Source organism: Periophthalmus magnuspinnatus, chromosome 1, assembly GCF_009829125.3.
Source record: "Periophthalmus magnuspinnatus isolate fPerMag1 chromosome 1, fPerMag1.2.pri, whole genome shotgun sequence".
Lineage (NCBI taxonomy): Eukaryota > Metazoa > Chordata > Actinopteri > Gobiiformes > Gobiidae > Periophthalmus > Periophthalmus magnuspinnatus.
The window spans coordinates 28014265-28436068 of record NC_047126.1 but is presented as its reverse complement, the minus strand read 5'-3'; the positions used below and the strand labels follow the sequence as shown (position 1 = coordinate 28436068).

General features: G+C 39.4%; 8 protein-coding genes across 14 annotated transcripts; 5 read left to right on the top strand and 3 right to left on the bottom strand.

Annotated features, from left to right (window-relative positions):
* Positions 1-26149: 26149 nt before the first annotated feature.
* On the top strand, positions 26150-270813 carry inpp4b (inositol polyphosphate-4-phosphatase type II B). Of its 5 annotated transcripts, XM_033968695.2 has the most exons (22): positions 26150-26234; positions 38197-38241; positions 52622-52740; positions 59352-59468; positions 112008-112087; positions 154664-154775; positions 163214-163283; positions 168913-169060; positions 182774-182904; positions 203559-203660; positions 207556-207664; positions 223350-223533; positions 236001-236315; positions 239488-239626; positions 245563-245735; positions 246154-246277; positions 251384-251510; positions 254485-254625; positions 255362-255459; positions 256188-256300; positions 257133-257287; positions 265217-265721. In XM_033968695.2, exons 1-22 carry the CDS (start codon positions 26150-26152, stop codon positions 265389-265391), a joined length of 2862 nt encoding a protein of 953 aa, XP_033824586.1. In that variant the 3' UTR covers positions 265392-265721. The 5 variants fall into 5 exon arrangements, with proteins under 5 accessions (XP_033824586.1, XP_055077538.1, XP_055077526.1 ...); XM_055221563.1 differs by lacking the exons at positions 26150-26234; positions 38197-38241; positions 52622-52740; positions 265217-265721 and adding exons at positions 53425-53512; positions 268287-270813; XM_055221551.1 differs by lacking the exons at positions 26150-26234; positions 38197-38241; positions 52622-52740 and adding an exon at positions 53425-53512.
* A 19167-nt stretch (positions 270814-289980) lies between these two features.
* il21 (interleukin 21) lies at positions 289981-307689 on the bottom strand. Its single transcript, XM_055221573.1, has 6 exons — positions 307488-307689; positions 294497-294576; positions 294346-294433; positions 294176-294220; positions 293978-294109; positions 289981-290217 (listed from the first exon to the last, which is right to left on the bottom strand). Exons 1-6 carry the CDS (start codon positions 307536-307538, stop codon positions 290122-290124), a joined length of 492 nt encoding a protein of 163 aa, XP_055077548.1. The 5' UTR covers positions 307539-307689; the 3' UTR covers positions 289981-290121.
* A 2090-nt stretch (positions 307690-309779) lies between these two features.
* Positions 309780-324542, bottom strand: znf330 (zinc finger protein 330). Of its 2 annotated transcripts, XM_055221886.1 has the most exons (9): positions 323363-324542; positions 323267-323286; positions 313768-313838; positions 313614-313690; positions 312017-312143; positions 311842-311946; positions 311664-311710; positions 311231-311348; positions 309780-310164 (listed from the first exon to the last, which is right to left on the bottom strand). In XM_055221886.1, the coding sequence occupies exons 1-9, from the start codon at positions 323480-323482 to the stop codon at positions 309902-309904; spliced, it is 948 nt and encodes a 315-aa protein (XP_055077861.1). In that variant the 5' UTR covers positions 323483-324542; the 3' UTR covers positions 309780-309901. The 2 variants fall into 2 exon arrangements, with proteins under 2 accessions (XP_055077861.1, XP_055077865.1); XM_055221890.1 differs by lacking the exon at positions 323267-323286 and having other exon boundaries at positions 309786-310164; positions 323363-323443.
* Positions 324543-327359: 2817 nt separating this feature from the next.
* rnf150a (ring finger protein 150a) lies at positions 327360-350711 on the top strand. The gene is made up of 7 exons (XM_033971910.2): positions 327360-328018; positions 335525-335775; positions 337919-337990; positions 338066-338148; positions 338243-338333; positions 339705-339912; positions 347110-350711. Exons 1-7 carry the CDS (start codon positions 327565-327567, stop codon positions 347217-347219), a joined length of 1269 nt encoding a protein of 422 aa, XP_033827801.1. The 5' UTR covers positions 327360-327564; the 3' UTR covers positions 347220-350711.
* Positions 350712-355947: 5236 nt separating this feature from the next.
* Positions 355948-389427, top strand: tbc1d9 (TBC1 domain family, member 9 (with GRAM domain)). The gene is made up of 21 exons (XM_033975206.2): positions 355948-356572; positions 363623-363733; positions 365901-366019; positions 367273-367501; positions 368960-369221; positions 371726-371933; positions 372998-373204; positions 373599-373763; positions 374423-374573; positions 376313-376527; positions 377887-378004; positions 380599-380884; positions 381305-381434; positions 381520-381618; positions 381697-381765; positions 382472-382712; positions 382786-382851; positions 383365-383451; positions 383913-383981; positions 386268-386371; positions 386749-389427. Exons 1-21 carry the CDS (start codon positions 356452-356454, stop codon positions 387481-387483), a joined length of 3792 nt encoding a protein of 1263 aa, XP_033831097.1. The 5' UTR covers positions 355948-356451; the 3' UTR covers positions 387484-389427.
* A 2402-nt stretch (positions 389428-391829) lies between these two features.
* Positions 391830-394073, top strand: ucp1 (uncoupling protein 1). 2 transcript variants are annotated; one of them, XM_055221038.1, is made up of 7 exons: positions 391830-392009; positions 392411-392541; positions 392610-392808; positions 392880-393077; positions 393148-393249; positions 393419-393599; positions 393673-394073. In XM_055221038.1, the coding sequence occupies exons 2-7, from the start codon at positions 392416-392418 to the stop codon at positions 393785-393787; spliced, it is 921 nt and encodes a 306-aa protein (XP_055077013.1). In that variant the 5' UTR covers positions 391830-392009; positions 392411-392415; the 3' UTR covers positions 393788-394073. The 2 variants fall into 2 exon arrangements, with proteins under 2 accessions (XP_055077013.1, XP_055077015.1); XM_055221040.1 differs by having other exon boundaries at positions 391838-392009; positions 392414-392541; positions 393673-394072.
* A 660-nt stretch (positions 394074-394733) lies between these two features.
* Positions 394734-399278, bottom strand: elmod2 (ELMO/CED-12 domain containing 2). The gene is made up of 9 exons (XM_033975229.2): positions 399148-399278; positions 397879-398026; positions 397451-397479; positions 397212-397309; positions 397001-397130; positions 396567-396700; positions 395545-395613; positions 395324-395457; positions 394734-395250 (listed from the first exon to the last, which is right to left on the bottom strand). Exons 1-9 carry the CDS (start codon positions 399148-399150, stop codon positions 395099-395101), a joined length of 897 nt encoding a protein of 298 aa, XP_033831120.2. The 5' UTR covers positions 399151-399278; the 3' UTR covers positions 394734-395098.
* A 3163-nt stretch (positions 399279-402441) lies between these two features.
* On the top strand, positions 402442-408883 carry gprin3b (GPRIN family member 3b). The gene is made up of 2 exons (XM_033970344.2): positions 402442-402667; positions 404864-408883. The coding sequence occupies exon 2, from the start codon at positions 404949-404951 to the stop codon at positions 406503-406505; it is 1557 nt and encodes a 518-aa protein (XP_033826235.1). The 5' UTR covers positions 402442-402667; positions 404864-404948; the 3' UTR covers positions 406506-408883.
* The last annotated feature ends 12921 nt before the right edge of the window (positions 408884-421804 follow it).

Genomic DNA, 421804 nt, shown 5'->3' with positions numbered 1-421804 from the left:
GTGGCTTGTGCAAAATGATTTGTCTGTTATTGTCATGAAAACCAACCCAACCAAAAATGTAAAAAGATGGCAAACTGTAAACTGTAAAACTAATAAATATATAAATATACAAAAATGCACAGAATACAAGAAATAAATGCACCAAAAATGAACAGCAATAGTACAGATTAAATCAAACCAAACTGTGCTACCCTTGTTTAATTATTTGCAGCATGGAACCTCTGATGTTTTATAGACTCGGCACCAGCAGCTAACTTGCACCCACTTGCACCATAATCTTAAATACTATGCCCAAGCAAAATACGCACAGAATAATAACACGATAGTATAAACTACAAGACAACCCGTATATCAAACATATATGATTTGCATTTACTTACTGCTGTGACACAAAGGTAATAATTGCAACATTAGTCTTCAATATGGATAAACTTGAACGGGCATCAGTAAACTTTGTAAAAAGCTGTTGTGCTCTCATTCAGTTAAATTTTTTTCAGTATGTTCTGTGCACACACGTAATTTCCTTCCATCTTACTGGCCTTCATCTAATTGCTGCTCTCTGTGCCGCTTGAGCTGGATCTCTTCGGGGACCTCTGGCTATCCATTTGTGGCCCCTATCAGCCTCACACACGTGCAAGTGCAATATTGACTTGCCCCTAGCCCAGATAACATCTCCTTTTAATCCACAGCCGCCCAGTCACTGAGAGGACTACAGTGGACACCAGAGAGAGGAAGTAAACGCTGACTGATTTCCATCCTAGCTCTCATTTCTCTGCTAGTTTAGTTTCAAATCTTATTGCTGTGTTGTTGTGTAGTTCTTAGGAACCAACTGGTGTCTCATTCTTGAACTTTGCACTCGTGGTATATGAACCATTTCTATCTTGATTTTCACTATTACCTCTGCCTTTATTTTCTGTTCAATTCAAGTTTATTTATATAGCACATTTAAAACTACTATAGCTGGCCAAAGTGCTTCCCCCTCCAAAAAAACAAATATTCAACAAACAACAAATATGCAGATCACATGATACATAGGACAAGTACAATAAAACACCAAGATATATCCTGTCTAGCTAGTATTAAATGCCAGGGGGAAAGGTGCGTTAAAGATGAGAGGATCTGACAGGCAGAATAAGGCTGTTCCATAGTCTGGGCACTGCCACAGAAAAAAAATTCTGTCACCTCTGGTCTTGAGCCTGGCTTTGGGAACAGCTAGCAGGAGCTAGTGAGCTGACCCCAGGGCTCTGGCTGGAGTATAGGGCTGCAGTAACAGCCTCAAAGTGAACGCATAGGGTGCAGACATTTAAACACATTCAGTAACATTTTGAATTGCACCTGATATGACATAGGAAGCCAGTGCAGGTTGCACAGCAGAGGTGTGATGTGCTAGCTGCACATCACACCTCTGCAGTGATGACTAGCTGCAGCATTCTGGACATTCTGTTAGTGCTGCAGCCCTGGTCCAGCTTTGTGTGTCCATTTTGAACATGGAGTCCACAATCACCCCAAGATTCCTTATTGCACGGGGCCAGTAAGAGGGCAGAGGGTTAGTTTGGCCAAACACCACCTTTTATTTTGATTTAAGTTTAGGAAGTTTGTGCTCAGCCAAGTTTGCACATCCCTGAGACAGTCCTGCAGAGCTTTGATTGTCCTGCTGTCATTGGCATCACTGACAGATATATTTGAATGTCATCTCCAAAACGACATGGAATACGACATTGTGCTCACCCAGATGAAGCATGCACAGAGTGAAGAGGGCCAGCACTAATGTAGAACCCTGGGGCACACCATACTCTAAGGTAGGATGGTGGAGGAGTACTGTCCTAGGTTCTCAGAAAGACTGTTGTCTAAAAGATAGGATCGAAACCAGCAGATTGATGTGCCTTTAATGCCCACATGTGTTTCCAGTCGGGACAAAAGAGTTCTGTAATCCACCGTGATGAGTCTAAAAGTAAAACAACTGCGGATTTCCCAGAGTCAGCAGTTAAAAGCAGGCCATTAAAAACTTTTAAACAAGCTGATTCTTTGCTGGGATTTAAAATCAGATTGGAATATTACCCATATTTGTTCACATTAAGGTAAGCCTGCAGTAGGAAAGCAGTCAGACATCAGAGACGAGTTCACAACATTAGCAATATAAGGCCCAGTAGAATCAAAAATGTCCTTGAAGAGATGACTTGGAATGATATCTAGACGACACAAGGAAGGTTTTAGCTGTTGAACGATTTTTGTCCAAGTCCAAGAGAGACATTGGCTCAAAACAATCGAAGACTGAATTACACACTGTTGGAGCAACAAGGTCCACAATAGTGGGCAGTGGCAGTCTAAGAACAGAGACTTTATCCCTAAAAAATTAGAAGAAGAAGTTTTCAGAGTGTAGATCAGGACACAACAACATTTGAATTATGTGGATTTATGAGAGACTTCAAAGTACTAAAAAGCATATGGGATTTGTTGGCTGTTTGTTGACACCAGCTTTGATATAAACCTACATTTGGCAGCTTTAACTGCCCTCTGATATTTGACAAGACTGTCTCTTGATATTTGTAGGGAAACCTGAAGACAGTCTTTTTTTCATTTCATTTCCGCGTCTACATGCATGCCTGACCTCATGCACATTCCCATTAGGCCAAGGCTGTGCTATGGCTGTGTGTGCTTTAGTCGTAATGGAGTCACTGCATCCAAAACCTCTGTGCAAGTGTCATTGAAATGAAAGAGGAGACCATCCAACGTGGTGCTTTGCCAATCATCTCCATTCATAATTTCAGCTGCATTGAACGCGCCAGAAAACAAAGAGGCAGTCATGGAGTTCATTGTGCGCACTCGGCGTGCTGGGACACATGAACTAACCACACTTTCAGACAGCCTCAAAGAGAACACAGCAAAGTGGTCTGAAAAGTGTGTTTTGCAAATCTCCATCAGAGTCCACCCAGTCCAAGGTGTGTTGAATCAACATCAACATTGACTGGTTTAAGTGAAATGTCTCAGTCAAGTTTTAAAAGTCTTCTGCTAGAGGTCTGGATTCACAATAGAAATTTGTATTGAACTTTGGAGGGGGGATACACCAAAGTTCACAGGACTGGTGTGTCAAGGCTTACTGTGAAAGTCTGAAGCTCAAAACTCAAACCGACAATTGGAACCTGCCGACAGATGTAGCTGTATTTGTACACTACTGCTATCCCCCACCTTTGCCAATAATAACTCGCGGATAGAAACAGTCAGGTAGTAAGTTCTGAGAATTGGGAAGACTCACCAACTTGGAGCCATGTCTCCACGAGCAACCGATCCATTTTCCGCAAAGTGGAGAGATCATTCAGGAGAAATGTTTTATTAGCTAGCAATCTAGCATTCAAAAGGCCCAAGCAAAGAGTCCCATCCTCAGGATCTCATTTAGAGCTATGGCAACCGGAGGCATCCCAAATCCACACTGCCACATTTGGCTTAACGCTTGTGCAGCAGCGTCACCAGTAACAAGTGATGCAGGCTGATGTCAAGGTCACATGACTCACAGACTGGATCCACTGTAATCCATGTGATCTTTGAAGTGCTTGGTCTCCAGGAGTGGTAAGGACAGGGATAATCCCAGAAGTGGCCGTCCAGTAAGTCTTTACTCTCACTAAGATGCCTTCATGTTTTCCACACTTTCTGGACTGTTTCCTCCATGAAAAGACAGGTGAGCACAGCAGGTAGATCAGGACTGATGCGGGAATGTGGATGCTTGATCCTCAAAATTGTGATTAAAAAACAATTCATGAAATCACTTTAGATCAACAAGTGCCTGGTGATCGTAGACTAGCAGTTCGGGGATAACTTGGCACAAAATACAAAGCGATGTCACATCTATCTATGAATGAATAAAAGAAAAGCATCTAGCAAAAATGTGAGCAGTCAATCACTTAGACCACTTACTTTGCTTAATTTCATGTTTCCACTTTGCTGTCTCTTTCCAAACCTGTTTGAGGGCCATAATTCTCCAATATTTCTAGCAGTGCAGCAGAGAAATAATAGTATCTTAACATAAATTGGATTTTAGATGTAAATGCAGTGTTCACTTGGGATATGAAATGAACGTTCATGTTTGTTTTGTATGTTATAGATAGTTTTATTTCCTCACTGACATTGAAAAGAAAGGTGTACTGTGCTTTGAGGAGAAATGCATGTTGAGAGTTAGCAAAGTAAGTTAGTTAGTCAGGGTTGTATTCTTCTGTGTATGCCACCTGATTTAGCAGTGTTGGCAAATATAGCCAACCCTGTTATTTATTTATTTTTTATCTGTATACACCTGCTTTTATTTCGGACCACATTTCAGAACTTTCATTTTAAAACAGCACCTCTGGGTCCTAAAACACAGTGTACTCTTGCGTGCTGTATTTTCCTCACTTTCATAGCTACAAGTAAACAGCAGAGCGGTGGGGGATATATTTATGTATGTATGCTGTATCGTGAAGCTGCGAGAAGGAACTGACAAAATGGCCGACTGGGGGATGTGTACACTGTGTATCATTAGTGTTAGAATGTAGATTGTTGTTGTTGTTTAAAACCGCAGCATTAAACTGGATACTTGTGGTGCCTTCAGGGCAACTGGTAACTGGGATATTTCCCACCTCTGGTAAACTGTGATGTAATAGAACAATGCTAATCACCACAAAAATGCGGATTTGAGTGGATAACCAACACGGTGTAACACTTGATATAAATTAAATCCAACAATAATCTGTAATTTTTAATCTGTAAATTACAGACATTTGTTTAATGTTTACATTTCTTTAGCCTTCGGTATATCATTAGCCATATTGTTTACATACAAGTGAATTCAGCTTGAACGCTCTGAGGTCAGAACCCGTAACGCTCAGCTGGGAAATATTCATCTTCCCAGTTGCCTGGAGTGCTGTATTGGTCAATCATAATGAAAGATACAATTTACTAGATTCAAGGTATACATATTCATTTATTTTCTTTCAACATTTAAAGTGAAATTGTAAGTGAGGGTCTCTACAACACTCACACAGTTACTGAAGCTTATTTAAGTTTAAAAGTATGACCTTAACATTTTGACATCATTGTAACATGCTACAATGTCCTTTATGCCATGGATTGTAATTTATAATTGAACAAATAAATTTGTTATGTGTAAGCATAACCACATGACCATTGTTGTTAAGTTTTTTACAGTGGCTTTGACCTTTCAAATCTAACCGATTATTTGTATTTACCACCACCAAATGCCAACCTTTACCACATTTTTCATGCATAATGTAGTGCTCCCCAAACTCTGTCAGCTAAATGTCAACAGTAAAAATCTTTCACCAATTAATCTAAGCCATTGACACTGTGTAACACTGGGGAGATACGCCGTAGGTGAAATCTGATCTCAACAAACGGCTTGTGGCTCCAAAAACAAAGTAGAGAAAACACCAAAGACTCAACTCTGCAGTCATCTTTAAGTTATGAATAATGCAGTAAAAACAATGAGGCGGATAGGAGGAGGAGGTGGTAGGGAGAGGAAAAGTGCTAGTTTGTGTTTGAAACTTTTGTCTTTGCCATCTGAGTGGACATGGACTGACTGTAGATCTCTGCTTGAGACAAATACATCCTTCAATGGGCTGTGATCGTCACTTGGCAGGGTGCCGCATTTTAGCTGCCAGAAGGACGTAAAACTCCATGGTGTATCGCTGGGTGAAATGGATTGAAGTTGAGTTGACATTTGCTTCTAAATGAGCTTTACTTTGACTTTGACCCTGAAATGGCCTGCAAGTATAAATTGCAGTGATCCAAATGTGAGGTAAAGTAGGCGTTAGGGTGAACAGTTGGAGAGAAATATCTATTTTTCCGACATACATTTCATTCGCGATTATAGATTCCAATTTATGTTCAGATAAAAGGATTCTGTTCAAAGTTCACATTTTATACAAATTCAGAAGGATCGACAGAAGACTGAACTATGACGTGACAAACTAATACTAAGAATCACATTTGAGAATTTGTTTGTAGAGATCTAAACAGTAAGGTTAGCAGTTTCTATGTAAAATAAGACAGGGTATTTTGTCATTTTTGGAGGAAATGATGGTATTTCAAAAAATTCAGCCTTTTATGATCTGCTAATTGCATCCATTCAAATTATGATTTCGATTCAACTAAGATCGACCTTGCAGCCCTAGGAGGCATAATATTTTTAGTTTATTGACAAAAAAGTTAAATGAGGAGATAACTCGGTAGTCATAGAAGTAAACCATAGGATAGTTATATTTTTACTATACCATGATCGCTGTAGTATTCACTGTGAGCACAACATAGCAAATGAACGACTGTTTGGAGGGACTAGCTTCAACTAAGACCGAAATAACTAATGCCTTGAACATGCATGGACAGCCAAAAAGTCAATCAGATTTAACAGTGAACTATTTTCAGTTTGTGGAGCCATGGTATAAACAAATTAAACGCCTTAGAGCAGTACATTACAGTTTTAACGTAGTCCTCGTCGGTGTGTTTTAACAGCACTGCTCCTCGATGTTTAATCCTTTCTTATATAGTGGCTCTTTCAAGAAGAAGTTCAAACAAGGAACAACAGTCTACTTCTCCATCGGCCATCAGCTGTAAAAGGTTAAATTCAGCTGTCACTTACTGGCTTCAAGAAAATTGAGATCATTTTCCATATTGTAGAAAGTGTCAAAGTTGTTGGTGGCAGCAATTCTGATTCCCTTGCTGGTCTGGGAAAGATGTCCATGTCAGTTTGAGATGATAGAAAGGCAACAGTAACTCGTTAACACTTCCTAAATTACGGGATACAGAAGACCAGATGGCAGCGACAGACTAGCAGACACGCTCCAAACAGAAGTTACTGAAGTTCAAACCAAGCATCAGAATGGAATTAGTAACTGAATATGTTGTTTGTTGATGCCAAGTATTTCAGAAACTGTTAATCTATTGAGATTAATATACAGCTTACTGGAGACTTTAGACAAAGTGGTTGGAAAATGAAAAATGTACAGATTAAAGAGAGAGATAGATTTTTGATGAAGATAAAGCAACATTAACTCAAATGAAAACCTGCAATGATCTTTTATTATGTTTTATTACATCAGTTTGAATTTTAGGAGTGATTCGCATAGTGGCCACTAAATGAATTGGACTTTGAAATGATAGAATCAACAGTAAAAATGTTTTTCATTTCTTTTTAATGATTCAAGTCTCTGTGTTCTGTTTTACCATGTATGCAGTGGGGACCATTGGCAGGGGAAGCCCTGCAGGCACTGAGATTAGGGATTCATGCGACTTGCTTGTTAATTACTGGCTGATTAGGGGGACTGTTTTTGAAGAGCCAGCCATTCTTAATGAATCCTTAGCCTTAAAATGTTAAATGTCTCAGCGTTTAATTCTCAAATTTGGAATGCTGATACTTTTACTAATATGGTTGTATTTTCTGCCATTCCCAGTTTTTACATTTTTCTCTCTGTATTTTTCTTTAACAGTTTAGAGTAAAAATTACAAATTGTCTGTATTTTTGTTATACATTTTATGAAATTGAGTTGTGCATTTTAAGCACAAGCAGCACAAGATGTTAGACCGTAAAGCTGTACATCATACTGTTACGTTTTTCTCACCTTGTAACTTGTATATTCTCCTATGAAATCAAACCAAATAAAACTTGCTTTTGTAAGTTATTTTCTCATCCAAATGAAATAGCTCTATTTTATTGCACTTTCAAAAGCTGCCTCAAAGTAAAAAGACGTTGTTTCATGCAAAAACAGGTAATTAAATAAACAACATAAGACAGTTTGTAGATAATGCGGGGTTGCATGAAACCAAACAAAAGGCTTAATAACTCAATTAGACTTCCATTCAAATAAAAGCCAGTGTGAGCAGGCTATTAAAACAGACTTTAAAGTAAAACAGCAGCTTTAAACTATTACAGATGGCTTTTCTTTTCTTCTTTTCACTTTACTACAGCACCACAGTGATGACCAAGTCTATTAAGTTCTATATTTAGTTAATTAGGCTCATTATGTGATAAAACAGTGCTTGCAAGACTGTTTTAGGGTTTTAGTGCTGTCTACACTGGGTTAGAACTGTTATGTATGGTGGCCACATTAGGTAATGAAATTGACAAAAGGTTTTCTGACTAGTAATTGTCCAGTATTACTCTGCTAGGTTCCAGACACCTTAACAACATAATATGGATAAATCGACTTATTTTTAATATGCTTACACGTCAAGAGATGGTTCAGTTGTCCAGACTGGAGACAAGAAGGTAGAATTTGTGTTAGTGTGGCTTTCAGATTCTGACATTTAAAAAATGAATAAAGTTGTTAAAACTTTTCCTGCCCTTTTGTGAAGAATGACCTAAGTGAGAAACAAACAACACTGAACTTGGAACTGTCTGAGATAGGCGGAGTCCCCTCCCACGGGCTTCATCAATTATGGAAGACACTTGTGCAGCAAACAGTGACACATCAAGAGCAATAGAAGACAGTTGTTCACAGCCGACTTCCCCTGCAAACATTATGTATGACTCAAATCTAATACCAAATGCAACCAACTGACACTTTTGTTCTTATTCACTCAATTATGACACTGTCACTAGCTGCAGAAAACTGTAACAGAGCTTCACAAGCCAGACGCATTTTTTAAACTTTACAATCACACATTACCTTAACAACAAACTTGATTTTTCCTCAGGAGAACTCTGATACATCTACTACTATTTTATTCTTGATAAAGATTTCTTGGCCGATTTCAGTTCTTTGGGGGGCCTCCTGCCACTAAATCTAGCTTCTCTTGATGCTAATCCTCAAAGGTTTCCCAGTAAGACAAAGCTCCTGTCTCATACAGTCCAGACAGCTAGTATACCAAATCAAATATGGAATGGAAGCGTAATATCTAATTCCTACTCCTATCACATTTCTGTTGCTTTCCGTTAGTCACAGTCTACTACAACCTTTGCCTCTCAACCAGCCACCTCTCAAATCAAAGGCTCTTTCAACTCTGGTCCACTACCCTCCGAAGACTTGCCAAAGGGTAGCCAAATTTCAATATGCTATTTATCACACTTATGCATTTGTTAGTCTGTGAGGTTTCTCCTACTGCTATTTGGGGAGGACTGCAAGCTGCCACTACGCTCACTATGTTTACATGTACATTTACACAGAACACCGAGTGCGCTAAACAACCATATCACAATCATCTTTTACATATATACATATAGCCACAATTTTGCTAGAAATAGATAAGCGACACTAGCTCAGTTGGCAGTTTGCACTTAACCCACCTCGCCCTCAGTATCTGTGTACACTGGTGTATGAATGTGTGTGTGAATGGGTGAGTGGTTCCTTGATGTAAAGTGTTTTGAGCGCCTAGAACAGGGGTGTCAAACTCAATTTCACCGAGGGGCAATTCGCATAGATGTAAAAAAAAAAAAAAAAAGACTGTGTAACTGCCTATTTACCGATAAACTGACTTTTTAAGACAGTCATACATTTTAATTTACCTTATCGCAGCCACATAAAATAACATGGTGGGCCAGATTTTGCCCCTGGGCCTTGAGTTTGACACATGTGGCCTAGAAGGTAGAAAAGCCCTATATAAATGTGACTATTTCACGTTAACGTACTGGGCCAAAACAGTGAAGAAACGTGCTAGTCTACGATGGAGGGACTCTAGTTGCTGATTTAAAATTACCCTGTGCAATTGAACGCCTCTCCTAGTCTGTGCCTAATGTAAATCAGACTGTGCTGTTACATGCAGCGGGCATCCAACACCTCAATTGTAGTTCCTGGTTTAAATTGGACGAGGTCAGTTATCCAATTTTCCTGGTGTGCATGTAAATGTAGTGACTGATTGGCAACCTCAGCAGCTTGATTGAGTTTGAAAAATACACTTACAAGGTTGCCATAAATAAAACATCTCTCTAAAAATGTTTCTGTTGTTGAGAAGAAGGCTGTCTTTGCAGGTTAAGATAGGGACAGTGGTGATGTGTGATTTGATGTAGTTTCCTTGGCTCCCGGTACCTGCTCCTCCTGCTGTGAGAGCACTGCAGTACTTTTTGTGAGGTGCTATAGGGTGTCGCGTCTGTGAACCTTCTGATCAAAGCCTGAGCACAATAAGCCTCAACACAGCAGGGCCACATCCACCTTTCACAACTGTAACAAGATTACCTGGAATTCACTGCACACCACCACTCCATAAAATGTATACACAAGAAAGTGTAACTGGCCGATGCCTCCACTGCACTGTAGCAATGTTAATTATACATTGTAGGTGTACCATTTAGTTCCATGTGGTAATATGCAAAATACATATCATGATGGGCTAAGTACCAAAAGCACAAATTTTGAGTAACTGTTCTGTACCCTTTCATTTGGTGGTATTCAGGGTTGACTTACTTTCCTTCAAATTAAAGGAATATATTGCTATATTTGATCACAAATTGGGTTTCAAACTCTGTGACATTACTAAGAAATGCCTAATCAGTGATTAATAAATAATAAACGGTTCCCTATGTCACATTTTATACATTGCATTTCAATGAGAAAATTGTAAAGTATTCAGAATACAGTACTTTAGAGATCGGCCAATGTGTTTGTCTGTTTTTTTTAATGTAGGGCCAATTTTGAGTATTTTCCTCATATTATGTAATTTAAATGTACTTCAAACTCCCTCCAAGCTCTTTTGTACCACAAACCTATAGGAGAGCAGTTTTCTCTTCATATTAAAGTGTTAAAATAAAGCGTGTGTATTTTTTAGGTATCAGATTAACCAAAACAAAACATTGCCCGTCGTGGAGATATAAGGCCGATAGCCGATATGCTAAAACATCCAAATATTCCCCAATAAATCGGACACCTGATGTATCGTTCTATCTCTTTTCTGATTGGACCATGTGTGACCTGTAGAGGGCATAGGGGAGTATAGTTATTAGGCTAGTCTACTGAAATTCCATTATAAGCTCAATAATGCCATCCCAAACTGGGAAATCTCCCCATTTGAATTTATCCCAACCTATACTCACAGGCAGATGCAGGTCCGCATGACTGAAATGGAGGAGACATGGTTGTTAGGTTTGAATTTATGAATATATTCTTTGTTAAATATGCTTGATTCTGCAGTATAAAACCGGAGTTTGTGTACTTTTCATTGGTAGTTCTCATATATTTGCATTCTCAACTAAAAATACAACACACAGCAACAGTGAACAGTTCTTAAGTAAGAACAGTTCAATTTAAGGAGCTCTGCATGAATCATGAGCATGAACAAGACACTACATCGCTGTACGCTCACCTGTGATGTCTGCAAAACACTACACCACACTTATGTACTGGTGGTGAACATGGACAGGCAGTGCCCTTTTAAAGGTTAGATGATTGTGTACCATGTGTGTGCACTACCACACATGTAACAATATAAAAATATCTCAGTGCTCTAACTAAATACATTATACTTGCCAACAGTGCATACATGTGATATGAATTTTGACAAACATGTATAATGATCACATATGAAAGTATTGGTGCATGCTGCTGAGCTGCCCACACTGGTTTTCATGACTTGCCTGATTCTATTGTAAATCTTTGACGATAGATCCTTTGTTAAAGCATAATTATGTCTTGCTCGCCTGCTGTCTTCAGGGAGTCCCCAAGCTCTGTATTGAATTTACTTTCAGCCAACAAATTGAATTGAACAGAAATGAAGACAATAACCAGAGAAAACTCATTAAAAGAGGTCCTAAATAGAGCTGATAAATGAAAGCGGCGCATGATATAGCTGCAAATGTGTCTTGTGCAGGATTCTGACTGCTTCATAAATCAGTATGTCTAATTAAATAAAGATTACAAAAGTTATATAATTAATTTCAAGTCATAAAAACACATCTTTTTAAGTAAACACATTGTCCTGTGACCTAAATGTGATCTATTTTTGTTGTATAATTGGTCTATGTAATGATGTGTGATGTGTAAAAATGTGCTAAAGCATACATTTCTCCTCTATTTTAATCACAAATGGAGTAATAGGATTTCACAAATAAGACCCCCATTTTGACTTTTGGCATCATTTTAGCTTTGCCATTTGCCGTTTTAGTTTTGCTAGAGACCACTCACTGAAGGGTATATCTGAAGTCTGCAACTTTCTGTAGCTTCAGTGTCAATTTACCCCCCAAGGCCGTCCATGAAGTTTTGAAGTATAGCACAGTTCAAAATCCTCACAAGTTCAGTTGATTCTTATGCTCCTTTACTTAGCTTTACTTTCATTTTAGCATTTGACCATCAGTTTTTGCACTTTCATTTGAAGCCATAGACTTTTTGCCATGCTGATAACATTGTACCATGATACAACAAGATAAATGCACAAGTAATGTGTTTTTCTATAGGCCTACTTTATTAATTCCTTCAGTAGACTGGTCTATTTCTCTTTTATTATATTGTAAATCTCAGACAAAACCCCTAGATGACGAGAGAGGAATGGACATATTTCTTTAGGATAATTTCCCTTTCTAAAACATTAAATTGAGCTGGTATTAGCTCTGTTTTTGGCACACAATGGAAATACCCTATAATAGCCCTTTCTTTTTCCCACAGTAAGGAAAAGCATAATCCACATAGTGAAATAGTGAGAAAGTCTTCAAACTGAATGGGCTGTCTTGCTCACGTCTCTTCACATTGCTTTTAACCCCAGCGATTAGCCTCTGTCAGCTGCCTCTTGCCCCTCTGTGACACGACTTTGGGTTTTTATCGCCCATGTGTTGCGTTCCCATATAGCGGACAGAGGGAACGCTACCATCATTAGCGGTGGGCTTATCTGCTCTTTATTTCAGCCCCGTGATGAGGCCTGTCGCTGGGATTTGCTTGATAATGATTGGTGCAGCAGTGTAAGCTTAATGGCTTCTCTTTATCTTCAAAGGCTTTGATTCCTCATTGTTGTTGCTTAGCAGACAATTAAGGACTAAAGGCCTTATTGGTGATGGATTTCTTTGAGTGTTTTTAAAGCACATTGCTAAGCTGTGCGCCCAATTGAAAATACACAGGGCTAACCAGAGAGATGGAAGGAATTAAAATTGTTGATTGTTCTAATACTTTGTGCTTGTAGGATTTTTAATAAGGCCAGTGAAATTGTTGATGAGTCTTTTTGTTAATATAAGTGAGGCTCAGGTGGTTGGGTTATACACCCTCTCTTTAGACCATATCTAAATTGTATTGAAAGTATACAAAAATGAACTATCATCATCATATCATCATCAGAGGATTATTATCAACATCTTACAAATGACAGTATTAGGTGACATCTCTGCATGGTTGTGTTTACCTAAATGTACAATATATACACTACCATCTCACTTGAAGAAGTTAAAATATCTTAATTCTTTATAAATAAGTGGTTGCAGATTATAAAATATGATTATGAGAAAAGTCTATTCTCACTTCAGCTTTGTGGATTACAAAAAGATTAATTCTTGGAGTTAATGAAGTTGTTAAAATTACTAAAAGGATCGTGTGTGTGTGTTACTTACAGTACATCACACTGACTTACATCATTATACTCCACAGTTTCAGCATATGCTTCATCCACCAACTACACCCTGACCATGAACTGTGCATACACCTGAGAGCAAACAAGTATGTGCTGATATTTTAAGTATGTTTAGGTCTAATTATATTGGACTTGCATCCCTTATAGTTGTAATGGTTTAGTAATGACCGGAGCTCTAAACAGTTTGTACAGAGCAGCGTGGCTGAACTAATTGGCAGCCATAATTTGCCAGGAGTACGCAGCTTAATTGGCTGTATGTATGAGACCGCAGCTTGTCACATCTGTCATGTTCAGATGCTAATTGACTTGATATAGTTTTTATATATATATATATATATATATATAGTGGCAGTAGAATAAACCGGAAATGCCATTTGGGAATTCTTTTTATGGATTTTATCAAGCAATATGGACATATCAGAAGTGTTTGTGTTTTCAGGGAGTGGGAATAAGATTTAATACAGCCTGTTTCCTGTGTAATGCCTCACTCAGACTGCACCCGGTCCAGTTGGTTGTGTGTCTGTGTTTTATTGTGGTGTGACCCTCACACTCAGAGTGGTGCTCTGCTGTGCTGTTGCGGTCACCGCCTTTGAAGCACCACACGTGAAACCACGTGTTCAGATAATAACTATTTATTTATCAAGTAAAAAGGCTGCGGTCGGCTCCAGCAAAATAAACTCCCAAAGTAGAATCCGGTGTGCCGCAGCAGCTCCGCTGGAACCACCGCACTGCACGGCGTGCGGTCTGAGCTCCTCATTACTTTTAATTAAACGCAATACCTGTGGCCACTGGACTGGAGCCGCCCCACGAGTCCAGGATAGGATTTTCAAAGTGTTATAACCCTTACAATCTACTATTGCCATGTTTTATGGCTGGAAAAAATTATTGAATTAAGGTCTAATTGTTTGCATATTGAAACTATTGGCGGGGTGTTTTTAATCAACATGGACTAAAGCAAATCCTGTGGCTGTATAAACATGGGGGTTTGGAGTCTTTACAGGATTAAATTGGATGATTTCATGTGTTCAGTTGCACTAGAGCTTTATTTTAAAAGTCTACCTCATCTTTTTTGATAACCGCGTGCCACAATTAAGAAAATTGCTTCTTTATGATACTAAGATGTGAGTGTGGTCATCGGTGAATCTCCCTGTCTTCAGATGGGCCTGATTTAAGGAAGAAAAGTTTCACAAGTAACTGAAAAAATACTGCAGCATCAATGAGCGACGCACTAAACTCTGAGGTGAGAGAAATTTTATTCAAAAAGATGGGTGACCAATGACCGACTTCGTTTCCCATGGATCACTGAAATAAATAAATCTGATTGCAGAAATATGTTTAGTTCTGGCTTGAGACGCGACAGGGCGTGGTGAGCAGACTGACATCAGTGTGTGTAAGAAACAGAGATATTCTTGACTTGCCTGGCAATATTGTGGAGCCTTATTGTTAAGTATTATCATTTTTGTTTTTGTTTGTTTGTACACCAGCCTCTTAATGCTTTTCACATTGTAACAATATTATATTATCCAATGTGCAATAGTATTTAATTGCTCTATATAGCACAGTATTAAATAAATATTTTCTCTTTATATTTGCGTATTTAAACAACCTAATCTCTATCTTACCAGTCATTACCAGGTATTGTTTTTGAACCAAGCTTTTGTTCCAAAGTTTGAATCAAATTTATAGTTTTTAATGAACTCCAGAAAAGTTTGACTTCTTTTCTAAGTAAAAACTCAACGTAAATACTCCATTGATTTGAAGAGTATAATGGAATAAACTTTCTTTGATCAGCCTTTGTATTTGTTACATTTAATTTCACAGGCTTTCTTGTCAGCACTACAAAGAAGTGTGGTGAGCCAAAGCTAATCTCTCTTACGGACCACCAGTATTAAGATAGAAATACTGGGAAATCTCCTTCATTTAACCAGACAACAAATTGGACAAGGGGCCTTAGAATTCTCCCACTATCGCTTAGTCATGGAATATAGTAAAGTGCTGAGTTGCTGTCCTCTTTTGCACAGTGCAAATGCAGGTGTAAGAGAAAGGAGCAGTTTAAATATACACTACGCAATATATTCTTTATCAGTGCAACCTTATTTTTGACTTTATATTTACTGCTGCAGAAGTGTTCAGAAATTTGATTAAAATTGCACTGTGTAACTTTTCATAAAAAGGACACACCGTCTTCTTTTCTCCATGGTGATGTTAATCATGGGTTTCCGCTTCCTGCCATTCATAAGATATAATTATGTTAAATTATCTATTGCTATGGCAACGATCCTCATTTTTCATCATTCTGAAACCCATGGGTTGCCTTACATGGACTGCTGCACAAAATTCCATTAAACCAATCTGTCTCCATGGAGTCCAGCAGATGACCTCACCAGGCCAAGTTACAGGTTAGATCTGTGGAATGTACAGGTCAGGTTTGCGGAATGGCGAATCTGCTCACAACAATAATACATGTTTATCAAGGTATTCAATTGAATCGCCTATAATTGTATAAATGCAATTTTAATGCTACACGGTGGAACATCTCAAGCATGTGGCAGACCCTCCACTGGAAGTTAAGTTTCCTCTCTGATATTTTGACTTTTTTAATATAATAGCTAAAAGGTGTATTGTTTCATTCTATACATCACTTTACATTCATCTAAAAGTATTGGCTTGTGTGTTGTAATGGCGACAATTTGCAGAGTGTGTTGTGTATGGACATTGTCTCTTCATGTGTAATTATGAACACTCTTTACTGGCATAAGTGCGTGCTTGAGTCTGTGGAGTGCTGATGGTGCAGAGGGCTGTACTGCATCAGACAGAAGCTCTTAGTACATCAAAATACCATAATTGTACTGGGGTTTTAATCACACATTGACAGAATTTTACATAAAAATGTGAAATGATAATTATTCTGAATCTAGTTTTTGAGACTGTCATCTTTTAGTTGTTTGGAAAAGCACGACGTACCTTTATCAACAACGCTCACTGCTTTTTACTGATGGGTATGCTAACTCCAATATTTTGTCTTGTCAAAAACAATATTTTCTGTATGCACGAAAGGGATTTTTAACTGGGCATAGATCTACTAGCTGTTCTTCCGGGAAAAAAGGTTGGGGACCGCTGCCTTAGATATTTTAGTAGCTATGTGCAATTAAAAGTGTATCAGATGTAAAAAACTAACTACATCAAAGTAAGACCACAACATAGGGCTGGGCAATTTAAATTCTGTATCACTGACGCAAAAACAAAAACTAAAACCCAACTCTGCCCACGCCAGCCCATCTTTCCCACAATCAGGGAATAATTTAGCTTCATAAAATAGTTCGTACCAATTTTGACCCATATTGCACAGCTGTACCAAAACAGAACCAAAAAGATAAACAGAATGAAATATTGTTTGCTTGAACACACACGTAGTACAATAAGTTGTGTGCGGCTTCTTGTTAATTATAGACCACTGTTTTATTCATACCTAACCATATCTGTGTAAGATGGTATTTACTAATGCTCTAACCCTGTGTTTGTTGTTGTGTCAGTGGCTCCTCAAGAAGAGTTTTGATCACAGACATGTTGGCGTCATAAATAATTCGGCGCTCTCTCACAGCCACAGTGATAGTTTAAGCCTGTGTGTGCTGTCTTTCATCCGCCTCGTCTCTTGTGCATCTCCTTGGCTCAGTAATCTGGCCTCTGTTGTCCTGTATTGTATTGTGGTTGCATCCAAAGTGCTTGTGTGAAGGGGCTTTCGGGTGCAATCCTTTGAGCCATGCAAATAATTGTGTTCTTGACTGATATCCCATGCATTTTTCATACAAAGTCTTGACGGGGTGAGTATAGGCCATAAGTAAAAGTGCTTTTTTCTTTCTCTTCCACCCACCAGGTCCCACATCCTCTCCAGCATACTGTACCCTTACCCTGTGTTCATCCCTGCTCATGCGCATCTCTGGCCTCTATCATTGAAATCAATGGATTCGATTCTCCTGGGGTTAATGGATTTTGCTGCCAAGGTGAGGAGGATGCACTTTAATCATGGCGCATCTTAAATATTTTATCAGGAGCAGCCAAAGGTTTAGATGTGGGGCTGGCAGTCTGGAGGCGAGAGATGACACAGAGAGGTTCTCCTTAGGCCACATGCATCATAATACAGGTGGATGTTTGAATGTTACATTCTGCACTCTGCTTTTGAGGAGAGCAGTCCCTGTTTAGTACTAACATCACGTGAGACAAACTTTCAGTTCTTAATTTGCCATTTTTTACATTTTGGCCCAGTACTAACTCTAATTTGTACCGCCTCAAACCTAGGCACTTGGAAACAGTGCTTGGAAAGGGGACAGGCCTTGTTTTTTCTCTGATTATTTTTTCATTTACAGCAAGCAAAGAGATGTGTGGTGTTATTACTGAATAGCAAAAGATGAAGTTTAAATCTGTCAACTGGACAAATCGCTGTAAGAGTGAAGATGTTTTGCTGCTCATCCAAGCCACTTCTTCAGTTCTGGTCAGATTGCTGGTGTATTTACAGATTACTGGTATATATACGACTTCATTGATCCAGCTCACATGTGTTATCCTGAGATTTGTCCAGTGTTCATGTGAGCTGCTTGTCCTCTGTTGGTCTCTGACATCATGCATTTCTTCATCTGGGTTGTATACTGTATGATTGGACTTTACAGATCAATACAATCTTCACTTCAATACAGTGAGTACAAAGTAATTGTTAAGGATGGATGAATATTTGTGTATAGCCTCAAGAGATTTCTAACAAGATCCTGCTTTGGTTTTGTGCAGTAGGCCATTACAGCCCTGACTTCCAGATCACCACTCATTTTGATATCGTATGCATACTTTACCATGACACGATTTCCCTGTTTTAGTTCTTACAAGTCAATACGGACAATATCAATGTTAGCAAACAACAGTAAAAATACTTGTCTCCATAGAGATGTTATTGGTTTGTCTGGAATGTTCCACTGTATGGCATCAAACTTACATCCATGGAGACAAGCAGGTGATACTACCGAGTTAAGCTGTTATTTAAATCTGTGGAGAGGCAAGACTGCACATAATAAGAAGAGAGAAACAATAAAACAGTTATAATGAATAAATGCAAGATAGGTGTGTTACCAGAATGTATAGCAATAGCAACTTCACAAAGACAAACAGGCACTGGTTATTCTCCACCTGAAAAGTTACATAGTGCACCTTTAAAGTAATCCAAAAACTATTCTAAATCTACAATATTGTTAAAAAATCCTGAGCAGCAATAAATAAATAGAATGAAACACTTAATTAATTAGTTAGTTTGCATCTGTGACGAGTCATAGAAGTGATTTATTCAACCTTTTATGGCTTAAATCTTATCCTATAGCCAAAAAAATAACATAAGAATAATAAGAAAATGTACACACGATAAATATTGACTCCAAAAATATTGTTCCAGCTTTCATATATTGAACGATCAGTCCATATAGTAATTATTGTGACAGGCCTACTGCTCCTCTGTGTTTTTAAAGTGAAATACTAGTAATACTAATACTGTTGACCCTTTTAAAAATTAACATGTTACATAAAGCTGATTTTATTAATTATTTTCCAAAATTAGCCTTGATTTAGACCTGGTTTTGTCTCTGTTAAGTTTTTATTTTTACACAACTACATTAAATCATGTATTTTTTTATTTTTATTATTATAACAGAAATGATTGAAGGACTATTCAGTGGTGTAGTTAATGGCGTTACCTACTGTTCCTGTTTGCTCAAAAAAATCTAAGTTTGTAAGGCCTTCAGTAGCCTCTGCAATTTTAAGTAGCTGGTGATCCCTGATACCCTCAGACCCTGCCCCTCCTCCCCCCTCACTCTTTTCTTTAGTCCTCCAGGTACTGCCCAGTTTAGTAGCCCAGCTTGTGTTTAGTCCCACAATGATGCATACTTGTGGACCTTTAAAAGTGGCTGTTTACTCCTTCGACAAGCCAGACAACACAAAGGTGAATGAAAAATATTTGCTGTGATTTCAGGTCACGTTCAGGAAGCTCCATTGCTAATATAATTTCTTTGCTAAAGCAGCTAGTGGCATTCCCATTTGGTCAGTCTGCTCTATTTGTTTTGCACCAGTCAGAGGGAAGATGGAAGAAGGTCATTTCACGCACATAGTGATATAGGTATTCCAGAGTTGTTTCGCAGCAGGGAGCTACATTACTATTGACCTTTTCTTATAGTCACAATATTACTTACAGCAGAACACCCCTGATGAAGACATACAGTATCCCCAGGTAATGAAAATACCCCACTGCTTCGGTAAGAATGATACATGAATCTCGGCAGAGCAGATGGTGAGACTGTGGCACAAACAGCTAATCTATACATACTCTGAACATTTTAACAGTTCAAGTGAGAGCTTTCCCCCCCCCCCCCCCGTAGTGTCTATTAACTACGAGTGTTGGCATGATACTAAAATTTGTAACTTGATTTTGATACTAAGGAATAGATTTAAAACTCAATACCAATCCAAATACCACAACGATAATAAAAACTTACAGGATGATCATCTGGAATATGACTGCATTTCATCAAGGTTTCAGTTTGTCCCTGGTTTCTTTTTGCTTTTTTCCCTTGCCAGGACGCAGGGTCTAAGGACGGGGTGCTCTGGGACAGTTATCCGTTTGCTTGTTTTTCCATGAATGTTGATTAAGTCTGTTATTTACCGATGACTGTTTCTTTTTGGATTTTCTAACTTACTGCTGGTAAATCAACAGTTTGGTTAAGCCCTGTGAGGCGACCGTTGTTGTGCTTTTGGGCTTCACAGAAATAAGCTGATTTGAATTGTATGGACAGTACTGCTTAGATTTTTATCAGAAATTAAGAAATTGGTAGTTTGTAGTATATATGGGTTTGCATCCATTTTTAGCTTGTATAATTGTTGTAGTTTTATACATTCTTACACTGAATAAAATATGAAATGGCCTTATGGTGAAACTAGATGTCTCCAATATCAAATGTTTCCCCTACATAGTATAAGAATTTTGTTCTACCCACTCATACGGATTTCTTTTCCACTGTTAAACTTGAATGCTAAATTGTCTTCCTTTTGCTCATAGGAGGTGATTATTTCACAAATGACAGACCTACCTTCTTCAGATAAGCTCAGAAAAATGTAACCTGGTGGAGGCATTTCAGCGGGAGCACAGGAAAAGTTAACAGAAATATCATAGTGGCAAAGTAGAGGAGGTTGAAGCAGCCTGACATGACAACACATGATGAGAAATCAATAGGCTCATCTCTCCACGTTGTGTGAATCAGGAATGAAAAGGGAAGGACTTGGGGCGGCTTGGTGTCAGATGCCTTTTATTGTGATAAGAATACATGAAGACCTTGACAGGCATTGATTGTTGTTCCCATGAGGCTGCATGATCCAGCTGCATACAGATTGTGTCCAGAAACCCTGCATTATACATATGTACAGAGTATAATGTATATTTTATTCTTCTTCCTATTCAGCACAAAATGTACAATGCAATAGTTAGATAATCCATAAAGATCATGGCAGCCACATTTTCTATTCCCCATTTACTTTATAGTGAGTGATCATGCGTTACTGTATGGCGGTATGGTGGATGGCTTAAATTCATTTGACTGTGTTGCTTCCTAACAGATGGTTTAGTCAATAACAAATTTTACATAGTATGTGAGTGTACTGTAGCATGTTATTGTAAAAGTTATAGGGCGTGATTATTTAAGAACGCACTAGGCGGCGCTTTATTGATTTTTTGGGTCTATGCCACGCAAATGAAACAATTCTCTGATTATTTTAGCAGGTGCTGTGCAGAATATTGAACACACCAAGTCCAGTGTTGAAAATTACTCGGATGCCATAATACTCCACATCATAAAAGTATGGAAAAAAACTGTATTCACATTATTATATATGTGTGTGTGTGTGTGTATATAATATGAGCACAGCACAGAAGGGCATCAGCTGCTAATAGACCAAATGGACGCCCTGTGCACTGTCTGGATTGATTACAAGACAGACTATGACTCAGTGCCACACACATGGATCACTGAATGCTAAAACTATACCACAGCAACAGGACTTAAAGAGCCTTCATTGCAAACTACAACGCTTGAGGTGGTAATCGGAGCACTCGGGGCAGTGACCCCCAAAATGGTGGATGGGATATATATATATATATATATATATATATATATATATATATATATATATATATATATATATATATATATATATATATATATATACACACACACACACACACACAGACAACAAAACAATCTCTAGCACAAACCTTTGCTACTTAACCTTTGCTAGGTAACAAAGACATTGACAGAGAAATTTTACTGCTGTACCAAGGACACCTTCAGCACAGTCCTGGTTATCTGGCTTGCGTAATCAAAGGTTATAATTCTCCTGCAATGCATGTTTAGACTTAATGGACCACAATGTGTTGATAGTTCATGCCTCCAGTTACTACACTTTACGGTACTGTAAACTTCTTGTGCGTTAGACATCCAGAGTCTTGGGCTATTTCAATTATTCTATAACAGATATGTCTTTTACAATAAATGCTATTCACATTATTTTTTAAGATTCTTATGGTTATGGCTCGGCTCGATAGGCCACAACAAAAGAATGGGGAGGAGGCAGTGTTTTAAGTGTTTTGTAGAAAATATATTAAAACTAACATATTACTGTTGTCATTACTGTATGTGGAATATGTGCTGTGAGTGCATGTGGTGCAAATGAACATCAGTTTGATAAAGTTTTGTAATGAAATGTTAGTGTTGCTGAAATGCAGGTGTAGGTTCAAGAGCAGGGCAGCTGTAGCGTGGTGCACAGATGGAGGAGGAGCAGAGAGAACCACATGAGAGTCAGGGCCTTTTATACCCAGGGGTCCACTGGGCCCTAGCGGATCCCGGGAGCTTCACAGACAGCAGTGCTTCAAAAATACAATTATGTCTTAAAACAAAATAACAACTTGTTTTCCAATTGTAAGCTGTAAAAAATATTGTATGTTATTTGCTATGTGGAGTAGACACAAATTCAAAAAACATAATTCTGCTGAAAGTGGTGGTTTTCTCAGAAATAATAGTTTAGCAGACTAATTTGTCCCAGACTGTGTTGTTGTGCTTGATGTTCTTGCTAAAAAGCTGCTGAAATTATTTGAAATTCTTTCTTGTACATGTATTCAGTAATAAAACTGATCCTCTACTATGTTGTAGCATCCTCCATCTGCAACACTACACAGCATTGGAAACCTGGCCAGACCACTTTCCCAACACTATACCCCCCAAACCCCACCGTAAATCAACCTCTAGTCTGTCCGCGCTTAATACCGCCGAACGAGCACATCACCGAATCTAATGTGCCCGGAGTGCTACTGAAATGGGTAAATGTGGGGATCTATCGTGCAGCCTCCGGGGCAGAATGTCTAAAAAGGCCATGTTTATTTTCCCTCTCCCTCTGCACGCTTGTACTGGTCTCTGTTGCTATCGATTTTCCCCAAGCCCCTCCATCAGTCAGGCCCGTAATAAGACAACACGCAACGCCTTAAAAAGAAACGTATTAGAATGTTAATGGATGGCACCACCGCTGCTGGGGTCGCTCTTGTTGATGTTGTCGTCATCTTGTATACACGTGTGCTATTGCCGACGCTGATTAAAGCCAGCAGAAGACATTCATCTTGATGGGTTTTAAGGAGGGGGGATGTGGAGATGTGGAGGGTAAAAGGGATGAAAAGGATAAGGATGGAGAGAGGGAGAGAGTGTGAGTGGTGGTAGTGAAGAAGCTTGCTCCTTGCGCGTGGAGTGGATTCATCTTGTGTCTTATTGCTCCTGGAGGGACCAATTTATCTTCATTTGGCTTTTTGGCACCAACCCTCTTCCAGACCAGGTGGAGCGGGGAAGCAGAGGAACCCAGCAGGGCTCTTGGGCCGTGAGGAGTGTATCAAGACGTTCATCTCATCAGTCTTCTTGCATGTTTTTTTAGACACCAAGCAAATATGATTAAAAGTTTATTGTATGACTCTAAGATGGAGGACATGCATTACCAGTGGTTGTTAAAGCCCACGATTGAAGCACCAATTTGGACATACATGTCTTTGGATGGTTGGTTGAGTTAGCTGTACCCAAAGGGAGCAAGCAATAACATTCAGAAGACATGCTGATCTCATGGCCCTCTTGCCAGATTTATTATGCCCTTGATTTAGAAACCTCAACTCGACTCTGGAGTGTGTTTTTGGCTACCCTTGATATTTATGCTTAATTTTTCTTTTTTTAAATTTTTTATTTATTAAGAATTCAATAATTGCCTGGCAAATCCAGAATGATATCTCTCTGTATTTTTTTTTTATACAGATTGATATCAGTCCGCATGGTCCCCACATCCTGTGTTGCATCTCCATTGCTGACCATTGAGCTCTTCCTGAAATGAAAGAGCTCAATGGTCAGCTATGATTTACAAATCAAATCAAATTTATCTCATCTCAGATTAACAGAGTTTGGTACTTTGCCCATTGATTCTGCAGAAATCTGCAATGTTTTTCAGCCTTGTGTGATTTTTTTTTCCTTTATTATTTCTGATATGGACAGACCATGCTTGTCCCCGATTCACTAATCCATCCGTCAATCACACCAGTTTGAAAACAGGGTGATTCATTGTGATGGTTAAGTGTTGAAGAAGTGTGTATTCTGGATCCCGGCCAAGAGATAATATGCTTTTGATTTTGATCCAGAAATAGAATTGTAGGTAGGCCAAAATTACCCCTGGAACAATAGAGCAAATTATTAGTTTAAGATTCTTCATCACTGTGTGCATTTAACCCTAAACTGATTCATTCCTTGATAGAAATCTATACTCCTTGTCTTTTATTTTCTTACCTAGTGAACACTAACTAACAATGTAGTAGCACTTCTAGGATTGTGTATTGAAGAAAAGCATCATCTTTGTTATTTTAATTTTGTAGTATAGGATATTGTTGCACACAGTAGCTGTCTTAGCAATGTCTTTCTTGGGCCAAAGCTTAGGTCACAATGATTTCTCTGTTCAGTAGAGTAATAATTAATATTGATTTTATACATAGCCTCACTGTAGATGTATTGTGGCCTTGGTGACGACAAAGCTAAGAGCCTTCTCGTTGTGAGTGGGCGGCGAGGCTCTAAAGGAAACACATAAAAAAGACAGTGATGAAAGAATCACAGTGGGATTTTAATGTCAATATAATCTCTATTGTAAAGTTTGTATGAAACAGCAGTCATTCAGAGGGCAATATGAGATCGACAGTGGTGGTCTTCAACTGGTGGTCACATGTTGGTCACTTTGTTTGCTGCATTGATTGTACACTCTTACAATCACATAGACTGATTTCCTAGAGCTGTACTACTGTTTACTGAACTTACACTCAAGAAAATTATGAATTAAAAATGAATCTACTGTTTTCTAGTTGTTATCAGTAACTTGATCAAACATTCTCTCAGTATTTTTATGTTCAGTACAAACCTTGCGAACCCTGTAGAACCCTTAGACCTCATCAAATATCACTAGGATCCTGTTAGTTTTTCAAATTCAAATTCATATATTATATGCTGTATGCTATTTTAATATATGCTGTCTTTCTGCTTTATTTAAGGCAGTGCATCCCATCCAGGGCTCTGGGGATCCGTTGGGCTTCGGGGATCCGTAGGGATCCGCGAGTACAGATTTTAAAATAAGGTGAAATGAAATGGTATTTGAACAAAAATGCTCTTTGTAGTAAACTGTACATTTCATTTATGAGCATTCTAGACGTTAATATTTTTAAAACAAGAACAAAATTCACAATATACTGCTAGTAAACAGATTAATTTGCCTGGTACTCAAGGTTGGGAAACACCGATTTAAGGTACAGTTTATTGCCCCTGTGGGAAATGTGTGCTCTGCATCCCACTCATCTTTTAATGTCTGTTGACTTAATCTGTCAAAAGCAATGGGCAATCATTGCAGTGGTAGTTCATACTCCTGTTAGACACACCTTTCATGTTTTCAAACTAGTTCTGTGAGGTCCCATAACTTGACAGCAAACTCTCAATCTTTTCTTCCATGTACTTTGCAGTAAGATGTCAGTTAGTGATTGGTTATAAACAAACAACAGGGAGATTGAATGTCATGCTGGCCCTATGCATTGAAGCAGTAACAGCTGTCACACAACTCTGATATTTTATACAGCCGCATGATGGGTGTCCCACTGACCACCTAAGATTGATGGATAGACCTGCATATTGCACATTACATCAATTCTGTGCCGCTTTCTCTTTGATTCCAACTCCCTCATCACTCCACCTCCCTCTCCTTTTCTCCCCCTCCCTTTCTCTATCACTGCTGCTCGGGTCCCTCGCTGGTCCTTCTCTCTCTTCCGCAATACTTTCCAAAAGGCATATTTAATGTTGCCGTAAAGCGTGCTGTGAGGCTCTAGACAAAAAAAAAGCCAGGCGAGGCGACTTGCGGTCTTAGTGACAGCTTCTCGTTCTCCGGCAGGTTGAGTGGTGTAGCTGCGGAGCTGGACTGGACTGTGGTGTTCCGTTGCGGGGCAGAGAGACATTCTGGGAGGAGTGGAGGAGAAGGAGGAGGAGGAGGAAGTGAGGCTGGACACATGGAGGATGGCATACAGTGCCTGGGACACTGTGTGGTGGACATGAAGGAGGCGAGAGCCAGTCCCCAGGGTCTCAGTGCTGCTGGTGAGTGACTGCTATGCATCCTCTGTCCCTTTATCCAGATGCTAGTTCTGCTCAGGCTCTGAAGCTAGTGACTTCCTCCTCTGTGGTGGAACTTGGTTTAAAAATCCATCAACTGTATATGTTATCAATAGGAGAATGAGTTACAAGAATACATTTCACTACATTAAACATTAAAACACTGCTACAATACATTCATACAGATGACTTTACTTTTGATTTTTAAAGTGAATTAACTTTTTTGAGCTGTAATTCTTTGTTCTCTTGGGCTGTGTTTTATAACATTAATTAAGGGAGTTTCCATCAGTTGATGTCATGACTTGGTGCCCTTTTTAATGTCCACACACCTTCACCTAATTATTTTTGGCATTTTCTAGAGAAGATGAGCTGAGCTAACAGCTCTTGTCTGCCAGCCTCATTTAAATTGTTTTATTCCAGCTGTTGGTTGCACCCTTTGCTGTGATAATGGAGTTTTGTGTGTATACAAATTAGGGTTGAACTCTTATTGTCTGTTTTCTAATTACGTTACGTTCTATGTTATGAAACCATAGATTTGCTTGCTGTAGTGTCCAAAAGTAGCTTAAAATGGTAGTACCCAAGCTGTTTTTTTCTTTGAGATCACCTTTTCTTGTACTGAAGACTGGAAAATTGCACTACTGTGTTGTGCTCAGTCCTTGGTCTACGTCATCAGAGGTATAATACTCCCTACAACAGAATCATAGCCACACTGGTCTGCACTAGACTAGAATGTCTTGAGAGTTCATGTCTCCAGCATCATGCCTGAGCTTGCTACTTTAACTGACGATATAAAACGAATAAGATAATTGGCTAAATGAGTACCACCAGAATTCAACTAAGACTTAATCAGGCCTAAATTAAGACTAAACAATGAATAAGCACATTCACACACATTTATTGATTTGTCAAACCAGAGTTTGACAAACACTGCTTTAGTACTGTACATTATTTATTTAGTTTTTGTACAGAATTTCACCTATAGAAATACTCAAATATGTCTAACTAACTTTCAGTCATTTATTTGGCTGTTTTAAAATAAATCCAGATAGGGCTTCAATGTGAAGTTTTAATCACTAAAGAGATATAAGTCAACATGAGGAATTTGACGCAGTTTGATAATATTTTTCAGCAGCAGCAAAACATAATTTAGCATGGCTGTCGCTTTATTTTACAAATTTATTCTCAGTATCTACCTTTGAACATTTGTTTTCCTTGCCCCGGTTGCATTTCGATGTGCTTGTTTTGCATGTGTCTGTTCTCTGTACCATTGGACTGTCTTTATATTCCACACAGTCTAAAAATGTTGTCACTAATGAGCTCTAACAGAAGAGAACTGGATGTCTGTGTGCCCGATACAACAGCATAATGCTAAAGAAGATTAACACTATCGCCAGCGCCACAAAAGACTGCTCTTCAAGTTCAATACGTTTGCCTACCAAAAGCACCCAGGCTGCATGCAGTGTGGCTAAGCACTTGTATTGGCATGCAAGCTCAATGACGGCTTTCCCCACTGGGAGAAGTAAATAGAGCTGTACACAGAGGTATAAAGACACATTACATGATACCTTGTCTTTTGTGTTGTTGACTGCAAAGCATACACACAATAATACTACTAAATCAAAATCCAGTCTCCTATGCCCTCCATAATTGTTATAGAATGTCTGATAATGTTGGTAACATTGTTTTGTGTCACGGTGTACAGACTTTAAAGTAATTAAGTTAAACCAAGTTGAACTTTAAAGCCTAAATGTTAAATCAACGTATCAAAGTCTGTAGCTGTAAATGACATAACACCTGACTACATCCTGGTTTGTTTTCCCCAGCCTGCTCTCAGACAAAAGGCAGAACAAAGCTCATAATTACCATGTTTGTCAGCGCAGACAGGTTGACAGGCCAGCATTATCAGTTGCAGCGTTAAATAGTTTATCTCTCTCCTTTGGCCTACACTACTGTTCCCCAGTGTGTAGTGTCTATAGAGAGCAGCACTACTGGCATTGTATTTAAAAAAAATAAATTAATAAATCTAAAATGCTTATGAAGTTTATTTATGTAGGTAGTCATTATTTATTGAAGGTGCTCATTGGTTGCTGGGAGTTAGAACTTTGAAAGAAAAACAAGAAACACAGCACTTTTCATGTATTAGTTTAAAAAGCTTTTATTTTTCTGAGCCAAATAATTTTTAAAACATTTTAAATTCCCAAATGTAATGGCCCTCAGCAGCGCTCCACTTCCCCTTTTATAATCAGGAGATGTGCAACTCCTAAGTGTGGAGGAAGTGACATCACATATTTAATACATTTACATTTTTTTTATTTTAAATGGTACCTATTTGAAATACATTTTTGTTACTAAAATTTCAAACTCAGTTTCAATAATAAGGAATTGACTCAATATTCTTTACTATTTTATGTCATTTTCATACACAAAATAATAGTATTTTCTTTATATTACCACGAGACCTTACACTTTCTGTCCTGTTAATGTGATTTTTACAGTATTGATACTTGTTCAAATGAATATCTAATTTCAGCATTAGTTTTAGTATGAGTAGTATGTGATTTTCGATACTTTTTACAACCCTATTTGAAACTGCACTCAGGCATGTTTGTTTTCTGGATGTCATTAGCTGCAAATTTTTTTTCAAGAACGATAACCTGAAATAATAAAATATTTGCTGTCTTGCTTGGTCTTGTTTCTTTGCATTTGCTGGTGGGTTGATTTACAAGTTGGATTTGGTGACCTTTTCTGGAAAGGCCAATATTGATACTGTTTTGTAATAATCTTGCAATAATCCTTGCAGCCAAGTCACATTTCATAGTTTGAAATAATTTACTTTGCATACATAAAGGAAACAAATACACCACAGTAGTCATTGAGCAAAAAGTGGATGTCAAGCCCTGTCTACGAGATATTCCTCTTAGAATTTTGTAAACAAAGGCTTAATCATTTGACTGAATGCTTTAGTAATAATATTCTTTGTATTTAATTGTCAAAATCTAAATACCATAATATTTTGGTATGTGTTAGTGCTAACTCACAAAACAAGGCCATAAACAAAGTTGAGGACCATACCCCACGTATGCATGTAACTGTAAAGATTGCCACTACAGTTTTTAAAAATGGCCTCTAATTGACATTGTAGACATTAAAACATTGAAAACCCAGTCAAAGACACAATATTGGTTATTTTAATTACCATGGCCAGTCTCATTACAAACAAATGATGCTATGGTTACTATCCCACCGAACCTCTGGCCTTACACCATCACCTCTGGAAGTCAGCACCTCTTCAACACTCCACACCATTCTGTACACTTCATTAGCCACTGACAACAACCCCATCTGTCCCCCGCTCTCAGGCCACTAATGTCACAATAAGTCACTGCTGCATTTGGCTCCACTTGTTCTAATGGAAGTGTGTTTGTGCACACTCACTTCTCCATTTAGTGGCATTTTGGCCTGGTCAACTGAATCTAGAGGGAAACCATGAACAGTCAGGGAAACGTGAAAAACATCTAAATCCCACCACACACTACAGGATCATTTACTCAATTTAGACCCGGATTTTCATCTCCCTGGCTTTGGGTAGGCATGACCTGATTTAGGATCCTCATATATGAGTTTTTTATCACCACCAATACACCAGCCAATAAAACAGCGTCAGGGGCAGACACAGAGGTGCAGAATTCAAACATGAGAAATGACAAAAACAATGATTACTTCATTAATCACCATAATGAGAGTCACAAAGCTACTCTAGACTCTAGACACAGTGTCTAGAGCAAAGCAACTTGAAGTGAGTGCTAGCTTTCACAACTTTTAGCTTGTGCTGGGCGATCTCTTTGTTTCAGTGTTTGCTCTTGGAGGATTTTAAAATTTAAAATCTCATCCCATTCTCCTTCTCCTCATGTCTGTGGTCTGCACTTCTTGTATCACATTTAAAAATTGTTTAAGACAGAAAAATCCTGTGGTGTGGTGGTGTGTAACGGGCTTAACACATAAATAAAAAACCTCATCCTCACCATCCGCGGGTGGTCATATCCTTTTTCCAAGTTCGGGTCCTCTACCAGAGACCTGGGAGCTTGAGGGTTCTGTGCAGTATCTTTGCTGTTCCTAGTAGTGCACTTTACTTACTGGACTGAGATGTCTGTTTTTTTTCTGGGATCTGCTGTAGCCACTCCTTCACTTTGGGGGTCACTGCCCCGAGTGCTTCGATGAACACGGGCACCACTGATGCCTTCACCTTCCAGGCCTTCTCCAGCTCTTCTTTGAGCCTCTGAGTATTCTCTGAGCACGTCATCTGTTGGGGCCTTGTCCTTGATGTACTTATGGATCTTGGATGTTTCATCCTGGACAGTGACTCTCACACTCACTAGTCCTTGGCCTCCTTCCTTGCTGCTTGCTTACAGTCTCAGGATCCTGGATTTGGGATGGAACCCCTCATGCACGGTCAGTAGCTTCTCGGTCATAACATCTGTGGTCTGTATCTCCTCCTTTGACCAGCTTATGACTCCTGGCATGGCGTAGCTGTTTATTACCTGGGTCTTGTTCCTGCCAAGGAGCTGACACCTTAGGACTTTCCTCATCAAGGGTATTTGGCTGTGGCTGCTTTCCTTATTTCTTCTTCAAGGATGCCATTTGCTTGTGGGATACCAAGGTACTTGTAGCTGTCCTCAATGTTTGCTGTTGTTCCTTCTGGGAGTGAGATGGACTCTGTGTGTCATCATCCGGCTCCACTTCTCAAGCCCGAATGACATTCCAATGTCTGTGCTGTAGATCCTGGTGGTGTGGATCAGTGAGCCGATGTCTCGATCATTCTTAAGGTACAGCTTGATGTCATCCATGTAGAGGAGGTGATTGATGGTGGTTCCATTCCTGAGTTGGTACCCATAGCCAGTGTTGTTGATTTGGCTGAGGGGGTTCAGACCTATGCAGAACAGCAGTGGGGACATCTCCTTGGTATATGCCACATTTGATGGTCAGTTGTGTAAGTGGCCATTGGACTCAAGGCTGGTTTTCCACAACCTCATCGAATTTGCGATGAAGGCTCTTAGAGTCCTGTTGATGTTGAACAACTCCAGGCATTCAGTGATCCATGTGTGTGCCATTGAGTCATAGGCTTTCTTGTAAGTATTCCAGGCAGTGCACAGGTTGGTCTTATGGGTTGTGCAGTCTCAGGCGACTGTTCGGTCTACCAGGAGCTGGTGTTTGGCTCCCCTGGTATCTTTGCCAATGCCCTTCTTTACTGTGCTCATGTATTGATCCTTGTGCCCACTTATCTTAGCCGCGATGATGCCTGACATGATTTTCCATGTTGTGGAGAGACAGGTTATTGGCCGATAGTTGGATAGGACTGTACCCTTTGACAGATCAGGATCGCACCCCCCTTTGGTTTAGGGTAATAGGGCATTTAGGGTAAGTCCATCCCTGAGCTGAACCAATGAGCTGAACTTTGTAATTACCTACTAATATACATGTATGTGTGTGTGTGTGTGTGTGTGTGTATGTATGTGTATATATATATATATATATATATATATATATATATATATTATACTATTGGACTATTGTATTTTTGTTAATGGTGTCTTATAAGCCCATTTGGGCTCGGCATTCTTTGTATGCAAGACACAATAATAAACTATTCATTCATATATATATATATATATATATATATATATATATATATATATATATATATATATATATATATATATATATATATATATATATATATGAAAAAAATTTAATGAATGAAACTGGTTGCTTCTTCACTTGACTGCATAAGGTTATGTAATTTAGCACCAACTAAGGGACCTTGTTTTTCTCAGAATAAAGCTTCGGGGGTTTTGTTCTTTAAAAACAAAGTTAAGTTAAGACACACAAAAAATTCAAATGGATAATCCAGTAGAAATGCAAAATAATATTTTTTTTTCTGTAAACCAGTTGATCCCAAAAGATTGTTGCTCTATTTTCATAGGACTAAAACTAAAATGTTCAAATAGCCACCTCAGAGTTTTCCAAAATTAGGTTAAAAGAAGAAATGCTTCAGGGTCTAGTGGGGATTTTAATAAACTCAACTTTGGAATTGGAATTTCTATAACAGCTAGGAAATGCTGCACAGTGTACTACAACTGAAAGAAGCATTTAACTTCACAATAAACAACAAGGAAAATATTTATACTTCCCAGTCCTGTTCTCTGGATTAATCTGACTATAATCTATTAACGACCAGAGTCCGATGTCTAGAGTAAAGTCCTATGCCTAGAATCCTGTGGCTGTGTAACTGTAGTGACTGTCTTCATAATTGGGTTGTATCAATCACTGATAGCCATTCAGTGTCGGTGTGAGACTTTAGAACTCATCGGCAGCTGCATTTCAGAGACATATTCACAAACAGGCTGTGCTCCGAGGCCTGATTTCTCCATGTAATATCTATTCATGAAGAGGATAAGCAGCAGTGATTAGGAATATGCACTGTACCCACTGTGAGGGCTTTATCGCGGCTTTGTGGCGGAATTGCTTCATTTTCTTAGCAGAGCTGTTTGAATATCATTTGGACACAATGTAGTAAACGACCACATTTCAAGGCAATCACTTCTTGTGTAGTTAGGAATCAGTAGGATTCCCATGTGCTTCCATTTACACGCTTCCTGGAGAGTGTCTGATGAGAGTTCCTTTTGAAAGACTTGGGTTAAATTCTCATGATCAGACAGTTTAACTCCCTTTACATTAAACCATTTACACTGTATGAGAACTAGAACTCACAGGGTAATTCAGATTTTTTTTTTTTTTGTCTCCTTGAATTCAGAGCCATTTCTGTTCCTATTCTGTTGATATCCAAGGCGGGTGACTGTAACACAAGGAGCCCAACATAGCATATCATAGAAAACAAGGAAAGGTTAGATTACTGTAGTAGGGCTACTATGTATTTTTAAGGTTAAGGTAGACTGTATTGACCTTGTAGGGAAAATTGTCCTCTACATTTAATGTTGCTGCAACCTGTCAGAAGCAGTGACAGTAGCTATCTACATATCATGAGCTAGGCTTGGTCAGGACTACACAACTGGAGGATTTTACCTGTTGTGTGTTTTGGTTGATGAAGGAAACCTACTCAGACATGGGGAGAAACATGCTAACTCCTTCCAGCATTTATTAAAAGTTTAACTTGTCATAATACCTAATGATCATAAGTATTGTAGTTATTGTAGTGCCGAAAAAGCTAAATCATGTGCAGATAGATGATCTTTTCTCTTGACATTATTTGTGCACCTGCCTTGATCAGCATAAAAAAAAGAAAACTGCATGTCATAACACTCACTACAAGATTAGATGAAAGCAAACCCTAACTAAATCAGATGTACGCCTAAATGAATATATAAATAAATAATATCCATTAATCATGTGTTTATGCTTATGAAACAGCTGTCATTTTGGTTGTTTTTTACTCTCATATATTACTCATAATATTTATCTCCCACTCACACGCTCTTTGGAGAGAATCTGATGAGGAGATTCCATTGAGAGAAGAAGGCTAAATGATCAGCTTCAAGTCGGACGATTGAACTCCCCTTACATTAATTAACTGTGTCGTTCAGGGGGAATCACCTAGCTTGCTCACATGCTAATAAATTACCCCACTGCCATCCCACCCGCAGACACAGAGTTGATGAATTAGACGTACAGTTGGGCCGCACTGTTATTCCTGCAGCCAGATGAAAGTGCCATATAGCGGGCGGACACACCTCATTTGCTCTGGGCCCCTCCGGGAGTCACATCTGCGTGAGCTGCTATAGCCTGCCATGTGCCTGCCTCCATGCCGAGCTTATTACCATATTCATAATGCCACTGGATATCGATTATACATGCCACACCTGGGCTAGTCTTCTGTCTGCACACTGGGGCAGTCCCATAATAAAGGGGACATGATGCTGATGGACAGTGATGGTGGTTGACCCCTTCTTGTAAAATGGATAATTATTGTAATTAGACGTCATGTAGTGTGTGTTTTGTCAAGCACAGTTCCTGTTGTGGGGTTAATTATATACAGTGGGTTCTGAGGCAGCGGACATTGTGCATAACAGGTGTTCTGTCCACTGTGCTGCTGTACAAAGTCACTGTAGCATTGGAACGAACAAATGAAACTTGTCAGAGGTGTGCTTTATCCAGCATTTGAAATACTGAAAAAGTCTGAAAAAAATAATTATGATAATAAAAAACACTCTTTTTTTAGACAGTAGAATGTGATTTTCAATATTAAATCATTGTACTTTTTCTATTACCATGTGGCCTTATATCGGTGTAATCCCTCAGTCGGGTTCCATAGTGGTTCCTGGGTTTATACTAGTCTGTATCTGGGCGTATACTTGTTCTGCTGCAGCTCAAGATCATTCTAAAGCTGTTCAGGAAAGGTTCATTTCTGTCCTGTGAATGTTACTTTTTTAATATCAATACTTGCTCATATGAGTATCTAGGTTCGCTACTAGTTTTAGTATCAATTAGTATCTGATTTGCGATACTTTTGACAACCCTAATGGTTTGGTATTTGTGGTTTTACTAGAGATAATTGCCTTACAGTGATCGACAGAGCTCCAAAAAATCTGTCATGAGCTACTTTATCATTAAATAGACTCTTCCAGGACAGACATGTTTGGAATTGTTGCCCACACAGCCTGGTACCAGTGGATCCCATTCATTTTAATGAGACAGTAAAATAAGACAGCACAGACAAATGGTTGTTATTTACATGTTGATTCAGTTTGGACACATGGACACGCCCCCTTGTGTCTGGCTCCTCCTCTGTGTTGATCCTCTTTCCCTCGAAAACCTACATACTCGTGTCAAATCATTGCATCACTAAAAGCTGCAGCAAGCATGAAAAAGGAAAGCAGAAGGTACTCTTACATTTGCTCCATTAAAGTCACTCTTAAAACTCCCACTAAGCAATGGTTCCCTTTGAGAAGTTTTACAAAGCATTAAATGTCTCTTTTCTGAAAAGTTTTAGAAGCACATAATAATGGCTTTAGTTGACTAAAGCAATTCTTGGTCGACTAAAAACATGTCCTGCAAATTGATTAGTCTACTGAAAAGGGGGCGTGTCTAAGATCTCAAAACTATTACATAGCTCTATGTATCTGACCCAAACAAGACAATAGCTGCATGGACCAGGCAAAAACAACTATTCATGCAGAAAAAAACGAATAATCTAAGAAACAATGTATTAAACTTAAGAGCCATGAGTTTAATCTGCCTTTTTACATATAAATGCAAAAAATACCAAATCTTCAGCTAACTCACTCACTCACTAACTTCCCATTTCTGTCACAGGCCGTGCTCGTATGTACACTTTGTTCACAACTAATCTACATGGGAACGCAGAGCACATTTGTCAGCCACATTCGTTGGGTTCATGAAATGGGACAGGCCTTGTCGCGCCGGAAATTGCTTAAGTGCCCTTCAATGTACCTGACAAAGAATGCATCCGTCGAACTGGGACACAGCCCCCGTCTGCAGCAGGGCCGGCAGCACCAGAGCAGCACAGCTGGCAACAATCACCAATTACTGCAGTATAAGATGCTCAGCAGTCCTGCTACTCATTGCCAGTTTGTTTGTTGCTACTTGCACAGTCAGTTACTGTTCTTGCCTCCAGATTTTGGCATATATTTGGATTTTTTGCTCATACCTATCTGTTTGTCCAGGACCTGCGTGCCAGCTGCTTACCTGCCTGCCTGGTGTTTACCAGCAGTAATCTTTTTCTGTTGTCTACTTCTGGGTCCTAATTATACATTGTGACATTTTCTGCTCTTGTCACATAAATCATTAGCCAAATAACATGGTTAGTAGACTAATACAAATTTTGCTCGACTAAGACTTAACCGATTAAGTGACTAAACAACTACACGACTACAGCCCAACACATAATAGTGGATTTGTTTTATTTTGCTCACCTCCTTTCTGGCCACTGTTCTAAACCCAGAGTCTTGCATGATCGATGCTCGATTCACATGTTTATGCCTTGACAGACATGTTTTTTTTTCCTACAAGAACAGATAAGCTTGTGTCTAGCACAGATTGAATCCTGCATTCAACAGTGCAGCTCAAGTCTCTGTATCTTACAAAAACGGCACTGGTGACAGGAGAGAACAGCTGTCTTTGCCCAACTAGCCTGAGGTGTTTGGGTTACAACCACACACATGCCAGCAAGACAGATTCAATTTTCAGCCCAGCTCAGAAGGACAGCCTTTGCTGTAACATGAGAGTGTGTATAAAACACGAGCGTCATCTACTTAAATAATCCAGCTGACAAATTTGTCTAATTTGTTGCAAAAATAAGAACTGTTTGACAATCATAAAAAGTTGCAGATATATTTTGTACAAGCAAAATGGGCATTTTCATTTCCTTTTCAGTGGATGGGATTTAACATGCTTTATTAGTAGGCAACACTGGGTCCATTTACTAGCGCAAATAATATTTATAACTATTAAAGTGATTTGTGTGACCTTTGCCCACATTTAATTTAGCCAAACTTGCACCAAAAATTGCCAGAAAATGACTTGACTTGAAATGATAAATTATGTTGTACTTTTCGAACTGATTTGCTTTGCTTTGTCAGAAGGCGAGGCGATAGTGAAGTTGTTCAGTGGGTTACAAAATGAAACCATGAGAAATGTTTTAGTTCATGCTGTGCTTTTCACTAGTATTACAGATTTTTCTAATGCTAAAAATTTCAAAACGGTTCATCTTTGCCAGCCCTCTTATCTTGTCTATCTATCGCTGTTCGTGGTGTGCACCAATTCCCACCTCCATTTAAATCGACAATGTCCTGCTGGTCTAAAAGCAAAAGAAAGCCAAACAGAACCGTATAGGGTGAACGCAGCATTTTCACTGTCCATGAGCCGAGTCATTATGTAAAATGACTATTACCTAAAGTCATACCATGCCCATACATCAGTGAGCAGCGCGTATCCATGGCCCATTAGCGAGGTTGATGAGGCTTAGAAGGGCCAATTGTGACCAGGCAGACCGCTGTAACAGAACAGGCCTCTGCAGTTGGTGGAGGTAGCTTGACACTGTCTCGCAAGTGTCCTATGTGTTGGCTGCGCTGTGATGGTTGACAGTGAGCTACAGTGTTGGAGACAAATGACACGAGCAAGTCATTACCGAGCAGCCTCTCAAGGGCAAAGCGGCTCAGAAAATGAACTTAGCAGAGGATTTGATGACGGTTCCTTTTAGTATAATATATTGACAAAACTAATCAAGCAGCCCAGTGAGCAGAGAAAAGGCCGGTCATTCTATCCACCTCTGGAAAATGAAGTGGGATCTAAAACCAATATTTACTCTATCAACTCTTTATTTCTAACTTGATTTCCAAGCGCTTCATTTGCCATTTGTCCCTTTGTCAGTCACTCCTCATCCTTGGTAATGGTAAGCAAAATATGACATTATGTGCATTTAGTAACATTGTCCACAAGTTCTCACTGGCCCAAGCTTTAATTTTTTATTTAATTTTCTGAAAAAACTGATGTGACACTGAACCGGTTGACCCTACCTGTTGAGCTGCACTGAGACTTTTGCTTGAGCGCTTCTATTATTATTGTATTTTACTGCTTCCTGTGCTTAAATTGACCCTCAGGAAACAAATAAATTGATTTGTATTTGATTTTGGTGCCATTGTAAGAAGTAGCCAGTTACGGAATCCAATGTTCTTGTGTATTTTTTTGTCAAACTGACTTTTTGACTCAGTGGGTTGGGCCAAAGCACAGGCATAACCTTGATGGATGTTTCCCATCTGTAGGTGAGCCCAGTTTAGTATATTGGCGATGTGCCTTGTTTCTTGATTTCCTTTCTTCCTATATGGCTGGCATATATTTAGTATGCCATATTTATTCATCTATTGCCAACGCTAACCTTCTGTTCTAACTCATTTTTTTTCTTTCTCGTCTGTAGGTGTAATTCTCAGTCCGATGCCGTCTCAGATAGAGTTCAGCTTGGGTAAGTCCTGTATTTGTTCTATAATTTACTGGTTATTTTACCTAGCGATGGGACGAATACTTACATGGGCCAATCAGAGCGCTGTACTCTGAGTTGCATTATATTATAGTGAAAAAACATGTCATATAAATACACACAGCTTGATTTTTGTTATGCTGTAATTTATGACAACGAAAAATCACACATGCCTCACCACAAGAGCTGTTTGTTTTATTCTCACTAATACTGTGCAATTAAAAAACAAAATGACACGATAAAGTACTGTCATGTATTTCTTTTAATTTAGGAAAGTAGCTGTATTTTGAATAACACCAAATGAAAGAGTAGCTGTACTGTAGAGTTACACAAAGTTAATATTCAGAATAGGTATTTTCGGTGCATGTATTTAATTACTTTTCAACATGTATTTTAACACACTTATGTTTTTTGCCATTTTCCCAGTTTGTGTAGAAATGTAGGTGATTGAATCTATTTGGTTGGTTGACTAGGAGAGTAGACCTTAGATATAGAGTTGTATCTTTACTGTTGTTGAGCCAGTGTCTATAGATGTCCTGTTCTAACCTTGGTGTATTTCAAGCTATTCTTAAAGTGCTTATTTTAATTATCCTGTGTTATGTATAAAATCAAACTTCAGTTAAGTCAACCAATCTCATTATAGGAAATGTTCTGATGCACAGTACAATTACGGCACAGTAGAGCAGCACCTTATAACAGGCATTTCTTTGAGGCGTACATGTTGGTTATGTTTGACTACACGTAATATCGGAAGGAGCCTTGGACTGTTTGAATGTAAATGTAAATGCTGTCTCCTGGTGAAGAATCCAGCCGACAGCTGACACCCACTGACTCCCTGTTCTTCTTTAATTGCCCTAGCTGTGTGGGCTCTGTATAATGCCTGTCTGCCGCTCCTCTCTTACAGCTGTCAAACATACAGTTGTCCACAGTCTTTGTTTAAAAAAAAGACCAAAAAAAAAACAACCCCTCCACAATTAGCTCAATTAACATACTAATTATCCCCACAATTAGCTCAAATGACTCACTTTATTAATGTACCATTATAGTGGCTTTGTAGCTGATTTACTTTGTACACTATAATTGAATGTGGGATATTGGGTATAGGTCGATATGCGCTCAAGGGTCAGAAATTGCATCCAGCTCTGTGCCGCAACACTTAGTTGTTTTTTTTTTAAGTTGAGCAAAAACATTTTGATATTTAGCCTGTAGGATATGCATGTGTGTATGTGTATGTGCGTATGCGTACATGAGTATGTCTGTGTGTGTGGATGTGTATGTATGTGTTTGTGTGTACATGAGTATGTCTGTGTGTGTGCGCACATGTCCGTGTGCGAGCATGTGTATGTCTGTGTGTGTGTGTCCATGTGCGTGTGTATGTCAGTGTGTGTGTTCCATGTGCGTGTGTATGTCAGTGTGTGTGTCCATGTGCGTGTGTATGTCAGTGTGTGTCCATGTGCGTGCGTGTGTATGTTAGTGTGTGTGTCCATGTGCGTGTGTATGTCAGTGTGTGTCCATGTGCGTGTGTATGCCACTGTGTGTGTCCATGTGCGTGTGTATGTCAGTGTGTGTGTCCATGTGCGTGCGTGTGTATGTCGTGTGTGTCCATGTGCGTGTGTATGTCAGTGTGTGTCCATGTGTGTGTGTATGTCACTGTGTGTGTCCATGTGCGTGCATGTGTATGTTGTGTGTGTGTCCATGTGCGTGTGTATGTCACTGTGTGTGTCCATGTGCGTGCGTGTGTATGTCACTGTGTGTGTCCATGTGCGTGCGTGTGTATGTTGTGTGTGTGTCCATGTGCGTGTGTATGTCACTGTGTGTGTCCATGTGCGTGCGTGTGTATGTCAGTGTGTGTCCATGTGCGTGCGTGTGTATGTCAGTGTGTGTCCATGTGCGTGTGTATGTATGTCAGTGTGTGTGTCCATGTGCGTGTGTATGTCGTGTGTGGGCTTCAACACTTTGTAGGTGAATTGAAATTGCACACTGTGTTCTGAATCCCTGAGTGGATGTATGTGTATATATGTATGTGGGATATTTCTAACCTGCCTCAGGCCCATTGCATGGGTTGCAGGCTAAACTAAATTTATAATGCGTTTTATATGTATTTTAGCTGTCCAATTTCTATGCTGGTTCTTGTTTTAGTGTGAGTTTGCTGCTGAAATGTGAAAGTGCTTTTTGGCTTTGAAAGACTGGTGGAACAATAGTGCATGTGTGAGTCATGTGTAATGTGTGTTTTTAAGAAGCCCGGGTCGTTTCATGACCATGCCAGTACAAATGATGCCCCTCACTTGTTCGATTTGGATTTTGATTATAATCATAACACAGTAAGACTAAAAGCTCTTTTTATTCACAAATGCCTTTGAAAGAGCCCTTTTAACAGGAAATGTTCTTCATTTAACACTGATTACAGTGGAATTTTTAAAGACTTTCCAACAATCACATTTCTTGACAGTCTCAAAGAGAGCGTCTTTTCACATCTCAACATTGAATTGAAATTTGACTGCAACATTTTAAGGAGTATTGCAGCTGTAGTTGTAGTTAGAATATGGTGTAAAAAGTAAACATGCTGCATCATTTGATAAACATGTAGCAAAAGAAAAACTTTTTGGACACAAATGTCTAAATTTAAAGTGAATATTATGTAAAATTTTAGTTCATACTTTTTCTCTCAATACTATTAATACATGGCCAATATTATATACATATTTAAAGTAAATACAATTTCTATCCTGTTCCATTAGATAATATGTATAAAATACGTATAAAATATAAATATCCAAAATTTCATCCAGGGAGAGGACCACACTTTGAACAGGTTTAAAACTGACACAAGTTGTATATCGACCTCAAATTGGCGGTTATTATTTCGGAGCATTGGCAATACATCTTGTTCTTGCCAATCTCATAAATTTACATGAATGAGCAGCTCCATACGGCAGGTGAAGGACGTATTCATCAGCACACGACTGCCTTATTTCCCTTCTGTTGTTTCCCACGGGTGCGCTGACAAACAGGTGTGCAAGATGGCGGCACATGCAAATAATGTTGTCAAATTAACTGCCGCGTTGAAATGATTATCATGATGAATAAGGTGGGTCCTCCGCAGATGAGCGTACATTCGTCTCCCGTGGCGACTCCCGGGGCTCCCCTCTCCATTAAGCCAAACTCAGATGCATTGTGGGGTCACACTGGTGCGGCTCATTCAAACTCATTCCTCACAAATTCATCTTGAGAGAGCTCAGCACATTCCAATCAGACAAAATAAATACAGCGGCGTAATTGAAGCCTCCCAGGAGCGGCTGACGTTATTACTCCAATTGCTCGATTGTTATGGTAATGCAGCACATCGGTTGCAGCGTACTTTGATAGTTGAGTAGCATGACTAATATTTCAACACGCTTCACTGTAGAATTAATTCTTACCTAGAATAAGACTTGTCAGCTAATTTAGTAAGAGATTGCCTATTTTATATTAGGTTACAGAGAAAGAACAATTGAATAGTTGTTTCATATAGTTAGTTCTTTGCAGTTTACTGTCCCTTTGGGGACATTTGTTCTCATGCATTTAACCATCCATCAGTGGAGCTGGGGCAACCTGTTGAGAGCATAGGGGTATCCATGTACCCATGTTGAACTAAGCTTGGTTAAGGCTGTATTAGCTGCAGGATCTTCCCTTTTGTGCACGTTTTAGGGCTGCATATGGGCAAGCCAAAGAACCCACAGAAACTCCACTCGGGCACAATGAGAACCTGCAAGTCTACCAGGAAATTGAAATTGGGTTCTTCATGCTGTGAGGTGAGAGTGCTAGCTACTCGGTCACTATGTTGTAATTTTCTTTTATTTATATATTTTACCTTTATTTTACCAGGCAAAACATTAACTACATATTCGTATTTACAATCTTGGCCTAAGTATTTACAATGTTGGCCTCGTCTAGGATAATAGTTTATTGATAACAATAAATTCTTTATAATGTGCTTTTTGAAAAACTGAAAGTTTTATATTGCATCTTTATTTACTTCTCACACTTGGTGGTGACAACAGCAGCCCTGGGGCTGTCACACACTAGGTCGATGGGAAAGCTGGAAAGGTGTCTTGCTCATGGACAAAATGACAGTGCTGTTCGAGGATTGACCCACCAACTGTCCACCAGCATTATTGGACTTTTCCCCCCTTTTTTGTCAGATATTTGGTCTTGAGATGCTTTGTCATACGTATAGTTCACTCGTATAGTTCACTGCCATAATCCATTTTTTGAAGCTCTCTCCCTCCGCCAGTCCTCTTTGTGTCACTCCCTTATTATCTTCCCCTTCACTCAGGCTTCCTTCCTCAAACTATAATGTCTCTCTAAGGGATGAATCTGTCCTTTCCTTTCTATATCCCCTTCCTGCCACCCCCTCCCAGTCTCATAATAGATCTGACCTCTGGGGGTCGCTCTCACTGTCATGTCCCCCGTATAAGAGCCAGTCCACTGATGTATGCTGGATCCCTATAGTTCCATTTCAATCACAGTCTGTTGGGACAAGAGACCGCCCGAGTATAGCCAGTCAAACCCAGTCAAATGTGTGCCTCTCGAGGTGACAGATCACAAGACAGTTGAAAGCCCTGTGAGTTGAGTACAATTTAAACTAGTTCAAGAAGAATGTCTAGGAAATGTATTTGTAAAGAGGCTGCAAAATGGAGAAATGACATGATGTAACCGATTGAAAGAAGAGGCAGGATAGTGGTATCCTCAGTGGCCCAGAGGGATTTGTTCGTGTGCCATACTGGAGCGGACATGTTTGTTTACGTATCATAAGCACCTATATGCAGTGGTGACATGACAGACAGAGCTGGTGTCTGGATTTACATACCACTGCAGAGCAATAACAAGAACAGAAACATATCAGCCAGGAAACAGAAGCTACAGTATGGATACACAATGTAATATAATGTAGATTATGATCAAATTTGAAGTCAGAGGGCTGCTAATTGATGGTAAAAAAAACCCTGAAATTTATTTCTTCAAGGTCATCATAAATTATGTTCATTATGTGTGCATTGACATTGAAGGGGGGAATTCAGACGCATCTCCATACAACTGGATATAAAGCAGTATGATTTTACATTTATCTTACTCAAAATTGATGTTTAAAATACTGACAATCATTTTCACATAGCACAAAATGACAAGGCAAATTTATTTGTGCAGCACAATTTGTACACAAAATAATTCAAAGTGCTTTACAGAATAAGAAAGAGATTAAAATCACACAAATCAAAACATAAATAATCAAAAATAATCATTATAAAATTAACATTAAAACAGAAGAGTGCAGGATAAAAACGTCTCAGTCACATGCACAGCTAAACAGAACAATTTTGAGCCTGGATTTAAATATGGTCAAAGTAGAGGCCTGTCTCACATCTTCAGGAAGTTGCATAAAACTGAAATGGTGAATGGTTTCTAATTATCTGGCGTTTTTCCATCTTCATGGTGCAATCAAAACTTTTTACAAGTTGCAGAAAGTTTGTTGTGATCATGGGAAAGAAACCCTGCAAAATGCAATGTTTTTGAAAGCTGTAGGTGCGCTGTCAGCAGCAGAGCACAATCAGTTTGATTTCACAAATTACAAAATACATTGTGCTCTATAGGAGAATTTGTTTTGGGCTGCGGCGCACCTCAAAGTCGCCACTAATGAAAATCTTCACTAATAGAATAGGGAATGTAATAGAGAGAATGTGCCCTATCCAGGTTTACATCTTGTGTAGAGAGACACTGGAGGCGAGTACATTGCCCATGAACATAACAACAGTTTATATCGGTGGGAGCTGGGATTGAGCCACTTACTGTTAAACATGCTGTTAACTTGGGGCTACATGTGCCCATCAAGTGACTAAACTACTGAAATAATAGCAGCATTTAATTGTTGTAACCTGCATGGCCAAAAGCGCCAGTCTCCTGCGCCAAATGGCCGTGTTCCCAGTGAAGAGCATGTGTCACGCGTCAAACCAGTGCATGACCATCTACTTTTATAGCAACCCTGTCGGCGACTAATAAAACACCTATAGGCCTATACGAGTGTGGAAATTCAGGGTAGTAAAAGTAATGCCACTGCTCTCATCTCTCCTCCTGCATCAGCAAATGTGAACCTTTCTTTCATGTTCCTCCAAAGGACCTTGCACCAGGATCTGACGAAGAAAAGGGAATGGGAAATCAGAATCAGATAAGTGAGCCTTTTCTTGCTTTAAGAGCCGCCATCCTTGTAGTCTGTAGTCGACCACTTCTGAGGGAATCACAGGCACTTTCATATTATTACCAATAATAAATATCTCCACCGCACATCTACTGTCTTCTCTGCTGGGAGCCTATCTCATATTGCACAAATCAGGTATACGATTTTAATACACTATGGGGAAATTCAGTCAGATGCATTTGACCCATGCTTCAATACCACTTGGGTGTACTGGACCATCGCAATGCAACTCTTGGGCTTTTTTTTTTTTTTTCTTTTTAGATCTTGTAAGCCAGAGTTGGTGTTAGGTTGCTTAATCTGTCAATTTATAGACTTTAAGGATTTATATGGGACAACAGCAGAAAGGAGAAGGTATCGTGTGAAAGTTTTAAGTTAAGTAAGTTTTATCTGCCTTTTCAGATATAAATACATGCTTAGGGAGTTTTTTTGAGTTGATGCAGTTGATACATGTTATTCTAGTCTTGTGAGTGGGTGAGCGCTGGTCATGTTTTAATGTTAGAATTTTGTAATGTTGTTCCCTCATCAGAAACATGCCTGAAGAGGTTTTATATGTCATCCATGCATGTTTGAGTGTTTTAGCGATCCAATCAAACCCTCCTACGGTTAGCCATAAGAGTCTATGCAATGCTCAGCCCACGAGCCTATGTCTTCCATGCTCCCACACGACAATTCTCCATAAATATACAATATTGATACAAATCCGTACACACCAACTTGACAAAACTGATGTGATGTGCAGTAGTTTCATAACCGGGATAAATGCTGATAATGTTGTGATAGCGCTCTGAAGGGGGAGTGGCTTAATGTGGGGAACAAAGGGAGAGGATACTCTGAGCGACAAAAACAAAAGTGAAACTTACAAAAAAGCTTAACGTGTTGGTTTTGGAAAATATAGCATTTTCAAAACAATAAAAAGTAACATGTTCATCTAATTATGTTATGCGTTCGCAGTTAATACCCCATCAAAGTAAAATATCCCCTCTTTAAACTATTGTAAAGCATCTTTGAGTTACCATAAAAAGAGATGTATAAAAGTTATGTATTATTATTATTATTATTATTATTATTATTATTATTAGATGATCACATAGAGATGCCCCTTTTAGTGGACTCATTGAGTAGCAGGGCTTGGGTTTAGTCACTATGTTTAATCCTAGCATTAGAAATATCTAGCCTGAGGATTAGTTTTATGATGATGTTTAAAGCTGCAGTACCTGAATAAAACATACTCAAACAAAGGAGAACATGCAAACTCCTCACTCTTATTATAACTATAGTCCTATTTGCAATGTCAAACCATTTTGTCATTGTGCTGCGATCAAACATAATAATGATCAACTGGCATGTTTCTACCAGAATAAGCTTTCCTTTCTGTAGCAGTATGTGTTTCATTCACTTGTCTAATGGTTTGGACCTCAATTATCCATCCATCCATTTTCTTCCGCTTATCCGGAGCCGGGTCACGGGGGCAGCAGTCTAAGCAGGGACTCCCAAACTTCCCTCACCCCAGACACATCCTCCAGCTCCTCCGGTGGGATCCCAAGGCGTTCCCAGGCCAGCCGAGAGACATAGTCCCTCCAGCGTGTCCTGGGTCTTCCCCGGGGCCTCCTTCTGGTGGGACATGCCCAGAACACCTCCCTAGGGAGGCGTCCAGGAGGCATCCTGAGCAGATGCCCGAGCCACCTCAGCTGGCTCCTCTCAACGTGTAGGAGCAGCGGCTCTACTCCGAGCTCCTCCCGTGTGACTGAACTCCTCACTCTATCCCTAAGGGTGCGCCCAGCCACCCTGCGGAGGAAACCCATTTCAGCTGCTTGTATCCGCGATCTTGTCCTTTCGGTCATTACCCAGAGCTCATGACCATAGGTGAGGGTAGGAACGTAGATTGACCGGTAAATCGAGAGCTTCGCCTTTGGGCTCAGCTCCTTCTTCACCACAACAGACCGATACAGCGACCGCATCACTGCAGACGCTGCACTGATCCGCCTGTCAATCTCATGCTCCATCTTTCCCTCACTCGTGAACAAGACCCCGAGATACTTGAACTCCTCCACTTGGGGCAGAGACTCACCACCCACCCAGAGAGAGCAAACCACCTTTTTCCGGTCGAGAACCATGGCCTCGGATTTAGAGGAGCTGATTCTCTGTAATTGGAACACACCCTCTGGTCCCCCTTCTTATACAGAGGGACCACCACCCCGGTCTGCCATTCCACAGGTACTGTCCCCGACCGCCACGCGATGTTGCAGAGACGTGTCAGCCAAGACAGCCCCACAACATCCAGAGACTTGAGGTACTCAGGACGGATCTCGTCCACCCCCGGAGCTTTGCCACCGAGGAGCTTGCCAACCACCTCGGTGACTTCAGCCAGGGTGATGGACGAGTCCGCCTCTGGGTCCCCAGTTTCTGCTTCCTCCTCGGAAGATGTGACAGTGGGATTGAGGAGATCCTCAAAGTATTCCTTCCACTGCCCGACAACATCCCCAGTCGAGGTCAGCAGCTCTCCACCCGCACTGTAAACAGTGTTGGTGAAGCACTGCTTCCCCCTCCCGAGGCGTCTGACGGTTTGCCAGAATCTCTTTGGCCTTAATTATCACTTTTTATAATTCCTTTTTGGACAAAATATCCTCTTGCTGTCTATCATACATTCCAACTTGTCATGTAGAAGTGACATCCTGTGATTCACCTCTCAGTAGTGATGATGCTACCTACTCCACGTCTGATTGTTTTTGTTTACATGCCAAAAGCTACAAATAGATCATTCCGTATTCTGCAGTTGTAGTGTTACGAAACAGAATGAAACACGAAGCAATGCACCATTTCACCACAATCTCATCACAGTTTAATGCATTCCCTTTCATTACCTTCTTTTGCTTTGGTGGGGAAATGCGTAGCACTAGATCAATATTTCCTGCTATATCTGCTTTCCTCTTTGCACAAAAACATTTGCAATTTATGACTGCTAAAATGATCCAATATGGTGGGTTTTGGTTGGTGCTAATGTGCAGTAGCTATCAAATATAATGATCTTCAGACTGTGACAAACGCAATCTAGTTTGTAAGTGTGTGTGGAACATTCGTCTATTGAGGAAAACATTTGTAGTCCTATTTCTGTGCTAGCTACACAAAGGTTTAATTTTTAGTGATTTTTTTACCCCTCCCTGTTTCAATGCTCCAGATCCCAGTGACAACTTTGCAGTTTTAGTGATTAGCTCTAGCAGCCATTTGCATAGCTATGGTAATTGGCTGAATGGTGTAATATTATAAAAGTGGTTAACACTGTAAATACTACCAAAGTCAAGAAATTTTAAGAAAGTTTCTGTGGCATTATAGCTTTACTCTGCTGACAGTGTTTGTGTTACTTGTTTTGTTTTATTTATTTATTTATTTATTTATTTGATTGGGGCAGTGCATGTGAATGGACAGACATGATGCGACATGAACGTAAACACACTGGATTATAGCCAAAGGTTCATTTCCATCCTTTATCTATTGTAAATAGTATAATTTATGTTGATCTTGAGTGTGTTTTCCTGCTGCTCTTGACCTTTGCATTGCACTCTATTTATCTTATCTGAAAATATAAGTATTAATGAGATTGATATAGCCATCGTCATCTTCATGTAATGTGCTGGATAGCTCAAGGTGCAATGTTAATTTTACTGGATGGATTTGTCATACAGATCATAACAGCTTTTTGTGACTCCCAAGGTTGTGCTGTCAAAGAGCATTGGTAACAGGTGTACGGCATGGAGATTTTAAACATCCTTGATTGATTGAACTGCAGAAATTGTAAATGAGGCATGCTGCCTTCAGGTGGAGGCAGAAGTAGTGCAGGTTAATTTAAGTCCGTACTGCACATTGACTAAACACTATCACGAAGGAAGAGATGTTTGGGGTTGGAGCTAGAGTGGTTATTAAGCAAAAAATGCCATCACTCTCTTTGACAGCACATTGTTATGAATGTACTTATGAAAGCCTTAGTGCAATTTTGAATTTAAATTCTGTCCCATTGCTAATTTTAATTATACACACTGCAATTGGAACTACATAAAAAATCATGATTGCTATGCCAATAAATACCTACTCTACGATACATTTCATCAAGTCTTTTTCTACATGACCATGTGCGCATTAGAAGCTTAGCTGGAATTATTCAGTTTTTAAAGTGACAGTGACAACCTTGCCAGAATACATACAGTTGCTGTGTCCCTGGATCAGATAGTACACCCACACTGCAAGAGAAAGGGCATCCAGTAAAAAAAAAAAAAAAAAACGCCACATTTTGCAACCACTGGCAGGAAAGGTTCATAATAAAGCTAAGATAACTTTGGCACTTGTTCTTGTCCTAATGTGGTTTTGTTTTTTTCCCAGTCTAGTCCTGTTTTAGTCAAGGTTTTGTTCCAGGTTTAATCCCAGTTTTGATGCACACATTTAAGTATGTCTGATGTTTTGTATATACTTTTCACGACTGTGTTGAAATGCAGAGGTTCACTTTAACAGCTGTGTCAAAGGTTAAGTCTGAATTGTGTTGAGTATTATGTGAAAACCTTTTTTTCCCCCTCAGTCTTATTTGAGGAGAAAGTGATACGGCTTCATTACTCTGAAGCCTTGTGTGCCTATGGTTCAAAAAACCCAAGGACAGTCAACTCCACACACCATCACTCTCCCATCACTGGAGACATGAGCTGCATTTCATTTGACTTTGTATTTTCTGTGGGTGCTTGTTGGCATAGAAAAATATGTTGTAGTCCCTTAGTCATTAAGTCAATTAATTTTGGTCGACTAAGACACAACTGACCGATCATCATCTTTAGCTCTGTTGCACTAAAGATGATGATCGAGTCTGGCCTGCCCCGCAGGACCCGAGTTAAATTACAACCCAGTCATCCACCTTAAGTTTTAGGACTTGACCCTGATGTTAAAACTAATGCCTTGCACGTCTCTACAGCATATCTGCAATGATGTGCTTTTTGGGTTTATGGTTATTTATGGTGTAATGTAGTAAAATCACACACACATGTTTCTATTTATACTCAAATGCAGCACAAAAGCTTTTAGCAGATTTTGAGACTAAAGTAGCCTATATCATACCGGAGCCTACCTGACCCACTCTTAGTCTGTGGACGTGGGTTATGTGCCAAATCGTGCATCACTAGTTGTGTCCCAAGCTCTTGGAAAAATATTCCAAGATTAGAGACACAGGATGTCAACTATTAAAAATAGTACAATATGTACAGTCTTAATTTACAAGGGGTCAGCATGTGTCTATCTTTGTTTAATGTACACTTTTTAAGGCCCGTTGCTACCATAGAGTGTATACATAAATGGACATAGCTAACCTGCTAGCTGCCAAATAGGAAGTGAGAAGGGGCACACTTTTGTTTCCCTCGATTATGGCTTCACTTTCTATTGAAAAAAACACTACAGCCCCTCATTCTCTGCTGCTGTGAGCCTCATCATTTTGGTCTTAACATGTTTGTATTAACTCGCTCTACGTGATCCCAGTGTTTTTATTTAGCTATTTTGTCTATATCTCAAGATATGAACATCAATAACAGACAAATCAGGCACCTTCTTTCCTCGACGTCACTCTTGGTAGTGTTAGCAACAGGTTTGATTGACAGCGTTGCTAAGGGATTGGCTCTTTGGTTGCTATGATGCTCACAGTTGGAATTCCAAATATGGAACTCTGCTCCAAATTCACCCCTATAAACCACTACCCTCAATGAGCTGTGGGTCACGTCACACTCCCTTAGTCCACTTCTTTATACATGTTTGCTTAGGCCATACTACTGAAAAACATGAATTAATTATTTAATTAACACCTAATGGATATTAGATGTATATTAATTCAAGTATGTTATGCAATAGCAGTAGATATTTAAACAACAGACCCTTTATGTTGCCTTTGTAACATTCCACCAACTTCACACTCCATTAAAATGTGTCTCACCAAACCCGCTTTCATATGCAGTTGCTCCAACATTAACTCCGTGCCAGTGAAGATGGAACTGTACACAAAGACCCAATCTCTCACCCTTGCTTGTTTTAATAGAATTTGGCCCTCTGAGTGATATTATCCAGACATTTTATTTTGCGGAGTAATGTGTGAAATTGGCCAGGCATCGCAGAGAGATCAATTGCCGTTTACATGCCAGAATAGTGCGGCGCGGATAAAATGCGGCTCTTGGACCACATCCAGGAGGCACAGCCGAACACAAATTTGTCATTACTTCACTCAAGAGTATACGCATTTCCATTAATGAGCGCTCCCCCAGCCATATGGTGCTGCTGTGAGGCATGATGGTTGGGTAGAATATTTAAGATTTGACAGGTGAAGCCAAAAAAAAACTAGCAGATGACAGTGGCTCTATCTCGCACTGATATACACACTGCCATCCATTCACATCAGGACCCTTGATATGTATGCGCCAGATCTGCTAAATATGAAAAATAATTCTACTACAATTGTACTGCATTTTCAATCAGTTGTAACTGCAGTGTATGACAATCATTCATGCTTATATCTACAGCTGTCCACTATTTTTATTTTCTAAATATTACTGGAGTGTAAATTGATGTATGTACAATATGTAGTATGTGTAATAGAAATACTTCAGATGCAGTATTGTAGATGTACTTGATTTTGCCCTTGAAACTTTTGGCTAAGAGTGGCCATCTTAGGACTGAGGAGTGGAAGTGTAATAAAACTGAAAACCCACTGCCAAAATGAAGTAGCTGCATCTAAGCCCATGTATTTTATTGCGTACTTTTCATTTTCTTTGAGTCATTTTAACTCCTTAACGTGCTGTGTGACTGAGAGAGAGGAAAGTCTTTTGGGTGTTCATTTTGTTTTTATTAGTTTTTGTAGATCAGTTCAAATACATGTGGAGATGTGGTAGAACTTTCTGCATATGTAACTTGGGTTTGTGGTTCAAATCATATCCGGGCAGAGGTGCGTAGTCCATATACTTTGTAAGCTTTTTAAAGAGTACTTTTCTAGCAGCATACTTTTACTCTTACTTGAGTAATTCTTCCCACTGTGAGTAAGTCTACAAGTGACAAAAGCTTTATGCGGACAAAATGAAATGATTTGAGCATTTGTGTTTCTTGCAGCGCTCCGTGTTTATCCTTTGAAAGAAACAAATTTTGTGCATTATTTCATATTTTGTTTTTCCCATTACATTAACTGCAAATTATGAATCAGATGTTAGGTCCTGACAGTTACTCTTTTTTGAGTAGTAGCTTTCCCAAATACTTTTTACTTGTAATTTTACTTGTAATGTCTTGGACCACTACATTATATTCCTACATTCCAATGTTACTCTTACTTACTTACACCTCTGTATCTGGGCCATGCTCGCAGTGTCCTTGGGCAAGACACTTCCTTTAACTCACTTGCCCTCTATCCATTTTGTCAGTTTTTAATAGGAGTCAGAGAGGCCGATGACGCAGACTGGCAGCTTGCGTTTTGTAGGTCAGCCTTGGGGCAGCTGTGGACAGGAGTAGAAGGAAGTGAATGAATAATGGTCTACTGTATAGCACTTTGAGAATCTTGCCAGGCTTGTAAATCTACTATTTTTAGTTTTGCATGCTATGTGAAAGCTAAGTCTGGATATCTTAAAAGTGGAAGCATCAGATTTAAATATTCTGCTCATTTGGAATTACGTGAAATCATGGCAGTAAAATTATATCATAGTAAATTCTTATTATTTTACATTTCTGATTATTGCTTGATGGTGCAATTAATGTTCACAATACTAAAATTTCAAACTTGATTTCGATATTGTGGAATAGACTGGATACTTGATACCGATTCCGATACCACAATAATAATTAAAAACTCTTTATTTAGACAGTAGAATGTCAAATCCAACATTAAATAAAAGACTGAGACTTGTTCTTATGCAGCTCAAGATCATTCTAAAGCTATTCAGGAAAAGTTAATTTCTGTCCTGTGAATGTGCCTTTTTTAGCATCAATACCTGTTCAAATGAGTATCTAACTTCTACTAATCAATACTAAAACTAGCATAGTTTAGTATCTGATTTTCTGACAGGTGCAGTAACGCTCTCGATATCTTCCCCTTCTCTCCTCCATGGTCCCTCATGTTTTCCCTCCTGTTCTCTGCAGCATGTCAGGACCTGTCCCCTTCAGGCAGAGATAGGAAGCCCAATGCCTTCGTCCAGGTGGCTGTCATGGACCCCCACAGACAAGAGCTACTATCTCAGGCCTGCACTGAGCTGGTGGAGGTATGTCTCATTCTTTATCTATCTCCCTCTCTGACCTTTCATGTTTGTTGTTTGGCTGTCTCTGGGTCACTGAATCGCGCCCGCTGCTCCCTCCATCATATGTACTTTCTCCGCCTGCTTTTCAGTTGCATCTGAGCCATCCAAGTGGAACAGACACTGGGCGCCCGACGTTTCTTTTCCGGTGACAGTTGGCCTCGAATGACTGACTGAATATGTTCGGCATATGCTCGTGGAGATGAGTTACGCGGGAGTTGGCTGAACACACCACAGGACTTCACATTGCTCTTTAACCTCTTTAAATGCCTGTTTTATTACAGCCAACTGCAAAACTGTAGTTGCTAAGGAAACAGGGAGCACAAGTGTTTTTCGGGGTTGGCGACAGCTGCCCCCATGTCCCGCAACGGAACACCCACTTTCATATGTGAGACTTGTGTGACTGGTCCCCTCCTCTCTCCTCACATGTGGGCAAATCTTCCTCCGGGTAGACATTGGTATTTCGTGGCTAATCCAGTGAAGCTAAGTTAGCATAAGCCTTCTGAAAGAGTGCATTTGAAGCGCTTTTCCTTCACTCCTGACTTTGCCACAGAGCTGTGTATGTGTGCGTCCGTGTGTGTGTGAAAAGACAGGATGTGGTAGGGATCTGTATGCTGCCTCAGCCTGCTCCACAGACCCTGCTAGTGCAACCACTGGAGACGGGATTTCAGTGCAGTAATGTTCGGGATCTGGACAAGGATCTGACAATATGGATTGCTTTCCACTGCACAAAACAAGGGTATGTTGTTTACACTTGTGATTTTAAGTTTGTGAGAGTGCGCTGGCAGCCTTATGAGGTGTTTGTGAAGTTTGGTGGAGCCAGCAGCTTTATTTGTCTGGAGCGAGTTGTGAGTGGAAAATCGTATTGGACTTGTGGTTGACATATGCTGTGTACAGGGGTTGATATTAACACCAGACCAGTGGTTTGCAGACTTGGGGACGCGGACCACTGCTGGGACACACGCTTTCTTTAGAGTTCTACTTCTGCTTTAGTTCCTTCACACTTTGATAGTTTTGTGATTGCTTTTATAAGAAAGTATTGAGACTTTAAATAGTCCGTTATTGATAAACACGTAAACAAAAATGACCACTTTATTGTGTGACAACAACACATTTTGAACTTCTAATTAAGATTCACATTTAGATAAAAGGTGATTTACATAGATTGCAATTTTGGAGTTCAGAGTACATTTATGGGTTACATTCTAATATACTTCACGATAAACTACAGACATAGATCTCATACTCATACATTAGTATCACATCATATACTAAATCACTTTTTTAGGCTGCTGCAAGTGAGATGTGATGATGTTTGGCAATACATGGCGATGAACCAAAATCTTTACTAAACATAAGGTAAAAGGAGCTGTTAATGTGTAAACTACAACTTCATGAACATAGCAGTTTGAGCTTTGGAGATGCAGAGAGCCTAATAATGCAGCATTAGTCAAACATGTGTGAATGAAACCAAACACAACTCCATGTATGTTTTTGATGTGCTAACAACATTCTAACATGGCTTAAAGCTCACAAAAGTCAATTTTGTATAAGGACCTTTAAGCTGTAGTTATTATAAAATGGTATTATTTGTCCATCTCCAAAGTTGTGCCTCTGAAAGTACATTTTAAAGTACTCCTGACTTTGAGACGTCTTTATCGCGGTCCTTAAGCTCGCCCTGGTGTATATGAGGAGCGGAGGTTGTTTGTTCTGACACTGAACACCAGTAGGGTTCCACTCTCACTGCTGTTGAGCACGTTCCGGAGCAGATGTTCATTAACCTGGATGACACTAAAAGACCTCTACGTGAATGTGTGTACTTGTGTGTGTGTGTATATGTAAGAAAGTGAATGAAAGCTCAGTGCCACTTGTTTCTGCAGCCTGTCGCATTCCCGGGATGCCTGCTCTCAACAGCTGCCTCGGATTTGACCAAGCTCTGAAAGGAGAAGTGGGCCCATGCAGCATTAAGTCCCGACCATGGGATAGGTGTATTATCTGGACTCCACGGTTTAATTTAGGAGATAAATGATAGCAGAGGCCAGCTGCTTTAGCCCCCCGTAGTGTAGTCCATGAATCACCAGGCAGAGGGCAGATAAAGAGAACACAGTGGCACGTGGGAATCAGAATAGCTCCTTGTGAAAGAATGTTTGAGTGAATGGCTAGTTTCAAAGCGGAGTAGACATGTTTACATTTATCTGTTCATACATGTTCTACAGCGTTATGTAGGGCTGCTTTTAAATTCTACGTTTAATGTAAAATGTACATGGAGAATAAGCAATGATCTCGGCATTTCATAAAATACCTTTTCTTTTTCAGAAGATTGAATTTCAGGAATAGCAGAGTAACTGGACAGGGCAGTCATTACATGCATTTTAAAACAGCTGATGGACTAATATGTTAAGTAGTAAATTTGTATTCATCTTTTGGTTTGATTAAACTATTAAAGATTAAAGTCAAAAAGAGTAACAAGTTATATGACACTTTTTGGACTCTGGAATGTGTGTACACTGCATTATCCATTCATCCACTCACTTTGCTAATCACGTTAACATTAAGGCCCGGTGGGTGAAGTGTCTTGCCCGAGGACACTCCATTACGCATTGGAACCAAAGTCAAACTGCCAACCTTTCAGTTAGAAGAGAACCACTATTGCCCTAAGAAACATTTGCTCTGTATAATGTAGCTTACACATCATGTTTAAGTGATGATGCAGCTTATAACTGTCTCTGAGTTATAGAGCCTTCTCACCACAGAGAAATTGGCGTCTCCTTGAGGGTAGTACGTCTTAATCTGCTATTGGTAAAACAGAAAAGAGCAGTGACAACTTAAGTAGTAAATCTTCAGCCTCTATATCTCTTTAAAGGGTATTAGGGAACAGCTTTGACATTACGTTAGAGGCAGTGTGAAAAATATCTGCTATCTGTAACTGAGTGCTTTCTCAGATAAACACTCACCACTGAAATTGTAGGTTCTTTGTTTTCCTCTTGGGCTTTGCTATGTGTTTAGTGTGACATAAGAGACCAAATAGTGGAGTGGAAAGAACAGCTTTTCTTCTGCCAAAACCAAAGTACAGTAGATGTGTGTGTAGGAAAATCCCATTCCCAAAGCATGGGCGAAGTCTTCCAGGAGGGCTGCTGCTCGAGGGGATTGGCCGCTGAGTAAAGCCTAGGGAGGGAGCGCTCTTTGATGTCAGGCTATTGGAGCAGAGACCCCCCTGTCTGGAGCTAGGCCAACATGTCTCGTCTGTGCCATGTAATTATGAGTGGTCAAGAAAAGGGAAGGAACAGTCGGAATCAGGTTTTATAGCTGAATTGCAGGATTGTTGCGGAGTTTAGGTTGTGTAGTGAGGGTGCCAAGCTCTGAATATGTAAATACTAAATTAATCCTACAGCCTATTACTTTTGTTTTTTTCCTGATTCATAACGCAACACTTTTGGCTCAGTTAGGGCCTAACAGTGGCTCAGTGGTTTGAGCAATAGTCCCCCAACCCGAAGGTCAGTAGATCGATTCACACTTGGATCAAGTTCTGTCATCGTTTCCTTAGGCAAGACAGTTCACTCACATTGCCTAATATGAAAGTGGTGTGTGCATGAATCATTGGTGGGCTTGATGATGCAGATTGGCAGTGTCGTTTATGTCAGTTTGCCCCAGGGCAGCCTTGGCTACAGTAGTAGCTTATCACCAAGTATCAAGTGAATGAATTGAATGAATAATCACTACAGTAGCACTTTGAGAGGCTTTGACAAGCCTGTAAAGTGCATTACCATTATTATCATTATTATCATTATTATTATTATTATTATTGTTTAGACCCGCTAAAGACAACTGTGAAAGTAGAAAGTAGCTAAAAGCCCTCTAACGTGTTCCTAATTTTAGGTTTAGTAAATATACCCCTTAGTCTTTTACAAGTTAAATGTTGGGTATCCAAACTTTAACATCAATTCAAGTCTTACTTTAGAACTAGAGAAGATTTTTACAAGGGTTCATTCTGATGAGGCTCACAATTAAAAAATATATTCAGAAAAAGTTTTGCAGCGTTAAAGTTAGTTTGTCTTTCATCCAAGAGACTTGCTAATTGTGAACTGAAAATAACTTTTTGAAATCAAGAGGAAAAGTCTACCCCCTGCCCATGGTTAGCACACACACCCTCTACTCTCTAATGACTCAAATTGGCCAGTTCCGCACTGATTTAATGCTGCCGCTGCCTCCCATAGCATACGCTGACCACTTCACCAACAGACTGGCTCGCTCCTCTATGTAAATGAATACAGGCTTACCACTTGAGCTCATCTCATCACTAAGAAGACTGAGCCAGGGCCTGCCAAGCATGCTGGTAAGTGTGAATGAGCCCTATTGAGAATGTGAGGCAAGGCCAACCACAGCGGCAGTTTTTTTGTCACGGCACTTGATATACAGTATATGCACGTTCTCATAGAGCTCATTTCTTTCCGCCATGTCTGTACCGAAAATGCTGAATCGGCTTTGTGAGAGGAAGGCTATGGTTTATTGCTGGACAGTGAATGCTATTGAGGTCAGTCCTGTATGCGCGTGTGGATTGATTCTGAAATAAGAGAGGAAAAATGTGTATTATTTGTCTACAGGGAGTCCTTGACAGCTTCTAAAGGATCAGTAAGGTTAGTGGCGCGTACAGGAGTATGGCTTTTGTACCCACTTGTGCGTATGTTCAGCTGTAAATGGAATACTATCTGTATGATAAACCTATATTTTGAGATTTTATTTCACACGCATTCCTAGTGATTCAAGATGTGTTCATCATCTCCTTGGTTGACAAAAAGTAATTGTAGGTTTAATAACATTAGTAGCCACTTATACATGTGCGCTGCAAGGTTAGCAAATCATACAATAATAAAGAATTGCAATTTATAATCACTCACTGAAAGGGTGTGCTCCATGTCTGCCAGTCTGTGTCATCACCACTTCCTCGTCTGTCCCTAAACTGTCCCAAGGGCTTGCATTCAAGAGACGCCCAGGGGGAGGAGGAGGAAGCCCTTGGAAACAACTTGGAGATAGTTAAATTAAACAAACTTTATGCTTCCATAAGTAGATTTCACTTTGGTAATTTCGTTGGAGTAAGCCCTGGAATAAAAAGAAAAAAAAGAAGATAAAAGTGAATTGTGATACTGTAGATAGGCATCTGCTAATGTAATTCAGGCCTCAGGCAAGTTTTGGGTCAAATCGCAAAGCCACTCAAACCTGCCAATCAGCACATTTACAGCTTGTGTGGCCTTTCCTCTTAGCGTTTAAATGTCTGTACTAAGAAAATGTTACTTTTTAAAATAAGGGACCAGTTTTCAAGTGGCTTAAGCACATTTGTATAATCACATCTTCTTTTAATGGTACTACATTTTATAATGCAGATCGAGAGAGGGCTTTAGTCTTGTTTTCTTTGACAAATGCTGCTTAAACTCTATTTTAGGGAATGTTTTGGGGGGTTTTTATCTTGAATTTTTTTGGTCACACTGCAAGTGATGCTGGAACCTCCAAATTTCACACTCAACAACATGTAAGGTATTTACTCCTGTCGAATAGTGAAGAGCCAAATGTGTTCTAATCATGGCTGCGAGTCGCTGTTTACTCAGATGGTTTGCAGTTTTGTTTATGCGCCTGAAAAAGATTGTAAATTGTCCCACTAAGACAACTAAAACAATTTTCTTTGTGATGAAGTATGTTTAGCTGCAGACTGCAAAAATAGCTCTTTGTGCACAAGGCATTAAGCATGTAGTTCATCACCATTTTTCATAAAGTGAAATTTAACACCTGGCATTTGGCTCATTGTAACTGAGCTCAAAGAAACATTTTGGGACAAGTTTGACTTTTTTGAGCTTTTAACCATTGTTCCTGCATCAGAAACATACTAGTACTTGTATTAAGCTATACTCATAATGGTTTCAGTAATCCTGTGCAGTAGATCCACTCCTTTTGAGCCTCTGAAAATGCTCACATTCACTTTTTCCAGTATTGTGACATCACAGGCAAAGATCCTGTGGTCTATTGCACTATTTTTACATCCATAAATCATCCCCAGACTTGTTCTTAAGTATTTCTGATGTCAAATTGCGTTCATCACAACTGCCTGGTCACATTAGCATGCTAGTTGTTGATTATTTTAAAAGGTAATTCCCTCTACTGCCAGTTAATAGACTCCTGTCACCAAAGCCAGATGAGCAATGCCTTACTTGTGGAAAGTGTTTTGTGCTTTCATACCATTCATTATTTTAAGTTCTAAAATGTAAAATGCCAAACAAAGGTACTCAGGAACATGTTTGAAGGTGGATAACAATACAAAGCACTTGAGAACTGAAGAAGATACTTGCATGAGTTACGAAACATCTTCTCTCTAAAATCTTTTCTCTAGTTGAGTGAATTGAATTTTCTAGGTAAAGCTACTGGTAAGGGTCCTGTCTATCTATCATGCCATACCCAGGTGTGCCAGCAGCCAGGATGTCACTGCCCAGAGGAACATGTCACCTCCTTCTACCCCCTTGGCTGTATTTTTTTTTTTACATGTGTGTCAATCCTACATAACCACATTTGTGTCTTGTCCCTCTTTGTGACAGGCCAACAAAGACCCACTTTTCCTGACCGGAGTGACCTTCCCATCGGAGTACCCCACTAACCCCGAGACGCTGGTGAAGCTAACGGTGTATGATGCAAAGGACAAGAGCCAGGAGTCAGTGAGTAAACACTTGTTTCCTATCCACTGTGTAGATTTGCATTTTGATCAAAATGCGTTTTAAGCTAGCTGTGAAGCCGACATCTTTCAAGTGGTTTGCTCTGTGTGTACACTGCTTTAAACTTTACAGGAGAGAAACATGAAACACGCCTAGAAATAGCGAGCAGAATCTCATTATAGTGTAATACATTCTACTCACTAGAAATGATTTGGTGACTTGGAAGTTTCTGGTATGATAATCTCAGCAATCCATTATTTGAGGTCAACCAAATGCTAGACCCTTCTTGCGTTTTTTTGAGGAAGCTGATTTGCATGGCCGCTTGTTCAGACAGACCACAGATCCCAGAGGACTGCGAACATCAGTCAGAATGGAAATAAAAGACATTCACAGAGAAATGTGGGTGGGCCATATTGTGTGATTCACAGATTATAAAGTGTGTGTGGCTGAAGCTTGATCTCATTCTCACTTTGCTTAGGCTGATGAGATGTTGGCTAGAAAACTTGGCTGCAGTAAATGAAGTGGAATTAGACTTAAAAGTAGCCAAATTGAGATACAAGGATATCACAGAAATATAAACACATTGGACCTAATTTAATGCGTGTAGCTTGAGTTAATTGTCATTATGTCATTGATTTTTTATTCTCTCCAAGGCAAGGCAAGTTTATTTGTAAAGTACAATTTGTACACAAAGTAATTTAAATTGTTTTACAGAATAAAAATACATTAAAATCACAATACAACAAATCAAAACATAAATAATTATAAATACTCATCATAAAATTAACATTAAAAGAGAAGAGTGCAGAATAAAAGCCTTTCAGTCATATGCACAGCTAAACACAATCATTTTGAGCCTGGATTTAAACATTGTCAAAGTAGAGGCCTGTGTCACATCTTCATGAAGACTGTTCCAGGTTTTAGCTGCATAAAACTGAAACACTGATTCCCCATGTTTAGTCCTGACTCTGGGCACCAGCAGGAGACCTCAAAGTGTGAGATGGTTAATATAAATAAATTAATAAATGCACGGAGAAGTCTCTCCAAGTCTGGTTTTGACAGTATACCTTTGATTTTACAATGTTAGATGGTAAAAAGCTGTAGATCTTATTGATTTGAGGTGGCTGTTAAAGTTCAAGTCTGAGTTTATTATTACTAGATTTACTAGTTACTAGATTTAATCAAATCTGACTAAATTTCTAGCCTGATTTTTTGGGGTGATTTTAAAGGACGGGGGGTGACTGCTGTCACTTTCTTTTTGTTTCTGTGGGCCAAAGATGATGACTTCAGTCTTGTTTGAGTTTAGCTGGAGAAAGTTGTTTTGCATCCACACACTGATCTGTTGGATGCAGTGGCAGAGTGAATCCACTGGTCCATATTCACCTGCTGCAGTGAGACATAGATCTGAGTGTCATCTGCATAGTTGTGGTAGGACACATTATTGCTGCGTATTAACTGGCAAACAGCAGCATGTAGAGATTGAACAACAGGGGTCCCAGGATTGACCCCTGAGGCATCCCACAGCGCAGGGACATTTTATCTGAGACACATTTTCCAATTTCAACAAAGTATTGCGGTCTTCCAGATAGGACTTGAACCAGTGCTGTGGTTGGGTCTAAAACATGACTGGAAAACATCAAAGGAATTATTCATTTGGAGAAAGTAATGTACTTACTCCAAAGTAATTACAGGGCTTTGAATACGCTTTTTGACACAACATTGTTGATTAGAAATATCATGAATATATGTGAAACTCAGCGTATCCCGATATTTAACTTTTACTTTATTTAAACTTGTTTTTTCTTTGTTGGATCAGGCTTTTTTCTTGGTATTGGTATTGACAGACTTCATGAACTTTACAGTTAACCTAGCATGATCTCAGAATGTCTGAGAAAAAAGTGCTATTTTCAGTAAGCTTTGTCCAGCTATACAATCCAGTCCTTCAGAATCTCTGTGCTCTGGGTGCCTCTTAGTGGAAACCTAATCATTTCTCTTCAGCTAAACCCATTTGAGATCTCGGATGGAGTCAAATATGCCCTTTGAACAGCTGAATGTACAGGCCCAGGTGCCTGGCTTTAAAATGTATTTGGCTGCCATTTTTCTTTGTGGAGCCATAAATGTGTGTGTTTAGCTTTAAAGTCATTTAACTGGTCTGAACTCAGACTTGAATCACTATCCCAGATGATATTTGCTTTGTTGTGTTGTAGTTAGTTTCAAGATGTGCTCTGAATATTCATGCCAAAGAAGGCCTATGTGAGGACAGTAAAGTGGCTCTTAGGAGATCTCAGACATGTGTTAGAACTCTACAATATTATTGCACCACTTCTGTGATGTACAAAAACATGAGCACACAAGAAAGAAAGAAAGTACATTTTACAGTCAATTAGACTGTACATGTAAACGGCTTTAAACTATTTATTTTATGGGTTGCTATGAAGAAGGGAGAAGGGTTACGATAAAATAATTTAATCAGTTGGAATAATCTTTTCAAGATACTAATACCTGGCAGTACCCAGATCCTCATATGATTTCTCACTGTTTACTGTTTTCAGCTATAAAGGGAATTTTATTTGGGCCTCACAGACTGTACAGTATGTAGTCAGCTGTCAGATACCTGTTGATTTACATTGAGTGCATATACATGCGCTTGAGTATCCTGGTTATAATAAGGTTTTGTGAGTGTCCATGTATATGCAGTATACGCAGTACCAGGATACTCTTACTGGGATATTCTGATAGTATCCAGGATACTGTGGTTTGTAGACACAGTATTCTGATTTTTCACCACTGTGCTGTACCGAGCATGTGTGAACTGAAGTAATACGGTAGGAGCAGCAACTTTTCTAAAACTTAAAGAGGGAGTATTTTACTTCTGTGAGGTATTAATTGCTGACATATAACATATTTAGATAACATTTTATTGTTTTGAAATAGCAAAAACAAAGTTTCCCTTTTGTCTTTGACATCTTTCAGTCAAAAGTCACTTCACATTACCATCAGCATGCATTCCACTAATGAAACTATGGCACGTTGCATCATGGGTGACGTAGGCTTGTGGGTGGAGCATTGGACAAATCTTACAGTTAACGTAATAGGGTCTGGGAGAGATCACAAGATTCCTCAAACATGTATGAATGACATCTACAACCTCTCCAGGCATGTTTTTAAAGAGGGAACAGTGTTATAACATGGTTGAAAGCTTAAGCCCATCTTTAAACTACTACTAGAGCTTTTCAAGTACAAAATATTTTATACTTATAAACAACATTACACAGTCTTCTGTTTAATACAACCACCTTTTAACACCAGGCCACTGTTCCCTCTAAGCCGCGCGCGAGCGCAATTGCGCACCGCTGACACGGTCTCAGCGCACAGAAAATCTGTGCTGCGCACAAAAAAATCGAACCAGAATTGATAATAAATTAAACACACAACAATTCATTCTGCGTTATTTTTCAATGTGAGTCAGTGAGTGTGACCAGGGACTAGCTGTTCCAGCCAATTATGTGATTCACATACACATCTGCGCAGCTTATCAACGTCATTGACAGGCGTCCTCATGTCCTCATGCGCCGCTTCCAGTGTTTTAGCCGATGTGGCCGATGTGGAGTGAAAACTCACTAATAATTCTAAGTGTTTAACCCCTTAATGTTCTGACGGCCCGCCCTCAGGTGCACTGTCCGCACTGTTTTGTAGCAGTTTTGTGTTTTAAACATGACGAAACGGACAAAAGAAAGGAAGTACGCGACCGAGGACACTGTGGATGTTTGTACAAGTTAAACTAGAGGCATCTCGGACCCGGAGCGGTTTGTGGAACCGAGTGAAGATCTCATGGTGGACTCAGGAGTAGAGGACCTTATGTGCTTATGGACTGGATGCTGTTCCTGATCGGTAAGCGTGGTTTATTCTGCTATTGACTTTGGAATTATGGGTCAAATGTGTATTATGTGTAATCATTAGCATTAGCTAATGCCAATCTGCGCCTACCGACCACCACCAATCATCATACACACACCACTTGGGTGAATTGTCTTGCCTAAGGACACAATGACAGAAGTTGGTCCGAGCGGGACTCGATCCTCCAACCTCTAACCACTGAGCCACTGTCGCAGAAGGACTGTCACACTGTACAATCATGTGAAATGAGTTTTTAGTTTCCAGTGTGTGTTTGTTTACATTTTGAAGTGTGTGTGTGTGTTTGTTCACTGTTTGCAGTGTGTGATTTGTAAATATATATTTATTTTGACCCATACCACTCGTTTGGCTATATTTAATATACAAATATACATTTTATATTGTGTTTTGATATGTTATGTAAATGTACAGTAATAGAGCAGCTGGGTGTGCAGATACAGATTCCTCTCAGTGTGTATTGGTCATTGATTCTGTCACTAGTTTATGAGTTGCAAAAATCAAATGATCGTGTCATATACTGAAATAGAGTTACCAGACTGTCTCCCAGACACAGTAGGACAATCTCACTCAGTGCACAGCAAAAGCTTCACACAATGGCTTATACTCATAATACAAGTCAGAGCTTTATAATAAAAATGTTAAGTGTGTTTTCAACATTGGAGTTCACAGTTGTCTTGGTTTGGTTGGAATCTCATGTTGTGCCATAGTTAAAATTAAATATTTATATTTCCAATAGCATTAACATACTACACAGGTCATGAGCAAGATTTTTGTCATTTACATTGTATAAGTGGCTAAAGCACTTAATTAAAAGTCTCATAACAGAAATGTAAATGTGGTCATTTGATTCTTTTAATAAACCATTTATCTTGGATGGATGCGATGCAGCATGCCCACAGTGCACAGGTCTGATCTCGCTCACAGTGGTCCATGGGACCGCTCAGGGAGTTTATGTGTTTGCTCAGACTCGTGAAAAATTAGAGGGAACATTGCACCAAGCTAATTTCAGTGGCAGGCTGTGTAGCTCTTGGACTAAACTTATGCTGCGGGATTTTTCGACTCTTAATAACACCTTTTACAGAAGCCGTGATAGTTCCCCACAGTCTTTTGTTCTCATTTGAATGTATGTCTTGTTCCTTTGGTAGAAACATGCTAAAAAGCCTTATCAAAGTTGCCAACATGTTTAGCTCCCTGCCATATCTAGGCCATGGTTTCCATAGTTACCACTCTATACCACCATATTCAGGATACTCTGATTCCTCATGCATACAGGGATATGAGTATCATGTTTCTCTGTCACATCCAGAATACTTTCATAACTGAGATAAAGATCATAACTGGAATACTCAAGTATGTGATTTCAGTATTATGGATAAGCTGGTTATGAGAAACTGGGATACTCGCACTGGGATAGTCTGATAGTGTTCAGGATACTGTGGCGTGTAGACACAATGATTTCTCACCAGTGATGCTTTAGTTCGCCTGTGTAAACTAAAGTAACAACTACACTAACAGCATCAGCTTTCCCAAAATGACTCAAACTAGAAATTTTAGGGAGTATAAGTCGTACCAGCCCAAAAAATGCATAATAATGAAGAAAAATACATATATAAGTCACACTGGACTATAAGTTGCATTTTTTGTGGGGAAATTTATTTTACAAAATTCAAGAACAGACATTTTATCTTTAAAGGCAACTTATAATAATAATAGAGAACATCAGGCTGAATATCAGTAAAGCACACTAACATAACACATTTATATTTATTCAGCTACATGAAGCATAGACAGAACTAAACACGTGTCTGGTTTGTTAACATAAGATATTAACAGTTTATCAGATAACTAAGGCATAAAAAAACAAGCTAACAAGTTTACTCTCAATCTCACTTCAAATCACTAAATCCATTGAATTCCTCATCCTCGGTGTCGCTTCTGAACAACTCCACCTGCTCCAGAGACAGATGCAGCTTCATGTCCTCTTCTGACTGTCATCAGACTCAGCAGAATACGATTTTCTTTTAGGGGGTATTTTTGTTCAGTCTTTCTCAGAGTCTTCTAAATCAGTGGTCCCCAACCACCGGGCCCTGGACCGGTACCGGTCCGTGGATCAATTGGTACCGGGCCACCGGCCGTCCAAGAAATAATAAATTATTTCCGTTGTATTTATTATCTGAGTCTGAACAATCGTTTATTTTGAAAAATCTTTTATTTTGAAAAATGACCGGATTCTCTCGGTTACATTTCCATCACTTGAGCGCCGACAACTTAACCACTTAGCGTTCCGACGGCCCGCCCGCAACTGGATATAAAGATCCGCGTGTAAAATTACGCGTGCATATTGCGTAATTTTACGCAGCAGTTTTGCATTTTAAACATGACGAAACGGACAAAACAAAGGAAGTACGCAACCGAGGACACTGTGAATGTTTGTTCAAGCTAAACTAGAGGCATCTCAGACCCGGAGCGGTTCGTGAAGATCTCACTGTGGACTCAGGAGCAGAGGACCTGATGTTATGATGGACTGGATGTTCCTGATCGGTAAGCGTGGTTTATTCTGCTATTCACTTAATTGTGGGTCAAATGTGTATCATGTGTAATCATTAGCATTAGCTAACCACCAACCACCAATCATCACGCACACACCACTTGGGTGAAGTGTCTTGCCTAAGGACACAATGACAGAAATTGGTCCGAGTGGGACTCGAAAGCTCTAACCACTGAGCCACTGTGGCAGAATGACTGTCTCACTGTACGATCATGTACAGTGTGTTCTTAGTTTCCAGTGTGTGTTTGTTTACATTTTGAAGTGTGTGTGTTTGTTCACTGTTTGCAGTGTGTGGTTTGTAAATATATATTTATTTTGACCCATAGCACTTGTTTTGATTTTATATACAAATATACATTTTATATTGTGTTTTGATATGTTATGTAAATGTACAGTAATAGAGCAGCTGTGTGTGCAGATACAGATTCCTCTCAGTGTGAGTTTTCAGTAGAGCCTCACTGATGTCTGTGGGTTGAAACATTCAAAAGTTATTGCACTTTTTCCAAACGTTCTCCAAATGTCTTCATTCGGATAGGTGTGGAGAGGCCTGGACTTACTCATGATAAAAGGATTGTAAAACTCTCATTTTTATAGGTATTGACCTCAAATTTGAAATGGAAGTGATCAACAGTCTTGTCAGTTGACATATAGTGTATTTTTGGCCCCAGCTCCTACTGCAGCTTTCTACACCTTCATTTTCACAATTTTTTTTGGGTGAGGATGAGAAATTTTTTTTTTTTTATGTGTGTTCCAAAGTGTATAAATGCTCAGCAGACAAACGTACAGTGATTCTGACACCTGTGGGTAAAATTATAGGGTGTTACCTTTACAAAGACCCCAAACTTGTGCATTTACTACTGAGGGTTCTATAATGGTGATTATTTTAATTTGGAGAGGTCAGAACAAAGGTGGTCCCCCTGGGGACCACCAAGGTTGGGGACCACTGTTCTAAATTACCTGTAATGTTGAAGTTTTCAATGTTTAGTGGTACAATGTAGTAGTAGGTAATGGTACACAAGCCTAGAGTGTCCTTGCGCGGTTTTCAGTGACAATAACGAAGATGTGAAATTATATATTTCAATAATTTCACATATAAGTCACATCTGAGTATAAGTTGTACCCCCGGCCAAACTATGAAAAAAATGCGATAGTCCGGAAAATACAGTAATATTATTCTATACCTATAAACAAAATGAAGCAGTCTACTGTTTACTACAACCACCTTTTAACACCAGGCTAACTCCTGTAGTTGTCTGTGTTCCTCTTGAATTAAACTGATTCTGTGAGATTTGTATTTTTTAATTGTGGCCAACACCTTTTACTGAAGCTGTGACAGCGCTTCACAGTCTTATGTTCTTATTTGAATATGTATCTTCTATTTTTTTATTAGTTAGCAGAGTTGCCGATATATTTAGCTTCTTGCATATCTATGCCATGTTTGCCACAGTTACCACTCTAAATATCCAGGATACTTTGATTCCTCATGTATACAGGGATATGATTTGATTCTGGTTTCTCTGAGCGCATGTAAACATCATAAAATAAGGCACATAAGCGAGGTACTAATGCGCACGTAAACACACAAGGCTATTTTTTATATAAAATGTTAGCACTAACATAGTAAGAAATAGGCTATATTTCATTTCATAAGGTCCAATTCTTGCATTTACTCCAGTTACAATCCAACTTCATATTTAGTCAAAGTGATTTTTTTCATTGGTTCTGTCCCTCACTGTCTTTTTGTGAGTGATTTTCAGAGCCCCCTGTCAGGCTGTCAAAAACATCACTGATACCCTAACGGACCACTTCACTCAAACCCGAGCTTTTAGGGCTCAGGCTAACCCTACAGCCTTACTGGACAGCCCATGTAGAGCCTTTCAACTCCGAATCTATGCTCCAATTCTCTGCACTCAACAAAAAGTTTGGTTTGTGAATAGCATAACTTTCAGAAGACATGTAGGAGTGGAAAAAAGTGCAAGTCCCATCATCTTTTCACAGCACAGCTCATGTAGTGGCCTTGGAGTATATTAAGATAACTTTCTGTGTTTTGCCAGGCATCAGTGCTGTCACGCTGTGTTTTGCTTTTAGTCCTTCAGCTCTGTCTGCCTGCGTTTCATTAGAGAACTTTAAGAGCGGCGTAGTCGTGACCCCAAACATGGAGAAGCATAGTAATACAGACCCCAGCTGTTTAAATGGCAGTTTACGAACCACTCAACACAGGGTAAGTGATTTCATGTTGGAGGAGAGAAAGCACTAAAACAAAATCCTTGTGCTGTTGTGGACCATTGCCACGGACACACTATTTAATGCTGGAGACCTTATGTTTTAACCATTAAAGCAGGAAATAAGTAGTTTAGTTTATCCATCGATCTGACAGGAGGTGTGAGTATAGAAAAAAAATCATACATCGCAATTGTCATTTTGGAAATATGCACAATTTGAGTTTCAGTCTATGTTTTAAGAAGTTTTAAAACTTTGCACAGAAACCACTGAAACTTGCCAATTTAACTGCTACTTTTTGTCATTTTTCTGCACTACGATAACAATGGAGCTGTAGATGTTTGGATAAATAACTTTTGTGACTCATTATAAGCTAATTAAATACTAAAGTGTTTCAATCTGCTATTTATTTTGTTTATTGCAGCTTGTGTTTTTAACAATATTGTGCATTTACAATATTTTGGGGTGAAAAATCCTGATTTTGTGGCATAAATTATGTTCATATTTTTCTGCACCACTCTATCATAATTGTTATTGTGTCAGGCTTAAAATAATGACACATTCACATTTGTCAATATCGCCCACTGTTAGTTTTGGTTTGGTCTTAGTTCTTCCAAACCCAAGAACGTTTTTTTATACTGCAAAGCGACAAAGGGTGGACCACCATTGCAAAGCCAAGTGTTGTATTATGTTCAAACCCAAGTATATAATAACAACGTGTCAAACCACAATGTGCTGCTTTTATTCTTTGGGGGAAAACAAAAATACACTATAACAAGAAAGTAACGTGACCAAAATGTTTCTAAATGTAATCCACTTCTTCGCTTTACCACCGAGGGAGCCTTGCTGTCTTCTATCCCTCACATGTTTGAAATGTATCTAAAAACTATTCATCTCACCTCATACATTTGATTTTATTTGTTCAAATCTTTCTTGAGTGTAAAAACATGCATTTGCAGTTTGGACCCACTAAAGCTGCCAACGTCAAAGCTCTGTGACTGCGTTAACTCTCCTCCTGGGTGCAAGAGTTTCACAGCCAGATGATTTCCCTCTGCTTCGGATCTCTTTTTAGATATTGTAAGATTAGGCCAGCTACTCGCTCATGAATATTTGAGTGCTCTGAGGGCTGAAGGCGAGGGTTTAGTGAGCCTCTGTTCTCACTCAGGTGTAAGTGATCCAGTCGAGTTTCCAGTGTCACAGAATAAATGTCTAACCTGCACTTCTTCAAATCTAACATACACGTCTTTCTACTATATTCTGTCTTTGAAATTAAGAATAAAACATAGAATCAATACAATGCACAGGTCCTTGAACCCAATGATTCAAGCCAAGATGATTGGATATATATAACTAATAGATGAGTGGATGGCTGCTGCTGTCTTGCAATAAAACCATCTGTGTCTCTCATGCTTCAAAGCACAAAGTGATAATTAGATTTCGCATACAGAATAGAGAAGCAATGCAGTTTTATTAACTCCAAAGAGCATCTTAGATTGAATCAAAATATGCTGCTTTGAATGCAGAGGTCTAAAACAATCCTCATTAAGTTGTGGCAATTCCATCAAAAATTAGAAAAATATGGCAAACTTAGTAGGGTCAGGTGTTTATTTTTTAATGAGCTCTAGTGTGACATTTGGCACAGCAAGGTAGCAAACCCACAAACAAGAGGATTTTTTTTTTTTTTCTGGGGAAGAAAGTGTTGGTTATGACAATAGTAGAAGTATAGCAAAAGACGAAGTTTAAATCTGTCAACTGGACAAATCTTTGTAGGAGTGAAGACATTTCGCTGCTCATCTATCCTTTCCTTCTAGGTTCAGATTCCCTGAAGTCCTGTTTTTTAGCTCTCTTAGATCTATTGAAGGCCCATTTTGGACCCCAGTCCCTCGTACATCGCCATCTCAAAGCTATTAACCACTCCTTTGGAAATAGTGTGGTTCAGCTCTTAGCCAGAGAAAAGAAATGGTTTGAGAGGAGAGCTGAAGAAGCTATTTTTGTTAGGAAAGACAATCCCTCCTCAACCCTTATGGACTGAGCACACTATAGACCAGTACAGCTCGCCTAGACTTTTATTCTTTTTTTAGTCATAAAAATCATGTTAAAGGAAGTATCAGAATATACTGCTTTTTTCACCCAACTACCTCTATTTTACATATCCATCTGTACTTTTTCTTTGATGCATTGGTTGCGGTGTTACGGTAATGGAAAGTCCGCAAACCACGCTCTGTCGGCGACGATAGCATTCGCCTCTAGAGGGTTAAACATTAATGGGGGCCTGAGACATCACCTTTCCCCAATATAGACCCAAAGCAAACAAAAAGAAACAAAAGAGAGCAATAGGAGGGTCATTAAAGGTTGGAGGTTTTTACAGTTTCAGTGTAGTTGGTCTCTCCCTTCTGATAGATATAAGGCAGTGTCCACCAGTGATCTGACCAGAACTGAAGAAGCAACATGGATGAGCAGTGAAACGTCTTCACTCCTACAACGATTTGTCCAGTTGATAGATTTAAACTTCGTCTTTTGCTGTGGATCAAACCTGGACGACTCAGGGTTTACACAGACAATAGTAGAAGTAGCGACAGCGGTTAGTTATGGTTATAGCCTTGGTTTCAGAAGTAGTAGCAGGAGGTAATAGGTATAGCAGTAGTGATAATAGTAGTCAACAGTGGTAATGATAGAGGAAGTAGAAGAAATAACAGTAGTAGGACAAATACTTCCAGTAGCACCAGAGAGCAGTAGTAGTACAAATAGAAGATAAGCAGAGGACTGTGCTCAAAGATAGACCTTTTTTTCGTGAATGTTCTACACAGAAATTGCAATTCCATCTAAAAGTGCTTATACTGAGTTCATCCCCAAAACAACACATAAGCTCTCGAGAAAGTTACAGGTAGTGTTTTGTTGGGTGTATCACTTATCCACGTGTGATTCTGGAGGGCGTCGGTAATCAGAGACCTGCAGCGCGTTGTCACTACAGTCCTCTCTGAGTATTCTTGTGGTATAAAGGACATCTGGCTGCGGAAGAGCTCTCCCCTCTAATCACACTCTCATTTCGCCTGCCTGTGCTGCCTGCAATCTGCAATGAACCTCTAATGCACTTTACACTTTGCATTCCTATTACGGGCCGTGGCGCAGGGTTTTGATTGGTTTTGGTGTTGCGCACTGTACTGTGACAAACAAAAAGGCCGGGATGGTCCGTTCGCTGTAAAAGGGGAAAATGGTCCGTGTCCGGTCATTTCCATAAAGCACTCGTAAAATGTATTCAATCAAATAAAACACAAGCAGAGGGGTTTTTACAGTGCTCTCATTATGGCCATTTGTTTCTGGTGGGGCAGTCTAATAGGCACTCCCACATCGGGGTGAGACCCATTTAAAAACCCTAGTGCAGGTTTGACCATGTGGAAGGTTGCAATGACTAATCAGGTTAACTTTGAATAAATGATTGGTAACTGGAATAATTAACACATTATTTGAAAATCATTATAATTAACTTTGAACAGATTACAAAATATGCCCAAGAGAAAAGATTCAATTACAAAGATTGTGCAGTTGGCAAAGCAAAATGGCACAGCATATAGATTTTGAGATGTTTGTGAAAAAAATACAATATCTGGTTAAATGGCATTTAACATATCTATCTTCATGAGGACAAGCCGATGATGCTGCCAGGTCATGTTACAAATCAGATCTGTGGAGAGGCAATTCCTCAGTATAAATGCTTATTTTCAGTGTATTATTGAATGATTAAAACACCTTTAATTAAATAAATGTAAGATGGATAACTTTAATGCAATAATATGAAAGCAGGAGACAGACGCTCCTCCATGAAAGTTACACAGCAAACCTTTAAGACAGCACTATGGCACAGTATATTTGTTTGCTTTGTCAACAAATAACTCAAATAATCATTTGTTGGAGTTATACACACACATATCCTTAAGTCTGAAATGAATTAGAGCACTGTTTGTTTGACCAAAGTGTTGTTGAGCCATTTTAATTGACTTTCTCTATTTTTTCTGGTAGTACTCAGGAGTCTGTACCAGTGTTACTTTAATCTCGACTAAGACCTAGTTTAGCTCTACTTTTGACCTGGTTTGTATAGCTTCGTTTGTGCATAACTTAACTCCTAAAACAATGCAGCTCCCAAAACAACAGCTTTATTAGGCAGAGACAAGCCCTCAGATGTAAACCCGTTCTACCCCTCCGGTCCGCTGTAAATTGAAGTTCTCGGCGCAGCACAACATCTCTGCTCCAGGCTCTTCTCTAGCGAGCAGTCCGTGTGCGGAGACTCTGCTCTCATCAGTGCAAACGGCTTCTTGTTCTGGGATGCACTGTGAAACACTGCAGGTCGATTCTGAGCCCTTGGCAAAACTCTTATCTGTGTTTAAATGTACTGTCTCGCCATCTACTCCGTCATGTCTGCAGCCTGAATAATTGACTTACATTGACATTTTACTTGAACTCATTGAGCATCCTGTTTGGCCCTTAAGGTCTTGTAAATGTAACCTTTAAAACACTGTTTAAATCATTTATTCTATTTGGAAAAAATCACTACAGTGTGGATGGATTGATTGACATCAATGGAGCATACACACTATTTTTATTTTTTTTTGTTCAAACTCTGAAATTTTCTTTTAGAGTTGTTTACTTGTTACAATAATACATTCAAATTCAGGTGTATTTTAACCCTCTGTACTGATATTAAATGTAATACAATTCAAATCATATTACCAAACTGTAAAGCTGTGCATGTGTAAAACAACTTTGTCTTTTAAATATGCCTGTGTTGAGTGTGTGAGTGTAAGTGCATTGGCTGGTTGTTTGTAATTGAATTATTTGGATTTGTACTTACCAATTTTGTCTCCCATCTTAGGTGTTCTGGCCAAAAGAGTCCCTAGGGAGCCGGAGCACCTTAAGAAAGCTCCGGGGCAGATAATATTTTAGCTTTTTGGATATAGTCTGTTATCGACATGGTACACTGCAAACTTAATATAGTGCTATATTTTTGTAACTGAATTGATTGAGTGAATGTTAACACTTTTAAATATATAGTTATACTTGCTGGTACTTACCTGCGCTGGAGTGTGGGGGAAGCCAATTAAGGGGAGGCGCTCTATAAGAGGAGCCAACCTCAGTCTGCTCGGGAGGTGCTGTGTGTACAGATTGTTACTGCCATACTAATTTTAAATGTATCCCTGTTATTTTTTGTGAATATTATTCTTTTCCGTTGGTAATAAACGTCCTGGACAAATCGTTTCAGCTCTGCTCTGTTCCTCGTTGAAACCGCTATGGTTGCTGTCCGGGCTGTTATACTTATATCAGAACAAGATTCACCTGTAGTGTTTTAAGGACAGAACCTTTGCCACGCCTTGCACAGAATAACATTTTGTTTCACTGTTTGAATGTAATATTGTAAATCCTGGAGCCTCCATTCTTGCGCTGTCCACCTGGTGTGAGGGGCTTTTGACTGGCAGATATTAGCCTCATCCCAGGAGGCACTCAGAGCAGCCAGTGTTCCGTGGTGAATTGTCGCTCCAATTATGAACTGCTGAAGTATGGAGAATCCAGGCCCCAGTTAATCCTGCCTTGTCAATAATCATGATGTGTAAAAAGTGGTGACTTGACATATTTTTGGCTGTGACCGCTTGCTTTTAGCTGGATGAGTGTCAGTGTGGTGGGAATTTTCTGTAAGTGCACAAGTTTACTGCCAAAAATGTGTGAGAGGAGAGAAAAGTGCTAAGAACAGGGCTGTCAGCAAGATCCACATTCTAAAATACTGTGGGACGAGAAACAGTGTAAAGACCATCACAAACAGCATCACTGGGCCATCCCTGAACGATGCTCCCAGTCTTTCTCTGATCTGGACATTACGAATAAATAAACATGGCAGGAAATTAGCAACTGGATACAAACGTTTGTGCACCAGTGGATATTATTATGTGTACTGTCATAAATATGTGCTGAAACCTTTTCAAGTGATTGATGAATTGCTGGCTATCGGACAGTATGTGCAATTGTGTGTATATACGGTCTAACCCGCCAGTCCCTTGTACTTTCTGTTTGAATGCAGACCAGGAAGTGCAACAAACAACCATCCTTACTTAGGGCATGCGAATCACAGCCAAATAAAAGCTCTGAAATCCAATATTTTGTCTAGTTTGTTGATTCTGTTGTTTCTCAGTCTTCTATGTTGTTTTTGTTTTATATATATATATATATTTTCCCCTTATCCGCCATCTTTGTTTTGACACAAACGGATCATGCATTTCTCTGATTGTCAGTCATGCTCGTTGGAATATGGGGGTACAGCTTATGGTTTCAGACCCACCTGACTTTGTAAACTATTGTGAAAGCATGTGATTTTAGCTGTCCATTATGTATACCTTCCGGCTAAATCAATTTAAAAAGTCCAAAGTAAGAGTCCAAAGTCCAAAATCTGCCAATCGGCCAATCAGTATAAGCCTGAGAACATGGATTTTTGTGCAGTGTGAAAAACCCTTAAGCTTGTTGTTCAATGTAATTAGCAATCACAAATTTACCAAGGGGGAGAAAGAAGAGAGGGAGGAAAAGCACTTTACAGCAGAGCCCCCAGACACCTGCGGACAGTTTGACAATGTCACAAATGAGAACGAAAACGGCATATAAATATTGACACGGACCTGGACTGAAGAGAGACGGCAACAGGCTAAAGAGCCAAACAGTCAGGAAGACACGTTTGGAAACCCAGACAGCCGTACAAGAAGCAATCTGAGAGATATCCCAGAAAGGTCCTGGTAGTGATTGGCTGGACAGCTGAGTGGTGATAACCCACAGAGGAACAGTCCCCAGATAAGGACTGGGTTTTGTCTGATGGCCACTTTGCTCCCCCCTCTGTCATTGTGCCAAAGTCAGCCAATGTCACTGCTCTGTCGCTCTAGGTGAAGAGAGGTCAGCGCCGAGAGAGCCGCTGTTCATCTATGCTCCGCTAGAATTAGTCAAAATAGTAAGCGACCTCCCTCTCCCCAGCCACTTCTTAACAAGCACCTGAATGGCACTATACTTGAATGGCACTTTACCCTGGCACCGGGGCGGGCGGCAGAAAACCATTTTATCCCCATGACAAATCACATCGCTATGAAATGTGAAAAAAAAAAAAGGCTTTGTGGATGGTCTAATAGTTATTTTTCAGAAGCCAAAAAGTTAGCAGACTGTTATTGAGTTTTCCAGTTAGCACTTTTCACCAGTACAGAATGCTATTTAATCTGCGGCACAATAGAAACGTCTGGTCAAGGTTCTGGGAAGAGACAATCCCATCTACGACTGTCAGGATTCATTCTCAACTATCCAAGTTATTTTTTTCTGCCTTAACAGTTTTTATGTTGCGACTAACAATTGTTTAGGCAGCCATTTTGGTTAAAAAACCTGTAATACAATAAATGCAAGATAGGTTTCATGTCATACTGTGGAAGATATCAAGATGAGCAGTAACGTAGTGATGAAGATAAGCATAAAAGTTACATAGTGCAACTTTAATAGATACTTTCTGGTTAAAATTTTATCACGCAAAATCCATTTCTTGCAAAGTAATGTTGGTGTCTGATTGTACTCACTGGGATATGTACATTTATCAGGTATTCATGTTACTGTTTTGCACAGAGAATTATTGTGCAGAGTAAACAGTGAAGGTTATACCACATCAGAGACATTTGGCATTGGGTGACTGGCAGCTCTGATGTTTGTCACTCATGGCAACCCTGAGTGAGCCGCTGGCATGAGGACAAATAACAGCTCTGGACTACATGATGGCTTCTGGCATCTTCCGTGGGTCCGTGTGGACGTGCTTCTTCTAACACAAAAGTTGTCAGTTGAATATTCAGGGATTGCGTCACGGTTGCAACAAAACACAAAATGCAACAAAAAGCTACATTCAAAGATTCAAAGACACTTTCAGCAAAGTTTATTTATAGATAGTGTGGATGAGTAAAAAAGCTGCGTGATTTTTCCCACATTGTTAATTTTGTTGACTCAAAATATTAAAGAGGATGTATTATGCAAAATTGATTTTTCACTAACGAAACACATTGATTGTGTTGTGATAGCACTCTGAAGGGGGAGTAACTTAAAGCAAAGAGCAATGGGGGGAGAGACTCAGAGCATCAAAAGTGAAAGTGAAACTTATAAAACATGTTAATACGTTGTTTTTGGAGAATATAGCACTTTCAAAATGATAAAAGTGAACATGGTGATTTAAATGTGTTATGTGTTAGCAGTTATACCCCCTAGAAGTAAAATACACTTTTGAATAAAAAGTAATCATAATCAATAAAACTATTGCCTTGCAAGTTGAGAATGATATATCAGTGTTTTGCAGCGGAATTGCCAAAATACAATTTAGCAAAGATAAAACAATGAAAAAAAAGGGAAAAAAAAGGATTTCGTTGACTACAAAGACTAAAGCAAAAAAATAAAAAATAAAAATTGACTTTATTCTTCGTCTTTTTTTTTTTTTACTATACACCATTTTAGTAAAAACTAAGACTAAAACTAAATTCTTGTCAAAATTAACATATGGTTTACTAATGTGCTTAAGAACACCTGCATATTTAACAAGGCCAAAATTCCTGTAGTAATTATGCTGTTATACACTCTGCTCCCAGTTTTGCTACTCTTGCTTCTTGCCCATTCCATCTGGTCATAAATTATGCTCATTTATGTGCATTTAATTCCACATTCCAGCACAGCGGGCAACAAAAAGTGCATTTGATCGATTGCACAATTATGCTTATGTGAAAGTCCAGTTGCCTCCTAGAACTCTTTTATCTGCTTTGGGATTTGACTCATCTATTAATAAATGCTTCTTATATTCAAAGCTGCCCATATCTTCTGCGAGCATTTATTCCATTGCATATTTTTATCTGAATGCTTAAATATGTAGAAAGGCGGTGCATAAAAAGGCACTTGTTTGTTTGTGCACTCTGCAAATCAACCTTGTAATTATAGAACAGTGGCCGCTTTTAATGTGGCAAAGTCATAATGTACATTTACTGGCAGACTTCCAAAAGCTGAATTGAATTTGCTTCACATCTCAGATAAAATGGACACTGTAAGAAATGAAAGCGCTTCTTCAACATAAAGTTCTGATATGAAACAATGCTCCAAAAGAAAATCTGTATTTCAAATTTTTAAAATGTTAGTTTAATTTATATATTTGTGAAATTGTTTAAACATTGCATGGAAATCCTTCTATCGACCCAATCTTCATAATCTTTCACAATCAGAACTATGAGTTTGCACTAGAATTCATGAATCACTAACATTATATAGAACCCTTTCAACAGACAGATAAATAAAAAAATATATATATTGAAAGGTACAGTTCCCGCTAGAAAGAAATGAATCCTATGCGTATCAGTTTTATCAAATAAAACTGGAGAGCGAAGTAAGTACAGAAATTGGATTGATCAGAGCAGTGACGTCTTGAATACAGTACAATAAAGATTACTCAAACATAAATCACTTTAAATGCAACTTTGAGAGGGTAAAAAAGGAGGAAACTACTATAACATAGGAGTGGGACAATAATATATTTCATTGTAATGAAAGGGAAGACAGTAATAGTTTGACATTTTATATAATTGTGATAATCACCAACAAAGATAATCGCTGTTGTATCACCAGAATGTGCAGAAAAAAAACAACTTCTCCATGATGATCTCTTCTAGATCATTGTTGTTTTCACGTACAACAAAGTACAACACTATAGACCTTCTCAGTCTTTAACACAGTTTAAGACTAGTCTGGAAACCCACCTCTTCTTCCTGGCATTTAATAGGAGTTACACAGGTTATCTTGCTGTTTTATTGTTCTTTTCTATGTATCATGTTATCTGTATATTTGTTTTTTCTTGACTTTTACGTGAAGCACTTTGATCAGCTAAAGTTGTTTAAATGTGTTATATAAATAGACTAAATTATTCATATCTATAACGTTTTTAAACTGTAACTTTAATAAATATTGTGATCGTTAATCACAATTATTTTGGCCATGATAATTGTGACACCACATTTCACTATCGTCCCGTGCCAACTATAATATGGTTGCATAACAGATCCGCTTGTATGGCTCTGTCCAGAATGTTCAGAATGTACATTTTCAATGACATGACATTGGCTATTCACAGACGAAAGCAACACACTGAAATAAAGAGCCTTCTATAACTGAGGCGTGCGCAGTGCCCATCCTTCCAATGGCTGGCAGTCTTCCAAACTGTTTAGGAAAGCAACAGATAATTACTTTGTTCCCCCACTGTGATGACATGCGTTTTAATAAAGTGACTCATTGTACCCATGAATATTCACAATTGCTGCAAATGAAGTGCACAGTAGGTTTTGTTGTGAGGCCTGCGTGTAGCCATTCGTGAAAATGGTTGTTGCAATGGTGCACGCTCAATAAAAGGCAACCAACTAAATCTAAGCAGAGAAGCTAATTACTTATAAAAGTGCTGAGCAGATGTCTGCTGCTGCTGTTGCCATAAGGAGGCACCCGGATTCTCCAGCTATAGCCACAAGCTAGCACAAGTAAAATACACCAATAAAGCTGCTATTTAGAGCAAGGCATTACAGAAAAACCTTGCAGGAGATCAGCGGCAGTTAATGAAGTGTATTTAAGGTCTGCACTATTTTCACTTTGAAACTAAATGTAAATGCAAGTGGAGAACACAAATCCCATACCCCATACCAGGTACGATCTGCTGCTAACCACACCACAAAACCATTATTGGCAATGGTCAAAATGTTCCTAAAAAATATCCTTCCTACTTGCTCCAGATAAATCAACACAAAAACCTAATCATTTTCTCTTCAGTCTGACCTTTTCCGGGTTCTAACCATGATTTATTATCTCCCCAAAAACATTAAGCTAATTAAAAATCTTCCCTTCATACCAGTGGAAATTCACTTGTACAGTACTCCCAATTACATGTTTGTGTAGTTATTATTGTGAGTTGTGTAGAATCATTTTTAATGGTCCATCATTTTTTTCTAAATCATTTGGCTATTCCAAATGCATTGGAAAATTTTGACATTGCTGAAAAATATTTTACAATAATCTTCAGCTCTTAGGGACGACAATCAGTCTATTAATGAGTTGCAAATTTATTTGTACAATTGTTGAACCTTAACACGGCAAATTACAAAGCAAAAAAATAAATAAAAAATTGTATTTCACAAAATATTCCAGCTTTATTTAAAGTATTGTAACAAAATATATAACTAACTTTAAACCTAAAGTGTTTCTGGATCAATGATTATGTCTGTATTTAGCCTGGATGACTGCATATTTGGTGTGAATACAAGAATCTAGCACTTTCTGCTTGTAATAATTCTTAATGATAAATTCTTGGTCAGACCTTGAAGAAAAAAATACTATACTGTAATCCTTTGAAAATGAGGTGGTATGTACATCTCAAAAGGCATTACAAGAATACATTTCAAACTGTTTCTATAAATATTTTGTATACTGCAAACAGTAGTGGCTCAAAAGCTCTCATTGCTTTCCCTTTATGTGGCTTTGACACTCTGGTGTTGTCAGTGGCATTCCTGGTAATCCTCTTGAACTTCCATCGGGATAAAAACTAATTGCAAACCCAAACAAAATATAACTTGCACTTTGCATTTCCCTTTTCTTGTTTATTCCCCACAAGAGCCCTGCAAGACGAAGGTTATGAACACACGCGTCGCTCCCTTCCGTATATGTCAGCTAATCTACTCTTGTGTATTCCCCTCACAGAGCGTCGGGTCCTCTGCGCACCACCTTGCATGCATACAAATAGAGCCTTGAAAAATTACCTTGTGAGAAGCCAGGTGACCACTCCACACTGAAGTACACCTTTCTCCCGGAAAAACCTGTTCTTGTGTCGTCACCTCCTCCTTGGCTATAATCCCACTCCAATCTTCTCAAGGCGGGATTTGTCTGGATCCATTTCATAATGCATTATTCATTTGAGAATTTAATCAAATATCTCCTCCGCCAATCAGACCCAAAGCTCTTGTAACCCATCCTCCCCCCAGCCTCTTCTCTTTCATCATATCACAGATTGTTAGTGTCACCTGCAATAGCAGATTATCAGCCAAATGAATTAGTGGGTCACAGGTGAATTAGACGCTTGGCTGACTCTAATCTTTTTTTTTTTCTTCTAAGGCGAAAGTAGCTTAGTGAAAGTTCTCATTTTTTCAGTAAAGTAAGAAGAGTGGAGTGCTGCCTATAGCTTCCTGTGGTATTCTGCTGTGTAATGGTTTCCTTTGACACAGACATAGGTGGAAAGTGCTGATGCGTGTTGGCCGCGTGTGTGTGTGTGTGTGTGTGCATGAGGCTATTTTCCATGGCTAACTCAGGCACTGATGAGCTGCCCAGCCACTTCCTCAGAGTGACTGAATGGGTATTTATCACATTGTGGGGACAAATATCTGTATACACACTCACTGAGACCTTATGAGGTCAAAAATTATATATATATATATATATATATATATATATATATATATATATATATATATATATATATATAAAACTGACATCTTCATGAAGACTGTCCCTGGTTTTAACTGCTTAAAGCTGAATTCCCCACTGATTCTCCATGCTTAGTCCTGACTCTGGGCACCAGCTGGAGGCCGGTCCCTGAGGTCCTCATTGCGCGATATGGTTCATGTGGCACTAACATGTGGGAGATGTACTTTGGTGTTAGGCCATGGAGAGACTTGTTCACAAGCAGAGCTGCTTTAAATTCTCTGAGCCACAGGAGCCAGTGCAGAGACCTGAGCACAAGACTTATGAGTTCGTACTTCTTCGTTCTAGTCAGGACCCAGAGCAGCTACACTAATAGCAAAAAGTGACTAAAATAGGAAATATGGCCTTTTTGGTGGTGAGGACATACTAGGGAAAAGATCATTTTTAAAATCCTTAAAAAGCCTTTGAGTTTTGTGCTGTGGAAAACTCAATGGTATCTAAATCTATAACTAAAATGGAACATAATCAATAAGCCAGTATTTTAATATTTTAGCCGTGATTTTTAGTTGTATCTTTTAGTTGCATTTTAGTCTGTTGTTCCTTAGTTACCTTCTGAACATCCAAATTATTCACCACAATGTGTATTCCTTCATTCGTCCAGGAGTGGTTCAAAGTAGAGACCATCTCAGCGATGGTCATCTGTATCTGTCTAGCTGACCAACATAGAAACTCTCTCTACTATTAGCCGCGATTAGTTTATAAACACTTTTCACAACACAAAGTTTTGCTTTAATGTTAAAATTAATAACAAGTAGCATGCAGACGCACACTTCCTGATTATTGAACAATAAAATGCTTTCTAATTAGATACAAGCAGTTTGCAGCAAAATGTATGTACTGGGACAACACAAATTTTGCTCAAATGCATGGGAAAAAATCTGGTACTTTAATTCTGAATTCAGAATCCTATATAGTCTAAAATTGAGTTGGAAGAAGCTCAAGTTTGAAAGGTTTTGAATCTGCCGCAGCTTCACTGGGCCATATGATGTCCTCTTCACTGTGTGCGAGTGCGTACCTTTATGCTTTAGTCAACACCGCCGCCTTTGCAGAGCTCTTCCTCTGCAGTCTTAAGATATGCTGCCTGCCACACACACACACATACAAATGGCAATGATGTCTATACACTCTGGGTTAAGTTCAAAAGGAAAGTATAAGGCTTGCCAGGCTGGTACTTACACTACTGCAAGTGGCGTACCATGTATGCAGTAGCGAGTCATTTCAAAGACCTCACGCTTTGACGAATCCATGGAGGGAGAGATTCTGTGCTGCGAGAAGGTCAAGGTCATCTGAACGAGTGGCTAACATGCAATTTTCAAATCAATATTTTCTGCAAACAGACTAGACTTTGATGGACATTTTTAATAAGGCGGTCTAACCAGGTCATGATTGAAATTCAGAGAGTTCTATGTTCCAAGGCCTAGAAAAGACCAAGGACAAAAGTTCAAAAATTGATGTTTTAAAAAACTTTTTGGATCAACCGACTTCATCAACAGACTTCATATGTGTGTAGGTTCAGTCTCACACTGCATATTGCCTGCATAGTTTAATGCATGAAGTAATGATGTAATTTATGAGTAGTAACAAAACACCACAAAATCATCCTTTGTGGTGTTTCTAAGGCTAATACACTCATTTACCCTCAATTTTAGTTTTAGGACTTTTAGGTTCATGTCTCTTAGTGTCATGTTGCTAATTGCTGAGCTGCTAATTAGACATTTCATCCCTTATGGTTACCAGCAGAGGGCTATGGAAAATACAATTACAACATATAAAATAGGGCCCAATAGTATAGAACATTCTAAACACTAATTCTTACATTGTGATGCAAGCCTTTGAGTATTTAGTGATCTTTGTTGGTGCAGATTAGCTATGCTGCTCCACACCCCTTCCCCTCGGGGTACACTGCTCTTAACGCGTGTGGGACGGGGGGCTCCTTGTTGCTGCTGTTGTCGTCGTTCAGCTCAGTTTGTGCAGATGCTATTGGAGGATAATATGGAATGAGCCACTTCCCCTCTGAATGTCACAAGAGGGTGGGAAACCATTAGAGATTGCACTGCCACCTTTACAGAAACCCAAAAAATATATCTGTTTTTGATCGCATCTTATTCCTTTTTATTCACTACAAAACCAATCTGAATATCTATTTATCCGCTTATCTTACGGCCACCAAGGACACATTTTGTTTTCTCTTAAGCAGTATGTGTAGTTCAAAAGACCCCGCTGCTTACATCAACTTGCTAATGTGCAATTTAGCCGAATAATATAGTGTTGCTCTTTGGAACAAAAATAGCTTGCGGGTGTTGCTTCTCTCCCACTCTTTCCTGTACTTCAGCATTTACTGTGTCAAGGTGGTGAGCAGAGTCTAGTGGTCTAGTATTAGAACAGAACTAAGCCCGCCCACTTAAACCATCAGAAAACAGGCTTTTGGTGTCCACCTTTTGGTCATTCTGTTTGAGTATTCGGAGCACTGCAACCTTACCGATGTAAAGCCTGATAGTAAATACTGTACTCTACCTTGGCTGAAGTGAAGATACACCACAATATATTACACTTGCTTTCCTTAAGTTCTATTCCCAGCTCTGTTTCATCATTAGAGGAGTGGCTGTCACTTCTGTTAAACTGTGACGAGGCTAAGTATTGACACGGTGTTCACTGAGGAATGGTGCTTTTGTTGTGATTCGCAGCACATAGGATCCAGCATTATTTGAAAGCAATAGGTACTTCAGCAAACTCGCACAACCTTCTCCACGTAGCACAGTTTTTGTATAGACATTACTTAAGCGGCTTTAGATATATATATATACATACCTTGAGAAGAACAGGATGAGCGCCTTCCCACATATGGAACATTGCTCGTCAGCATGTCTGTGGGTAGTAATGGTAATGTGTTACAGAACCTAGAAGCGTAGGAACGTCACAAGATGCCTCACAATGTCTATTCAGTTTGCATAAAATGATATCCATACCTGGCCCACATGTTTCAGTAGTGTAACTGGAGAAAATCTTTTCCAACATGGGGGAGAAGGATGTTGAATTAGGGCCTGCGGGGGGCGAGTCATCATAATCTTTTGACATCTTCTCCAACAGTTTTCATCAAAAACACTTCAGACTTGGTCAAAACAGACAAAACCCATGTGCAATGAAAGATTATCAGTCAGATCTCAAGTAGAAGGTTGAGCACGGTCATGGTAATTTTTCGACAAAATGTCAATTAAAAAAAACAAAAAAACACAAACATTCCACAAACATTGTCAGATTTGAGTGGACCCAGTGAGCGTGCATGTTCATTTCTGAGCTGGATGTAATGACATGAAAATAAAGGCTCATCTTTTAAGTTGGTTTTATAGCGCCCCCTTCAGATTTTTTTTTGAAGAAATGTATAAAAGCCAATCTGTCATGGATCTGGGAAAGAATTTACAGAGATGCTCATAATGAGAAACAATGTCATTCTATCTTTTATCCTTTGAGTGTAAAAAAATTAATGAAGATTTTAAGATTATTATTAGGCTCAAGCCTGGGACAACATCCTGGCTAGGGACTAATTAAAAGCAGAGCTCGGAAATTGGCAAAAATCAAGTAGTAAACAAGACCCGACACACCAATGACCGGTATCAAAAATTTGAACTTGAGCTCTAATGTTGACTGAAGATACTGAGAAAAAATAATGAAAGGACGAAACGACTCAGTAGCGCCACCTCAAACTTTGATTTTTATGAGGCCAATGAGAGCCCGACTCAGAAAAAAAATCTACAAAAGGTACAAAGTTATGATTGGATGAAAAAATTTAGTTTATCAGAGACATTACCCTTCATCTGATTATGAGCAAAAAGCCAATTTTCCTAGGGTTTTTATATGACGGACTCCAAACTGAGACAGTGTCATCAGAACATATCTGGGATCAAAAGTTGTTAAAAGAATTTACATATGTCTCAGGGTGTGGTCATGGCGAGCCTCTTTACGAAGCAGCCATTTTGAAAGCATAGAAAATCCTTGTAACGTTTGCAAACATCATCAAATGTAGGGTTCACCTTGACATAATTACACGTGAATTACACTTCTTCTTCAACACCCACTGTAAAGTTAAAATGGGACGTGTGACAGTCGCAATTTTGAATCAAATGTCAAGCCAGGGTTGATAAGCAGCCCTCTAACGGAGCGTGCCCTTCTATGGTCTCAAAGGTTGCGAGGGCCCTTTGTCACTGCTTGCAGGTTTAGTTTTAACTACATCTATTTGTGTGTTTCACGATGATGAAAATTAGTACTGTTGCCATTAGCAGTTAACAATTTATCAACTTAACAATTTGAACTAAATGTCCTGTATTTTGAATAGTGAAAAGTCCTCAAAATGTTGCCCATAACAGGAAGGTAAAACCCATGAATACAGTGAATATTTTTAATTAGCTTCCGCAAACAAATTAAAGGTATACTGTGTAACTTTTCTGATGGAGGGTCTGCCACTTGCTTGTCCACATGGAGGTGGTTGCTTTTTCTGGAACAGGAAAAAAAAACATTTATTCAATTACGGTTACAATTACTATTCCTGGAAAAGTGGCTGTTGATGGAGATAGATAAGTTTAAGGCCCTATTGTGTAACATTCTAGGCAAAACCATAACATCACAACCAGCACCAATCACTTTCAGAAATAGAGAAATACACAAACTTGCTCTGAAGCATCTCTGCGTGCTGGGTGGTATTTATTGATCTTTGCTAAAGATGGATCCTGGCTGGCTGGTCTATTGTAGTACAACTCTCCTCCCACACTAGTGTTTGCATCCATCTGGTCTAGTCTGAGAAATTGGCCAATGAAACTGACTCAGTGTTTGTTCTCACACACTGATAGCACAATAGTCATTAGGCATGTTTTCACTAAGAATTACCAACATGGCTGAATCAATATAGTTTGGTGCAGGCACTAAAAAGTTTATGTTTAAACTCTATCTGTAGCATTTAAAAAGACTTGGATTCAAGTATTACTTTGGATTTTAGTTAGATTTCATTATATGACTGTGCATAAGATTGGGTACCAAGAATGTATCAACAGGTTTTTTTTGGAATCAAAGGAGCTCACATAACTGACATTTCCAGACGTAGAAAAAGTAAAAACGGCCTTGACAGTGTTGCCAGGAAATACAAAACATTTTTTTTTCCATTTCATGTTTTAAAGTTTGTAATTCTCATGTGGTTTCTTTGAATCTTATGAAACGAGCAGTTCAGAGAAATGTTTACCGGTAGTTGAATTGTAATTGTTCATTTTTTGAGTCATTTTGTACAATACCAATGCCTTTGACCAGTTTGGAGCGATATAACTCAGCCTGACCTGTGCCCCATTGAAACATGCCTTTTTGTGTTCCTGCCTGTATCTATATATCCAGTCTGTAAGGAGCAGCCACTGAAGAGTCACTAGATCTTCCAGGGCATCAATCCCTGTCTGTCGGCCTGTCTGGGCTGTTAACCACCCCTGGGCTGCACCATTGATCTCTGTAATTGTCTTGCACTCTTCAAAGGGAGTTGAGAGTTGGTTTGATCCAAGCTGTTTACTTTCATAGCCCCTATAGCCCTTCTCTCTAAAGCAGAAAGCTCTCAGCCGCTCCAGGCATGAGCTAGCATATTATACTACTATTATATTGTGTGTGCGTTTGTGTGTGTATTCATGTGTGTGAGAGAGAAAGAGAAAGGGAGTCAGACAAACTGGAAGTGAAAGGAAATGGCCCAGCATTGCCTGTGGCCTTCCCGGGCCTGAGGGTGAGCTCCCAGCCTCACTTTTCCATAAGGACTGTGAACTGCCGACTGAGCATTCCTGCACTGTATCCACCGCAGTTATGAGGAACGTATCATCCGAGAGCTGGTCGCAATTACCGGCTTCTTTCTGGCGCAGTTGGACACAAAGATTTGAAAAGACTGCTTATAGTATCAGCTGACAGTTTCACCTTACCTTTACCTTAGTTGGTTCTAAGGTGGTAGGTCAATTAGAAACAAAGTACCCTGCCTAAGACCCATAGTTGTTTTGGAATTCAGCATGCTCTACAGTCATACTCAGTCTATAAGATTGTTGTCATGGTGGCTGCATTCTCGCCCCACAGCAAGGTTATTGTCCGTGCACAGAAATATTTCCTCGGCATTTGACCCATCCTTCAAAGCCGCTGGAACAGACTGTCAGGAGTAGCGGGCGCCACGGCACAGCGCCCGGGGACCCAACTCCGCATCTAGAGCTGGGCTTGGTCAGCATTACTGTAGCTGGACGGTTTTTACTTATTGTGCATGTTTTAGGTTGATTGGGGAAGCTAGAGTGCTCAGAGAAACATGCAAACTCTGCACAGAAAGGCCCAGACAGCCCTGGAGTCAAACATGGAAGGTCCTAGGTTCAATTCTTGAGTCAGGTGAAGCTAACTATTTGGAGCTACTTTTATTAATTGGGTATTACTCTATAACTTTTAACATAATTAGATCACATGATACCATTTATTGCTTTGAAAATGCTCTATTTGCAGAAAACCATGACTAAAAAGAGCGCAGACCTGGTGGGATGTGGTCGGAGCATGAGCAGAGAGCTTCCTGGTTACGTAGGCTTGTGGGCTGAGCCTTAGAAGACATGTGGTCTCATACCTAACTAAAAGGAGGGTTTGAATAGTGACCGTGAGAAACTGCAAGAACACTTAAATATGCACAGATTATTTCTCGTGGTTTTGATGAGCTACAACGTTGTAACATGGAGAGAGAGCTCAAAAAAGTTGAATTTGCATAATACCCGCTCATTAAAAGTTATGTTATTGGGTTAATTGATGAATTCTAACTCATAAAGCATTGATTTCTATTACAATATACATTTTAAGTACAATTTTATAGCCTTCTTCAGTCACTACAACCTATAATTTGTATGCGATCAGCAGATTTCTGACTCCTTTTGTCCCTGTACTGGTTCATGTAGGTTGAATTCAGACTCCACAGTGCCATGCTGATGTGACAAACAGGAAGTGCAGCTTAGTTGCGCGTCTACTTGGTGACAAAATGATAAAGTTCATCGTCTCACGGCTGCAGATCTCCGGGCCAGTCGGCAAACCGCAGAAAGCAAGAGAAGGGGAAGCAGCTAACCACAGCTCTCCAGCAGCTCTCATCTGATAGTGCCGTGCAATTCTGAAAAAAAACGATAAAAATCCTTACACCGAATCGCTACGTCAGAATAGAAACTGGTCTCACTTATATTGACGTGGACGGCCGTTATAAAGGGGAGTCCATCAGAGGAGCGTATGTTTGCACAGCTGTAATTTGAATACAGTACAAGTCAATAGATGAGCGACCAATAGTGCTGTACAGTGTGTTGCGGGGCTGCTAAAGCTAGTCATGTTTACAGACTTGGTGAAGGGAGCCTTGATTTTTATCGCCAGTCTGCAGCAGGGTTAGCCATTAAAGTTTATGAACCAGAGCTGAGAGTGGGGAAGGCTGCGAGAGAGCGGCCTTCCAGTGTACCAAGGGCGGGCCTATCTGAACACGAGTTTCCCTTTCGGTTTGGTTGTTTGTTTTGGAGATAAAGTACTGTGCATAAGTCCATAACAGTGTCGTGCTTAAAAGGTAAAACTATCAACACAGTAAAAAGTGGGGAATCGACCATAAATGTTTAGGAATTAGGAAGTATCCGTTGTATTCAGACAGTGACAGTGACTTAGGTGGTTCTAAAGGTTGGTAGTACAAATTCTACCCTGACCAGTGTGTTGTTGTGTTACTGGGCAAGACATCTTTCTTATGTGACTCTGTACGTGGGAGAAGTTCATGGTCTATATACTTTCCCTGGCTCATTTGTAACTTTTCTTTAAATCCCTTTGCTTTGGCTTGATCAGACGTCTGTAATGTGTGTAAATTTGTATTGGAAACCTGCTAACCGCCCACATTGTTTTAACAAGCAATACAACCTTTTTTCAATTTCATATTTCAGCTAGTTTTCAGAAATCTGTTATTATTTTGTCCATAACAGAGTACACAGTTGTTTTGCCCTGAAGATGACAGCCAGCCTACACAGAGAAGCAGAGTGCAGGTCTAGAATTAGAAGGCATGCATGTTTAGGGGACAAGCATTGACAAGCTGAAGAATGTGTGAGAGAGGTGTGCGCATGTGTCTTCCTCACCTCTCATCTCTCTGCACACCATTCTTTGGAGGCTAAACCCAAACTGAAGCTATTTGAAAGAAAGTGGTACATTATATTCTTCAATCTTACTTTGCTCACATCTCGGAGAGGACGTACCCAGAAGAAAATTTCCTGAGAGAGCAGTTGTCTTTTTTCCTCTGTGAGTGAGTAGCACCATCGGGCTGAAATCTCTCTCCATGTTCTGGGTATATTTGGACTCGAATCACTTTCATTTTAAAGATGCACTATGTAACTTTTCTAGACTGGATTCCACCACCCGCTTGTCTCCATGGTGATGTTATTCCTTTGTCTGTGTTGCATAATATGGCGTTAAACTTATTTAGATCTCTGTGGATTCGAGCGGACGGCATCATCAGGCCACATTACAGGTCAGATCTGTGGAGAGGCAAGCCCGGTGACAGCAAGAATGCGTTCAAGATATTTTTGTGCAATATTGATTAAACGCAAGATAGGAAGTTCCACTGCTGTATGAAACATGCCAGACAAAGCAGTAACATTTTCATGAAGAAAAGTTACATACTGCACCTTTAATGAAATCCTGCTTAAAGCTTCACTCAACTTGTTTATAGCAATCTGTGCTGATACGTATCATTTAATTTTAATTAGCGTAGTGTCGGGTTGCACAGTGGATTGTAAAAGCGTCAGTATCGTGATATTGACTGACGCAATAATCAATATCGATCTCATAATCAAAAATGCACTGTTTTTAAAAAAGGAATATGTTAAATACAGCTGATTTTATTAATTAGTTTCTTTATGACGTCCAAAATTAGCTTTGATTTAGGTTTTGGTTTAGTTTCTGTTAGAGTTTCCCTCATAAATTAAAGCATGTAACTTTTTTGTTTTATTGTAACTGAAATGATGTCAAAAGTACATTCAAGTATTTCAATAATAACAATATCACAGTTCGTAATACTCATAACGCATATTGCAAAACAGGCCTATAGTGTAGTTTAATTAATTAAAAAAAATCAAGGACATTGCAAAGTATGTTTTCTGCAAATCAATGTTGTTTTACACTGTGTCCATGTTTTTATTGATTCATGAATAAGCTCTGAAGTTAGCTAACGTGTTATGTTGTAAACGCAGCAATAATGTGCATATTCAGACACATTGTCCTCTTTATTATGAACAGGAAGATGTGCTTTAGTGATGCAGTAGATTATACATACCTACGCATACTGCTTGTAAAATATACTAGTTATGCTAATTATGTAAAAATGTTCTCATTCTGCCATGGCACAGCTGAGCGTGGCATGCCTAAAGTTCATGACCTAGTGAGAGGGGTGAATCGCTAATATCATTTCGATTTTCAGTTCATAACTTTAGTTGGAGCAGAGCAAGGTTTCGAGGTCACAGTATTCGTATTGCAAATGAAACCTTCAATATTTTAGATTCCTCCCGTCCATTTGCGCTCTGTTGCCTCGTGCTATTACTCAACCCGGATTCTGTCATTATCTGATTGAAATTTCACAGTGCCAGAATATCTTAGTTCGACATACTGCAGATCTACAGGGGTAAAAATAGCACACTAGTGAGACTTATTCAGTGGAAAATCTCAATCTACAAAAATACGAAGAAATGATTTTTTTTAGTTAGGGGATATCAAAGAGGCTGCGTTCATGATGAGTTTGTTTGTCACTGTGGATGGTATTTCTGTGCACAGGCTAATTAAACTCCCAAATGGGTTCAGTATTGACAAATCCCCAACACCATTGCTCTACTTTTAACGGCACTTAGATATTAAAATATTGATTCTCCCCTGAATCATAACGTAGCCTTTGTTGTTGCACCTAGTAACTTACCTCATAATTTACTCCGGCTATGGATTTTCTGCTGAAAGCCTGCACGTGTCCATATGGTAATTTATACACTTCTAAGCGTAAAAACGAGATAAGAATGATCAGTGATTATGCCTGGGTACTGACATTAAATCACAGAAAGCTATGCCAATTAGAAAACCCATGTCCGCAATTTTACACTGTGTGTTCTTACAAGACTTAGGCAAAGATTAGCTAAATAGATCCAAGAGGCAGCATTTCACTGATTTTATATTCACGTTCACACATTCGCTTGTGTTTTTCGTCCCGGTGCCTTTGATAATAGCAAAAAAGTTACCCTTGAAGAACGCATAGAAATTAACAAAGCATGTAATGTCGGAATTTATTCGAGGAACACATCAAAGTGGCTTGTATCTCTGAACAAATCAGTATTGTTCCAGTCAGATAAGGCTTACTGCCCGAGGAATACAGAATTATCCAAGCCTGCTGAATACAACTTAATTTAAAATACATTTAAGATGCAGCCTTTTCAAATCCCTATTATATTATCTTTAAAACATGGCTATTCAAAATTTTGACATTTCAAAAGTAAGTAACAAACTCTTTTTCCTTTATTCTAGTGAGTTGAGTAAATCACTAATAGCACTCAGATTTCAAGTTGATTTTTTCATTTAAGACCATTCAGGGTTTTGAGGTCACTGTATTCAAAGTATGAAACCCTCCACTATTTTAGATTTCTCCTCCATGTGTAGTTTGTTATGGCAAACAAGCGTTCCTGTTCCAGGTAATTTTGAATAGCATCAACTGAACTCTGGAAATTGAAGCTTTAACTGAAATAGTTTTATTATTATTTATTATTATTATTATTAAAGTCAAAGCATGTACATCTCCATGGAGAGAAGCTGGTGTACCTAGTCCTCAACCAAAAGGCTAATCTGCAGACTACTTTGGCTTTAATTACTTTTTGAAGTAACTTTCTAAGAATTGGGGTTGCACTATCCTTTTATAGGTCACGATGGAACAATTACCTGTCGATGTACTTACCACTTGGACACATAACGCATTACTCCTCACCTCCAGTGGTTGAAGGGCAAATGGCCGCCCAGTGCTCGTAATGTAATGAAGAGGTAGACAGGAGAGGCCAGGCAGGTTAGCTCTGATGTGAGAGCGTCTTTGTCCATTTTGTTTTTTGGCAAATTCTACTCAAGAGAATGAGGTCAATGTGATCCAGCCTGGAGAGTGTGAGAGTGAAGGCAATAGTAATGATTTTATGGAGCTGACTTTCTGTTTTCAGGCAAACACAAAAAATACTTTTTTAGCTAGGTGTAGTAGCAGAGTAGGTGGCCTCCATTTTAGTTTCCTGCATGTGAATTTTAACCAAAAACGTGGTGAAACTGAATGAATGTGAATGGCTTATTGTTGAATTGTATAAGAACAATATAAAACTGTAGTTTATTTGAGATATCTTGTCAACAAACCTGAGATTGTTGTATAACATCAAAATTGATTTCACTGGATAGTAGGGCAATTCAGTCCTGTTTCCCTCATTTAGAATTGTGACTAGGTCAAGTAACCTTGCTCTAGAGTTGTGCTATTCTCTTAACTATTAGAGCTGCAGTGATTTGTTGATGTAATCGACAACATCAAATAGCAAAATATGTTGACGTACGCCACAGGTGCATTCTGAACATCTGCGCTGTATTTCCACACAAAGCACAGCAGTGCATTTGTGAGACACATGCGATAGACCATCAGCAGAGAGTCTTCAGCTCTGGAGCAGGATCGTGGCTGAATAGAACGTGAAAGGAAAAAGGGCTCCTCGTGCTGAAAAGTGAGGCAGACTTCATAGTGCTGCGTGTGCCACAGGCTGTCCACTCTCTCTGCTCACATGTGTTCAAAACTTTGTCCAAAACAAGTTGTCCTTCAGGGAGACTCAGGTTTTTAGCAGAGCTACACATGCAGGTGCTGTTTACATGCACACATAGCCATCGCAGACTGTAGGCTACAGTCATGGTGCCACGGACTGTACAGGCGCAGCACCATGGACTGCACATGGCATGTTGACCCACACACAGATTTCTGTCAGCGGTTCAAATAAACACCCATCGGACACACGCAATCTGACTGTGAGGGGCTGACTGTAACTGTAGTTCTGTATTATAGCAAGCAGCACTGAGCTGTATTAGATATTCTATGGACTATACGCTGAATAGAATGAACAATACATACATCTCAAAGTGTTTATTTAGGCTACAATTTGTGTATTATTTGCATTAAATATTGAAATTAACAACAGCATAGCCTATCTAGCTCATTTTGAGTAGTATTGTATGACCTTGTCTAGAACCCTATACTGTCTTACATGTTATATAGACAAAGTAACATAATCAGCATTGTTTCTATATGACAAAATACACTTTTTGTTGGTGTAACTGATAAAAACAACAGTAAATTGAATGTGTATGCAAAACAAATTGCTCTATAAAACATTAAATTTAATTAACTGACTAATTGAATAATTTGTGAATATGTGTGAATGTGTCATCAAAAATAATCATTACATTAATTTATAAGTCCTATTTACGACATAACTAAAGAAGTAACTAAGGGATATCCAAAATGGTCCACTTGTTTGACCATTTATTAGTTTACTCTTCACTAACAGTCCTTGTACGTGCCTTTTCTCAGAAAAATACTTGATTCTCTTACATGGAACAAGATTTTCAAATTTTTTGGCCGCTACGGTGTCAAGAACTGACTCACCTTGGAAGGCAGAATGTCTTGCTTGTTTATCAGTAAGGGCCTTTCAAAGATGCCAGGTTACCATCTGATGGGAAAATTGCTGCCAGCTGCCACCTTTATTTATATTTCCTTGCAGTGAATGCACATGTTGCTTGAAGCTTGCATACACAGCCATAGGGAGAGATACTGTAGTGTGTACCATGTGCAGTTACAATAGTATTAGGCTACAAAAAGGGTTATTTTGCGGTTTAAAAGATGTGTTAAAGTATTGTTGATGACATATGACTTACCTGGTTCCACATGTACACATTTGTAGCTCCATGGAAAGAATAGCTATTTTTTCTTAGTACTGCTTATTCAGAGATTCTTATAATAGGCATTGTCTCTTATTCGATTGGTCAGACAGAGTGCATTGTCTTGCACTATGTAACTTTTCTGGTAGACAGCTGCTTGTTTCCATGGAGATAGTATTGTGTTGCCTGAAATGTTCAACAGTATGATGTTAAACTTATTTATCATCATGGAGGCAATGAAGTGATGTCACCAGGTTGTTACAGGTCAGATCTGTGAGAGGTTACACAGTGCATCTTTAATATGAAACACTCAAGTTGGAAAGAACAGGTTCCCCAAAATCTCCTTTTGCAAGCAGCATCCTCAAAGCCTAGCCCTATCTCTGCAGTAGGCAGCGTTTTTCCCCTTATTGAAGCTAATAGCAGTTGGTGTCACTCGCTTTCCGAACGCTTTCAAATATGTCAAATGTTTCCGACTTCAAAGTGGGGCATTAGCGGAGCAACAATCCAATGGTCTTAATACAGCTTTGATCAGGGATTTGCCTTGCATGTTGTTATTCCACGCTCACTTTGTTACCTCTATAGATTTTGACTCAAGCAAATTCTTATTGCATCGACAAATTTGCAAGTGGCAGATATCAGGCACATCAAGAATTACTGACAAATATGAGCCACAACTAACTTACACGTGGGTTTGATGGAAGATGATAAAGTCTGTGAGAGGTGTCTTGGGTAATGCTTCGACAACTAGAAGTCCAGGAGTTATTTGTTCAGGGCTTGCAGTTGGCACTCAGGTCATCATTCATCATGGTAAAGAAGAGTTGAAGAATTGAATGTTTCTGCCCACACAGTCCATTTCTGTGGTGTATTTGGTTCACCTGCACTTTCATCACTTTCACCTCCCAAGCTATGTCTTGTTCTGGCTGGCATTTGAAGTTTAGTTCTATGTTTTTGCATAATAAAATACATTTTGAAGACTATTTTTGAACTGAAGTTGTACTTTGGACTTTTGTGAAAGTCTTTTACTGAAAATTGACCTCTCTGCCATAATGAAAATCCTCAAGTAAAGCTCTGGCAATTTTCTTTTCAGGGATACTAGGATTACACTGTTCATACGCAGGACCTACACTTCATAAAATCTTTGCGGTACCACACTGCGCTACTATAATAAGTACACCTTAATTATCCTTAATAAACAATGAGCATAGAGTTAAGGGTTAGTAAATGGTTAGAATTAGGAGTAAGGATATTTATTAAAGATGATCTAATACAATCTTATAGTTCTTTCCCTTGTCATTTTCCTTCTCGAAGTTACATTTAGTATGATTCATGCTATGAGTAATCTTTATACTCCTGTATCTAACACGTCAACATTCCACCCCCGTTTTCGCCGCCACCTGTATATACCCACTGCTTTGCACTTACTTCGCTTAGTAATTCAATTTTGTACAGCCATATTACTTAACAATGCCACATTATGTACTGAAAGCCCAAAATATAGTAACATTGTCTGCACATACGTAGAGGATTCAGCAGCATTGCATGGTCATTTTGGTACAAATGAGAAAAAAATCCACTACTCGCTACTGTGATCTGCAGCTATCCATAGTAGGTGCCAACAACTGTGTCGCTCTTTGTTGTGATGGTGTTTACGGCGACGCCAGCTCCCACCAGGCACCTTAGTTATTAACGCTGAATAATAAAGTGTTTGTTTATTATGATGTAAGTCTGAGTTCATGTTTTATTAAGGCTTTTAAAAGGGTAGTTATTATAAAGTTTTGCCACATTTTCTGTTGATCTCACTGTCTAAATTAGGTTTCTCAAGTCTAGGGGGGTGCTTGGGAGCAAAAGTTTCATTGTTTGGCTTTAATGTTGTTATTGAGCCAGTCCCAAATGTACTGTAGATACCATTATCTTGACCTTTAGTGTTCAAACAGGTCTGTGTTAGTTAGAAAATGTTCTATTGTTCGTACCAGTCCACAGCCTCCAGGGTTCTTATATAATCCAGTCCACATGACGAGGTAGCCATAAGTCCATAGAGTTATGTGCTCTCGCTCTGGGGCAGGCTCCACAAGTAAATAATCCAATGCTAAGGCTACAAGTAGAATAAACAGGTTTACAGCTTGTTATAAAAATGCATTGGGTCACTGCCGTTATTCTTTGAGGACAACTGTGGAAGGTTTAATTCATGAGTGTGTGTGTTATGAGAAAAGTAAATTATGCACGATTAGCTTGGGGACAGCTTTGATTGACAAATGGGTGGACCGGAGCCCTGTCACTAAGTCTGGCAGCTGACAGCCTCATGAACTGGACTGTCAGAATGTCTGTTTATTGAGTAATGCAGACCGTTTTAGTTCGGCTCGGCGACTCTTGCTGTTGTTTGGTTATCCCAAAATAAATATTTAAATGTCAACATCAATACGTGGTATTTAAGCTTCTTATGCATTGCTTACCGTCTGATACCTGTATTTGAGTAATCTCTTAGATGCAGAGAAAGTTTAGATTTTTGTGATTTTAAAAAGTGCAATCTCCAAAAAATAATGAAAAAAAACCAAACTTAAAATATATTGAAAGTCGTTGTTACTCTGAAATGTATTGCAATTGTTGAAAAAATGCAAGTAGGCTGGGTTTTAGACAAAGTTTTGGAAAAAGTTAGTATTTATGCTTTTAGGGATTTTACAAATGAACAGGATATTAGTACACTATATTAGTACACTAAACTTTTAAAAGTCCATGATCTCCTGATTGGTATGACAGTGAAAGAAATACATCTCTATGCAAGAATGAGGATAGTTATTAAAACACACATTATGCAAAATCAAATTGCTTGCCAAAAGAAATAAAATCTTGCTGAGTTATTAAAGGTTTTAGAAACACAAGAATTTTACATATTATGCCAATTAAACCTGGAATGGACCCAGGCAACTTTGAACATGGGATTAAGCAGGTTTCATTCACTCTGGTCTCACAGGAAGACAAATACTTTTAGAAGAACAAAGAGCACAGCCTACACAAGGCCTTATCACCCAGAGCAGCTACAGCATGCACAATGGGACAAAAAACTCTCTTAAGAACAAATTTATCAGCCCTCATACACAATATACATGTATTAGCATAGAGATCTGGTGTTTCCTCCTTTCTGCCAGTGTTTTAAAAGTGAGACACCACTTTAAAGTTTTTAAAAGTCTGTAGAAGTTTTGTTGTTATTATAAATGGCATTTTTAATCAACTTTATACAAGTAACAAGCTCAGTTTCCCATTTTAAACGCAGCCATCCCTTAAAACCTAAATGTCCGATTAAAAGTAAGCCTGCCAAGCTACATGACATGACCATTTAACTACATATTGCAATGTAAAAATCTGACTGACTATGACTGAAGGCTCTCTGTGGTGCCACTTTGTACATGAACAGCAACAGCACATTCTGTTTCTTTGACCTGTTAATAGAAATAGCCATAACAATTGTTTCTTTCCTCTTGGCCATCTGAGTCACAGGGTGCTACTGTTGAAGTGTGACATACAACTCTCTCTCTCTCTCTCTCTCTCTCTCTCTCTCTCTCTCTCTCTCTCTCTCTCTCTCTCTCTCTCTCTTTCTCTGTCTCTCTCTTTCACACTCCTGTTTCGCTCACTGCATTTTGCTGTGTTCCTGTCTTGGTTTGGCCCCAATAATTGTCTGTCTTCCTTCCTTTGGGTCTCTTCCTCTTCTTGCTCCCTCCTTCGCTGGCTAGGTCGCATATTCCCCCTCCCTCCCCCCTCTCTCTCTTTTTCTCTCTCTCCTTGCGCTCTCTCTCCTCTCCTTTCTCCCTCTCTGTCTCTCTCTCTCTCCGTGTCAGCCCGCCACAGCAGCAGCCGCAACAGCGCTAGTAGCTGACTGTAGCCAGCTTTCAGTCACTCGCACGCTGCAGTCTGCCCAGTCTGTTTACAATGACTGCACGGGCTGGAAAGAAGGAATTGCACAGCTGAAGAAAACCAGTGCTGTACGGGGGGGAATAATATCCTTGGACTAACTCTTAACTGGGGAGCGGGATACGTCTCAGGACTCATTAAGTGGAAAGAAGAAGACATAACATCCCCTGCTTTTCCCCTTGCTTCTTATTTCCACTCTTTTTGACTCACTTGCTCAACGCTATCAGGACTGCGTGCACCAAAACCAAGTAAGTAGACTACTTCCTTCTGCTGTAAATGTCTGACTCTTTACTCCGCGTGCCACTTTTGGAAAAAAAAATGTGTGTGTGTGTGTATATATACATATATATAAATATATATATATAGTCTGCAATAATTTGTGGTCATGTTTGCATGTCAGTGCAAATGGCAAGTCATAGCATCTCTAATGACTTAATTAGGCCAATTTGTAAAGCCCGATTTCTTGCAGGGGAGTGGGGGTGTTCGTGCAGACACGGCTGACCTCCCCGTGCAGTAAATCTTTCCATATTCATAAATGTTTGCCAGCTGTCTGTATGCAGCCGGTGCCCGGACTGTCTCAGCTGCCACTTGTTTGAAATGTCATTGGTGTAGCTTGGAGATGAATGTCCTGTCTTCCAGGTATCCTCTGCAGCAACACAATGGGAATTTTCAAATACAAAGTGGTCTTGTTAAAACAGTCACTTTAGATTAAGTTAGGCTGCAGGCTACAAGGAAAAAAAACATGCATCTCAAGATTGCATTAACCAATTCAAATGGCAATATGTAAACTGGCGGAGTTGAATGCATGTGGAAAGTGTAGACTTCAATCAATACATTAATCTTGCATTACTAAACATTTAGTTTAGTAACACTAAACTAAATCTGAGGCTGAGGTTCTCAACCAGAAAAAGCTGGCTTGCTCTCTCCAGGTGGGTGGAGACTCTCTACCCCAATTGGAGGAGTTCAAGTATTCCGGGGTCTTGTTCACAAGTGAGGTAAGGATGGAGTGTGAGAATGACAGACGGATTGGTGTAGCCTCTGCAGTGATGCAGTCGCTGTATCGGACTGTTGTTGTGATGAAGGAGTTGAGTCGCAAGGCAAAGATCTTGATTTACCGGTCAATCTACGTCCCTACCTCACCCGTGGTCATGAGTTTTGGGTAGTGACCAAAAGGACAAGATCACAGATACAAGCAGTTAAAATGAGTTTGCTTCACAGAGTGACTGCTCACTCCCTTAGAGATAGAGTAAAGAACCCAGAGCTCGGAGTAGAGCCGCTGCCCCTCCATATTGAGAGGAGCCAGCTGCGGTGGCTCAGGCATCCGTGGATGCCACCTCGATGCCTCCCTGGAGAGGTGTTCTGGGCACATCCCACTGGGAGGAGGCCCTGGAGAAAGCCCAGGACACGCTGGAGGGACTATGTCTCTCGGGTGGCCTGGGAACGCCTCGGGATCCTTCTGGAAGAGCTGGAGAAAGTGTGTCTTGAAAGCTGCTCAGACTCCTGCCTCCGTGACCCAACCCCGGATAAAGCAGAAGAAACTGCGCAACGCCTTGTAAGACAGAATTATTATAAAAATAAGGCTGTGTCAATTAAGTATAGCCATCTCGTATGGTAATGTCAGTGACTATTACCCCGTCTTGCAATTGTACATAATTGTTGTTGTTTTTTTTTGTTTTTTTTTAAAGTTTTTCCAAAAACACAGAAAATGGGTTAAGAAACATGCACATGCCACCCAGTCACGCCATTTCTTCTTGGCAGAGTTAGACTAATGCAATCTTTATCAAGCCAATAAACTATTAATCGGCTATCACTCACATTGCATCATCTCCTGATTGAAATACGTTGCAGAAACTAAACAAGTTAAAGATACCATTAAAAGCTCATTAGGACCTAGAAAACAAGGGGTATTTCTGCAATTACTTCTCACAATATTGCAAGAAATATACTTAGAGGTTAAATATTGCTACTGTATCGTGAAATCACTGCACCCTTTGCAGATAAAGCTACCGATGTTAACACAGAAACTATACATTTGCAAAATCTTGTGCAAAACTTATCACAAGACCAACATGCAGCGTGCTCAAAGCTGATAGCAACAACATACCATCACAGCGTGTACGTATGTGCGAGAGTGCAGAACGAATCGGCAAAGACAGATAGTCCAGGTTGGAGATAGTGAGTGAGCGTGTCTGTGTGTCTCGCTGTCACCCCGGGTGTGCAGAAAATCAATAGATCTACAGCTCTGCTCGGACCGTTTACCTCTGCCAAGTGATGACCAACCCAAGCCTTCAGAGCTCCCACAGACCGGTGCTGCAATTGCCTAGAGCTCTCCATGGGCTTCTTCAATCTCCCTCACAAGTGCTCCATGTGCCAGTCCTCTCATGTTTCTGCCTCACTTAAAAGGTTTAACTGTAGGTATAGGTGCTTGTGCTGGAATAAAACATCTCTCTAGGCCTTGTTTGTTTACCAAGGAATTGAGATAAAGGGCATACGTGAAATATGTGTTTAGTTGCTGCAATCAGAACCAAAACCAGAGCTAGAACTATATGAGGAAGGGAGGTAAATGCTCTCACCTGCAGGTATCTGTAAATCACTACTTAGTTGAATATATGGCAGATATGAGTTTATTTCTCCTAAATATTAAAACCAGTGGTTGCCATTGGTGTAGTGGTTTATGTCTTTGCACATATGTGAATGTCACCACATCCTCCTCAACAGTTTATCGAATGTCTCTACCCTCTCTCTTCCCAATTTATGCTACAACCTGTCCTATTAAGCCTTTGGGCCAGAAAAGCTTTTGAAAGTAAAAAAAAAAAAATCCAACAACAAAATACTGGATTTGCCAAAGTAACTTCAGTTTGGTTAATTGTAATTGCCCAACTTCGAATTTAAAATGCTATAAATTATTTAAAATGCATGAATTAATTAGATGAGCAAACTTGGTGCAGCTATCGATAATAAGGTTAAAGCCAGTGTTTGTGCAAAGAGCTGCAAAGCCAATGTAACTTAATAGCAGAGAATTCCATGGATCAAAATCCCTCGTGGCTGGACTCATTATCTTTGCCCACAACCGTATCCCCAATAGTTTTATTCTTGACCCCTCCCGTAACCTTTTCTTCATGTAAATCCTCACCTCATCACTGCTTTGGCTGAAGAATCACACCACCAACCCCATACATCAAAAGTTCCTGCAGCGGCGCTCGTAGCAGCATGGTGCGTGAGTCAGGGGAGCGCGTCGGTGCCAAGACGGATAGACGGAGCGCGTGAGAGCAGAACAGAGCAAGAGCGTCATAATCAATCCTCCATGATCCTGGAAGAGCATCGTTTGTCTTCTTTCTTCCTCCCGCTATCGGCCCCCCATCTCTGGCTCATTCCACCGCGCTGCAGCCACTTTGATCTCACGTAAAGGGGAGATGTCTCAGGAGAGCTTCATTACTTTTAGAGCCTTCATCGTGAGGGGCCATAAAAAGATGCTAAGGAATGGATTTCTAAGAACATTTAGCAGGCACGGGATGGGGGCGGGCGAGTAATAGATACGCGGGGATATAGGGTTCTGCCTCTGCAAGCGATTGGGTCCAGCGCCCGAGGTTGAGGGTTATAAGGCCAGACCGGGGAGGCTCGTCATGACTCAGAATTAGCAGGAAGACGCGACTGTGTTATGACCGAGCTAGGCTTGACTCAGGGCGGTAACAAAAACCAGGATGTAAAATAGTGAAAGGTGATAATATCATTAACAGGAATATACCAGATAAGATAAGTTAGCTGAACTATATGCACAAAAGGTAAGGCTCCAAACAAAACGTGCAAGAACTTTAACTAAAAAAACAAAACAATGATTTAACAAATGGCTAAAACAGGAGTCGCAGTTTAAACTAGAGACACATTAGAACAAAACAAACGAGTACCTCTTTAACCGAGTCAAGCACTGAGACTTGACAGAGACATTTAGGAATGACACAAAATGGCTTCCTGGCTACAAAGACCAGCAGTCCATAATAGCAGGGGAGCAGTCCTTAAATACAGGTGTGTTAAGGTCCCGCACCAATCAAGGACAGGGGAGCAGCAGGAAGCCTTTGCCAATCAGGGGCAGTGCTTGAAAGGAGTCCACTGTTTACATGTCCCACAGCAGGTTCATATGTGTGGAAAAAAAACACAGGTTTCACACACACATGCACAACAAACAGAGGGGATCTTGAAAGCCTGGTGTTGTAACAATGAGTAGCATGACCTTCAAGAGATCCAAGCACTGCTGTTCAATTGACAGGGAATCGCTTCAGTATTGCACAAGTAATGGTTTATTTTCTACTTTTTGTTTAGTAAAACCAGAGCTTCGTAGGATTACCAACATTGTTCTTGCGTTAGTGTCTCATCGTTTTAAAAAGGCAAATAGAAGCAAAATTAAAGCCGCAAGCGGCATCGAACGGCCCTCGCGGGCCGTGCTTCGCACTAGGCCGACCCGCACTCCCTGTGGGTGGCGCTGACGCGCCACTTGTCCCTTCTTTATTGCGGCTTTGGACTCCGTTTGGCACCAAACAAGTGAAAAGACATCGGAAGTGCTGATGCACAAAATGGCAAAATTTGGGTTTTTCCAGGCATCGCCATGGCAACACCGTGCAAAATACAAACTTGGCCCCCCGGACTTTTTTGACGGGGACAACCTGAAGAATCACTGTGCCAAATTTTATGTTCGTCGTTGACGAAAATAAGTCGTTATAAGACTTTGAAATGTACGAAAATTTAGAAATTTTCCCATTAGGATAACATGGGCGCTTTCGCGCATCGCCATGGCAACCCAGTGAAAAATATGACATGGGTCTGATTGGCTTTTTTGATCAGGATGACATGAAAAGTCATGGTGCCAAATTTCACATTATTCCATGAAACTAATATTTTTCCCATGAATGGGAAAAATTGGGAGGTTTCCCATTAGGATAACATTGGCATTTTGGCGCATCGCCATGGCAACATGGTGCAAAAGACGACATAGGTCTGATTGACTTTATTGATTGGGATGACCCAATGGAATTTTGTGTCAAATTTGGTAACATTTGGGAAAACTAAATTTTCGGCCTTCCATGCAAATTTATTAGATGTTCTGTAGGGGGCGCTATCGCGCCAATTTAGTTTCTGTCACAATGAGTAGCTTTAGGCCCGAAAGTTTTACAACTGATTCGAATTTGAGCCAAATCGGACTTTGCATGCGCAAACGGGAGCAAATCTTGAAATTTGAAAATTGCAAAAATTCCGATGGAAATTTGCGGCTTCGCCGCACGGAAACCGTAAAAGGCATCATCATGAATTGGATAACTTTTGATGCCCCACTTGTCTAGATGATGTACAGTGATTTTCAGCCCTGCAGGTGAAGCGCCTTCAGAGGAGTTGACGAAAATGTGACGTCAGCGAAAACGCTGACTCGGCATTTTGGAATTTTCAATCCAAGATGGCCGACTTCCGGTATGTCAGGTGACGTGGCCATAATAATCTTTTTTGTTTGGCATCATTTGAAGAATGCGTGTACCAAATTTCGTGGCTGTATGAGAAAGTTGACGTCGACGTCTCCCATTGACACCCGAAAATTTGACTTTTGCAGGGGGCGCTGTCGCGCCATTTTTTTATGCCCAATAATGCACCACATAAAAAAATAAATTTTTCGGCAGACCTGAATTTTGGGCAAAATTTGGTGAGTTTTTGAATATGTTCAGGGGGTCAAATTACTGCTCAAAGAGCAGATGAAAGAAGAAATAAAAATAATTAAAGCCGCAAGCGGCATCGAACGGCCCTCGCGGGCCGTGCTTCGCACTCGGCCGACCCGGCACTCCCTGTGGGTGGCGCTAACGCGCCACTTGTCCCTTTTTTATTGCGGCTTTGGGCTGCACTCTTCACCAAACAAGTCAATTTGTGCTGATGCACAAAATGCAACAACATGGGTTTTCCAGGCATCGCCATGGCAACACCGTGCAAAATACAAACTTGGCCCCCTGGACTTTTTTGACGGGGACAACCTGAAGAATCACTGTGCAAAATTTTATGTCCGTCGTTGACGGTAATAAGTCGTTATAAGACTTTGAAATGTACGAAAATTTGGAAATTTTCCCATTAGGATAACATGGGCGCTTTCGCGCATCGCCATGGCAACCCAGTGAAAAATATGACAAGGGTCTGATTGACTTTTTTGATCAGGATGACATGAGGAGTCATGGTGCCAAATTTCACATTATTCCATGAAACTAATATTTTTCCCATGAATGGGAAAAATTGAGAGGATTCCCATTAGGATAACATTGGCAGTTTGGCGCATCGCCATGGCAACACGGTGCAAAAGACGACATAGGTCTGATTGGCTTTATTGATTGGGATGACCCAATGGAATTTTGTGTCAAATTTGGTAACATTTGGGAAAACTAAATTTTTGGCCTTCCATACAAATATATTAGATGTTCTGTAGGGGGCGCTATCGCGCCAATTTAGTTTCTGTCATAATGAGTAGCTTTAGGCCCATAAGTTTTACAACTGATTTGAATTTGAGCCAAATCGGACTTTGCATGCGCAAACGGGAGGAAATTTTGACTTTTGAAAATTGCAAAAATTCCGATGGAATTTTGCGGCTTCGCCGCACGGAAACCGTAATAGGGATCATCATGAATTGGATAACTTTTGATGCCCCACTTGTCTAGATGATGTACAGTGAATTTCAGCCTTGCAGGTGAAGCGCCTTCAGAGGAGTTGACGTAAATGCGAGGTCAGCGAAAACGCTGACTCGGCGTTTTGGAATTTTCAATCCAAGATGGCCGACTTCCGGTGCATCAGGGGGCGTGGCCATAATAATCTTTTTTATTTGGCATCACTTGAGGAATGCGTGTACCGAATTTGGTGGCTGTATGAAAAAGTTGATGTTGACATCTCCCATTGACGCTCGAAAATTTGACTTTTGCAGAGGGCGCTGTCGCGCCATTTTTTTATGCCCAATGATGCACCACATAAAAAAATAAATTTTTCAGCAGACCTGAATTGTGGGCAAAATTTGGTGAGTTTTTGAATATGTTCAGGGGGTCAAATTCCTACTCAAAGAGCAGATGAAAGAAGAAATTAAAGCCGCAAGCGGCATCGAACGGCCCTCGCGGGCCGTGCTTCGCACTCGGCCGACCCCGCACTCCCTGTGGGTGGCGCTAACGCGCCACTTGTCCCTTCTTTATTGCGGCTTTGGACTGCACTCTTCACCAAACAAGTCAAAACACATGTGAAGTGCTGATGCACAAAATGCAAAAACATGGGTTTTCCAGGCATCGCCATGGCAACACCGTGCAAAATACAAACTTGGCCCGTCGGACTTTTTTGACGGGGACGACCTGAAGAATCACCGTGGCAAATTTTTTGTTCGTCGTTGACGATAATAAGTCGTTATTAGACTTTGAAATGTACGAAAATATGAAAATTTTCCCATTAGGATAACATGGGCGCTCTCGCGCATCGCCATGGCAACCCAGTGAAAAATATGACATGGGTCTGATTGACTTTTTTGATCAGGATGACATGAGGAGTCATGGTGCCAAATTTCACATTATTCCATGAAACTAATATTTTTCCCATGAATGGGAAAAATTGGGAGGTTTCCCATTAGGATAACATTGGCAGTTTGGCGCATCGCCATGGCAACACGGTGCAAAAGACGACATAGGTCTGATTGACTTTATTGATTGGGATGACCCAAAGGAATTTTGTGTCAAATTTGGTAACATTTGGGAAAACTAAATTTTCGGCCTTCCATACAAATTTATTAGATGTTCTGTAGGGGGCGCTATCGCGCCAATTTAGTTTCTGTCATAATGAGTAGCTTTAGGCCCATAAGTTTTACAACTTATTTGAATTTGAGCCAAATCGGACTTTGCATGCGCAAACGGGAGCAAATTTTGAAATTTGAAAATTGCAAAAATTCCGATGGAATTTTGCGGCTTCGCCGCACGGAAACCGTAAAAGGGATCATCATAAATTGGATAACTTTAGATGCCCCACTTGTCTAGATGACGTACAGTGAATTTCAGCCCTGCAGGTGAAGCGCCTTCAGAGGAGTTGACAAAAATGCGACATCAGCGAAAACGCTGACTCGGCATTTTGGAATTTTCAATCCAAGATGGCCAACTTCCGGTGCGTCAGAGGGCGTGGCCACAATAATATTTTTTGTTTGGCATCTCTTGAAGAATGCATGTACCGAATTTCGTGGCTGTATGAAAAAGTTGACGTTGACGTCTCCCATTGACGTCAAAAATTTGACTTTTGCAGGGGGCGCTGTCGCGCCATTTTTTTATGCCCAATGACGCACCACATAAAAAAATAAATTTTTCACCAGACCTGAATTATGGGCAAAATTTGGTGAGTTTTGGAATATGTTCAGGGGGTGAAATTCCTGCTCAAAGAGCAGAAGAAAGAAGAAATAAAAAAAAAAAAAAAAAAAAAAATAATAAAAATAATAATAATTTTAGCAAAAACAATATATCCGATAACATTACAATGACATATTATACGTTTTTTGAAAGCTCTCGACTTTCCCCACGTCACCGTGGGGTCAATGACGAATGACGAGCGCTAACGCGCTCGTCATTCGCCATGACGTCGGGGTCCGCCATTGACCTCCCATTGACTTCCATTCATTTTAGCAGTAACAAGTATGGCCCATGCCTGCGGCATGGGGGCTTGGATAGGGCTCGATGCCAGGAGTGTGTTTGGGGACATTAGCGCTTCGCGCTGCATCAGCGTCAACATTGAGTCAATGGGCTTCGCCCATTGACTCAATGTTGACGCTGACATGCTAGCAAGAACAAATATGTATGTCCCATGCCTACGGCATGGGTTGCTGGGATACAGGAGTCTGTGCAGGGGGGGACGACTCCTGCTATTCACTTCTGTTGACGCATGTCAGCGTCAACATCGAGTCAATGGGCTTCGCCCATTGACTCGATGTTGACGCTGACATGCTAGCAACAACAAATATGCAAACCCATGCCTACGGCATGGGTTGCTAGGACACAGGAGTCTGTGTAAGGTCGCGGTGCTGCCACGAAGTTGCGCGCTTCGCGCGCAACTTCGTGAAGACAGTCTGCAACGATGAGTGCTTCGCACTCATCGTTGCGGAAGCAATAGGCCCTACGCCCTGTAGGGGCTCGGGCCTAATGAAATGCCTGTTTTCATTATGTTATTTCTGTAAAAGTGGAACATTACTAGCACTTTGTATATCCCTTATATTCTTGGAAAATGTGATTGTGCCTTTTTTGGAAGATTGGCAGTTCCCACAGTATTGAAATTCTCAACACAGACACACACTGTCCCTGCTTGACAATGGTGGATGTCTTTAAAAAAAAAAAAATCAGTTTCAGGTGTAAATTCTCCACCTATTGAAATATGTAATTGTGTTGTATTACGCTCACAAAAATGAACTGAAAACCTTTGTACTGACCACTTGTGGCTGGAGTTGGTGTTACTCTACTATTGTGCCAATTTGCAATACTTGTCATTTTAGCTTAGTTTTGTCTTTATTTAATCGCTAGTCTCCATTTGCAGAAGTAAGAACAATTCACGCTGTCAACTCTCTGACCCAAACACACTTAAACAATATCAACATGAGCATTAGGTACAAAATCGTGATTAAGCTTCATGTTAAAAATAACGTAGTATTTCTATATTTCACTGCTCTGTATAAGTTTAATTCATTCATTCTGTATAATCTTTATGCGTATCTTTAAGCCGTTTATGCGTATTCTCATGTTGTTCAGGCTTATTAAAAACCACTGCCCTTACAACAAATTTAAAAACGTTTTTTTCTCTACAGTTACATTTGTACATCGTTTTTTCCAGTTATTTTGCATTGAGCGTAAGTGTTAACTTGTTGACCTTGTGGGACTTGTTTCTTTTCGTTTTCCTTCCCATGCATTCATAATAGAGATTGTTCAGGTTGTATGTAAGTGTACGGGGTTCAAATGGGGTGCGGAGGGAGGAAGTGACGGAGAGAAGGTCAGCAGACAGGATGGCCTTTTTCATCTGATATGTGGGTAAGAGAGAGAGGGAGGATGAGGTGGCAAAAGGAGGAGGAAACTAGATTAGGAGTAAAGTGGAGCCGAAAAAGCTAAACAACATGATACGGATTCTGAAAGGCGGACAATAAGTCTTTATAACTGTTACTAACAAAACAGTAGTGATGATATTGTGACACGTAGTTGATTAAAGTGAATATAACACACTGTACTTAATGTCATTCACTACAGATGGAAAGTAGCAATTTAGCTGTAATGTGTTTTTTATGAGCTTTATGTCTCTGTACATTGTCCCTCCAAATAAACTAGACTAAAACCAAACTAATTCAGCTCTGTAGTTTTTTAGACGATAAACCTAACTCAAATAGTAATTAAATTTTAATGTTACGTGCCAACATATGATATTTTTTTGCTATTTTTTTCAGTTTGGTTGTTTGAAAATGTGCATATTGAAACATATAAAGAGTCACAGAATACAGGCTAATTAAGTAAATTATTCAAAACGTTGCCTTTAACTTTAGTTTCACGGAGCCACTACACCTTTAATAAAGCTTGAACTATTTATGTTGTCTGTACCACAGTTTGGACACTCCTGCTTTATTAACCTTACTTCTCTCTCTAATTAGCAATCTCGGAAAGCCAGCACAACATCAAGTTTATATACCCGGATAATACATGTTTCTGTTACACCGCCAACATTATTAAATTATTCTGAAATGTAGACCTTAAATGGAAGGCAATTACGCATGAAGCCAGTGTGGACTCAAATCTAATTATGCTGCTGATATGTTGGCTTTAATTAAACCTCCTAAAGATATTAAACAAAAATGTAACATTAACAGTGTTTGCAACTCTAAACCAAATCATGTATTCTTCAGAGGGTAGAGCAGAAGTTAAAGTAATATCCTCAATGTTTTTTTGTTTTTTTATTTTTAATTTGAAGCTGTAACCTCTGATTTAGCCAGATTCTTGAAGTAAATAATGGAGCTACAAAAAAAAAAAAAAAAAAAAAAAAAAAAAAAAAAATCCGTCTGCTTGTCTCCATGGAGCTGTTATTGTATTGCTTGGAATGGTTCATAGTATGGCGTTAAACCTACCTCCATGCAGACAGATGACACCACTTCACCACACCACTACCAGGCCGAGTGACAGGTCAGATCGGTGGAGAGGCGACCCTTTAAGTGCTTATTAGATGAACAAACCCGTCAAAGTAATAACATCTCCATGGAGACATACAAGTGCTGGGCCAGCTTCAGTGAAACGATAGCAACAACATTTAGCTTTTTACGCACTCCTTTTGCGCATCTTTGTGTTGGTTTAGCAGCTTGATGTTTAATTAAATAAATGAGCTGTAAATTATGGTATGGTTATGAAGTTTTTGCTTAACGTGAACCACCTCCAACCACCATTAGCAGCTCTCAGTTACACAGGTTACCAAACAGTTTTCTGCTGTTTTAGGGTTGGTTTTGTGGTTCCTAAAACTTACCTTTCAGAAAATTGCTACTTATAATGACTTGTTTAGCTCTGAATAATCTTGTGAATAATCTTTCATTAATATTGTGTCAGACAGATTGATGTGAGTCGTTTGTATGCAGAGCGCAATGGGCCTTTCATTACAGGGGTGGTTCTTTGTGTTTCTGCCAACAGATATTATAATACTCCCTACAACAGTGACTCTACAACAAGAACACGTATCTAGATGGATTCAACTTTGAACCATGACTGTAGAACATGTTTTAGGATAAATTGTGAGCCCCACCTGGCAGTCCATGGGTCCAGGATGGTCAATGGTACTTGTTTCCACATGGTTCTTATCTGACAATGTTTCTGATTGGAGGAAATTGTTTGTTCTATCCCTTAGTGGTCAATCAGCAACATGCCCCTTAAATGTTCAGGTAGATTTAACTTGTTTCCAAAAATATGTATGAAAAACAAGGCGCTTTACTAGACAAAACACAAAAAAATGTCAGGTGCACACTGTTTTTGGGTGATGTCTCAACTTTTCTTCTAGTCAACTACATCGTCTTTAATTATGCTATGTGTTTTTTATGTTTTATATGTTTGTTTAATAAAATGTGCTTTAAATGTACTCTTTTTTTTATCCTCAATTGGACTTTGTGCAACTATCCAAGGTAACTTGTGAAAATCCTACTTGGTTCAATACCTGAAGCTAATTTACATTCTTCCACAGTAGCAAAAGTCATCCTTGATTTCATTTTCAGGGGGAAGATAAAAGCTTTGACTGTTGCCCAGCACAAGAGTATGTTTTCCTGTTTGTACGCTCTCTATAGAGGTTTTGTGAAAGGCAAGGACTCGAATAACACAATGGTTTGAGTGTTTTTCTGTTGGCTGTCAGTGTGGGTAGTGTTGGCACGCACACTCGTCTGAGCATTAGTGCAGTGCGGTGGCTTTAATTAAGAGCTGCTCCTGTGCCTCTGAAATATGTGCCATCACCTTTGTACCTGTTGTACCAGCTCTGTGTTTTAGCTTACCTCAGAGCGCACTATGTCCTTGGCCTGCTCCCTCTCTTCTGCCTGCATATGCTGTAGCTCACTGCTGTAGTAATCTGAAATAGTTGGGATGCTTGTTAAATAAGGTTAAAAATGCAAAAAAAACAAACAAACCTTTATTTACAGTTAAGGGTAAGCAGTATATGTAGATAGATACATAGATAGATAATAGAATGTGCATATGACAGGTTTTCATACTTTTATAATTATTAGTTGGTTTGGTTGGATAATACATGTGGTAAATATTTATCATAGTTTTACATCAGTTAAGTGGCAGTTTGTGGAAAACGGTTGAGAAGAAAAGTACAAAAACATTTGTACTTCTACCTATCTCATCAACACGGACAATTCTATCTGACAATTTCTGCTCAAGGATTTTTCTGACAGATTACATTTTCATTTCACCAAATAACTAAATTGTAATTTATTTTTCATTGGTCTAATCATAACTGTTATTATGGTCATGAAAATACCTTTATGTCATATCAGCTGCCCTTGTCCAACCAGGAAGTCAAATTAGAAACTTCACCAAAATTAAAAATCTAGAAAAAACTAGGCAAGGGGCTTTTTTTGTAAACATTGTTAGTGATGTTAACTGTGTTTAGTGGAATGTATAGTCTAACCATAATCATATGCACTTTAATCTATTGATGCTCTTATCTTGCTGTTTGTTTGGTGATTAGTGGTTCAGGCCTGGATTAAGGCATGATGCACCTCATGGTTGTTGTGAAATTGTGGATTTTTGACCTTCACTTTTTATACTTAACTTGAAATGGTACTTCTGGGTATCCCAAAGAACAGACAAGGTTTCTAGTCAAGTCATATTTCTTTGTATAGGACATGTGACCGCTGTGACCAATGGTAGTATAGACGAGGTATAACTCTAAAACAGAGTTCATAGTTGCTGCTACACATTGTTTTAAACTGTCACTATCTCTGCCCTCAGGTTAGAATACTATGTAAGCCTCCATGCCACAACTGCGCAGCATCCTGTCAGTTTAATGTCAAAATATCTCAAGTACCTGCAAAACGGCAGCTTGTTTTCACATTGTGTTTATACTTAATAGCAGTCTTGCCAGTTTCAGTTTGTCTTGAGTGTGTGTTATTGATGGGCTCAGTACTGCCTCTCTGTACATGACCTAGTTGTGGTGCGCTGACACCTCGTTCACATGACGCCTGCAGCAAACCTGTGCTGTCAGTGACGATGGGTGAGGGAAGGGAAGACAAAGTGGGATACTCCAACGTGCATCCAACTGCCTCCGTGACACTGGACAAACAAGGGCAGGAGTCTTTGGGGTTTATAGACCACACAAATATTTTGTTCTTATTGAACAACATTTTCAACAAAACTAAAACAGTTGTATTTAGCAAAGGTCTTTTTCTACCATGGCAACAATGTCTAAAAATGTGTGTTGTTACCTTAAGAGACACAGTTGCACTGTTATGCACTGTCTCCATTGCGTTGCCTGGAATGTTCCATATCATAGCATTAAACTTATCTACCATGCATGAAATTTAAATCTGCTTATAAATTCTGCTTATCAACAGGTTGTCAATGATACTATTTCTGTTACTATGGCGTATTAATTTTGTGGTTTAGAATGAACAATATGTAAAATGTTGCATTGTTACCGAGTAGTGTTGCCTCCCTATAGATCTGACCTGTAACTTGACCTTGTGTTATTACCTGCTTGTCTCCCGTGAGATAGATACATTTCATTCCATATTGTGGAACATTCTATGCAAACCGGTATCATCTCCACGGAGACAAGACCAACCCTGTGCCTTTTAATTATGATGACATGAAAACACATTATGATACTGTTATATGCTTTTTGCAAATTCCCCATTATATGTATTCATTTTTATTTTTGTCTTCTTTTAACCTTCGCATACATCCTCACTAAAAGCCTCTATTTCTATTCCTTTTCAGAGCAGCTTCCTGGGCACGGCTACATTTTCCATAGGCGATCTCCTGAGGGCTAAAGATGAACGGCTAACCTTAAGTCTCAGGTGAGTTCGTGCCTTTGAGCAGTACATCCACCTACACACCTCAGTCAAGCGTTTTCCCAAAGTTAACCCTTCTGAATATGCTACGTTTTACTACCAATGCTGACAGACCAAGTCAAGCATCAAACCACTCTGAACAGGGAGAAAAGGAACGCAGATGTTGCCACAGAACCCCGTGCACATTACAGTAGCTGCCAGCAATGTTTGTTTCTTCCGTCTAAAGTTAACGTGTGGGAATACAAAGCTGTGATCTGCATTTTGGCTTCTCTTTTACTGAATGGGGGCGGGAGTAATTGTCAGTTCTGAAAGCAAGTTAAATGGATAGTTTAAAGTGGAACTAAACACTAAATCCAAACTCTGTATATGCATCATCATCTGCATCATCTAATGTTCCTAGTCATTTTTTTGGCAGCTTCGGTGCAAAAACAGTTAAATCTAAGCGTGTGCTGCCTTCAGTGGCCTCTGCGATTTCCTGTAGTTGGTGACATCACAAAATACTGCCCTGAGGTGCTTGTTATTGCACATACCTGGCTGCAGCGGTGGAGTTTGTAGTGTGGATACCTGTTAGACCAATCACACGGTTCTTTATACCTCTAGACCACGCCCCTCCTCCTCTTTCACTCTTTTCTTTGGTCCTCCAGGTACCGCCCAGTTTAGCAGCTCTATTTTAAATGCGGTTGTGGGCGGAGTCTGGGTGCTAAATCCATCGTTTGTGTGACTTTTTTATCTGAGTAGAATGCAACGAGGGCTGAGAATGTGTAGCGTTTTTGCAGCAGCGTTTATTTTGGTGGTGGTATGAGGAGGAGATGAAGAGGCTGTTAGTTTAGTTAGAGTACTGTTCATTTATGTGCTTTTGATTCAGATGTTGAGAAATTGCAACATATAACAGACTCATTTTGAATATTATATTGGTTACAGCATCTTTAAAAAAAGAGGTCATCAGAGAGCAGGCAGTTTTTAAAATTAAGTATAATTATGTAACCGATTATTTCACTTGATCCGTTTGCAATTGAGCAAAGCACCATTGAATTATTAATGTATGGTCCACACGTCTCCTATTTCAACACTGCTTACGTACATAGTATTGAACTATAACATGAGATAGGTCATTATTTTTGCTCATTGTAAAGTGGCTTGGTAACAGAAATGTATCCAATGCCTTCCTATTCAACACTGGAGAAATTAGTGGCCTTGCATTACTCAAACCTTGCATGAATCAATGAAAATACAACTTCTATGTAGCTAATGTTGTAACCTTGTACTATCATAACATGGTTGAAAGCTTGATGTACACTTTTAACTTTCACTCAAAACATAATTGCTTCAGATTTTACATTTTATTGACATTTTGAGATTTTTTTCCTAAGCCGACAACACGATGTACAATGCTTTGTTTGTGTGTCATGTCTTTATTATTCATTCCCCCTGTGCTTAAAACTGGTGATTATAAATATTAAATGAGAAAAGGGTTATAATACGGTAAAACCCACGCTTCAGTCAAAGGCCACTGTTATCAAAAACAAAGCTGTCGGTAAAGAAAAAAAAACATACGATCATTTATTATTCTATAGAAGACTAAAAGGCCAGTCATTTTCATAACAGTCATTTATTTACATTTCACAGTGGAACATCAAAACATCATTTCTCAGATGAGTCTCTCTCAGGGATAGGTTGAATGCTGCATCCTTTCACGAAAGCTTGACGTGATTGCACATTTATAAATAGTGGTCTGCTCTGACAGCCCTAAAATGTTCTTTTGCTGTTTTGTTTACTACTTCTACAAGGTGAAAGCGTTGAGTGTAACATGAGTGACAGTACGAGGTGGGTATGCTAACTGTGGCTAATTTACACATGATTAGAGTGCTGGGGCTGAATGTTTTTGTCATGTTGTCACGATACAAACATTTCAAACTCAGGAATATGCTTAATACAATGTCATTTACAACACAAAATAATGCTTTCGCGATCAAGTGGTTTTGTATTGGTTACGATGAAGATCAGGGCAATTCTGAAAGGTCAAAGGTCAAATTTTGTCTTATGTTTTGTTATTTTTTCAGTGTCAGTTCTTGCCTAAATGGTACCGAGTTTGATACAAGTTTTAGTATTGATTAATATCTATAATCTATTTTTACTCTTGACAATCCTAATGAGTCGTAACATTTATTAACATTTATGTTTCTAACTCGTAGTAAAGTGTCCAGTTAATGTCATTTTATTAAGTGAACATACATGAATAATGCAATGCCAAGAGTCAATTTGAGTGTCCAAAGCCATGTCTTATCTCTACCAGTAAATGTGAATATGCTTTTTATAAATAATCATTAACCTTTGATTGACTTTGACTTTTAGTATACCATAAAAACAGAAAGGGTCACTTTGTTTTCCAGACCGGGTGAGTTTGAAGAACGATAGGCGGAGCTTTTGCCATTAAATCGTGTTTTGCTATAATGAAATACACGACAAACGAGCCATTTTTATTTTTACTACATATTACCCATTGACAATTTACCTGTCAAGTTGAATTTGCACTTTCTGTGGATGAGTCAATTCATCTGGCTTACTTAATTGTACAATATTAGAACTAACGGGCAAACAAATTATGTAGTAAACAAAAGCTGCTAGTGACAACATAGGCTGCTGTCAACGCACATCTGGGGAATTTGACAAAGGGCTGCGATGAAGAACAGATAGTGAAAGAAAGTCAACTATTTTTTTCTAATTATTCAAGTTTATTCAATTTGTGCGGAAGATTGAGATGGTGCACGCTGTCTCAAACTAGTAAGACGCCTTAAAGCTGCAGTACGCCGTGTTTCTCACAGCCCATGTTGTTGCTTTGCCTGGAATGTTCCACAATACGGCATTCAACTTTTATTTTATATCCATTTTGCGTGTATTCAATAACTTTATCCTTTCCTTTTCATTGCTAAAGAAAACATTTAAAAATTCAGTGTTTTTACTGTGACCGAGGTCCCGTCTCTACCGATCTGACCTGTGACTTGTCTCCGCGCCGTCGTCCGCTCGTCTCCATGGAGATAGATAAGTTGAATTCCATACTTTGCAAAAAAAAATTCCTGGCAAAGCAGTCACATCTCCATGGAGACAAGCACAGCGCACCTTTAAAGAGGGAGTTGTCTGAAATATAAGTGTACCTTTCATTCACTATTGACCCACAGAATTTCAGTGGAGTATTCAGCGCGGGTTTCAAGCAACAGAAACCGTCCTCCGTGGTCGTAGCAATTAAGCAATTCAAATGGAAATATGATATCTTTTGAATTGGGAAGGGTTCTCTATGGAACCCCAACAAAGCCCTTCAAATCAGCAAGGAATTATTTGTCTGAATATAATAGTTGATAACTACCATTTAGCTGGTCCAGGCGCCATAGACGATCAAGATGTCATGTTCCGCTACGTCTTTTTGCCAGACTTCTTTCTCCTCACCCATGCGACAGTGTCTGAAAATATGCCCCGATGGCTATTCTCTCCTTCTCCCTATACCCTCTCTTTTATGCTTTTCATTTCCTGCGGCTGATCCCAGGTCAGTCAGAATAATTGCACGTTGCACAGCTGACGGTACAGCCTCCAATGAGTTCACAGACTCTTCTCCTCATGTTTGCAGATTTTCAGTGCAGGTGTGCGCACAAAACACAAAACAGAGTCATTGTTTTGATCTTTTGTAATTCCACACCTCTGCTGGGATCCTCTTTGCTTTTTCTTCTATGATTTTATTTCCAGAGGTGGCCAAAAATTGTACGTACGTTAACGTTACTTGAGGTTAATATTACTCAAGTAGAAGTGCAAAGTGTGGTCCAAGAAATGACTCAAGGAAAAGTAAAAAAGGATTCAGGGAAATGTGGGGACGTAACATCTGATTTATTATTTGAAGCTGATGTTATTTGAAGGACAAAAGGCACAAAATCTGCTATTTTCAAAGGATAAACTCAAAAAATTGGAAAAACAAAATCATATCTGAAGGGCAAGAAATAAATGTTCAAATCATTTCATATTGTCAGCATCAAGCTTTTGTCACTCGTACTCGTACTTACTCACAGTGGGTAATGTAACTGAGTAAAAGTAACTTAAGTACTTACCCTCCAAGAGTAGCTTTTCTTGGTTGCACTTGATGTAGGAAAAATATCAAAAAGCTCTGACCTGACATAACACTGTAGAGCCCCTGTAGTCTAAAACTGAGCTGGAGGACAGGACAGAATTCTATGGTGGAAAAAACTGGCACAAACTTAATCATTTTCTTTGTCAGCATAAATAAACTGAAGATAATACTTTTTTCACAATAGCTTCAGAAAGTGGTTCCATTATTCAGCTCCAAAGACGTGATTGTTGTCAAATGAAAGGACTTTAAACCGTAAGATTAATATGCCAAGTTTGTGTAGCCAAATGCTTCAAAATTTGTTTATCATAAGTTTGAATATTTCTTCCAAAAAAAACAGTGAATCTCCCATATAAGCCCATGTTCTCTATCTGGAACGCCCAAATCTATTGGTTTTACACATAATGCAGGATATTTTGCTGTTTGCAGAGGACTTGCTACATAAATAAATACAGCTTTTGCGATTTGCTTATAGCGGCTATTCAGATATTTGTTACAAAAGCTCTTGCTAGCGAAGCTCAATAATGTCCTCAAATGATTAATTATTATGGTAAAGGAATGTTAAGATGGACCACCTATTGCAAAGGTCAGCATCACGGTGTTATTATTCTCCCACAAGAAAAACTGCATTTAAATGAAAATGCTATGGCTGTTGTGCAGAATGTAGAGGTAATTAGCATTAGCCTTCAAAAATGTTAGAATACTCAGAGCAAGTTGCATGTGCATAAAAGGTGATGCCTATGTAGCGAGCATTAGTGAGGGTCTTAGAAAGTAGTATGCAAAATCTCTCTTTTTTTTTTATTTTTTATTTTTTAGTTTTCCGCTATGTTACAATGACAAAATGTACCTACCTTTACCTTTGACAATTAACATGCAGATCTAAATATGTTATGTGTTAGCAGTTAATGCACAATAAAAGTAAAATACCTCCTCTATAAGCTAGCTTCCTGTAACCTGCAGAGTTTCTCATTCTATCTAATACTGTCTATCTTTGACAAACTGCTCAGTGTTCAATCAATGACATATTATAGAGGTATTTAATTATAACAGGCTTTGTAAAATGAAAAACTTGAAAAGCTTAAAAGTTAAACCTCTTCCAGAAAGGAACAGCTACTTTTAAGCCAAATCCCTAAACGTGCGCAGGTTATGATGACTTTAAGTAAGACAGTAACTATGAATAAGAGGATCAAAGATGTCCTGATGTCCTTAACTCCAATTAGAAAGTCATCCGCAAGTTCATATATGCATCTCTATACCGTCACAGTAAATACCGTTCAAACTATTGTGAAAAATTACAATGACTGATCTGTTTTATATATATTTCTTTTTAATCTGCTCTTCACCATAGCTCCTCAACCTTTTGTCCAGTTAACAGATATGAATTTTTCTTTTTTTTACCATCTTCACTTTATGTATATTATGGAGCACAAACCTGAACATTTACTGACAAAGCAATATATATTCATTTGAAGATGAGGACAGTTCATTGGTAAAGAGAAAGCGCTCTCTTCAAAAGTCTACCACAGTGTCCAATAAGTTTTGTAATGGTTATTTGAATGGAGAATCTACCCACTTTACCATACACGATATTATTTTAGGTGGACATATTCACCATCAGTCATAATGCACTAAAATGATCCTATAGTTGTGTATCTTAAGTTATATATTGTCATCTTACAGTTTCAACATGATGTGTCTTCTCTTCGCTTCTGCGGGATTGAACAGGTTCCTGCTCCACGGAGGGGTGGAGACCACGACCACGCGTTAAAGAGACGTGAAGCCTATTGGATTTTTACTTTACAAACTCTTAGACCTAAGGGCTTAAATGATGAACTGTTGTTTAATGTAATGTTGTGATGTGGATATGTAGAACTGTTTTTTGCCCTCTCTCTGAGTTATGAGGGAGATGTAATGGAACCTTTTGGGGGGGTCAGTTATGTCATTTATGTCAATTATGCAGTTTTTTACAAAAATCCAAAGTATATAGTATATATCTGCTATTTTTTCTGATTGGTAATAATCATTATATTTTTCTGGTTATTATCCATGTATTTTAATTCACAAAAAACGTTTGTAAAGGAAATTATGCACAATCTTGCGGGTGTTTTTTGGGTTCTGATTGTGAATACATGTGTCTTACGACCATTGGTTGATTAAACTATAGGGGGCGGTCCCTTGATTTATATAAGGGGAGCGGAAGGAGCTGTCCTCATACCTGAAGAAGGTCAGAGCGACCGAAACGTTGTATGGAATAAAATTGCATTAAGAGTGAGACAGTGTGCGGGAGTTTTTCTTTAGTTTTTAGACAAGTGCTTCACCTTCTACGCACCTGTCGCCCAGTCGGGTGTGCGGAGTTTACACAGAAACAAGGATCTTACAGTTTCAAGAAATAGTATGTTTGTTTTATTTGTTAAAGCAGAATCTCTTACATTGTTAGTGGCAGAAATCAACGTCCTTCCGTGAATCTCCGAGCTAATATGACTTTGACCAAGTTGGGTTCATAAATGCCGGTTTGCTCTTGAGCTGTGCATATGTAGAAAAGAAATTGCTATTTGATCAGTGTCAGCAGAGTGTCTGTGTGCCATGCGCTCTCCCCTTGGTAAAGTTCACTGTTATACTAACTAGGCCAGGGGCGTCCAAACTTGTTTCACAGAGGGCCACAGTTTGGGCACCGCTGTACTAGGCAGTCCTGTAAGCATTCTTCTCAGTTCACTTTTCTGTTTTGTTTGTTACACGCTGTTTTTGTTTCCTACGAGACAAGGCTGGAAATAACAATAATTTCTACACTTTGCACTGTTATAGAGCTCACAAGCCAGTCTGCCTCCTGTGTGACCCCTCGCCCGGCTTGTTTTTTGTCCTCGCATTGATACAAAAGGTTGCTGTATCTTTGCCTTATAAAAAAATAAAAGCGCTACTATAGTGTTTGGCTAACAGTTATATATAGATAATGACAGTGTACTATTTGTGCTGCTCAATCCAAACGCATTCATCACGGAGACACAGAGACCATGCATTGTCTGCTCCAATATTATTATCAGGAAAGTCACTGTACAGCAATATTTAAAAGACCTTTACCTGGCTTATATTGTGTCTAGCTCCATTTTAAAGGCGTTTAGGCGTGTTAGTTGACAACCATAAGGAGGCAACTGCTGGGGACAGACAATTTTATTCAATCAGAGACACTGCTGGATGAGAACCATGTAGTTACAACTATCTGTGACAACCTCATACTGTTGTTTCTTTGTCATGGTTCAACATCACAGTGAGGGAAATGTGGGGCTAACAGCCACTTCTGAAACATGTTCTTCACTCAAAATTGGGTGCAGGCCTTTAGCCATAACACAAAATTGCAGTGAAATAAAATGTATGTTATTCCTGTGAATGTGATATTTTTGCACAGGGCTATTAAAGGACACATATTATGCCAAATTTGCTTTCTTCCATGTTATAAAATTGTTCTTGGAGTTGTATTTTTGCTTCATTCACACTCTCACGGAATAAGTCTGCTTCCCCGAACCGTCTGCTACAATCATTCTGAAATTTGCCAGTGTTGTTACGTCAGAGGTACAGACCCTGCTCAGTTTTAAAGCCCATAAATCATCACCAGACTCATTTTAAGCCTTTCTGCCTTTAAATCACATTCAGTACTACTGCATGCTTACATATTTTTCACATGTTCAGAGCGCACAATGTGAAAAATAATGTCTCGTTCCTTACAAAGCCATTATTTTACGTTCTAAAACACGCAATGTCAAAGTAAAGGTTTAATGGCCAATAACAATCCACGTAAATTCTCTTTGCATGAGTGTCCTTATTTTTGAAGGTTGCTTGGTACCTTGTTGAATAAGTCTAGATGAAATTTTTGTTGGACACATGAAACGAAGTCACTTGAAGTTTTGAGCTACAATACCATACCTTGAGGCTGCAGACACCACATCAGTAGCCTTTGAAATGTACTCCCAAGCACCAATGAGCAATGGGTTGAAATGTCTTTGAAGTTACCCTTTTTTTATTGATTCATAACCAATTTAAAAAGGAATTGTTGATGTTTTAAAGTTTGTGTTTGGCCTAGATGGAAAAAAGAGACTTCAAGTTTGTTATTTCAGTTATTAAAAGAAAAGTGATCAATCTTCAGCCACCAGAGACGTGTAATATAAGTTGAAACCTGTTGAAATGGAGTAAATAAAACACATATGATTGAATAAATACCGGATGTCTTTCATACTGTGCAACATACCCGGCAAAACAGTAGCATCTTCATGGAGGCAAGTGCTGTAACATACCACAGAAAAGATAACATAACACGATGCTTTGAGTACCCATTTAGTCAAAAATGTATGTGCATAACACAAGCAGCAGCTGCGCAATCTGTTCCTTTTGTGCATCTAATAGCACCATAATGTTGTTGCTATTGTTGCTATTCCTGTTATTAATGTAGCCCCTGTTTTAAATATAGGGCAGAGTGAGAAAAATAATGATATTGCCGGTGCAGCAGGTCCTGTTTACAGATATTTACAGCGAGGCACATGTAGTGGGGTCTCAATACTTGCAGATATTATATGGGCCAACCAAAACAGTATATTAAAAACGGGGCAGAGTTTGTCTAAAATACTTGTGGTAGTTTTGCTTGAGTCCATTTGGAGAATCTTACACCGAGGGACCAGGCTAATCTTGGGATCTGATTTGATTGATTTTGGGGTGACTTACAGATACATTACTTGCCTACAACTCACCAATGTTAAGTTAATAGAACTATCCCCAAAATATGTAAGTCATTGGCAGTATTAGTACTATTGTAGCATCAGAAATACCTACAAATGACAAGTGATTTAGAGTTAGAGTTTATAGTATTTTACATTTTGTTCATTGCAAACCACAATATTGATCTAAAATGGCTTAGTAATAGAAAACTGCAAGCTTCTTCATTGTGGTACTTCATTGCAGCTAGCAGTACATTTTCATTCATGTGTTTTTGTTGTCGGAAAATGATTACGTAACAATTTTGAAGCCCACATGTGTGACAGTACGGAAAAGTAGCTGGGGAAAACAGGAAGCGCTCAACCCGTGAATGCAGTACAATACAGGATTTTTTCAAACATGCATGAAGAAACCGTAATACAACTTTGACAACGCGCATGACGAGGGAACACCGTTATCTCAGAGTTAAAAGGTTGTAAACGTCGATTTGAAATTTCAGATCGCGTTTGCACCAGGCAGAACTGTCAGTAGTCGACATGCATCCAGTGTTTTACTCCACAGGATCGTGAAGCTGCTTGCATGTTAGAGGGATGTTGTTGCGTGTGGTGGTGCCCGAGGTGATGTACTGGAAATCTTTGAACAACTTCCCCCCCAGCTGCCCGCCTGCCCATCTCTGGACTGGAACAGAAAGGCATCATAAGTCTTTCATGGAGTGGGTGTCCGTACTACTGATGTGCTCATGTAAAAAAAAACAAAGCTATTTTTACAAAGCGCGTCATTGTTATTTATTGAACGGTTTCTATGGGGATTTAAGATAACCTCCTTCCCTTTACATATTGGCTTTTGTCAATGAGTAAGCAGTGTCAAAATAGAATGTGTTGCAACATCCACGTGACTGTTTTGGGGAAATTAAATCTGTCCACATTTACCTAATACTATAATACGTCCAGGAAGAGCTTTGTTATTTCTAGCTCTTTAACTGTTTAGGCCTGTTATTCCCCAGTTTGAGTCAAAAATGTACAGCAGAATTCGATATGTGTATCCCCAACGCGCAAACACTTATCACTTAGTGCGGTAACACATACACGGACAAACTACATGTATACAGTCATATATGCTCTTTATTTTAAGTTTAATATGAGCTCAATGTTTGTGTTAACACCACGTTTAACTTCTAAAAAGCCTGAGCAAACAGATCAGTGCAGAGAAACATCCAAGCCAACTGATTTGAGTGTAATATTTAATGCGTTTTGGGATCAGAGCGATACAGTATTTTACAAGGTTTATAAGGTTTTCTAAAAATAAAAATGAACCTTTCCTCGCAAACCTCGATTTAACTTAAATGAATAGTGAAGGTTTCAACTGATAGATAACATTTTAAACTGTTTCTTGTGAGTAAAATAAAGAAGTCAAGCTAACGACTGACGCAAGTTCATCTCTGACTCAAATTGAGGAATGACAAAGCCTGTGAAATAAAGGATTCATTTATTTATGTCATAGTTATTGTATTAAAGCTACACTATGTAACTTTTATTCTATGTCAGCGCTTTGGCAGGAATGTTCCACAGCATGACACTTCACTTATCTGGCTTTATGGAGATAAGCAGGTCACGCTTAAACCAAGTTATAGCCCAGATCTTTGGCGTTTCTTGCATGTTTCAAGGTTGAATTTTTGAAGAATAAAAACATCTGTCATCAAACAAATGCAGGGCAGATAAATGTAATGTCATACTGTGGAACATTTCAGGTAAAGCAATACCATCTCCATAACGACAAGCAAACTTACAAGTGACTGTCTCTGTTCGGACTCTTCAGAGATATTTTTCTGCTCTTCTGCTCGCTTTGGTAACACTTAATAATAACTACATCTTAATTAGCCTTGATAAAGCTTGAACATGAACAAACGTCAACAAACACACGTACATGTCCATCAACCTCACCATGTTGATTGTCGTTTCATAATTCTGAGGTATCAAATCACCACCGAAATGATGCATTTGAACATGAAACAATATAGCTGTGTTGTACGTGCCTGCGTGCTCCACTCTGCCTCTGCACCATGGAGCTACTTGCCCATAGTAAATCTCCTCTTGGCTGTGCGCTGCAGGGACCCAATTTCCCTTTAGCCATTACTCACACAATATAAATGAACCACAGTGGCTTGGTAATGCTCCGTATCTCAACCAGCTTGAGTTATGCTTTTCATAGCACTAGTCAATTCACTTCAGTGCAATAGCGATTTGCCTTTTATATTTAAATTCCTGTCTGCTGGTCACAAGAATATATACGGTGCTGTTATGCAATGAAGTGATATAGTAACTGCGTATTACTCGTTTGCATAAATGCACTATACAAGATTTAGTCCTGTCTATTAGTATGCTCCTGCACTAAAATGGAAAACTCATTCAAGCCTTTATTTATGTTTTGTGGTTATTGTAAAAAAAATAAAAAATAGCAAGAGCAGAAGGACTCAGAAAGCATATATCTCAATCAAGACCAGGGATGTCCAGTTTTTTTGACTCCTGTCCGATACAGATTTAAAAATGTATATATTTGCAATTCCTGACACTGATCTCTTCCCATTACGATCTCTTCCTGATTTCGTGCTGTATGGTCCGTGGGTTTTGTGCAGTTTTTCAGATGCTCTTGTGCGGGTTGGATCGCTGAAGCCTGTGAAGTTTACTTAACGTATGTAAGCAAGTTAATGCATTTAGCTCTGCTCCTCCGCCCAAATTGTCCAAAGTTTCGTTTTCACTCTTAAGGCTCTGTGAAGACATCACAGAAGCAAAACAAACACTATCTTTGTCATTAATAATGTTTTTAGCAGCTTTAGAGCCTCCTTTGTCTGTGTTTAAGCAGTTCTGGGCGTCAGCTGCAGCGTCAGCAGTGACAGTTCACTGAATCTGATCCAAGACGATACTCTGTCTAGATGGGCGACTGATACTGACATCAGTATCAGACTGGGACATCTCTAATAAAGATTTAAGGTTTGTCACTTAATGACGAGAGTTAGATACAAACTGTAAATTTTGAAGTTCTAGGATACATGCTCTATTCATTTAAAGGTGCACTATGAAACTTTTCTAGTGGAGTGTCTACCAGACGTTTTTACTCTGCCTGGAATGGTCCACAGTATGGCATAAAAATAATCCTTTTCCACGGAGAAAAATATGTGATGCCACCAGGTCAAATTACATGTCAGAGAGTAGGGGGGGACCTATAGGTGTCTCATGATTTAATATGATTGCTGATGCAGGATTGATGTGCAACATGAAACAGTTTCCATCTTGAACAAGAAAAAAAGTTCACATTACTTGCTAACGAAGAGCTGCATCTCACAGTGTCATGTGTGAATGTCTTGTCCTGAAAACTCAAATGTGAGCAAAATAAGCCTGAACAGAGAGATGTCCACGTGACAGTGTCGAGCTCTGAGTGAGACGAGGGAGGAGGCAGGACTCGGAGACATGCAGGAAATAAACCGGCAGCTTCAATCAAACTTAAAATTCCAATTATTGGCGTGCCTGCATTGATTCAGAATCGTTTTATTAAAAGTGAAGACGCATCTGAAAAAAACTATTATTTTTCCCATCTTTAGTGAAGAGGCCACACACAAAGCAAGAATGGATTCTTTTCAAGCAAGCAATAAAAACACCTGTAGATGAATAAATGCAACATCGATAATCATACTTCAGAGAATTCTAGGCAAAGCAATAACATCTTCACGCAGGACCCTGCACTAGAAAAGTTACACAGTGCACCTTTAACAAGAGCTATTGAACTGTATGACTGGTGATGCTCCACATGAGGCTTATATTTCCTCTGGATGGCTGGATTTAGAGATGGATGATTTCCACTGTTCTTTCATAAACCATAATATTCAATATGGCAGACAGATCAAATCAATCTTTTGTTGCTCTGCTTCAGTTTTTAAAAGTCCACAGCATCTGGCAGAACTACACAGAAATATGTTTTTTCTACTTACCTTACACAACATGTCTTAGAAACTGGGAGTAATACTATATTTAAACCGATCATTACATAACTTGACACCAGTATTTTGTAAAAAAAAATCTTCTTGGTGGAGCAAACCCACAGACCATCATTACCTCTTGCCATGTCTAAAAATATCAGTCAAGAGTTTTATAGGTGCAGTGAGAGTCCATGGGGCGCTGAATGTTTGAGAGGTGCAGTAAAACTAATTGCCAACAAGATCTAAGTGCATAGGACAGGTTAGACAAATTTTTGAAATTCTAAGATTGCGGTGCCTTCCAGTCGCCAGGTACAACTCAGAATATCCAACGTTTTTTCAAAAAATACTATTATAGTGCCACAGTGCTGCCTGTCTTGGATCTGGAAGTAACTCCGTAGACATTCATAGACGCTGCTTCCTGGGGTTACGTCCAATTGAAAACTCATTCAAATGCAAAGGAAGGGTGAAGCCAGTCTCCGTATTGAAGTATATAAAACGTTTAAAATGTCACTAGATGTTTACCAGAAACACATAAATTCGTAAATCTCAACTAAAAGTGGGTTAGTCGCTCAGATGCCACTTTTACATGCTAATTATGATCTAAAATAATCCACTAAAAGGTTTACACGCTCAACAATGACTTTAAACATGGCTTTGTCCTCACCTTAATGTGGTCGATGGGTTGGTACCAGCTGACACCCTCTGGATTATTCATAATTTGTGATGTATGCGACCTAATGGTGTTCTAAAATCTTTCCAGACTAGCTGAGTTGGTACGTGGATGATAGCATTTAGCATCAAACACCGTATCTACTAATTTTATGTCTATAGATCAAACACTGTGTCCGCTAATATAGGCGAATATGTCTATGGCTAATATAATGTAATAATGTAAACAAGAGCCAAAACATCTAATTTACACAATACTTATGATTATAAAACTATAAATGACGACTTATATTTTGTTAAATGGATGTGCTTTTATAGTGTTTTCCACAAACTGCCTCTTAACTGATGCAAAACTAACCTACAATCCCTCGTAACCAAGTGAAAATATAAAAATTGCCACAAGAGACGGGGCCTACAGAAACACCACATACAACATTTCACAGTCATTTACACTATAGGTTTTTGTGTCCCACTATATGTCCACAAGCGACACCTTTGGTCATTACTGGGTCAGCGCTTTGCATCAGGGACATAGCTAGGACATTATATATTTGCACCTTGATGACGCAAAGCCGGAGAGGACTCCCGTGAACTGCGCTCTGTGAATTATTTAGCCATATGTGTCTTGTTCTAGGACACCTGAAAGCCAAGAGTTTTAGGACAATGTACCAGCTGTGATCACAGTAGTCCCTCTGGGGTAACCTACAGGGGGAATGTTGTCGTCAAAAGCCAGAGAATAGTTGAGCACCACTGTTATATTCAGATTCAGACACTATATACGTAAATCCAGAATATTTGTCTTAATGTGCTACATTATTTGAATTCTGTACTGCCAGAGAAAATGTACATAAAAAAATTAAAATAAAAAAATTAAAATACAAAATGAGATGAAATGAAATAAAATGAAATAAAATAAAATGTAATAAAATGAAATGGAATGAAATGAATTGAATGGAATAGAATGGAATGAAATGGAATGATGGACCAATCAAATCTACATCAGCATTAAACTGGGCAGAAATATTCTACATAAAAAGTTTTTTCTTGTTTTGGCTTTAACCTAATATCTTAAATGTTATATTCTTGACTTTTATTTCATCTGGTTTATGAAATTGTATTGCATTTGTGAAAAAAACCCCAAACCTTTTCATTTCAACTGGTATTTTGTTGGATGAGAACCATGTAGAAGCAACTGCAGGGAAGACTTTTTTTGTCCAGTGAAGCATGTTGTTGGATGAGAACCATATGGAATCATGCCATTCTCCAAAACTGAGGAAAAACCAAGGGTGGAGCTAACAGTTCAAACTGAAACGTTGATGGTTCTACGTCAGGAACAGGGCCTTTAGAGCAGGACTTATCTGTGAAAGTAAATGTTTCTGGAGGCATTATGCAACAAGTATCAAAGCAGTTACTAAAAATCAACTTTACACTGAGTACATTAATGCTTGATTTTGTCTTAATCACAAATATTCCTTTTCATATCAACCTCTTGTATAGATTTGGCCTTGCTTCACAGACCTTTCTAAATCCAGCACAGTTTTAAATGTGAACCCGAGAGGAGCGGTGGCGTGCCTGTGCTACCGGAGCAGCTAAGATGTCAGCGCCGCAGAGGTCTTTCAATAATGTATGATATATACACACTAGGGAGGAAAGATTATTATCTCCAAAAGAAAGAGACCCACACCCGCTCTCGTATAGCCGAATGCGTATGGTCATCTTTGCAGCAGGAGGCTATAGGAGCGGGCACATTATAGACACTGTCCATCGCTTGGCTGCTCTAGTTTTTTCACTCACCCCTCTGCTCTTGTTATCACTAAAAGTTTCTACACTCAGCGGGAGTCTCACTCTCTGCCCCAGTTCCTCTGCTTATATAGTTTGAGATTTGAATTTGATCTGAATTTATCCGCTCCTCGCCGAATGTCTGCTTCAGAGTTGTACCCTGTCAAGACGCCATTATCACAGCCCAGTGGCCCAGCAGCCAGGCTTCATGGCTTATTCAGGCATCCCCGTTGGATAAAGACTCTCTTTCTGTGCCACTAGAAACAGTTTAGCCTTCGATCATGATACCATCTCACCCCAGAGCTCACGCTATCACTGTCCCCATTGTCACACTTATCCACAGATAGGCTCTCACTGTGTATTTTCTGTGTCTGACCTAAAAGCCTAAAGATCAACTGTCTGATCCAGTTAGACTCCAGAACAGTGTGGGCCAATGTGCACTTTTATTAACACTGAGGGGCTGATCTGTTGTCTTACGCTCCCTAAGCCTGCTCCGCACAAGACCAACAGTGTGTCACATGAAGATAGTGGCGGGTGTGTTGTAAACCATAGTCTGAGGTTATGAAAGTCTACAGTGCTGTGCAAAATGACAACATGCAAGTGCAGATAGAGCTCAAATGTGTTTTGCAGGGCCAAATGTGAAGTATAATATAGTATCTTATACCTTTAGCTATAATTACGGTACACATTTGTCGTGGCTTCAGTGAGCTTAAGATAGGGGAGTTGTACTTGCCTTGGGAGAGAGTTCCTCTTATTTTCTGTTTAATGGCAAGAGGGCCCGAAACCAGATTATAGTGTATCAGATCGACTCCTTATTTAAGACACTCATTTGTTTCTCTCAGATGTGAAAGATGTTTCCTCTTAAATATCCTTGTGTCTTTTAGAATCAAATACTGCATTTTTTAACCTTAGATTTACATAGTTTAGTGTTTTGTTCATTGATTCTACAGAAATCTATAATGTTTCTGGGTTGTTTTTTTTTCACTTGTGCTGTTTTTGTTTTTTTTAATTCAGTACAACAGCTATAAAGCCTACTAGCACACCACAGTCTATAAGGATAAAGAGAGAGTGAGGATGTGTCAGGAAGTAGGAAAGTAAAAATAATAACAATTTTGTGGATTGCAATATGTGAAGTCTTGTAAAATTTGTGTGTATTTTACACTACATCACTGTTCAGGTTATGAGAGAATGTTTTGTTTTGTTGCAGCATCGTGATAAAAAAAATCTAATCAAATAAAAAGAAAAAGCATAAAACCATGTCATTTTAGTGCAGGCCAAATAAAATGACTGTTATGTGGTAAATCTGTAAATCCTGATTTCACAGATGACACATATATTCTGTAGCTCTATCTTGACCAACTGTTTGAATCATACACTGACTTACACTAGTACACACTTACACTATTACACTTGTTTTCAATCGCTTTGACAAACTTCTTGACTGACAATTTACAAAACAGCTCACACATAATCCCAAGCAGGGTTACAGCTTTCCTAAACAAACATTTAGATGAGTAAAAATGCAGTTTTACACTCAAAACACATCAATCGCTCTCCACACGCTAGTTTTACCATCAAAACTCTCAAACTTTGGCCATGTGTTTTTATGTGCTCTTTCATTCATTTGACAGTGCAGCTCAGAAGACTGTGCCCTGATCTCAGTGATCACAGAGAATCACTGGTTTAGTACAGTCTGCCAGTGGGTCCACACTTTACACACACGAATTCAGTAATGGAAGAGCTGTTTCTTTTGTCTAAACCCGGTCGATATATTTTGTAAAACTATTATTGAAACTTTATATGGTGTTTTATACAAATATTTATGCTAAGAAAATAGAGAGATGTCAGAATAGCAATCATATGAAACCTGTTTTTGCATTTATACTGTATGTTTTCTGGAAAATCACATTTACACCACATCTCACTGGATTTACAGTATACTCCATGTCTCTATTCATACAGTCTGTACTTTCTGCTGAAAAGACCTTCTCCCTGTTTGACTCACATGTGAAATGCTTTGTTGTTAGTTTGGATGCTCACAAATTGTAACGGTGCGGGAAGGACCAAAGAGTGCAGACTCAGGGCAAGTTGACAGTGTTTATTTACAGGACAGTGAATTTCAGTCTTTAATTGTTCATTCAAACACACACGAGGAACCAGGAAGCGGGAGGCAGGCGGGGCGGGCGTAGAGCAGGTCGAGGACGGGAAGCCAGGACCGGAGTGAAGACAGGAGCAGGGACGAGACCAGGACAGGCAGACAGGTAGGGGAGCGGGAGAGAGCACAGGAGGACAGGAACAAACAGGCATCATGACACAAATAGTTTCTTTTTGCTGTTATGTTTGAATTTCTACATTGAAATTGACAGAGTTTGAGCCATTAACCATTTGTAGTGTTGAACAAACAAGGTGAATTCACTGAGCACGTATGTTTGTGAATCAGAGCTGCGTCACGTGTTCTGAGAAAGAGCCTGAGATGTGTGTGAACTGATGAGAAATGTTCCAAATTATGTATATTCTGTTCAGATACATGTTTGAATCAAATGATCAAACTGAACCAAGTTTTAAAAAATGTGCTAAATGGATTAAAATAAACTGTAAACGGACGTTGTGCCTATTTGTGGTTGTGTTTTTGCTATGTGTAGACTTAAAATGAATCAGTAAACTCCTGTAGGTGGGTATGTGAAGCATGGAAATTATTTGAAGTATTCTGACCACCGGCTAATTACTGATATCTTGTAGCACACAGTCATTTCTATTGTCTGGCTGTACATTTATTTAGATTTAAAAACAATGACAAATTCCACAGCTTGCGACTGAGTTGTGTGCTCACTAAGTGTTTTGTTGTGCCGTATTTTGCGGACTCCTTTCAACAACCTTTCTCATTACTGTGAAATGTTCATAGGAATCACTCCAAAGCTCAAAGAAAGTATGGCAATTACTTTCAACAGTGAATGGAGTTTGAAACATTTTTGTGTCCAGCGGTCACTCCACTCAGGCAGAAATTCTCACATTATAATAGAATTTACTCGCACACTGCTGCTTTTGAATGGGCTACGAGAATTGCCCCAAATCTCCCCTTAGCGAGAACTCTGGGCTCGTAAAATTAACTTTTAAAGGCTATATTTAAACTTTAGACCCAGTGAAATGTAATGCAGACTCGGTAATGACGGTGTAAAGGGATATGGGGTGTTCTCATTAGTACGAGTTTAGTTTGTTGACATCATCCTCTAATTTCAAATCCATTTTTAACTACTATCGAATACTATGGTGTTATCATGTTCTTGGACTGTGGTTCACTAAAGAAATTCTTGGTTGACGAGTTCCAAACTGGACTCACAACACTACACCCGCACAAAAGATCATGCAAATAAATAGGCAGAAAAAAGTACTACAATGCATTTATTTAAAGAACGATTCAAGTTTATGAATAATGACTTTAATTTATGTCTTTTCAACATATAAATACCAATAAATACATCTTCAGCTAACATCTACTTGTCCCATATTACTACCTAATTAAACAGCTGGTCAACTAATAAAACTTTTGGTCGACAATTAATCGACTAAAGGTCTACAGCGTGTTCTATGACTTAAAATAATAAGCATCTCAGCTGTTGTCAGGAGTGGGAGTACGGACTACACAGACTCCTGGCACACTGAGGCGTGAAGCAATAAAAAACAAAAAGAATAAAAACAAAAAACAACTGCTAGCATGAAAGTTTGTTTGTTTCAGTCAAATGATTGGACAAATTGGTCATTTCCAGTCACATGTGGGGGGGTGAGAGAGATTACTTTAGTTCAAATTGCTTGCTGGCACTGTTGCTAGGTGAAAAATATTGTCTGCACTTTTGGCCAAAGCTATTTTTCATGTAAAACGTATTGATTTTAGAATAATACTATTGAAAGTCCTGAATTTCGATGACAGATATTCATATTCAAATCCATCAGTGCTCACTGGAGGAGCGATACAGAGGAAAATACAGTGGTTTTCAGGTGTTTTTGTGTGGGTTGGGGTCGCTGAAGCCTGGCAACCGTGCTTGAGGGTATTTGTAGAATATATGTTATGATTACACATCTTTTTAGCCCATATATGAAAACCTTTTGGTCAAGAACATCAGTAGTATATTTGTGTATTTTTTATTGGTCAGAACATTCACGGGTCACCATTCCCTCTCAAAACCATGTTAAATATTGAATACAGCTAGTACGCATGTTTGTATTCAGTTTGTCCTTGTTTTATTTTATTGGTGTGGTTTTTAATGGTGGAACGAATGCAGCGTGGCATTTGGGGAGACCAGAGGACACTTAAGGCCAATCCGTGTAAGTATATAGCTGGTAGGGAAATGTTTTATCTCCAGGTTGCACATTGAGGGGTCTTTTGTCAAAACAAGTTAGTGTGAATGCGGATGTGTGGGTGTTTAAAATGAATTTACTGCAGGTGAAATGGCTCTGCTCTCGTGTCTCTCCATCCAAAATACTCGTAGTTTTGTGCATATTTTACAACACTTTTAGGCATGAATCTCTCAACTAAATTCACATACGGGCTCGGTGTCTCTCGGGTTTAAAATATACACGCTTGGTTATTCTTACATAGGTATAAGAAATTAAGTTATGTGTAAATTTAAAGCAGTACTAAGTAACTTCCACCGATAGAGCTCCCTCTGCTCCCTTATGAGAATACACAGATTCAAAAGCGTGTTGTTTTTTTCTTTCTTTTCTTCTCTTTTATTACAAGGCTGATTTTCCACATCTGAATGAGATGATAGACACTTCACAAACCTAAAAATACATATTTAACCATCACAACAACAGCAAAAACATTTAATGAGGTAAAAATGTTACTTAGTTCTGCTTTAACCAATAAAACCGATATTTCATCCCCAACAATCCCTGTCGTCTATTCAGTGCCAGCCATCTTAGCCTCGCTGTCAGTCCCCTCTCAGTATGAATGCACTCTTTCTGCTGTTTTGCCCGTTTAGCCAATTTAGATATGACATTACCCTTCTCGGACCCACTGTTGCGAGAGCAGCCTCGTCAGTCCTAAGTGCCTACCTCCTTTTATAAACAAAGTGCTGCTTGTATCAATTGTATGAATATGAATATTGGACTAAATAGTATGAAACACATTGTATAATGAGGTGGACTAAGTGAGTGTGACGTCACCCGTAGCGTTCGGCTGCAGTCAAATGAAGCTCATCGAGGCTAGCAGTTACAAGGGCAAATTTGGAGCCAAGTTAAAATAAAAAACAGGATGATGTAGAGTTAATACAAACAATTTAAGACCAAAATGACGAATTTTACAGCAGCAGTTACAGAGAGAGGGACGACAGTTTTTCAATAGAAAGTGAATTGGAGCCAGAGTCGATGGAGCCAGAAGTGCGGCCATGATCACGACCTATTTGGAACGTGGCAGCTAACAGGTTAGCTATGTCCATTTATATATACAGTCTATAGCATGAAACAATAATGGTGGTTTAATTTAGCTCGTTTCAGTTGAAAAACCATCAGATCTTGTTGTTTTGAACTACTACTACTACTGTGATTATTCCACTATTATGTTGTTTTAGTTTTAGTCAAGCCATCACTATTTCATCTTTAATACTCTTGGCTATTTTTTCGACAACTTGTACAATTAAATATTCACTTTCCACCCAGGCAATTTCAAAATATAGTCACAATTTTCAAGGCATTTTCATTGGTTGATCTGTAAGTAAGATCCCAAGTCCCGGGCGTCCCTCTATGCCCATTCTAGCACACAGAATTAAATAGCACACTCAACCTCACAAACATGTACAAAAGATGAGATTTAGCCCTAAATAAATGCACATATGGCCTCATCATTTTCCCCGCTTCAATAGGAAAAATGCATCTTTTTTCCGCACCATTCTTCTGCATAATCTGAGCGATCCCTGCGGTATTAAGGCTCCTGGGCAGAATATGAAAATAACTCGGGCCGGAACTACCACCATCATCATCTTGGAAGTCAGAGGGAAAATGGTGTGGAACGGGAAATATTCCATTGACAGCCAACCTTAATTACCTGCCTTGGGTAATTACCTTTCCAATAAATCGGGCCGTACGTCAGCAGTTAACCTAGCATCCTTATTAAGCCGGATGATAGCGAAGTTAAGATCTTTTTGTTTGGGTCAATCATTTATCAGCTCCTGGCCATAGTTCACCACTTTGCAACAAAACACATGTAAGTCGAATAGATGGGAATAGCGCCCTGGTCGTTAGCAGGGAAAGATAGGGCAACGATTTAATACGTGGGGAGCTGGAGACATTTCTTAAACCAAGTCCCTGTCCAAGCGATGATAGGATGATAACGAGGACAGAATGGAAGGTGTTAAATCCGTTTTCACGTTAAGTGTTTATTTCAGTTTGTTTTCCGCTGGGCGCCATTGTCTATTTTGGCGGAGAGATTAAATTGTCATGTTCCATCATTCGAGCTCCCCACTGAGCATACGGTAAGAGAGAAATGCAATCTTTCCTTTTTGCTCTGGCTCCAATATGCTCTCAGTAGAAAGTGAGGTCATGCATAATATCCTGTCTTGTCTCGTGATGGGCTTTTCTTTCAGTTTAATATCACTCTCAATAATTCACAGTGCTGGTTGTGTTTTTGCCAAAGCGAAGAGTGGTGGTGCTTAAATATTCAAATGTTGATGTATAATCTAATGCATGTGGAGCTGAGTGCAAATTTGGAAAGCAGCTAACTTCTCTATGAGCATGAATAAACATATTTTTAGTTTTAAAATGTGCCAGTTTACTTACTGTAAGCTGTGATGGCTGAGGAGTGGAGTTGGCATGTTTAGGACTAAATAATAAATAATCCACAAACTATCCCAAAATATTCCCGAAAATGTAAAATGTCTTCCTTGGCCCTTCTTCACATAAACTTTCCAACTGAAAAGCTGTTTGTGAATGTGGAAAAGCAGTTACATTGATGTCTTGTCCCACAGACCCTGAATGACAATCTACAATGACTAAGGATATTTTAGCCGATACTGATATCTTACTATTGTTGCCATATATCATCTAGACAAGGGGTGTCCAAACTTTTCTCATGGGGCCACAGATAAACACAGACAAAGCTGAGGGCCGATTGAGGGCCATAGACTGGTCGCCAATACAGTGAATACTTCAAATCTGTGTTATTATTACAAGTTAGACTGAACCACTAGACCTTTATTCATGCTTACATCCTCAATGGGCACAGTAAATATTTGTTATGGGCTTGTTAAAGTAGATTTTCAGAAATGTGCAGTAAAAAGTCCCGTTTAAAATAATATGGGCCAATTCACGTGGAAGCTTGAGGGCCAAGAAAAATTGGTCTGAGGGCCGCATTTGGTCCCCGGGCCACAGTTTGGGCATGCCTGATCTAGACCAAAAATATGTGAAATTTATAAATGAACTTCCCGCTTTTGTAAAAACACTAACAAAATGTATTTATCTGGGGCATAAATTCATATTTTCACCTATTAAGTCTGATCAAAATGACAAATCTGATGCACTGAGGACAAACCAGGACTGGTATATGGGCTCACAGAGACTGGTGCCAAATATCAGCAAAATTTTTGATATCAGACAGGGGAAATTCTTTGATATCGCCGATAACCAATATACCATCCCAACTCTAGACTCTGCTGTGTATCAAGAGCTGAATCAGTAAGCCTTAATATACAAGACCTGTTGATCCTAGCACAATAAAAGCAGTGGTTTATGGTAACATTTATATTGAAATACAAGGCTTTCAGTGTCATTGAAGGTTTTATGTCATTGGTAAAGGTACACTATGTAACTTTTCTAGGGGCGAGGCTCATAACAAGCTTGTCACCATCGAGGTGTTTTTGCTTTGCCTGAAATATTCCACAGTTTGGTATTAGAGTTTTCTAGCTCCATGGAGACAACCGCAGGATGCCGCCAGGCCAAGTTATAGGTCAGATCTGTCGAGAATGCCTGTTTTTCAATACATTTTTGAGCAATAAAACATAATGCAAGATAGATAAGGTATTATAATGTCACTCAGTGGAGCACTGCAGGCAGAGCAATAACATTTCTGTGGGGATAAAAAAAACGCCAGACCCTCCACCTTGATCTTGCTCAGGACTACCCAGCTGGAGCATGTTTTAGGTCAGAATTTATTATCTTGTAATATCATGCATATTTTATTCTTTTATGCGCACATAATTTAGTAGTCAGTTATTATTAAATATTTTAAACTGAAAAGATAAAACTATAAATGCGTCATGCTTCAAAAATGTCTTTGAGTAAAGCGAGTATTGTGCAGGGTGCATGCTGTGTCACATACATCATTTATTCTCTGTTCTTATTCTTTGAAGTATTCGTGTATTTGAAGTATATAGACATACAATCCTTGCTGTTGTCTCCTCTGTTCTCACCAGTGACAGGATTAACCCTAACCTATAGTATTAAGGCCTGTTAGCCACAGACTTGTGGTTGACCTTTCTTATCACATTTGTAAAAGACTTTTGACTGTGGTGGGCCGGCTTACCCTGCGGTGACCCCGCTTGTTACGAGTTGGTTACTCCTATTGCTGTCATTTATACTTATCCACTTGGCGCATCTGGAAAAAGGCGATTTTCTACCATTTTCCCCCCGACTTTCATGTGCCCCAGACTGGAAAATGACTCGTACAATCAAATTAGAGTCCAAAAGGCGTATATGCATTTCAGCACTAAGCCTTTGATCATGTCGCCGCAATCTTTCACCGCTCATTCCCCTTTCATTCTAAATGGGCTTTGTCAATGTTATGCACCAACAGGTAGAAATTGAGTTACATCATCAGCTCATCAGCCAGTCAAGTAACATTATAGAGAAGTAGCAGGTGCCAAGGGTTATGACTATAACATGATTCAGGGTTGGATATTTCTGCCTTCATGTGTAGCTTTTAGCACCTCTTTTCTTGGAAATTGTACTTTCAAATGTAACGGCAGGAAAACACAACATTTTACCATATGAGTGAACATTATTTTTGGTCATATGTTTTTATTATTTGAACATATATACCAATACAGTATCAGGACTGAAAATGTTTTGTTCAAACTGTAGTTCTAGTCTAGATCAAAGGATTTATATTACGCAAAATTGATTCGTGTGAGGTTTAAGTCATGTTATAGTGCTGTTAGCTCATCAAAAACATACCTGGAGTTGTTTTGTTCCATTCACATGTTTGTGTAATCCTGCATTATTAGTCTCCAAAGCTCAAAATGCTCTGTGATGTCATGCAGAAGTAGCCTAAATATCCAGGTTTGTGTGTTAAACATGTGAATGAAACAAAACACAACTCCATATGTTTTTGATAAAGAAAAAACATTATAACAGATCTGAAAATAGTGTAATATGAGCCCTTTAATAGTGCACTATGTAACGTTTCTACCACCAGTTTGTCTCATGAAGGTGTTATTGATTATTCAGGAATGTTTCACAGTATGGCATTAAACTGTTGTGTGTTTAATTCCATGAAACATTTCGGCCAAAGCAATAACATCTCGAGGAAGTGGTGGAGCCTTTAACACGTGTTCTTTGGAGGCAGTTTGTCCAAATGGGTATGCCCCTTGTTAAAGTAATACCTCTTTGGGTAAGTGCAGGTTAATGTTGGTTAAAATGAAGCGTGTTGGCTTTTGTTGTTTTGTAGCTCAAACTAGAGAGCTCATATTGATTTGTGGATGATTTGATGTTACGTGATGCGAGTGGTTAAGCAGAGGACACTTTATTTGACACTTTATTGCACTATATACTTCTGCGTACTATCACAATTATTTAGCAAAACATTCAGTTCAGTCTTAATTTGTTTTGTTTTAATGAGATATTTACTATCAGTTTGCCCTGTTCTGTCATCATCAAGTAAAACTGAAAATACGCATTTAAATTCCCTAAAAAAATCTCAAAATATCATCTATACAACATCCATATAACCATGATAATTTCTAACTAATGTCGCAATTTTCTTAGCAAACATTTTGACAATGGCAGTCATAAAACGAGCAGTGTGCAGTCTCCAAGAGGCTTCTGGTATTTTATGCTAATCCATTCCAGTAGCAGCCCGCCTAATGCTTGTGAGGGGGGAAGTTTGGGAACCGAGGCACCCAACTTTAGCAGATTGAAGATGTATAAATGCCAAGAGTACCTTCATTAGCATTCCACGGCAACACACTCCCATCTCGGACTGCGGTCTCCATCTATATTCCCTATTCCTTTACTACCTTTATCCTCGGAAAAGTCCCAAAGGATTCCCAAGGTCCCGATGTGTGCGTTAACCTACATTCCGGCCCTCTTGTTTGCCGCACTTTGGCTCACCCATTCCCATCTGTCTTGCGCTACGTGGTTTACGGAAGTGTGCTTGATGGAATGTGTAGGTTGCAGGTGAATTCGGGTTGTAATACTTCGGAGAAAATTCCCTACAGATCCTTGATGCGTCCGTTCACATCCAGTCCGATCGCTTCTCTTCAAGTTAGTGGAGCAGAAATCACAATTTACCGCCATGTCAACAAGTCCAATGCCACTTCAACCGATTTTATAACGGTGCGTGTTTGCGAGGTAGTTTCCGTGTACAACAGAGATTAGGGGCACAATAAATGGTTAGGGTTACCCGGCAACTAACAAGACAATTATTCAAGGTCTGCTCCAACCCAAGAGTTGTGAGGATAGAGACATGAAACTTTATTCAACGAACTGCAAAAAACATTTAAATTTAATCCTGGTTCAGTCAGTTTCTTTGCGACATTACATGAAACTTGTCAACGGTTTTGCTGTTTTGGTCATCCCTTAATGTTTTCAAGAAATATAACTTGTCTGTTACTTCGTGTTACCTTGTGATTGACTTCACTTTAAATTTTCCTGTCTGCAATCTCTACAAAGGCACAATACATCGCAAACAAAACAAAATTGCAGTTTAAGTTGGCGAAATCTGGCAAAAAACAGGTAATGTAATGTCCGGTGTAGTTGGATTGTTTTTGAGAAATCCTTCTAACTCTCCCATCTACAAACATGTTCCGAAATGCATGAAATTCTTGCGTTAGTTCAGCTGTTCGTAGTTCTGTCCTCAAATTCTACTGCTCCTGGACGTGTTTGAAATGCGCACCCTGAACAGAATCTTCTGAACATAAATTGCAAATCTAATCACAATGGCATTACTTGTCGGAATGATCCCAATTAGATTCTTTCCCGAAATTATGCAGCTCAATCATGTTATTTAGCTCACCTGGACTTGTTTCTGAAATTGGGTTAATTCACTTGGAAAGAATTATAAAAAAAATAAAAATAGTCTGTACAAAAATGGTAATGATTTCTGTACGACTATCCAACTCACTTTCTCCACCTGCCTTTGCACTGCGCACTCCCGGGACAGGTCCAGTTGTGGCAGGTGTATTTCTTTGGAAAAATTCCCTGCAGAAACCAGTCTTATTTCTACACCCCAGTCCGATTCCCTGTCCGCAGGTTAGTGGAGCAGAAAACACCTATCATTTACTGCCATGTCAACAAAGCAATATTTCCCCAACACGTTTTATCACGTTGGCACATACATGTTCTTGGGGCTGTTTGCATGTTGGATTCCCCTTACTCCCCTAATGATACATGCTTCACCACCGCGATAAAGCCTTGTTAGTGCTTCCCCAGAGCACTCTAATGAAAGCCGCTATCCCTTCTGGCCCACTTCTATTAGGCCTCGGAGGACTTTAACATACATCAACCTGACACCGGAAGCCTGTTGCGGCATTCCCAGCTAACAGTTTAGTAATGATGCGGTAAGGAACAATCTCATGCCACACAGAGCAAAGCATTGTTAACCTGCGTCCTCGCTGTTTGTCTTTCTCTATTTCAGGGGTCTTATAGGGACAGGGTTTATTTTGGTATTCTGTGGGAAAAAAATAAGTCTAACTCTAAAAATATGTACAATGCAAGAAGAATATTTAAATCATTGAAGCAAGCATGGTTAAAGATGTAACATATGTAATGATTCATGAAGTCTTCCCAGGGGTCATGGGTGACTGGAGCTTTTCCAACCCACCGGCCTTGGGTACAGAACAACCTTGACAATGTGCCACTTCTGTTTTTCTCCTCTACTCTGGTTGGTTTGGATAGTAAATTTTGTTTGCCAGTTCAGTAAAAAGCCCAAGTTTATCATTTAAAAGTGCTATTCCAATAAGCCACAATATGATTTTTGATAGGTTTCCATTTGTTGTGTCGCTATATAAGAACAAAAACGTTAACAAGGGTCAAAACTTGTCTAAATTACACAATAGTTAAACTGCCATAAAAATGCTATCCTTAAGCATGAATTGTCTCTACATTTGGATGGAATTTTTCATGTTGGTGACATGTAGTAGGTACAGGCAGTCTGTGCTTTTCAACTTTTTCTCAACTGATGTCATGCCTTTGATGTAAAACTTTAAGAAATATTTACTACAGATACTATCCTGCTAAACCAAGTAATAATTACAAAAATCTGTCATGCATTTTAACTGTTTTAGTATAATTAGGGGCTTTTAATTATAAATAGTCACGCTTGCAAAAACTCGCTACAACATATAACCACATTTTGTATTCTACATTAGCTTTTCTTAACCCAAACCTGTTACCCACGACTACACAGACTTGCCATTATCATCCACTGCAGTGCAACCTGGATGTGATGATGTATCTCCTGTCCATAATGTGCATAGAGCTGAGCTGCGTGAATGCAGCGTCTGCCCATCTGCCCCACGCCTCATTAGTTTCCCTGCACGTCTGACACTTTCTTGGCAGCAGCTGCTCACTACAACCCAAATCTAATCATCCACAAATAGAGATAGTCTTTGGACAAAACACATTTGATTTTAAAGCTTGGCTCTCATCCCATTGACTTGACAACTTCCATCCTCCAGGGGGCACTCCAGATAGGTTGAGTAGAGCACGTTTCATATTTTGAATTGTAGAAGACAGAATAGAACGTTACCATAGTAAGATATCAATTTTCTTGCCTGACCAGCCCAGGACCGGCCCTAGCTCTTTTGGCACCCTAGGCAGACCCCTCTGCACCTAACTGCAGTAATAAAAAGTCTAAAATTGGCAATTTTTGCCAAAACCTTTATAAGCATTAGTCCACAAATTAGGGGCCCTGAATCAGATTCTATATTGATTTTAGAAGCACACGAGTCTTGGTGCCCCTCAGGATTTTTTAGAACAAAACTGAAGTAATTTCCCGTAATCTGGATTAAATTAGATCAACAAATCAATTTTTAAAGTAGTTAATTTCTATGTATTCATCATCTCTCCAAGATTCAAATGGAGCATTAGTTATTATAATGACGCTTGTGGCACAGTTGGGGCGAACCTGTATTTTACATTTGATGCATGTCACTTGTGTGGACCAGTCAGTCCCGTCTACATTCTTCTTGAATCCAGAAGGGTCTGGAATCTGACCATAGAGAGCGAAAAACCTCCGTCCAAACTTGGGATGGTCCACTCTCAGCTGTTAATTAGTATCACGTCGTTCCCAAATGTGGAAGACATCTCCTCTCAAAAATTATTGTATTTCAGAACAAAATATATGACTTGAGATAAGTAACAGTTTAGTGTTTCAGTTTTTGATTCTGTTTCTCAGTCCTCTGTGTTATTTTATTTCCCTTTTTACTGGACCATGCTCCTCTGATTGTTTAATCAGATCCACCTGTCAGTCACGCCTATCTGAAATTGGGGAGAGAGCTTGTTTGTTTTGTCAAATCATAGGGTTCTCTGACTCACTAGGTAATCAATTTGCAGTAACGTTGTTTTGGGGATTTTTTTGTTGTTTTGTTTTTCAGTACATGAATTTAAAGGTATAGCATGTAATGTTTAGCCAAAAAATGGGTTTCGTCCTTATTGTGTGCGTCTCCACAAACCTAACTCTGGGACTGGAGCTGTGCTTGTTTCTAAATGTGGTGAACCTTTTTCCCTTTCCTTTTGGCACTAGTATAAAAATTGTCTATCTCCAACGAGAACCTTACAAAGAATGTTCAAACACTTTTTCTATCTCCATATAATCATGCAGGTGAAAGCTCCATACTGTACCTTTATCTTTATATGCTAGTGACAGTCTGTAGTGTGCTCTAGGTGAGCCACTGAGGTGATCACTTTGAAATCATAATCAAATTCAAATGATGTTACTTGTTTGTTTTTGTTTTTTTTTACAAATTCATGCTATGATTAGCACTACTTTCATCATTTTAATGGCACCATTGTCCTTGAGTAAAACAAAAGTCTCCAAAGGCCCACACAGAATTGAGTGGACTGGTGTAAGCCTTCTGCTCCCTCAAGTGGAACATTTGTCTGTGGCTCGCTTCATGTTCAGCTTCAAACAAATTTCTTTTTGAAGTTCACTGAAGAATTAGGGGCATTTAAAAAGAGCCTAATGTTGACAACAACTGAACTCCCACCAACACCACTTGAAAGTTCAAATTTATCTCATAGGTGACGTGGCATGTACCGTAAACTGTGCACAACTACACAATGCAAAATACTACTACTAGTACTACGGGTGCTGCCACCCTCTTCAATTTTTTATGTTTTTTTTTCATATAGTAGACACACACAAAAACAACATTTAAAAAAAACAAGCTGATTGAAGTAAATATGGTCTGTTTCCTTTGGTAGATTATGATACTTTGATACTGCTGAAATAGCATGCACAAAATGGACTTAAAGAGGTCCTTTGTTGCTCAATTGCACACTAAAGAATGAATTTAATAAGTAAAATTGGAGCTAAATGGGCACATGTACAAGATCTGTAATTACTGGTGGGTGGGATACATCAATAGAAAATGAGAGTATAGGTAATTATATACTGTAAATGGGAAACCAATGCAGTGCAATAATATGGATTTAGCCCATACTGTAACAGCATAGGACCTGCATAATTCGAGAGTCCTGTTTAAGTCTATGAGAGCGATGCTGACACACTGGGAGCGAATGAGACGAAGAGTGACTCAGACAAAGTCATTTCACTGCTCTAAAAATAAACTCACTGTACGCTTCGTCCTCCCATGGCTAACTCACTCACAATCCAACCCCCTTAGAGTGCATGGAACAGGTTATACTACTCATTAAAAGTAGTTAACAGCATTTTATTTAAGACTTTACAACATTTCTTACCCAGTTTAAAATTTTACTTCCTGGTTGGAAATGGGAAGCAATGTGACAGACGTTGAAGGAATTATATAACTGTTAACTAGCCGCCATAATGTGCTCAAAGACTGAAACTTTTCCTTCCTTGTGCGTAATTCCGTGCCTTTTGGGTGGAATTTCCTGTTGATGACATTGGTAGAGGTACTCCATTTTTTAACTCTCCACTACTAAATATAGCCAATATTTGACCAAGGACAATTTAATTTATTTTTAAAATGGATTTCGGACACCCATTACACATGTTGCTGTATTTTAAACTGTAGCTTCTGGGAGTTTGACGTTACCGTGACCCATCTGCACATGCCTTTGTGGTAATGCAGTCCTTATTGAGTGATGATGAAGGAGGGTCATCATCTTTGGCGTACAGTACGTGCCACCATCTTGCCCCGCGTCACTCTCTGGCACCTCACACCCGCGCTCATTGAATTGTCATTGATCTGCACTTAGCGTTGCGATGGCTACAAGCTAAATGCATGCCACCCGTCTTCATAGTCAGCACCATATTCATGTAAGGGAGGTGACACGCGGTTGTCTAGTAGCACAATCTTCAGTGCGATCTTGAGAAACCTCTTTGGTGCCTATGCAATTTTGTGAACATACAGAAGAGCGTTGATAGAAATTTGAAGTGTGCGTTTTCAATGGCTAAGCTCTTGCGCACTAAAGCACACTACACAAAAAACAATCAGTGCGTTTATATGCTCTCGAGTATCTCGGTTATGATCAGGTTTTCTCAGTATCCAGGTTTTGTGTGTGATCATGTATACACACTATCTTGATTTTAGTATCCTGGATAAGTCCCTGTCCAGGTTATGAGAAACCGGGATACGCACACTGGGATATTCCCTTATATAGTCAGGATACTGCATCTATGCCACAGTATCCTGATTTCTCCACACAGTACTGAGCATGTGCAAACTGAAGTAACAAATCGACCTACAGTAGTACAACCTTGCCAAAACAACTCAAACTCAACCACGACTTTTTAAGTAATATATTTTTATACCTATGAATAACGTGAAGCAGTCTATTGTTGAATACAACCTTTTAACACCAGGCTAACTTCTGTAGTTGTTTGTGTTGCTCTTGAACTAAACTGATGCTGTGGAACTTGTATTTTTCAGCTTTTAATAACACCTTTTACTAAAGCAGTGACAGCACTTGACACTTATGATCTTATTTGAATGTACATCATGTTATCTTGTCTCTTTTTGTTAGAAACATGCCAAACAGCCTTAAGTTAGCAGAGCTGCCGACATGTAGCTCCTTGCCATATCCGTGCCATGGCTGCCATAGTTACCACACTAACATCTCCTCATGTTTACAGGGATATGAGTATCCTGTTTCTCTGAGCACATGTAAATGTCATATCCACAATACTGCGTAGCATCTTTATTATTCCCCTTAATGAGTTTATGCTCATCAGCCTTATGTCCTGGTTTGCGTAAGATAAAAATGAAAAATATGACCTTTTAAATGATTTGCTTTGGATCAACTTTAAACAATTAAATGAAAAGGGTGACTTAATATATTTATTTAGAGAGCATGCATTTTTATGAATATCTTGAGCTGTTGGTTGCGTCTAAGGTGTGACTAACCATTACAGTACACGTACATGATTCCTTTATTACATTTGGCCCACGTTTCAATGCCACTGGAGACTTGGTTCAGGTTAAGGGCCACATAGCTGGATGTTTTACCCATTGTGCATGTTTTAGGTTTATGGGGAGAAACAAAGCATCAATAGAGAACATCCTAATGCAACACAGAAAAAAACTAAACACTAAATTAAACCTGAGACCTTCACGCAACTCCACAAATAGAAAGGTTGGAAGAATGCACATTCCTTTTACACCTGCATTGTTTGTTCCCATTGTAACCTGCTTAAGACTATAATCCTCATCAGACAAACTACACCTCACACATTGTGTTGCACCAGCCTATGAAAACTATTCCGCTTTAGGTTATTTTTTCCCAGCCAGCTTCTTGTGTGAAAACAGCTTATCCCTGACAGTTTGTGACACTGGTTAAGTGCTAACATAAAAGTAAATGTAGTGTGAAGACACTTCTCGTCATGCAAGAATTCACAAGTGTGTGCGCCGGAGCTGGAACAAATAGGATGCATTAAAACTCACAAATGCGATGCAGAGCTGGAGCAGTGCTGGGAATAGCTAATATTCTGTTTGTCATAGACTATAACTGCATACTTTTGCACTGCAGTTGGGGACGGCTTAGACTCAGGGATAAATCCTAAAATATGTCCGTGTACTGTTGGAATGCACCACTATTTTTGATATATTGTAGGTTGTATTTCAGTGCTTCTCTAAGTAAACCAAGAGAAGGCTAACTATAAAATTGAGATTATTTTGACAAGTATTGCAAAATGTCCAAAAGCATTAACATTTGAGAGCACACTTAAATACTAATGGCAAACCAAATATGTCAGCTTGGAGAAACTATATTTGATAATTGTGCTTATTCAGATTGCACTTGTGGGATGAAAATAGTGTAGACCTTTTGTGTCTCTATTCATGCAGCAAATTGTGTTACATCCAATAATTTCCCACATGTTGTTGGGGGTCACTGTTAGCAGATGTAACACCCACCTATTGCCTTCCTTTAATCCGCACATAGACCCCACCCACCAGCTGAAAATGTTACCCTTACATTTCAGGTGTTTGGTCTCTCTTAGCTGCTGTGCGAATGATAACAGGGTCTGTATAGCATAGCCCGCACTAAAGTACAGAGCTTCATACTAAATATACATTTCCTGTGAAGGGCTCTTTCATCAACAGGAACCAGGGCATTTTCACTTGGAGAATATAGTGCGAGTGGTCCGCATGTGGCAGGGAGGGAGCGCTCACTATAGCTTCCCTTGGTGATTCTGAGCACGGTGTTTGAGTGGCCTTATTGATGGAGTCTTCCTGCAGTCCAAAGTGCTAGTATGTGTGATACATGCTTTCACCTCATATATCTGTCAATTTAGAAAGGCAGGCAGTATCTTTTTAGGAGCTCGCATCCACATTATTGCTGTCTTCTGTCCTAACATCTGTCCTCGGTGAAAACTAGCCAACGCTATATTTAGGCCCACCCGTTCGGTTTTATATAGGTCAAGAATTCCATTCACGCTGCCGCACTGGTAGTAGTACGCGAGGGTCGTTGTTTACAGACGATCGTTGTGATTAGTCTTGTTGAGCTAGTCCCAATAGAGATAATGTAGCATAAGCAGTATAGGTTGACTCTGCTAAGTTTGTAGTTAACTTGACATTTTTAAAGATAGAAGAGCTTACGGTGGTTTTGCAGCTCTGTTCTGTCTGGTGTTGTCCGTTGCAGACTAGGGCCCACAGAGAAGAAACTCTGCTTTGAAGTGTTGTGATGAACTTTAGACGCCCACGGCTTCATAAATTCAGACCTTTGAAAATGCACCTCAATTGTCCTTTCCTGGCCCCGTTCTGTACATCCTGGGTAGGGACTTTGCTACAGCCAAGACAACTGACTTTCCTTAGTTTATGATAGCACGTTTTAGTAGTTACAAGACACTCAGTTCTTTGGAAATTTAAAATGAACATGATTTTTTTTTTTTTTTTTTCTGTGCATTTCTGTGCTGTGCCAGCCCCATACTATAAATAAATAATAAATATTGTTGTTATTATTATGACTGCCAGCTCAATCCTTGTTGTCTTGGCCTACGTCATCAGAGCTATAATACTCCCTACAACTAAAGCATAGCCAGACTGGACTGTATTTGACTGGAATGGACAATATAAGATAAGATATGCCTTTATTAGTCCCACAGTGGGGAAATTCCAATATTAACACAATGTGGCGAAGGTTCATGTCTCTGGGTGCTGGGTCCACCTTTATGCCTTTTCTAACAATTTATTTATTTATTATTTTATTATTATTACATAGCACAAGTTGTAATTCCTTAGGTGTTTTAGTGGTTTACTTTTTCTTGAAATATAAATGTACTTCTGTTTTGCTTTAAATAAACTGAAGATTGTCTCAAGAAATGTTTTTGACCTTTAACCATCATTAGTCATCTTAGTGTTATATTTAAAATGATCTCTATGTGAAACCTGTGGTGGAGAGTCTGCTTCCTGCTTGTCTCCACATAGTTTGGCATCAAATTTATCCATCTCCAAGCAGATGATGACACCAGGCTAATTTTTTTATGTGGAGATGCAAGCCCGTTCATGTATGTTTGGTTTGAAAGTTTTCAATCTGATATTATTATTATTATTAGCTGTTTTGACCTTTTGGTTGGCTAAAGGCAGATTATATCTTTATAGCAGATTGAAACTTGAAGATTAGTTTAAATTACTGTCCTTTTTAATAAATGACACACAGTAAAACTCCTATACTTGTATCCATAAAAGTGTTAACAGGCCCATTAGTTAGCAGAGCACGCTAAATATTTGATTTGGCTCCTGGTCCTAAAACCTTAAATTACAGGTAATTTATGGGCAAGCTTTTGAGCGCCGAAGCTTATGTATAGAGCTGACATTAAAAAACCAATAGGCCTGATAAGTTTTTAATAATCTAATTTGAGAATTACTGATTTCTGAAATAAATCTTAAATTGTAACAGAATCTCAGAAGACTAGAGCTGGAATCTGTTTTCCTGATAACTAATTATTTTTGAACTGTACTGAATCCGCAGCAGGCATTACTTTTGCCAGTTTAACAAAGGAGTCTGATTAAGTGTTGTCATAAAAAAAGATCCTGGGCCAATTAAATTTCAAACCAATGGGCTTTCTGGCAGAGGACAATGTACCTCCATGCCAGCTCAAACAGACAGGCGGAGACCAGGGAAGAGCGGCATTCTTCTAATCAAACCTTCAAAGTTTATGTGAGGTCACCATGTGTGCGGATGAAATGGAAGTGGCATCTTTTGGTACCATTTGAAGGTAATAAAAACTTCGACCACATTTAATATTGGGTCAGGCTGATTCGAATAAGCATATTTGGTTGGCAGTGCACGTAGAGTTGGTCCCACGCAAATTTGAAAGTTGAGCCAAAGTTCATATGGCAATGGTGTCAATGGGTAGGATATTTCACCCCTTGAGTCGTTTTGGGGTTTTTAAATGTGCACTGTGTAACTTTTCTGCTTGTCTCCTTGGACTTATTACTTTGCCTCAAATGTTCCATGATATGGTATTCAACCTATCCATCTTTTATTTATTCTTAACTGCAGGTGTTTTTATAGATTTAAAAAAAAAAAAAAAGATTCAATATTTTGTGGTCCTTGAAAAACATTCTTACTGGGAGTGGGGGGCTACCTCTCCACAGATCTGACCTGTAACTTGGCCTGGTTGTATCACCTCCACCACCACCTGCGTGCATGGACATAGATACATTTTCAGTCAAAAGTTTCGAAAAATCAAATGCTAATCGATACGAAAACTAATATCAAGACTAGATACTCAATTTAGCAACGATAAATACTAAAAAAGTCACATCGACAGGACAGAAATGAACCTTTCCTCAGTAATTTTACAATTATCTTGACTTGTATTAGAACAAGTATAAGACACATAGGCTAGTATACGCCCATGGACCACTATGGAGCCGACCTGAACCACTGAGGGATTACACAGATATAAAGCCACACTGGAATAGAAAACAAAGTACTTCTACCGCTGTGTATTGCCGCCTGGCGCCTTTGAGCAAGACACCACCCACTGTGCTTCCAGTGTCTGTGTACACTAACAATGTGTGTGTGAGTGGGTCTTTGTAAAGTGCTTCCAGTGCTCCGGGGGATGTAGAAAAGTGTGATAGGAATGTGACAATTTCCAAAGTCTTCCCAAAAGGGTTGAACTAGTGTTTCTGTCAAATACCTGGATCTTCATTCACCACACGGTTTCAGCAAATCCAGTTTTAATTTAAAGAATCGTGTTAAAATGGGATGCACCATGTTTGTGTAAATTGGTCAATAATAATAATCATAAAATACTTGTGCTTGTACAGTATATATGATGCATATCCTTGACAAAATTCAAGATAAAGGAGCTGATATCATGGATTTTTTTTGTTTTTTCTTTCAGATTTGGATCCATGCAATTTGTTTACATTTTTGTGTCACATACTCACAACCGTGCTTCTGCAGTGGTTGATTAAACAGCACGTTGCTTGTTGGTTTTGACACCTTCTGAACTGTGATGAAGACTGTGAATAGTGCCTTTCTTATGAAAATGAATCACCAGACACATTTAGAACATGTTCTGAGATGCTGTTGTTGTAAATGGCATCATCAGCTCAAGGTGATCAGACTGCTGCAGCTTTCTTAATTTAACACTTTCTTTCTGCCAATTCTTTGGATTTTATCTCTGCTCCCTGAAAAAGGGTGGAAATGTGAATGCTGGGATGCTCTGATATAAAAACTCTGTAACTCATACTATATTCAGTGCCTCTCTTTTCACTAAACGGGGACTATTCACTTGGGTTTACACAAAAAGTAAACAGTATTTTTTTGTAACTCAGTAATGAACAAGGAAAGACAATATTTGTGTTATATATAAGCCGGGATCTCAGAAGCTAAGCAGGGCCGGCCCTGGTTAATACTTGGATTTGAGACCACTGAGAACACCAACTGCCACAGTGCGGTGCCAGTGGCAAAACTGTTGTTTCGTCCTTAGGCAAAACACTTCACCCACATTACCTTGAATGAATGTGATGTGTGCACAAGTGATGGGTGGTGGTCCGGGGGGCTGACGGCACATATTGGCTAATTTGAAGAGTTGAAGACATTTCAGATCTCATGCAAGAGACTTCATCTGTTCTGTTATATGCAAATCCAAAACCATCTGGTTCAAGAAAACTCCAAACCTCAGGCCTCAGTCAAGTGTTGACAGTGTCTGAGTTTGAATAAAATAATTTTAGAATCCTGGTACATAGTTTAGTGCTATCAGTGTGTGTGTGTGTGTGGGTGTGTGTGGGGGTGTGTGGGTGTGGGGGTGTGTGTGCGTGTGTGTGAATGGGTGAGTGGTTCGTAGATGTAAAGTGGTTTAAGTGCCTCGAAGGAAGAAAAGCGTTATATAAATGTGATCATTTACATATTATAAAAGTCCAAGAATTGAGGGTACAGTCATGAGACCACTTATGTGTGAAACTGGACATGTGAAATGTAACTGCCGGCACTGAGGCCCTTATAGCAGAGATATGTAAGAGCTGTGAATTCAAAGTACTGAGAGAAAGAAATTCATACTTACAAGTGTTAAAGAAGTTTATAAGTTTGCATTTTTATTCTGCCTATAGGTTGCTTTCATGCTGTAAAATTGATTATTCCATAATTTCAGATTGCGGGCAGAGGCTGTATTTGAAACAAATATTTCAATTTTAATGTTGAATCTCATCATTATTAGATATAGGGTCCCCAAACATGACTCTTATGTCTTAAAAATGTTTTAATTGACAAGACTCATAATGGCACCACTTTCTGAAATGTAGTTTATTTATACTGACAGAGAACATAGAAGTTTGTGTCAGTTTTTGTTTTATGCGGCACAGTAATTACAAATATATTCACTTTAAATCAGAACAAGCAAATCCTGCCATAGAATTCTGACCAACATACTTTTCAGGCCCACCTGTTCTAGCATAACAGCCCTTAAGATACGAATGACTAAAATATGTTGAAATCCAAGTCTGACCTTTCCAAAGTCATCCTAACTCCAGCCCAGAGACATTACATGACGCAATAATACCTGTGGCTCAAGAAACATTATCTTTTGGAAAAATAAATCTCAAAATGTCAGTGGGCACACCTCTGTCTCTTCCCTAAAAACTTTATTTCTCAAACTTTTATTGTCATTTTGTCACAGTGACTCCTGATCTTTTCATTAGCGGATTGAGGTGGCGTAATCTTTTAAGAGTAGATGCCTCCCTCGCCCCTCTGCTTTCTCCAAGGAGGGCTCTGTCACTGAATGTAATGCATGTTAATCTCCCTTCCCTCCATTATGTGCGGCCCACCGTCAGCGAACGCGGCGTGTTCAAAGTCAGGGTGACTTTCCGGTGCTGGGTTTGTGTTGGAGAGAGAGTGGAGGAGAAGAGGGGGATTGTGGGTAAGCAGGAAAAAACATGGAGACAGGTGTCTGGCAGGGGACACTGATTAGATTTATAAAGCAACCAATGTTATTTTGCTAGCTTGGGGACTGCTGTAAGACATTAAGCACTAACTCGAGCTCCCAGTGTCCCAGCTCGGAGCCTCTGATCTAGTGGTGTATGCGCTGCTGCCTCCTCTCCCCTCCCGAGTCTCCCATGGGTGCGATTAGATTCTGTCCCTTTGGATTGGACCAAGATGGATTGGCCTTGAAACTGTCTTTTCTTCCTGTCACATTCACAACTTGACATTGACTTTTGTTACGTCTTCTGCAGCGTTTACTGTAGTGAACAATATTTTTGAACGTGCTATTGTAATTTAACACGAAATACATTTGAAAACATAGGACGGCCAAATGTCTGTCACCACCTGCTTTGTCCCCTTGGATATGTTATTGCTTTGTCAAGAATGTTCAACAGTATGGCAATAAACCTATGTATCTCCATGGGAACAAGCAGCTGATGCCACCAAGCCATGGTACAAGTCAATTCTGTGGAGAGGAGATCCCGTTCCAATGTCTCTAAGTGCACACACACACACACACAAACACATGCAGCACACACACACAGAGCAGTACACTTATGTAAGTTCGTGCTGAGGAGAGATGAATGGGATATTAGTGCTACTCTTAATGATTTTTGCTCTGTGGTTTGTTTTGCCGTGTTGTTGTTAGCAGTGAAGGAAAGCTAATGCGCTAACTACAGCCACAACCTGTCGGGGTTAAAGGGTCAGAGCCACATTCATCTCAAGCAGCCAATTAAATTAAATACATATTAAGTTTAATCATTGTGACATGACATTAATAGAGCCTAGATGATAGCTGAGTGATGATAATAGACTATTATTAGTAGTAATTACATTGAACTAATAAAACATTCACGTAATAAAGCACAACTCCCAACCACTCCCTCAGACACTGAAATTGAGTAAACTCTGCAGTCACAGTCAGAAAGCATGTTTTGCAAGGGATTTTCAGGAATAATATCATCCTTAATAAGAAAAATAAAATACAGATATTGTGGTGCTCTGGTTTAAGGAAACGCGCCACATTTCTTCTCATTGTTTATTTTCTGAGCACAGGGGTTGCAGACTCATCTCACTAGAGCCGAAGAGCTGAAACTGACCAGTGACTGACCAACAAAGCAACCAAGTGTCACATACAAAAGCAGTTACATTAACAACAACACATAAACCATTACAAGAATAACAAAAAGTGTCAACCCTGAACCAAACACAGAATATCAGATCATTACACTATTCTTAATACCATACTGTAGAATATTTCTGGAAAAGCAATATCATTCTCATGGAGACAAACATGCGGCAGGTTAATGAAATGTGTACTGACACGCAGGAAAGTGATTAAATAATATGCATTAGAATATAGTAGACTTTAGCAGGGCTTTTCAGTGTAAAAATTTTCGCTCCTTCCTGACCACTGACTCACTCCCACACTTCAAATCCCAAACTTAGACTGGCCCATTCACTTCTCCACACAGCCACACCGTAGAGCACTGTCCTGCTCTAACTGTATATTTAACTTTGTAATATAATAATCCTTTTCTGTTTGTTTACTGTTGTAAGGCGACCTTGAGTGTTGCACATTTATGATTTAGTAAAACAATTAGAAGAAAAATAATGAAGAAATTATAATTTTCCTGTCAATGAATAATGTTTATCAAGATCCATCAATGGATATTTTTCAGCATGTTTTAATAAAAATACATTTTGCAAGAAAAAGATCTATTATTTATCAAATATTGACTTTCTGTTCTAGGTTGAAAGTTTTAACATTCTGTGTTTTTATCAGTCTTGTGCTTGAATTTTCTCAAAGGGTATGATTTGATTCCCATTTGTTGACTGATTTGCCAGGTGAACATTGGAACAGTTTTGAACTCATTTCAATACAACATGCCTATTACACAGGCAGAGAAAGTTTATTCACAGAGTTTAATTTTGACTGTATGTTGTGTAAATTACAACATATGGTAAAATAAATACATTAAAAAACAAACAAATCAAACTAAACTAAATTAAACTAAACTAAACTAAGATAAACTAAACTAAGATGAGAAACTAAACTAAACTAAGATAAACTAAACTAAGATGAGAAACTAAACTAAACTAAGATAAGATGAACTAAACCAAGATAAGATAAGCCAAACTAAACTAAGATAAACTAAACTAAACTAAGATAAACTAAACTAAGATAAGATAAACTAAACAAAGGTAAGATAACTAAGCTAAGATAAGATAAGATGAACTAAACCAAGATAAGATAAGCCAAACTAAACTAAGATAAACTAAACTAAACTAAGATAAACTAAACTAAGATAAGATAAACTAAACAAAGGTAAGATAACTAAACTAAGATAAGATAAGCCGAACTAAACTAAGATAAACTAAGATAAACTAAACTAAGATAAGATAAGCCGAACTAAACTAAGATAAGATAAGCCGAACTAAACTAAGATAAGCTAAACTAAGCAAAGGTAAGATAACTAAACTAAGATAAGATATGATAAACTAAACTAAGCTAAACTAAATTACGCTAAACTAACATAATCTAAACTAAATTACACTAAACTAAGATAATCTAAACTAAACAACTAAGATAAGCTAAAGTAAACTAAGATCACCTAAATTAAACCAAGATAAGCTAAGCTAAATTAAGATAAACTAAATTAAACTAAGATAAGCTAAACTAAACTAAGCTAAATTCAATTAAAATAAACTAAACAAAGCTAAACTAAATTGAGCTAAACTAAACTAATCTACACTATACTAAACACTAAACTACTCACAAAACTAAACTAAACCACACACAGTTAGATGTAGACAGTATATCACCGCTCAAAGCTGAAACCCTCTTGCTTGCACCAGGGAGGCAGAATGTTGAATCCAGGCCCTGATGACTGCTCTCTGGGTCAACATTGTTTCCCCCGTGTCCTGTGGTCATTATCTCACCCACTTGTCCAATATGTCCTCCAGGTTGAGTGGCACTGAGCACTTTAGGGGCGGGTCTGTTTAGGTGATCTGACTCTGCTCGCGAGGTGCCCAGGGAACATTTTTCTTCATTTGAGACTAGCTGTCTGCCATCCAATACTATGGATTTTCTATCAGCCCCTTAATAATGACTGCATGATTGGGGGAGGTGATGGGCAGGAATGATCTGATATGAAAACTCTGCTTCAGTTTAGTCTCTGGAAGGCCACACGCACTTCATTAATGGATTTCACATGACATCATAACATGCTTTTGGCCAATAATGCTCGATACAGATGGGGTCACCTAAAATGAACACTGTTAAAATGCACATGTGTGTTGTAATACAGTGAGTTCTGGAGTCAGGTCAATAATAAAAGTTATCAACATTTGTGCGTTTACCTTTTGTACATATCGTAGCAAAAATCAATCTTATCAATAGGAAAAGCTGGCTCCTGTCCCCCATCTGCGAGTATGACATCACACATGTGGGTTTACCCTCGTAACTAAGTGGGTAAAACTGAATAAGTGAGTGAAGTGCCATGACAAACATTTTAGCAGAGTGGCCAGCTCTCCTGCCTCTCAACCAGAAAGTCTCTTGTTCAAGCAAAGTGGGCTAAATCCCTCAGCTAGGAGATTTTGAAAATTGAAATGCAGACGGCAGAATCCTCTTTAAGTGAACCTCAACTGTAAACAGATCAACAAAAGTGGTGTAATTATTAGTTTTTAAGGTAAATAAGGATTTTTGTCTTTTTGTGGCTTTTTGGCATTTACCCTGGAATTAGAAAATCTCCTGTTTAAAAGTTAATTTGGGCTTCAGATCTAGATGAGCTGTATCAGAGCAAGTATAAGACACATAGACTAGTATACACTCATACACCTACCTGGACGACTGAGGGATTACACAGGTATAAGGCCACATGGAAATGTAAAAGAAGCATTACCATTTAAAGTTAAAAATGGCATTTTATTGTCGAAAGTGTTTTTATTATCATTGTGGTATCGGAATCAGTATTGAATATTGAGTCTATTCCTTTAAATTTTAGTATTGTGACAACACTGCTCAAGAATAATTAGTTTTAGCCTAATAAACACCTCATTTTTGTGTGTGCAGGTCGTCCGATGGTGAGTGTGCCGCGGGGACAGTGGTGGTGAGTCGTCTGAAAATGGGGGAAATGGAGGAGGTGGATGTGGACCACATCACCACAGACATATCCACTCAGAAGGTAACAGAGCCAAAATAGAGCTCACTCGAGTAGAAACATGGGTTAAACCAAGTGTCTGACCTGCCACGTTTCTTTAAAAAAGGGTATTATGCAGAATCGCTTTGTACCATGTTATGATGTTGTACCCTCACCAAAAACATGCCTGAAGAGGTTTATATGTCACCATGCATGTTTGAATAATTTAGCAATCTCTCCCAGGTCCTATTTGAACCATCCTTACCGTTTGCTCTAAGAGTCTGTCACGTGCTCAGCCCAAGCCTACATCATCCATGTTCACACAGGATAATTCTCCATAAATATACAAAAACATGATACAAGACTGCACACAACAACTTAACAAACCTGATGCGATGTGCAGTAGTTTCATTAGCGGGTGCACGCTGATTGTGTCGTGATCGCACAAGGGTTGATTGCTATAGACTTTTAAGCAGTCTTAACTGAACTTATTTAAGAACTAAAATCAATTCAAAATCTGGAGTCTTAATGAAAAACTATTACTAAAGCAGCAAGATTGGTGCAGCGGTTCATTCACTTAAACTATCCACTTAAACCATCCAAAAAGCATTAGAAAAGGCTTACTGAGTAAAGTATAGAGTCTGCACAGTATGTATGTCAATAATGAGTTTGTGTAAAAACTGAAAAGATGTTTGAAAAAGTGCTTTGTGCTGAATGATAGTTTAGTGAAGTGTTTCTCAGACTCACTGTCAGCAGACAATCCTTCAAGCTCCTACCAATACAAATGTAATAAAATGTATTTTTGTCCTCCTTTGGGTTAGTTTTTATTTGTAAAGACTATCCCAATGCCCAATGCTGTAGTCGTATTTCATACCTGATTTAGCTCTAGTTTAGAATAGAATAGTTCTGTTATAGACCCGGTTTAGATATGGCAGTACTCAGTAGGGCTGTGTATTGCCAAGTATCCCACAATCCCACAATACAATGCGTATCCCAATATATATCCTGACACTCTGACCTTCATATGATACAAATCCTAATGCATGAATATCCTTTAAAGCCAGTGTTAAAAGTTCACTAAATCAATGTTTTGATTATACAGATTTACAAAACACATTGAATTTCATGTTCACAATTCATTTAATAATAGAATACAATTGTCCTGTGAATAAGTCACCTTCTCAGCCCAGCAGGTTTCTTAATGCAGTAGTTCGCAGGTTAAGAAGTGTATAACTCATCAATGTATAAATAATTTCCATTGTTTAAGTGTGTCATAATATGCGTTTCTGTATTGATACACTACTCCTAAGAAGCCCATAACAGTATATTGCTGTATTAATATTCTGAGTACAGCCCTAGTACTCAGCATGTATATGTTGTACGCTGGGCTCAGTGTTGGCATCAGAGAGACAGTTATCTTCAAAACCATTTCACGATCTAATCTGTCTTGTCTAATAAAGCCAAAAGAGAGAAACATAGATAAACATTTTGCTCACTGTACGGAACTACAGAAATCAACAGACTTGCCCTCAGAATCGTACATGACTTTAGTATGTACTTGCATATTCTGAGAGATTAAACAAAATCAAGATCAACCATGTTTCTACCCCAAATCTCCCTATTTTATACAGTTCACTTTAGGTAAATCTGAGCTGGGAATTGACTTTTAGGAGACTGTGTTGAAACCGGCAGAAGTACATGCCTTCTGCTCAACACGACTCTCAGTAATACTAGGATTAGAGTGACGCCGCTCCAGTCCTCCAATGAGATTAAATAAACTTGGCTAAGTCGTAATGGGGCTTTAGACTGAGCGTGTGTGGCTGCGTTCAACAGTGCCTCAGCTGCCTGTTGTGGCTTTATACTCACCGCAAAGGTTGGGAGAGCATGTGGCCAATTTAACACAGTGACACACAAGCACTTTACTGCCGTGTTTACCGGCGTTTTTGGTCAGTGCTCCTTCCACAGATAGCTTCATTTATCTGAACGAATGGCTGCTCTCACCACCCCCTCTCGGCTTTAATCTCACACAATACATACTGCTTAACACAGCTCCGAGGTGACTCACAGGCGCAGTGGAGGGAAAAGAAACTGTTCTCTTAGTGGCAAAAAGAAGATTGGTTCATTTCGATGGGATGTCTCTACTCCAGACATAAAGTTGTACGTACTTTTTTTAATTATTCGGTTGACTTAGTTGGTCCATACAATTATTCTTTTTTTTTTTTTTCCCCCGAAATCAGTGTCACACCAGATGGCACTATTAGGCGGCATATTGTCTTTAGTCTTCCGAAGTTTTAAGGGATTTGTTGAGGGAGATTGATGTGCAACAATGAGCCAATATGAGAATGCGGCCTTCTGGTTTGATAGCCTGTGGAAAATGCAGCCCATATTATATTGATTGATTAGTTTATTTCAGTCACAGTTATTTTCTGACATTATTATTACGTAAGAGTGAAAAGGTGTAGGCTGAAGCTTAGTCTTATTAGGTTTACCCTTTATTCTTTATGTCATACCATCATTCATATTGAGTGAAGACCTCAAAAATGCCCAAATATGAAAATGTTTGTTAAATAAAGGTGTAAAAAAATGATTATAGTATTAAGTATTATTATTATTATTGTTAAACTAAGAGTCTTGCAGAAACATGATTACTGCTATAATGGTATTGTAAAAGGGGGTGGGGGCAAATTGCTTCTTCCCACTCTTATTTGAAGACTTTGAAGACTATTTGAAGACTAGATTCATGATTGAAAATTTAAAAGAAAATTGCCTTTATGTATCTGTTGATTATTGTTTGTTTGAACATAATGTCGATCGTTAATCAAATATCTGAATACACGGATATTATTATTATTATTATTATTATTATTATTATTATTATTATTATTATTATTATTATTATTATCAATAATAATACTAATAATACTAATAATAATAATAATAATGATAATAATAATAATAATTTTAAAAAATAGCAAAAGGAAACAAACAATACAGTAACAATACAGCAAAGTATAGCAAATTACTATGATATTATATCTGATCACATCTCCGCTTTATGAAGGACCAAAGGACAAACTGGACAAGCATCTCGGAGTTTTCGAAACTACATTTTACACAGCGGCCCTAGAGTTTACTGACAGGGGCTAGGTTTATACGCACACCAAAATAACATTATAATCAAGTTACTAGACCTTTAAGATTATCTGATCTGAGCGACCATGATCAGAAAGAAATAATAATAATGTTTAAACTAAAAAATAAAAAATTCTCAGATTTTGAGCGCACATGTAACCGCTGTCAGTCGCTACATTTACTTGCACAGAGAACTCGGGTCAAAGAACTGCATAGACGCGAACGAGGGACTACAAGATGTTCAGAGTCAACAACCTTTTCCATAATCAATCACGGTGATGCTAATTTATATTGTTATTTTCACATAGATGAGCTGGATAAAGTTTCTTGCCCATGGACACAATGGCAATATAAAGCCAAAATCTTAGGGATAGTAGGCAATTTTATATTCATGAGTTTCAGTTTACTGTTATTTGTAACTTGTTGAGGATTTTTTGCCATTCAAAAGAAATAATATTTTGTCTTGTTAATGTTAACCGCTGCGGCAACGATCCTAAAACCTATGAATATGATCTTGCAACACATAATTAATTTCAGAGTAAAAACAAACAAGCTAAAAAAGAAAACAGTTTCAAAGCTTGCACCATAGTGGTCATTATTCACTTCCCTCACATTCTACCTACAGCCAGTTCATCAGCGTTACTTTCTAACCAATGCACACAGCTAACAACCGCAGGGATGCTGTTTTGGAGATGGTCCGAGACAGTTATTTACCCATCACAGTTGGACCATTTTTAAACTTTGCTCAGATGCACAGCTCATTTTTCTTCCTCTATGATGCCAAATAAGATGAGACCCCACATTGTTTCTGGTCTTTACTAAAGGCCATGTCCTCTGCTGACCCTTACATAAACTTTTCAGCGCCAAAACGCCATACAGCATCTTCACACATTAGAGTTTTCGTGCCACATCGGAGCCGTAAAGGGGAACAGTGCATGCGGCGTGTAGACTTGTGCTGCCTGCTGTTGATATTCTGCTTATAGTGTTGTAGTCTTATATAATTGACCAAGGGCATCTCTATGGCTCAGTGATTTTGGTTTGTGCCTGCCACTGTTGCTCGTGCGGTGAGGTTTCCTGCCAGGCTCCGGAGTGTCACTGACAATCTGCCCATGTCTTCTTGATGAATGTGTTGCCTTGCTCTGCTGCTGTATCCTGCGTGTGTTGTTTTTGCTGGAAAATTGCGGGGAAGACAGAGAGAGGAGACAGGCCGGGCACTGCTCACTTAAACTGGGTATGCCGTTTAGCTTGTACTGAGAAAGACGTAGCCAAGGTTAGGTAAGGTATGCAAGTCAACAGTGAAAGTTTTGTTTCCAGGTCTGTAGAGACTGTTGAGACATTGCACAGATGCTTGGAATGTTTGAACCTAGCTGGATGTCGTTGTTGATATATTCCTACAAAGCAACATATCACAAAGCTAAAAATGGCTGCCTGTTTACCTGATTCTGAACCAATCATTGAGGGTCAAAAGTTCTTTCTACTCGTCACAACCTACTAATAATAATAATGCCTACCACCACCAATCACTCATGCATACACCACTGTCACACTAGGCAAGGTGCGTGAAGTGTCTTGCCTAAAGACACAGCTACAGAATTTGGTCTGCTCCAACCACTGAGTCACTGTCGCCTTCTGACGATGATACCGTACTGTACTGAAGCGTATTTTTTTAACCATCTATAGCAGGGGTGTCAAACACATTTTCACCGAGGGCCACATCGGCAAAAGGGTTGCTCTCAAAGGGCCAGATGTAAAATAAATCTAACTACTTTTTTTAACTTGTTAATTAACTGTTTCTGTATTTATTACTTATTCAAGTTACAAATATTGCATATGAATTTGCCTAGATGTAAAATTTGGCTGTGTAACTGTGTATCTCCTGGTAAAATGACTTTTTAAAACCATCATACCTTTTAATTTACCCTGTCGAGGGCCACATAAAATGATGTGGAGGGCCACATTTGACCCGTGGGCCTTGAGTTTGACACATGTGATCTATAGAGCTGGATGATATGAAAAAGAACATGGTCCAGTCCGGTCCAAACCACATACTTTTACTCACAACTGACTGGCTTTAGACCTCTCGATTAAAATGCCATTCACTCAACCATTCCCTATGAAATTTGATTATTAGAAAGTTCAAGTTGCTTGATTTTGATCCTCCTGCTTTTTCTTGTTATTTACTAAAATTTTAAATGCATATTATGTCAATACAGGATTGCCAGAAATAAATGTTAATTTTGTAGTTTTTGACCAACACAGAAAAACTTACGGAGCTGCAAAGTTGTCATATCTCTCTGAATACATTCTGCTAGCTAAATGCTCTCCTGTATCCGTGGGTGGCTATGGACACGTATTTGATCATGCCTTGTGGTTACCCGGCTGTCTGCTGCTCCTGCATATCCGTGCAACCTCACAAAACAGTCAATCAAAGTAGAAAGAGACTGCAGTCACCTTTGATCCAGTCTCTTTACATATTTTAGTCATCAAAGAGCCATCTAGCACCTATCAAAAGCACCGTGTTTTAACGGCAACAATCACATGGGGACCCATTGCACAGCTGGGCTCCTAGCTTCTCCTCTTCATCATCACACACACGACTTGCTTGGTAACATATCCACAAGGAGTTTTGTCCACTAATGGCTGTATTTTTTATTTTGAAGTTTGTGTGGGTGAGTGCAACATGTCGGCGGGGTGCCTGTCTGTGTTATTCATCGTCAGTTGGTTAAAAATGATGGCTATGCTGTAGTTCCACAGTCATTAAGATCCTGGGCTGGTTATGGGGCTGTCAAGCTGTGTTAAACCACATCACGAGTTGGGGCCAGGTTGGCACCAGCCGAGTGAGAAAGATTGTTAGTTGTCAGTTTTGCTTTGATGAGGAGTCCCAGACTGATTGCATCACAAGACATCAGAGTCTGGCGGGGATGATGGTGATGTTTTATGGATGTTGAGATAGAATAGCTTCGCAGTATTTAGTCGTTTGGTAAAATTTGTAAAAAATTAAAATAAAAATCACTCTTAAACAAATGTAAATGTTAAAAAAACTGAAGAAATATTGTATAACAGACACTGATTTGCGAATACAAGGGTACGTGTAGTGTAGTGCAAATATCTTGTATTTTTTACATTGTGGCTGCTCTTGCTTTATAGTGTGGGGTTTATAGTGTTTTATTTGTCATTATATCTGAAATTAACACAGACCAGACAGATAACTGCAACAAAATAATGCGTTTTTGAACCAGGGACCAATTTAATAAACAGATATAAAAAATTTATGATAATTTGACTGTGTTTGTTATTTATAAATGCCACTATTATTACATCCATTAAAAACAATTCGCAAGATCTGGGCCATTATTAGCAGACTCAAACGGTCAGTAAAAGTTTTACATCATCATCCCAGCTCTATATTTTCTTTCAGCTTTGGGACCTGCTCAAGCTTGCAATTCTCTATGCCTTTAAGTTCACGGCTGAACATTTTTTAATGTTCCTTTTGAAGATACAATTCAATACGTTTAGCAAGGGTAGTTTTATTCATAAAAATATAATAAAAGCACTGCCAGCAGAACTGCTACTGATTTACACAGATGAGTCATTGCAGTACTACAGCTGCTGACACCAGGGCTAATTTCTCTAACATTGCTTATCCAAACAGCCATTAATTAAACAAAAGCAACTGGTCAAAAGAACCATTTTTAGACACTTTGCGGTTTCACTATCATTACGGTAACATTGTTTTTAATACTACATACATTCTTTTTTTTTTTTCTTATTGGTGCACTATAAAGCACAGTGTAACAAGCCCTAATAACATGTAATTCTTACATTCATGGTATTACAGATTGTTTCAAAGGGAGTTACATCCTTATTATGGCAGGTTGTTACACACTGAGTTACATGCAGGCTATTACAGGTTACAAGGATCTTATTGAAGGTTGTTACATAAGTAGTTACGTCCATGTTATTAGAGGTTGTTACACAGGGAGTTACAGTCATATTATTACAGTTTGTTACAAAGGGGTGTTTTATGTTTTCACAGGTTGTTACAGTGAGTTAGGTAGAGCTTCAGCGACATTGCTACATAGTGCTGTATCAAAAATTAAGTTTTCAGCACTACTGCAATTTTCATCCTATTCCCAGTTAAATAAACCCAAACCTCATACTCTTACTTGTTGTATTCTTTTTGTTACAGTGCCAATTCTGGGCCTGTACTAGCTGCACACCATTCTGTGAGGAGTCCCAAAGTGATGATGAATGTGAAAAAGCATTGAAGATACAGTAGCACAATCCGAACCAGAGGAGGCGCAGCGGGCCCCTCCCCTCGGCTATCACCTGCTGGGGCTTCACTGATTGCACTAAAGGCAATGTGCTCCAGCATCTGAACAGAACAGAGAGGGAAGCTGCCTCTTGCATTTGGCTCCATATGAGAGGAGGCTTTGAAGATTTAAGGGGTCTTTTATGAGGTGGATATGTACAAAAGGCAGCTTTTGTTGAGTTTGTCACCGTCACAGCGTGGAGCTAAATGATATGTTGAAATAGCTGTGCATTCAATTAAAGGAACAGTGTGATATTTTGGGAGGTATATTTGTTCGTGCTTTGGAAGTGCACACAAATGAAGTTGATTAAATTGTTGTGCGGAACTCAGAAGAAAAAATGCAATCAAAAGTTTTAGTTTACTGTACAGGCCACAGAAGGGTTGTCAAAAAACCTATACCAGATACTAATTACTACTGAAAATAGTATCAATACTATCAGTACTGTTTTAGAATGATCTTGATCTATATAAGAACTAGCATACCATTATACCATTATATTGTATAAAAAGAGCATTTTCAATGGGCTCAAAGTATCAAATGTTGAGCCTTTTCCTTACTATCAGAATTGAGTTTCTTTCTTTATTTTGATCTTTATTTATACAGAGGAATCCAGTGGGAGCACTTGGACTCTCTTTACCATCTGTGCCCTGTTCAAAATACAATACAAACAAAAAACAAACCAAACAAATAAGTATGTTGTAGTAAGTCCATATAAAACATAAAAAATAGTTGCGGGCGTGTATAGAAGTTCATTACCAGATTGCTTGAAATTGAGTAGCATTGCCACATTTTTTTTTTCCTTTTTGAATTGCTACTTGTGTTCCAATTCCTTTACCAAACATTACATTTATTCATGGTAGAAATGTTGTCTATATTCCATGTGTAGTGCGATGCAGAAAACCTTCTTACCTACAATACTGGCTTACTTTTCTATCAGAGTGCAATATAAAAGGTACAGCTCCTTCAGAAAATTGCCTTCTCTGTGGCTGCTATTACCTGGTGGACTAATAACTAGGTTTTTTGTGTCTTCTTTTTCAGTGTCCCTTGGTCTGTGAATCAGCCTCCCATGTCTGCCTCGACAGAGAGACCAACCCACTGTCAGGACCCGGTAAGCTCTCAAAAACATTATTCCATTGTATTTTGGTCCATTTGCAATAATGATTTTGGCTGATATTGTTCTTTTAGTTTTTGCAATGGCCCCTTTCATTGCATTTTGAGTTAATGTATAGACATATTCCACATAAACATTACTGTGTGACGCTGTGATCATAAAAAAGGGCGGTGACAAAATCTCAAAATACTGCTTTTAAATTAGATAGTTGAGATAGTTTCGCATTATGTTGTTTACTATTGGTTTGAAATGAAGTTTGCATTTTAAGATTTAAGGGTTGAGCTTTGAGTTTCATTACTTTTTGCAAGGTACAAGAACAAAACACCACGTGCCACCATATTGTATGCTAATGCTAATGTTAACAAATGTAAAACTCCAAATAAGGAAATATCTACAGCGCATCTACAGCACAAATATAAGAACTATCCCAGTCTTTACTTGTCAGCTGTGAGTCTGAGGTTTAATTTTACACCACTGTAAAGAAGAGTAACATTTTAAACATCATAGCGTCTCATTACATTGAGTTATGCATAACACGATTAGCATTTGTGATGGGCAAACATAATTTGTAGTGATCTTCTAGCAACTGAAACATAACTTGTAAGTGTCATTCGGTCACTGTGTTATTTCTTTAGGGGATTTTAAAAAGCCATTGAAAAGTAATTTGATAGTTTTTGCTTAATGCCTCGAAATCTAAGATAACTTCCCCGTGTTTCGTGCGCTGGTACTACTAAGCAGCTATGTCATTCTTTGAGGGTTTGCCTATTATAGGAAAAACAAAAATGGTTTGTGGATGCATAACGTTACAAATTCTATTGCCGTGACTTTGAAAATGTGGGTTCTGGCATGTTCTTCCTTCTGACAACAAAACCTGATAACAAATATTTACCATAATCCTCCGTGCAGTTACATTTCACATGTGTACAGTCTCTTTCATCCAAATCCCAATCCCCTCCATACTGCGGCTGCCATGTCGCTGTCACTTACTGTCAGCGGTGCAATTATCCTCCAAACCGCCGACCATATTTGGAGGTGCACATCTGCGTTCTGTCAGAAACTACACTGTCCCAGAGGACCCGGACAGATTTCCTAATGCAATTTTATGCTTCCACTTTTATTGCCTTTTCAAAATGAGAATGCACAGAAGCAACGAGATAGCACAGCCCACGCACCGCCACCCCATCTTCACAAGTTATTTTCTTAAGAGCTGTCGGGGGTAGGGGCAACGGAGGCGTCTGATTGGGGGACAGATTAGCGCAGCGACGGGGGGGTATGTCATAGGTTAATCCACTTGTCTGACGGAGGTGGAAGTCGGCATCTCTTTCATTCAGGTAGCCCTTGAGTCCCATTTATTTTTGTCATCCTGTGCACTCCTCCTAATACCCAGGCCAGCACTGTCTGAGAAACTCATTTAATCTCAGCGCCATTAAGGAATCTGTCCCTGGGTCATTTTGGAACACTGTCTATTACTTAATCATGGTTAATTACGAGAAGTCCATAATGGGAACAAAACAAGGCTCCAATCGTCAGTATCAGAGGCTGCTTGACTTTATTACGTTTTTATCATTTTCCGTGTAATGAGTTCACCAGACTTGAAATTTTGAATATTAGATGAAATTAAATTGGAAGGCGTCACGTTAAGTCTTTTTGAGAATGTGCCTGTCGCAGTGGCTTTATCTTAAGAGCTCACAGTCTTGGCCAAGGCAGAGAAAGATGTGGAGTTAGACTTTTACCGCAGCCTCATGTAAATTCAATGTCAATAATTCCCTTAAAATTTAGCTGGAGTTTTTCTACACATAGAAAATCTGAAACAGCTTTTTCACAATTCTTCTCTAGCTATATTTATGACCAACCATGAGTAATGTCTTAGTCTTATGCAGTATATCAAGACACAATATTACTGGAGCCTTTATCATATTCTGCAGGCTCACATAATGTCATGATAATTACTCTATTTTACCATCATGACATATATAAGACTCTTTATCGATACTAATTATTAAGTGTGTTTCACCGTGCCGAGTATTGTTACTTCAAAATAATATCGCTCAAGTAGAAGTACAGTTGTCCCTCACTATAACACGGTTCACCTTTCGCATTCTCGCTGTTACGTGGATTTTTTTGTGTGCACTTTTACATGCTTTTTTGTATTTCGTATGAGCGTGGATTGTGTTCTGCGTCCTGATTGGCTGAGGGACTGTAGACCATTGTCCATCAGTCCTCTCCGTGTCTCCTGTACAGTACAGAATGTGTTCAGACAAATTTACATAAACGTTCGATCGCAGTGTGACTCTGAAGTGCTGTATGTTTGCAAGTTTCCTCCCCGAAAAAACCCACAATGTCGATGAAACGTTCTGCACCGACAAAGGCACCGACGAAGGTTTGAAGTTTGAGAGAGTTTAGAGAGAAATGTGAGAAAAGTGTATAAAGTGTGTGGTGAGGGGTTTTACAGCTGCAAAACATATAGAATAACTGTAAAAATAAAGCTGATACTTTGCTGATTTCTATTGCGGGTTATTTTTAGAACGTAACCCCCGCGATAAATGAGCGACCAGTGTACAAAGTTGTGGTCCAAGAATTTACTCAAGTAAGATTAAAAAGAAATTGTGAAAAGTAAGTGGAACTTGTCGGAGGTGATATCTGATTTATAATTTGAAGTTATTGTAATTTGAAGGACAAAACATTAAATAACGGAAAAAAAAAATCTGATATTTTCAAAGCACAGACATAAAAATTAGACAAACTAAATAATTTCTAAAGCAGCGCTGCAAGGAACGCAAATGTTCAAATCATTTCATATTGTCTGCATCAAGTTTTGGCAATCATACACTTACTTCGAGTGGGAAAAGTAACCCAAATTTTACTTTACTGTTATGGTTATTGTTTACTGTTTGATAAAAAACATTACTCGAGTAGGAGTAAAAGTATGCTGCTAGAAAAGTGCTTTTAAAAGTACAATTTCTTTAAAAATTACTCAAATCAATTTAACTGATTAATTGTAACTGAGTTCTATCCACCTCTGCTTATTTATTATCAATTAGCAATAGCAACTCTCCCGCTTTCGACGTAAACATCATTGGCAGACCGGTCATATCCGCTGACTCACAGGTTGGCGGTGCGATTCCAGCTCCCACAGATGAATACTTCGTAGTGTCCTTGGGCAAGACACTTAACCCACCTCGCCCCCAGAGTTCTGCGTACACTGTTGTATGAATGTGTGTGTGAATGGGTGAGTGCTTCCTTGATGTAAAGTGCTTTGAAGGTGGAAAAGCTCTATATAAAATTGTAACCATTTAACCAACAATTAAAAACAAAATATCAATCCAATTTTTAAAAGTGAAAAGTACTCAAAATGGCACCTATAAACCGTAGCCTGAAACATCAATAAACACGTGTACATATTTGTGTTTTCCCATCTACCTAGTCGACCATTTTCTAACCCAACCTTTGCTCTGCATTTCGGACCACAGTTGCCGGCGGACACCGTTACGACGCATTGACAGTTTCATAGCCTCTAGCATGCTCCAACCCTCCCACGTTCGAAGGGCATCATTTAAGGTCAAATGACGTGGCACCTACAAGATTAATGGTCTGGACACCTCAGCAGATGTCTTTGAACATGGACAGCCCCGATGCGCCGTATGGGCTCGTGTGAGGAGACGCTTTTTTTTTCTTGACCAGTCGAAGCGGAAATAATAAAACATTTGACTCACTTTTGAATCGAGGCAGAAACGTTTTTAGCAGCTATGTGCATGTTTCAATGGTCACACTGTCACTTCTCACCCAGTCTCTCTCAGACCGGCTGACTGACTTAAATTCTGCACAGCCAACCAAAAAAGGAGCAGTAAACACTTTTCAGGTTTAGGCGTTTCAGATTTTTGTATTATATTTTGTCCTGTTATATCAGCATGCAGATAAGAGTTTTACACATATTATAAAGTTTTATTCAATTGCTGCTCTTAGTGGAGTTGGGCTGAATGAACCAGATGGGGTTGACTTTGAAGCAATAATTCTGATACACTTAAAAGAGGAATTTTTCATAAAGTACCACAGCTTTTTGGAAAGATTTGGTGAATGCCTGGCCTTTGATTTTTCCTTACCTGTGCACTTGTGAAGAAGAGCTGAATTAAAAGGCCTAAAAGCATTTGGAGTTTTCCAAGGCCCCGGTTCTGTCTACAATAGTAAAAATCTAAAATGTACTGTAACTGGACATGTCAAGATGTGTAAACCAACTTTCCCTTCACAGAGAGTGCTATGAAGTTTTATTTATTTATTTTCCTTTTTTTGCCTTTGTAGCTAGAGTTTGCACCTTTCTTACGCTGCTACAAAAACCTATTACTTTTTTAAATTAATAGTTTTTCAATTGGGACATTGCATTTGCCCGGGATCCAAAATACCCCCTTCTCCAATACATGATGTGAGTCTGGTCGCTGTTGAATCTCCCCGAGCTCAGAGGGGAGTGATTGACAGGTGGATTAGCCAAACGTGGACATGTGTGGCTTGTTAGTATCAAAACAAATATGGCTGTTCACAAAGAAAAAAGAACTGAAAAACATTTCACATTTCATAACAGTCTGAGATGAGAGAAATTTGGTTCAAAATGATAGATGACCAGTGAGTGCACGGGTGTTTTCGATCCTGGCTCAAGGTGCGACGCAGGGAGTGGTGACCAGACTGATGTCCCTCTGATATAAATACAAACTGGTATTCTGAATATTCTGGACATTCTGGACATTCAGGCAAACAATTAAGTACATACACTACCAGTCAAAAGTTTGGACGCACTTTACATAGATTTTTCTTCTTTTTTTCCATGGTTATTTCCATTGTAAATTGTCAATGAATAAATCAAAACTATGAATGAACACCTATATGGAATGTAGTAAACAAAATATAAAAATTCTAAATAACTAAAAAGTTGTTTAAAAAAAATTCTCAAAAATCTAAAATAGCCACTCCTTGAACCCTGGTTTGCACTTTTGTCATTTCTTGACCCTGAAAAGGAACAGCTGTGAAGTCAAAACCATTTCAAAAGACTTCATTGAAAAGCTCAGTGCGAGAAGGCCAAGGCTTTGCAGCGCTGTCCACAAACCAAAGGGTGGATACTTTTAGGCTTTTAATATAAAATATAAAATAAAATGTAGTTATTTAACTTTTTTCTTCACTACATAATTCCATATATCTTGGACCATATAATTAATGTTTTCCATTTGCATATAATATGTAGAAAGTAGGAAATTGAATGAGATTGCGTGTCCAAACTTTTGTCTGTTAGTGTAAGTGTAACTGTTGCTGTTATCTTGCTAACAGGTTAACAAATGTGTGTTAGCCTGTTAATAGAGGTAAAAAGGAAAATCGTACTCTTACATAAGCAAAACATTGAAAAAGCCCCAGAGGAAGACGAGGACCAGCTTATCTATGGCAGACACAGTTATTGATTATAGAATTTCATTTGCGCTTCATATTTCAAGGGACCTCTAAACAGTTTGGCTCTGACGTGTCCTTGAGGTGGTCGGCTGGTTGATTCTGATCTTCCTCTTTCCTGAACTGTATTTGAAAGTGATGAATTATTTCTTTAGTGCGTTCAATAAACCTCTTTCTCTTCTTTTTGTCTGTCTTGTTTTAGTGTTCAAGAACCCGGTATGTAAGGTGTACAGATTTCAGACCACAGACAGCAAGTGGATGCTCGTCCGGGAACAAATGGAGGAGTGCACTTTGTCGCTGAGCATCCCCAAACAGCTCATCAGTCTCTACATTCAGGAAGACATGGCCCGGTGAGTCAGCTGCATTGCATAAATATACTCTGTGAAAGAAGTCAATTTAACTGAAATCAACAAGTTATAGTCAAATTAATTAATCATTAATTAAAGAGGACATATTATGCAAAACTTTGAAGAGCTTCTCACCATGTTATTATTATTATCATTATTATTATTATTATTATTATTAGTAGTAGTAGTAGTAGTATCTTATAATATTCCACAGTATGGCGTAACATATTAAGAATGCATGTTTTTAATACAATCACATTAAAAAAGTTACATAGTTATTTTAGATCACTTTTGGCTCAACTAAACCGACACCTAAACCTGTTCAGACAATAGTTTGTGTGATAATTGAGGCAGAGCTTGTACCCCAATTTTTCCCATTTTTATTTTTACCTACAACCAGAACTGGCAAAGGGGCATAACCTACATATGTGTTCACTTTAAGATGGGGTATTAGGTAAAATGTATTTTTTGGAGCTTTCTACCACGTTATACTGTTGTTCCCTCATCAAAAATCAATGTCTCCTGGGCCTTATTCGAACCCTCCTTATGATTAGCTATAAGATTCTTTCCAGTGCTCAATCCACATCATCCATGCTCCAACACGATACAAAACTGTACACAACAACATCACAAACCCGATGTGATGTGCAGTAGTTTCATTAGCAGGATGTATGCTGATTGTGATGTGATAGTGCTCTGACGGGGGGGTGACTCTGCACAAAAAGCAACAATAAAAAGTAGCATGGTGATCTATTGACCCTCATTTATGAAACTTCTGTACAGTGAATTCGGTGTGTATATTTAGTGTACAACCAAAACTAAATGGACGTGAGGGCACACAAATCATACAGCAGGTCTGGAGGAGGTGTGCCACATAAACACATGTCAAACAAATGCCAGACTGCACAGGAAAACAACTTTTAACTTCATGAAATGTCCCTTAATATTTTTGATTTTAGAATCAGTTGGGCCAAAAATGCGGTTTAATTTTTGAAGCTTGGCAATCATAAGCGTGTTTGTAAGTTAACTATTGTTGAGGCTACACTTTTTAAACTTTAAAACACATCCCAAGTTATCACCATGAGCTCACTGCTTTAAATATAAAACAGCAGCACGCAACTTTGGACACAACTCGCTGCACACCGGCCCGGAGCGGAAGCACTGAGTTTGGGTAACAGCAGCAGCCAACAGTGGAAAAGACACTGAAGCACTCACCATAGCGCGCTGTCCCTCTGGTCTGGACGGGCCGGGGGGTTTTGGTCTTATGGTGCCATCTGCATGTGCGGGTTCTGGCGCAGCGCAGCACACTCCGGTCCGGATGGGTTTGTCAGGTTGCTCTGTCCTTCGTGTGCTAGTTCCAGATGAAGGGAGCAAGACCAGTGTGCAATGGATGAGAGACAAATGGTAAAAGGTAGTTGTTAACTTGAAACTACCACTTCATGAAATCACAAGGTGGAACAGAGCATTTTGAGCTTTGGAGATGTAGACTAATAATAAAGGGTTAGTCAAACATGTGTGAATGAAACAAAACACAACTTCAGGTTTGTTTTTGATGCGGTAACATTATATCATGGCTAAAAGCTCACAATAGACTAAGATATTATAATATTCTGTACTAGTTGTCTATACCAAATAGCAAATAGTTCAATGTCATCTCTGTCAACATAAAGGAACTAAGGTGAAATTATCTCTTTATAGTAGAAAGTGGGGCCATTATTCAACCCCAATAACGTGACTAAAGTCCAACATTTCTGGACCATAAGTTTGGATATAGGTCCCAGTCCTCCATATGTAATTATAACATCATCAAAGTTTCAAATGTGAATGAAACGTTTCACCATTACTAGAAACCCCAGCCCATCTTCAAGTTGAGTGCAGCTAATGTAGTGAGAGAATGAGGCCAGGTTAAGACAAGGACAGAGGCAGATGATGTTTCTACAGTGTGAGCGTGCTCCATAAGTAGATCACAGTGTACCTCCCTCCGGCTGCACCACTGTTTGTCAAGACACATCATCCCTCAACTGGCCTGTCGTCCCAGGCAACACCTCTCATATGCATTCAGACACATTCGCACACAGCAACAACAACAAAATTCATCTTTATGGCACTATACAAAAATAGCAGCATAATTTGACAGATAATGGTCCTTGCAATGTTCGCTAGTGGATAGAGGATTTTGTTCAAACCCATTTTGGAAGTTGTGTAAAATGTAAATAAGGAGAGAATGGAGAGTAAATTACTTTTTGGTCACAATGTTGAAACTATATTGAGGTAATATTTCTTCACATAATAGAAATGTATCCTCATAAAATTGGGACATGGACCATCGAGTCAGAAAAAGCCTTTTCATCACTTAAAACTGGATAACTACATGCAATAATGTTGTTACAATATAAACATTTCAGACTCAATTTTGATACTAAGGAGAAAACTCAATACTTTTTTACTGATTTAGTTTCTGTTTCCACAATAATTAACAACACTGTTATTAAAATGTAATTAAAACACCACACAAGATTTACATGCGCTCTTATAAAAACTCTTATCATTTTAAATCTATTCTGAAAGTATCTAGTTTTGATAGTAGTTTTAGTTTTTATCAATGTAATAACACAACCAAAACATGCTTCTATTTTATTTCTCTAAAAAGTTACATGCGGCAGCTTTAAGTTCCTGATGTGTACATGTACACATCTATGTGTCCATCTGCAACTGCAACTACTGTTTAGGATAAATTACCTCATGTTTTTAGCTATGTTGAATAATTTTACGGGCTTTATTTTCCACTTCCCCAACTTTTTTGACATGTGCTGCGTCCTTAACATCAATCTAAACTAATATTTTATTCACCTACCGTTTCATGTCTCTATATCCCTTCTTCTATTTGAATATACCTTCACCTTCTACCTAAATACTCCCCAACAAACTGATTATTGGGACCAAATTTAGAGAGAAATTACAGAAGATATATTAAGCGTCTTATCAGTGTGGCGCAGCCCTCGAGCACTCAGCGGGCGACGGTGACTACCCCTCTGCCATGTTTGTTTATTAACAGGCATGGGCAGCACAGTCTCTTAAGCACCTCCTTTTTTATAATCCCTTTTAAATGTCTGTCTGCGTGCTGCCTCTCTGCGTGGCCAATTCTGTCACTTGTGCATTAAATGATTCTGTTAGAGCTTGAGTTGGGAGTGCGGAGCCGGCTGGTGGGTGGCTCTTTGAGAATCAGATGGTACGTTTGCAACAGTGAAGAGCTCTTTCAAAGACCTAGTTTACACAGCCTCAGTGTACTTGCTTGGCAGTTGAAAAGTAGCTCCTTTTACATGCCAAAAACCCATGTCTGAGCTTAGACTGATGGTTGAAAAAATCTCGATGATAACTTATAAGCACAAAGTATTGAAACTTTGACCTTGATATTAATGGACAAATAATAACAGTAAATGTTTTGTAGCAGGTTTAACATTGGTCATATTACTTTGAAAAGAATAAACAGATTACTGACTACTAATTACTCCTTCTATAAGTAATCTAATTACTACTCTGTTGTTGTTTTTTTAGTAAATAAAAAGGGTAGACACACAGACCTTAGAAAAAAACGAAATCTTTCCACTTATTGAACTTTCTGTTATTTAATCTTATTTGAGATAAGCAGCAGCAGAGGCAGTTCAAACAGGCTCCCAATAATCAGATTGTATTTGTTTTGGATCACCACTGATCTGTGTCTGTCCTCAAAAATGCTCAAAAAGCTCCCTCTAAATGCTTGCCACCTCATCAGCGGACCATACTTACACACAAAATATTTTTATACTTACTGGAACAGGCTAAATATTTTCATCTTTACCTGCATACATGTTAGCATTTCTGGCAGGTGAAAAGACTGGCCCATAATTACCTTTGTCAATTAGTAAAAGTACTTAGGCTGTATGTTTTAGGATAGAAAAACAAACTTAGTGTTCAGTGAAACTTCTATATTTACATAATATGTCATGTTAGTTGTTACATTCACATTCTCAAATAATACAGCATTTTTTTCCATTTGTTTTTGTAGGTCAAGTTAATCTATCCCATTGTTGACAGTTCACATATTGTAGGAGTGCTTTTCCTTCTCAGTCTTCTCACGCAGCTTTTATTGACCTGCACACAAAGGTCTGTGTGATTAAATTGAACAGGCTGAACTATAACACACCATGAAATAAAGGTGGCCACATGACAGCTCCTCACCGCTCGTAATCCTTAGTCATCGCTCCCAGTCACTTCTAATCCCGGGACTCTGTGGACCAGGTCTTTTATATGTTTATACTCCACATGTAATAAATGCATTGTGTAATGTAGATCCTTCTGCATTTCATGGACCATATGGATCGAAAGAGACTCAAACCAAAACCAAAATAATATAAATTAATATGCAAGACATTTTCTTCAAATTACTAGAGTAAATAATATACACTATATTACTAAAAATACAATCATGTAAATTAGTTATATGCAGATGAAAGGTGCACTGTCTTGCTTTTCTGTTAAGGCCCACCTCCCGCTTGTCTCCATAGAGATTTTATTGTTTTTGGACACCACACTGAGGTACAGCCAAAGCAATCTCTCCCTTAATGTTTGAATAAACCTACTGCACCATTCATAGCCGTTGTAAATCTTGGCAAATATAATAATAGTTAGCAAGTTTTAATGCATCCCAACAGTAGCTTAACACCCTCGCCTATAGTTGGCCTTCATTTCCTGGTTATGTTCCTTCCAGACAATGGGGCTGTGATTAAGAAGTGGATAGCCTATGTCTGTGCCGCCGTGCCTCTGTGTCTTATCACCCTCATTTGGCAAGCACTGCTGCATGCCCATAATGCCTTTCATTATCTTTATTTACATAGGGATCATCAGGACTGACCTCAGCTGTGGACTTCCTGACACAAAACCCTCTGGAGATGTTACCACTCTGACACTATTAGACCCTAATAGAATCGTTGAAGAGCCTATATATTATTGTGAGTGATTGCAATGGATGAAAGGATGTAATGACCCTGTATTTCAGTTTTTAGACAAGAAAAAAATCAGAGAACATTGGCCTTTGATTGGGTTAAAAGGCCGCTGTGATGTTAAGGGGTACTTAAGGTTTAAGTGGCAATGCTGGAAACAATGCATTTGATTGAAACCAATAGGAGCAGCTTTAGTCGGATGTCACCCGCTGAGAAATGTGCAATCCTCAATACAACGCTGTCTTGATATCCTTGTCAAGATTCCATTAACATCCATAAAGCGCTGGTTTTATTCCTTGACATAGGCCACAGAGATGGCTATTTGGTGCAAGGAATTCTGTCAGCCCCGTTCTCATAAAAGCAATATCTCAAAATGGCTGTGACAGAAGCTCTTTAAGTTTGGCACAAGTTTTACTCAAAGGAGGATGACAAGTTCAAGGGCGACGTCACCTCATGAAACGCACGCTGGCAATTCCTCAAATCTTTGATAGAGTGCAATTATTTGACACTCATAAATATCGACTGAGGCAAAGGGCAATATTATTGTCACTACCCTGTTCAAACAAAAAACTCATATCTGATAGTGCTGATCAATTTTCAAGAAAAACATGATTTATTACAGTAAGTATATAAGTGTAGTTTAGCAGTAACTGTCTGTGTAATCCCTCAGGCGTCCAAATATGATCCATAGTAGAGGTCGCAACCCACGGCTCTGGAGCCGCATGCGGCTCTTTCATCCTCATACTGTGACTCTGCATAGCTTGGGAAAATAAATTATAACTATTTAATTGAAGTGTACTTTATTTGTTTTATAGTCCTAAATTGGAAGATTATTGTGATCTTCACATATAAAAATAAAATTATGTTTTATTATTTTTTGTCGCTCAAAATAAGCACCACACTCGCGGAAGCTGGCAAACCTGCCAAAATGTGGTGCATTTATCGAGAAATATGCATTTGGAGTCCGGTCGATCCACATACGTATGTGAGCAGCTATTCTCCACCTTGAATTATGTTAAAAACAAACACCGCTCACGCTTCACAGACGACAGCTTACAGTCCTGCGTAAAGATGAAAGTGACTTCGCAGCACAGAGGTTCAGGAGCAGAAGTCCCATTAACCAGGTAAAATAAATATTTATGCAGATATTTTGCAAATACTATAGTCTTTTGTACAAAGTGTAAAGGTAAAAAAAACAATATATACGGTGTTATCTTCATTTTAAATGTCAAAAAGTTTTTGCAGCTCCCAGTGTTTTCTTTTCCGTGGAAACCGAGTCCAAATGGTTCTTTGGGTGTTAAAGGTTGCCGACCCCTGATCCATAGTAAAAGAAAATTCAAATCTGTCAAAAATTAGTTGGAGTGAAGACGTTTCCCTGCTCATCCCCACTTCTTCAGTTCTGGTCCGATTGCTGGTGAACACTGCCTTATATGTATCTGAAGGGAGGAACTAAATACACTCAAACTAACACACTGAGTCACATTAAGCATAATCATTTAGGCTCTTAATGGGTGCTCTCACACCTATTAGCATACCGGCTAGCCCTATTGTTTTCCTTGTTTGGATATAGGTCTGAGGATGGAGTTATAAATAGGAGATAAATGATGTATAAGCCCCCTATTCCTGTTCCCAAGATGGATTGTCTTTCCTCACAAAAATCGCTTCTTTAACTTCCCTTTCAAACCATTTCATTTCTCTGGCTGAGATCTGAACTTCACTATCTTCAAAGGAATGGTTAGTGGCTTTGAGATGGAGATGTACTGCAGACTGGGGTCCAGAGGAGCTCTCAGGACGGTGTTGGTACATCCTCTTAGGGAGTGGCTGTTTTGTTTCTGCAATGTAATGTTCACTGCACTCTTCACTACACTGAATGGAGTAGACCACATTTGTTTTTGGCTCGGGGTTTTGTCCTCGAGGTTTTGTCCTTTGCGTAAATTGGTTTCTGTCTCTGAGTGTCTGTAGGTTGACAGATTAGAATTTTTCTTTTACTATTTACCATTAACTCTTACTCTTGCAAGGGAAACAATGTGCAGCCGTCTAGATTCTTTCCTCACTGCCCTAATGCATTGCTAGCATCAGCTTATAAATACTTTTAAAACTTTACAAGCTAACAGCGAATCAGCACTACTTCCTGGTTTGCGGAGGATAAAAATGCTTTATAATTAGATGCATGATAAAATGTTCCTCAGACAAAAAACATACACCGTAACGTCACCCATTAAGTCTACAAAGGTGCTGTGACACATAGTTAGTGTGCAGAACTGATTGCAGTAATTAAACACATATTCATTTAGGTGTTTTACATTGGCACAATAACAGATTTATAATGTACTGAAGCCTGACTGTGTGTAAACCATATGCGTATCTGTCAGAGCCACCTGCAGAGAACCGTGGGGCGCTTTGCTTCCAGCTGCAGCCTTGTTCAGAACTACAAAACTGTTTTCTATGATCTCTTATTTATTCAATTTATTCAGTTTAGTGAATCTTTTACAAAGTGTGAATCTCTTCTAAAATGACTCTGTTTCAAAGTCAGTCCAGGAACATGGCAAATCCATTTTGAGTCAGTATTGAAAGAGGTAATAAGAGTCAGGACCAAGTTTGTCAGAATTGTTTTTATTGTATGAAAGGTTGTTTGTTTTTAGCTATGCTTCTTTTTGCCTTATCAAAAGGGTTAAATCCCCACTATTGCCACCAGAGGGCATCAGACATCTAACTTAGGCATTCATTTTACTCCATACATGCTTTTTACATAATATAACATGTTTTTTTAAAAAGCCAAATCGCAACAGACGGTGTATACCAGCTTTATTACTGAGAAGGACATGTGTCAGTGGTGAGAAAGCAAGGCAAGTTTATTTGTACAGCACAATTCAAATACAAAGTAATTCAAAGTGCTTTACAGAAATAAGAAATATATTAAAATCATAATACAACTAATCAAAACATAAATAATCAGCATAAAATTAACATTAAAAGAGAAGAGTGCAGAATAAAAACCTTTCAGTCGTATGCAGAGCTGCTTTAAAGTCTATTATCTGAGCCACAGGAGCCAGTGCAGAGACCTGAGCACAGGACACATGTGTGAAGTACTTCCTGGTTGTAGTCAGGACCCGAGCAGCAGTGTTTTAACGCTCGTTTAGAGAGGCCAGTGAGCAGGCCGTTACAGTAGTCTAACCTACTGGAGATAAATGCTTGGGTAAGTCTCTCCAAGTCTGATTTTGACAGTAAACCTTTGATTTTTGCAATTTTAGATGGTAAAATGTTGCAGATGTTATTGATTTGATGTGGCTGTTAAAGTTCAAGTCCATTATTACCCCTAGATTTCTAGCCTGATTTGAAGGTTTTAGAGAGAGAGACTGGAGGTGACTGCTGACACTTGCTCTGTTTCTGTGGGCCAAAGACTCTTACTTGAGTCTTGTCTGAGTTTATCTGGAGAAAGTTGTTTGCATCCACACACTGATCTGTTTGATGCAGTGGCAGAGTGAATCCACTGGTCCATATTCACCTGCTGTCAGTGAGACATAGATCTGTAATGAAATTTTCTTCTGTAAAAGGTCAAAACACATGTAAAATGCCAAAGAGCTGCTACAGTTTAATAACAAATATATAAGTCTACAGCTCTGCAAAATATTAGCAAAACAGTAGCTCAACAGACAAAAATTCGGCAATAACAAGCAAATAAACACATTTTGTCTATTGTGCTGCCCATAGGTCTTCCTCAGTGCCACTCAATCAGAATGTCAAGGACATGTTGTGTTCTCCATGTAGACACATTAGCAAACACTGTCAAAAACATTTTAAGATGGGCTGAAAACTCAAGAAAAATACTAAATTGATTTAAATAACTTATTTCCAGGAGCCTGTGATCAATACATCCATTCATGGTCCTTTTAGGAGTTTGATTTTCAACAAAAAGGTGACAGTAATTAACTGAAAACCTGTTGGCTAATGGTAGCTAGCTTGTCATTGTAATTTCATGTATTCGAGACTAGTTTACCAGCAAATATCATCATCTCACTTGTTGTAGTTCCAGCTAAATCAGTTCTTTATGGTTAGTTTGTGTTAAAATAAAGGTCAGATTAAAGTCTTTACAGAGCTTCAGACAGAGCAGTGCCCATAGTTATCACACCCCGGGGAATGTTGATGACATAAGCTGCACAGTATCAATACCCAGTGTAAGCCTGCAGAGTGCGCTAGAAGAACACATGGAAGAATTTAGTTTATGTTTAAATTTATAATACACGCCATCTGTTTGCGCGCGGTAGTATTTGCTGATTAGGCTTATCTCTAGACACTCGTTCGGATGCTCTATGAAGTTATTTGCCCACCAGCTGTGGAGACATCTTTCTGTGCAAGACGTCATCTGGGAGTCATTAATAATGGGCTGGGTACGTTTATGCTTCTGTGGATATTTGTGCCAGATATTCCCTTGTGGTATTTGGCCGGGCAACACTCCACTTAAATTAGAAAACAAAAGATTCTGGAGACTGTACGTCTGCTCCTCTGTATATCTGAGCTGCAAGAGACTAACCAGTAAGAAAATCTATGAATATTAAAGGGCTTATACTGTACAAATTTGATTCTTGTGATCTTTAAGACATGTTACAATGCAGTTACCTCATGAAAAACATACCTGGAGTTGTGTTCCGTTTGATTCACATAAGTTTAAAAACACAGTGAAGTACTTCCTGTATTACCATATGACATCATAATGCATTATGTAACTTTTCTGTCTGGAGTGTCTGTCGCGTGCATGGTACTTTTGAGCACAAAAACACCTGTATTTAAGATTAAGATTGACGCATTTAGTGTTGAACATTAAAGGCAAAGCAATCATATCTCCATGGGGATGGCACATGGCAGATTCTCCACCAGAAAATGTGTGTGGTTCAATTTTAATTAACATTTATCAAACACCAATAACAGATGCCATTAACAGGATAAGTGGGTAATCCAGCAGTGTGTCTGGTTAGACAAGTATATTAGAAAATATGTAAATCAGTTGTGATTCAAATTGTAGCTGATGAGGTTGGATGCATTTTTAGTCTGTATAGGCTGAAATTGTGAACATAAGGCTAAATGTTTCAGGTGTCTCAAGTTGTGTCACAACACTACATGATTATTATTACTATTTAGCTCTTGTTTTGCATTAACTGAAATAAAGTAAGGTGAAGATAGAGCTTCTTTTTCGCCTTTGAAATCATCAAATAAAAACTTGAGCACTGTGTTAAAATGTGTGTTTAGTTTAGCCCTTCCGTCGTCTCCATTGTTCTCTGGAGTTCTTTCTGCAAAGGCCTACAGTCAGTAAGCCTTTGGAGTTGTTCTTGTTTCTTACTTCAAAGTGCTCTAAATATAACTTTACCTGGAGGAACCGGAAGGCAGCAGAGGCTATCACCCCATGGGGCTTTGTTGTTTTGTTTTTGTTCAAACTAACTACTACATTATGCATTCTGGCAATTATGTCTGCTCTTCACAATGCGTCCAAGCAATAAGCATTTGTAAATACAGCACTTTCATTTGAAGCCCCACTCTATACAATATGCATGAAGTATAATTACCCATGATTGGGCTTGTTATCATAAAGCAATGCATTTGAACTATATATTTGCAATATGTTGAATGCCATATTGTACTACTCCAACCTCTAATGGCGGTAATATCACTGCAATTTTAGCTCTCAATGGGTGTTGGTGTGCAGCTTCCTGAATGATTGGCCCTGCTGCCTTTTACACAACAGAAATAATGGACAAAAGAAGAGGTTTTGTGTTTTGAGGACAAGCTTTAATGGTAGTCTGCTTTTAGTCAGGAACAGACATGCTGTATAACAACTCCCGCTCACCTGATGTACTTGCATAATGACACCATAGTTACTACGGGTGCCTGTGTGCAATAACATTAATACATCACAGTTGGGTTCACGTAAACTCAAACAGAGACTAGAAAAAATAAAACATTATAAAAGCTTATTCCATGTTGCTTGCCTGGGATCCAGAATACACACTTCTTCAATACTTTATCTGCTCATCAGTTCATATGGGCTTGATTGACAGGTGGATTATCAATCAGGGGCACACGTGGTCCATTCATATCAAAACAAATACAGTTGCTCACGAGGAAAAAAGAAAGAAAAAAAATATTACAGGGGACTGCAAAACGTATTGAGTCTGCAGAATCACTGAGCGAAACACTGATCTGAGGTGAGAGAATTTGAGTATTTTGTTTATGAAGGAGATCACTGGTCCTCTATGATTCACACACAGAGATATCATTCTGGATGTTGCAACAGTAACTGGATTTCTTTTTGTTTAACAACAAGGCACTGGATACAACAAAAAAGAATTTTAGCTTAAATTACATATTTTTGAAGCAAGTAAGTGAATGCTATAGTGTGGAACATTTGAGGCAAAGGAATAACATCTCCACTGAAACAAGCATGTGCCAGACACCAAATCACCTTTAAAAAAGTACACACTATAAACAGAATTATGCTGTAAATTGGAACTAACCATAATTTATTACATATAACAAATCCATTACATCTTACATGAGACAATCAGTCCTATATTTTGCAGCCCCTTTGACCATGATGACTCACACTTGGCCAACATCTGACCTCATTCCAAATATAGCTCTCTGCAAACTCAACATAGCATCACATATTAAACTTGGCACGCTTCCTGATGTCATATTGCATTAGGCCACAGTTTTATTTCTCCTCAAAGGTCATCACACATTCCTCCTATGCCATTATGGAAAGGAAGAAGGACTGAATTCTTAAGACTTGGGTCTCTGCCACTGCCGATATCGCCACCAGTCAAAGCATATGGCTGGTCACTACAAGCAGTGACGCAAGAATGAGAGTTGCATGGGAATAATAAATGATACGGCCAAATGGATAAGTGGGCAGCAGTTCTTGGCCCAGAGGATCACAAATATTTTTATCTGACAGCGCACAGGCCACTTCGGAAGGCCTTTGTGTCTCTGCTATGGGGTGATATTTATACTCCGTAATCTGAAAAGTGGTGATAATTTCAACCAAGTATGAGTGGCTGCAAGTTGTGAGCCAAAATAAGTGTCCGAAAACAGACACGAGCCAAAACTGGGGTTCTAAAACAGTTGGGGAAGTGGGTTAGGGTTTTTTCTTTGGGAATTGAGTACAAGGCAGTTTTCTTGTGTTAGTTTGTATTGATACTTTGCAGCTGATGTCATCAACATTCCCTGGAGTGTGATACTAACTGTATCTGTTACTCTAGCTCTGTTACTCAAGTCTGTGTAATCCCTCAGTCGTCCAGGTCTGATCCAGAGCAAAAGACGAAGTTTAAATCTGTCAACTGGGCAAATCGTTGTAGGAGTGAAGACGTTTCGCTTAGTTAGACGTTAACCCGAGCTTTAGGTTTTTTCAGTTAGTCTCATCTTTTTTGTTAGTCATCAAACACCTAAACAAGATGATCAACACTTCATCACAGGCTCCGTAAAATGTGTTGTTTAAATCCATTTTAAATTTTTTCTTGAGTTTTCAGACAGTCTAAAAGCTTTTGTACACCCTTTGCTAATGTGTGCATTGTGTCTTCATGGTAACTGCTGAACATTCCACCCTAGAGATACATGTAGAACACCTCCAGTATGATGTCACTGCAAAATATCAATTGTAATTTGGTAAAGTTTGAAATCTCACAACCGCATAGGTGTATTTAACTCTGAAAGGAGTATAATGCCATGTGTGCAAGAGTCTTGTAGTTGTATTATTTCATTTATATTATTTCCTATAGCTGTAGTTTGCCTGATGAGTCAGACTGAGGCCAGACCATTACCCTTAAGACATTATAATTGACACAAAGTCACTGTGTTTCTCCTAGTCCTGTAAAGTATTTTCAAAGCATTTGGTCTTGACAGACAGCTATAGTGTTTTTCTTGAATTTGTAGGTTTGAGGTTTGTCCACGTCAGGTCTGTATTTTTCTTGGTTTATGTATAATTAATTTCCCAAGTTCAAGGTTAATCCAATGCAGAGTTAATCCAGATTTAGATGTATTTAATCATGCTTTAACACTGTTCCCTCATCAAAGACCTACATATAGTTGTATTTTGCTTCATTTATGCTTATGTAATCGTTTTTACAGGGTTGTCTTCTCTGAGCTTTCAGAAATCACTCTGCTTCATCTTTGAAGTTCTCATGCACCGTTTTTTAAATCCATAAATCATTGCCAAACTTGTTCTGAGCATTTCTGCCGCTTTGCATTTGTTACAACTGTATGATTGTATTTGCATGCTGGTCACGTTGCTAAATGGCTAGGGTTTTTTTTGTTTTTTTTTCCAATGGTTTATTTCCGACTGCTGCCAATAGATGACGCTGTAATCCCAATTCCAACCAGAGGGAGCACAGCTGATTCAAAATAATTTGTGTTTTTATACATAGGAATTGCTTAAGTTTTAAAGCATGAAATACTAAAGCAAAAGTACTCAAGAGCATAGTACAAGTAATGCATAATATGTCCACTTTAAATCCTTATCTCCTCAAGTGGTGTTCAGACTTCAATTACTAGTCTCAAAATCTGAATAGGGTTTTTCACTTATAGCATAAGATGATAAATCATATTGAGTCATACAAAAGTGAGCTCAGTATTGATTCAGCAGTATATAGGGCACGCTCTGTCAGAACAATGGGACATGTACTGTATGTCAGATTGCACAGGTAAAAGTGTGATTTATGAGCATCCATGTTTGTTTGTTGTGATGCAGGGTACAGGATCTGAAGGAGCTGGGGGAACTCTCTCCTCACTGGGACAACCTGAGGAAAGAAGTGATGAACCGCTACGGAGGCATCATCAGCTCATATCAGGAGACGCTCACAGAGATGGACAAGATTACGGGTAATAATAATAATAATACAATATAATATAATTAAAGCCATACTCTGGGATAAAAGGCCCTTGCCACGCCTTGAGACTGCAGGGTGCATGCCACTGCGAAGGTCCTGGCTCTCATTCCCTTCTACACCACACCTCCCCCCAAAAGCATCTTATTTACACACGTGGACAGAATTGTTGGTACCCTTTGATTAATGAAAGAAAAACTCACAAGAAATAACTTGAATCTGACAAAAGTAATAATAAATAAAAATTCTCTGAAATTTAACCAGTGAAAGTTAGACATTGCTTTTCAACCATGCTTCAACAGAATTATTAAAAAAAATAAACTCATGAAACAGGCCTGGACAAAAATGATGGTACCCCTAGAAAAGACTGAAAATAATGTGACCAAAGGGACATGTTAATCCAAGGTGTGTCCACTAATTATCATCACAGGTGTCTACAATCTTGTATCAGTCAGTGGGCCTATATACAGGGCTACAGGTCGTCACTGTGCTGTTTGGTGACATGGTGTGTCCCACACTCAACATGGACCAGAGGAAGGAAAGAGTTGTCTCAGGAGATTAGAATAAAAATTATAGACAAGTATGTTAAAGGTAAAGACTGTAAGACCATCTCCAAGCAGCTGGATGTTCTTCTGACTACAGTTGCACATATTATTCTGAAATTTAAAATCCATGGGACTGTAGCCAACCTCCCTGGACGTGGCCAGAGGAGGAAAATTGATGACAAATCACAGAGATGGATAATACGAATGGTCAGAAAAGAGCCCAGAAAAACTTCTAAAGAGATTAAGGTGAACTTCAAGCTCAAGGCACATCAGTGTCAGATCGCACCATCTGTCGTTGTTTGAGCTCTGTTATGTTCTGCGGCTTTGCTGCATCTGGCACAGGGTCTTGAATCTGTGCAGGGTACAATGAAATCTCAAGACTATCAAGGGATTCTACAGAGAAATGTGCTGCCAGTGTCAGAAAGCTTGGTCTCAGTCGCAAGTCATGGGTCTTGCAACAGGACAATGACCCAAAAGGCTAAGAGGAAAATATTGGACTATTCCAAAGTGTCCTTCTATGAGCCCTGACCTAAATCCTATTGAGCATCTTTGGAAGGAGCTGAAACATGCCGTCTGGAAAAGGCACCTTCAAACCTGAGACAACTGGAGCAGTTTGCACATAAGGAGTGGGCCAAAATACCTGCTGAGAGGTGCAGTTACATCGTTTCATTGCAGTGATTAAAGATAAAGTTAAAGTCACCATCATTTTTGTCCAGGCCTGTTTCATGAGTTTATTTTTTATTTTTTAATAATTCTGTTGAAGCATGGTTGAAAAGCAATGTCTGACTTTCATTGGTTACATTTCATAGAATTTTTATTTATTATTACTTTTGTCAGTTATTTCTATGACCATTGTGAGTTTTTCTTTCATTAACCAAGGGGTACCAACAATTTTGTCCCCGTGTGTATGAGACTACTACATTCAATTCAATGAGACCATTTCATTCACATATTTTGCCTTTACATAAAGATGGGACAATTAAAAATGTAAATAATATCTAAATTACCAATATCTAAATTATATTGTCTTGCAAATGTTTTAGAAAAGTTAATTGCAAATCGTGTAACAATTTATAAATGCTCCATTTTTAAATCTTATCAATGGGGTTTCAGAAAAGGTCATAGTACTGTCACTGCAACTACAAAAGTTTTAAATGACATTTTCACAGCCCTTGATGATAAACAAGATTGTGTAGCTCTGTTTATTGATTTAACTAAAGCTTTTGATTCAGTGGATCATAAAATCCTCTTGAAGCGCCTGAAGCAGATTGGATTTGACACTGCCACATGTGATTGGTTCCAAAATTATCTCTCAGACTGAACCCAGGAAGTAGTAGCCAAGGAGTTTAAACCAAATATTTTAACTTTAAGCAAAGGAGTGCCTCAAGGCTCAATTGCAATTTAAGAAAAAGCCTCATACATTTATCTGCAGATGATGCTGTTTTGTCTCCAAGTGCTCCCTCTGCTGATCAGGCAATTATAAAACTGCAACAAGATTTTAATGAAATCCAAAATTCACTCAAAAATCTTAAATTACAATTGCATTCAAATAAAACTAAGCATATGATTTTTTTTTTTCTGAAAACATGTAAGTGATGTGCAAGCTAGAAATCTTTATACACTAAATGGTGCATTGATTGAAAGAGTCACTACCAATAAATGTCTTTGGTTTTGGCTTGGTGAAAAATCTAAATTATAATTTTATTATAGAAACAAACCTTGTATCCCATTGAATTACAGAAAGTAATTTATTAAAGCAACTTTTCTGTACTAGATTATGGAGGTATAATAAACACGCAGACTTTAGCCTCTACTTTGAAACCTTTAGACAAATGCTTTCACTCATTTCATAACAGGTGATGAATTTAAAACCCATCACTGTCCACGCTATGAAAAAGTAGGTTGGCCATTGCTATCTGTTAGAAAAGAACAACACTGCATAAAATGTATTTATATGGACTACGACGAGACTGCCTGAATATCTCACTTCACTTGTTTGTTAAACCTTGATACAAGAACTTTCAATACAAGATCTCATGATTGTCTACGTCTAAAAACTAGCTGCAGTAGAACTGATGCAGTTTAATAATCTGGTGATAAACATTTATAATCACACCTGTTTTTAATGTTTTAAATGGACCTATGTAGTTATTTGTTCTGTATTTTAACAGGTACTCTTGTACTCGTATTGGGCTCTCCCTGTATAAATAAAGATAAATTAAATTTGTGTAGCACTTTTCAAAAAAATAGTTACAAAATGGTTGACAACATGTGAATATCTCAAACAACAACAAAACAATACAAGCGAGTTATGGGCACCCATTTTGCATATTTTAGCTTTAGATGTTTAAATAAAATGTCTTTAGTCACAATACTAAACTTTAAAACTTGATTTCAATACTAAGGAATTGCCTCAGTTTTCAATACTGATTTTGATACCACACTGTTTGTTTAAAAAATAGAATGGGATTTTCAGCAGTAAATAACAGTACATTCTATGTGGCCTTATATCTGTGTAATCCTGCTGTCATACAGGTAGGATCCACAGTGGTCCATGGGCGTGTACTAGTCTATATGTCTTATACTTGTTCTGATGCAGCTCAAGATTATTCTAATCTATTCAGGAAAGATTCATTTCTGTCTTGTGAATGTTACTTTTAGTACAGATTAGTATCTAATTTTCTACACTTTTGACAGCGTGTAGCTGAGTATCACTCTAGAGCAGTTGCAAGTGCAGTACTACAATGATGAAGTTATGTGAAAGTCAAAGTGTCTTGTCCCAATGTGCCCAATCACAACCACCTCACGTTCAATTGGTTAAGTCCTGAAAGACCCCAGTGCTTGCAATTGCAGGATGGATTCTCTGCAATTTGTGTCAATGGGAAGCTTAGTGAAAGGTTGTTTCATTTATCTGCATCTTCTGTCAAAGCGTCTCCATAGCAACAGACTTTTCATCCGCACCAATGGTTAAGAATGCATTTGTGGCTGGGAAAAGTTTTTCCTTCAAAATAAATTGCTACCCATTCTGTTACATGTTTTGTATATACTTTAAAAGAAAAAATACACATAATTCAATACTCAATATGTCATAACAAATGTAAAGAAATGCATGATCAAATTAAGCATTAATTATGCATATACGGAATAAATCAATTTTATGTGGGCCTATATACATTTGAAACCAGAAGTTTACATACATTATTAAAAAAGACACATACGCCTTTTTTTAAATTACTGTCTGACTTGAAATTAGACTAAACTTTTACTATTTTACGTCATTTAGGATTACAAAAAATATTTCTATTTGCTAAATGCCAGAATATTGAGAGAAGGATTTTTTTAGACAATTTTTCTTTACTTTCTTCAAAGTCAGAAGTTTACATACAGTAAGATTACTATGCCTTTAAACAATATGGGAAAACTCAGATGATGATGTCCTGTCTGTGGAAACCTCTGATAGGTTTATTGACAACATTTGAGTTATTTAAAGACACACCTGTGGATGTATTTGAAGGCACACCTGAAACATCATGGGACAGTCATTATAAATCAGCCAAGATCTCAGGAAGAGAATTGTGCACTTGCACAAGTCTGGTTCATCCTTGGGTGCAATTTCCAGATGCCTGAAGGTGCCACGTTTATCTGTTCAAACAATTATACTCAAGTATAAACACCATGGAAATGTCCAACCGTTATACCACTCAGGAAGGAGACAGGTTCTGTGTCCCAGACATGAACGTGCCTTGGTCCAAAATGTGTATATCAACCCAAGAACAAAAGCAAAAGACCTTGTGAAGATGCTGCTGAAGCTGGTAAGAGTGTGTCATTATCCACAGTGAAACTAGTACTGTACCGACATGGGTTGAAGAAGCCATTACTCCAAAAGAAATATAAAAAAGCCAGATTACAGATTGGAAATGCACACAGGGACAAAGACTTTTTAGAGACGTGTCCTGTGGTCTGACGAAACAAAAATTGAACTGTTTGGCCATAAAAAGGGGGAAGCTTGCAAGCCTGACAACACCATCCCAACTGTGAAATACAGGAGTGGCAGCATCATGTTGTGGGGTTGTTTTGCTGCAGGAGGGACAGGTGCACTTCACAAAATAGATGGCATCATAAGGAAAGAACATTATGTGGAAATACTGAAACAACACCTCAAGACGTCAGTCAGGAAGTTAAAGCTTTGGCGCAAGTGAGTCTTCCAAATGGTTACAAAGTGGCTTAAGGGTAACAAAGTCAGTGTTTTGGAGTGGCCATCACAAAGCCCTGATCTCAGTCCCATTGAAAATGTATGGGCAGACCTGAAAAGGCATGTGCGAGCAAGGTGGCCTACAAACCTGGCTCAGTTACACCAGTTCTGTCTGGAGGAATGGGTCAAAATTCCTGCCAACTATTGTGAGAAGCTTCTGGAAAGAAATCCAAAACATTTGACCCAAGTCATACAGCTTAAAAGGAATGATATTGGATACTAATGAAATTTATGTAAACTTCTGATTTTGAAGAAAGTAATGAAAATTTGTCTTAAAAAATTCTTCTCACATTATTCTGTTTTTTAGCAAATAGAAATAATTTTGGTAATCCTAATTGACCTAAAACAGGAAAGCTTTAGTCTGATTTCCTGTCAGTGAGAAGAAAAAAAAAACCAATATGTCTTTTTATATCGCATATGTAAACTTCTGGTTTCAACTGTACATCACAGTATATTAGCTTCATCACAAAACAAAACTCTTTGTACGCCGTGTAAATATAGAAAATCATAGCATTCTTCGTTTGAAAAATCTGGGACAATGAAGAACCCAGAAGTGTATTTGACAGTAGGTTTGACAGACAACAATAGAACAGTAATTTGGGCGTCTTTTTGGATGATGAAAAATGTTTGTTTTGTCTGCAACTGGGGGTGGAGAGCAAACTTTGGAAAGAGTTCTTGAGCATTAGATTTATAATGAAAAAACAACAAACAAAAAAACCCAAAACTTTCAAATGTTATTGAGGAGGACTATGATTTCTGAAGATATTTGTGCAGTTGTCAAAGAGCAGTCTTTTGGTGCAGTCCATATACTCATTTATCCCAGTAGCTAGCCACTGTCCTTAACCAATTTTGTATCATTATTTATTTGTGCAAGCGGACAAGACATTGATATTGGTGCCAATTTTGGTTTTATGAAGATTTGCCCAGTAATTACATATTGATAACCACATAGCAGACAAAATCTCTGAATGTTGAAAGTTTAACAACACATTCACAGCATTTTACTTGCCCCCAGTTCAGTTTTAAACTATTTCCACTGTAGACAAAATGTTATGATGTTGCATTAACTCTAGCTATAAATGATAGAAGCAAACTTTTCTTTCCTTTTAAATAAAGAAAAGGCGTCTTCTTGCATTTTAATTTGTTAACCCTATAGCGTCGGATACTGTCGTCGTCGATAAAGCACGGTTAAGGACTTTCCAGTACCGTAACTCCGCAACCAGTTGTGCTCTCATGTAAATTCAAACTACATCTCAAAGTGGAGGCATGGGGCTATTTAAATATGAAACGTGAAAAACACAATTATCATTTTAAATGGTTAGCAGTGGTCTAAAGTTAGTCCTTGCTACCCTTGCATTGTGAGAATTGTAATTATTTACAGCAAAGAGTTTATAAAAGCTTTTCACAGCTTTGAGTGGCTAGAACAGAGTTTCCGGCACATTAATGCTTACGAAAATTGATTCTCGGAAAAGAAAATGCTTATAACATGCAGTCAGTACTTGATTTCAAGAGCTACTTGTACAATATATCTGCAAAATTGTATATAAATGGAAAAAATAATGGGTATAGGGGTTTTTACTACATTTCAGTGGAATGCGTCATCAAACACTTCTCTCATGCACTTTAAAACTTTCTTCTTCTTTTTTCCTTTTAAAATGAAAATTAAGATTTAAAGTTCTTTATACAGTTATTTCTTCATGTAATCAGCACTGAATCAAAGGATAATTGTTTATGTAGTCCCCTCTATTTTTTTTAGCCATTGCGGCACCAAAACAATGAATTTAAGCGAAGAGACTTGTAGTTCCATATATTGTGATGGTCCAGGATATTATTGACTTTCCACACTTTTGGTGATATTTCGGTTATTTTTACATCCATATTACGCAACATAGAAATTCCAATATTGCCGCACGGGCTGAACCCATCAGATGACCAGTCTCAGCCCGAGGAACAATGAGGACATTATCTGCTAATAGACTGCCCAGTCACTTCCGATGCTGCTGTATAATCTCTCCCCATGCATAGTTTAGTGCGGACAAAAGCACTGCATGATAACTGATTCATTTTAGCCTAATCCCTATAATGAGATATTTGTCAGTGTTGCCTTTCTGCGTTGGCCCGCTGATAAGACATAATGGTAGCTAAGCCTCTTCTCCGGCCGAGCTGTGAGAGAGAGAGAGAGAGAGAAGGAGAGAGAGAAAGCGGGGGAAAAAATAAAGAGAAATGGATTATGTGCTGTTGGTCATTACGGCTCCTGCTAGGTCCCCCATGTGGTCGTTGGGGTGCAATGCGGAGAGAGGAGGAGGCGTAATCCCAGACCCTGCTTAAACTTCACAGACCAAGCCGTATGTGCAAGCGCTGCAGATTAATTACTGATAGCAAATGTGTTTAAGTCGAAGCTGACAGGAGAGCTAATATGGAGGAGGTGGGAGGGCGTGGGTTGCCGGGTGATTGCGGCGGTGGTGGGCAGTGACATGACAAGGCCCTGCCGATAATTATACGACTGAAAATAAAGTTTGCATGCACCACTGGAATTTATTAAAGAACATATTATGCACAATTTACTTTTTTGAAGCATGTTAGAACATTCGTCCCTCATTAAAAGCATACCTGGAGTTGTGTTTCACTTCATACACGCTAGTTTCAGTAATCCTCTGAGAAAGCCCTTTGCCTCGCTACTTCACACAACATTCCGTTTGAGATTTCCCAGGATTGTGAAGTCATAAATAGAGAGCCTGCACAGTTTTTATGTCCATAAATCATCTTCAGACTTGTTTTTTTAAGCATCTCTGCCAGACATTGTTCCTTATTTCTGAGTTTAATTGGTTTTTCTTAAAGGCCAACAATACAAATGATGCATAATATCGGTTTAAAATGTATATATACTTGTAACTACTTAAGATAAATCTGCATATTCTGCTCATGGCTTACAGGTTGGAAGGAATTTGTAAGCATGCAGTTCTGGTCTTCTACTCATTGTCCAAATTATTCAAATTCTTGTGATGGGAATGAGACTGTTAAGGGAAGTTTTTGAGTGTAGATCTGGGATTTGTAGTTCCAGGGCATATATTCTTTTCATTTAGCTCATGAAAGTATCTTTAGATCTATCTTTCCATTAATAATACATAGTGTGTCTGGTAATGTATATATGTAAAACTACTTTCTTGTCATATTGTTTGGTAGGGCTGAACAATTTGGGGAAAATATCTTGCAATCAGATTTACTGTTTGTGTTTCAATAGGATTCATTTTGAATTGCCAGGAAAACTGAAATGAAAAGACAAACCAATGCAAACATTTCAGAACATGTTTGAACAGATCTAAACTGCAGAGTTTGCTGTTTCTATGCAGATTAAGACAGGATATTTTGTTGCTTGCAAAGGAAACGATGGTACTTCAAAGATGCCGCCTTTACATTATGCTTATTGCACCCATTCTGTTTGATTTCAATTAATCTTGCAGTTTGATGGGTGTGAGAGCTGGATAGCTGGAAGTATTTAAAATGCCGTAATCATGATGAGATCAAAGTACATTCTAAAATTGGCTTCAAGATCTATGAAGAACTAGAACTTTGCCTGTCATTAATAAACAAAACTCTGGTATTTTGAATGTGTCTTCTGGACTGTTCTATGTGACATTGAAAAGGATATTTTGGCCATAGTTCAACTTTACTGAATACATCCCCAGGAGATCAGGTGACTTTGTACTTTGCTTTTCTGTCCTACCTCGCTTAAATCGAAATCCCAGTAGTCTGCTTATGCATGTGAGTCAAATGCAGAAATGGGAGGTGGGGCGAGCTGCAGGTAGCAGAATAAGAAAAATACAAAGACAAACAAACACATTAATGGGGGCTGTGTACTATGTCCTGATGTTTTGGCCTGGTGTTCTGACTGTTTTACCCATACATTATTAACGAGGAGTTAACCTTCAGCGACACAGAAAACAGAACGTCTATATACTATATGAAATCACCAGTTTGTGGTTGCTGTAAAAGAAGAGCGTTGAAGGCCACAGAATACACAAATGGAATACTCTTTCCACATGCAATGAAAGAGGGGCTGAGTCTCAGTTAGAGTTTTTATACACTGGTATTTGACAACAGATGTAAGGTTTATGTCAAACAATATGATCAATACAAGGTCAGGCAACAACTGGTGTCGTAAAAGTGTGTTGTTACAACTTAACTTTAGCAACAACCAAGTGTGTGTTTAGAGTCATACACACTCTTAACATCTTTAAAAGAAATGACAAACACAAGCTCATATTCCCACAAGAAGCTGGTGTGAGTTAATATAAAAACATGTCATCACTGTCTGGTTGCACTTTTTGAACAGACAAAACAAATAAAGTAACTACTACCACTTGCTTGGTGTGCCTTAAAGGTGCACTGTGTAACTTTTCAGGTGGGAGTCTTTCTCTCCATGGAGATGTCATTGCTTGGGAATGTTCCACAGTAGGACATTAAACTAATCTTTTTTGCATTTGTTTAAGTAATAGTGTTTTTATTGTTTAAGAAATCCTTGACAAACATGCATTCAGACAGTGAGCGGAGTCATCGCTCCACAGATCTGTCCTGGAGGCACCACCTGCTTGTCTCCGCGGAGATCGACAAGTTCAATGTCCGTCAACGTTCTAAGCAAAGTAAATACATCCCTATGGAGGCAAGCACATAGAAAAAAGTTGAGCCTCTTTAAAACTAAGTAATCAAAGAGTAAAAGTATGAAAATTTTAACTTGTTGCAGTGGTAGTACATCAATTTGTTTAGTCAAAAGTTTTACCATTGTACCTTAGCGTAACACTTAATTTAATACTACATTGTTTTTTTCATAGGTTGATGGTTTTATCTCACCTCCAGCATTGAATACGTATGTTTGTGTAATCGTGTAATTTCTAGGAAAGGTTATAAATACCAAATTGCATCCACATTCGTCTTTTGTTGACGTTGAGTTTATTTCTTTAATGGCTTAGATTGGTTTTACACACATTAATTATCCATGAGTGTCTTTGAAAGCCAGAGACCACAGGTTATGAGAGCTTAATGTGCTAAAGCGAGGAAGCGTGTATCATGAATGACTTAGCCCGATCCCAGTGCTTACCCAGCATGCCTCCTCTCCTCCTCTGTGGAAGGCCCTCACACTAGCTCAGAGAAGATTGATCAAAGACGCCCGCTGTGTTCTGAGCTTTGGCTGTCTATGAAGTTGAAGCCCTCCCCATACTTAAACAGGAGTGCAGAGATCCAATAGAAGACTGTGTAACCTCACAACTACATTTTAAATCACCCAGGCAGTGTCGGAGTTGCATTTGCAACTCTGCTGGGGGAATCACAGTGGACTATAAAAGTGTCATGTGAGCAAAGGAAATTACATGGGGAATGGGGATATTGGTGTTGTTTGGTAGTAATTATAATACTGCAGTTGTAGGCTGCTTTAAATGCATATTAAAAGAAACCGCATAACAAAGAGACCTCCGCCGAAATTTCTGATAAATAAGTCAAAGAAACACTGTAATTTTTCATGCATTAGCTTTCATTATTTATAAAAACTAATGGCTTCACCTGCTTGTCTCCATGGAAATAGATAACACATAATTTAATGCCATACTGTAGAATATATCGATGGACTCCAACAGAGAAGTTACATAGTGTACTTTTAATTATGGGAATCTACTAAAACTATTTGACTGGGCTACTTGACTTCAGGTGGAGTAGTATTTTTACTGCTGAAAATGTATTTAAATCTACATGTCTTCCCAGGCATATTGTTCGTTCATAAAGCCACTGTTGTGGAATTTCTAATAGTCAAAAGCCTTAAAGATATAAAAATCAACAGAGAAGTTGTCTTGAATCAAAGGTCTGGTTTATTGAATCAACTGTGCACAATTGTCAAAGAGCTGTGTCTCTAGCAGTGTCGTCTCACCCTCAGCTGACAAATGTAAACAATACAGAGTATTTATACCACCAAAACAATCTTGCCAGTTTAGTCTAATCAAAGTGGCTGGAGGACGCCAGACACACGAACAAGAGATGCACCTTATACATAACAACAGATGGTATTACGAAGGTTAGGTCAAAATGATCCATAATAATACAAATAAAGATTTATGCTAAAGAAAGCCATAACAATTCTACCCCTTTTGATTATAATAAATCACATTTATTTTTAATCAACTCAACTTAAATTTTTATTCAAATATCACACATGGAAAACATGTACTCAAAATCATACCCGAATAAACGTTTCAGAAAAAAAAGGAAGAAAGATTATCAAAATAAAATTACAGGAATAACATAACTGTTGTAATCATAAACATAAAAGGAAAAATACAACCTGGTATTGTTGATTTCAATTACGCGCATCATTAAAGTTTTCTGTTTTTTGTTTTTTTTTCTTTTCAAAATGCTCAGCAGCCCACTCTATGCCCAAGCCGTTGATTGACGCTTCCGCGCCGTCAGCCGCCACCCAGGACATGAAATGGAACCCACTGAGGTTGAATTCTGCTCATCTGGAGCATAAGTTGTGTAACAAACAAGTCGTCGTCAGAATCAGAAACATAATCAGGATCAGGTGGATACACAACAGCCTCAACATTGTATTGATTTTGGACAAAATGGGAACTCACTATTTGACGCATAGCTTTTAACAGACACACAGGAGCACAAGATTAGGATTATACCTACAATTATGGCCAGATTGATAAGAACATGCTGCCAGGAAGAAGTCACCCATTGGAGAAAGGAGAAGGAGTCAGAGGTGACAGTATCCCCTTCCATTACATCACGAAGTCTTGTCAAATTAGCAATACCTCTTTGGATAGCTCCCCCGTCTTCATCATTAGCAGGAATATAAGTACAACAACTTGAGCCGATAATTGCACACACACCACCCATGTTAGCAGTCAGGTGGTCAAGGACAATACGATGTTGGAGAGCAACAGCTCGCAGACCATGTAATTCAGCTCGCTGGGCCTCAAGAATTGAGATTGTGGCATTGAAAGCCTCTTTGTCTCTTTTGGCCTCTTTGGCCTGTAGCTTCTCTTGGTAGGTAAGCGTGGCGTGCATGCTTACGCAACTCATCCAAGTCTGGTTCCTCAAGTCCACCCACATAAGTTTTGTCCATCACAGCAGCAACCTCTGGGATCAGGCCTCTACGAATGGCATGGCAGATATGAATATTAAATGCACGTTTTTGAACAGGGTCAATGTCAGAGAAGCCACTGTTAAGAGTAAAAATTTCAATCATGCAATGTATGAATTGGTCAGTGTCCTCATCTGGTTTCTGTTTGCACGCAGTCACAGCAGACATGTTGATTTTGGCAGGAAAAGCAATCTCAATGGCCTTGCACAAGCCCTCCATGGCCTGGATGTACTCGTAATTGTCCAAGAAGCGCGGTTCAGAGGCATGAATGCCTGAGTCTGGGAAATGATCTCTGATTTTAGCTATATCGCTTGCTTTCATCAGATTCGACAGTATTGTGGGTGCTTTCTCTCGAAAGAAGCCGAGTCCAAAATAAGGTTCCATAGGTTTTATTGAAGTTTTGAGTATGAACAGAAATTACTTGATCTTACAGATTAGGTCTCTCATTCATTAGACCCAATTGAGAGAACCCAGACCAGTTCAGTGAGAAACAAGTGGCTCTGAAACTAAAGATGCCCAAGATACCCCGAAACCCCAGTAAAGCCCCTATTCTAACGCCCCAGCAAAAACCCCAACAAAGCCCCAAAAGCCCCAGATTTGGGTGTGGCTGTCCCTTTTGTTAGGTCTACTCCACTGGAGGTTCCACCCCTTCCTTGGACCGTCCACCCACCTGACACAGTTTGGTGCAACTCTAACACCGGACCTGACTCTGACCATAGAAGGGAGTGAGACGGGATCTGAGCTCAATCTGGCATCTGGTTCCTCTCGGAAAGGTCACCTTGACATTCATTTATCAAAACATTTCACAACATCCTTGTCCCAAGTCCATTTCTTTTCCTCCTCCTTGGGACCTTCCCGTTTACTCCCTTTCTCACATTCGTTCTTTATCTCAGTGTTGGCATGCGCTGCCTGTTTGCAAATTTTCTTACGCATTATCACGCATTTCTGCTTCATTCATCCACACACTCAAACATTTCTCCTGATCATTTATCATTCGTAAGTTTGCAGTAGGAGCTCTCTTAGCCTGCATTAGTTTCTCTCTTTCCTTTTCAAGACTTGCTTTAAGTTTGTTCAGTTGGTTTAAGCTAAAAGACCCACTCTCAGGAAACCCATGTTCTTTTGACCAAATATGCAAATAATCGAGACAACCTTGACCATACTTGTTGCGCATGGCTGCAGTGACTCCAGACTCTGGGATCCTCTGAGCCTCGCTCCTGGATTGGTTCTGTCCCATTTTCTCTAAAATGGTCAGCGCGCTGAATACCAACCTCTATGCGTCCGTAGGGTGAATTTTTTACTAGACGTTATTTTCGTCTCCTCTCCGTATTCATAAAAACCCACGTTACTGCGGCAATTTCAGCCCAGAACACACAATTTAGGAATACAGTAGGCTTTGCTTCACCCTCCTATTGACAAGTCCTCATTCATGCGAGGTGCATCAAGGACTAAATTTATTAAAATAAATGTCGTCCAACGTCTTCTACCTTCAGAATGACAGAATTGAACCAATAAGGTGAGCCTTCAATCCCAGCCAGCGCACTCACAACAGCAGCTAGATACCAGAGTGGAGGTCACACCAGGACACAGCAAGTAGTGGCAAGGTTTTCAATTTAAAGTGTTAGTATTAGTGTTTCAGTATTTTAGTTTCCCCTTTTTTCTCTTTATTTTTATTTTATTTTTTTTTTTCCCAAGCGAGGCAGCCCCCTTGAAACAAGACAACTCACCACAACTTTTAGTAGATCAGGTTCGAGGCCTTAGCGCCGGCGTTTTCCAGTGAGAGCGATGCAGCCCTCTCACTCAAAGGCAGAGATGAGGCAGGAAGGGGGGGCCCTCCCCAGGTGGCCAGCCGCTGAGTCACTGTCGCAGAAAAAGAACCGGACGAAAGGGCATGCTGACAACGCCAAAATTGTTGTGGAATTTCTAATACTCAAAAGCCTTAAAGATATAAAAATCAACAGAGAAGTTGTCTTGAATCAAAGGTCTGGTTTATTGAATCAACTGTGCACAATTGTCAAAGAGCTGTGTCTCTAGCAGTGTCGTCTCACCCTCAGCTCACAAATATAAACAATACAGAGTATTTATACCACCAAAACAATCTTGCCAGTTTAGTCTAATCAAAGTGGCTGGAGGACGCCAGACACACGAACAAGAGATGCACCTTATACATAACAACAGATGGTATTACGAAGGTTAGGTCAAAATGATCCATAATAATACAAATAGAGATTTATGCTAAAGAAAGCCATAACACCACCAGTAACATGCTTAAACAGGAGTGTTGAGGTCTGACACAACAGAAATCTTGTTGGCTCCTTTTTTCTCTGCGTGTCTTCAGGCTTGTTTTTCTTTTCCTTTTGTTGAGGGAATCAAAGATATGGATGGTGTAGCGGTTATCAGCGATATCGTAGGATTTCCCGTTGTCACATCTGTCTGACATTGAAAATTTGGCCAATGTTTGACTTTTACTAAGTTGCCAAGGAAAGTTTCTGCATGGATAAGTCTTTCTAAGTCTATTTTTTTTGTTTGTTTTTTTTGCAATGTTTTTAGATGGTAAAAAGCTGCAGATGTTACTGATTTTGTGGCTGTTAAAGTTCAAGCCTGAGTCCATTATTACCCTTACATTTCTATCCTGATTTTAAGGTTTTACAGAGACAGACTGGAGGTGACTGCTGACACATTTGGCACCAGTATGTTTCTGTGTCATTCCCAGTTTGTCCTCAGTACATCAGATGTGTTTACTCTAAATTAATATAAATTTGGTATGTACTAAATGGTAAATGGTCACGTTTTATATAGCGTTGCTCCACCTTCACCTTCAAGGCTCTCAAAGCACCTTACATCAAGAAACCACTCACCCATTCACTCACATACACGTGTACAGAGATACTGGGGGCGTGATGGGTTAAATGTCGATGGTATTCATTTGCGGGAGCTGGAATCTCATCGCCAGCCTCATTGTTGAGATCGGGAATCGAGCCGCCAACCTTCAGATCATTGGCAAACACTCTACCAACGGAGCTACTGTCGCCCTCTACTAAAGGCTTAATACCAGTATCAGCAAATATCATTTATAGGCCACAGCAACAAGACAAAAATTTGATATCAGTATCGGCTCAAAAAATCCATATAGGACCATCCCTGATCAAAGACACCCTCAAAGGTGACTGAAATGGCCGAGGAACGATGATGGTGTTCAAAGAAGTGCTCTAGAGGCCAGATGTTGTCTCCAGCCTCAGACTTGCTGTCACACGGCCCGTCCACCTGGTCAGAGCAGATGGGGACTTGTTATGGCTAATTCATCTCCCCTACGACGGTCACTCGCACGATTAGCCAGGTCCCCGGAGTTCTTCAGTCGACAGCGAAAGGCCACCAAGCGAATATGATAGCCTAGAATGCTACTCACGAGAAGAGAGCAGAAGGACGTGTTTTAGAGAGTTTGAAGGGGATATGGGAATGTAGAGGTGATGTCTACAGTTTTCCTGCTAATGAACACATGGTGAGCCCACTGGGACCTCAGGAGGTGCACCCGTCACGGCTTCTTAGGGAGATAGATGACACCTAGAGGACAGCAGTAGGGAGTTTTTAATAATATATGTATAGTATAGGGGCGTACTCAGTTGGAGTGTTTACTAATCTGAAGGTTGGCTGTATATGTTGGTGTATGAATGTGTGTGTGAATGGGTGAGTGGTTCTTTTATGTAAAGTGCTTTGAGTGCCATTTTGATCATTTTTGACGTAATATTTAAGTACTTTTAAATGTGGAAATGTGGAATGTGATGATTTTTAAATGAAAGAATGGGAGAATGTAGGTTTGATTGTAAATGAATGAATACTTGCAGATGGAAATTAGCTTTAGCTAATTCTGGTGTAAAGCATCTCTTCTTTTATGAGATGAATGTGTTTGCACATGGTCCCTGTCAAAATAAACCAATAAACTAAACCACATTTTTATTGGCTTACATGTGTGAGGTGCAGTGGTTTTGCAATTTCTTTGCAAATGTAGAGAAAATGTTGCCATTTTTAAAAATAAAGTAAGGTATTTGTGCTGATTAATAAACTTATAATGTATATAAGACTGGGATTCTCAAAGGTATTGAAAAGCTGATATTAATTTATTCTAGTGCCTAAACTAGGTACTCATTTTAGCTAGTATTGATACTAAAAAGTCACATTCACAGGATGGAAATGAACATTTCCTGAATTTAAATGATCTTGAGCTCCATCAGAACAAGATCACATAGACTAGTGTACACCCATGGGTCACTATGGGACCTACCTGGACGACTGAGGGATCACACAGAGGTAAGACAAGATGGTAATATAAACGAAAGTACTACGATTTAATGTTGAGAATCACATTCTATTGTCTAAAAAGTTTGTTACATTTTTCAATATCACTGTGGTATCGGAATCAGTATCGAGTCTTTTACTTAGTATCAAAATCAAGTTTGACATGTTGGTTTGTAACACTATATAAGACTAATCCATTATTATTATTATTATTAAAAGCGCTATTTTTATATTGTAAATCACACCCTCAAGTTACACCCTCAAGTTACACCCTCAAGTACTATGCCATTACATTAACCACAACATAATCATTTCATTTCAGCTGCGGCATCTTCGTCACTTGATTGTGCGTGTAGTAAACATCACTGTGTACACGCAGCCGACTTCTGCAAAGCCATCTGTTTTCCTTCACACTCCGACAAGTCTGCATCAATGTGTCCCCACCTTCACTGAGAGGACATGATTGATTTTCTCACTGCTCGAAAATAATAAGGCATATTGCTGTCAGCAGCGACTGACTCATAGGCGTGATCCATTTTTGAGTTAACACCACGTTTCAGCTCTAGTGGCTCAGCAGTTTCTGAATTATGGTGTGGATTGTTTTGTTTTGATGTGTTTTTATGTTTGGACAAGCTGCCAATTTTTTTCAAAAAACCATGTGGCACGGTTTTTGCATGTGTTGTCTTTGCAAAGTGGTTAAAGGCCCTGTACCGGATTTTACCATTTTTTTGTAAATGTTATTGTCAGATTTAAATGGTTTGCAGTTGTCCCAAGTTATTTTAGATTCTCAGATAATATAACACTTGATAATTAGATGCAGACAGTACACAGCTTTTAAGATCAAGATAATAAATGTCCAATATGTTTATTGTTTATCAGACATATTTATCTTCATTGAGACAAGCAGATGAGGCCTGTCAGATCTGTGGAGAGGCAACCCAACTCACAACAAGAATGCAGGTTTTCAGGGTAATTTTGGAGCAATGAAACAACTACGTCTAACTGAATAAATGTGACAACTGACCATTAATTTAACAAATGCAAGCTAGATGAGTTTAATACCAAACTGTGAAACATTCAAACACAATGCAACTTTAAATAGTAGACTTGAATTCAACAAAATTAGACTGACTTAGGTGTGATCCATTTTTGAGCTAATACCACATTTCTGCTCCAGTGAGTTTTGGAAGTGTGACGTGCATGAGTTTTGTTTTGTTTGGACAAGCTGCGTAATATTTTTTGCAGGTGCCAGCTCTTCTGTAATGACGTGTGTGGCGTTTGCAGAGTGGTTAATGAGTGCTAGTAAAAACAGTTCTTTTCATAACACCAAACAATAGAAGTGACAGATGAGCTGCTTGTATTCGATGTGGCGTTTGTATTGTTATCTTAACAGTGTAATAAATGAACTCAACTCAATGATGCGTTAAGAAGAGGTAGTGATGAGAGATGGAAAGGAAAGTAAGCAAAGTAAATACTTTCTCACTCAAGTAAAAAGTACAGTTACAGCTCAAATGTTCTCAATTACATGTACAAGTACTATTTACCAGTACAAGCAGGTTTAAAAATCTATTTAAAAAGAACTACCACCCCAGAAAAATCTACTCAGTTACAGTAACATGAGTATTTGGTAGTTATTCCATCCCTGCTGTGTGGGCTACAAAGCAGACAGTACTACACAAATGATTGTTCATCTCTCCTGTGCAGTCATATGAGGTGAATATGTGGATGCAGTCACATGTTAGCTGTCCCCTGCTGCCTGATCATTCATGAAAGCTCATTTCAAAGACTCTCATCAGCTCCATTTTCATATTTTGGTTTGAGACCCAACTTCAAATGTCAAAATGTGGCTTCGGGCAAAGGAAAACTATAATTTATTTAGACAGGTTAGACTATGTTAAGTTAGGAAACAGGTTAGGGAAATGGTGAAAGGTTTATGTTAAGTTTAGGAAAATGTTTAATGTTTAATGGTTATGAAAATGTGTTGGGGTAGTTCACATGTTAGCAGAAGTAACTTAAAAAAGAAAAAAAAATGTCAGAAGCTACAGAAGCTCACATATTACCATGGCAACCAGAGCTACATGATAACTTCCTTCCTGACCAGACTATCTAGCACTGACCTTTTGGTAAAGTTTATTATTTTCCCTCCTGGTTGGATCTGGTCAGCAGATGGCAAACATTTACAGAGAGCTCCTTAACTGTTTTATTATATCAGTCAAAACTTATATCTGTTTTCTTGCATTTTAGATGAAACTTTGTGCACTGGTGCCATAAATTATATTTAGAAGACAGGACTTTTCTGTGTTCTTTCTGGAGTTTTCAGCTTTTCCTTTTTCATGTTCTTCACAAACTGCCATTTGACTGGTGTAAAACTATGATCAAATTCATTTCTAGCTCTATCCCACCAAACAGAGTAATAAAAAATGTGTTACGTTTTTAACTAGGTGCATGTGAATGTACAGTAAGCAAAAATAAGAGAAGGAGATGGAGAGGTTGAGGTGGCTGAGTTGTGGTTGTGGAGGGGAGAGATGACTGGTACAGGTGATTGGTTGAAAAGCAGAAGCACTGACATTGGAAAACTGTGATAGGCAGGCAAGAAGAGTGTGTGTGTGTATGTGTGTGGGGGTGTGTGTGTGTGTGTGTGTGTGTGTGTGTGTATGTATATATATATATATATATATATATATATATATATATATATATATATATATATATATATATATATATATATATATATATATATACACATACATACATACATACATACATACATACACACACACATTATATACATTATACTACCCTTGGTTTTCACAGTAAAGTAAATAAAGTTAGAATTGTAGAACTGGATCAAACTGTGTGAAACTTCATTTTAAAGCACAGTGCACTATTCTCTGGGAGGCCATGCGGTGCCATTATGTTTAAAGACATGGACAGAACAAGACACTGGTGACGCCACCTCGCAGATTAAACCACCTGATTAAAAAGTAAAAATCTACTCAGTCACAGTGTGGCTTCAGGCAAATGAAAACTATAATTTATTTAGAAAAACTGAATTTGGTAAATCAATGATTTGCAGAAAACTACTACTATATTCTACACCAAATATTGAACAGAGGAGACCAGTGTTAGGTACAACACTTACTTTATATGCTCTCTGCACAAATGTAGTTTTCCCCAAAATATGTATTATATTATTATACATATAATTATTATCATATTATCACAGTGGGTAAGAGCGCTATGAGTTTCAGCATTCTATAGATTGTGATGTGCAGTAGTTTCTTTAGCGGGGTGCATGCTGATTGTGTTGTGCTCTGAAAATGGAGGAGAGCAAAGGGAGACGTCAGAAACAGAAATAAAACTTTTAAAACATGTTAATGCGTTGTTTTCAGCAAAACATTTTCAAAACATTATAAGATAACAGGTGATATAAATATGTTGTGTTAGCAGTTAATGCCCTACAGTAGAACAGCCCTCTTTAAATTCTGTGTATAGATCTGTGTGAGGAACAGAGCAACACCTCACAAACCAAGGCTCAGGACACTGGCAGTTATTCTCATTACAATACGTTTATTTGGAAGCTCTAGAAGGAACATGTTTCAAACCAAATTTGAAGTATTAAATATTTGAATACTAATTGAATTGTAATTGCTTCTCTGTAAATGTTTCCGAAAAACACTGAAGCTATTATGTATTTTGGGTGATTCACTGTGTGCTCATTTTCTGACCATTACTGAGAGAAGAGCGAAGGATTACAAACTGTGTCACCGGTTCATTTTCAGTGTTTACTGAACATTGCTGATTTAATTGTTTCAAAAGCGTACTCATTTATAATATTTATAATTAAATCCACATCACAGCTGCTTCTTTCGTTCTGTTTTATGTCTGTAGTTAATTGACTTTGAAAATATGTTTAATTTTTATTTTTACTCTGAATCTAGTGAAACAAAACCAAAACTACAAAAATGAAATGCTATATATCTGACTAGTGGATCATTTTCAACCTGCAGCAGATGGTTGATTTACAATTTTGACGACGTTTTATTGTATGTGTTAAAATCGTTGCTACTAAACTGTGTATGTGATGTTTTAATAGCATTATCTACTGTTCCTAGTCATTTTTGGGCAACTTTGGAGCAAACTAGATAAATTTGCAGCTTTCTGAATAAAAATGTCTAAAAGTAAGTGTGCGCTGCGAGTGAGCACAAACACACAGTTGCAGGGTTAGAGTTTGGAGTGTGGATGCCCTTTAGACCAATCACACTGATCCTTATACCTCCAGACCCCGCCCCGTCTCCTCTCTCACTCTTGTCTTTGGTCCTCCAGGTACTGCCCAGTTTAGCAGCTCTATTTGAAATGTAGTTGGGGTCTTAGTTTAGGTGTTTAGTCCCATTTTAACTACTGTTTATTTGTTACTGTTTGTTTTCCAGGTTCTTTTAAGCCAAGCTGCTGCAAAGCTCAGAAGTCATTGGAGTTCATCCCGATAAACCTGCACACACAGAGAATGAGGGTGACCTGCCCCAGGAAAACAGGTAGCACATGCTGGCAATGGTTTACATATATTCAAAGGCATCAAATAATCAGAGCATACAAGTAAAATACCATATGATACTATTGGATAACAACTGTAACTTTATTATTGTAATTTAAAATCTTAAAGTTAGTATATAAGGTCCCAGCATCAAAACGTCTAATGCATGTGTACATGTGCATGGTGTATTCTTTGTGATACTTTCACTCATATAAATATGCTTGGGTAAATAAACACATTTTAAAAATACATATTATTTAATACCATCAGTGTTGGGCAAAGGTTTATTTTCAACATCCATATTAGCCATATTTGTGATGTGGTTAGAGGTCAGTGGATCATTGTGTCCTTAGGCAAGACACTTCACCCACCCTGCCAAGTGAAGGTGTCAGAGCAAATGACTGGCGGTGGTGAATGGCACCGATTGGCAGCCCCGTGTCCATCAGTCTACCCCAGGGCAGCTGTGGTTGCACTAGTAGCTTACCACTAAATGAATAATGACTGCAGCGTAGCAGTGTCAGAGCTTTGTACAAGCCTGCAAAGTGCATTACTGTTGTAAGGCATTATTAATAATATTAGTTTTCTACCACGACTGCTATATATTATAATTCTAAATACATTTAATTTAGTTTAGGATTAAATATAGTTTGTTTCTAGAGGTTTCAAATCAATCACCGCTAATAAAACCTACACGCCTGTGGCTTGCTGCTGTTGTAAAACTTGTCAAACACAAAACTTCTGTGATAGTTTTTCTTTTATCCATGTGAAATATTCAGGGTCATTAAGAGTGCACCTATCTGTCCAACAACTGTGGACTGGATCAAAATAATGAGACTTGATAGACATGTCTATAGGCTAGTGCTGCTTTGGTGCTGCTTTGTTCTCACCTGTTGCTATGCATGTCCTGTCCACCATCTGTCAGAAATCCTCCACGGGACGATCGGAGGTCACTGCCCTGGTAAAAAGGTGCAGAGACACAGCTCTAATTAAGTCCTTTGTGTTTTTGGTGGCATTGAAATTTAGCTTTTTACTGGCAGCCTCATAACACTTCCTGGAAATATTCAAAGCAAAGTTTCAGTAATCGAAAAAAAAGTTAGAGAGATGGTCCTGGGCAGTAACAGAAATTCAGCTTTTCTGAGACTGTTAAGAAGATATCATCCAACCCTCATGTGTTGTCATTAATAAAAATAAACGAACCTCAAGTAATTTTTAGCTGATTGATAGACAGCAGTAATTATCTGCTGAAGATTCATTTTAAGTCTTTTCCAACCAGCCAGTCATTTTCAACACTTACACTCACATACACTCACATAATGCTGAAGAGGATAATGATGTTAAATAAACTGTAAAATTGTGATAATAATGAAAAGAGGAAATTGTAATGGTCTAAAGCACTATACCAAAGCATGAGTAATGACTGGCATCACACACCACTGACATCCTTCTATTCAGTAACAGTTTGCACCAAAATGTGAAGGCATTAAAGTACTATTTATGTGAATGGAGTTTAAACATTTCATTACAAGCTTTTTCAGGTTAGGGCCATCTTTTTGACAAGTAGGTAAAGTGATTTCCTGATAAAAGACTAGGTAAGTGCAGCAATACTTTGGCATTGGATGGATTTGTTACAAGCACAAAGTAAGAAACTAAAAAATATAATATTGGGTTCACCAAAAATCAGCCTTATGATCTAATGTCCTACCAACACAGAAATCTAACTTAAGTCCTTATATGTGACTGAATAATAACTCTTTTAAAAAATCAACATAAAGAAATAATTATTTTAATGCTGAGAAGTATCATACAAGGTTACTGTTATTGCAGCAGTAACTTTGCACTTGGGGAAACAGACTGGACTAATAATATACTTATAAAAAAGTCTATAAATCTCTGGGGCAAACTTGCAGCAAACTGATATCAGGCTGCCAGCGGACTTTGTTTAGAAAGAGTCATTTCAGGCAGTGCACTCTGACAAGACATATATAGCTAGCAGCTCCTGTGTACAGTCAGTTGCTCTTTTGTTCATTTGATTTTTTTAGACGTGATGCATTTCCTCGAGTTTGGCAGCGCAATCCTCTCAATGACACCAAGCTATTCATTTTCATTTACCCTATTGATCATCTAGCAAGAGGGGGAAATGTGGGGAAGATAAACACTTGGAGCCAGAAACAGTCGGCATTAGTTTTGCCTGAAATAGCTGTCTTTGCTGTTTGGAAATCACAATTCTGAGAGGCTTGAAAAAAAACAAAACGACTCCTCAATTTTGGCTCCTGCACTCGGTGAACTACATTGTTCAGTGCCAATTTGCGTTCTGGAAACTGAACACTTTGTCAATGTTAAACGGGATTAAGGGCCATGTTAAGTGTGAGTTATAACCACTCATATTGACTGCCACCATCAATTTCCCTCTTCCAGAACTCGAAGCTGCCGTCTCCTATGTGTTCAACCATTGCAAAAAAGAAGGGAGTTACGTAAGCGGGAGAGCAGACAAATCAAGCCCAAATTGGCCATTGTGCTTGATGTCCTGAAACCTGCCATTGAATCTCTGTGTACTTGTGCTGTGGGAGAACCAATTAAGGCAACTTGGACATGTGCAAACCTCTGGGGGCTAGCACTGTTGTGGACAGCGCAGCTCGTGGCCAGACACACGGATAATTAATAGAAGGAGCAGTGGGTGGCATCAAACCCATCGCTGGTCCACGGCGCTAAGGGGATGGTTGCTTTTTGGCCCACAACGACGCTCCCATCTCCGAAGCAGCACCCGGAGCTTGTGTTATGTCATTAATTTCTATTTCTGAACAGTTTTTTTCACCCTCACACAACTGTTGCTTTCCCCGGAGTGTTCATTAGCTGACCTGGCACAAAAAGGCAAACTGAAATATTCACCCCCTATAATCCATGGATTCCTCCCCCCCGTCTCTGCGTAGTACTCCTGATTTAATTGTCAGCCTCCGTCCATTATTCATTCAAAACAAGGCCCCGCTGTAAGCACCCGTGCGCCCGCCTCTCCGTCTGTGAGCTGTTTGTTTACTTTTGATGGCAAAGGGGGGATTGGAACGGAGCGCGGCGGTGACATTGGCCGTCCTTCTGGTGCAATAAGAGAACTGCAGTTCAAGAAGACTAAAGGTAGCAGCAGAGAGTGGGGCGGGGAACAAAATCAGGGGGAGTTGGAGTCAATACACTAGCAAATGAGTGGAGGGTAGCACGGCTTGTTTAAAAGTGGTTTAGACTCAAAATATTCAGACTGCTTTGAATTTTGCTTAATAAATGCCATATATTACGCAGCATTGACCTTTGTGAGCTTTAAGCCATGTTGGATTACCTCCTCAAAAACATTTCTTTCAGTTTTGTTTTATTTCATTCACACATGTTTGAGTAACACTTTATAATCGTCTGTCTACATCTCCAAAGCTCAAACCGCTTTGTTCCAACTAGTGATGTTATGAAGCGGTAGTTTTCAAGTTAACAGCTGTCTTTTACCTTTTATTTATTAAAGATTGGGAATTCCAGAGCTGAAATGACCCAAATTATTCTAGTGAAGATGTGTGGCGGTTAAAAACACAGTGGAGCACATAGGCCCTTTAAATGTAAAAAGTAGATTCCTCAAAGTCAGGTTGTGTTCGGTGTCTTAGTAGGTGAAGTCCACAAAAATTTCACTGTCGTCTTATGCTGCCCAAAAAGCCATAACTACAGCCATAACTTTGCAAGAGAGAATCATTTCTTTATTAGTGCTGTACAGTATTTAACATTTATAAACCTGACTTTAGTAGTTCAGTTTCTGCGCTCTCTGAAAAATGTCTCACTATGTTTAACAGTTTCCATAAATACAGGATCTGTGTGGTTGTATTGTCCAAACAAACTATTGTAATAAAGGGATTTTGTATTTTCTTTTGCAGATGCTATCTATGACGTTATCACTGTTGGTGCTCCTGCGGCCCACTTCCAGGGCTTCAAGTGTGGAGGTCTTCAACGCCTCCAAAGCAGATATGAAGCAGAGAAGAAAAGGTATGAAGCCAAACTCATCTCATCCTGTTCATCTGGACTTATTTCTTTGTCATTTCAAGTTGGAAGTTATGTTTTGTGGAATTGGTTATTTAGTTGATTGAGTATTAAAGCAAACGTGTTATGCAAAATGGACATTTACATGTTATAGTTGTTTCCCCTTCTCATTTCCCCTCTCGTAGTTGTATTTGGAGTAATCCGTGCATGTTTGAGTAGTCTTTAATTGCTTATTTTCAAGACACCATTTTGCGATCAAACCCTGTTTTCACCGCCACTGGCATATGCCCACTACTCTGTACTTTATTCTTCAATTTTATTTTGTTTATCATTGCTACATGTAAGATTTGGCAGTGTTGCGTTGTCATTGTGGTACTAATGAAAAAAAAACTGCTACTTAACTACTGTGATGTGTAACTATCCATCGGAAGTGCCGACAACTACACGGCTCTTTGATGTGATGACGTCTGCTCCCATTGGACATCACAGTCTTCTAACACAGAAGTTAGCAAACTTTTTAAGTCATTTTAGAGGCAAATTATAGCTGGTGTCACAGCAGACACAAGCTCCATGGCCGGTCCAGCTGTGGCAGCAGAGGTGCATTTGAATGGGTGTTTTACAGACTAAAAGACTTGAGTTAATGAAGTTAAGTTTATCTAAAGTACGGGTCAATGCATGAAGAACCCAGAGGAAGATCGTCTTGGGGAAAGAGGGATTTTTCAGAGAGGACTCGAAATATGAAACCACGTTACACCATTGTACATGCAGGATAAAACAGTGAAGCTGAACGTTTATATTTAAGCAGACAGGACATAGATCAGAGCGGCACGAGGACAGCAGGTGAGTCCATTTATTACACTGGCTGTTTTTGGTTGTGTCTGATCCTTTTGTGAACTGTGAGACAATGTGAGTGTAGCTAAAGCAGGTACTGTTCCTGTTGTCAGATTAACAACATTGATTATGGCAGAAACCTCTCTTTGTTACATCTTCTGGACAAAAGAACGACCTGTGAACGACTCCTCAATGCATCTAAATGCTCATTAATCTGCACATTTGCACGAAATCTACGCTAATTTTGTTTTTGCAAATTTATGTCTTGTAACTCAAGTCTGCATCCAAATAAACATCAAAATAATATGATCGTAAAACCTTCTTTTTGTGGTCCGTTCTTTGAAGTTACTAGTTGTGCATTATTTAATGTTCAGTCCAAATGATCTGATGATTATAAATCTGATGTTATGTCTAGACTGTTTCTCTTATGCAACTCTAACTTTGATCACAACTTTGTACTTCTTGAGTATTATGATTTTGAAGTAGGCTTAAGTGTACCCTTGCTCAAGTGCATATTTTGGCTCCTTTATCCAATTCAGCATTTTATGACATAAAGATCTGATTGTGAGCCTCTAGACGTTTCAGTCTTTTTACGACTGGTTGAGATGACATCTTAATTTAGTCAAATATGAATACATGGCACTGCTCAGGGCCCCCTACAGGCTAGGGCCGGCCATGACAAGCACAATATCTTTTTTAAAATATATATATGGTTCAGCATAGAGTAGACTGTACGTGCAATTTTCAGATTAAAGAAAATAACAATGAACTTTAAAGATCCTGTACCAGATTTGAATGCATTCTTGTCAAGATAAATGCTCTTTATATCATGGGTTGTACAGTAAAGCTACTAAAATAAAAGATTGTAAAACATCATCTATTCATTTTACATAGATTTTTTTAATGCTGAAGCTGCTGACAGGGTCACCTTTTATTCATCCAATCAGGCACATTGTTACGAAGAATTCTGGGAAACCAACTGTCTGACACTGTCTCACTATGACACTTGAGTCTCTGTCATGGTGCATTTCCAAGAGTAACAAAAAAACAAACAAATAATGGGCAGAGGTTGGAGAACTAAAAAGAAACAACTTTGTCATGGTACAGCATCACAGTGGCAGAAAGGACTAAGTGGGCAGGGCTAAAAGTTCAAAGTTCAAGTTCTTGACTCATTGTTTGAAATCCAGTGAAAGCCCTTAAAAGAGAGGCTATTATACATGTATTTATTTGCTTTCTACCATATTGTAATGTTATTAACCTTAGCAAATATAGCATTTTCAAAACAATAAAAGGTAACATTGTGATCTAAAGATGTTATGTGTTAGCAATTAATGTTCCAAAGAAGTGTAACAGCCCCTCTTTAAGAACTGTTTTGGAACTGTTGCTGAGACGCCTCGCATGAAAAGAATAAAACTAACATTCTTTGAAGGTTTTGTGTGGCTCCTGCACCGTTTTATTTGGCTTCACCCATTATACACCGACAATATTATTATTGTAGGTGGGGGCCAGACCGACTACACTTTGCTCTGAAAATGTGAATAGTAAATAGCTCCGTGTTCTTTCGACTTTAACTGGCACTTATGCAGAGAGGAATCATACTGAGTTCAAACTGAAGCAGCGCAGCATCTGACAGCTCAATTTGACTGGAGGCATCAGGACTTCTGGAAAAAGGGGTTGTACAGTCTGGTGCTTGCTGGTTCTTTCCACCGTTGTGCCTTTTATAACTGCCAAAGCTGTCTGTAACTTCTCTGAGAACTCCCCAGCTTGAGTGAAAATTAAAATTCACTTCATCTTAAAAGCGCTCGGCCCGGTTTGAAGGCTGCAAACTTTTTGGTCGGATTTATCAAAATTTGTTTCAATAAATAAACAACGGATTGCTTTTGAAGTAGTTCCCACATTGCCCAAGGTCAATATAGTCTTTCGAAGAGATGAGGGAAAATTGGATTTGATATGTGATTGACTGAAGTCCGTGGCTAGTAGCTGTTCTTGCTTTGATTGCCTGATGGGAAAAATATGTTGTGAGCTTCCACGGTTGACTGGACGAAATGAGAGCTCAGTGCAATGGCTCCCCTTGCTAAGATGATGTGTATGCACTCGGAATATGCTCTCCAGGGCAACATATCCATAGCCATATACCAACCTGAGATCAGCAATATCCGGCAAATTGTGCTGTCTTTGCCCCTTTGAGCGGCGTGTGCATGGAGAGTGTGTGTGTGTGTGCATGTGTGTGTCTATGTGTGTATATGCGTGTGTGCGTGTCACTGGCCTTCACTATGGTCACTTGAGTGATGGTTGAAGAAATGAAGGCTGATTTTGTCCCTAAGCTCCCCATAGAGTGCAAAGTCATTACAGAGCGTGCCAGATCCAATTAGTTACAGAGTTTGTGGCTCCAAAAAAGGACGGGATAAAGGACCAAGATGGAGAAGCTATAAATTGGATGAGTCGATGGGAAAATTGTCCTTTAGTGGTGATAAAAAAAATTTAAAAGGAGTTCTTTACGCTCAGGTGCACAAGCAAATCCTGTACAAATATGGGGCAGTTTTATCTGCTAGCATGAATGGTACAGATAAGGTTAGCATATTTTTGAGAATCCACTGAAGTGAAGTAGTTTTTCTTTGAACGAGAGATTACGGTTAGGAAAAAACTCTCCAGGGAGCAGAGCGTTTTTTGTTTCATATTTGACTTAGCTAATGATTCACTGTAGCTTAAATTTTCCAATTTTACGCCTGGCTAGCTGACTGCGGCCCCGCGCTCAGCCTTATCCGTGTTTCATCTGGAACGCAGTCATTTGTCAAGTCTTCATCAGAAATGGCAGTAAGTAGCTGTAAACTTTGACAAGTTGTAGGAAAGGAAGGTTACTTTAATGAGAGCATTTCTTTTTTTGATAGAAAAATTAAATAGTTTTGGATTGTTTGTTTGAAGTGTTAAATGTGAAATTGATTTAATTGTCAAGCAGGAAAAGCCTATTCTTCGAGACCTAAGACCAGTGTGTGTCCATGCATACCACTTTCTCCTTTCCCACCATGTCTCCTTTGGCTTTTCACTAGCAGCTCTTTTGTAATCACCTTTGATTGAAGCGGGAACAATCACCGAGATGGGAGACTTTAGCTATTCAACATGATATTAATTCATCAAAGTGACGTCGCAATGGGGGCTGACAGAGGTAAAAAAGGAAAAAAAAAGTGATCGCAGAGGTGTTACCAGGAGGGCAATAAAAGAGCTATTCGTCTTTGTTCCCCGGACACTGGCGGAGAGGGGAGGGGGCTTTCCAGATCCATTAAAAGCTGCATTGGCCCAACTTGGCAGTGACCGGAGCCCGTGATGTAGTTTGTCTCTCAGGATGGGTGTGTGGAAGAGCTTAATCGATAACTACACTTGGTATTCCTCCTGAAAACCTGCACATGCTCACACAGGGCATTTATCTTTCATTAAAGCATGCAGTCCTACTTAAATGGCTGTTTTAAAAGTCACTGGATTTTTTATCTGTTTTTAATTGAACCCCATAGACGTAGCTGAGGATTTGCTTAGGTGGGCTAATCTTTCATTAACACTCCCTTTTGAATTATTCAGCTGTTTTGCATAATGGTATCCCGCACTTTTTTGGGACAGTTTTTGTGCACCCAGAGCACATTAAGCTAGTTCATTTCTTTTTGTTGAAGTAATGGCGTACAGGTGTCTTTGGGCTTCTGGGGCTTTGGCAGTGACACATGGTAAGTGTCATTCTAGTCTCAGTTCATATTTGTCGTAGCAGACAGGTCTTTTTATGAAGTCTGTTCGATGAGTCAGTGCTGCCGCTTTGCAAAAGAGAACTCCTTGCTGTTATTCCTCTAATAAAGCGGGTTCCCTGTCATCTGGACTTGCCTCTTGGTCAACGTGTACTGCCCATTGACAGGTTTCTGGGACACCGGGCAGTTCAAACTACATTGTGGACATTTAATAGTGTCTCAAGTGGCTGATGTTCAATTGTAATGTGGTGGCCAGCGTGTTGTCGTACAGAGGGAGTGCTTCAGCGCAGAATGGCCGTGAGCAGGGGGAGCAGACCCGACTGGCTCTGACAGGCACCTCATGCTGACGGACAGCAGCTTGTTACTGTTTCAGCGCTGGACTCTGTTGCTCTGGCTGATGGAGGGACATTGATAAGATAAGATAAACTTTATTGTCCAACAAGGCGAAATTTGTCTTGGGCATGAAGTGCAAGATGAAATACACAGTACACATAACAGAATAAAAATAGAAATGAATGCATTTTAGTCACTTAAACAATCAGTGGAGTTCATAAAATTCATAAATTCAGAATGAGTACAGAGAAATCAAAAGGTGGCATGTGCACCAATAGGCCTAGATGTTAGACCTACACATACACGCAGAGACAACAGATGGAGCGTATTATTGGCATAGTGTTGGTCTGAAGGGCACCAGCATCTGCAGTTAGGCTCAATTGGTCCAAGTCTGTCACTTGGGCTTTGATTAGGGATGCAAAACATATTGCAAAAGTATCAATATTGCAACACTGACTGATGCAATAATCAGTATCTCAACGTACTCAATATGTTGCAGTAACACCCAGGTTCTCCATCTGAAAAAATGCATTTTTTATGTCAAAAAAGATGATTTGAATGATTCCCTTATTAAGTTAAAAAATTTGCCTTGACACACATTTAGTCCTGATTATTTCACTAGAGTTTCACTGGTAAATTAGAGCACGTCATTTTCATTTTTTGTTGTATTATAACTGAAATTGAGAGTATACTGAAAGTATCCATATCGATATCACACTTCTTAATAGCCATATCGCAAAATTTTCCACTACCGTGTGGCGCAGCCTTTGGCTGTCAGGCATGGTGGCAGATTAGATTATCCTCTGTGAATCAGGAAAAGTGTACTGTTAGCATGCTAGTTGTTTTTAGCGTTACAGTGATGGCAAAACTCTGCTCTGGCCTCTGAAAGTTGTGAGTACGCGCTCAGTCATTCACAAGCAAGAATGGGGCGAGGTTCACCACTCTGTGAACAACTGCATGAGCAAATAGTTCGACAGTCTAAGAACAACTTTTCTCAATGTACAATTGCAAATAATTTAGGAATTTCATCATTTATGGTCCATAATATCATCAAAAGATTCAGAGAATCTGGAGAAATCTCTGCACATGAACAGTAAGGCCGAAAACCAACATTTAATGCCCGTGACCTTCGACCCCTCAGGTGTTACTGTATTAAAAACAGACATGAATGTGTAAAGGATATTACCACAGGGATTCAGGAACACTTCAGGAAACCATTGTCAGTTAACACAGTTCGTCGTCACATCTCCAAGTGCAAGTTAAAACTGTACCATGTAAAGTGAAAGCCACATATCAACAACGTCGTGTTCTGTGGGCCAAAGAGGAAAAGGATCACCTGGATTATTATCAGCGCAAAATTCAAAAGCATCTGTGATGGTCTGGGGGTGAGTTAGTGCCCATGGGGAACTTGCACATATGTGAAGGCTCCATTAATGCTGAAAGATACATACAGGTTTTGGAGCAACATATACTGCCTTTAGGTTTTACACAGTGTCCCAACTTCATTGGAATTGGGGTTGTAACGGAGGACTACCCTCCCCTGCCTGTGTGTCCGAGTGGCAGTGGCCTGGTGATAGAACTATGATTAGAGTGGAGTCTGGATGACGAAGGAGGCTTTGACAGTCACCTGGAGTGCCGCAGGGCTCGGTGCTGACGAAGGCGCGTTTTGCTCCCGCTGGCTGTCAGCAGCAGGCCACAAGCTCTCATTAATTTCCTCTCCACTATTAATTAGCCATGTGCTGGAGATGCTTGCTTAATTAGGCTGCTGGGCCCACTGCGATTCTCCCTCTCATTACTGTTATTACCAATTCCTATTGATCATTTAGGAAAACCAAGGCGGAAGTTTAGCGTGGACATGCTTCTAATTTTAGCTCTATCTGTAAGTTGACTGGAGTGCCCGCCCTGACACACTCAAGTGATGTTCTAATTAAACTGCACTTAAAGTCTGAGCACATGGCTTCACTCTCTCATCCAGACATTCGACGGCGTCTGCAAGACTCTAAATCTACAACAATGAAGGGTAATCACTAAAGGACTCAAAGTTCAAGTTCGCAAACGGGCAGATTCTTGCAGTGCAGCTGTGGCAGTGGATGTATTTCTATGGCTGTAGGCGTGTGGTACACATGGAAATGAGGTGGCGGAAGGAGAATTCATTATCATGCATTAGGACTGAGCGTGTTGGGGCCCGCTGGAAGCCTGTCCACCAGCATCGCTCTCCTCTCTATAAACTTGTGCTGTCACCGTGCACTCGAGAGGGAGTTCACCCACTGGGAAACTCATATTGTCTCACAGGAGGAGGAAAGTTGCAAAGGCACATTCAAAGTAGAACAAATGCATTCTCAAGGTCGAACAATGTGTTTCTGTACTGGCCTCTGCATAGGGTACACCTTTCCAAACAAACTATTTTTAATTTGATCGTTTTATTTGGAGAACGTAGCATGGGGGATTTTAACCGAGACGCCGCACTGGTGGAGAGATAAACCCAGTGTAAATCATTGATGAATCCTGGTTATTATTTTGTATTTTTTTACTGAACTGAATCTATATTATTGTATGGTAATGTTTTCAATTCTCTATTTCAATCATGTTGTGTTGATGACAAACATGCCCCCTGATGGATTCTGGACTGTTAATCATACAGTTGAAAGCCTCCTATGCGCTCTGAATGAACATGGACATGGGACATTTACTGTGTTGTCATAAATGGAATCCATCTTTTTCCTGCATATACTTCATTATTGCAGTGTTAGCATGTTTAAAGTGGCTCTACCCACATGTTTTTCCCATGTAGTTGAGCAAAATTAATTTTACCCCAGTGCAAATATTTTGTAAAACCAGCTCTAGAGGGTAGAAATGAGACCAGTGTTTGCTGTCAGGACCTATTAGCTGCATTATCATCTATGAATTAGAAAGTACGCTGTTAGAATGCTAGTTGTTTTTAGTCTTACTGTGACGACAAAACTCTGAAAGCTGTGAAAAGCATTCATAAACTCATTGTGGTGAATAATTGCGATGCCAGGAGTAGCTTTTGTAGCTTTTTTTGTTTTGTTTTGTTACAAGGTAATTGCAAAGCTCTAATAGCGTTGTGATTTTTCCCAATCCTCCCTTGTAACTTAACCATGGACCATCGCCTTCAACCTGCAATCAACCTTCAATTCCTCCTTCTGTTATGGTTTCAGATTTGGACACATTTTTCTGTTGTATAAATTCATTCTGTGACAAATTAACACAGTTCTACTCCACCTTTTGTAAATACCATTACACAAACTAAAATAAACATAATTGTTATTTGTGGGGAATTCTCAGCCGGCTGCTGTGTGTGTGTATACAGTACATAATGAGTCTCACGGGGACATAGACTTACACATACATATTCCTTGGACAAATTTTCTTTTTTTTTTACACATTGAGCAGAATATTGATGCAGTCGATACAAAATGCTGCATTTTCACACCGCATGTGCTAATCCTCATTTTTGACTAGTAAAAAAACTGTTATATCCACCAAAAATATATTCTGCAGAGAATCGAGCTATTGTAATATGGATGGTTGAGCGATTATCCATTGAGGCGTAGTTTCCTTCAGGCTGGGCATTGTCAAAAATAAGTTGAAAAAAGTGTAATGCTCCGGAATGAAAGGTCTACTACTTTGAGAAAGCAAAAATATCTTGAATAACATGCATTCTTATTATAAGCAGGCTAGTGTCTCTGACCTGTAACCTGCTTGTGTCCAAGGAGATGGAAAAGTTACATAGTGCACCTTTTAGAGAAGCATGTGTTAGGGTTAGGGCTATAAATGCCTGGACTTGGGCTTATCCATCTCAGTGTAGGATAAATCCCAGTGTCCATATTAGTACCAGCAAATTAAAAATGTCTTATGGATCTGAGCTGAAATGTCTTGTCCACTTCCATTGAAACCTTCTCTACAACTATAAACTACTACTATTTGAGTACTGAAAAATGTGCCCACAATGAAGATACTAAAGTGTTTTGCTAGCAGTATTATACGTGCTCTTAACTTTCATTTGATTATTATGATTATTTCTCGTGCTTAAATGGTCCCTCCTTCAAATAAATGGGGACAGCCAAGGTTGAATCCCTGTTTTAGCTGTAGTTTGGTTTCTCAAAAGCGCTGTCCCGACTGCCATGTTGATGAGGAGATCAAAGTTTGTAGCATTAGCATTAGGTCTAGCCTCGCTCCAGGTCAGAGGTCAGATTTATACATGACAACTTGAATGTGCCACTATCTGGGAATTTTTACTCAGAAATTTGGAGACCATTTCAGAGTCAGTTAGAAAATCCAAAATGGCTGTGCTGTGCGTTTGGTGAAATTTAAAACCCGACAGTTTAAACATTGATCTTGCTCGTGTTATTTTTCCTTTAGTTGCTCTTGACTGTCCGTCGGCTTCTGTGACCCTGCTCAGTTACAGCTGTTGAGCGTCTGCAGTTATAAATGCGCTGTTATGCTGCGCTATGCTAACGTTGCTAACGATCTAACAAACTAATGTCAACAAAAGCAGAAATCTACACTTAAACTTTGCTTAAGTGTTAAAGTAGTAACAATGTCCATCCATCCATCCATTTTCTTCCGCTTATCCGGGGCCGGGTCGCGGGGGCAGCAGTCTAAGCAGGGACTCCCAGCCTTCCCTCACCCCGGACACGTCCTCCAGCTCCTCCGGTGGGACCCCAAGGCGTTCCCAGGCCAGCCGAGAGACATAGTCCCTCCAGCGTGTCCTGGGTCTTCCCCGGGGCCTCCTCCCGGTGGGACATGCCCAGAACACCTCCCTAGGGAGGCGTCCAGGAGGCATCCTGAGCAGATGCCCAAGCCACCTCAGCTGGTTCCTCTCAACGTGTAGGAGCAGCGGCTCTACTCCGAGCTCCTCCCGTGTGACCGAGCTCCTCACCCTATCCCTAAGGGTGCGCCCGGCCACTCTGCGGAGGAAGCCCATTTCAGCCGCTTGTATCCGCGATCTTGTCCTTTCGGTCATTACCCAAAGCTCATGACCATAGGTGAGGATAGGAACGTAGATTGACCGGTATATCGAGAGCTTCGCCTTCCGGCTCAGCTCCTTCTTTACCACAACGGACCGATACAGCGACCGCATCACTGCAGACGCTGCACCGATCCGCCTGTCAATCTCACGCTCCATCCTTCCCTCACTCGTGAACAAGACCCCGAGATACTTGAACTCCTCCACTTGGGGCAGAGACTCACCACCCACCCGGAGAGAGCAAACCACTTTTTTCCGGTCGAGAACCATGGCCTCGGATTTGGAGGAGCTGATTCTCATCCCAGCCGCTTCACACTCGGCTGCAAACTGCCCCAGTGCCTGCTGCAGGTCCTGGCTCGAAGAAGCCATCAGGACAACATCATCCGCAAACAGCAGAGATGAAATCCTGTGGTTCCCAAACCAGGCCCCCTCCGGCCCCTGGCTGCGCCTAGAAATTCTGTCCATAAATATAATGAACAGAACCGGTGACAAAGGGCAGCCCTGGCGGAGTCCAACATGCACTGGGAACAGGTCTGACTTACTGCCGGCAATGCGAACACAGCTCCTGCTCCGGTCATACAGGGACCGGACAGCCCTTAGCAAAGAGCCCCGGACCCCATACTCCCAGAGCACCCCCCAAAGGACACCACGAGGGACACGGTCGAATGCCTTCACCAGATCCACAAAACACATGTGGACTGGTTGGGCATGCTCCCATGAGCCCTCGAGGACCCGATGGAGAGTATAGAGCTGGTCCAGTGTTCCACGACCAGGACGAAAACCACACTGCTCCTCCTGAATCCGAGGTTCGACTATCGGTCGGATTCTCCTCTCCAGCACCCTGGAATAGACCTTACAGGGAAGGCTGAGGAGTGTGATTCCCCTGTAATTGGAACACACCCTCCGGTCCCCCTTCTTATACAGAGGGACCACCACCCCGGTCTGCCATTCCACAGGTACTGTCCCCAACCGCCACGCGATGTTGCAGAGACGTGTCAGCCAAGACAGTCCCACAACATCCAGAGACTTGAGGTACTCAGGGCGGATCTCGTCCACCCCCGGAGCCTTGCCACCGAGGAGCTTGCCAACCACCTCAGTGACTTCAGCCAGGGTGATGGACAAGTCCGCCTCTGGGTCCCCAGTTTCTGCTTCCTCCTCGGAAGACGTGACAGTGGGATTGAGGAGATCCTCAAAGTATTCCTTCCACCGCCCGACAACATCCCCAGTCGAGGTCAGCAGCTCTCCACCCGCACTGTAAACAGTGTTGGTAAAGCACTGCTTTCCCCTCCTGAGGCGTCGGACAGTTTGCCAGAATCTCTTTGAGGCCGTCCGATAGTCCTCCTCCATGGCCTCCCCGAACTCCTCCCAACCCCAAGTTTTTGCCTCTGTGACTGCCCGAGCCGCGGCACGCTTGGCCCGCCGGTACTCATCAGCTGCCTCAGGAGTCCCACGAGCCAACAAGGCTCGATAGGACTCCTTCTTCAGCTTGACGGCATCCCTTACTTCCGGTGTCCACCACCGGGTTCGGGGATTGCCGCCGCGACAAGCACCACAGACCTTACGACCACAGCTACGAGCAGCCGCATCGACAATAGAGGTGGAGAACATGGCCCACTCGGAGTCCATGTCTCCAACCTCCCCCGGAATCAGGGAGAAGCTCTCCCGGAGGTGGGAGTTGAAGACCCCCCTGACAGAGGGCTCCGCCAGACGTTCCCAGCAGACCCTCACAATGCGCTTGGGTCTGCCAGGTCTGTCCGGCTTCCTCCTCCGCCAGCGGATCCAACTCACCACCAGGTGGTGATCAGTTGACAGCTCAGCCCCTCTCTTCACCCGAGTGTCCAAGACACGCGGTCGGAGGTCAGATGACACGACAACAAAGTCGATCATCGACCTCCGACCTAGAGTGTCCTGGTGCCATGTGCACCGATGGACACCCTTGTGCTCGAACATGGTGTTTGTTATGGACAAGCTGTGACTAGCACAGAAGTCCAATAACAAAACACCGCTCGTGTTCAGATCGGGGAGGCCGTTCCTCCCAATCACGCCCCTCCAAGTGTCACTGTCGTTACCCACATGGGCGTTGAAGTCCCCCAGGAGAACAACGGAGTCCCCGGTTGGTGCACTGTCTAGTACCCCTCCCAGGGACTCCAAGAAGGCCGGGTACTCTGCACTACTGTTTGGCCCGTAGGCCGACACAACAGTGAGAGACCTGTCCCCGACCCGAAGGCGCAGGGACGCGACCCTCTCGTTCACCGGAGTGAACCCCAACACGCAGCGGCTGAGCTGTGGGGCAATGAGCAAGCCCACACCAGCTCGCCGCCGCTCCCCGCGGGCAACGCCAGAGAAATGGAGAGTCCAACCCCTCTCAAGAAGTTGGGTTCCAGAGCCCAGGCTGTGCGTGGAGGTGAGGCCGACTATATCTAGCCGGTAACGCTCAACCTCCCGCACAAGCTCAGGCTCCTTCCCCCCCAGCGAGGTGACATTCCATGTCCCCAGAGCTAGTCTCCATGTCCGGAGATCCGGTCGTCGAGGTCCCCGCCTTCGACTGCTACCCGGATCTCTCCGCACCCGCCCCTCATGGCTCCTCCCGCAGGTGGTGGGTCCACGGGAGGACGGCCCCACGTCGTTTCTTCGGGCTGGGCCCGACCGGGCCCCGTGGGGAAAGGCCCGGCCACCAGGCGCTCGCTGCCGAGCACCCACCCCAGGCCTGGCTCCAGGGTGGGGCCCCGGTAACGCCAGTCCGGGCGACGTAACTGGCCTTGATCTTTTTCCTTTCATGTGGGGCTTCTGAACCGCTCTTAGTCAGACCCGTCTCCCAGGACCTGTTTGCCATGGGTGACCCTACCAGGGGCATGAAGCCCCCGACAACATAGCTCCCAGGATCATTCGGGTGCTCAAACCCCTCCACCACGTCAAGGTGGCGGTTCGGGGAGGGGAGTAACAATGTCCGGGTTACTAAATTCATTTAATTGGATCCTTGTTTTGACTGATTTTCTGCACTAGTTTTTTTCTTTTTTACTTGATTTAGTTTATTCTAGTCACTGTTAAGGTTAAGGTATAGGCTATTGTGCACTATTCCTGTCTCATTGAATACATTTATTAAACTAAACTGTTGTTTTTCTGATTTGATAACTGGAACGGGCATCCGAGATCCAAGCTTGGACCCGTGAGGACACCTGGAGCACAGCATTAGCTAACTTTAGAGGGGATCCGTTGTGTCCTCCACACCAGGTGGCAGATCCCTACATTCACTGTGGCCCACATAGGCTCCTGTTGGGATTGGATTTGTGCTGATGAGTCAACAGGCCCAGTATTGAATAAGAGTCACTACACTATTACGTCCTTACATTCATGTACTTTGCCTTTTATTTGTATCTGGAGTAGGGCTGAACAATTTGGGAAAAATATCTAATTGTGATTTTCCTGAGAAGCATTGTGATGTTGTAATAACAAGATTCTGTTTAAAGTTCACATTTTAAACATGTCAAGAAGAATTCATATTGAAGAGAACAATATTTGAAAGAAATATAAACTGCTAATCAAATACAAAAATCCAATTGCATTTAGGTTTTTAGACAGACTCAAATAATTGTAGTTAGTGTGATTTGGTAATGTTGCAGCTCTAATCTGTAGTTTTTCTTCATTCTATAAAAAGACAAAATACAATTTAAATATTTTGTTTCTTTTTGACAAATTACACTTTATAATTGTATGGTTCCTTGTAAAACTATTTTCATAGCGTACTCTGGTTAACATATAATCAGCAACCCACACGTTTTCTTGTTTTTGAAGCAGTTAGATTTTTTTTTTTTTGTTTGTCTTTGTAACTTGTTTTCTCATGTTACATGTTTTCTCATGCTGCAAAGAATTAAAGGCAAAACCAAGACTATTGGAGTATTGTTGTGAGCCAAATTAACGCTCAATTTCACATAATTAGGACAGCGGAACACAAATTAGTGTGATATGACACCAGTGACAAATCCACTTCTATCTTTTCCCACAAAAAGGGTTGGCGGTATGACATTTTCTGGTGGTTTTGTACTGTGAAGATTGGATAATTTGAAGAGACGGATGTGTCAAAGACAGATATATGCAATTTTTCTGTCCCACATCTTCTATTGGCCAGTCGTTGTCATGCATTGTCTGAGTGGCAGGTGGATTCAACCAATCACAGTGAAGTGTGGACTCTCAATATTCAAATTGTGAACGATAGGCCTTATATTTTGCCATATCGCTCACATTTACAAGCTTCAGTAAATGTCAGGAAAAGCATCTGATTTCAGATATATGCAGTTTTTTTTGTATTTTGCTGTGGGTACTGCAGAAGATAAACACTGAATACTCTGAACACCACTCAAATGAAATAAGTTTTATAGCATTAGCAGCCAAGTGTCATTGATACCCTGTAAAAACAAGCTGCATTGTGGTTCACTTTAGTGTAAACTAAGGTAAGTCATGTGAGGCTGTAAAGGAGCTTTGTATGGTCTTCGTGTACACATAATGACTGCTGTAGTAGAACACTCTGTATTGCGTCTTGTGGTTGTGCCTGACAGGGAGGCGGTCAGCGCGGTGTTGCACCCAGACTCAGAGGTTCTAGCGTGTCTGTGGCCTGCCTTGATTAGCTTTGAGCTTACGGGTGGCCATCCTCCGGGGGACTCATTAGCCTTAACAACAAGGCCAGGATTTACAGTTAGCCCGTCTTAAGACACAGTAAATGCCTGGTACCTGCTGTAGAATAATCTCTTTAATGTTGTGGCAGTGACAAAAGGAGTTCTATGTACACGCTTGGTGCACTTTCTTTCTCGTGTCAATTATGGCCCAGGATGTGACCTAGGGGTATAACGTAAATGGCATACAATACAGGACAGATAGGAGACTATAGCTGAGAAAGCTACAAGTGAAAGCCACGTTCCACTTTTCGGTGGATGGCATTCAGGGAGTGGAAGGAAACTTTGTCAAAGTCATAAAAACTTTTCAGATTGGAGTGATTTGGCCTGGATATAAAAGCTGTTGAAAGGTGCGTCTGTTCCACATTAAATGGCTCCCCAGAAATGAATGTGAAATTAATTATTCATATTGGAAATGGGTCGAAATGCAGCTTCAATTTGACACTTGATGTAGCTGTCCATTTTTAACTCCAGCCTGCAGCGTACAAACACATTTGTTCAGGAAATTGGTACTGTACATTGTCATAATCTTGTTGGACAAACAGTGTCCTGGTTTGGTTAACATTTATTATACATTGTATTTATTCAGTAGGGGTCAAATTGTGGGTGCTGAGAGTTTACTGAGCTATAACCCCAGTATTTGGTGGTTACATTTTTGGAAAAGCGCTGACAAGGAAAGTGTTCTTCTTCTGCTCTACAATTAAATCTGTGCCCGTACTCTGTGCTGATTCACATTTTTTTGCTTGCTCTACCAAAAGTGCATGTAATAGTGCACTTTTGTGTAATATGAGAGGAGGTAGATTCCTCATTAGCTGGTGTTGCTGGGTTTGCTGGGTTTTCTTCCTCTGTTTATTTATGCTGGTGTTGATTTTTGGTGGTGGGGCAGTCCAGGTCAGCCAGTGCAGGCTGCACTGCGGCTTGTTTGATGTTAAATACTGACTTCTCGTGTTCTGCTCATTTGGCTCATGCTGCTGGCACTTTCATGTAAACAAAATGGGAGATCATTTGTTGTTATGAGTTCCTCTTCCATGTTCAGAACAAACACACATGACCCTGATATTTGGGCTTGAGTTTTGGTTTGTTTTCTGCATTAATCCTCCATCTGCAATAAAAATGCCTGATGTGCATGTTCTTGTTGCCCACAGCTTCAGCACTGCCTACCAGTGTATCTACTACTCCCCTGAGCACACGGCCAAAGCCCAGGAGGTGCTCAGCTCCATGAGCCTGCTGCAGCCGCTCATCACCGGCCTGTCCGACGAGTTGCTGCAGGCCGCACACCAGCACTCATCTCCTGCGCTCCGGGACGCTCTCAAGAACCTTTCAGACAAGGTACAGTTCTGCAACTACTAGAACCGGTGTGAACTTCATAGCAGAATTGGATGGTGTAGTTTGTCTCCATTATTGTTTCAATGTCTTTTTAAAGCCCAAGCTGGCTTTAAAAGACTGTGTTCTATCAGTGCCACCAGTAAATACGAGGTGATGTAACTAAGTGTTATTACAGTTGTTTGTGTCCAGAAGTTTGTTATTATGTGTTATACAGGATAATCCACAGAAAAAAGGCCTTATGATGTTATGTGGCGCACACCACAGCTTCAGAGAAAGAGCTGTTTACTCAAGAATTGTCTGAAATATACATTTGAAAAATCTCAACCTTGATGGTAAAAGAATAAAAAAGAGTTTCAGAACAGCGACACATGGCTCATATAAGCAAATAGTTGTGAAGCATCCAATATTTATCACTCAGAGTTTGCTGCAGAATCTTCTCTTTTTTACTTTGTGTAAATTGCACAGCGTCTTATTCAGGTGCTGTGTTGGCTTCCTTCTCACTGTTTACTGTCTCTGAGGACAACAATGGCGGTGCACCAGTTCTGGTAAAAATCAATTTGATACAACAACCCACTTTTTTTTCTTCTGCATAACTTTCCAAACTCAATACCAGCCAAGCCTTCAGGACATTCTCACAAACAAACCAAACCTCGGGAATACCCATAAAACTAACAGAAGTGAACAGCAGTGAAGCTTTATGGAGTGGGGGTATTTTTGATCAGTATAATTAATGAATTACATCTGGTGCTGTCAGGCTGCAATCTGCTGTGCCACAGTGGAATAGAGTCCAATCAGCCATCTTAATTGGTACATTCGCTGTGTCGCTGCTCGCTCTCATCCTTGATTAGACGTGCTGCACCCTGGACCAAGCAAGCTCTCGCCCCGGTCAGCAAAAAACAGTTTAAGACTTGGTTCAAATCTCAAGTTTCTATGTAGGTTGGGCTAACGAGCATCTGAGCATCTGTTATTTTGTTGTTTTTTGTACCTCAAATTACTCTATATTGTATATTATTTTAAAGGTGTGCTGTGTAGCTTCTCTGCTGGAGTTTGCTAGCTACTTGTGTCCATGGAGATATTATTTCTTAGACTGTTCCACAGTATTTCATTACAGGTGTTTTAATTGGACAAAACAAGATCTAATTTGGCCTGGTGGTGCTACATATTTGTGGCAGACGCACTGCCAAAAAATTGTCATAGGCTACGTTTAAAGAAACTATACATGACACAGTGTTGGCTTTCTTTATTTATATGGATTAATTTATTATTAGATAATAGATCATTCTATTAATCTTTAACTAATATCGATGACCCATTTTACTGCTTTATTTTTCCATAGTAGTTAGTCTGGAGTTTTTTTGGCTCACTCTGTGTCCAAAAAAACCTAAAAATGGTGGATTACATGCGTATGGGGAAAATACTGAAATACTAAATACTGAAAGAGCGATGTATTGTAATCTAAATATTGGTCTATCTCGATGATAAGGCAAGTACATTTCAGGGTCTACTAGCCAATCCTGTTGCAGTAATAACGCGTGGTGCTGTAGAGAAGTGGTCCACAGTGCGTCTTTTTATATCAACTCATGTTTCTTGTGTTTCATAAGTTTTGACTTAAATCTGCACAATTTCACTGAATGTCCAGTGTCTCCTTCCCTCTGCCTCTGCATTTGTAAATCATAGATGGCCAAACTTCTTCATTTCACATGTGTCACTGAAAAAAAACCTTATCTGATTGCACAGTAACATTTCACCATGCTTGAGATGCAACAGAGAGCGTGGGAACCAGGCTGATATCAATCTGTATAAAAAATACCGAAGTCCTATCAACATAAAATTAAAACTGTAGTGATCCTGACACCAGGCTCTTTATACTTGAAGTCTGTCTGTACGTCAATAAGATAGAAGAAAATTGAATTAATATGGGTGGGAAAAAAATCCTGATTCTTTTTTCCCCCCATCTGTGATTACTTCTACGTCAAATGTATTTGATAATGTGTAAATTGTATTTTCATTACAAGCAGATGTTCATATAGTGTCACACATCTGTGCAGTTAGCAGGGCTGTCACAATAGCATGTTAATTTTGATTCATTCTATGCAGCTTTTTTGCAGTTCATGTTCTGTGATGAGTGAAGTCGAACGTCTCTGCTCTAGAGTGGGCCCTGCCCCAGGGACGAGACACTCACTTGGAAATACATATGGAACTGTGTGCTGCTGTAGACGTTATGCAGATGAACATTTCTAATAGTGAGTGTCGACATTATATAAGTGTCAGTGACAAGTAATGACATTTTCTCCTGTAAAATCTCAAAACATGTCTAAAATGTTAAAGAGCTGCTACAGTTTAATAACAAATATAAAAGTTTACAACTCTGCTAAATATTTAGTCTGTACCTCACATCTAAAACAAAATCAAGCAGTTGTTCAAAACAGTTAGCTAAACAACAATGCAGAGGTAAAAAAAACAACAATGGCTTCATGGACAAAAATGAAGCAATAAAAAGCAAAGCAAACACATTTTGTCTGTTATGCTGCCCATGGTTCTGCCTCAATGCCACTCAGTCAGAATATCAAGGGCTTATGAAATACAATTACTTTGGCTTTGAAAATGTATTTTATTCTGGTAGAAGCATGGACACCTAATTATGTTCTTTTTTAAAATATAAAATTGTGTGTAATACTACCAACAATATTCTGGAATACACAGACAAGAAAAATAGGTTTATACAAAGCAGTTATCCTACAACAGAGATTGAAAATGCTTATGATCTTGTTCTTAAGAAACCATGGATTGAACAGTTAAAAAAGCCTCTTAAAAACAAAAACAGTTCTATTACCTGTATCACTTAGTATGCTTCTCACTCTGCAGCTGTAAAGGACATTTTTAAAAAGCCCTGGCACATCCTTACATCGGACCCTGAGCTCTCTGACACCTTCACCTCCTAAGAGACTACATTGTTCGTGCCAATGTCAGGCCCAAAGCCACACCCACTCAGACCCTGCTGATACTGTCAATGTGGCAGCTGTGCCCAGAGTAAGAACACCCATAAACTGTTTTTTTCAACATCCCAACAGTGGTAAGAAAATGCTCTTAAGGAGCGTAATAGCTTATACATCACATCACTCATTTACTGTGCTGTCCTTAAAACAAAGAAAAAGTGAACACAGAAGCTGATGTGCAGAAACGACAGAGCAAACCGGTGGCTACACATTTTAATGATGCCCACCATGATGTAAGTGCACTTTGCTTTGTTGGCATAGAGCAAGTCCCTCCTCCTCCTAGAGGAGGTGACCAAGACAAGCTTCTTTAAACAAAGAGAAGCTTATTGAATAGAAACATTGCAAACTCTTACACCTAAGGAACTTAACAGTGAACTTAATTTAAAAGTCTTCTTGTAATATAGAACTGAGTGTGGCCTGGTGTCTTGATGTATATATGAAATTATACAGCACAAATCAGATGGTGCAGATCGTGGAGGTTATTATTTCACACTCATCTATGTACCTATTGACTGTTTAGTTATATTTGCTGTTGGAGTCTTGGTTCTTTGCAGGTGAATTTAAACAATATACAGTAAAATTGTGTATCATCATTTTAGATTCATGACACTGACAATTTCTGTTACAGCGACCTGCTAACCACTGCTCATGGGTCCAAAAGCATGCTAGCACCAGTATGAGGTTGTCAAGGCAACGTGTGAAATTCCTCAGATGTCACAGCGTCAGACCTGCCCAGGAAGTGAGACTGCTTCAAAGAGAAAGATCCCCTTTCCTCCACTTCTTTTGGTTTTAGAGAAATACATTTTTTAAGGAGCTGTTTGTAAGATTTTTATTTTAAATTTCATTAACATGACTCATCTGTGTCCCCAGATATGAGGTAAACGTGTTCAAATACAATACAGCTGATTTATTCTTCATTACAAAAAATATTGGGCATGATGGCCAAATTGTTTGTTATAATTCAGTGTTTTGTTTCTCAAGACGATTATCCAATCAAATAGCAGAATGCGTCTTTCATTTGGGCAGCCAGTTTCACTCCTGAAATCAGTTGGTTTTAAACTAAAAGGACTCTCTCTGATCTGAAGTGTCACTACCTAAACCCCAGCACCTGCCTCCCATCATGAATCAGTGCTACTGCAGCCTCTGCAGCTCAGTGAATGAATGCTTGAGGTTCAGAGCTTTCACATGAGGCCTGTCCATAAACTGAGAAAAATGTGTGTGTCCTCCATCTGCAATTTTAGGCACTTGCAGCCCAGGTTCAGTTGTGATTGTGGTTCCTTTTTAAAAAACTTTCAGTGCCCAGGCTACAGTTTCTTTAAAGTGCATATGTCAGGTTAAACTACTCATTTGACTAAAACAGTTCGACTTAGATATTACAAAAAATGTACAATTTTTCCCAGTTTGGCTATTTTTAAGTAAATTTTGTTGAAATAATGTTTAAAGTACAATAAAAATGTGTTTCTTGTGTTTAAATTGTGCTGAACTTTTGGATAGAATTCTCCCTAATGTGATGCCATCAATATGAAACTCTCTGAAACCCTGCAATTTTAAAGTTTTTTTGTTTTTGTTTTACTTTCTTTGTAAATTGCCTCTTGATTGGTTTAAAACTGTAATTTATATTTACAAAAAGTATCATCCCACCAAATTAAGTAAAAATTGCACAATCTTCAAAACTTGTCATATGCACTTTAAAGTTTTCTCCAAGGCTCCTCTGATATTTCTGGTTGCTTCCTACTTCCGACATCTGCATAAATTCTGAGTGGTAGGCGTGGAAAACTTCACAAGGTTATCCACAATGCTACCCAGACTTTTGGCCCATCAAGAGTTCCATCCTTTTCCCGGACGCGCTGATTGCATTTTTTTTGTGTGTGTCTCTTTCTATATGGTGACGATTCCGTTGATGATAATTATAATAATAATTCGGCCTGATGATAATAACAGTGAAAAGGCAAATTGCTATGCAGTTCTCCGCCCTCTTAGCAGTGTCCAGGACAATGGTGATTTTTATTTTTAGCAATCTTGATAATGGTAACTAGGGACTCATCTGGTTTGTGATTGTCTGTGCATGGCTATGTCAAATTATATGTGATACAGAGGTCGTACTCACATCCATCTTCTTGGCTATTTGGGATTTTTTTTACCCCAAAAATATTGTTGTTTTTACAGTTTTTAAAGTAAAACTAATAATTATAGTTACACAGTTCCTCTCAGTTTTTTAACTTTTGGTCTTATAGTTTTAGGTCAGCATTAAACAACAGGGAGCCATGCGTTATGTCTTTTAAAATGGTAGTTTTTTCAGTTTAAAAGTAAAAACATAAAACTAACTGCGGTAGAAGACGTGACCAGGATGTGGTTGTTGTGGCAACTGAGGACCAAGCAGCATGGAGCTTCTATCAGGTGCTTCTTGTACAAAGTTTGTAAAGTTTGGATGGAGGAGCTGTATGAGCATGAATGGTTTAAAAGAGACAGGATGCGGCTCTTTCATACGTAATCTGATGGTGTTCTTATCACTGATGGTTTCAGCGCGGTAAGGACTTAACAGTACAGGTGCATTATGCTAAAAACAAACTTGAAATGATGTTGAATTGATGAGGATGAATTAAAAGGTTCCTGTTTTCTTTTGATGTGTTTATCAATCCACCATTTCCAGGAAAAAGACCAGAAGAATGTCCCTATAGATGTCCCTAGGTAAAGCTAGTCCTGTGAGAATAGGGCTTATCTTAAAACTTTTTTGCCAGTATTTGCTAACGTGTGCATTGTGTCATCATTATAAGTGCTGAACATTCCTCCATAAACATCCATGCAGACCCCCCCTCTGCATGATGCCACTGCACTGTATGAATTAGCACATGGTAGTTAGCCATCGGATTTCTCACTGACCGTGTTATAAAAGCCATTATTATAGCTTGTTATATGAACGATTACGCCTGAACGTCTGAGTCCTGTTGCTATGACAACTCCTGCCGGTCTTGTGGCGAGAGTGTTTACACTTCAGCGGCTAATCTTTATTGTTTAAACAATGAAAATGAATGAGCACCAGCTTCAAGTGTGTTATTAACAAACTGCACTCAATGGCAGTAGACGCAGCATGATTAAAAAGAAAACAATTGGCACTTTTTCTTAACACGTTTTCTTTTTCTATACGGTGTACACTGCTAAACCAACATGACGACTTACACACACCCTTGACTCACAGCAAGGGGTCATGTTTGATTTTACATATCAACGTAAAATATGCACAGTAGGCCAACCTTCTGCTTGCAAATGATACATGTAAAATGTATTATACAATGCAAAATAGGAAGAGGGGTCAAAATATTGTTTTTATTGGCTTTTGACATCTGTAGATATTATGTTATATGAAAAAAAGTTTTTGAGTGAACAAAATCTGCAGCAAAGCACATCATGGGTCAAGAATATTTTTTACAGCCATAGCCATGAATAGAGCATTTATTAGTTCCATATAAATCTGGACCATCATTTTTTTTAAAGTGGACTCCACTCGTAGCTGAGCGTAGTTTGAGTACTGAAGCTCATATTTGAGTTGTGGGATTGTAATTTAAACATAAAGCCACACTTTCTCATACACTTCCTCTTCATTGCTCTTGAAACTAAATATGGACACCCACATAGCTATATTAAATACATTAGCTCTGTGACCCGGTGGTTAACAAGTGCAAATACATTCTACGTCCTTTTAAATATAGTGTGTGGCTTTGTTCAATCATTTCAGGAGAAAAAATATGAATAATACATGCTGCCGTAGTGCAAATTAACATTGGGGTCAGATAGGCTTAGAGTTCAATTTGATTTTACATTTAGATTTTTTTCATGTAGTATTTTTGCCTGTAATCAAGCTCACACAGACAGCTCTGTTTTTTTAATACTGTTTACTTTACACCTTTGTCTAAAATTCACATAATAAAAGTGTGTGCAGAAATTCCCAGGCAATTACCCATGGCTTCTTATCCAGAGCAGGCTGCATCACATCATTGACTTACAGTAATGGAAGTCGTTTGGATCCCTGCAAGGCAATTAAAATGGATATGAATGAAATACAATGGTGTTTTAAGTGTAGCCGCTCGTTTGCTCCCTCTCCTTAAGCAATTATCAGATGGCCTTGTCACTGGGGAAAAGGGCTTTTGGATTTTCGAATCGAGTAGTGAGATTGTAATATTGCTGGGTTTCAGATGACATCTCAACATTCTATAGGCAAATAATATTTAATCCAGATGGGGGCAGATAAAATGTGTACAATATTGTTAGAATGCAATTTTTGGTTTGGCATTAATGGGTCTAGTCATTAATAGAAATTCTCAGGTTCATCGTTTGTGAATTTCTGTTCAAAGATGAGCTGTAGTTAATTTACTGAGAAATACAGTCACGGTTATCTCCCAGTTAGCGTCTTTGAGTGTCCCAAATGTGCTATAAAAGTTTGATGAATGATTATTATTGTGTTCTTAGTTTATATGCAAATAAAATATTCTTTTGGGTAACTTTGTCACTTTCTTATGAACAAAGTCCTGCTTAAATTTGGAATCACTTTTACAGCACATACATGTTTGAAGTTGTAGGGGAAACTTGTGTTGAAACTATGTAATATTATTCAGTATTAACTTCTCCATCACTTTCAGCACTTCCAGAATTGAGACGCTCTAATTATCACACGCAGAAAGTCCTCAGATCACATCACCCCTATCGTCACCCAGCTCCATGGGCTCCTGGTCCAACAACGTATCCACTTTAAACTCCTTCTACCATGGCCCCTCCATACATCCCCAACCTGATTCTGCCGCACCTTGTGTCCTACTCTCTGCTCCTCATCGGCTCCTCATCTGCTCCTCATCTTCTCCTCATCTGCTCCTCATCTGTTCATCTGCTCCTCATTTGCTCCCCATCTGCTCCCCATCTGCTCATCTGCTCCTCATCTGCTCTTCATCTGTGCTTCATCTGTTCTTCATCTGCTCCTCATATGCTCCTCATCTGCTCCTCATTTGCTCACCATCTGCTCCTCAGCTGCTCCTCATCCACTCCTCGTCTGCTCCTCATGTGCTCACCATCTGCTCCTCATTTGCTCACCATCTGCTCCTCATCTGCTCCTGATTTGCTCCTCATCTGCTCCTCATCTGTTCCTCATCTGCTCCTCATCAACTCCTCATCTGTTCCTCATCTGCTCTTCATCTGCTCCTCATCTGTTCCTCATCTGCTCCTCATCTGCTCCTCATCTGCTCCTCAGACTCTGCACAATGGGAGCTTGAGCCTTCAGACGCTCAGCACCCAGACTCTGGAATATGCTCCTTCTTCTCTCAAAAATGCACCTTTTCAAAGCTGCTTACGGTCTCTAATTTTAACTTTTGTGCTGTGTTTAACTGTTTATTTGCCCTGATTTTACTTTACTATTATTATTATTATTATTATTATTATTATTATTATTATTATTATTATTATTATTATTATTATTATTTAAAGGTTTAAAACTATAAGACACACCATAATCCCCAAGAGCACTTTGAGCCATATTGGTCATAGAACAGGCCGCAGCTCGTGGGATTAAGACTTTGTTGCTGTCATCATTTGTTACGCCAACCTGGCAACCACACATGGAGAATTGTTGGTGTATGACGTGAGATATGGATAAATAATTGCTTTAATTAGGCCGGGGCAATAATTCACGTAGAGCGGAGGACATTGTTTATGTGGTTAAGTGATTTTGTTTGTCAATTGTGGCAAATATTCTTTCACAGTTCAGTGGGTTGTCGATCCAGAGGCTAATTAAATTATCATTAAGCCCCGGGACATGGCTTCAAACAGAGCAGAGGCATTCTAAGGTACCCCATTATTGTTGTGCCATAATGTAATTTGTGTTATATAATCTCACAAGTACAACACATTTCAATGTAGAATAAACATACAGTATTTGTGATTCTAAATGACTTGTGGTACTATATGACAGTTTATGTGTAGCAATGATCAGCATTTTTAAGGTTAGAATAGAGATCACACACACAATAATGTTTAGTTTCTATAGGCAGAATGTTTTGAAATCAAGGCATTTATAAAAGTAAAAGTAGTAGTAGATCAAAAATCAATATCTCCAAAGATATTTTGGTAATACAACAGAAATGTGCTAAAACACATCTTTTTAATAGAGGTTAAAGTAACAGACATCAGTGAAAGGACTGGAAATGGTGTGCAGAAAGTTCACTTTATACCTTTGTTTGAAAGATAATAAGCAAGTTAGTTCCATTTTAATGTTTGATTTGCTCTGTTTAAGCATCTTGAGATGCCCACCTCTACAGTCTCAGTTGCAATCAGCAGAGTTTAAGGAGGGGGTATTAGACTTCTATGGAATATCAATTCCTAACACATAACATATTTAGATGATTGTGTTGGATGATTGTTTTGTTGGTTTGAAAATGCTGTATTTGCCAAAAACGTCATGATACTAAACACCTAAAATTCGCCCACAACCTCATTGCAAATAGACCTGCTAAACTGGGTAGTGCCTGGAGGATTAAAGAAAAGAGTGAGGGGGGAGAAGTGGCAGAGTCTAAAGACATAAGGAACAGTGTGATCGGTCTAACACTTTTAACTCTCCTCCTACAGCCAAGTGTTTGTAATCACAAACAGCTGGCTGTAATCAGGGAAGACCTGTGTAATGTCATATAGTACTTGTAATTGCAGTAGCCACTGGAGCACACACTTTCTTGCTGTGTTTGAATGTAAAGCTGCAAATTTACCCGATTAGCTCTAAAATTTGCAAAAAGGGACCTGGAACAGTAAGAAGACGATGCCTGTAAAACACCATACACAGTGTAGTAGCAAAAAAGTGGATTTAGTGTTTAGGCACTTTAGACTAGTTCTGGTGTAGATGTTTTTAATACTTGTTTGTACTTGGATTAACATTGTTCTTCAGTCACATTTTAGGCTCTGCGGCCCCCTTATCTAAATTGTTAGCAGTGTTTCCTCTTGGGCACTCACTCTAAAATAGGTTTGTATCTCCATCCTGATGACATCTACATAAAGCCCTCCTCCTGCACTAGGACATGTGTGGCCCGGGGATGCCTTCTCTTATCTGCTAGTTTGCTGACAACACTGCTTTTCTAAACTGCTCAGAATTCCCATCACAAAGCGGGGTCTGCGTGTGAAGAAGACTCGCGTAGTAAACATACACACTACTGTAATGACCTCACACCCGTCTTGTCGTAGAGGACTCAGATCCCATGTTTTCTTCCCTTTCCATTTTGTCGTTGGTAATAGAATAGCTCATTGCAGCGCTAACTCCATTACTCGTGAGGGCCCTCATAATTTTTTGATTCCTTGCTTCTGGGATCGTCATCGGCTTTACAGTAGCGGGTGCATTTGAGATCAAAGCGGGCGCACTCCTCTGAGAAGCCGACTGGAGGAGGAGTAATTGAATTGTTTGTTGTTTGTTGGTGTTTTCGTAGCTTGCTGGCACGGCTACGGTAATGGAGAGCAGCTATTTCACGAGAGGGGGAATGCATTTTTTCCCCTGTTTTTTTGTTTTTGTTTTTTTTTCCTTAGTCTGTAAATAGTTGCTCTGTCCCAGCTCCAATCTGAACTGTTCCTTTTTGTTTTTCCACCGGTGAAGTGACACTTGCTTCGGTCTCTCAATGGCCCCGTCTCCTTTGCTTTGCCAACACTAACATTTTCATTTGTGGTGCTGTCTTTGGCACAATAACTTTTTTGTATGTTTCTCACAATGTCTCTTTTCCCCAGACAGAACTATTTGTCCACACTCTAACATCACGATGAACACACAGTCTGTCTTCATTTTCTGTCAGCCTTATGGGATCACTGTAAAGCTTATAGTCCGTTTTAGAGTGCAGGTTTAGGCCTTTCGGGTCAGCAAAGTTTGGACAATAGATTAATGAACACAAAATAGATGGTGTGTTATTAATCAGTGAAACACAAAATGCAATATATTTGATCTGAAAATGTGCAATACAAAACAAAATATTCAGTCAAAGTGGGTGAAGTGTCTTGCCTAAGGACAGCATGGCAGATTGTAGACGTATCTCTGAAATAAACCATGTCAAAATTTAGTTAATGAAATTAATCAGGTATTGTTTTTTACAGAGACAAGCAACTTAAAAAATAAATGTATGTATTTATTTATTTATTTATTTTACAGGGCCTAGATAGAGCGTGGGTTCTGTTGCTTTGTGAGTGGAACCAGAGCAAAATTTCTGATTGAAAATAATGTAAAAACAGGACTAGAAAATGTGTTGATTTAAGTGTTTAAATTGAGATATGATAAGATATTTATTGCCCTAATAATGCTGGGAGCTCTACCTGTCTCTGTTAGGACATTTTTCTTGAAAATGCATAATCACTCTAAAAAGTCTGCACTAGACAGATGGACACACGCATTGATAACTATTCTGTTAATTTTAGGCCTATTATTTTCAAAGAAAATTGTATTACCTAAAATATATTTGGGTATATTACTTAAAAATATCATTTTCAAGATTTGTTCACATTAGTGTGGTACAACATGGGCATTAGATAAAGTATGAAGTCCAGATCCCTGTTAGTTTGTTTGAGCTCTGAGTAGAACACTCACAACACGTCTGTGGGAACTGGATATTCTTTACTATACGTTACCAAGGTGATAATCTCTCTTGTTCCTTATTTATATCTCATTGGCTGTGACCATAAACTGTATAAAGAACTGGACTAAGTTAGTGTGATGTCACCCATAGCGTTCAACTCCAGTCAGATTAAACTCATTGAGGCTAGAGGCTTGTGATTACAGGGGCAAATTTGGAGCAGAGTTCCATATTTGGAATGTCAAGCACGAGTATTATAGCAACTAAATAGCCAATCTGGAGCAAGATTGTTGAAGGTAACGGCCTTTCCCGCTCACACCGTGGCAAGAAATATAGCTATATATAAAATATAGCTCAGTTTTGCCAAGACCCAGTTAGCAAACCGTACCAAAAACTCTAAACGTAATGATGATCCTAACCCTAATCTTAACCTGTGAAAAAATATACTGTCAGAAATCAACATTTGGCTCACCACAAACATAAAGGCTGTTGTTTGGCATAAGTGTGTTATGAGGGAAAATGGTGGTATGATGCATCAACAGAAAGAGATGTGTTTTTATTATAATTTTAGATCTAAGTTAAGCTCTGTCTTCACAAAAATCAGTTTTTTAGACTTGGCAGTAGCAGCTCAGGTGAATAGAAAATCACTGTTTAAAAGTGGGTTGCCATGGTTGCCATGGTTGCCCCCTGATAAAATGCCGAGGTTTTATTGAGTCTGCCACAAACTTGCCACATTAATCTTATCTTATCCCATTCAACTGATAATGTATCTGCATAACCTCTATTCCACTATGGCATCCTCCAGCTCAGTGTTTATGTAAAGGGACTGGAAAATACCATGTCACATGAACGCCGTCAGTGATGTAACCATCTTTTTTCCTCTCTCTCTTCTTTGTCACAGACAGAGCAGTTTGTCCACACACTTAAAGACGAGTTGGTAAAGAGCGCTCTTCTGGCCCTGCATGCTGCGCGGCCAGGGTTCAGCTCTAAGAACCAGAGGCAGTCAGGCCAAGTGCACCACGGGTCCGACCACAATCAGAGCTCTCCCCAGACGCTTCCCACAGTCCACAGTCCAGCCACGCCGGCCACAGAGAGCCCCAAAGAGTGTAATAATGTGGAAGGATCACAAACCAACACAATAGGAGAGGCTGGAACTTTGCCCTCGAAGCAGCAAGACTCAATACCACACCATAAAGAGTACGACGACGAGGAATGGGCAAGTGTCACTGTCTTTAGCTTTTTTAAATAATTTTATTTTTGTTTGAAGTGTATATGACAGGTTAAACTGCTCATTTCACTAAATTGCAGCTGATGTCAACCTTCTCTGGGGTTGTGATGCTAACTGTAGACACTGCTCTGTTTGAAGCTCTGTTACTCAAGTTAGACTTTAATCTGAGTTTTTGTTTTTTTGGGGTTTTTTTTTTTACATCTGACCATAAATAACTGACTTAGCTGGAACTACAAGTGGACTAATTTGTGCTGTTGACACTCACTTTTTGTTGAAATCCAAATACCTAAACAGGACCATGAACGCTTGTATTGATCACAGGCTCCTGAAAGTGTGTTGTTTAATTCCATTTTATGTGCATTGTGTCACCATGGAAACTGCTGAACATTCGCCATAGGTAAACACGCAGAACTCCCACCAGCGTGCTGTCACTGCAAAGTCATTATATTTAATCCTATTTTATCCTATTTTTTTCTTGTTTTTTCTTGTTTGTTGGTAAGTTATAATTTTACTTCTTAGTTGAACATGGGCAGCACACACAGTTACCTAGCAACCCTACTGTAAACAAGGGCCAAAATGTATATGTATAAATATAAATAACTGTTATGCTGCATTCAGACCACAGTGTCAAAATTGTGTTGGATGCCTCTAGTTGGACTCCTTTGCATTTGAGGCCACATGCTTCATGGATGCCGTGGATGCACTTCGAAAAGAAAAATACTTGACACATATGCAAGGTGTCTGTTGCGGTCTCTGAGTGCCTTTGTATGTTTTGTTTTCCCAGTCTCTTAGTGAATGATGGCAGAACAGGTTGAGAGAGTGGCTTTAGTGCATCAATCAACATCGTACAGTTCTGGCCGCAGGCAAACAGCAACAATGAGGCCATCCTCTATTCCGTTTGATGTGGTGTTTGTGGCTACCGTCTTTCTCTCCTTCTTTCAGATGGTCACATCGCTACGTCAATGGGGCGTAGTCTCCGATTGGTTGACACGGCACGTCAAAAAAAGTAAAAAATAACGTTTTTTCAACTTTGGCGTCTGATGCATTAGATGTGTGAACAGAGCGTCCAATGCATGAGCACTCAAAACACACTGTGTCAACATCATATTAGCACCACGATAACGCTTGAAAACTCAACACCCTTGATTGGTCTGAATGCAGCATTATGTGTAGAATAATACAAATAAATACCAACACCTCTATTTTCTTAAATCAATGTTTAATCTGTCAGAAAAATGCTTTCTTAGGTATAAATTGTCCCAGCATTTTGGATGCTCCTCTGTGTTAATTACACAGGTAGAGATTTTCCATTTTAGAACTCAGCCCTAATTTCTATACTTTTGTACCTTTCTTTTCAACTTTTTTCCCACAAACTGCCACTTGACTGATGTAGAACTCTGATGAATATTTACTACAGGTACTATCCCACCAATATGAAAACCTGTCACATGCACTTTGAAGGGGACATATGAAATGTATGTGAAATCAGTGTATGTTATAATTGTGTTTCCTCATCATAAGCTTAATTATAGTTGTACTAATTAAGCTTATGATGAGCATTGATTGATGCACATTTGTGTAATCCTGTATTGTTATTGTCCCGTATTTGACCTACGCCCTTTCTTCGCCCATTGCTCAGTACTTATAAAATCAGACCCTGGGTCATGCATGTTCAAAATCTAAAATAACACATAGCCATTTTTTAAAAACACAAAATAAAATGTTAAATAAAAACAAGCAAATGAAAATCTACTGCTTTCAATGGTGATATACCACTATGAAGACGCCTGTCTGCTTGGCAGTTTTGAACACGAAGTCAATGGATCTATTTCTATTAAGCCATTTTTGTCAATATTGGCGTTAACCCTGAACTAAGTGTAAAATAATAATGTAAATATATTATATTCCAATGCTAAATACCTGAAAAAGAATACTATGTCTTCTTTAGGCCACACATTTACGGGGCCAAACATCTATGTAAGAACAGTATCTGCCACAACCACAGGAGGAATTTCACACAACTCATTTGAGATTTCAGTGGAAAATATAAGACAGGATTTCACTCTAATATACAGAATGTCTTTGTAAAGTAAATGTTATTATAGAGTGCAGGAGGTGAGCTCTGCAGGTTCACGAGCACAATCACAATGTGCATGTAGGGTAGAAGTATTTAAAGGTGCACTATGTAACTTTTGTGGTGAAGGTCCCACCAACAGCTTGTGTTCTACATTGTGGCATTTGATTTATCTGTTTATTGAGACAAGCATCAGACCAGGTTACAGGTCAGATCTATACAGGCAAGTTACCAACCAAAGCAATAATATCTCTATGGAGACAAATAAGGACCTTAAACCAGAGAAGTTACATTGTGCACCTTTAAATGTAAATGTATCTTTGTGAAACATTCGATGACTCTATGAATCTTATTTATTAAGTGAGTTTGAACTTAATTTATAATCAAACAAGAAATCTGTGTTTTGCAAAAGTACAATATTTGGTACAAACATTAGCTTGTTAGTATTCTGAAGCAATTACTCCCTTGAATTCTGATTGGTATGACAGTATTTTATAGTAATCCTATTAATTGCATCTATTGATCACTGCGAGGGAGTAGACAATTCCATGTATGTAATTCATGTATAGATCAGTTAAAGGCCCCATATTTCATTCACAAATATTTAACACACAAACCCTGCACAATTAGGCTGGATCATCTTAAAGAGAAAACACTCTATTCCACTTTGTGATGTCACATGGTAATACACAGGCATTCCACTGTGTTTTTAAACTCCATACACCTTCACTAGACTCATTTTGGACCATTTTAGCCCTGGGATTACCCATATCTACTGATGAAAAGGTAAAAAGTAGCTGTTCACTTAAAAACTACCACCTAATGACATCACAAGGTGGAACAGGGCATTTTGAGCTTTGGAGACAGACTAATAATAAAGGGTTAGTCAAACATCTGTGAGTGAATGTATTGATAACAACATTTTGAGATGATTTAAAGCTCACACGAGGCAATTTTGCATAATATAACATCTTTAAGAATTTATTTCCAGTAGGATATTCTTTTGCATATTTTAATTTTAGGCATGATGAAAAATGCATTGAGTGGATGTGAATTGACTGCTCATGGTGTATTTGGCTGTTGTAGGACAGAGTGTGGGCCAGTGTAGCCAAATGTCTCAACTGTGTGATTGCCATGGTGGATAAACTCCAAGAAGAGGAGAAGAGCAAGCAGGACTCAGCCCCAGAGAAGCAGCTCGCGGACGTCATCACCTCACACAACCCTGGTAAACACGTACGCCCTCACTGGATATAGGCTAAATTATGAATTATGAATTATGTATTATGAACACTGAGGTTACAAGGACTGTACCTGATTTCAGGACGATCAGGTCCTGACGATCAGGTCCTGACGATCAGGTTTTAGTTTGAACTTTTAGCCCCACCCACTTTGTCCTTTCTGCCACTATGATATTGCACCATGACACAGAAACTACTAGTGTTATGCAGCTGTGTCCTCGTTTCCTTATAGTTCTCCCATCTCTGCCTACTATTTACTTTTTTGAAAATGTACCATGACAGACAATCAGGTGTGGGAGTGTCTAGTGTCAGACAGTTGGTTTCCCATGATTCTTAAGTAGGGATGCACCAATACGATACTGGTGTCAGACATCGGTATCAGTTTATATCGGACGTAAACAGGTACTTCAAGCTTAAAGTATCAGCAATGGTATCAGAACAACAAAACCTGTATCAGTGAATTCATATTCTTAATGTGTCAAAAAAGGTGTCCCTGTCAGTAGCTTCTTATTACCAAAGAAAATGAGTCTTTCTTCTTATTTAGCAGCTTTTACCTTACAATATGTGAATAATTTTAGACTCTTACCAGTGTTTTACCATAAGAAAGAATGTCAGAAATTAAAAGTATCAGCTCTCGCATGTGATCACAGACTTGTTTGGGGTCAGTGTATTTAAATGTGACGTCATGAAACTGCACATTTGTCACAAGGATTGTAATGCATGTTACTCCGTATACCAGGAACGCTCATACAAAAACATTCATATTCCTAATTGAAAACCAGCTTGATCGGACCAACTGCCAACTGTATATCTGTGCCAACAAATACCCTAAACATTTTCACTCTGGAATTAAGAGCGACCAGTGTGCATTTCAAAACTCATTTGTTCTGTGTCTGCACCAAGTCGGAGGTTCCCTGTTGTTTAAGCATTAGCAAAGTAGAATGAGAAAACATTGCCAGAGAATTGGATAAAAGCTGTATTTGATATGCAGAGCCATCCAGTGTTGACCACGCCTGCCCTTTCCTGAAATGTGGCCTTCAGCTCGAGTCCAAAGAAGTGTCCTGCCTGTTCCAGCTGCCAACTGGCATCAAGCAGCTGTATTAGGCTCACGCAGTGGGTGTGGGAGAGACAGCTCATAGATAAATGCACTCACTATGTCATTGTCCTCGGGTAGATAGGCTCATTGTAACTAATTGTTGCACAAAGAATGCCATTGCAGAAGGCCCTTTGTGTTGATGTGTGAGATCTTCAGTATTCTTCTCAGGAGCCACATTTCTCTGCATTGATTGTGTTACTTGTTGCTGCATTCTGCTTTCGTGTTCGGTAAAATAGACTCCTTGATGGTTCTTTCCGCAGCTCCTTCCACAGTCACGCCCGCAGTACCCTTTGTGAATCTGGTGTTAGGGCACGGTGGGTTAAATATGTTTCCCAGGAACACCTCTTTCATCCCTTGCCTTGAAAACTATTCAGCAGCCGGTTTGCTAGATCATAGTCTTTTTACTACAGTTACAGCATAATTCCAGCATATTGATGGAGGCTGTGCTTCTTGGATGTGTGTCCCTGTGTGTTAGAATTGGCTGGTTAGGCCCTGTGTGCGCCCTGGTGCTTAGTGCAGAGATAAGATGACCCCTGTGACTCCCTTATTAAGATGCAGTGTGGCCTCAGAGAAAGTGCTCATCTGCTTGTCTAAATACAAACATGGCAGCAGTAATGACATTGGCTTTATCTCCTGGAGGGGCCGCAGGCTTTTGATGACAATGCATTGTGGGTATTGCGCTGTTTGGACAGGTGCGCTGCTGAGGAGGTGACAGCTGGACTTGTGGTTGCTGCCTCTGTGTGCCGCTTTGCTATTTGTCCAATGAGATAAGAGCTGATTCCAGTGACAGGGCAGCCTATATTTTCTATACAGTAGTTCTCACATATATGAAGATATTGTTGTGTGGGGGACGTGTGACAGTGTTCTTAGCTCCATATACATGAATGAGCTGAAAAGATTTTGCAATTTAGTAAAGCAACACTGCCTCCTGTTGGCGCCTCAGAGGAATACTATTTTCATTTTGAAATCTGAGAAATGCATAGAAAAGCTATATCCACTCTTATGTAACTTGAAGCACTTTGGACAACTGAAGTTGTTTTAAATGTGCTATATAAATTAAAACACAAACAAAAAATAAAAGTTTTAACATTATTCATTAGGGCCCAAAAACAAATGTACAAACGGGGTGAGGAAAATCTAATAAATCAAGCAATAACATCGTTCACACAGGTATCAAATATTAGAGTGTAGTGAGCGGCTTAGTAGCACTACTTTATTTTCATTGCTGCAGGACATGTAAAAAATTATATTTCGGTCCTGCCGTAAAGCATACAGGACGTCGGATTGAGTGAATCACGCATCATAATCTTTTAACTTCTGCTCCAACAGTTTTCATCAAAACACTTCAAACTTGGCCAAATGACACAAAACCAATGTGCAATACAATATTATCAATTAAATTTTAAATAAAATGTTGGGTGTTGGTCAAAGTGTTTTTTCAAGAAATTCTATATTTTTGGAAAAATGTTAATCTTTCACAGATGTTGTCAGATTTGAACGAACCCAATGAAGTACAAATATGCTTTTGTGAGCTGAATGCAATGTAATGCAAATTAGGGCTCTTTTAGCATGGTGCTATAGTGCCCACTTTAAAATTTTCTTTAAAAAATGTATAGAGGCCAATCTATTTGTTGTGGACTTGTGAAAGAGGCTGTTCACAATGGGGAACAATGTGTCACATGATTTTATGTTTTATTGTTTGAAAGTAAAAAATGAAAGAAAATGTGGAGATTACTATTATTTTTAAAAATAGGAGGAGGCAGAGCCTAATTTTTCATATTAGACACATAAAATTAAGCAGGTACTTTGAGCCTCTTGAGATGGACAAATAAGAATATTATGGCCCCTCCCCAAACCATATTGGGTCGAACTTGAGTCGTCCAAAATCTAGACCTCATACATTAACAAACTTGCCTAGGGTTTTGATCCGACAGACTCCAAACTGAGACGACGTCATCAGAACATATCTGGGATCAACAATTGTTAAAAGAATTTACCTATGCTTCAGGGTGTGATCATATTGAGCTCTTACTTAAGTAGCCATTTTGAAAGTATAAAAATCGCTGTAACTTTTGCTTTGTCAGACCTGGAGGGATCCAATTCAATTCAATTCAATTTATTTGTAGTCATTGTCACAGAAGAACAACGAAATTGCGTTTGGAGCATTCCATAAAGTGTTAACCCATAAATAATAAATACCCCTTAAACCCAAGTGTAAACACTGACCCAGTGTGGCTTCAGTACAACATGAGACAGTTCTTGTAGCAGCATGATGGTGTCAAGTAAGGTGCACAAAACAGGGACATATAGACAGGGACCAGAGAATGATGACAAAATGCAACAATGCAACCAGTTCAGTGTTATTAAGAGTTGGATGTGGTTTTTGTCCGTGAGAGGGGGGCCGAGGGGGGCTGAGGGGGGCCGAGGGGGGCCGAGAGGGGCCGAGAGGGGCCGAGAGGGGCCGAGAGGGGCCGAGAGGGGCCGAGAGGGGCCGAGAGTCGCCTGGTCCCATGTGCAGAATTTTGAACAAAAAGACTAAAGAAGACCACATCCTATCCATATTTGCATGGCCACGCCTCAAAAATGGGAATGAGGGTCAATGGGAAGTGAAGTTTGTAATAATCCAATGACATTTGGTACACTCCTTCTTTATATGCAGGGATGTGAAGAATGCTTTGAAAATGTATTTAGTTACAGAATATTGAATAGCTGCATTAAAATGTATTTTGTAACAAATTCTGATACAGAGTGATGTATTCTGAATATTTAATAATAATAATAATTATTATTATTATTATTATTATTATTATTCAACACTGTGCACCACAAGCGCAGTGCGTTATATTTTTAAAGTGGCCATTTTTAAAGTGTAAAAATCCCTGTAACTTTTGCAAAAATTGTCAGATCCCGACAAACCCAATGTAAAGTTGTATTTTGATGAACTTGATGTAAGGATATGTAAATTAAACTTGGCTCTCCAGTGCCACTTACAGTTATAATGGGATGGAAATAACATGTTTGAGTGTTTTTATCCGACGGACTCCAAACCTAGGCAGCATCATTGGGACATATCTGTGATCAAAAGTTGTTCAAATAAATTACATAAGTCTTAGGGTGTGCATAAGGTGCTCTTAATGAAGCAGCAATTCTGAAAATGTAAAAATCCTTGTAACTTTTGCAAACATCACCGGATATAAACAGATATATCACTATGTCAGTGACCTTGACATAGTGATATGTGATTTAAACTTCTACCTTTAAACATGGCTCTCCAGCGCCCTCTGCAAAGTTAAATTGGAAACTTTTTTTCCAATGTGACAAAGACAAATTTGAATCAAACATCAAGCCAGGGTTGAAAGGCAGCCCTCCCACTCAAGTGCAAGGACAGTTTTAATTTACAGTTTTCATTGTCTTTCTGTCTAGTACTGCACTGGTATTAGGTGTTTTGTATTTGCATATTATTAGTTAGTCATTTTAATGTTTAGATTGAAAGTAAGACCCATTGATTGATTTTAAAAATATAAATGCAATACCTGTGTTGCACTGTACTTGGGCCAGGTCATTTTTGAAAAAGAGATTCTTAAGCTCAATAAGTTTTAACTTGGTTTAATAAAGGTAAAAGAAATATCTGCTGTACACTCAGTTGTTTACAAGGAAACCAAATTCCAGTCACATTCATTTCACATTATTTTCCTGTTAGATACAAATTCCAAATTAGCACATTTTAATTACATGTTCTGGTATGTTCACTATGTTCATTCACTTGCCCTTCTCATTTCCAGTCACTGTTTTTATTCCTCAGTTTGCCAAACAGGTTTTCGCTTTACGTGTCATTTTTGGAATACTTTGTGATAGGGTGCAACACTGCAAATAGTTTTGAACTTGCAACTGTTTTGACTGTTGGAATAATCTTCCTGCACATATTCACTCTATGACTTCTTTTCAGTTGTTTCAAAATGCCCTTTTATTGCATCTTCAAAATATCTGTCATTGTTTTTAGTTTATTTACTGTAAATAATCCTGCTAATGTACAAAGCAAATCAGTTACTTAATGTAATTATGCTGGGTGTGGGGGTGATTGGTAAGAGCTTCTGTGTGTGCGGGTCTGAGTATTGTGTTAAAATCTGTTTGTTAGGCCCGAGCCCATACAGGGCGTAGGGCCTATTGCAGTCTGTTTTCACAAAGTTGCGTGCTTCGCACCTTTAATTCTTGTTTTGTTTTTCATATTTCACTTGGACACTGCTGTCTGTTGTTAAACTTGAGGACCGAAAATTTAGTTTTCCGAAGTGTTACCAAATTTGACACAAAATTCCATTGGGTCATCCCAATCAAGAAAGTCAATCAGACCCATGTGGTGTTTTGCATCGTGTTGCCATGGCGATGCGCCAAGCTGCCAATGTTATCCTAATGGGAATGCTTTCAAATTTTCCCATTCATCAGAAAAATATTAGTTTCATGGAATAATGTGAAAATTGGCACAATGACTCTTCATGTCATCCTGATCAAAAAAGTCAATTGGAACCATGTCATTTTTTTCACTGAGTTGTCATGGCGATGCGCAAAAAAGCCCATGTTATCCTAATGGGAAAATTTCCAAACTTTTATACATTTCAAAGTCTTGTAACAAGTTATTACCTTCAATGAAGAACATGAAATTTCTTCCAGTTATTCTTCAGGTCGTCCCCGTCAAAAAAGTCAGACGAGTCGGCTTTAATTCTTGTTTTGTTTTTCATATTTCACTTGAACACTGCTGTCTGTTGTTAAACTTAAGGACTCAAAAAAACATGTCAAACAACATATGCCTCATCTTGGTTGTGTGCTGCCCAGGAGACTGGAAGGAGCAGCTGAGCCCACTGGTCAGCAGCCTACAGGAGTGTGTGAAGGAGGTGGTGGATCAGGCCAAGACAGCCATGACTTTTGTGCTGCTACAGGAAGCAGCCTGCAGCGTTCCACAGGGTTTTCTCCTCCAGACACGCAGGGATGTAGTCTTCAGTCAGGCGGTGGGTATAACACTCAATCTTAAGATCGAGTCTTGTTATTTTTAATACAATTCTTTTCAAACTATGAACAAAGCCACACACACAGCTTTTGGACAGGATACTCTCTCTGTGAGAGCCAGTAAGATCTATTCTAAGGTAAGGTCTTCGTATTCATATACAGAAATGCCCCTCACTGCTATGCTCAGATACTCATCTCAAAACTGTGGCTGAGAGCAAACCTGTCATCTATGACAAAAACTTTTTAACATTTCCTTACGTTGTCTTTGTTGCCTACCCAGGGGCTGTGGACTACCATTAATGTGCATTGTTTCTATTAAATAAATAAACTGTATATTACACTAACAGATATATTGTTAGTGTAATATACTCAGTGATGCCTCTGCACCTGATAAACTCAGTGTAAATGTCTGTGTTTCAGATGGCTGCTCTGGTGTGTGGCTTTATCATGAAGCTGTATGCAGCAGTGCAGGACAAGGGCTTCCTGCAGCAGCTGCAGCTGGCAGGCTTGGTGGCCCAGTTTGAGAGCCTGCTCAGCACCTACAGTGAGTCACATGTCATATGTATGTGTGTGAGTGTGTGTGTGTATATATGTGTGTGTATGTATATATATATCAAATTCTTTTCAGCCTATACTGAACTGAATAAACTACAAAGACGTGATATTTAATGTTCAAACTGATAAACTTGATTGTTTTTATGCAAATATTCACTCAAGCTGGGACAGGGGCAACAATAAATGGGAAAGTTGAGGAATGCTTAAAATACACCTGTTTAGAACATTCCACTGGTGAACGGGTTAATTTGAAACAGGTGAGTGTCATGATTGGATATACAGTGAGGCAAATAAGTATTTGAACACCCTGTGATTTTGCAAGATCTCCAACTTAGAAATCATGGAGGGGTCTGAAATTTTCATCTTAGGTGCATATCCACTGTGAGAGACATAATCTAAAAAAAAATCTGGAAATCACATTGTATGATTGTAAAAATCCACCACTCCACTTATTATCCTAAATTAGAAGCACCTGTTTGAGGTCGTTAGCTGCATAAAGACGCCTGTCCACCCCATACAATCAGTAAGACTCCAACTACTGACATGGCCACGACCAAAAAACTGTCAAAATGCACAAGAGACAAAATTGTAGACCTCCACAAGGCTGGAAAGGGCTACGGGGCAAATGTCAAGCAGCTTGGTAAAAAAAAAAGATCCACTGTTGGAGCAATTATTAGAAAATGGAAGAAGCTAAACATGAAGATAAACATGTCAATCTCCCTCAGACTGGGGCTCCATGCAAGATCTCACCTCGTGGGGTCTCAGTGATCCTAAGAAAGGTGAGGAATCAACCCAGAACTACACGGGAGGAGCTAGTCAATGACCTGAAAAGAGTTGGTAGCACCGTTTCCAAGGTTACTGCTAAGACGTCATGGTTTAAAATCATGCATGGCACGGAAGGTGTACATGTCCAGGCCCGTCTTAACTTTGCCAATAGCCATATGAATGATCCAGAGCAGTCATGGGAGAAAGTCATGTGGTCAGATGAGACCAAAATTGAACTTTTTGGTCTTAATTCCACTCGTCATGTTTGGAGGAAGAAGAATGATGAGTACCATCCGAAGAACACCATCCGTACTGTGAAGCATGGGGGTGGAAACATCATGCTTTGGGGGTGTTTTTCTGCACATGGGACCAGGCGACTGCACTGTATTAAGGAGAGGATGACCGGGGCCATGTATTGTGAGATTTTGGGGAACAACCTCCTTCCCTCAGTTAGAGCATTGAAGATGGGTCATGGCTGGGTCTTCCAACATGACAATGACCTGAAGCACACATCCAGGATAACCAAGGAGTGGCTCCGTAAGAAGCATATCAAGGTTCTGGAGTGGCCTAGCCAGTCTCCAGACCTAAACCCAATAGAAAATCTTTGGAAGAACAGCTTGTTTCACAGCGACAGCCCAGAAATCTGACTGATCCAGAGAAGATCTGTGTGGAGGAGTGGGCCAAAATCCCTCCTGCAGTGTGTGCAAACCCGGTGAAAAACTACAGGAAATGTTTGACCTCTGTAATTGCAAACAAAGGCTACTGTACCAAATATTAACATAGATTTTTTCAGGTGTTCAAATACTTATTTGCAGCAGTAACATACAAATAAAATATTTTTAAAAAATCATACAATGTGATTTCCAGATTTTTTTTAGGTTATGTCTCTCACAGTGGACATGCACCTAAGAGGAAAATTTCAGACTCCTCCATGATTTCTAAGTGGGAGAACTTGCAAAATCACAGGGTGTTTATATACTTAATTGCTTCACTGTAAAAGGAGCATCCCTGACGGGCTCAGTCATTCACAAGCAGGGATGCGGCGAGGTAGCAAATAGTCCAACAGTCTAAAAACAACTTTTCTCAATGTACAATTGCAAATAATTTAGGGATTTCATCATTTATGGTCCATAATATCATCAAAAGATTCAGAGAATCTGGAGAAATCTCTGCACATGAGCAGTAAGGCCGAAAACCAACATTGAATGCTCGTGACCTTCGACCCCTCAGGCGCTACTGCATTAAAAACAAACATGAATGTGTAAAGGATATTACCACATGGGCTCAGGAACACTTCAGGAAACCATTGTCAGTTTTCACAGTTTGTCGCTACATCTCCAAGTGCAAGTTAAAACTGTACCATGTAAAGTGAAAGCCACATATCAACAACACCCAGAAACACCACCGGCTTTTCTGGGCCTGAGCTCAGCTGAGATGGACTGACACAAATTGGAAAAGTGTGCTGTGGTTTGACGAGTCCACATTTCAAATTCTTTTTGGAAATCATGGACATCATGTCCTGCAGGCCAAAGAGGAAAAGGACCATCCGGATTGTGATCAGCGTAAAGTTCAAAAGCATCTGTGATGGTCTGGGGGTGAGTTAGTGCCCATGGGGAACTTGCACATCTGTGAAGGCATCATTAATGCTGAAAGGTACATACAGGTTTTGGAGCAACATATACTGCCATCCAAGCAATGTCTTTTTAAGGGACGTCCCTGCTTATTTCAGCAAGAAAATGCCAAGCCACATTCTGCATGTGTTGCAACGGCGTGGCTTTGTAGTAAAAGAGTGCGGGTACTAGACTGTCCTACTTGCAGTCCAGACCTGTCTCCCATTGAAAATGTGTGGCACATTGGAGAGAGAGAGAGAAAGAGAGTGAGAGCAACCATGGAGGCCATGAGGAACAATACCCACCATGGAAACAACACTTAAAGTCTAAGAGAGAAGTGAGCCAACTGTCAGAGGCCCAGAGAGGTGCAATGAAAAAACAAGTACCCAAGAGGTACAGCCAGATGGCCATACCTGAAGCACTAGAAACTGCCAAATAAATGCTTCAAGCCTTGGCCGGTTGCCTAAAGAGGTACACACGAGATAATGAAGCCAGACAAATAAACTGTCTGTTCGCAACACAACCGGTGAAAGTGTACGCTCAATGGCAGGGTAATAACACCAGAGCAGACCCACCAAGGCTGGAAACCGAACAGTACTGGAAAGGCATATGGGAGAAGGAGGCAGCATATAACAGTGATGCACAGTGGCTGGTGGCTCTGAGAGAAGACCACAGTGGCAGACATCCAGCAAAGAGTCTCAGGTATGAAAAACTGGACAGCACCAGGCCCTGACATGATCCATGCCTACTGGCTAAAGAAGCTCACTGCTCTCCATGAGCATCTGGCAGCACAAATGAACCAGCTGCTAATGGATGGGACTCATCCTGAATGGCTAACCAAAGGGTGTCCAATCCTGATCCAGAAGGATAAGAGGGCACATGGATCAGTACATGAGCACAGCACAGAAGGGTGTTGGCAAAGATACCAGGGGAGCCAAACACCAGATCCTGGTAGACCAAACAATCGCTCGAGACTGCACATGCACAACCTGTCCCAAGCTGCGCACTGCCTAGGTTAATTACAAGAAAGCCTACGACTCAGTGCCACACACATGGATCACTGAATGCCTGGAGCTTTACAACATCAATGGGACTCCAAGAGCCTTCATTGCAAACTCAGTGAGATTGTGGAAAACCACCCTTTAGGCCAATGGCAAGCCACTTGCACAACTGACCATTAAATGTGGCATATACCAAGGAGATGTCCCCACTGCTGTTCTGCATAGGTCTGAACCCCCTCAGCCAAATCATCAACAACACTGGCTATGGGTACCAACTCAGGAATGGAGCCACCATCAATCACCTCCTCTACATGGATGACATCAAGCTGTACCTTAAGAATGAGCGAGACATCGGCTCACTGATCCACACCACCAGGATCTACAGCACAGACATTTGAATGTCATTCAGGCTTGAGAAGTGTAGTCGGAGAGAATGAAGTCCACACAGAAGGGATCTTACTCCCAGAAGGAACAATAGCAGATATCGAGTACAGTTACAAGTACCTTGGTATCCCACAAGCAAATGACAGCCTTGAAGAGGAAACATGGAAAGCAGCCACGGCCAAATACCTCAGACGAGTAAGGCAAGTCCTAAGGAGTCAGCTCAATGGCAAGAACAAGATCCAGGCAATAAACAGCTACGCCCTGCCAGTAATCAGATACCCAGCAGGAATCATAAGCTGGCTAAAGGAGGAGATACAGACCACAGATGTTAAGACCCGAAAGCTCCTGACTATGCATGAGGTGTTCCATCCCAAATCCAGCATCCTGAGACTGTATGTGAGCCGTAAGGAAGGAGGCCGAGGACTAGTGAGTGTGAGAGCCACAGTCCAGGATGAAAGATCCAAGATCCATAAGTACATCAAGAACAAGGCCCCAACCAATGATGTGCTCAGCGAATGTCTCAGACAGTGGAGTGCAAAGGAAGAGGTGCTTGAGGAACCATCACGGGAGGACAAGCCCCTGCACGGGATGCACCACCGGAACATAACTCAAGTGGTTGATATTAAGAAATCCTACCAATGGCTTGAGAAAGCTGGACTGAAGCACAGGACAGAGGCATTCATCCTGGCTGCACAGGAGCAGGCCTTGACACTAGAACAATAGAGACCAAGATCTACCACATTAGACAAGACCCAAGGTGTAGGCTGTGCAAAGAGGCCCCTGAGACAATCCAGCACATAACTGCAGGGTGTAAGATACTGGCAGGGAAAGCAAACATGGAGCGGCATAACCAAGTGTACAGAAACATCTGTGCAGAGTACGGACTGGAAACCCCAAGATCAAAGTGGGAAACACCTCCAAAGGCAATGTAGAATGATTGAGCCAAGATCCTGTGGGACTTCTAGATACAAACTGATAGAATGATGATGGCGAACCAACCCGACATTGTGGTGGTGGATAAACAACAGAGCAAAGGAACATGAGAAACTAGAGAAATATCAGGGGCTCAAACTGGAGGCGTGGCTATAGCAGATCCCAGGAAGAAACATCAGACATCTCAATCCAGCAAAGTGCAGTACTAGGAACAGCAAAGATACTGCGTAGCCTGGGAGCTTGAGGGTTTTGGTAGAGGTCCCGAATGTGGAAAAGAGGGGATGAGACCACCTGTCGAGATAGAGATAGAGATAGATACAGATACAGAGAGAGAGAGATGCAGACACACACACTATATACTAACCCTTTTATTCAAATACATGTTTTATTGCATATCTGCAGGTGAGGAGATTGGGATGCTTGAGGACATGGAGGTTGGAATATCAGATTTGCGTAAAGTTGTCTTCAAGATCACTGAGGCGAAGTCTGAAGAACTCAGAGACCTTCAACCCTTAGTATGTGGCAGACGGTAGGACTTCATTATATATACTTTTTACTGGTGGTGAGTATTATGAGGTTGTTCCATTACCTTCATATATATATATATATATATATATATATATATATATATATATATGTCTGTGTGTGTGTGTTATAATATACATAATAGGCTACATATTAGTTAGCAGTTAACTCTAATATTAGTTAGCAGTTAACTCTAAATTACTTTATGGCACTTCAATATGCACAGAGGTAACAGGGATAGCAACACACCCCTTACTGGCACTGTCCACAGTTCACTACAAGAATAAATATCCAGTGGTCATATGTGATGCAACCAGCTAAAAGACAGAGGAAACCTTTGTCAGAGGACTCACTTCAGTATCTTGGATAAGCCAGTATCCAGGATATGAGACACTGGAATACTCTCCCTGTGACAACAATTGTTTTCTTTGAATCTGTCTTGTCCCTTTGCTGTTTGAAGGTTAGCTCCTTTCCATATCTCAGACATAATTGCCATAGTTACCACTCTAAATTGGCAGGCAGGCAAGGCAAGGCAAATGTTTTTGTATAGCACAAGGTAATTGTGCTTTACAGAATAAGAAAGAAATTAAAAATCACAATACAACAAATCAAAACATAAATAATCATCATTAACATTGAAATAGAAGAGGGCAGAATATAAACCTTTCAGTCATATGCACAGATAAACAGAACCGTTTGGAGTCTGAAGCATTGTGAAATTAGAGGCAAACTGAAACACTGATTCTCAATGTTTAGTCCGGACTCTGGGCACCAGCAGGAGGCCTGTCCCTGAAGTCCTCAGAGTGTGAGATGGTTCATGTGGCACTAACATGTTGGGGATGTACTTTGGTGCTGGTCCATGGAGAGACTTGTTCACAAGCAGAGCTGCTTTAAAGTCTATTCTCTGAGCCACAGGGGCCAGTGCAGAGATCTGAGCACAGGACACATGTGTGAAGTACCTCTTGGTTTGAGTAAGGACCTGAGCAACAGCGTTCTGGATGTACTGCAGGTGTCTTGCTTGGATTCCTTGAGTATACAGGAACTATTTTTGTTTACATTAAACTTTTATTCCCAGTAATAATTTAAGCCATATGTGTCAAACTCAAGGCCCGCGGGCCAAATGTGGCCCTCCACATCATTTTATGTGGCCCTCAACAGGGTAAATTAAAAGGTATGATCGTCTTACAATGTCATTTTATCAGGAGATACAGTTACACAGCCATATTTTAACTTCAAGGCAAATACATATTTAATATTTGCAACTTGAATAAGTAATAAATACAGAAGCAGTTAATTCAAAAGTAAAAAAAAGTAGTTTTTTTAGATTTGCATTTACATCTGGCTCTTTGAGGGCAGCCATTTTGCTGATGTGGCCCTTGGTGAAAATGTGTTTGACACCCTTGATTTAAGCTGTTTAATAGCCTTAGTAACTTAACTACACAGCATAACGTTTTCCAGATGATGTGGATAAAAACAATATTTCTATATTTCCATAGAGATTTGGTCTATGCTTTGAGAGAGATCTGAATACTGTAGCTAGTGTTGTCGCAATAATAGAATTTCAAACTGGATTTCAATACTAAGGAATAGACTCAATATTCAATACTGATTCCAATATAACAATGATAATTAAAAACAACATAGATACACTGAAATAACCTTTGCACACGTTTCATTTTCTTATTGTTTTTTATGCAAAATCTGCAAAAAACCCTGAAGATTGCATCTTCAGGGTTTTTACAGATTTGTTTCAGATTTTTAAAAAAAACACTGTACATCCGCTGTCTTTACCCTCATTACCACTCACTCTTTCTTTGTGTAAAGTTTCTACTGGGGTTGGCTCAGGACATTAACCCATGGCAAACCAATCTTCTTAAGTACTTCCTTACACACTGATTCATAATGCAGAATGCATCTCACCTTCAATTACACAACTTCCTGAAAAGATCAAACAAGCCAAACACTCTGAGTCCACATATTGAATTCCTACAACTGCATCATACGTTACGCCCACTAATAATTCATGAAGCATTCTTGCGGTCACATTTGAACTTAAGGCCATTTTAGGAACATTTTTGACATTCACAAAATGTTTTCCAAACTGAAAGTATTCTTCTGGAAGAACAGAATACTACAGAATCCAGGAGCAAGATGCAATTTTTGAATATTATTACCATTAATGCAACAAAAAAAATGTAATTCCTACATAATTGTAAGTTATATAATAAGTTCTTATTAAACAATCCTGTGTTATACAATAATGTTTATGAGGGGTCTATTTGGTCTAACAGACTTTATACAGGCTGCTATTCTGCTGTGACAGCAGTGACCGCCCCAGTGCACTCCATGTGGGCCACTGTCAGTGCCGGCTCAAGCCCTCAGGATGCCTAAAGTAACATTTGTTGGGGACCTCGTCCTTTAACTGGCTCTCAGGCTTAACTATTGATTAATCACATTTCACACTATGACACACAGCTATAGTCATATCCACAAGCTCTGTTTGTATTACCAATATCTGTTTGGTAATACCAATATCTGTTTGTATTACCAGTATCAATTTGAAATACTGAGGTGATACAAAAAAAATTGTAGGGGGAGCAGTCTATGCACCATCACTTTACACGACTTGCAGAAAGCGCAATATATGTGATAAAACCTCTTTTATTTGAATAAGTTGGTGACATAAAAATATCCTCACCCTGTTCACGTGTGTGTGGACATTTGTAATTGCTGCTTAAGCTGTAAAACAACAGTACTCTGTAGATATTCTCTGCCTGTGTTCCTTGTCCACTCTCTCCCTCATGTCATAATGCCAAGCCCATATCAGCCACATTCCGAAGTTCAGGAGGCATTTCTCACTAAATACACATTAACTTAGTGTTGTAGCTGCTTAACAATGTGTTGTGAATCTGGCGCAGAGTTCTCTCAGCAGCCTCTTATCTCCTAGCATTTCTGAGCATGTTTCTATTTTGTTTCAGAGACCACTTTACTGTCGAAGTGCCGTTACCATGCCAGCTTTTCCAGACTCTACCAGAGGAGATCAGAGAAGGCAGGCCTGTACAAGTTTACCCGGTGCTATTCAATGTGGGCATCAATGAGCAACAGACGATAGCTGAGAGGTACTGCCACTGTCACCACTCACTCCGATGACATAATGTAACACTGTGTAATACTGTAAATGATCACCTGGACAAAAGGTTTTTGTCCAGTTGACAGAATTGAATTTTCTTTTACTATGGATCATACCTGGATGACTGCGGGATTACAGAGATGGTGTAAAATGTGAATAAGGAGAACTAATTATGTAAAAATCTATTTAAATTAGCTTTTAATCAAATTATATTCAAATGCCAACTCAAAGTGGTATTTTGATTGATTGATTCATGTTTGAGTATTGGTGTATTGTCCTGCATTCAAGGCTTGAGTGCTCAGAATTTCTGTTTTCAAATCCCCCCCCACACTGCTTTTCACTTAGTCTTAGGATTCTAAAATGTCACGTAACCACATAACACATAAATGACAATCCTCTACGGTGCTGCGGTGAAATACGTGTAAATATATGTTACAATGCTAAATAACCAGAAAAGCTATTAAGTCATTTAGTGTGTAACATAAACTACAGGTTAATGTAAAACAGCGCCTTAGGTATTATGAGGTGTAAAAAATGTAAAAAGCACATTTTGCACCCAATTTGGTTATTGGGCTCCATAAAAGTCCCCCTCCCCTTCTTCATGTTTCTGCTCATCGGCCGTTTATACTTTACACAATATCCAGGCATAAAATAATTAGTGTAGTGTTCTAATGCAGTAATTAATCATGAAGTATTTTGCCTTCTCGTCTTTTTTTTTCTTACAGATTTGGAGACATCTCTTTGCAAGAACGAATAAACCAGAAGAACTTTGAGACTTTAGAAGCCTATTGTAAATTATTAAGTGATAAGGTGCCATTAGAATGTAAGTGAACGTCATTATGGGTCTTAAAGCTTTAAACTATGCTTCATATAATATTGTATCCTCACCAAAGTCATTTCTGGAGTAGTAGTGTTCAGGCATGCATTCATAATCCCACATATTTATAATGTCTCCCTTTGCAATGCACAAAACATGCCACTTTTCCCGCTATGGTGTAATATTTCATGTGACACCCATTTATGTTTTTACAGTTCTACTCATGTCAACTGCCATCACTGCATAGTTCAGAATTTTGGGTGTTGGCGCAAATCTATCAAAAAGTTTTGACACAATTTTGCCACTTCAGAGCTGTCATAGTTGGTGACTTTATGCAAGAGTGTTGGTGCAATAATGAAATTCCAATCTTGATTTTGATACTGAAGATATTCAATACGGATTTTGATGTTACAATGACAGTTAAAATGCTTTCTTTTTTTTTGACACTGGACTGTCATTTTCAACACACAGTAACAAGTTTGTTGTTTTGATACTAATTTTAGTATTGCTTAGGATCTGATTTTCAATGACAATCATGCAAACAACTTCACTTTTTAATGCAAAAGGGGCCCATTCCAGATTTTATGTAGACACGTGCATACATCATTACTGAAAAACTCAATATTTGTACAGTGTAGTTTGTAAAGCCTTAGTAATGCATGATGTAATACTTTTTATTACTTTATATTGTCAAAACATTTACCACTGCCTGTTCATGTTGTTTTTGCATGCAGGTCTACCGTGTTTTCAGACACACAGTGATATAAAGGAATTACTTGAAACCCTGGGCCAGAATGTAGTGACAAAGAAGAGGAAGAATGTGGAGATCCTCTGGTTGGCTGGAGCGGTGTGTATTTGGCTGTGTATTTTCACATTCTCACCTTGGTGAAAGACAGATCATCCCACGAGCCATGCTTCACTGTCATCCGTAAAAGCTTTGCTGTAGTTTCACACATTGCTATTAAATGGAGTAGAACGGCAGCCCTGAAGTGAACAAACAGTAACCTGAGCGAGGCTCGGTGACTTGAAAAACAATGTACTAATATTCATGGTGGCCTCTCACCTTTAATTCAAAAAAGAGTTCCCACCATTTTCAAATTGATATCGTAATGCAGAAGTCATTGATTCAAAACTGTCAACTATTCTACAGTACTTAATAAACTGTAGATTGTATTACTGTCAACTTTAGGACACAATCAGTAGCTAATAATTAGAGTTGCACAGATTCAACTTTTTCAGTTGCGATATTGATATTGATAATTGGGCTTTGATTATCTGCCAATACCTCATATTAACCAATACCAGGTTACGTATTTTCCTTAAAACTATGTTACAATACATGCTATTAATATAATTTGTACATCTATTACAGTAACATTACTACAGCAAAACAATGTAAAAACTCAGTGTCTGAGTTTTGTAGGTTCTAAGCTGTCAATATTTAGTACACTGAAGTGGTGTTTCTGTTCCCAAATGGCTAATTGGAATATTGCATCAGTATCAGAAGAAAAGGAATCATTACTCGATGCATCACATTTTCCAGTGCAATTTTTAGTGCATCTTTGGCTCTTAGACTCATCATGACTCTACTCACCTTAAATGTACCCATATTCTGAATCAAACTTGCATCATACATGTCTCGCCTTCTTGTTTTACACGTGTTGAATGTGTCTACTCAGATCTGCCGGAGGTTGAATGGCATCAGGTTTACCAGCTGTAAAAGTGCCAAAGACCGGACGTCCATGTCTGTCACACTAGAGCAATGTGCAATACTGCGAGACGAACACCAGCTCAGCAAGGACTTTTTCACCCCTGCCCTCAACTGTATGCGCAGGTGAGCCCAGCACGCCACTATTAACACACACAACAGATACACTGACAGTCAAAGGTTTGGACACACTTTTTTCATTCATTTTTCTTCTTTATTATTTATGATTATTACATTGTAGATTCTCATTGAAGACATCAATGGCATAAATGAACACAGATGGAATGTGTGAGCCACCCTTTGCTTGTGTCATTTTTTTGTATCATTTTTTTGGACACTTGGCATTCCTTGACCCTGAAAAATCACACCTTGACGTAAAAATCATTTCAGGCGATTTACTGTAAAGATCTTTGAGAGAAGAAATTCTTGCTGCACAAAGCATAGGATGGCTACTTTGAGGAATAATCTAAAATATAAATAATTGTGTTCAGTTATTTAACTTGTTTAGGGCTGGGCATGTCAACGCAATAACTCCGTTAATAGCATACATAATTAATTGTGATTAATTATTTTAACACGTGTTAACACAGGTTGCATGTATTAGTCAAAAAGCTGGATCAGAGTGTCCGCTCTGGGACCTCATTTATAAAGGTTATTTACGCACTACGTATTGCACAGGGCAGCCTCTGGATTTATAAAGCTCACACTTTGCTTCTCTGTGCAGCTGGGACCCTTGCGTGGAACTTTAGTGTCAAGTGAACTCTGCTTCTTTGAATCAACACCAACTTATTCTAACATTTTAACACACTGACTTATCCTGTCAAAAATTTTAAAATAATGCTTTAATGAGACAACTGGTGTTTTGGAGAGCCTATAGAAGCGTGAAAAACACGCTTTGTGGTCTCTCGTACACGCAGAGGTTTTAGTGCATAGGACGTCTCAGCACCTCAGTCCGTGAGTGTATGTGTAGCGGGGGCATAGGGAATACATGGATGTGTTTAGTTTGGGCCACGCTGTTGCCACACACACGCAGAGGTCCTTGGGTATGGAGAGGCGAACACCTAGCCACAATGTTGTATGTGAGGAGGGAGGGGGCAGTGAAGCCTCTGTCTTAGAGTGAGAGGCTTGACCTGAATCAGCCAGGACTCTGCTAGCATTCTTTTAGGTTTATATTAGTCCTGTGTAGTCTGCTGCTTTTTTCTGCAACAGAGTACACAGGACTAGGCAGGACAGAGTCTTTAGATATGAAAAAGCTTCAAAAGATTAAATCACATCCCAATCTTATTTTGAATGTAGACATTAGAAAAATATTAAAATAGGCTAATACTGATTTTTTTTTATATAATTTTTGAATTGGTCCCAGATATGTTGAAAAAATAAGTCAAAATAGTACAACACTGTGTGAATACTACAGTATCAGCCTAAATGGAAATATAAACTGCTATTTGAAAAAAAAAGATATTTTTTTTTGCATGAAATTAATTGCGATTAAAAATCAGTCAGCACTGCCCAGTTCTAATTTCCATTTATTGTGCATCATGTATTGGATGAGTTCAATATCTTAAATGTTGACAGTTGTTAACATAAAGAAAAACAACACTGAGTGAAAAGGTGTGTCCAAACTTTTGACTGGTGCTGTAGTTTCGGTGCAAGTTATCCTGTTGAATCATTACATTTTACAACTAAAATGACCAAATTAGACATTGATGTTTCTGAACTTTTCAGGGATGTTGCCAAATATTTTGTTGCATATAAATTAAAAGAATGTGCTGGTATATATATATTAATTATAGAGCCTATCTAACTAATATATGATCTTCAAAAGTTATACCTTTCCATTATTTGTTAGAATTTAGCTTCAATTAGCTCATGCAATATTAATCTTATGACTTAAGGGAATTTTTACTGTTAACAGTCATGTGTTTGGGATTAAGTAAGGACTTTCTGACGTTATCGAGAAAGAATTCTGTTGTTTTTATTTTACATTTACAGACAGCGGAGACACTGGCCCTTATTTACTAACACTGCAGTGAAAAGGGCTTATATTTTTGTGTATATTTTGGGCCTGTGGTATTTGTCCAATTGAGCGAAGAGCTCTGACCTAATGTGGTGATGGAAAAGCAGCATCATTTGAATGAAATGTCCCAAAATATTCATGTTTCAAGTGGTCTCACCCCCCGCATTTATGGCATGGGTTTACGAAATACAGCTAAATACTGCGTTTATCTGAAGAGGAAATCATAATGAATTACATAAAAAAGAAGAAATATGTTGTTTTGGCTCATTGTAAAATGCAGAACATGCATGACTGAAAACAGATCGTAACCCTAAAAAATTTATAATTTACAATCATTATAGTTTAGCTATTTATTCAACTTTCAAATGACTATAATAGCCTCGCCTGAACCAGCATAGAGCAGGAGCAACCAGAAATGGAGCCTAAACACACACATCAGCGTTTTCACATGTAAGCTTGTGAAACCATAGAGGATTTCAAAAGTAAATTTGACAGCACAAATTGACTTAAATTGTCTTTCTGAATATTGTGCTGATGGTAAATACACAAAAACAACAACAGATGCATGATTTTCACCGTTCACTGACATAAATTTTGATAAATCTCACAGAGCGCTTCATTTTTGTCATACGCCAAATATACACACCAATTTTATCGTATGAAATTGTCATAAATGAGAGCCATTGAACTTTGTATAAGTTTATTTTAGCATGGACAGACCCAGTTTATATGTCATAAACCAGGTCAACAAATCTGCAATCTGACAGTTGCACAGTATCATCCACCAAATTCTGACCTGTCCTCAAGCTCATTTTTAAAGGTCCTATATTATGTAAAACTGACTATTGTGAACTTTTAGTCATGTTACATGATGAGTTGTATTTTGTTTGATTCACACATTTGAGTAACCCTTTGTTATTAGTTTTTTTTACATCTCCAAAGTTCAAAATGGTCTTTTCCACCCTGCTTCTAGACAATGTGGACTATATTCCTGCTTGTTCCTTCTTTTCTGTTTTTTAATCAATATACTTCTTCCAGCTGGATCTGTCTAGTTACCATTTTTTAAGTAAACTAAGTAAGTAAAGTAAACTAAATGTTTTAACAACTTACCTAATGAGCCAGTGACATGTCTGGAGGAAGAAACCAAGGAAACCTTTATGTGAACACTGTCAGAACTATTTACTATTAAAGTTTATAAGCTACAAGCACGGATATTTGCCTTAGAACCTGAAAAACGACTTCACTGGATGCTTCTGGATGCGACTTCCAGTGATAAGCAGAACACAGTTACTTTCAGAAAAGAGGTTGAAAAAACAAACTGATTTTTACCACTGTCACAGATTGAAGCTAATGTTGCACTACATTGAGGACTTTGATCTATTCTGGAAACAAGAGGACCTGTTTAAGGGAAATGGCCCACACCTGAGCAGAGGTGGAGTGAGAGTGCTGACGGAGAACCTCCTCCACACTCTGAGGCACCGGCCTGGACAGGGTCCTGGCCCAGTGACAGAAAAGAGCAATGAAAGAAGCATCTGCACCAGCCAGAGACTGAACCAATGTGTCAGCACCACCAGCAGCAGCACAACTACCACCTCCCACAGCAAAGGAGTCACCACCAACAATACAACCATCTCCCCCCACCAAAGGAGTCACTACCAGCACCACAACTACCACAACCACCTCCCCCAGCACAAAAGTCACCAGCAGCAGCACCACAACTACCACAAGCACCTCCCCCAGCGAAGGAGTCACCCTCAGCAGCACAACCATCTCCCCCAGCAAGGCATTCAGCAGCACCTTCCCCAGCGAAGGATTTATCACCTGCATTAACAGAGGTTTCAGTCCCAACAACACCTCCCCTGCGCACAGACCAGTTCTGGATCGCCTTTGCTACATCTATCTCCTCTAGGGACTCTTCACTCTCCTTTTCCTGCCCTCCTTCACCCATGATCCTTCCCAACCATCTAGAAAGCCTCACCACATCAGGAATTAAGATGGTTCCCCTTTCACCTAATATAACACGATCAAGAATTCTAGCATCATCTTTGCTGAACTCTTTGTCATACAAAACTGTGTTTGTTTCACCACCAAAGGCCCCCCCACCTATCCCCCCTCGCCTTTCACCCAAACTCCCCCCTACTCCACCTCCTCAGCCCTCACCAGGTCCCTCACCCAAACTCCCCCTGCTTGTTCTCCCCTGCCTTCCCCCAGAGCTGTTATCACCGAGAGTTAGGACACACAGGGCCTCTGCTGTCCCGGGACATACAGTCAATTCCACAACACAAATAACACCCCTGCAGCCACTTAGACACTTAGAGCTGACTCACTTTGCACCTGTAACTGACAAAACTGTCCAAGAGATTGTCACCAGTCTAAGCTCATCTACATGCTACCTCGATGTGTTACCCACTAACTTACTTCTACTTGCTTCTAAAGTCTGTGCTCAACAGTTGTCACCACTCACTTGCATAGTCACTTCAACATGGAACATTGCCAAAGGCTTTGAAAATGACCATCTTAAAGCCTCGCCTAAAGAAGAGCAGTCTTGATGCCATAGTTCACAATACAATTATTCAGTATTGATCCTGTTAGATCTGAGTGCTGCTTTTGACACTGTCGATCATGGGATCCTCTTACAGAGACTAGAGGACTGGGTGGGCATCTCTGGTACTGCCCAAAATTGGATCGAGTCCCATCTAGAAGACAGGAAGTACTTGGTCTCAGATCACATGGTGGGGTGCCCCAGGGTTCAATGCCTTTTGGTTAACCCTAACCCTACATGCTACTGTTAGGCCAGTTAATAAGCATCAATAATGTGTCCTATTGAAACTCTGAGGACTTCAGGGACCGGCATCCTGCTGGTGCCCAGACTCAGGACTAAACCAGGACTAAACATGGAGAATCAGTGTTTCAGTTTTATTCAGCTAAAACCTGGAACAATCTTCCTGAAGATGTGAGACAATGTCGAGGCTTAAAATGGCTCTGTTTAGCTGTGCATATGACTGAAAGGTTTTTATTCTGCACACTCTCTTTTGATGTAAATTTTATGAACTTATGTTTTGATTTGTTTGTGTTGTGATTTTAATGTCACTTTGAATTACTTTGTGTACGAATTCTGTACAAATAAACTTGCCTTGCCTGTTCCACCTTGTGATTTCATGAATTGGTTGTTTTCATGTTAACAGCTCCTTTTACCTTTTGTTCAGAAGAGATTGGCAATTCCACGGCTGAAATGATCAAAATGATTTTAGTGAAAGTGTATGGAGTTTAAAAAACACAGTGGAGCATTTCCTGTATAACCACATGACACCACAAAGTGATGAGGGAAGGGAAAGTGGACTGTTTTGTGTTTGAGAGAAGAACCTAAATCTGCAGGGTTAGTGTGTTAAACATGTGTGAATGAAACAAAACACAACTTCAGGTCTGTTTGTGATGAAAGAAACAACATTAGAACATAATATGTAAAGTGGGCTCTTTAATCTACAGGCATTCTAAAATGTTGTAATGTCATATGAACACAACCTATTGGCAACCGGTAATCCTTATGCAGACAAGACATGCTTTAAAGTATTTTAAATATGACATCAGCACTTTCTATAGATGTGTTTTTGACAGGAACACCACTATAAATAACTTGCACCTACTACATGTATGTAAAGATTCAAGCTGAACCCTGTGCACATTTCCTCCATCTTATCATTACTATACGTGCCAGTGTTAATGTCCCCAATATGTCATCACTCAGACAGTCATGCATGAGTCCATCAGAGCTTCCACTTCAGTACACGACGTCTGTGCTACCTAGTTTGTGGAACAATAATACTGTGTAGATCTGATTCTGAAGGGGCTCTTTAGCCTGTTTTGCTGAGCATTGACCACATCAGTAATTTGTATTTGGTGCTAGAATGAAGCTCATATGGCACACTCAAATTGAGTGATATATCTGGTTAGTCCATCCATCCATCCATCCATTTTCTTCCGCTTATCCGGGGCCGGGTCGCGGGGGCAGCAGTCTAAGCAGGTTAGTTAGTATCAAAAAATGTCTTTTCCTTTCCATACTAGATATATCTTGTGATGCAGCACACATGCAAGTTTTAGTTTTGTTTTTTTTGTTTTGTTTTTTGTACTGTCAGTATAGAGAAAAAACAGATCACTTTTGTCAACCAAAATACCAAAATGACTGTGTATAATAGATAAACAGTTCAACTAAAATAATATTAAAGGTGCACTATGTAACTTGTCTGGTAGAGGATCACCTGGTTTTATTGCTTAAAAGACCTTAAAATATGTGAGATGATGTAACCAGTAACTTGGCCTGGCGGTGCTTGTCTCCATGGAAATAGACAAGTTTAATGCCATACTATGCAAGTTTCCAGGCAAAGAAACAGCATCTCTATGGAGACAGGTAAATGGCAAACCCTCCACCAGAAAAGTTACATAGAGCACCTTTAAGTAAGCCTAATATAAGCCCAAAGTGATATTGCTCAAGAATTGGCCTCCCTGACAAACAAACAAACTTATTACAGATGAACCTTCTTTTAGATAGAGTTTAATGCTCTATCCAAAAGAAGATTGGATAGAGCATTAAAAAGGCTTAGTGAAGTAGGTTTGTGCACGTTACGAGCAGACAGGCTGGACCAGTTCACTGTAATCTAACTGTAGACTCTAGCCTTATGAACTTTGAATGGCTAGACACAGTATCTCAATTACTAGGTACATTTATTTAGTTCACTAGTGAAAAGTAGCAGGATACTTGTCTGAGGGTTTGCAGATGTTTACTGTGCTGTTGGAAAGTATTAGTAACAGGACACAGGAAAACAAACAAATAGTACCAGTAATTTGATTGTTGTCTGTAAAGTTTCAAGGACACAGGGGCAGTTAGGAATTAGTTATGAATAGTTGATAGATTGCCCATTTAGATTAGGTCTCTAAACATGCTGCTTTGGAATAGCTATTTTTTTCATGTTTTCTTATTTGAGTGCAGTTTTTCAAGACTGTATATTGTATGTAGTATAAAGTTGAAAATAAAATTATATTTAGTTTGGTTAGCCACAGGTCTTGCCTCACTTACGTTATGCATTCCGAGTGTTAAAAGCGTTGTTTATAAGTACACACAATACAATCTACATGCAGACTTCAGCCTCTACTTTAAAACTTTTAGACAAACTCTTTCACTCGGCCCTTTGGTTCATAACAGGTGATTCATTTAAAACCCATCACTGTGCACTCTGTGAAAAAGTAGGTAGGCCATCACTATCTGTCGTATAAAATGTATTTATAAGAATTTACAACAATAGACTGCATGAATATCTCACTGTTGAACTTGGATACGTGAACTTTTATACAAGATCTTATGACTGTATACATCTAAAAAACTGGCTGCACTAGGACTGAAGTGGGACAAAAATTTCAAGGACATCTAAAACTGGAGACATTGGTGCCACTAATGCACTTTAATAATCTGGTGATAAACGTTTATTATCACACCTGCTCCTGTTTTTAGTGTTTTAAATGAACATTAGCAGTTATTTGTTTTGTTTATTCTTGTATTGTTCTGTATTTTAACAGGGCGCTCATAAAAAAGAGAGTCTGGTACTCTCATGGGGCTCTCCCTGTATAAATAAAGATGAAAGAATGAAAGACATTAAATGAAAAATGATGACAGATAGATAGATTCCTTGTATCTGTACTGCGGCAAGACACATTTTGCTTGAATACATGTGGGAAAAAATCTGGTACAGGATCTTTAATTATATGATTCCCAGATCCACCCCAATATAGACTGCTGTCGCTTTTAGCATGAATTAACTTGATGTACACATAGTGACACTAAGCACCACATTTTCTAGTTGTGGTCAGTCAAGTAGGACTGAATTCACTCATTTGCTCCAACACTGCATGTTTCCTGTCACGTTTCACCCCATCCCGACCTTCCATCCTTGCTTGGTTGTGTCTACACAGCTCCATCGCGCTAGCTGCTAATGTTAACCGCTAATGCTAACCGAGCAGTGTGTTGTGCTCTGTGTGTCCGTGTGCAGCCGGCCGACTCTCGGAGATATTGGGCAGTGGCAGGACCCCGAGGCCGGCTCCGGGACGGGCCACAAACCAGCGTCACGACACTTTTACCCCATCGCCCTGCTGCTTGTTAGCTCACACTTACTGGTGGTGTGGCTCATTTTAAGTCTTGTTTTTCTGCTTGCAAAATATCAATAAATTGCTGAGAACGCGACCTCTTCTTGCTCTGCTTTATTCTCTGTATACCTTTGATGGATGGTGGTGGTGGTTTGTTCAGTTAGGTAATTAGAGCACAGGGCTTGCGGGTCGCTAATCCCAGGGAGGACACTCCAAAGCCAATGTGGTATTAGGGAGCATAACAGGCAATTAGACAGCACACCGTCCTAATCAACCTGGCATCTCCTCTGGAAATCTTTTAATCAAGATGACGGGGACGAAGTTTCACTGCTTTACTTTCTGTCGACATGGCTGCACTTTTTGTTTCGCTGTTTTATACACCTTTTAATCTTTACTTAAAGTGGATCTAAACACCTAAACTCTGCCAAGAATAACATTTCAAGTAGAGCTGCTAACTTTATAGTACTTTGAGGAGAGGGAACGAGCGGTGACGTCGGGAGGTGTAAGGAACAGTGGCTATGTTCAAATGCACACCAAATTCTGATTGTTATATGATTTCTGGACATTAAAGACCATAGACCATGATCAGACAGAATCACATGACTTTTGTGCTTACGTATCATTTTAATGATTTGATAATAATCGGTGTGCACGTAGCCACGCCCTGTGTGCTTGGTTTAACAGGTATCCACGCTTCAAACTCGAGTTTGAAGTGTAGACCAAGCCTGAGACACAATTAGCATCTTAGAGTATATAAGAACTGAATGAACATGCTAAGTAAGACTCAGGCACAGTGCACACTTAGTGTAGCTCAATAGTCGTAGCCTACATGCAGAAACTATAAACAAGAGCTGTTTCCAGTTTCAGTGTAGTAATGTCCTCCATTCAGACAGATATAAGGCAGTGTCCACCAGTAATCTGACCAGAACTGAAGAAGCGACTTGGATGAGCAGCGAAAAGTCTTCACTCCTACAACTTTTTGTCCAGTTGACAGATTTTACTTTTGGCTTTTACTTCTTATTTGAGTAAGTTCTTGCACCAATTTGTACCTCTATTAGAGTAATACTATTTTGAAGTAATGCTACTCTTACTTGAGTACAGTTTTTGGCTACTCTACCCACCTCTGATCTGGGCTTTCATACAATGTTTCTTCAAGTCAAATAAACCATGATGTCTGTTACAAAGATCTGCTAAGGACAAGGTAAAAGATATGCCTTTTATTCATATCTAAACTGATATTAAACAGGCTCTTGTATTGTGTGGCATCAACATTGTTTTTTTTTAATATCACACAATAATTTACCCAATTTCCCAAAGGTTATGTGTAGAATTTGTACTTTGATTGAGCCCTGTTTAAAGACATCTACAGTTGTATTTTACAGTATTTATTGTTTAATGTTGATTAACATAAAATCCAGATTTTTAGGTTTTACTGGACATTTACTTACAGAAATGTTGAAACCACATTTTATCCACAGACGTATTAGATACTTGACAACAAACTACTTTTTGTGAAGCCCAAATATAGTTTTGAGAATATATTTTCTCCATCCTTTGAACTAGAAAAGCAAAAATGACTTCTCTGGAAGTGTATGGTTGTTACTTAATTATGAATTATGTTCTAATTATGGTCACCTCCATTCTGCATTTTAAAGAGTCTGTAGGAATCGTTTCTGTGTAGACTCTGCACACCTGACAGGGCGACAGGTGCGTCAAAGGAGAAGCACTTGGTCTAAAGGTTAAGGAAACTCCTGCTCACTGTCTCACTCTTGATTCAATTTTATTCTCACAACGTTTCAACGTTTTGACGTTTAAAAACACATCTCCCTCATAGTTCAGAGGGAGGGCAAATAAATAGCACTCTTCATTACAACATCATAGCATTACTTTAAACGATAGTTCATCATATAAGCCTTTTGGACTAAGAGATTGTAAGGTAAAAATCCAATGGGCTTCGTGTCTTTTTAACGCACGGTCGTGGTCGCCTCCCCCTCCGTGGAGTAGGCACCTGTTCAGTCCCACAGAAGCAAAGTGAAGACACGTCATGTTTAAACTGATTAAAATGAGGAGCCAGGAGAGTCCAGATCTTGGCGTCTTATTGCACTTTTGTGCTCACTAATGCGGATTTTGAGTTTTCGTGTGGTCTTTCCCACATATGCAAGACCACATGGGCAGCACAACAGGTGCACCACATGGGCTGACGTGCATGTGATGACACTCCTGATGAGGAATTTCTTTCCAGTACAGGGGTGGCAGAAATGAGAAGTGTGTACACACCAAACTCGCAAACTCTCCTTACTCCTCTTCCTCATGGTAATTATAGATGTGGCTGTTGCGCACAATGCCAGAACAACACCAAGACTTCTCATTTCTCAAAGATGATTGTACAGTGAATTATGCACAATTTTTCAGGTATATTTGGGTCTAATCGTAAATGTATGTGTTTTCACTATTGTGATTGGTTTATTAAACTGAAGGGGGCGGTCCCTTAATTTATATAAGGGGAGCGGAAGGGGCTGTCCTCATGCCTCAGGATAGAAACGGAAACGTAAGAATAAAATTGAATCAAGAGTGAGACAATGTGCAGGTGTTTCGTTAACCTTTAGACAAAGAGTCTGTAGGAACAAGTGTCTGTATAAAATAAATCTGCTACTATTGTACTGTGTTGCAGAAGTTTTACAAGTAGTTGTTAGGGAATAACAGAATAACTAATGAGAAAATAACAGAATAATATTGTTATTCTCATTAGTTTTTCTGTTATTCGCTAACATATTGTGAGTTATATATATATTGTTAGTTTCAGTAGTAAAAAACTACTGCTACATTTTCATCTAAAAAAACAAAAAGCAAAACAAAAACACAATTTAAACATGTGCAATCAGATTTAGTCATAGCCACTCTCCAACTAACCATGTCTATACTTTTGATTTGGTTTTCTCAACCTTGCTCACACTATTCCTGTGTTTGGATTACCAGAGAAGGATGTCGCATGGAGAACGTCCAAAAGAACATCCGGTGTCGGAAATATGCCTTCAACATTCTGCAGCTCATGGCTTTCCCCAAAATCTACAGACCTCCGGAGGGAACCTACGGCAAAGTGGACTCCTAAAACCCCTGTCTTTGTACACCGTGTCAATAGTCAATCACTTTGGACTGAGAAATATGGTGTTAAAAATCCAATGTTGTGAGATCTCATCCCTGTGACAATGTGCTTTTTGGTCATATTATGATTAATTATTTCTCAGTTTAAAGGCGCTGTACCAGACTTTTACCAAAAAAACACAATTAGCTCCTTTGAAACGATTTGCTATGGTCCAAAGTTATTCCTCACTTACCAGTTATTCCTTACTCAGAGCATTTTAATTATGCACTGTGAAGAGTTTATAAGCTCTTTTCACTGTTTTACCATAAAAATCAGGTACAGCCCCTTTAATACAGCTGACTGCTCAAATACAGACACATTTTTCCACACACATCTCCTATTGGTTAGTCTCTGGAAGGCTCTAAGTGAGCGACAGGTGTGTTTAATCAATCACAGTGAAGTATCATCTCAGAAATAGCAGATAACTTTTTTTTTTACCTTCTTACTCCTTAAAGAGGGGGTATTATGCTAAATCGATGTTCTACCTTGCTATAATGTTTCCTCATCAAAAACATGCCTGAACAGGTTTTAGAAGTCATCCATGCATGTTTTGTTAATTTTGTAATCTTTCCCAGGCCCAGTTAGCTGTAAGATTCTGTCCAAGGACAATTTTCCATAAGTATTCAAATGCATAATACAAAACTGTACACAACAACTTTGCAAACCTGAAGTGATGTCCAGTGTGTTTCATTAACGAGATGCACTGTTAATGATATTGTGAAGGTATCTGAAGGTGGAGTACGGAGCATGGAGAGGAAAGGGAGGGGAAACTCAAGAGTGAAACTTAAGGTAACATGGTGATCAAATATGTTATGTGTTAGCAGTTAATACCCCATAGAAGTAAGACCATAGAAAAATACAAAGTATACAGGAATTATAATAAAATTGAAATTGTGATCTGGATCCAAGAAAATTGTGATATTGTTTGTTGCCATATTGCCCACCCCTACTTTGGACACATCAGTTAAGCCAACAATCCACAGTTCACTAGGGTCAAGTGTTGTTCAACTCGAAAACAATTTGGGACGGAATGCAACTGCATAGTTTTATTTAAAAATTTTTTTCAAAAAGTGTTAAATTTGTGTGAAATGTTTGCCTCTGAGGCAGCTGATGACTACTGGCGGCAGTTCGGGGAGGCCATGGAGGAGGACTGTCGGACGGCCTCAAAAAGATTCTGGCAAATCGTCCGACGCCTCGGGGGGGAAGCAGTGCTTCACCAACACTGTTTACAGTGCGGGTGGAGAGCTGCTGGCCTTGACTGGGGATGTTGTCAGACGGTGGAAGGAATACTTTGAAGATCTCCTCAATCCCACCGTCATATCTGGGGGACCCAGAGGCAGACTTGTCCATCATCCTGGCCGAAGTCACCGAGGTGGTTGGCAAGCTCCTCAGTGGCAAGGCTCGAGGGGTGGATGACATCCGTCCCAAGTACCTCAAGTCTCTGGATGTTGTGGGGCTGTCTTGGCTGACACGTCTCTGCAACATCGTGTGGCAGTCAGGGACAATGCCTCTGAACTGGCAGACCGGGGTGGTGGTCTCTCTGTATAAGAAGGGGGACCGGAGGGTGTGTTCCAACTACAGGGGAATCGCACTCATCAGCCTTCCCGGTAAGGTCTACTCCAGGGTACTGGAGAGGAGAATCCAACCAGAAGTCGAACCTCGAATTCAGGAGGAGCAGTGTGGTTTTCATTCCAGTCGCGGAACACTGGACCAGCTCTATACTCTCCATCGGGTCCTTGAGGGTTCATGGGAGTTTGCCCAACCAGTCCACATGTGTTTTGTGGATCTGGAGAAGGCATTCGACCGTGTCCCTCCTGGTGTCCTTTGGGGGGTGCTCTGGGAGTATGGGGTCCGGGGCCCTTTGCTAAGGGCTGTCCGGTCCCTGTATGACCGGAGCAGGAGCTGTGTTCGCATTGCCAACAGCCAGACCTGTTTGTCACCGGTTCTGTTCATTATATTTATGGACAGAATTTCTTGGCGCAGCCAGGGGCCGGAGGGGGTCTGGTTTGGGAACCACAGGATTTCATCTCTGCTGTTTGCAGATAATGTTGTCCTGATGGCTTCATCGAACCAGGACCTGCAGCAGGCACTGGGGCGGTTTGCAGCCGAGTATGAAGTGGCTGGGATGAGAATCAGCTCCTCCAAATTCGAGGACATGGTTATCGACTAGAAAAGGTGGTTTGCCCTCTCCGGGTGGGTGGTGAGTCTCTGCCTCAAATGGGGGAGTTCAAGTATCTCGGGGTCTTGGTCTTGTGAGGGAAGGATGGAGCGTGAGATTGACAGGCGGATCGGTGCAGTGTCTGCAGTGATGCAGTGTTGTGGTAAAGAAGGAGCTGAGTCGAAAGGCAAAGCTCTCAATTTGCTGGTCAATCTACGTTTCGACCCTCACCTATGGTCATGAGCTCTGGGTAATGACCGAAAGGGCAAGATCATGGATACAAGCGGCCGAAATGGGTTTCCAAGCCAGGCGCACCTGTAGGGATAGGGTGAGGAGCTCGGTCACATGGGAGGAGCTCACAGTAGAGCCACTGCTCCTACACAACGTGAGGAATGACCATGAACGCCTCACTAGGGAGGTGTTCAGGGCATATCTCACCGCTAGGAGGCCCCAGGGAAGACCCAGGACATAATGGAGGGATTGTGTCTCTCTGCTGGCCTGGGATTGCCTTGAGGTCCCACCGGAGGAGCTGGAGGACGTGTCTGGGATGGGGGAAGTCTGGGAGTCCCTGCTTAGACTGCTGCCCCCGCGACCCGGCCCATAAGTGGAAGAAAATGGATGAATGAATGCTTGCCTCAGATGTTTCAAGTATGCATTCATATAAACTCTGTAGCATGCTCTGGTGGTGTCACTTGCTTGTCTTCATGGAGATAGTTAAGATTAATGACATACTTTAGAACATTCCAGGCAAAGCAAGAACGAGTCCGTGGAGACTTAAGGCAAACACTTCACCAAAAAAGTTACAGTATGTAGTGCACCTTTAATAACTGGGGTTTCAAAAAGTAAACACTTTTTTTTCTTTGTTGGTCTCAAACCCATAATTTTATTAATTTTCTTTAGAAGTGTAATATCCCTGTAGTTATATTTCTTCCAAGTTTATACCTCAAGGTACCAACATGAAGTATTGTCTGTGATCGGTGGTGCACCATATCTCTGCTGGTTATGGCAGCATATATATATATTTATTTTCTATTGTAAAGTGAGTTTCTATTTGTATAACATTGACATACTGATGCATGAGTATTTTTTTTTGTTATAGAAGCAAATAAACATTTTGAATCTGTGTTTGTTTACCTTCAAATCCAAATGTGTTCGGAAGCACATTCCCCAAAGATGTGACAGGATGTGATTAGAACGAATAACCAAAGTACCACACCTCTTTTATATAAACAACACTGCAAAACTAGAATCATTCAAACTCAAGGACTCAAGCAAGAATGTAGAAGGATCAAAACAATAGGAGTTGGTTGGAGGTGATGTCAATGTCCAATTTGGCACCTTTTTAATTTTACTCATTTAACTCTTTTAAAGATGTTTATTATGTCTTCTGTCTGCTGTAGCTACATTTTGCTCATCTTAAATTTATTCATGTAAAAGTTCAACAAATTCACACTGTTATTTTTAGATATAGAAACAAAACTATTGTTTTTGACCATAGCCATCAAAATGTTACCATTTTACCTACACTTCAGACTTAAACACTAGAAAGTTAGAGTTAACAGTTTACATATATAATCTTTATGGACTTTGAGCAAGTATTATCAGTAAAACAGTTTATATTAATTATTAGTAAATTTGATCGAAGAACTCTCAGAAATGAGATTTGTGCCAAGTTAAATCAGTCCTCCTTAAAGCTCAATGTAAATAAAACAGTAGCAATGTTCTTTTCTAAATCAAACATTACAAGTATGAGTAATCAGGCAGATATTTTTGTGGCATGGGAAAAAATACAAGTTGTGTCAGAATTCAAATATCTTGGGGTCCTAATTGATTCAAAACTAACATTTAAATCACAAATCAAAAAAGTGTGCAACCGTGTAAAGTTTAACTTGTCCAATTTCAGATTCATTAGGTCACATTTATCACTGCAGGCAGCTAAAATGTTCATGCATGCTATGGTCTTTTCTCACATAACATACTGCCTTACAACATGGTCACAGGCAAACAAAAACACTAAAACCCATTGGATCATTATACAAACGGACAATCAAGATTCTAGATAAAAAACCTTCAAGACATCAATCAATCAATCAACATTTATTTATAGAGCACTTTACAACACTCAAGGTGACCAAAGTGCTTTCCAGTAAAATCAAATTAAAACAAGTTAAAATCAGACTAAAACAGTAAAAATAGGAGAATAAAATACATTAATACAACAAAATATAAATAATGATAATGTGTCACAACATTACTAAGTGTTGAAGGCCAGTCTGAATAAATATGTTTTAAGCCTGGATTTAAAAAGACCGAAGTCAGTAATGATGCGCACATCAGGAGGTAGCAACAGAGAAAGCCCGATCACCCCAGTGTTTGTATTTAGTTTTTGGAACTTCCAAAAGGAGCTGATTTGATGACCTCAAGGCCCGGTTTGGATTTCAGACCACCAACAGTTCAGCCAAGTAGGGCGGGGCGAGGCCATTAAGAACTTTAAAAACAAAAAGTAAAATTTTAAAATCAACTCTAAAAGAAACAGGAAGCCAATGGAGTGAATAAAGGACTGGGGTGATGTGTTGGCGTCTGGATGTGTTGGTTAAAAATCGTGCTGCAGCATTTTGCACAAGTTGGAGGCGACTCAGGGATGACTGAGAGACACCAACATAAAGTGAGTTACTGTCGTAACGGGTGTGTGTGGCGGACCAAAGGATGCAGACTCGGGGAATATTTACAGGATTTATTGTAGAAAATAGGACAATGTACAACCAGTGGGTGATCCGGAGGTGAGCAGGTGAGCAGGAACACAGGACACAGGAACAGACCACATGAAGGGACGACAGGACGACAGGCAGATCAGACGGGCGTAGGGCAGAGCAGGCAGGAGACATCCAGGACCGGAGCACGACAAGAACACAAGGGCGACAGCAATGCAGGCAGGAAACACGTGACACGACAGGGTGAAGTGAACATGCCAATGATCCCGCGCTGAGTCTCCTCTCCCAGCTCCTTTTATGCCCAGCAGGCATGTTGATTGCACTGATGGGCTGCAGGTGCGCGCGGGAGGAGCCAGGAGCCCAGCCCAGATCTGGCAGGTGAGGGAGGGAAGGAGCACGCAGGGAGGAAAACCAGGAGTGGACACTGCGGATCATGACAGTTACAGTAATCTATTCTAGAGCTGATGAAAGCATGAATCATTTTCTCAAGGTCATTGCGGTTTAAAAATGGCTTAACTTTTGTTAAAAGACGTAGCTGAAAAAAGCTTGCTCTGACCACGCTGTCAATTTGTTTGTCAAATTTAAAAGCGTTGTCAAGAATGACCCCGAGATTTTTAACAGTTGGTCTGAGCCTTGAGGTCAGTGAGCCAAGATTTAAGGGGGCAGAATCACCAAACAAAATATATTCAGTTTTTTCTTCATTTAAATGCAGAAAATTTTGTCCTAACCACAGCTTCATATCTGCTATACAATTGAACATCGATTCAAGTGCGTCATGTTTCCTTGACATTATAGGTAAATATATTTGAATATCATCTGCATAGCAGTGGAACGCAAGCTTGTACTTGGCTATAATTGACCCCAGGGGCAGCATATAGAGTGAGAACAGGACAGGCCCAAGAATGGAACCCTGGGGTACTCCACAAAACAGGGAAGCAGTGGAGGATGATAGTTCACCTATCTGTACTGAGAAGGTCCTATTGGTCAGGTATGAGGTGAACCACTCAAGTGCTGCACCGCAAACGCCAACATGGTGGTTTAGTCGGGACAGAAGGACTGAATGGTCCACTGTATCAAAAGCAGCTGTTAGATCTAGCAGCACTAATACAACAGGACATTTGGCATCAACAGAAAGGGCAATGTCATTGTGAACTTTCAGCAATGCAGACTCCGTGCTGTGGCGTGACCTGAACCCGGACTGGGATTTCTCTAGAATATAGTTTTCATCTAAAAATGACTGCAATTGTATAAAAACAATTTTTTCAAGAATTTTTGAAATAAAAGACAAGTTAGAAACAGGTCTAAAATTAGATAAAACTGAAGAATCCAAATTAGGTTTTTTAAGAAGAGGCCTAACTATGGCATGTTTAAAAGCACTTGGGACACATCCTGAACTAAGACAAATGTTGACTAAAACCAAGAGGGAAGGCCCAACAGTGCTGAACACCTTCTTTAGCAACTTGGTTGGTACAAGATCCAGCGGACAGTTTGTTGTGCTCATATGTTTGACTACATCAGTGAGAAATGAAAGTGAGACTGATTCAAAATGGTCAAACACAGCAGAATGAGTGGCAACAATAGGTAGGTCTAAGCTAATGCTGCAGCTAGTTAGCTGTCGAACAGACACCACTTTGTTAACAAAAAAGCAAAGAAAATCTTCACAAGTGGAAACTGAGGCATCAGTCAAAAGAAAAGTGCCTGGATTCACTACAGAATCAATTGTACTGAACAGCACTCGGGGAGAATGACCATTACTAGATATAATATCAGACAGATATTGGGACTTAGCCTCTTTCACAGCTCTCTGATAATGAGCAAGATTGTCCCTCAGTATGTCCAGAGAAACATGTAAATTGTCCTTTTTCTACCGTCGTTCTGCCTGTCTGCAACGCTGCCTAAGAGCACGAGTAGTGTCATTTAACCAGGGATCGGTCCTTGGCTTGGTGGACCTGTGCTTAAAAGGAGCAATAGTGTCTAGGATCCCAGAACATGTTTTATAAAAAGATGAAAGGAGGGTGTCTGGGCATTCAGGTACAGCACATTCCTGGGTAAAAAACTGTGAGTCTATAAAAGCAGCAGTAAACTCCTCAACTGTAAAGGACGTGATGATACGACGGCAGGAGGCTGGAACAGGAGGCTTGCTGAGTGGAGGTGGAGCCAGAAAATTGAAAATAATGGGCAGATGATCTGAGAGGACAGTCTCAGATATTTCAACAAGGGAAACAGAAAGCCCATGGGAAAGAATCAGGTCCAGTGTGTGACCAGCATTGTGAGTAGGTCCATCCACAGACTGAATTAAATCAAAAGATGGCAGAAGGCGTCTGAAATCATTTGCGAACTGATCAGAGGGACAACATACATGGATGTTAAAATCCCCACAGACAAGTATATGTTCATATTTAGGGACCACGTCAGCTAAAAATTCTGAAAAGTCCTGAATAAAGTCTTTATTATATTTAGGGGGACAGTAGATTACTGCACATAAAACAGGACGAGCAAGCTCTATTGTAAACAACTGCATTTCAAAAGAAGAGTAATTGCTAAAATGTAAAAGCTTGCATTTAAAATTGTCCTTAAAAACTGTTGCGACTCCGCCCCCACGACCAGACGCTCGAGGTGAGCTGAAGAAAGAGCACCGAGGGGGGAGGAGCTCCGTGAACACGCTGTTGTCACCTGGTTTAGTCCAGGTTTCCGTCAACAACAGAAAAACCAGGAAATGCGTTGAAAGGAAATCATTCAAGATAAAAGTTTTATTCATGAGCGACCTGGTATTAACCAGGGCAGCACGAATTATAATGTGGTCAGTTTGCTGAGGCCGACAAGGGACCAGGCGAAGATTTTCCCTCACGGAGCCCCGTTTGCAGATTCTGACACGTCGCTGGCTCAGCTGTGGATAGCCGGTGTCCGGAACAGCTGAGCGGAGCCAGCGTGACTCCGAGGAATGCCGCACAACATAGTCGTTGAACTCCCAAGGAAGCTCCGCGGAGGAACAAGGATGATAATCCGAGGACCGGGACAGATAGGCTCTCAATGTGACAAGAACCCCGCTTCTTTTTCCGCGTCTTCTGTGGCGACTTTTGCGAGGCAACGGCGCAGGTAGACGCAACAGGTAGTGGGGTATGGACGCCAGGAGTGGTGGTAGCGTCTTTGACTGTCCACTAAAGCCGTGGATTGAAGGCTTTACCAGGGAGTCCCGGATTTTTAGGAGAGTCTGGCGATCGTAGGTTAGTAAAGGTGACACATTTTTCACAAAGAATGATAACAGCAGTAACAGTAGCAAAATACGGAGCAGAGGTAGACGACAAGCCGTACACAGTGGCGCCATGTTGCTCTCCATCATCATTGCACTATTTTACAGAAGCATAAACTGTTAAGTTGGGAGAATGTCATCAAGTATCCAAAACTCTGTCTAATATATAAAATTATTAATGGTCTGTCATCCCCTCCACTCAATCAGTTTGTGAAAACAAGAACCAGCTCTCAGAGGGTCACACGAGGGTCTGCCCGAGGAGACTGTATTGTTCCTCTGAGGAGAAGTGTCTTCGGTCAGAGTGCCTTTTCAGTTACAGCTGCACAGGACTGGAACTCGGTCCCTCAGAACATCAGAGAAATAAGCACCTACATTCTGTTCAAAAAACATTTAAAAAACTGGTTCATAACACATCAAACATGTCTGCATTAACATTACTAATGACTCCCCCCTGACTAACCAAACACTTGTGTTTTCTCTTGAGTTGGATGTTGTGGAATGGCTGTGGACTGTCTGTATAATGCCTGTTTTGTTTGTCCTTTCTGAACACTTTTGTTTACAGTGTTTGTTATATCTGTTTTTAATGTTTTTTCTATACTATATTGTAATTTTTACTGTATAATATTTTTACTCTTGTTTTTAGGGAGACAGGTTTGCCATCTGTCCAGGGACAACAGATGAAAAATAGCCTTTTGGCTAATTCTGGTGCATTTGCAGCAATGCTATTAATGTACACTGTCCCTGTCAAATAAACCAATAAATAAATAAGTACCATAGCAACTTAAAAGTAACTGGGCATGTGCAGAAAAACATTGCCAAATTGAGTATGGTTTGTACAGCTACATTTTGTAATAAAAATTCTAAATGTAATTCCATTGTTTCTTTATCATGTAATAAACCCAAGTTTTGTAAGTTGTCCTTATTATGGAATAAACTGCCTCAACGCATTTTTGGCCCAAGCCAGGTGTTCTTGATTTGTTTCTTAGTTTATATTATAATGTTACCCCTAAAATAATTACATTTTTGACCCCCTAAACATCGATGAAAAGTCACACATGGGGGTATAGGATCGACCAGCAAAAAAAAAAAGATAAAATGTGCATCGCAACAGCACCCACCAATACCGAACCAATTCAGTTTTGCAGAAAATTCTGTTATGCGCCTGTTATGAGAAAAGCCAATATGCCATGCTCTATTTTGTATCGCTTTGCCTCTGGGCCTTCTCCCATTGTAAGTGAATAGCACTCTGACTCAAATCACGCAATAGAGGGGAAGACTGACTAAACATGAAGAGGAACACATAAAAGTTGGCAGAGTGAAACAGCTTAATGCAAAATTAATTCTCATAACAATATTTTACATGGTCCACACAAATTGGCTCTATAGCGCCACCTTTTAAGTGACCCCTGTTGGATGGGAGACACGTGTACTTTGTCTAGACCAATGAAATTCATAGGAGTGATTGGGAACAAGGGGACAACCCTAAAACATAATGGGAGTAACTAAATGGGAGTCTATATCAAGTAAGAAGTTGGCCATATTACATGGCATTTCAGCTGCTATCTTGACATGTCTATATGAAACCTATCTAGTCCTAGCTTTTTGATGCAAATGAGCTCACACTCCACATGCTACATATAGAGATGTTGATAATCAGTAGTTTTAATTTTTCAATATTTTGTGTAGCATGTCAAAAAATGTCTTTATTTCCTGTTTGTTTGATAAAGAGCAAAACATTTTACCAACAGTGCAAAATCAAAGCTGGATAGAGCAGAATAATGAGCACATAACAAATGAAGGATTTCAAGTATCCCGGAGTCTTGTTCACGAGTGAGGGAAGGACGGAGTGTGAGATTGACAGGTGGATTGGTGCAGCATCTGCAGTCACTGTATCGGACTGTTGTGGTAAAAAAAAAGGGGGGGGGGCTGAGTCGAAAGGCAAAGCTCTCAGTTTACTAGTAAATCCACGTTCCTACCCTCAACTATGTTCATGAGCTTTGAGTAATGACCGAAAGGACAAGATCGGGGTATTACATGCTGGCGCCCCTTTGCCTCATTATCTTACGTGTATTTTATATTTATGCTTGTTTTGGGGCGTGGCTGGTCGCTGTATAAAATAGGTCACCTATCCATGGCGCGCTCTCTTTTGTTTTTGCTCTTGCTTGCGCTCACTGTGCAACACCTCGCCTTTCAGACCTGGGACACACGCTCATCGTTGTGTGCGCTCCACAGCTCTCACTGCTGCTCGGTGCAGGCCGCACAATACCTGCAGTTAGCCTTTTTGTGTTTGACCTGGTGGGACCAGCTGTCCTGTTTTCGCCTCTTGTTTGATAAGGTTAGTTTGGGGACGTTTTCAGTTTTAGGTTAGTGATGTCGGCACCTACTTCTTCGGCCATGTATGGAGTTGGCCTGGTGCCACATCCATTTGTTCTGTTTGGCCAGCTCCTCAGCTCCACCTTTCTGTTGTTACTTTGTTTTGCGCATAGGAGGGGGTTTGGGCATTTTAAAGTAAATTCAAATTAACTTAAAATAAACTATTTAACATTTCATAACCCATTTGACTCTTGTGTCCTCTTTAATATGTTTGATCCAACCGGGTCGTAACACGGGGATACAAGCAGTCAAAATGAGCTTCCCAAACAGGGTGGCTTGGCACTCCCTTAGGAATAGGGTGAGGAGCGCAGTCACATCAGAGGAGCTCAAAGTAGAGCCGCTGCTCCTCCACGTCGGGAAGTGCCAGCTGAGGTGGCTCAGGCATCTATTCAGGATGCCTCCTGGATGCCTAACTAGGGAGGTGTTCCAGGCATGTCCCACTGTCAGGAGTCCTCAGGAATGACCCAGGACACGCTGGATGGGCCTTCCGTTCATACCCGATGCTTGGCCATTGGCTCCTGGTCTAGAAGCTGAGAGTGGACACCTCCTTGGTCTAGGTCTAGGTCTCTCCTTCTTCCTCTATGGACACCATGCAGGGTAACAGGGGCTCCATTTTGCTACTTGGACCACACTGCCAGTTTCAGGCATTCAGACCCGTTGTTTATTTATTTTCAGCATCTTGCTCAGTGGATACGCCATGTGGTTTATACAAGAACATATGAGTATGTACATGTGTATGAGGCGCAAGGTTGGAGCCGGGCGACTTTGCTGAGGGCTCATTCTACACAGGGTGTGGTGGCCCCCATGGCGTCATGGAGGATGTTTGTATTGCTGCATCCTGGTCACCCTTCTCTACGTTTGTTCATTTGTAGTTGTCGGACGTTCCTGCTGGTCAGTCGCTCACTCTGTGTTGGGCTCCAGCTCCGTCTGACAGAGGCGGACTTTTGGGTGACTGATTTTTGAGAGGCAGCCTTTGCACACCCTGCCTAATCTCAGATTGCATCAGTTGCATTGATTCTGATTGTTATTAGATAATGCACCATGTTATTATATTTTGAGAAGAAGTTCATCACATATGTCACTGAGGTCTCATTGTGTATCAAGGTACTACATACAGGTACTACATGCACAGTGCAACCTGGTGGTTTCCGGTGCATGTTGGACTCTGCCAGGGCCGCCTTTTGTCACCGGTTCTATTCATTGTTTTTATGGAACTAGGTGCAGTCAGGGGCCGGAGGGGTCCGCTTTGGGGACCACAGGATTGCATCTCTGCTGTTTGCAGATGATGTGGTCCTGATGGCTTCATTGAGCCAGGACCGGATTGCAGCCAAATGCTGCTGGGATGAAAATCTGCTCCTCCAAATCCGAGGCAATGGTTCTTGACCGGAAAAAGGTGGCTTGCCCTCTCCGGGTGGGTGGAGAGTCCTTGCCCCAAGTGGAAGAGTTCAAGTGTCTCGGGGTCGTGTTCATGAGTGAGGGAAGGATGGAGCGTGAGATTGACAGGCAGATCAGTGCAGCATCTGCACTGATTCGGTCACTGTATCGAACTGTCATGGTAAAGAAGGAGCTGAGTCTAAAGGCAAAGCTCTCGATTTACCGGTCAATCTACGTTCCTACCCTCATGGTCATGAGCTTTGGGTAATGACCGAAAGGACAAGATCACGGATGCAAGTGGTCAAAATGAGTTTCTTTCGCAAGGTGGCTAGCCCTTAGAGACAGGGTGAGGAGTTCAGTGACAAGGGAGGAGCTCAGAGTAGAGTTGCTCCTCCACATCGAGAGGAGCCAGCTGAGGTGGCTCGGGCATCTATTCTGGATGCCTCCCTTGTGTTCTTGGCACATCCCACTGGGAGGAGACCCTGGGGAAGACCCAGGACACGCTGGAGAGATTATGTCTCTCGGTTGGTCTTGGAATGCCTTGGGATGCTCGTGGAAGAGCTGAAGGAAGTGTGTGTGGAGAGAGAAGTCTGGGCCACCCTGCTCAGGCTACTGCCTCTGCAACCTGGCCCCGGATAAAGCGGAAGAAAATGGATGGATGGTAAACAATCTGACTGAGGCCAGTGACCCCTATACTGATTTAGAAAAAAAGACTGAGGAGGGGGGTTTGCTTGAAAAGATTTAATTCCAGGTAAATGCTCATTCTGTTGTATCAAACAGCCGAGTCAAAGACTGTAACTTGGACATTTCTCATTTTGATACAGCTAGTGAATGTCCTGTGATTGAGCAGAGACTGAACCAGCAGAGACTGTACATGAGACAGAGACATGACCAGCCTTGTGAGGTGCCAGCTCCAGTTGCTCCTTGTGTGAATCAAGTTCCCATACTTGCTCCCAGGAGGACCAAACGGACAACTGCAGGGAGACATTCAAACCTGCATAATGAGCCAAGGTCGGTTTTGTGAGTCAGAATTAAGTAAAAAAAAAACCAAACAAACACTGTTATGCATTTAATTTTACTGTTCAAAACGTCTGAACTTCCAAACTAGTTTGGCCTAAAACAGATCTTTCTCCAACAAAGCTTAGTATGATAATCTTTTCTGGTGCTTTCCCCAAGTGCGAGTGAGAGAGACTATATCCTGTTATTTTTTAAATGTTCACATAAAGGGACATAGCACTACGGTACCACAGTGTGAGGAAATGTACAACTAGGATTTACATTTTACTCCGTGCAATTGTTCACATGTACCCCACTTTTTCACCTGGTTACAAATGTGGTTGTATTATATCATGAAGTGACATTATAACATTTTGGATTTTTACTACATGATGTGGTATTATTACCAAGTGTGTACCATGTGACCTTACTAGCTTGTCCAAGCCTGATCTCATCAGATCTCAGAAGTTAAGCAAGGCCAGGCCTATTTAGTACTTGGATGGGAGACCACAGGGGATATAATGTGCCACAATGGGGGGTGCCAGTTGTGCTGCTGTATCCTTATGCAAGACACTTCACCCACATTATCTAGAATGAAAGTGGTGTGTGCCAGTGTGTCAGTGGTGGTTGGAGGGGCCAATGCCACAGGTTTGGCAGCCTTGCTTCCATCAGTGTGTAGTGGCTTCACTCCATGCTCGGTGAGTATGGAGTGAATGAATAATGCACTGTAAAGCACTTTGGGTGTCATGAAAAGCACTATAGAAACCCAATGAGAGTTAATAATTAATTACATAATGTGGCTGTACAAGGTTTCAAATTGAGCATTGACAAGTCATTTGTTGATAAATTCTGCCTGTAGGCTATGTCTATGGCAGAATTTTCAGCAGTTACCATGGTTACAGAATGCACACATTAGCAAACACTTCCAAATACATGTTACAATTTTGAAAATTGTTTTAAACAAACATGAGCATTCATGGACCCATTTAGATGTTTCAACAAAAAAAGTGAGAGTGACTGAAGACTGAGAGAAACTGTTGGCTAGCTTGTATCTGCATAAAATCTACTCACCTGTTGTAGATTCAATTAAGTGAGTTCTTTATGGTTAGATTGTGTTAAAACAAAGATCAGTCTCAATCAATTTAAGTAACAGAGGTTCAGACAGAGCAGTGCCTCTAATTAGCATTACACCCCCAGGGAATGTTGAAGACATTAGCTGCAAAGTACATTTTGCAGTGTTCTACATGCGTCTCTATAGTGGAATATTCAGCAGTTACCATAGTGACAGAAGGTACATATTAGAAAACACTGCCAAGTTTTAAGACAATAGAGAAAACTTGAAAAATGGATTTAAACAAAACATTTTCAGGAACTTATGATCAATACAAATGTCCATACTCACATGTAGGTGTAAAATGGTAATCATGACTAACTGAAAAACTGTAGGCTAGTGCTAGCTTGCTTGTGTGGGTGTTTTGATAATTCCTGGAAGCTAACTTCATCCTGCTTTCCAGAAGATGTACTCTGTGCAAAGGATGTTGTGATGTTTTGAAAGTGAATGTCACGATGACCCATTGAGCTCAGATCCCATCTCACTCCCTTCTATGGTCAGAGTTGGGTCCGGTGTTAGAGTTGCACCAAATGGTCTCAGGTGGGTGGATGGTCCGAGGAAGGGGTGGAACCTCCATTCGAGTAGCTCTAATAAAAGTGACAGCCACACCCGATTCTGGGGCTTTGCTGGGGCTTTGTTGGGGCTTTGGGGCTTTGTTGGGCATCTTTAGATTCAGAGCCACTTGTTTCTCACTGAACTGGTCTGGGTCCTCTCAATTGGGTCTAACGAATGAGACAAACCTTGTAAAATATTTCCTTCCACTTCACACTTGTGTGTCATTTTGTGTTGCTCATTCACACAAAAAGCTCAGAAAATGTATTTAAATTTGTGGTTGTGATGTGACAATATGTGAAAAAAGTTCCAGGGGGATGAATACTTTTGCAAGCCACTGTACGTGCAAGATGCTATATTATCCAGAGCACTCTGCTTTCAAAATGCTGTACTACTGGTGGTTCCTAGAGTGTCTAAAAGCACAATATGAGGGAAAGCGCTCAGCTACCAAGCTCTTGTGTTATGGAATCTGCTCCCCGCCCATGTTAAATCGGTCATCTCAGTCTCTACATTTAAGACCAGAGTTAAAACATTCCTCTTTGAATTTTGACTTAGGAGCAACAATGCTGGGGGAAGTATGGTAACTTGAGAACTATCCTGTTTCTTCCTATATACTTTCCCTGTCAAGTAGCATTCACTATTCAGTTCACCTCTTGTCCGTTCATTGCTATTCACATGTTGTACCCTGTCCCATTCCCTTCTGGTGAGTGCAACTGTTTCAGATGCCTGGCCGCTGACCGCCTGGTGATGACTGGTCCCTAGATACCTTGAGATACCTCCTGTTCTGAGGACCCGGATCCTCCACTTCTCTAACCTGGCTGGATGACTTTTACCCTATCCTTGATGAGCCCCCCTGTTCCTTAGTCTTGAGTGAGATCTGGCCTTACAGATTTGAACTCTATGTGCAAAAGGGCGAATGTTAGCTTCTCTTCTTCCCACTGATTTTTGTTTTTAGTTTTTCTGTGTCACGTGGGTGGTCTAAGGAAAGTTGATGTTCTGGGCCAAGATTTAGGCAAGTTAAAATAATAATAATACTTTGTCAAAAGCAGAGCTTAGATCCAGTAGTCATCTTTGTGAATCATAATTTACTCTAAAATAATTAAAAATCTTTGACAAGGCAGTCTCTGTGCCGTCGTTCACCCTAAAACCAGACCAGAACAAACCAGAAAATGTTGTGATCATCAAAAATGTATTACGTTGGACAAAAGTTTTTCAAAAATTTTGATTGAATTTGTATGTTAGACACTGAAAACAGTACTTTGACAAGATAAAATATCGCATCTGATCATGTTTATCTTCCCCATGATGTGGTATGCAAACTGCTTGCAAAGGGGGTTAATTTTATTTATTTTTTTAATCAGTGTTGCAGAACTTCTGGTTTAGCGACTGATGAAATAAGATGGGTGACTCGGAGGGGCTTGTGCAAAAGCGATTAAAAGTACTGGGTGTCCATAAAGTCTCTTTACAATTTTAAAGTGTAATAATTACAAAGGCAAGTGATACAATATATTTATTATATTTGTTCTGCTGTACTCAGTGGTTGTAAAAGTTTTTAATCACATTGCATTTATTATTGCATTTATTATGGAAGAGATCATGTCTGTCAATTCATGCATGGCACAAGAAATTTATGGAGACAGGGACAGTGTTAGATTGAAAGAGAAATGGGTGACCAAGAACATCTTAGGTGCCCATATAGAGTTGTATTTAATGAGGTACTGTGACTGTTAAGGCAGAGATGGACAATTTAAAGGCGACGGTACGTGACATGGACTTGCTGACAACCTGTACAGATGACATTGTCTCTCGCCGATCTAGAGTCGACAAACTGTTAGCCCAAGCTGTCTCTCTTGAGAACAAATGCGGCGATTTGGAGGAGATAACCCACCAAAAAGACAGGATTTTGGGCTTACCTGAGGAAGATGACCCTGTCACCACGTCCTCTATCTCTACCCTACTGAAGGATTCGGCCTGGATAGGCTACCACTTGTAGACCATGCACACAGGTCATGGAAGTCCAGGTACGGTGTGTGTCCTCATCCCGTTGTGGTGCGTTTGCACTATTACTCAGACTGTGTTAACGTTCTGTGGCGTGCCAGTGTTCAGCAATGGATCAAGATTACGTGTTTTGTTTTTTTTAATGTATTTTTATTTAACCTTTATTTAACCAGGAAAGTCCCATTGAGATTACTAATCTCTTTTTCAAGGGAGTCCTGGCCAAGACAAGCAGTACAGAAACATTACACACACATTTCAACAGTGGATTTTGCGTTTCGCGCTGCCTTCAGTGATGTCTGACACCAAAACCATGACATACCAGCCGTACGGTTTGGTATAGTACATCCGTCTCCAAATCACAAATAAGGGTTTTACAAGGTTGTTTACATCTCCAGGAGAGTCCAATGTTTTTAACATTGGACACAAGTAGACTGCGTTGTGATCACGAAGATGTCCCATCAAGGATCATAATGATAATGATAAATACTAAATGTTGTGTTTTGTCAATAGCTTTGTATTATATTTTTGATTGTTATGCCATAGTTGTTGATGTTCTATTATGTCCTTTCATTCATATGCTTGGTGCTACTATATGCACTGAAAATTATGTTATTTATTATTATTCTGATTTAATTTTTTTACCTTATGTTTCATGCCCTTCAATTTAAGCCCTTATTTTGTGAATGTTTTGTACAAGCTCCTGAGTTTGGGGCATTGTGAAGAAACCTGACTCCTAGTGAAGTCAGCACCTTTATTGTCTCAGTTGGGGATGGGGTAATGGTGGGTGCAGTGGGGAGAGGTTGTGGGTTTTGGGGAAGTAGGTTTGAGTTCAGAATGTTTAATGTCATAGATTTACTTTATTTTTTATCCCTGGGGCGTGTGGTTGGAAATGTGTTTTTCCTTTCTATTCTGATGTATTAGCAGGAACATTAAAAGTTTGGGGAGTGTTATAATGCAATCTACAGTGGGTTTTACAGGGGACCCACATGAGAACCAATGATCAGGTCAGACTGAGATGTCCTTGGGTGGTTGACGTATTCCAATCTAGTTTTAATTCTAAGGTCAGAACGGTTCCCATTTTGATTGGTAAATCGGTTCCATTTAAACTGACCAGAACCATTTCTGACAGGGATGGCAGATATTTGATTGTCTCAGGCACTATATTTCATGCCCGTTTTACTAGTTAATATTTATGTGCCAAATGCTGATAATCCAGGATTCATGAATAAATTGTTTAAAAATCTGCCTTCGCTTAATGACTATTTCTTGATTTTTGGTGGGGACTTGTGCCATCAATCCTCAATTGGATCGTTCTAAATCAGAATCTGCTCAGATGGATATAATCCTTTATGTCCAGTGGACATTATGTTGACCCTTGGAGATTTTGTAATCCTACTGGCAGTATTATTTCTATTCACATGTACACCAGACTTTTTCTCATATAGACTTTTACTTTATAGATTCTAGACTTATAGTGTCGTACGTAGTGTACCACCCGATTATCGGTTCAGATCATTCACTGGTGTCACTGGATATTCATCTTTTATCAGGACCCTGCTATTATTGAAGATTTAATATTTCATATTCAGATGAGAAATTTTGTAGAATGACTATAGATGGAATTTTGACTCAGAGCTTATCTCAAAAGCACTTTGTGGGAATCTTTAAAAGCTTATTTACGGGGCCAAATAATGCCATATTCTGCCCATGTGAAAAACTACAAGTGTCAAATATTCAAAAATTGTCAGCTGATCCAAAATTTATAGACAAACATTTGCAGGGCCCCAAACCTGTCAATTTAGCAAAATGCAAGCTTGCTTTACAAACAGAGTTTGACCTTATTACAACCAGTGAGTCAGAGCGCCTATTACTGCACTCCTGTTCCAAATACTATCAACATGGAGATAAACCCAGGGATAAGGGAGACTACTTGATAGTAGTCTGACAGTTTATATCTTGCATTAAGGACAGATCAGGAGTCCTGGTGGACAAGCCTAGGCTCATTAATTCATTTTCTCCCCTCTTTTTTATGAGTCCCTATACACTACCCCAATTCCAATGAAGTTGGGATGCTGTGTAAAGCATAAAAAAAACAAAAAAAAACAGAATACCATGATTTTCAAATCCTTTTCAACCTATATTGAACTGAATAAACTACACAGACATGATATTTAATGTTCAAACTGAAAGTTTGAACATTAAGTTTTGTGTGATTTTTTTTTTTTTTTTTTTTAATGAAACCGATGGTTGGAAAGATAATTATTTTTGAAAAACCAGACGTTTACATACATTATATAATAAGACACATATTCACTGTCTGATTTTAGAACAATTAGAATTACCAAAATTATTTTTATTTGCTAAACTCCAGAATAATAAGAACATTTTTCATTACTTTCTTCAAAGTCAGAAGTTTACATACATTTAATTAGTATTCAGTATCATTGCCTTTAAGCTGTATGACTTGGTTCAAACATTTTGGATTTCCTTCCACAAGCTTCTCACAATAGTTTGGTTCATTCCTCCAGACAGAACTGGTGTAACTGAGCCAAGTTTGTAGGCCACCTTGCTTGCACATGCCTTTTCAGGTCTGCCCATAAATTTTCAATGGGATTGAGATCAGGGCTTTGTGATGGCCACTCCAAAACACTGACTTTGTTACCCATAAGCCACTTTGTAACCAGTTTGGCAGTATGTTTTGGGTCATTGTCCATTTGGAAGACTCACTTGCGCCAAAGCTTTAACTTCCTAGCTGACGTCTTGAGATGTTGCTTCAGTATTTCCACATAGTGTTCTTTCCTTATGATGCCATCTATTTTGTGAAGTGCACCTGTCCCTCCTGCAGCAAAACAACCCCACAACATGATGCTGCCACTCCTGTATTTCACACATGAGATGGTGTTGTCAGGCTTGAAAACGTCCCCCTTTTTCCTCCAAATGTAACGATGCTCATTATGGCCAACAGTTCAATTTGAGTTTTGTCAGACCACATGACATGTCTCCAGAAGTGAATGTCTTTATCCCTGTGTGCATTTGCAAACTGTAACCGGGCTTTTTTGTTTCTTTTGGACTAATGGTTTCTTCCTGCAGTGTGTCCTTTCAGCCCATGTCAGTACAGTACTAGTTTCACTGTGGATAATGACACACTCTTACCAGCTTCAGCAGCATCTTCACAAGGTCTTTTGCTTTTGTTCTTGGGTTGATATACACATTTTGGACCAAGGCATGTTCATGTCTGGAACACAGACCCTGTCTCCTTCCTGAGTGGTATAACGGCTGGACATTTCCATGGTGTTGAGTATAAACACCATAAACCCGTTTGAACAGATGAACGTGGCACCTTCTGGCATCTGGAAATTGCACCCAAGGATAAGAAGTTCAGAAGTTCATCAGAAGTTTCCAAAGACATGACATCATCAGCTGGGTTTTCCAAATTTTTTTAAAGGCATAGTAAACTTAATGTATGTAAACTTCTGTCTTTGAAGAAAGTAATGAAAAATTGAAAAAAAAAAAAAAATCTTCTCAATATTCTGGCATTTAACAAATAGAAATAATTTTGATGATCCTAATCGACCTAAAACAGTAAAAGTTTAGTCTAATTTCATGTTAGGCAGTGAGAAGAAAAAAAAAAAGTATGACTTTTTATATAGTGCATGTAAACTTCTGGTTTCAACTGTATCTGAGGTTACTTTAGCAAAGTATGAGTTTCTTGCATTTCTCACTGTTTTGTTATAAACTTTTTGTTGTTGTAAATTTCCTTGTTAATTGTAATTTTATTTTTTCTCAATTTTCTTTTTGCTGCCCTGCAGTTTCTCTTCAGTTGTTTGGTTCTGTATTTCTCTAGGGGATTATGGGTTTGACATGAGTCTTTATTCATTCAGTGGGGCAGCCTGGTCAAAAGCAGACTGAAGCTCCTGTTAAAATGGTCAGCAATAGGGGGCAGGTATAGTAAGTGGAGGATAGTTTTCTGTCATGATGCCTGCATTGTCTGTCTCCCTGTGTGCTCTCCCCCTCCCCTACCTGTCTGAATCCGGAGCTGGGCGGAGTTCCTACTCCTCCCATGCACACCTGGAGAGCATTAGCACAATCATCACCACCTGCTGTCGAGTATATGAGGGCTCGGCAGATGACACTCGGAGCCAGACCGTCTGCGTCTAAACGTGAATGTTCCAGCTGAAGTTTGTATCCCGTTACCTGTCTACTCGTGTCTTACTGGATTTTGCTGTTTCCCAGATTCCTGCTCCCTCGCTCGCTCCTGCTCCTGACCCTGCGCTCCAGCTCCAGTACAGTCCACCCCTCGTCTTCGCCTCCTGTCCTGTCCTGTCTTGGTCTCTGGCCTGCTTCTCGTCTCCTGCCTTGGTCCTTGCTCTCTGGATTACTCCTGCCTGGTTCCCCCTGGTCTTGTCTCCGGTCCTGTCCCGCTCCGGCCCTGGCTGTCTCCGTGTCTGCTCTGGACTACCCCCGCTTGGCTTGCTCTGTTCCTGAGTCCGATCCTGTCTTCGTCTGGTCCTGGTGTTCCCCGTTTCTGCTCAACACTCCGCACGCCTGGTTCGCCTCCCGTGTGTTTAATGAACTATTGCCTCATATTATTTCACAAACTGTTAACACTGTAAAATTGCCCCGAGTCTGCATTCCTTGGTCCGCTCCTGTACCTGCCGTTACGACAGTTTTCTAAAACTTAAATAAAATTTGCAGTCACTTCAGGAGTCAGATAATGCTTCCGCACAGAGGTCTAAATAAAACCAGTGATATTGAAAAAAAACACTGTAGCAGTCAGACACAGTCACGTCAATGACCGAGGACACACTAGTGCCATAGTGCCAGTGCCAGGGCCATAGTGATGACTGAGTGCATCCCCTCATGGATATGACACAGCTAACACTAGTAATGAAATAGTTTGAAATCACACAGTAGTAGTTTGATTTGAACTCTAATATTCAGTTTTCATAATTATATCCCTGAAAAGGCAGTGCACCATGACAGCACAGATATATGACCCACTACAAACAGTTATGGCTTTTAATGTTAACAGTATATGTCTTTTATAGCTTTATGAAATTCACAGTAATACCATATGCACATATTTACAGTATACACAGGTTTGAGAGAATATATTTCAGTATTTACAAATTACTTTACAGTTGGCTCAGGATGCCTCATATTTTTCCAATAAGCTCTTTAGGTTATCCAGGAACGTAGTGGAATTTCTGAGTGCCATGGCTTCACATGCAGGACAGCTCCCCTAAAACACACACAACATCATGCATAGGTAGTTCTGCTCTGATATTCATCTGTCAGGTGTACCCTTGTCATCATGCAGCCTGTAGTCAAAATATTGTACCTAACTTACGGTATATGCAATTTAACAGCATGACACTATATTTGCAACTTATTACTATGGTAATTCTTGAAAGTCAGGATAAAACGGGTCTATTAGACTATATTAAAAGGCTTTAAATATATATATAAAAAAAAAAAATCAAGTCAACTAAACTGAAAATATTTTTCTTCAAAATTCAGGTTATCAAAATAGTGTCCCATCTTCTTGCCAACTCCGTCAGACCTTTTCAACACATACAGTTATTTAAATAGTATTGTTTTGAGTGTATACCTTGAGTGCACTCATCATGGCAGCTCACAAATGGAACAAAAAGAAACTAGGTGCAGTGTACCATATATGCCAACAAGGGGACAATCTGCATTTTTCAACTCCATCAGTTGTCAGCTCTGACGGACTCTAACTGGTTGCTGACGGAGTTGACAAATGTACCTCTACATGTGCTGCTAAAATTTTATTTTTGAATTTAGAAATAGGTTAAAATGACATTTCACTATTTAAGTTACACATAGTATATTAAGTATATTAAATATAGTTTAAATAATTGTTTAATAACATCAAGGTGAATGTGTGACAGAGTTGACATTTTAGACAGAGTTGACAAATTCACCAACTTAATGAAGAATTAAATGCTTAATCCCTGCTTTTCTGAGAAAAAATGTATCACTGAACAGATTATACAAATTTTCATCTCTTGAAATAGTATTGTCAATTGTCACTTATATTATGAGCCCGCTATAGGCCTATCACGTTGTGACTAGCATTTCAAATGGTCTAATGCGAAGTGCAATATGTAAAATCACTTATATCAGAATAATGATTAATGAAGGGTCACAGGAAAGGGAGAAGGGGAGAGAAACACTTAAGGAGCACTCGAGAGATAAAGTAGGTGAAAGGCCCAATGAAAAACAGGGGGTCGCGGAAGGAAGGAGAATGAACCTTCCTCTTCTACAGTTAGTTTGGTGGTTGCAAGTGAAATAATTGTCAGTGTTGTGAAGTGTTACTTGGTGTTAAACTTGTAGCATTTGTTTCTATCTGGATAAAAAAATATTTGTCAAGTTTTAGTAGTGTTAAGACAAATGTTCATAAAGTATGAAATGGCATTTTAAGTTGCAAGTAGTTTGTATCTACAGTAAGACAAATAAGTATTTGAACATCCTGTGATTTTGTAAGTTCTCCCACTTAGAAATCATGGAGGGGTCTGAAATTTTCATCTTAGGTGCATGTCCACTGTGAGAGACGACATAAAAAAAAAATAAACCTGGAAATCACATTGTATGATTTTTAAAATAATTTATTTGTATGTTACTGCTGCACATAAGTATTTGAAAACCTGTCTATCAGCTAGAATTCTGACCCTCAAATACCTGTTAGTCCACCTTTAAAAAGTCCACCTCCACTCCACTTATTATCCTAAATTAGAAGCACCTGTTTGAGGTCGTTAGCTGCATAAAGACGCCTGACCACCCCATACAATCAGTAAGACTCCAACTACCAACATGGCCATGACCAAAAAACTGTCAAAATGCACAAGAGACAAAATTGTAGACCTTCACAAGACTGGAAAGGGCTACGGGGCAATTGCCAAGCAGCTTGGTTAAAAAAAGATCCACTGTTGGAACAATTATTAGAAAATGGAAGAAGCTAAACATGACTGTCAATCTCCCTCAGACTGGGGCTCCATGCAAGATCTCACCTCATGGGGTCTCAATGATCCTAAGAAAGGTAGGAATCAACCCAGAACTACACGGGAGGAGCTGGTCAATGACCTGAAAAGAGCTGGGACCACCGTTTCCAAGGTTACTGTTAGTAATACACTAAGACGTCCTGGTTTAAAAACCATACCATATTTGGAGGAAGAAGAATGATGAGTACCATCCAAAGAACACCATCCCTACTGTGAAGCATGAGGGTTGAAACATGATGCTTTGGGAGTGTTTTTCTGCACATGGGACAGGACGACTGCGCTGTATTAAGGAGAGGATGACCGGGGCCATGTATTGTGAGATTTTGGGGAACAACCTCCTTCCCTCAGTTAGAGCATTGAAGATGGGTCATGGCTGGGTCTTCCAACATGACAATGACCTGAAGCACATAGCCAGGATACCCAAGGAGCGGCTCCGTAAGAAGCATATCAAGGTTCTGGAGTGGCCCAGCCAGTCTCCAGACCTAAACCCAGTAAAAAATCTTTGGAAGAACAGCTTGTTTCTCAGCGACAGCCCAGAAATCTGACTGATCCAGAGAAGATCTGTGTGGAGGAGTGGGCCAAAATCCCTCCTGCAGTGTGTGCAAACCCAGTGAAAAACTACAGGAAATGTTTGACCTCTGTAATTGCAAACAAAGGCTACTGTACCAAATATTAACATTGATTTTTTTCAGGTGTTCAAATACTTACAATGTATTTTTTTTAAGATTATGTCTCTCACAGTAGACATGCACCTAAGAGGAAAATTTCAGACTCCTCCATGATTTCTAAGTGGGAGAACTTGCAAAATCACCGGGTGTTCAAATACTGATTTGTCTTACTGTAGATACAAACTACTTGCAGCTCATGTTTATTTATTTATTTTTTTATTTTGTACATTTAGCATAGTTTTTGGGGATAAACCTGCTGTAGGATTTTTGTGTCAATGGCATAATTTTGTTTCAGTTTATCGTCTTTATTTTCTTCATCATTATACCTCATTTCAAAGTATGTTATGGTGACAGGCCTAGTAGTTTGCTGCTCTTGTCCCATCTATGACATGTTACTGCCATATCAACCATCACTCTGAGGACCTCAGTAACGGGCCTCCTGCTGGTGCCCGGCGTCAGGACTAAACATGGGGAATCAGCATTTGAGTTTTATGCAGCTAAAACCTGGAGCAGTCTTCCTGAAAATGTGAGGCAGGCCTCTACTGTGACGATGTTTAAATCCAGGCTCGAAGCATGATTTTTTTTGTTTCATTACTTTACTCTTAAACCTCAGGTTGAATACTGTGCGTCTTAAACAATGTGTGAACTTGTTTCTTAGTAAGAATGCAACATATTCTTATTTTAAGAAGTCTACACTGGAACCTGCTACTTCCTTTACATTATACGGGTATTTATCTTTCGGTTGACAAAAGGCCTTGTAATACATCAATGACTGCAATCATCTTTTTAGTGACATATTGTACCGTCCTGTAAACAGTTAATGGTATATTCATTTATAACCTTGTACGGACAGTATGTTAAACTTAATTTAAGTCCTTATAGGACCATCCTTCTATAGATAGTACCTTTCTTGGGGTATAAGTACTGGATGGCTCCTTTGTAATAAAACACACACACGTGCCTGCTGTCTGTAATATTCATTCACTCATGAGATAAACTTCTTTCAGCTCTCCCTGATCTGCAATCTCTTCCTTCACAATTACACAGGCTCAAAATGGTTCTGTTTAGCTGTGCATATGACTGAATGTTTTTATTCTGCCCTCTTGTTTTTTAATGTTAATTTTAATGATGATTATTTATGTTTTTATTTGATGGTATTGTGATTTTAATGTCTTTCGTAATCTGTAAAGCATTTTACTTTGTGTACAAATTGCGCTATACAAATAAACTTGTCTTGCCTTGTCATTTGGCCCATATGCAATAGACATAGTAGAGATTAAGAGCAGATGTATCAGACATGGTCACTTACAGTGTCCACCTTAGGGCTGTTGTACAAAAAGTGAGCGATACAGTCTGTGTCATCGCCCTCGATGAGCTCTTCAGATAGCACCATGTGCAACTCTAGCATGTAACAGTGGAGGAACCATCTCTCACAGTTCTCCTGGAAACACACATGGGATTGTTGACATGTTCTTCTAACAAGTGTTTTTATGTAACTACAACTCACTTCGATCTCATCCACTGACGGAGCATACAGCTTTGCATCAGAGTTCTGTTTCAATGCAACAGAGGATCTATTACAAGCATTCAGGTGAATTCACATGAAAAGGGATATATAGCTTATGCTATTATGGACATATGGAAATAGTAAAGCGAGTTTGTGATACCTTCTCTCACCTGAATGGAATTTGTAACACCTTTCAGGCAGATCTGCACATCTCCTAGATCTGGCTCATGGCTGGCCCATGTTGGCCTACACAGCCCACTGTTAATCACAACACCGAGATTAGAAGCCATACTGTTTGAACATGTAGTGAGGCAGGCTCACCTTAAAAGCAGGAGCCACAGCCACACTGGTCCTCTGTAGGCCTCTGTGCACAGGCTCAGGAGCTGAAGAAAGACACCTTTCTGCAAAACACCACACAGCACCTATGAGAAGGTACGTTCTATGGGAAGACTGGAATCAGGGAACATTACACAAACATAGATTACACAGCATTCAATACATATTTTTAAGCACTTATGAAGATTGACTGCTTATTAACAGCTATTAATGATAGTTACCTGAGAGGTTAGTCATTTAATGACTTAAAGGTTGAGAAAATGAAAATCATTCCATGATGTATAGCTTTTCATTGTTTGGCAATTATATTCTTGCATTATTTTATTTACTTTATTTTCTGTTTCAGATATATTTATTGAGAAGCCAGTATGCATTTGTATATTGATGCTTGTATAAATCTTTCTTCATTTTAACACAATTGGTCTGAATACCCAGTGATAATCACAATTTGACTCCAATAGTACTTTAAAAAGTTTCGAAAAAAATAAAAATGTTGACACCCAAAAGCTCTGTAACTTAGTGCACATAACAAAGCTATGTAATAAATCTGTCTCCACACATTCACATTGGTCACAAATGGGTGAAACCGCAGGAAATATTCTATGTAGCCTAGCCTTTGAATTAGCCTATGCAATTTTTTAAACTGAATTAAACAATGCAGAGCATTTATTGAACATAGGTAAACATACTCCTTTGACCCAAATATCTTGATGTAGTTCTGTTCCCAATTCCTTTTTTGTAAGGATTGTTATGTGATAACTGTCCAGGAAATACATTTTGTACCAATTCTAAATTTTCTCATAGGCCTTTTCTGCATCAAAACTCATACACTGCATTGCATATTATAGAAATTATATTTTTCTCTAATTTTGCCAAATTATCAATACAACTGACAGTCATCATAATTTTAAAGTCATCAACCTTTAGAGTACAAATTGAATTTTACTGAACAAACCTCCCAATGATAACAGTATTTTTTCAAAAATAAAATTTTAAAATGCACTGTTCCAAATTATTATGCACATCAGGGTGTTAGTGTTGTAAAGACTTGAAAATGGTCATTTGTTTATTTTCCAATTAGAAGCATTATCATATTTATGAAATCAGAAGTATTTCAATCAAAACATCTTAACAGGCCAAGTTACATTTTAACATAAGACCTTTTATTTGAGAGGAGCTTCAAAATTCTTGCATCCATTTAACTTGTGAGTTTGTGGAGAGTTTCTGCTTGAATTTCTTTGCAGGATGTAAGCAAAGCCTCCCAAAGCTGCTGTTTGGATGTGAACTGCCTCCCGACTTCATAGATCTTTCTCTTGATGACAGGTTATAGCCCTGTGTAGTGTGTCCTCGTTTGCCCTCTTCCCTGACCTTGTGCTGTTTAAACAGAGTGTTGGGATTGTTATGAATGTTTTGAGCGCCAGTAGGGCCCCTTTCACTATCTGTTTATGAAACTGGTAGTGAAATGGGAAAATCTTATCCGGGGAATGCCTGGGAGAGGAGCTTGGCCCGCTCCTCTCCCCACGCAGGCCTTGTTTGTTTCATGTTATAAAGACGGGGTAGCCCCTGGTTCGGTAGAGTCTGCTGTGGGATACGTACGGTCGCCCAGCTTTGTTTTCGGACGGCCCAGCGCTCTACTGGACTGTTGGCTCTCCAGTCCTGTGTCAAGGTAAGGCGCTGGTTGATTAAAGTTGCTGTCTGAAGAAGTGATTTTGTATGCTGCTTTTGTGCGGGGAATAAAAGACACATTATTCTAGCACTAAGTGGTTTCTGTGTTTTGTTGCTCCGCCGATCCTCTAACGATCCTGCATAAATATATGAATTAAATGTTATAAAACATTTTGGCGTTGTCGGCAGGATCAATCGAGGACTACGGGATAACAAATAAAGATGTTTAAGCGTAAGGGAAAAAACGCTAGGGAGGAACCAGGCGAGTGTGTGCCTGGGTGGGATAGTGATGCACCCACGCATGCCGTGGCGCTCGCGTTACGCCAGGGCGGTGGGCGTGCAGAACAGTGGGACACTGTCTTGGCGGACGGGTCCCCAGAAAGTCTCTTGTCTGCCCTGGGGCGGGTCAAGGTGACAGAGAAGCGGCCAGTTGAAGGGCTGCAGAGGCGCACGTGGTTAGTAGCTGCCGCGTGGCGCAAACAAACAGAATTGGTTGAAAAACAGCGGAAAGAGCTGCAGGAAAAAACTGATGAACTCGCCAGAGTTCATGGAGACAGGGCAGTCGCGCTGGCGCAGCTGCAAATTATGCAGGGGCAGCAGGAGCGGTATGTAGACATTGCCACACGCTCTGTTCTTCATGCAGATAAAGCGAACAGACAAAAGAAACGCCGCACCCCCAAAGCTAAACATGTGCGTGCGTTTGTGTTAAATGCTGCTGCCACTGGAGCCGAGTTTGATCCGGCTAACATGAAGGAAAAAGGTTGGGAAAAAAGGCAAAAACAGAAAATCAAGTTGGGAGCTCTACCCCTGGGACATGCTACCCCCATTATAGGATGAAGGCCAAGCCCCACAGATCCGGGTGCAGGGGCGGTCTGTAGAGGACCCCCGCCCGTATGTACCATTGCAAATATATTGGAAAACTAAAAATGTTCAAAATGTGAGAGCCCTGGTGGATACTGGGGCGGAGGCCACTATTATACATGGCAACCCAAACAAGTTTAAAGGGCCTGAAATATCTATCACCGGCTTGGGAGGAAATCTGGTCAAAGCCAAACAAATTCAGGTAGTTATGAAAATTGGCTCATTGCCCATGAAAGAATACACGGTATTAGTCACTCCTGTGAAGGAGTGGATTATTGGAATGGATATACTCGCTGGGATGACGCTGCATCTCCAGCAGGGTAAATTTGTTTTTGGGACGACCTCCACTATTCAAGCTAGACCTGTTTTGGTGGGGAAGGTGAAAATGACGCCATTCCCCATTCCTATTGCCTCCAAAGTTGTAAATATGAAACAGTATAGAATTCCAGGAGGTCATGATGAAATCACAAGCACTATTAAAGACTATGTGAAAGCAGGAGTGTTGAAAACCTGCACCACTGAATGGAACAATCCAATTTGGCCAGTAAGGAAGAGTGATGGCACGTGGAGAATGACGGTAGATTACCGTCAACTAAATAAGTTCACACCTCCATTGACGTCAGCTGTGCCTGACTCCATCACCATTATACAGAAAGTGCAGCACCATCCAGGGACCTGGTATGGTGTAATAGATCTTGCTAACGCTTTCTTTACCATTCCAATACCTGAGAATAGACAAGAACAGTTTGCATTCACTTGGGATGGACGGCAGTATACGTTTACTCGTCTCCCTCAAGGATATTTGCACAGCCCCACTATCTGCCATCGGGTGGTGGCTGAGCATTTGGATATGCTTACGTTGCCTCCATAAAATTGTAACTTATTATGGGGTGCCAATTCAAATGCAAACAGATAACGGAACCCATTTTACAGGAAGTAGGGTTAAAGAATGGGCGGCTGACAACAATGTAGAGTGGATATATCACATTCCATATTATCCACAAGCCGCTGGATTAATTGAAAGAATGAATGGGATGTTGAAAACTATTTTGAAAAAGGAAAGCCCAGATAACACATTACTGGGTTGGAGAGCTAGATTACAGGAATGTAATGCCAAATTGAATAATCGACCCTTAGGGTCAGGGATAACTCCCATGAATCGAATGATTAAAGTAGAACCTGAAACTGACATGACTATTAAGATGTGGAAATTAAGAGAAACTGCAGAAATTCCCCAGAGACGGACGGCTGGCTCAGCAGGGTTGGATCTTAGAGTTCCTGAGACCCATACCTTGCTGCCCCTGCAGGTCCAAGTGATTGATTTAGGCCTAGGATTACAGTGTCCCAAGGGCACCTATGGACACATTGTCCCCAAAGCTAGTATGGCACTCAAAGGCATGATAGTAGATGCCGGAGTGCTCGATCCAGATTTTAAAGGCACACTGGTGGTTATTTGTAAGAACAACACAGACGAACCCTTGGTTATCAAGCAAGGGCAGGCTATAGCACAGTTGCTGATTAGGCCTTATGTAACTGGTGCTGTACAAGAAGTACAAATGCCCTCCACACTGGTGGAAGGGGAAACTCCCAAAATTGACAAAGCGGGAGCCAAAGTATGGGTCAAGCAACCCGATGGACCTCCAAAAGCAGGAGAGGTCATAGCCCAGGGAGAAGACAGCACTGTGGCTGTCATGTACCCAGGAGAAGAAAAATGGGTGAATGTGCCCATCTCGAAATGTTATTTAAGGGAAAACTAATGATGTGTGTAGTGTCCCCCTTCTTGTGCACAGGCTATGAACCGTGAGGATGTTTAATGGCCAAAGACGGTACTCTGTCGGCTCTTCGGACATATCCGGCCGTGTCGGCATTGCTCACCTGATGGTGAAGACCGTCCTCTCCTTCCTCCTCCTCACAACCCTCGTGTCAGGCGACACCCTGGGACACGCACTGCAGCCCATCGCCTATCAGTCGTTGGGATGGAAGAATGCAACCACCGGACGCCAGCAGGATAACTTCCCCTGTGTGGCACACCAGGAGTGCCGATTTGTCAAACTGACATCCAACTGCCAGTTGTATAGCTGCAATACCTGCTTTAAAGGAAAGAACGTGCCGGTGGTGGCTAAAGGATGTAATTTGACGGTAACATCTGCCGTCCCTTTGTTTGAGTATAACTTGACTGCCCGAAACTGTGCCACAGATGGAACGAATGGCACAGACTGGACCATAACTGTGACCGACGCCTTCTGGATTGGTAATAGTACACCTATTGCCAATAGGACATTTTTCCTCTATGTAGTTTGGACTTTGCTCAATACTATGCAGCACTCTTCGACGCATGTGGTGCCCATTGTACCCACCTGCCAACGTATGGCTACGAGCCAACACAGAACTGTAGTTCGATGGATGGTGAAATTTCCCCCTATTCCAGAGTGCAAACGGAGAGTCAGGCGTTCATGGATGGGCACTCTCCTTGGGGGATCTGGGACTTTGTTGGGGGCATCCAATATGGTGGATAATCAACTGACTGCTAGTAAATTAAGTGGGACTGGTCAGTATACCCATGATGGCTTGGGACGAGTAGCCTCATGGATGCCTACTGCCTTAAAGGGACAAATTGAAAATGCTAAACTATGGGAAGAAGGATTTGTATGGAGTTCTGATTTGTTTTATGCTTCCAGTGATTTGTATGAAAATTTGACTACTTTTGCAAATTGGACTCTTTGCTCATTACAAACTGTGCATGCCAAGGTACAACTAGAGAAAATGCAGAGAATATTGACTACAGGAAATTATGCAGAGTGGAGGCGGATATGGAACCTGACGGCTCTGTACTGGCTTCACTTAATGCCGGAAAAAACTAGATGTAATAATACGGTATGTACCGGTGTTTGGATACAACATAACGTGACTAAATCTTTGACAGTGTGCCGATTTCATGTATTACCTGTGATTGCATCAAAATCATACTGGATCTTGAGAGTAAGAGGTGACTGGTTTGCGCCAGCGACGAATGAGACCTTTGACTTGACGGACTGTGAACACACAGATAAGGGAGCTGTGTGTTCCTTGAGACAAGGTTACACCAACCCATGCTTGAAAGAGGAAAATGCTTTGTGTGATTGGGACTGGGAACCACCACGCGATATGCTGTATCAAGTGGGGCCCCACACTCTGTGTGTAGCCACAATGGATCAGCATCCGCAGCTCCCAACCGCCCCTTTTTCTGGGTGTGTGAAAGGTGTTCACATGTGGCATTGGCATAACCAAACATATAGGTTGACCAATTACAGTGACGAGCAGGCTTACACTCGGATCCAGTGGGAAGTCCTGCACGACGCCAATTTGGGCGTGTCTCTGGAGCATTTCAGAAGCGCACTGAACCACTCCATGGACTTGCAAAAACTTATAGCTGATCATAATCATAACATCACTCGCCTACATGTGCCCACGCTGATCGCCCAGAAACAGGTATTAGCAGTAGCAAAACTGGTGGAACAAAAATCTGCTAGCCATTGGTATGACATCTTTAATGGCGTATCTCCCTTTGCTCGAGGCCTATTAATGCCTCCTCTTATAGCTGTGTGTCTTATTGTGCTATTGGTAACAATTATTAACGTCTTGACCTGTCTGTATGTTCGCTCACTACGGCGAGATATTGACAAGAAAATATATAATGTTATGAATGCATTAAATTGAAGTGAAGATGGCTAACGAGGCCAAGAGTGGAGTGACAGGTTATAGCCCTGTGTAGTGTGTCCTCGTTTGCCCTCTTCCCTGACCTTGTGCTGTTTAAACAGAGTGTTGGGATTGTTATGAATGTTTTGAGCGCCAGTAGGGCCCCTTTCACTATCTGTTTATGAAACTGGTAGTGAAATGGGAAAATCTTATCCGGGGAATGCCTGGGAGAGGAGCTTGGCCCGCTCCTCTCCCCACGCAGGCCTTGTTTGTTTCATGTTATAAAGACGGGGTAGCCCCTGGTTCGGTAGAGTCTGCTGTGGGATACGTACGGTCGCCCAGCTTTGTTTTCGGACGGCCCAGCGCTCTACTGGACTGTTGGCTCTCCAGTCCTGTGTCAAGGTAAGGCGCTGGTTGATTAAAGTTGCTGTCTGAAGAAGTGATTTTGTATGCTGCTTTTGTGCGGGGAATAAAAGACACATTATTCTAGCACTAAGTGGTTTCTGTGTTTTGTTGCTCCGCCGATCCTCTAACGATCCTGCATAAATATATGAATTAAATGTTATAAAACACTTGAGGATGCTCCAAAGGTTCTCAATAGGGCTGAGGTCAGGGGAGGATGGGCCACACCATGAGTTTATCTTCTTTTATGCCCATAGCAGCCACTGATGCAGAAGTATTCCTTACAGCATGAGACGGTGCACTGTCATGCATGAAGATGATTTTGCTACAGAAAGCACTTTTTCTTTTTCCAAGAATCCCATTCTATATGTGATGACACTAACTTTAGGAGGACACAATGGGGTGATAATGCATTTCCTTCACATGGAAGACAGCATTCGGCTGGCACTCACGTTAAAACATGAATTAACTTTTACTTGCCCAGTAAAAGTTAAACTAAGAATTGGTACTTGTCCTTGTTTCAATATTTATAGAGGAATACAACAGGGTCGTCCAATTTAGCCATACACATTTCTGTTAGCCACCCAATTCAACCAATTAAAAGACACATCTGCAAAGACATTTTAATAGTCAGTTAGCTGACGACACCAGTCTTTTTTTGAGACACAGTAGCCAAATTTCTTTCTTAAATTTCTTCTCTAAACCTAATACAAACTTTCTCTAATGCTCTAGGACGTCATCTTAACATAAGCATTTTTCTCTCAGTTAAAAAAAAAGCTTTCTCAGTCAAAAAAATTGTGCTGTTACTCTATCAGTACTGCTACCTGGCCTTCTCTCTGTATGCAGGCAATGGCACTTTAACTCAACCTTACTGTCAGATGACAAATGATCTTTTGTATCGAATAGGTGAAATAGAAAAACAATACTCTCAAAATAAAAGTCCTGACCTATATAAACGAGTTGAAATAAAAGATAGATTCAACCTGCTCACTACCTACCGGGTTGAACAACTGCTGCTGAAAAATAAAAACAGGTTTTAGATGTACGGAGATAAGTCAGACAAATTGTTAGCTACTCAGCTTAGGGGCTTCAGATCCAAACAGGCCATTTCAAAATTCCAAATGAGCACTGATCAGGTCAACACAGATCCCTCAGAAATCAACACGGTCTTCAAAGAGTTCTATACTCAACTGTATACTTCGAAATTCAGTTTGGATTCAAATACAATTCATACTTTTCTTGACAAACTCAATGTTCCCACGCTCCCAACAGATTTTACAAGAAGATTGGAAGAGCCCGTTTCTGAATTGGAAATAGTCAAAGCCATAAGTACAATGCAGTCAAACAAATGTTCTGGCCCAGACGGGTTTCCGACAGAATTTTTCAAAACAACTTTCACCTTTATTGTGCTCCGTATTCTCAGAATCCTGTAAATTGGGTTCTTCATACCTACTCATATCTCTTCTCAATACGGACGCCAAGGGCCTGGCAAAGGTGTTAACCCTCAGATTAGAAAATATCCTCCTGACCATTATATATTATAAGACCAAACTGGCTTTGTTAAAAACAGGCAGTCCGAGTTTAACATTTGATGTCTTTTTAATATATTGTACTGTGCCCAGGAAGACCGGCCTGAGCGTGTAATTTCTATAGACGTGCGGCTGTACCTTTTTGCTGTGCTGGGTAAATTCGGATTTAGACCCACCTTTACCTCATGAATCCGAATGATCTATTCCCACCCCACAGCCATGATTTGTACAAATTCCCAACTGTCCAGGACCTTCATATTATATTGCTGCACCCATCAAGGGTGTCCTTTAAGCCTTTTTGACTTGGCCATAGAACCACTTGCTATCGCACTTCATACCTGCATGGCTTACCTGGAATTTGTAAGGGGGGTGTGGAGCACAGGGCCTCTCTTTATGTCGACAACCTTCTGCTCTATGTGTCCAATCCATATGAATCTATTCCTACTGCTCTTGCGCTGCCCAATCATTTTGGCACTCTTTCCAATGGATTGGATCTTTCCAATTTAAACTTTAAGGTTGTATATGACAAGTTTTCGTATCTTGGGGTTATTGTCACCAAAAAGCACAGGGACCTGTTTAAAGAAAATGTTGTTGTTCTACTGAACCAGGCCAGCTGCCAGTGTCCCTAGTGGGCCGTGTAAAGTCTGTTAAAATGGTAATCTTACTGAAATTCTTATGTTTTCCAAACATTGCCCATTTTTATCCCTCGCTGCTTTCTTCCAACATTTAGACTCATAACTTCCTATTTTGACAGGGCAAGCGTCCACACTTAAGCAAGATTCATCTCCAGAAATATAAACTCCATGGGGGCCTTGCTTTTCCTAATTTTCGTTTTTATTATTGGGCAGCCCACCTGAGATGTTTGATGCATTGGCCCTACTATTATGATCAGCCCGATTGTCCAGACTGGGTTGCGTTGGAACTTTTTACACACGCCTGGTCAGTTTTTCACTCTGGAGCCCTATTCTTAACAATCATTTATTTAAGCCACCAATCATGGATGCAGGTTTTGGAAATGGCAGAGGGGGAGACAAATGTTTTAAAGATCTTTTGATTGTTGTTGAAGGTTGTTTGTCTTTGATTCATGACTGGCTGCACGTGGGGTGTACATCTTTGCACAATGTAAGTATTTAAGCTTTTTTTTTTCTATCTATACCTCATCCCTGGCATTCTATTTGTCTGACAAAGCATGTACTTCACTGGAATAATAAATCTAAACCATAACCATTTTAAAACAAGAGGATTAATTTATTACTCTTTTATAAGGTGTATCAGTGTATTTAAAAAGGTGAACTATAGGCATTGTAACTCTTCTGGGGGTGAGATCATCACCTACTTTCCTCCATGGACAAGTTATGGCTGGATCTGTTTAACGCCTTACTATAGCCATGCCCCAATTCTACAGCTGCACACTTCGTCGGCTGCATTTGAATGGCACTTACGTCACTTCCGGCGCATGCACCCGACGAATACGTCTGACAAATGTGCCCCACGTTTCCGTGGAGATATGACATGAACGATGGGTGCATCCCAGCAGACTTCGCGCCCTCTACATCTAGGGATGGGACGATATACGATAATATCGCTATATTCACCTAGAACGTTTTATTTGATTATTGATATTCAAATGTAAAGATTAATTCCTTACTTCATTCAATCTTAACAGAAGTAAATGCCTGCGACGATGATACCTTGACTCTTCTTCAATTAAATAGTAAATGATTATAAGTAAGCATTTACAAAAAAGATGACTTATAGTTTTGGGGTATTCTTTACAAAAAGTGCAGTTAGGGTCAATTATTTTGATATATTTTAGCATAAATTGATTAGTAGGATACATTTTATGCATTAGTTTAATAACCCCTTAACATTCCGGGTCATTTTGGTGAAATTGCCTTTGTTCTGACCTCTCCAAATTAAAATAATCACCATTATTGACCCCTCAGTAGTAAATGCACAAGTTTGGGGTCTTTGTAAAGGTAACACCCTATAGTTTTACCCACAGGTGTCAGAATCACAGTAAGTTTGTCTGCTGAGCATTTCTACACTTTGGAACACAGATTTTTACCTACAATAATGCAAACTGCAGACTAAAACAACACCTTTTAAACAATAGACAAATTAAGTCTAATTCATACAGCTGAACACAAATGTGCCAGAGCGCATGGTCCGAATGCACACTGCACGGAAGCAATGATAACGATTATACACGGTATATTTTACCTACAATTAAGTCAATAGCAGAATAAACCACGCTTACCGATCGAGAACAGCATCCAATCCATCAAAAAATAAGGTCCTTTACTCCTGAGTCCACTGTGGGAACTTTACTCTTTGCCATGAACCGCTCCGGGTCAGAGATGCCTCTAGTTTAACTTGTACAAACATCCACAGTGTCCTCGATCACGTACTCCCTTTAGTTTGTCCGTTTCGTCATGTTTAAAACGCAAAACAACAGTGCGTAAAATGCGCCATTATGCACACATTTCTGCATCCACTCGTTTCCCAATTCACCAAAGTGCCTTAAAAAAATTAAGTGTTCGTCGACGGGCACTTGCGTCACTTCCGGCGCAACAAGGACTGGTCCATTTCGCCAGCATGGCATTGAGGAGTACACATATTCTTCCGGGTACGTCTGTTTACGGAAAACCATGGCATGTGATACATCATCCTGTCCCGCTGCTCATTGGCTGTAAGGGGAAAGCGTCACTAAACGTGTGTGATGTAATGGGTTGATTCTACAAGGGGAAGAGTGGGGCGTAAACTTTCAGTCATCTGTAGCACTGATTCGCTGTCTGCGGCCTCAGTAACCCACAACCCCCACCTTATTGGACAACACTGGTGTCAATCACAAGCTGACGCGTGTGTTTAGCACTGGGGAACAAAGTTGGTGCTGTCAGAAGTTTATTGTGCCTGAAATCGACAAAAGAAAGACAAAGAAGTGACGGAGCAGATTTCATATTTGGAGTACTTTCCTGCAGCAGATTGGACATGGAGGATCTTATTTTGTGGACATAATTTCTTGACTGGATTATATTCTCTGGACCTTTACGGAACAAATGAGACCAACTTTGTGTGAATATGTTGATGTTTGACAGAACCAGAGTGCTCAATGGTAAGTGAAGTCCAGATTCACACTTTGTGACTTTTCTATAAAAACGTCTTTCCTGTCAGCGCTGTGGTGATTGCAGGTGAAAATGGTTTGCATATCCAGAAAGACGAGTGCTGCAGCTTTCATTTGATGTGTTTGTGTGGGTGACGCAGAAGTGTATGTACATTGCTGTAAAGTTGTAAAGTAGGCCCGGGCCGTCAGAACGTTAACAGGTTAATAATTATCGTGATAATATCATTAATCGCGATTATTTTGGCCACGATAATCATGAGTCTAAAATTTTATATCGTCCCATCCCTAACAGGAACCCTATAGTTCATTAGTCTGCAGCCATCACGGTTGCTAGGCGATGTACCATAAGCGACGTAACATGAGTGCACAGACAGTGGTTGACGTATGCTCTGTGGCGTAGGCCTGTCACATTTCGGCTCGACCTTTGCAGTCCACACAGAGAAGTCACCTCAGTGTTGCCTCGAAGGGCCCTTCATTGGCCAGGCCCTTTGAAGGGCCCTTCAAAGTGTGCAGCAATTTCTCTACTACCTGGAAACAAAGACCCTGCCTCCAGGTAGTAGAGAAAATCTAGTCCTACCAGGACTAGAGTCCTACCTAGGCTAAGACGCTCTGTCAGAGCCTAATGCCCTGCTACAGGCCCGTGGGTAAAACGTAACCTACTGGAGACCTCAGCTTTTGAGTAATGTAATGCAATAACCCATTTTCATACAACGGGGGCCCACCTGCACTCTGGCCCTTTTATTTGTGTCTATGAACTGTCCTGATGTGCAACAAACGGCAAGAAACAAACTTGTATGAAGTGTGATGGTGAACGGGTGAAATTAAGTAAAAACAATTTAAAGCCAACTTATTTAAAGAATAAATTGTGTCACATGAATAAGTTAAACCTTGCCTCTGTATATTCCACAGCATCCTGAGCCTCAGGTGGCAATTATATTTGGATACAGCTAAACTTTAATATAATAGTAATACAGTAATACATTAGTACCCAAACCGACCACTCTGCCCCATGTAAGAACATTCCAGACAAAGCAATATCATCACTGCGGTCACAAGCAGGCGGTCCAACAGAAAAGTAAAGTGGCAGTTGAAATAGGCGTCATGCACACAGGGCGTCCTGCTGATGTGGCCCAAATTTAAGCACAATAGAGCATAATGGTTTTAACCACTGCCTCATCTGAAATGTTCGACACTCGTTTGGAGCTTAAGGGTAAGGTTTTGACAGCTGCCCGGCGCAGCAGTGAGCGGTGTGCACCTGCACGAGGCGCAACAGGTGCAAAGTTTGGCTCCGAGATTCGACTCTGTATTTTGTTGTTCAACAACATTGGTGGGTAGGCTATAAGTTTGTATAGTAGCGATTTTATTTTTTTTGTATTTTATTTTATTTTTTTTGCTAAACATCAGAAAACGGAGTGAAAAGTAAGTTGATGTAATTTAGACCTAAGAGTCCTGTTTCCAAGCGCAGAGTGAATGAGTGCCTTCCAGCCAGCCGGTCCCCGGCTTAGATCTGAAAGTGAAAGTAAAATTAACCAAAGTGCGCCTTTGGCTTGGCTTTTGCCATGTCACTAGAATTGCGCACGGTGGGTGCCACAGTGGTGGCGTAATAACACTTGAATCAGGGATCAACACACCTCCCCTGCTTACGCACTCGACCTATTTCGTGGCACTGCTCCAGTGGCACTGGTGAGCGCGCGCGGTGGTGAACGAGTAAAGCTCTTACCTGTGAGTGTCCGGTGCATGTGGGGTGGACAGTCAGCGGCAGCGTCCTCATGAAGCCAGCGGTCAGCACACTACTTCACATTTTGGCCCGTGTTAGAGGGAAGCCACGCGGCATAGTCTCATCGGTCTGCAGGACTCAGAAGCATGAGGAGCTGAAGAAGCGTCCACATTGGGCTTTAGGCTTGGATAGTGCCGCACCCACCCTGCTCTCGTGACTTTAGTGCACTCCCCTTATGTAAGCGTCACTCAGAACACGCCCTCACAACTTTTAGGGTCGTGTGTGATGCTACTGTGAACAGGACAAAGGACAAACCTTGACTTTTTTTTATTTGTGAGGTGCACATGGGCTTTCAAATAAGGGAAAAGGGTATCCCTAACTTATTGATCTGTTCACTGTACTACTACTACTGGTAGTACAACTGAAGCAATCACTACCTCTTAAAAATGCACCTGCATTTCGAAGTGCTAGACTGCTGCTTTTAATGAACTTGCCTAATAGGCCTACAATAATCAAATAATTTATGTAGGATAATTAATACTCTTTACAAGATTACTTCGAAGGGTTATACATTTCCTCCTGAAAATAAATGTGGGCTGTTAGTCCAGCCTGTGAGAGCACAGGCCTGCACTTGAGTCTCTTCTTTTGAAGTAGCCTAAGTGTAGTAAAGAAGGAGACAGCACACATCCCTTAATTGCTGCCAACTTTGGAATCATTTGTGAGCGTGTAGTGTGAACATTATACAAATATAATACATTGCTTACTTTCTTGTTTGCCATGCAGCAGTGGCCATAGATCACACTAAGGGAGGATAGTAGCTACATTCTGATCATTTGTAGCCTCCTTTTAAGAATGTGTGACCCTCACTTTAGGAAAGTTTTAAAACACTGGAACAATCTCACTTTGTTAGACCCTCTTTGAATTTTGTTGGACACTGCCTTTAAGCCGACTGTACAGCTGTAACCAACAATAAAGATCTACAGAGTGAGTCCCTGTGCCTCTGCTCTTCAACAGAACAGAAACCGACAGTAGCTTTTATGGGGGTCAACATGGGGTCACAAATGGATTTTATTCCCCTTCCTGTTTACTATATTTATTTTTTAGGATATGGTAATGTATGCCCCGATGACAGCTGGACCCTCTCCTCCTCCCCGCCTGGCCCTCTTCCCCCTCCTCCCCCCACCTCCCTCTCCTCCTCGCCTGGCTCTCATCCTCCTCGCCTGGTCTTCCTCCTCCTCACCTGGCCCTCCTCCGCCCCCCTCCCGCCTCCTTGCCTGGCTGATTTTTCCTGTTGTTTGATTTTCCTGTTTGTTTTTGTGTGTAGGCAGTACGGTGGCTGAGTGGCTCATGCCTCACAGCAAAAAGGTTTGGTTCGCTCCCCGGGTCGCCCAGGCCTTTCTGTGTGGAGTTTTGCATGTTTCTCCCCGTGTCTGGATGGGTTTCCTCCGGGTACTCCGGTTTCCCCCATCAACCAAAACATGAACGCCCTTCGAGACAACTGTTGTTGTGATTTTGGGCATTACAAAAATAAAATGAATTGAACTGAATGTACTGTAGGAGCCACTAAAACACCATAATGTATAACTGTCAATGTTGATAATAATCTTGAAGACATACAGTATTTAAAATGAATTAAAAAATATAAACATGTCCTTAGTGTATTAATTATTAAATAATTGTTGACCTACTTTGAAATTTAAATCTAGTTAGATACTTTTTGTGTTTTTGGAAACTTATCTGTGCCTCTGAAGTCAGCTTAAAACTTTTAAAATATACAATATAAAATTAAAAAAATTGAGTGGGTAAACATCAACATATAACACATACTCCATACATAAATATATTTAAAAATATTTTTACGTCAGTTCTAATGCTGATCTATTCTTAGTTACAAAAACTTTGGACATAATGTGTAATTTATTTGTTATAATTTGGTGTTTTCTCGTGACAATTGTCCAATCAGAAAGCTGAATCTGCCTCACGTGACTCTCTCATTTGAGTGCCAGCCTTCAAAGGCAGGGACAGCAACAGCACAGCAGAGCTCTGGTCATGGTGTTCGTTACAACAACAAAACTGGTCAAACACTGGAGTCACAGCTGGACCGGGTACATTCTAAGCGAGGCATTAGGCACTGTAAAACTGAGGTTCAGTTGTGATGTAGAACCTTTTTTAAGAGAGAGCAGGTTACATACAGTTCCTTTCAGTTCAATTCAATTAGTTTTGATTATCTTGAAAATTTCACATTTAATTTATGCTTATGCTTTGCAAATTGCACCCAAAACAAAACAAGATATTGAGCCATCATATAGATTTTTATTGTTGTTGTTTTTTTTAATGTTGTGTATATATTCCAAGAAGGATGTTGCAAAACCCTATTTTCATATTTGGTCTCCATAATGTGCAAAATGTGATTTGATCTAAGAAGTTGTCGCTAGTTTCAGAGTCGACATTGACTCAGTTGTGGTTTCTTCTTGTGAGTCTTCCTCCTCATCCTCATCTTCCTCTTCCTCATCTTCCTCATAATCATCGTCATCGTCATCATCATCTCCGTAGTCTTCCTCGTCACCTCCACCACCAGATGCCAGATTCTTCCAGTACGAGTCATAACCGGATGCACCGCCACTATAGTAATCGTTGTCCTCATCAACGCAACTCTGCCGGCCAAACTTCAGGGAGCGTGCTGAATAAGAACAACATGTAGTCATTTATCAAGAGACACAGCAACACAGCATAACTGCACGAATTAGAGGTGCTGCGCAGTCTGGAGTACCATCTGTTGGTGGGTCAGGGAACTCCAATTAGGCTCATGGGCTGCTGGATTTACCCTGAACAAAACTAGATCTACTCCTTTTGCTGATTTGAATGCCAGAAAAAAACTTGCCTTGGTACTTTGATCGGACTTTGGTGAAAAAATATTTTGTTGTCCGTATTAAACACTCTGTGCTAACCACCCACTTTTCTTTGATAAGCTCATTTTTGCAGAAGGGCTGATATGGGAATAAGAGAGTAATACACAAGAACAAGGTTGATGTAGCTGAAGTGCACATATTTTAGGGAAATTGTGGCAGTACAGGGGAAAGGTAAATTGATCCTTACCCATTTTAATATAATTTGGCCATGTTCAGTGGGCCGGATTAATAAGGCCAAAGTGCCGTGTGTGGCCCCCCGGCCATAGTTTGCCCACCCCTGTGCTAAGATCTTGGCAACAATGTGGAATGGTGCATGTTAGACTGCTGCTAATTTACAGCAAAGTCAATAGCAACATTAGACCAACATGTTTTCTAATGAAGGCTGAAGCGGAATAGATCTGGATGATGTTCCATTTATGTCGTAATTCGGAGGTTTGTTTCTCAAGATGTGTTTTGGTTGTCAAGATGATTGTCAAATCAGAAAGCAGAATCTGCCTCACATAACTCTCTCAATCAAGTTTCAACACTGAATTCCAGTTGGTTAAAACCTAAAATGCCCTATCTAAACACCAGCACCTGCAGCCAAGCATTAATCATTGCTAGTGCAGCCTCTGCAGCTCGGTGAGTGAATTCTGGAGTTTCAGATCTTTCACAAGAGGCCTGTCCATAAACTACGAAAAAGTTGTATGTGTCCTCCATCTGCAGTTGAAACACCCATGCACCTTCACCGGACTCTGTCTGATCATTTCATTTTCCAACTTACTGTAGCAAACAACAGGAAATAAACAGGTGTAGTAGTAATAGGAGGTGCTCTCCTCACTCGGCCCACAGACTTACTGGACATGCTCAGATCTTTGGTCTCCTGGGTCTCATGACCACACTTGGGGCAGGGAGGTGCTTTGCCTTTCTCCTGTTTAAACACTTTGCTCTTAGCATGGTCATCGCAGTAGCAGGCCTGAAAAAAAAAAAAAAAAAAAGTCATACCTCTGAGTGACTGATTATAGTTTCAGGAAAGGATTGTATTGTTATTGTTATTGTTAATATTACATTACATTACATTACATTATATTATATTATATTATTGCTGTATTATTTTACATACAGCCATTTAGTTTATCAAACTAGTCCTTACATTTAAGTCAGAACATATTTAAGTCTGCACTCACTGACTTAAATCTGCCATCTAAGAGTACAAGATAAATCACCCATGTGTATTTTAAAATGTGGGTATGTCATTTATATGAGTATGAGCCTAACAATAATAACTCACCTTACAGCGCAGACATGAGTGCTGGCCCAGTCTGTTGCATGAAACGCCTAAAAACACATCAAAGAAAGAGCAAGAAAAAAAAAGATCAATACACCCTGTATTTGCAAGTACCCTGCAGTCATGTATAATGTGTGCTGTGAATTATTCAATTACCCATCAACCGCAAAATCAGACTCACATTTGAATGTTTCTGCCTGAAGAACCTGGCAACTAGCCTGGTGCTCAAACTGATCATCCTCACACAAGAAGTTTTGACAGAAGGAGCAGCGGAATATCCTCCCTCCTGTTGAAAGTCAAATCAATGTGAAACTGTCATGTTTTTTGCTCCGGTATGAGAGACAAGACAGAGTTACCATGATCCCAGACGCCCCGGTCACACTCAATACAATCGGCATCAACAAGAGGACACGCACAGGCGTGAGTGCTCAGGCATTTCCGGCTGTGGCAAACCCAGGCCTCGCAGAAGTCACACACTGCCCCCTGGTGGATGCAGAAGCACACACAAACAGGTGGAATTGAAGTTTGAGAATGAGGTGGAAGAAATACATACAAAATGATTATCGAGCAATAAGCTTTACTTTTTGAAATAGTGTATCAAAGTTCCTCTCCTAAACTTACAGTGCAAATAAAAATCTATAAGCGATAGCACATAATTTAAAATTTTGCTCGTCATGACGTTAACTTTGGATGTAATCAGAACCATTCTTAGTTTCATTTCCCTATTTGTTTGGCAGGGACACTGCAGTCAGACATATTTCCCTATGTGGATAATAAAGTGTGCCTTAAAGAGATCACATCACATATTTAGATTACTAGGTTACCTTTTATTGTTCTGAAAAATGCTATATTTGCCGATAACAGGGTGTAATCATTTTTTTCGTTTTTCATGCTCCAAGTTAAAAGTCACTCCCCTTCGGAGTACTATCAAATTACAATCGCTGTGCATTACGCTAATGAAACTACAGTACTACATACCGCATCAGGTGTGTAAAGCTGTAGTGTCTTGTTTTGGATCATGCTTATATTGCTGCATATTTATGGGGATTGTCGTGTGGGAGCATGATGACATAGGCTTGTGGGCGGAGCATTGTACAAATCTTACAGCTAATCCGTAAGAAGGGTTCGAATAGGGCCTAGGAGACATCGCTAAAATACTCAAACATGCAAGGATGACACTGTGGCTGCAAGCCTTATGTACATGGACATCGGTGACCTATATGGTGGCAATGTTTTCAATGTACTGTCCCTGTCAAATAAATAAATAAAAATAAAATAAATAAAACCACTTCAGGTTTTTGATGAGTGAACAACACTATAATATGGTAGAAAGCCAATAGTACAGGTAAACAATATTCAATATTTCATCATAGTTTATGCAGTCTTGTTAATTCTGCGACAACGTAGCTACTCAGCACAAAGTCTTTATTTGAAACTGCGACAAAGATATAGACTATGGATCACTATCTTTATTTGAGTTCAAATTTATGCATGAATGCTACTTTTGGCTGCAGTACAACCAATACATGTGATATCAGTGATGATATCACATGTATTGGTTGTATGATTTTCACAAACCACTTGTGTCAGGTAAAACAGGGCAGTAAACTACTCAAATTATTAGTTAAATCTGATTTGAAATGCTTTGCTTATTGAAATTATTAATTGTCAATTTTATTTTGCAATGGAGGTCTCGGGTCGGTTGCTTAATTTTGGAGTGTCAACCATAGTCTGCAGATAGATAGATACTTCATTGATGTCAAGGGAAATTCAAGTTCAGCTGAAGCAAAGTACTGTACTTCTCAGTTGCCTTTGTGTCAAAGGTCTCAGTGCAGCATAACAGGTCTCTATTCTTTATACAGTCTGTGGTCCTGACCTGAAAAGTTTGGCAACCCCTGTGTTAGCTGCCATGATCAGATTTTAAACTGACAACTTGGCACCCTCATAACTTACCACCATTGCCATTCCAGTTGTGTAGATGCCTGGATGTTTGATGACACAATCTGATGGCTTCATGCACTTCATTTTACCTGAGAGGACACATAACATTTTATTCTATTTCAATGTATGAAACAAATAAATACCACATTTGACAAGATTTACTGACCGCACTGAGCACACACTGGGAGCTTCTGAACAGCAGAGCAGAAATAGCAGAATGCCCTGTTCTTCTGTGTCCTACAAACATAAAATGAAAGGCCCTATAATACTGCAGTTACCGCCTCAATAACATATCCAGAGTTGCGTTTTGTTTCATTCACACGTTTGCCTAAAAACATTATTTATACATCAATCAGCCAATCAATAGTTCAATGCTCAAACATGGATAGAGCCCAAAAAACAATAAACAATAAAATAAAACCAAATGTGGATCAAAAAATAAAAAATGAAATAAAAGCAAAAGTATTCATCTCCCTGGAACTTTTTCAAATTTTATCAAGTCACAACCACAAATTAAAATATTTTTTAATTTGAATCTTATGTGAATAAGTAACACAAAATGGTACATGAGTGTCAAGTAGACAGATAATTATACATCATTTCCAGATTAAAAAAATAAAATAAAATAATACAAAACTGAAAAGTGCAGCGAGCAAAAATATTTTCAGCCCCTTAAGTCAATACTTTGTGGAACCGCCTTTTGCTGCAATTACAGCTGCAAGTCTTTTGGGGTATGTCTTCACCAGTTAGCACACCTACAGACTGAAATTTTTGCCCATTCTTCCTGGCAAAACAGTTCAAGCTCTGTCAGACTTGATGGAGATCATTTGTGAACTGCAGTTTTGCAGAGCTTGCAACAGATTCCCAATTGGATTTAGGTCCGAACTTTGACTGGGCCATTCTAACACATGAGTATGTTTTGCTTTAAACCATTCCATTGTCGCTTTGGGTTTATGTTTAGGATTGTTGTCCTGCTGGAAGGACAGCAGGACAGTCTCAAGCCTTTTGCCGACTCCAAGATTGGAGTTTCTTCCAAGATTGCCCTGTATTTAGCTCCATCCACCTTCCCATCAACTCTGACCGGCTTTCCTGTTCCAGCTGAAGAAAAGCACCCCCACAGCATGATGCTGTCACCACAGTGTTTGACTGTGGGGATGGTGTGTTCAAAGTGATGTACAGTGTTAGTTTTCCTCCACACGTAGCGTTTTGCTTTTAGGCCAAAAAGTTAGATTTTGGTCTCATCAGACCAGAGCACCTTCTTCCACATGTTTGCTTTGTCCTTCAAATGACTTCTAGCGAACTGTAAACAAGACTTCTTATGGATGGTTTTCAACAATGGCTTTCTTCTTGCCACTCTTCCATAAAAAACAGATTTGTGTAGTGCACAATTAATAGTTGTCCTGTGAACAGATTCCCCCACCTGAGCTGTGGATCTCTGCAGCTCTTCCAGAGTCACCATGGACCTCCTGGCTGCATCTCTGATGAGTGCTCTTCTTGTTCGTTCTGTATGTTTTGGTGGACAGCTATGTCTGGGTAGGTTTGTAGTTGTGCCATACTCTTTCCATTTCTGGATGATGGATTAAACAGTGTTCCTTGAGATGTTCAACACTTGGGAAATCGTTTTAGATCCAAGCCCTGCTTTAAACCACCAGAACTTTTTTTCTGACCCGTTTGGTGTGCTCCTTTGACTTCATTTTGTGGTTTGCTCCCCAACACTCTCAACAAACTTCTGTGGAGTTCACAGCACAGCTGCATTTATACTGAGACAAGATTACACACAGGTGGACTCGTCATTAGGTCTTCTTTCTTTCCAAAATCATCAGGCAACTTCTAAATGCAATTGGTTGCATGCAGGAAAAAGGGGGCTGAATAATTTTGTACGCTGCACTTTTAAGTTTTTTATTTTTAAAAGATTTGGAAATCTTGTAAAATATTTCCTTCCACTTCACACTTGTGTGCCATTTTGTGTTGCTCATTGACAAAAATGCTAAGAAAATGTATTTAAATATGTGGTTGTGATGTGACAATATGTGAAAAAGTTCCGGGGGGATGAATATTTTTGCAAGCCACTGTAAAAGCCAATCTGAATAAATAAGTTTTGAGCCTGGATTTAAACAGGCCAAAGTCTATGATAGTGCACAAATCAGGGGGCAGATTGTTCCAACGTCTGGGGCCAGCAACAGAGAAAGCCTGATCACCCCAGTTTTTGAGCCTGGCTCTGGGGACTTCCAACAAGAGTTGGTTGCTTGACCTTAATACTCTATTTGAGCTGTGGACAGATAAGAGTTCAGTCAAATAGGATGGAGCAAGACTATTAAGATCTTTAAAAACAAACAATAACATTTTAAAAGAAACTGGAAGCCAATGAAGAGATAAAAGGATTGCAGTGGTGTGCTGACATCTGAGGGTGTTGGTTAAAAAATGAGCTGTTGTGTTACGCACGAGCTGGAGGCAACAGCGGCTGGACTGGGACACATCGACATAAAGCGCATTACAGTAATCTATTCTGGAGCTGACAAAGGCGTGAATAATCTTTTCAAGCTCGACGCAATTAAAAAAAGGCTTTACTTTCGATAAAAGGCATCTTGATAAAAAACTTGATCTGTCAAACTTAAAATTGCTATCAAAAATGACTCAGATTACTTACAGTTGATTTTAACTTTGACGATAACCAACCAAAATCTGAAGAAGAGTCACCACATAAAATATACAGTTTTGTCCTCATTTACGTGAACGAAATTCTGACAACCACATCTTTATGTCTGTAATACAGTCACTTATAGATTTAAGAGCACCACTTTTGTTTGAACAAACAGGTAAGTAAATCTGCAGGTCATCTGCAGTTTGCCTTCTCTTTTAAAGCCATCAAGGAATGGAACAGGCTTCAAGAAAATCTTAAGAACATAGCAGATTATCACAGCTTTTCATGGGCTGTTAAAAACTGGCTTCTTGACCATCAGTCCTGCTCACACTAAAAATACCACACGGGTATTCAGCCATCAGATGTTACCCTCGTGGGTACCATCTGATGGCCACTAGATTACCAGATCATGAGTGTCATAGTACTGTCTTAGTGTCATATTACTGTCTTGTTTACATTTATAATACCAATAAGGTACAGAGCTATCAGATGCTACCCTCGTGGGTATCATCTGATAGCGACTACACTGTATTTATTCTGATAGTTGTTGCATTTTTTTCTATGTCTTGCACTTTAATAACTTGTAGTTTGCAGTATGTACTGAAAATTTTGCACACACTTGTACATTGTCTTTTGTATTGCAGTTTTTATATGTGAATTGTTTTTAATGTTTGTGACACCAAGGACTATGGATGGAAATTAGCATTTTGCTAAATCTGGTGCAGCCATCTTTTTAATGTATCTGCACATTGTCCTTCAAATAAATAAATAAATAAATAAAAAGAACAATAAAAAGTGGTCGACTATGTCAAAAGCAGCTGTTAAGTCCAACATAACTAAAACCACAGAGGGTTTAGCATCAACAGACAGGGCACTGTCACTGTGCACTTTCAGTAGTGCAGACACTCTTGTGCTGTGACCTGAACCTAGGCTTTGCTTTCTAAAAACAGTTTCAATTGCATAAAAACTACTTTTTCAAGAACCTTTGAAATAAAAGTCAAGTCATCTCAGACTCCACTTTGTCAATAAAAAAGTGTAAAATGTCCTTACAGGTGGAAACATTGGCATCAATTTAAGCGTGGTTTTCCACAACCTAATCGAGTTTGCAATTAAGCCTTTTAAGGTGTGTTCACACTGGGGTGTCAGGGGCATCGAGTTCACATGCAAAGTCTATGGTGGACGCACGTATTGGCCATCCTGCATTTTTGCGGCGCATCTTCAAGCGTCAGGGCAGTGCGAATCTGGAGTTGACATAGTGCGTCTTGAGCATCCGGGCGTCAGACACTTTGTTCGCGACTTGAAGCTTAATTATTTTTAAGCTTAATTATAGTGGGCGCACCAGCTACCCAGACACACCGCAAAGCCGATAGCCTCCGTTGATGGGTTTTATGTAATAAATACAGTAAAGTCACTCTCTCAACCTGGGCTGCATCTTTCGCAAAGACACAGGGAAAACAAAACATTCAATGGCACTTGCAGATCGCAACGGACGCGTCCATGAGACTGCCCTCAAATGCAAAGGCGTCCAACTAGAGACGTCCAACTAAAGGTGTCCAACACGTTCTTGACGCCCCGGCATTCAGTGATCCATGTGTGTGACATTGAGTCGTACTCTTTCTTGTAATCAATCCAGGCAGTGCACAGGTTGGTCTGACAGATTCTGCAGTCTTGGACAACTGTTCGATCTACTAGGAATTGGTGTTTGGTTCCTCATGTATTGATCCATGTGCCCACTTATCTTAGCCGTGATGATGCCTGACATGAGCTTCCATGTTGTGGAGAGACAGGTTATTGGCCGATAGTTGGATCAGACTGTACCCTTTGAGGGATCCTTCTGGATCAGGATCGTAAGCCCTTCGGTTAGCCATTTGTGCTGCCAGGTGCTCATGGAAAGCAGTGAGTTTCTTTAGCCAGTAGGTGTGGATCATGTCAGGGCCTGGTGTAGTCCAGTTTTTTATACCTGAGACTCTTTCCTGGATGTCTGCATTGTGGTGACTGGATTCCGTTCAGGGAGATTGCTGCAGTCTTCCCTCAGAGCCACGAGCAACTGTGCATAACTGTTATGTGATGCCTCCTTCTCCCATATGCCTTTCCAGTGCAGTTCAGTTTCCAGCCTTGGTGGGTCTCCTCTGGTTGTTATCCTGCCATTGAGCGTACACTTTCACCGGTTGTGTTGCAAACAGATGGTTTATTTGTCTGGCTTCATTATCTCACGTGTAGTGAAATGAACAATAGCAACGAAAATCAAGGTGTAGAATTTTTCACAAAGCAAAAACCAACTGGAAAATTCAGATGTAATAGCCCGTCAGAGCGCGCATCAGCGGCAGCAGCTACAGCAAGGCACCAATCCACTCGACAAATACGGTAAGCAAACGAGATGCGTCATTTGTCAGAGCACATACCACTGTTTTAAAGATTGTCCTCGTCTGAGAAATGAAGTAAAGTTGACTGAAGATGAAAATGTGGAAGAGCCCTGTTTACTAAAGCTGCGATAACTGACTCTGACTTGACACGGCTTGCACATGTACTGTATGTGGTCAAAGTGGCTGGACAGTTACGCGAAGGATCTTACCAGATGACAAATTGACAAACTGTTGCAAACGGAATCTCCCAGCTGCCAACCATTTAGATGGTCAAGTTGTGTACTCCAACAGAAAAGTGAAACTCCCAGCCAAAATAGGACAAAGTGCCACAATGAAACTGAAGTAGTCCCCTGCTGATATTCCTCTCTTGTAGAGAGCAGGAACTGTTTAAGACATGGAGAATGACAGTTGTCATGTTCAAGCAGCCTGTATCTCTAGCGCTCACTAGTTCAAGACATTATTGTCTGGACGTTAGAGATGTAAATGCAGAAGTGAGCCATAATGTCAAAGATGTCCTGGTTGTTACAGCAGATATGTACTTAAAAGAAAAGCGTAAAGTTCTCCTGAAATTTGGCAAGCAGTTTAGCCACACCTCTACAGACAGGCTGCAGAAGCTTATCCAGAGCTCTGGAAATACTGATCAAGACAGTCCTATCACCTGCAAGAAATCATTCATGATTGTGAAATATGTCAAAGATATAACAGAACAAAGCCCAAGCCTGCTGTTGGTTTGCCTTTAGCCTCAGAGGACAATGAAACAGCGGCAATGGATCTACATGAGCTGGAACATGGTGTACAATACCTCCACATCATCGACCACTTCACACGCTTCAGTGCTGGAAACATCATGAGGACCAAAAACCCGCCGGAGATCCTTAACTCTTTTATTCACTTGTGGATAAGTGTCTGTGGAGCACCAAAACGATCTAGACTGACTGGCAGAGAGTTCAACAATGAAAAGATACAAGACATGGCAGAAAACTTCAACACTGAAACAAAGACTACAGCAGGACACAGCCCATGGAGCAACGAGTTGTTGGAAAGACACAACATGATATTGACAGACATCCTCATGAAGGTGAAACTAGATGTGGGTGGCCTTAGACTGGGCCCTTATGGCTAAGAACAGTATGATCAATGTGCATGGTTATAGCCCACACCAGCTAGTATTTGGTCAAATCCCTAATCTCCTTTCTGTTTTGGTTGATAAGCTACCTGCTCTAGAGGGCACAACTGTTAGCACCAGAGTAGGGCAGCACATAGTGGCACTAAATGCCTCCACGAGCTTTCACAGAGGTGGAATGCTCAAAAAGAATAAGTAAGGCACTACGCAAGCAGCTCAGGCCTACAGATGACAAGTATCCGACAGAAGACAGAGTGTGCTACAAACGAGCTGACAGTACAAAATGGAAAGCTTCAGGTGTATTTATTGGTTAGGATGGATCAGTGGTGTTTATCAGACATGGGGGAATCCTTGTACGCTTGCACTAGTCCATGTTAAGTGAATGCACAAGATGAAAAAACATATATCCCGCAAAGCTCCTGAAACCAGCACAGAACATAAAAACACAGTGACAAATGATGTGTCAGAATACCCTAAACAAATTAACGTGACACTATCGTGACACAGTCATGTAACTTCTGATTTAAAATTGAAAACAAGGCAGAAAGTTACATTTACTAACAGCAGAAGATGGTGTTCAGCACAATGCCAAAGTCTTAAGCAGAGAAGGGAAATCCAAAGGCTAAAGATTGGCACAATGTGCAATATCTTGAACCTGATGGCAGTGACGGACAAAAGCAAGCATGTGTTGACAACCTTGACAATGAGTCTGAAAATGTAGATGCTGATGTACTTTTTGCTAAAGATATGTCTTTTGATAGTGCTAAACAGCAAGAAATCGAGAATTGGAAAAATAATGTTTTTGAGGTCACAGACAGCTGTCAAAAATGTGTAGATGGGGAGTCTGTAAACCCAAAGAAACACCAAATGGTATCGTCCCAAAGGCACGGTTTGTAGCAAGATGTTTTGGAGAGGCAAATATTCAGAGTTCACCAAAAGAGCCTCCCTTTACTGGTACAACAAGGTTAAAGAACTGATGCTGAACACTGGTGGTAAGATGTCTTGTAGATGTCATGTTTATGGTTTTCTTTAGGAAGGATCAGAGTACTTTGTAAAAAATGTGATTCCTGTACTTAAGTCTGCCTTTCATATAGGGTGAGTAGGACGATGACATGAACACAGCTGGTCATAAAGTATTAGTTCCTCTGCACAATTACAATAAAAATCTGCAACCAGTCAATTTACGGGCAGCTTGGGCTGTGCAGAGGGTGCTTTTTTAAACGAAACAGAGACAGAGCAGCTCAGCTCCAAAATAGAACAGATGTTGTGGGTTGTTAAACAAACAAGGACAGATGTAATGTCTGACACGTGTAACCTGTCGTCCAACATTAAAAATGCTACTGTCCAGTCTATGCATGAAGTGAACAAAGTGGTCTGTAAACGTAAGTCAGAGAAGGTCACACTTACATCAGCACTGTTTGCTTAGTGCTGAAACTTAAGTCTAGTTGTCTTCAGTGATGCTTCTCTTGACAATCTTGCAGATGGTGGTTCAGAGTCTGGAGGAGTTCTGATTGCACTCATGGGTACAGGTGGCAAGTTTTCCCCTTTGTTTTGGCAGTCTAAGAAGATCAGACGTGTGGTGAGAAGCACTCAGGCAGGAGAAATCCTTGCCATGTCAGATGGTATAGACCAGGGGTCAGCAACTCGTGGTTCTTTCATTCTTGTGTATTTTATTTGTGTTTTTTTTAGCATAAAGGTAAAAAAAACAACAACAATATATATATATATATATATATATATATATATACGGTGTCGTATATCTTCATTTTAGATGTCAAAAAGTATTTGTGGCTCCCAGTGTTTTTTTTCCATGAAAACTGGGTCCAATTGGCTCTTTGGGTGTTAAAGGTTGCCAACCCCTGGTATAGACAATACAGTGTTTCTGGCCACACTGTTTTCTGAGCTCACTACTGAAAATGCTTGTCTGAATGCTCTTCCCTTTATCTGTGTTCACTGTTTAATACACTAAAACCTACTAAGCAGGTCACATAGAAGAGGCTCAGGCTAGAAATAAGCAGCATCAAATAGTCCAAGAAAATAAAAGAGGTCTGTTTTTCAGAGGCTAAGTCACAGCTTGCTGACTGTCTGACTGAAAAGGGAGCCTCACCCCTTATGCTTCTCAAAGCAGTAGATGAGGGTTCATGGTTACTGTAATTTTTTTTTTGTTCACCCGAAAACTTTTTGTCATTGTGCCACTAATGCTCTTGTGTGCAGTTATTGTTCAAAAAGAAGGGTGTTACCTTAATAAAGCACACTTAAAATATTACTTGAATGTCCCTTTTTTTTTTTTCTTTAATGAGTGAAAGAGATTGTTAACTTCCCATGCTATGTGATGTTCTATATACGTCACGTGAGGGGTGTTTCATGAAGATAGTAGCGGAATACAAAAAATCTCTGGAATAAGATCTTCGTGGTTTGGGAATTTATGACTTTAACTTCCAGGCTGATGTCTTGAGATGTTGCTTCAGTATTTCAACATAGTGTTCTTTCCTCAAGATGCCATCTATTTTGTGAAGTGCACCAGTCCCTCCTGCATGCAGCAAAACAACCCCAAAACATGATGCTGCCACCCCTGTATTTCAGTTGGGATGGTGTTCTCAGCCTTGCAAGCTTCCCCTTTTTCCTCCAAACGTAATGCTCATTGCGGCAACAGTTCAATTTTAGCTTTGTCAGACCACAGGACATATCTAATGTTTCTATTGGAGTAATAGCTTCTTCCTGGCAGAGTAGCCTTTCAGCCCATTTCGGTACAGTACACATTTCACTGTGGACAACTTCACAAGCGCTTTTGCTTTTGTTCTTGGGTTGACATTTTGGAACCTGTCTCCTTCCTGAGTGGTATGAAGGCTGGACATTCCCATGGTGTTTATACCTGAGTATAATTGTTTGAACAAATAAACATGGCACCTTTAGGCATCTGGAAATTGCACCCAAGGATGAACCAGACTTGTGCAAGTCCACAACTCTCTTCCTGATATCTTGGCTGATTTCTTTTGGCTTTCCCATGATGTTACATAAAGAAACAGCATAGTATATCCACAGGTGTGCATCTAATTAACTCAAATGTTGTCAATAAAACTAACCAAAGCTTCCAAAAACATGACATCATCATTTGGGTTTTCCCATATTGTTTAAATGCATAGTATCTTACTGTATGTAAATTTCTGATTTTGAAGAACATAATGAAAAATGAAAAATCCTCTCATTATTCTGGAATTTTGGTAATCCTACCAGACCTAAAATAGGAAAGGTTTAGTCTGATTTCATGATTTCAATTTATGTATATTTTTATATAGTGTATATAAACTTCTGATTTCAACTGTATACATGTTCTTTTTCAGTTTTCAGTTTGAGAGAAACACTCAGCAGGATTTGTGTGTTACACATGTGAATGAAACAAAATGCAACTCCAGATATATTTGTGATGAGGAAACAACATTAAAACACAGATTAAAAATAATGCAATATAGGGCCGTTAAAATTTTATCCCAATGTTTTCTATCCAACTGCAATGTATACTGGAAAAACAATAACTTACCTCTGACATTTGTCACATTCCTACAAAAATGACAAAAAGCTAGTTAGCAAGATGCATACAATTTATGCCATGTCTGAAAGAACCGTGTCCACTCACCATATTGACATTGCAGGGATGCTTAGCCACATCAACATGTTTTTTATTTGCTCGAATCTGCTTTTCCCTCTCCTTACGATTCTCAGCCTTCTTACGTGCACCAGTCTTCTTTTTAGGCATTTTATTGCACCGAATTCCACACGAGTAGGCTATCTTGCAGGCATACAGGTATGTAAAAATAAAAAATTGTTAAGGCACGCTATAGAATATCTAGTGACTAGTGATGTGACGTTTGTGAACAAGTAGTGTTTTGTTTTAACAGTTCCTTAACGTGAATAGTTGGATCCAGATATCATTTTTTAAAAGTATATATTTTTATACTGATGAACAACTGAACTGACGCAAGAATCAGCAGAGGCAGAGCAGGTGACATCAGAGAGCTTTGTGCACAAAAAACATATTTGACATCATAATAACAGTTATTTTTTAAATTATTCTGCAGTATTTTATTTAGATTATGCATAATTCTAAAGGGTAGACACACTCCACTTCTCATCTTGAACCTTTTTAAACACATTTAAGCCTCGGTAATTTCTCTGTGATTAGTTTGTCGTTAAAATGAGTTCACATCGGCTTCTGTCATATAATAAATGGTAAAAGAGCCAGTCATTTGAACAACTCTTTAAAATGAACGGATCCAAAAGATTCGGATAACATTAAAAGAGTCGAAAGCCCCATCACTAGTAGTGACTATGTAACTTTTATGATGGGCTTCCGCCACCTGCTGGTATCCATGGAGAGGCTACTGGAATGTTACAATGTATGGCATTAAACGTATCCATCTTGCATTTAAGGAAACGCAAGTGATTTTATTGCTAAAATGAAGTCTTACTGTGAGCCTTTTGAGATATTTATCACGTATGGTCACAGAATAAAAAAGATAGTGTGGCATTTAAATGATGCGCTATGCGTGGTCCCACCTGTTTAGTGAAACTATCTAAAGTTCAAATGACTCTGATGTTGGTTAGCTAAGCTAGCAGCTATTGCAAGTTCACGTGGTAAAGAATTTTAACAAAAAAAACGTTGTTACTGTAACTTTTTGAGATTAAATGCGTTATTGCACATTGTCGTGTTATTACTTTTTAGAAAACGTGTAACGTGTTGATCGACAGCCTGTTTTTACCTGAACGCTTCTTAAATCTCCAGCTGCTGCTCGTCCGTCTTCAAAATTTGCTCGGGTGGAACCATATATTAGGATATATGGTTCCGAGGTCTTTTCACAAATGTGTGGACAATTTTATCCTAAGCACATTGTGTCTAGATTGTGTCGGTCACTAACAAAACCAAAGCAAATTTAATTAAAACATGGGATTCTTACAATCAACAAAGATTTATGTTCAACTATTTTCATTTGCTAGAAGATGAAACACATTCTCTTTAATTCAAGTCAGTGGGACAGTTGAAGAAGGTTGTTTGGGATTTGATTCCTTAAGTCATTCTAGGCAGTGCCTAGTGTCCTCCAGGCAAAGTATGACAGATTGCTTTATTATTCAATTTTATTTTATTAAAGGCAAGTTTTAGCATCTTTTTTTTAATTAACATAATGTGATTATTGGGATAATAGACATGTATTGACATTGCCAATTTACCCCTACTGGTAAGATCCTCTAATCAAGCCTAAATTTAAGTGATAGGGTGGGATGAGACACAATTTTCACTAGATGAGGCGAGACACAAGATTGGATCCATGAGGATGAGTTTATAATAAGTACATTGTGCCTTTAAATTGCTTTATTTAATATTTTTGCTGCCATTGTAGCACTTTTTTTAATCTAAAGCTTCTCCAGAGAAGCACTTAACCCCTTTTTGTCAAATTCAAATGTAAATATATGGAAAAATCTCCAAAAATAATTTTTCTTATATGTGCACAGTCTTTTGAAATGAAACGTCTTAACTCCTTGTCCAGTTGACAAATTTTATACATTTCACTGCTCATCCAAGCCACTTCTTCAGAACTTTCTTTTACTATTATCCCATTAAGGCAATTAATTAAAATGCTTGAAAATGCTGCTAAAAACTGAGGAATGGTGGGGAATAGAGATAGCAGTGTGCAACCTAAAGGCCATGAGGCCTTTAGGCAAAGAATGCCAGATGGAATGCCTGATGGCCTAAGAATGCCAAAGTAGATAATGTTGATGATTTCCTACTTTGCCTATAACATATATATTTAGAAGCAACAGAGCTATGCACTTTATGTTGAAGAATGCTTGTTTGACCCCTCATGCTCACAGCAGATTGTGGTGTGTTTATTTGCAAAACAGAGTAAACCTCTTGTCATCTATGGAGCTCAACAGTCCTGCCCATGTCGAAGTCCACTCCGGTTCCAGAAGTAAATTTTCAATTGATTTCTCCCATAGAGCTTCTTCAGTTATCATCACGCCATCCCGGCAAGCACCTTCAAACCCCACACTAGCAGTGGAAGTGGCTGAGAATTCCCATAGAAACTAAGGGGTTGGTCGCAATTAACAAACTATTAGAGTTAAAAAAGAGAGTAATTTAAAGAGAAATACCCAAATGCTTTTTGACACACTGTTAATTTGCTGAATGTTAACTGCCTGCTTAGAAATGTCGGCTGTAGAAAATAAAATCACAAATTAAAGTCAATCAATATTTTTTGTATGTTTATTACATTGACATAAGTGATCTAGCTGCTAATAGGCTACAACATCACCACATTAATTAGAGCACATTGTGCTTTTGCTATTTCATAAACGTTTAATTAAATGTTATAGGCACAGGGCTTTATAATAAAGTATATTTTTCACAAACATCTCCAAGGACCCTTTCTGATGATATAAGGTGAAATATTTAAAGATAAGTCATTTCATTTAATTACATGTGGCGTCCCTGTGGTCACGTGGTGCAGGAGCTCTACATTTAGAACAAATGTTAAGATTCCAAGAAAGAGGCTAACAGCTATGTGCTAATGTCCATAACACAATGTTTTAAGTGCAAAAAAGCCATTTAAAACGCAAGATTTGGCGAAATGTTTACAAAACAGAATTTAGATACATTTATAGTTATACATTATATGTCATTAGTACCACGCAGCTGATTACGACGGAGTATAAGGGTCAATTAAATAAAAAAAAAATATGCGGGCGCTACGGGAAAAAAAGTCGTAATATTACGAGAATAAAGTCGTATTTTTATGAGAGTATAGGCTGCTATGCGTGAATGAGTGACCAGTGCGTTGTGTGTTATGCAGAATTTGGAGCATTTTGTTCAGATAAACTTTCAACTGAGGTTTACCCACGATGGAATACTGTGTCTTTTAGCCCACCATCACCACACTATCATCAGTATAAGTACTTTGAAGGGAGAATGCAAGCATTTCAGTTGGTTTAGTCGGAGGAACCATAAAGATTTGGAAGAAATTGCTATATCTGAACAATTCTTCATATCGCACTGGTCACTCGTTCACGCACAGCAGCCTATATTCTCATAAAAATACGACTTTATTCTCGTAATATTACGACTTTAATGTCGAAATGCTACAACTTTATTATATATATATATATATATATATATATATATATATATATATATATATATATATATATATATATATATATATTATAAGTATATTATAAGTATATTATAAGTATATTATAAGTATATAAGTGACCCTTATACTCCGTCGTAGCTGATTAACCCTGAGCAAGCTTTCAAACTTTTAATATGAAGCTTTTTTTTTTTTTTTTTTTTTTTAAATCTATGACATAAATGAATGAGAAATTTACTTCCGGACCCGGGGCTAGCGGTGACTGTTGACCTCCATACAACACCCAGAACACAACAGAGCCTCTAAAAGGACTGGACGTGGACCATACACGACTACTGCCCCCGTCAGACCCTGCAGACCCCCGCCATGTACCCTGCCATGTACCCTGCTCTGTACCCTGCCCTGCCCTGTACTCACTGCTGGTGCAGACCCCTGCCCTGGACTTACTGCTGGACACGTGGGTGTGCCACGTGCTGCAGCGCAGCCAATAGCGGAGCAGGACGCAAACAGCTGACAGTGGACAACAACAGCCTGTGCTCCTGTGTCCTGCAGGTGGTGTGTAGAGTCCAGTCACTGCTGACGGGAGTCCACGGCGGACAGGGCCGACCCTGTTCTGTCTACAATGTTTACTTTTCAGTGGTGCGTTAAATAGAGGGCTGTGAGCGGAGGAGCACACGGACAGGCCGAGGCAGCAGCCATGGCTCCGTCCCTGATCCGAGCCTGCCGCAGTCTCGCCTTCTCGACGTGGCTGCTCTCGTTTTGCTTCGTCCACTTGCTGTGCTTGGACTTTACGGTGGCTGAGAAAGAGGAGTGGTACACTGCTTTTGTTGAACTTACGTACAGTGACCCTACCACCGCGGAGTTAAAGGCCGACAAAACGGAGTGCGGTCGGTACGGGGAGCAGTCTCCCAAGAAGGAGAGCAGCGGAGTGGTGCTGATGCCCAGCCTCCCGCAGGACAGGCAGGGCTGCGACCCCAACGCCAGGTTCCCGCCTGTGCCGCCGCGCAGCGCCTGGATGGCGCTCATCGCCGCAGGAAACTGTTCTTACCAAGAGAAAATCCGAAATGCCGCCACCAACAATGCAACTGCGGTTATTGTATACAGCGTGGGTTCAGGCAGCCCCAACGACACCATCACCATGTCCCACCCAGGTAAGGCACGTGCACGCGTCATTCTGTTGAGACACAGCCCTGTGGCATGGGGAGGACAGCTGTCCACTGACATGTGCATGCCAACTTCAAATACGTGCATATTTATCTGTGTTCGTGCATACAATTTATTTTGCAGGCTATATTCTTGATCTAGAATACCAATTCAAAAATCATAGCATTTCACATTCATAAATTTGAAAATACAAAATATGTGTGTGAGTTTTCAACCTCAAGTTTCTCGCATGAGAGTACAGCCCTAACTGAACTGGTGAAATGCGCCTGGGACCTGGTCCTGTCCTCTTTACTGGCCTGCACGTGCGTCATCAGCCAGGACATCCGAACTGATCAGTGAAGTTAGGAAGGAGTGAGGAAAGGAAACATCATGCTTCCTTTTAAAGCTCCTTTAATGTAGGAGCCTAGGCTCCTAACCAGGTTTTGCTTTGAGGCATTCCACAATTCCCTGTGCACATGAAACCGAAAGTTTCCAAATACTAATTTACAAGTTATTAATTAAAATCTTCATAAATAGACTCAACTTTACAACATATTAAGCATAACTACTTTCATACCAAACGGGAGACAGATGAGAGAGGCTGAATAAGTTGGAGGACCAAAGACAAAGGTCTCTGTTTATTTCTACAGGACAGAGCCAAAGGATAACAGGGGGCACAAGGCATTACACATGCACTAACATAAGCACTGAAAAGTGCCCTATAGAGGAATTCAATATGATCGTTTATCATCTATATTTTCATCAGCAATATTTTGTACTTATTGTTTTTTATCGTGACAGGCCTACTTAAAGGTCCAGGCAAAGGAGAAGGAAGGACAAGGATAATTTAATGTGATAAACACACAAAAGGTATTTGTATTCACCATTTAAAACTCACACACATGATTTATATTTTTGTATTTGTGAATGTGAAATGCTTTGATTTTTTAAATTTGTATTTTCTTGACCAAGAATATACAAAATACATTTTGTGCACATCTTAGTTAACAGATAGCTTACCCTGATATGTGTCCATTACACCTTGCTGAGGCATAAGTCTATAGTCATACCCTGTATGTAACCCGGCAGTCACCCTCCACAGACAACAAAGACTATGTCACTGGGTCGGGCTTAATGTTGAATCGCTGTAGTTCTTCAAGTTTCAAAACAATCGGGCTGCAGCTGGGATTCTACAGACATAAGTAAATATGTCATTTATTGCCCTTTTCTAGTTTCACGTGCCTCCCTCTAGGTCAGAGGTGGAAGTGGAGCATCCTTAATTTCTTATTTGTTTCCTCATGAACCCGTTTTAACTTGTAACTGACACATGTAGGCCATTCAAACTCGACCTGACCAAAGGTTCAGCTTACTTCCAAGTTCTTCCAACCACAGGTGTTATGTAGGTTAGTAGGGCCTCTGTCTTCCACTTAAAATTGTGACAAAATATCCTTGTGACGTTTGTAGACAACCTTTTTCCACATTAGCTGCATATCCAGTTCTGGGGCGGACCTGACTCACCAGGAGAAACTTGTTGTGTTCATTATTGTAATACTAAGTACAATAAAATGTAATATTGAAAACAAATATTTTCCTTCGCTAACAGGCTTAAACCACACTATACATTATGAACCAAGACTAGATTTCTTCTAGACATACTTCTATTTGATCCAAATGCAGTTTTATAGATGGTTATGCATTGACACTGAAATAAAGCTTATATATAACCTATTGTGAAACTCAAATAATGTAAAAATAAATAAATGAAATGAAATACAATAATAAATATTACAACTGTCTTACTGGCATTCTGGAAGGCTTATTTTAGTTTCTCATATTTTAAATGTCCCCAAGTTTTCTGTCAGAAGAGATTCCACACATGTCCTGAGAATAACAGCCGCAAAGAAGGCCCATCTATTTTAAACACATACCCTGCTGTGTGTCATGGTAAATTTAGATTAAATCCCTCCATTAGACAAAGAACCAAGGTAAACATGTAGACTGTGCCACAACAACTTATATTACCCAACCTTTTCTACTGAAGTTACAGTTGTTTACCTGGCTGCACAAGATGAGAAAAAGATGCAATATTTAATAACTGATTTGTACTGCGATAACAATAATACTGAGATATTTCGAGATACTATTTGGCACAATATGTTCAGTTAATTAAAAACTAAAAATGCACATGCCTTCATGCACAAGTCAAAATGTGTCAAAAAATAATAATAACAAAAACCAAAACCAAGACCAATTCAAGTATAATTTATGTTATTGCAATATATTTATTTTTTCTGATATCAGTTATTGTATCAGCCAATATCGCAATGTCAATATTTTTGCGATTATATTGTGCAGCCCTACCAGCAATATACATGTCATTTAAGCAGTAGAAGCAATACACAGCTACTGACCACCTGATAACTATTAAACATGTAGCATTTTTCACAATTCGCTTACAATACAATTATTTCATGGAGTTAAATAGACCATGTATCCTAGAGTAAAGCAACTGAATTTTTATTTATCAGTGTGATTTGGTGTAGCTTACTCTAAAATTCTATTAGTTTAATAACTGACTTGCTAAACATTAAGGCTGTAGTCGACTAAAGTAATTCTTAAGACATGTCTTGTAGATCAATTAGTCAACTAAAAAGCCCCCTTTTTATATTCGTGGAAAAAGCTCTCAAAACTATAATGTGTCTTTAGGTATCAGACCCAAACTGCACTCCCAAGACTACACCTGCACAGGAGTTCATGCAAAATCAATTGTGTATGCAGCTGTTGCCCCATATAAATCTTTATAATCCAAATGAAATGATTAGTCGACTATTAAAATTTGGTTGACTAAGACATCATTGACTGATTCACTGACTAATGGCCTACAGCCCTACAGCCCTCCTAAAGATATGAAATGATTATAATACAACCCTCTCATTTTGAACCAACTGAAAACATGGCTCTTCCTCGCACCAGTTCAGCTGCATTTGTCTCTCTCTGACACACAGCTCCTATTTTAGTTCCTGCTATTTTGGTCGCCTTGGCTGCGTCACCCAGAACAGATAAGATCCCGGATTAGGGAAACCTTACATGCCTTACTGCCCTTTCCCTCATTTCCTCAAAGATGGCCTCAAGTTTGTTTGCCCTACAAGAACGTCATGTCATGTGGGTAGTTATTCATTTTTTTATAAAGACCCACAAATGTAATGGTTTGCAAGATTAATCACAATCGAACCACAATTTCAAACCATGCAATTGGCAAATCGCAAAGGTTACCATTTTAAAGTAACATCATTTCTTCCACAAATAACAAAGTGTCCTGTCTTATTCTGCATAAAAAACTGCTAACCCTGTAGTTTATATCTGTAAGCATGTTTGGAAATGTGATTCTTGTATTAGTTTGTCAGTTCATGCGTTTAAAATGTTAAAACAGAATCCTGTTATTAAAACATAAATCTCTAATCTAATCACAATCACAGTGGTGTCCTGGTGTAAATAGTGACAAAAAATGTTATAATAGTTTCTTCCCTCAATAATTATAACACTAAAGATTGATATTGTGACAAGCCTGCCCCAAGAGATCCCCAAAAAACTAGACCAGCAAAACATTCTCAATAGAAAGCACAATTAAACATTACAAACAAAGAGACAGCTCTTCAGTTTGTGATTTGCCTGATTTAGAGTTCATTTTATCCACTTAGTTTGTCCTCCTTTGGATTTTTTGTTTAGAACTATAGTGGAAATTACATAGCTCACTTTTAGCTCTGATTTAGCCCTAGATTAGATTTGGAATACCTGTTATGTACTTGAGTTAGATCTGGTGGTACTCGGACAGCCAGATCATTCCTTTAAAGGTACTTGGTGTGAAAAGTTTGAATATTGGATAGTGCTGACATTGCCTCAGGAGATAGATGACCAGTCCATATGGTCACTGTGTCATTGGGCAAGATAAGTCACTCACCTTAAGTCATTATTTTGTGTGTGGTGTTGGAGTGAGCAGTTGGTGGTAGTCGGGGAAGGCCATTGGTGCAGATTAGCAGCCACTTCTGACGCCTTTACCAGTCAGCCCCTGTATGACTGTGGATAAAGGAGTATTGTGGCAACTCTGAGTGACCAGAAATGCTCCATATGTTACTGTTATGGGGAAAATGTCCTTAGTTTAGTATGTGAGGCAAGGACAAAGATACTGACTTCACCCACAAGAAATCAGTAGTAGGTAAAGGTAGGGATGTAACACAATAAGTGTATAATAAGTCTCACAATAATATGGGGGATCACAATATATAGAATTACAAGTCTCTTTGCATTAATAGCTAAAAAAAAACTGAGGGAACTACATATACAATGATTCTTTGCTCTTTGTCAGTACAGACTACATGAAGAAATAACTGTTATTAAGCACTTTTCAGTCTTAATTCTTCATATTACAACAGTACTCCCAATATTTGTGTATTTCTGAAACTCGCAATAAATATCATACCGTGAGATGTATATTGTCAAAATATTGTACTGAGAGATTTGGATATCGTTACATCCTTATATGTATAGGGCTGTGCAATTAATCCAATTGAGGATTGTGATTTCAGTTATTTCTTCATTCAATTACAACAAATGTTCTGCTACACAAAACCTGGTGCAAAGTCACTCTAATCACTCTAACACTAATCTACCACGACTTTATAAAAAGTGTCACAAAATTTTGCTAAAAGTACAGGACAATACTTTCTTTGCATGTTGATTTTCACAGTATAGGAGTATTTGTTTGAAATAATCATGATTTCATGGTTTGATCATGTTTTTTTGTTTTTTTTGCCATAATCAAGCAGCCCAATTATTATATATTTATTAATTTGGGATGATATAAGTGCTACAGCTGAGGCTCAAGGCTTTTACCCATGAACTAGACCCATACTTGTTTGTCATTGCATCCTTGGTTACACTATGAGAAAGAATGCTTTTGGATATTGACTCATTGTTAGCATGTCCCTAGCAATGTCAATACCAAAGCTTGGACACAATCAAGCTGGTATTAGCTGACCGTCTAAACACACTGACATCAGTAGGCTTATTACCATTTGTTTGCTCTCCAAACACTAGCTTCTGTTCTGCTTTACTCCGGTTGGAATCCTTGTTTGCTTTTATTTATATGTACCGTTTTCAGCCAACAACGCAATGCAATGCCTTACATTGTTGACTACAGGGCTGTAGAATATATTGCAAAAATATCTATATAAACAATATTGGCTAACCCAATAACAATAATAATAATAATAATAATAATAATAATAATAATAATAATAATAATAATGGAATTTCCCCACTGTGGGACTAATAAAGGCATATCTTATCTTATCTTATCTTAACAGAACTTTTTTGGAAGTAAAATGGAAAAAAGGCAGATTTCAATTGTAATTTTTCTGGTTTGGCCTTATTATTTGTGTTATTTTGGTCTTGATTTTGACATGTTTGACTAATAAATTAATCCCGTACATATGTATTTTAATTTAACTTAACTTATTATATTTTTTTCCCATGTATTTGAGCAAAATTTGCCTTGCCCTAGTACAACTTTTCAGGTCCACTGTGTATTTTTTGCATCTAATTATAAAACATTTATTGTGTGAGAATCTGGAAGTGTGAGGTCAGTTAGTTGTTAGCTAGCTCTGGTCTCTGAATGTTGTGAGAAACACTTATAAACTTATCACGGTCAATAATGAGAGTGCTCAGAATGCATGAAGCAAGTAAAGAATAACTTGGGACCATTGCAAACCGTTTAAAAGGAATTAGTTATGTTTTTCACAGTAAAATCAAGTACAGTGCCTGTAACACATTTAAATATTGCAATGATATCGTAATTGTAAACATCAGATATCAGATCTTTTACTCATATCACACAAGCCTAATCTAAACCGTGTGGAAATCTGGCTGAGTTTTCTACTATTTTTATCCAGTACTACATATGATTGCTTGAGTTTCCTTAAAGTGCCAGTGATTACATAAGCAGACATACAAGCCTTGTTGACAAAGCAGCTGTGCAGTCTTTGCGACACCCAGGTCAGTTACATAAAAGAATTTATGAGCATAGCAACATCAAGAGCATCCAGATAGTGTGCCTAGAGCAGAGAGGGGAGACATGGAGGAGCCTTACGAGAGGAGGTGACCTGTGACATGAAGCAAAGCAACGTGGGAAGGATTTCTGGTCCAACATAGTAAAAGCCATAAAGCGGAGAAAATAATATGATGTAGCTGTAACTAATACTGATAGCAAGAAGTAATTCTCAATTTGGTGATTAGTGCATTGAACATACCGTACAAATATAGTTTGTTTTTTCATTTCTGAACACATATTAGTTTGATGGCTCTCCATGAGTGTATGCAAGTGGCTATGTTGTGCACATCAGGCAGAGCAACAGATGGTTCCTGACAGGAAGCTCTGACACAGAGTGAGGCTTAAGCTCGGCCTAAGCTCCCCCTGCCCCTCACAGGGCATGACTTAGTCCACTCAACAAGAGCCCTGTTTAGTACAATGCACAAGTCAGCACAGTAATGATACAACAAAGTAAGAAGAATGGAGAAACAATACCAGTGAGAATTTGGAATTTTGGCTTCTCGTGTTGTTTTTTTTTTCTTTATGCTTACTATCTTCTACTTTTGATATACATACAAAGACATCAAATATATTATACTAGATATATGGAATTATATAATGAAGAAAAAAGTTAAATAACTCATCTATTCTTTTATATTTTGTATTCAAAACCTCAAAGTAGCCATTCTTTGCTTTGTTGACAGAGCTAAAACCTTTGGCCTTATCTCAATGATCTTTACAATAAAGTAAAGGGTGGCTTTGATCAGTGAAAAAAAAAATGTTTTGAGTTATTTTGAGCTACATTCCATGCATGTCCATTCATAGTTTTGATGCCTTCAGTGAGAATCTACGATGTAAATAATCATGGAAAAAAATACATTAATAAAATAAACTGATGGTGTAGGTCTAATCTTTCTAGGTATGATCTTGTCAGCCAATGGGAGTGGAGACTAAAAAGGGCAGTTTGTCCATATAAAGTGGCTGATGAATTTGCTTACTAGCTCTGGCATTCCCATTTTGTCAGTAGATACCAGGTGATCAACAAGCTCATTTTCTGCCATCTTTAAAAAACTACATTGCATCCAACAAGAGCCCTGTTTAGTGCAATTCTGATTTACTATGCCACAATTATAATACAAAATTATTTAATTTTTTTTTTTTTTTTTTTCAGTATTGATATTTGTTCAACGGAGTATCTAGTTTCAATACTTAGTTAATACTTTTAGTATTGGTTAATATCTGGGTATTGATACTTTCGACCACTACTATACTATACATGCCATGCATATATACTATATGCATGGCCACATATTCCAAATTTGGTTAATTTGTTTCCATGTTTGCAACAATGTGTCCCTGTCCATAGTGAGATAGTGCATATGAATAAATCCAGCGTCATTACTTGTAATTGTCCGTGTGTGTGCCGTAGGGACTGGTGACATGGTGGCCATCATGATCACGGAGCACAAAGGCCTGGAGCTGGTGTCTTTACTGGAGCGGAACATTGCAGTCTCGGTCCACATCACCATAGGAACCCGCAACCTGCAGAAGTACGTCAGCAGGACATCTGTGGTCTTCGTCTCCATCTCCTTCATCGTCCTCATGATCATCTCACTGGCCTGGCTTGTCTTCTACTACATCCAGAGATTTCGCTACGCCAATGCACGCGACCGCAACCAGGTACACTGTAGTTTAACATATTCACCAGTTTATATCCTTGGGTTTGGTTCAGGTTTGCTCCTTGTTTTCTCTTCCCTCAAACTGACGGAGGGTGCATCCGAGTTTCACATTGTAAAGACAATACTCACGTGTCATTATGTTACACACCTACAATAAGCAACAAAGTGCAAACACTTGAGGTTGCAATGCATTAATGTAATGTAGACTAGGGCTTGTCCCCATACTCTTTTTGGTTAAGTCAAAACTTGAATTGAAATGCCAATACTAACCAATTCAAGTGATAGTAAAACTAAAACTGTTAGAAATGTAAGTGATGAGTTAAACTAAACAGTATGTGTAGTTTGGTTGCCTGCACTATCAGATTAAAAGATTTAACATTTAATCCATAAAATGACAGTGAAAAGTATTATTTTTGACCCATGACATAATAGAAGGGTGTGTCACAATGAAAGTATGTGTAACTCTGCTGCCCAGAGTGGAGATTTGGGGCTGACAGCTGGAGAACACAGAGCAGCCAGTGAACCATCACAAAGCTTGGCTCAGCCCCACAGAGTAAACACTCACCGCCTTTTTATGATGAGCAGTGACACATCTCTGACGTGCAAATAGCACACCTGGATCATGTTGAAATCGTGGATTTTTTAAATAGTTTTATAAAGCAGGAGAAATTTAAAAACATACCTGGTTTTGTAGCCTCAAGACACTTGCCAGAAACAATATGAGACATGATCTTGTATAAAATATAGCTAAATAATAATGAAGTGCGTGAACTTTAAAGTAGACCTATTCTGCAAAATCAACTTTTCAGAGCTTTTAACCATTTTATTGTTTTTTCCCTTTTTATTTACCCTCTTGAATTTGTTGTTGGAGTGATTTGTGCATGTTTGAGCAGTCTTTAATCACCTGAAAACACCTTTGTTTGTAGACGGTCTATTGAGCTACACTAAGTGTGCACTGTGCCTGAGTCATATTTCATATTCATTCAGCTCTTAATGGGTGCTTTCACACCTATTAGCTGTTTTCAGTTTCAGTGTAGTTAGCTCCTCCCTTCAGGGAGATACACTGTGTCAGTTTCTGTTCTGTTGCATGAAGAACAGGCGCAGAGGCTCAGGAATCGTTCTGTAGATCTTTATTGTACAGTCGGGTTAAAGGCAGTGTACAGCAAAATTCAAAGCAGAATCAAATCAGAGTCTATGCAGAGTCTAATGCAGAGTCTAACAAATTGAGATTACACCAGTGTTTTAAATCCTCCCAGAGTGGGTGTCACGCACCCTGTATGAAAGAAGCTATTGTGAAAAAGTGCAAAATGTGACCTTGGCCAAAATGTAATGTTATGTCGGAGTTTTCTGTGATTACAAGAAATGACAGTGTTATATGGGAAACAGAACATTTTGTAAGCAATTTGTATATTGTTCACAACTGCCTGGCCAAAAAAAAGGCGCCACCAAAAAAAAAGTTCACACACTCTAATATTTGGTTGGACCGCCTTTAGCTCTGATTACAGCATGCATTCACTGTGGCATTGTTTGGATAAGCTTCTGCAATATCACAAGATTTATTTCCATCCAGTGTTGCATTAATTTTTCTCCAAGATGTTGCATTGATGATGTTAGAGTCTGACCGCTACACAAAGCCTTCTCCAGCACATCCCAAAAATTCTCGATGGGGTTAAGATCTGGACTCTGTGGTGGCCAATTCATGTGTGAAAATGATGTCTCATGCTCCTGAACCACTCTTTCACTATTTGAACCTGATGAATCCTGGCATTGTCATCTTGGAATATGCCCGTGCCATCAGGCAAGAAAAAAATCCTTTGACTAAATAACCTGGTCATTCAGTAAATTCAGGTGTCAGCTGACCTCATTCTTTGAGCACAGACTGTTGCTGAATCTAAACTGGACCAATTGCAGCAACCCCAACATATTTGTTTAGTTAAATCCAGGTGGTGACATTTTATTTTTGGCCAGGCAGTGTATAAGGCAGTGTCCACCAGTAATCTGACCAGAACTGAAGAAGCGTCCTACAAACTTTTGTCCAGTTGATAGATTTTACTTTTGTTTTTTATTTCTTTTAGTAGTTGTTTCACAGTAATCTTTAACAACAACGTTTTGAATTTTTTTGGCTATGTTTTGTGTACTTTCAGAGACGCTTGGGAGATGCTGCCAAAAAAGCCATATGCAAACTTCAAACCCGCACCATCAGGAAAGGAGACAAGGTAATGTGGTGACACTGCAGCTAGGTGAAGACTTGTCTGCTTGGTTTGCTTAGAGTGTTTTGTTTCTTCTTTTAGGAGACTGAGTCTGATTTCGACAACTGTGCAGTTTGCATAGAGGGGTATAAGCCAAATGATGTGGTGCGGGTATTACCTTGCAAGTAAGACTCAGACTGACATTTGATTTATTGTACTAAATAAATTGAACTCATTTTTCACTTAACTTTTTTGTGTGTGTTTAACCTGCTCCTTCAGGCATGTTTTTCATAAGCACTGTGTGGACCCCTGGCTACAAGACCACCGCACATGTCCTATGTGTAAGATGAACATCCTCAAAGCTTTAGGGGTGAGTAACATGGACAAAATAGTTGCTGCAGATAACGACACATTTTCTGCCATGTATATTTGAACCCAAACTATAAATTAATAATAATAATCCTAATCATAATAAAAACATAAAAACACACAATACAATACAAAAGTGGATGACAGTGTAATGTTGATTGGCTATATGGTGTAGGTTTGTCTGAACAGGTAAGTTTTGAGTCGTGATTTGAAGAGAGGAAGGGAGTTGATGTCGTGCTGGTCCGTTGGGTTCCAGAGCTGAGGAGGAGTAACTGCTCCCCATGGGGACGAGGGATAGCGACAAAGAGCAGGAGCGGGGAACCAAGTTATGAATAACTTTGAATGTGGTGAGGAGAGTTCTGAAGTTGATTCTTTTATGGGAGGCCAATTAAGTTGTTGGAAGATGGGGCTGACATGGTGAATGCTGGGTGTCCTGGTGATGACCTGTGCAGCAGAATTTTGAAGGAGCGGCATTTTCTGGAGGGATTTGTTAGGGAGACTTTAGAGGAGAGAGTGACAATAGTCTGGAAGGTGACAAGACTGTGGAGTGAGAGAAGGGGGGAGATGAGAGACATTATGGAGAAGAAAGTAGGCAGAGTGGGCCATATTATTGATGTGAGAGTGGAAAGAAAGGGTACTGTTGAGGATGACTATTAATAGTACCAAGGAAATAGTGGTACAGTAGGAAAGAAGAGAGTTTGTGCATATATATGAAGGGCCTGATAGGTAAGTGCTTGATAGGCAAAGGGAAGAGATTGGCAGCCAGCACCAGGAAACAGGGAAAAGGCACGAAATACACTTAAACAAATACACTTAAGGCTTGATAACAAAAAAAATGTTTTCCTTATGTTGATCAATCTTGTTTGTCAATTCTGTAAAACCTAAAATAAAATAAAAATAACTTTCAATATGAATTTCCTGAACATAAACAACACAGACTTTAACTAACTGCCATTTAAGACTGAAAATAGTCAAGTTTGCTTTTCTAAAGCCTGGACTGCTCCAAACCACCTTTTCCTGACAGAGGATCCCAAAGTCTGCGCTGGTTCCGGAAGTAAATTTTCCATTAATTTTTTTCCCACAAACTGAAAAATTCAAATATTAAGATTCAAATGCATCGTGGAGGCTAACCAGTTACGTGGTAAATAATATCCATAATGCAGTTGTTTTAAACCCAAAAAGGCAGTTTAAAACACAAGATTCAGTGAAATGTTTTAATAACTTTGCTGTTTATAAAGTTTCAGAAAGGTTTTAAATAAAATTATAGGTCATATACCTGATTAGCCCTGCGCAAACTTTCAAACTTCCAGAGACCACTGTCACTGTCACTGTTGAGTTCCAGTGCTCATGGTGGATTTGTATGTTTCACTAGCTAAGCCCGGACTGCTCAGATGAGGCTCCTCCAGACTACGACACATCAGTGGGGGGACCGCCGACCAATGCTATCACGGGAGCCAGCGAGATCACTGTGAACGAGAGCTCTGTGGTAGTGGACACGGAGGGGAGAGGAGTGGGTCTGCAGCAGTTTCAGACAGATGGAGGAATAATACCACAGGCTGAGGGATACGTCATAGCCAGCAGTGAGTACACATCTGATAAAAATGTCTTGCTCAAGAACTTGAACAAGGTTTGTTCACAATGGGAAGACCCCTCAGTTAGCTACGCTGTTTTAAACTGTAAATTCATCATGCAGCTAATGGGTTTTGCATGCTTCACTGGGTGTGGCAACATATCAAAACATAAAAAGCTGCATCTGCATTTTATTCTAGGGATATAACAATATCCAAAATATTGTGATATCGTATTGTTAAAAATCTCACAATAATATTGTGAGCCATCACAATATATCAACATCTATGGTCTATGCACCTTGCACTTTATTGTTCCACAAGAGGAAATTTGTCGTGGGCACAAAGTTTATCTTATCTTGTATTGCTATATTATGTATTGTTATGGTGCTGCAAAAGACAAAAAACAGAAGGAACTACATATACAATGATCCTTTGCTCTGTGTGAGTGCAGAATACATGAAGGAGTTATTTAGCACTTTTAAATCTTAATTCTTTGGATTATGACAGAATCATTTTAAACGGAAAAGGCAGTAGTCATATTGAGAAATTTGTTAGCTTCCACAAAATATTGTTATAAATTTCATACTGTGAGATCATTACATCCCTATTTTATTCGCAATTCTAAGGTAATTTATTTTTAATTCATTTATTTATTTGAGGAGAGACAAACATGATGGACTATAAATATTTTATTAGACGTCCACATGACGTTTTTATCCTTTTAACTAAAATGTCCAAATGTCTCCAGCTTATTTGTTAACTGATTTGAATATATTTACAAATCAAAAATCATTTGCATTGAGGTTCAAGAAGTGTCTGTCTTCCAACAAATCACTATCCTTCACAGTGCATTCTACTTCAAAATAGTCATAATGTTACTGTTTTCAATACAAAACAAGCTATTTGGGCTTAGTGAGTTATGTTTATCCAATGTTATGACTGGAAGGAAGATTCATAATCAATCATTTTTGGAACAGTGGAATTTCCGCATTTGTTCATGGAGTGATTTAAATCTGGTTTTCGACTTCTCTGCCCCAGCACAGTTGTGGAAAGAATGTGTGTCTCATCTGACCAAAGCATCCCTTTTAAAAGTAAACCTGCATTTGCTGCTTTTACTACCCATGTGATTAGGTCATGGGTCCTGCAGGCACTTAAACGTTTTACTGATTCCATCTGTGCTCACTGTCAGCTCTGTTAAACTACCCCATTACCTGCGCCATAAAAGCCAATGCCTGTGTGCTAATCTGGATCCTGCTAATTACAAAGTCAACATTTAAATTATTTAAACATTTAACATTACACGTATATGGTAGGTCTTTGTCGGGCATAGGGCCGTGCCAAAATATCAATATTTTCTGATTTGTTGGTATAGAATTGATATTACAAGCTCCTGCTGTATCAATTTATCACTTTTTTTTTTTTTTTTTTAAAAACACCTATAATTTAATAAACCAAGATAGATAAATTGATAACATTTTATAATAACTACATCTAATTAGCCTTAATAAAGCATGAAAAAACACATGATTCTCAGTGAACAAATAGATTATTAAGAATGATTCAGGCTTAGTAACTACTTGACTACCATAACCCCAACTATTCCCAACACCTTAATTATGTACTTAGTAAGCCTGTATCATTCAGTATTACACGTATATGATAGGTCCTCACTCCCCCTCTAGCATAGGGGTGTGCCAAAATATCAATATATTCTGATACTTCATTTGTTGATACAGTATTTGTAGTGGTTTAGTGACAGTGGAGGCAGAGGAAAGGACCAAACAAGGCAGAATTATTTGGCAGAGTGGTAGTGAGTAGACCAGGCTTGTAAACATAGAGCGATGAAGGGATTGAGTGCGAGTGTGTGTTGGCCACGCCCCCCTGCCACACACATACTCTGCTGAAAAAAACAGAAGGGAGAGAGGTAACAAAACAACCATCCACAACCGCAATGATATCACAAGCTGCTGTATCAGTTTATCACACAATAAAGAGACAGCACTACAATTGTGTTGCTTATTTAATTCAGTGAAGTAAACATATGTGTGTAGTGCTGTCATAATACTAAAATTTCAAACTCAATTTAGATACTAAGGAATAGACTCGATACTCAATACTGATTCTGATACCATGATGATAGTAAAAACACTCTTTCTTTAAACAATAAAATGTGATTTTTAACATTAAATCATAGTACTTTCTTTTATATTCCCATGTGGCGTTATATCTGTGTAATCCCACAGTCGTCCAGGTAAGTTCCATGAGGTCCATGTGTGTTATGAGTCTATGTGTCTTATACTTAGCTCAAGATCATTCTAAAGCAGGGGTGTCAAACACATTTTCACCGAGGGCCACATCAGCAAAATGGCTGCTCTCAAAGGGCCAGATGTAAAATAAATCTAACTCATTTTTCACCTTGTTAATTAACTATTTCTGTATTTATGACTTATTCAAGTTACAAATATTGCATATGCATTTGCCTAGATGTAAAATATGTTTTTCTTTATTTCGGTATAACTGTGTATCTCCTGATAAACTGAGATTTTAAGACCATCATTACTTTTAACTTACCCTGTCGAGGGCCACAAAAAATGATGTGGAGGGCCGCATTTGGCCCGCGGGCCTTGACTTTGACACATGTGTTCTAAAGGTACTCAGGAAAGGTTCATGAATGTGAGTTTTTTTAGTCTTGATACTTGCTCAAATGAGTATCTAGTTTCTATACTGGTTTTATCATGGATTAGTATCTGATTTTTGATTCTTTTGACAACCCTACTTGTAGCAATATTATAAGCTACCACTTAATATCAATTCATTCACATTCAAACTTTTCACATCATGATCATCGCAGAAAATCTTTAACTTTCCAACCAGGCCAGTACAGTTCAGTAAAACATGACTAAATCAAGTAGGACTTATCCAGATGTAAACCAGGACTGAACCAGGACTAGATAAAACCGGCATTCAACCAGCATTTGTTGCTCATTAGTTTGAAAATAACTGAACCAGATGTATGTGTTCATTTGACAAGAAAACATGAAAGAAGTTGTGGCTAAATCTTGAGTTTCAGTGCGTTCGACTGGCTGTTCCACATAACCATGACTATTGGGAATTCACTTACAACAGATTGGCTTTGTCAGAACCACCAATTACAAAGGAATGTGGTATGTAATTATTTACATCTGAAGACTTTATAGTGGAACTAAACACTAAATACACTTTTTACTCACGCTTTATATGGAGTTTAATACTATTGTCGACTGCTTCTAGTTCTTTTTTTGACAATTTAAGTGCAAACTAGGCATATATGCAGCTTTGAGGTAAAAAAAAAAAACAACCAAAAGGATAAAAATGAGTGTGTCTTGGCTCCATTGGTAATTTCAGGTACTTGGTGACATCACACAGGACTGCCCTGATTACAGTGTGTTCGACCTGTTGTACCACGTATCTAACCATGACCACAAAGACTATTGGCTCAGCGCCCGGCAACTTCACTGCGTCACTATTTCCTGTCCAGTTGTATCTCTATGAGGTTTTTGCCGAATCATGCTAAAATTAATAAATATTTAAAGATCAAGCAGTGGACAGGGATGCAGGTGGGTTAGGGGTCAGATGTTAGGGGGTCAGGTGTTGTGTTTTCTGATTTTAAAGTGACTTAAAAAGTGACTTTTGAATTGGCCTTGTCAGAATCAGCAACTACAAAGGAATGCAGTTTGTTATTATTCAGGCCGATGTCAAACCATTTGAGATTTTAAGATGTTAAATACTAAACTTAGATCAATATTTTCTTACATGTAGCATACATTTATGTATAATACATTTTATTTATATAGCGCTTTTCAAGATACTCAAAGACACTTAAATATATTGTATATTGTCAGTTTCTGTTCTAACAACAGAAACAGGCACAGAGGCACAGGGAATCCCTCTTTATTGTCGGTTACAGCTGTACAGTCGGCTTAAAGGCAATGTCCAGCAAAATTCAATAGTCTAATAATTAGCAGAGTCTAACAAAGTGAGATTTCACCGGTGTTTTAGTGGGAGTCATTCACTCCTGTATGAAAGGAGGCTACAGAGAAGAAATGTCGTTTTGACCAAACTGACTTGCTGCTGTATGTCAGTTTCCTTAGATTATGATAAATGACAACTGCTGCATGGAAAACAGAACGCTTTGTAGCTTTGTAAGAAAGCAAGCAGTGTATTATATTTGTTTATTGTTCACAATATTCATTATTGCATTCAAGTCTAGCACCCTTAAAGGCGCACTACGTGACTGATGAGGGTCGTCCACAACCTGCTCGTGTCCATGTAATTGTCATTGTTTTGCCTTGAATATTCCATGGTATGACATTAAACAAGTAGGTGATGCCAACAGGGCCAGTGATAGGTCAGGTCTGTATCAGAGCATACACAGCCAGGTATGTTTGTGTTTGCTTTTTACATTTTTCCTGCTTTATACAACTAACTTGACCCCATTCATACTAAGAATGCATATTTTTCAAGACAATTAAAACTGCTTTTTTTAATAGTTATTTTTGTTATTTTTAATGTTATCTTTTTAACATTTCCTTGTGTTGTAGTAACTTTCTATTTGTATGTTGTATTGTTACCTGCCTAGGGATTACAGCATATAATCCAGCATATTTGCATTTGTTTTAGACAGATGTTCATTAATGTCCATTGTCCTTCAAATCAAATAAATAAATAAATGCAACATAGCTAAGTTGATAATACAACTTTTCTTCCTGCCGTTCTAGGGCTAATTAAGGTCTAAGCCAAGTTATTATAACGTATAACTGATAAGTTTAAAGCCATACTGTGTAGAACATTTTAAGCAAACCTATAACCATGGAGATAAGACGGTGGCGGACCCCTCATCTGCATTATCCACCTTGTCCCCATATGCCACCTATGATTACAAAGACCTCCATTTTCTTGTGACTTTGAAACTCTAGGCATCCATAATAACAACCACCAAGGTGTCTGATGTCTAATTAAAATGCAAATCAGATGTGATCCATTGAATGCAAAGTGCTAATGAGCAAACAGACACTTCGACACAGACAGACGTTAGCATTAGCCTAACACTCTCATCTGTGTGCCGGGTTGGTGTAGTGCTGTATTTGTGTTGAGCCTGATTATTGAACTCTGTAATGTGAACACTGTTATGTGAACACTGTTATGTGAACACAGTGGTAAGCAAAACACTAACACCTTTGTAGCTGAGGTAATTGCTTTCATTTTCATTCCTTTTAATGCTAAAAGTTTGGTTTCTTAACAGCTCACAAACACACCAACTCACAGTCCTATGCAGCAAGCAAGATGCGTCCCCTGATTTATTGTTTAGTACCACACTTTGCTAGCGTGGCAGTGAAGGCATCACAGCGGCACACATGTGGAATTTCTCTAACTAGTTTAAGCCCATAAACCAAAGGTTGGCCAGTTCAAATTGTTGTATTGCCGGGCAAGACCCCACATTGTACACACCAATTATGATAATGTGACAGATGGATTGTGCAACTGTTGTCAGTGACAATATATTTGGCAAGTGCAGTGTGTTCAAACTACATATTTGTTACAGATGCTGACAAGAACACAAGAATGAACTAAATACAATGTGTGCAGGTCAAAGTTCAAGAGCATTGTGGGGTTATATTAGGGGAAAATATTTGACAGCTGCACCCATGCAAAGGAAAAATGGATGCTTTATCAGTCCTGGTTTCTCAACTTCCTACTTTACTTTTACTTTATCACTGATAAGTCATTGACAGTGAGGCTGACTGGTCGAAGTGTAATCCTTTAGATGTTTAATTAGTCAATGATGTCTTAGTTAGACTAATTATTTAATTGTAAGATTATAAGGATTTATATGTACTACACAAAGGGGGAAATGTGACTGAGTTAGCTGGAGTTTTGAGAGAGACCGGACAGTTTAAACTGTTTTTTTCACTTACAAAGACAATGTTTACTAGTACTTCTCTGTTTACTAAGTTGTATTTGGTGAGATCCTAATACTTATATCAATGCACTGGTTATGTCTTTAGTTGACCAAGAATTTTGTTGGTTGACTACAGCCCAACTACAATCTTTTAATGTTATTTTTATGATGACTATATATAAATTATTTTAATGTCTTTCTTATTCAGTAAAGCACTTTAAATTGCTTTGTGTATGAATTGTGCTGTACAAATAAACTTGCCTTGCCTTTTGTAGGTGGTGCATTTTTCCCTGGCTAGTCTATACCACTGTATTTGCTTTTTAAATAGTTGTCTATTGTTGCTACACAAAAGAAACTCCAGCTGAACTTGACAAACCCCAGACTTGTAAACAGCTGATATAATTAAGATTCTGCAATTCTGTTATTTTTATTATTTTATTTATTTACTATTGTATTTATTTATTTAAAAGGGTAGGGGAATATAATATAATTTTGTCTTATTGTAATGAAATGTTTGTGTCGGTAATAAATTCAGATTAATGTAGGAGATTGAGCCACTGAGTTTTGGGGATTTTTGTTTTGTCTTTCCAATTAAAAAATATTGTCTTTTTTAAGCAATCATAAGTAAGTTTGTCAAAGTATGAAAATCAGATACTAACCGATATTAAAACTAGTATCAAAACTCATTTAAGTCGGTACCAATAAAATCAAAACAAGTATAAGACACATAGACTAGTATACACCCATGGACCACTATGAACTTACTGGACACTGAGGGATTACAGATATAAGGCCACATGGGAATATATGAAAGAAAGTATTATTTAATGTTAAAAATCACATTCTATTGTCTAAATAAGGAGTGTTTTTATTATCATTGTGGTATTGAAAATGGTACTGAGTATCAAGTCTATTCTTTAGTATCGAAATCCAATTTGAAATTTTGTTATCGTATCAACACTAATCATAAATGCGATCAGTATGAAATTGTGGCTGTGTTTGGGGATCTGTATTAATGGGTTTCAAGTTATGAATGCCTATGGTAGAATGTTCAGTAGTTACCATGGTGACACAATGCACACATGAGCAAACACTGCCAAGATTTTAAGATCAGATTGTGTGAAAATAAAACTCAGATTTAAGTCCAACTTGAGTAACAGAGCTTCAGACAGAGCAGTGCCTCCAGTTAGCATCACACCCCCAGCTAATGTTGACGAAATCAGCCGCAAAGTATTAATATGATGTGTTCTTGTCCTTCTGTCTCTCAGGCGAGCACCAGCCAGCTCTGAGCAGTGGGTCGGACTCCTCTCTGATGGTGGGAGTGGACATGTCCGACGTGGATCTGACCGAACAGGAGTGCGGAGGGGCCAAAACCTGAGCCAACCAAATGTATCCGTGCTCCTTTGGACTTTAGAAAGAAAGATTGAAAAGGAGCACAAGAATTCCCTGTTACTAACGCAAAACATGCAGGTCTGTGGCACATTGTGGACATGTTGCAACAATTCAGTTACCCATAATCCCTCATTGCATCATTTTTCCTAACATTTTGGAGTACATTTTTGGGACTCCTCGCCTGTCCACCAGCTGAAACTTAAAACAGGAAGTTCAGATCATTCCGATAACCAGATGAAAACATAACAGAACATTGCAGCAGATGTTTTTGTGTGAACTGCCACCAGCGGTTTTCTCAAATCATTTTTTAAGTATTTTGGTTTTGACATTTCACATCACAAGGAGACATTTTACGCTATCTTCCAAGTGAAATAGTTGTGTGATCCCACCCGTCCCATTTTGACAATCAGATTTCGAGTGATGTCGCCCACTGCCCTACCAAAGCTGCTCTTTTAGAAATAGGCCTCCCGGGTGGTCGCTTGGTACCGCTACTTAAACCAGTTGTGTGGACTTTGCTGCTTAACTGATCTAGTTTTTCCCCATGAAGCACACTGTTCTTAAAGGCCGGCCAATATAAATATTGTGTGGGACAGGTCGATTAACTATTGCATCCCCATTGGACTGCCTATATTTTACAGCACAAAAAGTACACTTCAGATGGCTATTCAAAGGGGGACACAGTGCTTTGAGGGAATCTTAGAGGGTGTGAAATATTTTTTGAGAGAAATATGTTTACAATGTTCAGGTTGGAACAGAGTTTAAGCATCCCTGTTGTCTGATATTTATTTGGCACTGGATATGATGCATCACTGCCACCTATTGGTCAAAAGTGGAAGTTGTGGCTGTCCAATAGAGCATGCAAAACAAATGTATTCCATACTCTATTTACATGAACCTTCCATCATTCTTAACAAACTTAACTTCGGTGTGACAATATACCTTCTTTTTGCCATGCCGTCGTCATGTTTGAGCATGCTTTCTGTATTATTCAAACGGGAGGAAAAAGCAGTTAATATGTTGACTTTACGATGGCATGAAATCTAAATTGGTGTCAAGAAATTATGTATTAAGAGCAAAGATTTACCCCAAATAAATTTTTTAAAAATTGTCCCAGAACCAGATGTTGCAACAATGATGTATTATAAGGTCTAGGTAGAACATGGGTTCTATTGCTGTGGAAAACGTGGCGGCCATCTTGTGAGTGGAACAAGAGCAAAATTCTGATACTGTAATGTAAAAACAGGGTCAGAAAGTTCATTGATTCAAGGGTAAATTGACATATAGTGGTGTAGTTGTGGTCCTAATAATGCAGGGAACTAGAGGCTCTGCTCTGCCTGAAGCTATTACTCAAGTTAGACTTTAATCTGAGATTTACTTTACATCTACCATAAAGAATTGACTTAGTTGGAAGTTCAACAGGTGAACAGATTGTGCTGTAAAACAAGTGTCTCAGACATAAAAAACTGTCACAATGTAGTTAGCATTAGCCAACAGTTTTTCAGTTAATCACCTTCACCATTTTTGTTGAACAAACTCCTAAACAGGACCATGAACACTCGTACTGAACACAGGCTCATGAAAATATGTTAAATCCATTTTGTTTTCATAGTATCTTAAAACTTTTTTTTTTTTTTTTTTTACAGCGTTTGCTAATTGTGTTGCATTGTGTTTCTATGGTAACTGCTGAACATTACTCCATAGAGATACAGGTAGATGACCCCCAGTGTGACGTCACTGCAGAGTATCAATATTCTTGAGTAGAATTCCACACTCACAACATGTCTGTCTCTAGCTCCTTATTTATATCTCATTGGTTGCAACAATTTGTCTAACACCGACATTGGACCGATGCAGTTTGAAAAATGCATAACACCACATAAAACAGAAAAAACTAGAACATTTTTTGAATGTTGTTTACAACACATTTAATTTTGTGAATTTGTTTGATTACCTGTAACCAAATTTCAAAAGTGACGTTTATAAATCTCTACAATAGGGCTTAGTACTTTCTATATTATATTATTTTCCCCTTTGGATACGGGCCTTGTGTTTCTTTGTGTGTGTGGTCTACAGGATCTGGTCTGTGTCACATTCCTACAGCAGAGAGCCAGAGGTGCTATCTGGTGCCATTCACTCTTTCCATGAGATCATGAGGGCACTTAGGACTACTCTGTTATAACCTACTGCATCCACGGGTTTAAACAAGTACAAATCTCAAACATATCCATTACATTTGCAACATACAACAAGCACAGAATTTTGAAAACTTGATATTGTTGCAGGTTTACAATAATTCAATGGGTTGTGTGAAGTCATTGCATTATAAAAATGACCTTGTTGGGAAATATTTCTGTGATAAAAAGTACAACATTATAAAACGTCTTCTCAGTCTGCTCAATATAATAAAATATATGATATTTTTTTCCTTTATTTGTCCCACAATGAAGAAAATGTGACGTTATTCACCCACACAGTTGTAAGTACTCAGCATATAGCAGTATTGAATTAAACCAGGGAACACGGTTAATAGTAATACAAATACCTGGATTTATTTTTGAGGAGTTTTTGTCAATTAAAAATAGTTGCCCATCCAGTAATATTGGTGTGAAATGTTTAATTTTGCATGAAATTCTAACTTGTGAAAGTAACAATATTCATAACCAGTGTACCAAGTACAAAAGTAAAAGTACTGTACTTGAGTATATTTTTCGATGTCTGTACTTTGTTCAAATATATTTTTTTATTTTTACTTCACTACATTGCAGAGCAGGTATTTGTACTTTCTACTCCACCACATTTTTCCTGAATTATAAATGAATTGATTTTAACTTTTGTGATTTTTTTCTCTTTTCAGTCATTTAAAAATACTTCACCGTCCTGTAACATTGGGCAGAGATTTTGCATCAAATTTCTAACACAAAGTAAAGTCATCAGCAGGTTTATCTGTTACAAGTGAAGGAGACTTTCACAGCACAAATTGTACCCACACTCATTGCTCCAAGCACTTTCCCAAATGTATATCTTGTCCTTCATTTCAAACCAAGAGTATTATTACAGTTGGTTGTACTGCTTGACTGTTCCGATGAGACACCTGTAACCATGTTCGATGAATGTAGCCTACATTTTGCACAATAATGTAATTTTGCTGCAAATACCAAATTCATAGAGGAATATTCTTGTAGTGTTTGCACAATATCCCAATGTAAAACTTGTCCGTGTTACTGTCCAAGGATTTTGTAAAGAATGACATTTGTTTATAGTCGGTTTAAACCCTTTGTCTTGCACTTTATCCCTGTGTGACGGGAGGTGTTGGAGGGCTCTGAATATTGTTGTACATAAATGGAATGAGGATGATGTAATGGACACTGTACTCAGCCTCAGTGGCAGTAACAGCTTTGCTCTTTTGTATTGCATAAGTGTATGAGCCGTGTCTGCACGTGTTTGTTACTCATAAAATGTTTTTTCCAAGTTTGATAAATGTGTTTTGATTTTATTTTACTTTATTTTTGGAAGTATCTTGAGGTTGGTCACTACACAAGATTTCAAATTCAGATTAAAAACTTATTGTGCATATTTTTTCATCTATGTCATAATGTCATTTTGTTTCATTCGCATAAGTTTAACACACAAACCCAGCATATTTAGACTGAGTTCTTCTCCTAAACAAAAAGCACTTAACTCTGTTCCACCTCATGATGTCATGTGGTAATACAGGAAGTGCTCCACTGTGTTTTTAAACTCCACACACCTTCACTGGAATAATTTGAATCATTTCAGCCTTGGAATTGCCAAAGAGCATTTTGAGCTTTGGAGCCTAATAACGCAGGATTACTCAAACGTGTGACTGAAACAAAACAAAACTCTGGGTATGTTTTTGAGGAGGCAATAGCATTATAACATAACTAAAAGCTCACGAGTCAGTTTGGAAAAATATAGCAATATTAAGTTCCTATTTTGAGCAAAAAAATATATAAATAATGATGACTACAAAAATAAAAAAAACACTGATCAGTTAGGTTTTCAAATAACAATATGTGACTCTTCAGTGGCTGCTTCTAAAACGGTGAAATACCTTTATTTTTTAACGCATTTTTTTAAACTGATACTTTGACTTGAGTTTGTTTTTTTCCACTCCGGTATCTACAAAAATGTAAAAAAATAAATAAATAAAAATAAAAAGGTACTTCTGTCACTATTCTATGGAAGCCCGTTTCCGCCATGAAAAAAAAAATAAAAGCCCCACAGAAAGTCGAAATTACGAGTTTTAAACTCGTAATTATGAGTTTAAAACTCGTAATTATGAGTTTAAAACTCGTAATTATGAGTTTAAAACTCGTAATTATGAGTTTAAAACTCGTAATTACGAGTTTAAAACTCGTAATTTCGACTTTTAAAACTACTAATTATGAGTTTAAAACTCGTAATTTTGGGAATGTAACATTTACAAAAAGTGAACCTTATCAATTTTGATTAAATGAATTTGGTATTTTAATAATTTCCTCAATAAACCAGCGGGGTTGTGACCAGCTGGCACTCTGCTCAGACCAGGAAAACGAGCGCTCACAGACACAGAGCACAGCTCATGAGTGGTCAGAACAGCACTCAGGGCCCACTGATTTGTTCAAGACGCCAGAAACTTTACTGGAGCTTAATTTATTCATTTTTTAAAAGTATGTAGGTGATAAACATAACAGTCCTCCTCCTGTCTCCTCTGCTCTGTACACTCAGTTGCAGTGTGCTACAAGCTCAATTAAGACTTTAAAAGTTCTAATTACGAGTTTTAAACTCATAATTAGTAGTTTTAAAACTCATAATTACGAGTTTTAAACTCATAATTAGTAGTTTTAAAAGTCGAAATTACGAGTTTTAAACTCGTAATTACGAGTTTTAAACTCATAATTACGAGTTTTAAACTCATAATTACGAGTTTTAAACTCATAATTACGAGTTTAAAACTCGTAATTTCGACTTTCTGTGGGGCTTTTATTTTTTTTTTCATGGCGGAAACGGGCTTCCATACTATTCACAATGTGGTACCTATAAAAAAGTTGCAGAGGTGTAATGAATAATAGTGTCCAGCAGAGGGCGTAATTGCAGAAGAAGAGTGGTAGTTTATTCTATGAAATTTTGACAAATATAGATCAAGATGCCCAGTTTTGAAGCACGACATGTTGCTACAGATAAACATTGTGATAAACGATACAATTGAAAGTACTTTATGCCACTGACACAACTAAAATAAAACAGGATAATCCCAGTAAAGCATTTTATAGATAGACATTAACAATAATAATACAATGGACTTAAATAGGTAAGTGCTGAGGGGGGAAAGTATCATTAAAAGTCATTAGCTGCAATGAATTAAAAAACCTTTAATTAGCCACAGAAGCAACTTATTCTACACTCCCAAAATAACAAAAATCATCCATATATTGAATAATAAGTCGATATAGCAGTTATGGTGACAGGTCTGTTTATGTCCTACTAATCATTTAAACACAGGGAATATTGTGAATTAGGTAAAGAGTTTAGTTTAAGTGACACATGGGATATATTCAGTTACATAAGTTACTTCTGTTTTTCAGACCTGACTGTGTGCCATGTGGTTAATGTTTTGCTGATATGGAAAAAAATATGTTCAACTTTATTTGAATGTAAAATTGACTTGAAAACCTTTATGGCCCTACATCTGCCAATCAGATTACATTTACTTGTGTATCTTTTTAAGGAAAGGACAGCAGTCTATGCAGGGAATCCCAGACTTCCCTCAACCCAGACATGCCCTCCAGCTCCTCCGGTGGGACCCCAAGGCGCTCTATCTATATGTAGTATCTATATGTATCTATATGTAGTGCTGGGTCTACAGAATATTTAACAAATTCATTAAGTAAGTCCTTGCAATAGGCTAAGTGAAATTTAACATTAGGTTATATAAAACAAATATAGACCTACAGTATGTTTTAAGATAGATTATTGTCTTAAAACATGCTGTCATATATTTCAGTTTTGAATTTGTCATGGGATTTAAAGAAAATACCCCAAAAAAACAAAAAAACAATGGCTTTCTTCTCTTATTTGAATAAGGAAGTGAAAAGTGCATGTGAAATAGGGATATGATCTGGGACAAAGAAGAAACCGCTGGAACACGCTCTTGTATATCCCTGAAACTATAAAAAAAAAAATCTGCCATGTAGGTTGAATGTAGTTTATAGGCTATAAGAAAGGTAACATTCTGTTTTATTTCAGTGGTGATATAAAGGAAAGTCCTATATTATGTAAGCTGTAAGCAATCTTATTCTCTTATCTCCTTCTTATCTTATTACCTTGTTATCGCCTCAAAACCATTCATACATGTTTGAGTAACACTTTATTATTAGTCTGTCTACATCTCCAAAGCTCATACTGCTCTGTTCCACCTTGTGATGTCATGTAGTGGTACTTTTCAAGTTAACAGCTCCTTTTACCTTTAGTTCAGTAGAGATTGGTAGTTCCAGGGCTTAAATGATCTAAATTATTCTAGTGAAGGTGTGTGGGGTTTAAAAACAGAGTGGAGCACTTCCTGTATTACCACATGATGACATCACAAGGTGGAACACAGTGTTTTCATTTTGAAAGAATAACTCTCTCCCTAAATATGCAGGGTGTTTGTGTGTTAATCTTGTGTGAATTAGCCAATCACAACTTGAGGTTTGTTTTTGATGAGGAAACAACATTAGAATATTGATCAGAAAATAGCATCATATGGTCCTTGAAATGCTCGATTGTGGTGTGATATTATCAGTTCTTTAATGCCAGTGTTTTCCAAATAAATGTCATTCTGTCCCCCACCCACCACCAGCACGGTCTGGTTATTGCAACTGCCATTAATTAGTTTATGTGGTCATTTGAGGTTTTGAAGATTTATGATACGAATATGCTAAATGCGGAGGTGTGCTTGGTTTAGATCATGGTTTCACCCCAGGGGAAAGTTTGTAAACATTTGTCTCATAAGGTCTTTTTTTTATGTCATCTGAGTCAAACTGAACACAGGCAGAGAGGGGACTCTCTTCCCACATCCTGTTTTGGAGCCACAGAGAGGAGGAAGACAAACAAAACTCTATCTACATTTACACAAAAGCAGTAGTGCGGATTTAAAGTTATTGCCATGTACAATTCTTGTCAGCTGTTTATCCAAAGTTATAGTCAAATAAATACAAAATTAGCTAAGATTAAAAGGAGAGACTATGTAAAAAGCCCAGGCCTGATTATATTCAATATACTGTATGTGGCACAAAAACACTGGTCTATGTCATGATCATATCCCAAACCCATGTCAGAGGAACACAATGAGACATACTTAAACTCTACTTATATAAAAGTATATATAAATACAATATATATATGTGTGTGTGTGTGTGTGTGGGGGGGGGGGGGGGTATATATGTGTGTGTGTGTGTGTGTGGGGGGGGGGTATATGTGTGTGTATTCTCCTGTTCTTCCAGTGCCTCCACCTCTCTCCACCTCTCTCTGTCCACCTCTCTCCACCTCTCTCCCTCCACCTCTCTCCCTCCACCTCTCTCCCTCCACCCCTCTCCCTCCACCTCTCTCTCCCCACCTCTCTCTCTCCACCTCTCTCCCTCCACCTCTCTCTCTCCACCTCTCTCCCTCCACCTCTCTCCCTCCACCTCTCTCTCTCCACCTCTCTCCCTCCACCTCTCTCCCTCCACCTCTCTCCCTCCACCTCTCTCTCTCCACCTTTCTCTCTCCACCTCTCTCTCCACCTCTCTCTCTCTCCACCTCTCTCCCTCCACCTCTCCCTCCACCTCTCTCCCTCCACCTCTCTCCCTCCACCTCTCTCCCTCCACCTCTCTCTCTCCACCTTTCTCTCTCCACCTCTCTCTCCACCTCTCTCTCTCTCCACCTCTCTCCCTCCACCTCTCCCTCCACCTCTCTCCCTCCACCTCTCTCCCTCCACCTCTCTCCCTCCACCTCTCTCCCTCCACCTTTCTCTCTCCACCTCTCTCTCCACCTCTCTCTCTCTCCACCTCTCTCCCTCCACCTCTCTCTCCACCTCTCTCTCTCCACCTTTCTCCACCTCTCCCTCCACCTCTCTCCCTCCACCTCTCTCCCTCCACCTCTCTCTCCACCTTTCTCTCTCCACCTCTCTCCCTCCACCTCTCTCTCTCCACCTCTCTCCCTCCACCTCTCTCTCTCCACCTCTCTCCCTCCACCTCTCTCGCTCCACCTCTCTCGCTCCACCTCTCTCCCTCCACCTCTCTCTCTCTCCACCTCTCTCCACCTCTCTCCCTCCACCTCCCTCTCTCTCCACCTCTCTCTCTCCACCTCTCTCTCTCCACCTCTCTCCCTCCACCTCTCTCTCTCTCCACCTCTCTCCCTCTACCTCTCTCTCTCCACCTTTCTCCACCTCTCTCTCTCCACCTCTCTCTCCACCTCTCTCCCTCCACCTCTCTCTCTCTCCACCTCTCTCCCTCCACCTCTCTCTCTCCACCTTTCTCCACCTTTCTCTCTCCACCTCTCTCTCCACCTCTCTCTCCACCTCTCTCCCTCCACCTCTCTCTCTCCACCTCTCTCTCCACCTCTCTCGCTCCACCTCTCTCCCTCCACCTCTCTCTCCACCTCTCTCGCTCCACCTCTCTCCCTCCACCTCTCTCCCTCCACCTCTCTCTCTCCACCTCTCTCTCCACCTCTCCCGGTGACGTTGCGCTACGTGACGCGTTGCGCAGAGCGTGCGTGCGGCATTGGCAGTGGAGGAGGAGAGGACCGCAGCATTTCTGTTTTTACAGAACTATCAGTTTTGTGTTGGGAGCAGTGAGACACAGCGGCTCAGCTGGACCCACTCTCTGTGGAGCAGCACAGGAGGTCCGTGCGTGACGCCACGCGGAGCAGCACAGCGTCTGTGAGCGGCACCTGCCGCGGAGCGAGCTGGGAAAACAAAGACAGAGGCGGAGAAGGGCTCAGTGCACTGGGACAGTGAGGTGTACTCGTGCTCTTAAATAACAGTGAGGCGCACTGAGAGTGAGGTGTGGACCGCACAGGGCCCGCGTCCACAGACAGGGTTAATTATAGCACACGCCGCCTGCTCTCCTCCAGGGCATCCGACCATATTCAGAGAGGATCGGGAGGCCTCCATCGGTGTTCGGTCGTAATAACAATCCTAGTGTCACTATTTGGACAGTTGCACCTCGTGTGTTCAATGAGCCCCTGAGGACAGCGGCACTATGTGGGTCAGTCCCGAGGACGTGTTACTGGCGGGCGCCCTGTGGATCACCGAACGAGCCAATCCATATTTCATCCTCCAGAAGCGCAAGGGCCACGGGGATGGGGGCGGAGGACTGGCAGGTGAGCGCACGACACTGGGCTAATATCATTTACACCCCGAAAGCTTTTAGGAAATCTATATTATTATTATATCTATATCTATTAGAGTGACTGTTATAAGCATGTAGAAACACATGCATGTAGAAACACGTGCATGTAGAAACACATGCATGTTTCTACATGCATGTAGGACAGGAGAGTCACTCAGCTGTGGCAGCCTTTTCCCTTGGATTTGTGGGAGTGTGATACTGGTGGAGGCTAATTCCTGTAGGCCTGTAAGTCTACTCTTAAGTTTTAAATTCAACTTTTGCTCTATTGACACAGCCTCTATAAAGAGTCCCACTCCCCACACATTTAAATAATGTCAAATTAAATACATAAAAAACAGGCCACAATAGGTGTCCTGTTGAAGCATTACCTTTTAAAAAATATTAAGAGCTTACTTCTTACCTTCTAATGTTTTTATTTGTACCCTGTGTCTTAAACTGATATAGTTATAGCACAAGTGTTCTTCATGTTTGTCCTGGGGCACTGGCTGCAGGGTCCCAGCACACAGCCCTCAGTCAGTGGCTCAACAAGGGTGCTTTTATTTGACCAGCCCGGGGCTGGGGGAGTCTGTTTGCAAGCTCATGCTGAATCATGCCCTTCTTCGTCTCCTCTTCCTCCTCCTCTGGCTCCTATTTGCGCTATAGAAATGGGTCAGACAGGAGCAGTGGAGACAGGTGAAGGGTCATTGTTCTGCACGAGTTGTCAGACTGTCCTGTTTTCACCGGTCTGTCAGTTGTTTTATGATTTGACCTGGTTCCACTTGTGAGCACACAGAGCAGGTTCGCTCACAAACGGTGCAAGGCTCATAAAGGTAGTTAGTGATTATTTAGTGATTGAATGGCCCAGGATCCAGAATACACACTTCTTCAGAGATACTTTGGACTTGCCAGGCAAAAAGTTGAAGCCCAACTGCTTAACCTTTCAGCAAAAAAAAAGTAGACTCAGATAAAAGCATGTATTTTATAAAATGTTTTTATTGCACTGAAAACTTAAAGAACTTTAGCTATAATATTCCACAGTATGGCATAAAAGCTGTTTATCTTCATGGAGTTCGAGCCGACGTGTGGTTTTAACTGACCATGGCCATTGCAGGAGACATGCCGCCTCCAGAAAGTTGTGATGTCTTTTTTTTATGTTATGTTCCTTTTATGATGGAAGTCGTATGGAAATAATGCACAACAAATTACATACAACTAGTAAATATGGTGTATTCACTAAACCCAAACCCCACAAACAACACAGTGCATTTAAATCCTCTAAACGGTTGCTGCCACATTTGGTTATTTGCGTTACTATGGACATTTGTCAGTGAACAAAACTTAATCAATAGATCTGTCACAACAATCACTGTATCGACTTATCCTTCAATATATAAAAGAAACTATCATTTTTGGAGCTCAGTATTTATCGTGTGTATATTTTCCTCATAGTAATAGGGATAATTTAGCTATTTTTCTGTACAATGATAAGATTTGATCTATAGAGGTAGAATAAATAACTTTTGTGTACAATTATTTATATGTTGCAGCTCAGGCCTTTTTTTTTTATCATTGATTTTTCATTAAGAACATCACTTTGACAATATACATAGGCAACTGTTGAGGTTAATATGTTCAAGCTGTTTTGTTTTTGGAAAAATGACAAAACCACCCACCCACTTTCCCTTTGCCTCCACCCTCCAACCAACCAGAAATCTTACAGTGACACAGGCAATTAAACCTTATCTGAGCAGAACACTTTTAAAATCATCAGTCAGTTGTGTCCACGGTTCAATAGTCCGTGGAGAAGCTTTGTTGACCGTAGCTGAAGATAGTTCAAGATATGCAACGTCCAAAAAGCAACGAAAAAAGCCAGTGATTGAAGGATATATCGTTATCGTAATTTTAATTTAGCCAGATTTTTCCCGAGTCCCGTCCTGTATAGAATCATTCAAAAGATGTACAGTAGGGTCCATCGTTAACCCAACCGAACAATCAATTGCTTTACTCCATAGTTGATGAACCCCTGGGCTTTTCCAATATTTAATAATTGGTCCACTGTAATTTCAATATAATCTTATCTGTAGCAATATATTCAAAATGTGTTATCGTGACAGGCCTACCAGTCAAACAGTGTGAAGCGGTGCTGGCTGGTGGTGATGTCATAGACGGGAGCTGGGTGCTGAGTGCAGAGTGCCAGCTGGCTCTCAGGGCTGCAGTCAGTAACAGTCTGATCCAGGGAAACTGTGGGAAGTGGGGCCGTCTCCAGCGTGACTCCTTCTGCAGTATCGCCCTAGGTTTTTTTTTTTTTTATGCATCTTTTCTTTCTTGCAAATGCAGACAGGGGTCAAACTAGTTGCGCAAGATTTCTTTTGACACCTTAGATTAGACATGGCAGTGTTAGCCTTGTACCATTACAGGTGGTTGTTAACTGCTCGTAATAAAATGTTAACGAGGGGGTATTATGCAAATCGATTTTCTTTAGCTTTCTACCAAGTGATAATGAATGTTGTTCCCTCGTCGAAAACCTGCTTGTATATGTCATCCATGCATGTTTGAGTATTTTAGCCATCGCTCCCACAAATAAAACGAATGAAATGTGCTCATACATTGTTTTTGGTGAATATACAATTTTCACAACAATAAACTGTAATAATAAGCAGTGATCTGAATATATACATATATATATATATATGTGTTAGATATTAATACCCCATAGAAATAAAATCCCCCCCTCTTTAAATAGAAGGCCACACGTAATTGAATATGCAGAATCCTCTGGTATACAGCTTTTGACAAACGTAATAAAAAGTCCTCCTTGCACAAAGTGGAATCTGTTGTATTTTAATGCTGTCTTCTTGTGCAACATAGAATAGAATCATTACATTTCACAATATGCTGTGCTGTCATTGCGTAACCATATACCGGTATTCTTTACTCTCTTGCTACATTCTTAGTTTGATGGACTCATTTATTTTTTGAAGAAATTGAATCTGTCCTTTGTATTATAATGAGCATTTATTATTGTTGTAAGACACACATCATATTATAAAGTACACAGGCCAACTGCTATCTACTATTGACAAACACATTACACTTTCACAGTGATGAAAAATGTGGACTGTTGCCATTGCAATGAATAATTTGCAACAAATAATCCTCTCTTTTCTATGGTAAAAAGTCCTCAGAATGTTGCAGAAACAGGAAGCTGGAGCCCATGTGCTGCGCTCTATTACAGAGACATGGAACATCTGCTTGCAGCCAGCCCTGTGCATTTGTCTGTAATGTTACAGAAGTTTGTTTGTGCTAAATCAAGTAGCACACAACAGCATCTACCACGACTGTTAATTGTTTTGTGGGAAAGGAAGTGAAAAGAGATTTACTGTAGGCAGAAAACAGCCAAAGGTGTAGCGTTTATCCTCATCTGGTGTGTTTGGGGCACCCCCACATCAGTGAAAGGAAACTGTAAACACAGAGGTGTGAACACTTCACCGCAGAGCAGTGTGTGCTGATATCTGTGTTTCCCATGTTAATGTCAAAAGGGAAATTCATATAAAAATCTTATGACAGCCTTAAAGTGTAATTAAACATCGTTACTTGAAAATCATAGTTTCTTAATCAGATTGAGACATTGCACTTCAGTGGTATAAACACTATTACTGAGTCATAGTGTACAATATTACTCAAGTAGTAGTGGTCAAATAAATTACTTCAAAAGTATCTGGGGAAACTACTCCTCAAGTAAATCTTTAAATAATGCACCAAATCTGGTCATCATCATGTTTGAAGAAACAGTGCAAGAAACACAAATGTTTAAATAATTTAATATTGTCAACATAAATATTTTGCCACTTATAAAAACTGTTTTGCAAGTACTACTACTGCAGCACTGTAAAATCTGAAAACTACTCTAAGTACTTGTAATTGTATAGAGTAAATGCAGTTGAGTATATGTAAGTATTGTTGAGTATGGCTGTCAAAAAATCAGAAATCACACATAATTTCAGACCGTGGAGCCCACCCTGAAAAGTGTTGAGGAAACCCTTTTGAGTGGTCTTAGAGTGCCAAGCCTTTGCTTTTCATGTGGCAAACCTCACCTTCCTTCACCTACAGTACAGATTTTAAGACCAGAGACACAAAAGCTTTTCATGAAATTCTCACCCGCCCTCACCCCTCACACACTGTCGTAGATGGCTTCGGTGCTTCTGTTGTCTGTGGGTGGAGTGTGAACTATTGTACACTTTTGAACCTCATGATGTCTGTTATTAACAGGAAGGTCACACTTCCATGTTTTTTTCCCACACAGAACAAAACAATGTTCCATTTTTATTGATCTAAGTAGTCTGGGTCTATTAAACAGCTAGCATGCATGAAGCCACTTTAACATTACATCCCAATTACCTCCTATCTCCTAAACACGGGGTATTTGGCGTGGTTGGATAAGCGTGGAAAAAGAAGGGATCACATGGCCGACTAACCACTGTCTAGAGGAAAGAAAAAAAATAGACTTTGCATTAGTTAAAAATAAACAGAAAACACAAGGGCTGTAGTCTTTAGTCGATTAGTCCTTTAATCGATTAATCGTTTGATGGTGTCTCAACCAAAATTTGTATTAGCTGACTTCATTTTACGTAGGTTATAAGGATTTATAGTTTAGTTGTTCACAAAAATGAGATACACTCCAAGGAAAAGCAAAACTGGATATTTTGGTGACACAATCGCAATTTAATAATCTGGTAACAAACTTCTATACACACTCCTGCACCTGTTTTTAATGTTATATATGGACTTTTATACTTCTATGGTTAGTTTAGTTTTTTTGTATTGTATTTTAAACAGGGCACCCATGAAAAAGTGCTCTCATTGGGTTCCACTGTATAAATAAAATGAAAGAAAGAAGAAATCTGTCTTTATATTAGATTCTTTCCTAATAGTTTCTCGGCATAAATATTCATTTTAGCGTGAACTCCCCCTGCAGGTGTAGTCTTGTGAGAGCAGTTTGGATCAGGTACATAGAGCTCTGTAATAGTTTTGAGAGCTTTTGCCCCGCCCCCTTTTTAGTCGACCAATTTAGTCGACTACAGCCCTACAAAACACTTCCCCCGTTCGCCGTACACCTCCTCTGATTTCTGCCTATGACTCATTGTTTGGGATCTGTTAAGCTCTGTCCTATAAATAGATAACTGTGGAACATGTCTGCACAAGGGAAGTGGGGGAAATGCTTTTTTTTTTAAAGGCTCAGACTTAAACTTAAGAGACATAGACCCATTTATAATATCGGTAAATGGACTACACCTCAATTATGAATGTGTTTTTGTACATTGACATTAGAGCTGTAAGATTTATCACTATCACCCTGTAGTTTAGATCTGTATCGTAGTATATATAAATACTGTATATATAAATGGACATAGCCAACTTCATGGATGCAACTCTGGCTCCATCGACTCTGGCTCCAATTCACTTTACATTATAAAATTGTCACCCCTCTCTCTGTAACTGCTCCTGTGAGCCTTGTTATTTTGGTCTTAAAATGTTCATATTAACCTCCCTCTATGTCCTGGTATTTTTATTTTTATTTCATTATTACAATTGATCCACAAATCAAGATATGAGCATTAATATGAGACAAATCAGCCGCCTTCTTTCCCACGAAGTCGCTCCCTCTAGCGTTAGCAACAGGTTTGATTGACAGCGTCGCTAAGCACCCGCCCCCTGTTAAAGCAGCGTCGTGGGTGTGAAAAGGCGTTACCTTCAACAGCTTCACTCCAGATTGGCTCTTTGGTTGCTATGATACTCGCGGTCGGAATTCCAAATAAGGAAATGTGTCTCTGTAACTGCTAGCCTCGATGAGCTTTATTTGACTGGAGCAGAACGCTATGGGTGACGTCACATTTGCTCCACTTCTTTATACCGTCTGTGATCTGTACAAACATGTTTGAACATTATCCTAATATTAAAACATAAATGACAAATCATATAATGTTTGTCAGGGAATTAGCGATTAGATATTCCCAGGTAGGTAAGGATTTGGAGTAACTGAATCATACCCTGGACATCACAAGATCTCTAGGTTTCTGTGACACAGGTTTCAATAAATGATCTGGATTGGCCCCTACAGCAGAACGTTTTAGTGGTCTGTGTCTGATGCGTGACGGCTTTCCACGAACCTGAGCTTCGAATTTACTGTTTATGGACTAGCACGTGTCCTATTTCCTCAAAACAATGGGATTCATTTGTAATCAAAGACTTCATGTGTCATCACGTTTACTTCTCACATTATACATATCCATCCAGCTTGTTCTCAAGTACTGTCCATCCTGTTTTATGACTAGGCTCACTCTCAAAAACCAGGAATATTTTTGCAAAAATACCCAATATCGCCACGAAAATGATCAGCCTACCCACTGCAAACCTCGCACAGCTGAACGCTAAAGCCATAACATGCATCACACATTTTAGAAGTGCAGAAATACATAGCCTGGAAGATTATACCACACATTTCTGTTCTTTGTTTTTATTTTCAAATTATTTCACAGCTTTTTTTCAACTTCTTCAACAGTAACTTCAATTTTAACATAATCTCAAATTTGCACATACCTCCAACAATTTTACATTATCTTGAGAACAGGGATGCACCGATACTAATGCTATTATTAAATATTAGGAAATTAGCTGGATTGGGTATTGGTGCCCTGATATCGGTTAGCTGATATCCTGATTGAGCTTTTAACTTGATGGAATAAAATTTGTTTACAGACTGATTTTGGCCAAGAACGTCTCATAATGTTTGGACTTTAATTCATATGAAGTTGTAGGACAGTTACATAACACAATTGGATCTCTTCTGTTGTAAGTTAACAGTGTTTTAAAGGAATAACTGCCATTTTATGTCCCTACGCTGATATTGGTTAATATCTGGCAACGGTGCATGCCTAAAGTCAAAGTATCGTATCGGTATCGGCACTGAAAAAGCTGGTTTGATGCATTACCACTTGAGAATACACTGTGTAGCTCTAACCCTGGTTATGTGTTCTTTTTGCAGGTTTACTGGTGGGGACTTTGGATGTAGTGCTGGACTCAAGTGCCCGAATGGCTCCTTACCGAATCCTGTACCAAACTCCCGACTCTTTAGGCTACTGGATCATAGCCCATGGTATGTTCCCCTCACCTTTGCCCTCAAAATGTACCCAAGTTCTTTGTTAAAGGGCCCATATCACACAGTTTTCTATGTTATGATGCTGTTTCCAAATCAAAAACATATCTGGAGCTGAGTTTAGTTTGATTTTATTTGCACATGTTAAACACACAAACACGCTGTTCCCCCTTGTGATATCATGTAGTAATACAGGAAGTGCTCCACTGTGTTTCCATACACCTTCACTAAAATCATTTGGATAATTTCAGCCCTGGAATTTCCAATCTCTACAGGTAACGACATTCTAACATGGCTTAAAGTTCACAAGAGTCAATTTTGCGTGATATAGGAACCTTACAATATATAACCTGCCTATAACCTGTTTTACACTGCATGATGAGGTCAGAGGAGTTGAGTTACCGCTTCCCATGGTCTAATGTCCTGCTTTTCCCATGTTAGCAGTTTAATAGTGAGCATTACATCACGCCTCAGTGGTTTCAAAGGGCAGGATTACTGAAAGAGGGCCCGAAATCAATACTGCGTCATGATTAAATAGGACAGCACATCAGGTAATGAGCTTTAACTAATCTGGCTTCAAATGTGTACCATTATTATATACTCATACATTCACTTCAATTTTATTCATATAGCACTTTTAAAAACAACTTCAGTGCCCAAAGTGTTTCACATAAAAAGTTGAAAATGCGATACAAAGGCAAAGAGTGATAAAACACCCAGGTATTCCTGTGTAGCTTGTATTAAATACCAGGGAGAAGAGAGGGGTTTTCAGATTAGTCTTAAACTGTGTTAAAGACTGCGATACGTGTGGGGTTTGAGAACAGATGGGGTTTTCTGTTTATTTTTGCATTGAAAATATGGAACAGTTGTATTAAAACAGAGCTGAATGTTCTGTCTGTAGAACTCATCAAATCTAGTGTGTATCATTTTGGTTTCTCTTTCCTGGAACCTCAGGCTGATAATTGTATAACTGGAGTCTAATATAATTCAGTTTTAATAAAATTATTATTATTAATGATTTAACCAACAGAAAGAAAAACAATACAAAGTTAGAAAAACAGAAAAAGTATTTAGATGGAGTACAATACAGAGGAAGTATGTATAAGTATGTACAAGTTTAAACATTAGGAAGCTGTATATTATGTTTTCTTACCTTTTGAAATGTTCAAAAATAAAGTAAATGTACAGTGGAATTTAGTCCTGTCACGATAACAAATGTTATAGTTCTGTATATCGCTGAAGTAAATATAGATGATCAACAATTGTGACACACTGACACAATAACCAAGAGCAGATTTAAACCACAAAAACTAAATCTAAATCTAAATTATGAGCTGCAATAAATAGTTTGCAACTGTAATGAGTCAGATGTAATTTATTAAATCTTTTGTGGTAGTTCAAAGTGCAAAGAAAATGTACATACAATAAATATTGACCACCAAAAATATTTGTTCCATTTAACATATATTTAACAGGCTTAGTGGAAGTAGCACCTTTTTTGTTTGATTGGTTTTGCTTGATGATATTAGATAGTCTAAGTCATTGTTGTTATGAAATTAGGTTTTCTGCCATTTGACAGGAGACAAACAAAAGCCAGGCCCTGCCCCTTCCCCCTGGGCTTCCTTCAGAGAAGGGAGTAGTCTGCTGCACTACAGATGTAATGCACTCAACATGCACTCACTGTCTGTTCACTGCTCTGTGGAAAACCATTATTGCAATCACGATGTTGTGGCTGCAAGAATAGTTTTTGTCCTCAGTACTGCTCAATACTGTAATGCTGTTAAAAATACAAGATTATTATATATATATATTCTGAATATTGAGTGAGTGAGTATATGCTCCCACATGACAATTTTCCATAAATATACCAAAACATGACAACTTGACAAACCTGATGCGATGTTCAGTAGTTTCATTAGTGCACTGAAGGTGCAGACTGATTGTGTGATGATAGCACCCTTAAAGGCAGAGCAAGAACAGGAAGGGGAGACTCAGAGCGTCAAAAATCTTGTAAAACATGTTAATACATTGTTTTTGGCAAAAAGCATTTTCAGCAGAATAAAAGGTGATCTAAATATATTATGTGTTAACAGTTAATACCTCATAGAAGTGTAATACTCGCTCTTTAAATATCATCCCTGTATAATTATTTTGTGTGGTTTTGCAGGAACATCCCGGAAAGAGATCACAGAGCACTGGGAGTGGCTGGAACACAACCTGCTGCAGACTCTGTCCATTTTTGAGAATGAGAATGACATTACCACATTTGTCAAAGGAAAAGTCCAGGTAAACTTCTTACTGCCTCTGTTCACATGCTTACTAAAATCTGTTCATTTTGTATTTTCAAAGTTATAAAAAGTTATTGAACAAAAAAAGTCTACCCTAAACTACTTTCTTGGTGAAAGGACTGGATAATGTACTAACCTCACACAGTGCAATGCAAATAACATAATCTGAACCTTCCAAATGCATGTTATTACAGGCACATAGTAATTAATAAGGCAGGCATGCTATGGCAGTTACTAAACTAACATAGTAAGTCCCATGTAGCTTTAGAAAATGTTTGCAGATCTTCATACCTCTAGATCTTCCAAATCCAAGTACTAAACTGTGTATATGGTGTTTAAATAGCATTAGGTACTGTTCCAAGTCATTTTTTTTCCAATTTTAGTGCAAACGTGACAAATATACAGCTTAAAGAAGGAGTATTATGTGTAATTGACTTTTTGGATCTTTCTACCATGTTATAATGTTGCCCCCTCATCAAAAGCATGCCTGACGTAGTTTTATGTGTGATCCATGCATGTTTGAGTAATCTAGTGATCCCTATTTGAACCCTCCTTACGGTTGGCTGTAAGATTTGTCCAATGCTCTGCCCACAAGCCTACGTCATCCATGCTCCCATGCAACAATTCTCTATAAATATACAAAAGCATGACACAAAACTGTACACAACAACTTGACAAACCATGTTTCATTAGTGGAGCGCATGCCGATTGTAATGTGATAGCGCTCTGAAGGGGAGAAAAACATGTTAATATGTTGTGTTCGGCGAATTTAGCACTTTCCAAACAATAAAATGCAACATGGTGATCTAAATACGTTATGTGCTAGCAGTTAATACCCCATAGAAGTAAAATATCCCCTCCTTACATGTGTGCTGCCTTCAGTGGTTACTGCAATTTCCAGTAGTTGGCGGCATCACAAAAGACGGCCCTGATTACAGCCAGGTGTTTATAATACACTTATGAGAAACACCTGGCTGTAATCAGGGCCGTCTTTTGTGATGTCACTGCTGCAGCGGCGGCAGGGACAGAGTTTGAAGTGTGGACATTTTTTAGACCAATCACACTGTTCCTTATACCTCCAGACCACAGCCCTCCTCACTCTTTTTTTTGGTCCTCCAGGTCCTGCTCAGTTTTGCAAATGCGGTTGTGGGCGGAGTTTGAGTGTTTAGTCCCACTTTAATTGTGCAGTCTTACTTCAAGTAACATTGCACTTCCAACATTTTACAACAATTAAATCTCTATTTGTGACAGGGCATCATTGCGGAGTACAATAAGAACCATGACGTCAAAGAAGACGACGACACGGATAAGTTCAAAGAGGCCAGTGCCAAGTTCAGGAAGTTATTTGGGATGCCCGAGGAGGAGAAGCTGGTCAACTACTACTCCTGCAGCTACTGGAAAGGCAAAGTCCCCCGTCAGGGCTGGCTTTACCTCAGCATCAACCACCTCTGCTTCTACTCCTACCTGCTCGGCAAGGAAGGTCAGACTACCTATCACAGAATTAGAGCTTTAGTCGACTAAAGACATGTCCTGCCCACTATGACTATTACTATGTTATTCCCTATGTATCTGAACTAAACATCACTCTCAAGAACTGCACGGGAGTTCGTGCAAAAACAATTATTTATGCAGAAAAAGTGTGAATCATGAGTTTAATCTGCCTTTTTACACATAAATACCAAACAATACCTACAACTCTACACAGAATCGTAAACAATTTGCATGTTTTATCCCTGAGCGAGTAATCTGTTTAAACTGTGTTCAACTTATAAGTACTTACTGCCACTATTATTACTACTAGTATAACATGAATGAAGACTGATTTCACAATACAACTACCACAGATTGTGCTGTTACATGGCATAGTGGTGTTGTGGTAAACCACAAATAACATCCTTGGTAGGATTTGGGACGTATTGACAAAGAATTATGCAATATTTTGAAGGTTAACCCAATTACGACAGTCAGATATATACATACATTTTTAATACTTCAGAAATATGCCTTATTTGAGATTGCACAACTGTGAATAAACTAAAATTAATCTCAAACTCTTTTTTATGTTTGAAAGATTACACATTTATATAGATTTTTCTTATAGAAATGACACTTGATAATCTAACATCTCACCAGTCTTTGATTCCCAGATGGTGTGGTGTGGGAGGATGCACATTTTTAGCTCTGTTTATGTTGGTTTCACAACAGATATTTGCTAAAAATGTTTTATCATTCTCCATCAAAGAAAAGAATGCTTAAAGATCCTAAATTACACAAAATTGACTGAGTTTTAAGCAATGTTATGTTTTGAGTTGTGTTTTGCTTCATTCACATGTTGCTGTCTGCATCTCCAAAAGGCATCTATCAAAATGCTCTGTTCCACCTTGTGATGTCATGTAGTGGTAGTTTTCAAGATAACAGCTCATTTTACCTTTAGATCAGTAAAGATTGGCAATTCCAGGGCTCAAATTATTCAAATGATTCTTGTGAAGCCGTATGGAGTTTAAAAACACAGTGGAGCACTTCCTGTTTTACCACATGACATCACAAGGTGGAACAGAGTGTTTTCTTTTTCAGAGAAGAACTCCGCCTAATTATGCAGGGTTTGTGTGTTAAACATGTGTGAATGAAACAAAACACAACTCCAGGTCTATTTTTGATGAAGAAACAACAGTAGAACATAGATCAGAAAATAAAGTGATATTGGCCCTTTAAATACACAAGGTGTGCTCTTCCCTTATGTAATGATTCAGATGATCAATGATTCATGTTTTATCTGCAGTTGTTCAGTGTATTGACTTGTGTCTGCCGGCTGTCTGATGTAAAAAGTAGTACACATAAAGGAAAAAAAAAACATTGAATGAGAGGGTGTGTCCAGACTTGTGACTGGGAGTAACAGTTTGCATTATCAGACATATTGACATTTACCTTTCTTCATCAGCCAAACTGGTGGTGCGTTGGGCCGACATCACACAGTTGGAGAAGAGTGCCACCCTCCTGCTCCCCGATGTGATCCGAGTGAGCACCCGCTGCAGCGAGCACCTCTTCTCTGTTTTCCTCAACATCAATGAGACGTTCAAACTAGCCGAGCAGCTGGCCAACATCGCCATGAGGCAGCTACTGGACAACAAAGGCTTTGAAGAGGACCGCTCCCTGCCCAAACTCAAGAAGAAGTCTCCCAAGAAAGTGTCAGCCCTGAAGAGGTAGGAAAAAAGCGAGTATATGAGTTTGGACAGGTGAATGCATCAACACAAGATGTACTCAGTTATATTTACTTTCCAGACTACTTTTCTAGCAGAATACTTTTCTTCTGTTTAAGTAATATTATTTTGAAGTAACATTGGTCTTACTTGAGTACAATTCTGGCTACTCTACCCTTCTCTAGTTGTGAGAAGCATGGAAAAAATTATAGAGAAAAACTAAAAACTACGATTCTGTGTAATATTGCAGTGGTAATTTCAATAGGGCGAGGGAGTAGGGCCATTAAAAGTTTAATAGGGCCATTAAGACTGAAACTGGAGACAATGGCTGTTTACATTTTCAGTGTAGTTGGCCCCTCCCTTCAGATAGATATAAAACAGTGTCCACCTGTAATCTGACCAGAACTGAAGAAGCGGCTTGGATGAGCAGCCAAACGTCTTCACTCCTACAACGTTTCGTCCAGTTGACAGATTTAACTTTTTGCAGTGGTTATTTCAGTTAAAAATTATTTTTGTAAAGCCCAATATCACAACAGCAGTCACCTCACAGGACTGAACAAAATTGTTGATTTAACCAACAGAAAGTCAAAAAAATCAAACAGTGAAAAAGTCATTGGTCAATAACAGACAGGCAGATTCACCAACATTTGCAGAAAACAAGCAAACGGAAAACTGTCCCCGAGCGCCCCCTGTTCTTAGACCTTACTTCTCAGTGAGGAAAAACACAAAAAAAAGAGAAGCTGTGAGGAGAACCACAATGAAGGAGAGATCCACCCCCATGGATGGGCAGGCTGCAGATATGTAGTAGCCATATATATGTTAAAAAGACTGGTACAGATTAGGTCTTGTGATGTATGTGATGTTTCTGATTCTGGTCTGTATAATAATAATAATTCATTGATTCAGCCCAACACAGTACACAGAGTTTTAGTGATTAGTCTTGTGCTTTGGTTGTTTTTACAGAACAGAAGGTTTAAGAGTGAAATGTTCCATAGTGATGACTCACAGAAAACTTGTGTTCTTTTTTTAAATTAACCCCTTAACATCGTCTTCCTTAACATTGACCTTATGCTTGAGGACAGCTGTTACGTAAACATGTTTTTGTTTTGTTGCTGATCATTTACATCCTCTCAGGGCATCATGATCCCTGCTCTTGCCTAACAAATCCACACAAGTGTTTCATTGTGTGCAGATTAATAAATAATCCCATTTGTTCTGCGTTAGAATCTGGATATTTAAACGTATCCCAGATAATTTGGTGTTGTAAGTAGTATTACATGTATAAGAGGATATCACAGGGGGTCCCCCAAACTTACTGTCCCCTTCTCCCCTGCATTAACGCTTTATTATATATAGTGAATAATGGTATAACCTATTTATATATCAGAATGTATACAGTATCCACACAGTTCAGTGTCATTAAATGAAAAACCTATCCACCCTCCCTGTTGTTACACATTGGTTTAGTCCGTTGCTCCGGCGACGTACACGCAGGCGTCAGGGCTGTACATTTACTATCATTTTTCGCGCCAAAGAGACAGAAAATTGTAGAAAATATGTCCAGCATTTATTTAGCTAATGCAAAAAAACCTAATCGTAATTATCAATCAGAAATTCTGTGTTCTTATTCTGCTCTTTTACTTTATGTAAAATGTGTTCACAGTAATGTCCAAACAATGCGAAAAAATGAGTGGATATTAGATAGTCCGCCAAAAAGCATTGTATACTTCACGGTTTGTCAAATATATTATAGACTATGAAGAGTGAATATATATAACTTAATGTCATAAGCATTGGATCCTGAAAAGGAAGGAGTATAATCCTTGTACGTTTTGGTTTAGAAATTTAGGACACAATACAGAGGGAAACGATGAGTATACGCTTGCTATGTACAATATCTGAACTCGTAAGATGCTTCTGGACAATCAGTGTGACTGAGCTGTTCTGAGATAAAACATCAAATGCTGCCAACCTTCAGTTCCTTGGATTTAAATGTCAGAGTCAATGAACCAGTAAATACATTGAATTAACAGCAGTGCAGGTCATAACACAAGTCACAACTGCTGTAAAAATGAGATGTCGTGGTTCTATTTAATCTTTAAATGGTTATTTTTAACAATAGTTAAAAAGTTATTAGTTGTACATGTTATTGTGAATATATATATATATATATATATATATATATATATATATATATATATATATATATAACTATAGGGGAGAAATTTATATATATATATATATATATATATATATATATATATATATATATATATATATATATATATATATATATATATATATAACTATAGGGGAGAAATTTTGATTATGGGGGGCCTCCATAATCTTTTAATCTCATAATCTCTAATTTTGATCAATTTATTGTCTCCTCCCTAGACCAAACGGACCCCTGATTACATAAAAATTATGTAATCAGGGGTCAGGGGTCACATCATAATTATGTTTTTACTTTGCATGGAATCAATGATTGTAATATATTGTTTTAGGGACCTGGATGCCAGAGCCAAGAGTGAGCGTTACCGAGCCCTGTTCCGTTTGCCCAAAGATGAGAAATTGGACGGGCACACAGACTGCACCCTGTGGACCCCCTTCAACAAGATGCACATCCTGGGACAGATGTTTGTGTCCACCAACTACATCTGCTTCATGAGCAAAGAGGAGAGCCTGTGCAGCCTCATCATCCCACTCAGAGAGGTATGACTTAAATATTCTACTACAGCAGGGGCGTGTCCAGACTTCTTCCACTGGGGGGCCCAAAGGCGGCAGGAATAAATCATTTCAAATCCTACGAATATATGTCTGTTTACACTTTTTGTCATAACTTTGTGTAATATTATAAGTAAAAGTATTAACCTCTAATATACTGCCTCTGCCCCTCTGAGCAGGGTGGCCAGTTAGATGCCCCTGTTCTATGGGAGACAAAGAACAATAAAACAATAAAACACCAAGCAGACATTTGGTATTTGGTATCATTTTGTTCTAGTTAAGCTTAACTAGAACAAAATGCCAGGGAGAAGAGGCAGGTTTTTAGTCTGGTCTTAAACTGCTCTACAGACTGAGAGGATCTGACAGGCAGAGGGAGGCTCTTCCACAGTGTGGGCGCTGCCACAGAAAAGGCTCTGTTTTCTCTGGTTTTGAGCCTGACCCTGGGCTCACTCAGTAAGAGTTGGTCAGCTGACCTGCAGTAACTCCACTGAATAGAGAGTGTAGACACAATAATTAACATTTTAATTTCACCTGATATGAAATAGGGAGCCAGTGCAGGAGTATTCATTTTCTTTCAAATTTTCAGTTCAAACAAAGGTTACTTAGATATTGTCCCCCAACAGACACAGCCTGGTTGACTTGGGTAGTTCACATGGAAACTAACCCTGTAAGCCACATGTGTCAAACTCAAGGCCCACGGGCCAAATGTGGCCCTCCACATAATTTTATGTGGCCCTCGACAGGGTAAATTAAAAATGTATGATGGTCTTAAAATGTCAATTTGTCAGAAGAAACACAGTTACAGAGCCATATTTTTATGTCTAGGCAAATGCGTATACAATATTTGTAACTTGTATAAGTAGTAAATACAGAAACCATTCATTAACAAGTTAAAAAAGTAGTTAGATTTATTTTACATCTGGCCCTTTGAGAGCAACCCTTTTGCTAATGTGGCCCTCGGTGAAAATGTGTTTGACACCCCTGCTGTAAGTCCATCACTTCTATGGGACTCCGTAGACAGTAAATATGTGACAATTTTCTTGGGCACACAGGTGACCATTGTGGAGAAGGCAGACAGCTCCAACGTCCTGCCCAGCCCGCTCTCCATCAGCACCAAGAACCGCATGACATTCCTCTTTGCCAACCTGAAGGACCGAGACTTCCTAGTTCAGAGGATCTCTGACTTCCTGCAGCAGACCACCTCCAAGATCTACCTGGAGAAGGAGCTGACCAGCAGCCTCAACAGCTCAGACGACGAGGTATCGTGAGGCCCGTCTTTATAATTACTGCGACGACTTGATGACATGATAGATGGAACAATCTTTTTTTTTGGGGGGGGGGGGGGGGGTCAATATTTATCATGGGTATCTTTTTTGTACTAGTGAAAACTTTTTGATATGTTTCTGTACTATCATCAGATTTGAGCTGCAAAGAACTGAATATATAACTTTCTTGACTCATTAAGTGTTACTGCAGCTCATGGTCATTAACAAGTTTGTACAAAAATGAGTTTCAATATTAACCTTTATTGCCTATATTTTCTCCATCAATATATGCAAAACATGTTATTGTGACAGGCCTCTGTACCAGTGGTTTCAGCACTATTTGGACCATCGTGTCTTTTCTGTGACTAAACTCCCGTTTCCTCTGTAGGTGTACTCACAGCACGGCTCTAACCTGTCCAGCAGCCCTCAGACCAGCTTAGGCTCCGATTGTGAGCGGACCTTTAATTTGAACGACAGCAGTGTGCCTACAGCCTCACAAGCACTGATGACAATGTACCGCCGCCGCTCGCCCGAGGAGTTCAACCCTAAGCTGGTCAGTTACACGTTACAAATTTTGGGGTTTTTTTTGTTTTTTTTAATACACAAATATAATGTCAGTGTAAATATGGTTTGCTTTGTGCTTAAGGATTAATTCTAAAAGAAAATTATTTTGTGTAGCAAGATAAATTGGATTAATATCAATAGGATTCATAAGAACATAATACTATCTTTTTAAATACACGTTGTTCTTAGTTTATTATTTGCAAATATTTCCAACTAAATGATCAGCTAGTCTTTCAATAACATTTCCAGACTGTTGTTTTTTCGGTCCAAATGTTTTGAAATGTTCCTAATGCCCAATCTGTTCTTCAATTTGCATGCTCAAAATGTAGTCATGCTGATCACTGGCTCTAGTTTCACATTGTTGAATTAATGCCAAGGGTGATGTTAGCCTCATTTAACCTCTTTGAAATGCACCCGGTCATTACTAGTAATAAAAGCACCGATGCATCAAATATTAAACGTGTTGTAATGTACTTTGATGTGAAGTGGATTAGAAAACAGTTTGAAGCGGCGAGCAGTGTTATGCTGTTATTACGGTAAAGTGTACCAATTAGGCCTATATATTATTATTTTTTGCATTAAACAAAAGATTATAACACCTAGCGTAACTATTACTTCAAAATAACTGAATTTATCCTATTACCGCAGGCTAAGGAGTTCTTAAAGGAGCAAGCATGGAAGAACCACTTTACTGAGTACGGTCAGGGAGTGTGCATGTACCGCACGGAGAAGACCAAAGAACTGGTGCTAAAGGGCATCCCGGAGAACATGAGGGGGGAGCTGTGGCTGCTGTTCTCTGGTGAGACACTCAAGCCGGACTACATCAGCACTTTTTACACACACACACTCACACACGCACACACACCCCAGCACATGACCCTGACAACAACAGGAACTACAGGCAGCAATGGAAATCTACTGACAATTCTGCTGAAACAATGAGGGAAGATTGTGTTAAGAAGAGGGAAAGATAACTGTATGGATATGTGCTAAATATACATTGTGACTGATTGTCTTGATGCCAACAAGACTCAAAACTACACAGCTAACAGATAAACAGATAAACAGATAAACATGTTCACTATGAGATAATCTAAACAGTTAAGGTCCAATCAAAGACTTAAATCTGTATCTTTTAAAGCAATGCCTATTAGAATGTGACGTAATCTTATGGTTTTATGTTTATTTTAGATGCAATTTTGATACTAGTAATCCAGAGCTCTGAAATAGTATCAAGAATGTATTTTAAAGTTTACATTTTTCATATTTTGTTCCCAAATTTTTCCAAAAGATGCTTCTAGGGTTGTCAAAAGTATCGAAAGTCAGAGTCAGATATTGCGTTTTAGCTTTGTGACGACACTACATGCTTTTTATTTGTCAAATGTTGAGGCTTGTAACGTGACTACAGACTTTCTTGTTTACATATCATACAGTTCGTCACCTCCACCTGATCAGGCCACGCCCCTCCCTCTTTTGTCTTCTTTGTTGGCACACTTTTCACACTGTTGTCATAGAAACATCTGGAGCGGTCCTCTGTGTACCTTAAGGCCAGGATTGGTGCATTTTTGGTTTCTGGCCATAACAACTGAGAACCTGTTTGACAACGTTCCACCTTTGTGTGTGATGGAATAAAGCAGCACGTGGACAAGCGTAACAGTGTTTTAATTTTTGGGCAAACAAACCTTAGACCTACTTTGCATAAATCTCTGTCTAACTGGATTCTTTATACTCTTTGTGCAGCCCAGTGCAACTATATTATATAACACAAAGCTCAAGACGGGATTGCTAATTACTCTGCCACTGTGCGCATCCACCAGTTAATACTAATATACTGAAATTCTGTCAATTTACAGTAATTTACAGTCAGTTTTCAGAGGGGCGTGATTGACACATTGCCGATCAGGGGCACACATGATTTACACACGTCAAAACAAATATGGCTGCGTACGAGTAAAAAAAGGAAAAAATGTCACAAGGGACTGAAAAACATTACGGATTTCTGCAGAATCAAATAGTGAATCGCTAAACTAAATGTAATTTTGTTTGTAAATGGGTTCCTCCGTTTCACATGCGTCACTGAAAGAAACAGATCTGATGGCAGGATCGCGTTTGCCCTCCCCACGCCCTCCATTGCGCCCGACTTGCGAGATGTGATGGAGGGTGTGGAGACCAGACTGATATCCATCTTTATACAAAATACCATTATGTATTCTGGACTTGTTAGGCTAATTTTATGAATCTTGCGCAAGATACAGCTGTTGTATTTTGAGACAAACCTGCCAAAAAACCTATTGGTGGATTTTTAAAAGACGTCATTGATCTGATGAAAAAAATACAGAAAGAATAAAGAAAAGTATACTCAAAAGTCTGCATTTGTTCCAGACATGTACATTATTTAAACTTCAAAACAAACAAGAAAACAATATCAAAACTAACATGGCCAAAAACGTACTATTGTGATTTCCATTTTCTTAAACAAAAACCTTTCCCATTTCATTTTAATTTGCCAGTACATGAACATCTCCTGTCTTTCTCTAGGTGCTATCAACGAGATGGCCACTCACCCTGGGTACTACGAGGACCTGGTGGAGAAGTCTATGGGTAAATATAACCTGGCCACGGAGGAGATAGAGAGGGACCTGCACCGCTCTCTGCCGGAGCACCCAGCCTTCCAGAATGAGATGGGGATTGCTGCTCTGCGCCGTGTGCTCACTGCTTACGCATTCAGGAACCCCAACATAGGATACTGCCAGGTAAAAGCGCTTTTGATAGGACTGCGACTGGGTTTATGTCAGAAGCTACTTTATAATGTACGGCTTCAGCTAATTGTTTCAGCTCTTATTTGACAGCTATGTTGGTATGTCATTGGTTAATTAACACTTAACTAATTAATAATTACTTTAAGACAGAAACTGCTTCATCCAAATGGACAAAACCCTGAGCCATAAACAAAGCAATGTGGTCTACACCATTTAGTGTAGTGAAGACTACAGTGAGTGTTACATTGGAGAAACTAAACAGACACTCCATAAGAGAATGTACCAACACTGTCCTGAGAGCTCCTCTGGACCCCAGTCTGCCGTACATCTCCATCTCAAAGCCACTAATCACTCCTTTGAAGATAGTGAGGTACAGATCTTAGCCAGAGAAAAGAAATGGTTTGAGAGGGGAGTTAAAGAAGCGATTTTTGTGAGGAAAGACAATCGTTCCTTAAACAGGAATGGGGGCCTGAGACATAATCTCTCACCGATCTACAACCCGATCCTCAGACCCAAAACAAACAGGAGCAAAGAGAACAATAGGGGTCCATTATGGGTTGAATAGCGTTGTTTAAGCTGAAACTGGAGATGATAGCTGTTTGCAGTTTCAGTGCAGTTAGCTCCTCCATTCAGATAGATATAAGGCAGTGTCCAAAAGCAATCTGACCAGAACTGAAGAAGCGGCTTGGATGAGCAGCGAAACGTCTTCACTCCTACAACGATTTGTCCAGTTGACCGATTTTAATTTTATCTTTTGCCATGGATCAGACCTGGACGACTGAGGGATTACACAGATAATTAATAATTAGTTAATAATCTAAACACACATTTTACTGTTACTAAACCTGGACTAAAACAAAACCTTTTCACAACACCATTTCCTATTTATGAGTTTCAGTTTCCATTTTGAGATAGAATATTTAGTTTTGAATGGTAATCGCCATGGTAACAGTAAAAAATATTAATCACTTTAAAATCCATGAATTAAAAAAATCAATATTCCTTAGTATATAAGTCTTACAGATGCAGAATGTTTGACTAAGGAGTAGACAATACTCAATGCCGATTCTGATACCACAATGATAGTTAAAACCATCCTTTCTTTTAGACAATTGAATGTCATTTTCAACATCAAATCGTAGTCTACTCTTTTATATTATCATGTGGTATTATATCTGTGTAATCCCTCAGTCGTCCATGGGTGTATACTAGTCTATGTGTCTTATACTTGTTCTGATACAGCTCAAGATCAATCTATATCTATTCAGAAAAGGTTCATTTCTGTCCTGTGAATGTGACTAACTGATACTAAGCCTCAACTTTTCTAAATCTTTTTTCTAACTGCTCCAACAGGCCATGAACATTGTGACGTCAGTGCTGCTGCTCTACGCCAAAGAGGAGGAGGCCTTCTGGCTGCTGGTGGCGCTGTGCGAGAGGATGCTGCCCGACTATTATAACACCAGGGTCGTAGGTCAGTGTGAACATGTGGCCTACATTAGTTCCACTGTGCTGAAGTGGAGGTTGTTTGCTACTGTGTGTCCTTAAGTGTAGGTCTTGTGACAACCTGTGGTCATTTTTCTAAGGCTAAGGGACATGTGATAAGCTTAACTGAAGTGAACTTAATGAAAATACAAGGAGGAATTATTGTGGATACTTTTGATCAGAGCAGACTCACAGAAGCACTGAAACTTATTAATACTTTGTAAAATATTAAATGGAAAACATTTTAATGCAGCAGTTCAAATATTAGTATTGTTTTTATGTACTTATTTTAGTTTTAATGCAGTCGATTAGGGCTGGGTATTGCAAACTACTTTGTGACATAATTCATATGCCGTAACATGTGTATTAACAGTTTAGTGACTGCACTGAATAACAAAATTAAGTGGAATTTCATATCTAAAATGCATTTAATATAAAAAAAAAGATTTATGAATAAGTTACTTTTTCATTATTGTGATGTTAGAGGCAATACAAACAATAAAAAAAACATTAGACATTTAGACTTGAGGGAGAGGGGACGCATCTGTTCTTCTTATATGGGAGTGTAAGTGTGTGTGTGTGTGTGTTTGTGTGTGTATGGGTAGGTAAGTGATAAAACAGAAGAAGAAAACACGCGAAATAAGAGGGAAAGGGTGAAAAATCTTGAAAGAGAAAAAATAATTTAGTGAATTACTTTTTTTAATTTCCTTTTTCTTAAGTAACTTTTTGAGCTACCACAGTGCCAGTTGTACACACTTATGTGCAAAATACAATTACCAATACTATTACTGTCTTCCGCTTATCTGGGTCGTGGGGGCAGCAGTCTAAGCAGGGACTTCCAGACTTCCCTCACCCCAGACACGTCCTCCAGCTCCTCCGGTGGGACCCCAAGGTGTTCCCAGGCCAGCAGAGAGACATAGTCCCTCCAAAGTGTCCTGGGTCATGCCACCGGAAGGAGGCTCCAGGCAGTTTATTTACAGTTAATCTTTTCCATACAGAGGGAGGTTTTCTTTATCACTGTCACAAGCTTACATGTTTGCAGTTACAAACTTGTTTACGCTGTTCAGTTTGTTTAGATTAGGTTTACTAAGTTTCCTTAGACAAACCTGATCCACAATGGAGATTATCTGGAGTAGTAGGCCACACAGTACAATAAAATGTGACGATGAGGGAAAAATATACTGGTAAATAGTATTAATAAATTCTAAATAAGTTGCACAAAAAGCAAGAGACTGGTCAAATAGAAAAGTGATTTGACATGACATAAGGGTAGGACTGTCATGATAATAACTACATTGACTTATTCAATACACAATAGATGTACAGTCATTTTTAGGGGGCAGTATTTATCATTGGTACTTTTTGTTTGTACTACTGGGAAAAGTTGTGTTATTTTTCTCTATGACGATGAACTTCTTTGACATTACTTCTTCACTATAAATACAAGCTGATTAAGTGTTGCTTTCTGTTAAGTATTTATTGCAGCTCATATATTGTACATTTAGAATACTTTGTGGGGGATAATTCTGCTTCATGGTTTGATTTCAATATTATCGTTTTTCGTCTATATTTACTTCAGCAATATATATTGCACTTCAAAATGATCATGACAGGACTACATTAGGGTGGGTTGTTGTACAGTTGTTTGGAGTTTGGTATAAACATAGTCCTGTATCTGTCACTGTTTGAGACGAGCTGAAATTGACAAAAATAGGTACAGGCCCAGACAGGTCCAGAACAGCCAGACTGACCCAGAGCCCGTGTCCGCAGGCGTATCCCTGTGACATTCATGCGTGACATTAAAACTCCACAGATCTGACTGTATGTCCCACCTTATTGTGCTTACTACTGCTACTGTACTTTGTTACCTACCACTACTGATAAACAGTAACAAATAGTGAAGTACTGTAGTAAAGTATAAGTTTTAGGTATCTCTACTTTAGTTAAGTACATTTTGCAGTGGATACTTTTACCTCATTACATTTGAGTGCAGATATCTTTACTTTCTATTCCACTACATTTTTTAACTGGACTGAAAAGTATTTTTCATCTGATTTGAGGAGTTATTTTTACCATGTTCGTGGAAACATCCTGACTAAAGTTTTTGAGTTCAAAAATAAATACACAAAATTCATGAGAAAAGTTACAAAATGAACTTGTATTGTGACCAAAATATGTCTCATTTTTATCACAAGTTAACAACACTTGGTGAAATACTTTTACTTTTTACTCATTAAGTACATTTTTAAATGGGTACTTAAATACTTTTGCTTAAGTAGATTTTTTCATGTGATACTTTTACTTGAGTTATTTTTTTTTTTTACTCTGTACTTTTACTTAAGTAACAATACTGAGTACTTCAACCACCACTACTGTTAATTACACATGTGCAGCACTGTCATAATTGTGCTAAAGTTCACACTGGGGTTATTTATGGCGTTGTTGGATGGGATCTTTCACCTTTTATATTGCACTTTATTTCTATGCAGTGTTTGATGCTCAAAATGTAATTTTGATGTTTTCTATGACAATGACAGTAAAATGTCTTGACTCTTGATGTGTTTGTGTTCTGTCTTCTCTCAGGCGCTCTAGTGGACCAGGGCGTATTTGAGGAGCTGGCCCGAGAGTACGTGCCTCAGCTGTACGACTGCATGCAAGACCTGGGTGTCATCTCTACCATCTCCCTGTCCTGGTTCCTCACCCTCTTCCTGTCAGTCATGCCTTTTGAGAGCGCCGTCGTGGTGGTCGATTGTTTCTTCTATGACGGGATTAAAGTCATATTTCAGCTAGCCCTATCTGTGCTCCACGCAAATATCAACCAACTGCTGGACTGTAAGGATGACGGAGAGGCCATGACAGTGCTTGGCAGGTACGAGAACATGCGTTTGTTTGTTTTTTTAGCTATATGTTATGACAATTATATCTTTGCCAAACTTTAGTGTTATAATTATTGTGACACATTTTACTACTAATAATGCCATTAAAGGTAGTATACAAAATCAAGGGGTTTTAGATGTCATCCATTCATGTTTGAGTATTTTAGTGATCTCTCCTTTGCTCCGTCTATAAGTCTATGCCATCCATGCTCCAACATGACAGTTCTCCACAAATATATTAAAAAACATGATATTCTGGATGGTAACAGGTAATGTTTATTAAATACGTCATCAAATTTCTTCACCTTCTACCTGAAAAATGATTGATTTTATTTCCGTGGACTCTTGGTTACATTAGAACATCTATGATTATTTCACAAATAATTGCAAAATCAGTGATTTTTTTTCTGCAGGTATCTGGACAGTGTGACTAACAAAGACAGCACTCTCCCTCCCATCCCTCACCTCCACTCCCTCCTGACCGACAACGGAGAGCCACATCCGGAGGTGGACATTTTCAAACTGGTCCGCAGCTCCTATGAGGTACTAAAGCTGGCAGGGAAAGCTGTTTTGTGAGCCAAGTTATATACTGACATGTTCCCTGATGTTATTATTTATTTTGTGCCAGAAATTTGGTTCAATCCGCGCTGATGTCATTGAGCAGATGCGTTTCAAACAGAGACTCAGGGTGATCCAGACCATTGAAGACACGACTAAACGCAACGTGGTAAGACACGATCTGAAGATGTGACTGTTCAGACTTTTAGTTATCAGTTCTGTTTAATGACATTATGTTGTGTTTCAGGTCAGAACTATTGTGACAGAGACCGCCTTCAGCATTGATGAACTGGAGGAACTTTATGTACTTTTCAAGGTATTTTTATGTGCTCGTACATTTCCATTTCCTGCATCTGCAGTGGTATTTATAGGAAAGAGGAAGCCACAGTCATTTCTTTATCTCGTTTAATTTGTTTTACTTCATAAATACTGCATGAGCTTGCTCTTAATGAATCTAATTATTCAGCTGTGAAAATGCCTTACAGCTATCGGCCATATTGCTTTGTTATCACAAACTTAACAGATGCTTCTTTTTAATTGCTTTTTAGCAACTTCGTTCATAATTTATGACACCCATTTACATTTAAATATATTTATTAAGAATATACAAAAAAAAAAATCTTAAATCTTAAAAAAAAGAAAATTATAAAATACAAGATTTAATATTTTTTTTTTATTTTATTATTTTATTTAATAATAATTTATCCTTTCAGTAGTTTCCTGTGTATTAAAATAAAATTTAAAAAAAAAAATCATATTATTAACAAAAGACTGTTGAATTCTGTCACCTGGCCAAAGTTTTAGAGTGAGTACATTTCCCCACATTTCCCCACATAGCCAAGTATCTCCTTCAGCTCTTGTTACTTGGATGAGACGCAACTATTTCACTATAAATTCACTATAAAAATGTTTTATTGCCTGTTAAATGCTCTTGGACCTACTTATGGACCGACCTGGACACCTGAGAGACCACACAGACATATTACCTATTAGTTAAGTTTCATAGTTTTCATTTCTTTCAGGCGGAGCACTTGACCAGCTGTTACTGGGGCGGCAGCAGTAACCCCACAGAGCGCCATGACCCCAGCCTGCCGTACCTGGAGCAGTACCGCATCGACATGGAGCAGTTTAAGACCCTGTTCACTCTGCTCTTCCCCTGGGCCAACGGGGCGCACTCCGACCCGCTGGCAGTGCGCTTCTTCCGCCTGCTCGACCACAACGGAGACGGGCTCATCAACTTCAGGGAGTTCATCACGGGCCTAGGTAAAGAATCTGAAAAGTTATGGTCTATCTATTGCATTTAAACTGTTTAAAATGGATGTTGTTGTGATTACAGGTGTACTTTGTCATGGGGACCTCACGGAGAAGCTAAAACTGCTCTACAAGTTGCATGTGTTACCAGGTAAATAGTTTTTGCTTGTTGACCAAAAACATTAGCTGCTTAAATGGTGCAATATGTATAATGGGATTACCTCTGGGACCAAATTGTGATTAAAAAAAGAATAAATAAATGAATAAATAAACTTTTCCGGTGGGGGGTTCTGCCACCATGAAGATGTTACATTAAACTTGCATGCATTTTTATGGGTTTTTATTGCTCAAAGACATACATTCTTGGCCTGGATCCCTGGTGACGTCTCCTGCTTGTTTTTATGGTGACAGATAAGTTTAATGTCATACTTTGGAACATTACAGGTAAAGGAATAAAATCTCCACACAAGACGATAGTGAGCCATCTGTTAGAGAAGTTATATAGCCTTTAAAAAATCTGTTTTGATGCAGCCACACTTGCAGGCCTCAGCTACCCCAGGGCAGCTGAGGTAAAGTACCAGCAGTAGTAGTGAATGACTAATGCATGAATACATTTTTTAATATATGTTTTTGTTTTTCTAATCTTTTTTTCATCTTCCTGTAGATATACCAAATGAACAAGATGAACCAGACTCTGCCTTTGAAGCCACGCAGTACTTTTTTGAAGACATCACTCCGGAAACATCAATGAGTATGTTTTAGCAGTACTATTTTACTGCAGAATTGTGTTTTTAGTACAAGTAGTAACATTACCTCTTATATACATTATACTCGTCATTTTGTAGTCATAGAAACTTCATTGTTGTCAATGTCAGGCGTGGCTACGTGTAACCACAGCCGTATCAGCAAAGTGCAGTAGAGCCGCAAAGCCACAATAACAACTGTATCTGGGTTAGAATAGATGTGGAAGATACAAGCCTGAAGTGAAGTGTTTACTGTGATACTTTAGGGAATATACACACCAAAGATACTTCAAAATTGCTGCTAGAATAATTGTTTTGATAGCCACAAGCTCATGCCGATTATGATAATGCGGTTCAAAACTGGGTTATGCACTAGTTACATGATTTATGAAGCAGGAAATGAAGCGAAAAAGTGATAAATAAGGTCAAAGAATGATTTATTTTGTGTGTCTGTATCTGATGCATTCAGGTCATGACTCCAGATGCAGAAGTGAGAAGGACGATGGATTTGTTAGAGTCACCTTTAAGAATGAGAAAGGTAAAATTAACTGATAATATTTATTTTAGTACATGTTTAGATTTTTACTAGTATTTGTATATACAACATCAGTAACAGTATTGAGAATATCAGCTTTTTAGTTGAATTGGAGGAAAAAGGTGGTATTTATTTGTGTGATTATTTTGGCTAAGTTCTATTTCAAACTTTCAAATCAAATCAAACTTTATTTATATAGCACTTTTTCATACAAAGAAAGTAACACAAAGTGCTTTACAAAGCATTAAAATCAGTCCCACCCACCAAACCCACCCAGCCACCCGACAGCCCAACAACCCAACCCCAACACATCAATAATCATAACCAAACAACCCCCCACCCCAACACACACTCCCACCCCCCACCTCAACACATGTTAAAATACCTCAGTTTCATTCAAAATATGTTTAAGTGGAACAGGCTGGATAAAGATGAACCAGATGAGAGAGCGCCACCAGAGGAACCATCTGCACCAGGAACAGGGTCACCCACAGCCACAGGACACCAGCCCAGGGCCCCGAGAAGAGATGAGGTCAAGACCAAACCTCCAGGGCCCACGAGCCAGGGCCCAGCAGCCACAGCCAACCACAGCTCCCGGTGCAGAGGGCTCCTCAGAGGAAACACTGGCAAATCTAAAATGATTAAAAATAATAAAATAAGTCAAACCTAATAAATAAGTCAATAAATAATAAAATAAATAATCAATAAATAATAAAATAATCAATAAATAATAAAATAAGTCAAAACTAAACAGGTAAATAAAACATAAGTAAAACATAAACACACTAGCCAGCCTAAATAAGACTAAATAAATAGAGAAGTAAACTAAAATGATAAATACTAATAATAAGCTATGCTAAAAAGATGGGTCTTGAGCCTGCTTTTAAAAACCTGAATGTTCTCTGCGGCCCTGAGGTCCTCCGGCAGGCTGTTCCATAGACGGGGGCCATAAAACTGGAAAGAGGCCTCTCCATGCGTGTGTGTCCTGACTTTGGGAATGACTAGGAGCCTGCTGCCGGAGGAGCGCAGGGGCCGCGAGGGTTCATAGGATAAAAGCAGTTCTGTAAGATAAGAAGGCCCAAGACCATTAAGACATTTAAAAACCAGTAAAAGAACTTTAAAATCGATCCTGAAACACACAGGGAGCCAATGCAGGGATTCTAATACCGGTGTAATGTGGTCCCGCCCCCTGGTCTTAGTCAGGACACGTGCTGCTGAATTTTGTAATAATTGTAGACCTGAAATCGCCTTTTTGGGAAGACCAGAGAGCAGGGCATTACAGTAGTCTATACGACTGGTGATAAAAGCATGCATCAGCGTCTCTGTGTTGGCCCGAGAGAGAATGGGACGGACTCTGGCTATGTTTTTCAAATGGTAAAAACCAATTTTTGTGATGTTTTTAATGTGTGGAATAAAAGTCAGCTCAGAGTCAAAAATAACGCCCAGGTTTCTTACTTGTGATGATGGATTAAAAGACTGTGACTGTAATTTGGGTAAAAGTTTCTCTCTCTGGGCCTCAGGACCGATGATTAAAACCTCAGTTTTGTCCTGGTTAAGCTGGAGGAAGTTTTCTGCCATCCAGGATTTGATGTCTAAAATACAGTTAAAAAGAGCATCCACTGGGCTGGTGTCATCAGGAGACATGGAGATGTAAAGCTGTGTATCATCTGCATAGCTGTGGAAGCTGATTCCATGTCTCCTGATGACATCACCAAGAGGGAGCATGTACAGGTTAAAAAGTATAGGACCTTAAAGCTCTATTAAGTAATTCATATGTTTAACTTAACATAGGTGCACTTGGTAAGTATTCTGAGGGGTTCACTACTTGCTATAATATGCCTGAAGAGTTTTTAGATGTCATCCATGCATGTTTGAGTATGTTAGTGATCTCTCCTTACACAAGTCTACTTCATCCATGCTCACACAGGACAATTCTACATAAATATGCAAAAGCATAATAAAAAACTGTACACAGCAACTTGTCAAGCCTGATGCAATGTGCAGTAGTTTCATTAGCGAGAAGCACTTTGTCCTCAGAAACACCAGGCTGTAATCAGGGCAGCCTTTGTGAGTCTGTGATGTCGCCAACTACTGGATATTGCAGAGGCAGCACACACTGATGAGAAAGATGCAAATGTACTTTGTTTGCACTAAAGTTTGTGGCAAAAAAAAGTGGATTTCGCGTTTAGCTCCACTTTAAGCGATAGGTTACAAAGGCTGCATACATCTGTGAAGTTCATATAAAAGATTCTGAGCTAACTGTGTCCGTTGTATTTTTTTTTTATACAGTGAAAAAACTGAACCCTCCAGACTACCGCCACTATCTGAAACTATGGAACCAGGAGTCACGCTCCAAAGTGGAAAACCCCAAAGACTTGCCTAAGCTTAATCAGGTAAGATTTCAAGGGTCCAAAATATTCTGTCATATTATATATTAGAGTTGTCAAAAATGTATAAAATCAGACACTAAATCTTGATACTAAAACTACTGTTGAAACTCATTTGAGCGAGTATTGATACTAAAAAAAAATCATATTTATTGGTCAGAAATGAACCTTTCCTGAATCGCTTTAGAATAATCTTGAGCTGTATAAGACCACATAAACTAGTATACTTTATGTGGTCTGATTACGACTGATTACACTGTGTTTTTAATGATCATTGTGGTAGTGGAATCAGCACTGAGCATCGAGTCTAATCCTCAGTATTCAAAGTATCATGATAACACTATTGTATAGGAAGTTTACATAAATGTGTCTTTCTTTTGCAGAGCCAGTTCATCGAGCTTTGTAAGACTCTGTACAGCATGTTTAGCGAGGATGTGGCTGAGCAGGAGCTGTATCACGCCACAGCCACGGTCACCAGTTTACTCTTGGAGATGGGCGAAGTGGGCAAACTCTTCTCCTCCGCTATAAGAAAAGACAGCACCCACGGGAGCAAACCAGAAACCAGTGCGGGGCCGGAGTCCGTCACTGGGGGCGCAGTTCTCCTCCCGTCCGCTTTGGAGAACAAGCTGTGCGAAGAGGAGAAAGCCGAGGACGGGGTTGAAATTCCTCCGATGCAAGACGTCAAACTGGAGGACTCTTCGCCCAAAGGCACCTCCTCTGCCATGCTAATATCCGACGACGAAACCAAAGATGACACCTCCATGTCCTCCTACTCCGTCCTAAGCGCCGGCTCGCACGAAATGGACGACAAGCTGCAGTGCGAGGAAATAGCCGACGACACGGTGCTGGTCAGGAGCAACAGCCTCGGTTCCCATGGCAACATAGGTCACATGGGGCCGCACCAAACGGGGTTGCCGCACAGCACGAGCATAGACAAGGACTGGGCGATCACGTTCGAGCAGTTCCTAGCGTCGGTACTGACAGAACAAGCGCTAGTGCAATACTTTGAGAAGCCAGTAGAGGTGGCGGCGCGCATCACTAACGCCAAGAATGTGCAAAAAGTGGGACGGGCGAACTCGCTCTCCACAAGTGACTATGAGATTTCCTTATCGGGGTGAGAAGACAGAAGAGAGATTTAATGAAAGACTGTTGTAATAAAAAAGAAAAGAAAAGGGGATTAGTGTGAAATAAGTCAGTGATGTACAAAGTTTTAGAGTGAATGTAAAGTATGATTATATTTGTGACCAAAACGTTCTTGGGAAAGTATTTTATCACATGTGAAAGACTTTTATTCTGAGGTTGTCTGAAAGTTGTCCAGCTGAGAAAGAACAAACAAACCCCCAAAATGGTGTAATCTCTCAATCGTCCACATGTGGTCCTTGATAGATGGTTTCAGAGGTGGTCATCTGGACAGTGTTTTTGAAATTGAGATATTAAGCGAGACATTTGAAGCTATAGCTCCTCTCTTGGTGCAGGGCTTATCCAGCGCAGGGCAGTATTCATGCATTTCAGTCAAAGAATTCGTTCCTGATTTGAAGGGCTTTGTGAGGACTTTTCCCCATTTCAAAAGATATAATATTTTGATTTGAATATCTTAATTGCTAGGACCACAGACGATGTAAAACCCATGAATACAGCTCTAGCCTCTCACTCTTCAACTTGAAAATGGCAGTCAAAATGTCTGGCAAAACATCTAGAGATCAAAAACATTGTCCAGATAACTATCTCTGAAACTTTAGTAAAGTAAAAAAGTAACAAAGTTTAAATATAAGTAATATTATAATGTATAATACAAGAATCTATATAAATCATATTCATTTCTAACATAAAAAGTCAGTTTAATGGATATTGCATTTGACCATTAATTATAAGTAACTATAGCAACATATAAAAAGTCAAGGTAAACCAAAATAGTGAAAAACATGAAATACATTTAAAAAAAAATTTTAGAGGAGGAATAGAGGATAGAGAGGAATAGAGGTTATGCAGTGACATCATTTTATTAGAAAAAAAGCTCCTCAACATTCCAGCTGAGTGGCAAAATGTGTTTCTTTGCTTACTATTCCCTCATTTTTGTCTGTGGAGCTCTTGTTTTCACCCCAGAAGACATATTTCCGCAACACACAGACTCAGAAACATCTAATTTAAGGAGAGGAAGTTTCGGTTTAACTGTGATCACAAAAGTTACGTCAGTGATAGATGTGAGCATAGCCTGCAGGGTCCTTGTTGTTTAACTGTTAACTGGGTTTCTTGTTTTAGATGCCGGGTAAAAAGTCAATATTTAGCAGAAATGTGGAGTTTTAGTTGTTATTAGACTGAAGCAGCTCATATTTTAGACATGTTTTGAACTTTTAGGGAGAAAAAAGTGTCATTACTCACCATTATACCTTTGCCACACGCTCATAAACTTTCCAAGCGTTGTGATGTCATCTGCATAAGCTCTACAGTCAGACTTACAAAATAGTCCCTTTTAAATTACACTATGTTCAAAGTTGGAATTGGGTTTGTAGACAGTTTGCTCCGATGATCAGTGTCCGCACATAGTAGCTGTACTGATTTTACATTATGCATAGGTGTTAAGATTGTAACTTCTAGTACTCTTTGGCTATGTAGATGTAAATGTCCACAGACAAAAGTACACACCCAAATGGGAATATAATACTCTATGTACTTAATGTCAATTAACATATTATCAAACGATTGCCTCTTTCGTTATGTTTCAACTTGCTGCTATTTTAAACATCTTTCATTTGGTGGTTAGAATGAAAATAATGCTGTGAAATCATATCTGGAGTTCACCGTCTCTGTCCACACTAATCGCACATTTATCGACAATATTGCAATGTTTTTATAGGAAGACGAGATGATGTGAACTGTGACTAATGACGAAACATTTCAGAGATACAAATGTTTAGTAGTTGCAATAGGAACACAATCTGCACTTCATGTTTACACCGTGATGCCGTCCAGTTTTATGTTATGTAAATACTTTTTTATTGTCCTTGCTCTGGATACATTGTGCACATTCAAAATAATTAAATTGATTATTCTACACTGCAGAACTTGAGTTTCATTTTCAAATTCACTGTGGGTAAATGTCATGTTTGTTGCAGTTCAAAGGGCTGAGCAGAAGTGACATGCCAAATGAAACACTGCCATCTCCTGATCAATGTTGGTACAGTACTGGCACTTTCTAACTGACCCTTTTCCATGTTATCTTTAGTAGCATAATCAACAGAGAGAACGTCGTCAAATGCACAAGTGAAGCAGTATAAAATGGGGTAGTGTCTGAGCCTGACCAATCACAGCTCAGCAGCCGACCATACATTGATATTAAACATTCAGCCATTAATGTTTACAGATCATTATTTTAAAAAAACAAAAAAAAACAAAGGCATTTGAAGAACACAGACATCATGGATAAGAGACATAATATCCTGTAGGGATTTGAGAAAAATTAGATATACTGTTCGTGGATCAGTAACATAATTTTAAAAACTATGGCGCCATTTTGAGAAACCCTCAACTATTGCTGCATATTGTGATTATGATTATGATTATTATTATTAGTAGTAGTAATAATAATAATAATAATAATAATAATAATAATAATAATAATAATAATAATAATAATAATAATAATAATAATTTATTAGTTGTAATTATAATAATTTTGATAATTTTGTTATTTGGAAAAAAAAAAATACACTTCACTGACACTTTGCCTAATAAAAAGACCTTTGAATGAAAGAGAAGAACACAGACACCTACTGAGTCAGAGAGACAAACTTTTTAATCAAGACACAGACGATGCAGAGGGTCGATCATGGGCCATAGACGTGTGGTCAGTACAGTGAATAATTGAAACATGTGCATTTGTAACAGGTTAGAATGAGGCATCAGACTGACTCATACTTAGATCCTCAAAAGCACACACTAAATATTTGATATTACTTTATCATGGCAGCTTACATAGTAATATAGGCCAATTCACCTGAAAGCCTAAGTGTTGAGAGAAATGTGTCTGACGGTTTGGATATGCCAGCTCTAGAAGTATGGCCTGAATTGACAGTGTGACACACGAGGAGCCTGTGGGGCAATCAGCTGCAGCAGCCACACTGTGCACAGATGGTCTTATCTCCACAGTGAACTCCGGACAGAGCTGACGTCACTGCCCTGCCAGTGCTCTAATGCTTTTCACGCAGAACCTCACATAACATGATACTGCTTCACCTGGCTCCTATCCTCCTGTCTGCTGCACACACAGAGCGGGAAACACCAGAGGAATGTCTAGGTAACATCAGCAGGACACGCTACAAACTGCTTACTCAGATCTATATGAGAGTACTTTCTTTTTTATGAAGCTGCTCTGTGATTGGATAAGAGGCCAAGCCCCCATGAGCTGATAACACATTATTATGACTGTTGTTAGATGCAGACAATGAGTGGAAAGTGGAAATTACAAAGGTCACTATAGTGTAACTCACTGCGGTGTGGCAAATCAGAAAATGTTGTAGACCTGCTCAAAGTGACGGAGGCCTTTATAAAAGGCTTCAGGAGTAGTGCTTAGCTCTAATTGATACTTTGCAGCTAATGTCATCAACATTCCCTGGGGATGTGATGTCAACTAAGGCACTGCTCTGTCTGGAGCTCTGTTACTCAAAGTTAGACTTTAATCTGATCTTTGTTTTAACACAATCTGACGACAAAGAACTGATTTAGCTGGAAGTACAACAGGAGACCTGATTGTACTGTTAAACAAGTCTCTCTCAAATAATATGAGTCATAAGCTATCCTAGCATTAGCCAACACTTTTCTCTCACGGTGACTCTCACCTTTTTTTTTTTTTTTTTTTTTAAATAAAAAATCAAACACCTAATCAGGGTCATGAATGCTTGCACAGATCACAGGCTCCTGAAAATGTGTTGTTTAAATCTATTTTTTTTTTCCCCTGGAGTTTCAAGACTTTTTTGACAGTGTTTGGTAACGTGTGCATTGTGTCACCATGATAACTGCAGCGTGATGTCACAGCAGTATCAATAATAGCAGTACTGTATAGGGTAGTACTAATACGTTGATGCAATTGTTCACCACCGCAGAGGTGCAGAATCACACATTCATCAGTCTGCCCCGGGGCAGCTGTGACCTGTCTGAAGAGTGAAAAACTCAAGGTCATCGTCATTAGAGGTTACATGAAGGTCTTTTGATGAAACCTTTTCATATACTTTAGTTTTTACTGGTAATGATTTTTACTCAAATGGTAATTTGGGTCAGTTTTATTTTAGAAATATTTTGCAATAATAATATACTTTTTCTTGATTTCACTTCATTATATCAATTTTACAGTTATAAATAACCCTGGGGTGTGCAGTGAAAGAGTTATAGTGGCAGCTGTGTATGAAACTTGTTGTTTTCTGAGAAGTGTGTGCTCTGTGAGGTAAATTGAACATTGACTTTCTGACAGTGAGTGGACTTTGATTTGACCTACCGTTCAGGAGTACACAGTAACGCCTCTCTGTACAAGTCATAAAAAAGACACTGGTAAATATATAAATACAGAACTTCACATCCATCTCTCTTCTCTGGGCCCTGGATTATCACCTGAACTACCCGGACCAATAAACACATCAAAGGACACAACACTGTAAGTAACACACCTTCATAAAAGCAAGTACAATAAATATATAATGCAATGTTCATGCTTATATTGCAGAAACATCCTTAATGCAATAAATGCTTAAGTGTTGCTATGTTACATTATACTTAGATTTGATTTCAATTGACACTATTTGATTTCATTCAAATAAAATCTTACGTTTCCAGCATAATTAGAGTAGTGATTGTTGACATAATAAAATGTAGAGATAGTGATGCCAGTAATAATATGATTAGCATCAGCTTAATGCTCCTGTATTAACTCCATTAACTCCAAGAGTACATGTAGTTTACAGAGCCTTTGGAGTGGGGTTGCAGTATTTCCCTCTGTGATTAATACAACATTATAGGTGTATATACAGAGTGACAGTACTTGGGTGTGTGTTCCAGAAGAAATGGTCGGACTCAAACCCTCAGATGTCCCCCCTCCTCTGGGGGTCAAGATGGCCAGTGCTGGGGCAGCTGCCTGTATAGCTGATTTAGTCACTTTTCCTCTGGACACAGCCAAAGTGCGGCTCCAGGTATGTGCCCACAGGATCCAAAGTGTGTCCTCATGCAAGAGTAAAGTGCAGTGTTTTTTCCCCGACAGATCCAGGGAGAGAAGACAGCGGTGCAGAATATCAGATACAGAGGGGTGTTTGGGACCATTGCCACCATGGTGCGCACAGAGGGGCCCCGCTCCCTCTACAACGGGCTGGTGGCAGGACTACAGAGGCAGGTGTGCTTTGCCTCGGTCAGGATAGGCCTCTATGACAATGTTAGAGATTTTTACACAGGAGGAAAAGACAGTAAGTGTTTGCATACATTATATTCACTTAATACATTGATCATTAAGTAGAATTTCCTGTACCATGTTGAGATCCTGGAGTGCTGGTGCGGATCTTGGCTGGCTGTACCACAGGAGCCATGGCAGTGTCATTCGCTCAGCCCACAGATGTGGTGAAGGTGCGATTCCAGGCACAGATGAACTTGGATGGCGTGGCTCGACGGTACAACGGCACCATGCAGGCTTATAGGCACATCTTCCAGAACGAGGGTTTGAGAGGACTCTGGAAAGGTGCGGCAGCAGGTTGCATTCTGGGAAAAGCAAGACTGAGGTTTAAGTGTGTGTGTGCATGTCATTTTAGGCACACTTCCAAATATCACCAGAAATGCACTGGTTAACTGCACAGAGCTGGTGACCTATGATCTGATCAAAGAGGCTATCCTGAGACATAAGCTCATGTCAGGTGGGTACACGCGTGTGTGTGTATTAGATCTGACCTTTCACCTCTTCTGCTGATAACGTCACATTCATATATTTTTTCTTGAGTGCTGTAAAAGCAATATTAATGTAGAGTTTATCTCTTTATCTCTGTATACTGACACAAGGCCTTTCTTCCTCTTTTATTTGAGCAGATAATCTGCCATGTCACTTCGTCTCAGCTTTTGGGGCAGGTTTTGTTACCACGGTGATAGCTTCCCCTGTGGATGTTGTCAAAACCAGATACATGAACTCACCACCTGGACAATACAAAAGTGCCATTAACTGTGCTTGGGTCATGCTGACCAAAGAGGGGCCCACAGCATTCTACAAAGGGTAAACACACACTTTATCTGTGTATTTATAGAAACAGAGATATTTTTAACTCAATTCTCCTGTTGTGTTTCAGGTTTGTGCCATCATTTCTCAGACTGGGCTCATGGAACATTGTGATGTTTGTGTCATTTGAACAAATCAAGAGACTCATGATGGTCACTAAGAAAAAGATAGAGACCACCAGCTAAACTCTGTTCTATAAAGTGACTGAAATTACCTCTGAGGTTAGCAACCCTCAGTCTGAAAGTCTTATATAAGCAGTATTCCTGTCCTGTGGCAGCACAAGTCCTTTGTTTAAAAAGGGAAGACAGACCTCTTACTATTATGTAACTAAGGAGTTAACAAATGAAAACTTTATATTTATCAATTTACATGAACATGTAAGCGCATTTAGGCTGCAGTTTTAGGCAGTCAAAAATAATGCACCAAATAGATATTAAATGATACCGGTCTTAGACATATTAAATATAATGTTTTATAAAACTTGTGTTCACTTAATGGACTCACTGTTGAGCAATCACATCCGCACTATTGAACACACCATAAAACTGATTTATTGCCATTGATATGTTACTTGTCAAGAGTTACGCTTTAAAAAACAGGACATACAAATAGCATTAATTACCAGAGGTGGGGGTTTCCAAGTCATGACTTTGACTCGAGTCAGACTTGAGTGACTATTTTGATGACTTTGACTTTGATAAAACTCAACTTGATAAAATGGACTATGACCTCGGACTTGACTTGAACTTGAAGGCCAAGGACGATGATGTGATGCTTCTCCTCAAAAAAAAAAAAAAAAAAAAAAAAGCTTTTAAGACAACCCTTTTCTCTGTTGATACAGTTCTCTTAGCCTCTCCAAAATATTGTACTCTGAGATTTCGATATGGTTACATCCCTATTTGTAACCATGACTTTTTAGGCAGTACAATTTAGTTTAAAAAACATATAAATTGCAAAAATACAAGCTATATTTGGTACTTCAGTTCTGAAGACTGGAAATGACTTGAAGCTAAAAGTAGAGGCCACTTGACTTGGACTTGTGGGCCATTGACTCAGGACTTGACTTGGACTTGAGGTCAAAGACTTGAGACTTGTAATTAACAGAGGTGGGACCGAGTCATTATTTTACAAGTACAAATTTAATTAACTTATTATACCAACATGACGTTACAATATTTGGTCACACATTGTGTTAATGGTTTCATATATTTTGCAAACAGCAAAATCATGCAAAAGGTCTTCCATGGGTGAAACACACAAACAGTATAAATACTAGTTACATGTGGTGTTTTTCAGAAAATGTTCATTAACAAGTTAAGTTTAGGTGGTTACACACAAAAAGATGCAACCAACCGACTTTATTTCAGTCCTCTTCTGTCACTGTTCTCATCACAGGAAGTACTGGATTTGTCAAATCAGGTACCACTTTACATGGCAGATTTTAGCAGCAGCAGTGTCATTCCAGTGTCAAAGGTCAAAGAGAGACGTTGGTTTAATTAGTTCTGCACTCTTAATGTGAGGCACACATCAGGGTCTTCCAGATGGAGCTGGACTTTTTTGTGGAATTTTTCTCTGTACTCATTGAACAACATGATGCTCTCTGGTTCCTCTGATAGCCAGAACTTGTCAAACTCATAGGCCAGGTAACCTAGAACAGAGCAGAAGACTATGACAGCAAGTGTGCATTTGTCATTGAAATATCAGGGAGGATGACCACATACAGTAAAGCTGATGGAAATGCTGCAGTTCAGGTGAACCCAGGACTGTGTTATAAAAATGAGGCTTCAGCGTGCCACTCTTCAGAAGACTATAGGCCATCTCTGTTAGGTTGATTCCCACAATGGCATAAGAGTACCTGTTGTATAAAAAGAGAGAGAAAGTGAGTCATTCCCAGTTAGCTTTCACACCTTGATTAGAGGTAGTACAGTTTAGTACATCTTACCCAAGTTTAGGATGGTTTGCATGAGACAAAACCTGACGAGCTTCCTCCGTGTAGTTTTCACTGAAAAATCTGAGAAAAATACATCAGACAAGGGTTATCAAAAGTATTAAAAATCAGATACTAGTTGATACTAAAACATGGACCACTATGAAACCTACCTGGACAACTGAGGGATTACACTGACATAAGGCCACATGGGAATATAAAAGAAAATACTATGATCTAAAGTTGAAAGTTACATTCTAATGTCTAAAGAGAGTGTCATTGTACTATTGGAATCTGTACAGAGTATCGAGTCTATTCCTTGGTATCGTGACACCACTACAGCCAGAGAGACTGTTTCAAATGTGTTCATCAAAAGATGAAGATATTATATATCCTAGTAGATTATGTTGTGCTCTACTTTGCCCATACTTTCAAATGTGCTTAAACAACCTGTCAGGGGCAGCTGGTCAGGAATAGAAGAAGATTATTGTACTGTGTATGCTGTTGTAAATTAGTGTGTAGAAAGTAAAACAATTTATTTGCTTGTCAGACTGTGCTAAAGACAAAGAAAATGAACCACAAAACTATATAGAGCTTAGAACTATGTTAGGTAGACTATTAAACCTAGACTTTATCATCCTTCAGATACATAAGTGTACATGCTCCACACAGAATTAAAAACCAGGAGGATAACATTAAATAAAGTGCTAAGCTATTAAGATTAAAAATTCAGATAAAAGTGCAGCAGTGCTTAGTGAAGTGCCTATACAGGAGTTCAGCAGTTTGACAACCATAGGAAAAAAAATGTTGTAGAAAGTGGATGTCCTGCCTTGAATCAGCAGCGAGAACAGACAATGATGGAGGTGTTAAGGGGCCAATGTTTCTGGCCTGGGACAAGAAGGGCTTTGAGGCAATGTCCCGAACTGAGGGGAGGGCACGGGTACAATATATTCTCACCTTACATTTTTGTTAAGAGTAAATCAACACTACAGTTTCTTCTTCTACAACAGTATTTAGAAAAATTAAAAAGCACTCACACAAGGTTGATAAGTCCGAGTAGACCCATTCCTCTGAAGTCAGTCTTGGGGTCGTCTCCCTGGAATCCAATGTCTCCCCACTGTTTCGTGATCCTCGAATCCAGTTTGACTGAAGGCATCAGCAGGTCCCACAGCTGAAAAAAATATACTCATTAATCATTTATAGTATAATATTAGATATTCATTAGGCCTGTAACCATAATTACTATGTCAACTTCAATACATGACAGATGGAACAATCCATTTTTGGAGGTCAGTATTCTGTGACTCATTATAGATACAAGATAATTACTTAAGTGTAGCATTCTGCAGTTTATTTATTGCAGCTCATGTTTTTAACAATATTGTACATTTAGAACCTTTTAATATTGCACAAAATTTCTTATCAACTGGGCTAGCATTTAGTCATTATATAAAAACCACAAATCCCAAACCTTAAGCAGCTTGGACTCATGATCCGGGTTATCAGAGCTGAAAACCTGTTTCCTCAACTCTTCCACTTCTACATACAGTTGGTTGTATCCTGTAATCTGTAATAAACAACTCTGGAGGCTGTCCTTGAACCTAAAAAACAAAATAGATTTACATTGCTTATTTTACATATTAGAATCATGTTATTACATATCAAGTAGTTACAAAACATACAAAGGATCTTTCTGTGGTTTAATGTTCTTCTCTTGCATTATTTGACCCACACACTGGGGCAAGTCGTCCCTGGTGGCTGTCAAAGCATTTCTTAGAACCTGCAAAAGAAGCATTGGGTGCTTGGTATATGAAAGAAAGAAAATAAAGTATTGGAATTGTCAAATACACATTTATTAGCATTTTTCTTTGCTCTGTATGACAAAAGAGAATATTATTACTGTATATGTAATACATCTTACCTTGCTCTTTGAGGACTGTAGAGAATACTCTGTAACAATGAACAATACCACATTAATTCCAAAGTTAATTCTAAATAATAAATCACAAAAGTATCGATATAGCAATATTGACTGATGCAACAATCAATATCGCAACATACTCAGTGTATCGCAGTAACACCAAGGTTCTCCATCCAACAAAAATGCACTGTTTTTTAAAGAGAATATGTTAAATAAAGCTGATTTTACTAATGATTACACTAGATTTAGTCCTGGTTTTGTCTGTTAAGGTTTTATTTGTGCAGAGTTTCACTAAATTAAAGCATGAAAATGTTCGTTATAATACTGATATTGCAGTTCTTAACAGCCATATCGCTAATTTGGAAAAATTTGCATTCTCACACATTGTGTAGTCCTAGTTGAAAATTCATATTGTGACTATAAATCACCTGCTTTTGATGTTCTTGTTGCCCCCGGTTTGTACCCAGAGCATATTCTCTGTAGTTCACATTTTCCTGTAGCTTGTCTGAGGAACCACTTTAGCCAGTATCTCAAAAAGGAGGTGTAGAAGTACTGCAGGATACAAGCCAACATTTTCTGCAACATAAATCACAAAGGGCACACATTAACTACACCATCATGCTTTATTAGTTATTGAGGAATAACCATTTCTGGAAAGGGGATTAATGTATCATTTGGGCATTACCCCGCGATTTGCTGTCCAGTGTACTACTATTGGGTACAACCACAGACTGTATGTGGTTACAATCTGCAAAAAGGATTCACATCACAGAGATCTCAATGTAACTTATACCAAGCACCAGCTAGTGTGATACAAACTATTTTATGAGCAGCCAAACACGAAAAGTAGTTAATTAAACATTTAAAACACTACAACATTAGTTACTTGTTAGCATAGTGGCTATAACTAACATAATACTAACCCATATATATATATATATATATATATATATATATATATATATATATATATATATATATATATATATATATATATATATATGCAAATACAATATGCATTATTGAGAAAGAAAGAAATAAGAGTAATGTTAAGATTTGAGTTATTCTTCAACTTTACAATAATATTATGTAAAACAAAAGTCATTCACAAAAGGGACCAGAGGTGGGCTGGTTAGCTGTGTATTGATACTTTGCAGTGACATCACACTGGGGGTGTTCTACATGTATCTGTATGCTGGAACGTACAGCTGTTTCCATGGAGACACAATGCATACATTAGCAAACACTGACAAAAAAGTTTTAAGGTAGTCTGAAAACTCAAGAAAAAAAATAGAACTAATTTAAACAACAAATTTCCAGGAGCCTGTGATCAGGACCAGTGTTCATGGTCCTGTTCAGGTGTTTGATTTTCACCTAAATGGTCAAAGTGACTAACTGAAAACTGTTGGCTAATGCTAGCTAGCTTGTGGCTATAACTCTTTGTGTGAGAGACTTGTTTAACAGCACAAATTCGCTCAGCCGTTGTAGTTCCAGCCAAATCAGTTCTTTCTGGTCAGATTGTGTTGAAATAAATGTCAGATTAAAGTCTAACAGCTTCAGACAGAGCAGTGCGTATACTAGCATCACATACTCAGGGAATGTTGATGACATCAGCTGCAAAGTATCAATATGAGGTCAACCGTAGCTCATTCACGATAACAATGTGTGTCAAAGGATAAAGAAAATCATGTTCTTACCATTTGATCTAAAGGATGCAAATAATATAGCAGTCGGATGAAGTAATAACGTTACTTGTTGGATGGGGTCACGCTAGCATCTCCAGTGCCGTCTGTTAGCCTCACTGACAACGCTACACTCTGCTGCGTTCAGGTGCGCCCGGAAAAACAAACACATACCAGCGGAACTGACAAATTAGCGAAATAAATAATAAATAATAAAACAGAAACATGAACCCCGCTTTTGTATCTTTCCTTATACATGATAAATTTAACAGGGAATGCGTTTTAAAATGTTTGTGGATATAAATGAGATTATCTTTGGTTATCTTCTGTTTCTCTGCAAACATTGATGGGAACTCAGGAACGTTGCAAGACCAATGAAGATAACCTCAGGGCGCCATCTTTAGGCCATTTCTTTGTATTGCAGTTGCTCTTTTGCAGTTCAGCCACAAGATGGCGTCAAAGTCAATACAGGCATTTGAGATTTATATCCCAGTATTGTCTACACCATCTTTGATATTAGTTATAGTATTTTAGTACATATTAACACATATAGGCTACTTTTTCAACTGCTAAAATATATATTTTCAAACATTTATTAGAACCCGACACCTTGAGGGACCTGCTACAGTAATTAAGTCTATCCTCCTATAATCAGTCTATAGACTCAATAGACTCTCTGAAAAGGAGGCCTAACCATACTTTATAGATTCATTAGGACTATCCAATCCAATCCAATCCACTGTATTTATATAGCACATTTCACAAACAATTGCAGTTTCCAAAGTGCTGCACAAATACATTATAAATAAAAACAAGTAATTAAGTAAATCAACATTTAGACTAAAATCAAATAGCAACTAGAACTTGAGTCATTGTTTTTTGTACATTTTTAAGCTACAAAAGAATTACATTTAAGTGAAATTATGAATGAATGAAGAACAACAGCCTACAGCAACAGATAGGCTATAATAATTAGGCATAACACAACCTAAGTCACCAATAGCCTGCATGTCCACCTATGTCCACCTATGTCCACCTATGTCCACCGAACAGCCAGATAGGATTAACTTTTATGGCGATGGCCAAACAAGTGAGACTGCTTTGGAGACGCTCTGACCCATTTGTGAAACCACGGCTTCATGTCTCACTCAATTCATTCGCAATGTTTCCTTCCTTGTTCTTTATCCTCTTTAACAGACAACACCCAATCCAAAATAGACATGTCATTTGTTATGCCAGAAATAAACCTCTTGCATTTACCCTATGAACTAGGGACTTTAAAAAACATTTTATCAGGAACATGTCAAGCAACTCTTTCATTTAATAAGATACACAAGATACATATTTAGTTAAATCAAGAAACACAAATACATACAAACTGTTGTGCTCAGTGTAAGAATGAGGGATTACACTGCGTGGTCTCAGTGTTGTAAGGATGAAGGATAAAACCCGATAGTAAAATGCACATAATCCTGTTCTACACTGAAAACAAATGTAATCCTTGACCCGTGACTGACCTTTTCCACAAACTGTCACTAAAATCTGAGGATTACTTTTTTGGAGTTGTTTTCCTCATCATGTAATAAAAGACTGTGTAAAATATAACACTTCAAATCTTACTGTAGCTTACTTGGTTTGGAACAGACCTGGATGACTGAGGGATTACACATGGCAATATAGAAGAAAGTACAATGATTTAATGTTGAAAATGCATTCTATTGCCTAAAGAGCGTTTTTATAATCATTGTGGTATCAGAATTAGTATTGAGTATTGAGCCCATTCCTTATTATCGAAATCGAGTTTGAAATGTTAGTATTGTGACAGCACTACAATCACATTTGAGAAATCTGTTTTAAACCAATCTGAAACAGACATTATGCATTCTGGTCCTAGATTACGTTGCTCTATTTTGCCCATACGTTCATCTATAGGTTACTTGGTTTTGCAGTATAGAACAGACCAGAACAGACAACAGTGATCTGACCTGAAATGACCTACAACAGGTTTAAAAAGAAAAGAAAAGAAGAACATCTAATAACCCGCTCTGTTGATGCAATTGATGCCATTGTTGAAGCCTGTCACTTTAAAGCACTTATGGTCCATTTGAGCTTAAAATCAATAATGTTTTGTCTTATCTTCAGTTCAACATGCAACTCAAGCAACAATAGATGCACTGTTTATGTCAAACACTTGTAGACTTCAACATTGGTAGACGTTTCATTTTATTTGTATCTTTGAATCCGTTTGGACATCCATTTGAAGCTTAAGTACTGAGCCAGATGTGATGTGAAAGAGGATCAGTCACAGCAACATATGTTTTGCTCCAAGAATTTCACACATTAAGAACAGGCAGAAATTGCTGTGTGGAGTAGACAAATTGTATATGGGTGTGGATTTCTGTATATGGGTGTGGATTTCATGCTAAATATGTGTATGCAATAGAAAGCAGATGTAAATCCTGGTGTGAAAAATATGTTCTCATTTTATTTATTAATAGTAATGATATGTAGTGATATGTCACTTTCTGTAGGTGGAAAAGTTCCATGGAAATAAGAAGTTAAAACTATATCTCAACATTTTCCATGGCGATAGATATGTTTTATGGGATACTGTGGAATATTAAAGCCAAAGGAACATTTCCATGGAAACAATCAGGAAGAGGCCCTCCTCCAGGCCATGTAAGAGTCAGTTTTGTGTCAATAAGGACACATGCTTTTAATAATTTTTCAGTGCAATAAACACAAATAAAAAATTTTTAAAAAAGAAAGAAAAAAAAGAAAAAAGGCTTTTATATAAACATGCTTTTATTTTAGTCTATTTTATGGCAAAAAAAAAAAAGAAAAAAAAAGTTCTATAGTGAGGATTTAAGCACCTTATAAGTAGCCTAGGCTTTTGATTTTGAAATAATTGCTTTTGCCCCATGTAAACGCACCAGAGAGAGAAAAGCCCATATAGTGTGTTGTGACTTTCACCCCAAATCCCTTGACAAATCCTCGCTGTTGCCTCTTAATGTACACAGCGCTCCTGATCTCCCCATAAATCTCCTAAATGACACAAACGAAGGTGCGCACCAATACAAATGATGCCGTTTCTTGGAACCGACCGCCTTAGGACGCAATCCAAACGGCAGGATTTATAAGTAATCGATGCAGAGTTGTGCTGGTGACCCTCGTTTTTTCCCCCTGCATCTCTGCTCCGCACTGCACTAGACACAACCTCCCTCTTCCTCCTGCCTCCATACCATACACATCTCACATTCACCCATTCATCCACGCGCGCTTTCCTCCGCGCGTAAAAAGGACACGTTCGGAGCAGCGGTGACTCATATGTGGTCACAGACTCTCCATCGCTCTCATTCAAAGGAGCTTGAGATGTGAAAATGAGGAATCGATACCTCCCCGGACCCTTATCGCGATAGAAGGCGTGGTTTACTGTCAGCGACACGGGGGCTTCGTTTTTCGCTCTGTTCGTTAGGCTTCGTTTTTTTACGGACACGGACTGGAGTAGTGGCGCCCCTCGGTCCTCCCTTCAAAGGTAAGATTCCCCTTTGCCATTCATTTGTATTTTCCTGGCTTCACCTGCGTTTTTGGCTGCAAGGTCATGTCAAATGTTTCTGTGAGCTGTGCGCACTGTACATGACATAGATTGGAGCGATTCCGCAGACAGTGTCATTAGGAGTGCGCGCTGCAGGCTGCCGAACAGAGCACGGGAGCTGGGGCGTTTGGATAAGGCGGGATAGATCTCATCACGGGCTGAGAGATGTTTTTCTTCCACAAATATTTGCACTTTGACAACAGACGGGTGCATGGAGAAAAGTAGGATGGCACACAAAGCGCACGCCACTGGTCAGACATCACCTAAAAGATATTCGTTCAGTTTTGGAAAATAGTGGATCATTGTAACCACTGCAGATCATATTTATGCGTAATGGTCTATAGACAATTGGATGATGGTTTGCGCGCTTGGGCTGTGAGAGAAAAAGAGAGATCAACTATCCAAATCATGTTGAGTAAAATTGCTCATCAATAATGTTCCCTGCGCTGTTGCTGTCTTTCTGATCTGCTTTTGGCCCCTGTGTGTGTGTGTGTGTGTGTCTCTCTCTGTGTGTGTGTGTTTAAGGCTCACATAAATGATTAAGTTCCCAGATCGTTACAATTCGTTTCTGTTCTGCACTAAAGTTGCAGATATTTCGGGTGTATGCTGTCGTTTTGCGTGCAGGGCTGACCTAGATGCTTGCACAGAGATGAGAAGTCAATTTCAACAAGAAGCAAGAATAAAATGTGATATTCAGTGTCACTAGTATTGGATGTTTTCTTTTTTTCCTTTTTGAAATAAGATGCTTGGTTCTCACTAATTACACAATGAGGAATGGTTTCACTGACATACAATCAATCTCTAGCCTATGATTTATTGGCTGCACTGGGGTGGTGTGAGCTCACAAATTGGGACTATAGGCGACTTAAATTTAAAGTGTATATATACATAAATCTGGCAGAGCTGCAGAAGGGTGCAGTAGACAAAAACTATCCTGGAAAATACAACAATATACAGGGTTAAACCAATCATAGGGCCAAATGTATACAGCCAAACCAGCCATGAAAAACAGCTCTTTAGGGTAAATGCTCTACTGCACGAGGGAGAGAAAAAAGAAAACTGAACTAATCCAAGATGTTATTCTAATCTTGGAAAAAAAACCAGATGAATTAGGAATTTTGTGAGTTACTTTTTTGTAGCTAGGCCTGTCACGGTTATTACTACATTGACTTATCGTTCAATACACAATATATGGATTAGATTATTTTTGGGAGTCATTATTTATCATGGGTACTTTTTCTTTGTATAAGTGGGTAACTTTTTGTTTTTTTTCTATACTATAATGAGATTTGAGCTGTAGAGGGTTGCATAAATAACTCCCACTCCTACTCATTAAGTGTTTCATTTATTCACTGTAGCCCATATTCATTATTCATTCCCAATACTACACACATAAAACACTTCTGGGGGGAAATCCTGCTTTAAGGTTATTGTGTCAGTGACATAATGGCGTTCAATATGTTTACCGTCTTTGCAGCTCTGTCAGAAAACTGCTTACAGAGAAACCAAAACCACATCCACTCCTTTTACTAACTGATGTTTTGTGGTTTGTCAAGTCAAGATTTTGCTGCAGCATCAAAATATTGCAAAATGTTCGCACCCAAAACGTGCCATTTATTTGGTTTGGAACTTTATGTAAATCGTTTTGACCTGGATCCAGTTTTGTAGCTCAAATTACTCCTAAGTGGAACACAATACTGTATTAGTTATAGCTTATAAGTTATTCACACCTTTGTTTTCCAGCAAAACACAGAACAAGCCCGCAGTATTACAGTATAAGTATTAAAGTATTTATTGTTATATTCATGAGGCAAAGCATTGGTTGTATCTTGTTGTATTGTTATGGCGATTGGTGAGACAAAACCAGTTGTTGCTTATAAACAGCACTGAACTACTTGTGTCAGCATATCTGCCTACTAAACTACTGTTGTGCTCTTGGGCAATAAACGTTTCACCCATTGACTTGTAATTAATGCAACTTTATTATGGGCCAATAAAGATGAACCACAATACTCAGATTGAATGTGCCGTGATTGTGATTGTTGGAGGGGCCATAACTGCAGATTTAGCATTAATATTAAATTGGAATGATTCTTCTTCCACAGTATAATCGCTTTTTCTATTTTCTTCTTACAGGAGACGGAGCAGCAACTGAGGCCACCACACTCATCCGTTTTCTTTTTTGGATTATAATTAATTTTCCGAAAAGACTGAATCCAGTATGGGCACCAACCCAAAACGGACAGTGACGGTGCAGATGGTTCCTCAGCTGGCCGCAGTCGACACGCTGGGCAATAAGGAGTCCAACGCCAACTGGACCAAAGAATCTGCCCTCACACCGCTCTGTCCCGACCCTATCCTCACCTCCCCGGATCACAAATCGGATACTCCTTCTATGGATGCTGCGAATATCAACACATCAATAAGTGCCACAAAATCAGATGGCACGGTTGGCACTGACAAACCCACAAATGGAAGTGCAGGGGAGGCTGTTGTGAGGGAAAAACAACACCCGCCGGACCTGTCATGTGATGGGAAGGATGCTAACGCTAACATGACAAAGATCAAGTCGTCACCGGTGGATACACAAATCAATGACTGTACAGTAAAAGATACAGAAGAAGTGAAAAAGGAAATAAGTGCGGGGAAAAATGTGTCTAGTCAAAATGGTAACGCAGATATACGGAATACAGATACGGCAACGCGTGACGAATTAATCTCATCTCTGCCCAAGCAAAATCTGGAATCTCCCCTCCCAACAAAAACCGAAACCACAGTTCCTCCCAAGACTTCCTCTGAAGAGTCCACCACAACTTCCTCACAAGTCACATCCTCCTCGCATACGTCTGCCGCACCGAACCAGTTAGCCAATAACCCGAGCCTCCCAGCAGCTGTGAAGGAGGGCCCCGCGCCAAGTCCTGACCGCAAGAGCTACAGCGAAGCCTCCACCATGACCTCTGAACCTCCGCCAACGCCCCCGGTACAGCGCCGCGACAGGGAGGTGCAAGCTGTGGCCCACACGTGCACGAGAGGCGTATGCACCAGTCCCAGTTTGCTCCCTCACGTTCCACGTTCGAGTATAGACGCAGAGGTGGGAGCGGGTTCACTTGTCCCGACATCCGCGGCCACAGATTCGGATAAGCTAACGGTTGAGGCGGAGTTATGTCCTCGGCAAAGCGGGAGTGACCTGGGAGCCAAACCCAAAGATGGTTCGGCGACTCTATGCAACACGCAGCCGGTCTATCAAATCAACATTGAGCACAGCAAACATAAAGATGGGCAAGCTAGTAATCAAAAAGCAAATGCTGATGCGCCCAGTTCTAAGTCTGAGGGGTCCCAAGAGAAAGGGAAGGTCAATGCCCAGGCCAGAACTGCTGACACGACGAAGACTGAAGCATCAACAAGCAAAGAGGCAAGCAAGGAGATGAGCAAGGCGGTTAGCAAGGAGGACAGCAAAAAAAGTGATGAGGAAGACACACAAAAAGACAAAGGAGTCCAAGATGTAGTCTGGGACGAGCAAGGGATGACATGGGAGGTGTACGGCGCATCAGTGGACCCAGAATCGCTTGGTTTCGCGATCCAGATTCACCTACAGTCGAAAATCAAAGAGCAAGAAAGGAAACTTATAGCGCAAGCGTCAATAAGGAAGTCTATTTCGGACTCGCCACAGCGCAGGAAGAACAAGCGAAGGCAGGGCAATTTTTTCAGGTCAATGCTACAAAATGTCAGACGACCCAACTGCTGCGCCCGCCCCACTCCCTCCTCCGTCTTGGACTAGCACCCTGGGGTGATCAGCGGCATCACACCATGGAGGTCAAAACAGTTGTCCTTCTCTCATGTGATGACTCAAAAATGCCAAGTGAAAAACATTAATGGGACAAAATGGCCCCTGTACTGTAAGTATCCTGGAATGTTGTAGCATAAAAAGAGTACTATTATTTGTGATGTTTTTGAGCAGAGAAGACAAAAAAGTAGGATATAGAGAACAAATTGAGACATATTTTATAGATATACACATAGTCTATTATGAAAAGAACTTTTGGAATAACAAAAGGCAATAATAGTGAAACGCATGTTAGTTACAAAGGCAGAGCTAAAGCAGATGAGGGGGTAGATTTTGTTGTGCAACTGCTATGTTTTTCATTCCATTCAGTGCATTGGATACGTGTTGTTGAGCTGTCTCTGGGCTCTATATAATATTTATAAAATGGCTGTATTGTTTTTTGGCACATTTCTCCCAAGTCACTGATTACATCGTGCAGAAACGGGATTGTATACATGCACTGTTTAACCTGGTCTCCCTTGGGTTTCTATTAAAAATACAAAGAGACGCTGTGTGTTTAATTTACACTTCAAATGATATTCGTATGGGAGTGCATGATTAAGAAGAGCTACGTAAATAACACACAATACAAATAATAACGTACAATACAGGTACTACTCACTACTAAGTATTACTCACCATGTATTGTGTAGTGAAATATCATAACTACTTTCATTGTAAGACTTTACGTGACTCATACTACACCTACTGCTAATACTAACATTTGCTACCACCATTAGTACCACACCATTTCTCCTGCTACTACTATGGCTTTTTCTACTAGCCTACTGTGACTACTACTACTACTACTAAGTCAATTATTACTTCTACTACCCTACTACTACTTCTTCCTCTGGCGTCAAACTACTATTACAGTTTCAATGATTAAACTGTACTCACTTTAAAGGACCATTAAGTGTGTGATCAACAGACTTCCTGATTCTTAATGGATGAATGAATTGGTGTAAGAGCTCTCAGTTTGCACGATACACTTGTCCTTTTAATTGACAAGAGGCCTCTAGAGGAGAGAGGTAGGGCTGTGTCATCAGGTCAGCTTAATACTGTACACATTGTGGTGCTTTACACAGACAAATAACTGATTTATATACTGGGCTAGTTCAGTTCTAAACAATACGCATCTCTGCAGCATCAGTACATTAAAACAGCCTGAATGCAATAAAATACAATTACCAATGAAAGGTGCGGTGTGAGAATTCAGAACTCCATTTGAAAGGAGGGATTTAATTCACTTTCCTATTTACCGGCTACGTAAAATAGGTCCTGTTGGATAAGCTCTGAACTTTAGAAAATGGTCGGTCTAATAATGCATTATCCAAAATGAGCTTAGTTACTAAAGCGTAGCCCACACAATGTGCACTGTATAAAAGGAAGCACTTTAGCATTGTAGTGAAAATCAATAACGCAATTCAGGACATCAGCCTATTGTAATCTTTAGTGCACTGTCAAATGTTTCAACGGGCAATATATGATGTAAATCTGTGCAATGCTGCTTATCTGTTCACATATTCAGATTGTAGGCTATGTATTTTGCTACACCCTATGGTTTCATATTTAGCCTTAATATCCACAACTGCACAGTTTCCTTTAATGAAAATGCATTAACTTGAACATTGCATTTGACACTGGAATAAAAGGTGCTAAAAATTGTGTTACCATGGGAACAGCTAGTTTAACTAACCCTTGTCGATGTCTCACTCAAGGCAATTTTACATTTAGGTTAAGGTCACAGAATAGAGCTCGGAAAGGAATGTCAAAATCAGCCGTTACCATGGAAATCTGCCATGTTTCTGTCAGTCGTGCAAAACTCTCGTAGAGGTATATTAGTCAAAACTATGTTAGAAAGTAAATAAAAGTACGGTGGAATAAGATGAAAAACTGCTGGGTCGTTACTGTAAATACATCTATCGCTCTATAGTGTCTGAAACTTTGAATGAATGCTAAGGCTAGTATTTAGCATCTTAAAATCTCCATTGGTTTAACAATAGACTAACATAAATATCCTGAAAATGTGATGTCACAATCCTGAGCTCTACAGGCTTATGGCTATCAACAGTATATGATATTTGAATTATATTATAAGGCTAGTTTTTGTTATACTGACTGCTTCCATCAACGTCAATGCATTGTCTTGAGTGGTAAACTGCTGCTGTTTGGAGACTGCTGTGATTGGCCTAACAAGCGTGTCTCGGGGTGCACACTATCTACAAAATGTCTGCCACTTGTAAACAATGGCATCTAAGCTTCAGCTTCAAAGGGGTATTATGCAAAATATGTTTTGAGCTTTCTACCACATTATAACATTGTTCTCTTATAAAAAAAAGAAGAAAAAAAGGTTTTAGATGTTATCCACGCATGTTTGAGTAATCTAGCGATCTCTCCTAAGCCCTATTCAAACCCTTCATATGTTTAACAGCAGGATCCTATCGAGAGCTCAACCCACAAGCCTTTTCCATAAATATACAAAAGCACGATGCAAAACAATACATTACAACTTCACAAACCTGATGTAATGTGTAGTAGTTTCATTAGCGGAGTGCATGCAGATTGTAATGTGACAGAACTCTGAAGGGGGAGTGGCAAAAAACGAAATTGAAACTTAGTTAAACATAGTTAAAGTTAAACATGTTAATACATTAATAAAAGGAAACACGGTGATATAACTATTTGATGTTTTTAGTTAATACTTAAGCAGTTAACAGAAGTAAAATACCTCGTCTTTAAAATATGCTTAAAGGTGCACTATGTAACCCTTCCGGTGAACATTACCTGATAGTCTCCATGGTGATGTTATTGCATTGCCAGTGGCATTAAACGTATCTAACTCCATAGAGACTTTAACAGGCCAAGTTACAAATCAGATCTGTGGAGAGGGGACCGGGTAACAATGCATATTTTTTCAAGGTATTCTTGTGCCATAAAATAATGTAACTGAACAAATGCAACATATATATATATATATATATATATATATATATATATATATATATATATATATATATATATATATATATATATATATATATATATATATATATATATATATATTTAATGCCATACTGTGGAACATTCTAAGGAAAGCAATATCATTGCCTTGGTGAAAAGCTGGTAGCGAACCCCCCTCCAGAAAAGTTACATAAAGCATTGTTAAATTACCGCTAGCCTTTCATGGATTGGTATTGTAAAAAGATTGTCTGGCCTCCTTCACACTTTGAGTATTACATAAGAGGATTCTTTGAAATTCACAGTTGATGGAAGGGTGTCATAATGTCATTGTTAATCTGGGAACTTATAATGAACTGACAGCGCCACAGGTAGATTAGCATGCTGTCTCTCCGTCTTTGTCCTCCTTTTTTTGTCGTCTTTGCTACACGAAATACAACAGCTCTTTAGAATCTTTCAACCCAGTTTTAATTAACCACGTTTTAATTTTTAATAAACCCATACTATCCATTTGGAAAGGCTTCAGATATAGGGCCTTAGGAGATCCAAAGTCTTTATAAAAAAATGAGGCATGGTGGAGATGAAGTTTCAAAGAGCCTTTAGAAGTATCAGACATCCCATTTGTCAGAGGGGTCTGGATTCACTGAGATGAGCAGACGAGGGGGGCACACTTGTACAGCATGTGCATGGGTCTGTCATGGGTTAAAGCTGAAGTGATTCTCATTTTAGTTTTTTTTTAAAGTGTAGTTAACAAGCTTAAAGAGGGGGTGTTATGCAAAATTGACTTTTTGTAGCTCTCTACCATGTTCTCACTTTGTTCTCTCATCAAAAACATGCCTGAAGAAGTTTTGTATGTCATTGAGAATTGGAATTTTCAACCAGAAGTTATGCCAAAAGATTGTCACAGCTTTTTATGTACATTCAAAGGAGTGTATGTTGCCTTTTTAGTGGAGCGTCTGGTTTGCCTGGATTGTTCCCCTTAAACTTGTAGCACTTATTCAATTTCAGGTGTTTTATTACTTGAAATACTCAACTCTGCAACATGCATTCTTACTGTGAGGGGGGTTGCCTCTAGTCTCTATGTACAGGGAACAGTCAAACATTCTTTTATCAGTCTAAAACCCATGGATATACACACAAATATAGGTAGCTTGTGCTCAAATATCAACTTTCTGACATAAAAAAATGTGTGTAAGAAAAAAATTGTACCATTTATTGTTTTGAAAATGTTATATTTGATGAAAATTTAACTTCGGTTTTCGGTTAACTTAGGTTTGTCAAGCTGCTGTGTACAGTTTTGTTTGACACTTTTGTTTATTTATGGACAGTTGTCGTGTGGATGATGTGGGCTTGTGAGCAGAGCAATGGACAGAATCTAACCATAAGGAATATTCAGATAGGGTTAAAATACTCTGGCATGTATGGAAGACATATAAAACTTTTTTTCTTCTTTTTTCTTTATCTTTATTTATACAGGGGAACTCAATGACAGCACTTCTTTTTCAAATACAATCAGGAAAAAAGCAAACAAGTATACAAGTCCATATAAAACATTAAAAATCAATACAAGTCTGTGTATAAAAGTAAGTAAAAGGAAAACTAATTCAGGAAGCAACATTAAATGAGGGAACAACACCAAAAAACACCACACCGGACAATAAACGACCCCGGCCAATCGTGGCCAAATTCGAGCATTACAAACAAAAACAACACGTACAGAATCAAGGAAGACAACTGAAAGGAACGAATTATGGACTGAATGAACAATACCCAAAAGAAATAATGCAGCGCCGCCAAAAACTTTATCCGATTCGCAAGGACATGATTCAACAAGGAAAGAAAGCAATCATTGTTTCGGACAAACTTTACATAAATGGACAGCTATACCGGAATACAGAAATAACCCCTTGGCTTTACTAAACTTTCCAATACTGTAACCTCTCCATAACTCAACAACACACAGAACCTACAGACACACATGCATACATCCCTTCTTCCCCCCACGCATACACAGACACGCGCACACGCACGCAGACACAGACATACGGACATACACACGCACGCACGCACGCATGCACACGCGCACTCTCTCCCTCTTTCTCTTGCTCGCTCTCTCATATACAAAACTGATTCATATAACCCAGGTCTCAACTAACTACTTTAGACATATAGAACTGCACTAGTCTCCTCACTCCCAGTTAATAACTCTATCCAATGGCTCTGGACTATGACTCTCCCTTTTATCTTTATTCATTCTCTTTCTCTCTCCTACACTCGCACTCACTTGCAGACATACATATACTGCCATGCCTCTTCTTTCTTTTTCTCAACCCCCTATCCAATTTTGTTTATTTTATATCTACTTCTTATTTTCAAGTTTCAACATTTTTTTCCTGTTATCAGTTCATTCAAATGATGCATTTACTGTCTGCTCTGTCTTGGTTTTGCACACCTAACACAAACACATGTGCATACAGACACCAAACACATTAACATTTGTCACTTGGAATGTGCGTGGCATTCGCACACAGGCGAAAAAGAAAAAAATCTTCAGCGAACTTCATAAACTAAAACCAGACATATGCCTTCTACAAGAAACTCACTTATCAAATTCAGATCTTGATCTACTACAATTTAAAGAATTTAACAGTATATATTCATCTACATACAACAGCAGACAACGAGGAGTATCAATCTTAATACACAACAAACTTATATTCAACCATCTCTCGACAATAACTGACCCTGAGGGACGGTATGTCATCATCAATGGCACCATGTCCAACAATAAATTTACAATAGTTAATATATACGGACCTAACACCGACGACCCCTCATTTTTTCACTGTATATTCTCAAAATTAAACGAAGCTTCAAATATAATCATCGCTGGAGACTTCAACACAGTACTGGATTCAAACCTTGACCGCTCACACATCGCAGGACATAATAGACACTGGCATTCCACAGACACAATAAAACAATACATGACAGACTTTGGACTTGGCGATAGTTGGAGATTGTCACACCCACACAAAAAACAATACACACACTCTTCTGCGGTACATCATTCTTCCTCAAGAATTGACTATATCCTCATAAGCAATATTCTCTTGTCTAATATAAAAGAAACCACAATTCATCCTATCTCAATTAGTGACCATGCACCAGTCAGTCTAACACTACAATTTCATTACTACACCAAACCTTCCTTGAGATGGCGCTTCAATCTTTCACTACTCAAAGACTCAGTATTCAATATGATGGTAGAGAGGGAGTGGGCATCCTTCATGGAACTGAATGACTCCCCGGAGACCACTGCAATAACACTCTGGGAAACCGGTAAAGCATATTTAAGAGGGAAAATTATTTCATATTCAACCTACAAAAAGAAAAAACAAATAGAATTAGAACAACAATTACATCAAAAGATAATAACATTGACAGAAAACGGAAATATGCCTGAATTGAGAAACACACAACTACAACTAGACAAAATTTTACAGGAAAAAAACAACTTTATTATGCAACAACTCCAATATGAACTTATTGAAAAACATAATATATCTGGTAAATATCTTGCAAACTTACTTCAAAGAAAAAAAGACAAATCAATAATTCCATCAATACAGACCTTTGAAAATCAAATCACTCATGATCCACAAGAAATTAATAACACATTCCGTATGTTCTACAAGAACTTATATTCATCAGAAAAAGAATCCAATCCAACAGCAATTAAATCATTTTTCCAAAACATAAACCTACCACAATTACCCTCCGATATGGCTGAATTCTTAGATGCACCATTATCACTGCAAGATCTCCATAAAGCCCTCCTTCAGATGCCCAACAACAAAGCCCCCGGTCCCGACGGATACCCCCCTGAATTTTATAAGCACTTTTGGAATTTACTATCACCACTTTTCAACCGGACAGTGACTGAAATAAAAAATACATCTCAAATCCCTCTTCATATGAATACAGCAGCCATAACAATATTACTTAAACCAGACAAAGACCCAACCCAACCCACCAGCTATAGACCTCTTTCATTACTTAATACAGATTTAAAAATCATTACAAAAGCACTTGCCCTCCGGCTAGAAAAAGTTACACCACTATTAATTCACCCCGACCAAACAGGATTTATCAAAAATAGAAACTCTTCAGACAACCTTCGTAGATTATTCAACCTCATCAATATCGCTCAACAATCAAATATCAGGACAATCATAACCTCATTAGATGCAGAAAAAGCTTTTGATAAGGTAAACTGGACATTTCTTTTCCACACACTCCATCAATTTGGCTTCGGGGAGTCATTTATCCACTGGATTAAGACACTCTATACCTCACCTAGAGCCACAGTCACAACTAATGGTATCACCTCACCTTCGTTCACACTGCACAGGGGCACTAGACAAGGATGCCCGCTCTCTCCCTCGCTGTTCGCCTTATTCATTGAACCGCTTGCAGTAGCAATACGCCAAAATAACAGCATACAAGGAATATACGTCTCGGACACACATAATAAAATCAGCCTATATGCAGATGATATTCTACTGTACCTACAAAAACCACAGCAATCATTACACGAAACTTTCAAAATTATAAATACATTCTCATCCATATCAGACTACACTATCAACTGGAACAAATCAACAATACTCCCTCTCTCAGATGAAGGAGGAAGTTCTGCAGCTCAGGATTCATTCCCTGGTATGCACACAGGTAACATTAAGTATTTAGGCATTAACATTTCCCCCAGGCTGTCAGAGTTGTTCTCACTTAATCATAACCCTCTGCTTAAAACAATAGAAAACGACCTTGAACGATGGACAAACTTACCACTTTCACTAATAGGACGAATAGCATCAGTAAAAATGAAAATCCTCCCCAAACTGAATTACCTATTTGCAAACATCCCAGCTACACCTCCGGACAAATGGTTTCAGACACTAGACTCATTAATGATACACTTTTATTGGAAGAACAAAAAAGCAAAAATCAAACTCTCAACATTACAAAAAAACAAAGCACAAGGCGGCCTCGAAGCACCAAATTTCATCCACTATCACTTGGCAAATCAACTACAATATCTAGTTAAGTGGACAGGACAAACATACAATAATAACACATGGATTTCTTTGGAACAGTCATATTTAAAAAATCTTTCTTTGGCAGACATACCCTCAATGAATACTACTCTCAAAAAACATAACTGCTTCAAGAACACAGTCATTTCAACAACTCTGACAGCCTGGTGGAAAGCCTTAAAATTAACTAATTCTTCCACGGCACCTTGTAAATACACCCCCATCTGGCACAACCCTGACTTTCACATGAATAGTACCCCACTTCACTATCGCACATGGGAACAAAAAGGCATCACTCACCTTCACCACTTATTCCACAACAATAAATTCATAACATTTAGACAACTTATGGAACAGTTCGAAATCAACAACAATAATCGCTTTCAATACTTACAAATCAAATCCATTATCCAAAGCAAGATTAATATAACTAATAATACCCTGGATCCCCCTCAACTATTAGAAAACATAAAGAATATCAAGAAACCAAAGAAACTCATTTCCAAACTATACAAACTTATCCATTCAGACAATATAATACATGCACCACAACTCAAATGGAACACAGATATAGATACACCACCTACATACGAACTCTGGACAGAAATTTGCAAAAATACATTCTCAATGACATCCAACACTAATCTACAACTTATCCAATACAAAGTTATCCACAGGACACACATCACCCAATACAAGAAATTCAAAATGGGACTAACAGACACAGACACCTGTTCACAATGCACCATGGGAGTCACAGACACTTATTTACATGCACTCTGGGAATGTTCACCAGTTCAGGGTTTTTGGAACACAGTTACACACAAACTCACAGACATCCTGAGCTGCAGAATTCCTCCCTCCCCATCCCTATGTTTACTTGGCATTATTACAACTTTCACCATACCACCTAAATATAAAAACAGTTTGTTGACATCTCTAACTATCGCCAAGAAAATAATTCTACAAAACTGGAAATCAAAACAGTCAATAAACATCAAACACTGGTCTAACTCACTCATCCATCACATTTCAACCTCTCAAATGACAGCATACTTTGAGGATGACATACCGTCTTTCATGGAAACCTGGACACCATTCATAAACCACTTCAATATTGTTTTCAATCAGTCATCAATATCAACAACATAAACTCCACCAATAGACTATTACAACACCATTAACATAGTAATTATGAGAATGCCACGCACACTCCTATACACCCCCCCATTCCTACAAAGACACACACACACATACACACACACACACGACATTATGTAAACTTTATTACAATAATTGCAATCATACCACCACTATTGCTGTATATCACTATTATTGTTGTGTTATTGTTTTCATTGTATGTACACGTTTCTATTGTTGCTGTCACTACTATTATTGTCATTATTATTGCCTTATTCATTAACTAATTTATTTATTGAATTAATTTGTGGTTCTGATGGAGATAAATAAATGGATGAATATAAACACACATATTAAATATTAAAATAAAGAACATGAATTATTAAATAATAATTTAAATATACACACATATATATATATATATATATATATATATATATATATACACAATAATAACAATTATTAATCATAATAAATTAATTATTAATCAATAATAATAATAATTGACAACAAATACATAAAAAGATTAGGGTTAGCAAGGAATGGGCGCGTTGCTAGGGGGTACTGCCCCTTGAGTGCGGGCTCACCAAAACCTTGCCTCTTTTAATGCATTGTACAGGACACGCATGCACACACATTTTACATTTAAATCTAAATAACCAATACCACCATTAGGACCACAAAACTAACATAGAGCAATATTGACCAACACTGAGTATGACAGCAATAATAAAACCTGTTATCGTTATCTTTACTTTTATTATTAATATTATTAGTATTACTTCTTTATCTCCGCACACACACTCATACACCCCCCCCCCCCCCCCCCCCCCACACACACACGCATACTTACAAAGAAAACCAACCAAGACAGAATAATGCAGGTACCGTACTGTACTCCCCCCCCCCCTAACACTTTTACACATCAACACAACTTTCTCTGTAAATAGTAAGCTGTAAATATTGTATGTGTTTCTATGTCACTGGGTGTTCTTCAAAATAAAAAAAAAAAAAAAAAAAAAAAAAAAAATGAGGGAACAACATAAAAAAAACATCGATTTTGCATAATACCCTCTCTTTAAAATGTTGAGAGTAGAAAATTGATTGAGGTGAGAGTTTTTAAGCTTTAAGGAACAATAAAAATGTGACCATCAAATGCTTAGTCATTTTTCACTATAGCATTTTTCTGTTAGTGTCATGTTGATCGTGGCCATGCTGCTTATGCCATTGCATCTGCTTATCTTTATCTAGACACCACATCCATGACTTCCCAGTAAAACAAAAGTGTCAACTGTCAACTGACAGATGCAGTAAATGGCACAGTTCAGGGAAATTATATGACGAATCATGAAAGCAAGACTTACAAAAAACACAATCGTGCATAGTCTTAACAATGCACCATGTACAATAGTTTATGTAATCATAGCAAATCAGTTTTAGAATTGTCATTAACAGCGATGTAAACATTACCACAACACTATAGCAGTTTGGTGCTATTACCCAGCTTGAGAGCACGATAATGATTTCCCAAGAGTTGGTGCTTAACAAGGAAACTCCCAGGCAGTGTGACAAGGTAAAATTAGAGACTGATGGTGCATGGGAGGAAGCTGAAGCCTTAAGGGTGTCCCCCGACTCACGCTGAGAAGACGCTCAAATGAATGGCTCTGCTCCAGTGTATGCAGCGTGTGCGTGGGCAGGGAGACGCTCACAAAGGTTTTGTTGTTGTTTTGTTTTGAATTCACTTGGCTTTAGTTTAGGAGGAGGATAATTCTGACTACGCTTATTTCTCCTCCACAGAAGAAATTGGAATGAATTGTAAAAGAAATCAGGTGGCCACACCAGCTATGTGGAGTAAAGGTAACTCAATAAGCACAATGGAATATTCTGTGCAACTGCAAAGTGAAATATAAACTGATTCCCTTTATTTATTCCCCATTATTTTCCTGGAAATCTAAGCTGAACTATACTTACTACTTGCCCAACCTTACCTCAACCAACTGTAAACCATATCTTTACTTTAAATCATACTGTTAATCAATAAAATGATTTATGTCATAGGGACCTGATTTTTTCTTATTTCTCTATGAACTATGAAGTGATTGATGATGATTGGCCCAACTTGGCAGCCATGCTTACATCAGGCCAACTCAATATATTACTTGACATACATTTAGTAATAATGTCTAGTCTAACTTTTTAGGAGAATTAAATAGGACCAACTTAATAATTTGAGTAAGAGACACACTATTTTGGAGTTTTACGTGTAATTAATAGCATGTTCTTCTAGCGTGTTCACAAAAAGATGCCACTCCTAAGAGGCAAATGGAGACGAGAGTGTGAAAGATTAGAAGCTATCTGTGCCTGATGTTTTGATGTGCAAGTGGTTTGGAAACAGCCAAAGTCGCTAATAGCATCCAGACTTTCAGAGGGGGACTTCGGGCAGAGCTAGATTTTTCTCCACTATAATTGAAAGCGCTCTGCAGATGAGTTGTCTTTTTTGGAGTGACCCAGTTCTAACTTCATAAACACAGTTGCTCCTGTTGATGCTTTCAGTGACATCATGTAGGGTTTTTCATATATGTCTATGGTAGAATGTTCAGCAGTTACCATGGTGACACAATGCACACATTAGCACAACACACTTCAACACAAACACTTCCCAAAGAAAAAGTCTTAAAACTGAACACATTTTCAGGAGTCTGTGTTTAATTTTCAACAAAACAGGTGAAAGTAGCTAATTGTTGGCTACAGTTAGCTAGCTTGTGACTTATTCAACACAAATCACAGTTCTTTATGGTCAGATTGTGTTAAAAGAAAGATCAGTTTAAATCTAACTTGAGTAACAGGGCTTCAGACAGAGCAGTGCCTACAGTTAGCATCACAACCCCAGGGCTGCAAAGTATCAGTAGAAAACATTTGTGTGAATAGTTGATTTCTGCTTACTTCTGTGGAGTGTGTGGCGTGTGTCAACTGCTATCTGCAGAATGAGATATGGAGCGCATAGGAAAAACTGATAAATACAATAACATGTCAAAAGCCCAACCCGTTACCATGGCGACCGCATTGAGGCCAGCCGGAGTTGTTTTGTTTGTGCAGCGGACATAACACCTCAATTACCTTCACTGTGTCTGAGGGATATAATACGCAAGATGGAGATGTGTGTGTGTGATTTCCAAGATTTAAATCAGAATCAGAAATATAAAGAAATGCAAATGAAATTAAAGTGAAATGCAGTGGAGCAGGCTTAAAGGGCTATGTACAGTAGGCAGTAAGTCTTGGGAAGAATATATATTTATGTATTTGCTTATCACTAGGCAAAGGAAGTTTATTTGTACAGCACAATTCGTACACATGGTAATTCAAAGAATAAGAAAGACATTAAAATCATAATGCAACAAATCAAAACATAAATAATAATCATAAAATGAAAAGAGAAAAGTGCAGAATAAATATGCGCAGCTAAACAGAACTGTTTTGAGCCTTGATTTAAACATCGTCAAACTAGAGGCTTGTCTCACATCTTCAGGAAGATTATTCCAGGTTTTAGCTGCATAAAACTAAAACACTGATTCCCCATGTTTAGTCCTGACTCTGGGCACCAGCAGGAGGCCTGTCCCTGAAGTCCTCAGAGTGTGAGATGGTTCATGTGGCACTAACATGTCAGAGATGTACTTTGGTGCTGGTCCATGGAGAGACTTGTTCACAAGCAGAGCTGCTTTTTCGGTTGCAGTGTATTGTTTTCAGCATTTTGCAAATTTATGGAGAATTGTCGTGTGGGAGAATAGGTGACGTTGGCTTGTGGGGGGAGCACTGGACAGACTCTTACCACTAAATGTAAGGAGGGTTCAAATACGACCTGGATGAGATCCCTAAATTACTCAAACATGCATGGATGACATCTAAAACCTCTTCAGGCATGTTTTTAATGAGGGAACAACATTCTGACATAGTAGAAAGCTCCAAAAAGTCTATTTTGCATAATAGACTTTTTGGACCTATTTTGCTGCTTAAAAGTTTCCGAAAACACAAAGATCCACTAAAATAGCTTATCTGATCAGTAAAAATCAACTATATCATATGCACAGCCATAGTGTAAAGTCCTGGAGCGGAGCCTTCTCAATTACCTCTAGAGCAGAATAGAACACGTCTCCTCGCACTTCATTTGTGGCATATTAGTTCCACTTCTACCAAGGGGACGAGTGTTAATTACTATTTACAGATCACAACTTCAGATGGGTGAATAATTGAGACAAACTCGCTCAGCCTATAAGCACCAATTTATGCAGTATTTTCCTCATCATCCATCCTCTCCCATGTTCTGCTCCTCCCACTATAAATCCGGCTCCCCATTTTGTCCTTGTTCCCCCTTTTTCATCATCCACAGCTCTATTCTTCCTGGTACAATGATATCATAATGAAGCAGTCTAAGCTGGTAACAGAGAGGTGATTAAAGCTCGGCTGGCTTCTCCTCTGCATAGCCTTTCCCATCATACAGTCTGGTGAGGATGGTGCCTTATTTATCCTGCTATTGTATTAGCCTGATAGCTGCTAGTGGAGCGCGTACTCTGGATGGCCGCTGCACTCCCTGTGGAATATGTGGCCTACATTTGTTTGTGGTGCAGTGAAAGACTTCCAGGGTTTGCACGTTAAACATTTTGGGTTTTTTTGCGGAAATTAGGGTTGTCAAAAGTATTAAAAATCATATACTAATCAGTGCTAATACTAGTATCAAAACTAGATATTCATTTCTTCAAACTTAACAGGTTCACGTCATCTTGAAACAATGGATTTAACTTTTGTGTTTTGTGTGAGATGGAATAAAAACGGTAAAATCTATATATTAAAGAGGGGGTATTTTACTTCTATGGTGTATTAAGTGCTAACACATAACATATTTAGATCACCATGTTACCTTTTATTGTTTTGAAAATGCTGAAAACACAATATTAACATGTTTTATAACTTTCACGCTCCCTTCGCTCCCCACACTAAATCGCTCCACCTTCAGAGAGCAAGCACCACACAATCAGCTTGCATCCTGCTATGTAAAGTACTGCACGTCGCATCAGGTTTGTCAAGTTGCTGTGTACAGTTTTGTTTATTTATGGAGAATTGTTGTGTGGGAACATGGATGACGTAGACTTGTGGGCAGAGCATTGCACAGAATCTTAGAGCTAACCGTAAGAAGACATATAAAACCACTTTTTTTGATGAGGGAATAGAGATTTTGTGTAATACCCCCTCTTTAATAAACGTAAATAAATTAAATTGTAATTATTAAACGTGTTACATGTAGTACTTGTCTTGTTGGTTGAACTTAACAAAAAGTCTTGACCAGGTAAGTTAAATGTGATCTATTTACCTGTCTTTCACAACAACTTCAGCTTCAAATGGATTTTTACAGTGTATTGTAAGTCGGTCATTGGTTTGTACAGTCAACAGCAGAACTATAGACTCTCCCACATCCACTGCATATAGTGAGGTCACCTTCTCTGGCTTCATTACACTCTGCTTTATTGTGGGTGCTGACAGATGCGCCCATAAATCATTGGCCCCCCTGTGCTGTGAGAAGATACAGAACCACACTCTCAATGCCCAGAGATATGAATCAATGTAGTGATGGAGATAGAGCCACGCTTATCAAACCATACTTTGACAATACCACTGCTAACATAGGCAGTATCACTATGGTACAGCGAGGGTATAACTACAAGTCATTTGTTTCTACATTATATGAGAATCCATGCAATCCACAAGCCACTTGGTCAATGCTGATAATATTTTTTTTTTTATACAGCCATGAAAATTAACTGGTCTAACACAAAAACTGTACAAAAAATTTACCTACATTTACCTTTTCTTACCAATGCATTTGTTTATTGATTTATGACCTGTATTTAACAAGGAAACCAGAGCACCCAGAAGAAACCTGCCCAGATACAGGGAGAACATGCAAAACTCCGCTCCAACACTGACAGAGATGCCATATTTAAAACGCCCATATTGCACTATTTTCTGATTTTCTATGTTATGATGTTGTTTCCTGATCAAAAG

What these genes read in the sequence shown, in the direction of transcription:
- elmod2 (XM_033975229.2), bottom strand. An exon ending in AACAAGAACATCAAAAGCAG is followed by an intron (nt 397,480 to 397,878) that starts GTGATTTATAGT and finishes TCATTGTTACAG; the next exon opens with AGTATTCTCTACAGTCCTCA. An exon ending in AAACCACAGAAAGATCCTTT is followed by an intron (nt 397,131 to 397,211) that starts GTATGTTTTGTA and finishes TTTGTTTTTTAG; the next exon opens with GTTCAAGGACAGCCTCCAGA.
- znf330 (XM_055221886.1), bottom strand. Translation starts at nt 323,482, where the DNA reads ATGCCTAAAAAGAAGACTGGTGCACGTAAGAAGGCTGAGAATCGTAAG. An exon ending in ATCCCTGCAATGTCAATATG is followed by an intron (nt 323,287 to 323,362) that starts GTGAGTGGACAC and finishes TCATTTTTGTAG; the next exon opens with GAATGTGACAAATGTCAGAG. An exon ending in TCAGGCAGAAACATTCAAAT is followed by an intron (nt 311,711 to 311,841) that starts GTGAGTCTGATT and finishes ATGTGTTTTTAG; the next exon opens with GCGTTTCATGCAACAGACTG.
- inpp4b (XM_033968695.2), top strand. Translation starts at nt 26,150, where the DNA reads ATGGAGGATGGCATACAGTGCCTGGGACACTGTGTGGTGGACATGAAG. An exon ending in AGAGATGGACAAGATTACGG is followed by an intron (nt 182,905 to 203,558) that starts GTAATAATAATA and finishes TTTGTTTTCCAG; the next exon opens with GTTCTTTTAAGCCAAGCTGC. An exon ending in GCCCTCAACTGTATGCGCAG is followed by an intron (nt 257,288 to 265,216) that starts GTGAGCCCAGCA and finishes GTCCGTGTGCAG; the next exon opens with CCGGCCGACTCTCGGAGATA.
- tbc1d9 (XM_033975206.2), top strand. Translation starts at nt 356,452, where the DNA reads ATGTGGGTCAGTCCCGAGGACGTGTTACTGGCGGGCGCCCTGTGGATC. An exon ending in TTGTCAAAGGAAAAGTCCAG is followed by an intron (nt 366,020 to 367,272) that starts GTAAACTTCTTA and finishes TATTTGTGACAG; the next exon opens with GGCATCATTGCGGAGTACAA. An exon ending in TCAACAGCTCAGACGACGAG is followed by an intron (nt 373,205 to 373,598) that starts GTATCGTGAGGC and finishes TTTCCTCTGTAG; the next exon opens with GTGTACTCACAGCACGGCTC.
- gprin3b (XM_033970344.2), top strand. Translation starts at nt 404,949, where the DNA reads ATGGGCACCAACCCAAAACGGACAGTGACGGTGCAGATGGTTCCTCAG.
- il21 (XM_055221573.1), bottom strand. Translation starts at nt 307,538, where the DNA reads ATGAGGACGCTGCCGCTGACTGTCCACCCCACATGCACCGGACACTCA. An exon ending in GTGTTACAAATTCCATTCAG is followed by an intron (nt 294,221 to 294,345) that starts GTGAGAGAAGGT and finishes GCATTGAAACAG; the next exon opens with AACTCTGATGCAAAGCTGTA. An exon ending in CGTCAGTGGATGAGATCGAA is followed by an intron (nt 294,110 to 294,175) that starts GTGAGTTGTAGT and finishes GTGTGTTTCCAG; the next exon opens with GAGAACTGTGAGAGATGGTT.
- rnf150a (XM_033971910.2), top strand. Translation starts at nt 327,565, where the DNA reads ATGGCTCCGTCCCTGATCCGAGCCTGCCGCAGTCTCGCCTTCTCGACG. An exon ending in ACATCCTCAAAGCTTTAGGG is followed by an intron (nt 338,334 to 339,704) that starts GTGAGTAACATG and finishes ATGTTTCACTAG; the next exon opens with CTAAGCCCGGACTGCTCAGA. An exon ending in GGGATACGTCATAGCCAGCA is followed by an intron (nt 339,913 to 347,109) that starts GTGAGTACACAT and finishes TCTGTCTCTCAG; the next exon opens with GCGAGCACCAGCCAGCTCTG.
- ucp1 (XM_055221038.1), top strand. Translation starts at nt 392,416, where the DNA reads ATGGTCGGACTCAAACCCTCAGATGTCCCCCCTCCTCTGGGGGTCAAG. An exon ending in CAGCCAAAGTGCGGCTCCAG is followed by an intron (nt 392,542 to 392,609) that starts GTATGTGCCCAC and finishes TTTCCCCGACAG; the next exon opens with ATCCAGGGAGAGAAGACAGC. An exon ending in CCCACAGCATTCTACAAAGG is followed by an intron (nt 393,600 to 393,672) that starts GTAAACACACAC and finishes GTTGTGTTTCAG; the next exon opens with GTTTGTGCCATCATTTCTCA.